The sequence below is a fragment of the Chanodichthys erythropterus genome, chromosome 21, assembly GCF_024489055.1.
Source record: "Chanodichthys erythropterus isolate Z2021 chromosome 21, ASM2448905v1, whole genome shotgun sequence".
Classification (NCBI taxonomy): Eukaryota; Metazoa; Chordata; class Actinopteri; order Cypriniformes; family Xenocyprididae; genus Chanodichthys; species Chanodichthys erythropterus.
Window position 1 is genome coordinate 31,575,641 of NC_090241.1, and position 545,000 is coordinate 32,120,640.

Below are 545,000 nucleotides of genomic sequence, written 5' to 3' on the forward strand. Positions count from 1 at the left end.
TGAAAAACATCCCCACACCACAATCCCCCCTCCACCAAACTTTACACTTGGCACAATGCAGTCAGGCAAGTACCGTTCTCCTGGCAATCGCCAAACCCAGACTCGTCCATCGGATTGTCAGACAGAGAAGCGTGATTGGTCACTCCAGAGAACACGTCTCCACTGCTCTAGAGTCCAGTGGCGGTGTGCTTTACACCACTGCATCAGACACTTTGCATTGCACTTGGTGATGTAAGGCTTGGATGCAGCTGCTCGGCTATGGAACCCATTCCATGAAGCTCTCTTCACACAGTTCTTGAGCGAATCTGAAGGCCACATGAAGTTTGGAGGTCTGTAGCTATTGACTCTGCAGAAAGTTGGCGACTTTATATATATATATATATATATATATATATATATATACACTGCATATACACATTGTTTACAATTAGATTAAATTTACTTTAAATTTACTTTTTTATAATTACTACAATATTAAAAATTGAAAGAATATATATTTATTAAACTAGTCAAAATCATTTACTTATCTCAAGACAAAAAAAAAAGTAAATACTAACCCTTGCAAAACATCAGTCATCCACCTTTACCATTATGATTAAAAAATATTTACCTCTGACTGGAGAAGCTTTCTCTCTTTCCTGTTTTTTGTCAGGCAAGACTGCAGTAGATTACATTCTTTCTCGTTTTTATCTCTTTCTGTCTCCCGTTTCAAATTCATGACTGGGCGTTCATTCTGTTAATCTAGTGAACCCTCGCCTCCTGGCATCAGTTCTGCTTAAGTTGGCAAGGACGTCAAGAATGAATTACAGTCAGCCTTCCGGCGCGCAAGAACCCTGGGATGTAGAATTTTTTTTTTCTCTTATATGGAAAATGACACTGCACTAATTGCCCCTCACAGTCCTTTGTATGCCATTATCATATGCATAGACAAGCTCAAATTAATTCTCAGTAGCTACTTTAGTTGACACAAAAACCGCCAACTGTGTTTGAGTCAGCTTAGATGAAATTTGACTCGTGACTGTTTTTCCCAGGTGTGGTTATTGTGCGTCAAACAAAAGTCACGTGTTGTTTTGAAGCATGTGTTGTTGAAAACGACAACAAGAAGTAGAAACCTCAGCTTTACAATGAATGATGTACACAGTGAATGAGAACAAGACTACTGAATCAATTCAGGTGTTATGTAACAAAATGAGTGCCGAAGGATCAGTTCTCTAGCGCTTTGAGTGCACAGGCCTGGGTGGTCCATCAAATGCAGGGGGCAACAAATAGGACATTTTCTTAATAATACTGATTGTAATTTTGACAATAATATGTTTGAGGGATGTAGTTTCACATAGTAAGACTTTTAACTGTAAACATGGTAAATTTTTCATCTTATTCTGGCCCCAAGACTGCCCCAAACAAAGGTCTTAAATATGCAACTTGCAAACTTCCCAAAGTGCTTGTTGTATTAGCTAGAAATATAATAATATAATCTACTGTTCATATTTTTTTTAAAGTCTCTTATGATAACAACATTATTTGGTGTGCAGGAAACTGAACAGACGCACTTCTAAAGCCTGGAACACACCAAGCCGATGCCGACGAACTACTGGTGACGAAAGCAGACTGCGGGGTTGGCTCACGTCGGCAGCATCTGGGTCCAAAGTTGCTCTAACACACCAAACCGACGCTCGACATCGATGGCCAAGTAGCACATCCGTTCTGCGCCTGCGTAAGAAGAAATGCCTTTCCGTACCAGCAGGTGGCAGTAGCTTAACAGCCAATCAGAATGATCTCCAAAGCCGGTACAACATGTCGAATCGGCCGAAAAAACCCCGACAAGGACCAACTTCAGCCGACGGTGCAGAACACACTGAGAAAACTTAGTCGTCCGACAAACAAAAACTGCCCAATGGCCGACCGATGGCTTGGTGTGTTCCTGGCTTAAAGGGGAGCATTCACACAGAACAAATTCCTGTGACCAAAAACAGCACAACAGTATGGCTTTTAAATATTTAAACAATTTTGAATTTCACATGCCATCTTAAAGCTGCAGTCCGTAAGTTTTGCCTCTTTGTCGCCATCTCTGTTTGAAACCTGCAATTGCAGTTATTTGCGTAATTATCATCTTTACATGGGTTGTGCATCGGCACGGCTCCTCGGCGTGAATGAATCTAATGTTTTGAGGAGAATGTGTGGTCAGTCACCGCACCGGTGGATACTGTACTTCGGAATCACAGATTGTAGTCTTGGAAGTATGTCCAAAATAAGAATTTTCACTGTAAAATGTCATCTGAACAAGTAAGTAACAAATCTGCCTCTTTTGTTCTGATCAACTGAGAAAAAAAAAAGCGCTACCAATGGTGATTAAATCTATCGATTGCTTAGCTCATATCACATCAAACAGTGAAAATTATTATTATTGTTATACTTTGTTCTCAAATTGTTAATGTTAACAACATCAGCATTGCATGACTACATGTATTTAGTGTGTATTAGCATTACCTGTAGATTTCAATTTCTGTAAAGTCTGATCTCTAAAGAAAATTTGTCATACCATACAATTCTCCATCAAAATGATAACTTTAATTATTGCAGCTGCTGTGAGAAAAGGCTATAAATGATTCCTTCTTCCTGTAAACAGACGTAACATAATGACGAAAAGAAGAACAGCGGCATGCTCGAATTTCCCACGGAAACCTACCAGTACCACCCAAATTATAAAACATTACTACAAGCTTACCGTTGTGAATCGGGTTAAGGTAAAGACATCGTTTTGAACACTGGCTGGTTATGTACTTGCTCAAAAATTGATTTTGGATCATTTTTAACCAAAAAATGTTATGGACTGCAGCTTTAAAATGTCAAAACTCATGCACGAAACTCAAGTTGAACGACTAGTTGACCATCACAGTAGTAGCCTGTTACGTACCTTTATAAACATGACAAGTAAAGCAGTCAAAAACCTGTGCACCCAACTGCAAAACGCCAGCCACTGTTGTTAAACATGCATCAGGCAGTCCATGAACGATCCGTGGTGGTGTCGTCCCTGAAACCAAAGCATGACATGAATTCACGTTGTTCAAAGTATGATGGGTTAGCACATATTCAATCAACTGATATAGCGAACACTTAGGACACCAATGTCTCACGGCCTTCCGTCAATCAATAATTGGGTGACATTCAACTTCTCCTCACCTTTTGTTTGAGTTTCACAGTGGACCATTCAGCACTTTTTGGCGACCTACTAAAAACCCTTACTCAGGCTCTGCTGAACATTTATAGAGACATGCAGATTGTCTGAAAGCAAATCAGTGTCCTGCAGCACTTTTAGATACATTCTTACCTTTTGTATGTCTCATTTGCAGTTGCCAGACATCAGCAAATAGCTAAAAGAAGACTTGATGAATGGCCCCTTTCACTTCTGCCTCTGGACCCCTAACAGAATTGCACTGGATCTCCTGTATAAGCAGTTTAAAGTTCTGGACAGCGCTGTGTAGCTGAATCGCTGCCGAGCACTGCTGCAGATGTTTGTGTGTGTATGTGTGCGAGAGTGTACGTGCCTGTGTGTGTTTGACAGCGATACTGGGTGCCGAGTCAGGTCTCCTGAGCTGATGGGGGAGGAAGGAGCCTGAGATGTATGTGATGTAATTTGTGTGTGTTTCTATTCGAGTTAAAGCGTGTGTAAATTTGTGTGCTTATGTGTTTGACAGTGATGCCAATTCAGGTCCCCTGAGCTCATATGATGAAAAGAGGCCAAAACATATGTGATGTGTGCATTATACAAATATGTGTGTGTGTTTGTTTTCCTGCACATTTAAAAGAATAGAACACTAGCTCACTACTTACTGAACACTATATACTGTAAATCATATATTATTATTAAGTGAAACAATAAGCTTTTTTCCACAATAACTGTATCAGTTGTATACCACATTATTGTCATATGACCTTATACAGTGTATGTTTTATTTAAAGGGGTGGTTGATTATGATTTCATTCATTTTTAACTTTAGTTTGTAATGTTGCTGTTTGAGCATAAACAACATCTAGTGACATCACTAACCCTAAAATTTACAAAAACCCTATCCCCAGGAAGACACAACAAAGGGGGTGAGGCCATGTTGGGCTGCTTTAGAGAAGAGGAAGTAGACTGTTGTTACCATGCCGACACTTCACAAAAATTCAACGCATGCTAGCTGATGAGTTAAATCAACTCCACAGCAACTACATAAATGTATCCACTAACCATTCAGAAACGTCCAGTTGCATTCTAAAAGTTGTAACTTCTTCCTGAGTCTCTCCATCAGTGTCGATCCGGTTTGAACAATGTAAGGCTGAACACCGTTCCTGACAATCCTCATTTTGGCTGCGTGATATTCTCCAGCTTTGTTGTTGTTGAGCAACCGAAGCATGAGCTGTTAAAGCTCCGCCCTCTTCTGGAAAGGGGGCCAGGAGGAGCAGCTCATTTGCAATTAAAGGGACACACAAAAACGGCGTGTTTTTGCTTATATCCAAATAGGAGGAAATTTGACAAGCTATAATTAATAATCTGTGGGGTATTTTGAGCTGAAACTTCACAGACACATTCTGCGGACACCAGAGACTTTTAGGGCATTATAGGTCCCCTAAGTTTGGGGTCAGTAAGGTTTTTTAAAAGAAATTAATTCTTTGATTTAGCAACAATGCATCAAATTGATCAACAGTTATCAAACGTGTAACATTTATAGATACAAAAGATTGATATTTCAAATAAATGCTTTAAATTCTTTTGAACTCATACATTTTTTTTTTTTTTACTTTCTATTCATCAAACAATTTTTTTCGGGATTGTTTGATGAATAGAAAGTAAAAAAAAAAAAAAGTATGAGTTCAAAAGAATTTAAAGACATGTCAAAACATGTCAAAGTTTCCATTAAAAAATTAAGCTGTTTTCAGCACTCATAATAATAAGACATGTTTCTTGTGCAGCAAATCAGCATATTAGAATGATTGATCATTTGAAGGATCATGTGATGCTTTTTCAGTAATGATGCTGAAAATTTAACTTTCCAAAATATATTCAAATTGAAAACAGTTACTATAAATTGTAATACTATTTCACAAATGTACTGTATTTTTGATCAAATAAATGCAGCCTCTGTGAGCATAAGAGACTTTGTTCAAAAACATTTAAAAAAATCTTAATGACCCCAAACTTTTAAACAGTAGTGTATGTAAAAATGGCCTTTTGGCCATCAAGTGAGTCAAGAAAGAGACTGTGATGGATATTACTTTCTTTTCATCCACTGGAATGGTAAAAGTCAAAGCACATTGCACTGTGAAATACAATATTCTACACAATAATGCTATGTTCCATTCAAAGCCAGATGGGATAATCGTACTTGACATGTCATCTGTCTCTACGAATATCACGTAATGTAAATATTAACTCATAAATGTAATTTATTTGCTTTAAAGTCAATGTTTACCATTAACGGAGTTCATCTTTCTCAGTGCCGGGATGTTTGCAGTGCAATTCCGTGAAACTAAAGGTTTCCAAATTGGAATTTTAATGTTGAGTGCTGTTTCTTTGCACTTTTCTAAGTATAAACTTGAAAATTCCCCCATTCCAAGTTGATTTTCCAACATATACAATAATAGAATTAGTACTGTAGTATGCTAGTGTCTGTGTAACTGCATACTGTACGTCTATGTAACTTACGAGTGTGAGTAAGAGTAATTGTGAGTCTGCGAGTGCGTGTATGTGTGTGCGTGCTCTCGCGCCCTGGAGATGTTGCTCTGTTTGCTTACTCTGCAGGAGCTCAAGTCCCGCCGTCCTTTACTCAGCGCTGTTTGCCCCGCAGAGCTCTTGCCGGCTCCAGCACTGTGGGGTCCTCCTCTGACACCCCAACACTTCGGCACCCAAGTAGAGACAGACAGAAAGCGAGAGAGACGCACACAGAAAGGAGAACCTGGTCTAAGGTTTAAAGCCAAGCCAGATGCGAAAGGTAAGGTGTGTGTGTGTGAGCTCGTGCGTCTCCCTGATGGCAGCCGTGGGTCTCAAGTTACTCAGGAGGCATAAGATTACTGAAAGAGAGCGAGCTTAAACAGAACACAAGGGTGTGCAGAAATCTGATTGCAATGCAGGCTGAGAAGAGGAGCAAGGCTAGAGAGGGACAGAGGCAAAAAGAGGAGCCCCACTCATCCTGGATCAGAGTGCTCACAGAAGGACCGTGCTACCCCAGAGGTTCTTCCTGGTGGGTATTTCTTTGAGCGTTTGTCCGTGTTTGTTTTTATAAATGGGCTTTAGCATGTGATTTCTGTCCTTTGGATGCTGTTATTGAAGGGAAATGGTTCTTGATAGAAAAGAGTTCATTGGATGTGAATGGAGCTGTTATGGAAGTTAAGAAAGATAAAATAAGATATTGTGTTCCCTCTGTCAAGCAACATTATTTTATACAGTATGCACTGTGAGATCTGATTGTATATCAGGCTTTAAGAAGTGAGGAGTGAGATAAAGGTTAGAATTAGAAATAGTTTGTTGTCTGGTTTGATGTTGGATTTAAGCAAGAAGTTGAGGGATATTTGGAATTAAAATTTGGTAAAACTTTAGTTTGGGTCCGATTCTCAGTATTAACTAGTTGCTTATTAGCATGCATATTACTAGGATAATGGCTGTTTCCTAAAACTTATAAAGCACATTAATGCCTTATTCTGCATGACCATATTCTACATACCTTAATTCTACCCAATACCTAAACTTAACAACTATCTTACTAACTATGAATAAACAGTAATTTGGAGTTTTATGAGGCAAAGGTTGTAGTTAATAGTTAATTAATAGTGAGAATTGGACCCTGACCGAAAGAAAGTTTATGACTCAAATGTATATATGTAAATTTAAATATCAGTGTTAGTAAATCTTTGAATTATGTGGTTCATTATAACCAGCAGGCTTGATGCTGGATTTGAGCAAGAAGTTGAGGGATGTTTGGAATGAAAATTTAATTAGATATGTAAATTTAAATATCTGTGTTAGTAAAATTTTGAATTATGTGGTTCATTATAACTACTATATACTTAATTTTAATGTATTCAAATACTTTAAACGGATAATGTCCCTTTATCAGATAGATATTACCTGATTTGTAGCAGCACAGGTCTAACATATACATTTTCAATTTAAAAGGAGAGTTCTTCTAAAAATAACAATTATGTCATAATTTACTCACCCTTATGTCATTCCAAGCTGTATGACTTTTTGTGGAACGGAAAAGAAGATATTTTGAGAAATGTCTGCTTTGTTTTTGACCATACAATAGAAGTCAATGGTCACCAAAAAATATCTTTTGTGTCCCACAGAGGAAAGAAAATCATACAGCATGAAACGACATGAGAGTGAGTAAACGATGACAGGTAAACTAACTCTTTAAGCTGAAAATGTATGTTAGACGGCCTTCTGTGCTGCTACGAATCTGGTAATATCTGTCCGACTTGAGACTAAGACAGCTATAGCATATTGTCTAATTATATTTCTGTGATTCGAGCCAGGAGGATGATTTGTGATGATTCAGATATACGATACCGTATTTTCACAAAGTTATACATACAATCTATCACATACAGTACAGTACTTATATAATGTGCCTGTACATGTGCACATGGTAGTGACCAGCCCCAGAGGTGCTTAAAACAAAACAATGGGTTTGTACCTGTGATGCATGTGAGGAAACTTTCCCACACATTGGTGATCAATCTTCTAGACACACGTGAGCACACACACACTCAGGCGCAGTTGAAGGATATAGATGTCATCTCTGTCCGTGGAGCGTTTTCACATCTTCAGCATTTTCCCCAGACTAAGCACTGCAGGATAAGGACGGAAGCATTTGTTTGTCACTTGTAACCTTTGTCCAACCTGTCCTCGCAACATTACTGTACCGTTATATGGGAATCTCTATAAAGAACTGTAAACCCTGCAGTTGTGCTGATATCATACTGTGTGTGTGTGTGTGTGTGTCTTATATATATATATATATATATATATATATATATATATACACACACACACACACACACACATCAATCAAGTCTCACTTAATTCCTTTTTGTCATTGAACAGGTATAATGAGATTAGTTTCCTTTGCTTTCACAAGGTCGTAGCAGTTACAGTTGAATAATGTAGGAAATAAATAAATATAAAGAAGTACAATAAATAATAAATAAACAAAAGGTGCAGAGTGCATGGGATATGGTTAACAATGGCAGCACAAAATATTACAGTTGTGTAACATAAGTCTGTCTGAGAAGAGTATACTAGGAAAATAAAGGCGGTAGAGAACATTTTAGACGCAAAATGCGTAAAAACAATGTTTCTTGAATAGAATATATGTAAATGGATAGTTCATTTAAAAACAGAAATTCTGTGATCATTTAATCACCCTCAAGTTTGTCCAAATTTTTATTTCTTCTGTGGAACACAAAAGAATATATTTTGAAAAATGTTGTAAACAACATTGAATCCCAATAACTTTCATTGTTTTTTTGTGTTCTGCAGAAGGATGACATGCATTTTGGTTTGGGGAAAAAAAATGAGAAATTAATTTTGGGTGAACTATCCCTTTAAGGTAGATCCAGATACTGTACAGTGGCATAGATATTTGGCCGCTACAGCTGGGTTTATAACAGTAACAGTTTAAGTACTGTGATGCAGTTATTCATCCTTGGGCAGTTTGAAACTTTTCCTGCAAAACTAAACACCAGCACTGCAGACATGAACTTACCATATAAACTAGGTGCATCTTGCCAATGCTCTAAAAAATGTGGCCAAATGAAACAGAACGCTAATGTAACCCACCCATCCAACAATACTCCTCTGACAATGGAAAAGATAGGCCCTGCTGTATACTAATAGGGTCAATGGAATATAACGCGGAGCGAAGGTGAGAGGTGTGCGTTACCTTCCAGTGTAGCCACACAAGCTGTCATGGAGCCAGAAGCTTTTCTCTTTGGCGGCTGTGGGTTCTATGGTGTCAAGTGGTACCAGGGGTAGCTGTTTAAATCCTCTGTTCAGGTTATGGTTACCTGTCTCTATTAAACTCTGGAAAATAGAACGCTGTAGATAAGAGGCCTGAACTACACCTTTGACCTGTACCTTTGACCCTGGCAGAAGGCAGACCCTGAGAGGAACAGTACTGGAATACAAAAGCGGTTTTAGTCAGATTTGGAATGTTGAATGTGTATATTAATGGAATGTTCTGGGCTGAACAACGTAAAATGTCATAGATGCTGTCGATTAACACTGAAAATAATTTTAAGTCGCCCATCAGATTGTACAAACAAAATAGTTAATTTAACTAATATTGTAATGTAGGTCACTGGTGCATAGAAGATCGCTCTTGATGTTGTACTTCCAATTGGTATAAATAACTTGTACAACTTAAGTTATGTTTACATGAATTAAAAAAATACATATTAATTATAAATAAGTTAACAATCCATTAAAACATAATGCACAGAAAACTTCACATTATAATTAAAATGGAAGTTAATGGGGCAATTGCTTTAGAATAAATTCCAAAATAATAATAATAAATAAATAATAATAATTAAAAAATAACATAAAATTTGTGTAATTACTTGAAATTAAAACTCAATAACTAATTTTGTGAATATGTAAAGCTGGTAAACACAGTGACTTTCACTCCATATGTGCAAGGATAACAGAAAAGGAAGTGATGTAACACACATTGCTGAAATACTGTACCTGAATACCTGAAACTCCACCTACTGGTAACAGATAAGAAGTTCATCCACCTAGAACAGTAGTCCCACAGATAAAATAATGATTGAAGCGATTTTACAGCTTAAATAACACATTTTATATTGAATCAATTAAATGAATGTGTCTTTTATAAATAAATAAAATACATTTTGGTTTCTTTGTAGTGTTCGTTGTATTTGAATAATGAGTCAAAATTACTGTTTATGGGAACCGATGGCAAAGAAGCTATCAAAAATACTAACATAAATATTAATATTAAACATGAAACATTAAAGGGTTAGTTCACCCAAAAAAGAAAATTCTGTAATCATTTACTCATCCTCATGTCGTTCCAAGCCCGTAAGACTTTCGTTCATTCAGTACTACTCTGACGCTTCAAAAAGTTCATAAAGGGATCGTAAAACTAATCCATATGAATTGAGTGGTATGGTCCAAATTTTCTGAAGACACACGATCACTTTATATGTGACCCTGGACCACAAAACCAGTCATAAGTTGCACAGGTATATTTGTAGCAATAGCCAACAATACATTGTATGGTTCAAAATTATCTATTTTTCTTTTTTGCCAAAAATCATTAGGATATTACGTAAAGATCTTGCTCCATTAAGATAGTTTGTAAATTTCCTACTGTAAATATTGCATTTATTTCCCTTCATTAGTAATATGTGTTGCTAAGTACTTAATTTGAACAACTTTAAAGGAGATTTTCTCAATATTTAGATTTTTTTGCACCCTTATGACTCAAATGGTTTTGTGGTCCAGGGTCACATATGATGAACAGACTGAATTTAGGCTTTTATTCACATATAAACATTCATCAATGCACACATCAGATATGGTAAACGGAAGCTCAAGAATGCTTGCCAGACGTGTGAGAACCAATAAGGTAAATTCTCATATGTTAAGCAGCACGATTGAGCTCCGTAAGAACCAATGAGTTTTGTTCTTGTGCATCAAGCAAGCATGGTTGAGCTCCTGTTTATGTTCGCTGATCAATACTTATAAGTGGTAGTTGTGTGGACTGTCAGTGGAGGGGCAGAAATCTCTTAAGATTTCATTTAAAATATCTTCATTTGTGTTTCGAAAATGAATGAAAGTCTTACGGGTTTGGAACGACATAAGTGTGAGTAATTGATTACTATTTTTTTCATTTTTTGGTGAACTAACCTTTAAATTTATGTTTGATTCTGACTCTCTCCCAAAACTCATGCCAAATATGTCTGTAACCACAGGCTTGTGTCTGCTTACAATTTTTGAATCTGACAAAGGTCTCTTTTGTTGACCAATAATAATTCCATAGGCAACGCAGCAGTGCAGGTACAGGACTACTGCTGTTTTAATGCCTGTACTACAAAACAGAAGATGTGAATTAAATTGTGTGTGTGCTGCAACATGAAACCATAAGGGAGAAATGATGATTAAGTGCCGTTCTCAGCTCTCAAGCACACTTGGCAGTAGACAGAGAGGACAGGAAAACATGTTGAGTTTGAATGCATTATTTATGTTTGTTTAGGCACATTCAAGGAGTTTTCAAGGAGAAACTTATGCTATTAGTTGTATCTATTAGTTGTATATCTTTATAGTATTAGTTTAAACAAAAATGAAAATTCTGTCATCATTTACTCACCCTAATGATATGATCTACGCTATTAAACCTGTATAACTTAAAAAGTGCCATTTAAGTATCACAATATTTGTTCAATTAAGTCGTTATTCACTGAAAATCATTTGTGACTTTTTTGGTGTAAATGAGAGTTTGTGAGAAAAGTAGAGCTAACTGATTCATTTGGTAGAAGAGTTGGATTTGTTTACATGAGGTTTGAATGATTTGTTAACACATCCAAATGATCCGATGACTGTTAAAGTCACTATTAAATTTCAGTCTGTTTCTCATACAGAGCTTCAGAAGACGTGGAATATCACGCTCAAGACTTTCATTATACTTTCATGATAGTTTTGAAAGCCTCGAAAAGAAGGTCAAACAGATTTAAAACAATAAGATGGTGAATAAATGATGAAGATCTTAATTTTAACCTATAATGTGTATGCTTGATTTTGAATGGACTGCAGGTGTGTGCATCATGTTAGCTACGATTTTATACTTTGATTAAAATAATGGTGCTAAAAATGAAAATCTCTATTTGTTGCTTTTTCGTTGTCTTGTTGTAGAGTTTACATTACTTTAGATTGCTTTGTTTCCTAGCCTGACTAAGGTGCAACCTTATCTTCCATGCAATAACACAACTGGTTTGTTCCCTTTGTCTTTATCTGCAGATCAGGTGACACTATCTTGGGATTCGGCTCTCTGCTGCAGAACCAGCCTGAATCTTCCCTGATCTCTTCGCACTTTGAGGTGCTCAGTGGGCTGGCTGGCCTGTGCTTTTGGCTGCTTGTCTGTCATTTCATCCTGGGTTAGGAGCCTGAGCTCAGCCCCAGGGAGGGGAGGGAGGCCATGGAGGTTCCTCTAGTCAATTTTGAGAACCTAGACGACATCGGAATCAACCTGGGAGACCCGAGCGACTCGGGATATCCGACCTCACCCACCTCAGATGCCCCGGAACCAAAACCCGGAACCTGTGGCATAAATTCACCCACACACTCACCTCAGAGAGGAAGACGTCCAAGGCACTCAGCAGCCTCTCCACCAACACTCAGCAAGAAAGGAACTTCGAGCTGCAACAGTTTGATCTCCAACTGGAAGGTTCTGATGAGCAGCGAGGGCAGTCCCAATGAGGCTCTCCTAGGAAAAGTAGCCAAGGATTGTAGCGAGGACTACTTTGCAGAAAAGGAGAAACTCGAAGAGGGCGAACAAAAAGTGGTTATCAATGTCTCAGGGATGATGTACGAGACAACACTCAAAACTTTGAATCAGTTCCCAGATACCTTGCTGGGAGACCCCATGAGAAGGATCGACTACTTTGACCCCATGAGGAACGAATATTTCTTTGATCGCAACCGCCCGAGCTTCGATGGAATCTTGTATTTCTATCAGTCCGGAGGTAAGATTCGGAGGCCAGCAAACGTGCCATTGGATGTGTTTGCGGATGAGATAGTGTTCTATCGACTGGGGCATGAGGTCATGGAACAGTTCAGGGAAGATGAGGGTTTCATCAAAGACCCTGAGCCTCAACTCCCAACCAGTGAGATTCACCGTCAATTTTGGCTGCTCTTTGAGTACCCAGAGAGCTCCAGCGCTGCCAGGTCAGTGGCCTTAGTGTCTGTTTTTGTCATCACTATATCTATTTGTATCTTCTGCCTGGAGACGCTCCCGGAGTTCCGTGATGAACGTGAATTTTTACCTGCGTTTGTCAACTTAACCCGTGACGCCAATGGCACGCTCCTGTCCCCTACTCCTCATCCTAAGGCCTTGGCCTCTGTCTTTACTGACCCCTTCTTTGTGGTGGAGACCATCTGTATCATTTGGTTCTGTTTTGAACTTGGGGTACGCTTCGTGGTGTGCCCTAGCAAAAGTGAATTTTTCAGCAATATCATGAATGTCATTGACATTGTGTCCATTATGCCCTACTTCATTACCGTCGTAACGGAACTGATGGCCACCCACGGAGAAGACCCCACCGCCGGCCAGAACATGTCTCTGGCCACGCTACGTGTCATCCGATTAGTGCGTGTCTTCAGGATCTTCAAGCTGTCCCGCCATTCCAAGGGCCTACAGATTTTAGGCCAAACCCTGAAGGCCAGCATGAGGGAGCTGGGCTTGCTTATTTTCTTCCTCTTCATTGGCGTCATCCTCTTCTCCAGTGCCATTTACTTTGCTGAGGTTGACGAACCTGATACTCAGTTTGTGAGCATCCCGGAAGGATTCTGGTGGGCTGTGGTCACTATGACGACAGTCGGCTACGGTGACATGTGCCCTATCACATTGGGGGGGAAGATGGTTGGGATCCTCTGTGCCATTGCTGGTGTGCTGACCATTGCACTTCCCGTTCCCGTCATAGTCTCCAACTTCAACTACTTCTACCATCGTGAAACGGAGCAGGCGGACAAAATCGTGATTGACGCTGCTGCTGAGGCTGCTGCAAATCAGAAAAGCAGCGCTGAGGAGAAGTATGAAAGCAATTACTCGCTGGACAAGAGCAATGGGAATTGGCAGACTGGAAAAAATGGCATTCCATAAGGATTGGTATATTTCACATGACTAGCAATAATGACTGTACAACAATGCACTTAGAAACTCTCAGTTTTATGGTTTGACAACTGCTTAAGAGTTCTACATATATACCTAATGCTATGCATATACCAACAGTACCTTTGCAGAATGTGCTGTTTCAATGGGAGAACTCGAACAGGATGCTGTTTTAGCCAAAGGCTGCTAAAAACACAGATAGATGACTATAAAACCTCAGAAGCACTATCTACAAAAAGGAAGCAAAAAATATTGTAAGGAACATCCCTTTAAGGCTTTACTGTAATACAAACTGAAATGCACTGAACTGAAAAGGAATATGAATCACAGAAGACAAAAAAAAAGTACTCATGTCATCATTTACGAGGCAAACGGCTGCGTTTGACTGAGGTCAAAACAAGCATTTAATTAATCGCGATTAAGTGCCTGTGTTGCCGAGTCCCTCAAATTAATGCCGAGGAATCATGAATCTGCACTCTGAGCATCCACCCAGCACCACCTTTTGCTGATGTTGTCGTTCCTTTAGAGTTTTGCACTGACATCACCTTTTGTCCCTGCTGCTTGTGAGAGAAAAAGCTTATGCCAAACTGTTATCCATCTTTCAATGTCACCGAATGTCTCTTCTTAACAGCCCTGGTAGTTGTCATTCATAATCAGGTCTGTTTTGAATTTAAATACAGTATCTTACGCATGCAAGTATGTTATATTTGGATGACCCACCGTGCTGTGGCAGCATCTGCTTGCTGCTCGTCCCACATTTCCTCTGGTGTTTCTATTTTTGTCAGTATACACACAGAACGAGACACTAACTCTATCTTTAGGGTGAGATTTTTCTATGCTGACTTAAAGTTTTTGTACATACCTTTTCTTGGCAATTTCATATCATATCTTGTCTCTTGTTTGACCAAATCTATATGAAAGCATCGATGATAGCCAGTAGGATACACAGCACTTATTCCTTTAACTAAAGGCTTTATTGGCCTACTATCAGCCTTACTTGTTATGCACATCGATATGTATGGCTGGAAAACGCACAAGAGTTTAAGCATGAATTTATATTGGTTATACACTAAAACGATACTTGATGGTCAAACGGAGTACACATAAAAGAAGCTTTAATTTAGGCCGGTTTGTTGTTGGAGGCAACAAGTGTTATTTAAGAACAGATTTCAATTGTATCACACTAATTTAAGCTGAGTTGACAAGCCATTAAGGCAGAGAGCATGATCGCACAGTGCATGTAATGTATAGTGAAACCAATGAGCGGTCAGCCACTTAAAAGATGGAAAAGATTGCAGTGAATATATCATCCAGCCTAAAGACTTACTTGTAAATGTTTGCAACGTCAGGACTTACACAATGTAACCAATTTATATTATGAACAGAACAGGAAGAAATTATCTTACAAGCATATTAGTAACATTCATAGCTACATGAAAACAATTACACAAAGTTTTTGTCATGCTAATAAGCATACGTCTGTCTTTGCCCATGATTGCAATAGATTTTTACTTATGAGATATTATTGTCTTTCATAAGAGTACAAGTCTTTGGAGTAAGAGTTAGATCTGTTGCGCTCATCACGACAACTGTTTTAATTTTTTTAGTGATTACACTATGCCTGTAGAAATCTGTGCTCCATAACTTGATGTTTCTTTATTGCAGGAATTCGCTTTTATGAGGATCTATTTCCTGCTTTATTCGCATAAAACATATTGCACATTTGCATGTTTTTGTAAAAAGCAAAGTTGAAAAAATACAGAGAACAAATATTTGTTTCCAAAGCAAATTTTGATTGTAGCATTTCAGCACTGACTAAAGCAAAGCAATACAGCACTTTTCAGGGAAGCTTGAAAATTAAACTTATGCCAGCAGTTAACAATGCATTTTTCAGATACTTAACGTATAATTGCAATATAGAACTTAAAATGCTTTTTATCATGCTGTTGTAAATTTTAAAAGATGCATGAAAACATTGAGATTCATGAATTTGATAAAATGATCATGCTTTAAATAGAGGTATTGAAATATGACATTTAAATCAACCCTCCATTGTGTCAATGGAAAAAAAACATAAGTATATTCCCTTAAGCATGCATTTTATGTCACAGTATGGCAAAATATCAACAGTAATATTGAAAGTCGTTGTTCGGTAAATCCTGAGAGTTCTATTTAGATTTTATACAATTATCCCACCGACGAAGGTGATAATGCCAGTGTTATGCGGTCATTATGGCATTTAGCATCTTATGAATGTATGCTATGGCTGTATGATATATTTTGATTGTTTAAGCACTATATTTTATTCATGATATTCTGAGTGCCTTTTATTAAATATATATTAAATTTAATGGCTCCATCTTTGTGTGATTTAACAGGGACTCATTGTGTGATCCTCATTGTATGATTATGTGTCGACACAACACAAAATCAAATATGTTTATCATACAAAACTAAACAAAAAGTAATCAAACATTAAAGAAAAATTGGTGCCCTCAGCGACACGTGTACTGCTTTCGTGATTTTTTTTTTTTTTTTTTTTAAACAAAAATCTGGATTACCGTCAGCACACTGAATAAAGATTTATACTAAAAAGCTAAAAAAAATTCTCCTGTTTTCAATGCATAGCACTTTTTTCACTTTTAAAGTGTAAAAAAAAAAAACAAAGACTTATGGGATACATATAAATCTGTACAAATACAGAAAAAAAACAATATTGTGAAATATTATTACAATTTAAAATAATGTTTTTTATATACTTTAAAATATAATTATAATATATACATGTATGTGTGTGTGGGTGTGTGTATATATATTTATATACATGCATATATTTCTTAAATAAATACTTGTATGTGTGTGTATTTACAGGGAGTGCAGAATTATTAGGCAAGTTGATTTTCTGATCATATTTTTTTTCCAAGCACATTTTACCAATTCCAATCCACATCAATCTTAATAACTACTATTAATATTGTTTTTAATCATTTATAAGTGATATATAATTGTTCATGAAGGCTGGAAATGAAGAATGCCCTATATTCAGGTGTGCAAATTATTAGGCAGGTTTTCTTTTACAGATAAAATGAGCCAAAAAAGAGATTTAACTCAGACTGAAAAGTCAAAAATTATTAAATACTCATGAGAAGGACGCAATACTAATGTAATACTAGAAATTGCAAAGTTAAAGCATGACCATTGGACAGTGAAATGCTCATTGGGTCAGCGGGGTCATACAAAAACAGCTGGAGAAGAAAAGACACGTTAACTGCAAAATAATTAAGAATTAAGGTGAAGAATTAAGTGTGAAACCATCAGGAACCCTTTAGTCTCCAGCGCCACCATTTCCCAGTACTGAAACCTACCTGGAGTCTTCAGAAGTGTGAGGTGTCAGGATCTCAGAGACTTAGGTTAGGTGAAGAATCCTAAAAAGCGACCTGCTCTTAATAAGAATCACAAGCTGAAGTGTTATAAAGTACATGAAGACTGGGTTTTTATAGGCCTTATAGACAGACAGCTTGAGAGTGACTCCTGAAGGACCAGCACCACATCCTCTTGTACCACTGTTTGAAGAATTTATCTTCCAGAATCTGGCAGTAAGGTGTGGGAGTTCACTTTTAGTCCATCTCTTATCCTGAAATGTCCATCTTGCAGAGATGGACTAAATGATCTTCCAAAACTTACTGCCAGATTCTGGAAGATAAATTCTTCAAACAGTGGTACAAGAGGATGTGGTGCTGGTCCTTCAGGAGTCACTCTCAAGCTGTCTGTCTATAAGGCCTATAAAAACCCAGTCTTCATGTACTTTATAACACTTCAGCTTGTGATTCTTATTAAGAGCGGGTCATTTTTTAGGATTCTTCACCTAACCTAAGTCTCTGAGATCCTGACACCTCACACTTCTGAAGACTCCAGGTAGGTTTCAGTACTGGGAAATGGTGGCGCTGGAGACTAAAGGGTTCCTGATGGTTTCACACTTAATTCTTCACCTTAATTCTTAATTATTTTGCAGTTAACGTGTCTTTTCTTCTCCAGCTGTTTTTGTATGACCCCGCTGACCCAATGAGCATTTTACTGTCCAATGGTCATGCTTTAACTTTGCAATTTCTAGTATTACATTAGTATTGCGTCCTTCTCATGAGTATTTAATAATTTTTGACTTTTCAGTCTGAGTTAAATCTCTTTTTTGGCTCATTTTATCTGTAAAAGAAAACATGCCTAATAATTTGCACACCTGAATATAGGGCATTCTTCATTTCCAGCCTCCATGAACAATTATATATCACTTATAAATGATTAAAAACAATATTAATAGTAGTTATTAAGATTGATGTGGATTGGAATTGGTAAAATGTGCTTGGAAAAAAAATATGATCAGAAAATCAACTTGCCTAATAATTCTGCACTCCCTGTATATACATAATATAAAAACACATTATGTAAACAAACTTTTATTTGGGTGCAAAAAATTGTGATTAATTGTACGGAAGAGGATTAGGGCCAAGCAATAATAAAAAAATAAAACCATCTCGAGATTAAGTTGTTAAATTTCGAGAACAAATTCGCTAAATTACGAATTTGTTCTCATAATTTAATGACTTTTTTCTCGTAATTTAATGACTTTAGTCTCATAATTTAATGACTTTATTCTTAACATTTTATCTCGACTTTTTTCTCGAAATTTAATTACATTTTTCTCATAATTTAATGAATTTGTTCTCATAATTTAACAACTTTTTTCTCGTAATTTAATGACTTTATTCTCAACATTTTATCTAGACTTTTTTCTCATAATTTAACGAGTTTATTCTCATAATTTAATGACTTTTTTCTCAACATTTTATCTAGACTTTTTTCTCGAAATTTAACGTCATTTTTCTCATAATTTTATGAATTTGTTCTCATAATTTAACAACTTTTTTCTCGTAATTTAATGACTTTATTCTCAACATTTTATCTCCACATTTTTCTCGAAATTTAACGACATTTTTCTCATAATTTAACGTATTTGTTCTCATAATTTAATGACTTTTTTCTCGTAATTTAATGACTTTATTCTCGACATTTTATCTCGACTTTTTTCTCAAAATTAAACTTTTTTTTTTTTCTCGTAATTTAACGAGTTTATTCTCAACATTTCATCTCGACTTTTTTCTTGAAATTTAACAACTTTAATCTCGAGATGGTTTTATTTTTTTATTATTGCTTGGCCCTAATACTGTTCCGTATAATTGTTTTACAACACAAAAATTTATGCAAAAAAATAAAATAAACATTGAAATCGAAAATCTGCTCATTTGTGTTATTATTCATAGAACACAAGATCAACTCTAAGCAAGTTCATTAGGTTTTATACAGTATTAGAGAGGTTTAAAAGGTTTGTCCAGGTCACTGAGACAGATGAGAGAGTGACCATGATTTATTGGCATGACTTGTGGATTTTTTCGGGGACGGAGACTAAACAGTGCAAGATCCCACAATGAGAGCACATTAATCTTTAAGGGCATTTTGTTTGTGTATGTGTGGACGCATTAATGTTTCAAAGCTCACCGTCTATGTGGACCGAGTTGTTATGGTGTACAGTACTCAGACGTAATGGCCATTTTCATCATCTGCTCTTCTAATCAATATAAAATCTAAATTTTGATTTAGTTTGAGGTTCACGACAGCCATATTTGCCCACCAAACTACAGTATTTCCACTAGCAGGTATTTTTTCTTATGATTCTTCCTGCATATGGACAAAACATTTTCTTGTTTTATAAAGTTGAAAGAATACAAAGCATGTTTGCACACCTGATCTGACATGATGTAAACACATTAAATAGCATTCTTTTATTGCAGAAAGGTCATAATTTGAGCAAAACCCAAACAACATCCCTAGATTTTTACCCCAATATCAATTTTGCTTTGCATGTAAATGCCTTATCCATTTATACAGCTGTGAATCAAAGGTCAAAAATTTGCACAAAAAAAAAAAAAACCTTTTTAATATCTTAAAATGTTTTAAAGCAACCTCTGAATTAATACACATAAATTCACTACTTTAATTACACTGACTCAGCCATTTTTTTTTTTCTGTTTGCTTCATCTAGTTATTTCAAGACATGATTGATTTCAGTAATTTGACGAGCGAGTCATAAGAAGCACTCTTGTCTGGAGGTGAGAGTCCAGTTGAGACACTAAAATATTGAGCAGTGAGACAGCAAAGTAACCAAATACCAAACTATGTATATAGTATGTAAGAGAATGCTGTTAATGTTTTGTGGTTATGTAAGACGAATGCTTGGTATTATATAACCGTCATCTGAGTGGTGTCATTTCTGAAGTATGATATCGCAATATTTGTTTGTCATAAAAATAATAGACGTGCAAACAAACGGTCCCCCACCAAAGCAATTCAATAGTTTGGTAGTAAGTTTAATACTTGTTCATTTCAGCATTTTATGCTAATGGTCAAACTAAAAAACAAAATAGTGGAGGAAAAAACGCATCCTCATTGGCTTCTAAGTTGGGAATGATATGCATTGCCATTTATATAAATTAAACAATATATTTTAAATAAACAATAGCAATACTTAAAATATATATGAAAAACTCCTCAGCAGTTACACCGGTCACATCACGGTCCAGACTAGGTGCCTTAAACGATGTGTCCTTAATTTTATCTGCTTTTATCTCTAAAACCTGACACTATGCTGATAACCCTTGATAGGACCAATTAGGAGATTGAGGAAAGAAAAATCTCACAAAGGCGGCAATCGCCTTAATACCCTGGAGGTACCCTCAGTCTCATATATACTTAACTGGTCAGGTGCACAGTAAGGTCAAACAGGGTATGGAGAGAGACGTGGTTATAAACAATTAATGGCCAGCCATTTTGTTCTAGTCTTGCACTGTTTAGACCGTTCAGGTCTCTCTAGCTCTGTGGCTGGAGCAAGTTACTAGCAAGTTAAGGCTGGCTAAGACTGATTACATCTACAACAGGCAGAAAGTGAAAGAAACTGACCCCTATAACCCGAGCGTGGTTCAATTTGTACTTTCACGCAATCCTGATTACTGCGGTAACTTTAGTATGCAGACCAGACGATATTTGAGGTGATTGCGGTTTAATCGAAGAAAGGTGAGACATAGTAATTTGGGGATTACTATCAGCACTTTCCCTGGAAATCTGAATTCATCATTCATCAGCCTAACACCTTTTTTTGTTTTTTATTGTTTAGTTTGTGGTTGTGCTCTGCAATGACAAAAGTCATGGCTTCAATTCCCAGAGATAATGTGTGTATATTAAATGCATTTGAAGTCAGTTTGGATAAAACTGCATTGCAAGTGCATATAAAAGTATGCAGTAATATTAAGTTAATCTGTCCTCACATTGTATTACATTTATGAATTTGGCATTTCTATCCAAATGCCAACTTTTAATTCCTCTAAAGGCATTTCCTGAGAATTAAACCCACAAGCTTGGCATTGCAAGCATCATGCTTCACTACTTGAACTGCAAGAGTGCATGAAATGGAAGTTGACAAGTCTTTTCTTCCCTACTGTAGAGTATATCCGAGTGAAATGGCTTCTGAAATGAGAAGAATGTAGGGCGGGACTCAAAATGTCAGTTTTGATTTCATGGTGACTTTAAAGGGTTAGTTCACACAAAAATGACATTTCTGTCAATAATTACTCACCCTCATGTTGTCTCAAACCCGTTGACTATTTTAACAATCCCTTTACTACCTTTCTGGACATCAAAAGGTGCAATGACATTGCTGTCTATGTGTGTTTCAGAAACCCTCGGATTACATCAAAAATATCTTAATTTGTGTTCTGAATATGAACGAAGATCTTACGGGTTTGAAACGACATAAGGGTGAGTACTTAATGATAGAAATTTCATTTTTGGGTGAACTAACCCTTTAAGGATTACACATTTAAAGTGGCGAAACAGAACATCATTCACTTTCAATGAAAGCGAAAAACATACAGAGCTCAATTTCATGCAAATGAGCAGCAAAACAATGTGGCACCTAACAACAAGACACCAAACAGTGACCAGCTATGTTTTACAGCTAGATACCACATTCAGAATACTGACTTTTAGCATTGACCTCCAGTGATTTATCGCTGTAAGTGTGAATGGGACATTAGTTACCAGTGAGAGTAGCCTATGTGTACTTATAATTCTACATGTCAGAGATAAGTCTACTGTGATGTATGGCCATGTGTGTATATGTTTAGAGGTGAGACAACCTTAAGTGTCAAACTCTTTACAGCAGTGATCTTTACTGACAATTTTACTGGAATTTTACTTTTTATAAGGGTCATATAGTGATAAATCAAACTTCATCTGTAAAATTAAATGTTAAATGTCATGCAATTATATACTGTAATCAATTTACATACTGATATATTATATATTTATTATATATAAGTGATAGTACAAAACAAAATAGTGTCTAAACCACTAATTCTTCTAAAGTAACACTATCCAACAATGACAAAGGGGGATATCAAGTTTGATATCAGGTAGTAGGACAACTGTTTCAGCTCAATGGTAATATACAAGGAAAAGATATGAGATGAGACTAGGAAGAATTGACTCCACAATACTCATCACCCAGTCGTTTGCATAATGCCAGCATTTCATGTTCAATGAGTAATCATACGGTAAACAACTCACTCACTCACTGCTTTCAGTCACAGTTGATTATATAATCAAGCCCATAATTAATGTTACTTGACAAAAAGAGTCATCAGGAAACCTAGCACACTGTTTACAGAAGATTAGCCTATGATAGCCTAACAACTGTATCAACTATAAAAGTTACACAAAACCTGTTTGATATTAATGTTACTTTAATATAATATTATATTGTATTATATCATAATATTAAAATAAAATAAAAAACACAAAGAAGATACTTTTCATTGTAACATCAGATCTCAATTAAGGGGAAAAAAAAACATTCTAGACCACAAAATGATGACAAAGAGCTGTTCTTGCACACTGCACACAACAGTGGTACAAGACAGATTCATGAACAAATGATGAGGCAGGGCTGCGTTTCTTAAAAGCATTGTGAGCTAGATTGTAGAGACAGTTGTTCAAAAAGACTCCGTCCGATAGTTGTACTGTTTGAATCGGTCTGGTGAATCCTTCAATGAATTGACTCACTGAATCAGTCCGAGTGGTTACTGAATCAACATGTGATTCTCTTTCGGAACTGCAATTTATCATTATTTCCAGTGATGTCTGTCTTAAAATTAGCGAGTTTTGTATACAAAGGTTAGTAAAACCCTTTTTTAAGATACTCGATGCGCATTTTATTAAATAAATTACAGTTTACATCAACAAAACTGTTTATGCAAATGAGTTCAGTCAAAAGCTCGGGGTGGATAGAAAGTTTAGTGTAGACCTATTAGATCAAATGTGATGTCCAGCAGAGTATTGAATGTTTAATCACACCCCACAAATGCGTCAGACAGGTCAGACAGTATCCGAACGCATTCTGCTTTAAAGTAGACGCAGTCTCGGGCAAAACTGAGTCATTCTGACTTGCAAAAACTGACTTACCTCTTCAACGCGTATACATCTCATGTGCGCATGCGCACCGCTTTCGCCTCCTTGAGAACGTCATTACCGCAAAGTACGGTAAATAAAATTGAGCCACACCCATAGGCCACACCTAATAATATTAATAAATCATAATAAATTGAGCCACACCAATTCTACTTCCATTAGCCTACAAAATTATAAATTTACAAAAACCACATACACAATCATGAATAATATAATAAATAAAATTATTAATTATAAAACTATAATTATATTTCATGCAATATGTACAGACACACACACTCATTTTAATTAAAGCATTTTATGTTCTCTGCGCTACAGTCCCGAGAAGTTCATTTCAGACAAGTCAGACAAGTGTGGCTCGTAATGTGGGATTCATCAACCAGTTATGATCTGTAATGTTATGAAAAAAATTATGTAATATGATTACAGGAATATCCTCTATCGGTTTTCACGTGCTGAACGTGCTGGGTCTCCCTTTCTCTCATCTCAATTAAGCTGTAAAATCAACTAATGAATGGTACTCATCTCATGAGGGATTTCCCCTGTTGCTTCACTGTCCATCTGACTCTCTATTACCCAGCTTTGTTACACCCTGTTCATTCATTATTTACGTGATGTTTTGGTCTCACTCAATAATTCAAAATGGTCACATGATGGTCTAATAACTGGAGTAAAGTTCAGAGAAAAATAAATATTTTTAATATAATATTATGAATACACTTTATGGGTACTGGGTAAACTGCAGAAGACATGCTATACCATATCGAGAGACATTCTTTTCATTATAAATGGTGGACCACTCACAACACCTATAGCCTGCATTTTCTTATACATTCAGATTTTAACTTACCCACCTAATTTGCAAGCTATACCCACACACAAAACCCACAAACAATTATGTTAAATAGTGGTTTTTAAGGTGTATCAAAAGAACAGATTCACTTCATACAGTAGCACATTTATTGAGAAAAGCCTACATCATTACAGAGGAGTTTAAAGAAAAAACATTAGTAAGCATTTGTATTTTTAGAAGCAATATGCAGCACACATAAATCATCTGTCTGAGAACATATGTGTGTTTGGAAGGTGAGCTTCCTGCCAGCTGCATTGTTAACAAACAGGTACTTTATCTTCTGTATGTCCCTACACTAAAAAATGCTGGGTAAAAACAACCCAAGTTGGGTTGAAAATGGACAAACCCAGCGATTGGGTTGTTTTAACCCAGCAATTGGGTTAAATGTTTGCCCAACCTGCTGGGTAGTTTTATTTAAACCAATTGCTATATGGCTAGCTTAAAATGAACCCAAAATAGTTGGGATGCAATTAGAGACAACAATAATAGACAAAAGGTGAATGTTTATTAATAAGCTTTAATATTTTATTAATATAAATTTAATAGTTTATTTGTCATGATTGACTACAGGAAGCAAATGCAAGTAACGTCGTTTATTCTACAACAAGCAGTAACAGAAACACAGTCAATGAAAACGGGCAGGCTTCAGGTGGCGCAGGGACTGAGATGGTCGGCTGGTGACGTGACGTGGTGACTGAAGAGTGGCGGTGAGATGATTCCCGGTTCCAGACAGTAGACAAGGCACGAAGACAGTAATCCACAGAATGACGACGAAACAACTGGGACTCCGGTCAGGAACAGACAAGACAACCACGAACAGGACACCAAACAACGATCTGACAAAGGAGAGATGAACGAGGTGAGTATAAAAAGACTGAGGTGATGAGCAGCAGGTGGGGAGAGTGATGAGTGGCAGCTGGGTCCACTGATCACCCACGTGGCCTGGGCACACCCACAAACACACTCGCACACAAACACAAACACACCCACTGCGGTCATAACACAGAGCACGCGACAAGAAGGAAACAATGCATCTGCGAACCGTGACAGTACCCCTCCTCCTAGGAATGCCTCCTGGCATTCCCCGACTCCCTTACCTGTCGATTGTAATCCTCGATAAGGGTGTGATCCAGAATGTCCCTGGCAGGAACCCAACTCCTCTCCTCCGGACCGTAACCTTCCCAGTCCACCAAGTACTGAAATCCGCGTCCCCTCCGCCTAGAGTCCAGAATACGAGTTACCGAATAAGCTGGCTCCCCATCTACGAGACGCGGCGGTGGGGGAACCGGGGCTGGCGGGTTAATCTCAGAATGAAAAACAGGTTTAATTTTGGAGACATGGAAGACGGAATGAATCCTCCTGTACACTGGAGGAAGTTTAAGGCGGACTGCCACCGGACTAATGATCTTGGTGACAGTGAACGGGCCAATAAATTTAGGAGCAAGCTTCTTAGAAACGGATCGGAGAGGAATGTCCTTGGTAGAAAGCCACACTTTTTGACCGACGACGTAAACCGGAGGCCTTGACCGGTGGCGATCGGCCTTGGCCTTGGTGCGTTCCCTCACTTGGAGGAGAGTCTCTCGGGCCCTCGTCCAAGTTCGGTGGCACCTCTGGACAAAGGCGTGGGCAGAGGGGACCGCGACCTCGGATTCCAGACTGGGAAAAATAGGTGGCTGGTAACCTACACTGCATTCAAACGGAGATAGGCCCGTGGACGACACTGGTAAAGTATTGTGCGCGTACTCCACCATTGAGAGTTGCTGACTCCAAGAGGAAGGATTCTTGGAGACCATACATCGCAACGTTCGCTCCAAATCCTGATTGGCTCTCTCAGTCTGACCATTGCTCTGGGGGTGAAACCCAGATGACAGACTAACAGTCGCCCCCAGCAATCTACAGAATTCCTGCCAAAATTTGGAAACGAATTGGGGACCCCTGTCAGAGACCACGTCTACCGGGAGGCCATGAATCCGAAAGACGTGATCAATGACCGTAACCGCTGTCTCCTTGGCTGAGGGTAATTTGGGCAAGGGAATAAAATGAGCCGCCTTCGAGAACCGGTCCACTACGGTTAAAACAACCGTGTTCCCTTGGGAGGGTGGGAGGGCGGTCACAAAATCTAGCGAGATATGGGACCAGGGTCTCGAAGGGACTGACAGCGGTTGAAGTAACCCATCTGGGGCACGATTGGAAGTCTTACCAACGGCGCAGACTGAGCAAGCCAAGACAAAATCGCGAACGTCACGAGCCATGAGAGGCCACCAGAATCGTTGCTTAACCAAAAACTTAGTTCGACTGACTCCTGGATGACATGCCACGTTGGAACAATGACCCCACTGAATGACCATGGACCGTAATCCCTCCGGCACAAATAATCGGTTTGGTGGGCACTCGGGCGGAGGCGTTACCCCTTCTAGAGCCGACTTGACTCTCGATTCGACCTCCCATGTGAGTGTGGAGATAACTAATCTCTCGGGAAAAATGCACTCGGGAGTAGACGGGCGTTCGGAACGGTCAAAAATACGAGACAAAGAGTCGGGTTTGATGTTTTTGGAACCCGGGCGGTACGAGAGAGTAAAATCAAAACGTCCGAAAAAAAGTGCCCACCGAGCCTGCCTGGAGTTCAATCTTTTGGCAGTTCTGATGTATTCTAGGTTCTTATGATCGGTCCAGACGATAAAGGGTACCCCAGAGCCCTCTAACCAGTGACGCCATTCCTCCAACGCTAACTTGACTGCCAGCAACTCCCGATTACCAATGTCGTAGTTACTTTCGGCGGGAGATAAGCGATGTGAAAAAAACGCGCACGGATGCATCTTATCGTCTGCGGAAGAACGCTGGGACAACACTGCACCTACCCCCACCTCTGATGCGTCGACCTCCACCACAAACTGCCGTGATGGATCAGGGGCAACGAGAATAGGGGCTGAAACAAAGCGAGCCTTCAGTTTGGCAAACGCAGCTTCCGCTGCGTCTGACCACCTGAACGTAGTTTTGGGGGAGGTCAAGGCGATCAGAGGTGAGGCTAGTTGGCTGAAGTTGCGAATGAAACGCCGGTAAAAATTGGCGAACCCCAGAAACCTCTGTAGGGCCTTACGGGAATCTGGATTTGGCCAATCTACCACAGCCTTAACCTTCTCAGGGTCCATGCGTACTCCCTCAGTCGACACGATGTATCCTAGGAAAGGAACAGACTGTGCATGAAAAACGCATTTCTCCGCCTTGACAAAAAGCCCATTCACTAGCAACCTCTGAAGCACTCGTCGAACGTGCTGTACGTGTTCCTGGAGAGATGAGGAAAAAATCAATATGTCGTCCAGGTAGACATATAAGAACTGATCGACCATATCTCTCAGCACGTCATTGACGAGTGCCTGGAAGACCGCTGGGGAGTTGGAAAGCCCGAACGGCATGACCAAATATTCAAAGTGCCCCCTAGGGGTGTTAAAGGCGGTCTTCCATTCATCACCCTCCCTGATGCGGACCAAATGATAAGCATTTCTTAAATCCAATTTCGTGAAGACGGATGCTCCCTGCAACCTCTCGAAGGCTGAAGACATTAACGGCAAAGGATAGGTATTCTTTACCGTAATGTTGTTCAACCCCCGGTAATCAATACAAGGTCGCAGGGAACCATCCTTCTTCCCCACAAAAAAGAACCCCGCCCCCGCTGGAGAAGAGGAATGGCGAATGAACCCGGCTGCTAGTGAATCAGAAATATATTTCTCCATAGCCTCTCTTTCGGGAACTGAAAGTGAATATAACTTGCCCTTAGGCGGAGACTTCCCTGGTACTAGATCTATGGCACAGTCGTAGGGACGATGCGGAGGAAGAGAAGCAGCCCTGGACTTACTGAACACCTCCTTCAGGTCCTGGTACTCAACGGGCACGGTAGACAGATCCACTGCTTCCTCCTGTAAGACAGAACCAGAAACAGACGAACAAGCAGAGACAAGACAAGACTTATGACACTCCTCACTCCAGGCCACAATGCAGTTCTGGACCCAGTCTACCCGGGGGTTGTGTCTGGTGAACCAAGGATGACCAAGGACGACGGGGGTGTGAGGGGAGTCAAAAATAAAAAATTTAATCTGTTCAGAATGGTTGCCAGCGGTGATCAGGGTGATATCTTCAGTGATGTGAGAAATGGTGGGAAGACTCTGTCCATTGAGTGCGTGAACAGCGATTCTGTCGGTGAGTGGTCTGAAAGGAATGTGGAACTTGGTGGCGAAAGATTGGTCCATGAAGTTACCTTCTGCCCCGGAATCCAGAAGTGCGTTGCAGTTGTGAAGGTGATGTGACCATCCCAATCTCACCGGGAGGAGGGTGGATGTGGTTGAGGACTTTCCAGCGGAGATCCCACCCGACAGTAGCCTCAAACTTACTGCCGGGCTTGCCCTTTTAACGGGCAGTTGTAAGCGAAATGTCCCGCCTTGCCACAATATAAACAAAGTCCTTGGGACCTCCGCCTCTCCCGCTCCTCCCGGGAAAGCCGAGCTCGACCTACCTGCATGGGCTCATGATCTTGAATAGGACTGACCGTGTCCCCGCCGCTGGACCTCCGGATTTCCTCACTCCTGTGGACTGGACTTCTCCGCTCGGCCCTGGTCAGCCGAGCATCCACCCGGAGCGCCAGGTCGACGAGACCATTAAACGTGGTGGGGAGGTCCAGCGCGTAGATCTCCCTTTGAACACGGTCAGCCAACCCATGCAGGAACATGTCCCACTGCGCCTCCTCGTTCCAGTGACACTCTGCCGCCAATGTACGAAATTCGATGGAATAATCAGACACCGACTTCTCTCCTTGGCGTAGTTCCGCCAACTGTCTGGCGGCTTCTCTCCCCGCGACTGAGCGGTCGAACACTCTCTTCATTTCTGCGGAGAGTGACTGGAACGAGGTACAGCAGGGGTCTTGGTTCTCCCACACCGCCGTTCCCCAGAGCGACGCCTTCCCCGTCAGAAGCGTCAGTACGAAAGCCACTCTGCTTTGTTCGGTGCTGAAAGTGCGGGGCTGCAGAGCAAAGTGCATGGTACAATGTGTCAGAAAAGCTCTACAAAATCCTGGTTCACCTGAATAAGCTTCGGGTACTGGAAGACGAGGCTCCGAAGCGGCGACGCTCGCAGGTGTGGGTGGGGAAACGGCCGGTGTGGGCGGCGCAGCGGGAACACGAAGCAGCTGGACTTGCTGGGTGAGCTCGGATACCTGCGCCACGAGAGCCTGCACGGCTCTTCCCGTCTCGTTGAGATTTCTCTCCTGTGACTCCATTCGACGAATGCTGCTGTTGACGAAATCCTCCAGTGAAGACTGCTGAGTGCTTGCTGCTTCCGCTCCTTGGTCAGATCGTTCTGTCATGATTGACTACAGGAAGCAAATGCAAGTAACGTCGTTTATTCTACAACAAGCAGTAACAGAAACACAGTCAATGAAAACGGGCAGGCTTCAGGTGGCGCAGGGACTGAGATGGTCGGCTGGTGACGTGACGTGGTGACTGAAGAGTGGCGGTGAGATGATTCCCGGTTCCAGACAGTAGACAAGGCACGAAGACAGTAATCCACAGAATGACGACGAAACAACTGGGACTCCGGTCAGGAACAGACAAGACAACCACGAACAGGACACCAAACAACGATCTGACAAAGGAGAGATGAACGAGGTGAGTATAAAAAGACTGAGGTGATGAGCAGCAGGTGGGGAGAGTGATGAGTGGCAGCTGGGTCCACTGATCACCCACGTGGCCTGGGCACACCCACAAACACACTCGCACACAAACACAAACACACCCACTGCGGTCATAACACAGAGCACGCGACAAGAAGGAAACAATGCATCTGCGAACCGTGACATTATTACTATACATTTATTAATAAGTTTAATAAATGTTTATTGTTTAATAATTATTCATTGAACATTAATAAATGTTCATTTCCAACATACTTTGGGTTAATTTTAATTAAGCAATACAGTAATTTTTAAACAATAGTTGAGTTAAATAAAATTACCCAGCAGGTTGGGCAAACATTTAACCCTAATTGTTGGGTTTGTCCATTTTCAACCCAACTTGGGTTGTTTTTAACCCAGCATTTTTTAGAGTACATGTCCTTGCCTGAAATTATACATTCACTTGGAATAATGAGAATAGATGTTTGTCTATGTTTGCTCTCACGCTCCATTTAGTTTGAGGGATTCCTCACTTGAATGCCAAATTGACAACAAAGTTCATGTTCGGTCTTTAAAAAAAAAAAAAAATACATACATACATACATACACTCTAAAAAATGCTGGGTTAAAAACAACCCAAGTTGGGTTGAAAATGGACAAACCCAGCGAGTGGGTTAAATGTTTGCCCAACCTGCTGGGTAGTTATATTTAACCCAACTATTGTTTAAAAATTACAGTATTGCTTAATTAAAATGAACCCAAAATATCTTGAAAATTAACATTTATGAATATGTTTAATAAATTAACATTTTAATTTCATTTTAGATTCATTTTAAGTCAGCCATATAGTCATTTTCAAACAATAGTTGGGTTAAATAAACTTGGGTTGTTTTTAACCCAGCATTTTTTAGAGTGTATATATATATCTGTCCAAATCAGGTACTTCCTTGTGCAAAGGTGTCTGCATAGTGCATTTCCCATAAACCACACCTGACAGACAGATATGGCTTGCTGATTGCTGTGTTGCAATTACTGTGCCTGTCAGTTATAAAACATTCTTCCCCTTATTTATGTGTGCTATAATCACCATTTCCCAGACTGAGAGGTTTTACGTGTGCGTGCAGTAATGCAAAAGGTATTGAGTAAAAACAAGGTGACAGGTCAAATCCTTCTAGTAAACTGTCATGATTACTGTAAAACAGCTGCCACACATCCTATGACCTCTAGTGGCCAGAGTATTGAACTGTTTAGTGTAAATGGACCACAAAGAAAAGATGCCTTCAGTTAATTAATCTTACACATATGGAAATAGATGTATGCGATATGCAGAAATATATATCAAGACTGACAGACAGAATGGCACAGGATCTGTAAGCCATACAGGAAGTACTATGATATACTATGCTATGAAAAAGTGTATCTGTCATCATTTACTGGATACCACTGTAATGTACACCTACACTCTCTGTATTGGTACTGTATACAAAGTAAAAGCCATCACTTTGGTACACTTATTCTTGTAATAATCACAAACACAATATAGATGTACTCTCATTGCATGTTTTGAAAGTAAGAAAGTGTCTGTTAGGACATAAATGTAATATGCAAACAGATGTTAATTGCAGTTATGTATTTATTATGTATTTTCCAATTCAGTATAAACTGCTATGAATACAATAAATATGAATCATTAGCACCAGACTATATAAATGACTTTCTATTATGTTACATCTGTTTTAATGAAAGGATAAAGATCTATTCTGAAGTCCTTTTTTCGTGACAAGCAGCCTGTAAACAAATGCACAGCAGACAAACATGTTTGACTCTGAATGGATTTTCTTTCTCTTTCATTTCCATGCAACAACATGTGAATGTATAGAGTTAAGTCAACTGAATGGTCAAATTGGGTGTTTTCCAATTGAAAACCAAATTGGTATTGATGTGCATATCTTTGTTTTTATCTTCTTTACCTTTAAAGCATAATGGATTAATTTGTGTCTGGTAATAGGCTATTAGTGCATTATTTAGTATTACTTTTCACAAAATCAGAAATTCCATGCCCAGAAAATTTCTTCATATTGCAACACCTGAATTTTCCCATACCCACTTTTTTTTGTCTTATCTTGTCTCTACATAAAGTAGGGTTCAGGAATTTCTTGCCCTCATAAACATTTTAGTGTATAGGCTACATGAAATATAACACACAGTAGCTAAATGGTCTACTAACTAGGCAACAGAATGATGCAATCTCTTTTTTGTGTCACGGTTTAGGCATAAATGCATTTAAGCCAAACTCATGACTTGAAGAAAATTAATAGTTGTTTCATTGCTTTAATTAGGCTAGCTATTATTGCACAACTTGGTTTAAACCGTTCCTCTTCAAATCCATTTGGAATTATGGGATAGTTTCATTTTAAACCATTTTCTAATGGTATTTCCTTATTGTCGTAAAAACAGAGAGAAGAAACTGCGTCGAAACTGTAAACATCACCTGACGAGCCTATTTCCAGTCTACCTGAGTCACCTGTGCAGACAGCGCATGCTCATAGTTGGTTCTTTCAAAATGGGCGTTGAAACGTTGCCTATACGTCGAAGTTTCCTCGGAGTCTTTGCACAAACAGTCTGTCTGTCACCACAGGAGATAGGACGAACATCAAAGAGTACGAGATATTGTAAGTCAAATAACTGATTTATTCGTTGAAATTGGTTTATTCGAACATTTCGATGCATTCCAGTAATGTTCGCATTAATATCATATTTTGTTGTTTTCGTGGCTAGCTGAATATATGCGTGCCGTTGCCATGGTACTTTAAGGTATTCTTAAAAAGATAGTTCACTCCAAAATGAAAATTTTGACTTAATTTTCTTGAGAAAATCATGTAAACCCCTACATTTTTAAGGGGATTAAAAAAGTAGTGAAGGTGACTGATGAGGCTGTCAATAGGACGATTTTTGGCCAATTATTAGAACTGGACGATTAACTTGTCAGTAAATAGGTTAATTTTTTAACTTCTTTTTATAGTTAATTCTGATTCAAACATATTGTGTGAAATAAGTGTTAATTGGCATTGTTGTTTATTTACATGACAGCATGGCATCCATTTCAGCTGACCAGAATACCCAGCATACCCCTCAACTGCTGTCAGTTGGAGAAAAGGATAAGAAACGGTTGCTAGAGGTGTATGTAAAGCGAAGTTTCAGCCTTAACGATGGCTCACAATGTCCCCTGAGGCAGGAGCACAGATCACGCAAATGGGTCCCCATCACTGAGCAGAAGACAAGAGATCGCAGACATTCCAGTGATGCATCTCTGAACTTGACTTCACAAGCCTCCATCTCAGATGAGGACATTAGATATGAGCCTGTCATTGAACCACAACTGGACAAAAAGGAGATGCCTTCTGAGAAGAAATCCAAAAAGTGGAAAGTCAGCCTGCGTCGTAATGATGGCTCTAATGGGTCGCAGAAGTCCAATGGCAAACCCAAGAAGTGGTTTCAATATTTGGATAAGGGCAAGGAGGATGGTGGGCTAAACAGTGATGCTTCCCCCCAAACAAGTACATTTGCTGTTGGAGATATTCATTCAAAGACGCCAGAGTCTTCTACAGTGGAAAGGAAGGACAAAGAAGGCAAGAAGACTAAGAAACCCACTGTATGGAAGACTTTCTTGAGCTTTTTTTCCAAAGGAAGCAATGAAAAGGAACAAGATCATCAGAGAACTGAAGAAAAGCTCCCACTTTCCCAACCCTCAACACCCCAAATGTCTTGTCTGCCTTTAGCTGATGGCAAATCAAAAGGTGACGTCAACCTGCGCCACTCAAAATCTTTGAAAAAGAAAAAGTCGCAGAGGAGATCGTTAAAATTGAGACGAAGTGGAGATATGTCCACTGCCAAATGTATGTATCTCAGATTTTCTCAATGCATGTGCAGCTGTATTATGCATGTTCTTTGTATTAGTTTGGAGTTTGCATATATTGGAAAACAATTCTAAATAAGTTTGACTTTTTTTTACAGCTGTTGCGATGGTGGAACCCACCAACTCGTACTATGAGAAAGTGTCAGAGGAACTGGAGAAAATCGTGCATGAAGTGAAGGACAATCCAGCCGATGACAATGTCACGTCTCAACCAACAGACCAGAGTGAGTGTTATAATAAACTATATTTGAATGATGCAAATGAGATGGGTTAAAATTTTGATAGATAGTATGCCAAAAACCTGTATAGTGTTCAGCTAGTTGTCACAGTGTCTGAATTACTCAAGGCAACTGAAGAAGAATGGGATATTTTTACTTCTTTTACTCACATTTACTCGCAATCATGTTGTTTCAAAACACTTTCTTTCTTTTGTGGAACACAACAGAAGATATTTTGAGATTTTAAAGTACTCTTTGGTTACCAACATTTTTCAAAATATGTTCTTTTGTGTTCCACCAAAAAAGAAAATCATACTGGTTTGGACAACTGAATTTGACAGAATTTTCATTTGATAAATAAACGGTTATCACTTAAGCAATAAAGCTGCAAATTAAAAGTGTTTCACTAAAATTTTAATAATTAGTTGCTCATTCTTATGTTGTTCCAAATCCATATGCTGTTATTTTTTTTGTGTAACACAAAGGAGAATTTTAGATATATTTAACAATTCATAGTGACCATGAAGGACAAAAACTGCCATAAAAGGATGACGTCAATGACTTCTGCTTCTCGTTCTCAAATCTTGTTCTCCATTCTGCAAATTCTCACACAAAGGCTTCAGAAGTCTTTGAATACGGCACACAAATTGTATGAACTACTTTTATGGTGATTTTTTTTGTCCCTTGGAGTTTGACATATGTCGCCACCGTAACCTGTAACTGTATGGAAAATTATTTTAAAAAATAATCTTTTGTGTTCAGCGAAAAAGAAACCCACAGGTTTTGAAAGACCTAGAGTGAATTAGAGCAAACAGACATTAGTCTCATGTTGTTTTTTTCTTGTGATTTTGTTGTTGCTCAAAGCACATGGTCTTTTATAACATTCCTTAATTTTTCTATCATATTTCTATAGTCTCACAAGAAGAGGTTATCAGGAGAATCATAGAACTGATGAAACAAGAAGGGGACAAACTAGATATCGGGGTAAGTGTATCGCTTTCACATTCCTTCTGAAATCACTAAAGATTACTGAGACATTTTGCTTTTGTTTTGAGAATGTATGTTTCAGTTTCAAATGTATAAAATGTATTTAAAGGAGGTCTGTTTCCTTTTACCCACTAATGTTTTCTTGTCTCCTGTCCCTCCAGCTGAAGGAGAACAGCACCGTGATCAGTTTTCTGAACAAGATCACCTATAGATCCTTCCAGCAAATGGCTGATCAATATGTTCATTCAGAAGTTCCAAATAAGAACACCTGCCCAACCGTCGTGGCACCAGAGCTGGTGAAGTTCGCCTTCACTCTGGACTTCACTGCTCAAGTCGCTAATCTGCACCGCCAGGCCACAGGCCACATCATGGGCTTGGGGAACCAGTATCTCCAAGATCGCTTCACTCACATGAGCGAGAGCCATCCGCATCTCGCTGACATTAAAGCAAAGGATCAGAAAACGCAGAACTCTGAGCAAGAATTCTTAAGCTTGTAGAAGCATGAGCTTCTAGTTGACATAGTTTTACTGGATATACCTCTGAAATGTACAAAAAAACGATGAAATGAAGGATTTTAACGTTTTTTGGGTTTTTTTGCACAATAACCCAATAATGTGCTAACACACACCAGAAAGAACTGCTTTGCTTATATCATAGAACATTATTGAAGTTATTTGAAATTTGGGAGAAAACACTTTGTGAATATTTCTAAGGAAATCGAAACCATCAACCTTTGAGTTTTGAACATACTAAACCTTTGCGTAATTTGTTGCAAAGTGTAAATTTAAAAAACAAACCTGAATGATGTAAGCTAGAGCAATCTTAATGTGAATCTATTCTGCAAATGTTTGCACAACTGCATTCATTATTTTTATTTATATAATGTTTTTTTGTTTTTTTATCTTTATATTATACCACTCTCTAATTATGTATTTTAAATATGTTGTAACTGTGTATGCGGGCATATGCAGAATGTTTACACCATAATGATTAAATATAGTGAATATGTTTTATAAAGTGTTGTCCATGATGTCATTTATTCATTTTCCTCTAAAATTGTGTTAAATACAATTTAAATACAATACAGTTTAATTTAATTGATCCAAAATAAAAAAAAAAAACAGTTAATGAGCATAGCAAATTTAGTTTATGAATGAAAAATAAAGTAATATGATTACAGCCAACTACTGACTGATATAGTTTTATGCTGTGCAATCTTATTTTTATTTTCATTTGGTCCATTCTAAATTTGTGTATTTTTAGTTTTTATAAACACAACTTCTTTTTTTTTTAATAAATCAGGATGTCCAAATCCAACTTGATAAAGTATTTATTAGCTTTGAACAATTTTACATACATGAAACAGAATTTTGGCATGTTTAATTTATTCTTACTAAATTGAAATAATCATTTAGTAATATTATATACTTTTGTCATTTGTATTAGTCTTTGTTGTTGTTTAATTATATATAGTTTATTTTTATTTCAGTTTTAAACATGTTTGTACACTGAAGAAAAAAAATTTCAGGTCTTGGGCTGCGTCCAAAAACTGGAAAATGCTGCCTTCTGAGGACACATTTCAAGGTAGTAAGGCATCAAGGCACGTCCGAATCCAATGTTAGCTTCACTTCCTCTCTCATGAGATACCTTCCTCAGATCGATTTTTGAAGGCAGCATAGATGTATCCTTAGCTGCCTTTGATATCCCACAATCCTGTGCTTTCCATTCTGTGACAATTGAGCTAGAAAAATAAAGATGGTGTCCGAAAGTTGCGTTTGCTGCTCAGTTTGTATATAAATGTACGATTTTGATCAACATATTTCAATTTTGATATCATTTCTATCGAGAAATTACTACTGTAATAATTAAATATTTGTTTAGTTCTCACCAAAGCTCACGCTATATTGCTGTAGATCATTAAACTGTTACACTGCCTCAGAAGTCTGTCCGAAATCATTTTCGTGAGGTACCTTCATGCACAAACGCTGCCGTACAAGTCATTCTCTTATAAGACAGCGAGGCAGCAAGACAGCTACCTAGGTTTTCGGACGCAGCCTTGGACTCTCAACTAATGAGCTGATGATCTGAATCAGGTGTGTTTAATTAAGGAGACATGGAAAACATGCAGGGTTGGAGAGGCTCCAGGAATGTGCTAAAGCAACACAGTTCCGACACATTTTGTCCTAACTTAATTTCGTTGTGTTCAATCCACTTAAATATATCTAATATTGAAGTTTACTGCGTTTGTGTTGGGATTACATGAATGAATTTTGTTGCATTAACTGAAACTGGGCGGTGCTTGTTAGTTCCCAGCATGCATTGCATATGGCTGGATCAAGAGAGAAAATGTTGAAATTAGATATTATTTTATGTCTTTTTTGCAGTAAGATAATCAGTCACTAGAGAGAGATGTTTGACAGAGAATTTTGTCTGCAATAAGTAACACCTTCAGTCTTCCTCTTGCACATCCATGTAGGAGATACAAGGAGAAGAGAGATCATCTTCTGTGTTCCTGTGCTTGTCCAAGTCTAGGAATAAGCCTCCGTCATAATCTAGCTTGTCCTTCTGAAGCTGTGGTGTTTCAGAATGGCTGTCCATTTCTAACTCTAAGTTGAGCTGCAGGAGGAAGGTTGAAGATAGTGGCTTTGCATCTGTAATGATGTTATCTGTCTTTTTACAGAAACTGCCGGATCCAGCGAGCTGGAAGCAGAGGAAGGATCGTTGTCTAAACGAGGGAGGCTGGGTCTGGCTGCTGCTCTCCAACTGCTTCTTCGAGAATGAAGTAGGAAGACGGCATGGCAGAAAACGCAAAGCGAGAGAAAGTAGTTGCAAAGAAAGAGGGGGGAGACAGGACCAGGGTGCAAGAAACAGAGCAGGAGTGGGGACCAAAGGTAGAATTTGCAAAAGCAGGAATCTGGAAAAATTTAGGAACATCTAATGATGGTATTAAGATCAAAATATACACTCAAAAAATATTTAAGCTTTTTTTTTTAAGATTTACGCAATTTAATTAATAGTAAAATTCCATCAAAATGAATTGAATAATCCTAAAGTTTCAGTGTGTAAATTTTAGCCCTCTTTCGAAGCACATAGAGAACATATGGTGGCTGACACAGGACAAAGATGTCGATGCTTCTAATAAACCAGACGACTACTACTACTGTGTATTCAATGTGATGCAAGCTGCCTCTAAAAACACCAACGAAGAAGAACAACATAGTAACGAAACGTTACAGGATTTTGTCCGTTTAGGGCTACTGTAGAAACATGGCGTCGCAAAATGGCGACTTCCATTTAAGGGGACCCGCGGTGTATGTAGATAGAAATGACTCATTCTTAGGTAATAAAAACACAACAGTTCATTATGTAAGGTCTTTATACACCACTGAAAACATAGTTATGTATATTATATTGCATTTCTATCAATAGATCCTCCTAAATATTACACACTGGACCTTTAAGGGGATAATTGATTAAGGATTGTTCAGTTGTTCAATTAAAATATGTAAGGATTATTCAGTTCAATATGATGGAATTTTACTATTAATTAAATTGCACAAATCTTAAAAAAGACTTTTTTTGAGTGTATATGCATTCTTGTTGTTCTTAATTCATAAATAATGTCACATTACTGAAGTAAAATGTGTTATTTCATGTTTCATTACAAGGTCAATCATGTATGAAAACTTTGCTAGTTTTACCTGTTTGTTACCAGTCCTCTTAAGAGTGCGAGGGCGAACCGCAGGTGTATGATCACATCCTGTTTGAATTCCCCGCCTGCATTCAGAGCTTGAAGGGGAATTTTCTTCGCCCAGCAGAAAAATCTGTTCACATACACATGCAAAACAACACTAGGAATGACAATAGGCGCTTACATGTTTTTCTCATATACTGATAAGATACACAAGAACATGAGCAACTGATACATAGCCTAAAGATCTAACCTATAGATGAACAAGATGACAGCTGTAGCAGGAAGAGTGTACGGCAGTAAAGCGTAGGATATGAGACGACACGGCAAGATGTTGTTGTGAAAAGTCCAGATGCCAAACTGTTCTGCTAGGTTACAAAGCAAAGCTGAAGAGAGAGATTTCATTTTAGCGTACAGAGCTGGGCATTAGACTGGATCTAGTTCCCTCAAAAAGGTTGCGGACACATAAGTCAGAACTAAGTTCTTGCATTAAACAATATCAAACCAAGTGGAATCTGCAAACAATGTCACAGTCATCAACAGGTGTAGTTCATGATATTAACTATGACCATGTCTTTTTGTCATCATTTTGAACAGTATATACATTATTCTATAATTTACAACCCAAAACAAACTTCTACTTGTATGTTTTGCTTGTGGAAGGTTCTTTCAAATTCTACCGTATAAAATGTAATTTATTCCTGTGATCAAAGCTGAATTTTCAGCATCATTACTCCAGTCTTCAGTGTCACATGATCCTTCAGAAATCATTCCAATATGCTGATTTGCTGCTCAAGAAACATTTAATCAATTTTGTTAATCAAACAGTTGTGCTGCTTAATATTGTGAAAACTATCTGACAGTTTTTTCAAGATGCTTTGATGAAAATAAACTTCAAAAGAACAGCATTTATTTGAAATAGAAATCTTGTATAACATTAAAAATGTCTTTAATGTCACTTTTAATCAATTTAATGCATCCTTACTGAAAAAAAGTATACATTTAAAAAATTAATAATAATAATTGTATGGCCCCCAAACTTTTGATTGGTCGTGTAATGAAACTGTATTCATGCATTTTAAACATGAATTAACTCTTTAAATACATTTCAGAGCTCACTCTCAAGAAAAAATGGCTCTAAACAGTAACAAATTAGGGTTCTTCACCTTGTAACAATAGCGAAAACCATTTTGGTGCTAATTAGAAACTTTTTTTTATAATTTTTCCATAAAGAACCATGCTTTTGAAAGTGCTACATACCACCTTAATGGTGTTATAAATAACCTTTTAATTAATAGTTTATTTTATTATTATCTTTACAGTTACAGTGTGTCTCTTCTATTTGCTTATGTAAAAACAATTATGTTTATGAAGGCCAAATTTAGCAAAAATTGACAGAATGTGAAAGAAGAGCCCTTTATAATGTTAAAAGGAAAAGTTATTGGATAGCTTTGAGAGTGTGTTGACAGTCTGTGTATTTGATTGGCTGCTGAGCTCCAGAAAATTAGTATGAGGTGGCATTGACAGTTACAGATTTAAAAAAAAAAAAAAAAAAAAAGAACCCTAAACTCTAAAACAAAGAACCATTTCAGCATATAAAGTTATTCAAGACAATACGGTTCTAAATAGAACTGTGTGAAGATCCTTTAAAAAAATCTTTTTTTGGAGTGCTGTCACTAGATATCTTGCTAACAGGGAATGTTCTCAAAATATATTATTTATACATCAATTATGGAGCGTTTTTTCTTATATGTTTTCCTTGGAAGTTTGTCTAACATTTTTACTTGTTTCAGAATATTTAGAGAACATTCAAAAGTAACATTCCCATGATGTTTGCAACGTTTGTTGCAAAATGTTTGCAAAATGTATTATTTATACATAATTTCCTTGCAACATTTTTCATAACGTAATAGCAACATTAGCAAAACGTTCTTAGAGCATATTTTTGTTAGTTGGGTAGTTTTTGTCATACCTATTTCACTAAGTCACAAACAACTTACACAAAAGCATTTGCCTGACATTTGCCTATCCTTCTGTAGAGCAGGTGGGATATGGGGGCGTAATGAGGGTAAGAGTGATGGAGGGCTGCCCGCTGGCCCGCATAAAACTTTGCTCTTCAACTGCACAGCAAATGTCTTCCCAACCCCAGTGTTTTCCTCATCACCAGTGACAGTTGAGAGTGTCAGTAACAAATTTGGAAGTGCATTGAATCTGGAATTATCATGTGTATTCGGCTTCTCACCTTTTTGTATCCATGCTGGTAGGCTGTTATACAGTAACTGCACCAATGAGTTCAGGTTCCAGGGTAGGTCCTCAAGACCATGATAGTACTCCTCCGGTAACTCGGTATCCATTTTTATCTCCTCAGAACGCTCTCCTTTGCCCCACTCCTCTTCCTCATTTATCTGATTTTCTCTGACTTCTTGTGTTCTCTTCATGTTTACGTCCAGATTGGCTGATGGTTTTATGTCATTGTAACTAATGGATTGCAAGCATGTTATCTTTTAAAAGATTTGGACTAACACATTCTAAATGTCTTTTAAATGGCACCTTACAACTGCAGACTACAGTGTCCTCCAAAAAACATATACTCTTTATATTTCCCACCAGTTAATCTCAGTTCACCTCTAAAGAGTTGAGAAAGAGCCATGTTAAATAAAAATATTAGGTTACTTACATGATAGTTCATAACATCTTTCAAGTCCTGGAGGGGAGAGCAGCAGAAGTTACTTCATTATACTGCAACCTTGTATTAAACTCAAGCTTATTTTAGAGCGAGGCAGTGGCATGACAGGGTATTGCCAGTTTATGCTATTCTGCCACCTATTTTTATACACCACAGACAAGTGATTGATGGCTGCAATACTGAAATTGACATCTGACCAACACATGCTCAGAGACTTTCACCAGGCACTCATTACTTTAAAAAAGTCACCTTCCTCCAAGAGGGTGAATTCATATATTTATGTTATCTCAGTTTAATGTGCAGAGACAACTATAAATGATCATGTTTAATTGAGTGTTCTGACATGTCGACTCTTGAAATGAGTTTGGAGCCAAACTAACCTGTTTGTTGAACAATGGGAAATAGGGATGGTGCAGTAGAATGTTTAGAAACAATTATTTTTCGATATTACATTAATAATGAAGACCAATTCCTTGGTTTTTCTCAATTGTTAATTATAACTTAAAACGTACCTTCATAATTTATGATTAAGTATTTATATCCAACAATGTGACTATTATTTTACTGTAGCAGTAACACTTTACAATAAGGTTGCGTTATCAACTAACAATGAAAAATACTTCTAAAGCATTTATTAATCACAGTTAATGTTAATTTCAGCATTTACTCATACATTTTTAAAGTCAAAAGTCATGTTTGTTATTATTTATTGGACCTGAGCTAACATTTACTAACAATGAACAGTTTTTTTTTTATTAACGTTAACAAATAAATACTGTAACAAATGTATTGCTCATTGTTAATGCATTAACTAGGACCCTATTTTAAAGTGTAGCTCAAAACTACCTGCATTTTGAGGTAATAAGAAACCAGTTTCACATACCATTCTGCTCCAAGAGATTTATATAAAAGCATAATACGATTCATGCTCAGAAACACAAAATTAAGTTCTATTTAACTTAGACCTGTAATAACAAAAATGGTTTACCATTTTGCAGACAAATAATCATAAGGCATCTTTAAACACAAATGTTTTCCTTTTTTATTGTATTTTTACAGGTACAAAAGAAAGATTAATCAAAGAGGCCAAAGCCCATGTCTTCATCAGACTCCTCAGATTCTTCTTTCTTCTCTTCCTTTTTCTCTTCCGCTGAAAGGCAAACATGCAAATGTCAAATCAGATGTAATGCACAAAGTTTCCTGGATATTTCTGACTCAGATAAAGTTTATCAATGGAGCGGTTCACCCCACTTCAGAAATTTAGTAAAAGGGAATGAGGAAGAAATGCTCTATGATCAGATCCATAACAAAACAATTAGTCTAACGGGTGACGTTCAAACTGCTGACCAAAAACACATCATTCACACCAGCAAATGGATATGAAAATTGTGCAAGAGAATATTTTGCTAAAATGTAATGCATTTGGAAAACTGCAATCAATGACAGTGAATAAAAAAAAAATCCTGAGCAGGAAGCCTATAACAAACCAAATAATTCTTACTATTCAAAAACCTAACTGGACTAGACTGAAGACATTTTTTGCCTTTGTCAGTAAAAGGCAGTGTTATTTTAGTATTAATGAGATAGTATTAAAGTTATTAATATTTTGCTTTTTTTTTTCTTAATTTTTTAAATTGTTTTAATTTTAATTTTACTATTTTTTTTTGTTATAGATAATTTTAGTTCTATTAATTTTGTTGTTTTTATAATTTGTATTATTGTTTATATATATATAACAATTTAAATTATATGAAAATAGCTGAAATAAAATAAGTTTAAGTTTTTTAATATTTTATTTTGATTAAAGTTTAGTTTATTTCAAGTAACAAAAGGTTTTTAATGGTTTTAGTTTTGGTTACCAGGTTTATTAAACTACCCACCTGCAGGTGCTTCCCCAGCAGGTGCGGCTCCACCGCCACCAGTGGCGGCAGCAGCAGAGACCGCCACTGCACCACCCGCTGGAACGGAGGTTAACTTAGAGAGGCCTGTGGAAAGAAAAAAAAAAAAAAAAAGGTGAGTGTTCATACCTCACATTATTTAAATATTATGTAGGTCAGACGGTAAAAGCAATGCAGTCTTACCGGCATTCATGACTTCATTGATGTCTTTGCCATTCAGTTCACTGATAACCTATTGAGCAACACCAAAAACAGAAGGATTGACTCATTTGGGGATTTAGTTGCTGTACATGAGCATTCGTGTTATTAAAAACAAGGAAACAAGTGCACCAGAGTTGAATGTGCAACAACACCAGAACTGTACTGAATTCCTTCAAATTAAAATAGTAATAATAGAACATACCCATGACATTTATTTATGGTAAGCAGTGGAAATCTAATTAAACATTTACATTATGATGAATTTTTAGATGTTTAATTATGACACACTTATATTAAGATGAAAACACTGTTGTCAGATTTAAAAACAGGTTTATTAGATCCAGGATCCACCTTGTTAAGTCGTTCATCATCGGCCTCAATTCCGACACTCCCCAGGATGTTTTTGATGTCTTTGGCGGATGGGTTGGCATTGCCACCCAGTACAGCCAACAGGTAAGCGGCCACGTAACGCATTCTAGAAGACAATTTACACATATTTACAACTGATTATTGGCTATGTTTATCTTTTATTCACATAATTTTAAGAAGCACTTGACATTTTATAGAATATTGCAGCATTTATTATGCCACATGGTTTATATTTATCTTCGATGCATATGATCTTAAGAACAATTAGACCAAATATATGAAAAAGTGACTAAAAAAAAAACATTATAGACAAACTTCAGACTGTCTAAAATGTGATTGAAATCTTTGGTCTCACGAAGGGTGCTGTAAGTCTGGAAACATGGTATTAAATTACACAAAATATTTCTTATATAATTAACTGATAAATTATGAAAATTAATTAAGAAACTGTCTCATAGATTGAAAGTCAGAGGTTTACTCTGACTGAACTTTACAGAGGGAACTGCCAAGCAGCTGACTAGGTTTATCAAGCGTGTTATACATGCTTTGTTTAGGGTTAGTGACATATACATTTTAAAACACAATTCAAATAATCAGAACACTTTTCAACCCTTCACGTCTTATTTGGAGTATTAACTGTAATTACAGTCTGCCATATTTCAATTCTACTTTGGAGCACAAGGAAACAAAATGGAGTATGCTGCTATTTCACTTGATAAACATGTGCTTACAGAGTGGATATACGGTTGAATTTTAATCACGAATACTATCTAAGAGACTGTACCGAGACACACTTTAATACTTTAAATATATGAAAGAGATGTCAATAAAACATACTTTAAGTCTGCGAAAGACACGAAACGTCGGTCACGCTGCAATTTCCGGAAAAGAGAGGACGAGTAGAGGAAAATAGCTGAAGAATGTAGCAGTATGCGATGATCTGATTGGCTGCACGATGCACCCCGTCAAAATGGCAGACGATGATTGGATACTATTTATTCCTCGTTCATGTTGTGCTGTCAATGCTTCTATCAAGACTTTTAAGGGTAATATTTGTTGATTTTTGGCCGTTTATTACTTATTAATAGTTTGCGATGTAAATATGTTTATTATGACTGAACCTAACTGTGTCTTTATACTTTTATAATTTTTAAGTACACATGAAATCAAAATTTACCATATTTACTTTGTTAGCGCAAACTGCTAGTTTTGTGGTGAACAATTCAATCCACACAAAATGGGCTTTTTAATCTTTAATCAAAATATGAAAATGCACCTCCCCTCTGCAACGGCGTCCCTTCTCTGATGACGTCAGTTTGACGGTTTGTGTAACCACGCCCTCCAACCGACCGACTGCTGTCTGCGAGTGCGAGCGTTGACGGCGCGTGAAAACAAACAGAGATGGCGAGGAGGTGCGTTTTAGGTTGTGGCTCTCCCGAAACACTTTTCCCATTCCCCAAAATTCCTTCGTTGCGGTCCCGATGGCTCGAGTTTTTGCATTTCCAGGAAGGAGGGATATCAGAGAGGTCACGGTTGTGCTCGAAGCACTTCACACGCGAATGCTTCAAAAACTGGACACAGCACGAAATGGGGTTTGTGAAATATCTGACATTAACAGATACGGCTGTCCCATCAGTGTACACCGTCGGTACCTCACAAAGTTTGACGGTAAGTGGAACTAGCTACAACCAAGCTCTTCAGACGCTGAACATCATACAGGGCTGCCAACATAACTTGATGTCATATTATGCACAATCAACTAAATAAATCACCATTTAAAGGGTTAGTTCACCCAAAACTTAAAATAATGTAATTAATTACTCACCCTCATGTCGTTCTACAACCGTAAGACCTTCGTTCATCAAATTAAGATATTTTTGATGAAATCCAATGGCTCAGTGAAGCCACTGTTCATAGTTTTCAGTCACGTGACTGTCACGCAGTTATGTAACTGCAGCACAAGCCTGTCAATTTTCCATCTTAAAAGCAAAAATATGTAAACAAGATGCAAGTTTTGGGCACTAGTGATCCATACAGCACCTGCAGTGATTTCAATCACTTAAAACAGCGGGACGTTTTTTTAAAAAGCTAACGTGAAAAACATAGGGTGGTTATTTGCACCAATAGTTAGTTTAACACTAATCAAGGATTTGTTGATCTGGGTTTTATTTTAAATCGAGTTGTGAATTTTAAACACAGATTAACTATGCTTAGAGTCCATTAGAATTAAAGGGCTGATCGAGCAGCATAGGCTGAGGGTGAACCAATGCCAGGCTAAAGAATCAACCCACCCTTAAAGTATATTAATGTACTTAAAGAGTTATATTAAAAGATCGAATTCAGTTGAACCCATTTTGATGATGCATACTATATACAGGCGAGCAGATGAGCTCAGAATATGAACGCAATGCGTTTTCTTTATAATGGTTTTCAATGGAAAAAAAACACTTAACGAGAAACCTCGTGTTGCATTAAAGGGTTAGTTCACCCAAAACTGAAAATTCTGCCATTTATTACTTACGTAATATTTTTACGACGAGAATATTTTTGGAGCACCAAAAAAACTAAATAACAACTTATATAGTGATGGCCGATTTCAAAACAGTGCTTCAGGAAGCATCGGAGCATAAATGAATCAGTGCGTTGAATCATGATTCGGATCACATGTCAAACTGCTAATGGCTGAAATCACGTGACTTTGGCGCTCCGAACAACAGATTCGACACACTGATTCATTTATGCTCCGATGCTTCCTGAAGCAGTGTTTTGAAATCGGCCATCATTAAATAATAATGTGCTTATTTAGTTTTTTTGGCGCTCCAAAAATATTCTTGCCACTTTATAATATTAATATTGAACCACTGTACTCACATGAATCGACTTAAATATGTTTTTAGTACCTTTATGGATCTTGAGAGAGGAAGTGTCCATTGCTCCCTATGGAGGCCTCATGGAGCTATCAGATTTCAACTAAAATATCTTAATTTGTGTTCTGAAGATTAACGAAGGTCTTACGGGTGTGGAACGACATGAGGGTAAGTAATAAATGACAGAATTTTCATTTTTGGGTGAACTAACCCTTTAATAATCTGTGTTCATTTGTTTGCCTGTACAAAGTATGTATAGTCAATAAGGTGTATACTGAAATTGGTCTTTTAATATCACTGTCTTACTACATTAGATCTTACTACAAACCTGGTAAAAATGACTGGTGGGCAATGGAGGAAGGCCTTGTTTTGCCCGCCGGGGGGCGTTCCCCTCAGGGCATGACGTCACGTGAAAACTCTCAGTTGCCAAATCACTGAACCTCTCAAGATCAAGAAATTGTACTATTTTCTGTATACTAAATATGTAAAATTACATATTTAAAGCAATTCATGTGAGTACAGTGGTTCAACCTTAATATTATAAAGCGATGATGAGAATACCTTTTGTTAACCCAAAAAAAAAAAAAAAAAACACTTTTCAACAATATCTAGTGATGGCTGATTTCAAAACACTGCTTTGAAGCTTCACTAATCTATTGTTTCAAATCAGTGTTTTGGATCGAGTATCAAACTGCTGAAATCACATGACTTTGGCGCTCCGAACCACTGATTCCAAACAAAAGATTTGTAAGGCTTCAAAGCAGTGTTTTGAAATCGCCCATCACTAGATATTGTTGAATAAAATCTTTATTTTGGGGTTTTTTGGTGCACAAAAATTATACTCGTCGCTTTATAATATTAAGGTTGAACCACTGTAGTCACATGAACTGTTTTAAATATCAATTTGTGTTCCGCAGATGAACAAAGGTCTTATGGGTGTAGAACGACATGAGTAATTAATGACAGATTTTTCATTTTTGGGTGAATTAACCCTTTAAATCAACATGAGATTCATCATAATGATCATCTCTTACTCTTAACAGAGGGTATGTTGAAAGATACAGAACAAATTATTGAAATGAATTAAATGTCTCATGTAATCGCTCAATGATTATAAAATTATTATAAAAACCTAATTGTATACTATTCAATTGTTAATTTTGAATTTTAATAATAATGTACCTAACTGATAGGTTTCCCTGTACAGTTTGCAAAATTATTTGAGAGATTTTTATCCTTGGAAAAAAAAAACTATATATAACATTACTGTATATTCAAATGAATTGATATTGAATCAAGATAAAAATCTTAAGCTTATGAATTGAATCGTAATTCTCACTCCAAGTAGAACTCAAAAATTGGCAGTCCTGCACAATCATCTATTTTGGGCTTGTAACCATGTCAAACTGCAATGCAATTCCTGTTATACAGCCCCTAACAAGAGATGTGGCCTGTCAATGTGATGCACCATCTTTGAAGAGTGTGTCGATCCAAACAGAAACCCAAAAGCTGAAAAGACGGAGTAAAGGTAAAGTTATAGGCTACATCCTTGCTATGTGTTTCTTCATTGTATTAGCTGGTAATGGTCTTCTTGTGTTGTGTTTAATGGGTTTGATTGTCATATGTGTGTGTGTTGAAAATTTCAGCAGTTCAAGTGAAGCCTTTAGGCCACTCTGTTGGTACAGGCATTGAACCTCCATGTCTTCAACACCAAATAAAAGGCCACGCATGGAAGACCCTGCATTCGATGAGAGCTCAACACACACCTCAAAAGTTTTTGGCCTCGTAAAAGATTTTTGATAACGGCTGACAGATTTTTATTTCTATGTTTCTTGTTGTATTTTTGTGTGCGCATTGGAAGCTTCAGTACCAAATTCCTTGTGTGTTTAATAAAGCTCTTTCTGATTCTGATATTAATAGTCTCAAACTTATTAATTCTACAAATAAAATTAAATATGAATTGTCTTAGCAGTTGTGCTTTTTTGATTTTATTCTTAAAATCCCCTCCAGTTAGTTAACAGCTACACATTCAACACCTCATATGGTAAATAGCATACATAGATTTTTAAACATTGTATGAACAGCTACATGTTCTAAATATAAAAAAGTTCCAATATGAAACTAAAACAGCAGAATTTGTATAACTTGGGCTTTTGTCCCATTTGGTGGCATATGATCCACCATTCAGTTCTGACCTTGATGCACAGCTTTCTAATGTTTCATCAGCTCTTCTCTATCTTTTATTAGTAGAGGAAAGGATAAAAGGATAGACACAATATATCTTCCGCATATTGATGTAAAGATCCCTTTTTTGTGTGCATGGCAATAGCAATGATCATCAAAAGGTGATTTATGATGTTACATCACAGCTAAAATAAAGAATATCATGTATTTAAAGCAACACTAACAGCTCCAGACCACATTAAAGGTGAGCAAAAATGAATAGACACAAGCTTTTTATTGACAGGAACAAAAACTCAAAATGGCAAACACATCAGTCACAAAAAACGGTTTAGATTATCAAGCAAGTTTCACAATTGTACTGGAAATGAACACAGCCTTTTATAGTTTATTGAAAGGATTCAGTTTCGTCTTGATGTAGAAAGCACTGTAACTGATCAGGGAAAATGAATGAATTTCAGGAATGTCTACAGTTCTATTAGCTCTTCATCCTTCTCTTGTGTAAAGAGGAACGACACAGTTTCCAGAATAAACTCCAAGATTTTTCTCCAGTAGGTCACATACCAGATCTTAAATAGGAATTCTCCTAAGAGCACCAGTACAAAGAGTGCAAGAAGACTCAGGAAGATCCGATCGATATGGTGGAGCACCCTCTCTTTGAATGTGCGCTGTTCCCATGGCACTGCGGCCCGAGCCTCACTATATCGGCCAAAATGGAGAAGGGCATCGTCTATCTCCTGTGTCTCCACTTCCGCAGCTCTGTCACCTTCTGCCATCCTGCTTAATGCTCTCCAAAAGTCAAGTCTTTGTAAATTGCTTTTGTAATGAAATTTTCAACTTGGAGACAGGCCTCAGGACGTGCTCTTTTGTTGGTTTTCCCTGAGTGCTGCTGAAGAATAAAGCTTGAAGTAATTGAAATGGCAGTAGCTTAATTAGTTTTCAGTCTTTCTTTAATACCTTGAGAAAATACAAAAGATGTACCATTTAAATGAAACTAATTAGCTGTAGCCATTTTAATATAGTTGGTTGATTTCCATTGTCCTCGTCAAGGCTGCTGTGTGTGTCTGACTGAATACGGTAGGCTGATTATGAACTCACCTCACTAAGGAGATCACTGGGACTTACCAACACTCAGCACTTTTCAAAATCCTATAGGAACAGATGGCAAATAAGAGGGATAGGGCTACAATTTGCTAACAAAAGGCCATCTAACATTTCCTTTTAAAACGAACGTTTCTGTAGAAATAAATAGTGTAAATAGAGTCAAATTCTTTCATTTAAACACCATGTGATTTATTGCACATTGAACAACACTTTTCTATAAACTGTATTTAATCCACATTTAGAAACAAATTAATTGACTTAATGAGCATATTACAGAAACCATAATTTCATAACTTTCTTCTTTCTGCCTAAGAGTGGCCATAACTGTTTGGATGCAAGTATGCATACTTACATGTACACATGCAAATAATATAAAGATTACGATATTTTTTTTTATAAACGCCATGTCATCAAACGCAGCTGAAGGCTATCTCAATCGGAAAGATCCTTGGAAGGTAGCCTTTCTTTCCCATTCTTCATTCGGCCTGTTCTGAAGGATGCACGGATGACCTTAAATGACCCACAATCCTTTGCACACTTTTAAATTCACAAAAATAAACTGAACTGAACTGAGTTTTTATGAAATGTAAGACAAAAATAATGTTTTTGGACACTAAAGTATAGATGGTATGCTTTTTTTTTTTTGCTGTAAATATAAATTATTAATTATAATTAATGTTATGAAGTGATGAGAATACTTTTTGAGTGCAAAAACAAAACAAAACTAACTGGTTACACTTTATTTTAGTGCCGTAGTTTCATTGTAATTACTCAAATAACTTACTATAGAGTTACAGTTAGGGTTTGGTTTGTAATTATGCATAATTTACTGTTATTACTATATTAAGTACATGAAGTAACATGTAACTATGGCACTGTAAAATAAATTGTTACCAAATAACTCAATTTAAACTCTTGTCATACGCAGCTGACGTAGTGAACGCAGTGCAGGCTTCCATGTTTACATCCGAACGCCGGCTATTCATGTCGCTTCTTAACTTTAGGATTGAACCACTGTAGTCACATTGACTATTTTAACAATGTCTTTACTACCTTTCTGGACCTCAAAACGTGCAACGATGTGTGGTTCAGATATCCTCAGAGTTCATCAAAAATATCTTAATTTGTGTTCTGAAGCTCTTACGGGTTTGGGACAACATGAAGGGGAGTAACCTACTTAATGACTTAAAGAAATTTCATTTTTGGGTGAACTAACCCTTTAAGGTCCAGTACTTGTATTAATGATTCAAACTAGCAACAAGCTAGAAGGACATTTATGTATCATATGAACAATAAAGTTCACAATATTTTATTGAATTATCTTTAATCTTGAATTATTATTTTTTTTATAAATCAATTTTAAAACTGTATTTATAGGATTTTTTTTTTTTTTTTTTTTAAACTATAACTTTTGCTTTCATTATTCCTGACAGCTATAATTAGGAACACATAGAAGAAATATAAGAATTAAAACCAACATTATTCCTGTAATGTGTGCTGTTATTCAAAAAACAATGGTTAATAAGTGTAATAAGTTATTAAGTGTGGCTAAAAAATAAGTAAATCGATGATGTACCACCAACTGCTAATATTAATTCAATATTAGGACCTAACAAAGCAGTTTTTCTTAGAACACATGATGCATCACAAATTTAACATGGATATAGATTTATAACTATTTATGATAACGAGCTAGCGGTGGATGTTCAGATAAAAACGACCAATTTCAAAATGTTCAGATTTTTTAATGTAATAAAATATCAGGGACATGTTCACCTATTATAATAACAGAGAATGCAAAGTTAATAAAATATATTAATATAAAAATAAGATAAAAATGAAGGCTTTAGGGCTCCAAAAAAGTAACAAATGTACACAAACAAGGATCCGTTTCAGATATTTTTATTTTTCTGCATAAAAATGCACAGAATGTGACAGTTAATTTGCTTCACATGGGCTTCGGAGGAGCTCTGGGGGGAGCACCCTGTAGGAAAAAAGGAGAAAAAATGCTGAGATCCACCTAAAACTCAAATTAACACCACTACAAAACACGCATTGTAACTCTACTAACATACTGCAGCTGTTACTTTAACCTAATGAAGTAATAAAGATTAGTCATCTACAGAATTTCAGGGTACTTACACCAGGCCTGAAGCGGGGAGGTGGTGTTCGGTCCTTGCGGGCCTCCCGGGATCTGTTTCTCACCACCTTGCTGTGGATGGCACAGCTAACACAGTAATGCAGCTTCACGTAGAGCTTGGGCAATACATATGCTACAAAAGGAAGAGAGCGGAAAACAGAAAACCAGCATTTTAATCTGCAATATCACATACTAATGAGACTCAGTCAACGTTTTTGCTGCTAATGCAGTCACTTACAGTCAAACACACTAGCTTCAGAGATGTCCCTCACAGCAGCGGCCTCCACGATGTTCCTGATGACAAACTTCTTGATGGCCTTGTCCTTGGGAACACAGCGGGCACAGTTGGTGCAGCGGATGGGCTGGACATGGCCACGGCCCTTCTTTGCACGTCCGTTGTTCCTTCTCTTCTTAGTCTGTCATTAAGAAATTTAAATACTTCAATAATTAAAATAGTATTGGACAATTCAATTAAACATCCTATACTTTCTGACCAACGAATTTCCATGAATTTTAGTATAAAATTTTTTTTTATACAAATTCTTTCTACTTTAATTTCTTGCTATTCATGCATTATATATATATATATATACACACACAAAATATTATAATTATTATATAAACTACTAATAAATATATTCTCTCTATATAAGGATTAATCTATTTTATTTATAACAAGAAAACTATGTAGTGTTATTTTTCATTTGATTTCAATTTCTGCACTTTGTATATGTTGTATTTATTTGCACTATTGCTAATTTGCATATTGTTCTTACTGTATTACTGACTGCACGCTTCTCACTAATAATGTTTGAAATTTATATTAGTCTAGTTTATTAGTTAGTTGCTCTTTAGACATTATTTTTGTTCATGGTATTCATCTGCAACAATATTTTGCAAAAAGAAATATATTTGACTTTTTTCCCCTCACAATATTTGAATCAAAACTGGGAATTGATAAGAATCGGAAGCAATAAGCAGAATCGGAACTGCAAAAATTCCCAATCCCGATACCCAACCCCATTTGAGCTCAAATTTTATAAAGGAAATCACAATTTTCAAATATTATAAAATAAATATTAAATTTGATATCTGTATGTGGTTCCCATAGAAATCTTTGAAATATCAGTAAATGGCCAGTTTCAGGATTTCCATTACTATAATAACCACATACATAAGTAAAATATTAAACTTTTAGGTAACTATTTTTGTAATTTTTAAAATCGTGATTTCCTGATATTTCCAGGTTCTCATTATTATGGTATGAGCTGTACATTTCCTAAAAACAGACATACAAAAGTGGCGATCTTTTTCGCACCAATCAAAATCAATTATTGGAAAAAAAAAAAAAAGTACTAAAAATGATCCAAGTGTCAATCGACCCTTAATTTTTTATCAGCTTAGAAAGCCTGTTCTGCATTGATCAGTAGTTAGATCCGCATCAATCTTCAGGTCAGCTCAGTTTACACCAAAGTACTGACAGACTGCAGCGTCTTGATATATACGCAACATATCGACAATAACACAAGTAGAATCAGTACATCAAAGACTTAGTAGCTATAATAAGCATTAAATGCCAGTATTTTGCTTTATATATACACACAATACCAGGCCTGTCCATGCCGCGTGCTGCTGAAGAGGCAGCCACATGCTAGCCACCATCAGAAACTTCTTACTAAAAACTGTCTAATAGTCTGATGTAGTATCCCGTTTGTAGTCAAATCACATACCTTACTAACTACGCTCGGTGATCACACAGTTTTCTTGACTATATAAATGAGATTTCATATACTAAATAATATTCATGGGTCAATCGCGAAAACTCAAGACTCACCATCTTGAACGGGAGGCAGGAAAGAGGACCGGAAAACGCTGCTAACCGGAAATAAATCTTTCTCTGCTACACAACAAAAGTCTATTGAACGAAAATACAGTTTCGATATGATGCAAGGCTAGAAATATTAACGTTTAATTTAGGTATACAATTTAAATATATACTTAAAATTTAAATATATATATATATATTACTAAATAACACAGGGGCTAATTTATTCCTAATAAGGAACTAGTTTAATGGGGAAGGATACGCATTAGTGGCGCATGTTGAGCTGTGCAGTGTCTGAGGGCGAACGCAGCGTAAAAGTCATGTAATAACTGTCATAAAGGAGACAGACTAATCATCCTTAAAGGGTTAGTTCACCCGAAAAATTAAATTCTGTCATTAATTACTCAACCTCATGTCGTTCCAAACCCGTAAGACTTTCGTTCATCTTCACAACTCAAATGAATATATTTTTAATGAAATCTGTCCCTCCATATGGAGCAATGCAATTTACACATTCAAGGTCCAGAACGATAGGAAAGACATCCTTCAAATACTCCATGTGACTCCAGTGGTCTAACCTCAATTTTATGAAGCCACACAAGTTCTTTGTTTGCACAGAAAAACATAATTGAACAAAGGTCTTACGGATGTGGAACGACATGAGGGTGATTAATTGACAGAATTTTCATTTTTGGGTGAACTAACCCTTTAATTATGTAAACACAATATTAAACAAATATTATTATAATATAATTATACTAAATGGTGTAAGTCCATCAAAGGTAGAGTTATGTAAATAGTTTTGCTCTGTTAAATGGATAAAACAATATTAAATGTAATTTCATTATAATACTTTTGAAAATGGATTAACAATAATTGTAATTGCATAGCAAATATGTTGACTTACGCACAAATGCTCCTTATTAAAGGGTTAGTTCACCCAAAAATGAAACTTCTGTCATTTATTGCTCACCCTCATCCCATTCCACCCCCGTAAGACCTTCATTAATCTTTGGAACACAAATTAAGATATTTTTGATGAAATCCGATGGCTCAGTGAGGCCTGCATAGGGAGCAATGACATTTCCTCTCTCAAGATCCATAAAGGTACTAAAAACATATTTAAATCAGTTCATGTGAGTACAGTGGTTCAATATTAATATTATAAAGCGACGAGAATATTTTTGGAGCGCCAAAAAAAACAAAATAACGACTTATTTAGTGATGGCCGATTTCAAAACACTGCTTCATGAAGCATCGGAACATTATGAATCAGTGTATCGAATCAAAGTCGTTATTTTGTTTTTCTGGCGCACTAAAAATATTCTTGTCACTTTATAATATTAATATTGAACCACTGTACTCACATGAACTGATTTAAATATGTTTTTAGCACATTTATGGATCTTGAGAGAGGAAATGTCATCGCTGGCTATGGAGGCCTCACGGAGCCAACGGATTTCAACAAAAAATATCTTAATTTGTGTTCCAAAGATTAATGAAGGTCTTACGGGTGTGGAACGGCATGAGGGTAATTAATAAATGACAGAATTTTCATTTTTGGGTGAACTAACCCTTTAATGTTAAAAGTGCTCAAGAATCACTAGACTTGGTGAGTTTTAACTGAATTGTCTTCATAAGAAAGGGCACAACTGAGAAATGATTTCAAATTTATATTATTTTAATTAACGAATACTAAAAATAACAATACATAAATTGTATTTAAAAGAGATGCACAGAAAATTACAAATGTTGTAACCTGAAAGGTTAGGATATAAAATCTTTGAACATGATACATTGAGAAGTATACAATGGAGGGGGGGGGGGGGGGGAAGAAATCAAATCAAATTTTGTATCTTAATATTGTAACATTATGAGAGAACTATTGGATCAGTACATATGCAGTATGCAGACAGATAAGTGGTTTCGTTGACATCAGTAATGTCAGTGCCTCAGTAAATCAAACAGGAGAATTTATTGGGGAAAATATAACAATCTAATAAAATATAAATCTATGAACATATGAAAAGAAACAAACAAACAAAAAGGACACACAGCCACACACAGATGCATGCACACAAACACACATGGGAACACAAGGGTAACAACTTCGTCCATTATACAATTCCAAACCAAACATCGCCACAGGAAAAAAAAAAAAAAAAAAAAAAAAGACTGGCCTTGAATCCTGTAGAGATCATCAATAAAATCATATTTGATCACAGGCTGTATTTCAGAACTAGACTAAAACCTTTAAAAAATAAAAAAAAAAACAATTCCATATACACAGTCCATAAACATATTCCATATACACATCTGTGAGAATAAACACACTGGATCCGAGCACCACTCGAGTTTGGTCAAGAAAGTTGCCTTATTAAAAAAAATCAGAACTACTGATTTATCATGATTCATCCAGTCCAGCAGATTTAATATTACTTATATATTAAAAAAAAAAAAAGGACCTGCAATTTTCTTTCTATTGAACCCTTGATTAGTAAAGTGCTCTTGGCAAGGTTTGCCCTTACATGCTGATGTGGGTCCGGTCCCCCTAATTTAAATATATAAACCATTAAAACAGGCATACTGATAACCAATCAGCAGCCACAAGCAAGTTAACCGATGCCAAGAGCAGCACAATCATGAAACAGATGGTCCATCATATCAACTTCAAGCACATAGTAGCTTATTTACTTTAAAGCAAATTTGGGAATTGTCAGAGGAATCATGACGTGCTTTGATTAACTAGTGCAACTGCAACTAAACAGTGTGCTTGTTTCGATGTTTTCCACAGACAACCAAGCAGCGCCCTCTGCATGTCAGCCCATTTAACCAATCGAGTGTTTAACGAACATCATTAATGTCTTACTGTAATTCTAAAGACTGGAAAAGTCTGAATTTTGCTTGTACAGTGTCTAAATGTTGTCTAGTGGCTATAAAGGTTGCTTGGAAAGCATTGGTTTACTCCTGACACCCCTCTAAAATACTGGCCCCTTTTATTTATAAAACGGCGAGGTATAAAACCGCTCTCCACCAATCAGGGAAGACGAAGAGGTTACATACAACTGGATCTCACTCAAAACACACAGAAAAACATGTACATTAAAATATCAGTACTGAAAGACAAGATCAAATTCTTGCAAGCTACAAAAGGATTGAGCAAAAAGAGGGAAGTTTTCGGCTCCCGAGCTGCAATAACGCTTGTTTGCCGTTTTTTAATCGTCGTTTCCCACAACAATGCAGGTGCACTCTGAGGGTCAGGTAAACAGGAGGTTAATAAATGCAGCAAAATTTCACTTTCGCTCAGCTCGATACCATTTTGCGGCATTGCAGCTTTAAAAAAAAAAAAAAAAAAAAAAAAAAAAAAAAAAATCTGAATATCAGGTCTCCCTGAGTTAGTAGCACTTCACTGTGTCAGTCTGCTTATGTCTTCTTAGTCCTTTTTGTTTTAAGAAATCCACAAGAAAAGGAAATGGAGAAAAAAAAGAAGAAGTCTTACAAATGTACAGTTAGCTTTGGAGGGGCAGCTGGTAGCATCTGAACGGTTTTGAGAAGAAACACAATTTGCCTTTAAGATGCGTCTTGTGTCTCCAAATACTTTCTGCTGCCACAAAGGTGCAAACGAAATCTTGCACTATTTAGAGAGGTGAGATGGTTGTTCTGTGTTTTAAGGTGTGTGTGTGTGTGTTTGGGTGCTGGAGGAAGAGGCTTAAAATGAGGTTTGGAAGTGAGAAGTTGTGTGGGCCTCATGCATTCATTTTTAATAGCTTGACAAGGCAATCTCAATTTCATAATTTAAATGGCAAAAACCAGTGAGGAAGATAATTTTTCATGGCTGTATCAGTTGTATTAACATAAATACGCATATATTTGCATATATTAAGAATCCAATTTTAAATTTAACTACATATACGTAGATTTTTTTTTTTTAATAAATGAGGCCCATTTTGTGTATAAATCAGAAAATGCATAATATATGCATATACAGTCATATGTGGAGCATATTAGGCGAGGATAAGGATGCATTGTGTGTGAAGGTCTTGGTCAGTAGTTCCTATTTGTAAACACTTGTCTGTGAATCCGTTTAGTGTTGTTCCTGCTGGTGCTTGTTCACATGTGCGGATAGAGCTAAAGGTGCTAAATGAGCGCTGCCGTGTCCATGACGTCTCTGTTGGGATCCAGTGTGGCAAAGAACCGCACGTCCCTGTCCTTGTCCATCCTCAGTTCGGACAGAGCCTCTTCTAGCTCATCTGAATAAGCGCTGCCTGGGTCCTTGAAGTATGCTGAGATCAGAGTAGACACATAGATGGTGATCAGAACTGATGTCTAAACTGTGACACTTACACAGAAAAATATTTTATCTTTTGTGCTATTAATAGTGAAAGTTTATTAGTTAATAGAGGTTAATATAAAACAAAATTTTTTGATTTTTTACATCACTGCCTGGCAAAACTACACTTGACGACTTGTACTTTGGACATTATCATTCTAGAAAGCATTTCAAAGTATACACCTCATACAGGATATTACTCTAATATTTTTGCTCCATTTTCCAGGCAGAGAAAAGAGAGTAACTTTTAATTTAATTTTAACCCTTGGAGGGTCTAATAAAAGAGACACGAGTCTTTGTTAACATCCTGTGATGCATGCATCTTCTAACATGTCTGTAAATTGTGTGCGTTTGCCTCTTACGTTTTTCCAACACACTCTGTCGTAACGCCTTGGCCACTAGTACGCGTACGTTGGGCACGGGATCTGATGAGAGGCTGAGTAGACTGGGTAGAAGGTGCTGTGCAAACTGGTCCATGGGCATGCAGTCCTCCTCCACTATTGCCTGAATGGAAACAAAGGAAATGTTTCAATCACTCACACATTTAGATTTTGCCTGATGCAGATTGTACTCAAAAAAAGAGGAGGTTTTAAATAAATAAATTATCATTTAAATAAATGAAATTGCACACTAGTCTGTTATTGTGGTATCTTGATTTTAAATGCATCCATCCCACGTCATGAAAAATTAACAGCAGCAAAAATATGACAGTAAAAGAAGTGAAGAAACAGTGTAGGACCACATGAATTAATGTAAAGATGGTGTGAGTGTAAATCCTTTGGATAATGCTGTATGAAACTACGATTTGATGTCAAATTTACCTGGCAAATGAATGCAAATGCCTGACGTCCGACCCATTTGGGACAGTGGCAGAATCTCATAATGAGCTCATTAATGTAATTCAGACCCAGGTCATGAGCTTCACAGGAATAAAACTTCTGCAGGATCACCACCACCTACACAGATTCACAAGACAAAACTTAAAGAACACTTTTTTTTCATACTTGAATGTACAAAAAACATTGTTTTTCACATATTTCACATTGTTGAAGCACCTCTCTTCCTAGTCTGTCAGTAACGCTCTGTTTAGTTCCTGTCTCTATGAAGCCTCTCCTTCCGAAAAGTGCAATGTGCTCTGATGGGGATGCATATATGTTAGATGATCGTGTTGGTAATTTCTTTGTGCCGTTTTGATCCTTTCTCATAAGGCGTGATGCTTGCAAATGCTTGAACAACGGATACTTGTTCAGTCGGTTCAGGCTGGCTTTAAGGTATGCTTTTGTTAGTTTCGATTAACTTTGTCGACATGCATTGATCATACAGTTTTTTATGGCGCTGTTTTAAGTGCTGGAACAGCTTTGTTGTATTGCCCGGTTACATTGCAACAATCTCACAGGTCTTGCAAATTACCTTGCTCTCTGACACATCATCTCTCCTGAATCTAAAATACTAAAATATTCTGAATTAAAATATAAATATCTTAATAAATAAAATTGCAGTCTTATGAGATTTAGAAATTGCATGTGCTCAGATCGCGATTGTTTTGCAATTGCAATTAATTGCACAGCCCTAGGCTGGACCAGTGGGCTGTGATTGGTCAACCGCTTTGAACGTGTTTGGGTTTGGTTTACACCCCTTACCATAACCATGAGTTTCAACACACTACTAATGCAACTCATCCTTTTTTTGCATAAGCCTTGGGTGGGAATTATTTAAATTAGGAATATTTTGATGTGTTTGTTCCCAGAAGAAAACTCAAGACTACAATTGAGGCATTTCAGGGAGTTAAGAAATAGTGCACACTGATATAGAGAATAACTCCATTTGTAGTGACTTTGCGCTTTGTAGCTTTGCAGACCTTTTTCATGCTCAAACAGCAACATTACACAAAACAATTCAAAATGTAAAAAAGCATAATAGGTCCTTTTTAAAACATTCAGCACAGCATGTGTGATCACCCGAGACAGATTTTAATCCCCATGAGATGAGGTTTAAAACCAATGGAGCTGCTGAAAGCAGAACATAAACTCAAACAATACAGTAAAAGGCATTGTAATGTTGTGCTATTTTTGGAAACAAGCTGAAAGGAATTTGACTCACCAGTTTATAGGAGATCCACCGCACTTCAGACACTTTGTCAGAGCAAAGGTTAAGCGCAATCTGTCTGAGGTAGTCATAGACGTCGTTGTGACTGTACAACTCAATGATCAGGATGAGCTGTCTAAATACACAGACACAGACATATGCCACAAGAGTGAGATCACACTTAAGTGCTTCAAAAAACACTCTGAAAAACACTGAATAAAGCATGTAACAAAGTAGTACATACTCAGCTAGCTCATAGCGGAATCTCCAGTTTCGACTGTTGTCCGTCACCATGAACTCCTGCAGCTGATACAGATACTCCCGACGCTTCTCGGCATGAAGAAGCTACAAAAGAGGAAACAAAGATTTGTTGATGCCAGTGCTGATAGGGACTTTGACTAAAAACTATTAAATAATGCTGATAGCCATGACATGCTCATAAAATATTAAATTAAACTTTTTGAAATGCATTTAAGAAATCAGCAAACTTAAAAATAGATTTTTTTTTTTTTCTCCGTATGGGCAATTTACTTTTTAAAGCTCTTTGCATAAGCTACACATATTTTCTCAGTTAAAGAAATTTCATATTCTCACCTTTAAGAAATCATACAGGTGTTTGAGGACTCCTATCCGCACCTCATCCAGATCTTTGAGGAATCCATTGAATATGGGCACCAGGTCAGCCGCAGTCAGCTGATCCCCCAGAATCACTGCCAACTCATGGATAGAGAAAGCAAGTGTTCGTCGCACCTTCCACTGGAACACATACAAAGTTAATTCATTTCACAAATGCAAAACACTCAGTGTACCAAAGTTACTGCGTCTATACCTCATGTATTACATATTTACAAAACAAAGACATGATGTAACAGAGATGTAACAATTATAAAGTGAAATGTGTTACAGTACTGTACTAACATTTGATATTTTGACAGTTTGGTTTTCCAACAAATACCATGGTGAGTAATGCATATTAAGAGGAAGTTTTACCTGTACGTCTGTAGCGAGGGTCTCGTACGTGTCTTTGAGGCAGTGCCAGTTTTGTCTGCCCAGCGTTAGGGCAACACCTGGCAAGCTGAATGCACAGTGTTTGGCGATCTCGGTGTCCACAGTCTGAGCTCGAGCGGGGTCTGTCATGGACAGATACTGATCCAGCAACTGCTGTGGAATTACATTCTGAGACACAAGAAAGAACGAGTGTCAGGAAACTTCACAGAGTTGATAAACTAGTTTGACCAGTCGGATTTAGTCTGTTTATTTACAAAAAGAGTTTTTATACATTTGATGTGCTTTTCATTAATGATTATAATTGAACAAGGTTTGTGGTCTGTACAAATACTGTTTAAAATTAAGGCCGATGTAAAGCTAGGAGATTTTAATATGGTAAAACATGCAAGTATTTCCCAAGCAGTACTTTACCTGAACTTTAGACTTCTCCTCTTCGCATGTTTTAAGTGCGTCGGAGTCTTTGACTTCCTCCACATTTTCTATTAGGTCTGACTCCTGTATGCATACACACACACACACACAAATGCATATACAGTATAATGAACTCTCTACTGAAGAGTTACTGTGCCAGCACTTCCTTCTAATTACATTTGCATAAAGAGATTTACATAAAAATGCAGAAGTCAATTTGCCATGACATGTCAAACAGTGGCAGCAGCATCAAAACTATTTAAAAACAACATTATAACTCCTTTTATAATTGTTATGACCTCATATTAATTGACAGATTACATGGAAATGGTATTTTCCAGCCTCAGTGAAGATTCTTCATTTGGAGGCTTTATTCAGGGAATAATGATATAAAATTATTTCAATTAAAAATTCATATATGGATAGTTCTGACAACAACAACAATAGTAATAATGATTTATTATTATTATTATAAAATAATTAAAAAAAATAAAATTACTATTAATTTAATTATTTAAATAATACTAAATAATGTTATAATTATAACATTTAAAAAAATATCTATTACATTAAGTATTACATTTATTCCTGTAATAATTAATTCATTAATTTAAAAGTTATAATAATTAAATTATAATTATAATTAAATTATAATTATAATTATTGTCAAAAGTTGAAATATTTGGTAACACTTTAGTGTCCTTGTTACTATAGTAATAACTATAAATTATTTATAATTGCATGCAAGTAACCCTAAACCAAACCCTAATCCTAACCCTAGAGTAAGTACATGTAGTTAATTAATATCACTCAGTACTTAAATGTTTAATTACACTGAAACAGGGACACCTTACAATAAAGTAGTGAATTACATGAACTAACATTACTATTATTAATATGATTATAATCAAGTATATAAATTATAATGGCAACATTTAAAAAAAAAACTTAAGTATTATAAAATTAATTATACATAATAATACTTCAATTGGAAAAAACGTGATGGGTAATTTTTAACGTTGTAACTGTGAAAAGGCTAAATTGACTTTTATTCACTATAAAGTTGTCTTCTCACCTCACTGCTGTGTTCAGAGTCATCTACCAGCACAGGTGACGTGGAGGGCGAGTCTGAGATCTGTGCATCTGTCAGTGAGAGTTCACTCATGGCACTGAGCTCATCAGACGTCGGGGAGCCTGTGGAACCGTTACTCTCTGACAGAGACTCATCAGCATCTTCTGTTTGACTCTCTAGTTGGGCAGCTTTTAGCGCAGCGGACAACACCTTCACTTGAGCTGCGAGTGGAAAGCAAATGGGGGGAATGAAGAACTACAATTCCCTACTCAGTAAAGAGCAAAAGAACATGAGCTCTTTTCAAAATCACCTTGAACATCAGGATCATCTAGGTGGGGCTGAAGACAGTCCAAAACTTTCTGGATTTGGGAGCTGGTGGCTGGGCCTTGTGCATCTAAACATGGCACGTTTTCTTTCCCCTCACTTTCCGTCTCTCTCATGGTCTCTTCTTTTTCTTCTATCAACACATCTCTTTTCTCCACTTGCAGTAGCTGCAGGTCTTGGGTAATGTCAGGTAGCGGGGGTCTCCAGAAGTTGAAGGAGTTGAACATTGTGCAGTCATCCATCTGCTGGTGGGATGAAGGGGTTAAGCTTTCAGGCTGGCTCTGGCTGGTGCTATCAGAGGAGTGGCCACGTGGAGGATGTGATGCTGGAACCGCTGTGTGTGAAGTGGATCGTAGCTGCTCTGAACGGGGCTGAATGAGACTGTCTGAAGAATCATCAATGGAGGCATTGCGGCTGTTACTCGAACTGCTGGTGGTCACTTCCTGTCTGTGGCTACAAAGACAGGAGGAGGTTCATTTAGAATTTATTCATTTTCTTTCAAGTTTTAGTATAAAGAAGTAACTAGGAACTACACTACTGTTCAAAAGTTTGGGGTCTGTAATATTTTTAAAATATTTTTGGAAAAAAAAAAAAAAAAAATCTCTTATGCTCACCAAGGCCTGCATTTATTTGATCAAAAATACAGTAAAAACAGTAATATTTTGAAATATTATTACAATTTCAAATAACCATTTTCTATTTGAATACATTTTAAAATGTAATTTATTCCTGTGATGGCAAAACTGAATTTTCAGCATCATTACTCCAGTCTTCAGTGTCATGATCCTTCAGAAATCATTCTAATATGCTGGTTTGCTGCTTAAGAAACATGTCTTATTACCAATCTTGAAAACCGTTGTGCTGCTTAGTATTTTTGTGGAAACCATGATTTGCAGGAAATAAATTTTTTTGTAACAATGTAAATCTCTACTGTCCCTTTTGATCAATTTAATGCAACCTTGCTAAATAAAAGCATTAATTTCCTTAAATATAAATCACATTGACCCTAAACTTTTGATTGTTAATGTATGTAACTATTTAAAGAACTAACTAAGAAATGGTCCAATAGGGTTCAGGTGAACCCAAAACAAGCTTAATTATACAGGGCTTCAAGTTAAGATTTAATCAACTACAACAACTAGCTGATTACAAAATATGTAACCAGAATCATAGTGAAGAAACCATGTGCGTTTACCTCTCTGAGGAGATCTTCGGTATCTCGCGGAGGGTTCCATCCTCACAGAAATGCAATCCTGTGATAGAAGGGTTGGCAAACGTGGAGATGAAACGACCTAGAGACTGGAACGCAGCCTGGCGTACCTGAAAAGGGAAAAAAAAAAAAGGAGAGAAGTTCCCTTCCCTTTAAAAAAAACAAAAAAAACAGATCCATCCATTCTCCAAACCTCTTTGCTCAAATCTAATTTCTAAAATGTAATAAAGATTGTCCAAAATAAGTGGAAAACAGAAAGTCAGAAATATCACAGGTCCAAAGTCCTACTCTGCATAGCTGCATACTAAACATCAAATAACCATGTTTACTTTCAGAGAGGACAGAAATTAGATGCTGAGTCACAGCATGTTAAAACACTGTGTGTGTGCGTGCGTGTGTGTGTATATCTTTGTTCTTACCCAGCGTGACTGATCACTAATGAGGTTGATGAACAAGGGGGACAATTTAGTACGTCGCACCTCTGGAGAAGTGCAATTTGAAACAACCATGAAGCATTCAGCACAGGCTTTCCGAATACCCCACAGACTGTCTGAGCACAGGTCAAAAAACTTAGGCATCTGAGGACAAAGACAGAGTGCTGGTTAACACATTTGACTCAACACAAAGACTAAAACTAAAGCTTTTCTGAGATTAAGGATGTTTTTTGGGTCTAGCACTCAGATATAATTAAACAATGATTTTGGCCCACTGTGACTGCAATATTGTCATAAATACAAGCACAAAAGGTAAGCTGCAGAGGTCTCACCAGTAGTTTCTCTGTGGCTTCCTGGCCAACAATAGAACAGAACTCGCCAAAGTTTGCTGCACAGACCTGGCGGTGAGAAGAAAAAAGAAAGAGAGAGAGTTTAGACATTTGCAATAATGTCAAATTCAGTCTTCTGTTATGTTGTAAGCAGAAGCTTGCTGCAACTCAAGCAGCATTGCTTTTTGCCGACCCAGCACGAGTTTCAAAAGTAGATTAACATTCTTCACAACGTTTTCCACACAATGTAGGCCAAAGCTTCATTACTGAAGTTATCTGAATGACAAATCAGTCACAAACACATACAACATTAAGCAGCATTGTTTTGATGAGCTTGTTTTGACCAGAATACAACTTTATTGGGTTAAGACTCTTTGTTTATAGAAGCCATTTCTGTCCGTTGGGTTCTCAGGATTGTTACTTATTTGTCTCGTGATACTGATATAATAATCATGCATGGATCTGGTATTTCCACACATTTATAAAAGAGAAATATATTGAATTATATATTGAATATGTTTTTTTATAAATAGAAATACTTTTATTCAGTAATGATGCATTAAATTGATAAAATGTGACCGTAAAGAATCCTGAAAAAACGTATCATGGTTTCCACAAAAATATTAAGCAGCACAACTGTTTTCAGTACTGATAATAATGTTTCTTAAGCACCAAATCAGCAAATTATAATGATTTCTGAAGGATCATGCGACACTGAAGACTGAAGTAATGATGTTACTTTTCTTCTTTTTTTTTTTTGCCAGAGGAATACATCGTATTTTAAACTTTATTAAAATAGAAAACAGTAATTTTAAATTGTAATATCTGCTTGGTTACAAATATTTTTCCAAATATCTTCCTTTGTGTATAGCAGAACAAAGAAATGTATACAGGTTTGGAACAACTTGTTGGGGAGTAAATGATGACAGAATTTTCATTTTTGGGAGAACTATCCCTTTAAATTTTGGTCTCAAGGTGATTCGTGTATGTATGACATATGAAGCTCACACACACACACACACACACACACACACACACACACACACACACACACACGCAATGCACATCATCACATCAACTATAAACATGTTCCACTAACATTTAAATATCACAAAATGACAAATACTTACATAGACCTTATTTTGAACTGCATATCCATTGTTAAATATTTTATTGGTTTAATTTTAACTTAAATATTGCCAAATATTATTGCAAAGACATCTCATAAAACAGTTCCAAGTCCTTCAAAAAATCATAGAACATATTGAGAGTTTTACCTTGCGGACTTGAAATAGCCTGACGTCACTGCAGAGTTCACAAAAGCGCAGCAATAAAAGGTGTTCCACCGTGTCTTTAGTCAACATGGTCACCAACTTGCACATTATCTGCAAAAAAAAAAAAAAACATTATCCACCATCAACACAAAGATCAAAGCATGAAAGTTCATCTCAACCCCACAAAACAATCAGCACAGTAACACAGTTTCATGCAGACAGTATACAGATAAGCATTCCATCACAATTGGAATGAAGTTACAACAGGAAATATAACACGTTGCCATCTCTTCGGTCCTATGAAAGCTCATGGTTTACATATTTTTACGATGAGTATTATCCACTGCCAGTAATCAGCATGGCATTCTCTTTAACACAAAGACCCACCGCTACAGCCTCGATCTTGTAGTCATCGTCACTGCTGGGTTCAGTGAGCTCCAGAAGCACAGGGCAGACCTTTCCCTCCATATCTGCCTTACTCATCAGACCCTGTTCAAGTAACACCAGCAAAGCAGCCTGGCTCGTCTTTCGCACCTAAGGGAAAAGCAAAACCGATTCAAAGGATTGTCTGAACGACTAATCGCTTAGTTAGTGTAAAGGAAACCCTGAATAATAAGGCTTTAGGCATTTTTCCAATACTAATTAGATGCATTCCTAAATGATACCACCCTTTAATATGAAAATAACAGATGATATTTAACAAGACTAAATAAATATTACACACAATTATCAAAGTTTTCATTAAAATAACAGAAGCCAACAAATTATGCATAATAATGCGAACATTGCTCAAGCGATCTGCTAACTGTGGTGAAACTGACTGTTAAAGGATGTGAATTTATTACAACAGAGATGCTTAGATGGCTCTATTGGTAGTAAAGAGTGAATTACAAAATGGAATGAAAGTACAAGTAAGAGTTAAAGCACAGCATGCTTTCAGCAACCAAAAACTTCTCTGCTAAATTGCATTATTAAAAACTTCCTCTTTAAAGCACTTCCCAATAAAAAAATATTAAAGCTCAAAATGTTTATTGTTATTTTATTAATGAATAAATACATTTTAAACAATTAAAATAAATATATGATTTTTGAATACATTTTATAAAGCTAAAAAAATATTTTTTTTATTCATACATGTATTTACTGGTGCCTACTAAGTCACCAGGTGGGACCACCTTGACCAATCCCTACTCAAAAGACATGATGTTTGTCATTATTTCTATTCAGAAGAACAACAACCACTTTTCCAAAGTAAAACTCACCTGGTTATTAGGGTCTGTGAGATACCGGACCACAATGGGAACAAGGTATCGTGAGAAGGCTTCTGGGAAATTGGGGCGATTTTCATGGAGGAACATGGCAATGTTTGGTACCTGTTCCATCAGTTCTGCTCGCACTGTCGGTTCTGTAACATCACATTATATTTACCATATTACGTACAGTTCTAGCATACTAAACAGGTCAAATACAGCTAAAAGTCATACAAACCTCCATCCTCCGACATCCTGGCAACTGTTTCCATGACACTGATGAAGTCATTTTCATTATCACTGAACTCCCGGAGCACATCCAGCAATCCACGAGCCACAATTTGCCTGAAAATAAACATCATGCTATCAAGCACACCATAATAGGCCATATGACATGGGCCTTCACAATTTAGAAGCAAAAATCTTTTTGAGAAAAAAAAAAAAAAAAAAAAAAAAAAAAATGACAGCCCTTTTTATAATCCTAGAATAATGTTTATAACATTTCCAAGTCAAAGCCAAGTTCTTTTACAATGACATGTTTGGCTCCTAACAAGTATTTATGGCCCAAAGTCGTATCAGGTTCGCTTTGAGCTCCTACATTTTTTAACTTATTTTCCACAGTTGTACCATAAAAAGTTATTCTCATATTTTCGTATCAAATCTCACTTAAATAGGTACAAGAGGGACAGCTTATATTACTCCTAAATAAACATTTAATATTGCATGACAGAGAAAAAAAAAGAAAGAAATCCGTCTCGCATAACATGCCTCAGTTTCAAACTGCAGATCACACGCTTTACATCTCACCTGTTGAAGACGTTTTCACTGAAAGCATATTTCTCCAGCCGGCCCAGAGGGGTGAGATTATCCTGGCCTGAATCCAGGAATGCGGTTATCCGAATCCCATCACACTCTGAACCATAGTCATCGAATCCAACTGCAAGACAGATTTATACACACAGTTAATGACTAAGTATAATTTAATGTCCAGTTTGTTGGTGCAGCCTCATGGTGGCATCAAATGTGAGATCTTTTACATTAAAACCAGGAATCATGGAATTCAGAGTGACAGAGTAGATCTAATGAAAAGGGAATTTGTTTAATAAAAAATTATTTTATGTTACAGCAAGAACAGTTAAAGGGATTCCATTACATGCAGTCCACTTCTGCAAGCAAAGATCGCACGGACTGAAACCGGTGAAGCTCTTAAAAGCATGACCGGGTCAATTTAAAATTTTACAATAATAATATATATATATATATAAAAAAAATATATATATTTGGTTCAAGAGTTTTGTTGATTTTTGTTTTGCTGTAGACATTTTCATGACAATTCTCTTACTTTGCACTAAATTTCTATTCAAATCAGGATTAAGACAGTACATACAAACACACACATATATAACATATATTATAATTATATATATATATATATGCCCATTACAGTAGCATTTTGAGGGGAAAATGTGTTTAATTTGAATTGAAAATAAAACAATTGCAAATGATTTTAATGGTTCTAAAATGGACTTTATTAAGGGAAAAATATTCTTATTTTGGTTGTGGGGTGAAACATGACCTAGACATGTTCTTGAGGTTTTTTTTTTTTTTTTTTTTACCCAGCCACACTGATAGAGAGATAATGATCTGTAAAGTTGCTGAAGAGTTCTGTATACTCACAGTCATCCAAATCATCATGACCGTCTTCAAAATATAAAGACAGACCTGGGGAAACACAAACAAAAATGTTCAGATCACAGACTGACAACTGTACAGTACATAGACAGACAGTTTCAAGCCATGCTACTGTCACAAAGGAAGCTGGGCTGTGCCTCACAATCTAGTCAGCTATCTAACTAGCCTTGCATTTGGGGCTTTTCAGTCCAAGAAGAACGAAACCATAATGCCCAAAAAATGCTGTTTAGGTAGGCAGCTCACTAGGTTTTGACACACAGTTTTGGCATTTATCGGACTGTTAGCTTATCTCACTAAAATGTCAACTCAGGTGACTACAACAAATAACACGTTTACTATGTCTGTCAAACACTTTTTATACTGTAGTCTGCAATAAAATACAAATAGGTCTTATGTTATGACACATTATTAATGCATTTCAAAAGGTGACCAGCTAACAAAACGTGTTATCCGGGAATCGACCCCGGCTAACAAACTGACAGTCAAGCTCCTGTCAACTCAGCTATGGTATCTTCACTATTTACTTAAAAGTACAGTATATTTTCCATTATTAAGTATTTTAATACAACATATATTGTCTCGTTGGCAAAAAGTTCTTTATCACAGTACTTTTATAATAGCCCAGTCTGTCCTGCTAGCTCCACAACTCGCAACTAGTGTTAATCCACTTAAAATTTGACCAGGCTCATGGCCTTTGTTCTAAAATACATCAGAAATGTTTAAAAGGCATTACGAGTCATTACAGTCAACAGCGATAACAGGGCCGATTCTCTTTAAACCGCCTCATAAAGCTTTAAATAAATGTACTAAAGCACGTTACCTGCCATCTTGATTTACAGCGGGGCTGTCACTCCACTTCCTCAAAAGATTTCCTGCTCTTATTTCAATCCCGGCATCTATATGAAGATCAAATACTTTAAAAACAGAGATGAACTCATCGAAACAAAACACTTTTACGCGCGAAAATATCGCAAATAATTGTATCGCTCAACCGAAAGCTCGATGAGAAAAAAATAAGACAATGTAGATCACGTGACTCGTCTAGCGACGTCCGATTCGTCAATGAATTGTTCATATGAGTCGGATCTTTTGAGTGAATCAGTTGAACCGGTTCACAAAACCCGAAGCCCGTTTCCGCCACAGTTGGGTAAAAAATAATTCCACAGTCCTGATAATGAGAAACAATCTTATAATTATGACTTAGTATCTCATTATATTGATAAAGTTTCTCATAATAATTACTTAGTATGTCATAATAATGAGAAACTTCCTCGTAATAATGAGAAAGTTTCTCGTAATAATGACTTAACGTCTCATAATAACGAGAAAGCTTCTCGTAATGACTTAACATATTATTATGAGATACTAAGTGATTATTATGAGATACTAAGTCATTATGAGAAAGTTTCTCATTATTATGACATAGTAAGTCATTATTTTGAGATACTAAGTCATTACGAGAAAGTTTTTCATTATTATGACATAGTAAGTCATTATTATGAGAAATGTTCATAATATAATGAGATATTAAGTCATAATTATGAGAAAGTTTCCCAATATTATAACTTAAAGAATCATATTTTCCATAGGTCAACGCTTCCACTCTTTGAATTTTTTTATTGTAATTATTAAATCCAAAATTTTGTTTATTAACTTTTTTTTATTAACTGAATCAGAACAGCAACATAATTTTCAACACAATTATTCTCAGTGGCACTTCTCGTTGTGCTCGATATATAGAGTTTTTATTCAAATTAGCACAAAGGCAGGACAAGTATTACCATGACATATTGACATATAACGTAATTAACTGAAATTTAAAACAATAAATATGTTTATTGCATATATATATATATATATGTGTGTGTGTGTGTGTGTGTTCTTAATAGTGTTCTTTATTGACGCAGCCACATTGATGCAGAAATATTAATCTGTAAAGTTGCTGAAGTGTTCTTCTTTATACTCACAGTCATCCAAATAATCATGAACTGGGGTACATGAAATTACAATAAACACGATATTAAAACATAACAGAATGTGTAAAAGCAGCCATTTGTGTGTATATGCCTGACAGGGCTTTATTTAAGCGTTTAATATTTATATTTGTCCACGTGATGACGTAATTACGTTGCTGAAACAGTTTTGAACGGTTCAATGAAAGAAACCGTTCGAAAGAGCCGATTCGCCGGAATGACTTCCCATAACTAGACTCGTCAACCAGAGTTCAAGATGGCGATCAGCGAGGAGCTAATATCGCAACTAATCGATCATTAATATAACATCTCAGTCCTCATATTATTATAAGCTCTACGCGTTATGTCAGTTTTCCACGTCGGTTTCTTATACCTTCCTAAAGCAGTGGATATCAGACACTAGTATATAGATAGAGACTGTGTGTGTTGTTTTTTTTCTTACGTCAAATAGAAATAGTTGCTGATCAGGTTTATGAAACTATTTGGAATGATTGGGAAGTTTTCATTAGTTTGGAGGTCAACATGTCGCTAAGAGAGTTGAAAGTATGCCTTCTTGGGGTAAGATTTATGTTCACTTTTTACGACTCGTTATTATGGATTGCAGTTTTGGTGCATGTTTATGTGTTTATTTCTCTGTTGATGACCGATCATCACTGTGTTATTGTATGCTATAACTTGCAATAAAGCATGTCAGTGGTTTTAACTGTTGTGCAAGCTTTGGTGATCTCTTAAGTATTACAGTAACATTTGTGGGCTGATGACGTATTTAACCACCCATTCAGAAGTGGATGTTAAATATCTAGTTACATTTTGTTCAGTAACGTTAGATACATATGGGATGTATTTACTGCATAGGCCAGTTAGTGTTGTCAAATCAATTTGTCTTGCATAAGCATTTTATGTGACACAATTTTTCACTATTACCTACATTTACTCCTATATCGATAATAAATGTGTACCTGTAGCCATGTGATCTGTAAACAAACTTGTAGTTGACAGGACATGTCCTGCAGTGTGACATTCTGTACTTTATCTGAATGTATTTTCTTTTTTTCTAATTAGCTGCATTGGTTGTTTTATTATACATGCAGTTTTGACTTTATATTCAGAACATTTGACAAAATACAAATATATACATTTTTAATGTTTTTTTTTTTGTTTATGGAAAAACACATCAAAAATTAATTATGTTTAATAAGACACAATATATATTTATATACACAGACATATTAATTTTGTGTGTTTTGTTACTGATTTTTATCTTGTGTTCTAGGATACAGGAGTTGGAAAGTCAAGTATCGTGTGGAGGTTTGTGGAGGATAGTTTTGATCCCAACATTAATCCCACAATTGGGTAAGCTTACAGCAAAACTTGGTTACAGGGAGATCAAGCTGGCTGTGATGCACTGTAAAAATAAGAGAAAAAAAACTGCAATTTTTGAAGGATTGGCACATTGCAAACGCAGCAAGTCATGACATGCACTGAAATAGCTGTTTCAGGCAAAACAAATTGATACTTAGTGTGTTGCAATTTCCTTAGGAAGCATTGTATAAAAAAAAAAAAAAAAACTTGATATAATATTTGTTTTAGTAATGTTATGATAATAATTCAATATTTTAAATAAGAAAACAAGATCTGTTAACCTGCATCTGAGACTAGCTGCCCTGTTGGTGCTGATAAGTCTGAATTTAATACAATATTTAATATTCAGCATTGGTTGTATAATGTGTGACCCCTTTTAATTGAGTTACACAGGTCTAAATTCAATTGACACATATTTTAGGGCTCAACAATAAAGATTTTCTGTTGTCCCAGTCAGGCCAGTCATTTGTGGGCCAGTCAGTTTCCTTCTGGCCCACAAACATTGGTAATATTGCTTTAAAAAGGAAGTCATGTTTTTCTAAAGTTTCTAAACGTCAGTTTTCTGTACAAAAATATTAAAATTAAATCATTCGATTTGTAGATTTATAATTTTTAAGAAATGATATCGATTGTAAAATCCCAAGATTTAATCTTTTAGTCTGCTGTTTTCAGATGATGAATGAACAAAGTTTTGTAGCGCACCTTCCATTCAATAAATTGTAATAAGTTTCTTGCTTTGTTACTTCTGGTATGAAACAAATTCTCAGCTTTCACAAATTCTGTCAACAATAAATTCCATTTTTGTTCAAACGAAATTGCAGCACGAAGAGCGCGTGAACTGATCAGCTCTTCCGCTTTATTATGTTACGGCATGAAATAAACATGAATGAACACCAGAAGGTATGTTGAAAGATACGGTACAACTTACTGAAATCTGTATCATGTCACTTGTAGTAACTCAACCAGTGTTTCATCTGTGGAAAGACATCAATAAAACAGCTTGTAAACAATGTCATGTAATGTTACATTCAAAGTTGCAGATTTATGATTTTATCGGTGGGTGACATTCAATTTGATAGATAGCTAGAAAAATAACTCTAGAGAGGAGCATTTTACTAAATATACACTATATTGTATATTCATGTTTTTTTTGCTTAACCTGTTCTTCAATATTTAATGCATGTTTGAATAAATGTCATGTTTTTATGACAACCACTATTTAAATGTTTATATTTAAAGGAAAACATATGTTATTAAAGATTTATTAGTATAATGTTGTTAGTATAAAAGCTTTCTTATGTGTAATTTAAATGTAAATAGCCTACAAATCAGTTAATTTTAACCTTTAATATTATAGTGATGCACTAACTGGGGTATAGTTTACAGAATTAGTTGAGAGAGATTTGTACCTGTACCTGAACTTGTACCTGATAGAGTTAAAGCTTGAGAATCAAAATCGAATCGAATCCCGGTCCTAAAAAATTGGTTGCATATTGTTATATCAACCAATTCTAATTGATGTTTCGATGCATAACAGAAAACCTGATTTTTAAGTTTACAGGGGCATAACAACACATGTAAACAGCATAAAACAAACTTGTGTTTGCGGTGTGTGTATTTGCACCTGGCAATACAATTGTAAACTTTGTAAAGATGTCTATAAGTACGTCCACATGACATCACCTACACATTTTCTTCATTTATTATTTGGATTGTGGGGGATTTAAATATTGGCAAAAATGCATTAAACAAAGCGTAGAGTCTTATTGGCAGCTGAATGCATTGTAAAATTTGCCAAAATAATTAATAAATGAGATCTGAAGATGTCAGATTTCATGTAGACCTATTTGTATAGTGCATGCTTTATATTATTATTGATTATCTCCATTTTATTTTCAGGGCATCGTTTATGACAAAGACTGTGCAGTACCAAAATGAGCTTCACAAATTCCTCATATGGGACACCGCAGGACAAGAAAGGGTAAACACAGCAACAATCACTACACACTCACTGGGATGACGCATGCACAAGCTGACAGCCATTAAATACAATGTTTACTCTGTTTCACTTTCTGTTTTTGCAGTGTCTTTATAGTTCAGACAGGGGGCAGTATTGCATGCACTTCTCTTACCTTTATGCAAGCATATACATTTGAGGGAGAGAGAGTTTAATGTAATTTAAAAGGGGCTGGTTTTCTTCGTATAGCTATAAACCCTATTCTCCCCCAAAACATTCTGCGTTAGGAGAGGCATCTGAAGTGTACGAGTGACATCTCATAGTTTGAGATGTTTATCACCACTCATGTTTTGATAGCAGTCTTGAGGCTGTTTGGAATATGATCTCCTCTCATGTTGTCTGTGATGTTATGTGAAGCTAAATGTAGAATGCCAAGCGGCCCACACAAGCTGTTAGAAAAAATAGTATCATACCAAGTGTTAAAGGGATAGCTCACCCAAAAATGATTTACTCACCCTATCTTATATCCACTATCTTCTTTCAGATGAACACAATTGTAGTTATATTAAAAAATATAACTCTTCCAAGCTTTATGATGGTAGTGATAGGGTGTTGTATTTTGAAGCCAAAAAAAGTGCATCTTTCCATTATAAAAGTACGACTCCAGGGGGTCAATATGGGCCTTCTAAAGCAAATCTAGAGGTTTTTAAGAAAAATATCCATATTTGAAACTTTATAAACTATGATAACTAAGATTAAATGCCTCTCACGGTTCACACAAATAGGGCTGGGCAACAAACTCAAGCTCCTCTTCTTTTATATTGAAATCATCCTACATTTGTTTTTAAAAATTCTCATTTTAGACTTTTAATTCGTGACCGGTGTTTTGTTTTGCTCTATCCTCTGCGCTTCCGTGTTCATCAATGCGTTGTTACTCTTCTGCCGTAAATCGATGCGTATGGCCATTTGCCGGAAGCTAGTTTTTATATTTTATAAAGTTTAAATATGGATATTTTTCTTACAAAAGCCCATCACTTTGTTTCAGAAGGCCTTTATTAACCCCTTGGAGCTGTGTGGATTACTTTTATGATGGATGGATGCACTTTTTTGGGCTTCAATACAATGCCCCATTCATTCACTGCCATTATAAAGCTTGGAAGAGCCAGGATATTATTTAATATAACTCTGATTGTGTTAGTCTGAAAGAAGATAGTCATACACACCTAGGGTGGCTTGATTGTCAGTAAATCATGACATAATTTTCATTTTTGGGTGAATTATACCTTTAAGGAATTGCTTCTCTTTTTATGCACAGTCTGAAAAGCTGGGACTTTTTCCAGTCAAATGTAACAAATTTTTGGGGTTTATCACATTCAGTCCTTGGTACAAAACATAGACAAGGCCACATGTACCCAATATTCCCTCAAATTGTTTTGCTGGTGATATAATTTATAACAAAAAAAATCTGTCTTAGATATCTGGTTCCTATTGCATATGAAGGGCTGAACATATGGGAAAGTCTGACTTATCGAGCCTCTTTACCCTCATCTGGTCCTGTTTAGCGCTTTGATGTATTCCCACCGATAAAGATGGTGCAAGTTCATCATCGTGGCCTTTGAGTGGTTAAAGAGGTCAAGTTTTCTTTGCCTTTGTTTGTTCGGGATGCTCCAGAGCCTGATGGGATGAAATGTTAGGCCTTGTCAGAGATAGGAGTTTGAGAACAACAACTGAAGCCAGAATCGCTCTCTCTCTCTCTCCCCCTTCCTTCCTGCCTCTTAGTGTCTTTCTTCTTTCTTTTCTAACTTCAAGCTCTATTGTGATTTTGTGAAGAGAAGACAGTTCTGTCCACAGATTCCTGTACTCCACCGGGAGCTGTGATCAGGCTTTTCACTTGCTGTCAAGCTTGAGATTAGATAATTATCCAACGCATTGCTTTTTAGAACAGCATTGTAGAAACATGACTTGTTTTGTACTTTTTGATATAGTGGTTTTGGGAGTGCATTAACTCTTTTCCTGCCATTGACGGGATTTTCACTGCTATATGGTAGGGGGCGCTATTACACATCTTCTGAAAGAGTACAGAATCTCCGTATCAAAACACAGGCAAAAAGGAGTGGAAACACATGATAAAATCATTGCTTTATGCACATTGTAGTCTTTGAAAAAAGTGTGATTTTTGTTCAAAATGTTGCTTTTTTTAATGAAACTTTCCCAAATTCGAATGTTGATTAAAAAAAGAATGCGTGAAGCTACAATAAAACAGTTTTTTTTGTTTATTTGTTTAAAAGCAGAGGCTCTGTTTATTCTTTTGATATATTGCATGTTCAGATATTTATACAACAAAATATTCTGGGGGCTGTTCAGATTTTGTGAAAATTACCAAAAATGTCGGCAGTGGCTGGCAACTTTTTAAAAGAAACATTGGCAGGAAAAGAGTAAAATTAATCAAAAGTCACCAAAAAAACTTTTACATTGTTCAAAAAAATTATTTCAAATAAATAATTATACAAAATGTTTCTTGAGCACCAAATTGGCATATTATGACTTCTGAAGCATCATGTGACACTGAAAGACTGGCGTAATGATGCTGAATATTCAGCTTTGCCATCACAGACATAAATTACATTTTAAAACATATTAAAATGACTTTATTTTTAATCAAATAATTGCAGACATGGTGAGCAAAAGAAATTTATTTTAAGAATAAGAAAGCATCTTAATTACCCCAAATTTTAAACAGTTGATACAAAATGAGCAGAAAAAAAGTGATTTCATGGGGTCTTTTAAACTGAACAGTTAAGTTAACAACAAGATACATTTGAAGAGGTAGTGAGTGACTGGAGGAAGTTGGATGAGAGAAAATGCAGGAGGATATTTGGAATAGGACCACACAGTCTGGAATCCTGGGATATGTCTAAGGAGACATCCTGCAATTTTAGTCAAAAGCTAAACTGAAGCGTTTCCTCTTCCTTGTGCAGCAGACTTTGCCAAAAACAGCTATAAATGTGAGAAACTGTGTCAGTCAAACTTGATTTATTCATTTTATTGGTGAAAAAGATGGATTAAGCAGACCTCTGACTTTTGTCTTAACTTAAATCCAGCATAAATCCAGCACCAATTAAATTCAGCATTTGTATAAATCAAATAATAAACTTTGTATAAAAGAATTTGTAGAGTATAGTTATTAATAATAGTTAAATAATTGATGTCACTTACTACTGATGCATTAATCAGCAAAACCAATTGTGCACCACAGGCTTTAGGATCCAAGTGTTTTTGGGTCCTCTCTATATTATTACAATTGTATATAATCTATATAACGTACAATTATGCATTTTGCTATATTCACTAGTATTGATGGTAAACTGTTAGCAGCTCATGAAACACACTGTTAATGAGCACAAACATGTTAATGTGCACCAATTTGAAGCTCATAACCTTTAACCAAATCTGTAAATTTGGCTAAAAATATTAAATTTCTAAACTGTTTATTTGATTTAAAGATTATTTCAGAGGCTAACTCACACCTAAACTTTAGAAAGAATGTAAAAAAAAATAAATTAAAAAAAACTTCTCATCATGTCTTCTTTCTCTACTCTCTCTCTCTCTTAATCAGTCATTTTATAATGCACTTTTCACCCCTTTTAGGTATTTTTTTCAGTGGAATGGCATACTCGATCCAGCTTGTTTTTATTAATCTGAGCCTCTTTTTTTTGAATACCGGGGTCAAACAACCCAACTATGCTATTTTATAATGATTAAACGCTAACTTCTTCTGACACGTTGCGCTCATCTTTCCCCTGATGGCTCCCACATGTGTTGATATGCCTTTCAATGCAGTTCCTCTACTCAAGCCCCCTTGGCATGGCCGTCTGAAACACAATTCTCCTTTAGGTTTTAACGGTGGCTCACGTGTATGGTTTTTCATTGTGGGTTTCCCTAACTGCTGCCTGTTTGTTCTGTTAGAAATGAGCAAGTTGGAATAACATGCGTTTGTTTGTTTTTGAGTTGTCCATTTAATTCGGCATGAAACTTGAAGGAAACCTCTGCCAAAGCGCATACATTCTTTCAAAGCTCTGAAAATAAGCATACGCAGGTTGGGATTGCCCGCTCGGCCCCTAAGAAGGGATGTCGGTTGTTATCACTGATGACTAAGTCTTGCTTTTTTCATTTTCTTTTTTTTTTTTTTTAAGCACCGGCCATTATTTTTCTCACACATCTGCCTGTTATCTGTTTCTCTCTTAGTTTCGTGCCCTGGCTCCCATGTATTACAGGGGCTCTGCTGCAGCTATCATTGTGTATGACATCACTAAAGAGGTAATGAAACATTTCTTCATTATTACTACACAAATCTTTCTGCTGGTAAAGCTATTAAAGGCATATTTCACCCAAAAATGAAAGTTCTGTCATCATCTACTCAACTTCATGTCACTCGAACTACGTAAGATCTTTTTTTCCATGGAACACTAAAGGAGTTATGGGCTGAGGTAAGACTTTCAGTGGATAGTGGGTTAAATGTCAGTCTGTTCCTCACACAAAGCTATCATATGGCTTTAGAAGACTTGAAATATAGTGCACAAGTCATATAGACTACTTTTTATGTTTTTTAATTAATGGAAGAGAGCAGCTTGGACAGTCTGCTAGGTGACTCCTCTTGTTTTCAACAGAATAAATGTGACCACACAGGTTTTGAGCAACATGAGGGGCAATATATAATGACTTAAATGTCTTATTATGATGTATAAGCATTGCTTGTCTTGAAGATCTCTTCATCTCTCAATCAGGAATCATTCCAGACATTGAAGAACTGGGTGAAGGAGCTTCGCCAGCACGGACCACCCAACATAGTGGTGGCTATCGCTGGCAACAAATGTGATCTCTCCGATGCCAGGTGAATTCCACCGTCCTTGCCACAAAAGACTTCACATCCTGTCATCTCTATTCAGCTTGAAGGGATGCACCCGCAGTGGCTGTCAACTCAATTTGACGTTGGGAAAAGACCCACATATTTCCTGTCAACTTGTCTCGACTCATTGAAAACAAGCTCGCACACGTACCGTTACCATAAGCATAACTTGTGATGAAAAAGAAATCCACTCTTCACTGGTCTGTAATTTATCTTTCCACTTTAAATTGCTTCACTCTTCCCACAGGTCCAATGATATGTTTTGGTTCACCATTGCTTTCTTTGGCAGTGTTAGTCAGCTGTCATTGTGGTTGTATTTTACTTCTCGAAACCATAAAGACCGAGACATTGAATCTGAGGAATAGCGATCACACCGCAAGCCATTCAGGCAATAAATATCAGGGAAAATTCTTGCAATTGTTCTGTCTGGCACATAAAGATTAGATATTTCTTTTTCTAGCACAACTGGTGCTGTGATCCACAGCCATCATTGTCTCTTTACATATTTTTTGCTTCAAGTTTAAGAGGTTCGCTCCAAATGTAAAAAAAATCTGTTGCTTTCAAAAACTGTCATCATGGAAATATAGTTACTGATAACATTACCCCTAATTGCAAACCTTAATACTATTTCAAATTATATGAATTAAAAGCATAACCTAAAAAGCATTAATGCCCCAATATACTCACGGCGAAGTTCTTTTTCTTTCTTCGCTTAGAGGTAAAACAAATTTCGAAATACATGACCAGTCATATACTGTTAGCGAACATCCGACGACGCTCATTCTGCGTTTAGATGAATATGTAAATATGTGCTGTGCACTTTCCTCTCAATAACAAAATAAACACAACAAAACAGAAAACAGTTAGTAAAGCATAAGAAAAGCATCTGATCATGGCGACAATTCGGCTCAGTCATTCAGGACTCTAGTAATGTCACGTCACTGTTATTTATATAGCACTTTATACAATAGATTGCTTAAAATCAATCAACTTTACCATATTAAGCATGTAAAACAGTGTCAACTTCATTTTCTATTATGCAGCAGCTCTCCAATGTGTTCATGTTTTCACTCACGGATGTCTGAACCTGACGGACTGAACAGAAGAAATGAACCAGAAAAGATTTCCACGTGAAAGAAGGCGGAGCCTCCGCGCACACCTACCTATTACGTTATCGCCACGGACCAATGGCAGTACAAAGGAGTTTACCAGCCCTAACAAACTTTTCCAGAATGTTCCACTTTGGCAAGCTGTTTCGAATTCCTAAAACGAACTTCATTTTGGCCTGATTTTGTGCGAAATTTTGCTCGTTCTTCGTCGTTCTTCGATTTTGCTTGAAGTATATTGGGTCTTTACATTTGTTCATACACCACTTGGTGGAGAAAGCAGGCAAAAATCCCATAGTTTTTAATTTAAGGACCCCTTATGTATCTAGGGCTAGTATCCAACCACTCTGAACACCCTAGCAACCACAACCCCACCCTGGCAACCAACCACAACATGGTGGCAGTGACTTTTGCACAAGCAACAACACAAAAGTCGAGTTGATCGAAATGTTTAAAGAATATATCACCGCCTTGGCGGTTAATCTAAGAGAGCAAAGCGTCAATGGAAAATTGATCCATTGTCAGTGTGACCGGCCTGATAGGTGTAGCACTGGTGCAATCTGATCAGCACCTGTGATCAGGTGACAGGTGCACTGAGAACCAGCACATAATAGTTCACCTTCAACGTGCTCCAATGTGCTAGTTATACACCACCATCACAAAAAAATACATGCGCTTGACAAGGTTCATCCCACTCAGATAGTCTCTCACTCAACCACAGTATCTGTTTAAAATCTTCTAGTCTCAGATATCCAGAATCATAATAACATGCCACACTTTTTGAGAGTTTTGAGAATGTCAGAATTCTTAATTTATGAAACTGATTAATTATTAGTGTGGTATTAGAGTTCTAAAAATAAGCTACTGCTCTGTATTACTCACATTTGTTACTCCACTCTTTTGTTTTCCAGAGAGGTTTCAGAGAAGGACGCAAAGGACTATGCTGACTCCATTCATGCCATATTTGTTGAAACCAGTGCCAAAAATGCCATTAACATCAATGAGGTCTTCATTCAGATAAGTGAGTATAATTCTAACTAGTCATCATCGGTGCATTGTGTCATTATCAAGGCCAATTTAACAAACAATCTAGAAGCATTTATTCAGAGCCCTGTGATTTTAAATGTTATCTTCTTCTCTTGATTGAGCTTGTTAATCAGGCAGGTTTAGTTTTAATGACTGCTGTTTATTGCAACACCATTTATTATTAAAATGATAATGAATGCATGATCTATAATTGATCCTGATGGTGGTGAGAATAGTGCTTCTGTGGATACTTGTTCTCGCCACTTGGACCCAGGGCAGTGGTTGGGTTACAGTGGATACATGATCTTTTACCATGGATCTTGGCAGTTGCCCCATTAAGGAACAGGCATACTTGTGGGTGCATGACACCATGCTTGTGACTTTTGTACAGGCATTGTAACAGCAAATCATTTTTCCTTTTTCTTTCTCATGCATATTTTTATTGTCAGTAGCTGCGTATACATGGACCCTAATAATCCAACTGTAATTGGACTAGTAGCACAGTTGGAATAAAAAAAGTCACATGTAACCATATCAATCAGAATGAATTGGCCAAATCCGATTAAAATTTAATTTGGATTGTAAGGGGTGGTTTAAACCTTTTCTAATCCGATCAAGAGGACATGTAAACACTTGATCGGATTGAAACCCGAAACTGGAAAGTACTGCGCATGTGCAATGACGTAGAAATGGACTAATTATGTATGACTTACAGAACGAGCTGTTGTTGTTGTTGAATGAAGTGTCATAAATGACTGTCGTGTCCTTCTAAAATTTTCCTTCCACTCTTCATCTTTGAAGTGGGGCAGGACAACATCCCATCAGTCCTTGTTTCAGACTCTCATCCACAGATGCCTTGTTTTGGTTGCGGGAAGGGGCGTTTTTACTGTTTAATAAGCAGCATGGCACAATAGTTCATGTGCTCATCGTCTCCTAATTAGGACAAGAAATGGATAAATATTAAAGGTGCCATCGAATTGAAAATTGAATTTACCTCGGCATAGTTGGATAACAAGAGATCAGTACATGGAAATGACATACAGTGAGTTTCAAACTCCATTGTTTCCTCCTCCTTATATAAATCTCATTTGTTTAAAAGACCTCCGAAGAACAGGTGAATCTCAACATAACACAGACTGTTACATGACAGTCGGGATCATTAATATGTACACCCCAATATTTGCATATGCCAGCTCATGTTCAAGGCATTAGACAAGGGCCGCCAGTATTAACGTCTGGATCTGTGCACAGCTGAATCATCAGACTAGGTAAGCAAGCAAGGACAACAGTGAAAAATGGCAGATGGAGCGATATTAACTGACATGATCCATGATAACATGATATTTTTAGTGATATTTGTAAATTGTCTTTCTAAATGTTTCGTTAGCATGTTGCTAATGTACTGTTAAATGTGGTTAAAGTTACAATCGTTTCTTACTGTATTCACGGAAACGAGAGCCATCGCTATTTTCATTTTTAAACACTTACAGTCTGTATAATTCATAAACACAACTTCATTCTTTATAAATCTCTCCAACAGTGTAGCATTAGCCGTTAGCCACGGAGCACTATCAAACTCATTCAGAGTCAAATGTAAACATCCGAATAAATACCATACTTATGCGATTAGACATGCTGCATGACGAACACTTTGTAAAGATCCATTTTGAGGGTTATACTAGCTGTGTGAACTTTGTTTATGAAGTGATAGAGTCGAGAGCTCGAGAGGGGGGGCGGAGAACTCGCAATTTAAAGGGGCCGCAGCATGAATTGGTGCATTTCTAATTATGCCTCAAAATAGGCCGTTAAAAAATTAATTAAAAAAAAATCTATGGGGTATTTTGAGCTGCAACTTCACAGACACATTCAGGGGACACCTTAGACTTATATTACATCTTGTAAAAAACGTTCGATGGCACCTTTAAGTCTACTCTTTAAAACAAAGAAAAGAAGCAATATAGAAGAATGGTTAGTATGTGTAAACAGTGTGAACCTATATTTGTGCAGTGTTTTAATATGTCAAAAAATCAATTCCGATTTGAAGCTTGTGACATATGAACACGCGCATCAACCTGATCACTTTATTTAGCATTATGTTCGGATTCATCAATTGGAATGAATAATTCCGAAACAAAAGGTGTCCATGTAAACGTAGCTAATATCATTATGCTCCTTTTAATTTTTATTTAACTTCCTTTATAGGTCAGAGGATCCCAGTTATAGATGCAGATGGCGGATCTGCGGTCAAGGGCTTCAAACTTCGTCGCCAACCATCAGAGTCGACCAGGGAACGTACTTGCTGCTGACGGAGTTGTAAACAGTTTGGCCAGATCCTCTCCAGCCTCTCAGTTTCTTTCTATTAGTAAAGGAGAATAGCAATTGAAGAATGTGATGTCACAGGGGAAGTTACGTAACTTCCTTTTGGAGCCAAATAAGAAGTTTAGTTAATAATGGAATGAGATTTACTGTCTGAATCCCAAATCAATGGTCACTTGCTTGAGAAAAGACGAAAATGCCCTGACAGAGTTGTTGTACCTTATCTTGCCCGCTCTTCAGCCCCCGTTCAAATGTCCTTGGGGATCCATTTTCTGTTTTAGATCACTGCCCAAAATCAGACAGCAAAGAAAACACCTGCTTAACAGATCAGATATAGTCCTGTCTTGCTCTCTTGCTCTCTCTCGCTCTCTCTTGTTCATTCTTACAAAAAATCTCCAAGTATAGCTATTGTCTGTCTGTCTGTTTGTACATTTTGAAGAGTTTCAGCACTACAAACGCAAGCAACACAGCTTTCTTGTCTCACTATTTTTGCACATCTTTGATATATATGATAAAAAGAAAAAAATTATAAATGGGCGAATCTCATGAAACCTGTCACATTTCACTCAAATGAAATGAAAAAGAAAACCTGAAATTATATTTTGCATAAAGTCAATTTAAAGTCTGTTAAGATTAGGATGTTTTTTTTTTTAATGCTCCTAAAAATTGACCTCATTGTTTTTCTTGTGACATTGGGGGTAAAATGGGTATGTTTTCATGAGATTCGTTCACACTATTTACTATTACAGAAATATCATGTAATCCTGTTGCATAGGCTATAAAGCTGTGTGCGCTTCTGTCTTTCCTATATTTTGTGTAGGAAAAAATAATATTAAATTCAGTGGTAGTATTAAAATACAGATAAAAATAACTCTGGGATTTTCTGGTCAATAATAATAAGCATACGATATCTGAGCCTTGGCCATTTTGAGATGAGTTTATGAATTTATATTTAAAGTTATACATGAAGAATGTGCCAAATCTTTGCAATTTTGTAGTCTTGTCAATTTTTTGTGACATGGTAAGGATCCTGTAGTAGCAGATCAGTGGTCCGTGATGTTGATGCATGAGTTCAACACAACCATTTGTATATCTTATCAATTTGAAAGTCGAGGTAACAATAGTAACACGTTCTTTGCTCCAATTAGCCACATTGCCAGATTCTTTGCCCGATTCTTAGCTACAGATCCAGCCTGTTCTTGGACTAATAAGCAGTTAGAATAGACTTTTATGTTTTACAGTGTCTGACTGCTGTTACTGCTTGCAGTGCATAATCAGGGCATTAGCAAAGTTCAACCCTCACGCTTTGAGATAAAGTTGGCCAGTCTTTTAGAATACTGACAAGAATAGCAGTTTCAAAGTGTTAGATGTTATAACTACTCCAACTGTTCACATGTTTTCCATATCAGATCTTTAATGTTAGTGGGAAGGAGCCAAATGGCGAATTCTGTACATGATGCGCTTTAGGCTTTCGTCCAGGACTTTGTGAAGTGTGCATTATGTCCAAATACTTTCTGAAACTGCATTTTAACCATTTGTGTTAGTTGGCAGTTGGTCTCTTCAGATCCCTTGCTGTTCTTTTTATGACATTTTTACAGGATTGAGTGATTTTGTGAGGTCTTGCCAAATGCCCTAATTGTCTCATAAACATTTTTCATCTTTCTCATTCTTTAACTGAATAACTTTTGGCCGGCACATCCAACATGCTTTTACTATCTGGACAGGGATAAAAAAGGAGCGTATCTGGAAACTAGTCTTGTTTCAGAAAGAGCAAGACGTCTAAAAAACAAGCAAAAGGAAGTAGTTACACTATACCAGATATTCTTCTTTGAATTGACCCCAAATGAAATAACTCTTTTCTTTGCTGTCACTAAATTTTTCAGCCTAAATATTTTCTCAAGAGCTCTGGCGTCAGTTTCATTGAAGAAATGGATTTAATTTGGGAGAAAGAAAAGTCTTATTTTTGACAATCTGAGAAACTTACCTTTTAAAAGATTTGGATTAATGTACACACTATTCATTCAAGAGTATTATAACACAATATGGTTGAATGGCTCTTTTTCTATACATCATGTCGAATTTAAGTTTATTCAGCCAAAATGGAACATTATCTGTTACAATATTTGCATTTGTGAATATAAAACAAATATGTTACAATTTATCAACTGAATACCCACAATGACAAAGTGTTATGTACTTAAAATGTGATTCATCTAAATGTACACTTCAGCATAACACGTGACACCATCTCGGTTATTTTTAGAGGTTAGTATGTGGCTTTTGATGGTACTTTTATGGATATTATTACATATGCTTTTGACACGTTATATTGGCATATTGGGGTCGTAGAATGCGTTTAGTGAATCAGAAAGGATATTATGGGCAATCTTGAGTTTCAATTCCCGTCCTTTATCCTGTGATTCTATATGCAGTGCTGCCAATGCGCCATGATGTTTTCAGGAATTCACAAGTGCAATAATAATACTTTCCCCCTCCAAAATGTGTGCTGTCAGTAATAATAGCAGAGAGATTTATAGACTTATTACAGTAATTGTAGTTAATCTATGAATTTTAGCACAACAATATTTTCCTTTAGAACACTGTGCTTGTTAAATGAAAAAAGGGATTACTTGGAACAACACTTGGGGAAAAAACTGCACTTTTTCAAAATTCCTGTGTGTCTTTCGCCCTAGTTGAAACGACTTGGAAAAATTACAGTCCTAGCATTCTCTATTGATGTTTACACAGAAAATGATTCAAATTGATCCATCCAACGACTGTAATATGCCTTGTGCTAAGTAAATGTATCTTTCACTCAAATCAGAACCTTACATTTTTTTATTTTCTTTATGTCATGTCAAACAAATTGAAGAAGGAAACATAGCTCAACAATGTATGGTATCAAAATGTTGTAGAGTAGCTGTTTGTTTGTCTTGTACAAAGCCTGTGATCCACAACGAGACAATGTCTCATTTAGTCCTGTAGAGGTTCTTGAATTCTTTTGAAAAGGACTTTCTGAATTGCTCGTCCTCTTGCTGGGGAGCACAGGCTTTGCCTTAATGCCTTTGAATGGAACTACATGCTACACTTGAGTCGGACAGTATATAATATGCTGTCTGGTGTGGTTTGCAGTGGTGTTTTGGTGGAAGAAAATGCCAACAGTCTTGGGCTGGCCCTAAGAAAGTTGTGAAATTCTTATGTACTTTACGTCCTTGTATATACCACACATTGGATGAATTGTGTAAATTACTTCACCACTACTTACCATTGTAATTCAGTATTTACAAAATAATTTAACCTAATCATTAATTGTTTTTGCCATTTAGCTTGTCTCTTTTATTGTTTTGTCATGCAAAGAAGGCTTGAAAATAACATTTGTTCATTTGTGAATGTGCAAAAGGGAAATGTTTAGCTCTTTATTAGTAATAAAATTATACAAATCCATTTTCATTTTTGTTTAATCAACATTGGGTTTACTGGTTTGTATTTGATTCAGATCAGAGACAAGTTACTTTAGTTAAGAATAAATGGTGCAAATGTCAGTTCAGAGGGATTGAGAACTGTTCGCAGCAGTGCTAGTTTCTCCTGCCCTGGCCGATGGGCTATATATATAAATATGACACTTGTGGTATGTGTCTCCTTTGGCAGGGGGTCCCTGCTGATCTTTTAATTGTGCTGAGGAAAGTAAAACAGCCCTACAAGAGCTTGTGTTCAACTGCCAAACTGAGCATAAATTAACTCACCTAATTCAGATGCAAGTACGGCGTGATATAGAATCTTGGCTGAGGATAAAGTAATTCATGTTAATTTTTAGATTCCCAGATATTCCGTTGGATTACTTTACTGCTTTTGAGGAACAGACTTGGATTTTCCTTTAACATTATTATTTGTGTGTTCTATGCATACAGTTCTTACATTATGATTAACCATTAAAAAAAAAAAAACTAATTCTCAAATCTACATATAACAGTCCAAATACATGTCTTCGGTCTTTCGGTAGTTCACGAAAAACATATTTCTGAATTTTTAGTTAGCTTTTAGCTTTTTTTGCAGTGCCATATTCCATATATTTCATTCCAAATATTCCATGCCTCTTAAATATGAGGGTCATTCAAAATAATTATACAAAATATATGTATTATATGTATGTATATGTATAACAAAATATATGTATTATATGTATATATATATATATATATTAGGGTATATGTTAAAAACTATAATATAATATTTTAATTATAAAAAAAAGTATTTCACTGTTTTTAGTGTCATTTTAAACTTTTTGCAGTGCCATTTTTTTAAAATTACAAACATTCCATGTCTCTTAAACATAAGGCACATTCAATATCAAATAATTCTACAAAAAATATAAATTACGTTTTGTAATAATTATTTTATCTTCATTGTCCCTGATATTTAAGACATTTAAAATATAATATATTTTCTTCTAGTATATTCTATATTAGGGTATATTTAAAACATATATTAAAACTGCTTTTAATGAGATATAATAAATAAAACTTGTTAATTATAAAAATGCAAAATGGTAGCATTTTCCACAGTGGTCATTGTATGATAATATAACAAATGCACATATGTTAATATAACTGCAAGAATACCGTAACATTTTCACAACACGGTTCAAGACAGATGACCCATAAAGACCACCCCCACCCTCATTCTACTACACCCTTCTCACATCAGTCGCCACTACTGAGTACTGCAGGGGCAGTGACGTCACGGCCAGCCTCTCTCTCCTACAGTCCCTTCCTGCTGCATCACAACAGTCGCTAGTGGATCGGGTAACACTGAGCTATTTCCACTGCCTTGTGGAGTTTTTATTTCAATAAATGTAACAGAAGTCCTCATCGACAGCTTCAACCGTCAAGCCCATCACCGTCAGTCCGAGCGGACGTCAGCGCAGCAGTCGACGCGTTTGAAGCGCAGTGGGAGATGGCCAGGCCAGAGCAGGTCCTGCTTCTAGAACCGCAGCACGAACTGAGGTTCCGAGGTGAGTGGAGAGACTGACACAGCCGTGGACTAGAGGCTATAACGCCCAACACAAAGAGGGAGGGTCAACGGACGTGTTTTTTTAGGGGTTAAGGGCAGAAGGAGGCGGTGAGATGGCGTTTCTGACAGGCCTCAGTCCTTGTAATAATAATAATATGGCGCAGCGCCGTATTGATAAATCGCTCCAAACTCTAATTAGAATGACATCAAACGCCTTTCATGTGACAGAACAAGCAGTAGATGAAGTGCTCACTGGGTTTACCAGAAGACTGACAAGCACGTTAGCTCGAGCTAGCCCATTTAGGCCTTAACATACAGGCTCTACTGGTGGGCTGGTTAATTCGGTTAGTATGAAGCAGTTCAACCGGTGTTGCCATGTCCGCGTATTATTAGCGGCGTTGCGTTTTTTTTCATACAGTCGCTTAAAAAAATGGGCTATTGTGACTATTATAGGCTTGTTTCCATAATACATCAGCGTACTGGTGCTTGTTAATACATAACAAAGTGTGTATGTCGTTATATTCCTCTGTCATTACGTGACATTATTTCTCTGATTGAATGACCGCTGTGAGTGAGCTGTCAAGGCGAGCGCTCATTTCTCCTCTTGTTCGGATGATTGAAAGGAGAAATAGTTTCTGTCGTAAGCATGAAGAACAGGCCGGCTTATTTTGATTTATTTTTGTCAGGCGAGTCGATTATTTTTGGCTTATTTTGTCAGAACAGGCATATTTTTCTTGCGAAATCTGGCAACACTGTCAACCTACCTTGATGCTTCCAGTCAGGAAGTCACTGGCACCAGTGAAAAGACACCTGTACTACTATTCCACCTGACATGGATTTATGGATAATAATTATGTCATAAACTAATTTATGTTGGTATTTTTGTGAAAACAAGTTGGCATATGGTAGACCTTTAAATTTTGGGGCTTTTAGTCCAATGTAAGTTCATATATTTGATGTTTACACAATTTCAGGGATCATTTCGTGGATTTGGAACACTAATTACTTGCTGTCAACAAAAGACTAATGCTATGTTGTTGTACATTTGAATTAGCATACTATTTATTAAAGTCATCATGAAATAAAATCTTTTTTAATCTAATTGAACGATTCATCCATGATGCATGCAAATGACATAAGTGTCATTGTTTGTGCATTTTTCATATTTATAAAAAATTATTTACTACTACAACAATCAATAAATACTATTATTAACAACTGTTATTATTATTATTAATAGTCACCTGTTTGGGGCATTAATCAATAAATCCCCTGCAAACACTGCAAGTGCAATGATGGTTTCATCACTAAACCACCTCCTCCACAGGTATCTGGCTGTGTAATTAGTTAGTCTGTCCACTTCCAACAGTTTGACCCATTCAGGCTGATTTGCAGATTGTGAACATGATAGGCAGGCTTTATCACATTGACAGGGGAATCAGCCAATCAGAATGCTGTGGAGGCACTGAAACCTTCCATGTGACCGCCCTTATTCATGGACAACTTAATTCTGTCATCATCTAATCACCCTCATGTCATTTAAAAAGATTTTTTCGTCTGTGTAACATAACAGAAGATATTTTGAGAAATGTATCTGTTTCTTTTGTCCATACATGGAAGTCAGCAGGTTCCAATATTGTTTTGTTTCCAACATTCTCCAAAAAAAAATCTTCTTTTGTGTTCTGCAGAAGAAGGAATGTCATACAGGTTTGGAATGGTGTGAGGGTGAGTGATGACAGAATAATCATTGGTGGACTATCCCTTTAGGAGCTCAATGAAAGTGCAATGAGCTCAACTTTACATTTCCATTTGGCTGACACTTTTATCCAAAGCAGCTAGTATTGGATTCAAGCTATACATTTTGTTAGTTCATGCATTTGCTGGGAATGGACAAAAGAGCGTTTGCCTCCCTCTGAAACTTATATGCTGAAAAGTGAATACATTACATACTGTTTGATCTCATATTTCAAAATAGTAATATCACACTGACTGGTTTCCTAAAAGATGCTCTAAATTTAAAGTTTTGGCGAATCAACTTGCAATATCAGTGAAACAGCATTCCTTCTTTATAGTCACCCTGTCTTGGGCATATTTGCATTCTTAGTAAATTGTCAGGACTCAGGACACACCTTGTGAATTGTCGGGTTAACCGGGGAACATTTTGTAAGCCTATTTAATGGTGTTATTGTTTATGATGTCATAGTCTTTGGTTCATTGTTTAGTAAGAGTTGAGGGTGGTTCTCCTATTGCTTGTTCACATCAGCAGCCTGTGTGGTGACATTACACAATATTTTTGTATGTTACGATAGTTACTGTGTCAGATTATGCGATTTTGACTCCTAAATTCTTGTTGTCATGGACAAGAAACATGTTAGACTATGCGTTGCTTCCCGACCAGTCATCGCTTGCCGTTTAACGACGTTAATGAAGTCGGAAGGCGGAACTAGTGACTGGAAACAAGAGCATAAACAAACAATGCAAAGTGGTGTGTTAGCTTAAAGTGTTAGTTCAACCAAAAATGGAAATAATGTCCTCAATTACTCACCCTCATGTCGTTTTACACCCGTAAGACCTTCGTTCATCTTCAGAACACAAATTAAGATATTTTTGATAAAATCCAATGGCTCAGAGAGGCCTCCATAGACAGCAATGGTACTTCCTCTCTCAAGATCCATAAAGGTACTAAAAACATATTTAAATCAGTTCATGTGAGTTCACTGGTTCCATCTTAATATTATAAAGCAACTATAATATTTTTTGTGCACCAAAAAAAACAAAAACGACTTTTTAACAATGTCTAGGGATGGCCGATTTCAAAACACTGCTTCAAGAGTGTTATGAATCTTTTGAGTCAAATCAGTGATTTAGATCGCGTATCAAACCGGCAAACTGCTGAAATCACGTGACTTTGGTGCTCCGATCCACTGATTTGATTCATAAATCTCCGAAGCTTCAAGAAGCAGTGTTATGAAATCAGCCATCACTAGATATTGTTAAAAAGTCATTATTTTGTTTTTTTGGCACACAAAAAGTATTCTCATCGCTTTATAATGTTAAGGTTGAACCACTGAAGTCACATGAACTGTTTTAAATATGTTTTTAGTACCTTTATGGATCTTGAGAGAGGAAGTACCATTGCTGTCTATGGAGGCCTTGCTAAGCCATTGGATTTAATCAAAAATATCTTAATTTGTGTTCCGAAGATGAACGAAGGTCTTACGGGTGTAGAACGACATGAGGGTGAGTAATTAATGACATTATTTTCATTTTTGGGTGAACTAACCCTTAAATGCTAATTCCAGTACTCACCGGGTTGCTAAAGTGCCTTCGCTATCTTTCGCCAACATTTATTGTTTTTCATGGTAGTCCCTCGAGGAAACATCATAAAGGTAGGTGTATTGTTGCCATAGCTCCACGAACCTTCCCTCCATTGCATAGTTCCACCTAGCAGTACCAATACCATCATCTCTCTTTGCTTTCACAATGTTTGAAAGCTATGTATGGAAGAGCTTCTGTGCTCCTGTTGGTCAGTGTCACGGGTGTGATGGAATCCGTCGTGGATGGCCGAGGAAAAAAATTTGCTAGTCTTTCTGTTGGGACATTGTGAAGTGTTGAAGACGCTGCGATGGTTGTCGTCCACTATGACACACTATACAAGATAAAACAATCGATTTCTCATTGTCGTTTTACGAATTTCCATGACACCCTATGTCAAACAGATTGTGCTAAAATCGGGTTGATATTATAGTTATATTGTATTATATTGTAGTCTGAACCTGGCATTAGACATGCTCTTAGCTGTAGGAGTTAAAGGAATAGTTCACCTAAAAATTTAAATTATCTCATAATTTACTCATCCTCAAGCCATCCTAGGTGTAGATGACTGACTTCTTTCAGCCAAACACAACCGGAGTTATATTAAATAATATCCCTGGCCTGCCTCTTCCCAGCTTGGTAATGGCATTGAATAGTGCCAGAGTTTTTGAAACTCCAAAAAGCGCATCCATCCATTATAAAAGTAATCCATACGAGCGTTCACGAGAGAGTCGAGTTCTGGAAGGAGGGTGACCTCTGACCCAACGCTTGACATATAATTTATGACGTAGGCTTACAGCTGTTTGCGGAAAGACAGTGATTATACCTTTTATAAAGTTTTAAATATGTATATTTGTCTTACAAAAACCCATTGCTTTGCTTTAGAAGGCATTTATTAACCCATGGATGTGTGGATTACTTTCGTATGGATTACTTTTATGATGGATGGATGTGCTTTTTGGAGCTTCAAAAACTCGGACACTTTTCAATGCCATTACAAAGCTGGAAAGAGCCAGGATATTATTTACTATAACTCCAATTGTGTTCTGCAATTGGACTCATATACACCTAGAAGTCATATACACCTAGAATGAATTGAAAGCGGGTAAATTATGGAGTATTTTTTTATTTTCGGGTGAACTATCCCTTTAAATATCAATGCCAGTCTAACGCTGAATTTCAGTTGGTTTCCCCAAACGTATTTAGTTTGTTCTCAATCTGACTGTTTAATCTAATGGTTCCTGTCGCGTCTTACATTAGTTTTATGTTAACCTGCAGTTTTGTTTTTTAAATTTATTCATGAATAAACACTGAAATGAACAGCTCACTCACAAAGTGCCTGACACATTGTTTTTACAAGCCATACCTGATCTTTGCTTATCAACAGACAAACCTTTCATAAGCATTGATATCCAAGGATGAGTGTGTAACCATTGCACCTTTTTATTGCTTAGTTTTTATTTGGTGATCTTGCTTGTTGAGCAATACTGTTCCTGTGCATGATTCTTCTGAAACAAATTTTTCAACTGATGTCACCTAGGCCATGAGAGCTAATGTTAATGTTAATGCTAATGTCTTCAAAAGTGAGTGTGCTGCTGTTTAAAGGGTTGCTTAGTAATAGTGTAAATGCTCATTTGTTGGCTTTAAATCAGGTCTATGCTGGGAATAGTGTCATTCTCTTCCAGGTTTCATTTTGGTTGTTAATCAATTACTAAAATTGAGGAAGATGAGCCTCAGTCAGTTCCAGTGAGGAACAGTTTTAAAATGCTTCTCCAAAATTGTCCTGATTCAAAGGATAGTGCAGTAAAATAGTTACAGTAAAATTATCGCCTGATCTCATTGTTCAGTGTTTTTGCACTGACAGGCGTTTATATCTTGTAGGTCTGATATATTTCATTTTTAGTTTGAGTTCTTTTCAGACAATGAATATGCTACATAATCAACAATATACAAAGCCTTTTTAGAAATCATTTTCATACTCAGTATTTTTGTCGTGATATTTATTATACTTAAAAGAAGATAAATTTACCTGAGAAGCAAAATGACAAAAGATATGAAATCTTCAAAGTCAGTGATCTTAATTTAGTGAGGTTTATGCTTAAAACGTATTCAAAAGAGAGCAAGCTTATTTTTTTAAACTTTTTTTTTTCTTAATAAGCTTTAATTTTAACCTCACTTACTTTTGTTAGATTTCTCAGAAAAAAAAAATCCTGATGCTTGCACTGGATGAACATCTTTAGTCATTGTGTCACATCTTGCCATTTTTTTTTCAGTATCTTGCACCATGAGCGTCACATGGCTGTGTCCATTTAAAATATGTGCAGTTTTTAAAAGTGCATCTTTCTTATATATTTTTAGTACCATGCATTTTATGAGTCATGATTTAATGCATACATATACTGTTTATAATTGCCATAATTTAAACAAATTCTAAGTCGAAGCTGCAAGTACTGCACAGTTGAGGACCGTTAGTTCATTTAGCTGACTTTACATTATGATGCTGACATATAACAAAGCTAAAGTGATCTCAAATCCACTGCATAGTTGTCAGGTATAGTGCAATTGCCAGCTTATGTTTTATGAATGAGGTACAATGCATTTATTTCTCAGCACTGGACAGGGCTCCCCACCCCCAGAGAAGGCTGCCTGCATGGGTTGTACACCATAAAAGAGCCAAATTTAAAAGTTACACCACACCTCCTGCCTCAGACTCCACCCCCTACAATACGCTTCATTGAAAAGTTAGTGATGCTCTCAAGTAGCAGGTAACTTAAGGTAACATTAACCTGACCGTCCAGGCATGCCACTTTATATTTAAAGCGTCTGAAGCTGAGACTCATCTGTAGAGTTCAGGAAGTAGCTCCAGCCAATAATTATGTCATTATGGGAAGTATAAAAGGCTGTTTGAGATTTTGAGGTGGTCCAGTTGTAGTAGTAATGGGGCAAAGCTGTTAAAATATGGTGACGTCTGTTTGATTTAACAGGGCTGCACCTTTTTGGCCCATTCCATCCGTTTAGAATCACTAATACCTTGAACTACGTGGCAAAATTACATAAGTGCTCATTGATTCAGACCTTGGATAACTGAATTATTATAATGATCATGAAACGGTCCTGTAATAAATATGTTTTAGGACTATAAAGCAGGGTGTAAATGAGAGGCAGATGTTGAAATGCAGAGTTGGAAAGACGAGTCACATCTGCACACATGTGGATGCCAAGTATCTCTCCATGCAGATGAATGCTGCATCACTACAGACAGATGTGTTGGGTATTTCTAAGCCATAAAGAAAGGCATGCATAATCTCTCAAGGCTTTTCCGCTGTTGTACCTTGTTTGGCAGGAAAACCTCTTTGAGATTAAATGATGTGTACAGTGAGTTTTTTAAGGTGCCCTAGGGATCATACTTTGTGTCTGCAGAATATCCTAGAACTTTCTTGACGCTCAATCTGACTCTAGAGGTCAAACTGAGGATCTTCTTAAGAAAAAAATAATTATGTATGCATTAAAGTGAGACTACATGACTATATAGTACACTCTACAAAAATAATGTGTTGGCTCAACAAAAAAAAATTAACAGTTTGCATTAATTTTTTGGGTTATGACAACTTTGAGTGAATTTGTTCAACCAACAAACTACATTGAGTTAGAGGAACTTAATAATTTGTGACATAAACAAATTCTTAAGTTGGCTGTTCAAAAAAATTAAGTCGTTCCAACTACGTTTGAGTTGTAGCCCTGGAACCAATTTATCTTATCTATTTCAGTTCAAATCAACAGATATCATAGCACATGCTAACATAACTTATTTAACATCTATATTTAATGAACAAGTAAGAGATTACTTGTCGTTGGCATTAGCTCAGTCATTGCTTATAGAGTCAATAGTGTTTATCTTCATGTATCTACTCTTCAGCATAATGGTAACCACAAAAACTTTACAGAAACTCTTTTGAATGTCAAACATAACAACATTAAACACTAACAGGTCTTTCCCTTCACTAAAACAAGTAAATTTATACATAATTTCACAATTTTTTTTTCTCCTTATCCAGTCATATGCAAAGCATGCTGGGAACTAGAAATCCACTGCCTAAATTCCGAAATTATCAAGACAGTTTCATTACGTTACTACAACCCAATTTTTTAAAGAAGCCAATTAACGCAGAAATTTTAGTTTAAATTGAAGATAATATTAAGTTGATGTAATGATCAACATTGTCAAAAGCACACAACAAAATAATGTTTGCAACTTAAAAGGTTTAATTTAAACAGTAAATTAGAACTTTTAACTTGCAACCATGCAGTTAAGTTTTTTGTAAAGTGTAAAGTGTTTTTTAATTTTTAATTTTTAAATCTGATCTTTTATCTTTAATAATGTATATTGTTTATTTAACTTTAAAAATTAAAAAGGTCAGCTTATTTTAAAAGCCGTTATTGGTGTAGTAATATTTAAAAATAAAACTATAGATTTACTGTAAGTCATGCTTGTTATTTTTCATTTTTCGTATTATTCTTTGATTAATTGATAATCTTTTTTTTTACGAGTATTTAATTACAAAATTACTTTTTGAGCATATAGGGCTGTTTTATTTATTTTTTTTCATAAATTGTTTTTGTCCTCTTAGGCACTTCATATTGATCGGTCACGTTTACCTAATGAAATTAATACAGAGAATGATGTCTTTCTGCATGACTCATGCTTTGCAATTACTTATGCCCTAATTCTATCAGTTTCTCCATATAGGTCTGAATGGAAAATACATGAAGCGTAAGGCTTTTGGCCAGAATAATCCATTGTTAGGTCTTGTGCAATATTTGTCTCTCTTTTAAGGTTTTAAAGGCCCAAGGCGTTTCGTTTGTCTGCGTCTTTTCCTCTGTAACACAACATAAAGGCTCAAACAACATAAGGCTCACTATGGGTTTCAAGTGTCTCAGCCTCTCAATAATTTAACTGGTTTAATAGAATTAACCCAGATGAGGTGTTGCATACTTGATGTGTGTGGTGCTGCCATATTACAAAGGGTGAAGGATGTTTGAGACATTGAGTTATTTTCTATATATCTAATCATTTTTGTTAACGGTATGTATTCATTACTTCAATGACCTCATTGTTTGTACCTTAAATTAATACATTGTTAGCTAACTGCATGTATTTTATATGTACATTTCTGAAATTCATTACTTCTACGCAGTTACCTCTGATAACAGATCACTCTAAATTGTAATGTTGACTCGTGCATTTTCTGTAAATCTGCTTTGAAACGGTATGTATTGTAAAAAGCGCTATACAAATAAATGTTAATTGAATAGAATTAACATTTATGGTTAAGTCAACGTGAAATCAAAATTGGCCCGATTTACTTTAACACGCATTTATGGTTATGTTGTGCACAATTTTATTGTTTTTCTTTGTAGTCAATCATCAACTTGCTCTGCCTGATGGATAAAAGTCCTGTTTTATCTTGTGTCACATTATGGAGAAGAAAAATGTGTTGCAAATTATGCTGTTTTATGTTGACTATAATAGCTTAGAAGGTCTTTGAGAAAGTTATACTTGGATTTATAGTGTTTCTACAAACATATTTATAGTACGATTAAATTTATTTGTTTTTCTACATTTTTTTTGTTTTATTTCTTTATACAGAGGAAAACATTTCCCAGACAGTCACTCCATATCAAAGTTTTAACCTTATTTCCAGGTGAAATATTGTATGGGTGTTATTTATTTGGTTATATATTGCTATTTACGTGTGAAAAGATGTAGAATATGATTTGATTTCATCAGGAATTGTTTATAATAAAATATAAACCTGGTCAGAATGAGAGACTTGTTTAAAAAAAAATCTTACTCAAGATTTTGAAAAGCATGTATCAATCTTCTCTATCACTATATTATTTTCAGGTCTCCACCCTCTGTTCAGAAGCACAGACATTTAAATTGGTTTATTCTTTGATATGGACTGATTATTAGCTTCAGCCTTTGGCAGAACACACATTCTGTTTGTTCGGTTTTCCTGAAAAGCACCCATGTTCTTTGCCACAGTGTAAAACAAGTGCTAGGATTGATAATAATACTGTGGTCTTTTGGCCTTTGATGTGTCGCTAATTTTGTAATGTGCCACTAATTTGATTTGTCTCGAATCATCATGTCTAGGTGGGGTGAAATCGGTTACAAGGTTGTAAATCGATGTAGCCACTTAGAGCAGTCTGGCTGCAGATATTGTTCTTGATCAGTTTGAGATGTTTTTGCAGTAAGCCATCACCCAGCACACCTTACAAACTGCATGGCAACGTGCTAACAACCACATTGAACACCTTAACAAACACAGAGCAGCACCCTAGTGTCATTTCAATGAGATTTGAATGCAACAATTGAATGTGCTGTCTTCCTCCCCTCAGGTCCATTCACAGATGTGGTGACCACCACCCTAAAGCTTGCTAATCCTACAGACAGAAATGTGTGCTTTAAAGTAAAGACGACTGCACCGCGCCGGTACTGTGTGCGGCCAAACAGTGGAGTGATTGATGCTGGAACCTCCATCAACGTCTCTGGTAAGTGCACTGCATTTTTCTTTTTGATGTTATAAACAATAGATGAATCCTTCAAATCTATGCCCCACCTTTATCCATTCAAATACCATTACCAAATGCCACATGTTGGAAAGTTCAAAGCAATTGTTGATGTATAGTTGAGCACAGTTTGAGATGTGAGCTCTGGATGACAATGATGCCATTGATTGCTCTTGATTTAAAGGGATAGTTCACCCAAAAATGAAAGAAATTGTCATCATTTACTCACCCTCAAGTTGTTGAGTTTCTTTCCTCTGTTGAACACAAAAGATGACATTTTGAAGATTTTTGGTAATCAAACAGTTGATGGTATCCATTGACTTCCACAGTAGGAAAAAAATACTATTGAATGGCTACCATCAACTGTTTGATTACCAAAAATCTTCAAAATATCTTAATTTCTGTTCATCAGAAGAAAGAAACTCATACAGGTTTGAGAAAACTTGATGGTGAGTAAGTGATGACAATTTTGTGACAATACTGTGTGTATGTATGTATGTATGTATGTGTGTGTGTGTGTGTATGTGTATATGTGTGTGTATATATATAATTATACACACACATACATAAATTTTATATATATATATATATATAGATAGATAGATAGATAGATAGATAGATAGATAGATAGATAGATAGATAGATAGATAGATAGATAGATAGATAGATAGATATATAGATATAATATATATAGATATATAGATATAATATATATAGATATATAGATATATAGATATAATATATATAGATATATAGATATAATATATATAGATATATAGATATAATATATATAGATATATAGATATAATATATATAGATATATAGATATAATATATATAGATATATAGATATATAGATATAATATATATAGATATATAGATATAATATATATAGATATATAGATATAATATATATAGATATATAGATATAATATATATAGATATAGATATATAATATAGATATATATATATATATATATATATATATATATATATATATATATATATATATCTATAGATATATATATATATATATATATATATATATAGATACACACACACACACACACACACACACACACACACACACACTCTCCACTTAAAGAAACACATGCACTGCCTCCCTTAGACCTTTTTTTTATTAATGAATGTTGCATATACAGAGCCAGATATAGCTTCAGTACATTAAATGCAGTGCTAAGATTCATCTGCACCAAGTCTGTAAATTGTGGAGGAACCACTCTGACAATGACAATGTTAATATTGTGTGTCATATGACACAGACGTTTGGAATGAAACGCCATTAGCGGTCTTTCAAAGAACCAAGTGATTAAAGTTGATGCTGCTATCAAAAGATCATTAATTCTGTCAGGTAATTGATCTGTATGAGCAGTTGATATTTAGGTACATTTTGAAAGGGATTGTTTAATAGTGAGTCATATCTGATCTATTCTGTCGATGTGTCACAGGAAGTCTGTTTGTGTGAGCTTGACAGCTTGACTTTTATCCGTAGGCAGTTCTGTCTGTTTGGATTCAGACTCCCATTCCTGTTATAAGTGTTATCCCTTTCTGCAGACACATTTTTTTTTTTTTTCTGTACACGTCCTTGTTTTTCTGTATGTGTAAAGCTACAGGGAATCAGAAACGCAGACCTTTTGTTTTGTTGTTTTTGAACGGATGGAGAAAATGACGCAAAAACTGCCAAACTCAAAAAAATGAATGAAACGAAACTATAGAGGTATAAATCAGGTCAGGTATTTAAATATTAAAATATTTGATTTGAAGGCACATTTGCAGATGGCGGTTAGTGATAAAATAATATACATTTTCATTTCCAGGGAAATGAGCAATGGTGACTGCTGATGATGTGATGTGGCCGTGTCAATCAGTGCGGCTAAGATGAGAATATTTTAACTGTATGCAATTGAGCTAATGAGAGTGAAGATGGAGTACACTTGACACTTCTCCTGTGAGATTCTGTGGTTGGCAAAATTAAGGAGACATTTATGTTACCACACCTTTATATCTGTTACCCAACTGCTCTTTGTGCATGACTGAAGCCTTTACATAACCAAGAGATCATTTTGTAACAACAGTTGTTGGTCACTTGAGAGTTTTGAGACTGGACCTATAGGGAGTTTTCCTAATAACTCAACTAATTTGAAATCTCAGAGAATCTTGGACGTTCTTAAATTGCTCTCATTATTCCATGTTGATTCCAGTGTTTTGGGATTTCTCTCCATGGTGAGATGCCTGGTCCTGTCAATATGTACAATAGCTCTGACTCACACAGTTTTCCTTGACTAGTATTTGAATCAATGACAAGCTAGTTTTCAAGTCTTCCCTGGTGAGTTTGTCACAGGGGATGCACAATGGTTTTTGCTTAATGGGCTTTTGACTTTTATCCAGACCTATGAAACGAGTCTACGTCTCCACCCGTTCTCAGACATCACTGTCAGTCTGGGTTGTGAAGGTTTTTTTTTTTTTGTTGACAGTTCAAAAGCAATAACTTCAATCTCTGAATCCCTCATGAATCTTTTATGATTGAAGAAACTCTACCTTTGTCCAGTCCTTTTATAGAGTATATGTCCACTTCCACATTGTCAGAAGACTTACACACTCATTTAAGTGTTGAAAATGACAAAATCAAACAAAAACAAAAAATCACCATTATGTAACGCTTCTATGACTTTATTTGACAAGCAGCAACTTTTCTTTAGCTGCACTAAGAGAAGTAACTCCAATTTACAGGTATATTTGAGGTTACCGATAATAATAATTGTGACAGTCTGCAAGTTAACAGAAAATAAGTTTATCTGACATCTTTTCTCCTGACACATTTGAAAATGATTTTATCTTTTTTAAATTTCATAAACATCTTTAACCATCCATCATTTTATATTTGCGCACTCCATCCATCCATCCAGTATTTTTAAATTTGCGCTCTCCATCCATCCATCCAGTATTTTAAATTTGCGCTCTCCATCCATCCATCCATCCATCCATCCATCCATCCAGTATTTTAAATTTGCGCACTCCATCCATCCATCCAGTATTTTAAATTTGCGCACTCCATCCATCCATCCATCCAGTATATTAAATTTGCGCTCTCCATCCATCCATCCAGTATTTTAAATTTGCGCACTCCATCCATCCATCCATCCAATATTTTAAATTTGCGCTCTCCATCCATCCATCCAGTATTTTAAATTTGCGCTCTCCATCCATCCATCCATCCATCCATCCAGTATTTTAAATTTGCGCACTCCATCCATCCATCCAGTATTTTAAATTTGCGCTCTCCATCCATCCATCCATCCATCCAGTATATTAAATTTGCTCCATCCATCATCCATCCATCCATCTGATATTATAAATTTGCACCATACATCCAATATTTTAAATTTGCGCACTCATCCATCTATCCATTATTTTAAATTTGCATGCTCCATCCATCCATCCATCTGATATTATAAATTTGCACCATCCATCCAATATTTTAAATTTGCACACTCCATCCATCCATCCAATATTTTAAATTTGCTCCATCCATTCATCCATCCATCCATTCATCCATCCATCATTTTAAAATTGCACGCTCAATCCATCCATCCATCCATCCATCCATCTGATATTATAAATTTGCACCATCTATCCAGTATTTTAAATTTCCATCCATCCATCCATCCATCCATCCAATTTTATATTTGCTCCATCCATTCATCCATCCATATTTGCACCATCCATTTTTAATGCATTAGTGTTTTTGTTAGTCAAACTGAGGATGCCAAAGTCATTTCCAGCACAGCATGACATGTAATTTTTTTTTGTTACAATATTTTTTTAGGTAAAACGTGAAGAGATCAGTAATTGAGATTTTTGACGTGTCTTTAACTCTGAATATTTCTGCAAACTGCAAATCACATCAAACAAGATGGAGACACCAGTCAATGTCAAGCTCAATATGGTTTATTATGGTTAATTAGTTTATTATCCTGTCATGATAATATCAAATTACTTGTTGATTATACTGTCGTGACTCAGAACCTTTGCTTTGGAACTTAGTAAGTTAAGGTATGTCTTTCTAAATAATTAGCGTTGTCTGGATTTCCTCACATTTTCTCCCTCTCTCCATTTAGGCTTCATAGTTTTCTCAGAGGGGATTCCGAGGTCATGTTTCATAATTAATGCAGTTGTTCTGCTTTTTATCTCCGGGGATCCAGTTAATTAGGCAGTGGAATGATTGTCTGTAGTCAGGTGCTTTGTTGTGGTTTTTATTTGAGATGACCAAGGCTGTTGCTTGAATTCACATGGCTCAGGGTAATATTTTTCTGCAGTTGTCCCGCCTCCAGACGACAGCCCTGAAGATGACCACTCTAGCTGTGACCACACAAGCTCGGTGTGATTCGAAATAGTTCTCTTCTAAGAATACAAGAAAGAACAGTATGTGCAGACAGCTCATAAAACTTGTGTAAAAGACAGAGATTGTGCCAAATATGGTGGCTTTCAAAACATAAAAGGAGATCCAGAAATATATATAATCAAATATAAAAATATAATCCAAATATTATCCAAATATAATCAAATGCATTTCAGATTGCATTGGTCGTTTCTTATCTATTCTGTTCTGTTAATTTCCAACTGTCTTCAGGCTAACATTTTCCTTATTCTGCAAATTTAAGTGTCACATAAAGATGTTCTTTGTTAAAGAAAGCATGCTCTCATGCCTAAATAATTATTAAAGCACTGCCTTGCTCTTGTTGGATTGTGTCAGTACTAGTGATCTGCCAGAAAGAACTGTCAGTCAAAGTCTGCTTGGAGCCACCCATTTTATTGTTCAGAACAAGAGCACTTCATTCTTAGACTAAATAGTCTCCGGCTTTGTTTAGACAGGCAGCAAAAATCTTTTTTTTTGGTATTTCCAACTCAAATCTGTTTATTTGATTGCGGTTTGAACATCAATCAAATCTCTGGAAATCTGTTTTTAAATTCATTTTTACACGACACCGTTTTCAACTAAAAACGAAAACATTTTGGCCGTTCATTTACATAGCAGTGGGGCTTTGTAAATGGGTTGAAAGTGCATGTTTTTTAGCGTGTCCGTGTAAACTACAAAACACGAATTTGTGAAAATGGTGACACAAACAGTGTGCTTATTATGTGTTCAGTCTGTAGGTGTGTAGTGTTTCTTTACAAAGCAACATCGCCAACAACTGGCCTGGCAGCAGTATACAGCATTTTTAGTTGTTTTTGTTTGTTGTCATCTGTACGCTGTACTAAACTTTTTATCTGTTAACATGGGTTAATACACTGTGAACTAACATGAACAAACATTTTTTATTAACTAACATTAACAAAGGTTAATAAATCTAAAAAATATATATATATTTCTCATCATGTGTTCATGTTAGTTAATGCATTAACTAACTAAAGTTAAAAAAATGAGACCTTAATGTAAGGTGTCGCCATTATTAAAGTTTAAAATAAATGTTTTCTATTGTAATATATTTTAAAATGTAATTCCTGTGATGGCAAAGCTGAATCATGTGAACTTGAACTGATACTTTGACTTTCTCCACATCTTGGGTCAACAGCTATGTGTGAGAAATCTGAATATTTGCACAGTGCACATTTTTTTAGTAATATTACTAATGTGAACTGTACAAATAAAGTCATGTCAAGACTCATTTAATCCCTCTTCCTCGGTTGATGCATGTAAAAATAACCCCTTGATGCTGCTAGTGAAATACCGTTCTTTAAAGCGCAGTCGGAAAGATTGGGACTGACAAAACAGGACATTCCCAATCTGTCTCTGCCGTCTGTTTTCAGTTTGCAATATCGACGGTGCTTGATTGCCATAATGGCACACAAAACCAGAGTGAGGGTTTTTTAACACGGGGGAGTTGGCGTGCACCTTCTGTGAGCTCGGCAGTAGTAGCCACATCTAAGAGGGCCTTTGAAATTAAGAGATCATTTGTTTTTAATGAAACTTAGCAGCCGTTTTCCTAAATCACGCACACATTCACCCCAATGTAAAAAAGACCCCTTTGAACCCGATTGGTTTCTTTTAAAAAGGGCGATGGGGTGAAATCGGCCTTCAATACTGATTTCAACCGTGCCAGAGCCCTTGCACGCCAGGCATAAGAAAGTGATCATTGTAAATCATGGTAACGCTCTAAATTAGCTTTTGCTTGTTGGAATGACATCAAATAACATGGCCTTCTTTGGATGGTGCTGATGGGGTTGTAGACGTGAACTTCCTCACACTAACACCTGGTTTGAGTTAAAGGCTGAATGTGTTATTATTAACGTGAAAAAAAACTGTTTAGGAGCTGTAAGAAAAATTGCCCTTCTGGGGTCACTGAAGTTTTATCAGCAATGTTTGTAGTGGGATTATATGAAATGAATAGCTAAGTCTTTTTGTTTTTCTGAGTAATGTCATTCTGTGAAACATGGATTCTCTACACCCAAATGTTTTATCACATTTGGACTGGTTAGAAGCCTGTGTGCTGGAAATGTAAATGTTGTGCGGTTTCTTATTCTTTAAAAATACAAAAATGATGTTGGACATAGCACTTGGTGCTCAAGTAAGCTTCACCAGTTCAAATCTGGTTCAGAACATTTCCAAATTGTTTCCTTTTTCAGGAACCCCCCCAACATTTTCTGTCCCCTTATGACTATCCTGACCATTAAAATGAGGAAAACGCTAAAGAAATTGTTCCGTATGTATTTATGTTCTTGTGTTTGTCTTTACAGTGATGCTGCAACCGTTCGATTATGATCCGAATGAGAAAAGCAAACACAAGTTCATGGTACAGTCTCTGCTGGCTCCGCCTGACATGACCGACACCGAGGGAGTGGTGAGTACTGATTCATGCCACCTGCTCTCTTGAGGTTTATACTCGCTTGATCAAGACCGTTTTCTCTTGGGTGCATGTGCTCCTTTTTTTAGTATCACTGTCTATGAACTCTGTGTATATTATGTATTATAAAACCATTCTTGATGTCTTAACTTTAATACACATATCGGTTATATGTGGGATCCATCCAAATGTACTTTTTATAACTGCCAATTAAGTGAATTGATGTTTTACACGTTACTAGCCATTAATAGTTATTTTAGTTTTATTTATATACTAGTATAGTATTTATTGATATTTTGCTTTAGCTTTCATTTGTTTTCATTTTTAATTTTAAGTAATTCTATATAATTTTAATATGAGAACTTCAACTTAAATAATTTCATATTATTTCAGTTGCCAAGGCAGCATTTCTAATTTTAATTTGTTTGTTTTTCATCTTATTTATATGTATTTCTTTATTTCAATTAGTATTTTTTTGTTTTAGTTTTAGTTAACAATAACAACCCAAAACATTTTGTGTCTTTTGCATTATTTTAGAATTTTTTCAATATACAGGTTTCATAGGAAGTGTCCTACAATGCCATTAATCATTAATATTATGATAACCCCCGGCATAGATCAACAATATGTGATACAAAGTGTGAGTTTGCTGTTCAACAAGCAAATTTCATATAACCCCAGTGTTTGACGAGGTCCAAGAGTAAAATCCGAATTTCATGTTCATGACTTTCTGAATGATGCCCCAAATAGCGCAAACTGAACATTTGTGTGCATGTGCAGATGTAACAATAAATAGGTTATGAAAACGTCAGGAAGGAGAAGCGGAAAGAAAATGTAGAGCGGTGATCTGGCTACTTATTCACTGTCCTGAACTATTTCCACTATTCCTGTTGATGGCTCCAAAGCTCGACTCCAAAACCGAGGGATCTGTCTCACCGTCTCACGTCTCTACATAGGCAGATAACATCTAAGATCTGAGACCTCGCAAATGACTGCATTGAAACTCTCTCCATGGGCATAACATCCACAATTAGCTCAGATGGCATGTGGCTAAACTAATGGATCAATGCTGTTACAAGCATAAGAAATACACAGCACACAAATATTGTAGTAAATTGAGCATTTTTAATTTTTCAGAGATTTTCTAGCAATCCTTTTTAGTACTTTCTTTCTACATTTCTTTGAGGAAATCTTCCATGGCGGGAATGAGCCCATGATGCCTAAAATGCTGGTTGCTAGAGTTTGTAAACAGCTCATGAGGTGTTTATTTGGTGTATAATCATATGTAGGCAGTTGTTTACATATGTTGTTGTTCTCTCATGCAGTGGAAGGACGCCAAACCCGAGGATCTGATGGACTCCAAGCTGAGATGTGTCTTTGAGATGCCTGCTGAAAATGAGAAAACAGTGAGTGCATGGGTTTTCATGTTTTTCCTCATGCTAGCTCTGAGCTGTAGGCAGTGTGTGAAATGACAATGACAGCAGGCATGACTACATTCATATCACCCTCTCCTAAAACTAAGCATTCTTGGCACTGTATTTTTGGATGTATTTGCTTATGATTCTGTGTGTTTGTGTTTGTGTGTGAACCTGATTTTGGCCGCAGCATGAAATGGAAAGCAATAAGATATCCGCCAGTCTCTCAAAGTCGGAATCATCCACATTGTCTATGAAGTCCATGGCCTCCAGTCTGGATGATGGAGAGGTGAAGAAGATCATGGAGGAATGTAAAAGACTGCAGACGGAGGTGCAGCGGCTACGAGAGGAGAACAAACAGATCAGGGTGAGTGTGTTTGCTAATATTATTGTCAGCAATAGTCTAAATATTTTAAAACATTAGATACTTTTTTGCGATTTTCTTTCAAACTCAAAATTCAAATGTACATAATTATGTATTAAAAATACATTATGTACACTTCCGTTCAGAATTCTGGGGCTGGTATGATTTTTGATTCGCTTCTGCTCACCAAGGCTGCTTGATCAAAAATACAGTAAAAACAGTGATATTGTGAAATTATAATATTACAATTTAAAATGAATTTTCTGTTTCAGTATTTTTAAAATATAATTTATTCCTGTGATGGCACAACTGAATTGTTAGTCGTGATGGACAGATCTTGAACATGGCTGGTCCATGTGGTAATTATGTCGGGCAGGAAATCCAAACATTTATTAACCTCAGACATGGCTTATCAATTGAAACATGTAAGTAGTAGCCTAACATTAGCCACTTTACATGGCCACTCGCTCTTAACGTTAACACTAACCTAATGCTATATATATATATATATATTATGTTAGGACCTGCGTTTCTTGTATTTGTTCTATTGGGCTGTGTTTTCTTTATACATATTAGTGCTGTCAAAATTAACACATGCAATGAATTTTTTCGGTTTAATGCGTTAAAAATATTTAACGCAATTAGCATAGCAACTGTGATAAGACACAAAGAAAGAACTTTTACTGGTGCACTTCTGTGAATCTCCTGTTTTGTGTGACAGACACACATGACTTGTGCGCACAGAAATCCGCGTCAGACAGCGCACCAGTTCTCTTTCTCTCTTGAATAGACAAAAACACAAAATTATGCCCACTTTAGAGTATCCATCCACATAAGGACAGTCTTAAATGAGTTAAATAAAGTCTTAAATTACTGTAAAGAGTTGTGAGGACATCGAATGTGTCAGATCCACATCATGTGTATCAGGTCTTAAAGTGACAGCAGCCTAATAAACCTGTTCCAGTCATTATTAATCATTGTTAAAGGTGCTAAAGAGGATGTTTTGTTTTATACATTTTTGCAATATTATTTGAAACTGTCTTTACTAACTGATAAAAGACTATTTATTAGGTGCACTGAAAGGAATAATATTAATATACATCATCTGTGCACGAGGTAGGGCCTTAAAAATATCAGCCAAGATTGGCCCTCTGGCTTGTCAATCACTGCCATTACATTCCTTGTGAAAGACGTGCGCTTCACTGCTCTTGATTGAATATTTGTAGCTTTAATAAGGATTAATCTGTATTTGATTTATAATTTCTGCAGTGAGGACTGTGAAGTGTTTGATAACTTTATTCAGATTCTGTATATTTACTACCTGTTAGACCAAATATTTAAAATATACTGTCTATGTTGTTTCTACATTAATTTGGAGGTTAAATGTGAAATTATTACAAGATAAAAGTATATTAAAAACTATAATGTTAGGTGCGATTAATCACTATTAATTATGTAAAATGTGATTCATTTTTTTTAATATGAAATAGAAATTACATTTCTATCCATCACCCTGCTCTCTATAGATATCTGCCTTTGAACAAGCCATACTGATCGACCACCACATTACTTTTGCTCTCTTCCACCATATTGTTTAAATTTGTAACGGCCACAGGATGTTGAGTATATCGAGAGACGGAACTGAAGATAACCTGCCTTTACTCATCAGTGCTGTGTGAAGCTGCAGCTGGGGACCATTACTTCTGCTTGTTTAATGAGACGAGCACAGGGCCAAAAGCACTTTTCCATAACTCTCCAGATTATTTCTGTCATCTAACTGTCTTTATCTTTATCTCTCTCTTCCACTTCCACTCCCCCCCTCCCTCCCATATCCCCTTCCCAGCAGGAAGATGATGGTCTGCGGATGAGGAAGAGCACAGTAATGTCCGCTCCGCACTCATCTCCAGCGATGAGAATGAAGGAGGAGGGGCTGAGCAGCAGGGTGATCGCTCTAATTGTGCTGTTTTTTGTTGTGGGTGTCATCGTCGGCAAGTTGGCCTTGTAAAATCCAAGAGGGGAGAGCTACAAGCATGCATTGCGGATGAAACAAAAACAAAACAGACAAGTAACCAATGCAGATTCGTTTAATCCGAATGCCATATCATTGGGGTAGTTTTGGATTAGCGAGGTGTGTAAAATTAATAAAGAGATCAAGGAATTTCATCATGTTATGTGCAAAGATAAAAAAAAAATCAAAAAAATAATAATAATAATAATCTGACACAGCTCTTGCCTCAAAATTGTTAAATCATTCTGGCCCCTCTTCCTTAATCATTTCTGATGCAAGTTCAAATGGATAACAAATGTCATAGATTTTAACCACTAAAATGTCGTAGGGATTTTCTAACACCAGATGTGCGATTGAGTTGTGCTAGAGTGAATGTTGTTTTATCACTTTTTTTTTTTTTTTCTTCTTCTGATGGGTCAGAATCTGTATACAAATGCTAAACATCGTTGATAAATGTCACATGTGCATTTAATTTATGCATACCCAAGCATCCTGCATTAAAGCAGCAGTTCACTGAAGTTTAGCCTGTATATTTTCAATCACTCTCCAGGTAAATGATAAAACAAGCTGTCCAGTATCTTCCCCAGTCACACCGTTGGTAAAATAACGTGTTTTATATCTTCCATCCATTTCCAATCAGTCCAGCAGATATGTTTGAGTACCAACAAGTACTACGATTCAACATATATTTCCTCGGCAAATCGGATAACGTGTAGTTTTGCAAGCATCACCGTTTCATGCAAATTTAATATGCTCATTTGCAATCGGCCACGAATCCACTTTCAATACAAAACCACCACAAAGTCTGACTTTTAAGTGGCTTTGGTAATACAGGTTGTTTTTGGAATTCAGACATCTTGAATTTACCACGAGGAAATGGACTGTTAGCGACTGATATTTCAAACTGCTCTGACTGTGGAAGTGTTAATGAAACGGTTTGGCCATTAACCTGCACATTTGCAAAAACCATTTGAAACGATATTTCTCTGTGATCTGCTCTGTACGTCGGTGAGGGGCAGAGCTGACGTCTCTGAGTCCCACACTTACGATGATGCTTTGCACAAACTGATTTCCCTGTCAGGAACAGAATAGGTTTTTCATTTATCTTTATTATTGTTTTCTTTTGGTAAGGGATATGTGCTTGAATGCATGGCTCTGTTTAGAGCAAAAAATACTTTATATTTTATTAAGCTGCTCCATAGGTGAAATCTCCTTTTCAGGCCCTTTTAGCACACCTCTGTTTCCATTTTGCTGCCTGCAGACCTAAATTAATTTATTGATCAAGTCATTATTATCTACAGTAATAGTGCAGCTGCTAAGCGTAATCTTTGATGCACCATGTACATGCAACTGGTTGAAGGTCTCTCCCTATGAACTTTCTATCTGAAGATGCCATGAGGAGAGTTTACCAACAGGTCCATAAACACTGACCCCACCTCTCACTTTACCCCTTCAAAAAAGAACAAAAAAAAGTTGTTAAAGGAATAGTTATCCCAGGCTTTTATGTTTTATCATCATTTACTCATCTTCACATTGTTCCAACCCCAAATCATTTTTTGCTTCTGTGAAACACAAAATATGTTAGGAAGATCTGCTCTTCTCCATACAAATGAAAGTGGATGGTGATTTACAGTATGCTGCTATGAAAATCATCATTAAGTGTCATAGAACAAGTCCAAACATATTTTGCGCTATTCTGGAGCCATGCGAATAGCTTTGTGTTAGAGATGGACTGAATTTGTTTGTGGCATTTGGCATACAATTTGATATGTTTGAGATTTTTCATATAGTATATGTTAATGAGATTCGAGAGCTCCAATGTAAGGCTATCAGTGGCCAGTTTTTACACAAAGCAATCTTATAGCTTTAGAACATAATGAAAAGAGTTGTTTAGATCACATTTATGGTGTTTTTCTGTTCTTTTTGTCCTTTTTTGGATCTTTGCATGATAAATTCCCATCCACTTTTATGGAAAAGAGCAGCTTGGACATTCTGCAAAGCATCTGCTTTTGGGTTTCATTGAAGAAAGTGAATAAAATGAGGTTGGAACAACATGATGGGGGAGTAAACGGTGACAAATGTTTATTCTTGAGGCAGCTATTCCTTTAAAAACTGACACATGTGAGTATTGTAACCTGTATTTTAGCCATGCCAAGCCTACACCTCATTTCCAGATAAATGCATGGCTTCGATATGCCTTGTCGGTGGTCTGAAATGTACACAACACTGGTTTATCTCGCAGCATAAGGCTTTAAAAAACACTCCTGACATTTCTGCACTGTTTTCCTGAGCCCTCTGTTTCTTTGCTGTCCTCTGATGTTAATTTAGTCGTTTTGTTTGGATTTAAGTTATGAATAAAGCTTTTATTGCACAGAACTGTTTATATTAAAAAATGCACTACATATAAAGAATGTCATCTTCCCATGCACAACGGTCTGGTCTTTGTGAAATAACCGAAATGACACCAGAAAAGAGACTCTTCCTACAGGGGACCATTTTGTGACCTGATATGTATTTGTGTCATAGTTTGGTGTTGTGGGGGTGTCTTTTTCTTTAATGTTTCTCTTCTTCCCCCCCCTCCTTGAGAATCTTTTGTTTCAGTTAATCACCTTATTGCTAAATATTGGATTTCTAAGAACAGAGGAGCTTACAATATTGACAAATGGCAAAACTTTGCTTTGTAAGTAACTTTAGGAGACATTCAGGGTATAGTGATTTTTGGACTGCAGTTTATGTATAGTTCACCAAGGAGTATGATGGAGAGGGAGGGATTTGGGGGTCTATCAGCCAATCAGCTGGCTCATAATTAAAGCTAAACCTTATTATAGTGCCCCAAACCTTCACATATGATGTAAACATGAAGGTGACCGTTTTGTATGTATATAAATAAATAAATAAATGAGTCTAAGATGAAAATTAAGGTTGATATTCCTAGTCAAGTAGTCTATAATGGTATATAAAGAAACCCCAACTTTGTTGGACTATGTAGCATCTTAATAAATTAAATCAATAAAGCCCCAGACCAAAACTGTTTGTGTTGTTTGTTCTTTTGTCCAGTTTGCATTGTCCGCTTTATGCATTTTCAGTGTTATGAATTGTGTGCCTGATATATATTTTTATACTTATTCTTTATTTTAATTTATTTTTTTGATGGTGACAAAACATTATGGATAGTTTGCATATTATTTGGACATCCTGTTGAATTTTTGAGGATATTTCTGTCGACTGCCTTGTAAGTGACTCTTCATAGGACTTTTGAAATTGCACACTTTAGCCTACCTTTTAAGAGTTTTCATTTTCACTTTCTCAAACATTAGGGTTGTGGTGAAAAACTAGTAAATCTCTATTATAGACCTGTGACGTCATTAAACTCCACCATTGGGTCTACCGCAGTGCTTTTGATGTTAACTTTAAAAGTTATTTTACTCAAAAATAGACCTACAACATGTTCAAGTTACAGAAAATGACAGGACACCTGCACAATTGTATAAATAACTTGCAAAAATAATGTATTAAAAAAATTGTTAGGAAGTCTGTTCCAGCAAAGACATTTGAACTTGCAGGATTGTGGACCTTGATTTGGTCTTTGCTATAAAATGTATTATGTTATGCCCCCCCTTTTTTAATACATTTGGAAAAACACAGAGCAGATGTTGGTCTGCAGTTAGACAGAAGCATTTTTGTGCAATTAAGTATTTTATTAAGTAATGCGATACAAAACTTGAGAACAAACAATTAGAGCCAAAAACATTGCATTACATGCACAACTGACTGTGTACTTAAGACTTAAGTAATTAAGTATTAAAGGGAACCTGTTATGCCCCTTTTACAAGATGTAATATAAGTCTCTGGTGTCCCCAGAATGTGTCCGTGAAGCTCAAAATATCCCACAGATAATTTATTATAGCTTGTCAAATTTGCCCGTTTTTGATTGCGAGCAAACCAGCAGTTTTTGTGTGTCCCTTTAAATGCAAATGAGCTGCTGCTCCCGCCTGCTTTCCAGAAGAGGGCGGAGCTTTAACAGCTCACTTCAGTTGCTCAACAACAACAAAGCTGGAGAATCTCACGCAGACAAAATGATGATTGACTCAGGAAGAAGTTACAACGTTTAGAATGCATCTGGACGTTTCTGAATGGTAAGTGGTAAATTTATGTAATTTAGTTGCTGTGGAGTTCAACTCATCGACTAGCATGTGCCGTCATCTTAATCTTTTTTGAAAATCCAGCATTGAATTGATCCTCGTTTGTGAAGCAGTCCGGTGTAAAATGACGGCATGGCGACAATACTGTACTTCAACTCTTAATAAGTCTTCCTCTTCTCTAGGGCACGTTTACACCGCAACGACACCATTGTCAAACCGACCCCCTTCATGCGAATCAGTGAAAATGACTAAAAATGCTGTATTCTGCTGTCAGGCCATTAGATGGCGATGAAACACTATAGACTGAACGTGTCATGCACGTGTGTATGACGTCACAGATTCGCGTTTTTGTTGTTTACACTGAGACCGTTTTCAACAACTTGCACTTTGAAACCAGTTTTCAAAAGTTTACGTTTTCAGACCACCAAAACGCCGTTGCCGTGTAAATGATAGGCCAAAACGCATAAAAAGTTTTCCGTTTTTAGTTGAATGGTGTGTAAAAACCAAAGTCCCTTTAAGACAAGTCATTTCACTCGGCGGCCATCTTTGAAACGCCTCTCGGGCATCCTGGGCATCATGCAATCTCTTTGAATGGGGAAACATCAAATTCTCCAAAACCGTTCGTCAACCTTACGATTAAATTTAATATTTGAAAACACCAATGAAATCTAACAACAACCGGCTCATAAATTTAGTTTCTAAATGCTGTAATCATGACAAAAAAAACTATTTTTCAGGCTTGATCAAGCTAATGCGCATGCGCAGACCTAAATGCGCGTCTCTTCGGAGGTGCACGTCTGTTTCGCGAAGTGTCGCGATGACTTTACCAGTCGGAGATCGGCGATTGACTCTTATTTAGAAGGCGGGACTTATTGCGCGTTACACTGTCTCCCATTCAAAACAATACGAGTGACACGTCTTTCTTGTGTTATTTGTCTTTGGTAAAAACGGCCCCTTCAGCAGTCCAGCATGGCCTCACCCCTTTTGTTGCGTGTTCCCTGGGGCAAGATGATGTCACCAACCGGGGAAGAAGCTTGTTGTAGTCCCTACCAGCCATTTGTTATTGCCCTTAAAAAGCGATGTCTGTAAAAGAAAATATCTCCCTTTGCATTGAACTTTGAACGTCGTAACTTTGCATATGTTGTTTATGCTCAAACTGCAACATCACACACTAACTAAAGTTAAAAAAGTGAAATCATAATCAAGGATCCCTTAAGTTCAAGTATTAAGTTCTTTTTTTGTAAATTTGTTGTAAGTAAACCACATTTTGCTTTACATTAAATGCTGTTGTTTTCACTTTGCAAATTTAACTTTTTTAATGTGAGTTTGAAACTAAATGCTGATTGAGTTGTTTACCCAAAAACATGTTGAAATTGCTATAGCTATATATTTTTTGTTAGCTTTAAAATCTGTCCAGCTTGGTTTCTATGAAGATGAATGGCATCTCTCAATGAACAATAACCACCTCTTTGTTTGGTTAGTGTTCTGCTGCTAACTTTAAAACGAGAGGCATAAGGAATAATGTCAATCTTCGAAATTTGCCCTGGTTTTTCATAAGGATTTTTTTGAGTCGATACAGGACCTCACACTTGCACTTTAAAAATAGATACTGTATAAGAGACCTTATAGATATGTAATGTCTTTTAATATTTCCTTTTGTCAGTGGTTTAGCCAGAGGGTCTTGCTGATGTTGAGATTTTATTAGACAGCTGCAGCTCATATACTGAACTGTACAGCCTTGTAATGGATGTTTCTAATGGAGCTCGTGAGTGGAGGTCTGTAGTCGAGAGTATAAAAGGGCAAATAAGGCCCTGACGTAACACTTTTAACAATGTGACTTTACCGTTTCAGATGATGGAGTATTAATGAATTGTGCATATTGAGGCGGTTACTGTACTCTGGAAGACTTTTATGAAGCAACTTGCTTGTACCAGCTCGGTCTCAAGAGGTGCATTATTTTGTGGGATGAAATGATGGTTTGGAAGGACTGCCATCAAATAATGACTCTTTATAAATAGTGCAAATGCTTACCATGTGTTAAGAATACTTTTGTAATGAGATACAATAACACTTTTTTAAGCATCTCTGCTACATCTAAAGAAATGTCAGTTGTCTGGCCGACCGAGGGGATTTTTTGGCTGCTGTTAAGTATGGAATGTTATCTTTGTACTTTTGTCATTTTTGCATCGAAGGGCTGGATTTCATCATCTGTTTAAGAGGTTGGTTCACATTGTTTCCTTACTAGGGAATTATTATGACAAACCCACAAAGATTTTGAGGTTTGGATGCATCAATTTGCTGAAGGAAAACTTTTTACTTTGGCATTGTGTTGTTGTGTGTTTTTTAATTATCGTTTGCGGGCCAGGAACGTGTGTTCTCCTGCAGATGCATGATTGCAAAATGCAAACTTAACGCCAAATTTGGACCACTTGGACTGTGTGTGTCAAGTTTAGGTGATTGGATCCTTTGGTCCATGTTTTTCAAAAATGAGCACTATTATTGGACTTTATTTACAAATGTATTTTCTGTCATTTTTGATACATTTAATGCATCGTTCCAGAATAAAAGTATTAATTTCTCTAAAAAACAAACAAACTCTTACTCACCCCAAACCTTCCAATGGTTGTGTATCTGATATAAAAAACTTGAATGTTACTCTTTCTTTTCAAAGTTTCACCACACAGTGCAATTTTTTTTACATTCATCCACTTTGCAAGTGAATTTAATGCAGGTCGGGTCATGTTTTTGTTCACCTTGTGTACTTTTGTTCGTGGTTTTTGAGGATGTCACGCTATTTAGTTAGCTTCTACCAGTGGCAAATGCGCACGGCCTTTGATGTCAACAACAAAAGACATGGAAAATGTTTCTCCTCCCTTTTTAAAAGTTCTTAAGCGGGTTTATTTTGTCATCCTGACCCACTACAGCAGCTCTAGTGTGTTGTTTTTGATCACGGGAGCCAATGATCAAAGACGCCCATCCCATTAGCAATAATAATTGGAGCAGTGGAGCATGGAGCAAAGATGTTGTAACTAGGACACAGTCACGCTGTTATGCTTCGTAACTTTTCATTGAACAGTGTAAAATAGGCCTTGTGTTAAATCTTTTTATAGATTCTTTTGACAAGCAAGAAGCGTGATTACAAGCTGAAGGCTTTTTGCAATATGATCCTCTGACAGTTGGCTTTTATTAGTTTAACAGTAACCACAGAAAGAATTGTCACTTATTTTAATCAGTTTTGCTGGACTTCTAGAGTTAACTTAGACTCATCTGTTGTTGTTGTTGGCGAGTTCTAACAGATGCAACTGCTTTTGAGTGTCAGTATGGAAATGTGACTTGTCTCCCTCTCTCTATTTATTATTTCCAAATTCCCAACCTTCGTAACTCTTGTTACAACCAGAAAGCATTACCTCATAGCACCCAGAGCCACCGTCACCGACAACATTTAATATGAACAATCTGCTGCCTTTTGGATGTGACTCACTGACTCGTTTTGCCCTCTGCGTTCTCTTCCGTTACGTCCCTCGGCCAGCAACCATTATTTCATAACTTTTAACAGAAAAACCACAAACTCTATCGTTTTATGATTCCAAAAGAGTTGTTTAACAGAAATAAGCCTGCAGATGGTTTTAATGACACAGCTTAAGATGAGTAAAAAGAAATTGAGTAGCAAGCGGAAGTCGCTCGAGTATTTTGGGTAATGGTTGGCCATATGACATGCAGTTGGGTAATATGGCATTGAAGGTTTTGCAGTGATGAACGTCGTAAAAAATTAAGGGTTATCCAAATTTTTTTTCATGTCTGCTAGGATTGAACTCTGGGTTCAGCTGTTATCTGGCAAGTGCACATGTTAAGAACATCTTTGATTAATAAGACACAAGACTTGCACACAAGCAGATTTGTTTTGTTTTTTTCATTGGGCGCAACCATTACTGCAATTTTTTTATTGCCTTTCGTACTTAAATATTTGTGTTAAGTATTTGTAATATTCATTCTCCAGAAGGATTTTGAAAGCTTTTTAATAAAGAGTTACAGGCCAGAATCACAACATTTTAATGTGACTCATCTTGAATTTTGAAACCAAAAAAAATTGGAAATTGAAGAAAAAAAAAAGTTTGTAACCCATGAAGAAATATTGTTTAAAAACACAGTCTGTATATATATATATATATATATATATATATATATATATATATATATATATATATATATACAGTGGGTATGGAAAGTATTCAGACCCCCTTAAATTTTTCACTCTGTTATATTGCAGCCATTTGCTAAAATTATTTAAGTTCAGTTTTTTTCCTCATTAATGTACACACAGCACCCCATATTGACAGAAAAACACAGAATTGTTGACATTTTTGCAGAATTATTAAAAAAGAAAAACTGAAATATCACATGGCCCTAAGTATTCAGACCCTTTGTTCAGTATTTAGTAGAAGCACCTTGATCTAATACAGCCATGAGTCTTTTTGGGAAAGATGCAACAAGTTTTTCACACCTGGATTTGGGGATCCTCTGCCATTCCTCCTTGCAGATCCTCTCCAGTTCTGTCAGGTTGGATGGTAAATGTTGGTGGATAGCCATTTTTAGGTCTCTCCAGAGATGCTCAATTGGGTTTAAGTCAGGGCTCTGGCTGGGCCATTCAAGAACAGTCACAGAGTTGTTGTGAAGCCACTCCTTCGTTATTTTAGCTGTGTGCTTAGGGTCATTGTCTTGTTGGAAGGTAAACCTTTGGCCCAGTCTGAGATCCTGAGCACTCTGGAGAAGGTTTTCATCCAGGATATCCCTGTACTTGGTAGCATTCATCTTTCCCTCGATTGCAACCAGTCGTCCTGTCCCTGCAGCTGAAATACACCCCCACAGCATGATGCTGCCACCACCATGCTTCACTGTTGGGACTGTATTGGACAGGTGATGAGCAGTGCCTGGTTTTCTCCACACATACTGCTTAGAATTAAGGCCAAAAAGTTCTATCTTGGTCTCATCAGACCAGAGAGTCTTATTTCTCACCATCTTGGAGTGTTTTTTAGCAAACTCCATGCGGGCTTTCATGTGTCTTGCACTGAGGAGAGGCTTCAGTCGGGCCACTCTGCCATAAAGCCCCGACTGGTGGAGGGCTGCAGTGATGGTTGACTTTCTACAACTTTCTCCCATCTCCCGACTGCATCTCTGGAGCTCAGCCCCAGTGATCTTTGGGTTCTTCTTTACCTCTCTCACCAAGGCTCTTCTCCCCCTATAGCTCAGTCTGGCCGGACGGCCAGCTCTAGGAAGAGTTCTGGTCATCCCAGACATCTTCCATTTAAGGATTATGGAGGCCACTGTGCTCTTAGGAACCTTAAGTGCAGCAGAATTTTTTTTGTAACCTTGGCCAGATCTGTGCCTTGCCACAATTCTGTCTCTGAGCTCTTCAGGCAGTTCCTCGTGATTCTCATTTGCTCTGACATGCACTGTGAGCTGTAAGGTCGTATATAGACAGGTGTGTGGCTAGAAGGTGTAGAACCATCTCAAGGATGATCAGAAGAATGGACAGCACCTGAGTTAAATATATGAGTGTCACAGCAAAGGGTCTGAATACTTAGACCATGTGATATTTCAGTTTTTCTTTTTTAATAAATCTGCAAAAATGTCAACAATTCTGTGTTTTTCTGTCAATATGGGGTGCTGTGTGTACATTAATGAGGAAAATGATTTTAGCATATATATATATATATATATATATATATATATATATATATATATATATATATATATATATATATATATATATATATATATATATATCTCGTGAGACTAAAGAAAGACCGTTCAGCAAGTTCTTTTGCTGTAATTTCTTGGTATTTGCTGTTTCCATGGTAACAGTGACTTCTCTGACTGGTGGTCTGTTCAGGATCATGGGTAGTGTAGTTCTCCACATCATTGTAAATAATGTGGCTTTTACAGAAGTATCTCAATGAAGACAAGAATGGGATTTTTCTGTGTACAATATTTGAACATTAGCGGAGTGTCTAGCATCTTTGATTATTTATTATCTATGTTGTATATAATAACTGATGCATTAATACTCATGCACTTACCTCCGGATTCTATTGTATAATGGTAACTGGTTGCCAGTAAAAAGTATTGTCACTACAGCAATTTTCCTCTACTGCAAAACCATATAAACCAATAAATAAATACAGGATCTCTTTTTTTAGATATTTTATTTATTTATTGGTTTATATGGTTCTATGGTATTTTGGAAACAATGGCTACTATGGTACATTTTTGTAAGGGTCGTGTCAAAACTACAACAATCAATATCATGCATGCACTTTTATGTTTGACAGTTTCAGGGTTTTTTTTTCTTCAGTTTTTTTGAAGATTGCCTCCAGAACAAGGAATCACTGCACTCTGTAAAAACAGAAAATCGCACGCTCTGCTAAACTAAGACTGAATGAGTTGAACACTTCCTGTTCTTCCAAATAAACAGTGGGAGAGATTTGAACGCAGAGTTCTGAGAACTTACGCTTCAGATATTGGCGAGCATGAGCATAATGTGGAAGCCATATGACAGGTCTGTTCAAATGTCTTGCACATGTATTCAACATTGGAAGTGAATTGAACCATTGTGCAAGAGCTCGCCAAATGCACATACAGTCCCACACACAATACATTTGTACTATATATGTAGATGTGTGTAAACATAAATAACAGAAAATAAATTTTCAAAAATAAAAATAAATATCCATCATGTTTCTTATCAAAATTACTTTAATGGTGGCAATAAATATGTTCACCCTCACCATCATTAGAAGATTAAAACTAAATAAAATGTATTAGATGGCAAAAATGAGCTACGTGGCCTAATGTTGAAATAATACGGGGTAGTTAATGCCAAATTTAGTCCATATATGCACTTCAATTCAAACATATAACCAGATTTTGGAAAATCTTCTTTCTTCATTCCCAGGCAAATGGGAATCTGGATGTCCATCTATATCTCCCATGTCTTAAAGCTGAAGTGAGTCATTTCTGCACCAAACAGAGTAATGATTGTTTTCAAACAGGTTCCCCAAACACTCCCATCTCCCATTGGTCAGTCACACAGATAGTCCGGCCCAAAATTGGTTTGCTCACTGGTAAGTATTTGAAGTACTTTGCCTTTAACTTGCTGGAATGTTGGTAAATGCACTTTCTACAGAACAATCATTCTTTGAATAGATATTCATATATATCTGTAGTTCTTATCAAAATATGAAACAACACCCCAAATGACAGACATTAAAATTAATGTTGATATACTATATGATTAAAAGGTTTCTATATACATTTTTGCTTTATGAAAATCTCTTTAGATAAAAAAGTCATATTTCAGAGCATTTGCAGCAAGCACTTTGTTATAGCACCGAACTGAGTGATCCTCCTTCAGTCTATCAGATTGTGCTATGCACATCATAAATGGGTCAGGATTTGAACAGTGAACAAGAATGGCATGTCGCTTTTTACAAAAGATAAATATTCCAGCACCATGCATTTAGAATTGACAGCAGAATCAATGAAGAGTGCAGTGCATTAGCAGAGCTTATCTTTGGTCCCGTTGAATGATCACTGTAGGAACTGTAGCGTGGCACCACCCCGACACTTGTGCTGCATTGCACCATTGGTGTCTGAAAGGATGTTGGCCTTTTTGCAGGTCGATCCGGGCTGGATCCATCCGTGGGCCTTTCCCCATTAAACAACAGGGGGCATCCTTTATGATTAACCCCCATCTTAAACAGCTCATACTCTTTATGCGGAAGTCGTATTCCCAATGCGTCGCAACCGTCCGTCCAGGTTATGTCTTGCTCGACACCCACCTCCCACCTGCCTGCCTGTCCACATCTTCCATTTTGCGTTGTATTCAATTCCCGCAACAGTGCATGGTCAAACACGATCACTTTTGCCCGTGTCACCTTGAAGACAAGCTCGGTGGCCCCACGTACTTTAACGGACTGTCCTACTTTAGCGTAATGACCTGTTGCCAACAATGTAAAGATGGGCTGGCGGCACATTGGGTCAGAGTAATGTTGGTAGGTGCCCTCCCAAGTGCGTTGCTCCTCGTTGAAAGCAAAAAGGCGGGTAAGGAAGAGGACGGATGGACGGGACTCGCAGCGTTGGCTTACCCAGTTTCCGTTTAGATCCAGTGGAATGGAGGGGGATGGGGGAAGAATGGGTGGATGCTGTTCAGAGGCTCGGTATACCAGGGCGCACACTGGGCATGGGTGGATGTGGTGCTGAGAGAGAGAAAAAAAACATTTATAATGTTGCGAAAAGATTTCTATTTCAAATAAATGCTGCTCTTTTGAACTTTATATTCATAGTGAGACTATGACTTTGGTGAGACTTTTCAAAAACATCAAAAAGTCATACCAATCCTAAACTTTTGAACAGTATATATGCAAGTATTTGCACCTGCAAACTTGCCTAGATTGTTTGTAACCTTATTTTTGCTTACTTTACATTGACTCTAGTGCTAGGCGAATACGCAGTCCTGTTATACACATTTAATGTGAACTTTTATGTTAGTCTGTTGGCACAATACCCAGCTATAAGTTTGAATATGGTCATCATTTGAAACATTTTAGCAGACCTAAGAATACTCTACAAAAAAATACTCTAGTCTTAAAGTGATCTCTCTCTCTCTCATTACCATTTCGATCATATCCGACTTGGTTATTATCCGACTTGGTGATTCTATGGCCATCTCTCGCCATATGCAAGAGACTGTCCATTAATTTTCTTGGCAGTGTTTCTTCTGGGCTAGTTTGCCAGGTCTTTCCCCAACCCTCCCCATTACATGGCTTGGAACTTGCATTCACACCTACGGCCAATTTGGCATGTCCAATCAACTTAACCTGCATACTTTACGCACTCCATGCTTTACGCCCATTTTTATAACCTTTTTGGATCTTTTCAGTTTTGAATACCTGGATTTTCAATGGAGGGACAGAAACCTCTCAGGTTTCATATAAAATATCTTGTTTTTCAAACATTAACCAAGGTCTTATGGGTTTGGAACATCATGAGGTGAGTAAATAATGACAGAATTTTAATGTTCTCTTTAACTCTCACCATAGCATTCTGTAGAGGCTCCTGATAACCAGTCGGTCTATGGTGCATCCTTTCATTCCAGTCTGTGTGCACGTCCCCTAAGAACAGCTTCTGAACCGGCCTGCTGTGAGGATGGTGATGGGTCTCCACCCGTAGCAACTCCAGTTCCATCATGGAGAACCCAAGAGCACCCAGGCAGTCTTTCTCTGCTTTGGCATTAAAGAGTTCATAGAAACGATGAGGCACCAGGTGTCCTCCAGCTTTGAGCCCCAGGCAGGACGAGGGCAGGCGGGTCGCAAGATAATGGATGGCCTTCTGGCTGTGAATGACCATCCCTACTTTATGGAGGTGGTGCTCCGCTTCAGTGGCTCCACTGGTGATCCATGAGGCCTGACGTAGCCGCAGTTTACCCCTGATCACAAGAGAGTATGTTGGGATGTGGCACTCACTGTCAGAGTAATAGTGCTGGAGGGCCCTGAAGAGACGTGTGGGGCTTTGGTAAAATGTGTAGGATCGAGTGAGGAATTCTGGACCGGGCCGCACTTCACATCTGAGAAGGAAATAACAAATATTGTCAAGAAGTTAGTCAATATGGCAGTTGCAAACCATTTTACTTCCATAATCTGATGCATTTCCAAAATGTAGGATGGGACTTGATTTTTTTTTTAGTACTGATGTACAATTTAATGCTCTTTGTTTTGCCAGATTATTGCAACAATAAATTGTTTAACATTTATACATACTGTATATTAAAATAGACAGCAGTTCTTTTTAATTATAATAATATTTCACAGTAATACCCCTTTTACTGTATTTTTTTTTTATCAAATAATAAGACTTCTTTCAAAAACATTTACCAACCCCAAACTTTTGAACGGTAGTGTGCATTTTTGTTAAATATATTCTTTTTAAAGAAGATTTACTTAAGTTGCTTAACTAGTTTCAGATTAGCTTTCTCAGCAGTGATATTATGCACTGATGAATCGTTCACAATAAGACCAGGATTTTGTATTAAGAATGTAATTTGGGTCAAATTGAATTTATGTTGACTTTAAAATAAGTCTTTCTAGGGGCTCTTACCTGCTTGACACCCAGTGGCCCTCCAGTTTGGGTGGTATGGTAGCTGTGATTCGTGCTTCATTCTGTAGATGGCGTAGCTGAACCTGGCACTGTGGCTCCCAAAACAGTCTGGTGCTGAGGTTGGCATGGGGTACGAGAGGGGCGGTGGGCACTTCCCACAGCTTACTGCCCATTACACACAAAACTGAGGAGAGATGGAAAATGTCATGTGCGTTAACGCAGACAGTGCATTGTTATGTCTGCTTGCATGCAAGCTTAGTTTATATCAAAGAGTTAGGTTTTGACAATTTGCTAAGGGTGCTTGTTTTCTTGTCATTATTGAAGTTGTGAATTAGCTGTCTTGCAAAGATCAAACTATTCCAAAATATATAGATATATATTATCTTCTCTATGTTTGTTTTTAATTAAAAAAAAATTGCCTTAAAGTGTTTGCTGGTCATAAGTTTTAAGTTAGTCCTAATTAACAGATTATGTGGATTGTTGTTGCTTGTAAGAGTTGCCAATATATTAAATTAAACAGAAATCCTTCCAGAAGGTCTAAGTTTGCAATAATGTGCTGATCTCTTTTCATGGCTCTGTAGCCACATCTCCGAATAAATTAAGCCTGTAAAAAACCTCAGACACTTCAAAAAGCTTGGTACCTCCAGCAATAAAAAAAAAACTCCAAGAGGAGCATTTTCACTTCATGATCTTTTACGGTCTATAAACAGGATTCTGCTGAACTGGAAGTGGTTGAAGGATTTTGCATTTCTGTAATTTTCCATGTAATGAAACGTGATGAGGTCTATTAGAGCCATATATAGATCCCAATCCTGCTCTGACCACGATTTGTGGTGAGGGGCAGGGGGCCAGAGGTTTGGCATGTCACTTCAATCAGACACCATCTTCAAGGGAATAGGAAAGGATATGTGGCCCTGGCCAATGCAAACAACAATTTTTGACAATTTTTTTAAACTGACAGAAAAGCAAACATGGTTCCAGCTCATGAGGAGTGAGACTGGTCAACATGGAACTGGGCATCTTTGTTTGATCTGTAAATCTCCTTGCCGTAGGCCTCGCCACAGAACTGTCCTTGAGTAAGAACACTGTAGATATATGGTGAAGTAAACCTGATTAGCAGAGGGAGAGCTTTGGGAAGTTGCATGCTGAGAAGTGCTTCACGTGGACTCAAAAACTTGCGCTGTTCTATCAAACTTCATTCAAAGAGGAAGGGTGGGAAGGAGAGAAACTGTTTATTTGGAACCTCATTTACTCCTGTGAAAATGTCAAATAATTGTTACAGTTCCAAGTCACATTTCACCCCAAAATCAACAGAAAATGAAGTCTGTTTTAGAACAATTAAAATTATTGCATTGTGATGTTTTTTCTATGACAATTAAGCACATTTTCCCCCAAAAACTGGGGGAATATTGGAATGATAAATTAAGGGTGAGAGTTTTTACATATGAATTGTCTGTAATTCTGCTTCTTTTACCACAAAAAAAGTACCATGTATAAAAAATAAATAAATTATTATAATTGTTTAGGGATGGTAAGATTAATTATGCACACCGAGGCTGCATTCATTTGATTAATAATAATAATAATAATAATAGAAATAATATCCGCATCATTACTCCAGTCTTCAGTGTCACATGATCATTCGGAAATCATTCTAATATGCTGATTTGCTGCTCAAGAAACATTTCTTATTATCAATGTTGAAAAAAGTTATTTTGGATTTAGGGTACAATATGAAATGTATGAATATACCACGGGATTGTTGAATGCTCGAATCTGATTGGTTGACCAACGTTCTAAGGTGTGAAATTATTTTCAGGGAAACGCACGGTTAAAGTAGTTCCAGGCAGGTCTTGACCGCATTGCAGTTCAATATCACTTCACCAAATGATTTCAGTTATTTCAATAGGTCCTACAGCCTACAACTGCAAAAGAAACAAAACCCGCAACAACACCGACCAAGCAAATAAATATAGTAAATAATAGGATGAACACAACAAATCATTGTCATGGTTTTTGCCACAAAATACGTTTTATTGTGTCCTGAAAGCGCATACTCTCTCTCGCTCTCTAAAAGTACACACGTACGGTCACAAAGGTTTTGTCAGCGCTGCTGATTAATTAATCTGTAAAATAGTTTAGCAACTTAAAAGATACATGACATTTATCACCAGCGAGGTTCTTGAGGTAGATAAACGTATAGTTTTGCTATTAGTAGAGACACTGCTGCCATGAGAGACACACAATCAGGTAGGCTAATTCCAGGGTTGCCAGGTTTTCACAACAAAACCCTCCCAATTGCTTCTCAAAACTAGTCCAATCGCGTTTCAGGGGTAAAATCAACATTTTTGGCTGGGTTTTTGGTGAAATTCGCATTCCAGGGGCTAAATATCATGTTATTTGGGGTCGCTTCAAACCGCAGACATGATAAACAACCCACGGAAACAGTGTTAAAGTAGCCCAATTCTGTGGGAAAACTGGAAAAACTGGCTCAAGCCTCCGTTACTAGTTCTGAAATGAGGTTTTAGAATTAGCAACGGAGTCTTGGGATGAGCTGCGTAAGAATTTAGTCCCACACACAAGAGGGTTTTAAGGACAAAAACCTGACAAAGGTCTTGAAACAATGTTTTGAGGTGTGGTAACCGTAGTATAGGTCGAATATTGACTCCGGCCGTTGAATTCGTAAAAAATAATCACGTCGTGGCCACATTACCACCTCGGCTGTGCATTATTTTCTAAGAATTCAATGGCCTGTCATCAATTTTTTCTTGCATAAACCTTGTCACCATCTTGACTTTGATTTGTAATAGTTTATTAGTTTATTAATCAGTCAAATGGACTTCTAATAAAATGAAACCTTCAATCTGAAAAGCACAAAACAGAAAAGCTTTTATTCCCATTTGTTAACTGTAGCCCTAAAATTACTCTGATTGCATAATTACAGAGCATTTATTGAGAATGTCAGGCCGGGTCTCGAGTTGTTTGTTCCCTAAAGGAGGGAATTATTTCCTTATGCTGTTTGGGATGGATCCAGGCTCTGCTGTTTTTTTGTTTTTCCAATGTGAAAGAAGACTTGTTATTCATGATCACAATAATGTGATAATGTTAGAGTTAATGTGATTTTTATTCGCCTTTTAATGGATCAACAGCCTCTGATGAAGTTAAGGTTTTCTTGTAGGTAGGTATGTAGCCTATATTGTTAACACAAGCTCATTTTCAAAACTATTTTATAACATATTTCAAATTGTAATACTTTACTATGGGAAGTCAGATTTTAAGACACTAATAGTTTCTATAATAATCTATTATTTGCATCGACATTTTAACTGCTTCTCAGATCCTATTCAAAGCTCATGAATATTAAATGAGGTAGTTTAGTTTATGATTGGTTGCCTAGCTAATACCTCTGGAGCAGGATTTCATAACCCTGAGTTAAAAGTTGTGGTTATTCCCAATGTTCACATTCACTTTGATGTTTTAAAAGCCCAGAACTGCCGGAAGTCATTGTCATTTGCATAAAGTTGAACTTGCCTCAGCCTTGTTGTATCGCCATTCGCCAATGTTGCAACAACAACAACAAAAATCATGACTGCTTTGGATCACTTTCCACGGTGAGTGAATTATTATATGTCTAAACGCCCCGCTCTCAGTGTAGACCATGACCCGGTGTCATTTTTGTGAGGAGAAGATCCTATCTCTTATAATCTCACTTTCTCTCTCTTCTTATCTCTCTTATCTTTTTATCTCCCCGTGAATGGCACAGAAGCCTGTGTCCTAGACAAAGCGGCAGTTCATCATATTGACCAGCAGAGGGGGCTGTGGTAGAATGTGTGTGGTCTCTTTGCTTACAGGCAATTCCCTTTAGTGTGAGCCAAAGTAAACTACCTGTCCTAATATTCCAACCATTCAACACCCCCAGACATACACACACTGGAGACATTGATTTATAGAAGAAGCGAGGCTAGCAAAAGTACCTCCGACTGGTTTCATGTATTTGTTTTTATTTGTCATTTCAATTTGAGCAGCTTCTCTCTCACCCCTAATGCGTCATTACTGAAGAGTGGCCAAAAATAAAATAATCCTTCCTCTCTAGCACTATTCCTCCTTGCCCATTTAAGATGATGTGAATGAAAATAAGGGGTTGAGAGACACAATTTTAGTTTTTATCATTAGTTAAATAAAATCCTGCTTAAGTGCAAAATGAAACAAGAAGGCTTCTGCTGTGTGTGTGTGTGTGTGTGTGTGTGTGCGTATGCATATGTATGTAGGCATATAATATATATATATATATTTTTATATATAGTATGTACCATGGTATTCTTTGAAGTATCTTACTGCATACAGGTGGGATCCAAAGGTCTGAGACCAGCAGTGAAAATGCTTCGTTTGCAATATTTTTACATTTAAAATAAATGAAACTTTTCAGCATAATAATTTGAGTGAAGACACTGCATATATCAAAGTACCATGTATCACCATCTGATACTATCATCTCAATTCTGCCACATGCATGAAATGGCCCCTTTCAGCGTTTAACTGCCTTTGTGCCGCCCACCGCCTCTTTCTCCCTGCTTTGATAACTGCTCCCTGATGAAAAAACTCCCATTTACACCTCATTTACTTTGGATAGAGCTCAGATTCCTCGCTTCCTCTCTCACTCCCTCTGTCACACTCTTTTTGTCTGATGAAGTACAGTTACAGAAAGGTAAAGTTTCATATAGAGAGTAAAGTCTGCATGTGTGTGCATGCATATGTGCGCTAAGGGCATCAAAGGTGTGCACACGCTTATGTGCATATGTGTTTATGAAAAGGGTAGGACAATATGTTTGTCTATTGATGTGTGCATGTGAGTGTGAATTAGATTTGTGTACAGAGCAGTTCAGAGGTCATCTGGTGGGTGGGTGGGTGCATGTGTGTGTGTGTGTGCTTTCCCCCCCAGAATCCTTCTCATCCCTCAACTTCCTTTATAATTCTGCAGCATTGTTATCTTTTCATGAACATTAAACCTGCTTCATCCAGCAATTGTTTTTATGTAGATAAGGGGTTATGAGAATGGTTCTCCTCCAAACTAACAGTTACCCGAGGGTTAATTCAACATCACTGTGATAGTGACTAACCTGCAGAACTCTGGATTAACTTAACCGGTTGCACTTTATTTTACTGTACATGTACTTACAGTGTACTTACCTAAGAAAATACTATAGGTAATATGAGGTAACTACATGGGTTAAGGTTAGGTTTAGGGGTAGGTTCATGGCCCAGTTATTACCCAGTTATTGCCATTACTGTAATAAGTATAAATTACATGGGGAACAGGACTGTAAAATAAAGTGCTACCACTTAAACTTAATTCTTTTTAGTTCTGTTAAGTATTTCGATCTAGTTAAAGGGTTAGTTTGCCCAAAAATGAAAAATTCTGTCATTTATTACTTACCCTCATGCCGTTCCACACCCGTAAGACCTTCGTTAATCTTCAGAACACAAATTAAGATATTTAAGTTGAAATCCGATAGCTCAGTGAGGCCTCCATAGGGAGCAATGGACACTTCCTCTCTCAGGATCCATAAAGGTATGAAAAACATATTTAAATCGGTTCATGTGAGTACAGTGGTTCAATATTAATATTATAAAGTGACGAGAATATTTTTGGACCACCAAAAAAACTAAATAATGACTTATTTAGTGATGGCCGATTTCAAAACACTGCTTCAGGAAGCATTGGATCACAAATGAATCAGTGTGTCGAATCATGATTCAGATCGCGTGTCAAACTGCCAACGGCTGAAATCACTTGACTTTGGCGCTCCGAACAGAAGATTCGACACACTGATTCATCTGTGCTCCGATTTTGAAATCGGCCATCACTAAATAAGTCATTATTTAGTTTTTTTTTTGGCGCTCCAAAAATATTCTCGTCGCTTTATAAGATTAATATTGAACCACTGTACTCACATGAACTGATTTAAATATGTTTTTAGTACCTTTATGGATCTTGAGAGAGGAAATGTCATTGCTCCCTATGGAGGCCTCACGGTGCCATCGGATTTCAACTAAAATATCTTAATTTGTGTTCCGAAGATTAACGAAGGTTTTACGGGTGTGCACAGAATGAGAGTAAGTAACAAATGACACAATTTTCATTTTTGGGTGAACTAACCCTTTAACATATTGCTAACCTAACTAAAAACAATTAGTTTTATTACTAATTAGGGTGATTGAGCGTTAAGGGAAAAATTATGGCATGAATGCAGTTAACCATACAAAATTTGGAATTTGATAACACAAATTTTGCTGTAGTTATCAGATCACAAATGGGATTATGTTACACTAACTTCAGTATGTGTCATGCCACATCCCATCCTAATTAAAACAAAAAACAATATTTCAGTGATATTTAATAATATCATATGCAAAGGCTCACTTTGACATGTATTTATATCTTTTTTTAACTATTAACATCTGGCATCTGTACAAACTATTGCTATCTGTATGATTTTTAAATGTTTTTGAAAGATGGCACACAAAGGCTTCATGTATTTGTAAAACAGTCATATTATGAACTATTACAATTTAAAGTAACAGTTTCCTATTTGAATTTATTTTAAAATGTAATTTATTCCTGTGATGCAAAAGCTGAATTTTCAGCATCATTACTCCAGTCTTCAGTGTCACATGATCCTTCAGAAATCATTATAATATACTGATATGCTGCTCAAGAAACATTTTTTATTATTAATGTTGAAAACAGTTGTGCTGCTTAATGTTTTTGCTCAATAAAACATAAAATCTTTTTAACATGTCTATACTGTAATTTTTTATCAATTCAATGCAGCACTGCACTGTTAAAAAAGTCATGATTTATCACAACATTTTTTCTTTTGTCAAATAAACTTAAATAATTAATGTTGCTCAGATAACATAATATTGTGAGTTTCTGTTGAATAAAATCGCCTTCATTGTATTAACAAAATTTTAAGGCAACCGGGTAACTTACTTTAGTTAAACCAACAATTATTTTTTACAGTGTGTGGAATAAAATTATTAATTTCGTTCTTTCAAAAAAAAAAAAAAGAAAAAAGTACTGACCCCAAACTTTTGAATGGTAAGGTATATAATACTTATCATATATATGGGGTTATATATTTGCATTTTTTCAATCATATATTCCAACCTGTCGTTGACCACATACCAGATCAGTTAACGTGACAGTTAGTAACTGGTCTGATCTTTCATTCCATAGCTGATTGATGGTTTTGAAGTGTCAAAGTCTCTCTGACAAATACTGGGCCTCCTTTTATCTATAAATGACTGACAGGCTTTCTCCCATGTCTTCTGCTTATGAATATCACTCATGCATCTCAAAGCAGACATTTTTAAAAATGGAATAGAGAGTAGGAACAGACAATGCAGAACAGCTGGAAGAATTATGGTGGTGATTCCATGTAATACTGCAAAGCCTTCATGCTTTGTTATCAATGTTGAAGCATAAGTTCTTCTTAAATCTTAAATAATTTCCCACTTTTAAATCAAAGCAGACAAACTGTCACAATCAACTACAACACAGCATTGCATTTAGTATCTGTTTTGGCATATAGAGGCATGCTATTAGTAATTTTGGCAGATCTAATGCAGCTGTTCGATTAAAAAAAAGGCCATGTTTTTTAAGAAAAGAGAAAGTACAGGCACATAAATGCTCACATACTGACCTCCGAGGTCATGGGTAACTGCCATGAGTCATGGGGGGTGGGTGTAATTGCGCCAGTCTTTCTTTCTCTCTCTCTGTCGTTCTGTAGGCGGCCTGATAGTGAGAACAGAAGCCTATTGCTTTCTTCATCACCCTAACCATCCCTGACTGAAAGGAACGAAAGTATAGAAGAAAAACAGCCCCTAAATGGCATATGAACAGAAGGGGTTGTTAATGGGCTTGGCCTGTTACTCTAATCATTATTTTAATGGTGGCATTAGTTCCACGGCTGTGATCTGCTTTCACAGGAAACAATGGCCTCCTCTAACTTTAAAAGAGCCTGGAACAAAAACGGGGGTCCGGGGCCCGTGGAGCAGACTGACAGGTGAAAAGAGTGGTGCATGGGGAAAGGTGAGAATAAGATCACAGTGTCGAGCTAAACTCTTTGCCACTTATATTAAGACCTATTTAAACTCCACCTGACTGACTTACAGTCATTTTCCTGGAGAACAAGCCAAATTTTTGTTACTTGTGCACTCTTAAAAATCAAAGTTATAACCTTATGCCATTGGAGAACCTTTTAATTTTCCTGAAATGACTTTTATTCTCTATTTCTAAGAAAAAAACATCTGTGTGGTGCTTTAAAGAAGCCAGAAACCAGAACGATCTGAAGAACCTATAAATGTAACATCAGTAACTCATCTCCAAAGAACCTTATAGACCACAACGATAAATGGAAAGAACTTTTTTAAGAATGTGGGCTTCAAACGTCTGAATCAACATTTTTTTATTTTAACTTTTTGCTAAATTTATTATTCTGATTAAACACTTTTGCATGCAAAAATGAAGCATTTTCTACACATTCACAAATGTCCCACCAACATCAGCAATGATATCAACAGCAAAGAATGACCTACATATTAAGTAGTTCAGAAAGGGTGCAGGCATGTGTTGCATTTTATAAACACGGCAAGCTTTAAAGTTCCTGAACTTGGTATGTTAAGCAGACCTGGCAAATTAAACCACTAGAGAGCTTTAAATGCAGAAAACCTTCTTTTGTATTTCTTGCATGAGTACATTCATTTTGGCAATTCAAGTCTAGTTTCGTCATGGGTTTTATTAAAGTTAATTTAACCCTCAAACTTTAGCTGAACCCTATCTTGAGAGCTCTTTGTCATCCTTTAGATCCTAATTACACTTGTGAAATCCAGAGGAGAAAAAAAGACGCAGTAAAAAAAATTTTTTTGATACAGTAAGAAAATGCTCAGACTTGTTGGTCTTGATAATGAAGGTGTTTTGCTTGGCAGCTCTCATACTTTCACACATTAACAAGAAGTCATTCTTAAGCTATAATTTAAGCTTATAGATTCTCATAATTCATTAATATCATACTACATACGATTCATTCATTAGATGTGCCTTTTCACTTAATCATAGGTTTCTGATTTATAATGACTGTTTTGCCTGCTTGGAGCTGTGATAGATAATATTATTATAACAAAAAATGAAGGTTCTTCAGGTTCAGCAAAGAGCACTTTTGTTACCTAGAATCCTTTTGGCTGTATAGTGTTTATAAAATGCTATACGGTGCTTTTTAGATTAATAAAGTTAATGTTATTGCATTGTAGACTGAGATGAGCATATTTGGTTTCTTATGATTCTTGGTGCTGCAGCACTGCATATTTTGGATGTCTCACTTATTTAACTAATTTAAATCATCAGCTCATTAATAGAGGCTCCAATACCTGAATTGGGTGTGTCAGATAAGGGAGACATTCAAAATGACCAGGATTGAGAACCACTACTTTAAAGCACCAGATTGTTTTCTAAAGAACTAGAGAATAAAAAGCTCCAAAGCTTTTTAGTGGCATCACAATGTAAAAACCATTTTGGTTCTAATGGAAACCAAAAGAGATGGATGAAAATATTGAGTGGTTACAATTCAAACGTTCATATATCAGATGTATAATCATGCACTTTAATGATTTGTCATGCATAAAATAATTATTAGCATTTTAAATAGTGTCGTGAAATGGGTAAAACCATTTACTTCAAATAGAAGGACAGAGAAAAAGAGGGTATAAGACAACAAGTTAACTTACCTTGCATGAGAAGTACCATCCAAATTGTCTTCAACAGGTGAATAAGTCTCTCCCCAGCCATGATCAGGTACTTATACTTTCCCAATCACTTAAAAAAATAAAATGAGGAAAAATCTGGAAATGATCCTCTCCTGGATAGTCACGTCAATGAGAGCGTTTCAGATAAGATATTACCAGTTGTGCAGATTAATTTAATCCACTTTTGATAGGTTTCATCTTCAAACATGAAGTTTTCCATTCATGGTAAGACTCCTTGTCTGAGTTTGCAAGATCTCCTTTCTTGATGGTGCTTGAAAGTACGTCCCCTGTTAATTCTGTGCTCTCTTTGGTGATGTTAAACCTGTGTGGTGCTTGTAAGAGTCTGTCTTTGGGTTACTCAGCTGAGAGGAGCTAGAGAGCAGAGCGAGAATCTGTGAGAGGGAGAGGGAGGGAGAGAGAGAGAGAGAGAGAGGGAGGGAACTTGTAACCTCCCAGCATTAACCCTCTGGGGAGCAGGGTAAGGTGCAAAAGGGCACAATCAAAGCCAGCAAGTTGAGAAACCTGCGCACAACACTAAATGAAACATAAATGTGTTAATCAAACATATTTATATATATTTAAACACAGTTTGACAGATGCAAAGCAGAAGGTTTCCTGCATAAACTCTGTAATGCTTAAAATCTTTTCTCCATTTACCTCATACACACATATAATATGGGCATAGTAGGTGTTAAAAAGTAATGGCACTGTGCCATCGAAGAAAAAAAAGTTTTTTATATGCCGTTTTATGTACAGTATGTTGAAATTCTAACTTGACTCTGCCAGCCGCTATGGTTTTGAAATGCAATACAGCAGAGATAACACAGTGTAAGTGTAGTCCAACAAAATAAATCTGTGACATACGACCCTAGATAGCATTAAAATATCAGCTGTAAATAATATATCTACTATCATAAGATATTAAAATTATTTTAAGCATGTGAGGTTTATAAGTTGTAAAATGTGTGTACAAGTTTAGTCAAACATTAATGGTGTTTTACGTAGTGGTGCGAAACCATTAAAACTGGCACTGCTTCAATGCTGCAGCCAATGCGTATTGAAGTGTTTATGGCCTGCGTGATTTGGATTCTGTGTTGTGTTCATGAGAACAAGTTCAAGAGTTAACTTATATGTTAAGATTTGGAAGTGCATAGAAAAGGGATGGATTAGAGCTAGGTTAGGTAAATAAGATCTGTAACCCACAAAACCTGAAATCTTTTCACATATGATGTGTCAATTCATTAAGTCCATATTCTGAATCTGAATTTTTCTTAAGCCATCTGTGATGTAATTTTTGGCTCCAGCTTCATAACTGTTTGTAACTGTTGTGTCATTCAATCATTCATTTAGTAATGTGTTTGTTGCAGTTAAGAAGTGACGAGTGAGAACAGAGTTGGACTGCGGACATAACCCTGAGGAGCGCCAGACCGTGTTGCTGAGTTTCACCACTTGTGGTTTGCTGCGATGATAAAATCCAGTGTCTAAAGGCCAGGCAAGCTGCACAAACTCAGTTCTTCACATTTCCAGAGTTTATTTGAGGAAATAATAGCTGCATTTCAGAATTAAAGGTAACGGTCAGTACAGTTCATGTTTCATAAGGATCACCGGTGGTTTTGCTAGTGATGAGAGATGGCATGAATACACAGTTTACTGTTATTTCAGTGCTTAGGCAAAACAAATCTTAATAGTTATAGGTAATAAAATATGTTAAGATACTTTCTTCTAGCCCAACTTACAATGCCAAACCAAATGAGAAGTGTCTCTGGTGCTTTCAAAACAATGCTCTCTTTATTTGAACATCCAGACCAGCCTCAAAATGCAACATTTACTCAACCAATAGCATGAATTTGCGGCAAGCCCTTCTGTTTGGCCAAACAATGGGAGACAGACTGTTTGGAAAACCTGTTTAAAAACAATACTTTCGTTTGTATCACTATTGGCACCAAATTACACCTTTATCTTAAACCATTCATTACATCAGGAAGAAACTGTTATATTTAGCTCATATGTAAGAAGAAGAGAAGTGTTACATTATATTCCCAAGACGTGGTTACATCGCCCCCCACAGGATCTGTTTAGTTTCCACACACATTTATGGTCATAATCTCTCTCTCATTCCTGTCTTTTCCCTTCACATTGCTGTCTATATAATGGCGGCAGCTTCCAAATCTAACACACCCATGCACCCAAAACCACAAACAGCTCTCTAATCAAAACCTTTCTCTATCGCTGCCTTCTTTGTCACAAACTCTACACACAGATTTGATGTCATTGAGGTGCAAAGCCTCTTTGGAAAACCACCACCCATTTCATTCTTTATCCCCCCTTTCTCTCTTTCCCCTGAGGCCTGTGCAATCAGTCATCTGTTTGATCATGTGGAGATGTGGCTTTAGTGTGTGTGCTGGCTTGGTGCGTATTTCTGTCTCGGTGCTTTGAGATATGAAAGAGAGTTTCCCCCCACCCCTCGCTTCCTCAGTTTAAACCAGAGATGCCGCAGCGGTTCCAAACCAGTGAAGGCTAACACGTGGCGGTCGTCCAAACTGCAGGAGGTCCAGCCCAGGTGGGAGAGAAGGGGGTCTGGCACGGAACAAAAGCAGAATCGTGCATAAGATAAGATCCACGCTCTAATCATCACACATTCGTATCCGTGCGTGCTATCGGGCAGCTGGGTGACTGCAAATGCACACAAACACTTACTTTCCATGCATACACACACTGATAGGGTTCCCAAGCATTTGTTTTAATACAGAATCATCCCATTTATAAAGTTGCACTCCCTTATTATAAGGGGTTTTAAATCTAAAGAAATAAAACGCTCACATAAGATGAAAAGTCATATCAGTAGTCTGATAAAAGCTGTTTTATTTTACACCGGGTTCACTTTTGCATGTGGACTAAATTAATCATGGCTGACTATATGCATTTCTACAACTGCAAACTTCAAGTCAAGTCACCTTTATTTATATAGCGCTTTTTACAATGTAGATTGTGTCAAAGCAGCTTTACATTGATAACTGGTACATTATTTTGGCTGCACAGCAGCTCTTAAAGGTGAACCAGTTTTAACAAGATATAAGTCTAAGGTGTCCCCTGAACGTGTCTGTGAAGTTTCAGCTCAAAATACCCCATAGATTTTTTTTAAATTAATTTTCTTAACTGCCTATTTTGAGCCATAATTATATATACTCTGATTCAGTGCGCGGCCCCTTTAAATCTCGTGCTCCCCCGTCCCCGAGCTCTCGACTGCCTTAAACAGCATAAACAAAGTTCACACAGCTAATATAACCCTAAAAATGGATCTTTACAAAGTGTTCGTCATTCATGCTCCATGCATGCATCGATTCCTGAGTATAGTGCTATTTGGATGTTTACATTTGATTCTGAATGAGTTTGATAGTGCTCCGTGGCTAACGGGTTAAAGCTAACATTACACATTGTTTGAGAGATTTATAAAGAATGAAGATGTGTTTCTGAATTATACAGTCTGCAAGTGTTTAATAATGAAAATATCGATGGCTCTCTTGTCTCCGTGAATACAGTAAGAAACGATGGTAACTTTAATCACATTTAACAGTACATTAGCAACATGCTAACGAAACATTTAGAAAGACAGTTTACAAATATCGCTAAAAATATCATGTAATCATGGATCATGTCAGTTATTATTGCTCCATCTGCCATTTTTCACTGTTGTCCTTGCTTGCTTACCTAGTCTGATGATTCAGCTGTGCACAGATCCAGACGTTAATACTGGCTGCCCTTGTGTAATGCCTTGAACATGAGCTGGCATATGCAAATATTGGGGGCGTACATATTAATGATCCCGACTGTTACGTAACAGTCGGTGTTATGTTGAGATTCGCCTGTTTTTCGTAGGTCTTTTAAACAAATGAGATTTAAATAAGAAGGAGGAAGCAATGGAGTTTGAGACTCACTGTATGTCATTTCCATGTACTGAACTCTTGTTATTCATCTATGCCGAGGTAAATTCAATTTTTCATTCAATGGCACCTTTAAAGAATAGTGTCAATGCAGGCAGATCAAAGCACTGCTGAATATTAAATATCAAGTCAAATGTCAAGTTACACTGAAAATGTTTGCGTGATGCTGCATCCACCATGCAAAATGGTCAGCACTACATAAACAAAAAAAATATATATAATGAGTGCACCTTTAGGGGAAAGAAATTTGTTTCGTATTAAATACGCAGTGTGTTTTATTTAAGTATCTTGCACCTAAACAGCTGACAATGCTTCTGGATTTATTGCATTCAAAACTGTTTTGTCAGTTACAGTGTCAATGTTTAAAATGCCAGATTAGAGTGAAAAAAAATCTGTTTTAACCAATTAAAATGTCTAAAATGCAAAGCACTTGATGAACTGTAACTCTTTTCCAGTGTTATTTTAGTATAATTTATATACTATTATAGTATTTAATATTTTGAATTAGCTTTCAATTTTATATTTTTCGTTTTTTTTTCAGTTTTAAATATTTTGTTATGTGCTTTTGTCATTTTTATTAGTTTTTGTCTTTTAAATATTTTTATATCACTTCGTTTTTATTTCAGTTTTAGTTTTAGTAATTAGCCTTTTTTTCACCTGATATTTATATTTTTTATTTCAGTGACCCAAAACAATTTGAATAGTTTGAGGATATGCTTACACAACAACAACAACAACGATGTACTAAAACCAGAAAAGATTTTTCTTTGTACAGATGACAACGTTATCAATTCCCCGTTCACACAGATCCGCGTAAAAAAAAAATCCATATTACACTACATTACGCATACCAGATAAGTAGCTAGACAATCAGGGTTGCCTAGTTTTCACAACAAAACCCGCCTAATTGCTACTCAAAACTAGCCTAAACTAGTCCAATGGCGTTTTACCCCACGTTCCCACGTTTTTGGCGTGGTTCCCCTGGTAAAATTCGCTTTCCAGGGGCTAAATATCATGTTATTTGGGATTGTTTTAACATGTGGATATGGAAAAAAGTGAATGGTGATTGCATCTGAAATGCTTTTCAGCACTTAATTCAGTCAAGCAGTGAATGTGTTTTTTTTTTATAGCTGCAGGCATCAATCTCAAATGTATACATCCCTTATTTTCCTATAAGAGAAAGTGAAGTTAACAACTCTACACAAGAACTCACCCTAAAACACGCACAGAACATTTAGACTAAATATAGTCTGCCTAATGACTCGTAAATATCCTTGCATTACACCCGCGGTTGACTTTTTGAATATTCAAACAAGCTGTGACTGTGGTTGAAACGGTTAGCTTTAGCATGTTTGCTCTTTGGTTGTTAATTGAAACACTTGCGTCAACAGTTTGCTGCTCTGTCTATTTACATTTAATAGTGTCTATTTCTAGACAGAAAAGTTGCTCTGTGGTTATATGTGGACCTCCTGCTATGGATTTCCTCGGTGGTGGTCTAAGACAGAGGAGATTTTGCCTTTGCTCGTCTGATACGCCACTTTTAGTCTTTCTCTATCTGCACTGATGTTTATCTGCATGTCTTTTTTTGCATAATCAGAGTACAACAGATGCCCAAACAAGTCAGAGCAGAGCAACTTGGGAAGCATCCCAGCAATGTTGTCCCTCTTTCATCCAGAATTCCACACAGACATAGCCTGGAATATTTCAATTCCCGTTCTGATGCCACATGGAGGATACATTAGCCAACTGACCTCTGACCCCTTGTGTGTTTCTTTGGCTCTGTGTGTGTGAGGCACAAAAATAAACATTTGTATGCACAAACATGCAGAGCAACAGGCATTTAGACATGCACACAGTGGGTCATTAGTGCAGTGCTGCCAGCAGGGCTCCGGTTATTCTTCCAGAGGTTATTCTGACAACAGCTGCAGCTTTCAAAGGATACAGAAACTGAAATAAATAACAAATAATGATCCTGAGACATTTCACAAATTCCCCACATTACTTTTGGCCTCTAACTCTGACCCAGATTAATCCACATCCAACCTAAAAAACAAGTAAAGACTAGATAGTGCTTGTAATGCTGCAGTGTTGCGAGTGGTTGCCAGGTTATGCGGGTTAAATGAGTTAAGAACTGTAAAAATGATTTATCACAACTTTTATAATTAATTAGAATTATCGACATAGATTATTAATGTTGTTCAGATAGCATAATATTTTGAGTTTCTGTTGATTAAACCAATCTCCTTCATTTTATTAACTCAAATTTTTAATTTCACTGAACTCAAAATTTTAAGACAACCAGGTAACTTACTTTCTTAAGTTAAACCAACAATATTTTTTTACAGTATATACTTATAATTAAATGAGTTAAGTGGTTAAGTGGATGAAAATTCTGTCATTAATTACTCACCGTCATGTTGTTTCACACCCGTAAGACCTTCGTTCATCTTCGGAAAACACAAATTAAGATATTTTTGATAAAATCCGATGAGGCCTGCATTGCCAGCAAGACAATTAACACTTTCAATGCCCCGAAAACTACTAAAGGCGTATTTAAAACAGTTCATGTGACTACAGTGATTCAACCTTAATGTTATGAAGCAACGAGAATACTTGTGTGCCAAAAAACAAACAAAACAACTTTATTCAACAATATAGTGATGTGCGTAATTTGTGCTCCGAAGATGAACAAAGGTTTTATGGGTGTGGAACGACATGAGGGTGAGTAATAAATGACATATATGTATATGTATATTGATAGATTTTATTATTAATATGTTGTAATGCCTAAATTTGCTTTTAATTTAAAACAATTGATTTTACTTTGTAGTGTTTTATTTTGATAAATATTCAATATAGAATTTTAAATAGAACTTTTAATGTAATAATTTTTAATATCGGCCTTTTAATCGGTTAATGGCCATAACATGAAAATTATTATTGTCTTATTGGTGTCGGACAGAACTTCAGTATTGTTGCATCCCTAATTACAATGAATTCACAGACAGCTATACAGTTTGATTAAAGCACACAAAAGTCTAAAGGCTTTCATAACTTATGTTTTCACTATTATTTAAACAGTTATGAAACACATTACCATTAAGGGGATTATCTTGAAGCATTTGAGGTGATGGACATATTTTCTGTAAGAACAAAGGATTTTAATGTGGGATTAGCAGAACGGAAAAATGGAAATGTTTTTGAAAGGTCTACTCACAACATATTTCTTGACATGTTGGAGTTTCCTCACTTTGGCTCAAAGACATTCCCCAAGTGAGAACACACGAAAAGTAAAACCAGAGATCCTTGACTTTATCATTAATCTCTGTAGATCTTGTGAGCAAACGCCTGGAAAATACAACCCCCTGTGGCATGTTTGCTAGCTCTGACTCTTCTTTGTTTCTTTCGTTCTTTCACTCTCTCCATCTAGCATTTGCTGTCTAGTGTTAGTGATAAGACTTGTTGCCAGGAGGAAGAGAAGATTAGCCAGTTCTGAAGTCAGCGACTCTCTCGTCTGCTGGCGGTTCGTGACATGAGTGTGGCTTGATATCCTAAGCATCTCACTCTCAACACTTCATTGTTGCACTGATCTGAGACCAGCTATCCCAACCGAACCTTGATTGTTGTGTTAAGGAAACCTCAAAACATATCTCATATCAGCAGAGGAATGTTTCTCCTCTCGCTGCATCTACAAAGCTTGAGATATCAACTTGGTTTCTGCAGATAAAAAAAATTAACATACCACTGGCTGACTAATTAACAGCCTCCAGTTCAGACATCATCTAAACACGTCCCATCCCAACCATGAGGCCAGGCGTCCAAGAACAAGCTCACTTGTTGTCATGCTCACTTAAAGCAGTATGAACATATATATATTATGAGGTTTGAGAATTAGATTATGTATTGTTTCAAAGCATTTGTTCTTGATTAGAGTTAGTCATGTACAAAACAACTAGCACTAGAGAGCCCGTTTTAGTCAAGTGGTCATGGTTTGTCTGGTTAATGGCCCAATGAGTCCCATGCTATGGTATCTTTCTCTGCTGATAGCCATTTAATGTGTATTCTGACTAAATATTTGTTTTGCATGTAACATATACTCTACTGTTCAAATGTATAATTGTTTTTTAAAGAAGTCTCTTATGTTCACCAAGGCTGCAATTTTTTTATGCCGCATTTATTTGGTGCTTTTAATTATTATCAATTGTAAAAAGTTTTTGTTGCTTGATATTTGTGTGGAAACTCTGATGTGTTTTGGGGTTAGTTTTTTTTAAGGCACTTTTAAAGAAACTAATTTTGTTTAGCAAGGACACATTAAATTGATCAAATGTGACTAAAAGTTTTGTAACATTATAAAGAACTTTACAAAATTCTATTTTAAATAAATAATGTTCTTTTGAACTTTCTGTTCATCAAAGAATCCTAAAAAAAAAAAAACATCATGGTTTCCACAAAATCATGAAAAACACAGCATATTGATTTCTGAAGGATCATGTGACGCTGAAGACTGGAGTAATGATGCTGAAAATTCTGCTTTGCATTAGAGGATTAAATTACATTTTAAAATATATTAAAAGCAGTTATTTTAAATTGTAATATTTCACAATATTACTATTTTTACTGTATTTTGATAAAAAAAAATACAGCTTGTTGAGCATAAGAGACTTCTTTAAAAAACTTAAAAAAGTTTTGAATGGTAGTGTATACTTTATCGCATTTACTACCTGTGAGAAATTCTTTAAACGTGTGAAATGGACATTTTTTTTTTCTGTCCGCTGCCTGTGACGTTACAGCTCAAGATAGTCACATGTGTGATCCTGATCTGTGCAATCTTAATTTTTAAATTGCAAACTTCTGGATGTCCTGTGCCAGCTGAGTGACTGTCTTTGAGATGAATGAGAATGCTAACAGACAGCTTTTTCCAGGTGTTGTAGACCTCCTTGATTTTAGCAAGTTGTTTCCTTTTCCGGTATTCCCAAATGACTCATTTTGTGCCATGAATGTCTTGTCAGATGTCAGTTAAAGACAAGTCTGTTGACATGACTACATTCCAACTTGTCCCAAGAGCCAGAATGAAACAGGAATTCTATGACCTGTAACATGAACCCTACCGATTCTGACACTGTAGATATTACTGTACATGCGTGTTAAAACATTTAAAAACATTTACAGAACCATTATTTTTTTGGTGTAACATCTCCGATATAGTGTTAAGTCAAAAAATTGAATTTAATATGCATGAATCTCCTTCTAAAGCACTGGGACGGAGAGTGCGTATAATAAGCGTATACTTTGTTTACCACACAGGGTAAACTAACTGGGTATATGGGGGTATTTACATGGGTAAGTGCTGTTGGTGATTGTGATCAAGATTGTTTCTTTGATTACTTACAGAAATGTATCAGTTGAAAAAGAAATGTCCCATAACTGTGGTATTCCTCTTGAAGTCCTCCAGCAGTCTGTTAGTTTTAATTGAACAGATTCTAGAGGGAGCCAGAAAGGGAGCTGGGAGGTGGAAGAGGTCACAGAGAGGGCCATAATTAGCTGCGGCTAATTACTGTGTGGCTTCCATGTGGTGGTTAGCTTCAGCAGTTTGACCCTGCTGGTCGATATTGGAACTACTTCAAGATATTTCTTCATTGACAACTATTCAAAAATAGCTGTCAATTCTTAAAGGGTTAGTTCACCTAAAATGAATTTTCTGTCATTAATTACACACCCTCATGTTGTTCCACAGCCGTAAGACCTTCGTTCATCTTCGGAACACAAATTAAGATATTTTTCATAAAATCCGATGGCTCAGCGAGGCCTGCTAGCAAGATAATTAACACTTTCAGATGCCCAGAAAGCTACAAAAGATGTATTTAAAACAGTTCATGTGACTGCAGTGGTTCAACCTTAATGTTAGAAAGGAACGAGAATACTTTTTGTGCACCAAAAAAAAAAACAAAATAGTGACTTTATTCAACAATATAGTGATGTGCAATTTCAAAACACTGCTTCATGAAGCTTTGAAGCTTTACGAATCTTTTGTTTGAAATCAGTGGTTCGGAGCGCGTATCAAATTGCCAAAGTCACGTGATTTCAGTAAAGGAGGCTTTGTTATGTCATAAGTGTTTCAAAATTTCAATGGTTCACCACTGGGGGGCATGAATTCTGCAGTTTGATACACGCTCCAAACCACTGATTCGAAACAAAAGATTCGTAAAGCTTCGAAGCTTCATGAAGCAGTGTTTTAAAATCGCACATCACTAGATATTGTTGAATAAAGTCACTATTTTGTATTTTTGGCGCATAAAATGTATTCTCGTTCCTTTATAACATTAGGGTTGAACCACTGTAGTCACATGAACTGTTTTAAATATGTCTTTAGTAGCTTTCTGTGTGTTTGAAAATGTTAATTATCTTGCTGTCAATGCAGGCCTTACTGAGCCATTGGATTTTATCAAAAAATACCTTAATTTGTGTTCCAAAGTTGAACGAAGGTCTTACAGGTGTGAAACGACATGAGGGTGAGTAATAAATGACTGAATTTTCTTTTTTGGGTGAACTAACCCTTTAATGCATGCTGGAGAGGAAGAGCACAGGATGAGGCTGGGTGGTCACGGGAGGTGAAAGGCCTGTTTGGGAGTCTTGCAGCAACAGGTAAAACGCCGTTCTCACTCCCATACCTGCCGACAGGTGCTTGGCAAAGTATGAAAATGGAGGGTTATTTAGAGAGAGGATCAAGGACAGTGATTGCCACACGCTTCCGCCCTCATGCTACAAACATCCTCTCTCAGAGGAAGGATGTTATCATGCACCAATAAACATTGAGTCTATATCAAAGACATTTTGACGTACATACTTTTTCTTTTATGTGATGAAATCTTCAAATAAACTGTAAAGCCACTTCAAATTCTTTGTCAGCTTTACATTTACCTCGTCAATCACTGGCACTTAAAAATAGGCTTCATATATCTTTTATCTTTCTTTTGATTTCAGAATGAAATATGACCAGACATGTTCTTGACAGGTTTAGTGAGAGTCACCCATATAGACTGACCATTGATCTTTATGTTGGCTACCTTGGCCTGATTTAAGGATGCTGACAAACAGAGGCATCCACTGCATGTTGGTTAGTGTCATTCTATCTTCATAGTAATCGATCCAACATGCTCACCAGTGCAAGCTATCATCTCCACCCCTTCCTCTTTAAAGAGTCTCTCTGCTACCATTTACAACAATACACTTTCTATTTCCATCACTTTGTGATGTTTGATTTATAGAGCACTCCCTCTCGAGATCATGAAGTTCCATCTGTAACTTTTTATCTCGCTTCTTAGTGAATTTACGACAAACAGCCGGTTTACAATTCTCTGTGCTGTATAGAAATAACAACCGAGTGTAACGGCATGTAATGCACATAATTATTTACAATCATGTCCTTACCACTGGGACGCTCGGCAATGATACGGGACAGAGAGTTTGTGGGAATAGAATTACGTTCGAGATTTAGGGATCATTTAAAAGAAAGGCTTCCCTTGTTGGATTGGTTTACCTCTCCTGTGTGGAGTTCCCCTTCTGGAAATGGTTGGAGGAATAATCATAAAAACAGCATTGCAAGAACAAGTGAAATGAGAGTTGCTCATGTCAGGTCATGCGTGTAGCCGCAAAAAATACTTAAAGGAAATGATCTAGTATATGAACCTGTGAGACCTGAGTATGAGTGACAAGCCTCAAAAAATGTAATATTAATACAGAATATAATATTAAACATACATAACATTTAGGGTCAGTACGCTTTTGTTTTGTTTTTTTAAATGAAGATATTTTTATTCAGCAAGGATGCATTAAATTGAACAAAAGAGATAGTAAAGACATTTAAGATTTCTATTACAAGTAAATGCTGTCCTTTTGAACATTATGTTCAACAAATAACACACAGACGTGTCACTCGTATTGTTTTGAATGGGAGAAAGTGTAACGCGCAATGGAGTGCCCCAGGGATGACGCGTTTTTGTAGGCAAAACCCGGAAGCGAGTTAGCATTTTAGGACTTCCGGTTCCAACGGCATAAAGTCTATGGGTTTTTTGACTGGGTTTTTGTTAAATCGCCTGAAATAAGGTCTGTGGTTAACAAAGCCTCTAAATACTTTCACGTTTTGATCTATGACATAAAACACACCAGTTATAACCCACTTGTGATTTTTTTTTTAAACTTTTACTGTGCCTTAAAATCGGCGGTTGCTAACAAGTTGCTAAAAGGGACTTCATTTGGTGGGGACTTTAGACGTCATCATTAAAAACGGGGCATTTGGACAGCATTTCTCTTGAAAATGTGGATAAGTATTAATAACAGCGCAGATCATAATCAGCGAGCATGTTTTTAAATAGAGTTGTTTTTTAAATAAAGTTTGAGAACGCTTGGTGGTGACGACGTTGATCCGCGACCATGGTGTGCTGTAGTCCGTTTATAGCCTACTGTTAGCCTTTTATATCTGAAGACTTTATTTAGGCTTCAAAATCTATAAATGTTGTGTTAACTTGTAAAGATTATCTTGATAGACAAAACGTGTAAGTGTCATAACCCTTTGTTAAACACAGAGCTTATTTTCTGCGATTTTCCAAAAGTCTATGGGAAAAATGCATAGGATTTCATTGGCGATTTCAAATATGAAATTTAATCGTAAGGTTGGCGTACAGTTTTGGAGAATTTGATGTTTCCCCATTCAAAGAGATTGCATGATGCCCAGGATGCCAGAGAGGCGTTTCAAAGAAATGGCCACCGAGTGAAATGACTTGTCTTAAAGGGACTTTGTTTCAACATAGATAAAAATAATAAATGTTTTTGGGCACCAAATCAGTATGATTTCTGAAGGATCATGTGACCCTGAATACTTGAGTACACTATAAAAATGCCGGGTTAAAAACAACCCAAGTTGGGTTGAAAACGGACTAACCCAGTGATTGAGCTCTTTTAACCCAACTATTGTTTAAAAAATACTTTATGGCTGGCTTAAAATGAACCAAAATAGGTTGGAAATTAAAAATCACAAACATAATTACTAGAAGCAACATTAATAATCAAAAGATGAACATTTGTTAATAAGCAATTTAATACATTTATTGTTTATTGTTTAATTATTTTTCATTAAACATATTAATACATATTAATTTCCAACACACATTGGGTTCATTTTAAGAAAGCAATACAGTAATTTTTAAACAAAAGTTGAGTTCAATAGAACTACCCAGCAGGTTGGGCAAACATTTAACCCAGCCGCTAAGTTAAAACAACCCAACTACTGGGTTTGTCCATTTTCAGCCCAACTTGGGCTGTTTTTAACCCAGCATTTTTTTTAGAGTGTAATCATTATAATTATGCTGAAAATTCAGCTTTGCATCAGAGGAATAAATTCAATAATAATTCAATAATAAATTCAAACATTTTGAACAAATGCAGCCATAAGCTCAGTCTTTCTAAGAATAACATGCTGTTCATCATTGTTAATAATCTTCTTTATAGAAGCAGAGCAGCTCTTCTGTTGACTGTGAGAACTGGAGACGGATCAAACAGGCCGTGTGCAGGTCAGACGGGGGGGAGGGACATTTCGGAGGCACTGGTATGAAGTGGGACAACCCACAGGTGCCTGATCCGCCAGCCTAAGACCCTCTAGTCCCCTTATATCCCAGGATTCTCTAATGTTTGTCTACACATACTGTACTATGTTTAAAGAGCCTGTGATTAAAAAGAAAAGAAAAAACTCCAGAGCCTGTAACCGTGAGGCCAAGTCCAGTTTCAGAATGGAGAATTCTGGGGTTGATATGAACTCGAGAGCTATAGAATTCCCAAGATTCCAGACTCAGTGTAGCAAAGAGAACAGCTAATGGTCTGTTCCTCCTCACGACCTTTCAGGTCATCCTTTAAATAGTGTAAAACAGATTTAATAGTGTAGAACAGATGCGGAGGATCTCCATATAGCAGTGATGGCTGCCACAGAATGAAGTTACGTTTGAAGTTTGGATTTTATTTTTTTTAAAGGCTTGTTTATAATTATAAAGCAAATGTAAATAAAAATGATTGGTTAGTGACGGATGATTTACTGGAGTTATATCTATAGTTAAATGTGTGCATATGTGTCTGACATTTTCCCCTTCACAAAACACCCAGAAATCGGTTTTAATTACAGAGCCAAAGAAGTCCATCAGCAGATGTTTGCGCACACATTCCATCAGAGACCCTTTAATAATCATAGAGAAGTGCTGGTGATGAAAAACATCAAACGACTCAATCAAAGTGACATCAAAAACGGGCAAAGAAAAAATGACGAGGCTTGTGGTTTCTCTTGTAATTCATTTATTTATTTTAAATGCCCATGTGAAACCTCCTCATTCTTCTTAACCGCATTATTTAACATCTTCTGTGTACAAACGTTTATAAGCAGCATCTCATCTGAGTCAAATCAAAGTGTCATGACATGCCAGAGCAATGACAAAAAACATGACTTGCATGCATTTAATATTCTGTCTGTTCTTATTTGACTTATTTGTTTTTGGGACATAAATAATAATATTACTGTCTTTGAGTATTATTATTTATTATGAGTGTTCATTTATTTGAACAAAGATGCAGTAAAATTGTGAAATATTATTGAAATATCTATTTTAAAATATATTTTGAACATGTAATTTATTTCTGTGATGCAAAGCTGAATTTTCAGCATCATTAATCCAGTCTTCAGTGTCACATGATCCTTCAGAAATCATTCAAAAATGCTGATTTGCTGCTCAAGAAACATTTTTTATTATCAGTGTTGAAAAAGCTTAATATCTTTGTGGAAACTAATACTTTTTCAGGATTCTTTTATAAATAGAACAGCATTTATTTGAAATAATTTTTTGTAACAATGTTAAATGTTTCTCTGTCAATTTATTGTATCCTTGCTGATTATATATTATCTTCTTGACCTCAAACATTTGAACGGTGGTGTATTAAAGGCAGCAAACGTATCTTGCTGATCTAATTTTGTGTCCCTGACTGCTTCAAAACAAATGTAGCATTGAGTTTGAATAAAGTTTATTTGTACAGGTTTACATTCGTGCTAATTCATGCTAATCATGCTACTTTGCACTGAAGTTTGATAAGTATATTAATCTAGTGATGAGAGATGTAGGAAAAACAAGCAGCACTGTAAATTATGGTAATACCAGACGTTTCACACATACCATGCAAAACATCTGTTGTGTTTGGCAAGAGAACTGAATATCTTATTCTGGGACTCCTCTTCTTACAGTGGAATCCAAACATGAGAGAGAGAGAGCACATGTCACAGTATAGAGTGCATATTATGTACCATATACACAGTAAGAGGAGAGGAAGGTTTATCTGGTATATGATCACACTGCACTTGCAGGTTGACTTGCCTGTGATAAGAGTGGTATGTCTGTGGTTAATGAAGTGTGCGTGAGAGTGTGTGTTCATATGCAGTTTCGTTCCTTTGATCTTCAGTGTTGATGGATGATGATAAAATAGAAGCAAAGTTGAATGTACTTTTCCTTACCATGGAAAATACCTTCCATTCTATATAATTTTCCATTCAATTTTAATGATTCTGCAAATTGTTTGGCCTAGTTCATGGTATCACTGTCAGGAAAAAAATTGTTCCTTTAGGGGTACAACAGCTTGTTATTGGGGCAGTAGCCTTAAAGGGACAACTATGTACCTTATCAGCTCCTAAAAGATGCATTTTATGCCTTATATTAGTAATAACCCTTAACGGTGACCTAGATTCAAAAATTGAATTTACCTTGGCATAGTTAAATAACAAGAGTTCAGTACATGGAAATTACATACAGTGAGTCTCAAACTCCATTGTTTCCTCCTCCTTATATAAATCTCATTTGTTTTAAAGACCTCCGAAGAACAGGCAAATCTCAACATAACACCGACTGTTACGTAACAGTCGGGGTGTACGCCCCCAATATTTGCATAATGCCAGCCCATGTTCCCAACATTATGAAAGGGACTACATGTCTGGATGTGCACAGCTGAATCATCAGACTAGGTAAGCAAGCAAGGACAACAGTGAAAAATGGCAGATGGAGCAATAATAACTGACATGATCCATGATAACATGATATTTTTAGTGATATTTGTAAATTGTCTTTCTAAATGTTTCGTTAGCATGTTGCTAATGTGTGGTTAAAGTTACCATTGTTTCTTACTGTATTCATGGAGACGAGCCATCGCATTTTTATTATTAAACACTTGCAGTCTGTATAATTCATAAACACATCTTCATTCTTTATAAATCTCTCAAACAGTGTAGCATTAGCTGTTAGCCACGGATCACAGCCTCAAACTCATTCAGAATCAAATGTAAACATCCAAATAAACACTGTACTTACGCGATTAGACATGCTGCATGACGAACACTTTGTAAAGATCCATTTTGAGGGTTATATTAGCTGTGTGAACTTTTTTTATGTTGTTTAAGGCAAGCGCGAGCTCTTGGGGCGTGGAGCACCAGATTTAAAGGGCCACACACCCTGAATCGGCTCATTTATAATGATGCCCCAAAATAGGCAGTTAAAAAAATGAATTAAAAAAATCTATGGGGTATTTTGAGCTGAAACTTCACAGACACATTCAGGGGACACCTTAGACTTATATTACATCTTTAAAAAAAAAAGTTCTAGGTCACCTTTAAGGTACTACTATGTACTTTTAGGGGTAAATAAAGTACAAAGTTGACCTTTTGTAACCCTAAAGGTACAGGTTTTACATGTTTTTTTTCCTCTGAGAATGAATATTAATACATTTCAGTGTTTTATTTTTTGTTCACTTAAGCAATAAGCAACATTTGTACTGTATTTGGTCGCTAGTCCTGAAGCAAAACAAGTTGAGAAGCTGTTCTGGCCTCTTAAAGGGTTAGTTCACCCAAAAATCAAAATTATTATCCCATGATTTACTCACCCTCAAGCCATCCGAGATGTGACTATCCTCTTTCAGATGAACACAATTGGAGATATATTTAAAAATATCCAGGCAAGCTTTATAATGGTTGTGAACCGGGGTCGTGTTTTAAAGCCCAGAAAAAAATGCATCCATCCATCAAAAATATAATCCATATACGGCTCCAGGGGGTTAATAAAGGCCTTCTGAAGTGAAGCGATGTGTTTTTGTAAGAAAATGATCCATATTTAAAACTTTATTAACTAATAACTAGCTTCCAGCAGATGGCTGTACGCATCGATTTGAGGCAGAACTCAGAAATTCAGATAGAGTAAAATAAAGCACCAGTTAGGAATTAGAAATCTAAAACGAAACGAGAAATTGTAAATAGAAATGTCAGAGGATTTCGATATAAGAGAAGAAGAGCTTGAGTTTGTCGCCAAGCCCTATTTGTTTGAACCGCGTGAGGCGCCTAAAATTACGCCACTTCTACATCCTGCATCATACATCGCTTCAGCGGTTACTCATTTGGCGCAAGTTGACTTGTGCAGTATGTGTACAGTCGTCTGGCGGAAGGTAGTTATTTTAGTTTATAAAGTTTTAAATGTGTATATTTTTCTCACAAAAACCCATCGATTATATTTATCACTACCATTATAAAACTTTGAAGAGCCAGGATATTTTTAAATATATCTTTAGATTGTGTTTGTCTGAAAGAAGATGGTTAGGATGGCACCTAGGATGGCTTGAGGGCGAGTAAATCATGATAACTTTCATTTTTGGGTGAACTATCCCTTTAATGCAACTATTTCTAAAACTCTGTTCTTTCTCTCCCTCCTTTGTGTCTCTCTCTCACAAAACCTCACATTCTTTGTAGTCTGAACCTCTGCCCTTCAGATTCCATCCATTCTGTAACACCTATATAATCATGCCATCATTGCGCCCCCTCTGTGGCATGTGGGCCAATAATAGACAGGCCAGGTAGCTCAGCGATGAGGAATTTCACATTGATATTTGATCCCACCAGCCCATGTGTGGCGAGAGTTTATGGGACACAGTGCATGTCAGAGTCTGAGGATTCCTCAGCTCCAGCCGAAACATCTAGAGTAGCTCATAAAAGAGTAATGGACGTTTTATCAAAGCTAATAGCCTATGACAAGCAAAGAAAACAAAAGACACTGAGAATATTATTGCTGAGGTGTTTGAAGAATTGAGGTCGCAGAACTGGAAAAATAAGAGACCCCCAAAGAATTGGTGGACTGGTGTTTAACATCCTGATTAAAGCCATTGAAATAAACTAAATATTATGGAAAAAGGTGCTGGTTAGTGTGTAACATTCATTTGTTTGTTGTAAAGTTGTTCAAATGAACTTCAAATCTCATAAGCTCATATATAGCTTGGTAGATAGATAGTGTGTGCTAAATATATTCTTTAGCCTATAATATTATCATTTGTACAGTGACAGGAAAAAATACCCAACGATGATGATCGTTTAAAGGTGATTCATGGATTGTGGCAGGTGTGTTGAGTTTCGGCTGGCTATGGAAACATGATTCGTTCTGGTCCTCATATCATCAATCACCTTTAACCCTTCTCATGTCAAAGTGTCTAAATAGCCAACGTCTGAAAGTTTACAAAACAAATACATGCGTTCATTGTAAGAAATACACCACTTCTCAGATGCACTAAAGATAACAAGCAAAAATAACTTTATACGAAAGTTTCTCCTGTAAAAATGTAGTTTAAAAGCGTTGCCCACCCCATGCGCTCGAGAGGGGAGATCCAGCTGGCAGAGCTGAGTGTCCGGGTAATGGTGATTTATGAGCGATGTGGAAGGAATGTTTGAGGAACACATGTCTACGGTGCTCCGCGCTCCGTTCACGGCCGCTGGGTGACAGGTGCTGCGAGAGGCCGCGGCGGGTGGCGCAACGAAGCCTCACGGATAGCAGCATCGCCACAAAACTTTTCCCATCATATCAACATATTTCATTTGTGCTGATGAGTCAATAAACAGCAGCAGAAGCAAATGTTATGGCTATTTGTGTAAGAAAAAGGCAGAAAGGAGATCTCATTGATTCCAAATTATTACACGACGCTCTTGATACTGTTACGGATGCTGGTAGAGATGAGGCTGATACGGATTTCCACAATACGAATGATATGTTTATTAAACAGAAAGCAGGAAACACCAAACATACATCTTAACAAAACAGAGAACGGACGAGGAGTGAAGGGAGTGAGTGCAATATATGGGGAGTGCTGACAATAGAGTCCAGGTGCAGGTGATCTGTGATGATGAGGAGCTGACGAGGGAAGTGTGTGCAGGTGAGGAGAACAGGAGGATTCTGGGAAATGGAGTCCAGGGAAACAAGGGATCTGTAACAGTACCTCCCCCTCCCGGTAGGCGCGTCCTCGCGCCGTAGATGTAACAACCGGGAGGGGGGCGGGCGCCCTGGAGACCTCAAACCGGAGCAGGGGGATGAGTAGACTGGAGTGGAGGTCTCCAGGGCGGGCTCAAAAGCCATGGCGGGTCAGGAGCCGAAGGCAGCCATGGCGGGTCAGGAGCCGAAGGCAGCCATGGCGGGTCAGGGGCTGAAGGCAGCCATGGCGGGTCAGGTGCAGCGGGCAGACATGCAGCGGGCATACATGGCGGGTCAGGTGCAGCGGGCAGCCATGGCGGGTCAGGTGCAGCGGGCAGCCATGGCGGGTCAGGAGCCGAAGCCTTCGAGGCGTTGAGCCCAGGCGTCGCTGAAGGACTGGCGGGTGATGGCGGAACCGAAGGCTCCGCCGACCGAAGCGCAGCCGGGACTCCAGAAGGCCGCAGTAGAAGCAGTAGGACAGCCAACAAAAAGAACACCGGGGGGAGTGAGGAAGCCAACTGAAACTGAGGGACGGAGTGACGGAGCGGAGACGGAGGAGTGTAGTCCAGAGGGAAGGGCAGGCTGACGAGTGCACAAGGTGTGAGTGGAGGCAGGATGGATACTGGTGACGCTGGTGGACTGATGGGTAACGGTGGAGCAGAGGGAGGTTGGAGCCGGGGTGTAGGTAATCGCCCAGAGGTCCGAGGTGGAGATCTGGGCGAGGGGGCTTGAGGTGAAGGTTCAGTGCTGAGACATATGGACGGAGGCGGGAGAGGGAGGCAGGGAGGGGAAACAGTCTTTGGGCTGGAGGTTTCAAAAACACAGTTCATAGGAGCAGTTGGTTCGGCGGCGGCGGCTGGAGCGGCTGGCTCGGCGGCGGCGGCTGGAGCGGCTGGCTCGGCGGCGGCGGCTGGAGCTGAGGGCTCGTAGGCGGCGGCTGGAGCTGAGGGCTCGTAGGCGGCGGCGGCTGGAGAACTTTGCTCGGCGTCGGAGACTGGAGAGCTTTGCTCGGCGTCGGAGACTGGAGAGCTTTGCTCGGCGGCGGAGACTGGAGAGCTTTGCTCGGCGGCGGAGACTGGAGAGCTTTGCTCGGCGGCGGAGACTGGAGAGCTTTGCTCGGCGGCGGAGACTGGAGAGCTTTGCTCGGCGGCGGAGACTGGAGAGCTTTGCTCGGCGGCGGAGACTGGAGAGCTTTGCTCGGCGGCGGAGACTGGAGAGCTTTGCTCGGCGGCGGAGACTGGAGAGCTTTGCTCGGCGGCGGAGACTGGAGAGCTTTGCTCGGCGGCGGAGACTGGAGAGCTTTGCTCGGCGGCGGAGACTGGAGAGCTTTGCTCGGCGGCGGAGACTGGAGAGCTTTGCTCGGCGGCGGAGACTGGAGAGCTTTGCTCGGCGGCGGAGACTGGAGAGCTTTGCTCGGCGGCGGAGACTGGAGAGCTTTGCTCGGCGGCGGAGACTGGAGAGCTTTGCCCGGCGGCGGAGACTGGAGAGCTTTGCCCGGCGGCGGAGACTGGAGAGCTTTGCCCGGCGGCGGAGACTGGAGAGCTTTGCCCGGCGGCGGAGACTGGAGAGCTTTGCCCGGCGGCGGAGACTGGAGAGCTTTGCCCGGCGGCGGAGACTGGAGAGCTTTGCCCGGCGGCGGAGACTGGAGAGCTTTGCCCGGCGGCGGAGACTGGAGAGCTTTGCCCGGCGGCGGAGACTGGCGCTGCTTGCTCGGCGGAGACTGGAGAACTTGGCTCGGAGGAGACTGGAGAACTTGGCTCGGAGGAGACTGGAGAACTTGGCTCGGAGGAGACTGGAGAACTTGGCTCGGAGGAGACTGGAGAACTTGGCTCGGAGGAGACTGGAGAACTTGGCTCGGAGGAGACTGGAGAACTTGGCTCGGAGGAGACTGGAGAACTTGGCTCGGAGGAGACTGGAGAACTTGGCTCGGAGGAGACTGGAGAACTTGGCTCGGAGGAGACTGGAGAACTTGGCTCGGAGGAGACTGGAGAACTTGGCTCGGAGGAGACTGGAGAACTTGGCTCGGAGGAGACTGGAGAACTTGGCTCGGAGGAGACTGGAGAACTTGGCTCGGAGGAGACTGGAGAACTTGGCTCGGAGGAGACTGGAGAACTTGGCTCGGAGGAGACTGGAGAACTTGGCTCGGAGGAGACTGGAGAACTTGGCTCGGCCCAAAAGTCTATAAGCCAGGCCGCATGACTGGGCGGCTTGTGTGAGGCTGGAAGATGGGTACTATCCATCCCCTCATATACAATTAAAATCCCCACAGGCACTGGAGCTGGCTCTGTGGGGACTGGAGCGGGCTCCGGAGACACTGGAGCGGGCTCTGGAGACACTGGAGCGGGCTCCGGAGACACTGGAGCGGGCTCCGGAGACACTGGAGCGGGCTCCGGAGACACTGGAGCGGGCTCTGGAGACACTGGAGCGGGCTCTGGAGACACTGGAGCGGGCTCTGGAGACACTGGAGCGGGCTCTGGAGACACTGGAGCGGGCTCTGGAGACACTGGAGCGGGCTCTGGAGACACTGGAGCGGGCTCTGGAGACACTGGAGCGGGCTCTGGAGACACTGGAGCGGGCTCTGGAGACACTGGAGCGGGCTCTGGAGACACTGGAGCGGGCTCTGGAGACACTGGAGCGGGCTCTGGAGACACTGGAGCGGGCTCTGGAGACACTGGAGCGGGCTCTGGAGACACTGGAGCGGGCTCTGGAGACACTGGAGCGGGCTCTGGAGACACTGGAGCGGGCTCTGGAGACACTGGAGCGGGCTCTGGAGACACTGGAGCGGGCTCTGGAGACACTGGAGCGGGCTCTGGAGACACTGGAGCGGGCTCTGGAGACACTGGAGCCGCTTTCTTCCTCCTCCTCCGCTTACTGGGCCCAGTAGCGGAATATGGGTCCAGCCTGGGGCAGGCAGGGAGTTCGCTGGAGGGGTATGCGGAGGAAGCCGGAGGTTGACTGACTGGCCCGGCCAACCGTGTTTCTGGATGGACCGGACGACAACACTGATCCTGAACCTCTTCTACTAAGAATTTGGAGCCATTCAACCACAAAATTAAATTGATAGTATCGCTTAAGGAGAAACAAAAAACAGGTTCATCAAAACGGATAGTGTCGTCATCCAATCCATCCAAAAACAAGGAGATCAACTGAGCATCAGGCCAGTCAGACAAGAAAGCAAGCTCCACGAACTCCTCCACATACCTCTCCAGCGAACGACCCACCTGTAGGAGCCCGATGAGGCGATCGCCGGTTGTCAGAAGAGTGAGAGGCGCTGGAGGAGCAGGAGCCAGGGAGCTGGTGGAAGTCTCCATTTTTTTTTTGTGGAAAATCCGGTCGTTTAAGGTCCGTTCTTCTGTTACGGATGCTGGTAGAGATGAGGCTGATACGGATTTCCACAATACGAATGATATGTTTATTAAACAGAAAGCAGGAAACACCAAACATACATCTTAACAAAACAGAGAACGGACGAGGAGTGAAGGGAGTGAGTGCAATATATGGGGAGTGCTGACAATAGAGTCCAGGTGCAGGTGATCTGTGATGATGAGGAGCTGACGAGGGAAGTGTGTGCAGGTGAGGAGAACAGGAGGATTCTGGGAAATGGAGTCCAGGGAAACAAGGGATCTGTAACAGATACTTGATTCTTATTGGTCAGTCATGGCATGAAATGTTAGCATAAGGTAAGGTAAAATAAATTGTGAATATATATATATATAATAATATATATATATATATATATATATATATATATATATATATATATATATATATATATATATATATGCCTATATATATATATATATATATATATATATATATATATATATATATATATATATATATATATATATATATATATATATATATATATATATATATATATATATATATATATATATATATGCCTATATATATATATATATATATATATATATATATGCCTATATATATATATATATATATATATGCCTATATATATATGCCTATATATATATATATATATATATATATATATATATATATATATATATATATATATATATATATATATATATATATATATATATATATATATATATATATATATATATATATATATATATATATATATATATATATAGATATATATATATGCCTATATATATATATATATATATATATATATATATATATATATATATATATATATATATATATATATATATATATATATATATATATATATATATATATATATATATATATATATATATATATATATATATATATATATATATATATATATATATATATATATATATATATATATATATATATATATATATATGCCTATATATATATGCCTATATATATATATATATATGCCTATATATATATGCCTATATATATATATATATATATGCCTATATATATATATATATGCCTATATATATATATATATGCCTATATATATATATATATATATATATATATATATATATATATATATATATATATATATATATATATATATATATATATATATATATATATATATATATATATATATATATATATATATATATGCCTATATATATATATATATGCCTATATATATATATATATATATATGCCTATATATATATATGCCTATATATATATATATATATATATATATATATATATATATATATATATATATATATATATATATATATATATATATATATATATATATATATATATATATATATATATATATATATATATATATATATATATATATATATATATATATATATATATATTAGGCCTACTGTTTTTAGGTAAGTTAATAAATTAAAAAATAAATTGATTATTAATTAGGCCATGTTCAACAGTGTTAGATTGCCATACTAATGACTTTTACTCTCAAAGTATTGGATTACTTATAACTAATTACTTTTTAAATCCCATATAAAGTTCAACCAGTTGAAGCACTTTTAATTCTTTCAAATTAACAATATTGAATAAATTATTCTTGAATTCACCAAAGTGTGTAAAGGGAGAAGGTTACATTATAAATATACATTTTAACATTAGACATTGAATTTTAATGTTAAATCCACTATTGTTTCATTTAGAATCATTGTATGTCTACATAATATTTAATGAAATTACATCAGAAGTAGTAAAATTACAGTAATTAGATACTTACTAATTAATTGCACTTTAATTAATACTAATTAATACTTACTAATTAATTGCACCCAACACTATATATATATATATATATATAATATATATATATATATATATATATTTATATATATATATATATATGGCAATTGTAGGATATAAAGTTTGTGTTATATTGATGTGTACATTTTAAAATTGAATAAAAAATATAATGTTCTGTACATTCAAATTAATAATTAAAATGATATAAAAAATAACAGAATAATAATAATATAATAATAATAATAATAATAATAATAAAAATAACAGAATAATACTTTAATAGCTAATCTTGGCTACCAATACATGTGAAACATTTAAATCTGTATAAATTAGCATTATGAACAAAGAAATAACAATGTATATTAATTTGAAGCGTATGAATTAATATTACATATTTTTATAGTATATTAATTAATTATCACTAATTGAAAACTTACTGTAAAGTGCATTTATTAATTTGGTAGTTTGCTTGTCACAATGACATGCATTTTTTTATTTATTATTTTTAAATTTTTTTTTTACAAAGATGGATTGTATCCCTTCTGACTTTCTTTAAATTGTGATGTCAAAAGCTTTTGCTAATAGCCCTGCTATCTTTTCAGTGACGGAGCAAACAGAGCGCAACACTAGGTGCTGTCACTCTCATCAGGTCGAACACGATCAAAGAGATTTCTCTTCGTCAAGGGCAAATAAATGTCATCACTCAGGGCCACAAAGCATGAAAACACTGTAAACAGTCTGTGAGACTTTTTGCACTTGAGCACACATCATTCTTATTACGTACACATGCGTTCTCCTTCCATTCCCTGTGAGTTCCTCCGCGCTGAGGGGAATTGTGAACTGCGAGAGACTCGCTGTAAAACATTAAAAACCCAACCACAGCCCTAAATTCCATGAGATGTTTGCTAACCCCATGCCTGTGTCTGAGAGAACTGTGGGGGCTCAGGGGGATGTGATGAATGGGCTGAAGGAGCATGATGAATGTGGCTGCTGGGGTCTGTGTAAATGTGTGTGTGAGGACGGACATCGGGGTTTGGGTATGCATGGAGGGTTGAGATGAAGCAGAGGAGAATCTCACACTGAACTGTGAGGGGGGGGGGGAATGAGAGAGGAGAGAGACAAGTGTGTGAGAAGACAAAAAAGAAGAGTTTTTAAAATAATTAATAAATTGTAAGTTTATAATTTAGAACTTTATACATTATAAAGTTTATCATTATCTATTTAATCATATATAATCATAAATGAGATGAGTACATATTTGAATAAACAAAAAGTCAAAATAGATGAAGATTACTGGTCTGTGTGAACATGCTAAAATGACTCCATTAAGTCAATTTTTCACAATCCAATCAATTTCTGACAGATGAAATCAAATCCCGTCCTATTTTTTCTCATCATATCCTTTTTTACTTTGAAATTTGCCACATTATGAAAGTAAAATGAGATGCAAATTTCATGTAAAAACATCAGAATTTAAATTCTACATCAGAATATTTGCCAAATTTTATTTTCTTAAAAAAAATAAGAATATATACAGTGTTTTATGTATGTATGTATGTGTATATATATATATATATATATATATATTTTTTAGAAAATAAAAAAATAAGAATATATACAGTGTTTTATGTATGTATGTATATATAAAATGTGTGTGTGTGTGTGTGCCTCATGGTTAAAATATTAATGTTTTCAACTTTGATAATAAAAATAAATGTTTCTTGAGCACCAAATCTTCAAAAGTTTGCCATCACAGGAATAAATTACATTTTAAAATATATTAAAATAGAATTCAGTTTTTTTTTTTTTTTTTTTGTGTAACAATATCTCACATTTGTACTGTTTTTACTGTATTTTAAATAAATGCAGCCTTGGTGAGCATAACAGACATGGCTCAAAAACATTAATAAATAAACCAATCCCAAACTGTTGTTTGGTAATGTATATATGTAATATGATATAAATTCAGATTGAGTCTTGAACAGTAGGAAGCGGATTTGGGTTCCAGAGCTGTTCTTTTTGTGAAATCCCTGCTAGTTACTCTTGGTCACAACTTCTCTTTTCTGTTACTGTCCAGATGAGGTAAAAATACCACTGGATTTTGTCTGCTTTATGGCTCCAGTTAACCTCCCTAACATTTCTGTGCTCTCCACTTATGAACTTTTATATGCAAAATACATTCTGTAGTTGTCTGTTCATGTTCTTGTTATATAAACCCTCCAGTTCCATCTGTCTTTTCTCATTCTGCAACCTCAACTTTGTTTTATTAGGCCTTTATATTTTATTTAATATTTTATTATGTATACTCAATTCCAGAATATTCTGTAATCTTGGATCTACCATTGTAGTTTAACTTCCAACCGTTCACTCACACATATCTTCAAATGATATTCCTGTGGGGCTGGCTGCTGGTCTTTGGCAGTAAGTCACAGTTCTTTATGTAGCATGGCAGGAGGGCCCTTTTTAAGGTTGTTATAAATTGGCAGTATGCAATAATAAATTCACCAGTTCTGCAGAACATCTTTGAAGGATCGCCCTAAGATGCACGTTTCTAAGTTATATAGACAGCAGGTCAACAGGGGTGGGCAGATTTGGCATGTCACACTGGTTAGCACATGGAAAATAAAGCAAACTTTCTTTGTTTAAAAAAAAAGAAAAGTAAACTATATAAGTCAAAACTTTGTACTACACACCTATGCATTCTTTATTACTATTTTCCACACTGTAGAATAATAGTTATATCATCAAAACTATAACAAATGAGATAGATAGATAGATAGATAGATAGATAGATAGATAGATAGATAGATAGATAGATAGATAGATAGATAGATAGATAGATAGATAGATAGATAGATAGATAGATAGATAGATAGATAGATAGATAGATAGAAAATAAAACTGGAGACAACTAGACATGTTTAAAGTGTTCACAGGTGGAGTTTGTCTGGTTAAGTGAGATAAATTACTAGTTCCTCTGCTGCACTGCACATGGGAAAAGCAACAGCAGTGCAGATCCTCAAAGTCTACTTCCCACCCAGCCACTGGAGGAAGGTATTTTATCATAGTTATCCCTTCAAGAGATCCCCAGCTAATCGACAACCATACGTTTTCTACATTTGGAGTCAAACTTTTTCTAAAAACGTTCACACAGAGGTTTCCCCTGTCATCGTCCTCACTGATTTCCGATTGTGCTGCGTATGTTTTTTTTGTTTTGTTTGTTTTTTTCAGGTAGGAAACACTGCCACCGTGTGTAACGTTTCGCAAGTGCAGATTGTGGAAATGCCAAATGGCGCTTCTGAGTCGCCGTATTATTCTCCACTCAGGAAATGCATTGGCTTTAAACTAAATTATTTATATGCTCATATTTGAAGAATAAACAAAATGGTTTAAAATGTACTAATATACTTACATGTATTTATATGGCTTTAGACTAATAAATATATGAGTTTTATATTTTATTTTATTTTATATTTATTATATTTATATTTATTATAATATAATAGTTCATTCTGATCAAAAAAAAAAAAATAATAAAGCTCATTCTGATTCTGATTTTCAAATTGACCATATTCTTATTCCATATTCAAAAAAAGAAAAAAAATAACATTTCTAAAAGTAAATGCTTATTAATGAACAACATACAAACCAAAACCATCCACAGTAGATCAAATTATTTTATTATTATTATTTTAATTACTATATTGAAGATATAAGCATTCAGTGAAATAAAAGGAAAATAAATCAATTTAATTTTATATTAGTTATTTTCAACTCTTTGTTGAAAATGCTGAAATACAAAATTGCTTTTATTATATGACATTTACTAATTAAAACTATAAGGTAAAAAAAAAAGCTATAAATTAATAATAAAAAAAAACGTCTCTGATTTTTGCATATTCATTGCTCAAAGCGGAAGTTTCGTTGTGATGTCACGTTACGTATTCCACGTCACGGAAGTCACAAACATGATCCATTTGCACCCTAAACCGAGCGGAAAACTTGGGTTGTCGGTCTTTTAATGTTGTAGTACTGTCCAGGACATAGACTCAGGACTGCATTGGTCTAAAAGAGAGCCGAAAACTCTCGGAATCGGAGGTGCTGAGCTGCTGGGCGAGCCTGCCTGCCGTTTTGCAGGCTAGCTCGCTAGTCAAGTAGCCAGCTAGAGCTAGAGCTGCCTTGGCGACGAGCTGAGTAACTAATCTCAAGACAGCCATCGAGGCAGCCCGTAGTTATTTCATTTTACGGTCTCTTTTTATTCCGTAGCCATGGCAACTCGGCGACTGACCGATGCCTTCTTATTAATGCGGAACAATGCAATCCAAAACCGGCAGATTTTGGCTGAGCAAGTGAGTACATACGACCCCCGTCGTACTCTGAATACACGTAGCAATGCTGCGGTGAGTCTAACGTTCATTGTCCGAATTGAATGTTTTCGCGTGTGTGTGTGTTGGATTCTCAGCTAGCTAGACAACATCCCTAGCTAGTGATGTTTGTTGATGTCAGTTGTCCAACAAACCTCAAGTGTTTTGTTTGCTGTGTGCGGAGCTGGCAGGTCTGTGCAAACCAGCTAGCTGATCATGAAACACTTTCCATACAGTCGCATTTTGATTTAACTCACACGGGAATGGCAGTCAAATGACTAAAAAGGTGATGGTCGTGCTAGTTTGCGGACGTTAAGATCTTTAGTTTATCTGCAGGGAACATCATGATGCCGGGCAGTGACCCCACAATATTTTTGATCACCCCCTTTGTGATAACGCAGCTGTATATTTTTAGATTAATTTATAGTGTATGTGGAACAATATTAAGCATTATATTATAAAGAGAAGTTCATTGGCTTTTATATTGTCATTGTAGCCAAAATAAGTGATGGATATTACCTGGGTACTTTGTATTAAGTCTAGCGTGTCACTTGATATTATGAAATTGTAATGTCAAATTTAGTACACTACCATTCAATGTTTTTTTTTTTTGTCTTCCTGTTTTTGTCTTATTATTCACCAAGGCTGTGTTTATTATCAAAAATGCAGTAAAACAGTAATGTGAAATATAATAATAATAATAATTTAAAATAACTATTTTTTTATGTCAAGTATTTTATAAATCCTTTTGATCAACTTAAAGAATTTTGCAGTAAAATATCCAAAAACCACTAGGCCAGTGTTATATATTTTGTTCACTAGAGTATTTACAATATCCCAAATGTTTCCAACTATTTGTAAATCAAGAGAAAATCGCAATTTCAACCAAGGCTCCGGGACGTGTGAGGAGTCTCCTGTCAATTGTGTCATACCCGTGTTTCCCTCGGTTTCTGGTTTTATTTTGTAGAAACCATGGAAACACCAAAGACGCTTTAATATATTACACGTTTTAATAGCCAAGGGAACAACTGTTTTGATATATTTAAAGACCGAAAACTAATTATTGTTATATAGCTCAACACGTTTAGTCTTGTTGTTTAAATCTAACTTTCTTGATTTTTTTTTTTTGCGAGTACCATGCTTTACCATGCCTCAGAGAAAAACACTATTTTGTGAAGTAGCTAACATAGCATAATCAGATGCAGCTTTATTTTTAGTAACCGTAATACAGCATTTTCTCCATCATACAATACGTTTTAAAATTCGTTCAGCTCCACAACACTCTGTCCTGCTCTGCTTCATACTACAATAACGTTAATAATCGCATCCATGAACATGATTTCTTCCTGAGTCCTATCTCTATTATTTTGCACCGTCCGTTGAGGTGAAGACCTCATGTCCCAAGATACTGCGCTCAAACTTGGCGTCATCAAGCTACGCCTTTGATATGAATAGGCCTCTAGTGGATATAAATCCTACATACTGCACCTTTAATGCATCCTTACTGAATAAAAATAGGCCTATTAATTTCTTTTTCTAAAATTGTACTGACTGCAAACATTTGAATGGTAGTGAAATTTGTAATGATGATATTAAATAATTTAAATATTTATAAATTCTGGTTATCTGGGATTTGTTCAAGTTTGATAGTCGAAGATGCAAAATATAATAGAAAGTTACAGTTATAAAAATCATAATTTATGCCTCAATATATCTATGGTTTTATAATCAGTGTTGGGGAAAGTTATTTTTAAAAGTAATGCATCACAATATTGTGTTACTCGCTAAAAAAGTAACTAATTGCTTTACTTAGTTACTTTTTATGGAAAGTAATGTGTTGCATTGGTTAATAAAGTGTGATAAAATACATTAAGTATATTTATTAAATTTAATATACTAAATTATTGCCGGTTTGTGCCTATATTCAGAGATTGCATTTCACTGTTTTTATTCATTTTGTGGAATACTGACTCTGTTTTTGTACAAGTGAGATAAGTAAATGCTCATATTTAGTCTAGAACTACAATAACCGTCATGTTATTGTACAGTTGTTCATGGTTGTAACGCATTTTTTTAATGCAAGTTACGGTTATTGTATATTTATGTTATGAACATACAATAACCTTAACTTGTGTTAATTATTTGAAAAGATAACTAACGTTACTTTACTAGTTACTTGAAAGAAGAAAAAAGTAATCTGGTTACGTAACTCGAGTTACCCCCAATACTGGTTATAATACCTGCTTTTTTATGCATTATTACATAAGCAATAACTGCAATGGTGTGCTTTATTGCTACATTTATAAAAGGTTTTTGTGAGACACTGATAACTTTGATTCTCCATATACTTTGGCCTTGTTTTTACCGTTCTAAACATGAGATTTCCGAGGAAGGCAGTATGTTTTGTCTCCCAGTCTTCTGTAGATCTTTCCTACAGATTAGCTATGCATCACATTTTTCTTTCTCTTTGATGCTGGTGGGCAGCCTGGTATCCAGCATGATTTTAAATAGTATCTTTATAGGGTATCGATTGGGTCTTGACAGACAGATTGTGTATATCTGTCAGTGTAATATTTAAAGCTGTGAAGGGTGATGAAGTTACTAGCACGGACGTCATTCCAGTCGTATATCATGCCTGCTTGTGTTTTGTCTGGTGTAGTGGCTCCATTCCTTACCATCTGCTTGCATGTTGATTTTTCCCTGTTTGCACTTCTTGTGATCTAGCTAAGCACTTCTTGCACTGTCTTGCAAAATCCTGACAAAATCTTCTGCTGTGCATTGCTCTGATCTACAGTAATCATGTCACTGTGTTGTTTTGGGTTAAAAATAGGATTTATCTTCCAGCTTAATCTATTATTGCATTTTACAAATTCAGTAACATCAGAAACTGTGTTGATTTTCCAAACCTAATATCTTATCTAGTGAATTTATGAATCAGTAGCGCAATTATACTGTAGGATTGAGATGTTGGAGTTATTGGGCTGGAATGGACAAATCTTACATGTCTTGAAACTTTATAGCAATGTGATGCATTTTATATACATAATGCACATATTTTATATCTATGACTATGTATTACCATTATCTGCATTAACGTATAAATAACTATTTGCATTTACCGGTTTTTGTTCCTGATTTGTCCAGTTCTGTCCAAGTCCTGCTGTCAGTCTTTTTGATGCTGATCACTGCTTTTTGTCTTGGGCTCCTCTGCTCTCACTCCTCATGTCCCTCCCCTTCTCTTCTATCTCTCCTCTCATTGGATGGGACTCCGCGGGCTCTTCTGATCACATTAGGAGTTTGATGAGGTAATCTTGATGTTTTAACTTAAGGTTATGGGTAGGTCTGAATCGACATCCCATTGCTAAGCTCTGCCCCCTTGGTTACGGTTGCTTGCTTACACAAGCTTTACAGAATTAATCAATTAATGTTCAGTTACCACCACGATAAAAATGTAGATCTACATGCTCATTAAGGAATGTGGGAATGTATTCAAATCTATCCAGACACACACAAGTTGCATAGACTTTCATTAGAAAAGAGCAAGGGCTTGTCTGTTAATAGAACAATAGTAAAATAAGGTAGGAATTTTCAGTGCCATTTTTAAGGCGGGGCTTAGTAAAGGGTCAGTCGTTTTACTATCGTTTATATCCTTTACTCCTATTTTGCCTAATTTGATAATGTTCTCCGCTACCAATAATAATACATACTGCAGCTACATTTTACAGCTTTACCATATTTAATTTCATTGCACAGATATTCTCAACAGCAACAAAAAATGTGATGTTTGCTGTCTTCTCTCTCTCTCTCTCTCTCAGTTGGCTGATGACCGTATGGCCCTGGTGTCAGGCATTAGTTTGGATCCAGAGGCTGCTATTGGTGTCACAAAGAGACTCCCGCCTAAATGGGTGGAGGGAGTGGATGAGGTAATTAGATGATTGTTTTAAGTGTTCCTAAAAAGAATGAATTGGATGCACTGTTGATCAGTGACGTTAAAGGAATGTTCCAGTTTCAAAACAAGTTTAAGCTCTACCGACGGCATGTGTGGAATGCTATAAATTACTAAAGAAAATAATTTAGACTCATCCCTTAGTTTGTACATACAAAAACATGTGAACAGTAGGTTTTATAGCAGGTACAGTACATGCTGCTTGTATTATGATTAAACTACCATTCAAAAGTTTGGATTATTACTATGTTTTTTAGAAAGAAATTATTAATTTTATTCAGCAAGGACATATTAAAGTTAACAAAAGTGACAGTAAAGACATTCATAATGTAACAATATAATGTATCAAATAAATACTGTTCTTTTGTAGTTTCTATTCATCAAAAAATCCTGAAAAATGTATCACGATTTCCACTAAAATATTAAGCACCACAACTGTTTTCAACATTGATAATGGTAATAAGAGTTTCCTAAACAGCAAATCAGCATATTAGAATGATTTCTGAAGTTAAGTTATTTGAAATTGTAATATTTCACAATATTTTTTTTTTTGATCATTTGAATGCAGTAAAAACCTTAAATCGTACCAACCCCAACTGTTTTGAACTGTATAGTGTATATTAATTCTTACTGTATAAAGAATTCTAAAGAAGTTAAAGGTGCCCTAGAGTTAAAAATTTTATTTACCTCGGCATAGTTGAATAACAAGAGTTCAGTACATGGAAATGACATACAGTGAGTCTCAAACTCCATTGTTTCCTCCTTCTTATATAAATCTCATTTGTTTAAAAGACCTCCAAAAAACAGGCGAATCTCAACATAACACCGACTGTTACGTAACAGTCGGGATCATTAATATGTACGCCCCCAATATTTGCATATGCCAGCCCATGTTCAAGGCATTACACAAGGGCAGCCAGTATTAACATCTGGATCTGTGCACAGCTGAATCATCAGACTAGGTAAGCAAGCAAGAACAATAGCGAAAAATGGCAGATGGAGCAATAATAACTGACATGATCCATGATTACATGATATTTTTAGCGATATTTGTAAATTGTCTTTCTAAATGTTTTGTTAGCATGTTGTTAATGTACTGTTAAATGTGGTTAAAGTTACCATTGTTTATTACTGTATTCACAGAGACAAGAGAGCAGTCGCTATTTTAATTTTTAAACACTTGCAGTCTGTATAATGCATAAACACAACTTCATTCTTTATAAATCTCTCCAACAGTGTGTAATGTTAGCTTTAGCCACGGAGCACTATCAAACTCATTCAGAATCAAATGTAAACATCCAAATAAGTACAATACTCGCATAATCCAATGTATGCATGATGAACACTTTGTAAAGATCCATTTTGCAGGTTATATTAGCTGTGTGAACTTTGTTTATGCAGTGATAGAGTCGAGAGCTCTGGGGGGCGGAGAGCACGAGCAATTAAAGGGGCCGCAGCCTGAATCGGCACATTTCTGATTATGCCCCAAAATAGGCAGTTAAAAAAATTAATTTAAAAAAATCTATTGGGTATTTTTCAGGGGACACCTTAGTCTTATATTACATCTTGTAAAAAAACTTTGATGGCACCTTTTAAATTAAATAATTCATTTACTGGTAGGATTCCAGTTCTAGTTGGATGATGCATTGTATGCAGTACTGTAAACACAATTTTTGTTTGTATTTACAAGTGGAGTGATCAGTTTCTGTGTTTATCTTGAACCTTTTGATATTTTACTTTCCGTAGTCAACAAAGTTTGACATTTAGAAGTAACATTAAGATGTTAGTTCAGCTGGAATGTTCCTGTCGTCTCAGTTTTGATACAGAGAGTGAACAGTGAATTCCTTGTTCCCACAGATTCAGTATGAAATCACACGTATTCGCCAGAAGATGAAGGAACTGGCTAGTCTGCACGACAAACACATGAACCGTCCCACGCTAGATGACAGCAGTGAGGAGGAGCATGCCATCGAGATCACTACACAGGAAATTACACAGGTATATGAACACGCACGCATAAATCATGTTTTATTACAGTGACATCTGTTATAACTAAAGAGGTTGAAGTGGACACGAAGGAAAACTAAAGCAATTGATCACTGCACACATCATAAAACTAAACGATTTTCAGCATCTGCATATGTGTGTGTAGATGTTTCACAGGTGCCAGCGGGCCGTGACAGGGCTGCAGACTCAGAGTCATCACTGTACAGAGCAAGAAAACAGGCTGTTGACCAATGTGGTCTCTTCATTGGCCCAGAGCCTTCAAGAACTGTCAATCAACTTCAGACACACACAGTCAAGCTACCTAAAACGTAGGTGTATGCACACTGAAACGCAAAATATATAGTGACATGGCTGTACAGTGCGAAATATGTCGCACGTGCTATGGAAAATAGGTCTGTTACAGTTTTGCATGTGTGTGAAATAGAGCCACTTGTTTGTGTGAAGTGAGATTTTGTTGGGTGCTTGCTTGTGTGTGAGGTCAATTAGGGGTGCACGATTAACCCAAATTAAACCAAAGTCGCAATTTGGTTTAGTGCAATTATGAGATTGGCACAATATGTATGATTTTTGGATTAAAATATTCAAAAAACACTAGAGCAATGTTATATATTTTGTTGACTTCTGTACTTGAACTATACCAGATGTTTCCAAGAATGTTTAAATCTAGAGAAATAATGTAAAAATACATTTATAGATAGAACACTAGTCAATGTTATATAGCTCAACACGTTTAGTCTTATTGTTTAAATCTCGTTTTCTTGATTATATTAATATGATATTGTAATATCGATCTTGCTTACTGCAGTGTGCATCAAGTGCCTCATAGCAGCTGCCGAGCAAATGCACAAAGTAAAATTATGACATCGATTTCAACAGGCCCAAATGTTTTTAATATGATAAACGGCTTGAGAGAACATTTAATGACGTTTTTACTTCAAATTCACTTCATATAATGTCAGTCCAGTGTTTGAAACTTACTTTTGTGAGCTAATGTGGCTTCATATCATAGAATGAGACAGAAATTAAATTACTTTATAGTATTCTATTCAGTGATAAAGGCTATGTCGATTAGCATTGCATTATAAATATACTTTATTCTTACGAAAATACCTGAGAACACAGATAAACCATATATTGTCGCAAACGTATGTTTATTGCCTTCTCTTTTCATTAGTCAGAACATCTCTATCTTCATGTTATTCAGCTGCAGGATATCTGAATGCCTTTGTCCATAAAAGGGATTTCCTGGAATGTCATAAGTTTTCACTTGTGGACTTACTGTGCCAGTAGTACCCTATTTTGGGTAAAGTTAGGAAAAATAATACTTTTCTCTAAAGAAATTTGAAGTAAACATAGAAATCTATAAGTTTTTCTCCAGTGTAGAGAAGTGTTACAGGACTTTTTTCTCTCAGTGGATGCATAATATTTCCTGACAAAATTAAGATTTTTATCATAATAATTTAATATTTTATAATACAGTTTTAGATCTTTCGAATGATTTAGGAAAACAAAGTTGTATTTTAAAGTGCTCATCCAAAATGGATGGATGTTGTTTGGGTTGTCATTAGTGATGTTGAACTATATAAACAAAATTGACAATGTTAAGCAAGAGGTGTTTTATTCCTGCAGTCTACCATGTTTGGCAAATGTTTGTCTGAAAACATTTCTTGTTATGGTTTGTATTTTGTGTGCCCTGTATGGAACGTTAAAGGAACACTCCACTTTTTTTGAAAATAGGCTCATTTTCCAACTCCCCTAGAGTTAAACAGTTGAGTTTTACAGTTTTCGAATCCATTCAGCCGATCTCCGGTTCTGGCGGTACCACTTTTAGCATAGCTTAGCATAGTTCATTGAATCTGATTAGACCGTTAGCATCGCGCTTAAAAATGACCAAAGAGTTTTTATATTTTTCCTATTTAAAACTTGACTCTTCTGTAGTTAAATCGTGTACTAAGACCGACAGAAAATGAAAAGTTGCGATTATCTAGGCTGATATGGCTAGGAACTATACTCTCATTCTGGCGTAATAATCAAGGAACTTTGCTGCCGTATCATGGCTGCAGCAGTGCAATGATATTACGCAGCGTCTCTCACACACGTCTCCATGGTTGCAAGGCATGTTCCCTGTGCAAGCAGGGGCTCACGGGCGCTGCGTAATATCATTGCACCTCTGCAGCCATGGAACGGCAGCAAAGTTCCTTGATTATTACGCCTGAATGAGAGTATAGTTCCTAGCCATATCAGCCTAGAAAATCACAACTTTTCATTTTCCGTCGGTCTTAGTACACGATTTAACTACAGAAAAGTCAAGTTTTAAATAGGAAAAATATTAACTCTTTGATTAGACCGTTAGCATCGCGCTTAAAAATGACCAGATTCAATGAACTATGCTAAGCTATGCTAAAAGTGGTACCGCCAGAACCGGAGATCGGCTGAATGAATTCGAAAATGGTAAAACTCAACTGTTTAACTCTAGGGGAGTTGGAAAATGAGCCTATTTTCAAAAAAAAGTGGAGTGTTCCTTTAATCTCCTTTGTATTGTCAGTCACATGTCTGTTTAATGGATGAACTACACAACTTGTGTTTGTTTTCAGAGATGGTAACAGATAGACTGGGTAAACCCAGCCTGATCTGCCGGCGATTTGATTTCGCCCTGCAACTCAGTCTGGAAACCCGTACATTCATTTCTACTGCTTCTGTTACACTTTTGCGGGAACCAATCACAGACTGGCTTATCCACCTTTCTCGCTATTGCCGGGTATAACACGATGGCGATAGAGAAGCGACAGCAAGCACGACCATCAATCCAATTCCGTTTAACCTCTCGACGATGCTGAATGACTTCTTTAGTTTAGCAAAATACCACTTTCATGTTTTTTTTTTTTTTTTTGCACAACCTGCAAAAATCACTCGATGCCATTGCTGCTTCTGCAAGCTGCTGGTCAATGCTACAAACTAAACCTGTCTGGAGTTTTCGTGTCACTCTGCAAATTACGTCACCCGCATCGTTGATCTGATTGGTTGAAGGACTATCCAATTGCGTGAATAATGCTCGTTGATCATGCCTCTTGTGCAGTAGAAAATACATACAGACTCCCCAGACCAGTGTTTAATTTTAAATTGAGCTTGGTCTGGTGATAGCCAGACAAGGTAACAGATACTTGTGCTACAATTGTGTGGCCTGTGATACAAAACTTTCAACCTCTGTTGCACCAGTGCTATCTAAATCCATAAAAGGAACATTAGATTTTACCTCAGACTATTTATTTGTGAAACATTCTTGAACAAATCAAGTTCTTCGTTGTTGTTTCCTTAGCTTTCATTCATCACTGTATGCTCAGTGCTTTGATTTGCTTTCATTTTCAGGCATGAAAAACCGTGAAGAAAGATCCAAGCACTTTTTTGACTCTGGTCCTCTTGTGGAGGATGATGAAGATATCGCGTTATATGACAGAGTGAGAATATTTTACAGATACACTACATATCCCTATTTCTTTCATCTCTAATGTCAAAATGTTTATGTATTTGTACTACAGACATGTTTACATATTGGAGACCATATTTGTATCAGCCAATCAGTGTTTTATAAAAAAGATTGGCACTATTGTCGGAAGCAGATAAGCAGATATACTTTTATGGCAAAACTTATAATGTTTTGATGCCTAATGTTCTTTGAAGCTCGTAAATGTTAAATTCCAAACATTTCGAGTGAACGCTGTATAGATTTGTATTTGATATTGGCCATAATATGAAATTTGATTTATTATTATTGTCAGTACACAGTTGACATCTGTCTGTCTGTGTGTCTTTCTCACTCTCATAGGGATTTACAGATGACCAGCTAGTTCTGGTTCAGCAGAACTCAGTGGTAGTAGAAGAACGGGAGAGAGAAATTCGACAGATTGTTCAATCCATCTCTGACCTTAATGAGATATTTAGAGATCTTGCTGGAATGGTTGTCGAACAGGTCAGTGTGCTTCTCGATGGGGAAAAAAAAATTAATAGAGCAGGTTCCATTGTAAAACTTATTCAAATTTTGGAAAAACGAATTTAATATGAATTTTATAAGAATTCTTAAATAAAATGATTGTGCTTAAAAGCTGATTGAGACGCACCCTGAGTATTGAGGAGCAGGGTTGACAGGGTTCCTACGCGGTTTGGAAAAGTATGGAAAAGTATGGAATTTGATTTGAGTTTTTTCCAGGTCTGGAAAAGTATGGAAAAAAGAAATCAGAGTATGGAAAAATATTTGTGTTTCCAGACTATTGCCTCTATTCATTTTTCTAATTTATTATACCTGCAAACTAGTCACTTTATGGCGAAATTAGCAGTTTTTAATCAAAATACATCATTTATGTGAATCGTTTACATCCGAAGAGTTATTTTTTCGGGGTGAGTGACTGCGTGACACAAGATTCTCATAAGAATTGCAAATGGGGTTACTATTTTTCCATAGACTGGAGTTAGTCACGATCTGTGTCTGTGCTCTGTGGCGTGACAGATCGCTGTAGCGCTCGTGAACCAGCCATCTCTTTGACTTTACTAGTTACAACACAAAATGATTGAACATCTGAAGGTATGTTGAAAGATACAGTACAACTTACCAAAATCTGTCATGTCACATGCAATCGATTAATCAGCGTTTCAACCGCAGAAAGGCGTCAATAAAACAGCTTGTAAAAATGTCACATTTAGCCTACCTCAGAAAAGCCTTACAATGTCCAATAACTCATCATTTAGCTACAAAAATGAACTTTGAGAGGAGCATTTTGCTAAATATATGCTCTATAGGCTATTACATATTCATTGTATTTGTACTTAACATGTGCTTCTATATTGAATACATAAATCTGTTTTATGACAGTCACCATTTAAATGTTTAGGCCTACATAAAAAGAGTAGAAAAATAATTGTCACTTTTATTATAACGTTATAATAAAAACTTCCTTATGTGTAAGTTAGCCTATATGTAAGTAACTTACGATCAATTTAACCTAATATTATAATGACGTACCAGCTGTGGTTCCCTGTATTGTTTACAGCATTAGTTGAGAGATTTTTTTCTTTGAGGAAATTTGCCATGTACTGTACCTGATAGGCCCAAATTAATCAATACTGAATCAAAGGTAATCAAATCAAAATCAAATCGCAAGCTTCTGAATCAAAATCGCATTTGATTGTGAAATTTGTCAATGCTCAGCCCCGGTGCCAAAATGTTTTTTTTATTTTTTACTTGAAGCAAATGTTGTTTTTTTCCATTTATTTTCTTTTCAGAGTGCACCAGAATGCTTCCTTTACATGTTAAAATCACAAAAATCTTCTCCTGGGGGAGGATGCCCCCAGACCCCCTACAACTATCTACTTTCTACATGTCACCTTTTTCACCTCTCTTCACTTTGCAAATATGTTTATAGAGCTACGAATTTCTAAAATATTACGGAAACTGCTTGTGCTACTCATACTCGTAGGCTACTCTATAAAAATACTTTGATACATATAATATATATAATATATGAAACATATAATGTTTCATATATTATATGTATATATGATATATGATAATATATGATACATATAATGTCGAGAACAGAGCAGATGGATAAATCACAGAAGGATCTCTATAAAGGAAATGTATCGAATTAATAGACAAATTAAATATTCACGCCTATGTAGCGAGTGGTATGGCCGGAAAGGGAAACAAACTAAGTCATGCCAACTTGTTAAACGGAATATATTAGTACTTGTAGATTTTATCCCCAACAAAAGTTACACAGGTACGTGGTTTTTAAGAAGAGAAGGGCCTAGACATGAATACTAAATACAAAACTTTATTTCAACAATCAAACACTAATTTAAAAATCACTAAAAGACTGTAGGACCCGGACTACAAACATGAAGCAGTGACATTTCCTCTCTCAAGATCCATTAATCAGTTCATGTGAGTACAGTGGTTCATTATTAATATTATAAAGCGGCGAGAATATTTTTGGTGCGCCAAAAAACATAGAAAAGGAGACCGAGGCTCACCAATGGCAGAAATCGTTTGGAAGGAGGTCTGGAAATTTGAGTATTGAAAAGTATGGAATTTTTAAATGGAAAATGTGTAGGAACCCTGGGTTGAAGACCTCTGCATTAATGTCAGTGTATATTCAATTCAGGGCACAGTCCTCGACAGAATCGACTTCAATGTGGAGCAAGCTTGTGTCAAAACAGACGAGGGCTTGCAGCAGTTGCAAAAGGTGAGGCCCTTATCAAGCCTCAAAGGTTAATTGTTTGCATTTACTTTTTTAATGACTTGTTGTGTAATATTAATGTACTTTGCAATATCCACATGACAGTTTATTAGTAATATTGCATAGTAGAGATAAAAAGCACACTCAACTTTTCTTTTCTCTTTGTTAGGCTGAACAGTACCAGAAGAAAAACCGCAAGATGTTGGTCATTTTAATTCTCTTTGTCATAATTGTTGTTCTAATACTTGTTCTGTTCGGGACAAAATTTTGAATCATTCCATGGCCTCTAAGAGGGATCTATCTGTATGGATGAGAAAAAACAAAACAAAACATGTATTTCTCTCTATGTCTGTGTCTGTGTGTGTGTGTGTGTGTGTGGGTATGCATGCTGACTTTTAAGACTATTGTTTAAGGGTGGATTATTTGTTGAACGTTTGGTGCTTACGTTTTAAAATACTACACAACAAAATGAAGCAGCACCCCCTGCTGGCCACCGAGTGCAGTGTCTGGAGACAGTTCTTGTGTTTAATTCTGCAGTGAGAGGCAGTGTTAGTATAAAAGGGACGTTTTTCTTCATTTGTCCTGCACAAGCACAGCACTTCGGAGCATGGATGCTAGATGGCAGCATGTTCATCTCAACCGCCCTTGTCATCTAATTTGAAGAGTAAACAGGAAGATGATGGGAAAAGATAAGGTATCCTCAGAGGTCTGTTGCTCTTCCTGAAGATGATCATATGTGCGTGGGTGAATCTCTTGAAAAGAACGTTGTACAGGTCATATTTCACACCAATAGAAAGAAAATGTTTGTATATTTCCTAAAAACCTTATTTTCCCTTTTTTTTTTTTTTTTTTGCATTATTAATCACATTTTCCCTCTCAGTTGTCATTACTGTAATGCAGAATTATTTTTTATAAGAAAAAATTAAAAAGTACAGTTTCAGTATTACAGTATTTTTACTGTATAACAATTATACAAATCTAATGGGAATCACCATTAAGAATAATGTAAAGTAAATTGGAATGAGGAGGAATGGACTTAATGGTCATCAAAATAAATTCACAATGCAAACCCTTAATATATATTCCTTTGAATTTGGGGTTAAATGTCACCTGAACGTGTTTTCAAAAGAGTCGCACGTTTTTGGTTTCAGTAGTGAGCATCTACATGGAAACCTCACAGAAACCATCTTGCCGTGAAAGCTGCCTCTGAATCCGATATTGTTAGTAGGTTAGGATGTGTGTGTTTAATGTGACGTCACAAAGTCTGTGTTTTTCCATAACTCAATCTTTTGGAATTTCCACTTGTGTGCACTGACACTCCAATCAACCGTGGAGGAAGTTGAAGAATGAGGAACACATAGTCGAAGCATGTTCTTTCTACAAAACTTTTAATTTTTTTTATTATTATTATTATTTCTATGGTAAAATGTATAGCTTTGGGATTATGACCCGTTTTGAATGAACTGAATGTTACATTTCCCATAACTGAGCGTTATTTCCTCTGCTCATGTCGGTGGAGGCGTATAATGTACCATCATGTGTTTGTCTGTTTTTTGGCAGTGTTGTTGTCATGATGTCAGTATCATTTCAGTGATTTATTCAGTGAAAAGCAGGAGTGATTCATCAAGATTTTTTGCTTCACTCTGTTCCTTGCCTTAAAGAGTGGACGTCTGTGTGTCTTTTGAAAAGCTTTTGTTTGTTCATGTTTCATTGGTGTTGTCACTACCGTATCTTTCAGTCTGACCTTTGATCCTAAACTGAACTTTGACCTGAAGCTCGGTCAGGTCTGCTGACTTAACTGTACAACTACTGTTCCCTGTACAAGAAGAAATTATTTATTTTAGATGCAAATACTTGTACAGAGTTTATGGCGTTCTATTGTTGTCCGTTGGTAGCAATGTCTGGAGCCTGGCCTGTCTCTTTTTTTTTCTTTTTTTTGTGTATTGTAATGATGTCCTTTCAAAAATCAATTCCTGTTGGCTTTTGTAAAGGTTGATTGCACCACTACTGTATGATGGGGTAAAATGAGTTGACCATGATCCAGAGACAGTTATTTTTTTTGTTTTCAGTATGTGTTATTTTAGAAGGTGAGAAGAAAATATAACTGCACATTCAAGGCTTAAATCCATTTCATGTGGTTTTCTCCATGGTTTTGGCGTAAAACCCAGTGTGAATATTATAATATTTTTCTGCCATTACGGTACTACTGTATGCTATCTGAACCTTCTGTAAACGCTGAACAGGTTTTTAATGAAATTAAAACAAATATATATATATAAAGATGCATGTTGTGTGGTATTTTATGCACTTAATGAATAAGCTGTCTACACTACCAGTCAAAAGTTTGGAAACATTACTATTTTTAATGTTTTTGAACAAAGTCTCTTATGCTCATTAAGGCTGCATTTATTTCATAATAAATACAGAAAAAAACTATAATATTGTGAAATATTAAAATTATGGTTTTCTATTTTAATATACTTTAAAATAGAATTTATGTGATGCAATGCTGAATTTTCAGCAACTACTCCAGTTTTCAGTGTCACATGATCCTTCAGAAATCATTCTAATATGCTGATTTGATACTCAGATATTATCAATGTTGAAAACAGTTGTGTTTCTTAATATTTTTTTTGGAACTTGTGATACTTTTTTCAGGATTCATTGATGATTAAAAGGTTAAAAAGAGCAGCATTTATTCAAAATATAAATCTTTTCTAATAATATAAATCTTTACTATCACTTTTTATCAATTTAACACATCTGTGCTGAATAAAAGTATGAATTCCTTTCAAAAAAAAAAAAAAAAAATTACTGACCCCAAACTTTTGAATGGTAGTGTATAATGTTACAAAAGATTTCTATTTTAAATAAATGCTGATATTTTTTAAACTTTTTATTCATCAAAGAATCCTGTAAAAAAGTATCACATGTTATAAAATAAGCAGCACAACTGTTTCCAACATTGATAATAAATCAGCATATTAGAATGATTTCTGAAGGATCATGTGACACTGAAGACTGGAGTAATGATGCTGAAAATTCAGCTTTGCATCACAGAAATAAATTATATTTTAAAGTATATTAAAATAGAAAACCATAATTAAATTGTAATAATATTTCACAATATTATTGTTTTTTCTGTATTTATTATGAAATAAATGGAGCCTTAATGAGCATAAGAGACTTCGTGCAAAAACATTAAAAATAGTAATGTTTCCAAACTTTTGACTGGTAGTGTACACTGTTGAAAAGCATTAATAATCACTTTAATAAGACATATTAAATATCAGTTGTCATTCTACATCTGAGATTTATATGCAGTATATGCACTTTCTTATGTAAGAGGTCTGCTTTCTCATATAAAGATAAAAATCTAAATTTCATCTTACTTTTTGGTCATAAATATCAGCTACTGCAGCAAATTTCATATTTTTCCTCATCTGCCCATAGTTTAAAATGTATTTATGCTTCTTGCCACGTGTTTAAATGATAAAACATGGCGTGGTTCTTTCATACAGGTAGGCTATTGTATTGAATGATTGCCATATTCGTACATCATGGTACTCAAAGTTGCTTACGTTTAGCCTTTTCATTAGCACTTTATTGTTCGAAAAGCACTGAGAAAAAATATTTAGGCTAGATTTAAATAAATAAATAGCGCTCTCAGCACAAGGGCTCGCGAGACGGGCAGCAGAAGCGGAAGGTTAAAGTGCATCTTCCTTCTGAAGAGAGACTGTCATTCGGGTGGAAGATGGCGAACGTAGAGCTCGAGTTCAAGGCTTCTGCCGGGGACTCAGAGCCGCAGAACCGCCCGGTCCTTATCGTCGGCCAGCTCGCCAATCTGCAACAGATCAACTGGACCCAGGTGAAAGGGAAACTGCAGCCAGTGGTCACAAAAGAGGTACGAAATGTTTAATAAGAAGTAACTCTGCTTGCAAACACATTGACGTTAGCTTACAGGCTAAAGTTATGGAGAAATCTGATTCACTATTGTTGTGTAACAGACCGCTAATCTGCATTTACTAATGGAAACGTCAGTTATAGATATTTATTAAAAGGCTAGTTAAGTTATTATTCTTCACTGACTCTTAATAAGTCATTATTTCATTAAATTCTTTCCACTAACAAAAGGTACCATTGCATTACCTTGTTTATTGATATTGGACATTGCAATATCATGGTATATTGGTACTTCCAGTACTATTTAATACCACTTACACCACGGTAATAGTAATACTGTGGTATTTTGAACATGGTACCATGTGCAGCTGTGATATTCATGAACATATTTTGGAGCACACCAATGTTTATGAATAGCACTTTCTTACAAAGTCAAACACATTGTGTTGTTTTGTAAGGTTTGATTAAATCTGACAAGTGAGCGTTTATCATCATCATCATCAAGATTTCCTGAAAGACCTGACAGTCTGGATTGTTTCGATATGATCTATATGATGTTATTTTTCTTCACACTAGATGAGGTTTCAGGTACACTAGCAAATAATATTGCATTGCACTACATTTTTTATTTTTTGCCACTCATTTTGTTTATGTGTGTTTTATTTGCATTCAGATATGGCAGGCAGCTTTGTCTTCTCTGAACCCCAACCCTACGGATAGTTGCCCGCTGTATTTGAGCCATGCAGCTGTGGCAGCCCTTCCTTCACGAGTCAGCCGTCACAACAGCCCATCATCTGCCCACTTCCTCACCCGTCTGGTCCGAACCTGCCTGCCTGCTGGCAACAACCGCTGCATTGTGGTCAGTCTCATTTCACATCATTATTCAGATTGCTTATAACTCTAATTGTGTCCATCTTCATCAAATTTCCTGATATACTGTAAAATGTAGTCCTTTTGTTCAAATACAATAGGAAAATATTACGGTTTCAGACTGCTTTGGTCTTGACAGCTTGTGGCTTAAAGGATTAGTCCACTTTTAAATAAAATTTTCCTGATAATTTACTCACCCCCATGTCATCCAAGATGTTCATGTCTTTCTTTCATCAGTCGAAAAGAAATTAAGGTTTTTGATGAAAACATTCCAGGATTTTTCTCCTTATAGTGGACTTCAGTGGCCTCCAGTTGGATGAAGGTCAAAATTACAGTTTCAGTGCAGCTTCAAAGGGCTTTAAACGAAACCAGATGAGGAAATGCAACTGTATATGCTTTATAAACACAAATTATCTCCTTGCACACATTCTACAAAATGCATACGCTGTATGTCCTACGCTTTCCCTGTTCTACTTACGGAACGAACGTGGCACCAGTTTAGTTTTTTCTGTAAGTATTAATTGACCTTCAACCATCTGGAGGCCATTGAAATCCACTATAAGGATTATTTAATCATTATTATAATTATTATTATTATTATAATTATTATTACAATTATTCAATCCTGGAATGTTTTCATTAATTTTCATTCAACCTTCATTTTTGAAGAAAGAAAGACCTGAACATCTTGGATGACATGGGGGTGAGGAAATTATCAGGAAAATTATCAGGACTATTCCTTTAATGTTTAGTCTGCATTTCCATTTTATGTTGCTCTTAATTTCATGTAAATTCCATCTCTGTATCTCCTCCTCTCTCATATGTGACCCTGGACCACAAAACCAGTCATAAGGGTAATTTTTTTTTTTTTTTTTTTTAAATTGAGATTTATACATCATCTGAAATTGATGTATGGTTTGTTAGGATAGGACAATATTTGGCCGAAATACAACTATTTGAAAATCTGGAATCTGAGGGTGCAAAAAAATCAAAATATTGAGAAAATGTCCTTTAAAGTTGTTCAAATGAAGTCCTTTTTTGATATATTTACAGTAGGAAATTTACAAAATGTCTTAATGGAACTGATCTTTACTTAATATCCTAATGATTTTTGGCATAAAAGAATAATCGATAATATTGACCCATACATACAATGTATTGTTGGCTATTGCTACAAATATATCCGTGCGACTTTATGACTGGTTTGTGGTCCAGGATCACACATAAATATGGTCACACTTTCATTTAAAGAACCATGTTTCCTCCGTTTACAATTCTTTAACAATATTCATCGCCATGAACCAGAAACATGCACCCATTTACTTTAGAGATAATGATTTGATTGATAATGAAACACAGTAAGTGAAAAGCTGAGTGCATAATGTGTGTGTGTGTGTGTGTGTGTGTGTGTGTGTGTGTGTGTGTGTGTGTGTGTGTGTGTGTGTGTGTGTGTAAAATAAATATTAAATTGTATATTACGTTTTAATGTTATTTCATATGAATTACGGTTCTAGATCTAACCATTCAAAAATCATGTTTATAAAAGACAGCTTCCGTTTACAATGCAAAATGATAAATATTTGAAATGCATAGTGTTTCATAAGTATAGCCACAACATGTTAAATGTTAGAATCAAGGTACAGTTTGCAGTTTTATTCTGCTGAAATCAGTATTATGCCACAAAAGCTGTTGATGCCACATGGTAAGTTTCTTATTGGCTCCTCAGATGGTGTGCGAGCATTCTGATATTTTCGCATCAGCGTGTGCCATTGCCCGAGCTTTCCCGCTGTTCACCCGCCGTTCAGCGTCTTCTCGCAGGACAGAGAAGAAGCACGTCACTGTGGAGTTTGTCTCTGTGGGTCAGGACAACGGCCCTCTGGAGGTCTCCACACTGGAGGTAAAGTGTTCGGATCTACTTCCTCATGCCACAGATCAAGTCGGTTGATGTCAACCACTGTTACTAGTTCATGTGTTTATGTATCATTCTTTTACAACCGTATGAATGTGCGAGTGTTTGTTTCCAGTGTCTTGCCAATGCAGCGGATGGAGTTCGCCTGGCCGCTCGAATCGTGGACACTCCGTGCAGCGAGATGAATACTGATGACTTCCTGGAGGCAAGCGTTTCTCCTCGATGTTTGGATAACTCTGTGAAACACTGCTTTTAGTATTATTTATATACTGTTACAGTATTTATTAATATTTTGAATTTATATTTTCATTTTTCGTTTTATTTTTTTAGTTTGTTTTAGTAGTTTTGTTGAAGGTCATTTTATATTAGTAGTTTTTTTTTTTTTTTTTTTTTTTTTTTTTAAACACTTTACAATAAGCTTCCATTATTAAATGTAGGTTAAAGGGGTGGTTGATTATGATTTCATTTTTTTAAACTTTAGTTAGTGTGTAATGTTGCTGTTTGAGCAAAAACAACATCTGCAAAGTTACAATGCTCAAAGTTCAATGCAAAGGGAGATCTTTTCTTTTACAGAAATCACTTTTTAAGGACTACAACTAAATTTACATAAACCCCGCCCCCGGGAACACGCAACAAAGGGGGTGAGGCCATGTTGGGCTGCTTTAGAGAAGAGGAAGAGTTGTTGTAGTAGAGTGTTGTTGTCATGCCGTCATTTTACGTCAGACTGCTTCACAAACGAGGGTCAATTCAACACTGGATTTGCACAAAAGATTAACATGACGACACATGCTAGTCGATGAGTTGAATCAACTCCACAGAATCTACATAAATGTATCCACTAACCATTCAGAAACGTCCAGTTTCATTCTAAAAGTTGTAACTTCTTCCTGAGTCTCTCCATCAGTGTCGACTCCGGTTTGATCAATGTAAGGCTGAACACCGTTACTGACATTAACTAACATTAATAATGAACAATACATTTGTTACAGTCTTTATTAATCTTTGTTAATGTTAGTTAATAAAAATACAGCTGTTCATTGTTCATGTTAGCTCAGGTCCATTAAATAATACAAATGAACAGATGCAACTTTTGATCTTGATAATGTATTAGTAAATGCTGAAATTAACTAAGATTAATAAATGGTTTAGAAATATTTTTAATTTAGTTCATTTTAACTAATGTTGTTATCTAATGTTAATAAATGGAACCTTATTGTAAAGTATTACCTTTTTTAATATTTTTAGTTTTAATTTATTTTATTGCAGTTTTAGTCATTTTTGTACTTTAAACTTATTTTATTTCAGGTAGTTTAAATTTTTCATATAATATTTATATTTTATTTCAGCTTTTTCAATTAATGACCATTATTGTTAATAGTTTTAGTTAACATTGAAATTGCTGAAATAGACTTTTCCACTTATGATCTGTTATGCAATCTTCTTCAGGAAATCAAGGCAGTGGGGAACAGCTTAGGCATCACTCCAACTATAATTAGAGGAGAAGAACTGAAACAAAAGGGCTTTGGAGGTAATCTTGAGTTTGTTCTTTAAAAAGTCAGCAGATTGCAACATTTTCTGATCTATGATGATGAAAAAGATAAGCTTGTGCTTTCATCACAAGATGAGTAAATGGAGTCAGTTATTTTACAACAGCTGACTTTGGGCTTATTCCTCTAGATGAAGTTTTTCTGGCATGTAAAGGAAAATTTAATTTTAAGCTTTAAAATGCAAGTGACCGTTACCCTGTGCATATGTTCATGTGTGCAAAATCACTTTCTCTTGAGGCATCTATGGAGTTGGTAAAGCTGCCCAGCACCCTCCTGCATTGGCTGTTCTTAGCCATACCCCCTCAGGTGCCACACAGACCATTGCCTGGGTGGGCAAGGGCATTGTCTATGACACCGGTGGTCTCAGCATCAAGGGCAAAGTAAATACCGCACCTCACTGTTAGCCTAGTGCACTAAAAAATGGGCAGAACGCTCAATACGTTGTTTCTTAAAGGCGAAGTGTGTAATTTTTGGTATTAATATTAAACCCATTCATGTTTAATATGCAGCAGAGTATACTTGAAGTAACAAAAATTCCACAAAAAAATGCCAGACCAAAGAAGATATTTTGCAATGCTGTTTGGTGCCACTAGAGGCACACAAATGTCACACTTCACCTTTAAACACCACACTATATCTGCAATGACACTATTTAAAATTAAAGATTTTTTTTTTGTCCCCTTTTAGACCACAATGCCGGGAATGAAGAGAGACTGTGGAGGAGCTGCGGCAATTTTAGGAGCTTTTAAAGCTACTGTTAAACAGGTACTGCAAAGAGATTTATCGTTCTGGTATCTAGAATGTCACTGGTTGCTAAACTTATCTACATTAAAGGTCCTAACCCCAGTCTCGGGTGGTCTGATCACAAGTGGGCAGCTGAGATGGATTGCTCTTTACACCATGGAATTAATCCCAAATACGTCCACAGTGACCGTCTTATATTTTGTTTATGGGAGGGTGTTTGATTTCATGACTATACAGCAAATATTTAAGTGTGTGTGACGTCAATAGACCATTCCAAAGTTTGGAGTTGCTAAGATTTCATAATGTTTTGGAAAAAGTCCCTTTTCCTCACCAAGGCTGCGTTTATTTGATCAAAAATACACTAATATTGTGAAATATTATTGCAGTTTAAAATAGCAGTTTTCTATTTGAATACGTTAAAATGTAATTTATTCTTATGATGGCAAAGCTGAATTTTCAGCATCATTACTTCAGTCTTTAGTGTCACATGATCTGTCAGAAGTCATTCTAATATACGAATTTTAGTCTACAAAATAGTCAACAGATTACCCGATTAATCGTCAAAATAACCAATAGATTATCCGATTTAACCGTCAAAATTAGTTGACTGATTACCCGATTAACCATCAAAAGAGTCAATAGTTTACCTGTTTTAATTGTCAAAATAATCGACCGATTACTCAGTTACCAAAATAATCATTAGTGACAGACCGACATTTCTTCTTATTATAAATGTTGAAAACCGTTGTGCTACCTAATATTTATGTGGAAACATTTTTTTCAGGACTTCATGATGAATTAAAAAAATCTAAACAACGCCATTTATTTGAAATAGAAATTTTTGTAACATTTATAAATGTCTTTACTATCATTTTGATCAATTTAATGCATCTTTGCTGAATACAAGTATTAATTTCTTTAAAAAAAAATAATAATTCTGTTTCGTCTCAGGGCTTTAAGGACAACCTTCATGCAGTCTTCTGCCTGGCTGAGAACTCAGTGGGACCTACAGCCACTCGACCAGATGATATACACACTATGTACTCTGGAAAGTAAGTGTTGGCATGTCAACTATTGATGTATAACTGGTTGTGTCCTATCCATCAACATGCAGTTTGACTAAAACTGAGGTGTGTTTCCATCGTTTCTCAGGACAGTGGAGATAAACAACACAGATGCTGAAGGGAGGCTGGTGCTCTCTGATGGTGTTGTATATGCAAGCAAAGATCTCTCTGCGGACATCATACTGGACATGGCAACGCTGACCGGCGCACAGGTGTGTTCGTGCTGACATATCAGTGTGTGAAGATCTTGTTTTCTTAAGCCTGAAAAGATGAAAATTCCATATTAAATTTCAAAGCAGTCATTCCATCTTCAGTGAGATGTGTGAGTACAAGTTTTTACAGGTTTTGACTCAGAATAAGATCTTGTATATTGATATGAAGTGTTCAAGACAAGATTTCTGGGCCAGATTTTTTTTTTTTTTTTTTTTTCAAGCTAAGCGTTAAAAGAGAATTCAAAGTGTCACATGATATCAGGAACAATTGGAGGAAAGCCAGAACCCAATCCACTTCTCTGTTTATCAGCTAACACATAATGCTGTTTTGAAATGTTGCACTTTGGATCTCAGCAAAAACTGGTTACGCCCTGACTTGGTTACTTGTGTTCTCATAATCATGTGATGAAACCTTTAGTCTTTTTTTGAGACCTTTGTCATGCATTTTAGTCACTGAAATCCTCACTGGTGCTCACAAAAATCCATTTGAATATTATAATCAGTGTTGCTTATATATTTTTATTCAGCAGGGTGCATTAAATTGATCAAAAGTGAGAGTAAAGACATGCATATTGTTCCAAAAATTTGTATTCATCAAAAAAATCCTGAAAAAATGTATTGCAGTATCCACAAAAATGTTTAGCAACACAACTGTTCTCAACCTTGATAATAATAAGAAATGTTTCTTGAGCAGCACATCAGCATATTGTAATGAGTTCTGAAGGATCATGTGACACTGAAGACTGGAGTAATGATGCTGAAAATTCAGCTTTGATCACACAAATACATTTTTTAAATTGTAATAATATTTTACAATATCTTTACTATGTTTTAACAAATACAGACTTCTGTCAAAAAAAAAAAATCTTACAAACCAAAACTTTTGATCTGTAGTGTGTGTGTGTGTGTGTATATATACCATTTTATATCAACATGCAATTTCATTCTTATATGGAATTTCCACTTTTCTTTATCCATTTAATTCCCAATCAAAAAATCAAGTCCCACACTACTGAAACACCCTGTGTCTCTCCTGCTTTATGTTGCCTTTAATGTCTGCTGTTTCCTCTTGTAGGGAATCTCCACAGGGAAGTATCACGCTGCTGTGATGACCAACGATGAGCAGTGGGAGGCCGCTTGTGTGAGAGCGGGCCGCAGCAGCGGAGACCTGGCGCATCCTCTGGTCTACTGCCCCGAGCTTCACTTCAGTGAATTCACCTCCGCTGTGGCCGACATGAAGAACTCTGTGGCGGTGAGGAAAAAGGGAAGAGATGGGTGTGGAGTGAAAAGGGATAAAAAGTGTCCTTTTTTAATTCTTTTTTTCCCCCATGCACAAATGTTCAGTACAGTGATGGAAGTTGATGTAATTGTGCAGCATACAGTGCATAATACACACTGCATAATAATTGTTTATCTCATGAGGACAGGAGGGACTTTTTAGCTTTTCTTTTTATTTATTCATTTTTATTTTTTGTATTTGTTATTTTGCTTTTATTTTTCATTTATTTAAAAAAAAAATTTTTAATATTTATATTATTTTATTGCTGTCTGAACTGTAATTGTCAGTTCTCCACAACCTAAGACATTCAATTTAAATTTTTTTTTTTGTTTTACTTTATTTTACTGTTCATCTTTTTAATTTATTATTTTATTTCTATTTTTTATTTTACTTTTAATTTTAGTAAAAAAAATTTTTATATATTATTTTTTTTATATTTATATTATTTTATATTTATATTATTTTATATAAATTAAATGTAATTACGGTTGTGAACTGTAATTGTCAATTCTACAATAACTAGGGCAAAATTAAATTTGAATTATTATTTTATTATTTTTATTTTACTTTTTTCATTTAATTTTCCAATTGTTTTATTTTACTTTTTTTTATTTATTTTATTTTTATAATAATTTATATATTTATTTTTATTTTATTTCTAGTCTGAATTGGAATTGTTTGTTCACCACAACCTAGGACAAAATTAAATCTAAAAAAAAAAAATGGTAATTTAACAATTTTTTGGCTGAATTGACTTTACATGGGTGCTTGTGTTCTGTGTCCACAGGACCGTGAGAATGCGCAGAGCTCCTGTGCTGGCCTCTTCATTGGCTCTCATCTGGGTTTTGATTGGCCAGGCATTTGGGTACATGTGGACATCGCTTCACCTGTCCATGCTGTGCGTATATACTGAGCATAATTCGAAATTAAGCATATTTCTTCAATAATTATTAATAACTCCTCAATGTGGATTGTAAACAGGGTGAGCGAGCCACTGGTTTCGGTGTGGCCATGCTCCTGGCTCTGTTCGGCCAGGCATCTGAGGACCCCTTGCTCAACTCCGTGTCCCCGTTGGGGGCCTCCACAGTCAAATCTGCCTCTGAAGACCAGATGGAGAGGGACTGCAAGAGGAGGAGACTTGTCTAAGATGAATTCAAATGGTTCTTGATCTTCAAAACAAAATATCTACGCCTTGTACATGTTCTTTCACAAAAGTTGCATCTATTAGGCACACACACACACACTCCTTGCTCTATCCCATCCTGTACTGACCACCACAGATAACCTTCCTCAGTGAAGTTGACAGTATATACAGTTATGAATTCAAATAAAAGTGCAACGTTGTCTCAATGTTTCATAATGTACATGTGAATCTCTTTCACATTTTGTTGTTTTGAAGTTGCCATAGGCAAAGGATGGCAAGGAGAACCTGACATATCTATGAGCAAATACTGTACCAAGTTCTTCAATGCTTTTTTTTTTCAATCAGAAAAATTTTAAAATGCAATCATGTTATTTTCATTTCAAACATAAATGATGACACAAACACAATGTCAGTGTAAGTGATGTTTTTTTTTTACTACACTAAATGTGTGCTGATGCCAATTTTGTAAGTGTGGCAAATGAAGAATATGGAATGTGAATGATAAAATCTTTTTAGAGTAAATGGTTAAAAAAATGTTTGTTCATGTTTGTTATGCAGTTATTCAAAGGTAACATCAAATCTACAGGTTGCGCAAAGGGGAATAACGCATCACAATCAATCGCCACCAATTAACTTCTATTACATACTTAAACATTAAAACCATTTCTATGGCATGTAGAAATATCAAACAGTCACTTTTTTTGTAATCGTTAATTACACAATTTGGAAGTAATATATATATATTTTTTATGATAAACATTTATATAAGGTTTCATATCTTTAAAACAAACGAAATATAAAGTTAACATTGCGTTGACATTGAGCTTTTTTTTTTTTAGTATTTCAATGAAATGAATATACTATATTTTAGTTTGATAATGTTTTTTTTATTTAATATTGTGTATTTATAGGGGATTTTATGGTACTAAATTATATTTATGCTGTAGTTATAATCAATTTTTTTCACTTTGAGTATACACCTGAAAATGAAATTTCCAACTTAAACCATCATGAATATTAAATGCTTTAGAGCACAGATTTAATTTTGATCTCTTTTTTAAAAGATAACACTTGGCAAATTATTGCTGAAGTGAAAAAAGTTACAGAATTTTACATTTATTGTTATGAAAAATGCAAAAAATACTATTTTTATATGAAATACATATTTTCAAAAATACGTTTTACTCTAAAACTACAAGAAAAAAAGCCATAAATCTCAAGTTGTGTTCCAAATTTGAGCTTGATATCTGAAAAAATGAGCTTTCAGTAAGATTTTGTTTGGCCGCAGTATCAAGAGTTTTCACTAGATGAAATCCGTCTCCCAATGCAGTCAATTTTGACCGTGAGGAGCACAAGTGTGACTTTTTTTCATGACCATTTAACCTTTTCAAATCATGTTTTTTCATGTGTGTTCACATAGCAAGTGCCAAATCCTTAACCAAGTTTCGTACCATTCTGATGAAGTAAAAAAACTCTAAAAAAACAAAAAGTAAAATCTTTTAGTCAAGAATAACCGAATAGCACCAGAGGGTTAAATGATTTACACTTTAAGCTACCCAAGACAATCCTGGTAGTCTTTGTCAGACTTTCCTTATGCTGATAGTACAGTAATGGAAATCAAGAATTTTACATTTCTTCTAAGATCAGGCTCAATTGGTAGATTTTCTTTTTCTGACTTGTGAACTGAATAGAAAGCCATGGTCTGGGGGTGAATAAAAGTTACACTTTAACAGGCAGCTCAGCTTCAGACTTGATTTCAGCCTTCTGAGGAACATCTTCCATCTTTACAATGATGTTCTCGTGAATTGTAATCTGCACGGGTGGCAGAGCAATGAAGCTCTGAATAAGATCCTGTCGTGATGTACGGGGCTCCACTGTGATCACCTCGTCTTCAATGTTTGCCTCCACAACATTTCCCGTTTCTGGTTTAAGTTCCAGCTGATCTTCATTATGATGGCTGAGCTTTTATAATGCATGTTGCATGAGAAACAATATACAGTGGGTCTTGATGACAAGTCGCTGAGTTTATGTGAACGAGGACAAGATATTCTTAATGTTTTCACCAATGATGTCACATTTGATAGTTTCTGTTGGCACTTCAACAGCAAACACTGTACCTTGAGATGGGATGTTGACAATCTGTGTGTTTTTGGTAGTTGAAAGGGATGTTTCGTCCATTTTTCTGCTAGGCTCCACAGATGGCTGTAATATGACATCCTCTAGTATAACTAGGCTCCTGTACAAAGGTTTTGATGTTTTAGAATCAGAATCAGAAAGAGCTTTATTGCCAGGTATGTTTACACATAGGAATTTGTTTTAGTGACAGAAGCTCCACAGTGGAACAGAGTGACAGCAACAAGACAAGACAGAATAATATACAAATATACAAGATAGATAAAGTGCAAAGACAGACATTTACAATAAACCATGACTACAGAGATGAATAGGGTGGTTGAATAAAACTGTATGGTGCTCAATAAAACACCTCAGTGCCTGTATATAATGGTGATATGGCCTTTTAGAAACTTTAGAAAAGTAGGATGCCTTTATTTTTGTGTGTGAAGGCTTACCGGGTGGTTTCAGCATTGTGGAAGCTAATGTGATCTTCTGCTCTGAAGGTGATGAAGAATAGCATCAAAATATGGTGCTTTGGTGTCTTTTATGGGGCTCACGTCACAAAGGAAACCCTTGACCTGACTCCTTAATTTTTTGGCTGGACTTTGTTCTGCCAAGTCTGATCACATGAATAACAGTTGTTAACTAGTTACTTTTCAAAGTTAAATCAGAACAAACAACAAACACTTAAAATAGATCTCAGCTGACCAGACGTGATTACATAATGTTTAACTGTAACATTTTATATTGCTGTAAAATTGATCGATTAATCACATTGAACATAAAAGTTTGTATATATATGTATATATATATACACACACACACACACACACATTCACTGTAAAAATGAATTATTGGTTTGACTTAAAAAAGTAAGTTGCCTTAAAATTTTGAGTTCATTGAAATTACATTATTGAGTTAATACAATGAAGGCAATTGATTTAATCAAAAGGAACTCAAAATATTATGTTATTTGGACTGTTATGTAAGTTGATTTGAAATAAAGAAAAAAAATGCATTTTTTACAGTGTATGTATTACATACATTCTTTTATGTTTTTATGTTAGATGTGATTAATCGTGATTAATTGATTTGACAGCACTATTATATACACTCTTAAAAATAAAGGTTCCAAGAGGGGGTTTCACAGCAATGCCACAGTGAAGTTATTAAAAACAAAACAATATTTTCTTAGTTTGAAGAACATTTCAAAAATCTAAAGACCCTTTTCTGATGAAGAATCTTTTGAAAGGTTCCATGGAAGTCAAAGGTTCTTTATTGAACCATCAATGCCAATAAACAACCTTTATTTTTAGGAGTGTGTGTATATATGTGTGTGTATAATATATATATATGTATATATATATATATATATGTGTGTATAATATATATATATATATACACTGAACTAAATTTCTTTTTTTATTACAAATTTTCTTTCCATGTCCTTACCAACGATTATGAGTTGTTCCCTTTAAATGGTGTTCAAGAGGTACAGGCTCCTTATCACGGTCACCCGAACCACAGACACGCCTGCAAACACACTGATAACAACTGACTCAAACACCTCTGCATTAAAAAAATATCAAATTTAGCTTATAAAACATGAGTATCGTGTACAGTATCATCCACACTGAGCCACAATTATCATTTTTTTATTTCTTTCTCTTTAAGAAAAGTATACTGTGGTGGCACCACAAAATGGTTTTGGTATTGAGTGTGTGATGGTTCTATCAAAAATACTATGATACTGAAAATTACCATATTCATTTGTCATATGTTATATCTTTTTGTTTGTCCTGTGCTGTATTATGCAGCCCATGAAGCAGCTTATTCAGATCACAGCAACCATTTACTCATCTAGTGAACCATTTCTCAGATTAAAGGATTTGTTTCACTGAAAACAACTGGTGAAAAAGATTTCAATACAAGTATACTACTGACTAAGTTAGATATATATAATTATGTAAAAGAATAGCAGAGAATATGCTTACCTGCACTCATGTCTCTTAAGTCGTAAAAATTAAGACTGGACTTTGCCCTCCAGATGAAATAAACTGAAACTAATAAATTGGAACACCTGAATTCAATGATTTGGAGGGGTGTCACAATACATTCGCCAATATAGGTGTGTGTATATATATATATATATATATATATATATATATATATATATATATATATATATATATATATATATATATACACACACCTATATTGCCAAAAGTATTGGGACACCCCTCCAAATCATTGAATTCAGGTGTTCCAATCACTTCCATGGCCACAGGTGTATCAAATCAAACACCTAGGCATGCAGACTGCTTCTACAAACATTTGTGAAAGAATGGGTCACTCTCAGGAGCTCAGTGAATTCAAGCGTGGTACCGTGATAGGTTACCACCTGTGCAATAAGTAGTGTTAGTGGTATCATAACAAAGTGGAAGCAATTGGGAACAACAGCAATTCAGCCATGAAGAGGTAGGCCACGTAAAATCACAGAGTGGGGTCAGCGCATGCTGAGGCACACTGTGCGCAGAAGTCGCCAACTTTCTGCAGAGTCAATAGCTACAGACCTCCAAACTTCATGTGGCCTTCAGATTCGCTCAAGAACTGTGCAAAGACATTTTGGACAATATCATGCTCCCAACTTTGTGGGAACAGTTTGGGGATGGCCCCTTCCTGTTCCAACATGACTGCGCACCAGTGCACAAAGCAAGGTCCATAAAGACATGGATGAGCGAGTTTGGAGCGGAGGAACTTGACTGGCCTGCACAGAGTCCTGACCTCAACCCGATAGAACACCTTTGGGATGAATTAGAGCGGAGACTGAGAGCCAGGCCTTCTCGCCAACATCACTGCCTGACCTCACAAATGCGCTTCTTGAACAATGGTCAAAAATTCCTACAAACACACTCCTAAACCTTGTGGAAAGCCTTCAAGAGTTGAGGCTGTTATAGCTGCAAAGGGTGGGGCAACTCCATATTAAACCCTACAGATTAAGAATGGGATGTCATTAAAGTTCATGTGCACGTAAAGGCAGGCGTCCCAAAACTTTTGGCAAAATAGTGTATATATTTATGCAAAAACGGAAAAGGTGCAGTGTGTAAATTTTAGCAGCATCTAGCGGTGAGGTTGCGAACTGCAACTAACGGTGCGCACCCCTCCCTTTCGGAGAAGCTACGGTGGCCGTCTGGCCCGGGTGTGTCTCATTCGTCCTGAAAAGTGAAGCCGCGGGCTCTTTGATCGCCCCCTGGTGGCTGGATGCAGTACAAGTCATAAACCCGCCCTCTCAATGCAAACTAATGGCACTTGTCAAAATAACAAAAATTTTATTACACATACAATAAAATTTTCCGAAAGATGGTATTGGTCATTTAGGGTAGTTGTTATCATGCTGATATATATTCAATAGTTCATTTTTGTGATCAGTTTCATTTTTGCAAGCAATTTGGAGCTAAAGAAACGGGGCGTGTCGTCACGATTTACAGTTGATTGACAGCTTCTCTGAGGACTGTTGGAGCTTTGAGGGGAGATTGAAGATGAATAAATAACTATTATTTTTCGATTTCTGTGTTATTTCTCACTAACAAAAGTTGTTGTTCAGCAGTAAACTGTCCTAACCGACCTACAGATCTGACGGATCACTGAGTTTTTTTCGGTCACGTTAAATGTGGGCTTTATAAGCTAAATGTTATTAGCCAACATAACATGGCTAATGTTAGCCATGACGGAAAAAGCAGGTGATCATAATCTGGCAGTTACTAATTATCTTTATGGGTATAAATATCTAATAATTATCAGGACAAAACTAATCCTACTCTAGTTAATTAAAGAGCACTGTCTAACGTTACAGCAATCGATCTGCTGTAGAGTTAATTCAACTTTACCGAGGTTTCAAAAATATTATTGCTCTAGAAACAGAATATTTTTTTACAAGTATAATTTTAATTTGTGTATAATTTATTTATTTAAAATACATCAATTACGATATGTTGTTTTGACCTAGTTATGAGTAATTTAGTTTAAAACTGAACAATGTGCATTAATAAACATTCAAATAAATGTAAATTCCTTATTGCCAGATGTAATTAGCATCGTTTAAGCCAAATGAAAAAGGGAGGAGGAAAAGAAAAATATAATATACAATAGATAATAAAACAAATAGGTGATCTGATCTTGGTGAAGCAGATGTCTGGGCGGAAGTTTGATACCGCGACTCCGCTTCCGCCTCCTGGTTTCACTGACGAGTCTTTCTGCGCATGCCCAGGTTCCAACATGTCAACGCCCATCATCGTCCGTTTTACCCATAGTTTTACCTTCAGTTCATTACAATGGAAGGAAGCGGCGTCGCGTCGTCCATGTTTTTTTTACAGTCTATGGTCTGGCCGACATGTCATTGTCTGAGAGAGCAGAGAGCAGCTTGTGTGAAGCAATGAGGTTTCTTTTTCTAACAAAGAACGGTCTCTGCTTCTAATAAACCAGACGACTACTACTACTTTGTGCATTTTCAATGTAATGACGATGCAAACTGCCTCTAAAAACACAAACGATTTAGAGGAACAGCAACATAGTGACTAAACGCGCTCTGTACAGTGTTTGTCCGTTTAGGGCTGCTGTAGAAACATGGCGGCGCATGATGACGACTTGACATGGGGGGGACCCGCGGCGTATGAGATAGAAATGGCTCATTCTAAGGTAATAAAAACACAATGGTTTATTATGTAAGGTCTTTATGCACCACTGAAAACATAGTTATGTATATTATAATGCATTTCTGTCAATAGATCCTCGTAAATTTTACACATTGCAACTTTAAAACAAAAATATCAATAAAAACTAAAATAGTAAATTATTAATACTAAAAAAATAGCATTTTAGCTATAATATTTTTATTATCCCAGTTTGTTTTACAAAAATGTATTGATATTAGATCATTTACTGAGACGAGTAATAGACAGTTTACACACACAGAGAGAGAGAGAGTATTTCGAGGCAAGAAAGCGTCTGCAAATATAAACAATAAACTATTGTTTTGTAGGAGATACCCAATAAGAGAGTTAGTTTCGATACTTTCTCCACGCCTCCCGGCAGACACGAAGAATAAAATCGCAGTGCAGACGCATGTGATGATCATATGACCGCCTGAGATTCATCATGGCTCGCGTGCTGCTCTTTTATCTGTTTACGCTGTCGGGTGTTTTCGCCGGACGGTATTTTAATGAGAAGCAGCCCTGCTACAGACCCCAGCCGAGGAGAAACCTACAAGGAGTAAAGTATGACAGACCATCATTTTTCTAAACTTTATAAAACTCACCTATATGTGTATATTTATATCCCTGAGTAGTGTAAGAAATCCGACACTAGGGTGGTGTCTTAAAATCTAGTGAGCTGCCTATCTGGACAGCAGTTTTGGGTGGGCTATCTATTTGTTCCGAGTCAGGCGAGTAATACACCTAGCCGCTGAGTGCTAAACATACTTTAAACATATACGTGTAGGTTTTAATATGTTAAGTTTTACTTCTTTTAAAACCTGTTCTAAAAGTAACTATAAAAATAGCGTTAAAATAATGGTTATTTTCTGTTCTGGGTCTGTAAGTTTGGAAGCAAAAATAAATGTTTTACGTAATCTCATGCTGAGAAATATGCAAACATTGTGAAGTTATTTCCTGTAACAGTGTTTTTATGCTAATGTATTTCCTGTTGTGCTTGACCTATAGTTAGTTGATTTAATAATGTGCTCTGGCATCTGTTATATTTTCCTTTAAATCATCCTGGTGACATATTTTTGACCCAGGGTTTGAAAACCTGTGTTAGATATTAGCCAAGCTTAGCTTTGGTACATTATTATGGTGTTATTATTATTTTATCCTGGCTCATATGGGCTATGTTTGCAATAACTACTACATTTACTATTTTTGTCATATAAAATATGTGAATTTTCTGCCAAAATGTGCAGTATTGACCACAGCATACTGTATCCCACAATGCAATGCACTCAAATTGACTTTTGATTTCCAGTATAATGCATGAATCAGTTTTTCCATTATTTGGTCATCTCATTTAAATTTTTTGGCTCAATTGTCGCCCAGTGTACTACAGGCGGCTCACGTCATGGCAATTCGTCACATGAAATTATTAAGAGAAAAACACAGCAGAGTGGTGAAAAGGTAGCCATCATGAGACCGTTTGACACCTGTTTCTTTTATAATTATAATTGTCATGCCCTCAAGGTTCATTTCCCATTTTTGGTTGTTAACTGAAGAACAGATGGCCTGTGCTGTGCATGAGGTTTTTTTTGCTGGAATTTTCTACATGGCTGCTTGCTGTGAATGACCTTTCAGTGTTTTTGTGGTCAGTGAAGAGTATACGGTAAATGTAGATGGTTGTTGAAAAACGTTTTCTTGTGTTCTTCAGGACTGGACCACGTCCCTATGAATATATGAATTTAAAAAACCTCCCCAAAGCATGGGACTGGAGAAACATTGACGGCGTCAACTACGTCAGCACCACACGCAACCAACACATACCCCAGTACTGCGGCTCGTGCTGGGCACACGGAAGTACCAGTGCTTTCGCAGGTGAGGGAAAATGTTGTTAAAAATGTTAAGGGGTAGTGAATCTCAAGAGGTTAAAGAAGGGGTGCAACCAAAAATTGATTGGAGAAAAGGTGCAGCATTCACTCTAGAGGAAAAAACTGGAACTTCATTAGTTAAAAAACTGGTACGTTTACATTTCGGTTTCGTCGGACATTAAAGGGTTAGTTCACCCAAAAATGAAAATTCTGTCATTAATTACTCACCCTCATGTCGTTCCACACCCGTAAGACCTTCATTCATCTTCAGAACACAAATTAAGATATTTTTGATGGCTCAGTGAGTACTTTTTGTGCACCAAAAACACAAAATAGCGACTTTATTCAACAATATCTAATGATGTGCGATTTCAAAACACTGCTTCATGAAGCATCGAAGCTTTACGAATCTTTTGTTTCGAATCAGTGGTTCAGAGCACTTATCAAACTGCCAAAGTCACTACCCCTAGTGGTGAACCATTGAAATTTCAAAACGTTTCGAAATACTTATGACAGAATGAAGCCTCGTTTACTGAAATCACATGACTTTGGCAGATTCGTAAGATTCGTAAAGCTTCATGAAGCGGTGTTTTGAAATCGCACATCACTAGATATTGTTGAATAAAGTCGCTATTTTGTGTTTTTGGCGCACAAAAAGTATTCTCATCTCTTCATAACATTAAGGCATTGAAAGTGTTAATTATCTTGCTGGCAATGGAGGCCTTACTGAGCCATCGGATTTTATCAAAAATATCTTAATTTGTGTTCCGAAGATGAACGAAGGTCTTACGGGTGTGGAATGACATAAGGGTGAGTAATGACAGAAATTTAATTTTTGGGTCAACTAACCCTTTAAGGCCATGAGGATGGCTGTTACCTGCTTTTAACTGATAAAGTTCCTGTGAATCACACAAGGAAGTATTTAGCAAAATGTCCTGGCTGTTTTTCCCATAAAAAAGAATCACATGGGATTCACATGAGGGTGAGTTATTGATGACAGACATTTTTTTGAGGTACCACAGAACATCACCTGCCTCTTCTCAGCAACATTCAGGCAAATGGCAGAATGACGTTTCTCTAGGGTGATGGTACAGAAAATCATAAGGTTGTTAATCATTAACAATGCATTGGCCTGGATCTGTCACATGCAGTTATGACATGTCTTTTTTTTTTTTTTTTCGGTCTACCACTTGACTCTCATGTGATCTGCTGTTATGACTAAAAGGTGTTTTTTTTCCTGGTCCACAAGTTTCTGCATGTTTGAGATCCACCAACTCAGCATATTTGTGAACATGCCACTTCCTTTTAATCAAGCTTTACTGACACTTTCCACAAAATAGTGTGAACTATTACATATGAACTATTACATATTAATCTCTTTTGTATGGAGCACCACACATGGCAAGTAATTATGAGGAAATTTTTTATTGAAATTGAACTAATCCTTTAAATTTTTTTTGTCAGGCAATGAGACTTGATTTTTTATTTTATTTTAGATCGTATCAACATCAAGCGGAAAGCGGCATGGCCATCTGCCTATCTCTCTGTCCAGAACGTGATTGACTGTGGCGACGCAGGTTCCTGCGAAGGTGGAGATCATTCTGGCGTGTGGCAATATGCAAACACTAATGGCATTCCTGATGAAACCTGCAACAACTATCAGGCCAAGGATCAGGGTAAGAAAGTTGTCTGGTGGAGCACCTTGCTTGATTGGATATGCAGTCATCGCTTGCAGTTATAATTTAATGTGCATATCTGTTTTTTTCTTTCAGACTGTAACACCTTTAATCAGTGTGGAACCTGCACAACCTTTGGCGTGTGCAATGTTGTAAAGAACTACACTCTCTGGAAAGTTGGAGACTATGGCTCAGTCAGTGGACTGGACAAGATGAAAGCTGAGATCTACTCTGGCGGACCCATCAGGTATACAGACTGGATTTGAAAGATTAGGTCTTATGTTTATACCAACGTTTAGAGGTTTTTGACACTCTTTGCCTTTGTAGTTGTGGGATCATGGCGACAGAAAAGCTTGATGCGTACACTGGTGGCTTATATTCGGAGTACGTACAGGATCCCGGTATAAACCACATCGTATCTGTTGCTGGTTGGGGCGTTGATGAGAGTGGAGTGGAGTACTGGGTCGTCCGTAATTCTTGGGGAGAGCCGTGGGTAAGCGAAACCTGAAAAGGTGTGCTGGTGAATCCCTACACTCAAATTGAGATGTTGAATGTATGTTCTGCTCTTTTGTTATTTAGGGAGAGAAAGGCTGGCTCAGAATAGTCACCAGTGCGTACAAGGGCGGCAGTGGGAGCACGTACAATCTCGCCATCGAAGAGGATTGCATGTACGGAGACCCCATTCTACCAAAGAACTACCTGTAGATGCCTGTGACATGTTTTACATAGAGAAAGTGCAGTCTTCAATTAGTCCAAACTTGCCAATTTATAGAGGGCATTTGAATCCAGGGCAAGAATGATTTTCTTATGCTGCACAGATCAGTTTTTTTAAATAGTTTGTAATGAAAATCTCAGGAAAGATTTATCAGAAATTGTACAGATTTGTTCTTGTATTTCTTCCTTTTTAAGGGTTTTCTACCCCACTTAATGAACACAAAGGGAAAAGCGATCCATTGTTTTTTTTTTATACTAGGACATTTCACATTTTTAGGTTGTTTTAAATTGCCAGATGATCGTTTAATGACTCGTGTGCCGATACGTGCCTAGGTTTTGGGGTTTGCTATGGCATACTAAAAGCAAAAGTAGAGTTTGCTTCTCTTTTTTGATGGGGATTTTGCTGTAACACATCTGTCAAACTGTCAACATGTGAAGCCATGGCTAGGTTCACTGCACTGTTTTCAATCACACTCAATAAAAGTCTTATCAGGTTTTACTCGTTGTTTTAATTCTGTTATTATTCTATTACTTTTACATCAGGTGAAATTACCAACATCTAAACCGTGTCTGTATTCATTGCCAGTTACAGCAACCAAGGACCACATCTTTAGTTTTAAGAAATGCTTTGGACCTCCAATTCAAGATTAGAATCTGAATCTGATGAGAACTTTAAATTGCAATAGCCCTTTATTCTTTTCTGTAAGTCGAGTTAGTTTGGAAATGTTTTAAAGAAACATACAACAGTAAAGCTGCCTCTCAAAGTAACATCATTTATGTTAAATATAGTATGTACCTTTTCTATAGGAACACGGTACTCCTGGATACAGTGACTACACTTATAGACTCTAAAGATGAATGTATTAAGCTGGCACGAAACAGAAGTTACCTAGGCTATGTTCACACTGCAAAACATCAGACCTGTGTCAGATTTAGGGCCACACATGGAAGTGACTCAAATCAGAATCAAAAAGATCAGACTCCATGTGGTTTGTGCTGTTCACACTCTGAGATCTGAGTCACATATGAGAAAAAAAAATCAGATTTGGGCCACATTTACCTGCAGTCTGAATGTATAGCCTTCTCTTTTATGACATATCTGAGAGAAACGGCTTCTTGAACAAGAAAAAAAAAGTAGGATGGGACTTGATTTTGTCCATGGAGGACTGACTTGATTTTTGTGGTTTAATATTGCTATGATCTCTTACTTTGATTCAAGATTATTTTTAAATAATTGTGTGCACAGATAAATAATGTATAAAAAAATACTACAATATTCCATAAACAAAAATGGTCCATTTTGATTTCAAGGTGACTTTAATAAAAAATTATTTCAATATACAAAAATGAAAACCAACTTGTTTCAAAGCAAATTAGAGGCTCTAAGAGTTATGACCTCAATGCACACATTCAAAGTTCAGCATGTCAATATTTTCTTTGTAAGGGTCGACACAAAAGTTATGTACACTGAAATTGGCTGTCCGTCCATGAAGAGTGCTCCGGTCTGAGTAGATCCTTTTCCTTTTCAAACGTCCCACCAATTTCTAATGTGGTATTAGTTCATCATGATAAAGTTGGATTTGCAGTGAGCTACAATGCAAAATTGGAGATTAATAAGCAAGTACTGCAGGTATAAATCTGCATAATTGTGAATTGCATGGATGATTCCTCTAGATCAGTTTCTGGAGGGCCACCTTCCAGCAGAGTTTAGCTCCAAACATAGTTAAACACAACTGAACCAGCGAATCAAGGTCTTCAGAGTTACTAGAAACTTTCAAGCAGGTGTTTTGGCACTGGTTGGAGTTACACTCTGCAGGACAGGAGTGGAGTTTGACTCATGTGCTCTTGATGAAATTATGCCCCTTTGACTCTTTCCCCACCATTGACAATTTCCTGGCAATCCATGTTTTCACAGTTATATGATAGGGGGCACTATTACACATCTTCTGAAAGAGTACAGAATCTCCGGATCAAATCACAAGCGAAGAAAAACCAGAAACAAGTGATGGAAGCATTGCTTATGCACATGTAAAATAACGTGATCGTGAAACATTAAACAGCATATAAATCAATAACATTACTGAATGAAATGTCGAACCGATGGAGACGTATAGGACTGTGAAGCTTTTGGGGCTGTTGATGGACTTGATCTAGTCAATGTTTTGATTATTGTTCCGAATCCGATCTGGATGAAGTCTTTGACAAAAATGCCATTTTGTCACCTTTTTGTTTTTTTAACGAAACCCCCACAACAAGTGTTGATAAAAAAATGCATGAAGCTACAATTTTTCTTTTTCTTTCGATATGTTGCATCATGTTGAGATGTTTATACAACTAAATATTCTGGGAGCCATCAAAATTGTGAAAATTATCAAAATTGCTGCCGCTTTCTAGCAACTTAAAAAAAAAAAAAAAAAAAAACGCTGGCAGGGAAAGAGTTAAAAGATACTTCCTCCAAACAAACAAAAAAATGTATAATTTATGATTCACTCAAATCTCACAAATCATTTTTTGTTTTAAAAACAACTGTGGACAACTCACCAATGAACTCAGCTACAGGGTCATGTTCTCCCTCAGTGCGGATCGTTCCCGCTATGCTGTCATTCTCTAGGATAGGCAAAAATAGCTGGACAAAGTCTGAGGTGTATGGAGGTGTTATCACATCTAGAACCTGTCCAGAATGAAAGAGGGACAAGAAGACTTCAGAGAACCAAGCACAGAATGAAGTCATTATTAAGAAATGACCTGCGCTTCACCTCTGTAACAAAGTATCTGATGAGTGAAATATCTGTGTTGAGCTTCTCCAGACATCTGCGGATGTAGCTGACCACTGGAAGAACGTAACCTCGACTCAACAGGTGAACCATACGGTCCAATAAGGTCTTCTTGAGCTCCAGCTAAAACAACACATTTGAGCACATTTGAATTTGAGCACTGGAGGTGGAAATAAAAATGCAAAGATCTTTTTGTTTTTTACAGTCTGTCTCTTACGAACCTGCTCCATGACATCAAGCTGCGAGTGCTCCGTCTCAAACAGTTTGATGAGCAACTGCAAGACTTGAGGATGGAGGAGCGGATGGCATGTGCTGATCTGAGAATTAACGACAAATGTTTATTCTTAAAATATGGTGAATCAGCATCTTCATAATAATGGGTTGGGTAGTGACCAGTTGGTATCTTGTTGGTATGTATGATTAAACCCAAATATAATAGTTTGACATGGAGGTTTGGGTTACCTCATCCAGCAGTGCTAGATGGACAGGAGTGTGGTCCGTCTGTAACTGAAAGTAACGAGGCTCAGACACCGTCCAGTCGACCCACTTCAGCACTCCCATAGCTACCACTGAAAACCTGCACTCAAATACAGAAATATCATCTGTTTAATGTTATAAGTACACTAACGCTCAAAAGTTTGGGGTCAGTGAGATTTTTAAACAAATTAATACTTTTGTTCAGCAGAGACACATTAACTTAATCAAAAGTGTCAGTAAAGACATTTATATTGTTACATAAGATGTATATTTTAAGTAAATGCTGTTCTTTCTATTCATCCTTACCCTAAGAATTCTGGAAAGGAAAAAAAAAAGAAAAAAAAAAGGATGTTGGTTTCCACAAAAATATTAAGCAGCATTACTGGCAGCATATAATCAGCATATTAGAATGATTTCTGAAAGATCATGTGACTCTAAAGACTGGAGTAATGATGCTGAACATTCAGCTTTGCATCACGGGAATAAATTACATCTTAAACGAGTAAAGTTTGATGACAAACTTGGATGTTGGCTTGACAAAGCCAGGTCTGAAAGTTTAAAATAACTTTGAACAGCTTTAAGTTTAAAGGTTTTACTCAGAGAAAGTAAAAAATGTTAATAGCATGTTGCTAACATTAATTAACATGCTGCTAACATGTTTTAACATTTTGCTACCATGATTTAACGCTGTGCTAGCATGAAACAGCATTTTGCTATCATGTTTTAGCACGTCAATGGTATGAATTAGCATGTTTTACACTCCATTAGGATGAATTAGCATGATGCTATCATGTTTTATCACATTGTAAGCATGAATTAGCACGTTTTAACAAAATATATGCATTTTATATATATATTCAAATAGAAAACAGTCATTTTAAACTTTAATAATACTTCATAATATTACTGTTTTTATTGTATTTCTAATCAAATAAATGCCTTGGTGAGCATAAGAGACTTTCAAAAACCTTTTAAAAAATATGACTGACTCCAAACATTTAAAAGGTAGTTTATATTACACCTCAAAGCATGTCAATTTCCCAAAAAATATTATGTAGACTTCCCATATGCAGACAATATCAAGTGCTGTCCCATTTATTTTGTCCAAATGACAGCACTGAAGGTCACAGGTGCAGTTACACTGTGCAAAAATCCTCCATCCAAGGAGATTATACAGCTTGCACAAGCATTAAAGATAAATGTGTTTGTTCATACCTTATGCATTGGTATAATGTGCTGAGTTCTGCTACTAGCTCAGTTGCTCCCTTGTTCTCATTGCAGCAGAGATTATGAACCGTCTCAATGGCCTTTGAGGTGGACTTCAGCTCATCCTTATTTATATTCACACGCTTGTTCTAGAAATAAGAGTCAGTTTATGTAATCCACCACAACATTTCCTGGAAAACAAATGGCCTGACAAGTATGTTTTTAAATACATGTGTTAAGTCTGTATTTATTACACACCTTTTTCCATGTTTCCACAACACTAGCAGCGTACGCTAAGATGTGGATGTATTTGTGCTTGTGGTCTTGGTTGATTTTAGCTCCGGGTTTAAATAGCGATTGCATGAACAGATCCAAGAAGGCAGGAACTCGGATCTACATGGTGAGAAGAGCAGTTTAGTTAACATCGTTTTAGTCAATACACTTTTCTGTAGGTTTTTGTTAAGCTACGAACAAAATGTTAGGAAATATGGTACATTTGTGTGCATTTTCATAACTTAGTTTAGTTCACACAAAAATGAAAATTCTGTCATTATTTACTCACCCTCATGTCGCTCCAAATCCTTAAGACTTACATTCATTGAAGATGTTTTTAATGAAATCTAATATATTCCTGTCCCTCCATTGAAAATCTATCCAGCCAAAACGCTTCAAAACATTCATAAAGAGATCGTAAAAGAAATCCATATGAATCGAATGGTTTTTTTTCCAAGTCTTCAGATTTAGACACAATTGCTTTATATGATGAACAGATTTAATTTCTTTTACTCACATATGAACTTTGATCAGCAAGCATACAAATTTGGTAAATGAAAGCTCAAGCATGCTTGTTTGTCTAGCAAGTACGGTTGAGCTTCCGTTTACCATGTTTGAGTGCTCTATGTATGTTTACTGATCAATGTTTATATGTGAATATAAGGCTAAATTAAATCTGCTCATCATGTAAAGTGATCATATCTCTTCAAAAGACTTGGAATAAACTGCTTGATTCATATGGATTTCTTTTACAATCTCTTCATGAACGTTTTGAAGCATCAAGTTTTGGGTGAATAGGCTTTCAATAGAGGGACAGAAATCCATTAAAAATATCTTCAAATGAGAAGGAAAGTCTTATGGGTTTGGAATCACATAAAAGCGAGATGACAATTTTCATTTTTGTATGAACTAACCCTTTAAATATGAATATACAATGGGTTAGAAGTATTAAGGATTCCTAATGTAGCTTTCTAATAAACCTGGTATTGTATACTACAAATATTGTTGGCTTATGTTCCTCTGTAGTAAGTCACTTTGGATAAAAGCATCTGCTAAATGCATAAATGTAAATGTAGATTCTGACCAGCTCTACAGGAGGTGGATCCATGCTACTGAACATCTTGAATAGGACTGTGATGTCTGCCGGGTTCAGAGCCCCTTTGGACAGCATGGCACCAAGAGCCTGGCATGCACGTGGGTATGCAGCAGCTGTGCCCAGTGCTAATGTGATCTGACTGGCATCATGCCCCCTAGACACAGCAAACAAATCAAGAACATGCTTATTATTAATTAGAAGTTCAATAAGGAGGATCAAACAACTTTTTCTACACAAATGCACCTTTCATGGGCATATTTCTGTACTTCCTGTCCAATTCGCCGCATTGCAGAGCCGCCCTGCTCCTCCTGAGCGAGGATGGACATCATCGCCTGTGCAAACAAGTATGTGTGCTCACCATGACACACCATCTTCTGCTCAAAACACACATAAGAATGAGATCTGATTAGAAGAATACAATCATAAACATATCCAGTGGGCTCAAAAAGAGTCTGCAGTGCTCACAGCGAATTCAGGCAGATTTTTCTCCAGGTTCTGTTCTCCGCCATCCAGAAGTGTGGCGAGAGACGTTCGTAGGACTCTAGAGAAAACCTCCAACTGTTGGCAGGCTGTGGACACACTTGTGATCTCTCCTTGGTATCCTGCATCTGAAATCAACTGCCACAACATACACAAACAAGACATGTATTACCACTAATTCCACTTCATCTTTGACTCACTTCAGCTCATTTCTCTTTACCTTGACAGTGAAGTTGAGCATCAGACAGTCTGGATGAGCCTCAGCCAGTTTGTAGAACAGATCTCTCCATGTTGTGTGTGCTATCATCTGCTCCAGCCATGCTGGTGTCTTAACAGAGATGAACACTGCGTTCAATAGCCTGAACAACTCAATTAAAGGTTGCGATGGAACGGAAGTAGCCACAGATGGTTTTTTTTCAAGATTGTGACGTACATCTATGAGTAATTGATAATAATAATAAAAAAGTATGCTGACTCATGCATCGGTTGTTGATTGGATTTTGAGATGTGGCTGTTACTGAATCATTCACAATAAAATCCATAAGATGCATTTACAAATTAAATATCAAGAATTTTCAGTTCCTGTCATCTTTATTGTGAACAAATTGTGAACATTGCTATAACACTCTATAACCATATTTAAGCAAGACAAAGTGCATCTTTGTAAATGTCTTAAAAGGAAAAAAAGTACAAAGACAACTACTTAAACTTTTACTATGAATTGAAGGGGAAAATCAAAACAAATACAGTAATTATATCGCTACAAATTAAGAAAAAAATTGAATAAATGTCATTAACAAAATCCTACAACGAATATGAACACATGTATATGTATATATATATACACACACATACATATTATATATTTACTTTCATAATATTTCATAATTTATTAATATGCAACTTATTTTTATAAACTAAAAAAACTCTCACCTCTCCCTCAACAGTGAAAATAGAATCAGCTTTCTGAGGGTCAAAGTGTTTGATCAATAGACTCTTTAAATGATTCTCTACACGCTCCTGTACTTGCGCGGGCTCCACACCTGCAAAGGAGACACACAGTGTTTTCACATTTTCTTTTTTTACAATCTATGGTTTTGAGCCGACAGCCATTTTATAATAGGTGTGACTCTCAAACTGTCTTGTTCACACTGTTAATATACTGTTTTTCAATCTGCTACTTTTTTCGCACCTTAACGGTGAACATCATCTGTAACCATGGTGACAGTGTCACGTCCAATCAAAAATCGAGTTCATCCGTTAATTTTTCTACAGCGGCGAGGAGTCGCTCAAAGACAACATAACTGACGAAAGCAGATCCACTGGACAAAATTGATTGGATTTAAAATCTTTAGATGACACACAGCTTATATCGATGTCTCTGTAAGTTGCAGAAAGCACGCATGAAACACTCGAGAGACAAGAGCGCGGCCCTCGCACACTGTATGACGTGTGCTAGTTGTACTAACGTTAAATATTTATTCAAATTGTCCAGTATGGTCCCGTTCGCATAGCAGTGGTTCGCCGAAAATTTGTTTGTGAGTCGTTAAAATTCACATTTTAAAGTCCCCCTGAAATCAAAATTTAAGTTTTTTAGCTTTAGTATGAATAAGTTAGCCTTAATGTTATGAATAAGCTGGTGTGTTCCAAAACAATGACAAAATTCACATTTAGGAGATATAAGCATTCAAAACTTACAGTCTCTCACTTCCGCTAAAATTGATCACGGATTTTCATGACATCACCTCGCACTTTAGCTTCTCATCAAATCTTTTGTCCAATCAAATGCTCTCTAGAATCTGAAGTCCCACCCCCTCCTACACTATTAACAGCGGCTGAAATCGGTCATTTGTTCACACATTTTCTAGTTTCCACAAGGTGATTGGCACATAGTGCACTATATAGAGCAGTGGTTCCCAACCACATTCCTGGAGTACCCCCAACACTGCACATTTTCCATGTCTCCTTTGTCTGACACACCCATTTCTGGTCTTGGAGTCTCTGCTAATGAATTGATGACTTGATTCAGGTGTGCTTGATCAAGGAGACATGCAAAATGTGCAGTGTTGGGGGTACTCCAGGAATGTGGTTGGGAACCACTGATATAGAGAATAGGGAATGATTCAGACAGTGTAAATATGCTTTCCATTGACGCGAATTAAGTCCATTTTCGCGTTAGTATAACATGAACCGCCGCAGCTCGAGCACAGTCTGCTCTGGCCCAGGGCACAGAGCGAATCATATCCGTGAGTCGGCTCAGACCATGAAAGGTATCGGACCCATTTGAATTCTGCACAGAATGCTGTATTTTAAAGTGATATAGAGGAGATTAGGAGGATAAATGGATAGATATTAAAAGGAAACAGAGGTTTTACTGAGTAAGGGCTCTGGCCGAGCTGTGATATAAACAAAACGCTATAGACCCTTTTCACAGACTGTGATGACGCATTTTAAGTTTTTTATATTTTATTTTTATTTTTAAAAACACATGCACATTTATAACACTATACTTAGTATTATATTACCTTTGCATCAAATTACAAAAAACTAGTTAACGCTGTTATGAGGGTGTTTCTAATACAGCGGCTATGGGAATGATGTAAAAATTACATATTTCTCTCCTCTGACTGCCGATATCAATCACTCTCTATTGTTTTCCTCTTTTTGAAAGTTGTGAAAACATATTGTGGAGTTTTTCTTTTGCTATTTGAGCAAATGGAAACAAAAAATATACTTAATGTATTCTCTCATTCACCGCTATAGAATTTTACCCAACTATTACGACTTCCGCTTCTGAGAAACCTGGAAATGTGAAAAGGGTCTATTAGCTATTCTAAAAAAAAAGGGGTGGGGCTGTCACCCTGTCTTCCTGTTTCGGTTGAAATTACATCAACACATTGATTAATGCTGCGTGTTCCAAGACACTTCAGTGGGCTTTTAAGTTTGGTTATCACTCTTGTTAATAATCAAACTGTGTGTTAATGCAAAGAACCCAAATTCCGGACTGACAACGTGTGAAGTAGTCATGCAGTAGGAGTGAAGAAATTCAAGTATAAATGCATTTATATAGAATAATTGGGGAACATATTCACTCACCCATCTGGATGAGCCACTCCGCCAGTAGATTGACCGTCTGTGCAACAGCAGAGTAGTTCTCTGAGAGCAGCTGGATCACATGCTCAGGTGAACCACCTGCCTGGAAATACCTGCACAGACAGGGACACAAATACACCTGCACTCACCAACGGGACATCTGACAAAGTTTTATCCAAAGTATTTGAGTAAATGTAATTAGTTACTGTACTTAAGTATCTTTTTGGCTACTTTGTAGTTGTACTGAGTATCAAAGATATTGGCAACTTTTACTCACTATTTGACTACATTTGAGAGCAAGTAAATTTACTTTTTACTCCAATACATTTGTGAGGAGTAATGCAATTACACATTACATTTTTCATGGCACCTAACTTTTTCTGAAGCAGTTTATTTCTGCTATAAATAAGCAATATCGTTATCTAAGGTCATTGAAGGTACTATGTCTTGTGCATTTTGCCTTTACTCACCCAAACTTGTCAACAAGGCTACTTTACGTGAATGTGAGTGCATTAGCTGGTAATTGTGAATCGCTGATGTTTGGTTTATGAGATGAGGTCATGACTGCAGCCGGTGATGAGGCTCAAACCAGCACATTCAGTGCAAGTAGACTTTCACTTTTTAATTTTACTTGTCAATATAGCGGATAAGTAAAATAATGTTAAGATTTTTTTGATGGATATTGGTTTACTTATGGCCTTTTTGAGCACTTGAGCTTAACTGAGACTGTCGAACTTGATTTATTGCAATATTGAGGTGTTCAGTTTTATTTTGAGTTTAGAAAATAAACATGATTTCTCATCTTACAAATCAAATTTCTTATTTTCACTGGCAGTCTCTCGGGACTAGTGCATCTTTTAGCCGACATTCAGCACAAGTAAAATACTTAAGTATTGTTTAAATCAGATACTCTAAGACTTTTACTCAAGTCGTATTGGAATTGGTGACTTGTAACTTGTAATTTTCACAGTAAGGTATACGTACTTTTACTCAAGTATGGTTTTCAGGTACTCTTTACACCTCTGGTTTAATCCATAGTAATCACCCTCTCTCCATTTGGTTGACTTACGTTTTTAGGGTGTTAAACACAGTGGGCTCCATTATGTAGTCTCTGCTGGAGAATTTTTGCAGACACTCCTCCTGAACTTTTCCATCAGCCTCAGCATCCGCGTATCCATCCTCCTATTAAGGGGGAAACTGTTAAGCATCCTTTAGTGGCATATCAAATTGAAGATATTTAACGAGATTTTAATGGTTCATGTGTGCATATTTACAATCCAACGTTTTAACTATCGTTACTAAAATATGACATTTATTCAGCTGGATTACTATTATGTGTTTAGGGGTTTCTGCAACAGCACTAAGTTTTTTTTTTTTTTTTGGACGGTACCATGTAATACCACGTTTTTGTTCATGTAGCTTATTTTATTTGGTATCATGATAGAATCGTACCACGTTATTATTTTAACTACACTGGAGTTCCATACATGGTATACGAATATGGTAAACATGGTACAACCACAGTAACGTTACTTTTTGTAGGGGAAATGTATGAAAAATGATGTTGGTGTGGCTAAACTAACTTACCATGCTACCGTCTTGAGCCTCCCATTCTCCAACATTGCCGTAATATTCTTCGTCCATGGAGAGAAATAAACGTTATTATTTTATACAGAAAAGCGTCTGTTTACAAAACACGTACGAGAACACCGAACGGCGCGTGTATAAGACGTAATTTGAAAATGGAATAGAGCGCTCCCTGCTGGGCTGGCGGAAACTACACACTGCGATAAGGACGGTTCATAGAACAAGCGACTAATGGGAGGTACTAAATAATAATAAATAATACTCTTATTTTCTTACAACATACAATATCACAATATTTTTAATAGAACATCAATCAATGTCATTATTAAAATGTAAATATTGTCAAATCCACTGTTGAAGCGGCACTAGACCGGCCTTGTCACGTGATATTTGTGACTTTTTTTCAACGCTGTTTATGCTGGACCAAGTTCGGCCTTTAGTACTGGTACTACTGGTTTAGTACAATTTATTTTATTTAGATTGCTGAAGCAGATTTCAGATTATTTAAATGTATGTAATTGGTAGATGTAAACGGTTATTTATACTTATCCATGTAAAAAAAAAAAAAAACGAACGCGACCCGATGGAGGATTCCCTCGAGCGCCCTCTGGAGGAAAACAACGTTGTTAAACAAAAGTTATTTGCTTGTATCGTGTGCCGCCCAATGGGAGTGTTGTGAACTCCTGTCAGAAGAGCCATTTTGAGCAGCGCTGTTTGAAATCATCCTGGACACACAAACCACTGGAAACTTTATCCAAAAGTTAAGTTTAGAGCCAGATATTGTACACTCTGTGTTTATGGCATCGAGCAACTTAAGGCGGGATTACTCTATAAACTGTATGATACTTTTTAGAAATACTCAAACAAGATAAAACCTAAGATATTAATTAAATGGGATTTGTATGGGTTTATATAATAGATTATTGTGAATGGCTTTGATATTTTTGAAGAAAAAAGGCTAACTTGTTATATTACTGTTTCATATGTACAATTCTTCAGTCATATCAGATGTAGTTGATATTTCTCCAGCAGATGGCTCCGAATGTGAGTGTTGAGAAACACATCCAGTCCAGTAGGTGTCTCTGCAGTCCATGTCGAGTTAAGCGTGGCAAAGACAGAACATAAAAGCTTCTTCCTAAAAAAAAAGGCAATAAATAACCTACACTGTTGTCATCAAACTGATTTAGATCTAAAAACAATAACAACATTGGGTAACACCTAATATTAAGGTGTACATGTAATTAAATGTAATTATACATAAGTACTAAGTAATCATAATTAACTACATGTTCTTAATAGGGTGAATTCAGGGTGATTGGGACACTTTTTCCAAGTCATCTCAATGGCAAAGAGTGTCACCCTGAATTCACCCTATAGTGTTGGGGTTTGACTTGGGGTCAGTTGCATGTAATTATGCACAATTTATAGTTATTACTACAGTAGCTACATGTAACAAGGACACTGTAAAATAAGGAGAACGTGATGTCACCAAGTACAACATGTTCCTGGATCAACATCTTTGTTGATCCTGGAAAAACATTCCAATCAACCAATCAGATTTGAGGGACAAGTTTAATGTTTATGTCAAGTTTAGGCTTGCAACCAGGGTCAGGTGCTTCTACATCAGGGTTATTCACACCCATCTTTCCCCTCTGGTTTTAGGGATAAGTTATGGGTAAGATTAGGTTTAGGGGTAGGAACAGGGTTAGGACTACATTTTCAGACAGGAATGTTGTTCCAGGATCAACAAAATATGTTGATCCAGGAACGTGTCTTACTTGGCAAAATCACACTGACTGTAAAATAAAGTGTTACCCAACCTTGTCACAACAGCATGGAAATGTGTGTCATGAACTCAAGATATCTATAGGCCCTTATTGCTTTTAATGATAAACTTACTAACATTACTATTGTTTTAAAACAATAACAACTGGCAGTGGCTCAAACAACCCCAAATCTTCTGTCAAGAATCATTTTGTTTCCGGTTGCAGAACTTAAGATGATTCATTTTATTTTAATGTTTGCAAAATGCTAAATAAAACGAGTTTAGGCTGGAAATACTGTAAAATCTAATTCTTACAAGATAAGCAGAAAATCTAAGTAAAACATTCATGGGTTGCATTTGCCTGTAAACTTAATACTATTAGCGTGATATTTATCTGAGCTAACGTATTACATTTCAACCCCGGTGTAGTGTACTATAACACTTGTCTGATGTCTGTAAATTAAAAATACAGTAAAAATAGCCTCTGTTGCTTTGGTTTAAAGATCAATTAAGTGACCTAACATATATAAAGCAAACAGAATCTGGAATCTCAGCGACTGATGATGCATTACTACAAAACAACTGCAAGATTTATATATACGATTATGTTTGTCCATTTTTAATCACTAAAATGAATGCTCTTCTAGTCTAGTGACGATTTTCGAAGTGAACCTCTTTTATATGACTATGGGAACAGACAATAACAAAAGCGTCTAATTTACTTCTAAAGGTGATGATGAAAGATGCATCTAGAAAATTTGCTTAGTGAATGTATTAAACAAAAAGTATATATACGTTTTTGTCAAAATTAACCATATGCGTGCCTGCCTGCAAAACATACAGTGAGTGCAGTTTAAGGACAACCAGGTGATTTTCAAAATCATATTAGGATATGCAATGCATAGTGCAAAATTGAAACCGTCAGTTTAAGCAGCAAATGAGTTCATTTCGCCTCTTTAGAAACATGTAGCAAATGGTATATTAGACCTTTAAGAACCACCATCACTGTAAGAGCAACTACATTATCCTTTATAGTTTGATTTGGGCCAAAAAACAGAGTTAGCCTTGTGAAAAGAGTGTGTGCATGTGTGTGTCACTCAGACAGTGTTACACTCTTCTTTTACTGCTGTAATTTGAATCTTTGTACAAAATGTACAGTAAGTGTGAGAGACATGGAAAAAAGCAACATATACACTGAAAACACTTCTTATAGAGAGAGTCAGGCAAGGGGGCGTTTCGTTTGGTACTCAAATCTCACTCACTTATTGCTGCAGCGAGTCTGAACTAGAAAATAAAAAACAAAAAAGTAAACATACTAAAATGTCATAGCTTAACATCTCCCCCCACCCCAGTAACATTTTATATGAGATAGATAACACCTGTACCACATTTTGCAGAAAACATAACCGGATCAGACCGGTTTAGACGTTAGAGTTTTTGATTCAAATTATGGCGTTTTGGAAAAAGAAAGAAAAAAAAAAAAAAAAAAAAAGTATAAAATGACAAATAAATAAAACAAATATAAATACTTTGTGTAACAAAGTGGACCATTAGAGCACCAAAAGCTGGCCCCTGCTTTCATGTGATTGGGTAGCAGGACAGGAAGTGTGGTACAGAGAGGGTTACGATTGGTCATTGTCCGGTGATGGGCAGCCTCTTTTTTGTTAGTATGTCAGTTTGTAGAGCAGCTTTTTTTCTTTTCTTTTTTTTTTTTTATAAAGAAATAAACATGAATACCATGGGAGGGGGATATGAACCCAATATCTGACTGTGCAGCTATCAAAACAATTTGTACACTTAATACATTGACAGATTTGCTGTCTTTTTCACTCTTTTTTTAGCAAAGGAATTTGGTTTTTGACGAAGAGACAAGCAATGTTTTTGCATTTGGATTATTTTTCTCCTTCAGAGTTAAAGCTAAAAAAAAAAAAAAGAAAAAAAAAGCCCCACACCCTGCCTCTAAAAATGTTGACTATTGTTGCTGCTGACCCAAAAAAAGGCAAAGAAAACCTGTAAAAAGCAAACAAATATATATAAATAATATATTTACACATAAATATATATATTTATATATACTGTATATAATGTTTCTTGCTTTGTACTACACAGCTTCAGGCATATCGTCTTGATTCCTAAAACATAAACCAGAGGCAGGTTAAACGAATGAATACAGAGGGGGAAGGGGGACGTGACAGACAGCAGCTCCCCCCAAACTCCACTGATAAGCAGTGCCAGTAAAAGTTGCGCTCGGTCGCCGATCTGACACCGGCGTTGCGCTTTTTTTTTTAATTCTAGAGTTGTACAGGGAGGCCGGTTCAAGGAGGGACGGGGAGGCGACATCCACCCAGAGTCTGATGAGCAAACAGGCAATCGGGGAGGGGGGTCGGGGGGGGGGGGGGTCAGAGTTGAAGGGAATCGACAGAGGCAGGGCAGAGCCAAACAGCGCAATGAAACATATCTTACTTACATCTTAGCTCATTTTACACGTACAGTCGTGATCAAGGCACAGGGAGCTTCTACAAGTTACTTTTTTCTTCAATAAAGTTGTACAAAATAATACATTTTACAGTCTGTACAAGAATAATGATCCAGCAGAGAAATCAAAAGACAGACCAAAAGCCAGGCTAAAGGGGAGGAGAGGAATTTGGGGGGGGAGGAAAGGGGAGAGAGAGAGAGAGATATATATATAGAGAGAGAGAGAGAGAGAGAGAGCGCGACTAGGCCATCCGTTAGACATCCTTCTTGTGTCTCACGTCATAACTCTGTCTTACCCTCGGTCTGATGAAGTCCCCACGTGTCAGTGTACAAGATTTTTGCAGCAGGGAGGAGACAGACAGAGAGAAAGATAAAGGGGAGGAGAGAGAGAAAGAGAGAGAGAGGAATGATATTCTCTGAAAACAGGAGGAGAGAGCGACCGGGAAAACAGAAGGTTTTAAATGGTGCATATTAGCACACACAACCTGGGTAAACTAACAAACAGAAAAAGGTTGTAATTATATATATATATATATATATGTTTGGATTTTTTTGCACTGCATTTAGTTCACTGTTCTGCATGAATCTGGCATTGCATGCACTCGCCTCTCCTGCGATGCATGTAGAGAAGCGAGCCATGTGATGGGTCTTGTGTTCAAGTCATTCTCCGCTCCACACGCAAAGCAACCCGGGGCAGTAAATGCTCCAAACCCTCCATTTTTGTTGGGGGAAAAAAGACATTTTGCTCTACATTCTGTTTTTTTTGTGTGTTTGTTTTTTTAAACATACGGTCCGTTGTTTCGCTCTCATCCAGAGGGGTCTGTCCACTTTTGGGGTGGGATGGGGTGTTGGGAAATGGAAAATGGGGAAAAGTTGAGGGGGACACGCCAGGCTCGCACAGGCACTATACGTTCAACAGGACCAAAACAGTGGAGGATAAGAATAGCGCGTGTATGTCTTGTGCGTGTGCATCAATATAAGTAACGTGTGTTTAGGCATATGATCGGAAAAAAGACAAGTTTGACGTGTAACATACATAGGACTGGGGGTCAGGAGTTTAGCTGGACGCATTATGTGTCTGTATGTATACGAAATGGCTTCCTTGTCCTGAGCAGTCCTGGACAGTTTTTTTTCTTCCCTCTTTTCTCCCCCCTCCCTCTCCCTCTCACATGTTTTGTTTTCCTCTCTCTCTTTTATTAACATCGGTAGTCCTTAGCTGTGTTAACAAGTCTTTTTGCCAGATATCACAGCCACGCTTTCATCAGTAACACAGTGCATCCCCTTGCCCCAGCCCCTAGTCACTCAGGATGGAGAAAGGCCATATGTGTGCCTGTACGTATACATATATGAATATATATATATATACATATATGTATATACATATATGCATGTGTGTGTGTAAGTGTAAGAGGTGGGGACTCATCAGTTTGAAGGTTCGTGGTTTGATAATGGGGCGTGATGTAGGGCAGGGGGGCTTAAAGAAAGTTCAGGTGGTGAGTTTGCGTCCCGTTATTCCTGCTGCGATCACAAGAGTTCGTACTGTCGTAGGTGCATGCGCTGGATGATGTCTCTGCAGTCGTTAAACACTCGGCGGATGTTTTCCGTGTCCACGGCGCAGGTGAAGTGGGGGTAGCAGTAGTGCCGGCCGTCTCCACTCGCTGTACTGATCCTCTGAATAGACGAAACAAGAAAAGGCTAGTCATTTTATTAGGACCAGCAACATGATATGGTTTAAATCGCAACGTAAGGAAGTCTAAGTAAACGTATAAACCTCCATTTAGGGTCGTAAGATTTTTGAAAAGTCTCGTATGCCCACCAAAGCTGCATTTATTTGATAAAAAAATACAGTAAAAACAGTAATATTGTGAAATATTATTACAATTTTAAATAACTTTTCTATTCTAATATATTTTAAAATGAAATATATTCCTGTGATGGCAAAGCTGAATTTTTAGCAGCTGTTAAGGCTTGTTCACACCAAGGACGATAACTATAACAGTGCTGGAACGGCACGTAGACGTAATCAGTTACGTCAAGTAGTCGATTTGCGTGGAATGCGTCGATACGTTGCACTGTTCATGTTCCACAATGATGGCAGCTCCCGGGCATGCTGTAAATCAACCGTTATTACAAAAGTATCAAGCACGATCTAAAGTGTGGAAAGTTTTTTAAACAGAGACTGAATAAAATGGTGCTTTGCATGCTGTTAAACTGAAATGGCAAAGCAAAGCAAAGCAGTACAGCTTCTATTCAAGAAAACATCCCAGTTCTCTCCTACCTCTAAATGATGAGACACCAGCATAAGTATTTGGACTGTTACAGTGAATTTTTACAAAGCACTAGAATACGGTTGTCAGTAGGGCTGGGCGATATGTCTGAAAACCGTATCACGATATCAGTGTTTCATATCGGTCGATATTGATAATTGTTGATATTGTTTATAACCCATTTAAAATAAGGACCAGGAGAAAAATATATTTCAACAACCATGGAAAACCCAAATAATTAAAATGTAAACATAAGTCTAAAGTCACAATGAACACTTTTCCTCTTTTATTTATAATTTCCTCGCTCGCTGCGGCACTCATTTTCTGCTTATCAGTCCAGCAGACCAGCACGAGACAACGATATGGCGCAACCAAAATTGATACAGTTACATGATTGGCTGTTAGTGTGTCACTCCCTACGTTGCTAGGTTACCAGAGAGCGAGTGCCTTTGTTAATGCAACCAAACTTGCTTCGTTTTATCGAACACATTTTTTATTGATGTCGATCACGTGTCTATCGCGATACATACCATTATCGTTTTATCGCCCAGCCCTAGTTGTCAGTCTCATATTTTGAGCTTAATACAGCTGCGTTCGTTTTTACGAGCTGCCATGGCTGCGAGACGCGCGGCTCAAACTTTCTCTCTGCAACCAGTTACAAAGCATTTAACGCTTTTGTTGGTTGTTTAAAATATAATGGATGAACTCACGCCTCAGACTCGTTTATTTAATTTAGCACTGTGAATCATGGTAAAACTTCACAGCTTTATGGACATCACCATACTGTCTCTATGGTTACTGCTGTGGTTAGTTAGTTAGAATGGGGTTGTGATTAAAAAAAAATAAATAAATAATAATAATAATAATAATTGACAGCCAATTAGAAAACATCCTGCTTTAAAGATCAGACAACAAAATTGCAGCATGTGCTTAGAATAAACAGTTACTGTGTGCTGGTGTGAATGCCAATATAGTTATCTTTTTGGTGTTAACAGGCCTTTACTCCAGTCTTTAGTGTCACATGATCCTTCAGAAATCACTGATATGCTGATTTGGTGCTTAAAAAAAAAAAAAAAAAAAAAGAATAGAAAGAATTTGAAATGGACATCTTTTGTAACATTATAAATGTCTTTACTGTCACTTTTGACAAGTTTAATGTATAGTTGCTGAAGTTTCAATTTCAAAAAAAAAAAAAAAAAAAAAAAAAAAAAAAAAAAAAATATATATATATATATATATATATATAAAAAATACTGTCTCCTTCTGAAAGGTAAAAAAAGCAGCGAACAATACAGTTTCTTGCCCAGTACACACACACACACACACACACACACACACACACACACACACACACACACACACACACACACACACACACACACACACACACACACACACACACACACACACACACACACACACACACACACACACACACACACACGCACACAGACAGAGTATATGGTCATGTGGTCAGTACATATATGGTCAGTATATGTTGCCATGATGATTTTGGTCCCATAGAAGAATCAACCAAGAATCAAGACTCACCAAGAACTCGTCTCGGATGAAATATTTTGCTCTCGTAACTCGCGGATCTTCCCCTTGCTCCGGTGTTGCTGTGAGAAAGAAAGCAGATATGTCTTATTAATAACACAGATGCCGTGATATCCAAAGTTACTACTGTGTTGTTCAATTTTGGGTTGATGCAAGAATTTGTATTCAATTCAATTATATGGATGAAAAACTATTTAATTTTACTGACCATCATCTGGTGTAGTGTAGCGTGCAAACTCTGGGAAATAATCCTCGATTTTTGATTTTCCTGCCAAAACCTTCTCAGCCAGCAAGTCCTGCTTGTTTAGGAACAGAATGACAGAAATAGTTCGAAGCCACCTGGAAAGGGACGAGAGAGAACAATGAAGAGATTCGGAAAAAAGGTGATCATAAAACTACACTTTAAAAATGTTTGTAGTACATGCATAAGTACACTCATTAAGCCCTCTTCTTCTCTACATGTGCAAGCGTGTTTTAGGCGTCCAAAAGGTACCTGTTATTCCAGATGTTCTTGAACAGGTTAAGTGCCTCCTGGAGTCTGTTGGTCTGATTGTCCTCTCTGAGCACCATGTTATAACTGCTGCTGGCTACCACGAAAATGATGGCTGTCACGTCTGTTTCAAGAAAGAAAAGGATTTTAGCGTACACTTTGAACCAGCAATGCAAACAATCCATCAAAAATCTATTCCTTAATTACAATAAATGAATGCTCATCAATAAACCAATATATTGGCCAGGGTAATAAGCTATATGTCAGCTCTGTGACTAGATCGATTTTTTTTTGTGTGTGAATTTTGACTAAATATGATCATTGAATTCAAAAACCCACATCAATGGACTTTTATTATGATTATAATTATAATAAAGCAATAAAAGCACACCAGTTACCATTAAAACACTGGATCCATTTCCTGCGTTCATCTCTCTGTCCACCAACATCAAACATACTGCAGAAAAAGAAAACGCATCAGGCCAAAGCCCACAGACAGGTTCACAACAACCACTTATTAGTGTAATTGTGTCTTCTTTTTTTCACCAAATTGTAAAAAGTGCTTACGATGCTGACTGTGTTTATGTTTGCATGTATTTTTGTAGTACTGTGAAGTGAAAATTATGAAGGCCTCCAGGTCAAACTCACTGAAAATTAACTTTGTCCACTTGAAATCTTGTCTCAAAGATCCCGGAAGTCAGAACTCTGCATCTGAGCAAGTCCTGAAAGGAGGAGGCAACGAAGGGAAGAGTTTGAAGTACATTTACAATAAAAGACATCTTTAAAATCAGACGCAATAAGAGAACCATGCCTTTTAAAATGAGAAAAAAGAAATTCCAATGTCAGGCCAATGACATAAGCATCAATATCAAGCATGTTTGAATCCCCGCATGTGGATTTTCGCTGGATCTTTACGCACCTGATCAGTGGGAGTATAGTCGCTCTGTTTCACAGTGTCAATCCTGTCCAGGAAACTAAAAGGAAGTAAAGAAATAACATTAACAACTGTCCAATATTTTTAACACTTCTTTATAATCAATAGGGTAAGAAGGATATGCTATTTGCAATTAAGAGTAATGAAATAACAGAGAGCTGGATTTATCCCAAACAAGTCAAGACAAGGAGGAAGTTATTAAAGGATGTTGTTATGCACAACCCAGAGTTTAGTCATTGCCAAACAAGCACCTTGCATCTGGAAAGCATCCATTAAGAGACATTACCACATGACTACTTACCGATATTGTGGTATAATGTTAATGTGGTGTAAATTATTCATACTGTGACAAGATTTGTCAAACCATCCATCCCTAATAATCATTTGAAAAAATGTGATACACCCAGAATGATATTCTATTGCAATACTGAACCAAAAAGGTAATGTTTGTTCAAAAGTTTAAACACAATATTCCTGCATTTACATAGGCACACACACAATTTCAAATCTCCGCACGACAAGTCGGCTATGGAGGGAAAAAAATGGCAGCTGATAGAATCTGCAGCTGTGGAATAAGCCAGCAGGTGGCGCATGTTTGTGTTGGAGATCAAAGCAGGCAGGGTTCTGAGTCATAGTGATCAGAGAGCGCACAGTCAGACGCTGCTCTAGTCAATGGATCGGCTCTAGTGGGAGGAAACAGAGAGGGGAAGAGAGGGCAAAACAGAGGGAGGGAGGGGGATCAAGAAACGCTGTCTTAGTCAAGCTGCTATCCGGTGAAACGACTGCAAGATGGTGGGGTGGCTCGAACTCGCCTCCTGGTTCTTTGTGCATGGAGCAGAGATATTAAAGACACTCATCAGAAATGATGACTTCGATGTCCCCTACGAAATGCTCCTCATTCAGAACTATACATTTATAGCGTTGACACTGACAAAAGACCATATAATACAATATAATTAGTGCTGCAATTAATGATTATTTTGATGATCGATTAGTTGGCTGAATATTTCTTCGATTAATCAGATAAAAAGGCCAGTTTTTTTTTTTTTTATTGACAAAACACACTTTCACATCCTGCCCAATGCTGTCCTTCAAACAACTGAATGCTATGAAAACATATATACTATAGAGAATATCTACATCTATGCTATGCAGAAGCAAAAAGACAGTTTAGATCCCTACATTAAAAATTAAGATAATAATAAAGAGAACAAAACAACAACAAAAACTCAGTGGCTATGTTTACATGCACCCAAATAATCCATTTGTAATTGGATTGATGGCTCAATCGGATTGAAAAACGTACATGCAAACACCTTTATCGATCCGATTGAGCTTGATCTGAATGAAATTTTGATCAGATTGGAAGGTGTGGTTTATTCCTTTTCTAATTCGATCCAACAGCAAAAAAAGATCATGTAAACGCTTGAATCTGACTACTTCCTCAATCGTATTCTGAAGTCTCTGGGGCACATACGCAATGCAATGCTGACGAGCATTATGCAGTGCGCAAGTTCACGTTTACGCCTTTAGTTGTAAAGATTTATGAATGTGTATGCCAACAGGACAAAAATAATGATGAGCTCTGTTGGTGTCACGTCCATGGTTGTCTCCGCAAGTGTGACTTATATACATTCCGATTAAAACATTTGCATGTGACGTCATATCAAACACATATAAACGGATATTTGAATCAGATTACAATGTTTAGAGTACATGTAAACAGATATGCAACCGGATTCATTCCAATCGGACTGACAAAAATTGGTGCATTTAAACACAGCCAATGTTAAAAGAGGAATGTTTTGCAGTAACACACATTCACTCAGTAACCGTTTACATGCCGTTATCCCTTTACAGTTACCACTCTCATAAAATACTTGAATTACATGTTGACTTACCTAAACCTAACCTAAACCTAAATTAAACATCCAACAACTGATATTTCAGCAAAATTATTATTTTTTTGCGCTGAATTTTTATTGTCCCCCTCTCTAATGCATCTGTTTGACGCACATGTGCGTAAGCGGTCATTCGGAAAAGTCTGAAGTTTAATGCATACTGTCAGGACAGGCCATCATGGAAATACTTGTGTGAATTTTTAACACAGATACGAATATAACCACAAAATTAAAGTTTTGCACTGAGGAAACAATCACATTAAACAGCACACACATTTATCAAAGCATCTGACAGGGCAAGCCATGTTAAGCATTACGTTAATGCATTAGCTTGAAACTTAAAATAAAGCTTCAAGCTTACTTCTATTTTTATATGCATTTTGTCCATTGAACTGCGTTATTCAGCGCTGTAATTTGACGCGACTGGAGGAATTATTTTCATTATTATCAATTTTATTAAAGGTGCCATCGAATGAAAAATTTTATTTACCTCAGCATAGTGTAATAACAAGAGTTCAGTACATTGGTAATGACATACAGAGTCTCAAACTCCATTGTTTTCCTCCTTCTTATATAAATCTCATTTGTTTAAAAGACCTCCGAAGAACAGGCGAATCTCAACATAACACCGACTGTTACGTAACAGTCGGGATCATTAATATGCACGCCCCCAATATTTGCATATGCCAGCCCATGTTCAAGGCATTACACAAGGGCAGCCAGTATTAACATCTGGATCTGTGCACAGCTGAATCATCAGACTAGGTAAGCAAGCAAGAACAATAGCGAAAAATGGCAGATGGAGCGATAATAATTGACATGATCCATGATATCATCATATTTTTAGTGATATTTGCAAATTGTCTTTCTAAATGTTTTGTTAGCATGTTGCTAATGTACTGTTAAATGTGGTTAAAGTTACCATCGTTTATTACTGTATTCATGGAGATAAGAGCCGTCGCTGTTTTCATTTGCAGTCTGTATAATGCACAAACACATCTTCATTCTTTATAAATCTCTCCAACAGTGTGTAATGTTAGCTTTAGCCACGGAGCATCATCAAACTCATTCAGAATCAAATGTAAACATCCAAATAAATACCATACTTATGCGATTAGACATGCTGCATGACGAACACTTTGTAAAGATCCATTTTGAGGGTTATATTAGCTGTGTGAACTTTTGTTTATGCTGTTTAAGGCAAGAGCGAGCTCCGGGGGCGGTGAGCACAAGAATTAAAGGGACCGCAACCTGAATCGACGCATTTATAATGATGCCCCAAAATAGGCAGTTAAAAAAAAACAATAAAAAAAATCTATGGGGTATTTTAAGCTGAAACTTCACAGACACATTCAGGGGACACCTTAGACTTATATTACATCTTTTGAAAACACGTTCTTCGGCACCTTTAATTAGTTATTGCAAGCCCTAACAATTTCCTTTCTATAAAAGAATTCTCAACTAGTTGATCATTAACCTTTTTTTCTTCAATTTTAGTTTCAACAAACTGCGAAAAATATAAGACAAAATTAAGATAGTTCAAATATTTTTCATAAAACAAATTACTCATGAACTAGTTCCTTATAATAATTCATTTAAAAATACTTGCATCTTTAAAAGTACTAAAAAAGTCATTAAAGAATTGCACCAGTAATCAGAATCATTAATATTTCTCACAAATGCCTGCAAAAGTTTAATGCCTAAATCAAAACATGAGGGAATCAGAGACAGCAAGAGAAATCCGCAGGCCGGACGCGCATGTGTATCCCCCCATCCAAGTCCAACAGGAATGTGACATACAGGGTTGAAATGTGACAGCATGGCTGTAAGTCCCACACACAGCGGCATGGACTGCACTAGTGTGTGTGTATGCATGCAACACGCACAGCAGGCCGCACAAATGAAAGTGTGGCACGTCACGTGGAAGAGGGGGCATAAACAGAAATAAAAAGCAGCAAACAATGAAAGACAGACCAGACAAAATGAAGACAGACAGACGAGGGAGGCTTGCAGAGACAGTTGTATTATGACCGCAGCCGTTGTCTAACACCATATCTCAATTATTGCCTTTCTTCCTATTAATAGAATGATTCCAACAATAGCCCAGCCCACTAGTCAGACATAATACAACTCATGCCCCTCTGGGTACAATAGTTGGGGACGCGTACAGCCTCCGCTGTTGTAATGCCAAGCAGAAGAGACCACTATATTTGTGACCGAGTATATATAGCCCTGCATTCCAAATCCAGCCTCAACTCATGTGGAATTCTAGAATTCAAACGGCCGCACGGCAGGAAGTTTGTGAAATTGTTGCGCGCCGATGTCTGCCAACAGTTGCAGAGACTCTAATTCGGATCAGTGTATAGCACAGACTCTTGAAAGCATGTGAAAGATGTTAAAAGTCTTAACACACGAGATGGATGTTAGCACATATCGAGTTGTTCTTATAGCATGCAGTGCAGATATGATTAGGCAGCAACTTCAATTAAAAATTTTTTTAAAATAAATAAAAAAATACTTCAAGCTGTAAATGGATGGTCTGGCCAAACACACACACAACGTATCACATGAGTCATATGACTTGGCCCACACAGAATTACTGTTCAGCTCCCTTTATTTATTATATAAAAAAGTATGCTGCTCACTCATGCTTAAAGCAATTCACTGCAGTAACAATGCAAGTAATGCCCAGTACTCCTTTTGGGATGTCCCAGACGAAAGATGATAAATCGTGGCAACCTAAACGGTGGTCATACATCGTATAGCATAGGAGGTTCAAAGACGGCCATTGTCACAGTCTTGCGACCAAAGATAGCCGGCAAAAATTTCCTGACAGTGTCAGAAATTTAGCACGATCATCTCAGTGTGATTGCTGCTACGACCCGTCTACTGACTAGCCAATAAAAATGCAACATGAAATGGCGTATTGATTAACGCGACATGGCGCCACAACTTAAAACTACTTTCCTTGAGCTCCAAAAACTGGCTTGCCAAGTTGGCCTCTTTCTCCTATCCATGAGCGAGTCCATATTCTCCTCCTCTTTTTTCAGCACACAAAAACCACAATTGCCAAAGTGCGATATCTTGTTCTATTTGTTAACCACTAGCCCATTCTGATAACACTTTGTCTATACTAACTTGCGTCGTAGACTATGATTCAATAGGTGTCATCATCGTACGGTCTTCATGTCATACACAAGTTTATTAGATCCATGTCATACAGTGTGATTTGTAATGATCTTATAGGATTGCTGAAATCACACAGTCTGTAGCAGGCATAAAGCAAGTAAAAGTGCAAAAGTGTATAATTTATACATGAACACACACACACACACACACACACACACACACACACACACACACACACACACACACACACACACACACACACACACACACACACACACACACACACACACACACACACACACACACACACACACACATATATCCCTTATCTTTGTCCCATCAACTTGACCCTCACAACATTGCCCTTAAATGTTGCCTGTTAAGAATTATTTTGAAAAGCACAATATTAGGATGTCAAATATTTTGGATGGATCTAATTGTTTTATTATACTGCATCTTACTAAACACTACACAAAAACAACTGTATTCATACTTTGACTACAAAAGTGGACAATTCAAAATATAAATCACCAAAAAAAAAAACAGCCTTAAAATGTTGTCAATTAACATTTTTTGAATTAAATATTACTTAAGCTTTATCTTAAAATATTGTAATGATTAAGATGATAAATAATGCAGCAAATAGTATGGATGGACATTTACTTATGTTTAGTACATACAATATTGCTTCTTAGTAAATCGCACTAAAAACTAAACTATTCATACTTTCTCTAGATAAATGGCACAGTTCACTGAAAAGTATTTTTTTGAACGAGTTATCCTATCCACTACCATATTAGTTGTTTGTATAAAAAAAAAAAAAAAAAATCAAGAATTTTTTTGTAAAACTTTTTTGTAGTTTTTAAACTTCTCAAATCTCAGTTGCTTTCTTTAAACTATCACATTTTTGAGGGGATATAATACTTATTGTTTACACACACACACACACATAAATAAATGTGTGTGTGTATACACAGGCACACACACACACACACACACACACATTATATATATATATATATATATATATATATATATATATATAAAAAAATGTAATACATTAAATGTAATAATACATCTACACACGCATATATTATGTAAATACGAACTTGTGTTAAATGTGATCAACTGTGATTAATCGATTTGATAAATAATGATAATAATAAAATAGCAATTGATAATAAAAAAAGCAAATTATAAATACCCAAAGGTTTGCCCCCCCCCCCCCAAAAACATATGATATGATATGATATATGATATATATATATTATATATATATATATATATTTTTTTTTTATTTTTTTTTATTTTTTTTATTAAAATTTCTGGAAATGAACAATTGAGTACTATTATTAATACTTAATATATTTTCATTTACAATGGACTACAGCATGGAGCATTTAAAATATCAAACAAACAAATATTTAAAGTAATGAAAAAAAAGTAATGCAAGTCTCTTAATAGATCAAAAGTAAAGCCAAGAAAAAAAAAAACATGCAAAGAGAAAAATCTATTCATAGCGAGTAGAGTGAGCCGATGGTGTATTAACATGGAAAAGCTGATAATATCCTCATCGCTTACTAATCTGGTTAATGTTACAGCTCATCTAGTTAACAGTGGAGTATTAAGAGTGTGGATTAGGCAGCTTCCGGGGCCAATACGGCAAACACTGTTTAGGCTCAGAGAGGGCCGCGTATGTGTGCGTGGCACGATACGGTACAGAGGATATCTAACGCAAGCCTTTCAGAAACAACAGTGGCGTTCCACAACAAACATTTATGGTTTAAAACAAAAATGTATTATTATACATATAAAATGTTTTATTTTATATGTTTAAAAAATAAAATAAAAGCGATGTATCCAACAGCATTTGGAGTTCAGCATTTCATTAAATGCAACTTACAAGAAAAGCTAGTTATATTTTTCTCCGCAAATATGTTAATTCAACGACAACTGTGAATTAATCGATAGCCCCCAACCGCATTTTGTCTCTCTTAAACACACACTTCTGTAAGTTTGCAACGCCAGAGTAAGGGAGCAGCAGAAACCGGGAGAGAGGGAGCGGTGGAAGAGAAAGAAAAGAGAGAAGGCTGTGTCTGACATTACAGCGGCGTTCCAAAAATAGCTCCCTGGCGCCCTGGCCTCCAGCTCGGTTGTCATAGCGACAGAACCACAGGCGCTATAAATAGACTATCAGCTCCAAATCTTATGTGACTGGAGAGAGGCCAGAGAGAGGGAGAGACAGACAGAAAGAGAAAGAGTGAAGAGAAAAAGACAGAGGGAGTGGAGCGAGAGAGAGAGGAGGGGAGGAGGGAAAGGTGGAGAAGGGCCAGTCAAAGAGAGAGGGGAAAGCAAAAAGAGAACGAGAGAAAAAACAGGTCTGGTTTCGCAAAAGAGGGATAGGGGAAGAAAAGAGAGAGAAAGAGAGACGCTTGAAGAGACAGAAAGAAACATGGCGGATGGTTCAGGAATTTTTTTTCCTCCATGCACTGGGCTTATGTTTAGGAACTACAGACAAGCAAGAACGCAATGTTTATCTGGTGTACAAAAATATAGAAAGCTTGTAGAAAAAATATATTTCTTGCTTTCTTTGAAAATAGACAACCTTTTTTCCTCTCTGAAACTCACGCAAGCAAGAATGCAACACTTCTTTGGTTTTGGAAAAATAGAAACCGTACATAAAATGGTAAATCTTTTGCTTTCTCTGAAAACAGGCAGCCATGAAACATTTCTTTACGTCTACTAAATGCACATCAATGCAACATAGCTCTGGAATACAAAAAAAAAAAAAAAAAAAAAAGTTTGAAGAAAATTCTATTTTTTACTTTCTCTGAAAACAGAACCCCAATGAAACCTTTATTTTTTTACCACGTTCACACAAAGTTTCTTTGGTTTACAAAAACTATTGACAGCTCCAAGAAGCCTAGGCTAATTGTTTCTTTGTAATACACACGATTTAAAGTGGTAATATGTTGGAATTTTCATGGATTCATGTATTTTTGTATTGTGTGGCTACATTTACATGCAACCAAATAATCTGTTAGTAATCGGATTCGTGGCTCAATCGGACTGAAAAGCATTCATGTAACAAACACTTTAATTGATCCGACTGAGCTTGAGCGTATTGGAAGGGGTGGTTTATTCCTTTTCTAATCCGATCGAGAGGGCATGTAAACACTTGATCGGATTGAAAACCGAAACTGGAAATTAGGGTTGTGGTGGTGAGGAAATTTTCCCACCGGTTAATTGACGTGTGACAACACCGGTAATACTGGTATCACCAGGAGGGAGGGGGGCTTCGCCTCTTTTGCACCTTACTTTTAAATCGCTAATTCGAGATTAAGCGAAAGTAAAATACGCACTGCCGCAGGGGCATTCATAACAGTGTGGAATGAGCGTTTTTAATTAATTCCTATGGAAGTTGAGCTTCAATATTAATGAACTGAAAACGCTCCGCGCCAATAGACTATGAATGCCGTGCGGATTTTACTTTTGCTTTCAAATCAGTGCCAATTCGGGGGCGGCAATTGCTTGGATGGTGGGTTATTATTATTCTTAATGAAAAACACAACAACTAGAAAAACAACTAATCCTTTGCAGGTTCCCTATTAGCACTTGCCTGCCAAGGCCAGACTGATATATCTTCTACAAGATATATCAGTCTGGTCAGTCCGCCCTCCGTCGCAATTCGAGTCAACTCCAAACCGTACCGTGCAATCAGATTCGTTTATTTCAGTGACACAAACAGCGTCACTCTAGTGCGGCGAAAGTCCCTTCAATATCAACAAAGATTGCGCACGGGAGACCCGAGAGTTTGTTCTATTCAGCCGTGAATTCAGTTTTAAATGACCAAAAACACATTATTTACTTTTCACTGTTGACTTTCGTCGCTTTGCTAACGTCATATCCGCCCTTCTCTGATTGGTTTACTTCGCTTCCTGTTTGCTTGGATTTGCTCCGCCCTAGAAATCGAATTGATTCAATGGCCGACCAGACTCATCCGCTGGTACAGTGGTGAGGCTGGATTTTCCAGGCAATATTAGCACTGGGGTTAAATTCAAAATATTAAAAATCTAGCTCGTCAGTCAGCTCCTCACTCTCGTGATAAATGAAATCTGACTCCTGCTGCTGATCTGTGCTGCTCTTGTTTGGCTCACGCTGCATTGAGCAGATGCGTTCAGTTTTTAATTGTAGTGTCTGTTTTCTAACTGAACTAAACGATTTTCATTACTATAAAAAAAATCTAAATGATTGTGGCGCGATTGGCAAGTTAAAATCCGGTAACACCATCAACACCGACTATCGCAGCAAGCCTACTGGAAAGTACTGCGCATGTGCAAAGATGTAGAAATGCCGTAATGATGTATGACGCATGGAACAAGCTGTTCTTCCTGTTGAATACAGTGTCATAAATGAGTGTCCTGTCATTCTAAAATTCTCTTTTCACTCATCGTCTGTGAAGTGGAGCAGGACAACGTCGCACCAGTCCTTGTTTCACACTCATCCACAGACGACCGGTTTTGGCTGTGGGGAGGGGCATTTTTACTGCGTGATAAGCAGCATGGCACAGCAGTTCATATGCCAACTGTCTCCAAATTATGACCAGAAATGGATAAATATTAGGTCTTCTGTTTAAAACAACTAAACAACTAACATAGGAGAATAGTTATTATGCGCAAACAGCAGGAAACTCTGTATTTGTGCAGTGTGCACATGTCAAAAAATCAATTCCGATTATAAGCTTGTGGCATATGGTGCGTTCAAGTCATGTCGGAAAGATCGTATTTACGAGCAGAACTGACATGAATGCCACCACAATGTCGTAAATACCAGTGGGAAGCTCGTAATTTTCTTTAAGCTCCGATCTGTACGAGTTGGGGGCGTGTCAGTCAGAAACATGGCGAAATACCACAATATTACAGGTATTTAGCAGTGAATTGTCAGGCTTTTCTATTTACAACAAAGTAAGCTGATTCCCAGCAAAAAATACAATAGCATCACAGTATAAAAATGTAATATGCAACAATAAAGTTTACAACAGCTTCATAAATTAATTAAAAAACATAAAAAAGCAACATACAACTAATGTACATTATTTGCTCTACATTTTCTAGAAGCAGAAGTGTTGTAATTTTGTGTAATTAATTTAGAGAAGGCACACCGCCATCATACTCCGACGAAAGTGACTTGAACGCACCTACCGTCGTACACACGATTTCCCACCTCGTAAATACGAACTTCCCAGGAAGACTTGAACGCACCAATATAAACACGTCAACCCGGTATTTTGCATTCATCAAACGGAATTAATTACATTCACACTTTTTGCTTCAATCTGAATGAAACAGAGCCAATGTGTCATGCAAAGAAAAGGAATTAAACTGTAGTGTCACATAGCCATAGTACTTTATAATCAACCTATTATAATAGTGTAATTTTAATTACCCCATCTGTCGACATGCTGGTGAATCGCAGAGCTGGTACAAATGTGTCCACATTGCTATGATCAGATGCTTTCTTAACTGCTGTTTTCTCACCGCTGTCATTGTGTTTATTTTGTTATTGAGAGAAAAGAGCACAGCACATATTTAAAAATTCATCTAAATGGCATCTGGGTGTTCAATGCAAATGTATTTGCAACTTTTTACTACCAAGTAAAGAATGAAAAGAACTTCGCAGAGTATATCAGGGCACTGAATCATGTTCAGTCTCTTGTACGTTACATGTGCACGAGTGCGTGAACAAGCAATAAGTTACTGGTTGCAGTTCATTTAAGGGGTTAGTTCACCCAAAAATGAAAATTCTGTCATTTATTACTCACCCTCATGTCATTCCACACCCCTTCGTTCATCTTCGGAATAGGCCTGCACGATTCTGGGAAAAATATTAATCACGATTTTTTAGCTTAGAATTGATATCACGATTCTCTACAACGATTTTTTTTCTCATGAAATGTAATGTTTATAGCACACATGAACCATGACAAAACAAAACAAATTGGAAGTAACGTACCAAAAATATTTGTTTTGGCACCTATAGAACATTGCACATCACCACAAGCCTGTAAACATAGAGGCTTCAATGAATAGAACTACCGCGCTCGCTCGACGAGTGAAACACGAGACTAGCGTTCACACCAAACGCGAATAGAGAGTCAAATTCGCGTCTACCGCGTCTAGTTTGCCACTTGAACATTTTGAATGCATTCGCGCGTCTAGAGCGAAATAGACGCGCGTAAAAAACAAGCGTTTGAAGCGAAATTGACACGCGTCCGAGGCGAAATCCGCTTCTTGTGTGAGGGGCAACTGCTAGGCGGTTGTCTGTTTGCAAGATGGCTGATGTTGATCGTGCGTTCATCGAGAGAGCCACCGCTTTGTATTTGCTCTGGAGAGCAGAACAGCGGCGTAGGGGTCAGCGTCGCGGGAAGGCTGCGGGTCGATAAACTTGTACGTGACTCAAAAGTGAAATGTGTATTTACAACTTACCAGGTAGCCCAATCTCCTCACCGACACTCTTCCAAGCGAGCTCCTTTTTATTCCTGTCTGAAGTATGAACTTGTGTCATAAATCTCTGGCTGACGCGCGAATGAGGCGAATTCGCGTCTTCCGCGCCGTGAGACCTCCAGACGCGCGTAAACGCGTCTTTACATTGACTTAACATTGAAATCATTCGCGCCAGACGCTCTATTCGCGTTTGGTGTGAACAGGCGCTTTGTCGTTGGCTGAGGGTGAAGCCCTGTGAGAGCGGTCCTTTCAAAATAAAGGCTGATTTTTTATTTTTTTTAAATCGAAGTCATTTAAAAATTAAATCGTGAACAGGGTGAATCGAGATCGCGATTTTATAACGATTTATCGTGCAGGCCTACTTCGGAACACAAATTAAGATATTTTAGTTGAAATCCGATGGCTCCATAGGGAGCAATGACATTTCCTCTCTCAAGATCCATTAATGTACTAAAAACATATTTAAAAAACAAAATAACGACTTATTTAGTGATGGCTGATTTCAAAACACTAATTCATTTATGCTCCGATGCTTCATGAAGCAGTGTATCGAATCACGATCCAGATCGCGTGTCAAACTGCCAATGGCGGAAAACACGTGACTTTGGCACTCCGAACAGCAGATTCGACACGCTGATTCATATGTGCTCCGATGCTTCCGGAAGCACTGTTTTGAAATCGGCCATCACTAAATAAGTTATTTAGTTTTTTTGGAGCACCAAAAATATTCTCGTCGCTTTATAATATTAATATTGAGCCACTGTACTCACATGAACTTATTTAAATATGTTTTTAGTACATTAATGGATCTTGAGAGAGTAAATGTCATTGCTCCCTATGGAGGCCTCACAGAGCCATCGGATTTCAACAAAAATATCTTAATTTGCATTCCGAAGATGAACGAAGGTCTTGTGGATGTGGAACAGCATGAGGGTGAATAATAAATGACAGAATTTTCATTTTTGGGTGAACTAACCCTTTAAAGGCCACAGGTGTTGCTAATAATAAAGGTTTCAAAAGTCTATACAGACCCTTTAACTGAAAAAAAAAAAAAAAAAAACCTACGAAACAAGCTGGAATGCAACACTTACCTAATTTCTTTTTTTCAGCTCTGCACAAGATTTATTTTTACAAAATATAGTAAGCCGTTTTTTTTTTTTTTACTTTCTCTGAAAACTCTAAAACCTTCTTTCATTATGCTGACAAAATGCGAACTACCAAGAACATTTCTCTGCTTCACGAAAATATAGAGAGCTCCATGAAAATACTGTCTGCATGCTTTCTGTAATAATAGCACCCTAAAGAAAAATGTCTTTTGTTTTCTCTATTTGAACACCACTTGCACACCTGAATAGTTGCAGGCAGGTGCGTTGGATACAGGAAATAATGCAAAAGAAAAAAGTCCTGCATATTGCTGTTGCCTGCAAGATATCCAATTTTTACTGAGATGGCAACATTTCAGTCAAGAGACCTTTGTCAGGAATTAAAAGGAATCCATGCACTTGATTTGCATTTACAAATGTAAACGGGCAGGAATGCAACATTTCTCAGTTTTATGGAAATGCAGAAAGCTTATAGATAACATCAAAAGGAACATTTCTTTTCTCCATGCACTGGATTTACGCAAACGAAATGCAAAAAAAAAAAAAAAAAAAAGAGGAGGAATACAAAGTTTCTTTAGTTTATGAGAACAGAAAGCATGTAGAAAACAGTGTAAGACAGAACATATTGTTTTACATGATAAAAACAAACATGTCTTCTCTGGTTTACAAAAATACAGAGAGCCTGTAGAAAGAGTCAACTTTCTTTGTTAATACACATGCTTCCTCTGAAAACAGCATAACCCTAATGAAACTGTTCTCATTGTTTTTTTTTCTAAATCAGCCATTTTCTGTGACTGCAGTGACGCTACTAGCAGATGCAGAAAGAACAAGTAAGGAGAGAGGAAAAAAAAAAGTTGCGGGATGAACAAAAACAAACTGATAAGTCTGTATTCTTCCCTTGCATTTTGTAGCCATTTTTGTGTTCGTCTCCACATCAATGATAACATTATTGAGCCCACAATACTGCTGCAACTCGAACGTACAAAGAAACAGATGAATGAAAACACAAATACATACACGTATGCACACGTTCAATATGGACACCTGGCCATGTGACAGGAAGAGCCTTGAAAACACTCAGACAGAAAAAATGAGCTCATAACAGGACGAGCGGTTGACAACGCTAGTTTCTCGCTGAACGCGTGTACGTGCTTGTGCGCGCTTGAAACAGCACAGTCATTCTCCTCCGTCCCTCTTTGCAGTCTGAGAGGTTGGGAGTTGCCCTCCAAACCCTCGCAAGTAGCCACCATTATCACTTTAAGCTAATTTTTCTCCTTCAAAAGGAGAGATGCATTATTTGCTATGCTTGCGGATCTCCTCTCTCTCTCAAACAGTCTTCTGCTGTGAGTGAGTGAACCAGCGAGTTAAAAATAGCTCTCTCTCTCTTTCTCTGCTCTACGTTTACATAAGCGTGCAGCGGGGTGTGTGGGGGGGTGCACTTCCGGTCTAAATGGCTCAGGCCAGCGTCTGATCCACAACAACTACCAGTGGCTGTGGGAGAGGACAGGACACACATATATACACATACCCTACCGTGTTCAACATTCAAACCTCAATGTCTTCTGAAAGCGTATGTCTAGCACTCATCAGTCTCGCTTTCTCACGTTCTGTCATTTCTGCCTTCATCGCATTTCTATTACCCTCCCTCTTGAATGCAAGTCCGACACATGCATCGTGCTAAGAAAGTCACACAGACCAATCTAATCGACTATTACAAGAATATTCCAATGCGAATCAGCTCGGTTGAAATTGTTCTCATTAAGCTTTCAAATACTAAAAATTCTGCACAATTAAAAAGCAATTCAAACCCAGCATTTAAAAGGAACAGAATACTCACTACTGTGCGCAGTCGATCAGTTGATATTCGTTGGATCTTTCGAAGCAAGCTCTCACCCCTTCATCCTGCCACAGGGTCTTTGTGTGTTCATAAAATTCCTGTTGGGAAGACAAGTGGAAGAGAGGAAAAATCCATAAACTAGCTGTTGGAATCCAGGCAAATCTTTTGCACCTCTGTAGTTTGGCCACGTATCATTTTTCAACATGTTTGTTTGGTTTGCAAGAATGCTTTAGAGCATGCCAACCTGTAAAAAAATAAAAACCACCACCACTGACTGGTCCATTACAGGCTCTCAACAACCAATCAGGAATGTGAAATGGGATTTTTGCACGCAAGAATACCAGATTCTGGTCCGGATTCAGATTCCACTTTTAATATTTCAACGATTTTGATTCCTTCAAAATGGTTCTGTTAACTTTTTTATTTTTTTTATCATGTTAAAAGAGAAAGAAGAGTGTATTGTCAAATTGTATTTTTTATTAAAAATGTCAGATTTCAACATAATAAATAAAAAATAAATTTGTATAGGAATACTGGGGACAAAAATGACAATTTATAATGAGGAATGTCATGTCTATGAATACACATACATCACAAGAACACAAGTTTAAATAATGAATAATGATTCCCAACATAGTTTAAATGTGAACCTAAGGAAAAATCCTGTTTCTGATTTAGGATGTCATCAACTCGTAATGAATACTGGAGGCTACAAGGAAACAAACGTTAAAAGATGAAGAAGTGTACTTTAAAGCAGGGGTTCTGAAAATATTTGGAGCCAGGGACACCTTACAGGGGAAAAGATTTTCCAAGGACCCCCTTAAAATTATAACAGTGATTAAGGCCAAAGTTAACACAACATGCTTTTTCTTTTTTTATTTGTGCAAATGGTCTCCATCCTATGCACTTTTTAATAATACAGCACAATTTTATAATTTTACGTATTTTCTAGGGTTAAACTTGCTTTGTAGAGAGAAAACACACACATACACAGTTGCATTAGTTATATTTAAAAAAAATAATAATAATAAAAAAAAAAAATATATATATATATATATATATATATATATATATATATATATATATATATATATATATATATATATATATATATATATATATATATATAAAAATAAATAACATTTTATTATTAGCCTATACTTATAAATAATGTAAAATACCAGTAAATAAAATGAACCGTTAACAAACATTATAAACATGTAGGCCCATTTTTACTTCCTCTCACTCCATAACAAATCCTATCAATTAATCGTATTCAGAATAAAACAAGAACGAAAAGTAACATTTATTTTAAATATCAAGCCTCAACTAATTTATTTGAATCGAAACTGAAACTGGTGCTGAGTTTGCGCACCTCTCACTCAGTCCAAATGTCATATTTGCGATGTAACATTTGGATGCTAAACTATTATTTATGTAAAGAAGGCTTTGTACTTCAGTTAGGTCCCAATATAGACACAAATTAGCATCCTTTACATGCAAAGAAATAAGTCTGGATTAACAGCAAGTGACCGGCAGCATTCTTACTGTACGACAAACAAATTAAATTAAGCTGTATATCTTTTTATATGTCCGGCTGACTGCATTATATTTTGATAATGAAAAGGCTGCAATGTCAAGTTAGCAATGCTAGAAGTGATATGTTGTGTGTGTGTTAGGCACGATCACTTTCATCATAGCAGCGGAAACAACTTAATACCATCATTTATGGTCATACAATACATACTACTAAATACAAAACATCCTTTTGTCAAATAAAGAAAACAAACAGGATGCGTTTTCTGCCATCTCGGTCTCCTTGAACGTCTTTCTGGAGCATGTCAAAAATTAACCACACAGCGAATACTTGACTCACAGACATGAGAAAGATCTAGAAACTTTTAAGTGCCTATTTCTAAAAGTCTTATGTTTTGATTACTTGATTTTAAATGCATTATATAAGTCACTTTGGAATATAAATGTTTCAGATAAAAAAAACGTGACTTATAGTCCATAAAATATGGTATAGCAAATTATTTTGCGGACCCCCTGCCTATGGGTCACTGACCCCACTTTGAGATCCCCTGCTTTAAAGAAAAAATAATTATTATTTAAAAAAAACAACAACAACAACAAAAAAACAATAAAGCCAAATTAAATTATTTTACAAGCTGTAGAAGAGAATATTAGAGGTAGAGGTTAACATTATATGCATCAGCTCAGCTCTTCTGCTTTGTCCTTTTGGACAACATGCATAAAAAAAAAAAAAAAACACCAAACAACATACGCACTTCATGTATAACAAAAGCCACATTTATAGAAGAGTTCAAGACAGAACTAAACGATTCTGACCACCCACTGCAATTCAGACATGGTGGTGAAATATGAATGAGCATCTGAAATGAAAAACTTCCAATCTGAGCAGGACACAGTCAGAACTGTCCCACTTTATAAAGCGGTTTATATGTAGTGCCTATGTTGGCATGAACCTGAACAGAAAATGAGCCGGGACAAAGGAAGAGTGACACCGTGGTCCCAACAGGGAACGGGACTTTGTCTCACTTGATCTTTGTTTGTGTTTGGAAATGGTAGCTTTCACTTTGGCACAACTCCTTTATCATAAAGGAGTGCCACTACATTGCTAAACATGTAGGACAAGAGCCACACGCCACCCACCAACTCTCACTGATCTTACCTTATATATTTATTTTCTGGATATCTGAATTTTTGTATCATAACAGTATATTGTTCTCGTATATACTATAATCTAATCAAATATATTTGTTAAAAACAAAATCATACTTGTATATACACAAAACAAAACATATGCTTCTTTGTACAGAAATGAAGAAAGGGCCTTCATTTTATTTTTTAAAGTGATCATGAACTGCCATTTTTTATTACTGTTGTCTGAGGTCCGCTTATGACGTTCGCAAGATTTTTACATAAAAAAATAAAATAAAAAAAGTAATAGGCTATTTTCTACCCTGTTTTTGATCATGAAACACTCCGTTTTTATGGGCGTGCCACGTTGAAGACTTGGAAGTAAACGCCACAACGGTTGGGTAGCAGTGCTGCATTTTAAAAAAAGTTTCAATGCCCCGTCTGTACATGTGTGGAATTGTTTTGAAAACTTCCAATTTGGAAAAATGGCAACCGGAGAGATTCAGCCATACATTTTTTGAGCCAGAGTCTGATCCCGAATCGCAAGACAATGAACAGACTACACCTCAAATACCAAGGATACTCCAGTCTGTGAGAACGCGGTAAAACAAATATTTTTATTAATGTTATTTATATCTTTATGTATTTGTGCAGTTATTCTAACTTTATATTATAGTGTAATCAAAGACGCTTCAAATAGTTATTAGTCAAAGTTCAAATATTTACCAACAATGTGAAAATTATGCATATTACATCTGCAGTCTTGGTTGTGGACCCTTCTGTGACTTTGGTTAGACACGTACACATAATCAGTGCATCAAACGATCTGTAACAAAGCAGTAATAGTAGTAAAAAAATGTTTTACTCACATATTACCTGAGCATAAGTGAGTTAATATAGAGAGGCAATATATCAGAAGGCACAGCATTGTTTTTTTTAAATTTCAGTCTCTCTGCAAATCCTGCGTCAAACTGTGTCTTGTTTACAAAGGAATCTGCGATGAAATGAAACGAACAAATGCACAGTGTCTTACGCGATCTAGAACTTTATTAAAAATAAAGTTCAACCACGCATTCCTAATGTTGGAATCAGAAGGACAGATGCAACGACTGTGTTTTTCCACAACCTGACACACAGCATGACATTTTTCATTCTTCAAAAGTATGTGTATCACCTACTTGCTGCTTGATTAAGTGTTTGCGTCACGTATGTTATTTACCTACTACTTATCATGCGTCAATCAGGGGGCGAGGCTACAGTGGTAATGATGTAGAAGTAGGCGTTGATCTTCTTCTGCAGAGGCGTTCTTTTAAATATCTGACATATATAGTCATAAATCGACCAAAATTCCAAAATGAGTCATTTTCAGACCTTGGTTTCAATAAAAGCTTTCATTTGAACTAACAACTAAGTTTTCAGTTCTGAAACTTACAGGATATTCTTTTAGTATGATGACCTCTTAAGGCCCTTTCACACAGGGCACGACAACAGCACCACTGCGCTAAGAAAACATTTATTTTAAAGGCAAGCGCCGTGTGAAAGTTAAAAAAAGTTCAAATTTAGCCGCTGCGTTCTGTGAAGATTACCCACGCGGCCAATAGAAATGGGGCATCAAACGACTAAATGTCTAGAACTCCCGCGAATGTTTTGAAAACTCCGCCTACTTTGCTTTGTATCTGAAGGGCTACGCCGAACCCAGCGGCCAGCGCAGCACATTCCGTGTCCTGTCTGAAAAGGCCTTTATGAGTCAAATGCTCAAGGAAAATTTGATTTCTGAATTCATGACCCCTTCAAGTATTTTTACACAAAGAAATTATTTTGATACTTCAAAGTGTATCAGCAATTACAAGCAAAACCAACATCAAACGAAATTTATTTCAGTTAAATCTTAACTGAAGTCATCGTAAAACAATAACTGATATTTAAGTAATGTTCTTTATACAGAACCTTCAGCAGAGGCATCAGTGACGTAAAGTGAGACAATAGTTTTCGATGAATAAACACAACTATGATGTTTTGGAATTATGAAAACAATGAAACACTAAAATATTTCTTCTATAACATGCTTAAGGTAGGGCTGGGTGATATAATGAATATTCATGATATTTCAATTAACCAATGTAAGAACAATATAATTGTAACAAGTTTGAGAACATTATTAAAATTCCTCAAATTTAAACTTTAGTAGCTAAAATGGCATTAGAGTTGGTCATTTTGATACATTTACTTGAATCAGTTTAAACCATCTTTTTCAAAGTATCAATCCAATAAATAAGATTCTGATTAAACTAATTGTTTCCATCGTTCAAAAATGTTGGAAATGGAAATCTACATGTGACATTAAATATAACAGTAAAATACAGGTGTAGGTTAAACTGTTCTTCATTAATGGATAAGTAACATACTTTGAGTATTTCAATTGTTTTCACTGGTGTTTCTTACATTAAACTTTTTGAATGCACTTGTCAACATTGGCTGTTTGGTAAAATGACAGATCCTCTTATTGAGATGTATAATGATGAAATGGCAAAAAAAAAAAGAAGAAGATATTTTTGCTATTTTGCCCATCCCTAGCATGAAGAGTAATGCTTAAGCATTTTGTGTGCGTTTTTCTGTTCATCTCATCTACATATGTTTTTCTCTCCATCATCATGCTAATGCTCTTCACTAGTTTCCTCCTAGCCTGACAGCTTCACAGCTCGTTTTTTTTCCTTTTAATGGAAATATCACAACTCAGCCATGCAACAGTGCTAAAATAGCAGTCATCTACAAACTTCAATGGGTCTTTATATCCTAAAATGACATGACTGAGTTATAAATGTCAATAATTGCTTTGCTTTTTATTTTTGTCTCTTGCTTGCAACACAATCAACCAGTCAGACTGGTTCCCAGTGGGCCCTGGGGCCACCGAGGGAGAGAGAGAGAGAGAGAGAGAGAGAGAGAGAGAGAGGGTGGGGCAGTATCTTCTTTGTAGTAACGCTAAAACTACAACCACTTCCTGCACTTTAACAGTTAACATTCAACTCTGAACCAAGCAGCTATCCTGGCAAACCTGTAACATATCCAGTTTTTTAGATGTCAAAAATACCAATTCTTTGTATTCATAACCTAATAATTCTAGTAATGTTTACATAATGTAGCAGCTAACGATTTAAAACCTTGTCTAAACCAGCAGGTGAACCTATTTTTAAGTCCATGGGGCCACTAAGTTTGAGTCACCTGTAATTAAATCTTAAGCAGGCCCATTGGCGCAGGTCAGGGCGCCTCTCCACTCCCCTTTCCCTAGACACATAGCACCTGTCTAGGTGATGAGGGAGCAGGGAGGTCCTGGGTGACAAGGTGTGTGGCTCAGGTGAGGCCCTCTTAAGGGAGAGTTTAGAGGTTATTACAAGTAATCAGTCGTAATGAACGCCACACCATTATACCTGAGAGTCACACGAACACACACCCACATTTCCCTCAGGTGGGGCGCTTTTTCAATTCACCTATGTGTTGTCCCTAAGCAAAGAATAGCTGCTAATTATAATTGCACAAAGCATACAAGGCCCTACGACCGAGGAGAACACTCAAAACAAACTTGTGGTGAGGTCTGACAAGAAGATCCATGACAATCAGCCCAAAACTAGGTGCATGTATAACGCTTAAGGGATGTACAAACTACGCTTGCACACTTCTTTGCCATTTCTACATTTAAACTTGTTCTATATTTAATAAAAAAGATGCTGGTTTTTTTTTATAACTAAAAACGCCTGTCCATCTGAAAAAAGCGGAACATAATACTGGGATGGTACACGGACTTGGGGGTGATGGGGGGACAGAATATACTTCTACTCACCGCTGTAAACTCAAAGTCCTTCTGATTGGCTAAATTGAGGACGTAATCAATTCGAAACTTATTTGCTGGACAGGCTAACTGGACTGGAGGTACCAACATGGACATTGCCGTCACAATAGTCTGTAAAGGAACAAAGATAGTCAGATTCAGTGCATTCACGTTTTAACACGTTTATGTTTTTACATGGTTAAAAAGTTAAACTCAAGAACACTTACCTCTATAGCTTCTTTTATATTATTCTTGATGTCTTGAATTTTCTGTTTTTTCTCTCTGTAGAAGAAAAAAAAAACACTTGGTTACTTCAAATCAATTAATTTTTAGGGAACATGAAATGAAATAGTTTTAATGTCATAAATGGTATCAATTAAACAACTTAATGCTACTTAGGGGTGGACGTTAAACCCATTTTTTTTAATCACTGTATGAATCGTACATTAGAGTTATTTTTGCTGGAAATTCAACAAAAAATGTTTTACATTTATATTTTTACAAGGTTATTTGTTATAATCAAATAACCATGTGCTGAAGTCTATGTTTGAATAATCCATTGAATTAAATACTTTACAAATTAAGGTGCTTAATCGCAATTAATTACTTTTTCTTTCTATTTCTTTCACTATAATGGATGCAAAATGTCTCACATTATAAAACGCTGGAGTTAAAAATGAAAGACTTGTAACTAATATTATAAAAATGACGGTTCCGACACTCTTAATTCTTATTGGATGAGCTGCAAGTTGTTATAAACCTTATGTAGCCCTGCCCCTTTTCAGCTCTGCGCTCATTGTGTTCTGTCTCCCGGCTTGTATTTCCATAGCATACGGATTTATGAATGAACCGCTTGTTTTAATATCTTCTACTGACATTTGTTATGACATCCGCTTGAAACATTACAATGCTCATGATATTGTTAAACTCTACATAAATTCATAAAATAGTAAATTCATTTCAGTAGCTAATTACTCTTCGACAGTGATGCCATAGAAATATTCAGAGCTATGGAAGTTCACTGACAAATTTCTAAAGAAGGCTGCGCGCTTGTTTGTCTGGCACAAAAGGTCTATAAATTAGCCAAAATACAAACACATGACCATACATAAATTGAATACCATATTAAATGCATGTAAATAATGTATTAGTACATGATTTGTGTCTCGTGAACAAACATGCATTGTATAGAAAAATCTCTAACATTACACAGCATATACATCCAAGCCCTAGCATTAATAATTCTGTTGACTTGACTTTTTCCTGCTTTCTAGTCATCAAATTAGAACTTGTTTTCCAGTTGCTGAAACCACAATTTTATTATTGACTAATTCATGCAACAATTATTTATTTTGTCTTAATTTAGCATTCAAATTTTTATGACTGTCCTAATTTCTATAGCCTCTGTAGTGTTTTTGGACATCTCTACTACACTGTTCGGGGAGTAGATAATAGCAACTTTAGAAAATGTAATCACAAAACTGGTTTCAAACCAGCTATGCATTTCTGGATAGTAAACTACTTATTGAAATAAAAAAGTCAGCATTTAATTATAATGGGATTTTCAGTGAGCATTATCCATAGTGCATATCATGAAACAAAATAAAGCACTGCATTTCACAATAAATATATATACACTAAGGTTATACATAGAACACTCTGAAACACATCAAGAGAACACCACAATAAACATAAAGCACGCCTTTACCACAATGACTTGAATTTCATCCTCCCAAATCTTCAAAAGTAGTAAGACCATCACCGAAAAACATTACAGCAAGACGAATTTGCCAACAAAATGGCAAGCTGGGATTGTTTATGCTCTATATCATACTTGACTGTATGCTAAAGTTATGGATGTAATAAAAAACTAGTCTGAGTTTGACTTAAGCGGAATCAAAAAAGTACATAGATGTGAAAGCCATACTTACTCAGCATTGAAGCCATTGACATGTAAAATGCGCATCTGTTTCACTATGGTGCTTTTCCCCGATTCTCCAGCCCCTGAGAGACGAGCAAGAGAAAGATATAAATCACAAGGGATGTGGGAGGAGGGGGGTCAGATATCACCTGATTCAACAGGAATAATTAATTAAATTTCACAGTAGCATTTCTTTTAAACCACAAACTAAACATGGATTTCTAGCAGGAAATTTATATTAAAATCCAAAGCAGAAACCTGCATATCAATTATTATTCCAAATATCTGTGTAGCAGATTCAAAAATGTCATAAATAATAATGCCATCATAACTATCACATTCAACCCCTTTTATATGAAATATCATAACTTGGTCTGTTACTATGCAAATAGAATTTTCAAATACCCTCACGCTTTATGAATCCATATTTCATATCACACAAGATTTCAAAAAGATGCTTCGTTCACTGATTGTGATAGTTCATTAAATTATGAACACTTCAATATCACCAATCAATGCTCTTGTAAGTAAACCTCAACTACATAGTAACTGGTTAGCCATCCATTAAATCAATATTGAAATGCAAAATAAAATAATGTTAAGGAACTCTTAGAGTCATAGTTGTCAAACACTGACAAAGCTGAATGATTCTAATATTTATGGTCAATGGCGCACAGTTGTCTGAGAAGAGAGTTAACTTCTCCCCAGTACAAGCTACATAAGCTCTCAGCTCAGAAGCATGATGAGAACCGCTTTATCACAACACATATTCTGTTACCAGGCTCCAATTGTGTCAAACAGGCCTGTTTGCATACAGAAATTCCACTTTTGTGCTCCAATTACACTGGTACACATCCCTAAATCATATATCATTATGACACACTTCAATCATGGGTATCTAGAAATATACCCGTTTCCTCCCTTAAATACCAGACATTATGATTTAGAGTGCTTTGCAATGTTGAATACATGGGATTTTGATACAGAACAAAGTACTTTTAGGCCATGTGTATAGTTGAACCATGCTAAACAAATAGAACTGGGTTTTATCAGACCAGTCTCTTAAACAGAGACTAAATCAAATCAAACCAATGTTAAAACATCTTCATGCCTGGCTACAAAAAGGCTATGAAATTGAAATTGATTATATCAAGTTCAAGGTAGCAAGGTAAGTGATGCTGATATAAACATACTAGAGTTTAATGAAAGCAAAAAAGACTAATTAAATATCGTAATTTTAAATAATAAATTATTTTTACTGTATTTACTCAATTGACAAAAACATAAAACAACTGAAAATGTGTATCATTCAATCATTGACTATCAGTAGATTTTGGAAATTACACTTCCAAAAATTCTGTTATTTGCCTGGCTAATACAATGGACTACCAATAATCTAAAATATGAATGTATTAAGCATATGAAAAAATATAGTGGGGAAACATATGTCATCTCTTACTATTATAATTTTAGGGATGCACAGAATTCTAAACCATAAAATAGTACTATGGAAGCAACCCTAGGTATAAAATGTCAAAATGATTTCAAATGTCTTCAGATATACAGCATGTCAAAATGTCTTAAAGTTAAACCTAAACCCCCCAAAAATATGCATTAATCTCCCAATAACTTTAAAGTTATTTTGTTTCCAACTGCATGAACAGGAATAAGCACATTGCTACTTTAACGAAACAATCTTAAGGCGAGACACCCCAGGTGAATAGGGTAAAAAAAATTAATAGATATCACCATACTACCCCTGCTGATTGATAACATAAAAAATTGCAAAAAAATTTTGTATTACAAGTTTTCTAAAATGTTATGTTTAAATATGCAAATGAGGCATTATGTAATTAAATATGCACTAATTTGCATGCATTTCTAGAACGAAAATCTGAATATTGGATGACATCAGGTTCAAAATTTGTGTTTAATTTTTTGGAAATATTAAATTCAAAAAGGTTTTTACAGAGGGAATTTTGGATATATCTTTTATCACTCACATAATTCAGAAAAAATATATATTTTCACCATTTTTCTTTTTTTTAGGAATAAAATGTATAAAATCAAGCAAATTATACATCAACGAAAACCTTCAGAATATAGAGAGGAATAAAACTGTAAAGTTTAGTGTATATAAGTTCTGCTGAAGTGGAGATTTCTGACAAAAAAAAAAAAAAAAAAACATTATTTTGAGAAAACGGCCTTTAAAGATATTTACTGTAATTGAAATCTATATACGCAAATACATAAAGTGCTATAAAACATACACTCAGACTTTCCACCAGTCTGAAAAAACACTTTATGAAAGCCAAAAAGCGCAAAACCTCAAAATTGACAGGTGTGCATTGGCCTGTAGTGTCCCCCCCCTTAAACTCATGAACATGTGATGTGTTTGAGAGTTTGCATACATAATCTCAATGAGATAGTTGTAAATGAATTATAAAAATCAAGCGAGCCCAAATATTTCCATAATGCAAAACGTAATCAACACAAAATCAGATGGGAATGAATGGAGAGACTGAAGCACCACAGGCCTCCAAACCTAAGCCCCGAGGTGTCCACTACTACAGCACAGGAATCCCAATCGACATCATCTACCCGAACAAATGCATCAAATTCACACAAAACGCTACGCGTGACAAGGCCCCGATGACGTCACGCGCGTCAGTCAGCGCGTCCAGCAGGAATCTGCAGCAGTGAGTGACAGAAGAGCCTCAGCTTGCGTTCAGACCAACCTACCTAACAGTAGTAGTCGATGAGTTGCTCTGTAGATCTGTTTGTCTTTCTGGAGCTGCTTCTCTATCTTTTTGTTAGCTTCTCGCTGGGCCTTCTCCTCATTTCGCTGGTCCTCAGTTTTACTGTTGCCCAAACAACCCATTTTCCCGAAAACCCAAGAAAAGTTTTGGGGGGGTGGGGGGGAGGTGAATCTAGCGTATGAATAAATGATCAAAATTCCTTGATTGGCCTCCGATCAGAACACTTTGATGGAAAACCGGGACATTTATACTTGTATGCACATAACTCCCCTGGATTTCGCTGATAAGGGCAGGGGAGCACGGGGAAATATGAAAGCTATGGGTGACTAGTATTGGCGAGAATAGGTGGTGGTGGTGGTGGTGGTGAAAACACTAGGCCGGCCTACAGACGGCCGAGTCCTGTCGAGCGCTTGCTGCTATAAAATATGAGATTTCTCTGTGTGGATGTGCATCCAGCGAAGCCTTCGACGTTACATGAATGATCTCGGCTTTCCCACGACGGCGATTTAGCAAATTTCCCGTCGCGAATCCATGGTCGGTTCCCCGATATAACGACCGACTCCTATTAAAATCATGAATAGCTCCACAAAACGCGATTCTTTTCGGTATCTTGCTGTCGAATCCGTTCGCCAATGCAACGAGACGGGCAGAACGAGATAGAAAGGGTGGCTACAAATTAAAAAAATAAATATTTCCACCAAAATGACGGCATGTGGATCATTCCGCCCTGCGCCGTGGCCGACATGAACCTTTTAACTCCGTTACGAAACGACGTTGTCTGCGAGAAAAATACGGTGGTGCTGCTGAAAAATCCCCCTCAGATTGACGCTATTTTCCCTCCTGTTCTGCTTATGGTGACTGATCGCTTTTTTTCGGCTTGTCCAAATCAAACGAGGCCCGTCTTCTCCGTTACTGTAATTTGAATTTCTCCTCACATCCGTAGGCTTTGCTTTGACGCGAGCGGCGATCCTTACGGTTCTTTCAACCGCAGATGCAAAAGCGACCGATTCCGTCGATTTTTTTTTTACCGGTTATCGCAGTCCGAGTCCGCTGTCAGGCTACGCTTTGTATCCTTCTTGAATTCGGGTGGTAGATCATGTGCATTTGGATACGTGAAGATAAATCCGACAGCACAACGACAGCGATGGATTCCCTACGGACGGAGCGCGTTGAATCCCCAATTGTGGCGAATGAATCCTTTTCGAGGGTGTATTTTTAGCGATTATTTCCTTTTCTCAGTGAATTGTACATTGAGATAGATAGCGTTGAAGAGATGGGTGGGGCAAACAGCTCTCATTGAACGGGCAAGGCTAATCACATGACAGCGTCAGCAAAAAAACGTCAGCAAGCGGCGATTCTGCGGAGAAAAGGCGCCCTCTTTGAAGACATGAATCATACGTGATAAAGTTCGCGATTCCAGCCGATCCATCTTTGACTACTGACAGTTATAGCTGGTTATATGTAGGCAGTGAGATATACTCTAATGTTTAAAGTAGAAGTCTCTCAACCACAGCTTCAACCTTAAATTATGTACATATGCGCATCTTACACGGAATTGGGAACTGAGAACTGTTCCCGATAAAAAAAAAAAAAAAAAACACCGGAGTCGAATAATAATGAAATAATTTTAATCAGTTAATGGTTCTTGAACGTGCATTTTACATCCGAGGTGGACTGAACACCGTATTTAAATACTCGTAGTTCGGTTCCCGAATGGATGACTCTTATGAGTCGGTTCTTTGTATTGAATCACCAACATACAGCGCGACTAGTGCGTTCAGATTCCCGAACGAATGATTCGGTTCTTTTTAGTGAATCAAACATTTATGAATCGTACGGAACACTTACTGAACGTGTACTAAAACATACACATAATGTTTTATTCTAATAAGTGGTGTTTTATAAATAAAAAAATATATATTTTTAAAATTATTATTTTTTGATTAATATGAAGTCAGAACCAGTTCTTGTAGTCTGATAAGTCACCAAAAACTGTTTAAGCATACCTTTTGTAAAAACTGCATTAAATTTACTTCAGATATCTGTTCTTTATCTGAAATGTTATGTAAATCTGAAATTTGCATTGCACCAGGCTATTCAATACGAGCTACAGTTCTTCTTTCAACATAAAATGAGTCATATTTAATTAGTAAAAATGACAAAAAGATTGCTTGAATTTGTGTTCATTGTTTGTGGGTAAATTTGTGCATACCTAATACCTAGGACTTTCAGTGAATGTTAATTAAAACTCCCCCTTTATGTAAGAATTAGTGTAGTACCTGACACATTTGTGTGAAAGGACACTTAATTATTAATGACTGCAGTGTAAATGAATGTAATTGCTCATAGGAGCAAAAAAGAGGGAATAAGTTACTTGATTTTCTTAATATTTTAAAAGTGCAAATAGTTTCAAGGTGTAGCCACTGATTTAAGCACGATTGCAACAACATACAATAGCAACTAGAAGTAAATGCTGCAAAGCCATGTCAAGCTCACGTTCATTTACATGGTTAGAAGTGCTTTTGTTATCATTAAAAGTTTCCTACAACAATATTTAGGTTTTATTTTGTCCTTCTGCAAGATTATTTAATTGTTATAACATTAAATATTAAGATAAATCTGGATAAGCCACATTTTAAGCAACAAAGAAATGTCCAGATAACTTAAAAAGTAGACCTCCGTGTTGCAAATCGCCACAAGCCTTAAATATCCTTTGTGATTATTTACTTGTGCAATATATAACATTTTAAATCAAAAAAACAAAATAAATCAAAAACACTATAAAACAGCATATATCGTCTATTCTGACAATTAATGACTATATTCATTAGACTAAACAGGATAGCAAGGACTTCTTATAGGGGTTTAAAACAGTTAATCTAAATTAAAAGAAAATAAAATAATTCAGAATAAAAATTTGAATAAAAATAGTCTGAACATATGCAGTATATTACTTTTTAATGTAAATATTATACATTACATTCATTAGACATGCTAGAAAGAAAATATACACCGCATATATCTGTCAATAAACCAGATATAACTTGTACTTTGTGAAGTTTTTTTGTGTATACACCCCATGCATTGGTAGGTGTGAATTATAGTCTAGACATACAGAGACGTTTTTTTATTATTATTTTCAGTGTCAAGGCTCTGCTATTTCATTCAAGCTATAGTAACAGCCTAAAGCCAAACAAGTATGTGTTAACTTAAGTCAGAGATTTTTCTAATAAATTTATATTGCGCCAAACAAAGCCTTGAAATAATAACAAGATAGCCAGAGAGTAAACCAAAGAATCCAGAAACATAGTGCTAGTATAAGAGATGATGTCAACACATGAGAGATAAACTACTGTAAAGCAGTGACCGAATTGGAAAATGACGTTTCATTGAGCTATTTTTTGACACACCATGGTCTATTTTTGATCCCTTAATCTTTGTGTGGTGTTCGAGAGCAGAGACTAAACAGACTGATTTGGAAACTTGGAAAGTCTAGTTTTACAGTGAGGTCGTATTATTAAAAGTTAAAAATCAACACAAAGTTAATTACACAAGACACCATCTTCAGTTTCAGTGGACACACCCAATTAAATTCCATTCTGAGACAAAACCAAAGTTATCACCTTTAAATGTAAGGATGCATGATAATGTATGGATAAACTCATAATGGGGATGGTTTGGGTGATCTATCACCAGAAGGTGGCAGCATTTCTCTAATATTTGATCTCCAGCAGACTTGTTTTTTGTGGAACACTAGGCCATTTGTGTCCAGAACTCTATATGCGGTGCTGGTAACTAATTATATGTAATCTGGATTACGTAATCAGATTCCAAAAATTATATACTTGTAATTAGATTATATTCATAATTAGAGTACAGTTACACTTTTATTGATTACATGATTACCTAATATTCACAAAATGACAGTAAATTATTCGTAATTTATTGATTCTTCTTTTTTTGTCTTTTAAATGGTCCTTTCTATGCCTTTTGCTTATGTATATTCAGAAAGACTTCCAGTTTTGTGGAACTACACAAGTCAGAGGCACACAGCATAACAAATAAAATATTTAATCTTTCTGTGTTTTTCAGTTTGATGTTTTTATTTTTTTAAATTTTATGGTTAAATTAATGATTATTTTTTCATCAATAAACAAATCCCCAGCAGTTCTTTCACAAACCCCAGTTTGGGAAACCGTGACGTGATAAAGTTTAAAGCGTTAGTTCATCCAAAAATGAAAATTCTGTCATTAATTACTCACCCTTGTGTCATTCCAAACCCATAAGACCTTCGCTCATCTTTGGAACACAAATTAAGATATTTTTGATGAAATCTGAGAGTTTTTTTTTTTTATCCCCCATAGAAAGCAAGGTAAATACCACATTCAAGGTCCAGAAAGGTAGTAAAGACATTTTTAAAATAGTCAACGTGACTACAGTGGTTCAACCTTAATGTTATGAAGTGAAGAGAATACTTTTTAACCCATAAACAAAATAAAAATAACAACTTAATTCAACAATATCTTCTCTCCCCATCATTCTCCTATGTTGTTACATTCAGTGCTTCCAGGTTCTACATCAAAACACATTATTGGCCGGCTCCTGCGTCAGCATCACATGTGAACAGTGTTGGCCAATACTGAGCCAGCATTCTGACGTGAAACATTTCCAGGGATGGGTAGTATTTATGATACATGTATTTCAAATACGTATTTCAAATACAAAATAGTATTTTGTAATTTGTATTTGATAGGATAGATGAAAATGGCTTTGTATTTTGTATCAAAATACTTTAATGTTTTGTATTTTTTTATTTTTAAAATACTGTAAAATACTTTAAGAAGTCTACCTGATGAAATCATAAAATTGCGGCCTCTGATTGGTGCTTACTCAGTAGTTTGCAGAGACTTGTTGAGATCAGAACAGAAAATTGATCCATATGGAAGAAGGTGGTGAAAGTAAGAAACATGCACGCTGCCAGCTTTCCATCAATCTTTTGCATAAATTGCTATAATTTTTAACAGTTCATGTTAAGTTTTGGTGTTCGTTTGGGTAGCCTATGCTAAATAGTTTACCAATTTACATAATGTTATTGAAAACTATTATACCAAGCAGCAGCCCCCTATATTTATGATTAACAATCAAATGATTAATTAGTTAGAAACTAGTTGCAATGAATACAGGTGCCATCAGTTGTCTTCTTATGAATGACTTTGTTTGTCATTGAGTCAGTGTTGTTGATGCAAAGTAGGCCCTTCGTTACCAAACACCAAGTAACTAAATTAGGATACAATTATGTGTCATTTGCAAACATTAAACTGTTGGTTACTTTAAAACTAACCTTCATCTGGGAGATCACAAGGATATGTGAATAGTCGATCTGTTAAAGCCACAAAATGTAAATTTTTGTAGCTAAAGGTCACACATTCAAAACAAAGGCGAAGCTCGATGGCACCTTGATTTCACGAAATCATGGGAGGTGTTGTCTTCACATCTACAGCCAGTGGAAAAGAACTCGGGCAGAAATAATGTTCATGGATGAGATTATTAACATTACTGTAGTATGAAGCAGAGCAGGGCCGAGTGCTGTGAGAGCTGAACGAGGCCGCTGGAGCGATTGCTAATGAGAGACGAGCGCAACACACGTCACGACAGCAGCTTTGAACTTTTATTATGTCGCAGTCGCCGCTTCCACTTCTTCTGCTCAAGCGTATGTGGGGTAAAGCAGCGCCGTCTTATCATATTAGATACATTTGTGTGTTGAAAGTTGTTATAATGCTACTCTATTGCGAAAAAATTTCATGCTCCCTTGCAAAAGTATTTTTTAGTATTTTTAAAATACAAAAATACAGTAGTTTATTTTGATACATGGTGAGGCTGCTGTATTTTGTAGTTTAGTTTGATACACTTAAAATTAAGGTATTTGGTATTTTATTTTAAAATACATTTTGATGTATTTTTGCCCGACCCTGAACATTTCTACTACTTTTCTGGACCTTGAATGTGGTAATTACGTTGCTTTCTATAGGGGAAAAAAAACCTCTCTGATTTCATCAAAAATATCTTAATTTGTGTTCCGAAGTCGGCACCGATAGCCTAGTGGTTAGTGCACAGACACATGGTGCAAATGCGTTCATGGCGACCCGAGTTCAATTCCTGTCTCGAGGTCCTTTGCTGATCCTGCCCCCTCTCTCTGCCCAATGCTTTCCTATCTGAATAAAGGAACAAAAATCCCATAAATGTAACTTTAAAAAAAAAATAATAATAATTGTGTCCCGAAGATGAACGAAGGTCTTACGGGTGTGAAACAACATGAGGGTGAGTCATTAATGACAGAAATTTCATTTTTGTGTGAACTAACCTTTTAATGCACTTTATTTTGTTTATTTTGACAGTATTTTTTTGGTCTCATTTGCCAAAATTAATAATTAATTAACTAATTAAATGTATTTTGTATTATCCTTGTTTTATTTGCCATAATTTGTTTGTATTATGCATTTTTCTGCCTTTATTTTGTATATAAGTTTGATCACAAAATGAAATAGGATAGAAACAGCACATATGCATGAGATGTGCATACAAAGAAAAAGACATGCGTTTTGTAGTTCACTGAAAAAGTAGAACAAATTTTTTTTTTCTTAATCACTGAACATTTAACAAAAATTGTACTCTTTTTTTCTGGGTTCTTGTCCCTCCTTCTATGGGTTTTTTCACCCATTTTGTCATTGGACAGTAAGTGCTATATAAAACTGTTACACAATAAAGTTTAACACAAACCTTTAACTCAGGACATATTTGTGTTATGTCACATTACATAAGACAATCCCTTTCAAGGAAAGAGGTAATTCTGGGAATTAGTCGCCTTCTCCTTGTCTATTGTTATAATAAGAACTGCATGCCTTCCTCAAGATTTTAAGATCTGCTGAGACCCGAAACAAAAAAGCTATTGTTAGCAGTGTGACAATCAACACGATAAAGTTTCGGCATGCATTACAAACGATTTGGCTTAATTTAGTTGTGTGTAGCCAGAGGTTAACAGCCACTGACTCTGTTAAAAACTGGATGTGGATTGTGTTGAATGTCTTTTGGCATGCCCTGCATGAAGTTACATGATCAACAGTGGACTTCTTATGAGTCCATTCATCTGATTTCATGCAATATTTCATCCTTCATGAGAGGATGTGATTCTGTTTAAGTGAGCAATTACACCATGCAATCACTTAAACTAAGATATTACTCTTGTGGGCTTGCAGCTGTGAGCAGTGAGATCCAGCTTCAACAACAGAGGCAGCAGTCAAAAGCGGCCACATCAAAAGAGTTAAGCTAAGAAACATTTTATTGAGGTCAATTTTGAGTTAAAACGACAAATTATTATTAAAGCCCATAAGCAGGAAGAACGCAATCTATGGACACACTTCATAACCACGCTTCCCTTTTAGACGTGCTCACATATCATGCTCCATATCAAGCGCCATAAAACACAAACACGCAGAGATCGTTTTCCTACATTCTAAGGTTGCAACAATCAGCTTTGTATGTGTGTGTCATCTGTTTTTGAACCGAGCACCCGCATGACTAGTGTATTTTGGTCACAGAGCTTAACAGTTTCTTCGTTTGTGTCGTCGGGCTGCCCTCCTTTTCTTGTGTAACTTGTTAAAAGAAGAAGAGCTCTCATAAAGGTAGCGGCATATGAGGCCTTGTGTAATACTGCTTTATCAAACCATGCATGGCTGCTCTAGCGCTGTTTACACCTCCAAGAAAAGCCAAAGGGGGAAATCCAACAATTCAACGAGTTTGAGAGAAAAAATAAGGCATTGATGCTAGGAATTTCTTGGAATTCATAACACCTTTAAATATAGAATCAACATGTATTCCAGTTGGATGGGCATACCCTTACGAAAAAGAAGGGTGCTATTAGTATACTTCTTTTAAACTGAAAATACTTTCAGTCTACTTGTTATATACTTCATCTCAGAAATACTTGACTTAAGTATACTGACTGAAAAGTCTGAGTATATTAGGCCTGTACTTGTACTCAATCTTTTGATTGAGATATACCTGAAAGTATAACTACGTAGTATTCTAAGAATACTTGGCTTGTAGTTGTTTCATCGTTTAATAGAGTAGCCTATTAAATATACTTTTTCACATCGTTTTACATATAGTCTTATAAACTTGCATTGTTTTAAAATATTGGTTTATAAAGAAATCAGACATGTTCCTAGTTCTGAGTATCTGAATTTTTGTGTAGGCTAGTCCACTTGTAGTGTACATAGGAATTCACTCCTCGCCACTGACTGACGGTGCGTTCCAAACGGGATATATCGCCCTCCGAAGGGCACTTCGGAGTGAAAATAATCACGGCCGCCATATTGAAGGGTCGTTCCAAACCGAAGTGTTCAAAACTGGCCACTTCAAAGGGCCCTTCGGAATGAAGGATTTCGAAGGGTACAACTGATGGGCCCCCATGATCCTTTGCACAGGGAAGTTGTTTGGCGTCACAGAATTGGTACAGGAGGTTAGGAGTTCCATTTTACCTATTTACAGCTCCTTTAATCAGTCCATTCAAATGTTTAAAATACATAGATACAATATACAATATGCTGTGATAAACCTAAAATAAATAAACTAACGTTAAACAAAGGGCGCAGCTTGCACAGTCTACTCCTCCTTGATTGTCTCGTTAACATGACGCTGAAGTGCGTTCCAAAAGAAGAGTTTTTTTGAACCCTACCCTTCATCCCTTCGAAGCTCTCACTCTGGAGGGTAAACCCTTTGAAGGGATTAGGGCATAGGGATGAGTCAGTGTTTTCACTGTTATATGATACGCATCTTCTGAAAGATTACAGAATCTCCGGATCAAAACACAGGAGGAGAAGAAGCTGAAACAAGTGATAGAAAATTGCTTGTGCAAATGTAAAATAACGTGATAATCAACATTAAACTGCATGTAAATCAAAACTGTCTCACTTTACTGAATGAAACCTCGGCCAGGACGAGATCTATGTTTTGAACATTGTTCTGAATCCCATCCGGACAAAGTCTTTGACAAAAATGCAATTTTCTCAGCTTTTTGTTTAAAATGTTGCCTTTTTTATGAAACTTACCCACATTCAAGTGTTGATAAAAAAAGGGTGCATGAAGCTAGAGTTTTAAAAATTAAAGTAGTTAAAGTAATTTTTAATACCTAAATAGGAACATAGCAGTATACTTTAAATGCAAAAATAATATATAAATATTGAACTATAAGTATGATGTTATGTTCACTTAAAGAAAACTTACAAAGTATACTTGCAGTATAAAACTACTAAACTAGTAGTTTACTGAGTGTATACTTCAAAATATACTTTCATAAACTAAAAAAATATATACTACCCCCCAGTTTCACAGACAAGGCTTAAGCTAGTAGCAGACTAAAATGCATATTGTAGCACAACTGAAAGCAACTTCCACTGACATATCTTCAAATATGTCAGTGCCATTGTTTTGTCTCAAGATGCACACCTGTAATGTTTTTTCTACGGCAAGTTTATAAAAGCTACTTAAATGCCCTAACTGAACTAAGGCCAAATAGAGTGCCTCAGGGAAGACATGTTTTTGTAGGCAAAACCCGGAAGCGAGTTAGCATTTTAGGACTTCCGGTTCCATCGCTCTGAAGTCAATGGTTTTTTTTAATGGGTTTTTGCTAAATCGCCTGAAATAAGGTCTGTGGTTAACGAAGCCTTTAAATATTTTCACGTTTTGATCTATGACATAAAACACACCAGTTATAACCTGCTTGTGATTTTTTAAACCTTTATTGCATCTTAAAAACGTCGGTTGCTAACAAATTGCTAAAAGCGACTACTTCCTTTGGCGGGGACTTTAGACGTCATCATGACAAACAGGACATTTGGACAGCATTTCTCATGAAAAAGTGGATAAGTATTCATACACAGCGCAGATCATAATCAGTGAGCATGTTTTTAAATAAAGTTGTTTTTTAAATAAAGTTTGAGGAATGGTGTGCTGTAGTCCGTTTATAGCCTACTGTTAGCTTTTTATATCTGACGACTTTATTTAGGCTTCAAAATTTATAAATGTTGTGTTAACTTGTAAAGATTATCTTGATAGACAAAATGTATAAGTGTCATAACCCTTTGTTAAACACAGAGCTTATTTTTTGCGATTTTCCAAAAGTATATGGGAAAAATATAGGCTTTCGATCGAGGGAACCCGTGCGCCGCTAACTTCCGGGTTGGCCTACAAAAACACGTCATCCCTGAGGTACTCTATCGTGGCTTAGGCTAAGCCCTGTCTGTGAAACCAGGCCTACATGCATTAAAAAAGTAAACTACTAGTATACTTATACAGTCAATCCAAAATTTATTCAGGCAACTTAAAACATTTCATTCATTATTAGAGTTTATTCACTATAGTTTAAAAAAATGATAACAAAATATGACAAGATCTCAGAGTTAAACTGTGTCAGAAAAAAAAAAATCTTAATTATGTCAGATAACACTTAAGCAAAACTTTGTCAGGTCAAAGTGTCAAATAATTTTTGGTTCCAAATTTTTATCAGTTTTACTGGTTGTCCACTGTATGAAGAATTTTTGGGTATAATATGTCACAGTTTACTTTATTTTGCTATCCTCACTTACATAAATGAACTATAGTGTCCTGCACCTACTAGTAAAAAAATATCAAAAATGTCGGAATAATTTTCGGTTTGACTGTAAGTTCACTTGTACAGATGCATTACAAATGAGAAACATAGTTGTGAACTAGTTGTGCACTTAAAGTTTACTACTGTTACACTTATAGTACACTTAAACGTACGCCAATTTAGTCCCAAGCAATATTAAAATAGTACACTTACAAGTTTACTACTAGTACACTGATATTATTTTACTTACTACATAAAGTAGACTTTAGAATATACTTGAACATTACTTAAGTATACTTTATAAAATGAACTACTTCTTTTTCGTAAGGGAAGACATATCTCATCTTTTGGTTTACAGAAAGTATTCGGTGGCACTTGGTTTTTATCCAAAGAGGAAGTTGCCACTTGACTACTGCAGAAGTAGGCGGAAGGGGAAAAAATAATAAGATATATATGACACAGGAATAGCATTGCAGTTTCAGAAAAGGAAAACAGTTTCACTTCACTTTTGTACAATTTCAGACTAGAATCATCAGAATGTCTAGATGTATGTTCTGCAAAAATGTCTGAGTTTTTTTGGTACTTATTACTCTTGTTACTAATTATTTTACTCTTTGCTAACACACACACACACACACACACACACACACACACACACACAACAAGTAGGGCCAGTTCAGCTGCCACAGATTAGATCTTGACCAGATGTTTTCACTGTTAAGACAGTTCATGACAATCACAGAGCCAGGTTTAGTCTAAGTTAAAGCACTCAGTCCATATTAAAATTCAAAATTACTTTAAATGCTCTTTTTGCACTGTATACAATTTAAGGAACATATTCAAAATAGCGGTCAATTAATTTGCATTTTTCAGTGACCGACAAAAACCAGGGTGACCATAGTTTCCACCAGAATACCACAAAACAGCACTTTCCATGGACAGAGAAAAAATAGGACCTGAAACTAAAAAAAAAGTGATCATTTCATTTTCTTTTTCAACAAGTGGTCATTAAAAGGAGGCACTTTATTTTTTATATATTATTTATGGATTTGCATGTAAATACAGATTAAGATTTATGTGAATTTATATTTTCTATCGGTAAACATTGAATGAACGTCAAAATTAAATCAACAAAATGTACAAAATTATAAATAAATAAATGAATGAACTTACGAATGAGAGAATGGGTAACACAAATTTTCACACTTCAAAAATGTAATAAGAAAAGAGATACCACAAACAACTCTTCTAATGCAGAAGAAGTTATGGGGAAAAAAATAATAATGCAATGATGCAACTTCTGAATTCCACTAAAATAGCAAATCTGGTTATTTGATTAATGTCTTCATAAAACAGGAGACAGAAGGAGCGGGACAGGAAATAACTATTTATAAAACACTTTTGAACATTTGAAACAAACTCCACCCACAAGAATTACATAACTAATTCCTCTACCTAGAGAAGTAGAACCTAAAAAATAAGATTTAGCCAACAGTACAACTGAAGAATCAGTGCAAGTGATGGAATAAAAACAAAAGCTTCACGTTTCTGCCTTGCCTAGCCTTGACTTCCACTGTAAGCATATTACTGTAAATGCAATTGTAATCTGGTAATCAACAGCAGGCCACAGATGCTCTCCATAGATGCTTGTATTGAACCCATAATAGTCTTTTTAGTCATGATGCCCTGATTTTGTATTAGGTCTAAATGATGAAGAGAGTAAAAAGTATAATTTTATAATCCTTAAAAAATGTGACTGAGTAAAATCATAGCTGTTTTAAAATGTAGGCTAATTATATAATTTCCCACTGCAATAAATGAAATATCAATCAACAGGTTACATACAAAATGTCAAAAACACAATTATCAAATGGTTTTAATTGGTACACTTAAACGTACTTGTTTTTATATACTAAATTGGGCCAATTTAATCCCAAGCAGTATTAAAATACAATTTAAAAATAAATTGGCCCAATTTAGTATATAAAAACAAGTACGTTTAAGTGTACTAATTAAAACCATTCTATAATTGTATTTTAAAACGGCCAAAATCAACATTTTAAGCAACTTTGATGCATTTTAAATCTAGTTACATTTTTATCTAGTGCTAATTTTGTTTTAGACTCACAAAAATCACGCCTTTAATATCGCTGACGCTTAAAAAACTACTACAGTATTTAGGTTGGAATGGCGGTTACCATGGTAACGTGTTTTAAGGGGCCAGCAGCCGCAAACTTTACGTTAGCTTCATCAGCTTGTGGCTGCTCTTATTTACCTTAACTGACAGCGGATAAAGTAGTCGCACCATCCCAGAAACTCGTCTCTTACCTAATAGCAGCAGCCTGTGTGTTTGCTTGTACTCTCTCTTCTCCGCTTTCAGGGTCTTGTCAATGTTTCGACTCCGTTTGTTCTCCGCTTTGACCCGCGCCCTCTCCTCCACTCGCCGCCGCTCCCTGAGCTGCGGGTCACAACTGTCCGAATGGCCGGACTCGGCATCTATGCCGGGGTTCGCACCGGTCCGTCCGCCGGTGTATGTGATAGCCGATTGTGATAACCTAGATCTGAAGCTGTGACACATCCCCATGGCCAGTGCTGGGATCGAACCGTGAGGTGTTTAACATCCGAAAGGAACAGTCATGTAGGATAAGAACACCATGATGATGATGATGATGATGGATATCCAGGTCAGGTGGAGAGAAGGCTCGCTATCCCTTACAGCCTTATCGCTCAGGCTTTCCAAAGGTGTCAGTTAGCCTCATCGGGTTTTCCCTCAGGTTCTGATATGGACAGGAGTGAACTTTGACCTGACACGCATAGCGTACTTTTCACTGTTTGTTATTCTTGCTCTACTATTTCTGGACCCCGCTCCAAGTCCCTCCTTGTCCGCTGGAGCTCTCGCCGCTCCTCTCGCTCTCGCGTGCTGATCTGAGATCAGTTCCCTGCCGTAACTTTTGCACAGCGTTAAATTTTCACGAGCAGCAGGGGGAGGTCACTCGCTCCGTGACGTTGTATAAATATTTGCGGCTTCACAGATTATTTTAAGGGAGATGAAAAACTTTTTAAACGAGTTACATAATATTATAATTGAAATTAAATTCCGTAAATATAGAAATAAATATTTATATACATTTATAATCAAATTTACACTTACTGAGTGAAACGAAGTATTAATTTCAATTATTCCCCCTGGCGGTAATATTATCTTGGATGTTATTCATAGTGTTGTATAATGTTGTTGTTCATTGAAAAAAAAAGGTCACTCGGTGACGTCACGGGGAAAAATTGCAATCACAATATAATAATAATTTCCTTTATATATTTATATATATATTATATCATTGTTATTATTAATAATTTGTTTTAATTTTGTTATTATATATTTTATTGTATTATATTTTAGATTATTTTATACTGTACATTGTTATTACTGTAGATAGATAGATATAGATCTTTTGGAGGTAGAGGGTGCAAAAAAAATGTAACACTTGTAATAATAATATCCTGTAGGTGGCGTTATTGTACACCATCATGAAAGTTCATGACAAACTTGATGGCTAAAAATTATTTTTAGATGAATGTGATAAAATAAAATCTAAATAAAAATGTTAGATAAAATAAAAGTGTGTGTTTGTGACATATCAGGACACAAATTTGAATAATGACCAGTATGACATAGGTATTACAAGGAGAGGGTGACTTATGAGGACATTACCCCATGTCCCTGTTTTTCAAAAGGCTTATAAATCATACAGAATGAGTTTTTGTGATAAAGTAAAAATGCAGACAGTTTCCTGTGATGGGTAGGTTTAGGGGTAGGGTTGGTGTAGGGTGATAGAAAATATGGTTTGTAATATAAAAACCATTACGCCTATGGAATGTCCCCAAAATTCACAAAAACAAGTGTGTGTGTGTATGAGACAGGTTACATAGATAAAGTGCATAATGTCTTATTTTCTATAGGATGACAGATGTCACATGTTGAATAAAATAGTCTGAATAAAAGACTCAGTATATAAAAGAAAAGCTGACTCTCTTGCCCTTTATCATTTGCTTTCTCTCATTCCCCCTCTTGATGTGCTCTTTCTGTTTGATTTCCCTTAATAAAATGACTCGTAATTATGAAAGACCTCATTGTATCTACAGATCTGACACAGTTTGTACAAACACCACAGCACTTTGCTAAATAAATGACCGCGCTCCTGTTTCTTGGAAGGTTGAATAACTCGCACAATAGCTTGCCTTCTGTTCTTAATCTGTCCTACAACGTGCCTCATGCACTGACATTATCTACAACAGTGAATTCGCTTCACACTTTGCCTTGGCTTCAGGTCTTTTGAACAACTAAGTTCTTGTGGTGTATCTTAACTTATATTATTCATTGTTGTTTGGATTTTGACAGTCAAAAATCAGCTTAATGAATGATGGAAAGATTATTATTGAGTTAATGTTTAAATGTAGGTTAAAACAACAGACAGTTCTTGTGAAAACTACTTTGAGCACAACAGTGGCATCTGTTGGTAAAATATAAATCTGCATATATGCTGCCCTCCAAATTAAAATTCCAGACCATTAGGATGTAAAAATATATACTGTACAGAAATACCAACAAACTTTAACTCTTGTTGCAGGAAACACTGAGACAATGAGCATGTGGTCTGCCTGTCTCTCTGACGGACTGTCACTGCATTGCACCAGATAGGGCCTGCAAGAGTCTTATCATGAACACCAGAGACAGTGACTGGTCAAAGCTCATGATGATAGGACTTTTCATCCCTCTTTTGAAATATTAAAATGTTAAATATTCTTAAATACTTCATAAATATCATCAGTTTGGTCAGTCATAGTTTGCTAAACTTTAAGCCTACAACACAGTTGTTGTTCTTCACTGAAAATCATACGTTTCTTCTGCTAGCTTGCTAATTCAGTGTCACACTGACTAGCACATTATGTGGCATATGGGTGACTCCCTCTTAATGATGTCATAACTGGTGTTACACACACAGTGGGCACCTCAGACTCACGGTCAAGGCTATTCCTGCTCTTTCAGCTTGCCAAATTTATCATTATGCGTGAGATTGTGCATCTACAGATCGGACAGTGTGGGAATCAGATCGGCTCAAAGGTGCGATGCCTCAAAATATGTATTTTTATGTATATTTTTATGATTAGCAGCTGCATTATCAACTTGATTCAAGCTTGAGATTCAGAGAAATGAGCATGCATTTCTGTATTAGGAGTATTTTTTGTAGTTTATTTATTTATTTGTTTTTGTCATACTTTTCTTTTATTATTATAGTATTTTTTGGAGTTTCCTATTTTACTTTGAGTTTGCTTATTTTGAAATGTATATTGCTATTGGCTAAATCTTTCAGAAATGTGGCTTCAGTTATAACATATAGCCAAAAATTGTCTTTACTACAATGTTTAAAGTATAAAATGTATTTTTAAACTTAATAAATATTTAAAAATATGGTACGTGCGGTCATAGGGTGTTCACCCTAGTGTGGTCTACTGTAAGATAAGAGACACAGAGCCTCCTCTGATGGGCTAGGCCTTCTTTATCATAGAAATGAGCGGCTTGTGAATTGCTGTAGAATTGTGGTAAAAAAAAAAAAATTGGAATGGCATCCGGAAGAACAAGTGGAAGTCACTTAAACTCAACTGATAAGCCAGTTGTTGAAGGTCTGGACTGTTTTTTGTCATTTGAAATCCAAGGTTTCCTTCAGTACTGAAGATATCAATTTGATCAGGTCAAAGTATAATAAATGGGAGAAAATATTTTGACTAAGTTTCAAGCAAAAAAAAGGTTTCAATGTGTTTGCAGTTCTGGGAGGTGATCAGTGATGAACATGGTATTAACAGAGCAGGAGCGTATGAGGGCGACATGGACCTTCAGCTGGAGAGGGTCAATGTGTACTTCAATGAAGCTCATGGTACACAGACCTTCATATTATATGTTTTCTGATTGTATACAGTCGACACATTTTTTTTATTGAATGCAATGACATTTATACATGTTTAGTGCAAAAACAAATGTCTATATTATATGACATATTATATCTATGTAATATTTAGTCTAGTATTGGATTGTATTTTTTTTCAATCAGGGGCAATGCATCTCATGTTAATTGAAATACAACCTGTATTTCTGACATTTTTGTTATTATTGTAAATTGTGAGTTATATATTTTAACAATCATTATCTGGTAAGTGGGGCAATCTTGCAGTCGAGGTACACAGTAACTTCCTATAGCAAAATTGTCAATGACTGAGATGTTTCATTGCCTGTCAGGTGGCAAATATGTTCCAAGAGCATTGTTAGTGGACCTGGAGCCAGGCACTATGGACAGCGTGAGGGGCAGCAACATAGGACAGCTCTTCAGACCGGATAATTTTATACACGGTGAGTCCACATTCATCTACAATAAAGACATTATTTAGGCACCATGAGAGTTGATTTTTTCTCATCTCATATAAACTATAGATAGGGTTGGTTTCATCACCTCTGAAGCGTTCACTCTTAAAAATAAAGGTTTCAAAACAGGGGTTTCACAGTGATGCCATAGACCAGGGATTTCAACTCTGGTCCACTTTCCTGCAGAGTTTAGCTCCAACCCTAATCAAACACACCTGAACAAGCAAATCAAGGTCTTCAGGGTTACTAGAATCAGGCTGAGTCCAAAATTGCATACTTTCTTGAGTAGGCACTTATTTTGAATAAGTAATTACTTCACAACCACTAAAAATATGTTCTTTATGTGTATGAATGTACACATAATACTTTTCATAATCATGTGACCTACCAGCGTCAGTTGTGTCGCTTCACCGCCATTCACAAATTCTCTCCCGTGGCCTCATTGGATAGTAAATTGTCCATCGTATACACGCTTAAGAATTTCACCAGAAGTAGTAGGTCATTCTGGGAAATTTTTGCCTACTCTTAAATAAATAGTGTGAATTCGGACATACATTTTTGGTCACATACTGTTTTTCACTTACTATATAGTAGGGAAGTATGCAATTTCAGATGCAGCCAGAGGGTGCATCTCAATCAGTTCCCTAGGTCGTGAATCATTATATCGAGTACATGAATTTGTTCACTGGTAAGGACAGTAAGGTCGGTGGCTCACTACACATTGGGACACTGATGATGATGAGAACGTCCTCGTTGTACAGCGTCACCACTGGAATTTATGAACAACAGCAGAACTCATATTTTTCTGACATGTATTTTTTATGTTATTTATAGTACATTATAATAAATACTTTGATTGTTACATATGCCTATAACATTTCAGCCGTTGATTAATTATACATTTTAGCTAGATTATGTTCAGTGCCTGTCTAGCAATGTATGTTCATGCTGAAATAGTTTTTCTCAAAACATCTATCACGTGTGTGAGTTGGCTGATTTATGTTTTGTGGCGCAGAACTTTCGTTAAGGGAACATAGTGAGCGTCGATGCTCCCTGGTTTTCACCATGCATTGTGGGACTTTTTAGGGAGCGAACATTTCAGTGCACTGGAAGGATTTTGCGACAGGCAGCCCTTAAAATGGCCGACTCCCCGATCGATCGATGCCCTGACTACTGAACTAGGGAGCTGACAGTGATGGTCTTAATATTGAGAGATACCAGGGTGTGTGGCTCTACCGTAATGGCCAACTTGGATCACATGTGCCTTGATAACCAATCACATTACAGCCTTCTAATCCAAAACCGCTCCCTATCCACTATATAGTGCACTATATCAGACGTCGGCCATTTTGAGTGAATTCCATCCGACTTCATTCCCTACTTTCATTCACTACTTGCAGATATAGAGCTGTCAAATGCCATACACTATATAGGGATTATTGAATGAGTGAACAAGTGAGCGGTTTTAGACACAGCTAATCACTATTTGTGGGTATCATAGAAATGAATAAGAAGTGCTGTAAACTGAATCCTATTTGTTGCGAAATGTAAAAAAAGCATTTTTTTGAATGTAAACTCTACAAATAGATCAATCCGAAACTAATTTTTAAGAGCAAACATAACTGATTCATTAGCTGTTTTCCCACAAAAGCAGTGTATTCAGCATAGTGAAGCCTCTCCTCCATTGACAAAAAAAAAAAGCCTCTGGTCCTGGTCTTCTTCCCTGCGTACCACAGCATTTTTTTTTTTTTTTTTTGCTTACCTTGAAGGCTTGCCTTAAAATGGTTTTGCTAGAAAGTTGCAGGTAGGTCATTTTAATCAAGGTTGCAGGTAAACTCAGTAGGAAAGTGGATCTGGAGGGTCAGAGTTGAGAACTCCTGCCATAGAAGAACCATTTTTGGTCCTCAAACTCTAAAATTGATTGACAGAAGAGTTCATTCAGGAACATTTCTAACATGGCACAATGCCATAATGTATGCCGTAACGTCATTCCTGATGCTGCTTTCTCTCTGTAAATGTAAAGGCAATTCTGGAGCTGGCAATAACTGGGCCAAAGGTCACTATACGGAGGGCGCAGAACTTGTGGAGCAGGTTGTGGATCGTGTCCGTAATGAAGCCGAGAGCTGCGACTGCATGCAGGGGTTCCAGTTTGTCCACTCTCTAGGTGGTGGCACTGGTTCAGGAATGGGTACCTTGATTATCAATAAGATCAGAGAGGAGTATCCTGACCGCATCATGAATAGTTTCAGCATAATGCCCTCGCCGAAGGTCTCCGATACAGTAGTGGAGCCGTATAACGCGACCCTATCAATACACCAACTGATTGAGAATACAGATGAGACGTTTTGTATTGATAACGAAGCGTTGTACGATATCTGCTTCCGCACTCTCAAGCTCACGACTCCAACTTACGGAGATCTCAACCACCTCGTATCCCTCACCATGAGCGGGATCACGACCTCCCTCCGCTTCCCAGGTCAACTGAACGCTGACCTTCGGAAGCTGGCCGTCAATATGGTGCCCTTCCCGCGTCTCCATTTCTTCATGACAGGTTTCGCTCCTCTCACAGCACGTAGAAGCGAACAATACCGTGCCCTGACGGTGCCCGAGCTCACCCAGCAGATGTTCGACTCCCGTAACATGATGACCGCATGCGACCCACGTCGAGGACGCTATCTGACAGTGGCGGGCATTTTCCGTGGTCGCATGTCCACTAAGGAGGTTGATGAGCAGATGCTCGCCATTCAACAGAAGAACAGCAATTACTTCGTGGACTGGATCCCTCACAACGTCAAAGTGGCCGTATGCGATATCCCGCCACGAGGCCTCAAAATGGCCTCCACCTTCATCGGAAACAACACCGCCATCCAGGAGATATTCAAGCGCATAGGGGAGCAGTTTTCGCTCATGTTCCGACGCAAGGCCTTCCTGCATTGGTACACGGGTGAGGGCATGGATGAGCTGGAGTTCACAGAGGCGGAGAGCAACCTGAATGATCTGGTTTCAGAATACCAGCAATATCAGGACGCCACAGCCGATATGGAATACGATGCAGAAGATGAAGTGACAGAAGAAGAGGGTCTGCCATCAACAGTACACAGCACTCGAGCAGAGATTAAGACTGAAGTGGTCACTGAGACTTCTGTCAGCGAATGAGCTTTAGTGAATATACACAGCAAAATCTCCAGAGTTAAATCAACTCTTCTCAGAGTACATATGGTCCCTCTCTAAATAGTGTTAAAATAACACTAAAGCAGAGTTAAAGTTAATGAGATAATTAAGTAATTAATTGATGATTGTGCATTAGTGATGAACGCATGCTGTTAACAAGCAGAATCACTGAAGAAAAGAGAAACACAAGAACTTCAACTGACTTCAGTCACAGCCTTATTAATTGCTTAATTATCTCATTAACTTTAACTCCGCTTCAGTGTCACTTTAACACTATTTAGAGATGTACTCTGAGCAGAGTTGATTTAACTCTGGGGATTTTACTGTGTAGCATGAGTGGATCTGATTTTGTCAAGTGAGAACATTCAGTGGCCCCAAAAAGTTTGTAGACACTTAAAATACCCTTCAAATGGATGTTACGAATTACATTGCATTAGATATGAAATATTAAACCAAGGGGCATCTGAACCAACAGAGCTTCAAATATGACCATTTTTGAACATTGTTTTATTATTTACAACCTACTGAAATGTATTTTTATATTTTATTAAATTGAATGACACTGTTTCTCAAGTGTTCAAATATTATTTGGAGCCACTGTACATAGCAAACTGTGAAATATTTCTGACCTCCAGGAGAAAATGATGAACTACACAAATACAAATAATATTCAAAATTCAGATATAATCTTCTAATCTTTCAAATATCATTTCAAGCAGATGCACACTACTGTTTAAAAGTTTGGGGTCGGATTTGAGGTCAGAGATTTGTACCCAGGTGAAAAAAAGTACACTTCCATAATGTACTTACAGTTCTCTATTTCTGCGCACTATTTTTGTAATTAATATGCTAAAAATTCTTCTTTAGTACTTTTCAAGATAATCTTAAGAACATCTAATTGTAACATTACTCAACTGTGCTATTTTGAGAAACCATGAATATGAACTAAAATGTGCTTTTAACATTCTCTCTCTATATCCCCAAAGAACGCAATACTATTTCTGTATGTTCTGTAATAAATCTACAGATATATCTTGAAGAAACTTAATGGAAAAATTGAGTCAAAAAATTCTCTCATTTGTGTGGTGTAATAGTACTATATATAGGCTTAAATTCTTTTGTCATCATTTGTTTTTAATATATTAAGCAAAGGCTGCATTTCTGTTTCTGATAATTTTGCTCATTCTTTAATAAAAGCATGTTATTAATATAAAATACAACTGTTTCAAAATATATTTGATGTATCTGCATACTTCAGTGTTTATGTTTATAATGCTAAGAACTTATTTTCCTTTTCATTATCAATTATGTCAAGCACCCACCAGTTTTTCATTTATGAAAGAAAAATAAATGTTAAGTTTTTTTTTGGTCATCAGTAAGCAACAATCTATTCAATTTAAGAGGTTTTACATAATGGAAACACTGTACATATTTTAATAAAATATCAAATACATTAATCTCTGAAAATCCTGCTGCTTTTTTCATGTAAAACAATAGCTAACACATCTCTAGTTAAACCTGATGTATACCATATAGACTGAGAAATATTAAATTATATATAAAGCACATTGATGAGACAAATCTGCTCAAATCTTATGCCGAGAACATATTGCTAAAGCTTTAAATAACTACCACACAGCAAACAACTTAACAGGTTTAATGTCTCTTTTTGACTTTAATAGTATGACTTGCAAATAACAAGCAAAATTGATCTGATAAAATAACAGTAATGCTCCCATTTTGCTCAATGCATGCTTGCTAAACAGAAAGCTCTCCAGACCAAGAACACACACAGAGTAAAGGCTGTTGTAGTTTGAGACTCATAATTTATTATCAAAAGAATACAACTATTTTCATTTAATCAACATAACTGCGGGTCTTGTTGTAAATCCGACAGAGAATGTATATGGAGAAGCTGGGATTGCAGGGTGTAATTACAGCTCCTACAAAAAAGAAGAAAATAAAACAATAACAGCATATAAAATAAAATCTTACATAAAACAAACAATGAACAAAAAAAGTAGGTCTAAATGGTCAGTTAATGCATCACTTTCTACAACTGCAGTACAGTTCAGATAAACACTTAAATTGTTATTCAGCATAGCATTATAACTCTTACATTATGCAGTCTTTACTTTTGTGACCTTCACATTGGATTCTGCGTTTTTAAGCGCCTCAATTTTGATCTGTGGCTTCAGCGCTGCCCGCAAGACCCTGGCGCAGATAGCTGAGTACCTGATGTAACTGAAATGACAAGACAAATATTAAATTACAGAATAACTCAAGCAAAATTGCTCTTATGAATATGTGCATTGTGATTCAAATTCAACATGACGCAACTACTATAGTAAAATACATAGCTGTACAGAGCAAGGCCAAACCAAATGTACAGCAGATAACGTTATACTTTAGAGCTTCACGGACTACAAAACGTACAACGATTAAAATAGAAATTACACCGCTTTTAATGTTGTTAAATGTTAATTGTCATTCTGATACCTCAGCCCTGCTTGTCTCCAGTAAGCGACCATTTTTGCGTGCAAATGTGTGTCTTTCGTCCGTCAAGTGCTGCTGTTCGTTTTGATCAAGGACGAGGACAAGGCCTGTGCGTTCACCGGAATATACGTCATAGGCCAGCGTACAACCGCATTGGCTGGCAAACATGCCAATCATTAAGTAGCTTAAAACGAAAAGGTTGAATTTTGTATATTAATATTTTATTTACAGGTAAGTTTTATTTACACAAATGTAGATTTTTTTTTAATATTCCTCCAAGTTTTGTGGCATTAAAAAAAAATAATAAAGTGAAAAAAAGTCCCTTGAAACTCCCGTTTTTTATATATAAACATCATTATTTGTTATTATATTCCGAATATACGTATAATATTTAAACAATCTTGCATCTGCATGAACTAATTATTAATAGATATTTAATAATATATAAGAATGTATTTAAATCAGAGGGTTCTTTTATTTTGTAGATCCGCTAACTTTTCTTTATCATAGTTTTTTTTATAAACATTATTTTATTTATGGAAAGTTTTATATCCATAAATGTAAATATATGAAAAGTAAACCCCACTTTAACCATTTCAAACAAAAATTGAAGATGTATTTAAATACAATTTCAACTTCTGTTAACAAGGAAGCAATGAAAACTTCCAGAATTTGCGCCATGTTTAATATTCTTCCTTCCTTCCTTCATTTATTTATTTGACCTCTTTTCTTTTTTTCTCTTCTTACTGTACTCTTCTTATTTTTAGGATTATTGTTCAATAGATTTAATTAGGTTTCTTACATATTTCTTCTGTTTACTATTGAACCATAATTTCTTTTTGTTTGAAATATTGTTTATATTTTTTGTATGTTTTTCCGACTTCTTCTGTTTGTTAATATTGCAATAATAATAAACAAACACTTAGTTACGACCAATCAATATTATATTTAATAATAATAATGATAATAATAATAATAATAATACATGCTTCAATTGCTTTTTTGCATTTACATTAATAAAAAACAACATTATTGTTTTAAATCATGGATAAACAGTAAATTTAGTAAAAAAAAAACAAACAAAAAAAAAACATTTGCTACCAACGTGACAGAGCGGAGACGTTCATACGTCATGACGTGAGTCATGTTCTTGTGACGTGATGATGTCATGCGGCCTGGGTTAGAGAAGAGGAAGCAGAAAACAACAACAAGCCTGTTGGGTCAGTGACAGATAGAAACCACACTGAGGTGGTCAGTATAGACTAGCAGTCACAAAATCAGTCTTATATCAACCCTTGCTTGTCGTCCCGAGGGCAAGATGTCTTTGTTTGGGAAGTTATTTGGCAGCAGTGGGAAAGGGGGTAAATCTGCCAGCCCCCAGGAGGCTATCCAGCGACTGCGAGAAACTGAAGAAATGTTGACCAAGAAACAGGAATTCCTGGAGAAGAAGATCGAGCAGGAGCTTGTAACGGCCAAGAGAAACGGGACGAAGAACAAAAGAGGTGAGCAATGAACTGGGTGACCTGGCAATAGATTAGCACGTTGGCAGTGTGAAATGAGCTTCGCGTGCTTGTTTAGTTGCTTTATAGACTCTTTATTTTTACTGTGTTGTGTATTAGACAAATGAATTAACTAATGTATGTATATTTTAAACGAAATAATATAATTAATGGACTAATTAACTGAACTAGCTGTCAGAATACTGGGATATATGGGATATGTTTTTAAAGGACGATAATATGCCTTTAATTTGATCAATTCTCTCCATTAGTTCACCTTTGACCTTCCCTGGTATCCATGGTGATGACAAACATGTACGTAATGATAGCTGACTCAGGGACTTTCCTCCAGAAGTACTTCAAACAAAATAAAGGAAATAACTTATCATATTATTAGTAGATGTAGATATATGCATACTGTGTGTGACAAATGTACTTTTTACAATACATCAGTTGAAGATATTGATTCACACTCTCATTTTGGATTAAAATGGACATGACAGAAAAAAAAGAACCTGATCATATTTTACTTTATTTACAAAACCCAAATGTTTCTGAAAATTAAAATTACATCATTAATCTTTTAAGTATTTTAGCAACATTTTGCACTCACAAGTCAAGAATTGCTCAAAAGCCCCTCATATATCACCTTCTTTAATTTGAGAACACAAAATTCGAAAAAACACAAAAAGAAAACATTCGAAAGATTTTCAAATTATTGCCCACATTAACTTTGTTTTTTTGATTTGATATGTTTATTCTGTATTATTATTGTTATTTTGTTCCTTATCTCATTCTCTGAACTGTTAAATAATGTTCTGTCCTTTCATTTTCTGATTTGACTGTTACTACTGATCTAAATACATTTAAAAAGAAACTGACCTTCTGCTCAGATCATAGATCAGTATGATTTCCATTAGTGTCACTTTCCAGACTCTGTGAATGATGTAACACAATTACAAGAAGTATATTTATAAGGCTGTTTTTTCACTCCCATCGATACTTCTAGAGAAATCCAGAGATGGCTCCATAAATTATTTCAGTACAACACGAGGGCCACGTTAAAGAGCCATCTGGGTTGAGGCCTGTAATTCAACTCCACATTTAAAGTCCCCAGAACAGAGTAATCAATAATTGATCTGATTATCCTATGAGGGCTGCTGGGACATGACAGGTGACGAAGCTGATGGTGTGACTGCTAGGGGTGTGGGACTGATGTGTTGTCATAGTTCACAATTCCAGTGCCTTCATGGAAAAAGTGTTGAATATGCATTGCCTTTGTGTCAGGTGACGTCTTTGGAATGCCCTTTCTGAACGTGCACATGACGTAAGAGTCTGTTTAGGGTTTTATTGGAGTTTGCAAACATGATACATTCAGGTCACATTCCATCCATTTCATAAACACAGCGGCTGTTTTATCTTCTAAATGTGAAGTGACAACTCAAATCACTGTTGTGTCAATTTTTAGAATTCAAATCTGTTAAAAGTAAAAATGCAACGTGTTTATGTGCTGACTTTTTAGGGGTGATTATCACAAAGAACATAAAATCTAATGTTCCAACGTCCTCCGATTTTAAAAAAAAAAAAAAAAAAAAAAATATATATATATATATATATATACTAGGGCTGTACTAGAATAATCGAATATTCGAATATTCGTTCCGTGGGGTGGCATTCGATTTTCAGTTTTGAGATTCGAATATTCTTTTTTTTTTTTTTTTTTCCCAACACGTGACTTCCGTCGCGGACTCATTCTCACTCATAAGACAAAATAAATCCCTTATATAGAATAAAACTAATTGTAATAGATATTACATTTTGTGTCATTTTAAAAACAATTAATTTATTCTTATTCAACTGTTTATAAGCTTGCTACCATGTTCTTTATTTATTACAGTTCATTGAAATCACTGTGTGTTACTAATTTAATTTCTGTTTTGGGATTCATTTGTTTTAAAGAAATGTTTGTTATTAATACCTTATTAAAGTTCTTGCTCTCAACAGACTTTGTGTTTTGTATCACTTGTGCACTGTCCGTTTTCAGAGCATAAACCTGCCCGTGTAATGCATACCGGAAACTGTTCTATTTAAAAGATTATTAAATGTTTATTAATATTTAAAGAATGTGTGCCACCTGATCATATTGCACCAAATGCAACACTGCACTCCACTGGGTCTGCCGCAACATATTTACGATGCCGAAGAGTGAAACGTGAAGTCGTGAAAGATGATACAAATGCAAACCGACACTATTATTATATATTTAGCCCCACCCACCGAAGCTTCGAATATTCGATATTGATTGCCACCTAAGCTTCGAAGCTCAAAAAATGGCATTCGAAACAGCCCTAATATACACACACACACACACACACACACACACACACACACACACACACACACACACACACACACACACACACACACACACACACACACACACACACACAGTGGCATGAAAAAGTATGTGAACCCCTTGCAGAATCTGTGAAAATGAGAATTATTTTAATAAAATAAGAGGGATAATAAAAAATGCATGTTATTTTTTGTTTAGTACTGTCCTGAGTAAGATATTTTACATAAAATATGTTTGCATTTAGTTCATAAGACAAAACAATAGCTGAATTTATTAAAATAACCCCATTCATAAGTATGTGAACCATTTATTCTCAATACTGTGTGTGGTTACCTGATGATCTACGACTGTTTTTATGTTTTGTGATGGTTGTTCATGAGTCTCTTGTTTGTCCTGAGCAGTTAAACTGAGCTCTGTTCTTCAGAAAAATCCTCCAGCTCCTGCAGATTCATCAGTTTTCAAGCAATTTTGCATATTTGAACCCTTTCCAGCAGTGACTGTAGGATTTTGAGATCTGTGTTTTCACACTGAGGACAATTGAGGGACTCAAACCCAACTATTAAAAAAGGTTCAAACATTCACATCGTGTTTCCTTCTGGAGCATCAGTGAATGTTTGAACCTTTTTTAATAGTTGCGTTTGAGTCCCTCAATTGTCCTCAGTGTGAAAAGATGAATCACAAAATCATACAGCCACTGCTGGAAAGGGTTCAAAAATGCAAAAATGCTTGAAAACTGATGAATCTGCAGGAGCTGGAGGATTTTTCTGAAGAACAGAGCTCAGTTTAACTGCTCAGGACAAACAAGAGACTCATGAACAACCATCACACAACATAAAAACAGTTGTGGATCATCAGGTGACCACACACAGTATTGAGAATCAATGGTCACATACTTATGAATGGGGTTATTTTAATAAATTCAGCTATTGTTTTGTCTTATGAACTAAATGCAAACATCTTTTATGTAAAATATCTTACTCAGGACAGTACTAAACAAAAAATAACATGCATTTTTTATTATCCCTCTTATTTTATTAAAATAATTCTCATTTTCTCAGATTCTGCAAGGGGTTCACATACTTTTTCATGCTACTGTATAATATATATATATATATATATATATATATATATATAACACAATACATAAATAAATACACAGTAAATAAATAAGTCAATCAGTCACATATCTTGCCTAAATCTCAACATGGGGACAAAACATGTAGACAGGCATCATATTGCACAGCTAAACTGGCCACTATTATTTGTTATTTATATGTTTTCATTTTAGTTAATTTTTTAGTAATTTTTTTTTTTTTTTTTAATTAAGTATTAGTTTGAGTTATTTTAGTACTTAAACTAAACAAAAATAGAAAAGGTTCCTTGTTGGCAACTAGCTAAAATAAAATACGTTTTAAGTTTTTGTATACATTTTATTTTATTTAATGTTTATTTTTTTTCAAATAATGCAAGTTTTTTTTTTTTTATGTTTTTTTAGTGGTATTTTTAGTTTAGTTAATAAAAACCATACTTATAAACACTTTAAAACTGAATACATTTATTTATTTATTTTTCATTTTATGGTTATGAGAATGGGTAGTTTTTGCATAATCATTTTGAAAATAACGTCACAATGCAAAAAAAAGCAAAACATAATGGTCCTAAAATAGGCTTTATTGCCTTTATTAATTTTTTTAAATAATTTCTTTCTTCTCTTCTTTTTTTTCTTGTCCTGGTTATATTCTTCACAGGCTTTGTAGGATTTAATCTTTTTAAGTAAAGCATGTCTGTACTTGTCATTAATGCATAATTAGGCTGCCAACCACATTCTCACTAGAAAGCAACAGGCCTTTTTCCTCTTTTTTTGCAGCTCACTTGCCTGATTAAGTTTGGTGAGTTTGCCTCATTTAACCGCACCTGTACTGAGTCCCTAACTCTGCACCACCCTGAGAAATATTGACAGTAGTAGACTTTACTTAATCAAATCTGTTGTGGATAAGAGACCTCGTAATTTTAATTTAGTATTGGGAATCTTATGCTGTGGACTTTCCATTTTACCTTTATTGTACATTATTTTCTGTGCAAGCAATTCCTTACTAAAGCGTCTTGCACAAATAACAAGGTTATAGCAGGACTGGCAGCTGAGAATGCATGACATTAAATCTTAATAGGAAAAAAGGAGCTTCAAATAAAATCAATTGACCTGTAATAGTGTTCTTTATATAACTCTTTTAATTTAATGTTATGCAATAAAATTCCATGGGGCTCCCAAATTCTTTGTATTTTGTGTTTTAATCATACCATTTACCTTTCTTCCTTTTTGAAACAGCTGCTTTACAGGCACTGAAGCGTAAGAAGCGATACGAGAAGCAGTTAGCCCAGATTGATGGCACCCTTTCTACCATTGAGTTCCAGCGGGAGGCGCTAGAAAACGCCCACACCAACACTGAGGTCATCAAGAATATGGGTTATGCTGCCCAGGCCATGAAAACTGCCCATGACAACATGTGAGGAGTTTCTTCTTTTCTACCCTTTTTGTCCCTATCAGCCTCGGTGTGTCCAGGTTTTGGGTTTATCATAAACAAGTTAAATTTACCAATGCAAGCTATTGGAATTCTGTATGGTACTTTCACATGGTATATAGCTAAATAAAATGTTAAATACATTGGCAGGAGATCATAAAGTTGAGTTTATAATTAAGTCTGTTGTCTGTGTACCTTCAGGGACATTGACAAAGTGGACGAACTTATGCAGGACATCACAGAACAGCAGGAGCTGGCACAAGAAATCTCAGACGCAATCTCAAAGCCTATTGGTTTCGGGGAGGAATTTGATGAAGTAAGATTAAAACGAGCAAACTTCTTGAGTTTTCAGGTCTAAATGGGTCCAATGCATTTGTTAACCAGTTTCTGAGGTGCTCAGGGAGGCACTACATCACATTTGTGTTAGAAATGCTTATACAACTACATATTTGTGCCAAAAACACGTTTTAAATCTGTTAGGTGCAGCTTTTTAAGAAAAAAAAAAAACTCTTGATGAAACATGTTTGTTATGCCTGACATCAACATGCAGTGAAAATCTGACATGCACTACTACTCAAAAGTTTGGGGTCACTAGGATTTTTTTTTAGATGTTTTTGAAAGAAGTCTCTTCTGCTCACCAAAGCTGATGTTATTTGAGTAAGGTAAAACAGTAATATTGTGAAATATTATTACTTAACAGAAGATATAAGTTATATTATTTAAAATAACTGTTCTGTATTTGTAAATACTATTGTAAATATATAAGCTGAATTTTCAGCATCATTACTCCTTCAGTCTTCAGTGTCACATGATCCTTCAGAAATCATTCTAATATGCTGCTTTGCTGCTCAAGAAACATTTCTGATTATTATCCATGTTGAAAAGAATTGTGCTGCTTAATATTTTTTGTGGAAACTGCAATAATTTTTTTTCAGGATTCTGTTCACAAAGAACAGCATTTATTTGTAATAGAAAACTTTTGTAACATTATGAGTGACTTTACTGTCAATTTTGATCAAATGAATGCATCTTTCCTGAATAGAAGTTTTTTCTTTCAAAGCAATTCTTACTCTCCCCAAACTTTTGAGTGGTAGTGTATTAAGTGATGTACATACTCTTAAATCCAATCACATTTGAGAGGCATGTAGTATTAGGTATAAACGGATTGTGTGTTTTTTCAGGATGAGCTGTTAGCTGAACTGGAAGAGCTGGAGCAGGAAGAGTTGGATAAGAACCTTCTGGAGATTGGAGACAATGTACCACTGCCAAATGTGCCCTCTACATCCTTACCTTCCAGACCAGGTACACACACACACACACACACACACACACAGACACACACAGACAGACACACACACAGGTTTGTTTTGCTATCTTAGAGATTTTTATATCAGGTCAATGATATTTGTATCTCCCTACACTACTCCTAAACGTACCCATCACAGAAACATGTGCACATCATTAGATTTAAATAAAAACCTATTTTGGCTGAGATAAAACTAGCGAGGACCAGTCAATGTCCTCACTAGTGGGTTGAAAGTATTTCACAATACAAGTGAGGACATTTAGTCCTCACAAGTATAGTCAAAACAAGTACACACAGAGACACACACACATTCACACTCATTGGGTTTCCTGTTTTATGACATACTAGGGCTTTTAACACTTGATAAAGTTCACCCTGTGTCATTATAATCCCTGGGTAAACAGAATCCTGGGTTATCATAAATTACCTGGGGTTAACAATATCCTGGGTATTCATAAGATGACGTTTCACACTGTAAATTCCTAAACCCTGGGTTAACAGTCTTATTTACATATTTGTGGTGTCAATGTCATTGACTGTATAAACACAGTATGTGACCTTGTTTAAATAGCTCTAGCATTGCACATCCTCGTTTTGCCAAAAGTACTATCAGGTTTATACTGAAAGGACATTTCGGGTTATAAAGGTAAGAATGAAACAGTCTCTTCTTCACGCAAATTGTCGCATTTTCTGTCAACATTTGACGTTTTTCATCTTTAACACAAAAGCGGTGCTAACCCTGCTCCGGAGCGGGGTTTCATAACCCCGGGTAAAAAGCGGCACTAACCCCAATTCTAAATTTAAAATGTGAAATGCTCCTTTACCCGGGGTTAAAAGTTGTGTTTAGAACGACGATAACCCAGGGTTAAACGCAGTGTGAAAATCCCTAATGATTGTTATACTGTACAAACTGTATATTCTATCCCTTCACCCTAAACCTTCCCATCACAGAAAACTTTATGCATTTTTACACTACAAAAACATCACTTAGTATAATTTATAAGCTGTTTTCCTCATTTAGAACAAAACATGTTGACAATCAATATCAGATGTTGCCATCTTTGTGGGGTCATTTTGTCAAAATTACATAGTGTTTAACTGAACTACACACACACATGGTGTTTGGGAACAGACATCTCTTGATTTATATTGGGGCGCAATCTAGTTTTACTGCGTATGTGACTATGTTAGGGAAAGAGACTGTAATTGTTCATAAAAAAAATAAATAGTAACTTATTTAAAATAATAATAGTATAATGTTGTAAATTCAAAAAGTAAGATGTTGCTTCACGTGCTTGAATGCAGTTTTTGAATGTCTTTTTCTGATTGCAGCAAAGAAGAAAGAAGAGGAGGATGAGGACGACATGAAAGACCTGGAGGCATGGGCTGCCAATTAATGATCGTTCTGCTCCACCGAAACCCATACACACTATACAAGGCATAAACCTCACTCCGATACCTGTTACTAAAGGACCTGGAAGGACTCTTCAGTATGTTTTACAGTATGACGTCTTTGTCTCTAAAATAGGTTAATATATAAACACACACGAGAGGAAAACAAAAACATAAATGCACCTGCTCAAAAAAAAAAAATAAAAAATCTCCTGCCAGGCTTACAGTCGACACACTCATCTAAGCAAGTCTGAGATTTCGCCTCTTTTCTCCTCATCTCTGGACTGTTTTGACATGAAAAAGGCTTGTTGTAGATCAGTGTTTGTGTCCGTTATCTGTAGTCATAACTTCCGTCACAAGGAATCCTCCGCTTGCTCCAAGAAACCAATACACTCGGAAACCCTTTGCACGCAGGGGATGGTGTCTGTAATGCTCTGTCGCATTTTTGGAGAAAACATGGTATATTTCAAGTTTATTTCACACAATACTCATTGTTCACATGCACACATCCAAGTTTTGTTAAAAGCACTGTAAGCCCTTTTTGATTCTCTGCATCGAGCATTTCAGATGGTGACACAAGTGCAGGTGCTTCCCACGTCCACGGGACGTCCTAGATCAGCACTTAGGCTTTATGACTATTAGACTTGGTCTCCATTTTAGGGCTGAGGTTGGCATGAAGGTGTCACGATCCACCTTTAAACATGCATCAGGTTTGAGCGGTGAGAGGCTTCTTCTACTGTACATAGCATCTCTCTTTAATGGCATGATGGTTTACGGTCTCTTGACAGCATGGGATTCCTATATTGAATAGGTCTCTTCACTCAAGAAACATACTGTATTTGAGATAGTTCAGAAGTACTCTTAAGATGTCTTTACATTAGAAGTGGTTTATTGAAATGGGTGTTGTATTAGGGGAAAAAATGGCTTGACATGGCTTGTTGTAGATTTCAGATTTTTGTCTAATTTTTGAGGTTTGAATGCATTTCTACCAGGACAGACAGCACAGATTAATGTAATATCATGCTTTATTTTACAGAGTGCACTACTATGATGTTCTGGTATAGTGGTTTTTATTATTTTCCCTCCCCTGAGATTCTATAAAAACATTTATTTATCACTCTGAAGGTTTCATTCACATTGTTTATTGTTTGTTTGTCATTTTGACACTCATTTATGTTGTCCTTTCCTGCCTTTCAACTTTACACTTATATTAAAGTTTTGCCAAATTAACACTTCTCTGGATTTTTATTTGCACATTAGATGTTCGTTTTTGTTATTTTCATGCACTTCAAAGCATCAGTGTTTAGCTTGAAAACATTTGAATATGTTTTTCACGTATTGAAAATTAATTTGTAGAAATGGTATATCCAGACAAGACGCCTGAGTGTACATCTTTTTTATTTGAATATACTGTTACATGCATACAGTCAGAAATCTTTCAGAGACAATAATGGAATATCTTATGGTACTTTTTGGTTTCTTTCTTGAGGTGGAAAGGAAAACTAAGCAACATGAACTGTGTGTAGTAATGGAAACTGATTTGTACAAGATACAAAAGATAAGCTTCACTATACATTTGTATGTTTTCATTATATTGTAGGTGCTGGATTTGTTATTGTTATATCATTATCATTATAATCTCATTTATTGTTATTAAAATATTTTTTACTGGGTTTCTAGTGGTCCTGGTACATGATTTAAAGAGTTCAACTAAAACGAGACTTCAGAACAGTAAGAACACGTATCTGAAAATGTTCATCCATATGCACTATGGTTCATTTTTTTTTTTAAAGAAATTAATACTTTTATTTAGCAAGAACACATTAAATTGATAAAAAGTGACAGAAAAGGCATTTATAATGTTGGATGAATTTCTATTCATCAGAGTCCTGAAAAAACATCAGTTTACACAAAAATATTTGGCAGCACAACTGTTTTTAACATTGATAATAATAATAAATGTTTCTTGAGCAGCAAATCAGCATATTAGAATGATTTCTGAAGGATCATGTGACTCTGAAGATTAAGAAAATGTTAAATGTTAATTAAATTAAAATATTTTATATTCATTTAAAACATATTAAAATAGAAAAGATTTATAGATTGTAAATATTGTAAATATTTTAGATTGTAATGATATTTCACAATACTGTATTTTGATCAAGTAAATGCAGCCTCAAAAGCATTAAAAAAAATCTTACCAAACCCAAACCTTTGAAACAGTAACTTGTGTAATAATCTACCTCAACATTTAAATACAGATCAGACAGTTGCATTTAATAATTTTATTATTGACAGGGTGTTCTGTAAATCTGTCAGTGGTATGTAGGTAAATCTTCAGTCATTCATGCTTAATTTCATCACACAAAATCACAAACTAGGCCATTTTAAGATAGGGGATAAACATGTGGCATATTTTCTGTACATATTGAATGGACTTTATACAGGGGGCCCTAGTGTTATCCAAATAACCCAAAATAAGCCCTGTTTAGCGGAAAATGCTCATAATGGCTCTAGTTTACAGGGATTATACTGGGGAAAAACACTTATTCATTTGCTTTATAGAGAGTGCAAAGCAACTCAAACTGGTTTTGTCAACAGATTCCGTTTTTAAAACAGTTTTAAACTGAGACATTTGTGAAAAGTCCAATTAGCAGCTTTGTTCTCACAAGCTCAGATCCGTCCTCATTATGTTAAATATTAGTAAAACACCAAAAGCCAGTTGAAACTTGTACTTGTGTATTATTCAAGACCTCTCCACATTCCAAATGATATTACACACCTCAAAGCACCGTGAATTCTTATAGGCTACCGTGGGATCAAATAAACACGCCCACTACAGTTTATTTAGAGCGTCAAGGCGTTGCATAATTCGGCCAATGAGAAACGACATCCAGCATGATCTCATGAATATTACAACAACCGGTTTATACACACTTATATTCAAGTTCACATAACAGCTACCTCCTTCTGCACTCACTCAGGTCCACAGCCGGGCTCAACACCAACTCATATCAGGCTTACCTAACGACAGTACATCAAAATGTCAGAGAAGCTTCCATTCAAAGTTGGTTAGTATATGTTTATTTGATTCTTGACTTTACATTAAGCGTAATGCTGTTCTGCAAAACCATGCAAGTCATATATTTACCGCCAATGCTAATTAGCTGAGTCCTCTCTTGGTGATTTCTGATAAGCTCTCTAATAGCCTCTCGACAAAGCCTAAGAATCTTTACAAAAGCGTCTTCGGTTGTTTTTTTGACCGAGCATGAATTGTTGCAAATCTTTAGTTGCTAGTACTTATATAGTGTAACACATGGCAGTCATTATCAGTGCTGCCTTGCACGAGACATTTTATTGCAAACCCGCCCCCTTAAATCACTATTCGCGCACTAAAATATGTCTAGTTTATTACTATAGCCATTTTATGAGTACTCCCAAAGTATTATATATGATTTTATATGTAACACCTGTCAAACAAGCTAGCGTGGTCCCATTCGGAAGACGTGAAGAAGAAAGTTTGGAAGTTGTAGTTTTTTGTGTGCACTGGAGGATCGCCTCCGCATGAGAACTGCTTCCCTACCGAACTACACTTCCCATAATGCAGTGGTCAAACGCGCCGCCACTTTTCATTGAACGTAGTCATTCCTTTTCACGAATCGGTTCCTTTGAACAGTTCGTTTTGTAGATTCGGCTGGTCTTACGTCATCACTTAGATTAAAACGCTTGAAATGTATGGAAATATTGCTGTTTATTACGGGATTTAGGTTTAGTTTTATCAACAGGTAATAGTAATTTTATGTTTTCCAGTTCTGTTTGTTGTTGTAGACCATCGAACATAGTCATTAGAGCCTAAAATGATTTATATATATATATATATATATATATATATATATATATATATATATATATATATATATATATATATATATATATAAATACATTAACTATATTAAAATTAATTTAAAAGCTGATTATTTAATTATCTACTGGCTAAAAAGTGTTTGCCCTATTTCATTAAATGTTGTTTATTATGTTAATTAAACTTTCAAACAATCTATTTCCAGCTCGTATCAGTGAAACCTTCGGTTCACTCCTTATGAATCCGTACAATCGATTCATTGAGTAGGTCCAGCTCAAAAGAACGATTCGTTTGCGAATCGGACACCCCTGGCGATTCAGAGTTGACCAAACATGAATATCATGCGCTAAAACGGTGCACTTCGATTTATGACAAATTAAACACACTAAGTTCATATCTTAACAGTTGTTTTTGCGTCATGTTTAGTCACACGTCAGCATAGTTACGGTGACGGACTTGGCACCTGTCACTCAGGCATTTTCATCGTCTGTTGTTGTTCTTCAGCAAACCTCTCTGATGTTCTCAGTGCAGATAAGGCAGAAATAATTCAATAGTAAATCCAGCCGGACTTTGCTCCATAGTCTTGAAAGTTCAGAGTTCGGTTTTCAAAATCAGTGAAAGAAATGTAAAAAGTTTATTTATTAATAGCCCGTTCTGAAGACATTCCCAATGGTCAATGGAAAGTGAAATTATGGGAATTAATGAAGTTGTATTTTAGTTTACATTTAGAAAACTCTGAAATGTTGCTCAGATCTTGTTTTAGGTTAGCAGTTGAGGTAAAAAAATTTACTTTCCGATCGAACACCATTTCCTTTAGTAATAACACATTTGTTCGACCACTGAATATTAAGGCAGATGTGTTTTCCTCCATGTCTGCTGTGGTAACAACACTAGTAGTACAATTAAAATCAGTGAGATTGACTGAGAAAATGGGTAACCTCTTGGTTAAAAGTGTGCATGAAACCAAGCACCATCTCCTTTAGACATGTTAGGTATGCGGTTTTGGGTGTCATCTGTTGAATTCCTCTTCTAGATGTCCAAATATGAGACACTTGACACTTCAAAGACCTCATGTTATAATGGACATGTATATCTCTTGTGATTTGTAGTTACTATTTAACATATCCTGAAAACCAGTGCTCACAAATGCTTGAGCCAAAGTTTACACAATCTGTACTGGTTTGCCTATTTAATTTAATCATTCTTTCTGTTTCCTCAATGTAACATTTGTTGTCATTTTCTCTGTGTCCAGCTGATATCAGCCTGGCCGAGTGGGGACGTAAAGCCATCGACATAGCTGAGAATGAGATGCCCGGTCTGATGAAGATGAGGGAGCTCTACGGCCCGACGAAACCCCTGAAAGGTGCTCGAATCGCAGGCTGTCTGCACATGACTCTTCAGACCGCGGTGCTCATTGAAACCCTGACCGCTCTGGGAGCTGAGGTGAGGAAACAACAGCAAAAACATTAAAGAAAAAGATAATTTCTTTAATTCCCTTATTTCCAAACTCACTGTATTTGCATTAAAAAAGTGGCATGTTGCACCAGGTTTGACATTTATTTGATTATGAATGGTCTCATTTGTATTGGAAAAAACTATTAACATTCTTAAAATTTTTATTAAATTACCAATAGCTGACAATCTTTTTTCCAAAAGAAAATAATACTTTTATTCAGCAAGGATGCATTAAATTTAGAAGTGACAGTAAAGACATTTATAATGTTGCAAAAGATATATATTTTATATTTATGAACTTTCTATTCATCAAAGAATCATGGTTTTCACACAAATATTAAGCAGCACAACTGTTTACAACATTGATTATAAGAGGAAATGTTTCTTAAGCATCAAATCAGAATGATTTCTGAAGGATCATGTGACACTGAAGACTATAGTAATGATGCTGAAAATTCAGCTTCCATCACAAGAATAAATTACATTTTCAAAATATATTCAAGAACATTAAATATCTTACTGACCACAGTATTGTACCATGGTATTCTTTGAAATGTAAATGCCATGCTATATAAATGTTGTTTCATATTATTAATATATGATTCAATCACATTGCCATAGTACTTTGTTTTGGAAAGGGACAGTACAGTTTTTTTTTTTTCTTACTCATAGATGCAGTCTGACTGAAATGCATCCCTCCCTTATTTCCTTTGTCAAGCTGGAATTTCCCAGCCCGGGGCCATACTTTATCAAACATGAAAGTTATGAAACTATGTATAAAGTCTGTACAAATCACATGATCTCATTCCTTCTTGATCTCTGTCTGCTGCAGGTCCAGTGGTCCAGCTGTAACATCTTCTCTACCCAGGATCACGCAGCGGCAGCCATTGCTAAAACTGGTGTTCCAGGTAACAGGTGTTTGTGTGCTGCACTGTCGGTCTGTTCTGTAACCACGGCTCTGGTGTAATCCTGCGGACTGTTTGCTCTAAAGCTGCGTAATCAAATGTAGATAAGAGGAACACGGGGTTTAGAGGCACATCCAGCTTAAAGCATGTGCTCCATAGCAGAGTAAAACCTAGAATCAGCACAAATAAGTTTAATCATTAGATTTGACTCAATTTTTTTGAAGGACTAACATGCAAGAGCGGGCAGGCAAAGACGGCTTTATCAACTTCATCATTACAGCTTTCAGTTGACAAGACTTTTCCAAAGCTGTTTTTAAGCACTGAAAACTTGAAAGGGATTCAAGCTGAATGATTTTTAGGTTGAAAGCTGGCTTTTTATAAAAGATTACAAAATGTCGGTCTAACAACATCAAACAGATTTTTAGCTCATGCTTTTCCAGATTCTCATGCTAAATGCCTTTTTCAAAGGGTTAGTTCACACAAAAATGAATATTCTGTCATCATTTACTCACCCTCGTGCTGTTCCAAACCCATAAGACTTTTGTTCATTTTTGAAACACAAATGAAGATCTTCTCAATGAAATCTGAGAGCCCTCTGTCCTTCCATTAACAGCTATGCAACTGACAATTGACGCTTTAAAAAGTTTTATAAAGAGATCCTAAAACTAATCCATATGAATTGAGCGGTTTAGTCCAAATGAAGAGACACAATCTTTTTATATGATAAACAGATTGAATTAAGGATTTTATTCACATATGTCAATGGAGGAACAGAAATCGCTCAGATTTCATTAAAAAAAAATCTTCATTTGAGTCCAAAGATGAATGGAAGTTCATGGAATGCCATGAGGTGAGCAAATGATGACAGAAATTTCATTTTTGGGTGAAACCTTTAAGTCTTTTCTTAGGCAGCAACTTAAATACTCCAATAAGCATAAAAATACACATGTATTATATTATAATAACACATGCATATTGAGTGAAATAGTCTGTTTTTAGTTAGATTAAATAGCTTAGCACTGCGTTTTTAAATACATTTTAAACGATTTTATCAACATTTCTCTTTTTGTCTGCTATCTTGGATGGATTTTTTCCCACTGATCACAGTGCATTACAAGATTGCCTTCTCCACAAAGGATAAACCTAAATGCAAGCCTTAAGAAGGTCTTTTAGTCGGCAGCATAAGTACGTTGATAACCTTTTGCAACTGCTCTCGTGTCAGGTGCTTGAATGATGCATTAAAATGCTGCCTACTAGTTCACTATGTTGTGGAACAGAGCCGATGAATACTAGTTAAGACCTTTGAGCAACAATTGCATGTTTTTTTTTGTCTTTAGACTAAATTGCAGTTTACAGATTTGGGATTTTCATATTTTCATTCAGAGGAATATCTTAAACTGTGAGAACTGAGGTGGTTGACAATAAGCATGTCAGAATCTGATGCAGAGTAAATTTGATCGCCAAAAAGATTCAAATATCTTTACATAACCAAAAAAGAACAATATTTTCTGATATTTGAGTGATGGTAGTGGTGAACAATACTGTTATATGTTCAAAAGTTTGGGGTTAGTAAGAGTTTGTTTGTTTGTTTGTTTTGAAAGAAGTCTCTTCTGCTCACCAAGGCTACATTTATTTGAACAAAAATACAGTAAAACAGTAATATTGTTAAATATTATTACAATTTCAAATAACTGTTTTTCTATTTTAATATATTTTACAATGTAATTTATTTCTGTGACTCAAAGCTGAATTTTGAATCAATGTTGAAAACAGTTGTGCTGCTTAATATTTTTGTGAAAACGGTGATGATTTTTTTCAGGATACTTTGAAAAGAACCATTATAAATGTCTTTACTGTCACTTTTCATCAATTTAATGCATCCTTGCTAAATAAAAGTATTAAATTCTTTAAAAAAAAAAAAGAAAAAAAAAAGACTAAACCCAAACTTTTGAATGGTAGTGTAAGAGAATCATGCCACTTTTTGGATTAGGTGACTTTGCATGCATTTTTTTTTGCATTTAATCCATATAACTTGGTCAGATGTAACTTTGAGTGCACCTGTATATTCAATCTTGTTCTCAATCGCAAACCTAGCAAACCCAGTGACCAGTTCTTCCATGTAAGTATCTATAGCAGCCAGACACAATTCTGATACGTATCTTGTTGTCTAATGTGTGTGTATTGTTTGTGCTTTGTTGCAGTGTATGCCTGGAAGGGAGAGACTGATGAAGAGTATGTGTGGTGCATAGAGCAGACCATCTACTTCAAGGACGGTCAGCCTCTTAACATGATCCTGGACGACGGTGGAGACCTGACCAACCTGGTGCACCAGAAATACCCCAAACTGCTTGCAGGTATAATATAGTCTGCTTTTTGTTCTGTCATCATCTACTCGCCCTCATCTCGAACAGCCAGAAGTCAGGAGGAGTCATTTAGACTACTCATATTGTACTTTATTGCACAAATTACTATAATTGAGTGCGTTTGCATGCATGTTAAACCAATTATGCTTAATAAGCCGTCAACGAATGTGGTCATGTAAACGTGGTAACCCATTTTCTTTTATTGGAGTAAGGTCATAAACGGCTCAAGCATAAACTGGTCAGGTAGTTTTTTGCCTCTTAGCCCGATTTTGCATGGCATTGAAACGCATTAACCTGCTTTCTGTCGGCTTATTGAAGTGCGCATATGTGATGCGTGACTGCAACGCATTCTTAGTGCACATTTAAATGCATCCAGACAGAGTGAGCACTTTGCAGGAAAAGGAAGAAAGAAATATCACAAATGCAGACTCTTTCAAGACTCAGAAAATTGTAAAAAAAAATGTGTTCTCATCTCGTGCAGCAGAAGTAGAACTGCATGAAAGAATAACATATGAGCCGTAAGGTTCTCGCTGACATTTTGCAAGCTTTATTTAACATCACAACTGACATAACATGGAATTTTTGATGTCAGTACAGGGAAATAACCAGATTTATTCATAAAAAGTAGTTTAAACGCAGTTTACTTCATTGTCAGTTTACTGGTTTGCATGTAAAACTGGTTATTTCAATAAGCTGATATTTGTGAGTAATCAGCTTACTGGTGTGCATGTAAACATGCTCATTGTGAATTTCCATTACTTGCGGCTTACTGATGCTTATCATACAGTTGCACTGTACTGCTGTTTTATGGCCACTAGATGGCAGGCTAAACCATGATCAAGCCATTCCATTATCAACCTAGCAAAGAAAGAAATCATCACTAGGTGCAGTCACAAATATGAAAAGCATACATTACAATACCTGGAGAAGGGGAAGTTTAGAAAACTATCCAATGTGACCATCTTTCCTGAATCCACTGTCCATTTAAACATATTTTACTGGACTGTAACACTTCTACCCTTGTTGAAAATTGTTTTATTCTGTTGATTATTTTGAAAACTAAACCTCTCTCTCGCCATGAATATAGCCATAGAATCTGGAATGATGTTAAAAAAAAAAAAAGAGAAAGAACGAAAGGAAGGAAGGAAGGGGAAGTTCCCTACAGTATCTGTTGTTTTATTGACATAGAGTGGAGGTGATGTGGTGTTAGTTTTACTCTATAAATGTCAAATTTATGAGGCTACTCCATTTGACCTCTGCCCTTTAGTAGGGTTAAACATCTGGGCTGGTAATTTTTTTTAACTAGGTCGCACTTTGATTTCCCCCAGTTAGTGAACAGTAAATAGCACTGGATATTAAATTAATGCCAAATGTTGCATAACTCTATCAAATAAGGACCTGTGTCATTGTTATCTTTTTTACTTATGCTGCTGTTCAAAATCAGCAAGGATGCATTAAATTGATCAAAAGTAAATTAAACTAAAGTGACCATAAAGATATATCCACAAAAGATTTATATTTCAAATAAATGCTGTTTATTAAACTTTCTGTTCATTAAAAGGGTCCTGTAAAAAAAAAGTTTCATGGTTGCCACTAAAATATTAAGCAACACAGCTGTTTTCAACATTAATAATAAGAAGAAATGTTTCTGAAGAATCAGGTGACACTGAAGACTGGGGTTGATTCATGTTAATTCACGTTTTTCAATGCATATGGAAACAGCACAGGTCATTGTGTCTCTAGCATCATCTAACATACTCAAATAATAGCCAGTATCTCTGTAAAACGGCACAAAAAAATTAAGACCTGCAATGATTTTGCTCCTTGTATCTCAGGTGGCTTAGTGCCCAGAATGTTTCCACATAGATTTATGGTAATATTTTTGACTTCTGCACTATAGTACATTTTCCACTGAGGCTAAAGTTGTCAGAATGTGTGTGACAGTCACTAAGTCTTTCCTTAAGTATGTCTTGGATTTGATTTGGTCACATCAGTTACACCAGTGAAGGTCAAGCTAACCTACACAACAATAAAATTTTATGGGTAATCTCTCAGGAATCAAGGGCATCTCTGAGGAGACCACAACGGGAGTTCACAACCTCTACAAGATGTTGAAGAAGGGAGAACTTAAAGTTCCTGCCATCAATGTCAATGACTCTGTCACTAAGGTAACCTTTTATTACCACAATATAATAATAGTACATGGTGTTATCCTGTTATTTCCCATGGTAATTTGATGTTTTGTTTTGTTCTGTTCACACAAATGTGAGCACTTTGTGCATTGTTATAATATTATGATATTATGACAGTTATTTGGGAATGACTTCTCTCCCCCCCTTTAGAGTAAGTTTGACAACCTGTATGGCTGCCGAGAGTCTTTGATTGACGGCATCAAGCGGGCCACAGATGTGATGATTGCCGGTAAGGTGGCAGTGGTGGCCGGGTACGGTGACGTCGGTAAGGGCTGCGTTCAGGCCCTACGAGGCTTCGGTGCCAGAGTCATTGTCACAGAGATTGATCCCATCAACGCTCTGCAGGCAGCTATGGAGGGTATGGTTTTTATGGTTCCTTTCCTTCCTATTTAAACACCTTACTTCAAATAGTTCGTATCAAAAATGATCATTTTTATCTGTGTTTTAGGATCTTTTTTTGTTATGTAGTGAAAGGTGATCAACTTTAGTTGCACCAAATGAAATTGCAAATAGTCAGTCCCATTTTGTGATTCTGCAAAAAACAATGCAAGATCAATAAAATTTTGCATTTTTTTTTAAAGATTTTGCTTAATTTTTATTATTATTATTATTAATAATAATAATAATAATATTTTATTTTATTTTACTTTATTTTATTTTTTTTTACATATATTAGGCAAGTATTTTTTTATTCTGTGGTTTAATTATAAGTTTTTGGTTATATTGCTCACCCTAAGTGATCATGTTATTAAAGCTAGATAGTACATTGTTAGGCCAGTTTAGCAAGCAATCTAATAACTTTTAGAGTTTTGAAAAAAAAAAAAAAATATATTATTTTTATTATTTTCGATTTGTTATGACTGAGTAAGGCACTCAATATCCCTCCAAGTCTGGAGTTGTTTTACAAGTTAAAATATATCAGAATTTGGTAAGAAATCAAAATAAACATAATTTTTGCGTTTCCTTTGTCCAGTATGATTATTGTGCATCTAATATAATACATAATATAGTAAATGTGTGTATCCTAATAAAATGATTTATTTCTAATGTATTAAATAGTAAGTAAAATAAATATATATTATAAGTATATCGACCACCCTTCTCTCTAAGATATCAGCATTGTCCATAAAAAAAATAAATAAAAAAAATCAATATTGGTCGACCACAACTGTTTTAAACAAATTTAAGAAACATACCATACTTTTCCATATAGGAGTCAAAGAGCCCATCATGAACCAACTTTATTTTTAAAGCATTTTGAAGGTTGCTGTAACCGCATGCCAGGCTAGTTTCAGAATAGTTTATTTCTATTTCAGAATAGAATATTTTTATTGGCTGCCTGATTGCTCTCATTCCACAGGCTATGAGGTGACCACCATGGATGAGGCCTGCAAAGAAGGAAACATCTTTGTAACCACCACTGGCTGTGAGGACATCCTCCTTGGCAGGTTTGTACAACATTAATCAAACGTACACCAACTAACAGATGTCAAGTTAGTGTGTGTGCATCCCCTCGAGAACTGAGAAAATTCTGTTTCTGATTCCAATTCCAGTTTCGTAATGATACTTAGTCATTTTAAGATGGATCAAATGGACAATATTTAAAGAACATTTCTTGTAGTAATTTCAGCAGCCTTTTTCCCAATGAGATCATTTTTGATTTTTTTCTTTTTAACAGCAATAAATCAAAAATTATTTATTGTACAACAGGTAATTACCCAATCAAATGAATTTTACCGACCTAGCAACAACAATGTCTTAAACATACTGTGGACATACACTTCAGGTGCCCAGAAAGCTACTAAAGACATATTTAAAACAGTTCACGTGACTACAGTGGTTCAACCTTAATGTTATGAAGAGACTAGAATACTTTTTGTGCGCCAAAAAAACAAAATAACGACTTTATTCAACAATATCTAGTGATGAGCGATTTCAAAACACTGCTTTTTTGGGTGAACTAACCCTTTCAGTCAAAATGTAATAACTCTGAAACGACTTCCTTTTTCTTCTGATGTCACTTAGGCAGTCTGGTTATTGGATGTTAGCTAATAGCCAATTAGCTGTTTATGCGAACACTCATTGTTTACTGTAGGTCTGGCTCCACTTCTGGTATGAAATGCCTGCTTTCTAGATGGATAAAATCAAGTTGATTTTTTTTTCCCCTAATTGACCATCCTACAAATATTTACACAACCGTTCAAAAGTTTGTAGTCTGTACGATTATTTTTATTTTATTTTTTTGAAAGAAGTCTCTGCTTTGATAAAAATACAGTAGAAACAGTAATATAGTCAAATATATTTACAATTTTTAAAATTACTTTTTTTATTTGAATACATTTTAAAATGTAATTTATTCTTCTGATGCAAAGCTGAATTTTACTCCAGTCTTCAGTGTCACATGATCCTTCAGAAATCATTGTAATATGCTGATTTGAAGAGAAACGTTTTCTTTTTATGATCAGTGCTGAAAACAGTCTTTACTGAGTATAAATGTCTTTAATGTCACTTTTGATTAGTTAATGCGTCCTTGCTGAATAAAAGTATTAATTTCTTTCAAAAAAAAAAAAAAAAAAGTCCCACATTTTTGAATGGTAGTGTATTTACATTTATTTACATTACACTCTCATGGCAAAAACATTTAGCTTCACACAAAGCTTAATCTGCAATCACAAACACAGCCTGATTTGTTGGACACCTTGCTAAAAATATTTATTGAATTCTCAGTCTACGCCAACTGTATATAAGGATGTCATCCGGCACAGCGTGAAAGTTAGTCAACAATGAATCCTTTCAGCGGTGAAATGGGCTTCTGCGTGTAACAGGCAGGGAGATTCATGTGCGGTGAAAGGACCCCCGGGCCAGCGATCAAACGCACACGGCATGAGATCTGGCTACATTATGTAGTGCGTGCCTGAGATTCATGCGCGTATGCTCTGTATTATTCTGTGCTTATCTGATGTTTATAAGTGGAGGTGAGCTGGTGGGTTGTGATGGGGTGTGGGCCTCTGTGATAAATGGCAGGGATGAGTACACGCAGGGGCCAGTAAAGCACAGCTGCTGTTTGGTATTATCTACAGATGTGAGAACTGTGTCTTAGATTCTCTGAAAGTTTTCAGAGCTGATGAGACATGTTTAAAGGTTGGCAATCTGCGAATGTCTGTCTGGCACCAGTTAAGCAAATGCAATCCAGGTGAATAGATTATGAGAGAAAAATGCAATTGCAGGGAAATATTTTAAACCTACATTTTTACTTCGGTCTGATTGCCTGGAAACGCAATCGCCCACCTTTCCTCAAAAAGAGGCAACATTCGTGGCTGTAGAATAAACGGTGCAGGATAAGTTACTTGTCAAGTTTAATATTACGGTTAGTGGTTTGTTTGAAATGCCAAGGCAAACATTGCTAATTTATTTAATGTTCCCTCCTGTTGGTACCACATGGCTGACCATTGTTCTAGATTGTTTTGATGTAAATGATATCGAGTATTGATATTGTTGTGCCAAGAGGTGTTTGAAATGGTGCCTTGACTAGAAATGTTTATCTTTGTCATTCATTCAGTCAGGTAGTGTAAACATCATGTGTTCATATGTGGGATTATTTTTCCCACAGACACTTTGAGCACATGAAGGATGACTCCATCGTCTGCAACATAGGCCACTTTGACTGCGAGATCGACATGAAGTGGCTCAATGAACATGCAGCGGAGAAAATCAACATCAAACCTCAGGTACAGGATTAATATTTGGTGGCTGCCACTCAAGACTGCACTAATGCATGGCATTTTTTTTGTTTGTTTTTAACCAGGAATTTAACCTAGTTTTCTTTAAATAATTTTAATTATTAATATTAAATAATTAAATAAGTAGTGTTATTGGTTAGACTTTATTTTATGTTGACGTAGTTACATTGTACTTGAAAAGTACGGAGTAATATTAACTACCTGTACTTAGTACAGAGTTATGGTTAGGGTTTGGTTTAGGGTTAATTACTTAATTATGCATAATTTACTGTAACTATAGTATAGCAAGTACATGTAGTAACCTTTGTCACCTTTAAATAAATGAATTGGTCTTTAAATAATTGGTTTGTTTTTTGTTGTTTTTGTTTAACCAGGAATTTGACAAAATTTTTCTTTACTTTTCAATAAATTTTAATAATTTTGTTTAATTATTAATATTAAATAATAATGTAAACAGGGTTTTCTCTGGGTCTTTGGTTGTGGTATAATATATCATACAGCTAAGAATATAATATAATATAATATAATATAATATAATATAATGTAATATAATGTAATATAATATAATATAATATAATATAATATAATATATAATATAATGTAATATAATATAATATAATATAATATAATATAATATAATATAATATAATATAATATAATATAATATAATATAATATAATATATAATCTTCACAAACACTCACAGAAGCATTTTAAAGCATTTTGTCAGCCGGTACTGGTACTGTAGAACAGTAGATATTATCACATTAAATGATCAAATAAATCTTTGGTGAGACAAATATTAATTTTTGGTGGCCAATATTTTGAATGCAGGACCACATGGTAGTTTTTATTTATTTTATTTTTTAGTTTAAATTAATTATTGCTCTTTTTAAATCTTTATTTTATTGGATTTTTTTTTTGAAAAAAATCATGCTGGTCCTCATGAACCAATGCATAAAATAGGCTTAAAATGAGTCTTGCTAAAATAGTAAAAAGATTTTAAATATTCAAAAAACATGAATTCAAAACTGACCCTATTTAGCTTCTAAATGCACATTCCTGGCTTTGCGAACGATTCAGCGTTTGTAACCAAACACCAAATTCCAGCTTTGACTGATCCTCCCCTTTTATACAGGTCGACCGTTACCGCATGAAAAATGGCCGTCACATCATTGTTTTGGCCGAGGGGCGTCTGGTGAACCTGGGCTGTGCCATGGGCCATCCGAGCTTTGTGATGAGCAACTCGTTCACCAACCAGGTCCTTGCCCAGATTGAGCTGTGGACTAACACCAGCAAATATCCACTGGGTGTATACTTCCTGCCAAAGAAGGTACAGTATCTTCATGTAGAAAATACAGCTGCTCTAGTCATATTGTCAGTTAATATGCACATTTTAAGAGTGTAAAAGGGTTGCAAAGCTTGCTTAATACACAAGCCAAGAAGCTAATCAGATGATATTTGTATCAGGGATACATGAATATATGAGATGTACATATTCCTCACTATGTCTTTTGTGCGTGTGTAGCTGGACGAGGAGGTCGCTGCTGCACACTTGGACAAGCTTGGCGTCAAACTGACCAAACTGACAGAGAAGCAAGCCAAATATTTGGGTCTGCCCTGTGATGGTCCATTCAAACCGGACCACTACCGCTACTAAGTAGCTTTGACCAATCACAGCTTCAGCTGTGGATGGGGACGGACTACACGATCATTGGCGGTTGTGCCACTTCTGCGGCTGTAATAGTGCTTAATCGTGTCTCTCACTCTCATCTCGAGTGCCTGCGAGCTCTCGCCAACGCCTTTTTGCTTTGATATCAAGTGCAACGCTAACTTGTGAACACATTGTCACTGTCTTGTTTGCATTCCTTGCTTTATTATACGGTTATATAAAAAAAAAAAAAAAACACAAAATTCTTCCATTAGGTCAGTAAATGAATATGCTGGTACATTTTGGTTCTTACTCTGAAGTGATTCCAGTTTGTCAGGTATCTACGAATTGAGTGAGGCTTGGCCTTTTGGCCATGCATACTTTTGAAAACCTGTTAAAATAATGAAAATTATGGGGGGAAAAAAAGTGTATTCATTTCTTTGTTAGCAGGCTGTGAGTTTGAGTGGGTCTGGGTAGCTTGTCCTGTTTCATTACATCCACTCATGAAGACCTGATGAAATAAATGTGGTGTTTGACTGGAACCTGCCTTGTTTACTTGTCTTTATTTCAGCACAGCGTTAGGAGACGCATAAAAATGGCGTGCGAGTGTGTGTGTGTGTGTGTGTGTGTGTGTGTGCGTGCAAGAGCGTAACTCAAGTACGCTACTTCACAGTTTCATGCGCTTTTAGTATTTACTAGTGTTTATTAGTTCCAAATCCTCCCGTCACGTGCTGTGTTCAGACTTAAGTTTTGTTTGGTGTTTGCTACATTCAGGATGTGTACTTTCTCGGAGCAGATAAAATAAAAAGGGAGTTCATATATCTGCTTGTACTGACCAAAATGTAGCCATGTGCAGTAATATTGAAAATTGAGGATGCAATGCATCATGGAATCGAATCGAATCGTTGGCATGATAATCATAATCGAACTGAATCGTGAGACCAGTGACGAATCGCAGCCCTATAATCAATATTGCTATTGCTCATATATGTGCTTGGGGGTCTGAACGAACACCAAAGCCCACGTGTTAAACTCAAGCATGTAAATTGTCTTGTTACATAGATGAATGATTCCTCAAAGGAATATGATAAATGATAAAATGGACAAAAATATCATTCTTGGGATCATAGAGACTTGGCGGTTTCTTTTTGACTCTGGGACGAGCGAGCAACCACCAATGCCATAACCACAGAGTGTTAGTAATCGCGAATGTTGTCGATTTTGTTAATTGAATTAAAGCTAAATAAAGTGTGAATATTGGTTGAAAAATTAAAATAAAATCAGAAGTGTTTCCTTGGAAACCATCTAAAATAAAATGTTTTGTTGAAGTATAAATGACTAAAACTAATAATAATTTATTAAATTAAAGCTATATATGTATTATATAATACTAAAATAACACTGGTAATCACGTGACAACATATTAAAGACCTTTGCAACAGCCTTGCACTGAGGCATGGGTTTTGCATGGGAATAAAACACTGCTCACTTTTACTTCAGAATTCATTTTAAGAATTGAAAGAAAGTAGACAACATAATTGCTATAATTGATCGTTTATAAGAAATTAGGGTTTGGGTTGAATGTAACCTTTTTCCCTTCTCATTTTTCTTTCATAACTGAGGTAAAATAATGTCAGAATTATGTGGTTTGTTGAAATGTTATTTTAGTTCATCTTGGCAACCTAAAGTCATTCTCGTGGCTGTTTAACACAAATACTATGTGAATGTTATCTTAAAAGGATAGTTATCCCCAAAAATGGCATCATTTATGTACCCTCATGTCAGTCCAAACCTGCATGACTTGCTTTCTTCACTGGAACACAAAAATCAATGTTGTTTGGACCCCATTGACATTTAAATATCTGGGTTTCACTGAAGAAGGGAAGTCAGATTTGGAACGAGAAAATGATGACAGCGTTTTAATTTTGGGGTGAAATATCCCTTTAAATCTAACCATCTCACATATGCGTGGACATACTTGTTGCAGTAGGATTTTCAGTTAGCCTACATTTCTTGTAATGAGTTTTCCAGCGACGGAGTATCTCCATTCTGATGTTAAACAGAACATTGTGAAGCTATTTCAAGAATCTTCACATCATTTGAGTTTATGACATTCCCCATAAAATAATCTTAATATCACAAGCCAAAACATGAAATTAAAACCGTTCCACTTGTCCAGTAACGATTTCTCAATTAAAAACATCATGCTAGGCTTTCACTGACAGACTTGTGATAATGACAACTCTTCGAAGAGAAACGAGGCCGCGGTACGCAGTAGGAGGAGCCGTGAAAAATGGCAGAACCGCTGTCAGTACCCGGCCTAATGAGCCCAGACTGGTTTATTCTGTAGATAAGCAATGCCTTAGTTATTCAAGTTGCCATACAGACACATGGCTTCAATCTAATTTGGCCCTTATTAGTTGGGAACTGTAAAATGGTGTAGTTAGCACTTGTGGGGTAAAGAAATGGTCTGTAGGCCATTAGATGTACTGGACCCCTAAAATGCCTGGGAAGTGTCCCCTGAGAGACATAACAAAGGCCTATCTTTTTGAGTTTTTTCTTTTTCCTCTCTCGCCCATTGCTTACTTTCAATGTGAACCAGCTGTGGCGTCTGGAGCCTTTAGTGTCACCCTGTGTGTGTGTGTTTGAATGTGTGTTTTATTACCTGTTGGACCGATAATTATTCAGGGTGTTTGGAACTGTCCTTACACTTTGATCTTGCTTTGCATAATCAGTTGTCTTCAAAGCAAGACCTTTTAAGTAGCTGCATTATAGTTTGCATGAAATACTTTTGGGATGCTTGTGGTGTGCCATGCTATACTTCATTTCAAACTATTTAAACAGCAATTTGATGGTTATGTTTATGCATGTAGTTTTTATGACCTCATTAAATGATAGGCTACATAGAATATATGTAAATATTTTTTATATTAATGACTATTTAAAAAAAAAATCACTTCTAACAGTTAGAAAAAAAAAAAAAAGTGGTGAAAAATGGTACTTCCCAAATCTTTATAAAACAGCTCAGAATTATGTGTTAGCTTCCCCAAGATAATTACCCCAACGTGATGTTATAATAATAATAATATTGATTTTTTTTTTTTTTTTTTAATAATGCTCTTCATTTCAAGTATGTCCGCTGGTTACTTTGCTTTTTTTACCTTAAAGTCTTCGTTCTGTCAAGGGGGTATTGCTGTCTCATGTTTCCATACAAGGACTTTAAAATGGTTTGCCTTAATCCTGTACATACCATACGCGGTGGAATCACTCATTGGCTGATTCTTGAGAAAGAGCCCTACGCCTCTCAAGTCTAATGTTTGTAGCTTTATAGCAATTTCATGCCTTTAAGTCACATTCAGCTATAAAGGAAAAATGTAGCCTAATAGAAGTAAAAACTTTGTGTATGAATGTAGCATACAGGTCGATGCTAGCTGTCAAGTTGATGTTTTATATATATATAACAGGGGTTAAACTGGGATTTGCTATGTGGGGTTTGTCTGGTTTCAGGCTTTCGAGGAGTGCACATGTGTACGCAAAGCCTACAAAATCTTAACAACTGACAAACTGTAAAAAATAAGCTGACAGAGCCCTCTGCTATATGAACACTAAAATGTAGATCAAAATCATTCTAGATGCTGGCAGTGTGCAAAGCTACATCTGATAACAATAAAAATCTTTCTGTAGGCCTAAAGGAGAGCACATCAATACAAAATACAGGGTTCAACATTAAGTCTTGTCATGTGCTTGTCTTTTGGACAAGTAAATTGGTCACTTGTCCGAGCAAAAAAGTTGCTTGTCTGGAAAAGTTTTTTTTTTTTTTTTTTGGTGTAAATATAATTTATTCTGAAGCTATATTCTCAACAGTGTTCCATCAGCTTTTGCATATTTATATCTGCATATTTATGATACTTCCCCCCCCCCCCAATCTTATTACATGCTTCATCTTTTATTTCAAATGTTTTACATTTGATCAATAAATTCAGTAAGCAGGACTGTTACGAATCTAATTAAATAATTTACACTGAAAAATCACAACTGCATTAAATAATGTGATATTCTTTAAATATTTTTGAATCTACAACTAAGAAATGTTAGGAAAATTTAAACATGAAACTGAACCGCCAGTAGGTGGCGGCAAGTGACTGTCCTAGTCATTCATTCAAACGATTCGTTCAAACGGCTGATTCATTCAAGAATGAGGCAGGTGTTTTGGAAGGGGCCATTGAATCTTTGACTCAACCGATTCGTTCAGAACGCTGAATCATTCAGTAATAAAACGCAGCTGAGTGTCGCTGTGAGCGATGCGCTATATGGTTGTGCTGTGATCTTTGTTTGGAACTATTTTCGCTGCTGAAATAAAACAAAAACAGTCAGTAGCATCTAAAATGTAAGTGACTTTATTAACTTGTATTGAATTTACTTAATTAAGTTATTATTGAATGTATAAAAGTAGTGTCACATTTTCAATCGTGATTCCAATAACGCAGAAAACAGCACTCTTGGTCGTGTGATGTTACGTAACTGTATCATATGTTATAAATATAAAAAAACCTCAACATTTTGAATTTTTACAGCAGCATGTTTTCTTTGTGCTGCACTCATTTGTTTCGACTTCCCAACAGCGTCACCTTGTTACTGTCAGCACATATTATTATTATCAATCATACACTAAATGTAAGAGAATGATGCTTGCGTTTTGGTGATTCCCTAGCTATTTTTGTTTATGTTTTAATCAGGACAAGCAAAACTCTGTTTCTCTTGAACCTTCAAAAAAATTAAGCGAGCCCTTATAAGCCTATGTGCGGCTCCGGCCCAATTTAACCCCTGTGTGTGTGTGTGTGTGTGTGTGTCTGTGTGTGTGTGTGTGTGTACATATATATATATATATATATATATATATATATATATATATATATATATATATATATAAGTACGCTATCTATCAGACAGCAAACGTTAAACAAAGTTAATGCGTCTTTTATGGCTATAAATGAGGATATTTTGGGGGGTATTAGCCTATCATCTAAACTAAAAAAACAAAACGGAGCAAGTTGTCACAGCCTAATTACCAACAGGTCAAAAACCAGAAACCAGCAAAGGCAATTTCATGAATTAAATTCGATAGACAAATTAAAAGTTCAATTTTTTTATTATTATTATTTTACTCTACAATGTTATGAATTTTTACAATAAGCGCAATATTCTCAGTTTCTCCTCAGTTTATAACTGAGTAGCTAAATCAGTTAGCGACCCTGATACATTCATTGCTTGAATCAATAATGATATAGACTTTGCATCCACAATTGTCCAGTTAAATACATGAATGTACAGAAATGTGTGATGTTTAAAATCGACCCAAGAACTATATTTACTCATCTAGTTCGCTTTTCAACAAAAATATTCCCCATTAGCCTTAAAAAAGGACAATTTGCCTACAAATCTTCACCACATTTTACACAGACATAGTTCGCCATTATTGCTGTTTTTGTTTTCTGTAACATAATATGGAATTTTATTTAAATAAGCTCTCTGAAACTGTCGTTTAATTTATTTATATCTCTATTTTTACTGTCTTTTATTTATCTGTTAGAGTGTCAGTAGGCTAAACACCGACATCTAGTCTATTTCGCGACAATTGTGGTTGTCGTGCTGATTTTTTTTTTTTTTGTATAGCAGCTCAAACAGGTTACGGGTGATTTGACTTTTTTTTTTCTCCATAAAGTGCTTACCACACAAAGTGTTCATACATACATTAATATACTTTTCCTTAACGTAAACATTTTAAAATACGTTTCTAAGTAATTAAAAGGTAATTTAAAGTACTTTGGTAATCACCCAGGTAGCTCTCCTTTATTCCCAGGCGCATCTGACGAGCTGTCGCTACATCAGGCCGGGAAATGTCCGAAAATTCGGATCGTGGTCATGATTATATGATAGAGAATCAGTTGTCTTAATCCCACAGGGTTTTATAAACAAGCCTTAAGGATAGGGACAGTCACATGATCATCCTGATCATGATGGCTCCTGTCAGAGAGAGTTCAGCACTTCGGGTAGCCCATGCGGCAGTAGCAGACGGTCTTGAACAGGCGGCAGTGGCAGAAGGCGCACTGATCGCAGCACACCGCGTTCGGCGTCTTGCAGCTGCTCCAGAGCGGGACGCAGTTCGGCGGCGGCGGAGGTCTCTTTATTCGGTTGCTGAATTTCTGAAACGTATAAAATTAAAACATGTGCTTTTTATACGTGCAATATTCATGTGACAATTTTTTATTATTTAAATTAACATAAAAAATAAGTAGGAACCCATCCAGTAATTATTGTGAAAATTATTTGCATCAAATTTGAACACAAACTACGACCGTGGTAGCCTACCCCTGTTATTTTGTCAGTTAGGCTACTCCACGACCAACGAATGTGCCTCTAAATAAACTTTCATCAAAATCATAGTTAGCAGACAAAAGTGTCAGAGAAGAGCTTGACGTCACGTGTGATGTGTGAAGAAAACAAGGAAAATCCAGGTAAATATCAAGATTTCATATTTTATGAAAATAGTAGGCCTATTTAATTGTGTGAAATGGCAGATACGAAATTAGCCTTTAGCAAAACAAGAGTCGACCATATTATCCCAAATATGTTTAAAATATATTGGCTGATTTCCACCACATGCTACTAAACACAATACATTCAAAATATAGTTAAAATATTTTATTAAACATAGATAGATAGATAGATTTTTTTTTTTTATAATAGGCTACTGATGCAAGGCTGTTGAATAAAAAGATGAAGATTTTATATGGATATATATATATATTTTTTTAACATATATATGCAATTAAACATTTTTATTATCAGCATATTAGCTTTAAACATTTTAAATCTCCATGAACTGAAATAAATACCCTGAGTGAAATATTTTATTTTTAGTAGGCTATTTTCTCATTATTGTATAGTATGTATGGGTCAAATGTATTAAAGCTGTTTATGAATGTGACATTTAATCCAATATATAACTTTACAAACCTTTTTTGGTTTCTTTTCCGATTTCTTGTTCTTCTTGGGTGTTTTTGAAAGCCCTTCGATAATAGAAAATACAGATAAATTTGAACATAGATTAGTGAAGTTTTAAACTTTCTAAATTAGTAACAAAGAAGTGTCAAATGAAGAATGATACATTTATGGATGTGATTTTTAAAAGAAAAATAGCACTTGGCTGGAAGTTTGTGTTGACCATTTCTAGTAAATTATTTACTATACTTGATTAATAATGGTGATGATTTGTTTTGTATATTTTCAGAACTTGCGTGTGAGAGAAAGAAGCCTTACCGACTATGAGCACAGGAGGTTCATCTGTTTGGTTATTGAATTGTAAGCTGATGGTTGTTTGGTTGGAGCTGTATTGTTCCTCCATAAGAATGTGTGTGTGTACCGTGACACAGTAGGCTAAACAGAGCAGCACACAGCACAGCAACAATGACGGACTCATATTAAGACTTCACCCTGCACAAGACAATAGTTTCAAACAAAATCATAAACAAAAAGGTGCAGATTTAGCGATGATCACACACACATTATCCATATACGTTTTGGCACAAAAACTATATGTTGAGACTAAAGGCTTTAAATTCTTTCCTAGCAATTTTAAAGCCCAAAACAAACAAACACATCAAAAAAAAAAAGGAAAAACGAGAGAAAACAAGCCTTTATGATTTTGCTTTAAAATATATCCAAACCGAAGCTCAAATGGCTGTGTATATGCACATATGCACAGACGCTAGACACACAGCAAACATATCCATTTATGTCATCATACACAACAACAAAACATCAACACACTATAAGAAGCAGTTTAATGCTAGTTAAATCCAACCTCAGGATTTTTCACGAGTCATTTTTATAGGCCAAATGGCAAGTAAAACAAGGACTGTTATATTCCTGTGCAGTTACTTCAATATTAGTTCCGACAACCAAGAACAGTTTTCACAAAAATCCACATACAAAACAGTTATAAATCAATTCAAATATATTTTTTTTTTACATCTACAGTTCCAGTTTACAGTATTTCTAGTGGCATTTGATCACAATTTGTCATTTCTCACCATGTTTAACCTCCTTTTTCTGACAATCTCCTGTTTTCTTTATATCCTCTTTCACAGTGCATTCAAAACCGAAACTACCCATTGTAATCTCCAGGAGTCGGTGTTGGGAATTTACAAACTGACCTGTCCTGGTGAGTAATGAGGCCCCCTGTTTTCCCTTTTTGTGGCTGGCTTGAGATATTTCCCGCTCCCCTGCTGAGACTGAGAGAGAAATGTCAGACAGACTTTTTGTAGTCAGGAAATTCAGAAAGGGGCGAAATGATAAAATTAAGCAGGGGCGGATCCACATAGCCAGACGGAGTGGAGGGAGAGAGAGACAGACAGAGAAAGAGAGAAAGGTTGAGGGCTAAGTGTATGAGGAAAGAGCAAGTGTGTGTGTGTATAGTGGTCTGAAAAAGGTATTTGGACACTTACATTGCATGCACTTAAAAATGTCACAAACACACTTTTGTCTGAATGAAAGTGAATAACCTGAGTTCAAATGAAAGTATTTGTCACTTTGTCAGACTTTAATATGAAACATATTTAATGTGATGAACTACCTGCGTGAAATTCATATAAATCACCAAAATATAAAAGTCACCATGAAATCAAAATGGGCAATTCTTCTTTTTAACAAAATATTGCAGTATTAATATTGATTTATCTGTGCACATCATCATTTTTTTATTCATTTGTGTGCCTCGTAATCTTAAATCAAAATAAGTTCTGCTCCTCTGGCAGCGACGGCTCTTCTCTTCCCTGATGACGTGTTTAGTGGCGTGAGGGCGGGGCAACCTGTCACTCACATGCACATTAAAAGGTCAATCAGGGGACCTGTTACCACAACTTGGAAGATAAAAATTCTAATTTATTGTCTGTAATTTCTGCATTAATTGGCTTTTTAAAAAAATTAAGTTGTAGTAACATAATGAAACTGTTTTGATAACTTCAGAATTTGGATTTCTAGCGTGCTTTGCATATGACTGGATAAGGAGTATAAATGTTGAAATTAAGAGTTAACTGATTTGTTTTTAGTGAAGGGAAAGACCTGTTAGTGTTTAATGCTGTTATGTTTGAAGAGTTTCTGTAATGTTGAAGTTTTTGTGGTTACCACTGTGCTGAAGAGTGAGGTGACTCTATAAGCAATGACTGCGCTAATGCCAGCGACAAGTAAATATCATACTTGTTGATTAAATATACATGTAAATAAGTTAGCTGTGTCCTTAAACTGAAATAGATCAGATTAATTGGTTCCAGGGCTGCAACTCGGGTGGTTGGAACTTATTTTTGAGTAATCAATTTAAAAATTTGTGTTTATGCTACAAATTATTAAGTTCCTCTAACTCAGTGAAGCTTGTTGTGGTAATTTTGTTGTTGTTGTTGTTGTTGAGCCAACACATTGAAGCCACACATAAGATCCATCAATAGCAAACCACAACCATCCAACCATCAATAATTATACCCAGAAAACAACAAGCTACTTTGTTTCTTTGTTTTTCCTCTCAGGGCAGGTATGATTGTTGCAAGATCATCAGAGCAAATTACCAAAAGGACACGCATTTGGAAGTTCATTTGAAATGGATTTGTTTTCTCCATCATCCGTTTTCAATACAATGACACTCTTCATGCATTGCACAACACTTTCAACAACAGTTTCTGCACAATATCAAGATGCTAAATGAAAAGTGAGACAGTCAGTGGGAAGAACATTTCGACCAGCAGATGACGCTAATTACTTTTCAGAGGTTTGGAGTTAGTCCACTAAACCCAAAATCACATTTGTCTGTTTGGAAACCTGTTTTCTCTTAGAGATATGTTTTAAACGACTTCTTACTTCTGATTTAGACTTCTCACCTTCTGACTTTTGAAGCAAATGTTCATAACAAAATCATGTATTGGTAAACATTGTTCTCCAAAGATTGCTCTAAAGAGAATTCCCAGATGTTACAAATAGATTGAGTGTGAACTGATGATGTGCGATAAACATAGAAATGAGCTGATTCCATCTGATTTAGGCTGCGATAGCCGAGCCCACCCACAGATACAATACTGCTTTCTTTGTGTCAGTATATTTGCTGGCATGAATGTAAAAAGTTAATCAAGGTTTTCTATGAAGCCCTGCATTTTATTGCTGAATATCCTGTTTTACTGAATTATGTCACATTACGGAAGTAAAACGAGTTGTGAATGCTGTTATATGTTTACTTTAAAACGAATGTATAAAAGGAAACAGTTGCGTCAGTTTTTTTTTTTTTATCGTTTTTTAGCTGGCTCAGTGGTGGTGACATTACATTCACATATTCAATGCCAAAGTATGCAAGTACATTAGGTAATTAGATCTATCATTTGCTCATCTGGACGCTGACAGAGACTTGGAAAACTTTTGTAAAATCAAAGCCATGGAACTGCAAGAGGGAAAGTCAGCTGAGTGAGTGCCGAACAGTGCTGTCAGGGGATTTGGGAAACCTTTGAATCATCTGAAATGAAGAGATGCTGTAAATGTGGGTTTGACAAGGTCTGGACAAGCTTTGATTTACTTCTAATGCTCCTCCATCCCTCATTATTTGTTCGAAACTGAAAATTGTGCCAGTTGGGTTGTGCAAAAGCATACAACCTGGACCAAAACAGAACCATCAAGGTCAAGGATTGTAATAGCAAAATATGTAAAGTAGAATGTTTTCACCATCTTGTACAAATACTATGAATTACCAGGATCATGTTTTGGCTCCACTAAATTGTGAGATTTTGGATTTGATAGTTACATTTACTGCAAAATAACACACATATATATTATATAAATATAATATAGATGTATATAAATTTATATATATATATATATATATGTTCTTATTCAGTGGCCTATTTTAGTCTTTTAAGATTTGGTTAAGAGAATATTTTGAATTCAGTTTATTTTTCTTACCTCCTTGTCATTTGTCAATAGTAAGATAATGCTTAAAGAAACAAGACCCTATTTGCTAATGGTTTATGAAAAAAATAAATAAATCAAAATCTTAATATCCAATGCAGTCTTGTCTCTCAAGCTAATTTTTGTCATTATAGAACATTATTTTATTATGAAAATGTTAAACCTAATCTTTTCCATACAAGAAAAATGCATGGTGATCTCTGGGTATCAAGTTGATTGTGATTTTGCCTTTTTTATTTTATTCTTTGAGAGAAATCATGTTTTTAACCATGTGCCTTTGCACGCTACACTAAACATTTAACATGTCTCGCATCTATCTTGATGTGATTCACGAATTGCTCATGTTTTATAAGCTTGGTGCTAAATTGCTAAGGTGATAAACTGGTTGTCAGTTTGATTTAGTTGCTAAAGAAAAGCTAAATAATGTTTTTTTAATAAATGACATAAAACTATCATTCTCTTCCTCCCAAGAACAATAGTTTGGAGCACATGGTTACAATTCAACCTTTAATGGCACAGTGGTTAACCTTGATTTAAGAATCTTGCATATTTTAATGGTTTGCACACTCTAAAAAATGTTGGGTTAAAAACAACCCAAGTTGGGTTGAAAATGGACAAATCCAGCAATTGGGTTGTTTTAACCCAGCGGTAGGGTTAAATGTTTGCCCAACCTGCTGGGTAGTTTTATTTAACTCAACTATTGTTTAAAAATGACTGTATTGCTTAATTAAAATGAACCCAAAGTATGTTGGAAATGAACATTTATTAATGTTCAATGAATAATTATTAAACAATAAACATTTATTAAATTGCTTATTAATAAATGTATATTAATAAACTATAAAACTATTAAATTTATATTAATAAAATATTAAAGCTTATTAATAAACATTCACCTTTTGTCTATTATTGTTGTCTCTAATTGCATCTGGTTTTTAATTTCCCAACTATTTTGGGTTCATTTTAAGCTAGCCATATAGCAATTTTTAAACAATAGTTGGTTTAAATAAAACTACCCAGCAGGTTGGGCAAACATTTAACCCAACCACTGGGTTAAAACAACCCAATCGCTGGGTTTGTCCATTTTCAACCCAACTTGGGTTGTTTTTAACCCAGCATTTTTTAGAGTGCAGCATTTGTGATCTTTTCTAATACTTTGTTCTCTTTAATGCTTAAATCTTCAATCAAATTTCAAATTTAATTTTTTGACTGAACATTTAAAGTGTATTACAGCTGAATCATTTCACTTTCAATTATGAGTTCTTTTCATGCAGATTCATTTTGAACGTGAAATGCTCAAAATATTTTCATGATTTATCACAACATTTTTTCTTTTGTCAAATCAACTTAGATGATTAATGTGGTTCAGATAACATAGTATTTTGAGTTTTTGTTGATTAAACCAATAGCCTACATTGTATTAACTCAAATTTTTAATTTCAATGAACTCAAAATTTTAAGGCAATTTTTAAGTTAAACCAACAATTCTTTTTTAAAGTGAATAAAAAGGCTTAAAACATATTGTGGTTTTACAGGGTAAAAATCCTTTGACACACTGATTAACAGATTGTTTAAAATGTTAATATTTCTATATTCAGAAGATGTGCTTTGCACATAGGATTTTGAAATCCCATCTAATGTAAAGTTAAATGTTTCAGTTTTACTGCATTATACTTTTCTATTTAATCAGTTATATCAATAAATGTCATCATTTGGGGGGTTCTTCAAAATGGCACCCCAGAATGTCATTACACTTTAACACAGCAAACTGCATATTATATGTCGTTGGCTTAAATTATTTACATACACTGTAAAAAAGAATTGTAAGTTTAACTTAAAAAAGTAAGTTACCTGGTTGCCTTAAAATTTTGAGTTCATTGAAATTAAAAATTTGAATTAATACAATGAAGGCGATTTGTTTAATCCACAGAAACTCAAAATATTATGTTATCTGAAACACATTAATTAAGTTGATTTGACACAAGAAGAAACGTTGTGATAACAAATCATGAAAATTTTTTTTTACATTGTGCACTGTGAAATAAGGGTTTCTACAAGAATTAAAAATGAATCACAAAATCACAAACATTTTCTAAGAATTTGATTGTGGTAATAATAAATGAAATCATTTTAATTTGGCCAATGTGTTTTTATTTTTATAAGTCACAAATTTTCACTGAAATATGAGATTTTGAAAATAGACCTAGTTTTCCTTTATATAAGATGAAAGAATAAACTAAAACAATATTCATTTGTGAGAATGCAGTGAAGTGTGAAATTGAAATACAACGGAAAAGACATGGGAAATTTCAGTATAGGAACTGACACCAAATAAACTGTGATGCTTGATTCTACATATGTTTCCATTTTCAGCATACAGTTAAAGCTATTATGTAGTTTGGTAATACCATAGGTAGAGAAACCTTTGATTTCAAAATCTTACATTTAGTTTCAAAGCCATATTCCTATCCGGTTTCCGAAATCACTGAACAATATGTCTTTGAGATCAGTGGAAAACTGCCTGTCATGTGCATAAGTGCCCACAGATTCTAATAGTTCACTATCTGTCAACCTGATTTAAGGTTTTGCAAACTCCTCGCTATTCTCCCAAGCCTGTGACACGTGTATATTTTCCGTTTCACCAGTGCTAATGCAATACATATAAACTTGAAATCAGCCTATAATGAAAATAAGACGTCTTGGCATATCTTCAGTGTTTTGATTAGTAATGTGTATTTGTATAGTCTAAAAACAAGGCTCAGCCTCTACCAGAACTAAAGTAACAGAGATTTTTTACATTAAAAATGCATTTGTAATTCACTCAAAGGCAGTAATGAACCGGTTAGGTAAACCTATATAGCGTATTTTCCGGCTGTTAAACAGCCCAAAAAAGGACACAAATTGAGACACAAACAGAGAGAGTCAGAGAGAAGGAATAAGACATTTTACCTTCTGCACATATTGGATTTTCTTGTCTGGATTTCTGTCTTCCCTCCCATGCTCAAAAAGCATAAACTACTTATTTCCTAAGAAGATTTACACATGAATATATTTTCTTTCACAGCTTGTGGTAAGAGTGCAACAGCTCTTTTACTGAGAAAATCGAGCTGCTCGGAGCAAATGTAGTATGGAGAATTCATACATTAGCAGTGATCCACCCCTTAGTTACATTATACACCCTGAAAGTACTGCTGATCCACTGGTGGCCTCTGTACTCATCTAGCATGTATACTGTCTATGATCTATTGCATATAGGGGAGACCATGGTGTGACTCTTGTTACTCTGGAGACACAAACTTTAAAGCCTACACTGTAAAAAAAAAAATCCCAGCAAAATTTACGGCAAAAAAACGGTTGCCAGAACTTTACCGTAAAAAATACAGTAGCGACGTAAAAAAATCGGTTAAATTTATGGTAAAATAACATATTTTATTAATTATTATAATGTTAATTTACCAACCTAATGAAGTACTAATATCTGTTTTGTACCTTTATAATACACTGACAGTCACCAAACAGTGGTGATAAGAGTCAAATGATGAATCAAAGCTGAGAAGGGCAACACTAACATATAGAAGGTGCACACATTGTCATTCACACACACACTAAACACCATCATGGTAACATGCATGAAATTTTAAAAATGCAATAAACATTAATTTAACAACATTAGATGTAACATAAAACCCTAATGTACATAACTGATTAGAAAAAAAAATGAGAAAAACTAAGAAGAAACAGTTATTTCAACGAAAATATATCAAATGTGAAGTGTCACGCAGGGAATTGTGGGAATGTGAATTTACGGTTTTTCACTGTAAATTTTACAATGAATTGTTATTTTTCACTTCCAAAAACTGTGAATTTAACGGTATTTTACCGTAAAATTACATTAAATGTACCGTTAGATCTATTACAGTTATTCACTGTATATAGTATGGAAACTTTCTGTAAACCATTTGACAGTTTTTCACCGCAGCATTTTTACAGTCTTTTACTGTTAAAATCATGGTCATTTTTTACAGTGTAAAGCTGCACAACAGAAATCAAACATTAAACAACCTATTATAGGATTTTCAGCAATCCTTACTGTTAGACAATAGATATAAGAAAATAAAATCATATATAGCCTAATAATTATAAATATATATAATATATATATTTAAAAATCCTTAAATGTTAGATCAAAACCAATCTCTCATCACACACGATGACCTCATGGATCAGGTGTTTAGGAAAGTAATGTGGTGGTTTTTGTTGCTTTTAGTAGGCCTTATTTTGGAGAGAAAATAAATCGAACAGACCTTTTACCTTAGGGGGTGTATTTGATCTTAAAAAAAAGTGAAAAGTTCACATGTATGTGGTCTGTGATTGCATGAAGTAACATTGTAACACAAGTGACATTGTCAAAAAGCAGACAGGAAAGGAGGAAGCAGGAATGGGTTTAGCTCTCTGGGAGCCAGGGATCCCACCGCAATTTTAAACAGATTAGAGGAATAAAATAGTTTGCAAGCCAGTATGAACATAAAGAACAAAAGTAGGTTCACCTCTGGAGGAAGGGTTTGAAGATATAGTAGTGTAGATTCAAAGAATGTGAAACCCTCCAGAGTCACAATGTTTACACCTCCTCAAGCCGTGCAGTTTAGAAACCAATTGAGCGTTATATCCCAAGATTTACAAAAGTCTTTCTTCTAGCACACTCATTTGTTAATGTAAACACTCTCAAGCTTGTGTCAGTTTGAAGGGGTTTGGTTCATGAGCTCCAAATAATCTCCCAAAACAAGACGTATAGAGTGACTGGGGAGTTCTGTGCTATATTGTACAACTGAGATGCAGTAGAAGTCACACATTTCTGTGTAAAAACATTTGTGTGCCATAATTGTGTTAGTTAAATATATGAATTTTAATGTTTAAGTAACAAACGTTGAAACAAAATGGTTATAGGTTTCCCTGGTCGTAGATTACAGTCCCAAACTACAACTACCATCATGCAACGCGCCTAGCCCAATCTAACGCGCATGCGTACGAAGCTCCGCCCGACCTGATGCAAGCAACGCGCAAATCGAGGAAAGGTGTATCGTGAAGAATAGTCTGTTATAACGCTTATTTTTCTGCGTCTTGTGTTTCCACAACAAGCCGAAACCATGTCAGGAGACGAGGTTGGTAAACAATCGTTGTTTTAGCAAGATAATCTGTTAATGTAGCTTTAATAAGACAGTGAAAAGGGAAGGACAATTGGGCCTACTAGTAAAGGCTGTGAGGAAACATGTGCACTGCTCGTCTTTTCTAGATCTTTTTTGTCATTTGTCAGCTAGTTATATCTTACGCTGCTTTAATCGTTTTGCCATTTTATTTGACAAAAGGTAGTATGGTACTATCATGGAAAATTAGACATGTGTGTTTTTTGGACATTTACCATAGTAATACGTTAGTGTCTTTTTTTAACAGATATTAGGGTAATATCCTTGTCATTTGGACGTGGTTATGTTATTTGGACGAGTAACGTGTTTTCATGAGTCCTCATGATACGACCAAGTGTTTTGTACATTTACTATGGTACTACCATGTTTTGTTTGCACGTACCTCGGTAATACTGTTTTTGTGGTACCATGGTTTGTACTATATTACTGTTTTTGACATGTATCATACCATTACCATGGTATTTTTGAAGAATCATGCTAATACCATGGAATATGAATATAGTAATTATTCAATAAACAGAGTTTCATACAAAAAAGTACCTCAAAGTAGTAAAGTCCCAAGTACCTTGGAGTACTATGCGAATGTACATTTAAGCAGCATTGTATATATCAAAGTATTACCATGTTACACGTCCAAAGAATCATTACATTTATTGTCTTGTGATTCTTAACATTAATACAATTAATCTGTTATGATATTTCAGATGCTGTAAATGACAACTTTAGTTCTTCCACTCAGATAATTGATCTGTACTTTTTGTGCAAATCAAAAGTAGGATCAAAAGCTAATTACAGCTGACATTATCTTTGAGAGCTTTAGTATGTTCTCATTGTTCTCATTGTGCAATGTTTGCTTGCTAGCATTATTTTGCCATTTTTGATGTCTGTTGACAGCCTTTGTTCAATGTTGTCTCATTATTAAACTCCTATTGTCATACTTCCAGATGATTTTTGATCCCACTATGACCAAGAAGAAGAAGAAGAAGAAGAAGCCTTTCATGCTGGAGGAAGATGGTGGTGAGGGAGAAGAAGGCCAACAATTGGAAACAAAAGAGATCGAGGCTGATGGGGGCGAGGAGAAAGAGTTTGATCTTGAGGAAGATGAGGGAAGGAAGAAAGGTAAATCACATGCCACTGTGTTAATAAGAGAGGTATATAATATGTAAACTCATTTGTGGGATATAATCTTGCAATTTGGACTAATATCTCACAATTCAGTCTTTTTTTCCCGTTAGAGAGATAAAATCAGAATATATTATCTTGCAATTCTGAGAAAAAAAGTCTGAAATGTGAAATGTGATGTTAAGCAATTAAAAAAATTAACAATTGTGAAATAAAAAGTCTCAAACTTTATTTTTTTTTGTTCCATGGTGGAAACAAGCTTTCATAATATACAGTGGTAAACACGAAACAATATTATTATGGGCTTTTCCCACCTGACACTCTAGCTGCGTTTCCACCACAGGAACTTTGGGTAGGTACTCAGTGGCTTTTCGACCAAAGGTACCAGGGTCTAAATGAAATTCCAGGTAAAAATTTTGCCCTCAGAAAGTCCCTGCTCATGAGGTAGTACTTTTTCAAAGTTCAGGTATTTTCAGGGGTGGGACTTGAACATACTGATTGGCTGAGAACCCGCAGCTTTTTGATTGGTTGACTCCACGCAGCATTTTATTTCAACCACCATTTTTAAAAGTTTGTTGCGGTGCGTGCAGTAAGATTTGTTTGCTATTCGAATCAACAAAAAATACAACCGATGGACTGACGATGAGGTTCAGGCTTTATTAAGCTTATATGCAGAGGATGAAATCCAGCAGAAACTGGAACTTTTTTCCACAGGAACAGGATTTTTACAATTCAAATACAGTAAAAAAAAAAACTCACGGTGTATATGAACTCAAACACTCCAAGGCAGTTTTAAGTGGCCAAAAATGATCAGCTTTCTTTGTATTTACAACAAGAAGTAACAAATTGCAATAAATTAACACTAACAAAGGCAATCAAGGCATTACACAAGGGCAGCCAGTATTAATATCTGGATCTGTGCACAGCTGAATCATCAGACTAGGTAAGCAAGCAAGGACAATAGCGAAAAATGGCAGATGGAGCAATAATAACTGACATGATCCATGATTGCGTGATACTTTTAGTGATATTTATGAATTGTCTTTCTAAATGTTTCGTTAGCATGTTGCTAATGTACTGTTAAATATGGTTAAAGTTACCATCGTTTCTTACTGTATTCACGGAGATGAGAGCCATCCCTATTTTCATTTTTAAACACTTGCAGTAGGGCTGCACGATTAATCGCATGTTATTCTCGCGCGCATTTCGTCAGTAAAGCCGGTTCCCTGATTACCGCTAAATCGCCATCACCTGTTTTTAAACGGAGCACCTTTTAATAGACAGAGCCGTAGTTCACAGACAAGCCACGCAATATCGCGTTCATTATCGCAGGCGATTCATCTGCGATATGAACGCGATATTGCATGGCTTTTCAGTGATCTACGGCTCTGTCTATTAAATGCCGCTTCATTTGAAAGCAGGTGATGGCGATTTAGCGGTAATCAGGGAACCGGCTTTACTGACGAAATGCGCGTGAGAATAGCATGCGATTAATCGTGCAGCCCTAACTTGCAGTCTGTATAATGCATAAACACATCTTCATTCTTTATAAATCTCTCCAACAGTGTGTAATGTTAGCTTTAGCCACGGATCACTATCAAACTCATTCAGATTCAAATGTAAACATCCTAATAAATACCATACTTGCGCAATTAGACATGCTGCATGACGAACACTTTGTAAAGATCCATTTTGTTTAAGGCAAGCGCGAGCTCCGGGGGCAGGGAGCACGAGAATTTAAAGGGGCCGCAGCCTGAATTGGCGCATATTTAATGATGCCCCAAAATAGGCAGTTAAAAAATTGAATAAAAAAAAAATCTATGGGGTATTTTGAGCTGAAACTTCACAAACACATTCAGGGGACACCTTAGACTTATATTACATCTTTTAAAAACACATTCTATGGCACCTTTAATTGCAAAAATTCATTGTTACCCAGTGCTGCTTTGGACACTGAATGTTTATTGCTTCTCTGTGTAATCTTGTATAATCCAAAAGTGTGGCTTGTTCAATTTTACTTTGTGATGATCCAGAAACATCAGATGACCTGGATGACTTAAACTTCTTCAACCAGAAAAAAAAGAAAAAGAAGTCCAAAAAAGAGAAGATTTTTGATGCAGAGCTTGAAGAAGGAATGAAGGTCAGTTGATTGTTTGCATATGTATAGTTGTTAGAGGGTTAGTTCACCCAAAAATGAAAATTGTCATCATTTACTCCCCCCTCAAGTTTGTTCCAAACCTGTATGAATTTCTTTGTTCTGCTGTACACAAAGGAATATATTTGGAAGAATGTTTGTAACCAAGTAGATCTCGGCCCCCCATTGATTACCATAGTATTTTTTTCCCTACTATGGTAGTCAATGGGGGGCCGAGATCTGCTTGGTTACAAACATTCTTCCAAGTATCTTCCTTTGTGTACAGCAGAACGAAGAAATTCATACAGGTTTGGAACAAACTTGAGGGGGGAGTAAATGATGACAATTTTCATTTTTGGGTGAACTATCCCTTTAAACTTTTGATTGTTTTCATCAGCCTAATTGCTTTTCATTGAAGATGTTTTGACCATGAAAGAGCTATCTTTCAGTGGCCTTGGTTTCCTTTCAAAAATAAAGCCTTCACATCAGATTATCATTGCATTTGGAGTTTGTTCAACATTGTCGCTCTCCCATCATCAGCCATTGTAAACTAAATAAATCGCATATATCCAAAAGGAGCTGAAGATCGAATCGGAGCCGTCAGAAACACAAGAGGACGATGACTTAATGCTGCCCGCTAAGAAGAAGAAATCCAGAAAAGGCAAAGAACTTCAAGAGGACACAGACATTCAAAGCAAAGATGATGGTAAGAACATGACCTCAGTGGTAATCACTGTAAAGCCGCAATACAAAACAAACACTATTTTATAAAGTGCTATACAAATAAAGGTGACTTGAATGATTGTGTGGTGTTTGTGCGAAAGGTGTCGAAGATGAGGACAGTAAAACCACCGATGACATCACATTCAGTTCACAGACGGGCCCTGCCTGGGCAGGATCGGAGAGAGACTACACATACGACGAGGTGAATGGGAACATTTATTTCCAAGCTTGTGGTACAGAACATGTGTGCTTGTTTCAGGTGATAACTTGATAAAGGGCTCGAGACTGCTGCCATCTGGTGCATTTGTTGGCAGAACAGCTTTTCTCTGCTAACTTCTCTTTTATGAGACATGTTTGGAATCACTACAGCTGGTGTCAAGATGAGTTTTAGTGGATGTAGTCTGTTCTCATCAAGTTCACACAGGTGTAGTTCATCACCCTAACGGCGTACATTTTCCAGCAACGTTTGACAACCAGAACGTGTCACAATACATTTACACACTGTCTTAGCATGTACAGTATATACGTTGTTTTAATATTTCCTTTTTAGTGCTATTTTGTTATCTCATACAATGACAGTCATATATTAAGTATAGCATAAGTGTCCAAGGATTTTTTGGGGACGGCTTTATATCTAATAAAATTCTGTAAAAAAAAAAACTATATATTAAGCTTTGTCAAAGACTGTGTTTAACTGCTCTCAATTAAAAATGACTGAAAACATCGCATTATTTTAGCTTTTGAATAGAGTCTTTAACATCATGCGGGAAAAAAATCCAGACATGGTCGCAGGAGAGAAGAGGAAGTTTGTGATGAAGCCTCCTCAGGTTGTCAGGGTCGGCACAAAGAAGACGTCCTTCGTAAACTTCACAGACATCTGCAAACTGTAAGTCGTAATGAAATTAAGAGTTGTGATGAAACTGTTCGTTTGCTTGAGTTTAATTTGATTTGAAACGGCATTTCAATAGCAGCCAATCAAAAATACACATCACGTATTTGCAAATGCATTCGTTATTTTGTATGGTTCTTAACGCTACTCTTTTTTTTTTTTTGGTCAGGTTGCATCGACAGCCAAAACATCTTTTGGCGTTTTTGCTGGCTGAGTTAGGTACAAGGTGAGTTTATTTTATATTATTTTTGGCTCTTATGAAAAGGCTGCAACTTGGTGTTGTGGGCACACATCCCGTGCTTTATTTCCATGAGAACTCTTCGATATGTTTGATAAACTATTATCTAGCATAAAAATTAACACAGCATGACAAGTAGCTAGTTTTCCACAACTGAAATGTTTGTTTTTCCTGCATTTTAAAATGGTTTTAAGCTATCCTACCTCCAACAATTAACAGCGTATTATTTGACAATCTGTTGAACTGATGTTCGTTTATTGCAGTAAAAAAATTATTAAATTATTACAAAAAATGTTTAGCTGTCTCAACTAAAGTCACCATGAAATCAAAATGGATTGATGAATGAGAACTGTCATCGATCATCTGAAGCGAATAGCTACGTGCTAGAGCGGCACGGAATAGGAGATGACACTCTGATTGGTTTATTGCACATTACATCCAAAACACACCCATGACTCATCAAGAGACTTGGTAAAACTATTTTGGACCGTGTGCCTGGTGCACTGACATTTTTTTCCGTCATTAAAATAGCAAAAGTGGCTTTTGGACGTTTTTCCGTCTTAGATTGTTAGATTGTTAAAATAGGGCCCTTAGTCAAATCTTGAAATATTGTAAAATCTTTATGGTGCATGTACAACAAACTTATTGAAAATTGTAAATGTGTTGGAAATAAATGGGTTATAAGAATATTTTGTTTCATTTTTTTAATTTTGTTCAAAATATTGTTTCATGCTGACTTTAATACAATTTTTAAAACTACTAAATGAATTAATTAATTTTATGCAAAGGACAAAAAACGTGAAGTGCTTCCTTTCACTAACTATTTGCTGCGAGAAAAGAGTTTCTGGCCCTTTTTTGTACCCTGTTTGTAGAAAGAGCCTATTGTGATCTGGCCATGTGTAATCTGTAAGTGAGCTGTTTTTTGTTTTATGGGGAGCACAACTAAACCAGTGGTTGTTTTTCTTCGTCAGATGATCATTAACCTTACAAAATATCGTCTCGGTGTCTGGAAAGCTCTCGGTTTGTTTTTCCAGTGTCTCTGTGCGACTGAAACACTCCACCATAACACTTCATTTTCACTTTATGCTAGAGGCGTTTCACATGATGTCAGAGAAACCTAAATCAGTTGAGAAAGACATTGCGGCTCTAATGGGAGCGACTGACCCTGTGATGGTTTCAGAAGGCATTATTAAAATATAACCAGGCTGCATTCATTGCTCAACACTCATTTCAGCACTTCATTGTGTCCACTGACATGCATCTCAGAAGACACATGACACAGGAAATCCAACGATTTTGCCTCCTGGATGTCTTATACATGTGTAGATTTCTTCTTTCTCTAGCTGGAAACTGGAAGTTTGCGATTTGAAAAGAATATTGAAATTAATTGGTGCTGTTTTTCCTAAAATCAAAGTATTGAAGAGCCTTTTTATTTCAGAACTGCACTAATCACTGTTTTCACTTTTCAGCGGGTCCATAGATGGAAATAATCAGCTCGTCATCAAAGGCAGATTCCAGCAGAAACAGATAGAGAATGTCTTAAGAAGATATATAAGTGAGTGTTTATTTGACTGTTCAATTAAATGTTCTTAAAGGGTTAGTTCACCCCAAAATGAAAATTCTGTCATTTGTTACTTACCCTCATGTCGTTCCACACCCGTAAGACCTTCATTCATCTTCAGAACACAAATTAAGATCTTTTTGTTGAAATCCGATGGTTCAGTGAGGCCTGCATAGCCAACAATGATATTGACAGAATTTTCATTTTTGGGTGAACTAACCCTTTAAACAAACAGTAGATGTGCTGGTGTACATTTATGCAAATGTAAATGATTTTTTTAATGTTTTTGAAAGAGGACTTTTCTGCTGCATTTATTTGATCAAAAATGCAGTAAAAACAGTAATATTTCAAAATATTTAAAACAATTTAAAATGACTATTTTTAAAATGTAATTTATTCCTGTGATGAAGCTTCCAGTCTTCAGTGTCACATGATCCTTCAGAAATCATTCTGATATGCTGATTTGCTGCTCAAGAAACATTTATTATTATTAATGTTAAAAACATTGTGTTTTTTTTATGCTTAACATTTTTGTGTAAATGATACCATTCAAACATTTGTTGTAAGATAAAAAAAAGTATAGAAATTAATACTTTTATGTATTAAGGATACATTAAACTGATCAAAAGTGACATTGAAGACATTTGTAATTTCACAAAAGATTTCCATTTCATAAATGCTTTAATAAATGTAATAAATGCACACTGAAGATTGTAGTAATGATGCTGAAATTCAGCTTTGCATCAGGAATAAATTACATTTTGAAACAAAAAACTTTAATTTGTAATAATATTTCACAATATTAGTTTACTGTAATTTTGGTTAAATAAAAGCAGTTTTAGTGAGCAAGAGACTTCTTTCAAAAAACATAAACTAATGTTTCCAAACTTATATATATATATATATATATATATAATATATATATATATATATATATATAGTTTAGTTTGTAGAATCCCTTTTTTTTTTTTTTTTTTTAAAAAATATTATTGCTCCACATTACATGAGGAAAAACCAAATTGATCCTAACTGTTTTTGACTTGCAGAGGAGTATGTGACATGCCACACGTGTCGGTCTCCTGACACAATCTTGCAGAAGGACACGCGTCTTTATTTCCTTCAGTGCGAGACGTGTCACTCCCGCTGCTCCGTTGCCAGCATCAAGACCGGATTCCAGGCTGTGACGGGCAAGAGAGCGCAGCTGCGTGCCAAAGCCAACTAACGCCTGTCCTTCGACCATCACCCACCTTATACAGCCCATCTGAACACCTGTACTCCACGGCCAAACTCAACAAATCCACTCTCAGCCGGGTTACTACAGAATCTGTGCTCTGTTCAGGAAGTCTGAAATTTAGAACTGAGTTCTCAGCCATCTCAAATACAACACTTAATTTCCTTCAGTTCCTTTGAGCTCTGAAATCGCCTATGCACACGAAGAGAGGTTTAATTTGTTGGGTCTGGCTGTGGAGCAGTGCTGTGAGAGGAGAACAAGGAGCCTGGAGGATTTTATGAATGAACTGTTGGTGAAATTTGTTGTTGCTGTATTACCTGCAGAGAAACAATTGAAATAAAATGCATACCAGCTGGGCAAACACGTGCAGTGTATGATTCTGGGAAAAACTGTGTCTTTGTCTAGAGAGTTTGGATGTGATCGAGAAAGGCACATTAATTTGCTTGAAATGTACTGTATGCTTTATTATCATTGTGTAAATGGACGCTAATACTTTAGCCTCCTACATTTTTCTGTACTTTAAAAGGATAAATCTTGATTAAACATCTCTTAAAAGAACTGGAAGAACATTATTTTTTTTTTTAAATTATGAAAAATACATTATACAATTTTTACTTGAAATTTTTAATTGAAACTAATTGGGTTCATTCTCTATGTGCAATGTTTTTTCTGCACCTGATGAAAATTATTGAATCTAAAATGTGGATTAAAATTCCGATGGAAGGGAGTTGTTTATATTTTGTACTCCATATTATATTTTTGGGGGAAAAGGGGCGTTTTTATCCACTTTATCAAAATATTTTTAAATTGAATTTCCGTCTTTTAACTTTTCACTTTATCTCAACAGTAGTGCATGTTCTGCTTTTCCACAGTATTTCTTCAGGAAAGGCTCATTTTTGTTGTGCAGATTCTTTAAAGTTGCAGTCCGTAACTTTTGGCGCTCTAGCTGTTAATAAACACTTCTTATAATAGTGTAGTGATTCAGGATAAAGAGAGAGAGAGAAAAAAAATATATATATAATGTGTGTGTGTGTGTGTGTATATATATATATATATATTTTTTTTTTTTTTTGTATGGTAATTTTTTTTGTTATTCTTGAACCCAAAAAAGTTACGGACAGCAGCTTTACAATATTCCCCTACTTTGAAAACAGTTATCATAGAAAGGTACAATATCACAATAATGTTAGTAAAGAGTATTGTGGGTGTTGTATACTTCAAATGAAATTGCCCAGGACTGATAATTACAAAATGTGATGTAATTGGCCCTTTTAAGAAAGTTGTAGCTGTAGCCTTTACTGTTCTTCTGTCCAAATGAATCCACCGGTCTTTGCCTGTTTAAGCGCCAAAGAGCCTCAAAATCCCACTGACATAAATCAAGGAATGTTATTTCGACACCCAGCATTCCAGTGTATTCCTGTACATGCGATACTCTAACCCAAATACCCTCAGTGCAGTGGGCCTCATTCTGTAAACCAACACAATTGTTTATGCGACTACTCAAAGTATGACAGCCGAATATGTGTCAGTCAGTCATCGTGGAGCAAAACACTTGAGGAAAAAGTAAATATTGAAACACAACCCTCACTGTGCACAATCTGGACGGATCCATTTTTTGCACCACATCTGATATACTGAAGGATGTAGTGCGAAGGCCTTTTTCTTACGTTCCTTTAGAAAAAGCTCATGGCACAGACTGTAATGGCCCTCAAAATGTAGCTGAAGGAGAAATCACTAGCACCAGTAAAATCACTTCCTAATGTAAGCTCTGTATTAATTGGCATATGTTTTAGACCTGGTTTTTTTCAGTTGTTTTGCGTGTTAAAGTAGTTCCATTCACACAGCATATTTGTGCTTTGGCCATGATTAAAGGCATTTCCATGTCCAGGGACTAGACTGGTTAACATCCTACATCACTCACAAGGTGACAGGGATGAATAATGAGCATGGTTTCTGGACTGACCGGACATGGCTGTCTCTGCTGCATGGGAGGAAACATGTTGGAGTGCAATAAAAGTCTGGCTGCTATATGCTGTTTTGTGCATCTAAAATTGAACTTATCTTCATCGCTGATGCCAAAATGTTTTAGAGGAATTTAGTCGTTTATTTGTTGCCACATGTTTCAGTTTGACATGCTTGATGCCTTAAACTGATTGCTATATTTCTTTGCATCATGTCATTATCTTTAATTATGGGGGCGTCGTTATGTCTCACAGCTTGGACGTCAGATACTGTAAATCACATGCAAAACTTACTTGGATGGTTCTGAATCATAACCACTACTACTCACATATATCCTTATATAACTCCTTATTAAGCTATATCTTTCTTTACTGTTTCCACTCTTAATTCAGAAGCCAGTTGCATGACCAGCAGTTTTATTAAGACTGTTAAAGGGATAGCTTACCTAAAAATGAGAATTGTTATTATTTACCCTCACGTCATTCTAAACCCGTGTAACGTCACTTTTTATTTGCAGAACACACAAAAAACAAAAACCTTAAAAATGTACCTAAAATAAAATAAAAAAACCCAAGACATCTCTCAAAATGTATTTTATGTTCCACAGAAGAAAGTCAAACGTCAAACAGGTTTCGAATGACGTGCTTGAGTAAATGATGACAGAATTTTTCTTTTTGGGCGAACTGTCCCTTTAAGAACTATTCTGACCAACTAGCATTTACCAAAGGGATCAGTATATCTTTTATACTTTTCTTTAAACTTTTATTTCTCAAACCAGACCTAAATTTTAATGCGACTGACTTGGTTAAGACCAGTCTGAAAAAAACTTCTTCCCCTCTTAAATACACTATAATTCTTATTGTACAAAAGTTTTGACCCCCTCAATGAAAGTTATGGGATTTTTCGTAGTTTTGATCGATGGGTTTAACCGTAAGTCCGAACAGTTAGAAAAGAGATAGCATATTGGTGGTTGGGGCTTGAAAACTCTAGGAGATACTGTTTAGCCTATGTTTACTCAACAATGATGTACAGAAACGTTTCACGTACAGACGACGTTGTCAAAACAATTCCCTTTCACACAGATCCTTGAAAACGACTAAAAATGCTGTATTCTGTTGCCACGCCAGTAGTTGGCAATGTCACCTTGTAAAGAAACACTTCTCGCCTATAGACTGAACACGTAAAACACACGTGCACCATTCACAAATAGTAGTTTACACTGAGATGATAACGGTATAGTTGTCAAAAACGTGCACTTTGAATCCTGTTTTTAAAAATGTACATTTTTAGGCCACCGTTGTCATGGAAATGAATGGCCACAAAAGTTTTTTAGTTGAAAACGGTGTTGTGTAAACAGACCCTAATTCTCAGAAGAAGAAGCTTCAATAGTAGACCAGTTTGTTGGCTTTGTCAAGCTAACGTAATAATATGAGTATAGAGACAGAGTGCATTTAGGCCACGACCACACCGGGGGGACAATCAAAGACTATAGAATAACTCAAGACGTGTCACTCGTATTGTTTTGAATGGGAGAAAGTGTAACGTGCAATATGGCGGAATAAGTCCCGCCTTCTGAATAAGAACCAATCGCCAACTGGTAAAGTCATCGTGTCACTTCAGCGGCCGTTAGAATCACCGGTTTCTATAGAAACAGTCAGTTACATTTGTTACATTCTATAGAAACAATAGTTTTTTTGTCATGATTCGAGAGTTTAGAAACTAAATTTATGAGCCGGTTGTTATTAGATTTCATTGGTGATTTCAAATATGAAATTTAATCGTAAGGTTGGCGAACAGTTTTGGAGAATTTGATGTTTCCCCATTCAAAGAGATTGCATGATGCCCAGGATGCCCGAGAGGCGTTTCAAAGATGGCCGCCGAGTGAAATGACTTGTCTTAAAGGGAGAATCTGTCTCCGTTGACTTTATATCGCGTGAGGCTGCCTCCTTGTCATTTCTTATAACAAAAAAACAATGCCTTAAAGCTGCTGTGTGACAAGGTGTACAGAAAACTACTAAAAAAAACCCAGAACTAAGTTTTTATAAGCTACCGAACCGTAAAAGCCAGCCTTTAAGGAGACAAAAGCGGATACAGGCAATAAGACATGAAGTATCAGCAGGAAGAATGGATATATTTTGAGATCCTGCCACTCAGTATGCCTCAGTAAGACGTGTGCAGTAAACATTTAGTCACTGTTAAGTCAAATATCCAAATGTCAAATTTATATATTATATTTCCTGTTGCTGATTACGTTCCCCTCCAGTGGGCATAGTTCTCATAGTAATATGACATGTCACGCTCTGTCTCAATTGCCTGTATCCACTTTTTAGTCCTTAAACACTCGTTTTTTTTGGGTCGACAGCTTATAAAAACTCCTGGGTTTTTGGTTCTGTTTTTTTTTTTAGCTTGTTTTCTGTACACCTTGTCACACAGCAGCTTTTAGACATTGTTCTGTTTTTTGTTATAAGTCAGAAATGACAAGGAGGCAGCCTTACGCAATACAAAGTCAATGGAGACGGTTGGATTGTTTCCCCCCGGTGTCGCTCTGTCATGGAGGTGCCCCGCCCTCTATTCAATATTCCGTTTCAGTTTAAAACATGACGCGCTTTCCAGTTCATGGACGTAAAAAATAAGATGGCATATGCCTTGAGAGAACTAGCCTTTAGGATTCCCATTCATCTCAGTTGCAGTTGGCTGGCTGTAAACCTGCACAGTCCAGTTGAGATGTTTCCTGCGAAAGCTGTAACTCGAGAAAATCCTCCAACTGTGAATAAAATCGTGATAAAACAGATCTTTTATTCAGTTTTTTGCGACGAGTGTAACGGACCGATCAGCAGAAAGGGGCATTCATTTTCGCCAACATGTAGAAATCTAATATTCAAGCCGTTTATTCATTTTTCTACCCCTGAACGAATAACGAATAATCAAGCTGAATTCTTGTTTTTTTGTTTTATTTGAAAAAAAAAATAAAAGAAAAAAAGCGGAAAAGGAGCCATTTTCTTATTTTTCTACTTTCAATATTTAATCAAAAACGACTGAACGATGACACACGGATTAACTCGGTTCAATGAATGGGTGTTGATTGGATTTTGAAATGTGGAGGCAGATGAGCGCACGCTTACAGGGGCGGGGTTTAAGTGGACAATGATTAGTTAAGTCCTGCATACGTCATCTTTTTCAGAGCAAGGTTAAGATGTTTCGATTAAACACTATAAGGTCAATTTTTTTTTTTTTATGACACATTCACGGATGAATTATTCACAGTAAGAACTATAACATGCCTTTAGAAAATAGATGAATTCTCATTTCAGCCTGAAGGAAGTTAAACTTCACGAACCGCACTGACAGCGTCCACTGGATCTAATCTTTCAAATAAGGCAATTGTGTTTTATCTCTGGACCTCTGTGTGTTGTAGGAGCAGTTATCACACGCTACTTTGTACAGCCTTACTACGGATTGTGTTTTACTGAACGTTCTCTCCCATCCAGACCTCAAAGGGAGTTGTGCTCATATTTCAAGAAGTAGCCACTTCTTTAATCCTCTTAGTGGCAAATCTAACAGTGTGAGAATAAACCTCTCGTCTTCACGGTAAAGATTACACTAGACGAGGTGCCGAGGATTAGTCTACACATCTGCATTTTAAACAGGTGTTTCACAAGTCATCATAGTTTATTTACATCTGTAAATATCTCTTGCAGTCTCGAAAGTGCAAGCAGAAGAAATGTGCACATGTAATTAAAAATAGCCAACCTTTCTGATTCCGACTGGCATATAAATAAAACGAAAAACATTTTTGCAAAAGCACAAACAGACAGGAAAGAAGGGAGGACAGAAATAGGAGCAGGGTATTTACATACGAGGCGTCCAAATATAGAAAAAAATGCATGTTAATTGTGTTTTCTGGGGAGCATGAATGCAGAATGTCTGTGAAATTGATCCCCTGTTGTTGTCGAGTGAGTGATGTTGTTGGATTCCTGGTTTAGGGGATGTCATCCCCATCTCCCTCCTACCAAACAGCTAGTTTAGCTGTCCGTCTCATTGACAGCTGATGCTGGAGTTTGACGGCGCCTGTTGGTTTCAGTGTCTTCCCGCTGAGTCTGTGGTATTAAAAAAGTTTCCAGTCGACAGTGTTTTCCAACTCCCTGCTGTAATAAATACAAGAAAAGGAAGACAAGCATTAAGATGTGCTAGTGGAGAAAAACAGCTACGACACGCAGAGGCGGGGAGCTGAAATAAACAGCTTGCTGGATCTCTGTCAATTCTCTCATGTGGTTTTATTCTTCCTCAATTGCCTTTAAAGCTAAAAACCAAATATAAAAGTATGTTCTGCTGAAATTTAAGGACAACTAAAACTGCAAACATAAAATACACTCTCAGAAATCAATATATCAGGTTCAGTTTACAGAAACTGCAACCTAAATGGACTAAATGGTCTTTTGAAAGTCTTTGGCATCTTTCACCTTTTGTTGCGCCAATTACCACTCAGAGAGTGTGAAATCGATTGAGAGATTTTCTAAACCGCAAAGCTGAAGTTCTCTAAGGTGCAGAACTAGTGTTATCTGACTTTCAAGATGTATTAGTTTGATTATTCACTTACTGATCCAGATCACTGCATTCACTGAACCTCAAAGCCATGTGGATAAATCTCACAAAAACATGCTTGGCTCATAATATATACAGTGGTGGTCAGAATTATTGGCACCCTTGGTAAATATGATGAAAAATGACTGTAAAAATAAATCTGAATTGTTTATCCTTTTGATCTTTATTTCTTAAAATCAGCAAAAATCTAACCTTTCATTGAAGGAAAAGAATTGAAAGTGGGGGGAAAATCAGATTATGAAATAAATGTTTTTCTCCAAAATCCTTGGCCACAATTATTGGCACCCCTAGAGTAAAATATCTCTGAAGTATATTCCCATTCATATTTACATTTTTTTTAGCACACCAGGGTGATCACGAACATGAAATTGTCCAGCCGAGACTTCCTGTTCCACAGGAGTATAAACATGAGGAAACACAAAGGCCAAATTCCCTTAATCATTCATCACAATGAGAAAAACCAAACAATATGGTTCTGATGTGCAGCAAAGGATTGTTGGGCTTCACAAAATAGAAAGTGGCTGTAAAATAATAGCTAAAGCACTGAAAATCCCCATTTCCACCATCAGGGCAATAATTGAGAAGTTCCAATTAACTAAAGACGTTACAAATCTGCCTGGAAGAGGACGAGTGTCTAAATCGTAGTAATGATCACAGTATCAATCTCCAGCATATTCAGTTGTCAGTCAAGACTGGAACTTCAAACAGGACCGGCTTTTTGAAAAAAAGAGCTTTTTGGCAGCAAACCCACCAGATGGGTTTGGTGCACACATGGATAAAAAGTGCCCCATGCCCACGGTTAAATATACTGCTGGATCTTTAATGTTGTGGGCCTATTTTTCTGCTGGAGGTCCTGGACATCTTGTTCAGATACATGGTATCATGGATTCTATCAAATACCAACAGATAAAAAAAAATCAAAATCTGACCGCTTCTGCTAGAAATCCAACAATGGGCTGTGGTTGGATCTTCCATTAGGACAATGATCCAAAAAAAAACCCATCAAAACCAACACAAAAATGTGTCAATGAGCCCAAAATGAAGCTTCTGCCATGACCATCCCAGTCCCCTGACCTGAACCCTAAAGAAAATGAGTGGAGTGAACTGAAGAGAAGAAGCACCAACATGGAGCTGGGAATCTGAAGGATCTGGAGAGATTCTGTATGAAGGAATGGTCTCTGATCTCTTGTCAGGTGTTCTCCAAACTCATCAGGCATTACAGAAGAAGAGTGAGAGCTGTTTTCTTGGCAAAAGGAGGTTGCAAAATTATTGAATAAAAGGGTGCCAGTAATTGTGGCCAACGTGTTTTGTAGATAAACATTTATTTCGTAATGTTATTTTTCCCCCACTTTCAATTCTTTCCCTTCAATGAAAGGTTAGATTTTTGCTAATTTTATGAATTAAAGATCAAAAGGATAAACAATGCAGATTTATTTTTACAGTCATCTTTGATCATATTTACCAAGGGTGCCAATAATTCTGACCACCACTGTCTATATATATATATATTACAAAAACAAATCCTTAAAGAAAAGAATGAATAATTTCCTTAAAGAAAAGGTGTTTTTTATTGTGACTATTTTTGATGTAATAATTAAGCACATTCCCCTCCCCCTCCCCATTCTATATATTTATATTTCTTATTTTTTTTTATTCCATATATATATTAAATATACATGCCCACACACACATATATGTACACACACATTTATAAATTTGATTTCTGATTTTTTTTACACAATAGTTTTAACTTAATACAGTTCATGTGGGCAGAAAAATGTGCTTGACTGTCATAAAAGTAATGTAATAATGCAAAAAACCAAACATATACTTAATTTCTAAAGGCATAATATAATTTCTTACATTCTTCTTTTCATTCTGGGGTAAAATATGACCTGGTCGTTTGTTTTTCTTTCATGAGATTCAACCACAGCCAATGTAAACTACCTCTGAAAGGCTCTTAATGCAGATCATTTCAGAGAGGGAAGCGTGACCAATTGCTAATTTGTGCCCAATATGATGGTAACTTTGATTTGGCCTTTCAGGGCAACTGCAGTTGTTAGAATAAGAGGAGGGCGGAAGCTGTGTTACTGTGGCAATAAGATTGTGGTCACACAGATTAGTCAGACAAACAGAGCAGTGATCCATAAACAACAGACAGAAGGATCAGGTGGAAGCCACCATCAGATTCCACACTGTCCTGTGCGTTTATGTAGCCAAACATATGGCAATGTTTATACCGAAACAGCAGAAGTTGAGCTGCACCTTGAAAACAGATTAGTAAGAATAACCACAGCTATTTCCCTTCATTTTGATAAACTTTATGCTCATAGGTCACAGACACTGATGGCGCTGTATCCAAGCAAGTATGTGAAGCTCGCTCAGACCACCAAAGACGGACCTTATAAAACAGTGGGTAACATCAGAATCACAATGAAACTCTTATGACATTTATTTGGAAAATACCAAGTAGTGTTTTCTGTCTGCCTAAAAGACAGATATTTGACCACTGGAGAATTTACAAAAATGTATTCTGGGGTGTGGAACTCATCTTTTGGATGAGCATGATTTTCTGTCTAGAGTTCTGTTGGCGGTGAATTCAGACACACACTGTAAATCTGACTCGAGCTCAAGAGGTTTTTACAGTTTAAGATTATCCACTGAATTCAATTTCGATTTTAAAAAGGGTCCAAAATTAATTGAGTACAATTTAATTATTTTGAATAAAAGTGTTCATTGGCAAATAAATACATTTGAGCAAATATAAAAACTTTTTTTCCTCATTTGTTTTGAACAGTATACACTATTGGTCAAAGCTTTGGGGTAAATAAGATTAATAAAAAAAATTGTTTAAAAGAAGTTAATACTTTTATTTAACATAGATGAATTAAATTGGTCAGTAAACTATGGAAGCTTGTTTCCTCCACTATATAAAAAATAAAAAAGTAATTGTGACTTTTTATCTCACAATTCTGATTTTTTTCTCAGAATTGTGAGATAAAAAGTTGCATTTACCTTTTATATCAACTAAGTTATATTAACTTTATATCACCTAATTCTGACTTTATAACTCATAATTCTGACTTTATAACACAATTCTGACATTAAATCATGCAATTCTGACTTTATATCTCACAATTCTGACTTCATATCACTCAATTCTGACTTTATATCTCACAATTCTGACTTTATATCACAATTCTGACTTTATATCTCACAATTCTGACTTCATATCACTCAATTCTGACTTTATATCTCACAATTCTGACTTTATATCACAATTCTGACTTTATATCTCACAATTCTGACTTCATATCACTCAATTCTGACTTTATATCTCACAATTCTGACTTTATATCACAATTCTGACTTTATATCTCACAATTCTGACTTCATATCACTCAATTCTGACTTTATATCTCACAATTCTGACTTTATATCACAATTCTGACTTTATATCACAATTCTGACTTCATATCACTCAATTCTGACTTTATATCTCACAATTCTGACTTTATATCACAATTCTGACTTTATATCACAATTCTGACTTCATATCACTCAATTCTGACTTTATATCTCGTGATTGTGAATTTATATCTTTATATTTAATTGTGAAAAATAAACACAATTGTGAGAAAAAAAGTCTGAATTGTGAGATAAAAAGTTGCAATGATCTTTTTGTTTTTTATTTCATGGTGGAAAAACCTTCCATAGTAAACACATTCATAATGTTACAAAAAAATTCAAATTATTTAACTCTTTGAACTTTCTATTTTCTATTTGAATCTTTCCTGTTTGTTAGTTTTTAAAGCCATGCCAGCTTCTGTGGCTATTTTCATGGTCAGAAAAATGTATATAAATCTATAAACTATATCAGGTTCTTACAACTTATTTTTGCTTTAAAACTATTTGGTTTAACTTTGTTAAAAATATCTTCAAAAGAGTTAACTGCCTAAGAAAAGGTTTCTCACAGAGTTAAAACCAGAACAATCTAATAAAACATGCTTCAGTGATAAAGTGTTTTGACAGAAAGAACATGTTGGTGGATCTTATTAAACTGAAGACCGGAGTAATGATGCTGAAAATTCATCTTTGTATCACAGGAATAAATTACATTTTAAAATATATTCAAATAGAAAACAGTTATTTTAAATTGTAATAACATTTCACAATATTACTGTTTTTACTGTATTTGGCGAGCAGAAGAGACTTTTAAAAACATAAAAAAAATATCTTACAGTCCAAACTTTATATAAATAAAATATTGTTGAATTTTTTAAACTGTCTCTCTGTTAGATGTGTAGCTTGAAATGTTAGCTTTTCATTAGAAAAAAAAAAAAAAACCTAATAATTTCCTGCTGTCATTGCTTAATGGATCTTTAGGGACACCAAATTACCCCATAACGAATTACCCCATGAAACCAGATTTAGTGGTTTGTACTCACTAACTTCATTTTTACAATCTGCTTTCTGCATGAAGAACAAACTTAGATCTTGAAACTCAAGCTTGGAAACTTGTAAAACATTTCATGGTTTGAATTATCATTGGTCCAAGAATCCACTGCCCCAGCTTTGAGTTCTTGCCTTTTATTGAAGAATGGGATCCATTTCAGATATGTGATTGTTTTCCTGAAGAGAGAAGAGATAAGAAATCATTTTAAGAGGCTGTTAACTTTAACATTCATATGATACAATGTGTGAGCATTTGATATATAAACTGATATGTTTCCATTGTTTCCACTGTTTTTAAGCACACCCTCTTTTCTTATAGTCTCTTGTCTCCTGACCTTACAATATCATTACCATTCCACATATAAATCTAAGTCTTCCTCCCTCTATCTATACATCTCTCTTACCATGTCTTCGTCACACTCCTCGTGTGTGTGGTCCTCGCCCTCCTCGACATCACTGTGCTGCAGTTCCTCTGACTCTGAGCCTGATTCGTCCTGAGACAGTTCGCTCTTCATTTCATCTGCCTTCTGCAACTCTGCACACAGAGAAACATTTACATACATTTATATACTCAACATTAATAATTAAGTTTGCAATTTTTCCAGATGTATATGGGAAAGTGTGTATTTTTATATAACTGGTGCTGTAACTTGTCATCAGGATTTTTAACCCTGGTAAAGCCCAACATATGAAAAATACTTCAAAAATATCCATTTTACGATTTTTACACAAAATTTAAGAAAAAAAAAAGAATATATGTTTTTTGCTGAGTATCATATTATCATACATCAGGCTTTTATAGCTCAAATATATGGAAGTTTGTTTCTGCCATGAAATAAAAAATAAAAAAGGACTTTTTTTCTCACAATTGTGGGTTAATATTTCCAAATTTTGACTTTTTTTTCTCAGAATTGCGAGATATAAACTTGCAATTGTGTGTTACATTGTCCAATTGTTAGGGGGAAAAATATTTTTTTTCGAGTTTTGTGAGTTTATATCTCAAATCTGATTTAATAACATACAATTGCATGTTATAAAGTTAAAATTGCAAGATATAAACTCACAATTTGAGAAGTCAGAATTGCGAGATATCAGAATTATGATGCAATTGCGAGTTTATATCTCACAATTCTGAGAAAAAAAGTCAGAATTGTGAGATATAAAGTCAGAATTGCGACTTTATTTTGCAATTCTGACTTTATAACTCGAAATTGTGAGAAGAAAAGTCAGAATTGTGAGATAAAGAATCGCAATTACATTTTTTATTTTTTATGTAGTGGCGGAAACAAGCTTTCATACATATAGTAGTATGATATAGTGAGAATATAGAGCTCACACAAGGAGGAAAAAAAATATGCGAATTTGTGCAGTCGCTGATATTTATGTGGCCAAAAAAATGAAAATTAAGATGAATTTCTGATTTAAATCAATGAGAGCAGTATAGCAGACTACTTACATTAAAATGCATATACATATCAAATGTCACTCTAAATCTCTCAAAAACATGTCTTAGTAAAATTATATTTAAATGCTCAGTTTTATGATCAAAGTTCTGTAGTTTTCAAACATATAATCCAATGTAATACAATAACGATTGAGAGATGATCAAATAAATGTTCCTCAAAAGCCATTTTTATGAGATTTTCATAAAAAATTATCCACGGATAATTAAGTATACCTAAGTAAATGTTCCTCTTTAATAGGAGTAAAACAATATAAAATCAGTAAAGATTTCACAGCAGAAATACCTAAAGGTGGATATTTTTACAATTATACTAAAATGCTATTTACTTGCTAAAAAGTATAAACTATAAATCAGATGACAGAAGGCATGTAGAAGATTGTGTACAACAGCTTTGTTCAGATACGTTTTGGTCATGTTGATAATTTCGAAGCCTTAGAAACAGTTAACAGTAGACTTGATAAGGTTAAAGATGCCCTAAGTGATTTCAGCTGTTTTAATGAAGTGTCTCTATTTGCATTGTGTATGCACTGGGGTTTATCTGTTCTCTCCTACATGGAGAATCACCATCCAAATTCTCACATCCTATAAACAACCAAGACACCTCTGTAGGGACACATTTCAAGAGCAGATGTAAAAAAATTGTTTTACTGTTGCCAAAGTAAAGAAAAACTTGAAGCTTGCTTTAATTTACACACCAGCCCAGTTGAAAAGTTATGAGAATCCCAGAGTAAGTGCTAGTCGACATTCCTCCCTCACGGGGGCTTTTAAACCGTCTCATCCTCAACAGTCAGACACACTCGCATACATCCACAGAAATGTGCTCAGAGGGACATCATCATTGATTAGCCACAAGCCATTAGCCACATCACAACAGTTCACAGACAGACGATGCAGGAGAATGAAGCTGGTGTCCGTGTGTAAATAAACGAGAGGCATGTTGCATTCTGTGCTAATGCTTGTCAAATTGAATGTTGATGTGAAACAGAGGGACAAATCTGCAAAGTTTGATTGGAGCCACTGAGCCGTGAAAGCGTTGAACCGTGAAAGGCTCCTGTGACAGTGGCGGTGCTGCGCAGAGTCAGCGTTTTACGCTCGGTCACTGCTGAGTGTGTCTCTATGGAGAGTAAACTGCTGGCTAGGGTTTCCATATGATTAAAAAATCCCTTTGAAAGCTTTTCTCAAAATTACCGAGAGGAGGTATAACAGGCAGAAAGGGGCATATTTTGATGAAATCGTTTCTAATGGAATACAATATTGATTTATCACCAAACCACCATGCTATAGTACAGATTCTATACAACAGAATAATATAGTATTGTTTGCGTACATTATAAATGCACATTACTGTTCACAGTTTGGGATCAAGTTATTCAGCAAGGATGCATAAAATTAATTAAAAGTGATAGCAAAGACATTTACACTATTAAAGGGGTCATGAACTGCGTTGTTTTATTGTTTTATAATGTCTCCTGAGGTCCACTTATAATGTTGGCATGCTTTTTACATCCAAAATTCTCATAATTTAGAAATAAAAGGCATTTTTCCTACCCTTATTTTAGCCCTCTAATTTAAACGCTCTGTTTTAAGGGGCGTGTCTGCTGTGAGAGTTCAGTGTAAACGCCCACTGCTGTGATTGGCTAACATCTTTGCAATATGAAATAGCTAAGTATTACTCTCTCGAAAACTTTAAGCACATTTTTACTATTACAGCTCTTATCGTGTTGATAACAGCATTGCATTTAGATCTATAGCATTATATTTAGATCGTGGCATGAAAGGTTGCAGTGAAGAAGATTGTAGCCGATCACAGACATGTTGTTGAGCACATGAAAGCAGTGATCTTATCATTGCAACTCAACTTCTGCACACTAGTGAAGTTAATAAACATAATTTCAGGAGGAGTACGCCCATCTAATCTTCCATTTAATACCAAGGTATAAAACCAGCATCTTACCTCTTCCTGTTGTTAGTTCTTTTGGCATCCCCTTCTCCTCCTTTTGTACTAATTTTGCCTGTTATAGGGGGGCAATCGGAGCTCGAGTAGGATATTCTTTCCGAGCCCCTCTATAGCAGACTGCAAGCCAAATCTGTTTACCACTTACGCTAAGATTTTATGGGCACACGAACTCGTGAAACAAATGCTTTCATCTTCACTAACAGTGCAAACACAATATAACTAAGAGATCTGTTGAATAAACCGGGGGTTTTGGTGCGAGTCCAGAACTCAGTCACTGATTGATTGACAGCTCCAACGATTGCAAAGGGAGCATTCTTTGAATGCTTTCTATATAAATTTAATCACCATTTAAATAACAGATTATTTTCATCCTACTAAGAGTTTAGTCCTGTATCACTCTTCTAGCAAGGAAGTTCAGTTCTGAAATGTACAGGATATTCTCATAGTATGATGACCTCTTATATATCAAAAGCTCAAGAAAAAGTTGATTTCTCAATTCATGACCCCTTAAAAAAAGATTTTTTATTTCAAGTAAAGGCTGCTCATATGAACTTTCTATTCATCAAAGAATCCTAAAAAAAACTATCACAGTTTTTCCCAAAATATGAGGCAGCACAACTGTTTTAATTATTGATAATAAGAAATGTGTCTTGTCTACGGAAGAGGATTAGGGCCAAGCAATAATAAAAAAAATAAAACCATCTCGAGATTAAAGTTGTTCAATTTCGAGAAAAAAGTCGAAATAAAATGTTAAGAATAAACTCGTTAAATTACGAGAAAAAACTTGTTAAATTTCGAGAAAAAGGTCGAGATAAAATGTTGAGAATAAACTCAATAAATTATAAGAAAAATGTTAAATTTTGAGAAAAAAAGTCTAGATAAAATGTTGAGAATAAAGTTATTAAATTACGTTAGAGTCATTAGATTATGAGAACAAATTTGTTAAATTATGAGAAAAAAGTCGTTAAATTTAACAACTTTTTTCTCATAATTTAACAAATTTGTTCTCATAATCTAACAACTTTTTTTCTCGTAATTTAATGACTTTATTCTCAACATTTTATCTCGACTTTTTTCTCGAAATTTAACGTTTTTTTTCTCGTAATTTAACGTGTTTATTCTCAACATTTTATCTCGACTTTTTTCTTGAAATTTTACGAGTTTTTTCTCGAAATTTAACAACTTTAATCTCGAGATGGTTTTATTTTTTTATTATTGCTTGGCCCTAATCCTCTTCCGTACTTAACTAATTTATTTATTATTTGAAATAGAATTTTCTTGTAACAATGTGCAAAGTTTTCTGTCACATTTGATCAATTTAATGCATCCTTGCAAAATAAAAGTATCAATTTCTTTTTAATAAAAATCTTACTGACCCCAAAACCTTTGAATGGTATTGTTTGCATGTTTGAGTGTGTGTATGGAGATATACAGCATGGCACCTGCGGCACAGTATTTGTCCTCTGTGATCTGGTCAAGACGTCCCAGCAGCGCATCAATGTTGGACTTGATCTGCGTCAGTTCTGATTTGATAGCTTGCAGCTCGGTAGATTTCACTGCTCACACGTACACACAGGATTAACAAGAGAACACAATGTTTTAGTTTAATAAATCAGGTTTATATATTTCCATAAAAACAAAAACAAAAAAAATAAAAGCAATGCACTGGTATTTGGTTCTGGAACTATAATGGAGCTCTGCGCAAGACAAAAGGTTGTTCTGCTGCTATATTGAAACATCCTAAATTCTAAACCTGGCATGTTAATCGGTCAAACGGCCCAAAGGCCGGTTTAAGAGTTTATTCAGTCCATAAGTCATCTCAGCGCACTGGCTCTGAACAAAATGATCTTGAGTTGTCACGCAATGGAATTAAGATACATTTCTGGAATCCTGACTATGACAACTATCTCGTAAAGATCATTTGATGTTCCAGCATTCAACAGAAATTATGTTTAGGTCAGTAACACTGTTAACATCAAAAAAATCAATATAAAATATGAGTGGAACTCACACTTGTGTTTGACAGAGCTGTTGGGAAGAATAGTGGATCTGGTCAGGAGCTTGACAGGTAATGATTTCACCCTGCGGACAACTGGCACTGCCACACGGGGGCGCTTTACTGGAACTGCTCTGGGCACTGGTGATACTCTGCCTCGATACTCAAACAGTCTGGAGACAGAAAGAGATATGAAGAAACGAACTGCTTCATGCAACCACATTATTACTATTCATGAGCATATGGGTCATGCTGTATTTGTGACTTTTCATTTTATACATTATACATTTAAAAAAAAAAAATGAATTCATTTAAAAAGTTTCCTGCTAAGCATTCAAGAAATTGTATTGTCCCAAAGTAAACACCAAAAACACTCAGGGACCACCATAGGCCTTCATTTCCCCTGAATTTTATACATTTGCAGTCAACAAACGTTTTTTGATGACAGATTTGTAAAATATAACTGCCAATCCAATATATGTATCATTAAAGTTCGCCTATAAAACACTGGATTATTTCAACCCTGTCACTACCGGAATTCATATTATTTGACAAATCATGTTCAAAACATGTTTTTCACCTATCTTGTTAAATTCAAAAGGTTTGGGGGATCAGTGCAAATTTTTTTTTGCCAATTTTTGGTCCAAATTTTTATGTCATAGATATAACTATATAACTATTTAACTAAATTTCAGCATTTTGTCAGAACATGTGAAAGTAAATTTATATATATATATATATATATATATATATATATATATATATATATATATATATATATATATATATATATATATATATAAAAATTTAATTTATAAATATATAAATGAATTATTTTACAGTGTTGTTATCATCCAGCTAAAGCTAAAATAAACATCTGAAATAAAGATGAAATAAAACAAAATATTAATATTAGTTAAAAAAAGAGAGAAATGTTGCCTTTGCAACTAACTTTAATGACAAAGAAGTTTAAGTTGAAGTACTAAAATTACTAACAACTAAAGCAGAAATAAAAATAAAGCTAAATAAAAACTAATACTAAAATGAAAACTGAAGACATTAAAATAAAAGCTAAATTAAATAAGTATAAATTCTATAATAATATATAAATAATACTGGCATTTTTATCTAATTTTTCTTCCATATGCCTAGTTAGAGTTAAATTCTTTAAAGGAAAATAAAAGCAAAGTGTGATCTTTGAGCAGAGTGTGTTTGAAGTTATTTTATGATCAGAGAATATCTACTTTCATCCATCATACTTCAACTCATCATGAACAGAACGAGAGATGTGCCCGATTCAGAGGAGCTCACAGCTACACCTCGCGTATACTGACAGTGTACGTCACTGCATTGTGGCCAAATTAGCAGAAGTAAGGCCAAAAGCCAACAGTTTGGAATCCAAGTCAATCCTATTGCTATCAAATATGAAGGATAGGATTTGGCAAGAATGAAGTAAGAGAAGATGATACTTTTGCCTTCAAAAAGAAGAACGTCTGCTGCCCAGACAGGAACCTAAAAGCAACCAGCTGGCCTTCCACATGCCATCTATGCGGCTTTACTGACTGATCTGCAATCCTAGAGATCTAAATTATTGGATGCATTTGCTGTAAAATATGGACTGGAGTCAGTGTCGCCCTAAGACGGCTGTAAGTCAGGGAGCAGAGATCACAAGAGAGATATCAATAAACATGTCAGCTCATCATATGGACGCAATATCCCTTACATCTGCAAACAAGTACATCCAGCTGAGTCTCGCAGCAGGGTTTCCATAGCTACCGAAAAGGGACGCTGGCCAACCGCGCGCTCGCCGAGCCAAAGTTTGCTTAACGGGTCGTGGAGGGAGTTCTTGTGAAACGCATATTTTTTTTCTCTGTCTTTCTCTCTGCAGCTTACAGCTGTGTGTGAGTGTTTTTATGAGTTCCTTTAGATTCAGCCAAGTTGTGAGAAAATGTATTATGACAGGAAGAGCCGTGCTAGGGAGAGAGAACTGTGCCTGACTTCATTATAAGTCACTGCTGGGTTACTGCACTAAAAATGGCTCTACATAAAGCCTGACTGTGGAGTTATGAGTTCAGGTCAGTTTATTTCAGCACGAGCAAAAAGTGCTTTTTTCACTCAATCACAGTGGTGTAAAGTATTTGAGTAAATGTAATTAGTTACTTTACTTAAGTATCTTTTTGGCTACTTTGTAGTTTTACAGACTGTTAAAGATATTAGCAATATTTAGACTCTACTTGACTACATTTTTGATTCAAGTCTATGTACTCTTTACTCCAATACAATGCAATTTGCATGGCACCTAACTTTTTCTGCAGCAGTTTATAGCTGCTACAAAAGAAGTGATATCGCCATCTACAGAGCATTGCAAATATTATGGTTGCGTCCGAAAACTTAGGCAGTGGACTTGTTGCCCTATCAGGCAATGACACTGCAGGCAGCGTTTGCGCACGAATCCCCGTATCCGCTTACATATATTTATATATAATCTATTTTTAATCTCAATAATAAAAATGTATAATTCAGATTTTGATCTCCATATCCATTTACATATATTATATATATATCTTCCAAGGGGTTTTTTCCCTCCTAGGACTTTTTTTCCCAGTGCTAGCACGCTGGGTTTTTCTCCTAGGGTTTTTTTTTCCACCCCTGGGAGTCAGCCAACATTGGCTTAATGTAGCACCATCTTGTATATGTTACACATTACCACGCTTGCTTGTACAGCTTATTTTTAACCACTTCTCTTTTTTTTCTGTGCTTCTAATATGTAAAGCTGCTTTGAAACAATTACCAATTGTAAAAAGCGCTATATAAATAAATTTGACTTGACTTGACTTGACGAAGGTACCTCATGAAACTGATTTCGGACAGACTTCTGAGGGTAACACTTTACAGTATTCATTAGTTAACTACATTATTTAATGTGAACTAATAATGAACTGCACTTCTACAGCATTTATTAATCTTTGTTAATGTTAATTTCAACATTTGCTAATACATTATTAAAATCTTGTTAACATTAGTTAATGCACTGTGAACTAACAAACAATGAAGAACTGTATTTTCATTAACTACCTTTAACGAAGATTAGTAAATACAGTAACAAATGTATTGCTCATGGTTAGTTCATGTTAGTTAATAACAGGGTACGAACTACGGGGGAGCTCGGCTCCCCTTAATAAGACATGGGCTCCCCTGAAAACAGGATTTGTGAGATTTTGGGGGGTCTCAAAAAAAATTGACGAAGTGTTATTTGGATGTGCAATTTCAGTTTTGTGTAGTGTGATCATTGTGGATTATTATGTGTAAAATTGCATGCATTCATGCATGACAGCGATTTAACCCTAATTCACTTCAATAAAGATATGCTATTCTTGACATGAGCATCAAGGTGTGGGGGCCCTGCGGTGCAAATTCCACTCATGTTTAGTACATGTTAACTCGAACAGCAAAGGAAGCTGCCTCCAGGCCTGTGTTAAGGTGAGGCATGTTATTCGCAATTATGTGTTGTGGCTGAGTTGTTATAGGTCTGCGTGACTCTGGGATTTTGGTATTCTTCTGTAGCCTGATGAGTAACTTTAACCATTGTTGTTGTGAACTCAAAGACAGCCTGATGCTTTGTTTATAGACTATTTGTGGGACTATTTTGTCGTTTCACCTATCAATTCGTGTTGATAATGTATAATAGGGTAAATCCTGTATAGCTGTTAGGTATCTTTGTAACTCACTGTAAGCCCTCTTTTGAGGCACGAACCCACAACTCCTGACCCACGTCTGCGTACATAAACTGCATAGTATGAAACACACTGATGATGTCTGTGCAAACAGGGTGCGCGAGGGAATGTAAAAACATGGCAGGTAGGACGTTGTATTATTTCATTTGGACTGAATGTAAAGATTGGATGAACATTTTATGGTCCTACGCCTCCCACATGCGAAATATATTTATAAAAATACAGAATCACCTATTGCAACTTTAATTACTACAATAGTAATTTCTTGCTAGAAATGACATTAAAAGTGGAAAAACGTTTGTCATTTACACACTAACTGACCACAGCTGTAACTTTCAGACGCCATCTTTATTTTTTAGCTCAACTGTCACAGAACGCACAGGATTGTGAGATATCAAAGGCAGTGAAGGATACATCTATGCTACCTTCAAAAATCCATCAGATGAAGGTATCTCATGAGACAGGAAGTGAAGCTAACATTGGATTCAGAACATTGGAATCGAAAATGCATGTTTGAGCTGTTTCTGAAAGCAACTGAAAACTGAAAAAGCACTGACATATCTTAAAATATCTAGTCTCAAGATGCACATCAGTAATGTTTTTTTTTCTAAGGCAAGTTTATAAAAGCTACTTATATGTTCTAATTAAACTAAGGCCTAATCCTGGCTTAATCTAAGCCCTGTCTGTGAAACCAGGCCTAAAACTTTTACTCACTTTGCTTTCCATGCTTTCTGGATGTGACTTTGCTGCATCTATTTGCAGCTGTTGTACATTACCTACATTTAACAAAAGCATTTGTGCAAAATCATGGACTCACCTGTCATAGAAGTCATCTCTGTAGTAATCATAGTCAAAATCATAACCACTGCAGGGATTAAAGACAAAAAAAAGCATAATAATTTTAAATATAAGTGATTCATAGGACTTTGAAAGTGAAGCAACTAGTCAATTTCAACTTAGATACTATGAAGTCTTCACTTGATATAAAGCTATTAAATATTTCCAGCGTTACTGAAAAGGAAAAAAAATACACACTATGTGGGGCAAGTTGTCACAATGCTAACACATGTGAGAACTATTTATGTACTTTTATTTGAAATTCTAAAATCTAAAATTAAAAGCCACTGAAACACACTAATGTTTAACTTGTTTAATGTATTTTGAAATGTTACTCCTGTGATTTGCTGCTCAAAAAATGTTTATTATAATTATCAGTGTTGAAAATAGCTGTGCTGCCTAATACATTTGTGGAAACCATGATACATGTTTTTCAGGATTCTATGATAAACAGAAAGTTCAAAATAACAGCATTTATTAAAAATGGAAATATTGTGTAATATTATAATTGTCTTTACTGTCACTTTTGATCAATAAAGTAATTTCTGTCTCTCTCTTTCCGACCCCAAACTTTGAACAGTAATGTATCTGTATTTAAAAAGTATTAGACTATTTAAAAGCCTTTTAGCAATATTTAAGCAATTTAATTTATGAAAGATAAAACATGAAATATGGAAAAGGTAACACAAAAATATCAAATCATTGTTTTGACCAACAAACTGTGATTAATCTACAATTACAATTTATAAAACACACATGACACATTACCCTGGCCTCTCCTATACAATATCTAAATGTGTTTTATTGCTAAATTTGTTGTTGCGTTCATTAATAATACACTCTGCAATCACCTGTATAATGCTGCTGCAGTTCTCTTTAGTCCTTTAGGCCTGTTGGGTTTGGGTTCACCTGCCATGTTAATATCTGTGAATACAAGCGGAAAAACACACTTTCAGTCTAAAGTATCAGTTAATCATCTTAAGAAATGCAGATTTTAAAAAGTGCAGAGAGTAATTATATGAAATGAGCACTGAGCAGATATACATATTAAAACAATGACAGATGGCAGAAGCCTTTCAAAATGACATCTGCATCTAGTTGATAATTGCAAGTTACCGGGGCACTTTTTATCTAATGACTCTGTAATTATCACGGTGCACTGACATTACGGACACTTGTCATGAAGTGGGAGTGCTCTGATTTGCATAACCACATGCTCATTGTGTCCACCAGAGGGCACTCAACACCCACTCAAATGGCCTAGAATGATCCCTCGTCTATCTCTTCCCCACACTCCAGCCTCCAGAGTCTCCTTGGCTTCCACTTTATAACAGCAATGACAGGAGGAGAAGCAGAAAGAGAATAATGGATAGCTGTGAAGCAATGGAAGACATGGCTCTGTCACACGATTTCATATTTCGAACACTCAAGTGAATACAGAGGTGAAGTCTGAGACAGCAAGAGGTGGGTTTGAGGGAGAGATGTCAGCTGCAATGATTTCCTTGAACTCCAAGACTGATTGGCCAGTAGAGAACAAGTGGGACCGTGTGAGTGACGGGTCACCGGGGCTGTCAAGCGGAAGCCAAAGGCTCTGTGGAGCGCGAAACAGTGGCTAATCTGACCGCCGAAAAAAACATGTATGTCATCAAGCAGCTGCGGAGGGCTGGAGGGCAAAAGAGAGACAGAGATACAGATTGGAACTGAAGGAGACAGAGATCGAACTAAATAGATGGCATTTTGAGCAGGGACAAGTGCAGAGAGATAGAGACGTAAAAGAAGGAAGCAAGCAAATGGACAACTGTCTGATGTCCTCAGTGTGACACGAACACCTGCCGCTGACACACCTGTCCTGTTCCTCATTTATCTGAGGGAGGTGGGGTCAGTCCATCAGTTGCCTGGAAACCAGCACAGCTGAGAAACCAATCAGTGTCTAGAGGTCACCTCGTAGAGGACGTGCCATTACTGGCTGGTATGATGAGGCTTAAAACTACTTGATAACTGAAATAGCACTGTGATAATATGACTCTCTATTGACAGCACGCAATTCATTTGAAGGGCACCATTAAATGTTGTTCGCTAAAGACATACACATATAGACTTCCCAGAATCTAGTAAGTGTACTCTAGGAATTGTTTATTGTCTGTAATGATCTGTTCCAAACACTGAGTCTATTTAAAACATATAGGCGTACTACAACATTACTCTTACTATTTCTAGTATAATAGCATGTATATTTTTTTTTCTGTATGGACAAATGTGAAGTTTACAACAGAACGTACTGCACAGAATACTTTGTCCCAACTTTCCATTCCCAGAGTGATGACTAAACTATAATATTAATTGTAGGATTATTAACATCTCCTTCTGGACTTGCTAATTGACCAGGCTGCTTATTTGTAATTAAATATTGTTTCAAATATCTAAATAAATAACATTATTATTATTATTTTTCAATTATTATTATAATATTTCTAGTGTTGCTACAGTATATAACAAGAAAAAATGTTATTATTATTAATATGTTTCTTCAATATAACATACTATATAAAACTATATATATATATATATTGTATATATATATGATACCATATATACATGTGTGTGTAATATACACATAGACACACACACACACATATATATATATATATATATATATATATATATATATATATATATATATATATATATATATATATATATACACATAGTGCATGCTAACATAATACCCTCTGGTAAGTGCCCTACTTTTACAGCAAAATAATAATCAGTAAAACAACTACATGAAAAACTTCAATACAAACTCAGAACTGACTGAGGTCAAGGGTCAAGTGCCCTGAAGAGTGGAGAATGATGCTGTCCCATTGGCCACCTTATAACGTTGATCTACTTGCACTGCACTACACTGACCTCCCTCTGACCCTTCACAGTGATGGCCACAGGAAACTGTCATCAATAGATATTAATCTTAACCACTTCAGTGTCATGGGGTTCGCTCTTGGCAGCAGTCATAGTGTATGCTAACCAAACACTCCACAGGGTGCTTAAAAAGTCAGCTTGCTCCTACAGCAAATGTTGCGCACTATTTTTTTAACCTTGGAGAGATGAAATGGGATATATAACTATAGGGTGACCAGACGTCCTGGTTTCAGCTCTATTTTTTGTGTCCTGACTTATTATGTAAAAATCCTAATTTGTCCCATATTTCATCTTTTCTACACTTTTTTTATTGCTGAGTGATAGAGCGATAATCTTCTGTCCTAATCAAAGGTAGCAAATAATGTCATAGTATAATTTATAGAACATAATAACCATCCAATCACAATTTTTACGCTCATTTTTACACTCGCATGAGGTGGTTTTTCAGGCAATTAGAAAAAGGAATATTTCGCAAAACTGCAATGAAATTGTTTTTTTCGCATTTACAGGTCACGTAAATCCTGGTGTACGTAAAAGTTGATCATTCTTTAAAGATGGCGCAGTATGTTTGGACAGAAGACATTTAGAAAATATTGCAAAAGTTTTGTGCACATCTGTAATGGAAACCAGGCTTGTGATATAGAGTGCGCAGGAGATCAGTTCGGATGCGAGAACGCTGTACTACTAGTTATAGCACAAAAAATATAAATGAACATCAGAAGGTATGTATAAAGAAACAGTACAACTCACTGAAATGTATCATGTCTCATGTAATCAGTGTTTCAATCATGGAAAGATGTCAACAAAACAGCTTGTAAACAATGTCACATAACACATTTACTTAGACATTCAGTGACCATAAACGTTAGTTAGCAAGAGAAAATAACTCTAGAGAGGAGCATTTTAATAAATATATGCACTATATACTATATTATATATTTTTTAACTTGTTAGTGATGACTCATTTATGTCTTGAAAACAAGTTATGACAGCCACTGTTTAATTTTGTTTATATTTCAACAGCAAATTGGAGTAGAAACATAATTACATAATTAAAACGTCTTATCTCTGGCCATTGAGTTTGTTTAAGGCATACTTGGTTCATTACCGTGGAGCGTATGTTTATGAATGCATCATGAATGCACCATGGCAGCTGAAAAATCTTGACTCAGTGTAAAAGCAATAAAAAGCAATGCTTTTCGTTTTCGTATAACTATATCAATTTCTTATATACAGTAGTGGCCAAATTCTGGAGAGGATATTTCTCAGTATTTGCTTTTAATGACTCTACAGAATCAATATTGGGAAGAAGAACACACACAGTACTCAATAAGTTTTGCCCATGTGGTGTACAGTAAGTATTTTCTTTGGTATAACACAATTTGTCATGTATCATTGAGTTATTACAAAACAACTGCGAGTATACATTAATTTCACACTCCAACCACAACTATATGACTACAATAAAATGTTTGAATACAAGGGCAAAAATGTCCATTTTCTTAGGCCAGACATCACATTTGGCCACTACTCTAGCTAACATTATTGTCGTGTGTAGATATGTGTGCGCTGTAGAGGTGAGGGTGCCTGTCAGTCCCGTATTTCACTCTGAGAAATCTGGTCACCCTATATAAAACACACCAATACAGTATACTAGCAAACTACAGACTCACCGAGGGTTTGTCCAGCAAGCACACGTCCATTTTCTCCAATGACTGCTCCACGAGCGTGTCTCTCATTAGCGTATTGAACGAAGGCGTAGCCCTTGTGAACTGAGCAGCCCAAAACTCTGCCATACTTGGAGAAGATCGTCTCTACGTCGCTCTTTTTCACCACCGCTGTGTTCAGGTTGCCAATAAACACACGTGAGTTGATCGACTTGGGGTCATTTTTGTTGGTAATGTTGCTCGTCTGGACTTTCAGTGACATCTTGGTTGAAATGTGAACAGCAGTCTGGGGAAGAAACAGATTTTGTAAGTTTAGACCAACAGCTGTATATTATTTAGGTTCATTTTGCATACTGTGAAATGAACAAACCATATTCCTGATTGGTACATAAACAAAGCTCAATTTTGTAGACTCTTTGAGAAAAACAACAAGAAATGAGCGGTGTTACAATTACTTTCATTAACTGTGTAAAATCACCTGCTTTTATAAATGGCATCAACATAAATATATAAATAAAAGATAAATAGTTAACTTTCATCAAATTCAAGTTATAATAAATACCAATATTATTAAAAACATGTATTATTAGTATTTATTATTATTTATAACATTAAAATTATTATTTTTAATAAAATAATAATAATTATTTAAAACATTTTAACACATTTTATTATTATCATTATCATCATTATTATTATTATTATTTATAATATAATAATAACCCATATAAGTTAACATAATAGCCAGGACCATCCATATAATAGATAGGCCTATATCTGGGGCCGTAAAGGTGCTGATTCTGCCCTTGAGCAAACATGAATCATCCTGATCACAGACACGTCCTGACCTATATATCACCTAATTAATGAAGAAGTGATCAAAGCTCTCCTGACACCAGCAAAGCACATCTGATGTAGTCCATTTCTCCTGGGCAAGACTGGCTACACGCTACGCAGTGAAATCAGACAGCACTGTAATTAGCACACTGATCAAAGTGTTAATGATAGGCCATAAGAAAGAACAATCACACATGAGATCTCTGTATCTCAGTTGTTTCTCCTAGACTGCAATGGGATTCAGTTGAGAGCAAAGGGAGAAACTTTTGCTTAAGTCCTCTAGAGTTTCAGAAGATATCTCAATAATGACTACATTTACATGCACCCTCATAATGCGATTAAAAAGAGATTTAGGCAATATTACGATTAAACTTTACCTCATGTAAACTTAATACTTAGATCACACAATGATGCGATTGAGCTCATAATTGTAGTAACCATAATCGTCAAATGTGGCGTATGTCGATTTTAATCGCAATAAAAAGGCATGTAAACACTTTAATCGCTTTACTCTATTTATTTGCACAATAAATGCTATTTACACTAAGTGAAAATAGCTGTAGATTCTATTTACACCATATAAAAGCATCAGCTCTTTGCAATAAGAGTAAATAGTAATTAGATGCTATCTATACTGACAGATACTATTTGCACTCCAGTATTTTTGTACAATAACAGGAAGCAATAATATCATAGAGTGTAAATGATTATATTTATTAAAATTGTTAAATGGATGCTGCCTTTTTGGGAGAATCCTCCCTTCACCTTCCCCTTACCCTACCCAATAAACACTTTTAATATTATTAAACACTCGTTCACAGTTTATTTCCGCTTTTATTTTCATTTTTATTGAAAATAAATGTGAGCTCGGCAAAAAGCAGATTCAAACCCACATCGATTGCGTTTAAAGCCAGGTCAGCAAGCCTTACTCACTACTGCTATGCCACTGAAGATGTTGAAATCCAAGAGTCTTGTTTAAAACTTGAGTGGGCGGAGCTAGTGTAAATGGCATTTGCCAACAAGGGACGCTATTTGCACTTAGTGTAAATAGACACTCCGTTAATCTATTCCACTCTTACCAAAGTGCGCATATGCTTGTGACGTACACGGATTATGTACTCATGCACAGGTTCATTAACAAATTGGTAAAGGAGGCATCACAATTTTTTAGGGTGCTGAAGAAACAAGTGACAACATGCAGAATGTTGATGGTCGAAAACATCAAAATGAAGAGTTTTAGCATCACCAAAAAAATCCAGTAAGTCCAGTGAAGGGGTGGATTCCAGAATCCACTTCAATGTATATATTTTAAGTGATTTATAATCCAGTTATTAATCAATATTTATCCTTCTAAATATCAAATGATTTGAATGACTTCTCCAAGTGTATGTTAAAGCATTTATTTTACTAGAGTGTCTGAACCTTTCACTGAGAGAGAAAAGTACCAATATCTGTATGCCCAGAAACACATATCTGTGACCCATGTCACTTTGTGCCTAAAACCAGGGTCCTGGTGTCAGCCATATAATAGATGGAGTGACTTGTTTTCCCAGACAAAGACCATATGTGGACATTTTCTAAGTTCATCTACTAGAATCATTCGACCTGAAGTAATGACAAAGCTTAGTGACCTGTATAATTGCTGTGGAAATGTGAATGTACACAGAGAGAGCGGCCTACGGGCTCCTTCTAAATGTTGAAGCTGTCTTCTGCTGATGAAATTGCAAACAGGGATGGGCGGATCGATCCTAATGTATCGATACTTTCGATACTGGCGTGTCTGTTTTTGTTGTTGTTTTTTTTTGTGTGATTTTGGGATATTTTAATAATAGTAGTACGCTGTATATTATTTACAATTTACTTAAATAGGAACGGCAATGGGAACTACATCTTCTTCCGCTGTATCTCCGGTTGTCGAGACAGTGTTCGCTCACTCTGTCAAAGACAAGCAAGCACACACAGCGCAGGATTTTAAAGGGAGACGAGTGCGTGGCTGCGGTCATGACTGAAAGAAAAAGAAGCATAATCTGGAGTTATTACACTCCAGTTAACAATGATGAAGCTTCGTGTGACGTTTGTCAAAAAACAATACTCCACACATTTTTCAAAAGCAAGAGATTTTGATCAGTCAAAGAAAAACAGGCTGAAGAGGAAAATGTCAACATTCACTTTGTTTCCTCTAAAAAAACATATAAAGGGAAGAAATGTAGAAATGTGACAATTATTGAGAAAAAGATTGTGAGACATGTTACATTTTTTTTGTTATATTTGTTATATTTTGTTTTTAGCCTACAGTGATATCTTTGTTCATTTAATTAATAATGTTCAGTACTTTTTAATAAATGTAAAAAAAGAATCATGTCAATTGCAGTTTATTTAATATTAATAATGATGGCTATCAAAAAACAATATAAAATCACTCACATGAAAATATCTAATTGGAGTATCGGTATTGGTATCGATATCGTCGATACTTGTCTTGAAAGTACTTGGTATCAAATCGGAAAGAAAATTATTGGTATCGCCCATCCCTACTGCAAACTATTCTTCAGTAAAATTTTATTCAATTTATTTATTTATTTTTTCTTCATTCATCATATCTGGTTTTTGGGTCTTAACTGTAAATTCTCACAATTTTTAGTGAATAAACACAATGAAAATGTAAACAGGAGTTAAGAGGTTTACTTTTATCATGTAAACATCTCACTGTGGTTAAAGGATTAGTTCACTTTCATATAAAATTTTCCTAATTATTTACTCACGCCCATGTCATCCAAGATGTTCATGTCTTTCTTTCGTCAGTCGAAAAGAAAATAAAGGTTTTTGATGGAAACATTCCAGGATTATTCTCCTTATAGCGGACTTCAATGGCCTCCAAACGGTATAAGGTCAAAATTACAGTTTCAGTTCAGCCTTAAAGGGCTTTAAACAATTCCAGGCGAGGAATAAGGGTCTTATCTAGCAAAACGATAGGTCATTTTCGAAATTTTTTTTTTAAAAGTATATGCTTTATATAAGCAAATGATCGCCTTCCAAGTGCTTCCGCCAAAACCGCACTTTCGTATTCTTCAAAAAGCTTACGCTGTATGTCCTACATCTTCCCTATTCTACTCACGGAAAAAATTAAACTGCCGCTGCGTTCGTTCCGTAAGTAGAATTCCGTAAGTGAAAGTGAACTAATCCTTTAAGTCCTTACTCTGATTATTGGAAACAATCAACTGGTGCACATGCAAACATAGACAATGTCTCAAACAGTCCTTAGATTTGCCAAAATAACGCAGTCTAGAGCAAGCAACATGTCTTATTTCAACTAGGGCACCAAATAATACATAACTGCTGCCGTTCATGACACCCACTATTCACAATCAAATCAATTCCCATTGGATAAATTACACTGAAGTAAAATGGACTGCGTTTCATGAGCTACAAAAGAACAATCTCCAATAAGTTTTCCTCTGAGAAGACTTATGTTTCATAAGTTTCATAGTGAAGGGACATAATAAGTTAAGATTATTTTGGAGCTTATAATGAGGACAGAAAAGAAATCTGAGGTTAAAAGACATGGTGCTTCTGACCTCTACACGTGTGGCCCACCGCTGTTCCTTATTAGCAGCGTTGTAGTGCAGCAGAATGTGAAATCAGGGGAGAGTGAAGACCAAACTGCAAGCCTGTCAGGGTCAATTGACTGTGTCCCAGGTTTGAGAGAAATAAGGTCTGTTTTGAGGGCCGTTCAGACAGCCGCTTCCCTCTGACAGGGTCTGCTAATCACACAACATTCTCAGAGCAAGCGGACAGGAAGGTCATTTAGTGTGAAAGAGACGTTTTTCCTCTAATTACTAGCGCCTCTGTATATCTCACATTGCTGGGATTGTACAAGTCTTTGAAGCATGTGCTGCCTTTTTTCCTCCTTGTTACAAGGACCTGGGCAATAAAGGTTTTTGAACTTTGCTTTTTACTGCACGCAATCATCCCGCTCGCAGAAATAACCAGCCAATTCAAAGCTTTGCTCAGACTCGCCTTTAAAATCTGCCTCCGTGGGACCCATTAACACCTGTTAAAGAGTTTCTAAGAGTTCGGTTGTTGAAAGTGTCCAAAGGTTTAGGGATCGTGGAATGTAATTAAATGATCGATTAGACTGGGAAAAACACTGGACCAGATTCTTCCATCATGCCATTTTGGACAGCATCCTGACAGAAGCATTCATGCAGCTGAAAGACTCACACTACCTCCGGCTAACTTAATGAGCTGTGGGTTTGCAGCTCTTCCATTTTTCCTCATTATGTCATTCACACAATTAACTCATTCAAGCGTACTATTTTGCATGAGTTTAATCAAAATGAAACCAAAAACAAGGATGCACCAATTGGGATATTTTTGTCAGGTAAAACAAAAACAAAAAATGTGAGGCTGATTCTGATAGTTTGTCCTTTTGCCTAGTTTGTGCTTTGGAATTACACATATTATATTATAATAATATATAGACAAATATACTGTATATACTTTATTCCTGTGATGGCAAAGCTGAATTTTCAGCAATCAAAAATGATTTCTTCAGAAATCATTCTAATATGCTGATTTGATGTTCACAAATATTTTTTCTTATTATTCAATGTTGAAAACAGATGTGCTGCTTAATATTTATGTGAAAACCATGATACTTCAGGATTATTTGATGAATAGAAAGTTCTAAAGAACAGCATTTATTTGCAAAAGAAATTTTATTGTGACATAAATGTCACTTTTGATCACTTAATGCATCTTTATTCAAATAATAATATTCTTAAAAATATTATAGTGTGTCTTATTTAATCTCTAATCAATAAACCACTTTTTACCAATTGTGGAACAGTGGAAAAACATAACATTATCACTGTGATTGTGATTATTACAATCAAAACTACATGTAAAAGTTAAAGAATTTATAAAAAGTGTTGTCTCTTTACAACAAAAATAACATTTTTGCTCTTTCACAGCAGTTTGTTTCATTATGTATTGGATGTGGTCCAAATGAATAAAGAACATTTTCAAGCCATGAAATCGTATTTTGCATCATTTTATTAAAAGTTAATTTGACAATAAAATTATTTAGCTTTATTCTTCTACACTGCACATGCAATTCACAGACTCCTGTGAGATGCAATACCTCTTACTTGTTTTGATGATTTAATGCAAGCAATATATTGCATATGTTTCACCACATAAAGTTAAGGGAAAAACTACTTTAGGCATTCTAGAAAAAAAACTCTGATGCTGAATATAAAATAAAAGTGACTCTCACCAAAGGCAGAGAACTGTGCACATATAAACACAAATACTTGCATCATTATGGGTCAAGACTATTCTTTTGATGCAACAACATCAAACTCATACAAGAAGCATCCAACATGCTTTTCATTTCCAGATTTCATTTGTTCTTGAATGTATTCATTGATTAGATTATGAGCAGAAAAACACCTATACAATGCAATAAATATACCTCATACATTTTTAATAAAAATACTATTTTTTAGTAATAATAATCAGCATTTTCATGCTTACGGACAATATGCTGATCATTTCAATTTGATCAATAATTGGCTGATACATCTGTGAAACAAGTATAACTGGCATATTTAATCACCAGTAATGTGGTGAGCACAGGGAACTGTTTTTTAACAGTGTAATGGATGAAATTAACAGAGCAGAGATTGAATTGGATAGAATCCAGGCCAAACAGCGAAGCGGTCCATCAGGAATAGAGACACCGAGCTCTCTCTCTCTCTCTCTCTCTCTCTCTCACTGCACTGTGAGGTAAGCATGTGACTCTGGCACGCAAATGTTTGACTCTCCAGACATTTGGCAGCGCTGTCTCACCGCACAAGTTTCCCAGAAGCAGCAGCTTGCACTGCACAACACACTAACACCAGGTTATTAAAATGTCCGGGGAGCTGGATGGATGATCATCTGCCTTTACTGCTGACCTGAAGCCTGTTTTGCATTTTGTAGTAGTAACATTTCAGGTTAAATTGTGTTAAACTGAGCTCTCAGCACTTTCAGCATACTGATAATGTGCTCAAAGAGTATATCATTTACTCATAATGGATTCAACACTTCTTAAAGAACACAAGATAAATTGAGATTTTAAAATAGTTATGTGCGGTTTATTGACTGTTGGTGATCTATTGTAAGACTTGCTGTAAAGGTGCATCTGAGTCTTAAACTATGGATTCTGTCTACACTGTAGAAAATATTAGTAATTTGGAAAATGCTATATAAAACATGTTAATTGGTAATAATAATAATTGTATGGTAGACGTGCAGAATAAGGCGTTCATATGTGCTTTATAAGTACTAATAACAGCCAATATCCTGGTAATATGCATGCTAAGAAGCAACTAGTTAATAGTTACTAGTTACTAAGTAATATGGCTGCATTTAGGTATGCAGTCTTTTGAACGTATTAAGTATTTAGTTTATATATAGTAACAGTTTCATTATTTGTATATAATATAATATAATATAATATAATATAATATAATATAATATAATATAATATAATATAATATAATATAATATAATTAATATAATATAATATAATATAATATAATATAATATAATATAATATAATATATAAAATATGAGTAAACTGAAACCTTGGCAGATCCATGAGTCTATCATAGTAAAAACACAATGAGCAATTATACATGCATACTACCCTTGATCAGCTCTGTAATTGCCATAATGCAGAACAAATTGAATTTTGTTTGACTTTACAAAGTCATGTGCTTGAACTCTCTCTCTCGCTCTCGCTCTCGCTCTCGCTCTCGCTCTCACACACACACACACACACACACACACACACACACACACACACACACACACACACACACACACACACACACACACACACACACACACACACACACACACACACTAGTGATTACTGCACGTGGGTGCTGGGGATAATTTATATTCTATTTGAGCTTGTGCCAAAATTATCTCTGTCAGTAACGGTATTTTACAGACAGGCAAATGTGTTTGGAGGTCACTTAATAGCTCCAAATGAGACCACCTGCCCCTCCCTGCATGTACAAACCGAACAAGCATGAAACTGTCTGGTACCTTTCCCTGAGATGTTGATAGCCCTCTTTTGGGATCAAACAGCATCAAATTCTGTTTGGAAACAGCACTTTGGGAATTAGGTTTCCTCCACGGTTGCCTAAGGCAACTAAATGAGAGTCTGAGAATTGAGGAAGGCATAAATTCATCAGCCAATCAGCTCCTCAGGTGCTTTGTACTGGATGCAGCATACACAACTGTGGTGCGGGCAAAGATTTAAAAAGATTTTTGTTTTATTTGATTTTTAAAGGAATAAACCCCAAAAGAGTACAATTTGCTTTCTTCTGTGGTGTGGAAACAATTTTCACTCAAAAATAGCAAATTTCACAAATAATTACAAAGTAACAGGTTGAATTAAACATGAAATTCTAAAGTAGAAATAGTGCAATAGTATCTTCTTGAAAAACACCAGTTTTATCTACCATTTTGAAAAATTATTTATTATTTTAGTGAATGATCTTCCCTAAAGCATTGTAATAGGTAATGCCTGAAAATCGGCGTAGATCTATGAAGTGACAAACTGCAAAATTGCACCTAAAATGGATGGTTGAAATTGGTGTCATTATTCATAAAAAACACTGAGACTTGACGTTCCACAGAGGAAAGAATCTCATACAGGTTTGGAACGACATGAGGTGAGTAAATGATGACAGAATTTTCATTTTTGGTTGAACTGTTCCTTTTCTATGCAGTGTACAATATAACTCATTAATATTTTATTTAAATAATCTTTCAAATAATATTCAACAATAACTCATTTGTGTTTGTACAAACAAAATGGTGGCATGATTGTTTCAGACAACTGTATAAATGAGATTAAGAACAAAACCTGCCAAATATTGCACATTTTTGCTAGCCTCCTTCCTCTTCCTTTCAGACACCCAAGGGCGTCAGTTGTGCAGCACTGCTGTCACCGTTATCACTCCGGGGAGTAAAGAGCAGACCACCGCTTGATTGGTGAATGTCCCTCAAGCGTAGCTCTCACCTCCCTATTGTGCACACCTCAATACTGGCAACACAGTGGACCTCGTTATGCTCAGTATGTCACTGCCAGTATCAGTCACAGGGTCTCAGTGGGAAGCTTATGCCTCGACCCACAGATGAATGTTAAATATTGTTTTGCACAAAATTCTCAAAACAAATATACCGTTCAAAAGTTTAGGATCAGTACGATATTTGCATTAAATTGATCAAAAGTGACAGTAAGAATTTCGTAATGTTACAAAAGATTTGTATTCAAAATAAATGCTGTTCTTTTGAATATCCTACTAATAAAATAATCCTGAACTACTGTTTTCAACATTGATAATAATAAGAAATATTTCTTGAGCAGCAAATCAGCATATTAGAATGATTTCTGAAAGATCATGTGACACTGAAGAATGGAGTAATGATGCTGAAAATTCAGCTTTATAGAAATAGAAAATAGAAGGCAGTTATTTTAAATTGTACACTCTAAAAAAATGCTGGGTTGTTTCAACCCAAATTTGGGTCAAATATGGACAAACCCAACTGTTGGGTTAAAAAATGCATTTAAAAATTTAACCCAATGGTTGGGTTTGTCCATTTTTGACCCAAACTTGGGTTGAAACAACCCAGCAATTTTTAGAGTGTAATAATTTTTCACAATATTAAAGGTTTTATTTATTCTTGATCAAATAAATGCAGCCTTGGTGAGTTCTTCTTTCAAAAAACATTTAAAAAAATCTTACTGACCCCAACTTTTGAACCATAGTGTATAGGAAATTAGGTTGAATATTTAGGAAAACAAATACAATCCTCAAGTTGAATTTCTTTCTTCTGCTGAACACAAAGGAAGATATTTTGAAGAATGTCGGTAACAAAACACCATTGACTTCCAAAGTATTTTTTTTTTTCCATACTATGGAAGTCAATGGGGCCCATCAGCTGTTTGGTTACCCATAACCCAGGGGTATCCAAACTCAGTCCTGGAGGATACAGAGTTTACTGTAGCTCCAACCCCAATTAAACACACCTGAACCGGCTAATCAAGATCTAACTAGGCAAATAGAAACTTCCAGGCAGGTGTTTTGGAGCTGGTTGGAGCTAAACTATGCAGGACAGCGGCCCTCCAGGACCAAGTTTGGACACAACTGCCATAACCAAATAAGTGAATAAATGACAGAATTTTCATTTTTGGGTGAACTATCCCTTTAAATTACAACTAATTACAACATAAAACCTGTTTAACAGAATGCTGTTTATAGTTAAGATCTGTCATTATTGGTAAAAAAAAAAAAAAAAGAATGAAAGAAAGAAAACCATGCAGTTGCAATGAACATCATAAAAGCAGTCTATAACTCATTTTCTTCCTCACACACAGCTATCAGCTTATTAAGACTCAGAATATAGTGTACAAATCACATGGACCACATTTAGAATAATTTATGGGTGTGTTATTGTGATTCTGGAGCTTGACAGTCTCTTTCTCTTTCATTATATTAAACACAATGGCCAGGACATTCTTCAAAAGACCTCCTTTTGTGTTCCACAGAAGAGAGAAAGTCAAATCAGTTTAAAGCGACACAAGGGTGAGCAAATGATGACAGAATTTTCATTTTTAGATGAACTATCCCTTTAAACCAGACAGCATGGCAGCTGAGGAAAATATACACGGTTGGTGGCTGCTTGTGTCAAATTTATATCTCTACCTCCCCCCCCCCCCCTCCACTTCTCTATTTTCTTTTTTCTCGACTCTGAGGGCAGGTGTTGCCAGAGATAAAAGAGAACGCAGAATAAACGAGTGTGCTTGTAATGATGACGTCCCCTCTCATCCCTGCTTTTCCTTTTCTCTATCTCACTTCGCTAATTTCCCGTCAGCGTCTGATGTCTTGCTTATTACCAATGGCCTCTGAAACCACAGAATAATTAGCCAAGGAAAATAAACACGGGGTGCCAACGGATGCATGAAGGTCATTGGGTGTCATACTTCACTGTGAGCTGGATGACGAGGGATATGGGGGTTGCTGCAGATGAACGGATGACAGTATTGATTATTTTTTTCGGATGACAGTATTTGATTATGTTTGAGTTATTGGATCTGTGCTGTGGTTGCATGTCTCTGATGCTAAGAGAGAGGGTCGGCAGCACTGGGAAATGTGATTCTAATGGTTGGCAGCAGCTATGTTTTGTATGTATGTGTGGTTCTATATGTTTATGTGTCCTCTGAGCTACAGGCACCTATATGTCAAGTTCACAGTGATTAGTCATAAAAACAAAAGCAGAGAGAAGGAAACAGCTTTGTCTTGTTTGTGGAGTAGGGCTTCTTTTTTCAGCACATGAACAATTGGGTGTTGGTGTTTCAGCATGCCCGCATGAAAAACATGAAACAAAGAGGACTATGAGGGTCTTAACAAATATTATGGCAAGAACATTTCCAGTCGTTTAAAATAACTAATATTTAAATATCATTTTAAAATATTATTTATCAACATTTGCATAAGCCATGGTTTAATATTTTAACAAAATGTATTTTATGTATTCATAATTATGCAATACCACATTCATAGTGAGCGTTGTGTGTAACCTACCAGCGGCCAAGTGCAGCAGACATTCAGAACGACTTTGTAATGTCGAGTTTGATGTTGCTTTTACACAACAGTTCAGCAAACAGTAAGTTAATATTGAGTAACTTACATTTTAGGCACAATATTCCCATTTACTTGATCTATTTTTCATTCCAAAATAAAATAGCTTGACAAATGAAGTAGTTCCAACGTCTCAGAGCAACACAAATGTGTTTCAGCGTTTTTGAACAAATCGATTCATTGAATGGCTCAATGATTCAACTTGTTGCCACCTGCTGGCGTAATGATGTAACCTGAAGAAAGAGTCACCTGTCATGACAAATTGGGTCCTCCCTAGAAATCCGGGTCCCTCCAAACTGTCAGTTAAAGGTGTTCTAAGTGATCCTGGGTGGAGCAACTTCCTGTTAGTGTTGTCAAACAAAACAGAGGCTAGCTAGACCCTCCCTCCTCCTCCTCCTCCTCCTCCTCACCCTCCCCTCATGAACGCGCATTTAAAATCATTCTTGTCGGTTATTGGCTGGGGCATGTTTATTATGATTCGTGGTCCAGGCTTGTTTAACTGTTAATTAATAAATATTAATTATAATAGCCTATTAAGTGAATAATTGAACATCTTTAATTTGTTTTATTTATAACTGAAATATCTGGACATTTAACACTTAATTTAACACATAATTACATTAAAAATGATTGTGAATACATGTAGGGTAAGTGCAAATACATGTATAAACTAAGCTTTCAAGCTAATCGGGTATCTGTATGCTATGCTAGTACATAAGCTAACTAATACAGACATAGTTGAAACAGCACTTTTCATACTCTAGGAAAGTCTGTTCACTCGGCGGCCATATTTGCAACGCCTCCAGGCAGCTATTTCGGGCATCCAAGACCAAGTCCTATCTACCTGAATGGGGAAATCTTTAATTTAACTAAAAGTTAAATAACATATTTCAAATCAGCAACAAAATCTGACATGAACTGTCCCATAAATGTTGTTACTTTTGCTCAAATTGCGTTAAAAAAGCTTTCAAGCTAGACCAGCCAATGCGCATGAGCAGGCCTAAGCGCGAGTCTCAGGTTTCTATGGGATTTTAATGGCAGCTGCAGTGACGCAATGACTTTACTAATCAGTGAATGGAACTGGATTTAGAAGGTGGGACGCATTCAGCCATAATGCGCATTGCAGTTTCTCCCTTTCATAGGAGTCTTTGTATATCTATTCTCTAGTCTTTAAAAATATATAAGCCAATTCCTTAGCACAGATACATACAGGTCAGAGAACCTGATTAGCTAATTGCATATATTTTACTACTCTATTAAAAATAATAATAATAATAATAATCACACAAAATTAACTGCACAAACATATAACACTTAAAACCTTCTGATGTTTAGATATTCATGCAACGATCCTCCTAATCCAAACAAATTGCATAAATCCACTGCCTACCTCTTATTACAGATGTCACAAGATGCTACCTATATACGAACCGTCAGAATAGTGTAACTTCCAAAGAAGGTAAAATTGAAGTCAAGAGCAGAGTAAATGTCAAAAAAAAAAGACTTCTGTCTGCCTTCCTAAGGCAAAAGCAGACTCTTTTCACCCCCCATGGATAAGTGCAAAACGTATACTGTATCAAACCAAAGCACATACAAAAATATTAATAAAAAGACTCCAATTTTACATAAACTCATCCAAGTATGCCCAGAGACAGAGAAGACCTTTTCCTCAAGACAGCTCTAAATGGCTCCAGGCTACATCTGGTATTGCTGATAAAGTCTTGCTTTGGCTCTTCCAACCAGATATATCAAAAAATTATTGGGCTTTAGGACTGCTCCTTTGGGAAGTCTGACTTTCCTCATCCTTAGCTGAACACAACTAAATCAACAAAGCAGCAGCACTTCTGTGGCCTTTGTAGCCTAGCAAGGCCAGAGGGCATGCCATCACTAAGACGCCAGGGAAGATTTAGACCCTCTGGCACTTTTTATTCAAGTTGCCGGGGCCGGTCCTTGGTTTATCAGAGTTAATGCAGATTTAATGTTGCGAAGACTCACTCTGTCCCTATCTCGTTCTGTATGCACGTGCGTTTTAGAAAGGAATAACAAGAGAAGTGCTTCAAACTGTACATAATAAGACAAAAACAACCAATTCCATTAGCCTTGTGTTCACTTTACGGATTCAAAACAAATGAGCCTAAAGCAAAATGGCCCAAAGCAACAACAACAAAAAAAATCATGTTGCATCTCGGCCTGTTATTTTAAAGTGACATGGCACTGTCATAAAAATGCTTAACATTGTTTCCCTGTAAGAATAGAGGCTGTTTTGCTAGCTTTATTTACAAGAAGAGCTATGCATTTTTGTAACAAAGCACTAGCAGAATATCATAATTGGCGGTGTTGCTAAGGCACTGCATAATCAGCATTAGGGGCTCCGAAAAATGCTAAACTTCAGTGCATAATTTGTTGTGCGCTGTTTGTGCCTTTCTGTAGCTCAAATAGTAGAGCATGGCAAGGTCATGGGTTTGATTCCCAGGGAATGCAAATGTAAAACTTGAATGCGATGTAAGTCACTTTGGATAAAAGCATACCAAATACATAAATGTCTTGAGCTGTGGACCTGAGTCAGAAAGTCATCACCCTAGCAACAAGCTAAAAATACTAAGAATACCATAGAAACCGCAAATCAACACCCTGGCAACCACCCAAAACAAAAAAGCATTGGGGTGGCGACTTTTGCAAGGGTAAGCACATTTTCTTCAGAAGATGTAGGCTAAAAATCTAGTTACATACTTTAAATATTGTTAGTTTAGTTGTTTATGATGGTGAATACGTTTAAGCACTTTTCAGTGTTCAACATAATGTCTACAAACCACATTTTAGGAAAGTCTTGGCAGACATATTCATACTCAACTGATTTGAAAGTGCATATATTGTGTAAGAATAAGACTTAAAGCTGCTGTAAGCATTTTTTAAGACAATGGCTCTCTGCCAATGACATCATTTGGAGCGGACTATCAGTTTGACTAGGGGAAAACTTTTTTTCACTTTTTTGAAAATAGAAATGTGCAGAAAGTGCTTACAGCAGCTTTAGGCAGGTAATTATGGATCCAATTCAAATCTTAATCTAAACCAAAAGTAAGAATTATATATCAATACAATTGCCATGGTTGAATAGAATGTTTTGTATGTTTTTATTTATACAACAGGTAGTCCAACAACATTCAGACTTTTCCTTGTTTTTTTGTTTTTATCTCCGCTGCTGTTTGTGCATTATTGGTGAGCATTTTTCAGTGACTCTACACCCTAGTAACCACCTAGTAACCCTAGCAAAGCATGAAATACATTCAGAATACTGCAACAACCTTATAGCAAGGCTCAATAAGCACTCATGGCAACAGGTTTTTGGGTAACGCTTTAGATTACAGCCCGGAAAGTACTGTGTAATTACAATGAATTTACAGCATAACTTTCAATAATTATAGTGTAACTATACAGTAAGTATGTGTAAGTATAGGGCAACAATATGTAAAGTATTGGGAATAAAGGGGTAACAACCAGGAAAATAACAAATTATTTATACTATAAATATTTTATATCTAAGGGGTACCTATGACATATAACTAAGGGGTAAGTATGACATTACGGGCCGTAAATTAAAGTGGAGCTTGTTACCCTCTTATTTCATGTAGTTACAGGGTAAGTAATTAATAAAATGCAAACAATCTCATATCACTGACTCCGAAACCTTTATTTGAAAAACAACTTTATTAAAAACAGGTCTACAACACTTATTATTCATTTTTTTAAATCAACTTTTCATTTCAAACTCTAAAGTCCTGACAGAAAGTAACAAGTTTTGTCCGTTTTTTGGTTGTTGTTGTTTCTCGCTTGGCTTCCACCTGCTCTCGTTTCTCAGCTGATGAATCTTAAGAAGGAATCCCATTGCTATTCTGTACTATAAGAAAATACAGTACACCCCGAAATTTTCTCATGGTTTAGGCTATTCATCTTTTCGCTTCTGACCAACTGTCACCAGCGCCTGCATGAGAGTCGTCTTCGCGTTCGATACGGTTCGATGAAGCAGCGTGAAGCTTTCATGACGTTCTCGCGGGAGATTCGTGTGAAACTCACGCGAGAACTGCCGTCTCTGTTATTCTGTCTTGTTTGTTTCTCATTCTCATTATCTGTTATTCTGTGTATTTTGTTGTGAGCATTACTAAAATAATAATAAAAAAAAAAAAAACTGACGGCATCCAACATCTGCGTGAGTTTCTCGGCACGCCTACGTCACGCTTCAAGTTACGTCACGCATGAACTCTCAACCCTCGCATGCACGCGCAGAAGACAGCTGGTCGGAAGTTTTAAAAATATTCAAATATTTGGTATTTTTCTTACAAATACGTATCGTTTCAGTTCAGAAGACATTGATTCATCCATTAGGGTCGTATGGATTACTGTAGTTATTGCTGTTTGTGCTGTTTGATGCTTCGACTTTTAGGAACACGTGAGCTTGCATTATAAAGCGTTCCCAGATGATTTATTTTTTTCCTAAAATCCTTTTTGTGTTCATCTTAAGAAGGAAAGTCGCATACATCTCAGATGGCATGAGGGTAAAAGATGAGTAAACGGTGAGCACATTTCCGGGTGTTCTGTAATTTTTAAATACAGAATAGCAAATGGGATTCCCTCTTAAGATTCATCAGAGGAAAGAACGAACAAAGAGGAACAAGAGGAGGAGGAAGCCAAGCAAGAGAAACAAATAAGAAGTTTTGAAATAAGTTGTTTTTCAAATAAAGTTTTCCAAGTGATATGACTGTTTGCGTTTTTATTTATTTATTTATTTTTATTAATTACTTACCCTGTAACTACATGAAATAAGAGGGTAACAAGCTCCACTTTAATTTACGGCCCGTAATGTCATATTTACCCCTTAGTTATATGTCATACGTACCCCTTAGTTATAAAATATTAAAAGTATGAATAATTTGTTATTTTTCCTGGTTGTTACCCCTTTATTCCCAATACTTCACATATTGTTCCCCTATACTTACACATACTTACTGTATAGTTACACTATAATTATTGAAAGTTACACTGTAAATTTGTTGTAATTACGCAGTACTTTCCGGGCTGTAATCTAAAGTGTTACCGGTTTTTGATTAGGGAAACTCACATTTTCAGAGAATGTAAAACATTTTTGAACAGTAATGTATATATACACAGATACACACTACCATTCAAAAGTTTGGGGTCAGTAAGATTTGTTATTGTTTTTGAATGCTCACCAGGGATGCATTTATTTGATCAAAAATACAGTAAAAAATAACTGTTTTATATTTTATTACATTTTAAAATGTAATTTATACCTGTGATGGCAAAGCTGAATTTTCATGATAAACCACTATACAATGTGACAGAAGCTTCTAAGCACTTACAGTCAGCGTTTATTGGAGGTTATAAAGAATAAAAGATTTTGCACAAAATGTGACTTTTGGGGGTTGAATAATTTTGTACACATATGTTTATAGCCAGTTTGATTTTTTCATTTTCCATTAACTTTACATTCTCGGAATCACTGTGTATTAATAAACTTTGTATATTAGTTTACTGAGCCTTTGATGAATTGTTTTCATAAAATTTTGTTCTCAGCAGCAAAATATCTTGCATGTTAAGGGGGTTGAATAATGTTTTGAATAATATATATATATATATATATATATATATATATATATATATATATATATATATATATATATATATATATATATATATATATATATATGTGTGTGTGTGTGTGTGTGTGTGTGTGTGTGTATACACATACATGCATATACATACATATCGAGGGACCTGTCCAGAATGACTGTTGAACTGAACAGAACAGAAATCTCCTAATCTTTAGAGTAAACCTTAGGTCAAAGACTCTAGGATGACCCAAGCAGAAAGCACTGACCTGACAAGTGCATCAGCACACACATCTATTAACTAGACCACATGAGGACAGCAGCCATTCCATCTGACAAGCAACAGTAACATTCACCCGAGCTCATGCAATTCACTTTACTGCCAGAGAGACTAAAAAAGCAGCATTTTAAAGACCACCCAGCAAACTGCTATATATAGCATGTGTTGACTGCTGGACCATTTGTCAGGATGTGACAATCCTTGTGTGGATTAACGCAGAGGGACTAACTGGTGTTGGGCGAGAGAAAACACGCAAATGAGATGCAGGAATGGTTTATGACAAACAAATCCACATTTTGAGAGTAGGCTGTGCTGCCCACTTCTTTCTTCTAAAAGTGTTTATTATTCTGTTGGATTAGAATATCGTAAATAATGCACACTGGCCTATATAAAAACATCTGTTGTTTGCAGCGTCTTTGTAGATATGTTAAAATCCCAGAACCTGAATTGAAGTGTTTTTCCCCTGAAATCACCGGATGATAGAAGAGAAAAACTCTGGTAACACTTTAGATTAGTGAACACATATTTACTGTTAACTAGTTGTTCGTTAGCATGCATATTAGAAGCATATTGGCGGTTTACTAGTACTTATAAAGCACATATTAATGCCTTATCCTGCATGACCATATTTAAGGTCCCTTAAAGGGGACCTATATTGCCCCTTTTACAAGATGTAATATAAGTCTCTGGTGTCCCCAGAATGTGTCTGTGAAGTTTCAGCTCAAAACACCCCACAGCTTGTGAAATTTGCCCCTATTTGGGTGTGAACAAAAACACGCCATTTTTGTGTGTCCCTTTAAATGCAAATGAGCTGCTCTCCCAGCCTCTTTTTCCAAAAGAGGGCGAAGCTTTAACAGCTCACGCTTCGGTTGCTCAACAACAACAAAGCTGGAGAATCTCACACAGCCAAAATGAGGATTGTCAGTAACGGTGTTCAGCCTTACATTGTTCAAACCGGAGTCGACACTGATGGAGAGACTCAGGAAGAAGTTACAACTTTTAGAATGCATCTGGACGTTTCTGAATGGTTAGTGGATAAATGTATGTAGTTGCTGTGGAGTTGATTCAACTTATCAACTAGCATGTGTCGTCATATTAATCTTTTGTGCAAATCCAGCCATGAATTGATCCTCATTTGTGAAGCAGTCTGGCGTAAAATGACAGCATGACAACAACACTCTACTACAACAACTCTTCCTCAGCCCAACATGTCCTCACCCCCTTTGTTGCGTATTCCTGGGGGCGGGTTTATGTAAATTTTGTGGTTTGTGATGTCACCAACCCGAGAAGAAGCTCATTGTAGTCCCTACCAGCCATTTGTAGTCCTTAAAAAGCGATTTCTGTAAAAGAAAATATCTCCCTTTGGATTGAACTTTGAGCGTCGTAACTTTGCAGATGTTTTTTATGCTCAAACAGCAACATTACACACTAACTAAAGTTAAAAAGTGAAATCATAATCAAGGACCCCTTTAACCCTACCCCATACCTAAACATAACCACTTCAACAACTACTACTTATTATCAATAAAGCAAAATTTTCTCTAACAAACAGCAATACATTAAAAGACAATCAAAAGTTGACAACTTTTATAAAAAATAAAAGCATCAGAAAACATTGTACATGTGCAAAGCTTTTTGTGTGAGGTTTTTGGCATTGATTATGAGTTCCCAATCAGTCTTTTATGCATGAATCACTCGTTCAGAAAAGACTATGTTTAATTCTACGGCTTTCGCCATAACTCTTGAGGCAAACAGCGGACATTCACTCTTTTTCTAAGATTGTGTCGTATTCACACAACAATACGGGTTTGATTTAGTTGATGTTTCTGGAGCAAAACTATTTAGATTCTCTTCTCTTGGCCAAGTGGCACGCCACTGCAGCCACTCCAATCAAGGAGTAGATATGCAGATGAACTATTGTACAACTATTTACAGTATACTTTACCAGTGGGGGTCTTTCAAGCACAGCTCGCACAGGATAACTGGTCACCATAGTAACACACCAACATAAAAGGCCCTTCATTTGTAGCCTGATAAGAAAAAAGGGGAGAAAAAGTCTCTAAAGTGTGTGTACCTTCTAATTGAAAAACGCTTTGAAGTCAACAGCTTTTGCAGCTCATTTCACTTGAGAAATGGGATGTATTTATGAGTGAGAAAGCATATATCAGAATGAAGCCAAACCTGAATGTGATTTTGGATTGTGAGGGTCTACTTCTCTTCTGAAACATCTCTTTTGAAGAGGCTTTTTATCCGGGATGTGGAGGCGAAAGGTCTAATGGATTTGTTAGAGCACTTCCATCAGTATGTATCTCAGTGGGTACATTACTTTATCAGATCTATCGTTATTTGGTTTTATTGGCATAATTGTATTGTATTAATGTTATCTAGTGTTATTGACAAACATTTTTTTGTTATTAAAAAAAGAAAAATTCCCCTACATGCACAGCCTCTGTGTTGTTAGACAAAAAAGGTATTTCAGAGATGATGCAAGTTATTTTCACAGAAGCTTGAAAAAAGATTTTCTTCTTTTGAATAACCAATGAGTTGTTCACAACAGTGTTATTTCATATCATTGAGATACTATTATAGTTTATCAATATTCTGTATTAAATTTTAGTAATCTTGTTCTGTTTTTGTCATTTATTTATTGTCTATAGATTTTATTTATATCATTTTTATTTCAGTTTTAGTTTAAGCACATCAATTCACACCAAATTAAAATGAGAAATGTTGCCTTGCCAATTAGCTGAAATAAAATGTTTCAGCTTATTTCAGCAATTACATTTTTAAAAAATATTTCATTGTATTAGTTAATGTTTATTTTATTTGAAATAACAGTAAAATGTTAACGTAAAAGTAAAATGTCAAGTAAATTGGTTTTAGTTGTAGTTTCAGTTATAATAATAAATATAGCTGCAAGCAGCAACTATTGGGGTTCAAGCTCTTTAAGGCCTTTAAGCACATGCACAAAAAGATAAGTTTTATTTAGCAAACCTGCAACCATCTTGATCGTAGATGGAAAAGACCATTTAAAGCAAATACAGGCCATTTACCATAGGAAATATATAGTTTTTAAAGCTTTTTATCACGGTTGAGCCAAAAACTTAGGACTGGTTCGCCAAAGTTGAATTTTGAAATAATCTCCAATATTTAACGAAAGATTCAATGGGACACAGGCAGTCCTACAGGCAAAGTTGCTCAGAATGAGGAGTTCTACCATACGGTATGAATGTTGTGGTAGTGTGCAAAAAACAGTGTGATACACAATCCTTTACGCAAGTAAAAAAAATGCGAAGGAACCCCTGGTGGCCGATTTCTTTTGAATTTCACAGGCAGTGAGTCAATCAGGCCCAGCAAGTTTGATTCCTATCGGCCTTCTTTACCTTTGTTTGATGGCTGCTCAAAATTCATTGGCTGATGGAAGACATGTTATTTGAGATACGTCAATGTCCTTATAGACAATCATGGCACCTCTGACAAAGACACTGCATGCAAATTTTCAAGTTAAATCGAACTAGCCGTTTTTTTTTTTTGCTGTTATAGTGCCACCAAGTGGCCAGTCATCACGTCCTTTTTCATACGGCCACAGAATGAGCTCTCACATTACTGTGCTGAGTTTGGTGAAAATATCTCATTTCTTTCTGCACTGGTTTGGTTCTGATTGGGCCAAACACCTAGGACTAGTTCGCAAAAGTAGGTTTTTCAAAAAATCCAAAATACCCAAAAATTTCGCAAGGCAGGTATTTTGTCCATCTTGAGCCAAGGATTCCACCGATACAAGACACTTGAGCCTACACCTAACAGAGTCAGGAGTTATGAGCCATTTTATACTTTCGACTGCTGTAATGTCCCCATTAGGCCAATCAGGGAGAGCCTTGCTGATGTTGTAGACGATATGAGTAAAACCAGCCCTCAAAGTTTCAAGTCTCTATGAATGATGAAAATTAAACAACTATTAGGGTTTCTGCCCAACGCGCTTGAACCCTTAATAGCCCTGGTTCACAATAAGACCTGCTAAATGCATTAGGAGAGACTTTAAATCACGCTCACTTTAAAACAATGCAGCGTTGCTATAGTGACAAAGATAATCATTCTCTGTAGCCTCTTCTCAAGCAGAATATCCCTAAATCAAATACACTGAAATAATATTTGTTTTCTTTATTTCTACAAAATCAGGGTTAATCACACTTAGAGGACATTTTTTATGGTATTAATTGGCCAAATATAGAAATTGCTTGTTTGTGTAAAATTTGCATATTCAAATCCAAATGCTAATCCTTGTATTTGCTGACAAACAGCATTTTGCTGATGCAAATCCACATCAGATTTGTTGCGCACGTAAACTTCCTCCACTGTAGTGCATAATGATCCATAGTAACAGTTCAGTCAATTGAATTGCTTATCTTTACTGTCTAATAAACTACAAATGCTCTATGCTACAACAACAACATAGCACTCACTGACATAATGTCATATACTTTTTATAGATCAAATGAATCATTCATTATATAACCTTCTCTTCCCAAATTCAATTAAAGCTTCCTCCTCCAATAGTGAATGCTGTTCCCGCCCCCTTGACACCTCCCAGTCTATTTATCATTGGCTGTTGTTGCTGCCCGTCTCAATCACTTTGCTTTCCTCCCCTAGTTTGGGTATGATGAACGAGCCGAAGGGACTCTCATCTATCTGCTCGGCACCTCCATTTATCGTTGTGGTTGAAAAATAGATGGTGTATGAAGTGTAATTTGGTGCTGTAGCGAGGCTTCTGTCCCAGTGGATGTGTCGTGGGACTTTGATTAAATCCTTCTTATAGGAAATCGATACATTCTTCATTAGGCCTCTCCTTCTACAAGCCTAGGCTTTTTCCTTCTTATACATTTAACCCACACACATAGATGAGGGGGGTGAGGGAAGGGAAGAGTATATGGGCGGATGTAGGGGATAGTTAGGGGCTAAAAGGAAGAATGACCAGGAGTGGATAAGAAAAGGGTAGCTTGAGCCAGTAGAGAGAGAAAAAAGAGGAAAGTGATGGGAATGTTGAATATGGGTGAAACAGAGAATGAAGCCACCTTCAGGAACCTTCTTTAGGCCAAAGTGTAATGGATAAAATTAAATGATATACTAACTAACTTTAAAGAAAATATACTTTTATTCAAGTCAAAAAGATGCTTTAAATTGATAAAAAGTGACCATAAAGACATTTACAATGTTACAAAAGATGTCTATGTCCAATAAAAGCTGTTCTTTTGAACTTTCTATTCATCAAAGAATCCTGAATTTATTTATTTTTTTAAATCACAGTTTCCACAAAAATATTAAGCAGCACAACTGCTTTCAACATTGATAATAGTAAGAAATGTTTTTTTTAAGCAGAAAATCAGCATATTAGAATGATTTCTGAAGACTGGAGTAATGATGCTGAAAATTCAGCTTTGATCACAGGAATAAATTACATTTTAATATATATTCAAGTAGAAAACAGTTATTTTAAATTGTAATTATATTGAACAATTTTACTGTATTTTTATCCAATAAATGCAGAAGAGACTTTTTTTTTTATATATAACGCTAACAGAAAATCATTATTTTTTTATACAGTACATTCACTCAAAAAAATAAGATGATTCATAACAAATGAATGATAACCCATGCATCAGCGCAAAACAGGTTCACATTATGTAACTTATATTATAAAAGGGTTAGTTCAGACTCCATTTACATAAATATACATAATGGTATAGAACAATATAGCACATTTCTACTCTGGCCTAGTTGAAACCATTTAAAAATGTATTATCATACTGTTTCAAAAAATTGAAATGTACACACACACACTGGATTCATTGGATGACACTAACCCCATTTTTAAAAAAGTCTTTTTTATATGTCATTTATATGTGTTTACAATATATATATATATATATATATATATATATATATATATATATATATATATATGTATGTTAGTGTCATGCAATGAGATGCTACCCATGTAGAGTGCTTCATATCAATCACATGTGAAGATTTATCACAGTTAGAAAGATATAGCAGTCAGCTGCCAATGTTTTTAAAGTCTTTCCTGAGAGACACCTAATTCCCTTCATGCATGCCACACGCTGCATGCCACTCGACTCTAGTGGATTAAATTGAATCAGAAAAGATCAGCAGTCGATATTGCAAATGCTAAATAGCTGGCACACGCAAGCTGTGCCGCTAGTCATGAATTGAAAGAGAGAGAAAAAGAGACAGAGAAACAAAAATCACTGCTAATGACCAGCACTTGCCATATGGGGGGACGGACACTGAGGCACATGCTTTCATCCAAACAGACCCAAACTTGACCGCATGACTCACTCTGCAAGCCAAATGCCTCAAAAGAGGTTCACAAATGGATTTATGTGGCCAAATTCACAAAGAACATCAGGTTAGTATTCTCTAAATGAGATCTATCACAGCACCACGCCTCTAAATGCACTGGCCAAACAGCTATAAAAACTTTATTGGCAATAAATAACAAGCAGCATTTAAACTTTGCAGGTCGTACCACCCAGAATACTTTGAACTCCCTGGACAAGTTATTGAGTTAAATAATTTGAAAGGCCAGAAATAAAACTCCTCCCCCTTTCTGGCCCTTGACGAAATATTTAATTTATCTCCCCCCTGTTGATAGACTGTCTGGCCTGCGCTGGCCTAGCATAAGGCCGACCTCTGCCAGAGGTATTTTAATGAGTTTGTGAGTGTCACCTGCTGTCAATTTCAATTTGAGGTGAAGAACTCCCTGGAGGCTAATTTGCTCTTGCAGGCAGTACGTTACTTCCAATTGGCAGCTATACCAGCGGACGTTACATGCTTTGTAAGCACCCATATCTCTCTTTATTTCTCTCTTACTCTATCAGACACAGAGGCTGCATACCAATTCTCATACTACGTGTCCTATATACAGTACAAGCCCAGAGGTTATGTTCAGAATATCATATACTGTAATACTCTATTGCTATTTATACAGTATGTAAGCAAGTACAGCTTGGGTATTATGCACATTTTCTATACACATTGAATGCCCATATGGCTAAAAAATGTGAATTATACAATGTGAATTATCCTATAATGCAATGCACACAACTTTATCTTCCATTTTCAGAGGGGGAAAAATTAACTCATTTTTCGATTTTTGATGAAGCATGTTTTTTAGGTATGCAGGTGTGCATCATATATGTTCTAATATCTAATAATGACAATAAAATGACATTACATTACACTACTGTTCAAACCACACTGTAAAAAAGAATTGTTGGTTTTACTTAAAAAAGTAAGTTACCTGGTTGCCTTAAAATTTTTGAAATTAAAAATTTGAGTTAATACAATGAAGGCGATTAATTTAATCAACAGAAACTCAAAATATTATGTTATCTGAACCACATTAATTATTGAAGTTGATTTGATAAAAAAAAAGTTTATTCAGAGATAATGCATTAAATTGAACGTGACAGTATAATAAGACAATTATAATCTTACTCGAGATTTTATTTTAAAAAATGCCGTTCTTTTGATCATTATATACAGGGTGCGATTTGCAGGGGTGGATGGGGGGATTTCCCCCCTCATGTATCCCTGCCTCTGCTGAATTATTTTTATCCCCGGTGGGATAAAAATAATTCAGGGAAAAAATTATTCTGGGAAAACCCCCCCCCCGGGTGATGCTACTCCACAAACCACCAACAGAGCATATAAAATACCAAAAATAAAAATCTTTCATCTGCGTTTTTATAGAACTGTCTCTTTACGACCACAACAAACCGGACACTTTTCAGACACGCATTTCGACTTCACCTCAGCGCCAGGTGCCAGTCAAACGAGCGCGGAAAAGGTGCAGGTGACGACGAGGGAGCTTCAGCTGAACAACAGTGAACTGCGGTCAGATGAGATGTTGTCAGGCAAAACTAACTAAAAATTAACATGACTGTCCGTTATACTGTGCTTGTGGCGCGCACTCAAGAATTGCATGCACAAATTCACTGGCGCTTGCTGCATAATTACTTTATTATAGCTTAAATAAGCGCAAAAGAAGCTACGAGCAATGACCGTCATTTTTCTGTTGTAAGTTAAGTCATGAAATTACCAAACATGTTTGGTAACGTTAAAAATTGTGCATGCATGCATGTATTTGTTGACATGGTTTTAAAGCTATTGTTATCCAATTTGTTGGCCTTAAAACATCTTAAAAATGCACATATGTACACCAACAGCCAATTTACACTGTAATGATATTTCACAATATTACTTTTTTTTTTTTTACTGTATTTTTGATCAAATAAATGTAAGTTTTTCCTGTGAAGAATTTTCAGCATCATTAATCCAGTCTTCAGTGTCACATGATCCTTCAAAAATAATTCTAATATGCTGATTTGCAGAAGAGACTTCTTTCAAAAACTTCGAACCGACCCCAAAATTTGAATGGTAATCTATATTATATTATACCATAAACAATTTAACATAGTACCTTACACTTAAAAGAGCCACCCAGCATACAGTTCTTATTTTTTCAACTTTTCCAATCTGATGGCTTCTCAGCTACATTTGGCATACTTTATATAAGAAAAGTAGGCGTATTTAGAAGCGAAGAGCATCTTTTTCTTGACTCATTATTGGACTGAACTGCCAAAAGCTGACATGAATTTATCCTCAATGCAAGTGCACCCATATTTAATGTAAGTGTGACCCACCAGTCCATAAATATTGCTCAAAAAAGTATGTACTTTCCTTCCAGAGAAGCATACTTTTTGAATTGGGATGCAGCCATACACACTAATGCTAAGCCTTCTTCCCACTGTTGCTTCCCTCTCCCCCAAGCCTTGTCTATTTATCTCGTCTTTCTTCTCCTCCTTCCCTCTCTTTCTTTCTTTGGCTTGCTGAAGGGGAGGTTCATTATGTGCTCCCCGTCTCAAGGTTTTGTGGCTGACACTCAAGGTTTCTGCTCAGCTTACTGGATCATCCATCAGAGTGAAGCTACTTCTGTTGCTTTCATAGCGCAATGGTTCAGAAACTCTTCTGAAATGATGAGAAGGGAGAAAAATAAAGGGGTGTAACACCAGCTCGGGGTTACAGGTTGCTTAATTAAGCTTGTTAACACAAGGAAGTCTATAATACCTGTAGAAAATGATCTATTTGTATTCCCATTCATCTCAACAGCCTGTTGGGTCATTTTTTGGGGGGTTATTTTTTCCAAGGTTGGGTAGTTTTGTGTTACCCATGCAGACACTGGGTTAGTGGCTGGGTCAATCTCACTGACAGCTGAAACAATACACCCCTCCCCATCATCTGACATTACAACAACTCAGCATTACTGGTAAGCTATAGTATTCCTGTAAAAATTAAGAGAGTCGCATAAATCAACCCATTATACTGAGTTAAATGAACAACCCAGCATGCTACACTCTAAAAAATGCTGGGTTAAAAACAACCCAAGTTGGGTTGAAAATGGACAAACCCAGCGGTTGGGTTAAATGTTTGCCCAACCTGCTGGGTAGTTTTAAACTCGACTCAACTCGACTAGTGTTTAAAAATCACTGTATTTCTTGCTTAAAATTAACCCAAAATAGGTTGGAAATTAACATTTATTAATATTTGTTTAATGTTTAATAAATGAACACTTATTAATACGTTTAATGAATAATAATTAAACAATAAACATTTAATAAATTGCTTATTAATAAATGTTCACCTTTTGATTATTGTTGCCTCTAGTAATTATGTTTCTGATTCTTAATTTCCAACCTATTTTGGGTTCATTTCACGCCATCCATATAGTAATTTTTAATCAATACTTGGGTTAAATAAAACTGCCCAGCACGTTGGGCAAACATTTAACCCAACCGCTGGGTTAAAACAACCCAATCCCTCCCAGAAGTGAATAATCTAAAATCTGACATTTTTGCTTATGGGCACTCATTTTTAGATGTAATTATTTTTGAGTATGTTTTGAGCAGGAAAATTATGTCATGACAACATTTACGGATTCCATTGACAACTTTGAGTGTACTTTTGTCTTTTTGATTGACACCTGTCACGTCACCTTGCCCAGACCCGTCACAGCCATTTCAAGTTCCCAGACGTGCATACAAAATGCCTTTCAGATCTCAATCATCGGCGTCACAAAACCACCTTTCATTTAATCACACACTCACATATTTATTCAATTAATAGATTGTTAATGGACCGTTAAATTAAACTGTATCCTATTTTTTTGTGCACAATAAACGTCTTTCCCTCGCATCGCCTCTCCTGAGCCACTGCTGCTGCCGTTTTCTGCAGTCAGATACTCTCTCAGGCTGTTGTCAGAATAAAGAGGCATTCTGTGCACTTCTCTTTGATGTCTGTGACCCGAAGAGAGGAGAGAAGAGAAGACGGCAAGATACTTAAAAGACACTGCTCTGGGAGAAGGAGGAAGAGGGAGCAGGCAGGGAGGAGACAGAGAGCACAAGAGACATAAGGTATGAGAAAGGAAGAAGAGGAGAGGTACAAAGAAATGTTTGCTCTTTCTCTGCACTCCTGAGCCTCAGAAGAATGAAAAGAGACTTTAACCTACATTAACAAAGAACTGTGATTTCAAACATATACAGCCACAATAACAATGTAAAAAAGCTGAGGAAAGGAACATGCCAAAGAATTGTGATGACGTTATAGTCATATGGGCTTCTGGAAAAGTGCATTTCTAACTACAAAAGGCCTTATGTGAATCAAAAATAAACTTTTATGAGTTGAGTATTCAAAGAAGAGGAATAGCTACCATTTTCACCCCTTGGCATTATTTGAAAAATGTGAATTGCAAAATAGTTCAGCATCAATAGTAGTGAGATTTATTACATTTGATAAAGTGTTGATGAATACAAAAATGATATTTAAAAAAATCTATTTTTGGTTTGACACCAAACAAAGTGACATTTGAAAAATTTTTCTTGTAATAATGACGCAGCAGTTTGGGGAGGAAAAATGAAAATGGCAGCCAGTCATTGTATGTTAGTCATACAAATTAATTGATCAGATTTGTCTTATAAAGGAGTTTAAACCTTTATGACCCATGGAAGTTACACATTATATAATGCTTTACAGATCATTAGACAATTTATTAACCCTTTCAGACCTAATTTATATTTCAGGGACACCAACATTATGTCCATAATTTATATGGATTTATACTGCAGGGCTGTTGAATGCTTGAATCTGATTAGTTCCAGAGTTTCAGGCAGGTCTTGACTGCATTACATGTCCATATCACTTCGGCAAATGATTTCAGTTATTTCAAAGTCCTTACACAGCCTACAACAGCAAAAGTACCAAAACCCACAATGACAATGACCACGCAAATACATATACAATAGGATAAAAATTACAAATTACATTTTATTATTTACAGAAAGCACATACTCTCTCTCTCCCACTCAAACACACACACATACAGTACGGTCACACGCTTGCACAGAAACATGTTGTCAGCGTTGCTCTGACGATTTTATCAGTAAAATAATTTAACAACTTAAAATCTACAAGACATTTCTCACTAGTGAGGTAATAGCGCTGTTCTTGAAGCAGATAAACTTACAGTTTCACTATTAGAAGAAACGCTGCTGCCGAACACCGTTGAGAGACACACCGGGGCGGAGCCAGAGAGAGATTCGATTGGCCACCCCAGGTGCCACCCCAAAATCCTACTCTACGATTGGCCATCAACGTGGTCATAGGCGGAACCTTTGTTGACGCACTTTGCTGCCTTTAAATCAGCGCGGGAGCTTGGACAGTCAGACACCAGAACTCAGAAATGTAAGTATAGCAAGTGTTTGATATAAGCTAACCAACGATACATGGCTTATTGTTTTTTAGCATGTGAGTTTACAGCACTACTACTTGTGCTAGCTCGCAAAGATATCTATTTACCTATCACATCTGCCTTGATATCTAATCGCACACACAGCCCAGTATCACGTCTGTTGAATCACGTCATGTAGGCTAATTTATCTACTGTAAGTTACCAGCCTATTCTGCCTACTCAGTCAACATTAACTGTTAGGTCATTAACTGTTAACTGTAGGCTACTTTTGTAAAAAGCATTTAAAGATTTATCATTAGCAGATTAGCAGACGCAATTTTGTGCAAAAAAAAAACGTAGCCTACATTATATTTTAACCAAATTAAACACTCCATAGCTCGCCCCTACCTTCAGTAAGTTAGGCTTAGGCTATATTCCCAGATAAATTCCACGCATGGTTTCCTTTTTGTTTGTTCTATAGGCTATACAGTCAATGTTTTCAAGCCCTGTGTTGCTAACATACCTATGCTGTGAAATTGGTCTAGCCTACTGGTGGGTTTAGTTGAATTTGAGTAATAGGACATGCAACCATTTACATCTGGAGATAGTTATTTGTGCTCGCCAAAATCATAGAAATTATCATTACAAGACACTTACAGTATCTCCTGTAATCCAAGACATCTTGTAATCCAAGATTTTCTTCGAGTTGTTAGGCTTTAGAGCATTTATTTTAACAAATGACATGGAAAACATAATTAATTTCATCCACATATCCTTATGCACAATGCACAACAACAATTTAGCTTAAACCGTGAGAATCAAGCAAACCTCACGGCCGTCAGGGCCTTAAAGTGACAGGCACTGAATTCGACTTGCACATCACCAATGCAGTAATGACGTGCATGATTTTATGATGCAACCCTTGAATTAATCAGTGCTCCACTAAGGCCACCCCTGTTAAAAAAGTCTAGAATCGCCACTGGGACACACAGACTCAGGTAATTCACTCACGCTTAATCTCTCTCTCTAATAACTGTGTTAATAACTGCATTAGTCTGCTATCAATGGCTAAAGCCTCCATTAATAGCTCTAAAATGATATTGTGGAATTAGCAATGCAGGCATGGGATGAGAGGTGTAAGACATTAGCCCTACACACAAGAGCGTTTTAAGGACAAAACCCTGACAGATGTCTTGAAATATAGAGCCTGGTCTCATTAGAAAACGTACCTGTGGGAACGTTTTTGCAAATCGCAAAAATACGTACCAATAGAAGCATATCACTGCAGTTTCAATGTGAAATGTCCACTGAGTGGTGCTAAAAGCATGTTCATTTTTTTGGTAACACTTTATTTTACAGTGCCGTAGTTACACGTTACTACTTGTATTTACTATAGTAATAATACTAAATTACGCATAATTACAAGTAACTAACCCTAAGCCAAACCCTAACCCTAACTGTAACTCTATAGTAAGTACATGTAGTTAATTAATAGTACTCAGTAGGGATGTCCCGATCACGTTTTTTTGCCCTCGAGTCCGAGTCCAAGTCATTTGATTTTGAGTATCTGCCGATACCGAGTCCCGATCCGATACTTAATAGCCTACATAAAAAAGAATAAAGAAGAGCGAAAAAACAGATCCAGGAACAGTGCTTTTCAGGTTTTTTCAGGTATCTAACAGTTTTCAAATGGTAATCAAATATAAAATATCACTGCATATTATCTTTACTGTTTAATTAATAAATAAAGATTAATCATTATTGAAGTTACAAAAACTATTCAGTCAAGAGCAGTGAGTGATTTCTTTGTTATTTGTTGTTTGATTTAACATTAAATACAGGCAGCAGGAATAGTTGTTTTCCCTTTAAGACATGCACGATCCAGTACATATACTGTTCCACATGCGCTGTCTTTCTCGACTAATATACGTTCACTTAAGACGTAACCGACTATGTTTGCTAGGATACTCACTAGGACGGGCATGTTGACATAATTTTTGTATGAATTTGTCCGCCGATGCGCAAGACGTGAAAGAGAACTCGGTATTTGCGCGCTGACCGGAATAAGCGTGTGCGCGCTTCGGATGAGCGCACACAAATCTTCTCACAGCGCGCGCGAGTTCTCTTTCGCGTCTTCTTCTTTAAGGTTTAAATCAGCAAGGCTTAAATGAGTTTTATCTGTTAAATACAGACAGCAACGTGTGCTTTTCTGGTCTCACCTGCGCTCGCGCACTATCAACACCCGGGTGATGACGGCGTAAATGACTGGACATTACAGCAGACGGCACTCGCAGTTAACAGTTTACAAAGAGTGACTATTTTGTCCACGCTTTCTAATTATCGTTGTTGTAACGTTTTGTGCATCCATCGACTGAAACATACATTATCTGAACTGTGTCTGTTTTCCCCGTTGGTATTTTAAACAAACCATATTAACCAATAGATGCGTCGTCATTCGAGATGGACCGCAGTGCAAGTGCGTAAGTGGAGAACCGGTTTGATTTTTTTTTTACCGAGAACCGTTGCGTAATACATTATCCGAGTCCTGATCGGGAGGTAATGTCCGATTCCGATCGAGTCTGAAACCACATGATCGGGCCCGATTTCCGATCACGTGATCGGATCTGGACATCCCTAGTACTCAGTACTTATTTGAGTAATTACAATGTAACTACGGCACTGTAAAATAAAGTGTAACCATTTTTTTTTGCCGGAATTAGGGCTGGGTGATATATCGCATGCGATTGTCACACGCATTTCGTCAGTAAAGCTGGTTCCCTGATTACCGCTAAATCGCCATCACCTGCTTTCAAATGGAGCGGCATTTAATAGACAAGCTACGCAATATCGCGTTCATTATCGAAGGCGATTCATCTGCGATATGTACGTGATATTGCGTGGCTTGTCAGTGATCTACGGCTCTGTCTATTAAATGCCTCTCCATTTGAAAGCAGGTGATGGCGATTTCGCGGAACAGACAAACATGAATTTGGTACGTTTTTATGACGTGGGTTTTTAAACGAATCAGTGAGTGGCACTGAAAGTGCAATGTTCCATTACGTTTTAAAATAATGTACCACCAACACTACACCTAAACCTACCCTATAGTGTTAACAAAAGCAAATGTAACATAAAAAGCATCCGTAATCGTGCTGTTTTAGCTTGTTTTGATCTCTCATCTTTGAGCTCTTTTACCGTGACTTATCTTTCACGTGATATTGTGCATGGAGACGTAAAAACAAGTCTTTATTAATCCATAATCTGACCCTGTAATCGTAACTGTATGAAAACAATTAAAAGTGCTTGCTGTTTTACTGCCTCTAGTGTTCATTTCTGTTGGAAACTGCAGTGATATGTACATATTGGTACGTATTTTTGCGACTCGCAAAAATGTTCCCACAGGTATGTCTTTCCATGAGAGCAGGTTGGAAATACAACATCTGAACAATGTCTTGAGGTGTGGTAACCATAGTATAAGTGGAATGTTTGACTCCTGTCCATTGAATTATTAGAAAATAATGCACACCTGAGGTGTAACGAGGTGTAGCGGCCATGACGCAAAGCATTACCACCTCGGGTGTGCATTATTTTTGAATAATTCAACGGCCCGTTGTTAATTATTCCTTACATATATTTACTCTCATAGCAGCAATATTTGAATGGATGCAGTGTATGAAGGGTTAAAATAGAAAAAAAAAAGTGTGAATATATCACCTTTACGGACTCTCTGAAATATCTTCATGGGAAATACATACTTACATTTGATAGTTGACAGTTTTTTTTTTTTTTTTTTTGTATTTGGCATGTTATATGGTTACATGTAAAAGTGTTTTCCTTCTTCTATGGTTTATGGTCATCAGAGTATTTTTTGGCCACACTGCAGATGTACTTCGAGTACAGACTCTATTAATTCAATGCTAATTTAAAGAACCTGCCTCACGGACAATTTAGATTATCATAAACAGATCAGAATGGAGAAAAATAGGACATCTGCATTTTCTTTTTGACGCATGTTGAATGCAGATCTTTCAAAGAGTAAAAAACAATATGGAAATAATTGCACCAACTCTTGAGCCTCAGCATTGGTCAGCTTCATTAACACTTACAGCATCAGCAGTAATCAATTAGAGCAAACACGATCATCCAAGGGCTCAATGAACCATTTAATGACCTCTGTGTCAATACAGTGACCTTGTTTAATCTCAAAAGGAAATCCATATTGTTTAGCTATGATTTTAAATTGCATCACATTTGCCCACAATAAATGTCAAAGCCTTTAATTCAGAGCCAGTGGCTCGCCTTGCAGTATCAAAATCCTTGCTTCAAAAGTTCATGGCTAAATTTGAGCGCAAAACCACATGAATGATTATCCACTCAATTATCTTTCTCTCTGTTTGAACTGGGTCGAACGCTGACCCACCCGCAATATGAAATAACAGGGTATTCATAATACACAGAGCAAAAGCTGCGGCGATTGTTTAGAGAGGGGGAGCAATAGAAATGGTTCAACTGAAGCGTGTCTGATTGCAACACTGCGTTCATTTGGTTGCTGTGCCATACAGCCATAACGCCGCGGTCATTCTGATAGCTTGCAAATCATCGCTATAATTACTTCTCGCCAAATCCAGATGAAGATCCTTATTTCAGATTAATTATCTTAATCACAGCATATCAGAGTCAGATGAACCCACAGCGCCGGAATGTGAATCGATGTGTGATGACATTGAAAGGGCAGCAACGTCTGAGACATTCTGATAATTATGCACGGACAGGGATCCGGTGACAAAACAAATCAGTTAAGTTCATCTCTGAAGTGGAACTAGTGTTTGGATTATGCAAATGTATTGTGTGATTGTGACAAGAAAATGGTTTAAAATCACACATTTGTTGAATTGAAACTTCACTTTCCACCCTCTTAGGATTAACCATTACCTTACTATTTAACATAACAGTTTTGAATATTTATATTCAAAGCATGTTTGAATATGAACCATATTTGTGGTCCTTGGAGGGACACAAGTCCCTTATTCGTATCACATCTTTATGTACGCCTGTGATTCTTTGCAGAATCTTAATGTGCTGTTTGAAGTGTTAAACTATCAAACTGCATAACCACCGCCTTCCCTAGTGACTTCTTGGCCTCAGCGGTATGTAAATGAATCCAAACACATTTAATAATTAACAGAGAACAGTTTGTCACTATATTAAATTTATATTTCAACCTTGCTAAAAAAAAAAATGAGGCCACCTTGCTTTAGTAATGATCAAACATACAATGAAGCACAATGCAAAAGTAAGAGTGATCCTCAGTCATTTTAATAAAACGTCACCCTAATGTTCTTCTACACAGCAATAAACATGCTAATGCAGTCTCTAATAATAATGTAAGTTAATGTCAAGCAAGGCAATCATTTTCCTAGTATGCAACTCAACAGAATGGAGAAATACTGACCAACCGCATAGTCAACATTATATTTTCCTTATAGTGGCACAAGAAAGAAAAAAAAAAAAGCCATTCATGAATAAATCATTTACAGTGGTATTCTGTATCAAGTGTTCTGGGCAATAGCTTCAGTTTTTCCAAATCAAAGGCTGACAGCCGGCAGTCTGTGAGACTCCCATGTTGCTGACAGGAGATGTTGAGGAACAATAGGGCATCCAAGGGAACTGCTCTGTTCATGCTTTATATTATAGATTTCCAGTACATCACCAACTCACTTATTTGATGAATTCCTGATGGTTCGCTCTACTGACACTGGTGATGATTGAATACAAGAAGGTGGTTGAAATATTTTTACTGTAAGTACAGTTGTTAAAGTATTAAAACAGATTAAGCAGTAATGCATAACAAGAAAGCATGTTATATAACCAGACTATCGTTTAACAAATGAGCTTATTTTTAAATTTGAACCATAACACTTTTTCCAAATATGTGACGTTATTTGGAAAATACAATGGAAAACTTCTCCCTTATATAACATCATGTACGCTACCGTTCAAAAGTTTACAGTCTGTAAGATTTTCTAAAATGTTTTTAAAAGAAGTCTCTTATGCTCACCAATGCTGCACTCGATCAAAAATACAGTAAAAACAGCAATATTGTGAAATAACATTACAGTTTAAAATAATTGTGTTCTATGTTTAAAGGGATAGTTCACCCAAAAATGAAAATTTGATGTGTATCTGCTTACCCCCAGGGCATACAAGATGTAGGTGACTTTCTTTCTTCAGTAGAACACAAATGATGATTTTTAACTCCAGCCATTGCGGTCTGTCAGTCAAATAATGGGAGTGAATGGGAACTTGGATCAATAAGAGTCGAAAAACCTTGCATAGACAAATCCAAATTAAACCCTGAGGCTCATGTCGACGCAGTGATGTCCTAAGACACGAAACGATTGGTTTATACGAGAAACCGAACAGTATTTATATAATTGTTTACCTCAAATACACCACTATGTACAACTGCTCTCTGCATCCGGTTAGTGTGGTCTGATCGCGCTCTGACAATGGAAGTAATGCGTCTCACACTCATTGAAGCAAAGCGCGAGAGACTTCCGTCATCAGAACGTGTTTTTTGATCTCACTAACCGGATGCGGAGAGCAGTTGAACATAGTGGTGTTTTAGAGGTAAAAATTATATAAATACTGTTCGGTTTCTCACACAATTCGATGGTTTCGTGTCTTAGGACTTCAATGTGTCGTCACGAGCCACAGGGTTTAATTTGGATTTGTCTGTGCATGTTTATTTGACTCTTATAGATGGTGTTACCGTTTCAATGTATTATTTGACTGACAGACGGCAACGGTTGGAGTTAAAAATCATCATTTGTGTTCTACTGAAGAAACAAAGTCACCTACATCTTGGATGCCCTGGGGGTAAGCAGATACACATAAAATTTTCATTTTTGGGTGAACTATCCCTTTAATATATTTTATACCACAGAGTTGTTAAATGCTTGAATCTGATTGGCTGTCGAACTTTCTAAGGTGTGCAAATATTTTCATGGAAAAGCACGGTTAAAGTAGTTTCAGGCAGGTCTTGACTGCATTACATGTCCATATCACTTCACCAAATGATTTCAGTTATTTCAAAGGTCCTTACACAGCCTACAACAGCAAAAGAACCAAAACCCACAATCACACTGACCAAACAACTAAATATAGTAAACAACAGAATAAAAACTACAAGTTTCCATGTTTTTTGCCCAAAAATTGCATTTTAATATGTACGGAAAGCACATACTCTCTTTGTCCCGCTCTCTCTCCCACTCAAACACACACACATACAGTACAGTCACACACTCACACAGAAACTTGTTGTCAGCGCTGCTCTGATGATTTTATCAGTAAAATAGTTCAACAACTTAAAATCTACATGACATTTCTCACAAGCGAGGTAGTAACGGTGCTGTTCTTGAAACAGATTAACTTACAGTTTTACTATTAGTAGAGATGCTGCTGCTGAACACTGTTGAGATAGATACAGACTCAGGTAAATTTCTCTCTCTCTCTTATAACTGTATTAATAACTGCATTAGTCTGCTATCAATGGCTCAAGCTTCCATTACTAGATATAAAATGATATTGTGGAATTAGCAATGGAGGCGTGGGATGAGATGGGAAGAAATTAGTCCCACACACAAGAGTGTTTTAAGGACAAAAACCTGACAAATGTCTTGAAATACAACATCTGAACAATGTTTTGTCGAAAATAAGTCGAATAATTGACTCCTTTCAATTGAATTATTAGAAAATAATGCATGCTCTGCTTCGCATCATGGCCGCATTACCACCTCAGGTATGCATTATTTTCTATTATTACATGGCTCTGTGGAATAATTGATTCTGTTTGGTCAATCACACCATCCAGTGGTATGCTTTTCCCCGATAACAACCGCTAAAAACAGATAACACAGGTTCATCCGGGTTACTGAAGTCAGCAGCATTATACGCTTGCTAGAAAAGGTATTTCCTCGTGGAAGTTTTGCGTTTGGTGAGCTAATAAAATATTAAAACTCAGTCAAATCACTATTTTGTGTACAGTTATTTAATTATGTCATCCAGCATCGTGGACTCTCACTCGCGTTTCATACAAACGCAGCTGCTGCCATTTTGCGACTATTGTTTTGTACACTGTTGGATTATAAGATAACAAACAGGTATGATTTTTTTCATCTCAGATCAATATCTCTTCTCCCCATAATTATTCATGTGACGAAATGGCGTGGTGTGATTGTACCGTATCCCTTAAATATCCATCTAGTTTGAACTTGCCGTGTAGCAACTGCTCTCTCCACGGAAGCTCTGCGTTTAAAGTGCTAATAAAATATTTCGACTCAGATCAATGTTTAGTGTCTAATTGTTTACTTATGTGGCAAGTAGCCATGTAATAAATGAGATAATGTACATCCAGCCGGTTGTTATATCAGAATAAACCCCTTCAGGCTGATGCAAGTTCCCTTTGCTTCACATAGGGGTCCTGATCATCCTGTCGGGGTTTATTCTGAGTTGAATTTTCAGCATCATTACTTCAGTCTTCAGTGTCACATGATCCTTCAGAAATCATTCAAATATGCTAATTTGCTGCTCAAGAAAATTTTCTTATTATTATAATGCTGAAAACAGTTGTGCTGCTTAATATTTTTGAGGAAACCATGTTACATTTCAATTTTTTCAAGTTTCAGGATTCTTTGATGAACAGAAAGTTCAAAAGAACAGCAATTATTTTGAATAGAAATCTTTTGTAATGTCATAAATGTCTTAACATTGTCACTTTTGATCAATTTAATGCATTGCCGCTAAATAATTGCTGCTAAATCTTACTGACCCTGATCTTTTGAATGGTAGGGTACTTTTTTTTGGCCAGATGGACGATAACATGCCATTTACTTTTTTTACACCCTAACCTTACAGCGACAAGTTTTCCTCCACTCAGATGTAGAAATCTAATTTTAGTCACAATGAAACAACAGGCAGAACACTCCAGCACAAAGAAACAAGTACAGGCTCTTCTTAGGCTGCTTCTTAGTACCAAATGATTCCTCTTTAGCGGTGTCATCTCAGATCTGTCTAAGACTGAGTGGGCTGAGATGGTAGACATCTTCAGAGGCAGAATGTGCCTTCTGCATGTTGAAGACTGCGCCAACTTACCATTCACTCTACAAACAGATATATGAGGCTAAGAAACACCCCGCGGTATTCATTAGTCAGTAGCTGATCCTGCTTCACTGTACAGTGGCAGTCAATGCTAATGCAGAAGGACATACCAGGATATATGGCAAGTGGTCAGATCAGGTGAATAACATCCCACTCCTATTACATTCTCCTCCTCTCCCTGTCCTTCAACTTAGGACCAGTCATGAAATCAGGATGGTAACCCTTGTCCTCTGAAAAATCTTTTGAGATTCACATGCAACATTCATATGCTGTCTATCGATCCATTTAACCATATATCTAAGCATCCGTCCATCCATCCATCCATCCATCCATCCATCCATCCATCCATCCATCCATCCATCCATCCATCCATCCATCCATCCATCCATCCATCCATCCATCCATCCATTCAGTCAAATCTATTTTTAATATACATGCAAAAAATCTATCTATCTTAGTCAAGTGCTTTACAATAAATAAAAATAACAGCAATGGTGAATAAAATAAACAAGATTAACAGGAATAACAAAAAAAGTAGTATTATTATAAAATAACCAGATAATCTATCAAAGGAGAATCTATCAAAAGAGCTAATGGTTACACCACTCCAAAACAACACGCTACGAAAAAAATGTTGACATATCCAGGTGAAAATGTAAACCGAAGAGTCTGATTTAACCTGCCAATTGTCTCTCAGGGGAGTTGAGAAGTCAAGAGAGCAGTCAGTAGAAAGACCGGCCTCTTGAATTTATCATGCCTGGAATCAATGGTTCTTCAGTCTCTAGCTACTTGTTAGCAGAGATCAAACCACCTTTTGAGGTCTCTGGAAATAGAGACGGGGAACCTCAATGACCCTAACCTCAACACAGACGCAAACGTGCCGCCATACAGAACACAGAAGCGTGTCAACCCCTGAAGATACTGTCCTCCTGTGATAATTTACTCGTACCTTCATTGGGATAGATTAATTAGGCCTGCAGAGAGCACTGGCACTGCGCACAATCATTTACAAGAGGCTGGAGGGGTCTTACCATTCCAAACTAATTGGCACAATAATCAAGAACGCTTTTAACGGAGGTGAGAGTGGGAAAAAAAAAAAAAATGAGGAAGGTTAATAAATGGACAAATACAAAGAAAAGACACTTCAAGAGATAAAGATTTCTCTGTCTGAAATCTTCACTGTAAAAATTATTTTTGAAGTTATAAATAAAACAAAGAACACTGGAGTTTGCTTTACAAGGAAATACTATGTTTAATTCAATGTGTCACATGTGTCTGCAATTATTTGTGAAATTTACTAGCAATTTCAAAGTGAAAATTGCTTCAAATTAATTCCTACACCAATCTTTTTCTTCAGTGTACTGTAACTTTGCGTAATACACTCTAAAAAATGTTGGGTTGTTTCAACCCATCTTTGGGTCAAATATAGGAACCCAACTGTTACTTTAAATTTTAAATGGTTGGGTTATATTTGACCCAAACATGGGTTAAAACTACCCAGTGTTAGGAACAAAATTTCTATTAAAGGTGCCCTAAAATTAAAAATGTAATTTATCTTGGCATAGTTGAATAACAAGAATTCAGTACATGGAAATGACACACAGTAAGTCTCAAACTCCATTGTTTCCTCCTTCTTAATATGAATCTCATTTGTTTAAAAGACCTCAGAAGAACAGGCGAATCTCAACATAACACCGACTGTTACGTAACAGTCGGGATCATTAATATGTATTAATATGTACGCCCCCAATATTTGCATATGCCAGCTCATGTTAAAGCATTAGACAAGGACAGAATGGCTGGATGTGCACAGCTGAATCATCAGACAAGGTAAGCAAGCAAGAACAATAGCGAAAAATGGTGGATGGAGCAATAATAACTGACATGATCCATGATATCATGATATTTTTAGTGATATTTGTAAATTGTCTTTCTAAATGTTTTGTTAGCATGTTGCTAATGTACTCTTAAATGTGGTTAAAGTTACCATCGTTTATTACTGTATTCGCGGAGACAAGATGGCCGTTGCTATTTTCAATTTTTAAACACTTGCAGTCTGTATAATTCATAAACACAACTTCATTCTTTATAAATCTCTCCAACAGTGTAGCTTTAGCCGTTAGCCACGGAGCACTATCAAACTCATTCAGAGTCAAATGTAAACATCCAAATAAATACTATACTCACATGATCCGATCCATGCACGCAGCATGCATGATGAACATCTTGTAAAGATCCATTTGAGGGTTATATTAGCTGTGTGAACTTTGTAAATGCACTGTATAACTTCACTTATAGTCGAGAGCTCGGGGGGAGGGAGCGTGAGGATTTAAAGGGGCCGCAGCATGAATCGGTGCATAGTTAATGATGCCCCAAAATAGGCAGTTAAAAACATTAATAAAAAAAATCTATGGGGTATTTTGAGCTGAAACTTCTCAGACACATTCAGGGGACACCTTAGACTTATATTACATCTTTTTGAAAAGACGTTCTATGGCACAATCTTATTTTAGGGATACAGAAAAGTTTAGGTTTAGGCTTATATCTTTATCAATCAATAATTTCCCTCTGATTGAAGCATGACTTTTTTAAGAGGACAAAATATGTTGATCCATGAAATACACGGACATGTTTGTGCATTTAAAAACATTGAAACAAAATGCAACAAAACAGTCAAGATGAATTGGTAACACTTTATTTTAGGGTCTTTTAAGTTGCTTATTAGCATGCATATTACTAGAATATTGGCTGTTTATTAGTACTTATTAAGCACATATTAATGCCTTATTCCGCATGACCTTATTCTACTTTATTAATCCTACCCAATTCTTAAACTTAACAACAAACTTAATAATTATTAATAAGCAGTAAATTAGAAGTTTATTGAGGGAAAAGTCAAAGTTAATAGTGAATATGTGTTCCCTATACTAAAGTGTTACAGATGAATTTTATAAAACTTGAACTGCTGTCTTAAAAGAAACTCACAGGAGGGACAATCAACAAGTCGTGATGCAATGGTGAAAGACATCCATCTAACACATATGTACACAGGCCAACAGGCCATCTTGTGTGAAAAGCCCTTTACTGTAATTTTAGGCAACTCTGAAAGATAATAAGCAAAATACCTAAAAGATTAAACAACAACAAGACCTCAATGTCATTGGTATTACAATGTAAAGAATATGACATTTGTTCCAACACATTGTGCATTAGGGATTAATGTGTTATTTCATGAGATGCATTTTGATTGATGCTACAAGTGTGGGATGTAGAAAATCACCTCTGCTGCAATGAGATTTTGATTGTGTCTATGGCAGTTTGAAACTGGCAATCTATCCTCAAAGCAATCTGCAAAGCAGCCATTCTTCTCCTCTTCCTCCTCGCCCGTCCTCTCAGGGGGAACACTAGTGTAACTCTTTATAAAGAGTCAAATAACCAGACCCAAACAACCGCAAAGGATGTTTAGCAGGGCAGAAAGAGCTGTTTCCTCACTGATATCACACACCAAAAATACTCTGCCACAAACACTTGTGTTCACAAAGCAATTAGATGGGAACAGAGGAAAGATACAGGAGGTAGCAATAATTCAGGCATTATGAGCTGTTGTCATCTGCAATCAAAGTGTTACTTTTTTTAAATAAAAAAAAAAATATATAAAACATCTTTAATGGATCATGATGTACTTCAAAGAACAAGCCAATTCATTTGCTTATGGTACAGTACAGTAAACCACGTGTGTGTATGTATGTGTATATATGCGTATATATATATATATATATATATATATATATATATATATATATATATATATATATATATATATATATATATATATATATATATATATATGTGTGTATATACATATTCATAGAGTATACATAAGTTAAAATAAAGAAAAACAGACTAAATCTTAATGCATGTCTTTCAGTGTTTTTCAATAAATTAACAAAAGTAAAAAAAAAATATCATTTCATAATTTCCATGCGCACCACTATAACAATGAATAGTATTAAATAACAATTTTTACTTACATTCAGATGTTTTAGTATGAAACATGAACCTTTTTGTAATGATGCCGCAAATAAATAGTATGAATGTTTGATTGGATTTAAACTGGACTGAAATCTTGACTGATGTGGAATTAAAGTTAAATCACAAATGCTATATCACAAGAATCAAAAGAAAAGGAAACACTGCAAAATGAGTCAAGTATTCACCAGCAATTTCACTGTAAATATTCAATATTCTGTATCGCTCAGCCCTAACATTCATGTTATTGCAAAAACAACAGTCCCGAATACCCTAAAACAATCCAGTCTGTCACAACTTAAGGGCTCTATCACTGATCGATTTTCATTTACATTTCAATCTGCTTGCTTTCACCGACTGTCTGAAACACAGTTCATCATGTCACTTTTCCTCTGTTTTCATGTGTACTAAAAACAGAGAGCTGCAACCACTCCAAGAGTTTTAGACACTTGCCAATTGTTCTCCATTCATTTCACATACATAAATACATAAATTACCCCCACCAAAATTAAAAACCCCATCCAAGCAAAGTAACGGGAATCTTTGCATATTTATGAAAATTGGAAGAGCTCTCCATCACCGTGGGTTTGGTGCCGATCTCACTCTCAATGGCGTCCATTAATATGCACACCGCACGTATTTTTGAAGTGGGTTTGTGTGACAGGGCGCGCTGTCTTCTGTCAAACTCCACAAACACTCCACATCAACAGACTGCAGATAATAATAGCGATAATAGCAGGTTGAAGCCTGCATCAAGTACACACAGTGTTGTTTTGTGACATTAACGTGTGGGCCTCGTCTACTCTGGCTCTTCACAACAAATGTCTACGTCCCTGAAATCCTTCTGTGTCCAGGTCCGGTGGAAAGGGCGTGTCTGACCCGCCAATCAAATTTGTTTATGGTGCTGCTGTTGGCCAGCTACATGCTGACATTGCTGCTACCGTGAGACCTGGCGAACCTGCCAGCAACAGAAGACCATCCATCAAGCCGACAGTCAGGCAATACAAACCACTCGGAGGGCGAGAACACACACGTCCTTCCAGTGCCAGATTTATCGCCCTCATATATACGCTCCACTGATGGATACCTCATAAATGGACGATCAGAATAGCTGGATTAAAGCCCCACCCACAATGCCATTCTTCACTCTCACCGGCTTGTACATCAGCAAAAAAGGTCATCTTATGTTATTATTATTATTGTTTTTTTTAGATCAGGGTATGAAAGCTAGTATTTCAAAATTTCATTTCCAATTTTCTCGTTCTATAAGTGTTTTCTTGACCTTTATATACTACCTATATTTGTAGAGAGATGGGAACAGGGTCAGGAAATGACAAAAGCTGGATTCAAACTCGAATTGCCTGCAAATAAGCCCTAAAATATCAGAATGTGAGCTAACAGCAAACCCACAGCCCTGATGCCACTATTAAAGCAATTAGACACTTAAAACAATGTGTTACAGTGATTTTACCAGGTAGCAGTTTAGGAGTTTTTAATTGCATTTATAAAACAGCAACAACAACAATGTGGTAAAAGACACAGAAATTAATGCAAATGTAAATCCTAATTTAATCCCCCCCCAAAAAATCATTTACTCACCTCATGTCGTTCCATATCTGTATGACTGTCTTTCTTCTGTGGAACATAAGAGAAGACATTTTGAGAAATGTGTTTTGTTTTTTTTGTCCATACAATGAAAGTCAATGGGCTCCAAGTTCTTTAAAATATCTTCTTTTGCAATCCACAAAAGAAAGTAATGCATAAAGGGTTTTGAATGACATGAGGGTGAGTAAATAACAGAATTTTCATTTTTGGGTGGGTAACATTGGTAACACTTTAGTATAGGGAACGCATATTCACTATAAACTACTACTTTTCCCTCAATAAACTCCTAATTTACTTCTTATTAAAGGGTTAATTCATCCAAAAATTAAAATTCTGTCATTAATTACTCACCCTCATTTCATTCCACACCTGTAAGACCTTTGTTCATCATTGGAACACAAATTAAGATATTTTTGATGAAATTTGATGGCTTAGTGAGGTGACGAGAATACTTTTTATAAGATTTTATACGAGAATACGATTTCAAAACACTGCTTCATGACGCTTCAAAGCTTTATGAATCTTTTGTTTCGAATCAGTGTTTCGGAGCGTGTATCAAACTGCCAAAGTCACGTGAACCATTGAAATTTGAAACATTTCGTAACACTTATGACGTAACAAAGTCCTTTACTGAAATCACATGACTTTGGCAGTTTGATACACACTCCAAACCACTGATTTGTGAACAAAAGCTTCGTAAAGCTTTGAAGCTTCATGAAGCAGTGTTTAGAAATCGTCCATCACTAGATATTGTTGAATAAAGTTGTTATTTTTTTTTTTTTTTTTTTGGCGCACAAAAACTTTAAGGTTGAACCACTGTAGTCACATGAACTGTTTGAAATATGTCTTTAGTAGCTTTCTGGGCATCTGAAAGTGTTAAAGTGTTACCAATTATATAAATAAAATAGCCAGATAATAGGATTCTAGCCTAATTAAGAGCAAGCAAAATACCATCTTGGCTCATGGTTCAACAAATTTGAATGTGGCTCATCCAATCAGAAATAAGATTCTGAACAACACATTTTACAAAACAGTTTGAATAACAGGGAAAATGCTACAGATTACAAACAAGCAAGAAATAGCAGATCCATGCTGAAATATCACATTAACTGTAAATGGAAGTGTAAGTTATAAACAGAATGATTAACAACCTAAGATATTTATGACAACAAACAACCTGACAAGAAAGAATTCTGACATAAATACATAAATAAACTTTTTAAATAAATCTGCCTGAAAGAAAGAAAGAAAGAAAGAAAGAAAGAGAAAGAAAGAAAGAAAGAAAGAAAGAAAGAAAGAAAGAAAGAAAGAAAGAAAGAAAGAAAGAAAGAAAGAAAGAAAGAAAGAAAGAAAGAAAGAAAGAAAGAAAGAAGCAGCAACATTTACAGAAGAATCAATCACAGTTTTGGTGCTCTGACAGTCGTGTTTATGAAACTTGTTGTTAAACGAACACACTCATAACTGCTGATGTCTTTTTTTTTTTTTTTTTTTTTTGCTGAATAGCAGCATTTTAATTCTGAAGAATTCATTTAATTAAATATCCATTATTCTTTGTTCATTTCACTTGTCATCCTCGTCGTTTCTTCCTTTTTCCTTCTGTTCCAAAACCTAGTGCGTTGTCCACCTCTTAAGTCATATTAGGTGTGCTTTAGACACAAAGATTATTCCATAAGATATACACTTCTAAGAATATATTCACCATTGAAAAGTTTGTTCAAGTCTGTAAGGTTTTTTAATGTTTTTGAAAGAAGTCTTTTATGCTCACCAAGGAACAAGGAATGTTAAATATTACAATTTAAAATAACTAATATTTGAATATATTTTAAGATGTAATTTATTCATGTGACGCAAAGCTGAATTTTCAGCATCATTACTCCAGTCTTAAGTGTCACATGATCCTTCAGAAATCATTCTAATATGCTGATTTGATATTCAAGAACAGCATTTATTTGAAATAGAAATATTTTGCATCATTATAAATGTCTTTACTGACACTTTTGATCAATTTTATCAATTTCTTTAAAAAATAAATCTTACCTACCCCAACTTTATGATGGCAAGAGAAATGCTGATCATAAATAAACACTGAAAGTATCAACAGAAATTAATAACAGTTAAAATATTATTATGTGCCATTTACTTTTTGTTAAAATACTATGCCAAACTCCACTGAAATCTTTTGAATCGCGTCTGTCATGCAGAGCGCTGATGTACTCTATTGCAAACCAGTGATTATGTAGGCAGTAGGCAATGAGGCAACACACTAGGTTTGGAAAGAGCTTTTGTCTGTTTACATGCTTGTTTTAGTCCTCACCACAGACATTTCAAAGGCTAACACTGTATCTAAAAGGAAACCTGCTGAAATGTATTTATACAATAGGCGTCCCAGAATTGAATCAGAAGCAAACATCATAACTTAGGTGGCTCTGTATTGAATTGTTGTTCTCGGTTGCACATTGAGTAGATTCTCATATTTTTTTCTAGGCTCACTACAGAGCATATAGTGCCTGTGATAAAAAGACAACATATGGGCTAGATTCACTGACTTGAATATGTATAAAAACATCTAATAAAAGAGATCGTACAAAACCTTTGCTGTGATGTGCTTGAGGCTGATCCTCAAACCAAGATGAAAACAGAAATCCCCGTGGGTAAATTATTTTATTGCTATATGAAAAGAGGGACCTGCACAATGACATCAAAGCAAACATTGAGAGGATATTGTTTTGACAATATTTGCATTTATAAGACTTTCAAAGAACATGTGGATGGACACGGACATTAAAGTTAACACAAAATCACAGTATAAATTACAGATAAATTGCAGAAGTTATAAATTGCTTCTGCAATATGACATATTTCCAAGTAAAATGTGGCATTCTGTCAGAAATTTATATTTGTCTATATGATATGCATTTTTTTTTTCTTTAGAATAACATGCAATGATGAATCATGCACAATAAGAACAGGAATGTGTATTGAAAAAATATATGTTTCTGGTCTTATGGGTTTTGTTTCCATGTTGACTTTAAATGGAGGGGAAAAGAAAAATTTAAAGCGGAAAGGAAAGAAATGAAAAAATGTCATGCCTTAGCAGCTGTCAAACGTAGCTATGTTTTATCTTGTGTTATTCAGTAAATGTTCTGCCTATAATGCAGGGAGGAAATAATACATTGTTCCTGTCTTGGCCAGTTGTACTGCGGATCAGCTGTGAAATTCTTCATTGTTGTTCGAAGCAGGTACAACAAGCATATCCAGACACTAGACCAGAGCTTCTCTTTACCTCTTCTCTGAAGAGGCTAGAGAGGCAGCGCGATACGATAGTACCACAATACAGCAAAGCAAATATTATGAAATATGAGATCAAATAGTGTTTAACACCCACACCCTGATACCTCTCTCTTTTGTCTTGTCAAATTCTGACCATGTAACCATCACGGGACCTCTGACCATGTTGAAACTGGGTTCACCATTCCTTGACCTCTGTGTAAATGTGCTAGTGAGAAATAGTCTGTGTGTGTGTCCACCAAAATATCATCAACCCATTTTCACCCTGTCCCAAGACTAAAAAGTGTGGTAAAGAGCTTTTAAGGCTTGACAGAGCTTGAAAAAACAAACAAAAAAAACCCCCCCCAAAAAAACACATGACCACAGGATCAAGCAACCACCATTGCTAACCTGCGCTTTTCATTCTCACCTCCACAGAGGTTCATTCAAGGGACAGTATAATATTTCCAAGGAAATATAAAGTAGCACAACTGTTTTCAATATTTATAACAATAAGATAATAATTTTATAATTAATAATAATAAGAAATGTTTCTTGAGCAGCAAATCAGCATATTAGAATGATTTCTGAAGGATCATGTGAGACTGAAGACTGGAGAAATTATGCAGAAAATTCAGCTTTGCCAACAGATGAATAAATTAGAATAGAAAATCGAAAAAATGTTATTTTAAATTGTAAGGATATTCACAATATTACTGTTTTAACAGTATTTTTTGATCAAATAAATGCATAAGAGACTTCTTTCAAACATAACATTAAAAATAACAAAATTAAGGCAAACAGGTAACTTACTTCTTTAAGTTAAACCAACAATTATTTTTTACAGTGCAGTAACACGATTTTGAGGAGATAGCATGCTTAATTGTCATGAAAATAATGTGACAATGTCAAAAAAATGTATAATCCCTGTCCATTTTCTCTACGCAAATAAATAATTTCCTTTAGTTTCTTTTGATTTCAGCGTGAAATGTAACCTGGACATATACAAAAGTTACAAAATAAATCTAACTAAAAATGTATAGATTTAACTCACAATAAACTCTAATTTGCAGTATTATGGTGTGCTTGCACTGCGGGTGCTTGTGATACAAAGATTGTGGTTCTTCTGCAAATACAATTTTTGCCGCCTTTGTGCAGCATTTTAAAAACATTTTGTGTCTGCCTAAATCAAGTTTTTTGATCTCTCGAACATGTAACCTTCAAATGACAACATACCCATAATAAGGCCACTGCACTATCATCTTCATACATAGTTATGCACTAAAACCTGAATCTGATTAGCTGAACTCTCAGGTCTTGAGTGGGAGCTGTGTGGGACTGTGAAAAGTGCCGAAAACAACTCTCACTCATGAGAAAAGAGAGGATGCTGTTGGACAATAAGCAAACAAGGCCACATATCCAAAACTGCCAAATTATTATTTTTTTGTTAAAAAAAAAAATAGTGTAACTAATTAAACTAATAATTAAACTAATAAGATTTCAGTAATAATATTACAGACACCATCCATTAAAAAGCTTGTTACAATTTTATTTTTGTTCCACTACTACCGATTTAAAATATAACAATCCAATCATTCCTGGATTCATTTTCGTAATCTTCACGACATGCACGTGACGTAACAATTGCAACAAGCTAGCAATATGGAATATGGAAAATGTTACATTCAGCGGCTCGAAATATTGCCGTTACTTTGATTTTGTTGGGAGAAAAGATGACAAGAATACCATTGTCAAATATAAGTTGTGGTGTTACTTTAATCTGCCATTACATGGCTAGTGCATCCACATCCTTTTGATCCCAATATAGGCCTACATTATACCCACCTATTGTCAAAACTCTTTCTAGAAAACAAAACATTTTCTTATGACTTTATATGAATTATTTTGACAACATACATGAAATATAATCATAGGTAACAGGTGAATTAGAGCTGCAATTAGCATCAAGCTAAACATGGCAATTTATGAGATTAATATTACACTTTTACTCAAAGCTCACTGTAAACCAACATTGGGTGTTTGTAGTGACTTCCGCTTGGGATCTAATGTGTTTGGTCATACGATGAGGCAGAAATGTGTTATTTGTAGCATTTTAGAAAAGCTAATTGCTACACCTGCTTAGCACTAGAAGTCCCAGAGAGCAGCCATTTGGCTTTTCTACCTATAAAACCCGCAGGACAGCCGATGGGCTGGATGTCTTTAGGCTAATATCCTTAATCAGCTGTGAACAGTTGCTTTTGTTATGTAAACAATGTGGGGCCATGCTGAGCCACGTCAAGGAAACTTGTGTTTCACTTTGCCATCTTAGGGAGAAATCAACACACATGTTTTTTTTTCCCTTTGTTGCTGAGATCTATTGATAAAAATAGTACAAAATAAAATAAAGAAACCAACCATTTGTACACATATTTACAAATAATATTAAAAAGTGAGTGAGTACATTCCAGCAATCACTCACAATCCTGGCACTGCCTGGCAATATATTATAAATACATTTTGTATATATTCATTATATATTAATCTTATATTTGAAATACATCATAAGTCCATTTTTAAAAGTGTTTGAAAGATGGGTTCAAGTGTACTACAAGTGGTAACTAAATACATTTTTCTATACAGAGATAGTATGTTAAAAGCACATTTTAGTTCAAATTCATGCGTCTCAAAATAGCACAGTTGAGTACACTTAGATGTTCTTAAGATTATCTTAAGAAGTACTAAAGAAGAGCTTTTAGTATATTAAGTACAAAATAAGTGCACGGAAATAGAGCACTGTACATTATGGAAGTGTAAAAGTGTACTAAAATAAAGTGTATTTTACTGCACTTTTTTTTTCACCTGGGTAGACACTCCAACACTTTCCGTTTGCATTAAGATTATTTTTATTACCACACTGGCAGATATTGATCATTTTACTTAAGTAAAATGCACTTAATTTAGATCCCCCCAGGAAACAAGACTAAATATCATATATAATTTTCTCATATAGAAAATCCATCTTGATTTAAGATTTTTTTTTTTTTTAAATTTACTTGAAATAGGATAAAAAAATACTTAGTATGAAAAGCATTTTTGCAGTGTGAATGAGTGAGTTAACTTTTTAAACATCACTTGCACTCCCTCATTTCAGGGTTAACATACTCAGAGTTTTCCCTTAACCCACTGCAAAAAATGCTGTTCTTACTTAGATTTTTTGTCTTGTTTCTAGTCAAAATATCTTAAAGTTCTTAAATCAAGATGCATTTTCTTGACAAGTAAAAATTATTTTCTTGTTTTCAGGAAAAATAAGTCAAAATTAAGTAAGTCTTTCCTTAAAACAAGCAAAATAATCTGCCAATGGGGTAAGCAAAATAATCTTATTTCAAACCAAGAATAAGCTATATAATCTTGTTTTCAGTTTGGACTAAGATTATTTTGCTTACCCCATTGGCAGATTATTTTGCTTGTTTTAAGGAAAAAAGTACTCAATTTTGATTTATTTTTCCTGAAAACAAGAAAATAATTTGTACTTGTCAAGAAAATGCTTCTTGATTTAAGAATATTTTGACTAAAAACAAGACAAAAATTCTAAGTAAGAACAGCATTTTTTGCAGTGCCTCCTTTCTGAAACCGGCCCATGATCAATCAAGTTCTCTGCTTTTAGCAGCCCTCCCTCCCCCACACATACAAACAAGCCACCAGCAACCATTCACACACACACCCCCAACCCCCCTGCAGATTGCTCAGGTAATGACCATATTTACACATGAATTGATGCTAATGATAGCCAAAAGACTAGCCAGTTAGCATCCACTTGGCTAAAGGAGGGTTACAAATCTCTGGGACTTCTAGTGTTAGCATTTCTCATGAAAACATCCTATTTTTATAAAAATAGCCCAAATCATATGAAAATCACATACAAATACATGTTGTCATAATCATTATGTTCATTAGTTTCATGTTTCATGTGTAGAAATGTTTCTCTGGGTTTGTTATGTATGGAACAGAACGCAGAAGTGTAGTGGAAACTTCATCATCGGAAAAGACAAGGCAGGTTATAAATGCAATATGAGTGATGTGCAGCGAATGAGTCATAACAGCCATTGTGGAACTGAAAGCACAGGGAGACAGCGCTGGAAGACACGAATATGCACAATTACCACTTTTTTGGGGTGTAATGTGAAAGTAATAGTATAATAAATTACTGTATAGTATATAGTAATATTCAGGGCTTGGCATTAACCTTTTTGCTCACCATCCACTGTGGCTAGTAGTTTTCAAGTCCTGTAACACCAACAATATTCGTCCGGAGCAAACGAAACGAGTGAGTGAGGGGAGGCGGTTTTGTGTGTCAACTCGATGTTGGAGAGATGAAAGAGCAAGAAAGCGCAGATGGCATCATGTATCTACTCTGTGGAAAATGAGCATTTGAAGTGTTTCAGATATGTATTTCTATATCAATATATATCGAAAAATCTATATTTTTGACAGAAAATTATAAAAATTTCAACCCGCCAAGGTGGGTAGTAGCCATGGTAATATTATTACTGTATTAAGTAAAGCGATAATATTGCTTTTGAAAGAAGTAACGAATATTGAGTAATAAATAAAATTTTTTGAGTAACGAGCACAACACTGTCTGTACATTATGAAAACTTAATCAAAATGAAAAACTGTTGTTACCGTAAAGCTAAATATTTAAAGGTGTCAGAATAATAATAACGGTTTTCTAAATATCCCTCCACACCTAATCTGTATTCATTAAACAGTAACTTTTCAAAGCAAGTCTGACTGATTTATTTACAATTCGACATAAAAGAAAGTCATGGTGCACTGTGATTATTTGGGTGGGGGTGGTTGAATTTTCCTCATGTCACATTTGTGTTGTTCCATTTACATCCATAATTTCTGGAATTCTTTGAACCTTGCTAAGAGCAACTAAAGGCTTTGCATGAAGGGAACTCCAGTGGAGCACTGATACCCTGCACAATACAAACAGACTTTGTAATACCGCCGAGTAAACATTAGGATCACATATTTGCCTTGCTTTGGTGAGGTTTAGATGATGTACACAGCTGTCTCAGCATTTGCAATGCAAACCAGTGAGAATTTGCTGAGATAGCAAGTAGCATATAGGAATCAATGATGAAACCCAGTGGATTTCATTTCGAGGGTATCTTTTTTTGTTTTTTTGTTTACCTTTGTATGATGTCCAATATAAAACCCTGAAACAAAACCAGGTTTTAATGCAGCTTAATAGAGAATTGAGCCCTGAATTAAAAATGTTGAATCCAAACTTGCACTGACCACTGGCTGAGCAAATTAATTTAAGGGATTGTAATGAGACCTGTCCCTAGCTTCACAAACGCACACACATACATACCTTCTTAGTAGTCTAAGCAGTGAGACACTTTAATGCACATACACACTGTGCTGCCTGATTTTAAAAGGCTGTGACTTTAACTAAACTGGGCGCTGCTGCTGTATGGGGGCAAACGGAGGACAGCCAGAACTCTAAACGCCACTTTAACGTCACACCGCACTGAGAGAGGGAAAAGATTTGGTCCTCTAGAGTGTGACAGACGCAATCTGAACTTGTCAGCACCAACAAGAGACAGCTGGGACTATTAAAATACAGTGACATGAAAATAACATTCATACAACTGTATGTTCCAACATTCTCATGTATGACACAATACGTCTTGTTATTTGCAACACAAGGTGGGGTTAAGATGATGACAAGCTGTCATTTTCTCCTCTCGTTGCACCCATTTCCTATTTTCACTGCATCTTTATTGTGCAAAATTACATACTAGTAAAACCAGCTAGTTGGTGAGATATCTGAACAACTAGTCAACAATCCGATGCATTTACTAGAGATATATTGGTATATCTCTATTGGTATATATTGATATATTAACACTTTACAATAAGGTCCCATTAGTTAACATTTGTTAAGGTATTAAAGGATTAGTTCACCCAAAAATGAAAATAATGTCATTTATTACTTGCTCTCATGTCGTTCTACACCCGTAAGACCTTCGTTCATTGGAACACAAATTAAAATTTTGTTGATGAAATCCGATGGCTCAGTGAGGCCTCTATTGAGAGCAAAGCCATTGAAACTCTCAAGGTCCATAAAGGTACCAAAAACATATTTGAAACAGTTCATGTGACAACAGTGGTTCTATCTTAATATCATAGAGCGACAAGAATACTTTTTGTGTGCCAAAAAAAAGAAAAGAAAAGAATTTAACAATATCTATATCGGCCGATTTCAAAACACTGCTTCATGAAGCTTCTGAGCTTTATGAATCTTTTGTTTCGAAATGGCAAAACATTATATATATATATATATATATATATATATATATATATATATATATATATATATATATATATATATATATATATATATATATAAATATATATATATACACAGCTCTGGAAAAAATTAAGAGACCACTTAACATTGATTTCTGAACTTGGAGTGGTCTTTTTTCCAGAGCTGTATTAGGGCTGTCAATCGATAAAAAAATTTAATCTAATTAATTACATACTCTGTAATTAATTTATCTAAATTAATCGCATACATAATTTTTGCTGTGAAAGTATTCAATATTTCAATTCAAATGAATCAATGCAGAGTTTTTCCTGGGTCAAAAATGGTCTTCAGTGGTGACAGACATGGTCATCCACACAAACAGTAAAAAGTGCCTACCCACGTGATCTGCGATCCCGATACTGACAATAAAGTACCCATCACTCTCACTGTAATTCTTTCTTGCCCTCTTTGCAAAAAAAAAAAAAAAGAGTGATTTTATAGCTTTGTAAGAGAAGATGCTTTTTTGCTAAACCTGAAAAGTATTAAAAAGTAGCATTTATAAGTTATATTAACTAATAATATAATTTTCTACCATATACAATTGAATGCACCTAGCTAACAACAACTTGCTTTGTTCTGGTTTCACCTCACTCCAGTCTAAATGAACTGATTTTATAGGCCTAATTATAGGCCTATAAATTTTATAGGCCTAATTTACTACACATTGTCATTTAAATAACCTGAAAATATTGTGGATTATTAAGGCTAATTTTACTAACCACTCTTGCTAAATGGGGTGTAAGCACACTTATGTTCTCATTTCAGAGTTGTTCGAGTAAATGATTCATTATAGACCGTGTGGACAGATCAGTTGTTGTCATGATTCATTAAAATGAATCTGTTCAAATGAGTCATTAGGTCGCGAATCGGACATTAGCGGACGTTGACGCGTTGCGTGCGAATCGTGACTGTTATTAGGACATCGCAAAAGATTTGTCAACACAGAAAACAATTCACCACTGGATAGGATTTTCTTTTTGTTTATTCTCCGAATGCGCCTCGTGAAACATGGATTCGGTCTTACGAACTTTTAGCATTGTGTCAGTTGATTTACATTATTATGTGCGAGGTAAAAAGAGTGCAAAGACGGTGCTTACTTTGCAGACAGAGAGAGCTCGCACGCACGAGGGAGGAGCTTTGCTCGTTCTGTCCGTCAGTGCAGCAGTCGTCTCCCTCCTTCATTTTACAGTCGAATAGTGGCTAGAATGGCTCTAGGTTCAAAGGTCAATACGAATTAATATGGATTAATCTGCGTTATTTTTTTTAACACGCTATTTTTTCTCCGATTAATTAATCGAAATGAACGCGTTATTTTGACAGCCTTAATATATATATATATATATAAATATATATAAATATATACAGTACAGTCCAAAAGTTTGGAACCACTAAGATTTTTAATGTTTTTAAAAGAAATTTCGTCTCCTCACCAAGGCTACAATTATTTAATTAAAAATACAGTAAAAAACAGTAATATTATGAAATATTATTACAATTTAAAATAACTGTGTACTATTTAAATATATTTGACAAAGTAATTTATTCCTGTGATGCAAAGCTGCATTTTCAGCATCGTTACTCCAGTCTTCAGTGTCACATGATCCTTCAGAAATCATTCTAATAGGTTGATATGCTGCTCAAGACACATTACTTATTATTATTAAAGGGGACCTTTTATGCCCCTTTTTACATGTAAAATAAGTCTCTGATGTCCCAAGAGTGTGTATGTGAAGTTTTAGCTTCAATAAACATTTATGATTATTTTCAATGTTGAAAACAGTTGTGTACTTTTTTTCAGGATTCCTTGATGAATAGAAAGTTCAAAAGAACAGCATTTATCTGAAATACAAAGCTTCTGTAGCATTATACACTACCGTTCAAAAGTTTGGGGTCAGTAAGAATTTTTTTTTTTTTTTTTAAAGAAATTAAAGAAATGAATACTTTTATTCAGCAAGGATGCATTAAATCAATCAAAAGTGGCAGTAAAGACATTTATAATGTTACAAAAGATTAGATTTCAGATAAACACTGTTCTTTTGAACTTTCTATTCATCAAATAATCCTGAAAAAAATATTGTACACAAATATTTTGTACAATTGTACACATTAAATGTTTCTTGAGCAGCAGATCAGCATATTAGAATGATTTCTGAAGGATCATGTGACACTGAAGACTGGAGTAATGATGCTGAAAATTCAGCTTTGCCATCACAGGAATAAATTACTTTGTGAAATATATTCAAATAGAAAACAGTTAATTTAAATTGTAATAATATTTCACAATATTACTGTTTTTACTGTATTTTTAATTAAATAAATGTAGCCTTGGTGAGCAGATGAAACTTCTTTTAAAAACATTAAAAATCTTAGTGGTTCCAAACTTTTGGACTGTACTGATATATATATATATATATATATATATATATATATATATATATATATATATATATATATATATATATATATATATATATATATATATATATATATATATATATATATATATATATATATATATATATATATATGTATGTAATTTAAAGGGGATGATATTAGGCATGTATCCATAATAAATATTCTTTTAAACTCACTGTGTGTTTTTCTGAGCCAGTCCATTATTTTCCATTGTTTTTGGCTTCTTAGTGATCAATTCCAGGCCAAACTTTTTGTCTCAGTATGCTGATCCTCCTCCACAGCTGAGTGATGAAAACTAGATCTTATTTTGCCAGAAGGTTATCCTTCCGGGCAGTTCAAAGGCCCCTCAAAATCTCCACATTACATTGACATGGCTGTGAAATCTTCAGTTTCACATCCCTACCTTGGGCAAAGAGATACAGCGAGCACAGCTGGACTTGGCCTAGTTAGTATTCCGCTTGACTGTAGGGTACAGCACTGGGGTTTATAGTGTTCTACTGACAGTAAAGGTCAGACCTCAATGGGCAAGCAATCTGTTAAGCCCTCTTCAACTGTGTACTGCACACACACACACACACACACACTCACAAAGACTCACAAATACACATAGGCCAAGATTACATGACTTGGACCAGTTCCTCAGACACAATCACACTCTTCACTCACATACACAATAAGTCTCTCTCTCTCTCTCTCCCTCTCTCTCACTTGATCTACTGCTCACACACATACCAGCATATGGGCATTTCCAGCATTATGGTCTTGACATTTGCAGTCAAAACTTGAAATATAAATTCTCATAGAATGTATTCATTATCAATATATTGAACCATCCGTTTATATTTTCCTAAACCCCCTACAACAGAGTCCAGACATCAGAAAAATGTCAGTTTATAAACATGTTTTATATTTTTAAGATACACGCGTTACAGATGTGACAAAAAAAAAAAAAAAAAAAAGAGTTTTTGGGAGACAACATATTTTGTAGACTTTCTGTAAATTACAAAGCACAAACCAGAAATAACAATATCCACCGAATGCAGATGGGCTGGCTCCCCACAGAACATAAAATATCTATTTTGGGGCTGCAAGACTTATCGCACGATACAAAAAATAACATTGAAATCGTGCTTAAATGCGAAGGCGACGATTATTTTTTTACTTGTCAATGAAGTATGGCTCCAAATGCTAGAGTATGGCTCCAAATCTACTTCTACGGCAGGGCATTTTGGAGTTTCTGTGCAAGAGTGCCCTCTGGCTTTCAGATGGAGAAGCATTTACTACTGATCACAGAGCTGTATAGCTCTGACAAGCTGCGCATAAAATAATCGCAGCCTTTGCCAAACTGCATATGATAAAGTTTGCGATAAATCACGATATATCGTGCAGCCCTAAACTATTTTATTTCAATTTTCATGTTCACATTTCAGAGGAAATAAACCACTGTTACAGACATGACATCTCTCCATTATGGATGTGGAGCAGAATTTATCAGACTATGGAAACACGTATAAAATGCTTTAAAAACTTTAAAAGAGACCTCTAGTGGTTATTTAAACTAACAAACTTTGACCTCTGATTTAAAACAGAAATTGTACTGCAAATGATTATGGATTATTTATAGCATGTGATTATATAGCATGCTTTCACACCATCTCTCATGCTGTTAAGTGTAACCAGTCTGGCACCTGCTTTAAAATAAATCTATACCAGTCAACATTAGAGACATTTGCAGCTGCAATGTAAAAATTGTATTTGACGCTTTTAAATAATATAACTGCCACTTGAATTCATTGTTGATCATTAGTTGATCAAGATCATTTCAATGGGTGGCTGTCATTAAAAACTTGTTTTAATGAAACATTTATTCAAATTTACATTAAATAATTAAGTCACAAAACAGGTTAAGTAAATATATGCTGAATATAGGCTATAACATCGTAAAAATATTTATAAAAATGCTTCTCTCTAGAGTTAATTTATATATTAAATGTTTATCGTATCAGAGTTAAAATAGTCTGATTCCCCCACAATCATAAAACATGCAGGTATAAGCTCTCACACTTTATCTTTTGTTCTCATTTAGGCTATTCAAATACTGTACTTTGCAGTTTTTGTGTACAGACGTCAACGTTGTCAAAACAATCCATGAAAACTATTGAAAACATTGTATTATTCATGCCAGGCCAGTAGTTGGCGATGTCACTGTAAAGAAAAACAATGTAATACGCATGCACATTTCATCACTGTTTTCACAAATTCACATTTTTGTAGTTTACACGGAGATGGTAACAGTATCGTTTTCAAAAAAAAATTGCACTTTGCAACCCGTTTCTGTCAGGACCACTATCATCAAATATGATTGATAATTACATAGAGTTTGTAATGGTGTTATGGTTCTGTTCTGGGCAAGAACTCCCTGCGCATCCATGCAGCTTAGTATGGATAAGAGCAGGGACAGCAGCCCAAGGGTAAACAGAACAGAACCAACATATGCAGATATCATTGATGTCAATAATTTAACATGTACACATATTCAAGAATTAGTCTGATTCAGGGGAATCATAAGCCCAGTCCTGACTGGAGACAGGAGGAGCTGGGGATGGAGGAGAGTAATTAGCTCCTGAGAAATGCGATAGCTGCTGATAATACTGAGGAGCTTATATATGGATGCTGTGATAGGTGTCGAATTCCTATAGATAGACGTGAGTCACCTGGGAGTCAGCTGATGCGAGCTTGACTGACGTGACCTATCAGAACTGATGCTTATGCTTGATTTTCAAAAGTTTGAGTTTTTAGGCCCCCAAAACGTCATTGTTGTGTAAATGAACAGCTAAAACGCATAAAAAGTTTTGTTTTTAGTTGAAAACGTTGTTGTGTAAATTAATTTCTGAAATGTTATGATACTGTAAGCCTGAAACAGATCACAGCAATAGCTCTACACAGCATCAGTCATCAGCAACATGGTAAACATGCGTGACGGTCATATGGTTATGCATATGATTTAATATGAAACTTTTTTTTCACTTTTGGATAAAATGTAAGATGGGGGGGGGGGGGGGGGTGTCACACATCAAAGGCCTTTGCAGTTTAGCTTAATTATTTCAATATGGTTTTCTGTAGATAACGAACAGTATGATAGGTTCATAGGTTCAAATGTGCATAAACCAGCTTTTGTTTACATGAAATCTATGTTAGTACAACATACCTCATAATGTGAAAATCACCACTGAATCTATGAAATGAAAGCATAAAACGTAATGTCATGGATAAATGCAAACAAACCCTGCTTCCAAACAAACTCACCAACATGCACAAGACACTTATACACAAATACATTTCTTCATTTAGAATAAATACAAAATATTTGTATGCTATCTCCAAGCACACAAACAGCAGCAGTGAAGGTAAGATTCACTATTGACTATTGTTCAGACTTAATATACCTGTCAGACCATAAATCCAGCCAAAAATTTCCAAAGATTTACATTGAATAATACCAGACACATATCTAGATATCATAATATGCCAAAGACTTGGCACTTTTGACTTAGACCAGTAACAGACCAGAAAATCCAGCAGTGTGGAGGTGATTTCTGCATGGGTAAAGACTGCTCAAATTGTCTTCAGAACATAAATGCACAAACATACATGCACACACAAAATGCATACATCTCTTTTAAAGTATAACAGTAAGTTGTAAAGAATAATCAGAGAGGGATAATAAAGAACTCTTAATAAATAAAGATGTAAAGATGCCCCGGAGATTGTACCACAAGGCACTGCCAAGCCGTAACGGTTGCAGTTCATAGCAAACGCAGGATTGTAGATCAGTGTTGTGTGTCTCATGGAAGAAATGCTATACAAAAAGCCTATGATGTCCTTGAAGTCTGTTCGTATAGAAAAACACACAGAATTCAATAAAAAGAGAAGACTGAAACTTCTACAGATGGGCTGAAAACATCTGATTGCTTGTATAAGATATTTAGCACATGTTTTCCATGACCACGGCTGCTTTTCATTCACAAGTTATATGCATGTCACTCGGGGTATTTATCAGCTTAGAAATGATGAGACAGATTGAGACTGGAGCAGAAAGAACATTTTGATGGAAGGAAGATGTATAGACTTCAAAAATACTATTTGTAATTAGCTTCTGTGTCTTGTTTTTTTTAGTAAAAACGTATAAAACAGGCTTTATCTTAATATATCATAATATGTCATTTTTAGGGAAATTATGTTGAGGAAAAAACAACAACAGCATTTTTCAAATGCTGAAATATTTAAGGTCAGGTGAGCAACAGAAACAATCTAAAAATAAAAATAGAAGGAGTGCCTGAATTAATAATTCTGTACAGTGCCTTCAGCCGCAAATTGCAATAATTATACAAAAAGCAATAATTATAAAGTAAATTTTATGCAACATCAAGCAAAAATCTGCCAATGGAAAACACAAAAGTGACTTGGTAAGAATGATTGAAACTAGCAGAGATGTCTAGCCATTAAAAAAAATGAATAGCTTTTGTTGAAGCAATTGTTGAAGCTGAATTGTTGAAGCAATAGTTCAGCCAAAAATGAAAGTGTAAATGATTCTGTCAACATTGTTTTTACAAACCCCTTTCATGACTTTCTCTCTGACAATGAGGAAACGTGGACTGGGTCGGTCAAGCTCCAGAATTACAAAAAAAAAAAAAAAAAAGTATACCATAAAAGATGTCCATATTATTTGTAATAATAAAATATATTACTAAATCTTCTGAAGTCATTCAACAGCTTTTGTGAGGAACAGACTTATAGTATTTTTTTTGGATGATCTGTTCCATTAAACGTAAGAAGTTTTTATGCAACTGGATACAATCTGTACTCCAGTGTAGTGAATTAGATCAAAATCCATCATAACTCATGAAGATACAATTGGTAATGTAATTTTTAGTGCAGCTGTCATAACGGCAGTATTAGCTGGTTGCGTGAGCGCTGTGAAGACTGATATATGCGCACTGCCCTCTGAAATCCATTCAGTGAAACAGTCACAATTCTGACTCTCCTTAAGAGGTGTATGAGGCCAAGGGGGGGGGGGGGGGGGGGTATCTCTGCAAGCTGGTCGGCTGAACAAATCCACTTTTAGCAATGAATGTGACATCCACAAGGCAATTCCATTTCCGACAGCCATATGGTGAGGGGACTATATACCTGCCTTTCCATCAAACATAATTGACAATAAAACACATAAAAGCCCACACAGAGTGCAGCAAGTTCATTCTCTTATCAGCTGGTATGTACTTCCACATCTTGCTGAAGGAAAGTGCTAATTCTGACTCGCCAATCTAAAAATACCTCACCATCCACATTTCCGAACCCCTTGGCCTGTGACATTTCAGTGTCGGAACTTGCCACCGGGACTCGTCTGGATCACTCTGCCTCTCTAATCTGACGCTAACTGTTTTTGAATATTCTAGCTGATCCAGACACTTGAAATTTGCTGAAAGGTCACTGGCACAAAGCTTCACACACTCTGTGTCAAGGTCACCCTAACTCTCTATTGGAAAACAAATGTCCAGATGTCAATTTGCATGTCCTGTTATTAAGATCTCATAGAGAACATCTCCTTCAAAGATCAATTTGCTCTTAAAAATAAAAGTTCAGCAAAGACCTACTTGCTTAGCAGGAACAACTTTGGTCTTTCATATATCATGGAAGTCACATTTAAAAAATTATTAAAAATAATATACTAAACATATTATATATATATATATATATATATATATATATATATATATATATATATATATATATATATATATATATATATATATATATATATATATATATATATGTGTGTGTGTGTGTGTGTGTGTGTGTGTGTGTGTGTGTGTAATGAGAAATATATGTAATATATATATTTCAGTACATATATACTACATATTACTCAGTTCAGCAGCGGCAATCCACCTGTCACTCAAGTGGCAGCGCCCTTAATTATGCAGAACTTTAAGGCTTGATATAATTTGAACGTATGAGTTATAAAATAATTCACCCCCCTCACAGTCGTCATGAAGGGCAAAATTAGCTATATAGACCAAATCCACAATTTGTACCAGGCTGTAAACATGTTTTTTTTTTTTCTGCTGTAAAGTTGTGCAGAGAGAGAGAGAGAGCTTTAAAACATTCTGCAATGGCATCGTAGAGTAAAAATATTCTCCAGGCATCGCACTGTTAACCCTTTATTTTTAAGTGTGGGACTGAGATCTAAGGAGAAAAGCAACAAGGCACTGTTCTGAATCCGTCACTTAGATGATGATTTCCCTAGTCTTATTCAAATGTCTGACTCAGTTATCAAATTCACGCTCAAAAACAACATGCACATACACAAAGATAAAGCTCCTCCAGGGCCTCTTGCTTCATTAGCAACGCCAACTGTGGGCTTTCAGTTGACAGAATTTATAAATGGGTCAAGATTGCATTTTTGACTTCACCCCAAGTTACAGGACAGTATGAAAGGCAGCAGTGATATCTCAATTGGAGCCACTAAAAAGGGTGTGAAGAATGACTAAAAGCATCTGACATGAACAATTTTGCTCATTATTTTTCAAAGGTGTCTTCATACACGCAGTGCCTACCAATTATGGTATCAAGACTATGTGCCAAGTCATCTCCAAGTGTCATTCAATGCTTGAAAGATTCAGTAAAGGAACGCCTGACATCCTGACTTAAGGACTTAATTGAGCAACAGAAGGCTTGACAGGAGAAATGTGCAATGACATATCATCAGAGACAGTCGAACGAGACCGAGTGAAAACATCTGTAATTCATGCATTTCACAGCCATTTCAAAGCTTGCCAGAGACGTCTAGCACAGAAGCTCTGGAGAAGCATCCATGGATAAATGTTGCAAGACCAGATTCACCAACCAAAATGCTGGATCTACAATGTCTCGACATCTAAAATGGATATCTAATGTTTCAAATGCATGACATTTCCATGTCTATCAGGACTATCCATCTTCTCCAAGCTCAATGCAAATGAATTCTTTCCCCCAATGGAAGTTGTGAATCCAAAGTATGTGCCCCAGATTTTTCCAAAGTTCCTCATGTTTGTGGTCCAATACGTGGCCCCTCTGGCTATCCAGTCCTGCAGGCTGAATTAGTTATTGGATACATCACACCATTAAAGAAGATTAACCAGGATTAGTGGAAACCCTTAGAGACACTCATTAAAAGAAGCTAAGTGTAAATGCTGTAGGGTACAAGATGTGCTAGCTGGATTACACTCAGATTTATCACGGTAAAAGCCAGGCTGAAAAATATGCTCCTCTGAGATGTGATGATTTTATGCAGAAACTTCCATCTCGCAAGTCTCACTCAAAAATGTATTCAAATAACAGCTGAGGATATCAAAGGGATACATCAAACTTTTAAAGATGCAGAAGTTATTTCATAAGGTGAAGGATCACTATTTGTAACCGCTGGTAATTAACTCACGCAAGAAATGTAGAAAAATTTCATTAACATCTCATCTTTACATCTCTAAGCCTGTACAGCATTCAAAAGGCAGAGTGGCGGACAGACTCAAAGTCTTATTCTTCAATAATCATATTAACATTTAACAAAAAATTCCCTTTGACTAGTTCTGAAGCTTTACCTTCAGCCATTTCATGCAAGTGGATATTGAATTTTAAAATCATTTTCATAAAAATTAAATTAAATTCAATTCCATCTCTCTCGTTCACTGTTCATTTTCATGTCATGGAAGGCTGTACTAACCGTGAGCCTCATTTGCAAGGACACTTTTCAAGGAATCCCTCAGAATGGAGACCTCTAAGGGTCGAGTAACCAATTATCTATTCAAAAGGAAAAGAAAAGAATAATTACACCTAGAGACCGTTTCTGTGCCCATAAAGCTGAGGACCTGTTTCAGGAACCAGAAACAATCAATACTTAAATCTGTTTTTAAGTGATATCTCTAGACTCTTCGAAACTTTACCTGGCTAAAGTAAAAATTTAAGGTGAAAGTTGATAAGGTGAAAGCTGGCTTGTAAAAATACCTTTGTTATGCAGTTATAGCGAACTAGTGAAATAATCTGTAAAGCATATTTAAAGGAAAATATTCTACACAACAGTAATCAAAATATATGCAAAAAATGTTGCTTCATCAGAGTTGAACGCTTCTCTTGGGGACCTCTGGACCTCCATATAAAACAAAGATGCACTGCTTTAATTGATTGAGGAGCAGCTAGACATGCCCCAAACCAATGCTTATAATTCATGAAGAAAATAAATCAACAAGTCTATCTAAGTAACAGCACCCAAGACAGCAGCAGATACACATGACTTGGATGTCTTAGCATTGACAAGAACAAAAGAGCTGAGCCCAAAGTAACACAATTATCTTCTTTTCTTTTCACCTTTTTCTGCTGCCATTAAAGGAGAATTAATTGACACATTATCTTCCCATTAAGTGGTGATTTCCCTATCAGATACAGCCACTAGTGATAACAGGACAGCAACACGCACTCATTCATTCTCCTTCAGGATTACACGCTATACCTGAGGATAGAGGTAAACGTTTTTCAATGATGTAATGTGCTATTCCTGAATCAATTTATGATTGGACTGCAGATGGCCAATTTACTCAAAATTACACATTTTATACTACCTGTGCATAATTGCACACATTTTGCAAATGTCATGAAAAATAATGTGAACTACACCAGTCAGTAAAACCATATTTACTATGCATGTATAAATGTATTGGATAAAATATTAAAAATTCAACTTTTATTTTTTTGGATGATTAGAAATTAGTTAGGTTAATTCTATTACAATTACCGTAAGTGAATATGGGGATGCATTTGTAATTTTTTATTTTATACTATTAATACATTTTAACAATGAATTTGATTACTGTGAATAATTTGCCTTTTCTCTAATCAAAATGTTTTCTTGCAAATGTTGTTTTACTTGGTAAATATGTTTTTACTGTATCCTTGATATCTTAACAAAAGTTCCTTCATCTATATTGTCTAATTAATAAAGACATAATATAAATTTAACTGTCGGAATATTGTTTGTATTATTAATGCCCCTTTTACAAGATGTAATACAAGTCTCTGGTGTCCCCAGAAAGTTATAGCTCAAAATACCCCACATAACATTTATTATAGTTTGTCAAATTTTGTAAAATTTATAAAAACACGCCGTTTTTGTGCGTGTCCCTTTAAATGCAAATTAGCTGCTGCTCCCAGCTTTCCAGAAGAGGGCGGAGATTTAACAGCTCATGCTTCGGTTGCTCAACAACAACAAAGCTGGAGAATCTCACGCAGCCAAAATGAGGATTGTCAGTAACGGTGTTCAGCCTTACATTGTTCAAACCGGAGTCAGACACTGATGGAGAGACTCAGGAAGAAGTTACAACTTATAGAATGCAACTGGACGTTTCTGAATGGTTAGTGGATAAAATTTATGTAGTTGCTGTTGAGCTGATTCAACTCATCGACTAGCATGTGCCGTCATGTTAATATTTTGTGCAAATCCAGGGTTGAATTGAACCTCGCACTCCTTTTGCATTAAACTTTGAGAGTCGTAACTTTGCAGATGTTGTTTATGCTTTAACAGCAAAAACACCAAATCATATTCCTGAAAGTCTGATACACCATTTTAATGAAATACTTCCATAGATTACAACAACAACATATTAAATATTTATGAGTTACAGACTTCAAAAGGTATGCAGAAGAGGAATGACCCTGCAACCAGACAGAATACAGCAAAGTCTGAGATCTGAAGGGACCAGATTCATGTTCCTGAAGAGAAGATATTTTAAAGCTCAATACGTGTCTCATCTGGTAAATACCCTGAAATGAATCTGTGTGCCAAAGATGGGGACTGCACACTAAGACATCTTTTCTTACCCAAGACCACATACAGTAAGCTGCTCTTCTGGATGTGAGGCTTTCAAAGGTCTTCATCCGTGCGTGTTGTTTGTTGGCAGAAACAAGCTGCCAAAAAAAAACAGAATTCCAATGCGACGGAACGGTTCCTCTTGTAAATGATTCAAGGATCAGTCATGCCTGATTAGGCCTGAGCCAGAGATATTGGAGAAAATGGAGGGCTTGTGTACTTCTGAGCCCCGCTGAAGCTGACTGACAACAGTGGGCTATACCAACATGTTCGATACTGTAGACGGCAAAGCAAGCTTTTATTTGATGCGCAATAAAAGCTTGTAATGCTCCATTCTTTGCCAAATTGGTTCAGACAAGATGACACAATGAAGAGAAGAAAGGCATGATGGGATATGACTTGGGCTGTGCCAGCAAAAAGTCAATCAAAAACAGAAACTGAGACTCAGCATTGAAGTCTTTTAACCTCTATAGAACATTATACACAAACTAACAAATTCCTTGCTAAAATTAGTTTCACTTCCCTTTTAAGCTTCCAATGTAATAATACATAAATATATTAGCATATTTTGAAATATTTTTCATAATCTAAAAAATATATGTTTTGCTGTATGTGTTATAGTCACATAGACAATAAGCTTGTCCAATAAGAGCTGAAAAGCAGCAGCGAGAGACTAAAGGTCTTTGGCACAGAATGGCAAAAGTCTTGTCAGACGTCATATTGTAGCAGCAAAGGGTTCCTTCATTAATTCAAAAGCTTGACCCCGGGGGGTACGAGCAATGACTCATGAACTATAGAACCTGACATGAACGTGCACCACCAGAGCTTGGCAGAAATGCATTTACTAAATGCATCTCTATTGTATCACCCAAAATGTAATCACAGCTTTTAGCATTTATTAAATGTTATAAGACACTGTTGCATGTTACTGCATTGCTGTTGTGCATATACATTGTTTTGTTGTTCAGAGATTGCTCTTTTATAGCCCAGGAGACTAACTGTTTAAACTTAAATGAGTTTTCAGTTCATTCGCTTTCATTAGGTGCGTTCACACTTGTAGTTCGGTTCGTTTGGTTCATTTGGTCCGGACCAAAGAAGAAAAAAAAGCATTTAGTCCTGGTCCGGTTAGCGTTCACATTGGCGATTTTATCACCGAACCAAAAGATACCGAACCTTAAGTCATAGGGATACATACACAACGTGATTGGTCGGATTTTATGACGTATTGCCTATTTTGAGACGGAACTTACCGAACATCCAAAACAATGGATGTTTTCTGAGGTAAATGCACTCGTAGCGGTGCGTAGCCTGCATTTGATGGTATTTTGGCCAGCTGGGAACCTGTGAAGAGCTTATAAAATGTGTAAAGTAGTCAAAACACCGGCGGGAATCAATCCGTCACAGACACAAACGATCTGCTGCATGGAGATGCACGTCTATGCCTGTGATGGGCAAACTCGCGACTATGACAAGAAAAACCGACATGCGTGAGGATTCTGTCCTTTTTAGGGTCTTGTCTTCCTGTTTTTGGTTCGGTTACATGTCTTTGGTCCGTGTTGCGTTCATATATCATTCGAACCGCACCAGAGTTCGTTTGAAAGCGGACCAAGACCCATCTTTTCAGCGGTCTCAGTCCGCTTGTTTGGTGCGCACCAGGATTCGGATGGCAGCGTTCACATTATGTTCAAATGAACCGAACTAACCGAGCAATCGCACCAGGGTTCGTTTTAATCGAACCAAACATGACAAGTGTGAACGCACCCTAAAATATCAAATTTGTCTGATTATTCTTGGAAGAAATAAAAATATAAACAAATGAGTCCAAAGGTGACATACAGTACACTAAGAGTAAAGAGCTATAAAATTGTGAATAACATAGCTTAGAAATATTTACACTCACATTGAGATCTCTGACATTTGATTGCAGACCATGCAGATTGCCACTGATCTCTTCTGAAACTCATGTGAAATAGCCTTTTTTTTCTATAGAAAAAACCCAGTAAACTTACAGTAAGCAAAGTAGAAAAAGAATAATGGCAATTATGTTTCAGACTTTAAACCCAGAATGATACAATGTGAAAACATATATTTTTGATACTGTATTTTGCTTCATTCAATAAGTGCCAGCAAACACAAAGATGAAACACTTTGCAAGACATGTTGACAATCACTGGCTGATAATAAGCAAATGATGTGACACTCTCACACGCATCTCTAAGTGCTGTTATTTCAAGAAAATAGCTGAATAGTACAAGATACTTCTAATGTCTTTGAGAACTTGAGTCATACAGTGAGGTGCATTTTCCATCTCTTATCCCCTGCCAAAAAAAAATAAAAAATTGGAATTGAAATAATGCGAATATTACACAGGAATGCAGCAAATATTTGTGAAAATTATGTCCTTATTATAAAGTCTAACACTAGCAGCAATTCTCCTTAGGTGCCAGAATGTTAAATATTTCATTAGAAATGTTTGTGTTTTCTGTGTTTCTTTTAGACAAGCTGGTGCAAAGAGTGAGAGATAGCGGGGGTACAGTGTCTGTGTAATACATCACTAAACACACACACACACACACACACGCATGCACACACACGCACGCAAACACACACACACACACACACACACACACACACACAGAGAGAGAGAGCATGAGGAAGCCTAAATTAACCCATAACTCATGGCAGAGGTCAGGCCTTCTTATATAGAAAATATTCCTTTCAGCAAATACTGCAGGAAAAGAGCATTTATTATTGATAGAAAAACACCCAGCAATATATAATAAACATATGACTTGGCTTAAAGCTCACTGGAATTTCATCCATCAAATAAATGTTCTCTTCATCTAGCAAAATTGACCACTGTCATGAGCTTTGTACAATGAACAAGACCACTTTTGTAAATAAGCCACAGGCCAGGGTTAAACTGAGCCAGACTGACACATACCCCATATATAATATTTGTATATTGATCCATTTGAGTGTGTTTATTTTATTATGCTTTTTGTGGAGGGTTGTTCATTTTGTAGCAAAAAGTGCCTTACTGTAAACACCTTATACGTACATAATAACAACAAAAAGCTTCAACATTTGGGGTCTTCTTCTTCTGCTCACCAAGGATGCATTTATTTGATCTAAAAATTTTTTTTTTTTTTTTTTAATATTTACATTTTAATAATTATTTTTGAAAAAATACAAATAGATTTAATTTATTCATGTGATTACAAACAATATTAAGTTCAAAACAACAACATTTATTTGAAACTGAAATCTTTTGTAATCTTTCTTCAGTAATGTTTTACTGTCACTTTTGATCCATTTAATGGATTTTGCTGAATAAAAGCATTAATTTCTTTCTTAAAAAAAAAAAAAAATCCTACTGAATAAAAACTTTTAAAAGGAAGTAATTATGCTTTCGCCCACCTCCAAAATCCCAATTTAACCCTTGGCTGCGGCCCCCCATGTAGCGTTCCAAGGAAAGGCTTACCCATTTCCGTGAAACACATCGGATATATTCACTTCAAGCTCATTTAGTTCTTACTTTAAAAAATATGCTTTTACTGAACGTACATAATTGTGTCTGATTGGCAAAGCATGGGACTAATTGCAGTCCTGGTGAGGCAGGTGATGGAAATAGCTCATGAAACTGACTTCAAAAGAAGTTCTTGTATTCCCTTCCGTAGATATGAATGAATTCTGACTGCTAATTTAACTTAAGAGAAGCAGTGTATGGCTTCCTTTAGCCTCCTCTCTCTCTCTCTCTTAGTAAGCAGGATTTGCCATGCTCTCTGGCCAATGTTGCAGTCGATGTTTGACATATTTGAACGCATGAATAACAATTTCATGAAATTTTCACAGAGGTGAATCTATAATTCACGTGCCTGTGGTGCTGATTAGAGAGAGAGAGATGCTGGAATCACTGCTGGGATCTGCTCACCACATCTCCGATGCACATTTACCATTCAAAACACTTTCATCAAGACCCTCGTTCCAGACATTCTTGTCTAAAACGCCAAACCAAGCTCGACCTTGTTGCAGTGCTTCCTCTAATTAATGCTCATTCAAGACTTTCATGCCAAACACATTTAGCTCAGTTCATCTAAAAATACTCAGCCCACCCACATTCAAAACAAATTTGCAAATCATATTCTCAAAATTACAAGATTGTTTGCCGTTTAGTGACTGAATGAAGAGTGATTTTATATACATGCATTGAAAAGATCAAATTTAATTACATACTACACAGATTTTATAAACACAAAATCGCATTCACAAACCCTTTCAGTTCAGCTTAATATGTGCAGTCTAGAAGTATAAGCATGCTGTATTATTAAAACAAAAGGACAACTTTATTGCTTAGAGGTTGCTCAGCTCAGAATATTAGGAATATTTCATTTTAGTATCAACTTTGTCTCAAGGAGAAATAGAAAATAGACATAAATGAGACAACTGTTGACACAATAATACTAAAAAGCTATAAAAATTAATGGGTGTAGCATAGCTCAGACAATTTGGTCTTGAAAGTCTTGGTCTTGAAGATTGATTGCAGACTTTGGTATCTTGGCAAATCTGAGCACTCACTATGAACCCTTGTGAAACTCTAGAGGAGACTTTAGATATGAGATTTTAGATGAGAACTTCTTCTACAAAGAAGGAAACTTTAGCAAACTCGCCATTTGCACTGCCTTTAATCTCTGTCTACTGTTCAGGTAAAACAACTAGATATTAGAGATCCCATTTGTGATATTTTTCCTTATGCCTTGGCTATTAAACTTTAAAGGTGCTGTAAGCAATGTGTTTAATACCACATATAAAATGTGCTGTACTGTATCTGAGGAATATCACTGAAATAGGTGTCCTGAGAAAATACACCTCAGTCTCAGTCTCAGTGACTGCCCTATAGGCTTTGCAAAGAGCATAAAAAGTTAGGGGGTGTGCCCTTTTTTTAATAGCCATTTAGAAACAACTTCTGTCTGTGAATACTTTTCTGCATTCTGGTTTTCTAAAATTCAACATCTTTAACATTTTAATGCTTCCAAATCTGACACACCAATTCAGATCACAAGAGTGATAAACCAATAATGGAAGACCTGCTGAAATCAACAGCTCAACACAGAATAAAGACATCAACTAACCACAAAAAAAGTTCCATCAAACCAGTTTTTAGCAATATTAGGCGCCATTCACACAGAACGCAATGCGAGATGCCACACAATAGTATCCGATTGCAACTTGACATGGCGTCTTAAAGGGGACATATTATGTCCTTTTACAAAGTCTTGATTTTGGTTTTGGGCTCTACTAGAATAGGTTTTCATGCTTAATTGTTCAAAAAAACATTATTTTTCATATATTTGACATTGTTGCAGCACTTCTCTTCCCTGTATGTCAGTAATGCTCTGTTTAGTTCTTGTCTCCATAAAGAAAAGCACAATGTGCTCTGATTGGTCGGCTATACCAGTGTGTTGTCATAGGTCAACCACTTTGAGTGTGTTTTAGAAATGTTACACCTCTTACCATTAGATCCATGGTGGAAAAAACAGTGTCTCTTGGACATAGTAACTACACACTACTAATGCAAATCTATCAGGCATCGCCCTTTATTTAGCATTTGCCTTTGGTGGGAATTATTTAAATGAGGAATATTGTGATGTGTACGTTCCCAGAGGAAAACTCAAGACTACAATCAAGGCGTTTCAGGGAGTTCAGAAACAGTTCTTACTGATATAGAGAATAATTCCCGTTGGGCTGACTTTTTCATGCTCAAACAACAACATTAAAGAAAGTTGATAATGTAAAAAAGGCATAATACGTCCTCTTTAAAAATGTATAACGATCAAAGACATCCATCTAGTGCATGTCTACAAAGAAAAACAACTAAAAATCAGCGCAAAAATGCATTCTGTGTGAACAGGCCCTTATAATATGTGTGTAAAAAATACAGGGGCTTTAAAATCCCCTCTCAGTATTTGCATGCTGCTTTGGGCCCAATGAGAGTTCTGCACAAAAGCCCTGTTAACATTTGTCAGTAAACGCTGAACTTTAACATCTCTGCTCAGATCAAACAGGGCTAAGTCTATGTTTGTAGAGACTCAGGCTTGGGAACCGAAGTTGCACGTACCTCTCAGATCTCTTCTGTGACCAGGGGACGGATGTGGATATGCTGCTTGTTCCCAACGCTAGTGACCTGGACTGTGTGAGGGATCCTGCAGTTCAAAAACAAAGCAAATACTTTTAGTAGCATGATTTCAGCAGCTGAACATGAGAACACAAGAATAATACTACTTTTTCAGTGCAGACCTTACTGCATCAATGTTGTGGGTGGTTACCAGGGTGTTGCTATGCAGTTGCTAGGGTTTTCTGAATGGTTACTTATTAGCACAGGTCAAAAGAGCATATCAATGTGAGTCTATGGCAGGGGTATCCAATCCTGCTCCCAGAGGGCCACTGTCCTACAGAATTTAGCTCTAACCCCAACACCTGAACCAGCTGATCAAGATCTTACTAGGCATAAACTTCCAGGCAGGTTTGTTGAGGAAAGTTGGGGCTAAAATATGGGACAGAGGCCCTCCAGGAGCAGGTTTGGATACCCCTGGTCTATGGGAATTTTTCACCCACCGGGTGAAAACCGCAAGCCAGATCACTAAAAAAGTGCAAGCTACGTGATTTGAGGCATAATTCATCTCTGTAACACAGTGCAGAATGTGGATTTAAATAGTTATGGTACAAGGGTTTGTAAGTGTAACAATAAGGCATGATGAAATTTATTTTCCAGTTCACAAGCAATTTTACTTTTACTATGGAATTTTCCAATGAAACAACACCACATTTTCATTCCAATGTCTCTATTTTGACCCTTGAAGATTCCTCCTCCGTAGTCACGCCTAATGGAAACTTCCATTGACAGCATAACTCAAAAGTAACTTGAGATATTCCATCAATTCAATCATGAAGATGCTGACAAACATAAGCCTGTTTCACATCAAGGCCAGCCAAATGTAGACTCAAGCGGAGGACGATCAATCTGAGCACAGTTCTGATGTTTAATTCTGAATGTGTCGCAAGGGCTTTATCGTGGGATTAGTTGTTTGGGTGGCGGCAGCCACTGACATTTGAGGAGCATTCCAGTCATACAATATCCCGTGTGCTCAGCCACTGCCCCCTGCTGCAATAAGCACTGACACAGTCACGCCACGCATCCTTCCCAAAACATCAGTCAGTAACATTAACTGAAAAAGAAATGTTAGGCGACATCAAACACTGAAGCTGAAATGCCAAATATTTAGAATCAAATGGTCAAATTCTTTAATAAATAAATCAATAAAAACATATTGTGGTTGGCAGTACTGTACCATAAAAACACAGTGGTGATGTTACAAATATTAGAAAATGGCATTTTGGTGACTATATACAGTATTTTAGCATTAAATTATAGAATGTTATCTAACATAATATACAAACCACTTGAGCATAAAATCTGTAAGTTACTGTAATAACAAACACAAACATTATTGGAACAATGCAATAAACTAACTAAATAACATAAAATGCACATAAAACAATCGAATGTATAGACAATTTATAAAAGGAAATCTTTTTAAATAAAACCCAAACAAATGTGATGTTTCATGCAGGGAAATTAAAACACAATTATTTTTTCACATTAATTCTAACACAACATTTTAACACTATTACCATTTGCTTAAATTATATATAATGGATTATATATACAACATTTTACAGCAAAATGACAGGTTTACTTCTTTTTCTGTTAAAATTACATGCATTTTTTACAGTGTGATAAGAAACCAGTACTAGCAGTAATGGTTTACATCCACATGCAACTACAGGAGCACTATGGTGTGTGTGTGTGTTTGTGTGTGTGTGTGTGTGTGTGTGTGTGTGTGTGTGTGTGTGTGTGTGTGTGTTGGATTATGTGGGTGAAATAACGAGGTTGTGATTTCCTCTGACTGGCTGACTGAATTCATTACACATCACAGAGACCTAGAGTGTGTTACCAGCATAACAGCCAATTTACTCATAAAACTTTCATGTACATGTAATCTAAATTTCTAATTCATGATGTGCTTAATTTTTGATTTGACAGAACTAATTATTTAGTCTGATCATCTTTTTTTAATTTTTGATATTTCAAAAATATGAGTATGGCCAGAATGTGAAAAAGTTTGAAAACATAAAAATACCCATGAGACTTTAATATTCCTGACATTTAGCTGGCTTAAAGTGATTTTTGCCACTGGCTTTTGATGGAAGAAGAAAGTATAATGACTAATAAAATCTGAACTTTTCACAACAAAGCTGCAAGCTAATCCAAATATATACAACTGCCATGTCAATGTCCCATCAGTGGTGTTGCTAACTACTTAAAGCAGGGGTATAGTTAGTATCTTGAACATTGGTATAGTCACAAGACAAAGCATATGACCTTAACAATATAAAGTACATTTCTAGAAGTTGAGAAATAATTAATAGCAATAGAAGACCACCTTCTGACAAGTGTGAACACACACTAATGTGAAGCTTCTGAATAAATCACTGATCAGTAAATTGTAAAAAATCGGTACTGCTTTTTGCATTATTTTCTCCCTGGATTCATCATTTCAACTATTTTGAATAAGCTGCTTTGGATAAAAATCTAAATAGTATATTATATATATATATATATATATATATATATATATATATATATATATATATATATATATATATATATATATATATATATATACACATATACACACAAACATATTTTACTATATTTTAAACATATAAACTCTGTGAATTTTGTCTTAATGTGTAGGTTTTAATTTAAATTGAAGGCATGACCTCATTATATTAAAGCCTCATTTATCGTGCTGGCACCGCTTTCTGTTATTTGAATTCAGTAGCTGTAAGTAGTCAACTTGAGTTGGCTGTCCTTGAGGTAGGCAACTAATGCCCTAGATCAGCTAACGGCAGTACAAATGGAGAAAGACCATAATGGACCAACCAAAACAACAAAAATCACCCCAAAAAAACTACAGTCACATCTCTGCCTTAAAGGAATATTCTGTTATTCACAACTTAATGACAAAGACGTTAACTTGTGCATAACCCGGAATATTCCTTTAATACCATGACAACATACATATAATAGAGTCCTTTAAATACTTTTATGAACAAAAATAGTGCATCAACAGAAAGCCATGAGCAATACAAAGCATTGCTGTAGAAAAGAGTGAACAAATGGCTTAAAGTGCTTCACTGTGTTTGGAAGGTCAAACCGTATGCTTTTTAAAAAAAAGAAACCGTGTGGTAAAAAAAAAAAAAAAAAAAAAAACCTGGATTCATGCAATAATAGACCTCCAAATAAAGTCTTGTGGCAGCTGAAGTGGCAGCGAGGGCAGAAATATGACTTATATCTTCAACCTTTTTTGTTCTCCATCACTCACATTTTTACAAGTGTTCAGTTATGCTCCTTTAGGCTGAACATGACAAACAAACATACCTTAGTTCTGAATATATACATATTTTTATTTTAGTTCAGGGACATTGCATTTCAAACCAAGTCGTTGCACATCACAAATCTTTATTAATCCAGTTACATTTTCTACAGATCAAACTGTTGCACTTCTAATTAGATGCAATTAAAAAGCTACAGCTGACTTGCAAGAATCTTGTAAGATAAAACAAGGTAAAACAAGGTGGCTGATCTAGACTACATTTTTGGGATTATATAATATGTTTCCAGTCTGTTGTGCACTGCTGCGCATGCCTATGATGCCCCAAAATGCTGCCTAAGTAGACAGCTCACTACGTTTTGAGACACAGCCAGAAATCCACAGAAGCAATTTCACAACATGCTTGAAGAGTCATTCCACAAATAGGGTGTCTTTGGTGTCCCTACTGCTAATATGTGTAAACAATGTCTTTGACAATGACACCACCTTTTAATATGTGTTATTACAGTATATGCATTTTCCTAACACATCAACAAAATCCAGACCAGTTAGTTTTCCCATATTCTTTTATAGGCTATACACATTTAATACAGAATATTTGTAGAAATATCAGCATAAAAACGTAAAATATGTCACTTTTATAAAAGCATTCAGTAATTAAAGTTTATACCAGCATACATGAACAACTTAAAAAACATTCTTTGTCTGACAAATCTTGGGAAAAGACATTTACTTTTATCAGCTTTTTTTTTAAAACGGAAAAAACACACATTTCGCCCCTGTTAAACAGACCTCAATAAACTAAATCAAGTCAACGCATGTCCAAATTTGCGGCAGAATAACATGGATAACTGCTGTAGAATAGCAGGTGTAGGGTGTTATTCAACAGTCCAGACGTGTTTAAATGTTCGCAGAGATCTGCAGTGGAGGAGTCGCGCGCTGCATTGACACGCGCTCCAAGACACACTGACATCACATCAGTCCACACAGAAAAAAATATATCATTTTGATCAATTAAAAAAAAAAAAAAAAAAAAAAAAAAAAAAAATTAAAACATAACTGTTCTCTCAAAACTGAGAAAATAAAAAAATAAGAAAAATGTTCTCATTGAAGTAATTCGTCAGGAACAGCATGTAAACGTCCAACTGATAAATACAAAGAACGAAAGAAAAAAAAAATATTCAAAAGCAAAACAAAATCGTGTCCAGCACTTGCTCCTCTACAGGATATTGTACAAAATAAAGAAACGAATACACTCAAGAGTTGACTAATGTTAACCAAAGTTAACCAAAACCTGACGTTCCCCCTCTCCAAGAAGGTAAAACGTTAAAAACCGGCTGTCAGTTGAATTCAGAAGAAGAACAAAATTCACGCACTTCTCAAAACAAAAGAGGATGTAGAAAAGATGTAAAGATGAAGAAAAGGGAAAATGAAAAGAAAGTACTCACCGGTGAAAATGTCAGAGAGTAAAAATGTTGAAAGAGCAACAAGAGCTAGTGAGTGAGGAGGAGCTGTCAGCGGCGCAGTGACTGGGGGAAGCAGCGGTTCCACAGTATAAACAGCGCTGGTGTGGAGCAAACCATTGCGACTGCGCGGGGGGAGACACATCATGTAGCCTGTGTACTTAAAGGTGCACTCAGTAATTTTCTAATTAAACTCAGTCATTTACTAATTAAAAAGTTGCACACGTAAGTAATGAACAGTATTTTGATAAATAGCATTAAAATTATATTTACTCACATGAGATGAAGAGTCCAGCAGCCTTCTAGAAAAAAACTGTTTTTATTGCAACGTGAAATAATACACAACCTTTTTAGTGACAGGCATAAAATAGTACAAATATAAGAAAGAGAAGAATGTAATATATAGTTTTACACTACTTGTAGCTGTTTTATTGTACATGTTGACATCACATGACTAGCTATCAATTGAAAGTTATTTATATAGTGCTTCTATCCAGTGCTCAAACCCTACAAATGTATTACATTTATTACATTACATTCATTTGCACCTCGGTTCAGCACCATGATGTGTAGCCTACATGTTGTGCAGTTGTTGTCCATACATCCCAAGTATAATTTTAATTTATGGTTCAGAACCGCCGTAAAAAAAATCAACCTTCAGACAATAATGTCAACCATTTCAGAATGTTGTCACAACATTCTGTGTTTGCTGGGTTTTTATAAATACTACACTGCCCTCAAAAAGTTTGGAAACACCCCTGGCAAATTGTGGTTTTGGACGATATCAGCATAAATCCTTATCATTTTTTGGTGCAAATACATTAAAGTAACTTGATATTATCATTGAAGACCAGCAATAATAATTTTCATTTTGATTACGTAATAATGGCAATATATACATGTCATGCCAGCTGTGATGCCTGGTTACTGGTTTAAACTTGGCCCAGGTTTGTAAAAGATTTTTGGGTCAGCACACCTTAATAGCTTCAACATTTGATTGCCAATTAAGTTTAGAATACAATGAACCAATTAGAACCCAGTTTAGGTCAGATAGCTGCTAATGGTGGATATTTTGATGAATCAAAAATGTACGTTTTTTCTATGTATAAACTGTTTATGTAATAAAATATGTTTTCGTAATTTGTGTTGTCCCTTATCAGTGCAAAATTATCACAAATTAAAAAGGATTCATGCCAATATTGTCCAAAACCCCACTTTTCTAGGGAGTTTCCAAACATTTGGAAGGCAGTGTATGTGAAATAACTATGTTTGGAATAACATATTGATATACTACTATTTCTGCAGAAAGGAAACTGCATACTGTACACAGTATGCAATTTCTTTTCTGCAGAAATAGTAGTATGTCATCATTTTTTCCTATGGGTTTTTATAATGGGGTTTTTTGATTTATGTGTAAAATAAAGCCTGCGGTAAACATAACTTGACTATACTTGGACGTTTTGTTCTACAACATAAATTACACACCCATAGCAAAAACTAAAAATTTGAAGCTGTTATGTTCATTTCTGAAAACGTACATTTTAGTAACTCAAGTAACTAGATAAGACAGCTTGGGGTATGAGTGTGTGCAGTGTACAATGTAGAACAAAACATCAAAGTATTGTCAAGTTATGTTTACCACAGGCTTTATGTTACTCATAAAGTGAATAACCCTATTATAAAATCCCATAGGAAAATCTCAAAGGAACCAGCGGAATTAGACCTCCGGGTTCTGGCATCATACCTGCACCTCTCTATTGTCTTGTATGTAACTTTGAGAGGGCCACTTAAACTCATATATCCAGACCTTCAGACTAACGGCAAAAGGTCTGGACTTTATATCCCCTTTCATTGGCCAAGGACCGCCCAGTGGGCATCTGAATGACATGCAAAGCAACCAATCACAGTTCATTTTGTACAGCATCATGTTTAGGGGTCTAAAGTCAATGTCCCAACAATAACAGACTGGAGTGTACAACTATTGGACGTATTTTAAAGAGTCTATGCCGTGAACTTCACATACTTTTGAAAATCCAGTGTTTATTTGATCCTGATAAGCTCTTATTGTCACAGTTGTAAACACAACAGCTTTCCTCTTCCATAAGGGGGTTTGGCATCACGGCAGTTTTGTTTACAGGCGGACCATAAAAGGGGACCTATAATCATATGCCCCTTTTACAAGATGTAATATAAATGTCCCCAGAGTGAGTTTGTGAAGTTTCAGCTCAAAATACCCCACAGATCATTTATTATAGCTTGTCAATTTTGCCCCTATTTGGGTGTGAGCAAAAACGTGCCATTTTTGTGTGTGTCCCTTTAAATGCAAATGAGCTGCTGAGAATCTCACACAGCCAAAATGACAATTGTCAGTAACGGTGTTCAGCCTTACATTGTTCAAACCGGAGTCGGACACTGATGGAGAGACTCTGGACGTTTCTAAAGGATTAGTGGATAAATTTATGAACTTGCCGTGGAGTTGATTCAACTCATTGACTAGTCATGTTAATCTTTTGACCCTCGTTTGTGAAGCAGTCCGGCGTAAAATGACGGCATTGCAACAACACTCTACTACAACAACTCTTCCTCTTCTCTAAAGCAGCCCAACATGGCCTCGCCCCCTTTGTTGCGTGTTCCTGGGGGCGGGGTTTATGTAAATTTTAGGGTTAGTGATGTCACTAACCTGGGAAGAAGCTCATTGTAGTCCCTACCAGCCGTTTGTTGTAGTCCTTAAACAGCAAATTCTTTAAAAGGAAATTTAACATTAGATATTTCCACCTGATTTGCATTTAACTTTGAGTGTCGTAACTTTGTAAATGTTGTTTATGCTCAAACAGCAACAATACACACTAACTAAAGTTAAAAAAGTGAAATCATAATCAACCACCCCTTCAAAGAAAGTGACACACACGCGTCTTCCGGAAATCCTGTAGAATTCCACCAATCAGACATTGAAACTTCTGAAGTGTTTCCAATTTTGTGCATGTGCATACGCTTCAGATGTTAAGCCAAAAGTCTGTGGACGTGATGTCTGAAGCTGAGACTAAAGGACACTAAGTAAATTATTTCAATTGATAGCAATGTCAGATTACAAAACGTGTTGGACTATTTATGTGTACATCAAATATCTTGAGAGATTAAAAACTGTATTCATATCTATTACATAGTTTTTTAAGAAAAATCATATATCAAAAGTTCACACCACACACACAAGCAGCCATTCCTCTCTCAAAGATGTGAGACAATGCCAGAAAGCAGCACTTAGGGCAAGGATTACAAAGATGTTTTTCTCTGGTATTTACCATATCTCCGTGGGGCTTATGCACCCATTTCACATCTATGTTTTGTTTACGTTGTGATGGAGACATCATACTGTGTGCAAGCAACAGCTTAGCCTAGAGCCCAGAGCTACAAGATAAAATTAAACTGAAAGCTTGAGATTTTAATTCAACTCCTCAGAGGGAAAATTTATCAGAGCAAACAAATATAGATATGCCACTATTAATGATAACATGGGAGGTGAGAGGCATAGGTGACACTTTGAGGGAGTGTGGGAGGAAAAAAAAAAAAACGGGAACTGCAAATGGGCGACAGGGTAGAAAAGAAAATGGAAAGGCAGTAAGTGAGAAAACAACTGAACGAGGATTTAGGAAACAACCTACCAAAACAGTAGAGCAGCGGAGAGGGAAAATCCAAGCATCAATAACACACATTAGTCCTTGCACATCTGCTCCAGTTGAAACTCCTCCAAATTCACAGCTTCACACCATCCCTTGAGAGTTTAACTCTCTCCATAGTGCTCTCAAGATTTGTTGAATCCTGTTAACGGGGGAAAAATTCACTGAAGAAGAGTCATCCTATTAAAATGACTGGTTGAGACAAAAGACTGGATATCTGTGTGGATTTGTCGCACTGTGCTTTGCTTATTTAAAACTCACTGCAAAAGAAACAGAAGCTAAATGCCACACAGGTCCTCTGAGAAAACACCACAACAGTATCAAAAAGAGCCTAGATTTTATGCTCGCCTGTAAGAGGGCTGAGAGAAACCATTATAGAACAAAGACAAAAAAGGAGCCTTGGAATTTCGGCTAACATGTTTGCAACTTCTTTTTCTTTCCAGTCAGTCATTAGTCACAAAGGCAATTCTGATGCTGTGGCAGTATTTCAAAAGCAACAACTTAGGTAACACAAAAACCTGAGCTGCTGGTAGCCCAAGATAGCCTGTAACTCAGCCTGAAGGCCAGAATCATAAATATACAGTGCTTGGGTGAGGGTGTTTGACATTTTTGCAGTGAAATAAATGGTTCACGTTGGGTGTATTACTCATTCTACTGAATATTACAGGCTAAAAGAGGTCTGGACTGTCAAAACCCTGACAGCCATACTTCCTCTTACGTTGTTCTTGCTTAAAAAAATCAGGTGGAAATATCTACGTAATGCTAATTTGGTCGTTTTATTTAACTCGTCATCCGGAGGTAATTACGTAGAGCGATGGCCGGCCGTTAACTGATACAGCCCCTCATTGACTGTAAACATATTGACGAATCAGGAGTCTCAATAATTCTTTGACGCTGCACTGAACACCTAAAGTCAACACAGAGGGATCTTTTTAAATGAGGACAATCCTGGGCATGTACAAAAAGGAAAGGTCAGATGATGCCATAGCACCGGAGATCATGTGTTAACACATCGTCAAACACAAGGCGGATAGTGTGATGGAGGTGGAGACGACTGAGAAACTGCCAGATGTCCAGGCTTGCTCTGCCGTTTGCTGTTGTGCTCTGAAAACAAGCAAGAATAAATGGGAAAAAATAAGACAATGGGCATTTTACAAAATGGTTAAAGGGATTAAAGGCATAGTTCACTGAAAAATAACAATTCTGTCAACATTTACTCACCCTCATGTCGTTCCAATCCTGTATGGCTTTATTTCTTCTGTGAACACAAAATATTTGAACATTGAAGCCAAAAATTGTTCTTCTGTGGCACTGTTGCAGAAACATAATTAGAAATATCTTCTCTTGTGTTCCGCATAAGACAGAAGACTATAATTGTGACAAAATTGTCATTTTTGGTTGCACTATCCCTTAAAGGATTAGTTCACTTCAGAATTAAAATGTCCTTATAATTTACTCACCCCCATGTCATCCAATATGTTTATGTCTTTCTTTCTTCAGTTGAAAAGAAATAAAGATTTTTGAGGAAAACATTCCAGGATTTTTCTCAATATAGTGGATTTCACTGGGGTACAACACGTGACGTAGGCGGAAGTACCAATCCAGTGTCTACAAAGCGAACATGCAAAGACTAAGTCAAGCGCCCTTTACACAAAAAAAAAAGTTGGAGAAAATGAGATGGAGTTTTTCGCCCCACCGCGGTACTTCTGCCTACGTCACACGTGACCTTTCCAACGTGATTATGTAATGTGTGGCATATCGTAGAGCTAGTGCAAGATGAGTATTTGTAGTTAAAAAGTATATACATTTTAAAAAAAAAATTTTTTTAAGAAAATAACCGATCGTTTTGCTAGTTAAGACCCTTATTCCTCGTCTGGAATCATTTAGAGGTCCTGTACTGAAACTGCAATTTGGACCTTCAACCCATTGTACCCCAGTGAAGAATCCTGGAAATTTTAATTCTGAAGTGAACTAATCCTTTAAATAATGATTTGAATAATGAGTCTTTAGTACATTGAAAAAAAATTGGTGTAGAATAATTGTTCCCTTAGAAATTGCCAGTAAATTTCACAAACAATTACAAAGAAAACGGCAAGTAACACGTGAAATAGTAGAAAAAATGAAAGAGTATTTTCTTCTAAAACATACTTTTTATTTACAACTTTGCAAAAATATTTTTTTAGCAGTGTAGCATGATTCATGGCATCTGTTGTAATTTTTAAACATTAAAATGCAATGCATCTGTGCATTTAAACAACACTAGCACAACGTCAGTCTGTAGGAAGCTGCTCATCCGTATCTCTGTGACCTTTTCCTAAGGGGTCAAAAAAAAATCTTTGCCGGAATTTCCATTCCTGAAAATCTCTGTGCTTTATCTTAATCAATTGGGAATAGCCTAATTAATAATTGTAATTAATTAATGAATTTATGAGATCTCGAATAAACAGTAATAAACTACGGAACAGTATTTGAGCTATGAAACAAAAACTAAATTGTGGCTTTTAGTCCATGTAGGACTATTCGCTTTGCTCCTGAACTATGTCCTTTTATGCACCTAAAACCCTCTTCCCCTTATAGACACAATAAACAGGCCAAACAGTGTGAAAATATACAACGTCATTTGCATTCTTATGATGTATTTTATAGAACAGTGGCTGGGTTGAACTTTAGGTTAATGAGCTACTCAATAATGTATTGATATATTCCTCGGGTCAGTGCCGCACAAGGATCTATCTCAATGACGCATGAAGTCAGAGGTTATAACCTTAAAATATAATGCACGTTAGCTCACACCTGTCTACCTGATTTAATGTGTGTTCCTTCCTACTAAAGCATATATTTCACATACCTGAACATCTGACAGGAGTTTAAAGTCCAAGGGTACAAGGCTGAAATTTAACAGTGTTATGGCATCAAACAGTGCACTGCATATCTAAGCTCTCTCTTCACTGCATATCTAAAAGATTTTAGAGGAATGTTTAAAAAAATATGAAAAAATGTGGAACTGAATCACACTTTTGATGTTTGTTTGCTCAGATTTGGCCTGTCGATATGTCCCGGTGCACACAAGCTGTCTTGGTTGATGTTTACACATCACAGAGGGAGATTGAAAACGAGGACTATTGTAAGGGGGAAAATATAACGTGTAATCATGCTGGATAGATTCTCTCTCTGTCAGAGAAAAAGAGGTTGGATGATTTCACCCCATAAGAAAGTATAAGCACAAATGTCTTGGATGGATATTTTTTTCTTCTGCTTCCTGAAGTTCTGATGTCTCTGAATTAAAATATGCTTATTATATCTATATACTCTTAAAAGTAAAAGGTTCTTTACTGGCATTGATGGTTCCATGAAGTATGGAAGCTTGTTTCCGACAAGGAATAAAACAATTTGACTTTTTATCTCACAATTCTGACTTTTTTTTCTCAGAATCATGAGATATAAACTCACAATTGTGGGACAGATGTCAGAATTGTGATTAAAAAAAAATAAAAATCATAATTGTGACTTTATATCACGCAATTGCGATTTATAAAGTCAGAATTGCGAGATATAAACTCGAAATTTAGACTTTTTGAAGTTTAGAAGTTTATATCACAATTCTGAGAAAAAGTCAGAAATGCAAGATGAATTGTGAGATAAAAAGTCGCAATTATCTTTTTTTATTCAGTGGCAGAAACAAGCTTCCATAATGAAGGACCTTTAACATCCATGGAAACTCTCCATTCCATAAAAGGATCTTTAGATTTTCAAAATGTTCTTCAAACTAAGAAAAAATGGTTATTTTAAGAATCTTTATTGAAAGGTTCTTTGTGGACCACTGTGAAAACTCCATTTTGGAACCTATATTTTTAAAAGTGTAGGTTTTTTGGTTATATGTTATGTATGAAATAATTAAAGACTTCTTAAAAAATAATATTTTCTGCATTAATAATATTGTACCCTTGATTAAAGATTGGATGCACGTCTCTAATTCTGAAATCTTCTCTGTCAGCCTAACTATTTCCCTGCATTTATCACATGTAAATCCCTCACTGCTAACAGAGAATGCTACCTTAAACTTGTGAGAAGTAGTGCAAGCAACATAATATTTTAGTCGTTTTCACAGATCCGTGTGAATGGGGATCGTTTTGACAAGGCTGATGTCTGTACATGAAACGTTTATAAAACGCAAAGGAAGAACTTTTCTGTTTTTAGCACATTGTTGTCACTTAAACACACCAATCTGTTGACAACTAGTAGACCCGCTGTCTATTCTGTTGTATGAAGTAAAAGTCACTGGTCTTCATGCAGATGCGTTTTGTCGACGTTCGCAACACAGAGCAAATGTATAATATTTTTCTTATTGTTTATCATACCAGCATACTATCTATATTTAGCAGTTTAAACAACAAAGAATGATAGTAAGATAGAGATTCAGAACAAAGCTACACAGAGCTACAATCACAAACCACTCAGCTATTCTGAAGAGATGACAGATGCTGATAGCCTAGGGTCCCTGTGTCCCATCTTTAAAAGTATTAATTGCTCTCTTTTTTTAATCTAGGATAAATCCAGCCCAAAATCAAAACTCAAGCTTGAAAAAGATTATAAAAACGAACCATAAACAAAGTCCATTAGACATGTGGTAGAATTGACTCTAGTGGACTTTGTTTGGCATTTGCTGAGAAGTGCCCGCCCCTCCTTTCAATGACTTCTCCAGCTATCTGATAGCAGGGAGTCCCTGGCATTTAAGAAGGGTCACACATTTGAGGACAGTAGTGTATAGATCTTAGACCAGACTGGTAGTTCAAAAGAGGTAATGTTGAGCCAATTTGTCAGCTACTCACAAACATCTGTACACTGTAACATCTTAAACCTGGCATTTTCATCCCAATTCACACCTTCAGGGAGGCAATTTCTGCTGCGTCTGCAAGTCCCACTTTTCAAATGTCTTTAAATGCCAGGGATTCCCCATCATAAGACACGTGAGAAAGCTGCTGTGCTGAAAAATACAGTTGCTTTTGATTCAATTCTTGAAAAATAATTCCTATGCTGACCCATGTGCATTTAGAAAAGGAGGTCAATAAACTACAATAGAGTAAAAAATACTCATCCAAAAATGATGTCAATACTGCAAGCCAGTAAACCTAAAAATAAATTCCATGGTAATAAATTAACAAATAAATTAACATATCAAATAGAAACCTGGCTACCCCGGGTTACATTATACTCGATAAAAGTACTTTTTAAGTATCAGATAGAAATGGCTCCTTGAGGTAACAATGGCATGTTTAAAGTTACTTTTATTCATTTGTACTCTTATAGACATACTGGATTAGGTACTTTGTGCACTTGTCAAACAACAAAAATGGACATTGACAAAGCAATTTTATTTATTTGTTGCTATCATAATAGACTCAAGAGACTCAATATAGAAAAACATCTCTTTTTGTTTTGTGAAGTTTATTAAAATATGTATTTTCCATATCAGCTTGATTGTCTTTCTCTGTTTACATCCAGTCTAACGGCACTATTGAAGTCTGTCCTTCATAATCTGAGGACGAGTCCACTACATGCACAAGTAAAATACACAAAAATGCACATTATTTACTGTTGTACAGCCAAGGTGGTATGAATATAACATTGCCCTTTTTGCAGTTCTAGCTTACTCAATTAAGTTATACACATGGATAATGATTGCAGGACATGTCAAAGATGTTTGAGGTATAGTCTACAAAATAGTCAATATGAGCAAAACTGTCAAATCCTTGCTTTCTCCTATTCACATTATTTCAGCCCTTATGTAAACACAACTGTTCAAAAAACAATGATGTTTCAATTATTTATAATGCTAATATAGGCAGATAACATCGCTCTCTATTCTAATCAAATGAGCACATCAGGAACATTGTGTTTTGTGCCATTTAATATATAATGTCATGCTGTGCAGTCGGAATAACCAGAGATTTGACAAGAGACACGACTGTTATAAAGCAAAGAATGATAAAGACAGCATATTCAACTCAATCTCAGTAGTACAATATTCCTGCACAGGGAAATTAAATGTGTCTCAGAAACAGAATAAATGAAAAAATATTTCTAAATAAGCACAAGAGACTGCAATGATAATTCAAAGACTTCCATTCACTTTAACTTAGACTAGATGTCTACTGCGACAAAACGCTCACCAACTTTCATCCATTCATCTACGTTCCCATCCATCTATTCAGATGTTCAGTAAATTAAGGTGAAAGCTCTCAATGTTTCCTTCCAACAATGAGTGTGGCCAAACAAAAGCTTAAGTGCTGAGATGGACTGCTGGTGCATTTGAAAGAAAATTGCTTCTATCTGACAAAAGTGGTATGATAAACAATAAAAAAAAATATTATACATTTGCTCCGTGTTGCGAACGTCGACAAAACACATCTGCATGAAGACCAGTGACTTTGACTTCATACAACAGAATAGACAGAGAGTCCACTAGTTGTCAACAGATTTAGAGTATGTTTATATGAAAACAATGTACTAAAAATGGAAAAGTTCTTCCTTTGCGTTTTTGAAAAGTTTCACGTACACTCTAAAATATGCTGGGTTGTTTCAACCCAAATTTGGGTCAAATATGGACAAACCCAACTGTTGGGTTAAAAAATGCATTAAATAAAAATTTTTGACCCATTTTTGACCCAAACTTGGGTTGAAACAACCCAGCATTTTTTAGAGTGTACAGACATCAGCATTGTCAAAATGATCCCCATTCACACGGATCTGTGAAAAAGACTAAAAACACTGTATTTTGCATGCCAGGCCAGTAGTTGGCGACATGCCTACACTCTAAAAAATGCTGGGTTAAAAACAACCCAAGTTGGATTGAAAATGGACAAACCCAGCGATTGGGTTGTTTTAACCTAGCGGTTGGGTTAAATGTTTGCCCAACCTGCTGGGTAGTTTTATTTAAACCAACTATTATTTAAAAATTGCTATATGGCTAGCTTAAAATGAAATTAAAAACCAAATGCAATTAGAGGCAACAATAATAGACAAAAGGTGAATGTTTATTAATAAGCTTTAATATTTTATTAATATAAATTTAAAAGTTTAATAGTTTATTAATATAAATGTATTAATAAGCAATTTAATTAATGTTTATTGTTTAATAATTATTCATTGAACATTAATAAATGTTAATTTCCAACATACTTTGGGTTAGTTTTAATTAAGCAATACAGTAATTTTTAAACAATAGTTGAGTTAAATAAAACTACCCAGCAGGTTGGGCAAACATTTAACCCAACTGCTGGGTTAAAACAACCCAATTGCTGGGTTTGTCCATTTTCAACCCAACTTGGGTTGTTTTTAACCCAGCATTGCGTTTCCATGGCATCACCGCTTTCACAAATTTCCATTTTCGTAGTTGACGATAATGGTATTTTTTCAAAAACTTGCACTCTAAAAAATGCTGGGTTGTTTCAACCCATGTTTGGGTCAAAAATGGACAAACCCAACCATTGGGTTAAATTTTTAAATGCATTTTTTAACCCAACGGTTGGGTTTGTCCATATTTGACCCAAACTTGGGTTGAAACAACCCAGCATTTTTTAGAGTGCGCCCTTTGAAATCTGTTTTCAAAAGTTTGAATTTTCAGGCCAATTTCAGGCCATTTTCATTCAAAATTTTATTTTTTATTATTATTTATTTATTTATTAATTATTTTTTATCACGATTAATCGTTGTGCAGCCCTACTTGCAAGTTGAGCTAAACCGACCCGACACAATCTCTCCTCATGTTCATGTTCACGCGAGAATGACAATGTATATATACAATGTATATATTATGACAATTTCGAAAATTACCCACCTCCATCGAGATTTCTTGTACTGTATTTGCAAAACTACTTTGCTGGTTGTAGTCCAGAGCTGCGCTTGGAATATTTACGACAGTGTGATTCACTGAAGGAACCTGCAGGGGGAGCCTCGCAAATCTTACTGAGTTCCGCTTTAACGAACCAAAACAAGGGCTAAATGAACCAAAACAAGGAGCTTATGCTGCATTCACACCATAACTACTGTAATTGTGAAAAAATGAAAACCTGTGACATTATACATGGAGCAGTTTGTGACTCGAGTTTCAATGGCAACACTATCAATGCCAAAATGAATCTGCAGCAGTCAGGAGGTACAGGTCAGTGCTCTTTAAGTTGTTTACGTTTATTAAATGTTATGTGCTTTGAGAAATTAGGTAGTTTAATGCTGTCTCTTGTGATGGTTTTGTTTGCTCCTTGCTGTTCTCGTTCATGTGTTTTGGAGGAGGTGTGGCTTTGTAGAGCGCTCTGAAGGGTGGGTGGGATCTTATGCTTTCAAAGCTGCTCGCTATTGCTAGCCTCTCTGAAAATTACCTACCCTTCCTTCAACTCACTCTTAGAAGAAAAGGTTCTATATAGAACTTTAAAGGGTTCTGTCAGGTGCTTAATATATAGAACCTTTTAGGGAACTTTATGATTTTAAAAGTCAACGTATTGTATATTTTACATAGCATCCTATAGTTCTAGCAGCAGTGTTCTAGTATTAGAGCAAAGGAATCCGAACATTCTCCTTCACTCATATGCTTTCCACATGCAAAAACAAACCGAACTTCTCTATAAAACTAAAAATGAGCATGGTGCTACAGCTGTTCGGCTAGTCAGTTCACGAAGCAAGGCATGTTGCTAATGTGTATCCCTCTGTTATTGCACAATTATTGAAAGAATGGTGTTCAAGGTTGGCTACCCATGTTAAGTCTCCTATGTTTATTATTTTGGGGTGCAGACATGTCCTCTCTAATGTTCCCTCCAAAATAAAATGCTACTGATCTTCTCTCATAATTCCACATTCGTACACACGAGTCCACAGGGTGAGCTCAACAGGACAGATCGAGAGTCTTTCAGTCTCCCCACGCCCAAGTGTGCAGCAATCTGAGGTACAATTTTCAATCACAGCATCCTTTCATCAACAGGCTCTCAACTAACAGCTGTCCTTGGGAGAGCCCTTGACCAGGACACTGCTAGTTCTGTAAGCTAATGTGAAGAGATCTTCCACCGCAAACTGGCACGACATGAATGTAGATTCAGCATGGACAATCTCTGTGATCTACAAACCTGCTCGAAATTATTTGGAGGCTATGCATTGATTCTAGAATTAATTGGACTTTTTTAATGTTAATTGCCATTTGTTTGGCTTTTATGTGAGAAACATTCAATGGAAAAATATGTGGAGCGAGACTTGATTTTTATCATCTGGAATAGTGAAAAGTTTGCTAAAACAATACCTAAATAAGTTTTTGGCTATACTGATTAACATTTTCCAACAGCATTTGAAGAGCTGAGGAAAAACAAGCTATTGCATTTGATTGTATTTTAAAATGTAATTTATTCCTGTGATCAAAGCTGAATTTACAGCATCATCACTGCAGTGTCAGATGATCCATAAGAAATCATTCTAATATGCTGATTTGCCACTCAAGAAACATTATTGATTTCTATAAATGTTGAAAACAGTTGTGCTGCTTAATATTTTTGTGGAAAACATGATTTTTTTCCCTTTGATAAATAGAAAGATTAAAAGAACAACATTTATTTGAAATTCTTTTGTAACATTAAAGATGTCTTTACTCTCACTTTTGATCAATTAAATGCATCTTTGATGACCAAAAGTATTCCTTTTAATACATATACTGACCTCGAACTTTTGAACAGCAGTTTAAATTTTGATTTCACTAAAGCGTTTTTTTTTCTTTTTTTTCTAACGCATCGGTTGTGGGGAATTCCTACTTAAAATTGGATAAACATGATAATCTGTTCTGCAGGTGTACAAGGCAGAGGATCAGAGAGTGTCACACACCTGTTTCAGCAAACATTTGCAAAATCTGGACTCATACACCAACAAATCACTGGTGTGTGGATTTCTTCACGGGTTGGAAGCTAGACTAGACATTCTACTGCACTTTTTCAAGCAGGAAGTTGTTTTTCATTTTTGTGTGTGTGTGTGTGTGTGTGCAATCCAGTGCAGCATTAGACCTTGTTTCTCTCAGGTGTCCTGGTTATATTCTTCAAGTTGGTATGCATTATTTGTTGTGGGGAAAAAAATGTAACACTGCAAAGAAAAAAAAACAAACAAAGAAATTAATTAAAGAGATAGTTCATTCAAAAATGAAAATTTTGTCATCATTTACTTACCCCTGAAGTGGTTCCTAATATGTATGAGTTTCTTTCTTCTGTTGAACATAATGAAGATATTTTAAAACATGTTGGTAACCAGACTTAATGGCACACATTGATTTCCATAGTAGGAAAACAAATACTATGGAAGTCAGTGGGTGCCATCAACTGTCTGGTTACCAACATTCTTTAAAATATCTTTTTTTGTGAAGAAAGAAACTCATACAGGTTTGGAACAACATGAGGGGGAGTAAATGATGACAACATTTTCATTTTTTGAGTGGTCTTTTAAAGGGTTAGTTCACCCAAAAATAAAACATAATGTCATTTATTACTCACCCTCATGTCGTTCTACACCCATAAGACCTTCATTCATCTTCGGAACACAAATTAAGATATTGTTGATGAAATCCGATGGCTCAGTGAGGCTTCCATTGCCAGCAATGTTACTGCACCTACTAAAAAAAGGTACTAAAAACATATTTGAAACAGTTCATGTGAGTTCAGTGGTTCTATCTTAATATTATAAAGCAACAAGAATACTTTTTATGCACCAAAAAAAAAATAAAAATAACTACCTTTCAACAATATTTATATGGGCCGATTTCAGAGCTTCGGAGCTTTACGAATCGAATCAGTGTATCGGAGCGCCAATGTCACGTGATTTCAGAAGTTTAGCCGTTTGATGGGGGTCTGAATCACTAATTCGAATAGAACCACTGAAGTCACGTGAACTGTTTTAAATATGTTTTTAGTACCTTTATGGACCTTGAGAGTTTTGCTTTGCTCTCAATAGAGGCCTCACTGAGCCATCGGATTTCATCAACAATATCTTAATTTGTGTTCTTACGTGTGTAGAACGACATGAGAGTAAGTAATAAATGACATTATTTTAATTTTTGGTTGAACTAACCCTTTAACAAACACAGAAAATATTAAGAACATAAACATAAACCTCAAGTACAGAGTGGTACACATTATCATTTCATCTCATCAAATAAATTCATATTTTTGTCACAGATGTGGATGTTTGGTCAAATGCCATGTATCTGTCAAACAGGCTTGTTATCTCAGATAACCTGTCATTGTTTAATTTCAGACTGACTCAGTGACAGCTGGTGGATGTCCTACGTGTTATAGGAATTAAACACAGTGCTCATCTGTTTGGTTAGGGATGATCTAATTGAATTTTCTGTTTCCTCATATCTGATTCACAAAGAGATCGAATCAGATAATCCATTCCTGCTGTTGTTTACAAGAAAAGATAATGTAAACAGGACAGAAAGTGGTTGTATACTACAGAACTAAAAGATTATCAGTATAAATTCTTTCTTTATTGGTGGTTGAAGGAAGGACTCAATTCACAATATCATATAGACTTGGGCTGGGCTCTTTTGACTCGGGCCAGTAAGAAACCACCCAAAACAGCCTAGACACGTTCATTCAAGCAACTGAATAACAACACACTAATAAAAGCCACTTAGAAAACCTAAGCAACTGCATTGCACCCTCCTGGCAACTAAATGCATAGAAACACATTTAAATCCACCAAGAACACCTTAGCAATAACATGGAACCACACTAGCCTCAGCAAAGCAACACCCTGGAAACCACACCGAACGTCTAGCGACTGCATAACAACACACTAAAAACTCTCGAAACAGCTTAGCACTCAAAACAGTATAGCAACTGCATAGCAACACTTTGGAAACCACCTAGAATGTCTAGCGACTGCATAACACATTAAAGCACTCAAAAAACCGTAGCAACTGCATAGCAACACCCTGGAAACCACCTAGTATGTGTAGCGACTGCATAACACATTAAAGCACTCAAAAAACCGTAGCAACTGCATAGCAACACCCTGGAAACCACCTAGTATGTGTAGCGACTGCATAACAACACACTACAAACTCTCAAAACAGCTTAGCAACCGCATAGCAACACCCTGGAAACCACCCAGAATGTCTCGCAACTGCTTAACAACAAACTAAAAACACTCAAAACAGCTTAGCGACTGCATAGCAACACCCTAGAAATCACCCAGAATGTCTAGCAACTGCATAAAAACACACTAAAAGCACTCAAGAAACACCGTACCGCATAGCAACATCCAGGCAACCTCTTACACCACCTTCCAAAAGTTTGGGGTTATGGTAAGTTTATTTTAATAAGTTTATCTCAAGTTTTGCATGAAAAAGTGGAACTCATCTTCTTCAGATAATGTAAAAACTATTTTATTTAATAGTATCATTCATTATTTAGGCCTGACTCAAATTATTTGAGCCTGTCACATCATGCTTTTAGCTTTATACATCAGTTCTACTTGCAAGAAATAAATATCAATAATTGCTTTTCAGACAAAATTAAGCTAGTTAGTATGTATATTTCTTTTTGAACAATAAAAATAGTCCAGAAGTAGTCAAAGCATCAAGTTTTGTGTCTGACCAAATTAAGCAACACACAGACAGGGAAGCAACTCAGAACAACGTCAGAACTAACTCTCGTATTCCAAATAACATTATACAACATTAAAATTTATAAAGTTGTGCAGTCGGGGAGTAATTATTATTTCTATCTCCTGCAAGTCATTAAATGCCTTCTGGTTTACACTGGCCAGTGTCTCTATGTCCTCAATCAAAACTCGAACAAATGGTACACCCTTGCACACCGCAGGTTTCTGTTGCTCCACATGTGCTGCGTATTGGAGCGGACAGATAGCGGGCCATGCCAAGTGCGTTTTAATTAACATCTATCTGCGCTCGCGCCAATGCCTGCTGACCCACTACTGTGCTGCCAAGACACATCTGAATCAACTGTAACGAGCACAATAGCTTAGCATGTTAGCACAGGGGGAACAGGTTGAAAGCAGACACAACAACAACAGCTGAGTCATGCTCAGAGAGCAAAAGAGAGGTGGGAAAGACAAGAGAAAACAGGATGAGAATGAGCAGAGGAGAGTCTTAAGGGATCCAAGAGGCAGAAATGTGCTAGTTCATCTTTTTTTTCCCTTCTCAAATCTCTTTAATTGGTGATGTGCAATCATGCTGATTTCTAGGAGGTCTAATCAATGATGGCCGCAGTGTGTGATTAGCTCCTGCAAAGGCCTGCTCAGTCTTATTGGCAAAGCATTTCTAGTATCCTGGTCTGATAATGTTTAATTCATCTATTGTTTCCGGTATGTTTTATTTTCATCTGCAGTGTTACAACAGTTCTTCATTTAAAGGTGCAAAATGTAAAATTTGGGAAGATCTATAGAAAGAAATGCAATATAATATACATAACTGTGTTAATATAATATACATAAATGTTTTCAGGAGTACATAAAGGCCTTACATAATAAACTATTGTCTTTATTACCTTAGAATGAGCCATTTCTATCTCATACACCACGGGTCCCCCTCCATGTCAAGTCGTCATCATAGTAGCCCTAAACGGACAAACACTCTGCAGAGCACGTTTAGTCACTATGTTTGTGTTCTTCTAAATTGTTTTTAGAGGCAGCATGCATCATCACTACATTGAATACGCATGAAGAAGAAATAGTAGTAGTAGTCGTCTGGTTTATTAGAAGCAGAGACCATTCTTTGTTAAAAGTAAGAAGAAACCTCATTGCTTGACTGGCTAATGTACTCTCTGCTGTCTCAGATGGCGACATCTTTGACTTGTGTCGGCCAGACGGCCACCGTAGCTTCTCTATTTTGCCTGAAAGGGAGGGGTGAACTGCCATTGGTTACAGTTCGCAACCTCATCGCTAGATACCTCTAAAATTTACACACTGCACCTTTTAATTATCTTGTGTGGCTTATACAGGTGCTGGTCATATAATTAGAATATCATGAAAAAGTAAAATGTTTTTTTACTGTAAATTATTTAAAAAAAAAAAAGAAACTTTCATATATTCTAGATTCCCTACATGTAAAGTAAAACATTTCAAAAGTTTTTTTTTTTTTTTTTTTAATTTTGATGATTACAGTGTACAGCTCATGAAAGTCCAAAATCCAGTATCTCAAAATATTAGAATATTTCCTAAGATCAATCAAAAAATGGATTTTCAAAACAGAAAAGTTCAAGTTCTTTAAAGTATGTTAATTTGTGCACTCAATACTTGGTCGGCAGCACATTTTACAGCAAATGACTTGCTCCTAGCACAAATTACAGCATCAGTGAAGTGTGGCATGGAAGTGATCAGCCTGTGGCACTGCTGAGGCTCTACTGAGCCTTCAGATCATCTGTATATTGTTGGATCGACTGTTTCTCATCTTTCTCTTGAAAATATCCCATAGATTCAGGGGTCAGGCATGTTGGCTGGCCAATAAAGCACAGTAATATCATGGTCAGCAAACCACTTGGAAGTGTTTTTTGCACTGTGGGCAAGTTTTTTTTCTTCTTAGCCCAGGGTAAGATGCTTCTGACGTTGTTTCTGTTTCAGAAGTGGCTTGGTAGTCCTTTTCCTGAAGATGTCTGAGTGTGGTGACTCTTGATGCGCTGACTCCGGCTTCATTTGACTCATTGTGAAGCTCTCCCAAGTGTTTGAATTGGCTTTACTTGACAGTATTCTCAAGCTTGTGGTCATCCCTTTTGCTTGTGCACCTTTGCCTACCCAATTTCTTCCTTCCAGTCAACTTTGCATTAAATATGCTTTGATACATCACTCTGTAAACAGCCACCACATTCAGTAATGACCATCTGTGACTTACTCTCTTTGTGGAGGGTGTCAATGATTGTCTCCTGGACCATTGCCAAGTCAGCAGTCCTTTCCATTAGTGTGGTTTCAAAGAACAAGAGATACCCAGAATTTATACTGTAGGGATGTTCATTTAATGAAACTCAAATGTAAATATTCTAATATTTTGAGATACTGGATTTTGGACTTTCATTAGCTGTACGCTCTAATCAATAAATAAAAAAAAAAATAAAATAAAAAAACTTTTGAAATGTAAAAAATCTTTACCTGTAGAGAATCTAGTATAAATTAAAGTTTCATTTTTTAAAATAATTTACAATAAAAAAAAAAAAAACTTTTTCACGATATTCTAATTATATGACCAGCACCTGTACATTGTAATTTTATGCAGTATGCAATTCATAATTTACAATTACTGTTTTACTGTTGGCCAAAACAATGGTTTGAGGACAAACAAAGCTGAGGACACACTTAACGACTGTAAGGCCGATTATGAATGTAAATTGATACTTATGACTGATCGCACTCAAACGCGCCCAGTCAGAGCCAGTTGTGTTCAGTCGGCAATTACAGTCAGTGTTCAAATCCCGTGTGCAAGTATTTAAATCTGCTTCAGTCGCAGGAAACAATCGCTGTGTGTTGAGCACAGTCTTAGAACGTTTTAGCTAGTTGTTGAATGTGTGCCCGGCTTTAGCCTTTCCATTTTTTTTTTTTTCAGTTTCATGAACTATAGTTTATATTTAGCTGGGGAAAATAACATTAATTAGCCTAAAATTCACAATAAATACTGATAGATATGTTGTGGGAGATAATCTGATTTATTTCTCAAAAGTATTGTTCTCAAATCGGTGACAATAAACAGCTGTTAAAATACCATTTTTTTCCCCCCATGATAATAATGCTGGAAAACATCAATAACTTTTTTTGTAGCTAAGACTTTAAAGGATGCACCTATACAGAAACTGACTTTTAAAATAAACCAAAACAAAAAACAATACTAAGAATTATTCACATCACAAATTTAAAGTGGAAGTGTAATTTTGGCACTTAATTTCAGAAATTATGTCATTTGGCTAATGGCATAGTAGCAGGGAAATAAATGATTGAGAAGTGGAGTAAACTGTCTATGTATTGGCGGTCTTGATGACGGGATGTCTTTTGGGAGAGGAACGCTGCTGATGGAGGGAGAAAGACCTACTGGCTGTTCACACACGTACAAAATGAGAAGTAAGGCAAAGGGAGATGTGGATTAGATTTAGTCAAGGGGTCTTAATATTTTACACATGCAGCTTGCAGCCATTCCACTCAGTTCCCATGGATGGATTTACGTTTTGATGCACGATTTCTGTGATAGACGGACAGTACGAGAGGAACACAGAGAGATTCCTATCAACTTCAAGGGATTGGGGAGATGACTATCAATCCTCCCTGCATGTCATCATTAACTGTGTTGTATCCATATACAGATCTTGTCCTGGATGATAATTTGACAGTGACCAAGCTAAAACACACACAATATAGTAACAGCTATGACACAAAACATCTGTTCACCAGCTATCCATAAAGAATATATACTGTTATTGCTTACACAGAGAATAAATCTTGGACAAAGCTTGAATTTATCCATCAGGAACTCACTGGATGGTGAATAGTGCTCTCTGTATGACAGATGCTGAAGGGGTAAGATCAGTCAGTAAGATTCTTATTTAAAAAAAAACCTCTTCTGCTCACCAAGACTGCATTTATTTGATCAAAAATGCAATAAAACGGCAATATCTAAAACATCTAAAATGGTTCTGAAACAATGTAATTACACTTACTGAGTACAAAAGTAAAATCGTATTCATGCTGAGAGGTGAACTGATTTGAAAAATTAGATGAAAACGATAATCATCAATGAATCAAGAAGCAAGTCTGATGGTTTGCTCTGATCAACTACAGTTAAGATCTCTTATTAATTATTCGGCATCAGACAGACTACAATTTAAAGTAAACAACCCTCCTCGCAAATATGAGGTTACTAACAGCCTCTCAAACTCAATTAACCAAACTGACGTACACACACAGCCGCATACACACGCCAAAACTTCTCGTGTGGTATTAAAACGGCCATCCGCTCTCAGGGTCTGAGCTCCGTGCTGACGTGGGAGAAGGGGGATGTTAAAGAGATATATACGAGACATTTAAACAGCCAGCTCATGACAAGGTTATTGTTGTGTGCGCCTCCAGGTCGGGTGAAGATGAGGAAAGAGTAATTGAGCACTTTGGAGGACATGCAGTGGATGCAATTACTGCGCTGTTATAGCATGCAGTGAGAGAGTGCCTTATGCCATCCATAAAAATGTCCGAAAGAGAGTAAATCAAGCAGTCTAGAAGAACAAGAATCGCTTCTTGCTTTCCTTGTCTTCCATTGCTCACTCTTAATCTTTGCTAGACCTGGTTTGTTTTTTAAAAAAGGGCTTGGATAATGTTTAACAGGCCTCAAACTAAATTTTAAAGAGGACCTGTTACATTTTCAACTTTCTTTAGTGTGTAAAGTTGCTGTTTGAGCATGAAAAGATCTGCAATGTTACAAAGCACAAAGTCCATTCCAAAGGGAGTTTTTCTCTATATCAGTAAGAACTGTTTCTGAACACCCTGAAATGCCTCCACTGTAGTCTTGTGTTTTCTTCCGGGAACGAACACATTACAATATTCCTCATTTAAATAATTCCCACACAAGTAATACTCAAAAAAAAGGAAGCAAGGCCTGGTTGAGTTGCGTTAGTGTGTTAAAACTCGCAGTTATGGTAAGGGGCGTGACATTTCCAAAACACGCTCGAAACGGCTGACCAATCACAACACACTGGTCCAGCTGACCAATCAGAGCACATTGCGCTTTTTGGAAGGAGTGTTACTGACAGACTGGGAAGAGAGTTGCTGCAAAAATGTCAAATATGTGAAAATAATGTATGTTTTGAACATTTAAAGGGTTGATGAACTAAGAAATCAAATTTTCCTTGAACTTTTGACATATAAGAGGTCATCATACTATAAGAATATCCTGTAAGCTTCAGAGCTAAAAAACTTCCTTGTTAGTCCAATAAATGCTTTTATTGACACCGGACCCAGCAAACGGCAGGATGTTCAAAGTGGGGATCTATGACGTCAAAGGGCAGCAAGCACCGCCTCCGGAGAAGAAGATCAACGCCTACTTCATCACTGCCTGTTTAGCCCCGCCCACCGATTCGCTCATGACATGCAATAGAATAGGTAGCCTAAGTAACATAGGCCTACGTGGTGCTAAATCAGATCAAGCTACCAAGCAATAAACATGCCATTGAGGATTACAAAATATTGTGGAGTGCCTGGACTCGACAGTAATGCATCATGTAAGTAACTGTGTTAATTACAATGCCTGATCTGATATTAATGATTCATGTACAGTCAGATGTTCTTTGTCTGTGTGTAAGTGAATCAAACCAGTGACTAAACGGCCAACTTGCGTTGTTTCTCTTAGTAGGATGAAAATAATCTGTTATTTAACGGTGATTAAATTATATAAAGAAAGCGATCAAAGAAAGCTCTCTTTGCAATCATTGGAGCAGCACTCAGTTTATCGTGATTGACATGCGTAAAACTCCCGTTTTATTCAACGAATCTCTTAGCTATATCGCGTTTGCACTGTTAGTGAAGATGAAAGCATTTGTTATTGTACAGAAATTGAGTTGCAATGACGAGGTCACTGCTTTCATGTGCTTAACATGTCTGTGATTGGCTACACAGTGTTCATCTCTGCAACCTTCATGCCACAATCTAAATATAATCCCATAGATCTAAATGTGATGCAACACTTTTCACAATTAGTTAACCTTGAGAGATGTAATAGTAAAATCACGGTAAAAGAGAGAGTAATACTTTGCTATTTCAAATGGAAAGATGTCAACCAATCACAGTAGTGGGCATTTACACTGAAGTCTCACAGCAGACACGCCCCTTAAAACAGAGCGTTCTAACCAGAGGGCTAAAACCAGGGTAGGAAAAATGCCTTTTATTTATAAACTATGATGATTTTGGATGTAAAAAGCATACTAAAATTATAAGCGCACCCCAGGAAACATTATGAAACAATAAAACAATGCAGTTCAAGACCCCTTTAAACCTATTCTAGTAGACAGCAAATCAAAACTTTGTAAAAGGGCATAATATGGCCTCTTTAATTGACTGATTATTCCATTAAAGATACAAAATGCAACTGACAGTGTCTACAAATTTGTAATTTGCAGGCTTTCAAAATCTTGACAACACTATTATAAAAAACAAATGTTACCACTGGAATACGATGAGATATTCTGGAGGTGAATTTGATCTTTTGCTATCACATCCTGGTCAAAATCCTCCTCAAAAGTGTGTGCTGGAGGTGTTTCAGGATGGGTGTTGTCCTTCACAATCGACTGCAAACTCATTCAGGTCTGGAACACCAACGTTTCATGGCCCACTGTTTTCCTGATGGATAAAATCAAATAACATCATGGAATCAAATGGGTTGCAAACAGGGTTTGTTCAAATTCCTAACCCTAAAGTATGAGCAACAGTAATAGTGGTGTTTTAACACCTAAAATTAAATCTACAGTCTCTGCCAATGATGTGGACTTGCATTTCAAGGACACAACAACTCAATACAATAACTCAGTCAGACAGCGCTGAATTAGACAGAAGCTAAAACATATGCTCAGAGTCAGATGCCTTATTGACTCATCGGGACAATTCAATCACTTATCGGTCTTATCATCTGTCTTACAGGTACATCGCTCTGTAAAAGCTTAATGTTGGCCACAAGTCCTCTAGCTTGTAAAAAAATCATTTAAAATAATATAATAACCCATTTTACCATTAAAAACTACATGAAAGACAACCTCGTTTTAATACTACAATAATTGTAATTGGGACCTTGTGGTTGAAAGGTGCACTCATTTTTTACACATTAAAAAATGAATAGTACTTTTGAGAAATATATGATTAAAACCATATTCACTTACATGCAATGAAGACTCCAGAATCTTCATTTTATCCTTCATGGGGTGGATCCAAGACATGGGCCACCGGTTGACCTAGTTAAAACAACATAAACAAGAGGATGAACACAGCTTTAGTGGGAAATGACAGCAGGCAACATCATGCATCCTCACCAACTGATATCAAAAGTCCAAGACCACTCATAAGAAGAACTGTGCACCTTTAAGAACTTTAAGAACATGTATTCACTATGTCAATTGTGTTAAAGCATCAGTTATTTGTGCCAAGGTCTTCCTTTGTACTTGATGTTTTCTTTGGCGAAATGCCTATGTAATTGTTGCAAACACAATATGAGCAAGTCACTTTGGTATGAAAGCATATGTGAAGGTAAATTTGCTTCTTTATAATGGCATTTAGTGTGTCTCAGGGCTGCTGTCAATCTATATTTCTATTTCACTATATAATTGTTGAAACCACATAATTGACAGTACACAAAACAAGAAATAAAAGAAAGGAAAACAATGGTCAGTATGCATCAACAACTTTCACTTCTTTACTTCAATGAACTTTACAACCTCATTTCTGAATGACAGCAACAGATTTATGCAGAGACCCCATGAAATTGCAAAGTGTGAAAGGTTTTTTTTTTTGCTAGATTTCCAATAATGATATTTCCAATATATATATAGGCATTCTTCACCAATCAAACTGCGATTATAATTTGATCTATAACTCTCAAATGTCTCTATGGTGAATTGGTGCGAAGCTAAATAGAGAGAACTATGTGCAGTGTCTGTATGTTTGTGGATTTCTCTGTCTGCATGTGTGGTTGTGCTCACATGAGGGGACATCTAATGAAATAGCATTAGCAGCTGATTGTGTTACTGTCCCTGGAGAAATGGAGTTATTCATAGACATGGAACGCAGGAATCAGGAACCATGAAGATGTTAGCCGTACATGGTGTAATATGCACGTTACCGTGTGTCAGCACACTTTACATTATAAAAACAAGGCACAGAAGATACATGCATGGACGAATGTGCGAGTGTGGCACGTTTGTGAATCGCTTTCATCCACACAGCATCAGTCAGGAACAGCGTTTAAATGTGCAGCCAGGCATGAGGCCACGAATAGTAGGTGTGAACTCATGCATTAATCATCATTAATAATTCTGTATGCATAGGTCTACAAGTACAGAGAATACGTATGTGACTGAGATCCTAAAACTGCCTGCAGTCCAGGCCATCTGCTTAATTAGCCTCTCGTCTGATCTGCTGAGAACGAAAATGAATTGATCGTTTGGTTGAAAGTCACCCATAACTTAAAAAGAATCATGATGAAAAAAATAACTTGAGGTCACATGCAAAGTACCGAATCAGCTGTTTTCAAAAGAAATGACAAGAACTGAATTTGAGGTTTTGGGGGGGGGTTTGAGCATGGAGTTGAGCTCAGTTCTTGCATGCTAAAAACACTACAGCATCTGCAGAAATTTTCAATAACCTTTAAAATCAGCATGAAACTGCATTCACAACACTTTTACTTCCGTAATGTGACATATTTCTGAGTGAAACAGGATATTCAATTGGGAAAATGAAGCCTGGCAAATGTATCCTTTAGGAATTAATTGGATTGTGAAAAGTGGACGTTCAATACCTGAATCCAGCTAGACATGAAAAAAGGGCTTGGTGATATCATTTGTGTTGTTAAAGGGTTAGTTCACCCTCATGTCGTTGCACACCCGTAAGACCTTCATTCATCTTCAGAACACAAATTAAGATCCGATGGCTCAGTAAAGCCTGCATTGCCAGCAAGATAATTAACACTTTCAAACACCCAGAAAGCTACTAAAGACATATTTAAAACAGTTCATGTGACTACAGTGGCTTAACCTTAATGTTCTGAAGTGATGAGAATACTTTTTGTGCGCCAAAAAAACCCAAAATGATGGCTTTAATCAACAAAATCTAGTGATGGGCGATTTCAAAACACTACTTCATGAAGCTTCAAAGCTTTACGAATCTTTTGTTTCGAATCAGTGGTTCGGAGCGTGTATCAAGTCACGTGATTTCAGTAAACGAGGCTTCGTTACATCATAAGTGTTTCGCCCTTCGCCCTTCACTAGATATTGTTGAATAAATTTGTGTTTTTTTGTTGTTTTTTTGGCACACAAAAAGTATTCTCGTCGCACTACGAGGGTAAGTAATTAATGACAGAATTTAAATTTTTGGGTGAACTAACACTTTAAAGCTAATTACACTGCTAGCATTTTATGTAAATACAGAATTTAATTAAATATATATCCATAGTTTTTGCATAATTTAACAAACAGCTTGATAAGCACTAAAAATATTCACAATATCTTGATTTATTGTTTGATTTCCACACACAAACTTTGAAAAAGGTGATTTCATTCGAATGCAGTTCTAATGTGACCTTCATAAACCAAGAAAAACATTAAAAACCAGTTTGTTTTGATAGCAAATTGAGCTCTGGGAAATAGCCCCTAGTTGAAGAAACACTTCAGAAGTTTGGGGCCGGTAAAATTGTTTAAAATGTTTTTGTCTCTTATGCTCTCTTATCAAGGCTACATTTATTTGTTTAAAAATACAGTGAAATCAATAATATTGTGAAATATTATTACAATTTAAAACAACTGTTTTCTATTTGAATATATTTTAAAATGTCATTTATTCCTGTGATGCAAAAACTGAATTTTCAGCATCATTACTCCAGTCTTCAGTGTCACATGATCCTTCAGAAATCATTCTAATATGCTGATTTGCTGCGCAAGAAACATTTATTATTATTATCTATGTTGCAAACCATGATAAATATATTATTAGATAGAAAGTAAAATTTTATTTGAAATATCTTTTGTAATTATAATATCTTTTGTAATTATATAAATATCATCATTAAATGATCAATGCAATGAATCATTGAATAAAAGTATTTATTTCTTTTTTTAAAACCCCAAATATTTGAACAGTAGTGTATATAATAACATTTTTTAAAATAGTCATGATTGTAGACAAATATTCAGTAGTGTTCAAAAGTGATGTCTGGTCTAGGACAATTGACCCTTTATTCTAAATATTAAGAAATATTTGTTAAAGATTTTGTAAGCATATTGTGTAGTTGTGCTGGGAGTCAATTGTTTCATTTTGTGATAACACAATGAAAAATGCCAAATTTTGCGGACATAATTTTGGAAATATTGATAACTGATTATGTTGTAGTTAGCTTTTTGTCTTTCTGTGCATTTTGTTTCATAGTAAAATAAACTTGTAGCTTGCCTTTTATTGCTAAATAATTTTGTCAGATAAACATCTTAACCAAGTTTAATGTTTTGCTCTTCCTTCATATTTAAAATATTATAAATATTATTATCTTGTGTTTTAACAACTCTTGGAACAATCCTCTTATATTAATTCAGAATTTATATTATGGGTGATCTGAATTGGAATATGTTAAATCCTCCTGATCATGCTCTGCTCCAATTTGATTCTTTAAATCTGACTCAGATTATTAGTAAACCTACCAGGTATGATATTAAATGTTTAAGCAATGCAAGTCTTTTAGATGTGACCTTAAATAGTCCAGATCGATATCAATCTGATGTTTTTTGCAATGATATTAGTGACCATTGTTTTATAGCATGTATTCAGAAAAAATGTACACTTAATCAACCTAGTATAATTCGTCTGAAACGTTCTTTTAAAAATTTTAATGAGCAAGCCTTCCTACACGATTGAGCTGCTGCGGACTTACACAAAGTCAGTTTAATTACATTTCCTCTGGAAAACAGCCATTGTATAAGGGTGGTGATAAAACAGATCCAAATTCATATTGTCCAATTTCAGTCCTGCCCTGTGTCACAAAAGTAATGGATAAACTAATGAATAAGCAATTGATAGGGTTTCTAAATTGATGTAATATATTATCTGATGTCCAATCTGGCTTTCGTTCATCGTTTAATTGTATTACAGCAGTTGTAAAAGTTATGAATGATATTTATAATGCACTAGAAACACAACAATTCTGTGCAGCTGTTTTTATTGATTTTGCTAAAGCGTTTGACACTGTTGACCATTCTGTTCTATTATCTAGATTAAGTAGTATTGGTGTGTCAAATCCAACCTTATCTTTGTTCTCTAACTATTTATCTAATAGATCCCAATATGTAAAGATTGATCAGCAATTATCTGAACCATTAACTATCAACACGGGTGTCCCACAAGGCTCTGTGTTAGCGTCAACTCTGTTTTCAATCGACATTAACAATATCTCTCAGGTGATCTGTAGTCTATTCATTCAGATGATACTATTCTTTATGTTGTAGGATCGTCATATGATGAAGTCTTAAAACAGGCACAGGACTTTTTTAATACAATTCAAGAAGCTTCTAATGATTTAAAATTGGCTCTAAATAGTACAAAAACGAAAGTAATGTGGTTCGGGAAAAATCAACAAGGTAATAAAGATATTACATCCTTAGATGGGGCAAAAATTGAAGTAGCACCTTCATATAAATATCTCGGAATTTGGCTCGATAGTTCTTTGACATATCATATAACTCATCTTCAGAAGAAAGTTAAATCTAGACTTAGTTTTCTGTATCGAAACAGATCTGTATTTACTATATCAGCCAAGAAATACCTTATTGAAACTACTGTTTTACCCTTGTATGATTACGGTGATGTGATATATATATATATATATATATATATATATATATATATATATATATATATATATATATATATATATATATATATATATATATATATATATATATATATATATATATATATAGAAATGCACATAAAGGTGTTCTGGAACAATTAGATGTGTTGTATCATGAAGCAATTAGATTGATTACTAATGCACCCTATAGAACACATCATTGTGAATTATACTCTTCTCTGAACTGGACATCATTGCATACAAGATGGGACAAACACTGGCATATCTTCATTTATAAAGCTTTACTAGGGTTACTACCAAATTATCTACAAAAAATTGCTGCAATTACAAACTAATACATATGCAACTAGATCATCTAATTATATCTCTTTGACTATCCCACACTCAAAAAAATGAACTTTCACTGTTGTTAGTTTCACTCAATCCACCCTTAAAAAACTTACTTAAAAAACTCATGTAACTACATGAATGGAATTTAACTGCATTGTTTCTACTAAAAATGAGTATTGTCAGCTTTACCTAGTAAGTGTTTGTTCAGTCAACTTAATATTGCTGAGTGAAACGCACAAATTAATGTTAACATAAATAACTGGGCAGTGGATAATTAGTTCCCAGCATGCTTTGTAAGGGGCTGCATTAGGAGAGTAAATTTAGGGATTAAAGTGTTATTTTATGTGTTTTTCAGTAAAGGTAAAGATGTTGTTAGTGTTTAATGTTCAGTTATGTTGGACATTTAGAGGAGTTTCTGTAATGTTTTTGAATTTTTTAGTTACCATTATGCAGAAGAGTGTGGCCTGTGTTTAGGCTGTGCGCACTCATATACGCATGTTTATAGGACGAAATTCCTGCTCTCAATTTAATTGAGTTTGTTCAATGCATTTCGTAGAGAAAATAGTTAATTTAATAAGGTAAATTAAGTCAATAAATGTGTTCACCTTACGTAATAAATATAACATTATTAAGTAAACTGCACATATAAATATTATGTAACATTGACATTCAAATGATTTGTATTTACTCAAAGAAATTTTGTCAGCTGTACTTGAATTTCCTTTGTTCATACAACTAAATTGTTATTTGTACAAATTACTCAAAAAATAGTCACTTCTTTTTTTATGTAAATCCAACAATTCATTTTTTTGAGTGCAAGAAAGACACCTACTTATGGTCATTCTGCTTTTGAATTTACTGATTGGAATGTGTTACAGAAGTTATTGAAATTAGAAACATATATTTCAGTTTGTGCATTTAAAAAAATATTAACAAGTGCTTTTATTACAACCTGCAAATGTATTAACTGATTTTTTATTTTGTGTGTGTGTGTGTGTGTGTGTGTGTGTGTGTGTGTATAATGACTTGCAGGGTCATTATAAAACATATCCCACTTTTGGCCACTACTGTATAACATTGTATTTTAATACAAGAGTAGGGGCTTCAAAGAAAGACACGTCCTCTTGCCACCCTGTTACAGAGATATATGGGGGTCATGTGACCTAAGAGTTAAAGCTCAGGGCTGGTACAGTGGAAGGTTGCTGGACTGAGTAAGCCATGAGCGATCATTATTGGGCCCTTGAGCAGGGCACTTAACAGCAGGGTGCTGCAAGGTCTCTTGGGATAAAAGCATCTGTTAATTGACTACTCACTTGTGTTCTCCACTGTACTTCACTTTTAGTGCACTTAAGCTCAAAGTGCTCTTAAAGACACAATGTTCCCTCTCTTACAGCATGATTATATTATCAAGTCACAAACATCTTTTTAATCATCTATTGAGCCATTTCAGGTATATCCCAGATGGCACTGCATCTGCACCTTCATTCATATTATTCTCCTGACATTCTGTTATGACATCATATAAAGTTTTTGATTCACATAACTGGTTCAACTTGATGTAAAGTGCCACCAAATTGAAATTTGTAATTCCCACAATGTCTTGAAAGTCGCACTGTTGAAAGAACTGCGTTAATCCATAGTGATCTGCAAGTGTTGAATATTTATGCCACAAGTACTTCATTATCTATCAACGTCTTTATCAGTATTCATGTTACTTTCCAACTTCCAACAGCTCAGTGCCGCCACCATATTTGGACTGTACTTCTGACTTCACGGTGTGTGAATACCCCAAATTTGTGATTAAAATTTAGAAATTGGGAAACAGAGATGTCTGTGTAGCTGTGTACTGTCCCATAAGCCCTGAACACATTTGTCACGCTCGCATCCAACTATACAACTGTCAGTTCGGCACAGATTCAAGAGTTTCTCAGAATAGATTTCTCAGAATATAAGGCTTTGCTTTGTCTAGCATTGTAACAAAAGATTCAATATCAACTACATGGCTTTTTTGTAATACTGCACGATGTTATTCACATTCTCAATGTCTATTCAGCTGTTTGACACAAAGGCAGTCAGTTCAGCATATGGGCTGCATTCATGATAAGTTGTTCGGAGTGATGTTTGTGAAATTAAAGACGTAGCTTCATACAGTTATGCTGTGGAAGTACTTTGCATTCACATCAAATCATAATTACATTTTTTCAGGATCCAATTTGAAAGGGGTTGTATCGTCCATTTTTAGGGCCATCAAATGATTTAAAATGTTAATCCAGCTAATTACGTGAAATGCATATAATCACATATCAATATTTGTGGACAAAAACCCCTTTAAATAAAGATTACTCAAAGACATTACATTGTTGTGTGACAAATTTTTGGAGAAATCTTAAAAGCGTGAAACAGTCTCCAGGTTTTATAAACCTTCTTGGTTCTAAGAATCCTCCTTGTGAAAAATAGAAAGCAAGACAGGTTTCATCTACGGGTCAGTGCATGTTACTGATCTCTCCTCCTGCTTTCATTGAGAAGACATACTGTATGTTTCTTTAACATTCAAAGAGCATTTTGGCAACAATGACACACTTTCACAGTCTCCTTTGATGCAAAGTGAATGTTTATCATGGATCGGCAAAGACCCATTACAAAATAAACCAGTGAAGTAAGTAAATCAGGTTAGCCCCCCAAAAAAGTATTATATGTATTATATACACACACACACACACACACACACACACACACACACACACACACACACACACACACACACACACACACACACAATATATATTATATATATATTATATTAATATAAAAAATGGTAATAAAATGACAAGATCTCAGAGTTAAACTGTGTCAGAAAAAAATAATCTTAATCACGTCAGATAAGCAAAATAAGCAAAACATGGTCAGGTGAAAGTGTCTGAATAATTTTTGGTTCCAAATTTGTATCAATTTTACTGGTAGTCCACTGTATGAAGAATTTTTGGGTATAATATGTCACAGTTTACTTTATTTTACTATCCTCACTTGCATAAATGAACTATTGTGTCCTGCACCCACTAGTAAAAATATATATCAAAAATATAAGAAATGTAGGAATAATTTTTGGTTTGAAAAAAGTGGCAGTGTCTCTCAGAAGTCAAGATGGGCAGAGGATCACCAATTCCCCCAATGCTGCGGCGAAAAATAGTGGAGCAATATCGGAAAGGAGTTTCTCAGAGAAAAAATGCAAAGAATTTGAAGTTATCATCATCTACAGTGCATAATATCATCCAAAGATTCAGAGAATCTGGAACAATCTCTGTGTGTAAGGGTCAAGGCCGGAAAACCATACTGGATGCCCATGATCTTCGGGCCCTTAGACGGTACTGCATTACATACAGGAATGCTACTGTAATGGAAATCACAACATGGGCTCAGGAATACTTCCAGAAAACATTGTCGTGAACACAATCCACCGTGCCATTCGCCGTTGCAGGCTAAAACTCTGTAGGTCAAAAAAGAAGCCTAAACATGATCCAGAAGCGCAGACGTTTTCTCTGGGCCAAGGCTCATTTAAAATGGACTGTGGCAAAGTGGAAAACTGTTCTGTGGTCAGATTAATCAAAATTTGATGTTCTTTTTGGAAAACTGGGACGCCATGTCATCCAGACTAAAGAGGACAAGGACAACGCTCAGTTCAGAAGCCTGCATCTCTGATGGTATGGGGTTGCATGAGTTCGTGTGGCATGGGCAGCTTACACATCTGGAAAGGCACCATCAATGCTGAAAGGTATATCCAAGTTTTAGAACAACATATGCTCCCATCCAGATGTCGTCTCTTTCAGGGAAGACCTTGTATTTTCCAACTTGACAATGCCAGACCACATACTGCATCAACTACAACATCATGGCTGCGTAGAAGAAGGATCCGGGTACTGAAATGGCCAGCCTGCAGTCCAGATCTTTCACCCATAGAAAACATTTGGCGCATCATAAAGAGGAAGATGTGACAAAGACCTAAGACAGTTGAGCAACTAGAAGCCTGTATTAGACAAGAATGGGACAACAGTCCTATTTATAATCTTGAGCAACTTGTCTCCTCATTCCCCAGACGTTTGCAGACTGTTATAAAAAGAAGAGGGGATGCCACACAGTGGTAAACATGGCCTTGTCCCAACTTTTTTGAGATATGTTGATGCCATGAAATTTAAAATCAATTTATGTTTCCCATAAAATGATACATTTTCTCAGTTTAAACATTTGATATGTCATCTATGTTGTATTCTGAATAAAATATTGAAATTTGAAACTTCCACATCATTGCATTATGTTTTTATTCACAATTTGTACAGTGTCCCAACTTTTTTGGAATCGAGTTTGTATATAAACATTACAAAAAAATGTATATTTTTATGTGAATACATTATAAAAGAAATAAAATATTAATTGCAACGTGTATAGCTAATCATATGAAGAGCCCATAGTGGTTTCTTCTGAATATACAGTAGATGAACAGGTTCTACTCTGTCATATAAAACAACAGGTATGGAACTGACATCATAGTGGCATCCCCACCTGCTGCTTTATGAATGACTCCCCACAGCGGCCATCAGTGCAGAAGAGTGAAAACGCTTACCATTATTTTACACAGTGATTAATTCCACGGCTTCATTACCCAGTCTACCATCTATGAAACTGTGAATACGTGTGTGTGTGTGTGTGTGTGTGTGTGTGCGCGCACGCATGTGTGTACTACTCTGTGTATGTGTGTGTGTGTCTCTGCAGGTAGTTCTACCCTCTCTGGAGCTACGGGGGATTAACAGGAGCATTTTAGCATGAAGTTGGTCGCTGAAGTGCTTTCTTCCCACGCATCAACCACAGACACAGCATTTGCCACACCGCAAGGATCCCAGCAAAAGCATCAACACGGCCCTCATTTTCTTTAAAATACAGCCCTCTTATCCACTCACTTTGTGCTTATTCATTATGAAAGGTCTTTTCATGATATCTGAAAATAAGTGTTCTTAATGCAGGTTAAACTGATGATGATTTTTCAATGGCACTAGTATATTAATATCACTTGCCAGTAAGAACTCATTTCTTCTTGTTGTAGAATGTCTTTCTCTAAAAACCCTGATTCTCCTGAATTCAATGTGCCTTTAACATAAAAAAACTCTCCTTAGAAGACAAGTTGGTCATTTATAGAGCAAATGCACACTTTCAAGAGGTGTCCTTGAACAAAGTCCCTGAATTGTTCATACTCGTACAAGAGAGGTCAGTCTCAAATGTCCCATCTCTGATTTTACATAATTAGCCTCATTTGCCTCAAAAATATGCAAATACATTTGTTTAGTTATAGCACAAGGGCAATGAAGAACAGTCACTGAGAAATGATAAACAAACTGTTGCTCAATCAGAGTGCACATAACTTGGAATTATTAAAAACTAGAATTCATTACCATGAGATTTACGCTGTGCTCTATCAGACCTTCTTGGAAAAGTGCAATAGAATGCAATTTGAACTTGGAATTCGAACTTGGAAATCCACAACATCATGCATACCATACAAAGAGATATACATATTGTTCAAAACTTTGGGTCAGTAAAGTTTTTAACTTTAGTTAGTGTGTAATGTTGCTGTTAGAGCATAAACAACATCTGTAAAGTTACGACGCTCAAAGTTCAATGCAAAGGATTATATTTCTCTTTTTAAGGACTACAACAAGCTTCTTCACGGGTTGGTGACATCACAAACCCCAAAATTTGCATAAACACCGCCCCCCAGGAACATGCAACAAAGGGGGTGAGGACATGTTGGGCTGCTTTAGAGAAGAGGAAGAGTTGTTGTAGTAGAGTGTTGTTGTCATGCCATCATTATAAGCCAGACTGCTTCACAAACAAGGATCAATTCAGTGCTGGATTTGCACAAAAAGATTAACATGACGACACATGCTAGTCGATGAGTTGAATCAACTCCACAGCAACTACATAAATTTATCCACTAACCATTCAGAAACATCCAGTTTAATTCTAAAAGTTGTAACTTCTTCCTGAGTCTCTCCATCAGTGTCGACTCCGGTTTGAACAAATGTAAGGCTGAACACCGTTACTGACAATCCTCATTTTGGCTGCGTGAGATTCTCCAGCTTTGTTGTTGTTGAGCAACCGAAGCGTGAGCTGTTAAAGCTCCGAAAGGGGGCCGGGAGCAGCAGCTCATTTGCATTTAAAGGGACACACACAAAAACGGCGTGTTTTTGCTCACACCTGAACAGGGGCAAATTTATATTATATATATATATATATATATATATATATATATATATATATATATATATATATATATATATATATATATATATAAATATATATATAAAATAAATGATCTGTGGGGTATTTTGAGCTGAAACTTCACGAACACATTCTAGGTACACCAAAAACTTATATTACATCTTGTATAAGGAGATTATCCGTCTCCTTTGAATTGATCAAAAGTGAAAACAAAATAATGGAAACAAAATTAGAAACAGTAATTCAATCAACCAGTCATATACAGTTCATTTTGGCAGTGGGGTGACGACTGTTCGATGGGACTATTGATTGAGGAACACATCCTACTGTGCTAAAATCACTGAAAGACGAAAAAGGTTTAGAAGATGAGAAAAAGTGGCATTTTTGACCCTTGTCCTCCACCTTGGACCCATCCACATCTCACACTCTGCAGGTTATGAACAAAAGAGCAAGTGGTCACTCTGTTTTAGAAATCGCTCGAGTTACAGCTGGGAATAGCAGCCAGCCAGACCTTGAGGGTCTATTTTAAGAGTCAAACAGCTGAGAGAGAGCGAATGAGAGAGAGAGAGAGAGAGAGAGAGAGAGATAAAGTACAGCGAGCTGTAATCATAGAGGCAGAGAGTCCCTGAGGATTCGCACAATGCTGTCAGCCCACCTCAGTAACCCCTCGGAGCTAAGCCTGTGCAGGTCTTATCAAACACCTCAAGCTATGCACTCCAGACTCCATCACGGCTCACTGTGCTGTAGCATTGTTCCACAGAGAGAGCTATTTAGCAGAAATTTCAAACTACACAAAAGCCATGCACCGCATGACTATCTTTTGTCAATGTGCACATGTGTTTGAAGATCTCCAGCCAAAGCAATCCACTGGTCATCCTCAAGTTTTGGTGTCAGTGCCTAAAATCACAGGCAAACTGTGCAAATTTATGAATGTCGCTGGCAGATAAAAGACTTGGCCCGTCAAATGATGGAAGCAAATTTAGAAAGTGTCACCCAAAATAAATATTTATCTGTCGTAACATTGTGAGACTTCACCTCATCACAACAGAGCAGAGATAGTCTCGTTGGGCAGCCTGCCTTTGGATATCAAACTTGGCTCAGCTGGAAGTCTAGCTTTGATTTTTCAAAAGGATGATCGTGTATGTCTGATTGCTCCGACTCACTGCACGGCACAGTGGGAAGATATCAGTGTGTCTGTATTAATGTTCTGGAACAGGTAAACATGGCTCACGGGGAGGGTAATTGTGTGGGGATCCAGCGCAGGTCAAAGTTCATGCATCGAACTGGACAGATGCTTGTACAGCCAAAATACAAGATTGCAATTCATATTTGCATGCAAGGAAGTAGATTAAAATTGAATTGAAATTCAAAGGAATTAATATAACTGTAATGAACTAGAAAAGAACAGTTTGTTAAGACAAAAAATCTTTGTGGCTGATGCAATTACACACTCATTAATTCAAAAGGAAGCCAATTCTTCACTTCAGAATTTTGCCCAACCATGGACTCGGAAAATATATAAAGGTAGAACCGAAGAAAAAGAAAGTGATCATTTATTGTTTTCACGTGACGTCACACCCTTATAGCAACGCCCACCTGGATTGCAAAACTTAGTACTTTGTGCTAAGTACTAATGTAGTAAGACTAAATTCAGTATACACCTTATTGATAATGCATACACTTTTTGCTATGCATGGTTACTTTATGTATTTTAGGTGGGCGTCGAGGGTGTGTGTAGAAGCACATTGTCATGACTTTTTATGTTTTAATATTTTATCGTTATTGTATGTTGTGATGTCTTATGGATTGTCTTAAGGATGGATTGCTGAATCTCTTGTCTGAACAAGTTTACCTTCGGGTACTAATAAAGATACCTTGACCTTAATACTATGTACACACAAGCAGATGAACCCAGAATATAAACACAACACGCAGTTTATCAAAGGATTAGTTCACTTCAGAATTCAAATTTCCTGATAATTTACTCACCCCCATGTCATCCAAGATGTTTATGTCTTTCTTTCTTCAGTCGAAAAGAAATTATGGCTTTTGTGGAAAACATTTCAGGATTTTTCTTCATATAGTGGACTTCAAAATATACCAATGGGTTGAAGGTCCAAATTGCAGTTTCAATGCAGCTTCAAAGGGCTCTACATTAGGGTCTTGTCTAGTGAAATGAATGGTCATTTTCTAAAAAAAAAAAAGAAAGTTTCTACACTTTTTAAATGCTCATCTTAATGCACTAGCTCTGCGATGCGCCATGCATTACGTAATTGCTTTGGAAAGGTCACGTGTGATGTAGGCGGAAGTTGAAAAACTCCATCTTTCAAAATCGTCCGACATCATTGTATTACCTTTTTTTTAAAGGCCATTTGACTAAGTCTTTGCACGTTCATTTTGTAAACACTTACATCCACCTACTTCACGCGTGACCTTATCAAATACTATTCAAATATTTACACAAGACCATGGAAGACTGTAAATACAGTTTTAAATGACATAAATAATGACGTTTTATGGATGAATTGTCCCTTAAAACAACTTTATGACTAATTCAGGTGTGCTTATTCTCATGTTAAGTGTGTGTTTATGCAAGAGATGTAGTAAAATAAATTGTTTACATGCCTTTAATTACTTTTAAGTAATCACAAGCATCAGCATTAATTAATAACTAATCTAAGCTGCAATCATCAGTACGGTATTTAATGTAATTGAATTAAAACGCTCGCACACACCTGGCAGTCAAGAGCTCAAAAAAACGCTCTTGCCTCGCTTTGTTGCTAAGAATCATTTCACAGCTGATGAGACCTGCATTAATTTATTACAATTTCACTATTTACATTTCTTGTACACCTTGAATGACTTTGAATAACTAGGTCAGGCTGGCAATTTAAATTCAATCAGTTTAACTGATCCTTCACTATGCCCTATAACATTAAAATGTCACTGATCAATTCTTCCAAAGCGTTTGCTCATCTAGTGCAAGTCTATTGAGGACCTGTATCAGCAATTACACCTACTGTACAAGATAACATTAATTTATGTGTTGACTTAGGTCAGAAGATAGAGTTCACAGTACCATAGGGAATGCATTGTAGAAATGTTTTATTCACTTTCACAAATGGTATCACATTATGTCAGCGGCTGAACAAGATGTTATATACATGGGTTATAATGGCTATTATTAATAGGTATATGTAAAATGACCTTTTTGATAATTGTGTTCCAATGAGATGATTGGTTTGTGTGTTTATCAGGTTGCTGAAATGTTGTATAATGATTGTCTTCAAGTACCACAGCCTTGGTTGAAGGTTGTCTTTATTGTTGCAAGTCGTGCCTATATTGCAGGGGAGCCAATACCAACTCATAAAGATGCTCTTGGGTGCATTTGTACACTTCTGTATTGCCTGTGTGTGGGACAAATTTATTGTGTCCTGTTGTGTGTCCTCCACAGCAAACTATTGAGAAACATGGAGCAAGGTTTTGAGTTTTGTTAACAGCGCGCTGAAGTATATTTCATTGAGTGTATAGTGAAGATGGGAATGGAAAGGCTTTATGTCAAGGTTGCTGTGCACCAAAAGAGCTTACTGGAAACAAGAGGCATCTTCACACTGTTGGAGCAGAAGTCATGTGATGCATTGGCTTACCTTCTTCAGCAGGGGCACAGAGTAGTATGGTTTCATAAGCCACCGCCACAGTGCCCTTGAGCAAGACACGTAAGCTCACATTGTTCCAGGGGTATTGTCCTTATATGAAAAAAGTGTAGTTAGTTGCATTGAATAAGAAAATTAAGAGCAATGTAATTCTAATAAAAATAATGAAATGCTCAAGCTGGTGAACAAGTGAATAACTCCAGTATGCGTGCTTGAAGGTCTCTTTGCAAACACTTGCATATATGGAAATAAAAATAAATGGCCTTATAAATCTGTTCCAAAAAGCTTTATGATGTTAGAGGTGCTTTATGGCACAAGGTATTTTCCAGAAAGCAGTTGCCTGCTTATGCTGCCTTCTAAAAGTGAAGAAAGCAATCCAAAAATGCACTGCAACAAGCTCAGTGAAAAAGTTTTTTGAGAGAATTTAATATTTTTATGTAGCAATGATGCACTGAATTGATAAAAAGAGAAAGTAAAGAATTTTGGACTGTTACAAAGATTTATATTTCAAATAAATGCTGCTCTTCTGAACTTTCTATTCAAAGAATCCTGAAAAATTCTATCATGATTTCCAAAGAAATATTAGCCAGTTAAATGCTTTCAACTGATAATATTAATTAAAACATCTCATCTCCTGTGTACTTCAATTAAAGTCTTTTTAGAGTGCAGACCTTTTCTGTATTCTTCACTGATAATAATAAGAAATGTTTTTTGAGCACCAAATCAGCATATTAAGGATCATGTGACACTGAAGACTAATAATGATGCTGAAAATTCAGCTTTGACATCACAAGAATAAATATTAAAATATATTAAAATAGAAAGCAGTTATTTTAAAGCTGCATTCCGTAAGTTTTGCCTCTTTGTCGCCATGTCTGTTTGAAACCTGCAACTGCAGTTGTTTGCGGGATTATCATTTTTACATGAGTTGTGCCTCAGCATGGCTCCTCAGCGCAGATGAATCTAATGTTTGCTGTCAGTGTGGATACTGTACTTTGGAATCACAGATTGTGGAATCACAGAATTTTCACCGGAAAATGTCATCTGAACAAGTAAGTAACATGCCTGCCACTTTTGTTCTGATCAACTAAGAAAAAAAAAAGCATTAAACTAAATCACGCTGCCTATGGTGATTAAATCTAATAATATTATTATTGTTATACTTTCTCAATTGTTAATGTTAACAACATCAGCATTGCGTGACTATGTGTATTTAGTGTGTAGCGTTACCTGTAGATTTCAAGTTCTGTACAGTCTAATCTCTAACAATAATTTGCCATACATACCACACAATCCGCCATCCAAATGATGTTTAATTATTGCAGCTGCGGTGAGAAAAGGCTATAAAATGACGCAAAGACATGCTCGAATGTACTTATGTACTTGCTCAAAAATTGATTTTGGATCATTTTTAAAAAGTTATGGACAGCAAAAAAAGTTATGGACAGCAGCTTTAAATTGTTATAAGTCTCTGGTGTCCCCAGAATGTGTCTGAAGTTTCAGCTCAAAATACCCCACAGATAATTTATTAAAGCATGTCAAATTTGCCCCTATTTTGGCGTGAGCAAAAACACGCAGTTTTTGTACGTGTCCCTTTAAATGCAAATGAGCTGCTGCTCCCGGCCTCCTTTCCAGAAGAGGGCGGAGCTTTAACAGCACTTCAGTTGCTCAACAACAACAAAGCTGGAGAAAATCACGCAGCCAAAATGATGATTGTCGGTAACAGTGTTCAGCCTTACATTTGTTCAAACCGGAGTCGGACACTGATGGAGAGACTCAGGAAGAAGTTACACCTCTTAGAATGAAACTGGACGTTTCTGAATGATTTGTGGATAAATTTATGTAGTTGCTGTGGAGTTGATTTAACACTCTACTACAACAACTCTTCTCTAAAGCAGCCCAACATGGCCTCACACCCTTTTGTTGCATGTTTCCTGGGGAGGATTTATGTAAATTTTGGGGTTTGTGATGTCACTAACCCAAGAAGAAACTCATTGTAGTCCTTAAAAAGCGATTTCTGTAAAAGAAAATATCTCCCTTTACATTTAACTTTGAGCATTGTAACTTTGCAGATGTTGTTTATGCTCAAACAGCGACATTACACACTAAGTTAAAAAAAAGTGAAATCATAATCAACCACCCCTTTAAGTGGATTTACAGTAGATAAAGGGTATATTACATAAGGGATAATCCCAATGCTCCTTATTTAAATAATACATGGACGTGAATATTCATTTGAGTTATTTTATTAACGTACTTGTAGAGATTGCAGTGACACAAAACAGGAGCACAGCTGTGGGAAACACAGGTTTGCCAGATGGATTCTACTTCTCACTGCATGCATGCGAGTTTTACAGTTCTGCGTGAGGTACAATGTCACAGCCAGCATTGTCATTCACCCTCACCACTGCAAAGCAAACAGCTGACAGCCTGAAAAATGACCGAAATCCATCTCTAACCCGATTCTGATTTCTTTTCTCTGTCTTTCTGTCACTGTCTCTCTCTCTCTCTCACTCCCTCCTCTAATTTACACGGAATGCAATAGGTTATGATTCTCAGACAGTGATTTAGCATCAATTTTTCCATTAGTGATTTTATTTGGCATGAACTGACTTTCAGAAATTATATTATGCAGCATATTTTTGTGGATTAATCAATGCAAATGGTATGCTAATTGGATCAGGTTAAATCCGGTCGGCAGATGGTTTCTGTATTGTTCTAATACTGACTGTAATAGCACTTGTTGTGAGTTGGCAGTGAATATGTGCTTGTGTGTGTGTTGTAAACAAGGTCTGCTTCAAGATGTGTGTGTCGAGGCTCAGCTAACACTTGCCTGCTTAGGTCAGTGGACAGAGTAACTCACAGTGTAAATAACATAATCCCAACACGCATAATGAGCAATGCTGCTGGTGTCTTTGTATTATGAGCTGGCTTAGAATTCAATTATAGTGCCGGAAGTCATTTGCCACTAGCGGAACCAAACAGAATAGCAAATGTATCAAGATTTTTCATAATTTACTCACCCGCATGAAGAACGTTGGGAAAGTTGAACTATTTCCGCAGTACAGAAACAGTGAAATATAATGAGCCTCCCTTAATCTCGTTTGGTCATACATCTTCATATACTACCTTAAATATATATTCTCATATTAATAATAAGCCCCTCTAGTTACCATTAGTTACAGTTCTGTTGAAACTGCACATAAATTGGACATAAACCTCTATATACTGAAATGAAAATTGTGGCTTTTTTTTTTTCAAAGCATAAGTGATGTTTGTTTATTAATTCATATCGTCGGGCAAACCTCAGTTCATCCATTTACATTATTCTCAAGACTTTATTCAAAAACAAGAAATGTAATAATTCAAATATAAAATCTATGCATTACATACAGACGATGGGGATATGTTTTAATTAATATTAATCATACTACTTTAATAAAGAAAAAATGCTGTATGTGTATTTTTGATTAAAAGTGCAGGACAACAATGCTAAAAATCAAAGATTTCTCTAGGCAAAATATTATTGATGATGGGTAATTTGTCTTGTAAATTAGAAGAAAAATATCTCTTTTACTCAGAGGACATTCTAACCCAATTACCATAAGCTTATTAATCATGTGCAGAAAGGGAGCTTTGCTTTCACAACTTATTAAACCAGCACAATTTACTCTTTTAGCCAAGAGCTGAGGGACTATGATGCACACATCTTTTAATCAAAGAAAAAAGTAAGAAAGAAAAAAAGCCACTGTATTTTACTTTAATTTATGGGAAGAACCAATGGGAGCGATCCATATTAGTCTACAGGCACAGCACAGGAGAGCTGTTTGTAACCTTAAACACAATAAAAGCACAGTAGCTCCATCATTCTGAAACTACTGCTTGATCGCCTGAAAAAAACGTTTTTTTTTTTTCTTTCTCATTACTTTAAAGTTACGAACTAATATGTGAATTTATATATCACTTTAGCATATGTTGCCTTTAATGTCTGTGGATTTAAATTTTAAAAATGAATATGGCATTACCGTTTTACAGTAAAGACACATATTAAAGAGCTCTTATTATTCAAAAAAAAAACTTGAGATGCACAAAAAACACCAAAGACATTATCCCCCGGTTTCACAGAATGAAAGCATATGAAAGCAACTTGGACTGACATATCTTAAAATATGTCAGTGCCATTGTTTTGCCTCAATATGCACACAAGTAATGTTTTTTTTCTAGTGTATGTTTATAAAAGCTACTTAAATATCCTAATAATCCTTAGGCTAAGCCCTGTCTGTGAAACTAGGCCTATAAATCACAATTTAAGCATTTACTCACCCTTTTGAGTGTCATTGCAAAGCATGCTGGGAAATAGAAATCCCAGCCCAGTTTCAGTTCAATTTAAGTTTGTCTAAATTAAAAGAAACAAGTTAAAACTTAAAACAATGAAACAATTCAGATTACTTAAAATGTGTCAGTTCTGTGAACTCAAAAGAAAAAGAAAGTTCAAAATACTCAATAAATCAATTTGATTGAACTAATTTGATTAATTTGAGTTGGCTCTACTCAAACCAATTAATTATTTTGAGCATTAGGGTTTACAGAGTTGGAGAAAGCATAATGGCTAACTTGGATCAGGTGTGCCTAGATAACTAATCACATTACAGCCTTGACGTCACTAAATTTCATTCAGAGTTGTGCGACAGCCAATCACTGTTTGCGGATACCACTGAAATGAATGAGAAGTGCTGTAAACTGAATCATATCTATTGTGCAATTGTCCATGACTTCTCTTATAAAACAGTATTTTTTTGGGTGTAAACTCTAAAAATAGATCAATCCAAGAGCAAACATGTTGAAGATTTGCCGATAGGCTGTGGATTCATTAAATGATAAGTCATTCCCCCCAAATTCCCCATAAAGTCATAACTGCTGGATATAAACTTGCAACTGCAAGAAAAAAATCTCAGAATTCTGAGGAAAAAAGTCAGAATTGAGAGTCTCACAATTCTGACCTTTTCCCCAGAATTCTGAGATATAAACTCACAGCTCATATTACTAGCAGGCAGCAGAACTCTAAAATGGTCCAGAGTGTCAGTGAGTTCATCAGTGTTCTGTGGGGAACAAACTCCTTTTATAAAGCTTAATGGCCACCAGTGCTGAACTTACTTTGAAATCATCACCACTTCTGGAAGGTTCTGTGAAACTAGTGTGGACAAATTGCTGCTCCACACCTTAGCCGTCATCTTAAGAAGTCTGCAGAGAAGAAAAATAATCAAGCCGTGCCCTCGGCCCCGGAGACGTCCAGTACTGCAGCGGTGAATCAGATACCATAATTGATCACGCTATAGGAAAAGGGCTAATGGCAGCAATACTGCACAACCTGCTTAGCTTCCTCAGATTTGCGCATTCATTTGGGACACTCCATAACTCCATAAAGAGCTTTAACCACTTTAGTTTTGTTTGGTCCCACCCCAATTGACTTTCCCGCTAAATTGGAGGCATGCTTCATTCAATTAAGCCTGTGATGTGTTGGGAAAGTAATTGAATAATATGGAAATGCTGTTTTCTCAGAGGGAACAAATCACAGCTGTAGGGGAGACAGCAGATTATTGGGAGACAAAGCCATTTTAAAAACTGACGCACCGAGGTGGGAACTGGGAGCCACTACAAGACACTCAGCTAAGAATGGGAACTGTCAAAATAAATTAGAAGTGTGACTGGACAGTTTTAGTTCTGAAAAACATGCAAATGCATGGATCATTACACAAAAGACCTGTAAAATCCATTACTTTTTTACTTAACCATAGATCAGTGTGCTTATAATTGACTTGTCTGCTGGTGAAAGAACACCTTCAGCAGACAGAAAGTACTTGTAGGTGTTCAATGCTAATTCAGTTCTCTCTTCAGTTAGCTGATAATTCATTTTGATTTCCAACGTGATCTCATTAGTATTCATATGTGAGGTTCTAACATGAGGTTCTATGTTTCGACAGACATTGAAAAGAACACTATGAAGTAAATAATAACAGCTAATTAAACAAAAGTCTTGAGCTAAGCTTAATTACTGGCTGTTTTAATCAGATTACAGGGACAAAAACAGTGGTCCTACTTAAACATCACTTGAAATGTCATAAATACATATGTTTATTCACTGTTTTCAGCTTCAGAATCATATAGATAATTACAATTTTAGGTATTAATCATTGTAAATCATCAAGTACACAAATAAGGCAATTAAGAATACCCATAAGCCCTTGCATATGAATAATTTAATTTTGTATTTTCTTTCAAAATCTAATAGTTGTTAGTTAATATACACTGTAACATCATTCTAATATTAGTTTAGTTATGTATGTTTCAGTATTACATTTTAGTAATGTTATTTGCTTTTGAAATTTTTATTAGTGTTGGTTTGTTATATTTATATATAGCTTTAATTTCTTTTTAGGTAGTCATTTTTCATGTAATATTTATAGTTTATTTTATTCCAGCTTTATTTCAATTACCATGAACGAAAGTTAATATTTAATAAGAGTTATTGTTTTTGGTTGTTTTAGCAGCACTGGTTTGTGTACATTTTACATATAAATACAACACTAATGTGAATGGTTTCAGCTATACACATCACTAAAGCAAAGCTTCTCTTTTGTTCCCACACTTTTCGTCTTCATTTTGTAGTGTCGTACACCTATTCAGCTTTCACTCATGTGAGAGAAACTCTAGCAGGGGAACACAGTATAGAATTGTAAATTGAATGCAATTACAAGGACAGAAGCAACAAGACAAGTGTTTATTGCTCTTGATTTCCATATATTTGCTTTCAAAAAGCAATACAATAGAAAGACATACCTTATAATGATTTTTTTGGAGTGTTACTTTATGGCAACCTGGTTTCCTAGACAACAACAGGGAACAATAAAACAAGTCTGACTTTAAAATAGATTCATAATACTGTTGAAAAAAAAAAAAATCACATTTATTTATTTATTTATTTAAATAAGCATACATTTAAAAACGGTAAAAAATAGGGTGAATTCAGGTTGATTGGGGATTCAAAGTCATCTCAATGGCAAAATGTGTCCCAATCACCCTGAATTGAACCTACTACTATGATGAAGTGTTGTCAAAAGTACCGACTTCTGCTGCGTCTCATTTCGAAGACCTCCAGAGGTCGCATTTGAAGGCTGTATACGTCATCGAGCAGGCCTCATTTAAGAAAAGTAACTGTTAGATTGCAAAGTAAGAATGAAATTACAGTATTTTACACCTCACAAGGAACAACAGTCAATTTTATTACGGTTAATTTTCTTAAATAAATGTATACAGCCATCAAATGCGACCTCTGGAGGACGCAGCCTCTGAAATGGCATGCAGCTTTCAATACCAGGTCGGTACTGAAATTTTAAAAATGTGATGATTTGAGCACTGTTGAGTGGATTGGTAAACACCTCTGATTGGCCATTGTGTTCACGCACTCAACATATACACCGATCAGGCATAACATTATGAGGACTGACAGGTGAAGTGAATAACACTGATTATTTCTTCATCACGGCACCTGTTAGTGAGTGGGATATATTAGGCAGCAAGTGAACATTTTGTCCTCAAAGTTGATGTGTTAGAATCAGGAAAAATGGGCAAGTGTAAGGATTTGAGGGAGTTTGACAAGGGCCAAATTGTGATGGCTAGACGACTGGGTCAGAGCATCTCCAAAACTGCAGCTCTTGTGGGGTGTTCCCGGTCTGCAGTGGTCAGTATCTATCAAAAGTGCTCCAAGGAAGGAACAGCGGTGAACCGGTGACAGGGTCATGGGTGGCCAAGGCTCAAGTGGGGAGCGAAGGCTACTGTAGCTCAAATTGCTCAAGAAGTTAATGATGCGTCGCTTACCTGGGGAACACATGGCACCATGATGCACTTTGGGAAGAAGGCAAGCTGGTGGAGGCAATGTGATGCTTTGGGCAATGTTCTGCTGGGAAACCTTGGGTCCTGCCATCCATATGGATGTTACTTTGACACATACCACCTACCTAAGTATTGTTGTAGACCCTGTACATCCTTTCATGGAAATGGTATTCCCTGGTGGCTGTGTCCTCTTTCAGCAGGATAATGCGCCCTCCAACAAAGCAAAAATGGTCCAGGAATGGTTTGAGGAGCACAACAATGAGTTTGAGGTGTTGACTTGGCCTCCAAATTTCCCAGATCTCAATCCAATTGAGCATCTGTGGGATGTGCTGAACAAGTCAGATCCATGGAGGCCCCACCTCGCAACTTAAAGGATCTGCTGCTAACATCTTGGTGCCAGATACCACAGCACACCTTCAGGGGTACAGAGGAGTCCATGCCTCGATGGGTCAGGGCTGTTTTGGCAGCAAAAGAGGGACCACCACAATATTAGGAAGGTGGTCATAATGCCTGATCGGTGTATGTCTGTGATTGGCTACAAAGATCATCATATTATAGTAATGCAAAAGTGCTTAATTGCAAATAAATGTCACAATGTAAAAAAAAATCTTAGTGTTCCTAAAAGTAAGCTTAGCTTTTTTTAAGCTAAATATAATTCCTTACTTCTAGCATTTGATTTTGGGGTAAAAATATGAGCAGACATGTTCTTGGAAGGTTTCACCTATATAGGATGCGATTACACTGTATTTTAGCGATATAATGTTTTTGAACCCTTCAGAAATTATATTCCCCCTCACATTTGATCTGTGCAGAACTTTATGTCAACGAGAGAACAAAATCCATCTCATAATGACTGCCCTGTTTAAAGTGTCATAAAAATAGCCCATAATACTAAGCTGCATTACAGTTAACCTCGAATCACTCATCAGCACACAATGGACGGCCATTAGCAACGACATGGGAACAGTAGCACACAAGCCTGCTGTCGCTTTAAATTCTTCATCAGCTTGTATAGCGGTGTGAATAACATACACCACAAGAGGCACTTAAAGGCCCATTTCTGATTCAAACAGCTCAGTAGGCACCCACCCGCTCAATCAAATGCCAAATCAAGCTATATATATGCCATTAAAGCAGCAAGAGGAGTGGCAAGCATGCAAACTTAAAAGAGGGAAATTAATACTTAAAGTGTGCTGCTTGAACACACAGATTCAACCCAAATTCATCACAACAACATATTTAAAACAACCAACGCTTCTAGATCAATAACCACCAACAGATCTAATTCATGAACTGTCTCCACTAACGTAGCACGCTCCAGGGCTAAACTGCCTTAGCGCTATATCACTCGGCCTATACAGTAATGAGTTTTTGGCTTTATATTTTAATTAGATTGAGGAACAACCCAACTGGCTGTCTCACAGCTGTTGGCAAGCTCCTTACAAATGTGCTTCATTTTTTACACTCTCGCGCACCTTGAGTCCCAGCTCTCGAAAATAAACGTCTGGCCCAGAAAATGGGCTGATTTGTTGTTGGAAGTTAATTAGGAATTGGGTTGGAGTTATGAAGACTGTGGAGGAGTATGGGTAAAAGAGCAATATTTAACAAGCTGGCAATACTGTTGTTCTCCATGCCTGATTTTTTTAGTGGAGGTAACCTATATGAAGTATTGCCGGATATCCTCCTGATGTTGTGCAAGCATTAATTGCATACATTTTTTTTTTTTTTTCTTTGGCTATGTGCCTTAATTGCATTTATTCCACATGGTTTTCTGCTACATGTTTATGCCTCAATGGAAGGTTCACTAACAGTTTCAATTTCCAACTCCTTAAGAGTTTGATATATGGGTTTTGGCTCGCTACCATCTGTTATGCTGCCGAACGGCTTGGGGAAAAAGGGAGTAAGTGCATTTTAGTAGACATTATACTCAGTCTCAGATGGTTTTGTGATGTTTAATGTGCTTATTAATAAATCTATGTGCTGTTTTGAAGCATATGGGCTCATTAAAGGAATATTCCAGGTTAAATACAAATTAAGCTCCACCAATACGATCTGTAGTATTCTGTCAATTACAATGGAAAATAATTTCAAATGAATCAAAAGTGACAGTAAAGATTCTTAAATTGTTAAAAGATTTCTATGTCAAATAAACGCTGTTCTATTCATCAAAGTATCCTAAAAATGTATCACAGTTTCCACAAAAATACTAAGCAGCACAACAGTTTTAGGAAATGTAATAGGAAATGTTTCTTAAGCAGCAAATCAACATATTAGAAGGATTTCTGAAGGATCATGTGACACTGAAGTCTGGAGTTATGATGAACATTCAGCTTTGCATCACAGGAATAAATTACATTTAATCATTTAGCAGACGCTTTTATCCAAATGAGGAGAACAATAGAAACAATCAAACCAACAATAGGGCAACAATATGTAAGTTCTGTGACAAGTCCCAGTCTAGTCTAGTCTAACAAATAGAATAGAATAGAATAGAATAGAATAGAATAGAATAGAATAGAATAGAATAGAATAGAATAGAATAGTGTTAGTATTAATGGGTCAAGTGAAAAAAAAAAAACTAATATATATTAAATATATTAAAATAAAAAGTTATTTTAAATTCTAATAATATTTCACAATATTACCATTTTTACTGTATTTTGATCAAATAAATGTAGCCTTGAGCAGAAGAGACGTCTTTCGAAAAACCTATAACTTTTGAACGGTAGACACACACATATACATTTATATAAATATTAATTTATTTATAAGTGGTATTTAATATGTTAACTAACTAAGTGGTATACATGATATATGCTTCTACATTTTGGCCAAAACAACAACAAAAACAAAACAAAGTGTTCTGTAATGCGACTTAACTCTCTTTGGGTTTGACTTTGCCAGTTATAGTTCTTATATTGAATAGGAAGGAATAGGATTTAGACAATGATTAAGCTTTGGCAAAACAAAGTGGTACTCTGAAACAATACAGCATTGTGGGGGCAGCAGGAAGGAAGGGAGAAAGGGGACTTACAAATAAATGTATAGTTTGTTCATGGATTGGAACAAGGAACATCTTATAATGATGAAATGTATTGATTCAGTCGATACATTTAGACACTCAGATATACTCTGAGAGAGATAGTGAACTACCACTGTGGAGTCATAAAAACAGCTTTGATTGCCCTGCAAGAGGTGTGTATAGATTTTCCATGGCATGTCAAAATTATAGTCCTATCTCAAAACAATCAGCAAAAAAGACAAAAAATGCGACAATACACCCGAGGCTGTGGAGTCCACTTTAGGGTTCATTAAGAAGGAATCAATTGATTTACGAAACTTGAGAAAGGACAAGAACACCCACACATACCGCAAGCTAACAACTCTGTGTAACTAAAGCACTAGAAAGTCCTCTTGTGTATGACAGTCAATAATCTACAGAGAACAGGTCACTGCACAGTGTGCTATACAGTGATGGGGAGAAACTAACCGAGATGCTACATTAACTGTGTGACGGCAGTGGACAGACCTCCTAAACTTAATTTTTTCTCCTGATCATAGATGACACAAAATCTGATTTCAACACATTGAATGAATGGCTATGTCATTTCATCTGAATATTAACATTCATAAGCAGCATCGGGGGTAACGTATTACAAGTAATGCGAGTTTGGTAATCAGATTACTTTTATCAAGTAACTAGTAAAGTAATGCATTACTTTTAATTGTACAACAAAATATCGAGTTACTTTGTTTTCCAATTTATTGACTGACAGCTCTACTCATGTTGAGAGAAATCGGGAGTAAGTGCAGAGGCGTTGTGTGCGCTAAACATGATGGCTATTCTATGTGAGCATACATTCACTCGTTTCCTTCTTCTTCTGCATCCTATTCTTCTTTTTTTCTATTCCAGAATGGCAGCACAGCTGAAAGGCTTGTGTACTGTACAGGCATGAATTCACATTGCCTTCAGCCTGAGGCTTATTCATTTGACTTTTGGTGTGAAATGGCCTTTACATTTGCCAAAAATAGAACTTTTTTGTTGTTATAAAAACAAACAAACAAACAAACAAACAAACAAACAAACAAACAAACAAACAAACAAACAAACAAACAAACAAACAGCCAGATAAGAAAAAGTAATGCAAAAAGTAACGGAACACATTACTTTCCATAAAAAGTAACTTTTTTAGGGAGCAACGCAATATTTGAATGCATTACTTTTAAAAGTAACTTTCCCTAACACTGTTAATAAGATTTAGCCATTCAAAACAGTTTTGAGGTTAACTGAACTAATTTTGTGTCACTGGAAAATAGTGTTCTATTTCGTTCTTCCTGACCGCCAGAGGCAGTGCTTCACACTGGATATTATCTCTCGTTGCAATTGCATAGGTCGAGTTTAATACCAACAAAGTCCCTTGTGACCAGGATGACTCGGGGTTCTCCCCTATTTAACCCCGTGACTTCCTGCAGACTGTCCCTATAATCTTCTCGCGTGCACATATTGCAGGTCATAGAATATTATATAAAAAAAAAAAAAAAAAAAAAAAAAACACTTTTGGAATCCGTTCTTCACAGCTTCGCAACAAAACCATTGTTGGTGCTTCGCGACTGTGCGTCCTCCAGAGGCTGCAGCGGATTCAATTGGAGTTTCATTGAAAGAAACAGATCACGATCGGAAACAACGACGACGGGTGAGTTTGTTTACATATACGCTTGTGGTTCGTTCACGTTTTCCCGGCGTTGTTTTGGTCGCTAGAACGGAGTGTTTCCGCTCTGTGGTACGGCCATATAGTGCTATAATAAACTGTAGATGTAGTTAGACCACGCTAGGAGTGTGTGCGCTCTGTATAGCGGTTGTGTCTGTGCTACAAGAAGTACAATACTCTGCTGGGAGCTTGTTGAAGTAACACAGTAGTGGAGGCAATTAAAATTGTGGTTATATATATATATATATATATATATATATATATATATAATATATTATTCTCTAGATATTCTGGTAACAAGGACGGCTGAGACCAGCAACGGTCAGAGTGATTCCGCTCGTCCTACAAAAATAAATTGTTGTCAGAATGGAAACAATTTCTCATACGTGTGCATTGTGCATGACCATGCTGCAGATGGATGATGGGCATGACTGCTGCCCTTCCTGTTTAGGCTTGGAACACTTGAGACAAGGCCTCACAGAGGATGCTTGCATGAACTGTAGTGTCATGTCTTGGGAGTGGAGAACTTCGAGGATAGCTTTGGTGGAAGGACTTTTTGGGTGAGTCGCTACCACCACCTCCGCCGAGTAAGGCAACGCATAAGCGCAGAAACGTTGAATCAACCAGTGCTTCCGCTGGAAAGAGATGCAAAGAAGACCCCTTAGTCAAGAAAGTGGATGTGTTGACTGCTGAGTTTGCTCAGATTAAGTCTTTGCTTATGAAATTACAACCGGGTGAGAAACTAGTGTCTGTAGTCGAAGCCCCCACCACGGAGTCGCCCATTATGGAGGAAGATATTCTGTCAATGACGGCTTCTCACAACCAATTTTATGATGTGGAAGAAGTGGAGGTTGTCTCGGATCACCAATCCCATCTCTCCCATGATGGCTCCCAGGGCACTGGTCATGGATCTGTAGGAAGTCCACAGTCGGAGCTAGAACTGGTGAAGCAAGCTCTTCAGGCTGCGTTGGCTCGCCTAGGTCTTGACACAGCCCCGGTGGTGGCAACCACTTCCAGCGCTTTTTTCAGAGGTTCAGCGCAACCCTCTCCTCTTACTATTCCACCATCGAAAGATTATATTGAGGAGTTTCAAAGATGCTGGGCTAACCCTAGATCTCTTACGCACCCCACTAGTGCAAGCAGAGCATTGGCTGCGATGCAGGATGCAGACACTTATGGCTTGGGTCAAATGCCGAAAGTTGATCCAATTATTGCCTCTTTTGTTCTCTCCCCAGAGGAGGTCTTAAGGCCTAATGTTCATTGCCCCCGGCCTCAATGCCGGATTACAGATGATCTTCTTATCCAGGCATATAACACAGCAGCACGAATGGGTCGCATTGGCAATTCTCTCTCACATCTCATGCTGGTCCTGTCTCAATCTCTTCAAACATCAGGAAGTGATCCTTTAAACTCGAACTTAAGTGATGCCTCGCTTCAGGCAATGGCATTCATGACAAGAGAGCTGGGCAGGCTGATGTCGACGCTCACACAGACACGCCGCCAAGTCTGGCTGGCACAATCACCTCTGTCTGAGGCATGTAGAAAGACACTAAGGGACCTTCCAGTGGTTCCAGGACAGCTCTTTGGACCAGCCGCACAGCAGACGCTGGAACGCAGTGTCCAGGTGAATCAGACCAGGCAGCAATTTGCTGACCTAAGGAGAGTTCCTCAGTCTCAATTACATTATAGGCAGCCCTCTAGGGGGCATGATCTACCACGGCCTCAGTTTTCAACACGCCCAGGTGATACTCAGAGAGACCAGCCTCAGCCACAGCGATCTCAGCGAGTGGAGCATTCTACTCAGCGGCCCCGGGCTCGGGGACAGCAAGTATTTCAGGCCCCAAGGGGCAGAGCACCTGGCCAACGGCCCTCCAGGGATTTTAGAGGCCAGGGACGCAGGACCTGAAGGTCTGCGGCCAGCCGTCGGACGTTTTACTCCTCAGCAGCTCAGTTATTGGGAGACAACAACCTCCGACCCATGAGTTATAGCAACACTAACTCAGGGGTACAAGCTGCAGTTCCGACGGCGGCCGCCCGCTTTCAACGGGGTCAGAATGACCATAGTCTCAGACCCCAACAGTTCATTTTCACTAAAACAAGAAATAGCGCAACTTCTACAGAAGGGTGCCATCGAACCAGTAGAAGGGTCAGAACAGCTCAATGGGTTCTTTTCAATATACTTCTTAATTCCAAAGAAAGACGGGGGAGTAAGGCCCATACTTGTCCTTCGCGGCCTAAACAAGTTCCTGAAGGTCTTACCATTTCACATGTTACGAATAACCGATGTTCTCCAGGCGGTCAGGCAGCAGCACTGGTTCACCACAGTAGACTTAAAGGATGCGTACTTCCATATTCCAATTGCTCCACAACACAGGCCATTCCTACGCTTTGCATTTCAGGAACAGGTCTATCAGTTCCGTGTCCTCCCATTTGGCCTCTCCCTATCACCACGGGTCTTCACCAGGTGCATGGCTGCAGCACTGGCTCCAATCCAAGCTACAGGACTACAAGTGCTTCCGTACTTGGACGACTGGCTCCTTTGCTCCCACTCACAGGAGCAGGCAGTGCTGGAAATCACACAGCTACTGTCACATATTACCCGTCTGGGTCTTTCTGTGAATTTCAGCAAGAGCCAGCTAACTCCAAGTCAGTCTTTGGGGTTCATAGGTGTCATGCTAGATTCACGAGTAATGAAAGCCTCGCCATCAGCACAGCGGGTGGACAATATACAGCTCCTCCTACAACAGTTTCGAAGGCAGGCTAGACTTCCGTTCAGGTGCATCCTCAGGCTCATGGGTATGTTGGCGGCAGCAGCTGCTGTCATACCGCTAGGCCTCCTGTCACTCCGCCCATTTCAGATATGGGTGAACAGTCTCCACTTGAATCCCGTTTGGCACAGGAACAGGTGGATCAAGATTACAGAACGATGCCTTCTGGCCTTGAAGCCATGGAGGAGGAGGTCGTATCTGACCAAAGGGGTTGCTCTGGGCGTGATTCCCTCTCGGAGGGAGGTAGTCCAGACCGACGCGTCTCTTGCAGGCTGGGGGGCAGTCTGGCAACACAGAGCAGTCAGAGGACATTGGAACCCCCAGGAGAAGAGCGAGAGTATAAATACCTTGGAACTTCGTGCAGTACAGTTGGCTCTAAAGCACTTTGTACCATTTTTGAAGGGCAGGCACATTCTTGTCAGGTCCGACAACACTTCAGTGGTCTATCCCATCAACCATCAAGGGGACACAAGGTCCAGCCAGTCCCTTCGGGTATCTCAGGAACTGTTGACTTGGGCCTTCCCACAGTTTGCAAGCATCAGAGCGATGCACATTCCGGGAGTGTCAAATGTGGTGGCAGATTATTTGTCGCGCCACAGACCTCCATCGGGGGAGTGGAGACTCAACCCAGAGGTGGTAGAGATGATATGGCAGCGGTTTGGCAGGGCGGAGGTGGACCTCTTCGCCTCTTCGACATCGACCCATTGCCGTCTCTGGTTCTCACTAGTGGAGGAATCCAGTCCTCTGGGGCAGGATGCTCTAGCAAACGCTTGGCCAGATCAGTTACTTTATGCCTTTCCCCCGATACCATTGATCTTGGCAACTGTTCACAGGGTCCTTCAAGGACACCACAGACTGCTGTTGGTAGCGCCGAACTGGCCGGGGAGACCTTGGTTTCCAATGATGTACAATCTCCTAGAGCAGGATCCCTGGAGCCTTCCCAGGAGAAGGGATCTTCTCCACCAGTTGGAGGGTCAGATTTGGCACCCGAATCCAGACCGCCTGCAGCTCTGTGTTTGGCCTCTGAAAGGCCGGAACCACTTTTCAGAGTCTGCGATCGTGAGGTGCAAAACACTATATTGAACTCCAGAGCACCTTCTACCAGGAGTGCTTATGCCTGTCGATGGAAGCTCTTCACTGATTGGTGCAGAAAGCATGCAATGGCCCCAGAGCAATGCCCTGTTCCCATGGTTTTACGTTTTCTGCAGTCTCTGTTAGAAAATAATAGGACAGTGTCTACCTTGAGAGTATATGTGGCTGCAATTTCGGCATATCATGTGCGAATAGATGGTAAGCCATTGGGGACTCATTCCTTGGTTACTCAGTTTCTTAGAGGTGCTCAACGGCTGCACCCTCCTCAGCCCACTCGGGTGCCCTCATGGGACCTGAGCCTAGTCTTAAAATCTCTTACATTGCACCCGTTTGAACCTCTGGAGCAGAGTGACCTGAAGTGGGTCTCACTGAAGACAGCGTTTCTCTTGGCCATTACTTCGGCTAAGCGTGTGAGTGAGCTCCACGCGTTATCAGTCAGCACATCCTGTATGTGCTGGAATGCAGAGGGTTCAGTAGTGACATTATGGCCGAACACAGCATTTCTCCCCAAAAGGCTCTCTGACAATTTTAGAAACCAGGCTATTGAGTTGACAGTGTTTAATCCTACAGTATTGGGTACACAGGAGGAGGGAAGCAGACTTTTGTGCCCAGTAAGAGCCCTCCGGGCCTATCTGAGGGCCACAGAAGCTTTCTGGCAATCAGACCAACTTTTTCTCAGTCACGGGGGGCCAAAAAGAGGTCAGCCCCTCTCAAAGCAGAGATTGCCGCACTGGGTAGTGGAGGTGATCACCCATGCGTACAAATCTAATAATTATTCAGTACCATTGGGGGTGAGATGTCATTCGACAAGGGGCATCTCAGCGTCTTGGGCTGCACTAAAAGGTGTTCCTCTTAGTGATATTTGTGCAGCAGCTACATGGTCATCAACAAGTACCTTTTCCAGATACTACAGGGTTAATGTGGCGGCTTCTGATACCATTGGGGCAGCGGTCCTTTCTGGGCCCTCAACTTCCTCTTAAGGGTAAGCAGGACCTCCTCGTGACCTTGTTGTTATAAGTCATCCAGTGTGAAGCACTGCCTCTGGCGGTCAGGAAGAACGAAATAGAACGAGAGTTACATATGTAACTGCGGTTCTATGAGTTCTGGATGACCGCCAGAGCTTTCTGTCACTCGGAGTCGGTGCGAGAAGATTCCGTAGGGACAGTCTGCAGGAAGTCAGGGGGTTAAATAGGGGAGCACCCCGAGTCATCCTGGTCACGAGGGACTTTGTTGGTATTAAACTCGACCTATGCAATTGCAACGAGAGATAATATCCAGTGTGAAGCACTGCCTCTGGCGGTCATCCAGAACTCATAGAACCGCAGTTACATACGTAACTCTCGATCTGTGACATTATATTACATTGAATATCAAAGTCATTTTTGTTTATTTGTTAATGAGCAAATTGTGGATACAATAATGTTTTTAGATTTGTGGAGTAAAAAATATTGATTTTATTTTGAAGTGAAACTAAATTAGACTCTTGGGGAAAAATTTAAATTGACAAAGGGAAATAAACAGAAATATGTGCTAATTTATTTTTCACAGCACAAAAATGTGTGTGTGTGAGTGTGTGTTCCCATTTTAACCTAACAAGTAACAAGTATCATAATTGCCTTTTTTCTCCACTTCAAAAATGCTAATACCAACCACACAAGTTATATTAACAAAACAGTAAACCACTTAATTATTCTAGCCAACGTCTACTTGTATTAGCAGGAATGTGTTTTTTTTCTGCATACACTTGATTTTTTTGTCCCGTCTGGCCTCTCAGTCATGGGGCAGACATTGACTAGCATTGGTTGGCTGCTAATTGCTCTGAAACAGTGTAATTGAGTGGTCTCTGGGGCTCCATTCATTTCTACAGACTTCAATACTGTCAGCAAATGTCAATGTGCGGCTGAGGATTAATGAGCTAGCGCTAATGCTAACGCCACCAGTACCACCAATTGCACCAATTCCCAAGACTCATCCAAACTCTGACACTCTGACAGGAAACAGCAGGAAATGTATAGACCTGTGTGATACTTGGAAAAAGTCAAGAATTTGGGGGGGGATTGTGGCACTTCATGGCTTGTTTGTGTGGCTGTTTGTCTTTTGATGGGTGGATAGAGTTTTAGATATGGAGATTTTCCATGCTCAGCTACAAAACATCATAATGGAAAGTGTAAGAGACTTTTTTTCTTTTTCACCAATTTCATGCCTATATAAACAGGGGATGATCTATTACTCTGAGAAATGATCTGATGTAATTTCCATTCTAAATGTAGCAGTTCGAAACCTTGGGTTCTCAGAGGACTGTGGGATGCTGTCGCTGCACAGAATAACAAAAATCTTGATTCAGGTTTATTCTTTCAATAACATGAGCATCTCATCTTTAGCTTCACAGATGAGAAAATTATATTGTGCAATGTCATTTTTTGGCTGACACTTGAGCTTAAAATGAGACTAGTTTGACCACTGATGTTTGACCATTGGCCGGTGTGATGGTTTATAGTTAAAAAAGTTTCGATTTAGAAGAAACTTCATCATCCACCAGGGTCATATGGACTATATACCGTCGTGTTCACTTTGTGTTTTTCATTTTGGTTTTTGAAGGGTCAACTTTGATGGACTCACAGAGATGGATTTTTCTAAATATCATCATATGTGTTAATCTAAAGAAATAATTCATTTGGGACAGCATGAGTGTGAATAAATGTTTAGAGATTCCCTATAAGGAGCAGGAAAATACATTTCCAATGTTAAAGGGTTAGTTCACCCAAAAAAAAAAAATTCCATCATTAATTACTCTCATGTCTTTCCAAACCCGTAAGGCTTTCGTTCATCTTCAGAACACAAATCAGGATCTTTTTGATGAAATCTGAGAGCTTTCTGTCCCTCCATTGACAGCTACGCAACTGACACTTTGACGCTTCAAAGAGTTCATAAAGAGATCGTAAAACAAATCCATATGAGTCGAGCGGTTTAGTCCAAATTTTCTGAAGAAACTCAATCACTTTATATGATGAACAGATTGAATTTAGGCTTTTATGCACATATAAATTTTCATCAACTCACACATCAGTTGTAGTAAACGGAAGCACAAACATGTTTGTTTGATGTCCGAGAACCAATGAGGTTTATTCTCCTTTGTTACGTAGCACATTTGAGCTTCGGCAAAAACCAATGAGGTTCATTCTCGTGTGTTATCCAGCACATCTGAGCTTCTTCAAGAGTTTTGTTCTCGTGGTTTACTTGAGCTTCTGTTTAGGTTCTCTGATCAATGTTTATATGTGAATAAAAGCCTAAATTAAATCTATTAATTATATAAAGCGATCGTGTCTCTTCAGAAAATTAGTTTCACAATCTCTTTATGAACTTTTTGAAGAGTCAAAGTGTCGGTTGCGTAGCTGTCAATGGAGGGACAGAAAGCTCTCAGATTTCATCAAAAAGATCCTCATTGTGTTCCAAAGATGAATGAAAGGTTTGGAATAACATGAGGTTGAGTAATTAAAGACAGAATTTTCATTTTTGAGTGAACTAACCCACTTTAAATGTAAATGTAAAATATATTTATACACTTTAAATGTAAATGTAAAATATATTTTTCTAGATATATTTTGGAATATATATTTTGTTGTTCCCCAGTCTAAGATGAAATCCAGAGGGGACCGCATGTTTGCGGTTGCTGCCCCTAAATTATGGAACAGCCTGCCGTAATATATTAGGGACGTACCGATGCTCGGCCAGTTTAAAAGCCACTTGAAAACATATTTTTTTACAATAGCATTCGATCATAGATAAGTGCAGAGGTTGCTAGTATTTGCCTCTTCTGATCCTAGTTAAGATGTATTTTGACTTTTTTTAAGGTTTATTTATTTATATATCTGTACCTCAAATTAAACTATGGAATGGCTTCAGAACACTTGGAATATAGTGCACAGAAACTTTATGGTGCTTTTTTAAATGTTTTTGGGCCTTTTTTGGAGCTTAACAATAACAGAATAGTACACACACAGTATCGGATTTGGATCGGTCCACTCCGGCCGATACCCGATCCGGCAAAAATGGCAGTATAGGAGCCGATACCGATCTGAATATCGGATCGGTGCATCCCTAGTTACAAATTCATGTTGACATTTTCTCAAAACTGAGCAACTAGTGGCGCTTCATCGCAGATTTGATGCGCTTCCAACTTGGCCTCTTTGGAAAGCACAAAATGGTTCCGCAAAATAATTTCTGTGCTGTCTTGCCCTGACACGTTATTGTCAGCTGAAGTCCAGACCATCAATCACGACTGGCTGCCGCTCTATTACTTCTCCCCCCCACCCTACCCTTAGAGCAGGATCAGTGTTTAATCACTGCTTGGCCCCCACACACCACTGCAGCCAGCCTGCAACATAACAGATGAGCTGTTGGCACCGCAGCGATGGCAGAATCTCAAGAGGAAACAATGCTCTGTGCATCACACAGTCACTGCCACAAAACTTGTTTTCCACAATTGTTAAAGACAACAGAACTGTAAATGAAGGATGAAGTGTCTCCTTTAAGGGACGGCAGCTTTGAGAAGATTAAGAGGGAGATTATTGGAGAGCACTGTTGTGCATTCATTTGTTTTTATTTGACAAAGTGCAATCAAGATGTGTGACACTTCAGCAGCACACTGTCTGAGGTTAATGTTATAACTCATTCAAATGCAAATCTCTTGCCTAAATAAAAGCTGCTGTGTATAAAATATGCCTCTTTCAGGGTTGGCAATTTTCACTTTTGGATTTTGATTCTTTTCTACTCTGTCAGAAAAAAACTGCAGAAATACTGATGCATTTGACGAAGAGCCAACCTCACCAAATTGATCTACACATTTCCAAGTTGCAGCTTAAGAAATGGTGGAGAAATAAAGATATTTACATATTCAAAATAAATCTAAATGACTGAAAATAGATGAAGTAACTGACAAATTAAGCAGAAAAAGCATCAAAACATGATATACTTAAGTTCTACTGAGCACCATGACTCAATCACTAAGCCATGACTAAAACAATCTTATGGTTTAGCCAGACTGAAAAGATGGTATGTTAGCTATGAGGTGATGATTTCAGAGTTTCACATTCAAACTCAATTGAAATTAGCTATTATAGAGAGAACGAGAATTAAATGGTGGTTACCTTTGCAATAGTTGCAAGGTAGGTTATATTAACTGGCATTCACAACCCATTTTATTTTTATCTCAGCATATCCAAATGCAATAGTTTTTTTCCCAAAGCTATAATTTCGAAAAAAGGCCCTATTTGCTTTTATCGACATAAACTTTATTATATGAACATTAAGCAGCATTAAATTACATTGTCAACTTTTAGTAGAAAGGCTGTATAAAACAATGTCTAAATAGTTATCTAACTATTGGTTAACCATAGGTTATTATAAATAAATAATCAAAAAGTAAATAATAATAATAAAAAAAAAATAATAATAATATAACAACATACAAAAACAGCTGAGTATATGCCAGCAATATAATATAATATAATATAATATAATTAGTGCTGTCAAATCGACTTTTCAGTTAATTGTATCCAACATAAATGTTTGTTTATGTAATATATGTGTGTATATTTATATTTATACACACACACACACACACACACATATACAAAAACTTTTATGTTAGATGCGATTAATCGATTTGACTGCACTAAATATAATATAATATAATATAATATAATATAATATAATATAATATAATATAATATAATATAATATAATATAATATAATATAATATAATATAATATATAAAAAAAATCTGGGGCCCTATTTTAACGATCTAAACGCAAAGTGTAAAGCGCATGGCGCAGGTGCACTCAGGGCGTGTTTTGCTATTTTAACGATGGAAAAACGGTCCGTGCGCCGGGGCGCATTTTTGAAATGGGTTGTCCCTATTCTCTTAATGAGTAATGGGCATAACGTTCAATAAACCAATCAGAGTGCCATCTCCCATTCCCTTTAAGAGCGAGATGCGCTCGCGCCATGGCAGATTGCTATTTACATGGCGGAATTTGTTGGCGGAAAAGCTGAACGCTTTTCAAGCGAAGAAACCGATCTGCTCGTGCACGAAGTTAAAGCGGGCTTGCAAACGCAGGCTTTCAAATAGCTCCGCGTAATGAGTCAGTTAATATATATGTGTGTCTATTGGCACGATTGTTCAATTAATTAGCCAATTTCGTTCATCATTATAGGTAGTAATAGGCTGAATTGAAAATAGGTAGCCTAATTCTAATACACGCAATGACTATTCATCATTACATTTTTATATTTATGTAGCCTACACAATTATATTCTTTTACACTGTAATCTTTTTGTTTTTAATATTTGGCATGTTTGTGTGATGCGCATCCCTGTGTGTAATAAGAAAAGTCAACCCGCACGGCAACAAAAAAATATTGCGCCATTGACTTTAGACTTTAGACCAGGTTTGAGTTGGTCTATGGCGCAGTCTATATTTTCAGCTCCTTAAAATAGCAATGCGCCAGCAATGCGCCTGAACACACCTCTTTTTTAGACCAGCACGCTCTTGGGCGCACTAACAAATGCATTTACTAATTTAAGGACGTGGCGCTGAACGGGAAAACGCGAACGGCGCCGGACGCAAACTAGCAAACACACTTGCGCTGCGTCTTGCGTCGCATTGCGCCGGGTGTATTATAGCAGTGAATCTCAACCTTTTTTGAGTAATGGACCCGAGTCATATTTGGAACCATCCTCAAGGACCCCAGAATAAAATTTGCTTATTGGTATGATTAATTTCTTTTGTGACGACTAAATGCAATAAAGTATAATTTACTACAATGTTAGTTGACTTGTCCTATATTTAGTCATATCATCAGTTATATTATACATATATTATCTTCTTCTTTTATAGGAACATGTCAAATGTCAAAATATACAAAAATTCATATTCAGATAAGTGATATAAGGACCCCCTGGCATTATGCCAAGGACCACTAGGGGTCCATGGACCCCTGGTTGAGAAACACTGTATTATAGGGCCCCTGGTGTCAGCTGAAAAGCAAAGTTGCATTAGACAAAATTAGACAAATAGGGTTTTTATCTTATTAATATCAAGCACTGAATTATAAACAAAAAGTGTGTATTAAGAAAGTAGACAAAGTTCATGCTGATTTTAAGCTAATTTTAAAAGAACCATGAGAGCTGAACAGCAATACATTGGTCACTTGCTTGTTTCAGCCTGTGCTCACTGTGGAACAGTGCCATATTGATTGAAACAGTAACTAGTCTCTCTTTGAAGAGCGATGCAGAGCAGATGGGAGCGGAGTGCGACTAGGCCGAGCTCTAAAGATAATAGAATGTTCAACAGCAGAGTGGAGGACCTCATTTCTTAACTCATGATGAATTGCCTGTCATATGCTTATTATGAGCAATCAGTGTCTGCAAACTCTTCTCTCGCAATAGCTGAGAAGTTTTCAAACGATCTTTCAATGAATATCATGTCTCATTAATGCAGCAACAGGATGGTATCGGCATTCAAATCAGCATCAAACAGGAGAGCAGATGCTGAGTATATTGACTTGATGTATGCTGAATCAGAATCTGAGCTGGAATAATTATACGTACATCAACACAAATACGAGCTACACGAGATCAATACAACCACAGGGACATCGATGCGTCAGCACAGGTGAAATTCAACCTCATTAGCTTTCAGAAATATCCGGTTCCATTTGAAAGCAGGTTAAAGGCTGACGGTGAAGGAATCTATCATTTCCTCATAACGCCGGTGTTTCTGTCTCAGGGTGAAGGCTGAGATTTATTTATTTATGCTTTGATTCACTCAGCCTTATCTGATTCCAGGGCCACCTACGGTTTATTTTGAACCCTTTTGGCAGTTCGGCAGGAATATTGCAATAATGTCTGCCCCCTCTTCTGCAACAACTGCTCGCCCTTCGCTCCACCCAGTAAAACCTGAATCTACAAGCAACGGGTGACCTTTCAGCTTGTCTTATTCAGCCCTCAAGGAAGCAGTCAACCATGGTTAAGACTGACACAGGAAATGTATAAACACACAGACACACTGCGACCCATTTATAGCTTTGCACTCATTTATGCAATTAAAGCAAAAAATACCACACTAACAGCAAATTGTGAAATTTGTTTACAATTTAAAATAACTGTTTTCAATTTCAACATCTTTTAAAATTTAATTCAGTCTTGTGATGCAAAGCTGAGTTGTCAGCATCATTACTCCAGTCTTAAGTCACATGATTCTTCAGATGGTTCTAATATGCTGATTTGCTGCTCAAGAAACATTTCTTATTATTATCAATGCTGAAAATAGTTTTGCTGTTTGTGGAAACCATGATACATTTTTCAGGTTTTTTTTTTTTTTGAAAAGAACAGCATTTATATGAAATACATATTTTTTTAACATTATAAATGACTTGACTCACCTTTGATCGTGTTAATGCATTCTTGTACATTTAAACAGTATATGTACATTATAAATGTATCATTTTTTTCCCATTATTTGTTGTCTATTGTCATGATTCCTAAAAGGCATGCATCACCATTACTGTTGCTCATACTTTGGGATGAATAGTGTCTCAAATCATGCATCTTTACGATAAGAGGTGTGCTATTGTTTTTCTACAATGATTAGATCAGAATATCAGTTGAGCTCCAACGCATGGAATTTTCTAGAGCTGTGTTTGAAATCACCCCCTATACCCTCATTCACTACATTACTCCACTATAGTGCCCTTGAAGGACTGAATGAAAACAAGTGATCGAATTCGGAGTGCCGGAAGGGCTGCCGCTTTTGAATAGTTTGTGCTTGTCGTTTAATAATCATTTGAAACTTAGCAAACTGGCAGCTTTTGACTTATCTTGAACTCCATCATAGAAACTAGCATGCATAAACCTTAATTAAACAATTTAATAATCAATTAAAAAAGAATGTATACCTGTATGATATTACGCTGTACCCACATTGCACCAGCGGTTTGGCAAATGGATGATTCAGCTGCGGGTGCCATCTTCTGGCTGAACGGAGGAATTCATTCGGTGTGCAAATCTCACAGTGCATTATGGGTATTCACTAGCCATTGAGTGTACATCAGTTGTACACTTGTTATAATGGTGCATTATGGGATTGAATGAGTGCACTCGATAACGTCCACTACACAGTAAAATCCCCATAGTTAAATTAACACTGCTCAGAGTACATATGGTCCCTCTCTAAAGAGTGTTAAAGTAACACTGAATCAGAGTTAAAGTTAATGAGATGATTAAGCAATTAATAAGGCTGTGACTGAAGTCAGTTGTAGTTCTTGTGTTTCTCTTTTCTTCAGTGATTCTGCTTGTTAACAGCAGGTGTTCATCACTAATGCACAATCATCACTTAATTAATTGCTTAATTATCTCATTAACTTTAACTCTGCACTGTAAAAAATGACCGTGATTTTAACAGTAAAAGACTGTAAAAATGCTACGGTGAAAAACTGTCAATTGGTTTACAGAAAGTTTCCGTACCATATATGGTGAATAACTGTAATACATCTAACGGTACATTTAATGTAATTTTACAGTAAAATACCGTTAAATTCAGTTTTTGGAAGTGAAAAATAACAATTCATTGTAAAATTTACAGTGAAAAAACGTAAATTGACATTCCCACAATTCCTTGTGTGACACTTCACATTTGATATATTTTCTTTGAAATAACTCTGTTTCCTCTTATTTTTTCCCATTTTTTTCTAATCAGTTATGTACATTAGGGTTTTATGTTACATCTAATGTTGTTAAATTAATGTTTATTGCATTTTTAAAATTTCATGCATGTTACCATGATGGTGTTTAGTATGTGTGTGAATGACACTGTGTGCTCCTTCTATATGTTAGTGTTGTCCTTCTCAGCTTGTGATGAACTTTGATTCATCATGTGACTCTTATCACCACTGTGTTTGGTGATTGCTAGTGTATTATAAAGGTACAAAACAGATATTAGTACTTCATTAGGTTGGTAAATTAACATTATATCAGTTAATGAAATATGTTATTTTACCGTAAATTTAACAGATTTTTTTTACATTGCTACTGTATTTTTTACGGTAAAGTTCTGGCAACCACAGCTGCCGGTTTTTTACCGTAAAGTTACTGGGACTTTTTTTACAGTGTGCTTTAGTGTTATTTTAACACTATTTAGAGAGGGACCATATGTATTCTGAGCAGAGTTGATTTAACTGGAGATTTTGCTGTGTATACAAATGGCTGTTCGGACGAAGGCGAATTCGAACACAGCCTAGTAATCATAAAGACCTTGATTAGCTGAATCAGGTGTATTTAATTAGGGTTGGAGCTTAAGGGTACGTTTACACGACAACAATATGCTCAAAACGGAAAAGTTTTTTCCTTTGAGTTGTCTTCGTACACATGACACCACTGTCAAAATGATCCCCATTCACAAATCCCAATCCGCAAAAATGACTATAAACACTGTATTCTGCTGCCAGGCCATTAGATGGCGATGAAACATCATAGACTGAACATGTAATGTGCATGACATATTTGTTTCCACAGATTTGCGTTTTTGTTGTTTACACGGAGACCTTTTTCAAAAACTTGCACTTTGAAACCATTTTTAAAAGCGTGCATTTTCAGGCACCCAAAATGCCATTGCTGTGTAAATGAACAGCCAAAACGTATTAAAAGTTTTACGGTTTTAGTTGAAAACTGTGTCGTGTAAACAGCCCTAATGCTGTGGCCCTCCCGGAACTGAGTTTGAAACCACTGACCTACGGGTTTTTGTCACAGACTTACAACATGAAAATGCAATGGTTTTTTTGGGCTTAAGATGATGCTGCCGATCACTCTGATATGTAAACATAACCGTTACTGGGGCATAAGCAGATGAACGAATGAGATCGTACAAAAACATGCATTGTAAAAAAGCATTTTTTGAAATTTATTGGAGTATGTTTTTCTAGAAAATACTATTTCAGTCTTTCTACGTCAAAATTTCATGCTTAATTCAATGTGTTGCGGTTTCTTTATAATTAATTGTAAAATTTACTAGCAATTTCTGAGTGAAAATTGTTTCTACACCAATTTTTTTTTTTTTTTTTCCATTTAGGAATTCCCAACCAATTCACCAAAATGTAGAATAGTTACAAATTCCCATGAGATTGCATTGCTTTGTCTCAACTATGCTCTAATGCAGAGAAAACAAGAGTGTGAAAATGTATACCAAATTCAATCAAAAGAATTTGAATCCATATTTCTCAGTTGCAATGTTGGTGCTTTTGCTGCCTTTTGCCTATGTAAGCCAGTAACTGTTTTTGTTTGTAGAGTGCTCAAGCATTTACCTTAAAAATCTGTTTACAAGGTAAATACATACCACTTATCCCTGTTTGGCTTGTCTAACCTTGCAGAGTTGCAAGAACATCTCACATTATGTGGTGCCACACCACAAGGGGTAAACAGGATCACAACCTTGGAGTAGATCAGCTATAAAGCTAATAGAGACTTCTCAACAGTACCTGCAGGGAAAATAGGGACTAGGGACAGATAGGACGCGGTAGAGAGAGGGAGAGAGAGCACATTAACGGATACACCTCTCTCATCTAGTTCACTGACATGGTTGCAGTTGTTTCCCTCGGGCCTATGCTAGGCGTGGGCGAGCCAGAGAGAGGCAGTGATTGTAATTGGTACTGCTGGGTGGATTCCCAGGTCGGAGGAGTATTGCATATGATAAGTTTATGTGTTGTTCGTACTGCAGCAGGAAAACTGCGTGCAGGGGATTATGTACGCAGAGCAACCTTGGATCAGCGCGTGCTTTGAGATACGCTTCACAATCAATGCACTGACCAGTTATGCAAATGAGATCATGGTTTAATGCTATTGTTGTATTTACAATCAAGAAGGTGCTCAGTTTATAAACGTACGATATACAGCATACACCTAATAAGCGTGTATGCTCATTAATTTGGATGTGTGGTGCTATATATGCGGGTGAATATGACGAAACTTAATGCAAGTCATATTTTTCCATAAATTCAAAAGAAATAATTAGAAATTATATTTTTCTCTTTTTGTTTTTTTTTTTGCATTGTGACATTACATTTATGAACAAAAATGTATTATTATCATGTGGAAAAATAAATTATATATTAGGCTAAATTCTAAAATATATCTAAAAATGTCAATTATAATCCAACAGACAATCTTAATACTAATAAAATTTATATATCGTGATAATATTTGTTGTATTGCCTAATATTTATGCAGATTTTTTATTTTTTATTTAAAAAAAAAAAAAAAAAAAAAAGGTATTACAGTAATGAGAATCTACTGAGTGTCACGTTTGAGAATTTAATTTAAAAAAAAAACCCTCATAAGTATAAAATCTGGATGCATAATTGAGGAAATAATAATGGCAGTTTGGGGAAAATGTTCCTAATTTTCATGAAAATAATATCTCAACACAATAAATACAATCTTAAACGGGTTTAAAAATAGGCTTTATTTTCTTTATGCAAAATAAATATTTAATATTTCTTTTGATGGAGTGAAATGTGACCTGCACATGTTTTTGTGTGATTCACCCACATGTTGTTACAATGCATTATTAAAAGACTAAAATAAAAGACCAGATATTTATTGGAGACAAAGCAAACAGCCTGTCATAAGGAAGCACACTAAATTCATAACAATCTTGACATAATTTTCCAAACTGACACTGGAAATTGAACATATCAGATCATATTGGCTGAAATTCTTGTCCAGCATGAGTCTGATGAGGTGAATTCTGATTGGTTCTGCTGTGATTATGATGTCTCAGTAAATGACACAAAACGAGGACTCCATGGAAACAATGGGTTTGATCTCAGCGCACTGTCTGCCGCTGCTTTTGTGGATGAAAGAACTTGGGCGGTGGAAGCTAGAGGTAGCTTGCAATTTGTTTAATTAACTTGGAAAATGAGGCAAAGTTCACAAAGCATTCTCTGTCTGACATTTTCAAGCTTGGCACCAGAGGCCATACAACACACATGAACATTAAATTCAAGATTCAAGAATTCAAGATGCTTTTCTCTTCATAGATATAAGAGCATTTTCTGATCTCATAGTTCTCGTAACAAAACTTAGGCCATATATTCTAATAAAAATGACCCAAGGTCATGCTGATTGCCTTAAAGGGATGGTCTAAAGTGAAGAGAACAAAGACGCAGATCTTTAGGAAGTTTTATTCTTCACAACTTCCAATTCTTTTCTCCTCTTATTGCTGGTAAAGCAGTGAAGGCTTGCATTGCTTTTCTTGTTGCCCTTCAAATGAAAATTACAACCAAAAGCTGCACAATGTGGCATCGTATATATTATATTCCGAGTTGTGCTGTGGTAAAAATAACAACAGGGCAGTGTCAGTAGCTCAGCGAGTGCAACCATTTGAGTGCAACCACAAGTCTTAATACCAGGGGTTCGCGAAAAACATTTTAGAGGCAATAAACATTTCCCTTCAGGGAACCAATAGTGATACAGAACAATTAAGAAAGCAAATATCAACATTCATTGATCAACCGACATGTTAGCAGTGCTGAAAGTTCATAAGGCCAGCATTCAAAGCTATCAATGTTCTTCATATCTTCAGGCTAGCTAGTTACTCAATGAAGACCATTTATCCATAATATTCAACAATATTATTGATCTGACTGCACTGACACTATTGGATGAGAACTGAACTGAGCTGGACGATGACTTTATTATTTTCTGAAGAACTGCCTATTGTACAAAGCGATATATAAATAAAGGTGACATGACTTGAATTGACATAAAATACTCTAGGGAGTCTGTCCCTGCAACTGCTCAACTGTAAGTCATTTTCAGAAGGAGTAGAAGCTTTTAAAATGATCATATAATTTCTTTTTCTCATTTCATGTTTTCCTCTAGGGTCCACTTGAAAATATTAGTCAAAGTTTCTTGTGCCAAAACACCTGTAACTTGGATGTACATTACCATTTTCACTCTCTCTCTGACACATAGAATTAAAATGTGAGAGGGCAAATATGGGAGGGAGTGTTGAGTTAAGTTAGAAAACTACACAGTACTTCAAATTTAAATGAGCAATTACAATGATATGACTCCTTTCAATGACCACAGTCAACTTCTTTAATATTGCATTGTTTCATTTAAGTATAAGAAAATTGTTTCACCATTAATATTCACTTACTCACCAACATACTCAACTTAGCAAAATTCTGTCATCATTTACTCACCATCATGTCATTCCAAACCCTTAAGACTTTCATTTGAAATCTGAAAGCTTTCTGTTCCTCCACAGACAGCTACACAACTACCACTTTGACGCTTCAAAAAGTGCATAAAGAGATCGTAAAACTAATCCATATGAATTGAGTGGTTTAGTCCAAATTTACAAAATTATGATGTAACAGTCTGGTTGTTGTAATGTTGTTATTTTCTAAAGCATATTTTTTCTACCCGCAATCATTATAATACATTGCATATAGTATGTGTGGGATGCCTTATAACAGTGAAAAATTCCTTGTATGTTAAGCATACTTGGTCAATAAAAAGCTGATTGATTGATTTTCTGAAGAGACACAAACACTTCATATGATGACAAAATTTAATTTATGCTTTTATTCACATATAAACATTCATCAATGCAAACTCAGTACTTTTGTTTGTTCTCGCGCATCAAGCATGTAAGTTTGAGCTTCTGTTTATGTTTGCTGATCAATGTTTATATGTGAATCAATGCCTAACTATTCATCATATAAAGCCATCGAGTCTCTTTAGAAAATTTGGACTAGACCACTCAATTCATATGGATTAGTTTTATGATCTCTTTATGGACTTTTTGAAGCGACAAAATGGTATTGCATGGACTGTCAATGGAGAGACAGAAATGTTTCAGATTTCATTAAAACATCTTAATTTGTGTTCTGAAGATGAGTGAAAGTCTTACGGGTTTGGGACAACATGAGGGTGAGTAACTGATGACAATTTTTGCATTTTTGGTTGAACTAGCCCTTTAATACTCAAAAACAGCATGCAAAAATAGCATGCATTGCTATGGTAGTAGAAGCAGGCCCACATGTAACAAAATCACATCTTATAATAAACTTTTAAGATGGCTAAAATCTTCCAAAACTGCACAGTGAAAACTTGTTTCACCTTTGCAAATCTCTGTGCTTCAATAAGTGGTTTCATTACAGCTGTGCATCCTGACCAAACATGTTTCATACTGCATAAGCATATGTTTACTGATTGGATATTTTGCATGCCAAACATATGACTCTGACAGCTGTGTGAGCACATGAGTATTTTGCCAAAAATTAATGCAATGAAATAATTTATCATGCACACCCAGTTAGCAGTCTTTGCTAGTCTGATTGTTTTTACTGCTCTATGAGTAGGGGTGTAACGATACGCGTATTTGTATCGAACCGTTCGGTACGAGGCTTTCGGTTCGGTACGCGGTACGCATTATGTACCGAACGGTTCGTTGGACTGATTAATTACATTTGGAAAATAAAAAAGTTTGTGAAATATAATGTTATGCGTTCAACAAGGTAGCCCAATAACCCAAACGACGTAACAGGCAACGCCCCTGACACCCCCGAAGAAAAAAAAAAAAAACACCAACTTATACGTTTATGTTATGCTGCGTTCAAACCGAACGCGTCTGGGGCGTCTGGAGCGTCTGATTTAACGTTACATGTGGCTACTCAGGCAGGCGCTCGCGCTCGCTCACTCAGTACGCGCTGAAGGCTCTTTGCAAAATGGCTAATGTGTTTAACACTGTAAAGGTTGACTGTAAAGGTTTAACAGAAACCAGAAATAGAAGATCGTCCAAATAGCCAACAGGTCTGGTGTTTGGGTGCACTTTGGATTCCATGTAAGCTATATAACATTTTAATTTTTTTATAAGGAGCTGTTTTTATTTTATCTCTTTCGAGCGTGAGTTTAAAATATTCTAATCTCCCCCCAGAGTGAGTTTTTTTTTTTTAATGCAACCATTATTTTAGAACGTTTGCCTTTAATGTTTTCATAGCGACGCGTCTTGCGTGTCACTAGCGCTGAGCGCAGCAACAATAACACTGTATGACAGATGGATCGCTATTATTTTGTTTTTCCTTGTTTATTTAAAATATTCACAAACTTGCTTACCATGTTATCAACTATCTGATATTCCGATCCTCAAATATGTGTAAGTGAGTGTGTTTTGTCGTTTAAAAGCCTTTATAGGCGCCGCCATCTTAGTTTGCGCTGCAGTTCACAGAGTCCTGTCAGTCGGATTTACAGCAGGTGAATTAATCATTTTCTCCCGAAATATATGCAAGTAAGTGGCTGGTGAACTGGAAGAATAATAGAGTAAACTTTATAGTTACTTAGGCCCATTATGTGTGTCTGATATGAATAAATATCGGCAAATTGTATATGAATGGATTGTTATTGCTCCTTCCACTGATGTCTGACATCAGTGTGCATTTTATAAACTCTAAATATATTGTTTTAATGGTGCTTATGCGTATATAAATGTCTGAAATCTTAAAAGAATGAACGTTAAAGAACGTTATGTGGCTGAAAACACTGCATAGTTGTGATAAAACGTACCGAACCGAACCGTGACACCAGTGTATTGTATCGAACCGAACCGTGAATTTTGTGAACCGTTACACCCCTATCTATGAGTAACATAAATATATATATATATATATATATAAATATATATATATATATATATATATATAAATAATATATATATATATATATATATATATATATATATATATATATATATATATATATATATATATATATATATATATATATATATATATATATAAATAAAGAAAGTTTAAGTTTAAAGGTCATGGGTTTGATTGAATTAAACATGAAATTTAGAAAATGTACAAACTATAGTATTTCCTTGTATACTCCAATAATCTTTGTTTTATTTACAACTTCAGACAGTTTTCTTTTTCTTTTTTCTTTTTTACAGTGAGAGAATGAATGCAGTGAAAGTCACTTTGGATAAAAGCATTAGCCAAATGCATAAATGTAAATATAATTACTTACATTAACATGTAAAATGGAACACAAAACTGTCAATGGTTAAAATGGGCAACAAATGTCATAAACAGCCATTTGTTAAAAAGAATTACACTAACTCAAGCAGGAGAATGACCATACATCAGTTTAAGTAAATCTGATTCATCTAAACGCAGCACAAACTCTTCACTGAATTGCATCATAAGATGAAAGTCTTTTTTACATCATTGCTACCCAGCCATCCAATGCAGCAGAGCTATGAAGAAGACCTCAGAAGATCTCTCCTCAGCAGTGCAGGTACATCAGAGAAGAATGTTTCTGAGATATTTACGGAGCCAAGTCAGTTTCATAGCTGCGATATACTTGGTCTCCATTGTTAAAGACCTCAGCAACTCCTCTTTTTCTAAGGGGGAGACTATAGATTTGATGAAGCACCTGTCTGCGAGCAAGTCTATCATCCTGTTGCCCAAGAGCAATGGAAGCCCGGGGTTCCACTTGAACTTCCGAGAATCTCAAATGCATCACAGAGTTTGATCTCTATCCTGTTAGTAGATGACTTACTGGAGTGGCTGGTACTTCATCAGTCTCCTCAGTCTCCATAAAAGGATGTTGGCATAAACTAAATCCTGTTGACCCCAGAGTGATAGGGGTCTATTTCACAAACTGAGTTTTTAAAGTTCTCTGGGTGGACTAGAGTTCAACTGTTTGATCTGCAACCAAGTCTAGATGGAAATTTCACACCTGTCAAAGAGGTAAAACTCACTGGATCTATTAAAATCATTTAAAAAGTACTCTGTGTGTGTTAATATACAATGAAATAGGCAACAACATTTTAAATGTCTTTAAGATACATGCACATGCAGATACAAAAACAAAGAGTGGTTGCATTCTTCATCACCAATACAAGACTTATAGAGGAATGTGCATTCAATTTTTTTTTACAAGGTAGTAAAGGATAAAGACAACAAGTTAGTAGTTCTCAACAAGCAAATTATATATCCCAATAAAATGCACAATTAAAGGCAACATGAAATGGCATTCGCAAACCATTTTACCTCCGTATTGTCATACATTTCTGATTGTTACATGACTTTGATTTTATGCAACAAGAATGATCATCATCATTGATCATGTCTTGGCCTGATCTCTTTAATATGTTGTTTCACAAATACGTCACATTATATGGCTACACAAAATTCTTGATTTTAACAGAAACTAGCTGACATACAACAAAATTTGTAGCTGACATGCTAAATACTACTTTTGAACAGATTCAGTCAAGGATTATTTATGGTGCATATGGTAAAACTCACAGACATGAGGCACAAACAAGAGAAGTCAAGCACTCCAGTATACAAGAGTTTACTAGCCCATCTTTCATTTCAACTGTCTTCAAAGTCAATCATAAAATATCTGAGTGATGATGTACCTATACTGGCCGACATGACCTTTCATAAGTGCAGCCTGTGATGCATGTGACATTTCATTGCACATGCTTTAGCAACAATAACACACATTAGATGTGGACTTTGCTGCATTACAGAGGCTGGTCATGCCTCACTTTCACATTTGAACATAATTTGAAGCATAGCCAGAGTAAATCACAGTTCCTAAAATTCTTAATGAAACTGAATTTTGTACTACAAAGTTTAACTCAGACAATCCATATAGAGTAGTGCTGGGCAAAATTCTGAATTTAATAGTTAGCTGCCTTTTTCTTTATAAACAGGCTACAAACCTCAGGACATTTCAACAGTCCCACTAACCAAGGAATTCCATCAGTCCAACAAAAGCAAATAAACTTCTAAATTTAAATGACATTTTGTTTTGACTAATACTGCTAATTTCTTGTTAGATAAAATGCATCTTAAAACAATCAGCACACATAATATCACATAACATAACATAACATATGTATACATAAAAATATGTTGTGTGTTGTGTATATGAACATGTTTATAGGTAATTCATACTGAAGGAATGTATACCTGGTGGCTGATTTCTTTCGAATTTCTCACAGGCCTCTAGGGCCGTGAGTCAAACAGGCCAGCGTGTTTAATTCCAAATGGCCTCCGTTAACCTTATCCGACAGCCGACAGCAGCCATGTTTTTAGAGATACGTGAATATCCCTGTAGGCAATCGTGGCCATAGATATACATAATAAAGGCTAGATGTCTTAAGGCGGAGTCTCTAACGTCATCACCAGTGGCCATCTTGTCACAGGCAAGCTTTCTGGCGGGCTCTGTGGTACCTGATGTAAGGTGAGTGATCTGCACGAACACAAATACTCTTATCTCGCTGTAATCTTGACGGATTTACAAATGGTTTGGTTTCTTACAAACGTTATTAACGTGGCTATAATTCTGGATGCTTGAACATATTGAAATTGCAGCTTTTCTTTTCGAAAAACGACTTAATCGTGCAGCATAGTTGTGTATCACGGCTACTTGCGCAAGTTATCAAGGCTGAGACCACAATCGAGCTGTTCACTTATATAGGTTTTACTGACACCAATAACAATTTTATGACTAATCTTTTGTCTTAATTACAATCTTTGTGGATGTGGTTATTAGCTGGCTAATAACAAGAAGCTTTGAGTGAGACCTAGTAGTTACAGTTTAGCTGCTACCCAGCCATTTTACATCAGTGGGAGAGGCAGAATTGCTGTTTCTTTTCACTATAACTTAAGTTGCACATGATTTCAAATCGGTTTGGTTTGTTAAAAACATCTTACATTATGATTGCTGGCTTTATAGGAGAAGATGCCAGACTTTTGTGCAGCCTAGTAAATGGCCCAACCCTGAAGAAGTTAAAATAAACATGTAATAATTCAAAATATTTTATTATAATAGTAATATTCATATTATAAAAGTGTATATATTTTTATATATATATATCATGTTGCCATTCTGTTCACTGAGTTTTAGTAGCCTATATATTGATTTAACAAATACATTGTGTGTATATTCATTGCACCTATCTGTTCTGTTCAATGTTATTTTCATATGGAAGTCCATGGTTATAATTATTCACAAGTATGCAGTGTCATAAGTACATCTCTGACGTTTCTAACAAACCAAACAGTTTGAAAATCGATAGAAAATTGAGCAAGTTATGGTTATTTAAAAAGTACATGCACCATTAAAACACAATGAGTGATCGAGCTGACTGTGACAAGATGGCCGCCAGGTGCGGACGTCAACCTCAACTGGCCAGCAGCGTGGACAGGACATCTAGCCTTTATTATGTATATCTATGATTGTGGCACCTTGGACAAAGACACTGAATGGCAGTTTACAAGTCAGTCGCACTGAGTGTTGCGTAGCTATAGCCATTTTTGTGTTGTTTTTTTTTTTTTATATCGCCACCAAGTGGCCAGCTGCCGCATCCTTTTTCATGTGACCACAGACCGAGCCCATACATAGGGGTACAGAGATTGGTGACATTATTTCATTCCGTTCAAGAGGGATAGCCATTTTTGTATAAGTGGCCATACCACTTTGAACATTTTGGCATCCCGTTGTGGACATGAATCAAAATTTAGACTTTTACTGCATTATTATTGACAATCAGACTCTAGAGAATCATACTGCACTGGTTTGGTTCCGATTGGGCGAAAAACGTAGGACTAGTTTGCAAAACTAGGCTTTTAAAAAAAATAAATAATCCAAAATAGCTGAAAATTTCAATTGAATCTGAGGCGTTTTGTTCGTCATGAGCCAAGGATTCCGACAATATAAGACACAAAGGTTTAGGAGTAATGAGCCATTACGTACTTTTGATCGCTGTAGCGCCACCATCAGGCCGACTGTGGCGAGCCTTGGTTACGTTGTACTAAGGTGGGTACTACCATCCCTCAAAGTGTCAAGTCTCTACGACTTACAGTTTGGTCTGCCCTATCGCTTTTAGGGGAGAATAGTGTTTCAGCTCTATGCGCTTGAACTCCTAATTACAATTCTGCTACTTTAGTTCTTTGATTCAAATTCAGGATAAGAGTATTCACAATTCAATTCTCAACAGCACCCAACACTGACTTAGAGATATGAATATTCAATGTACCTTTAAAACAGCAACCTCCCTCCTTACTGAATTTAAAAAAGCGAACATAAGCTCGTGGCATTATGAGAACAGCCTCTCGGACGATGTTAATAGTTTGGATATGTCGTATTGACCAGGTAAAACTGCCATACTTGATATTGATTACTCATTTAGACACACAAATAGGCTCAGACAGCACGCACAACATGAAAAGGACACAGTCAGCACAAGAGGGGTAATTAGTAAACTGGATCAGACAGTGACAGTTATGCCAGTGGACTCGATTCATTCACCCTCTCAGGGTCAGTGCGACATGAGACAAAAGAGGGAAGAGATAAAAGACAACAGCCTTACATGGCCAGAAAAAGGTATACTCTTCAAACAATAGTATATTATGTGCATTTTAAACTTATATGCTACATGCATCTTAAAGTATTATGTCCTGTGTTGAATCTGTGACATTACAAAGTATTGTTATCCGGTAAATCTGCATCTGAAAGCTTAGGCAGCTGACTTGTTACCTTGCTGCCCTATCAGGCAATAACTTTGCAGGGTTTGTGCACTAAGGTACCTCAAAAAACTGATTTTCAGACAGACTTCTGAGGCAGCATAACGGTTTAATGATCTACAGAAAAACTGAGTGAGCTTTGGTGATAACTAAAGCAAATATTTAATTACTACAATATTAAGTTCTTGCTAGAAATGACATCCAAAGTGATCAAAAACATTCATTCACACACAAACTGAACTGACTACCAATCACAAATTTCAGAAGCCATCTTTATTTTTAGCTCAACTGTCACAGAATGGAATGCACAGGATTGTGGGATATCAAAGGCAGCGAAGGATACATCTCTGCTGCCTTCAAGAATCGATCAGATGAAGGTATATCTGGAGACAGGAAGTGAAGCTAACATTCGATTTGGACATGCTTTGACGCCTTCACCTTGGAATGCATCCTCTGAAGGCAGCATTTTTAAGCTTTCAACTAAGGTTTAACTATAAAATAAAATGAAATAATTCACAATAATTGTGAATAACAAGAATTGAACTTGCAATACTATAAAAAAGTGTGGTAATTCCTATTTTTGTGCATGCAGGTAAGCCTTTCTCAATCATCAATTTTGTGCTGACGTTTAATTGTCTTTATTGTGTTTAATTGTGATTAACAATTTAATTATTTTTGTGTTCATGTCACTTACATTGCCAAATATGCGATTTTTTTTTAACTTGGAATCATATATAATTCTAATAATAAAAATGATATTATATTATATTATATTATATTATATTATATTATATTATATTATATTATATTATATTATATTATATTATATTATATTATATTATATTATATTATATTATATTATATTATACACTGCCCGGACAAAAGTCACTGTTTGGATTTTAATAGGCAAATACTTAAGAATCAATGAATGGATCATTATTACAGTGATTATAAGCATGTTATATGTTTGGCAACGATTCTTTTAACCCTTAAAGATGGAGTGTGTAGCTTTTCATTTCTTAAACAACCATGTAGGAAGAAACATCATGGCCATATTCCAGGATAACAATGTCAAGATTCACCAGGGTTAAAATTGTGAAAGAGTGGTTCAAAGAGCATGAAAAATAATTTTTACACATGAATTGGCACCTCTGAGTCCAGACCTTAATTTCATTGAAAGTCTTTGGGATGAGACTTTATAGAATGCTCACCTCTTGCATTGTCAAAGCAAGATCTTGACCAAAAATTGATGCACCTCTTGATGGAAATAACATCACAACATTTATTTCCATCTTAATACATCGTTTATGAAATAAAAAAAGCTACACACTCCATCTTTAAGGGTTAAAAGAACTGTTGCCAAACATATAACATGCTAGAAAAATAATAATCACTGTAATAATGATCCATTCATAGATTCTTAAGTATTTGCCTATTAAAATCCAAACAGCGACTTATTTTTTGGCCGGGCAGTGTATAAAATAAAATAAAATAAAATAAAATAAAATAAAATAAAATAAAATAAAATAAAATAAAATAATAAAACAATAAAACGTCTGATTAAACCCACAAACCTTCATTTAAAAGCTGTATAGGCTACCTTATCACTTCATGTACTTTTGCTTTTATATTCTTTATTCTTTCACCAGATAAGGAGACACGATATTGTGCATTTGATGGCATTTCTTTGAGTGCTTATATTTCCCTTATTTGGATGACAAAGTGTGATTGAACTTTAAATGGCACAATTATTGCTGTTCATAATGACTGCAATTAGATTGAATAACCACAATCAGACAATTAATCAATCACGACAGGCCTACAGGTATTCTCGGAGAGTACCACATATGAATTTAGTAATCATTAAGTACCATAGTATATCTCATAATGCCATCGAAAATTTATTTACCTACAATAATTGTGCAATAACTGTAATGATCAAAACACAAGGATACATAATTGTGTATACTGGAAGCTGCATTCAAATCAACTTGGCTCAGAAATCTGAAGGGGCATCTGTTGGTAAGAGGTGGTGACTTTAATGTAGATTAAAAACAACTTTGAAAATGTTTAATGGCTAATTTTGTTTGCTGACTTGCCAAGTTGCTTTGGCCTTTTCCATTAACCAAGCTGTTGTTGGCAAAAAGAGTGGTGTGGTAGTTATATGATCCCATTTTTGTAAGTCCTCTGAATGAGCTGGGTCAGATTGCAGCGCTCATTAACTAGCCATTTTGACACACAGAGTTAGCCGGAGGCTTTTTCTTCTTTTTTTTTTTTTTTTTGTTTGGTATTTCGGTGCTGATACAGAAAATTAATGGATTACTCTGAATGGTGGAGAAGCAGGAAAATGCAGAACTTTTAATCATTAAGTATGTTAAATAATACAAATCAGTGCAGTGCATACATAGTGAGATAGCTGGTTATGGATTTTAATAGGATTAGCACTTTTAAAGGTAGGTGTGCCATCTACTGTTTGTAAGGGTACACATTATTTCCTTAAACTTCATTCTCAGCTTTGATTTAATTAAAGCTGTCTCAGATGTTTCTCCTAAAATTTCTTACTAAAAATCATAAAAAAGACACATGAAAGAGCATGGAGCTATAGAATTCATGTGTATAAAATAATTTGATGTTGGAAGTACAAATTTTTCTTGGTATCTTGAAATATCTGTTTGTGACATTGTTGAGAGATCTCTTGAGAATACATATAAAATTACTAGATTTTTTCCTCAGGATAAAATCTGAGAAGCAGGTAACAGGAAAAAGTCTCCACTTTCTCTCAATTTTTCTAAAACAAACAGTTGCTTTTATTTTTCTGTCTTACAGCATTCAAGAAGAGCCTGAGTTGTCCGCTTTCTACCACTGGTGACTTTATTCACTTGTGTGACTCACTACATGATATTTGTGTATAATTCTGCTGTGTGGAATCCTAGAAGTGGCACTTAGATGTGTACATTCGGACAGTCCAAGTACTTGTTTTCTTTCTGTCTTACAGTCAACTATCTCATAAAATATTAAACTTCAGTCTGTTTTCCAAACACTGGGTCTTATGAACTGTGCACTTATGTGCAGAGAAAAGATTATCATGCAAAATGATTTACAACATGTTCATTTTGTTCTTACACTCATTCTTGTATTTTTTACTTATTAATTGCTCTCAAAACAATATGAAACATATCATATTCTTATCTTATGTTTCATATTGTTTTGAGAGCATTTAACATTTTATGAGGTACTTGACTGCAAGACAGAAAGAAGTACTTGGACTGTCCGAATGTACACACCTGGCACATTTCTAGGAAGCCACACAACAGAATTATGCTCAAATACCATGTAGTTTGTCACACAAGTCACAGATGTTATGTTACTGTATTTTTTTATTCACTTTATTTAGATTTTAATGCAGAAAATATCCCAGTTTGAGCTACAACATATTATTTTAATTATGTAAATAAACATTTTGGAAATAAAATTTGGTTCTAAATTTGAACCTAAATGTAGAATTAACGGGTTAGTTCACCCAAAAATTAAAATAATATAATTATTTACTCACCCTCGTAAGACTTTTGTTCATCTTTGGAACACAAATGAAGATATTTTTAAAGAAATCGCTTCGAAGAGTTCATAAAGAGAAGATCGTAAAACTAATCCATATGAATCAGTGGTGCAAATTTTCTCAAGAGACTCGATCACTTTATATGATGAACAGTTTGAATCTAGACATTGATCGGCGAACATAAACAGAAGCTGAACCGTATTTGCTTGACACGCAAGAACAAACCTAATTGGCTCTTGCGGAAGCTCAAACGTGCCAAATAACACACGAGAATGAAGAAACATGCTCGAGCTTCCGTTTATAACTGATGTGTGCGTTGATGAATGTTTATATGTGAATAAAAACTGTTCATCATATAAAGTGAGCATGTCAATCAATTTGGACTAAACTGCTCAACTCATACGATCTCTTTATGAACTTTTAGAAGCATCAAAGTGGTGGTTGCGTAGACTGTCAGTGGAGGGACATAAATCTCTCAGATTTCATTGAAAGTATCTTCATTTGCATTTCGAAGATGAAAGAAAGTTAGTGACAGAATTTTCATTTTTGGGTGAACTAACCTTTTAATTTAAGTGCAAACTTATTGATGAATCAACGTTCATTTGCACACAGGTTTCACATTCATATACACACATACACAGTGAATGAAACCTATTTATTGTTGTGATTCTGTCAAAAACAAAGATTTTCACCTGTAATCCTTTATCTATACAGCAATCTGCAATGTTCTGCTAACTCCCTCATGCTTTCAAAACACAAGGAACCTCCCCGAATGCTTATTTCAGCATTTATTTTTGAATAATTAGCTTGGATATCCTGTGCTCTTCCCTCATCATTCAAAACATCATTAGTGAGGTGAAGAGAAGAGAAGAGTCCCCTTGGGAGAGATGGTGAGCTCCTGAGAAAAAACTGATTAGCAAAAAAGCCCAGGGATTAGATAATGATCTGCCAAAAAGGAAGTTCGCCGCTGAGGAAATGTCCCACATGTACACGCCAGCAATTAATGCTCAATGCCTTAAAGATACAGTTCTAGCTCTAACCCTCTTGCTCATTTCTTGCGGATCTTTTTTCATTGTGAAGCGAGCGTGTGCTTCTGAATCTGTTCAGCTGCAACCCATGATGAAACCCACAGGGCACCATAAATGAGCATCAGACGAGTCTATCAGGGTGATTTTACATCTATTGCACTATTGATAGTTGCTAGAGGGAAAAACAAACATGTCAGGAGTACTGAGAGGTTTGCAGTGGGAACCGATCAAAGAATCTCACTTTTCAGTGCACTTTGTCAGGGGTGTTGATGTTCATTGGCCATGTTTACACAGAATACGGTTGCCTGTGCTATATTTGAGTCCCTAATAAGTTTCAGGTATTTATGGGCATGACAACCACATTGTATAACCAAACTCGCACTCATACATTTTCAGGACAAACCTGCACTGTGTGGACAACTAGTTGTCTGTCAGGTCACGTCAATGTGTGTCTACCCTGTGTTGTGGGTTTTCATGTGTGGTTTCGGTAACTTACAGTGACCGAGATATGAGGCTTTTTAGATCCATTTACCGTTTTGTGAGCTATACATACACACTACTCAAATTCTCTGCTCTCCACCCAGATATAAGTGCTAGAGACAGTACATACAGATATACCAGTATTCGAGATGCTACTGTAAGTTGCTGTGTAAACGGGACATTTCGAGACTCACACTTGTAAGTAAATGCGGTTGTCAATCCACAATCAGCTTCCGGCTGACGACGCATACTGTGCAAGTCAACTTGCGCCAAATGAGTAACCCACTGGCATGATGTATGACTCAGAATGTAGATGTAGCGTAAGCTTAGACGCCAGTTTTTATAGAAGAATAAAATGTCATCAGCATGCACTATTGGTAAACAAAAAGACCATGTTGAATTACACTTTGGCAGTTGTAGTTTTTATGTGTGCTGAAAAAAACGGAAGCGGCGAAAGAAGAAGAGCTTGAGGTAAACAGTTTTATGTTTTAGCGCCATGATTTAGTGCTTTGATTTCATGTCGCATTTTAATTGGCTGGTCAGTAGACGCAACAAACACACTTTGTGATGATCATGCCGAATTTCTGACACTGTCAGAAAATAATCGTAGGCTATCTTTGGTCGCAAGACCGGGAAAACGGCCATCTTTTACTGTACAACATAGGACTACCGATAAAGAGCCACGATCACAGAGATTCTCACGATTGTTTCACGATGGCAATGTTTCATCTAGGACAGCCAAAAATCGTGCAGTGTATCCCGGGCTTTAGACTTCTAATTCGTGCTCCGCATTCATCATTGCGTCGGGTCAAAGGTTGCTCTTCCGCCCAAATCAACTTGTCTGCTGGTTATTTGAATTTATAAAGTTTTAAATATGGATATTTTTCTTACAAAAATGCATCCCTTCGCTTCAAAAGGCTTTTATTAACCCTCTGAAGCCTTATGGATTACTTTGATTATGGATGGATGCATTTTTTTTTTTTTTGCTTTGTTTTAAAATTATACAACCATTATAAACCTTATTTTTAAATATATCTCTGATTGTGTTCATCTGATAGAAGATAGTTATATACACCTAGGATGGCTTGAGGGTGAGTAAATCATAGGTAATTTTCATTTTCGGGTGAACTATCCCTTTAATATCGTCTGTAATTTAAACTCAAATTTCTGCATTAATTGGCTTTTTTTTTTCAAAATTAGGTTGTAGTAACGTAATGACATCGTCTTGATAACTTGGGAAATTCGGCAGTGGATTTCTAGTTCTGAGAATGCTTTGCATAGGACTGGATAAGGAGAATAATTTTTGAAATGAAGTGTAAATTTATTCAGTGTTAAAGACCTGTAAGTGCTTAATGCTGTTATGTGTGACATGTAGAGTTTTTGTGGTTACCATTGTGCTGAAGAATAGATATGAAGGTAAACACTACACTGACACTATAAACAATGCTGCACTAATTCCAAAGACAAATAATATCTTATTTAAATAAAATATACATTTTACTTCACATATGCAGTATACTTAATTAAATATACATGTTAAATAATTTATGTTAGCATGTGCTATAGCTGTTGATTTGAACTGAAATAGATAAATTGGTTCCGGGGCTACAATTCAGGTAGTTTTATTTAATCGTAGAATTTTATTTTATTTATTTATTAAAATTTTATTTTATTTTTTTTAAATAATCAACTTAAAAAATTGTGTTTATGCTACAAATTATTAAGTTCCTCTAACTCAATGCTTGATGGTTGAACGTAAATTCACTCAAATTTGTCATAAGTCAAAATTGATGCAAACGTTAATTTTTTGTTGTTGTCGGGCCAACATATTTTTTAGAGTGTTCAAAACTAGTATCTGGCATCATAAATTACATTTGTACATCTCTAAAATTATTCATAAAATTCAGTAAGGATATCCTGCTGATTATCCTCGATCTGTCGTGACCTTATGTATCAAATTGTTAGCAACTTGCACAGTGGTTTTAAAATTCACTTTTGAGGTAGGACTGCGTGTAAGTCTCTTTCTTTGCAAATAAATCGAAAACAGCTATTCTAAAAACCCATTTGAAAATCCCAAGAGAAGACGTGGCAAATTAGCCTTCTGGTTTGGCCTATAAATTGACGTCATGACAGCTCTAGTGTGTGATATTTTAAAACTCTGCAGCAAAATCTATTGTACTGCGGAAAGATATAATGTGTCGTTCCCATCCACAGACTAGGAGCGAAAGGAGGTTGACTATTAAACTAACATTAATCTCTATTGATTTGCCCCTAGCATTTTAATTACTTCAGTCCTTACTGTTTTTACTCTCAGAAACCTGCTGCTAATGAGCCACATTTGTCTGAGCTGTAAGTTATGGTGCGACTCTTTAAAGCAAAATTATTGATTGTAAAAGAAAGAGATGAAAGACCTTAACTTCACAGTGCCAGAATAGTAACATTTCAAATGGACAGGCACATTAAAAATTAATAGTAATAGAAGTTAATTAAGTTTTGCACATTTTATTAGCTCGGCCTCATACTGTGTACTCAGATGGAACATCATATATCTTTGTGTACACGGTTTTATATATTTTTGTGTTCTGCTCGCAATTTCTGACAACAACAGCAAGCTACTTCAAAGCGTTTAGCTCTCCGAGATGTCAGCAGATGAGTGAATCAATGGATTTTTACCTCTGAAATCACTGACAGTGTGAAATGAAGTCTACATTCCCAAGTCTCTTTTATCTTACTTTAAGAAAATGTGCTGTATGATGCTCCTTTTCCCTTCTGATACAGAACAAGAAATGAGGCTTCTGGAGAGCAAAGCAAATCAGAAAAGATCAGTCCGTGGAGCAGTCCAACCAATGTTTCTTATCATCGTCTTCCCTCAAGTGTTTGTCAAACAAATGCGCAAAACGCAGACAGGCCACTGGATCGGACAGACATCGTCTGAGGGTCAAACCAATGTCGGAAAATCTGATGTGGCAGTTGGAGTCAGTCAGACACTGTTATCTCACTCCTCGTCATGGCAGCAAGACCCACCAGATGCATTACTGGAGCAGAAACATTACTGCTAATTTCACATGGCATGAATATGCAAACTTAAGAAACGTCACATCTTACACAGCTCTATCCCATTTTTACAAAATTCTGCCTGTAGAGAGAACAAATCAAAAATGATATCTCTATAATTTCCCTATTGTTTCTCCTAGACAGCAGTGACATCAAATTGAGAGCAAATGCAGACAACCCACACTGTAAAAAAAAATCCTTTACAGAAAACATCTGTAAAATACAAACCCGATTCCAAAAAATTTGGGACACTGTACAAATTGTGAATAAAAAAGGAATGCAATAATTTACAAATCTGTTGTGAATAAAATATAAACTTATATTTTATTCACAACAGAATATAGATAACATATCAAATGCTGAAAGTGAAACATCTTGAATGCCAAATATTGGCTCATTTTGGATTTCATGAGAGCTACACATTCCAAAAAAGTTGGAACAGGTAGCAATAAGAGGCCGGGAAAGTTAAATGTACATATAAGGAACAGCTGGAGGACCAATTTGCAACTTATTAGGTCAATTGGCAACATGATTGGGTATAAAAAGAGCCTCTCAGAGTGGCAGTGTCTCTCAGAAGTCAAGATGGGCAGAGGATCACCAATTCCCCCGGAGCAATATCAGAGCAATATCAGAGCAATATCAGAGCAATATCAGAGCAATATCAGAAAGGAGTTTCTCAGAGAAAAATTGCAAAAAGTTTGAAGTTATCATCATCTACAGTGCATAATATCATCCAAAGATTCAGAGAATTTGGAACAATCTCTGTGCATAAGGGTCAAGGCCGGAAAACCATACTGGATACCCGTGATCTTCAGGCCCTTAGACGGCACTTCTTTTTGGAAAACAGGGACGCCATGTCATCCGGACTAAAGAGGACAAGGACAACCCAAGTTGTTATCAGCGCTCAGTTCAGAAGCCTGCATCTCTGATGGTATAAGTTTGCATGAGTGCGTGTGGCATGGGCAGCTTACACATCTGGAAAGGCACCATCAATGCTGAAAGGTATATCCAAGTTCTGGAACAACATATGCTCCCATCCAGATGTCGTCTCTTTCAGGGAAGACCTTGTATTTTCCAACATGACAATGCCCACATACTGCATCAATTACAACATCATGGCTGTGTAGAAGAAGGATCCGGGTACTGAAATGGCCAGCCTGCAGTCCAGATCTTTCACCCATAGAAAACATTTGGCGCATCATAAAGAGGAAGATGTGACAAAGACCTAAGACAGTTGAGAAACTAGAAGCCTGTATTAGACAAGAATGGGACAACATTCCTATTCCTAAACTTGAGCAACTTGTCTCCTCAGTCCCCAGACATTTGCAGACTGTTATAAAAAGAAGGGATGCCATACAGTGGTAAACATGGCCTTGTCCCAACTTTTTTGAGATATGTTGATGCCATGAAATTTAAAATCAACTTATTTTTCCCTTAAATGATACATTTTCTCAGTTTAAACATTTGATATGTCATCTATGTTGTATTCTGAATAAAATATTGAAATTTGAAACTTCCACATCATTGCATTCTGTTTTTATTCACAATTTGTACAGTGTCCCAACTTTTTTGGAATCAGGTTTGTATTAATCAACATTTTATGTAAAATTACACATTATTCTGTAAAAATACAGAACATTTCTTTAAAAAAAAAAAAAAAACAGAAATGTAATGTAATACTAAAATACATGCAATTCCCTATAAATTTAATAGTGGAAAATAAAATTAACAATAATAATCTCACAGACATCTCTTCTCAATTTTAAAGCAGAACTAAGAAACTTTTTTTTAACCTTCATAAATAGTTTTCTAAGTCCTTACGATGGTTAATTGACTCCAAAGAACAGCACTAGCAAGTTGAGCTGCGCCGACCCGAAACAATCTCGCCTCATGTTCACGCAAGAGTGACAAAATGCTTTACGGTTATTCAAAAACAATGTATATATTATGACTTTATAAGACAATTTCAAAAATTACCCACCTCCGTCGAGATTTCTTGTACTGTATTTGCAAAACTACTGCGCTGGTGAGCGTTGTAGTCGTAGTCCAGAGCTGCGCTTGGAGTATTTACGAACCTGTAGGGGGAGCTTCGCAAATCTTATTGAGTTCCGCTTTAAGATCTCAATAACTGTGCTCAGGTTTGCAACCAAAGTCTGTAATTAGACATCTCAAAATGAATGAAAACATCTCTCATTAGATTCTTCCAAGAGCTATCAACATTCATTTATGGTTTAAAGCTACAGTTCAGGGTTTGGGTTCCTTTTTATCCAAACTATATTGTCAAAAGTATGTGGACACCCCTTCTATTTTACAAATAATTCTCTATAATGTCATTTTATGCATTATTAAGATTCATCCTCAGAAAAAAATACTGAAAAAGTCAAAGTTTTTAATTATAAATGCCCACAATCTTTGGACCATATAAAGCACATACAATTCAGTCTGCAAATGTGTTCCTCATTTAAATACAAATTCATAATAATTATGTGTGTAATAATACAATAACATACAATAGCTGGGTTTTCATCCACATATATTCATGCAAATTTTACCATATTACAGTACATAAAATATGCTGTAGGGAAACACCAAGATATAAAATGTCCAAATTATGCATTTTATGTACTGTTTGCTTATGGTTTGTAAATCAGGAAATGGAAAATTTCTATAATTCATGTGAATTTGTCTAAAAAATTCATGCGACATGAAAAGTTCACTTTAGATGAAATGAAACTTCTGGGAAGAAATTTTCCTAGGGATGCCCATTCATCTTGTGCAGCGTACTACCCAGTCTTTGTATTGTTTGCTTCAGTTTGAATTCATTTTAAAAAAGGAGGAAATAACAGATAAATTCTCTTTTAGCTTCTTTGCCAAGTCTATACAAACAGCAGTAACATGGTCACATGACAAAAAGGCATTGATATTGCATAGCAGTATTTCAGTTTCGTTAGACAACAATAGCCCTTTCAAGAGGCCCCTACACTAATCTGAACATTCTTTGCTCTAATAATGACGAAATAAGCCAAAGAGCTACTGAAAACATACAGCAATCTGCAACCAAAATACACCAAATAAATAAATAAAGAAACAACCGTCTGATGTTTCAGCATCCTTTGCACTTCAAAAGCTATCCATTTGTGACTCCAGGCCCAATAACTCTCCAGACAGCTTGCTTTTATGGATAAAAAGGATTGTGGAAACAACTCTAAGTGGTAATTTCAACTCATTTGTTTTTCAATCTGGATAGTTTTGTGTTTGCATGTTCCATGTTCTTTTATCACCGCAAATAACAGAATATGGCGTAATGAACACATTGAACGGGGAGGGGGATAATGGTGATCATATACATTTGTATTTTGTAGTTCTGTGCTCTACTATTGATTATCAGACTTACAGTTTGAGCCAGTGAACCACATGTTATGAAACCTGCAGAAACCAACAAGGAAAATTATTCATTTGATAAAATTCTGTTGAATTTTTCTTAGAAAGCATTATTGTTTGACTGACTTACAAAACTCAAATGCAAACAACCTACTTTGACTATATTTATCGCATGTTGTTGCAGCACAATTGCAACAGAAGCATACTCCATGTCAACACTTAACAAACACATTTAGGCATCATGTCCAATTGTACAAACGGTTATGATGAGGGTAAAACACGTTAGTACTCAAGGGGGCGGTCGAGTTACGTTTAAAGTCTGTGTCATTAAATAGGAGCCATGTAAACATACATTTTTATCTAACATTCAAGATTCACTTTCAAATTAAAATTACGCCAAGCTTTACTCACCCTAAAGCCATCCTAGGTGTATATGACTTTCTTCATTCAGATGAACACAATCGGAGAAATATTAATAAATATCCTGACGCATCCGAACTTTATAATGGCAGTAAGTGATTCCAAACGAGTATGAGCTGAAGAAAGTGTCTCCATCTACATCCATCAATCATAAACGTACTCCACACGGCTCCAGTGGGGTTCATAAAAGCCTTCTGAAGGCCATATTTAAATATCCACATTTAACCATGAAGTAAAATATCTAGTTCTGCCAGACCACCTTCCGTATTCAAGTTACGAAGAAAGTGTAAACTGGCATCATGTCAGTTATACTGTTTCCGTAAGTTGAATAGGAAAGGTGTAGGACGTAGCGTAAGCTTTTTGAACTGCTAGAGTTTCACACTTTTTTCGTATGTAGAATACAGAAGGCGGTCTGGTGGAAGCTAGATATTTTACTTCATAACTTGTTAAATGTGGATATTTTTTTACACAAATGCATCGCTTCGCTTCAGAAGGCCTTTATTAACCCCCAGGAGCCATGTGGAGTACGTTTATGATGGATAGATATTGATGGAGACACTTTCTTCAGCTCATACTCATTTGGTAACGCTTACTGCCACTATAAAGCTTGGATGCGTCAGGATATTTATTAATATTTTGTGTTCATCAGAAAGAATTAAGTCATAAACAGCTAGGATGGCTTGAGGGTGAGTAAAGCTTGGGCTAATTTTCATTTGAAAGTGAACTAATCCTTTAACTAACTTTCTGTGCAAGGTTTCCTACATAAACATTAAACTTTATTTATTTAAGTTAATTGTTGACAAGAAAAAAAAAAACAAGTGTTTTTTATACTATTCTGCTAAGACCCATAGAAAAAAAGTTTTGCAATTTTTTCTTTTTTTTACATCATTACATTGTATAAGTAATAGAAATAAATTCTGAATTCTTTTTAAATATTTTATGATATGTTCTATGTAGAGGACACCAAGCTCAGTTAATAAGAAAAATGAAAACAAGACTCTATAACCAAAGCAATGGTTTTTATATTAAATTTTTATATTCGGTATACCAGTCAATTTTTAGGCCCTAGGCTATTTTTTCTATAACTTGTCCTCTGTAAAACAGATATGAGAATAACGTTGGAAAAGATTTTTAAAATGTTGAAAATGTTTATATTTTTGCATTTTGTGAAACTGATGCATGTCTCATAACAGAAAGTCATATTCTGATTTGAATTGAAACCCCACTAAAGTTGTCTTTTGATGTTAATTTATGACACACAATATGAAATGTAGTCAGATTTAAATGATAATTACAAAATATTCCCACAAGAAAACTGAATTTAGTCAGTCAATGTCAGTCATATTTAAAGAACAGGGAGAGAGAGGTGTCATGGTGAAACCTCCAAATATTTGGTATCTCTGAAAAGCCCTGAATGTGCTCTTTTAAAGGACATCCATACTTAAAACTGTGGCTTATATAGTCTCAAAGAAATTTGCTAAAATATAATACAGAGGAAGAATCTCCATTGCTGGGTCTCAGGAGGATACACCGCTACAAACAAGATGAGTTTTTTTTTTCTTCACCCATTGTCAAGGAAGAAACTTTTTTAAATGCGTACACCTGCTAAAAGTTTACTTATACCTCTACACTGTCAGAGTGGATGACCTTAAAGCTTACAGCTATGGACTAAAAGCTACACATTACTGTGGCTGTGTAAATAATTGTATGATACACTTAGAACTACAAAAAACACATTTAAAGGCATCCAGTCCACCTTCACAATATTGGTTTTGTTATATCTGAAAGGGCTGGAAATAAATTGAAGTTATTATCCTCAAACAGTTTTGGCACAGGATTCTTGCACGATCATCATAACCTCTCTTTCAAGTCATTTTCAGACCACTTTGGTTATTACGCTAAAAGCACATTGAATAAAGCCTTTTGTGTGAACACAAAATCAGGAGCCAATGTTCTTTGATTTCTGCAAAATCTGCCATTAGTGTCATTTGTTTAAGTGTTTTGCTCTTTCAGCGCATAATGACACGAGTACTTCAGGCATGGTAAAGGTTCTCAGATTTCTCTGATTCTATATGTTGTCAAATTTTCTCCTACCTTTTGTAAGTTGATAAGCTTATTTATGTTGCTATCCTAATTAATCATGGTTATATGGAGAGTTGCAATGTATTTAACATTGATTTCTCCCTGCGCCACTATAAACAGACCTGTGACATGCTTTTGGATCACAATCCACAAGTTATGAACCACTGTAATAGACCACAACTGAGTCATAGTATATGAATGTAAATCTGTTTGAGGTACACAAACAAAATGGAAATGTGACAGTCTATAAATCGTGTACTAATAAAAACACTCACATACACAACCTCACGATTACCCCACCTAACATGGCCTTGACATATGAAAAACTACAGAATCATTTTGCTGGCGGTAACTGATTTGAAGAGAGGCAATAGACTTTCCCAGTTCCACTGCAACAAGTGAATGTGAAAATACATCTTCATTCTTACCCATTCAGCCCTTTGCAAACGGCCATGAACCAACAGAGCAATGTTAAAACACTCTGAATGATATGTGCTTGGCATAGAAGTCACGTTAGCCAGTTTCTCTTTTCAGACATTTTCAAAAAGAGACACTTTTCTCTTGCACCATACATTGAGCTCTGTTCAGTCTCTTCTTCATTAATAATTAACATGCAAGTGTTTAATGCTTCAAGCTGAAAGAAATCAATGAGACATTAGTCCTTTTAATCTTTAAGTGAAATGTGTTATATCTTAAACTTGAGAGGATAATTATCAGAGAGGCTGACGGAAGAATACATACATTTTGATGAGTGATGTGAATACATTTTTTATAGTGGTCGTGCATATTTTACTCGCACATAATATAATCATAACCGAGTTCTATAGCTATATTTTTTACTGCTATTTGAATGTTTTCCAATCCACATAGAGTCAGCTAGAACATAATAATTAGTTTAATATAACTGAATGAAAGGGTTTAGTTCAACCAAAAATTACAATTCTGTCATGACCTTCGTTCATCTTCTGAACACAAATTAAGATATTTTGGATGAAATCCGAGAGCTGTCTGACTCCTCCATTCGCCTTATTCACCTGGCGGCCATTTTGAAAACTCGGAAGTTGGACTCTGAAACGGTACTATCAATCAGTAGCAGCAATGGAAACTTTGTGGACTACAAATCTTGCCATTTTTACACATGATTTGACTGTTTATTTTAATAATGATTAAAAATATAAAAGGTGTGCATCATAGCTGCCACCTGCCACCTGTGTTGATACTCCTACACTGTAAAACTCAATAAGTTCAGAATACTCAAAACATTTGAGGAAACTTATTACCTCAAAACATTTAAGTTAACTAACTTATTTTTTTTTAAGTTAGTAGAACTTAATTTTTTGTGACAAGTGGGGCGGGGCCGAGAGCCATGGAAGTGGAGCAATGCTAGTGTGGTGCACAGGTGTCTCTCATTAACAATCACATCACTGGCATTCCTTCGCTCCCACAGTTCTCAGCCTCGCCCTACTCAAGTACATATAGTTAATTTACATAAACATCACATTCAAATCTTGGTTAAATGTTAGTTAGCAAAAAACACATGCTATTATAATTAGCAAAGAGACTGTCAATATATACTTGCATGTATATAATCAAACAACATACAGTATATGTGGTCTTAAAAGTTTTGCAGCCCATCCTCAACCTAACCACACGGTCTACTCTTCACCAGAATGGTAACCCTACAAAACTAACATAACAGAACCCCCTGTCAATCCCAACATAACACAACATTAAACACTAACTTATGTCTCTCTAAGTCTGATGCAAAGCATGCTGGGAATTAGAAATCTGCTGCAACTAAAACAGTTTAGTTTACTTGAAATATGTCAGTGCTGTGAACTCAAAAGTAAAAGAAAGTTTTAAATACTCATAACTGTTAATTTAACTGAACTAATTTGTTTAATTTAAGTTTGTCCTACTCAAACGAATTAAGTATTTTGAGCATTAGGGTTTACAGTGTATGATCTACGTCAGAGCATCGACTCATTATTGGCCAGCTCCTGCATCAGCAGCATGTGTCGTGCCACTCATGTGTACAGCATTGGCCAATACTGAGCCGTTGTTCTGATGTAGAACCTGGAAGCGCTGGACGTAAACAGCATAAGAGAACGACACAGAAGAGAAGATACTGTTGAATAATTGTTATTTTTGTATTCTCATTGCTTTATAAAATTAAGGTTGAACCACTGCAGTCACGTCAACTGTTATCAATGTCTTTAGTACCTTTCTAGACCTTGAAAGTGACATTTAAATTGCTCGGATTTCATCAAAAATATCCTAATTTGTGTTCCGAAGATGAACGAAGGTCTTACATGTGTGGAACGACATGAGGATGAGTAATTAATGACAGAATTTTCAGTTTTGTCCGAACTAACCCTTTAATTATGAATTAATTGTATAAATATAGTTCTGTAGATATGAAATACTAAAATACTGAAAAATTACATGGATATGGATATTTTTTCAAATATTACTACTTTGGTTTGAGAGAATGTTGCAATTTGTATTATAAAATGGAAATTTATTAAGAAATGTTTTTTTTTTTTTAATAATATCATTTTACCAAGCACAAGCCAGGTACAAACCCGATTCCAAAAAAGTTGGGACACTGTACAAATTGTGACTAAAAAAGAACGCAATAATTTACAAATCTCATAAACTTATATTTTATTCACAATAGAATATAGATAACATATCAAATGTTGAAAGTGAGACATTTTGAAATGTCATGCCAAATACTTGCTCATTTTGGATTTCATGAGAGCTACACATTTCAAAAAAGTTAGGACATGTAGCAATAAGAGGCCGGAAAAGTTAAATGTACATATAAGGAACAGCTGGAGGACCAATCTGCAACTTATTAGGTCAATTGGCAACATGATTGGGTATAAAAAGAGCCTCTCAGAGTGGCAGTGTCTCTCAGAAGTCAAGATGGGCAGAGGATCACCAATTCCCCCAATGCTGCGGCGAGCAATATCAGAGAAATATCAGAAAGGAGTTTCTCAGAGAAAAATTGCAAAGAGTTTGAAGTTATCATCATCTTTAGTGCATAATATCATCCAAAGATTCAGAGAATCTGGAACAATCTCTGTGTGTAAGGGTCAAGGCCGGAAAACCATACTGGATGCCCGTGATCTTCCGGCCCTTAGACGGCACTGCATCACATACAGGAATGCAACTGTAATGGAAATCACAACATGAGCTCAGGAATACTTCCAGAAAACAGTGAACACAATCCACCGTGCCATTCGCCATTGCCGGCTAAATCCAGTTCTAGAACAACATATGCTCCCATCCAGACGTCGTCTCTTTCAGGGAAGACCTTGCATTTTCCAACATGACAATGCCAGACCACATACTGCATCAATTACAACATCATGGCTGCGTAGAAGAAGGATCCGGGTACTGAAATGGCCAGCCTGCAGTCCAAATCTTTCACCCATAGAAAACATTTGGCGCATCATAAAAAGGAAGATGCGACAAAGAAGACCAAGGACAGTTGAGCAACTAGAAGCCTGTATTAGACAAGAATGGGACAACATTCCTATTCCTAAACTTGAGCAATTGTCTCCTCAGTCCCCGGACGTTTGCAGACTGTTATAAAAAGAGGGGATGCCACACAGTGGTAAACATGGCCTTGTCCCAACTTTTTTGAGATGTGTTGATGCCATGAAATTTAAAATCAACTTATTTTTCCCTCAAATGATACATTTTCTCAGTTTAAACATCTGATATGTCATCTATGTTGTATTCTGAATAAAATATTGAAATTTGAAAAATTCCATATCATTGCATTATGTTTTTATTCACAATTTGTACAGTGTCCCAACTTTTTTGGAATCGGGTTTGTACTTAATGACATCATCCTTCAGCAAATTGCACCATTTTGGTGGGAAAACAACAGCTCTAACATCACCAAATATAAGAAACAAATTGCAATGTTTTATTTTTGTGCTATTAGTTGTGGTTTGTTTCACTGTAAAACAAATATCAAAATTAAATCTCAGCTCATTTATTCCATCCAGTTGACAGAATTAATTAAACTTTAAATTACATTCCTTTTCATTAATTCTTAAAAATTACAACCAATCATAGCCATTGTGTAAATTATGAAACTAATGTGTCTGAGCCTATACCTAAGCATATTTTTAAAAGCAGTTTTTTGGAAAATTACAGAGATCACTGAAGAACAGGAATGACCCCAAATAGTTTGAACTATGTCAAGGGATCTAGTGAAAATATCATCTTAAAATGTACACACACTTTATGTCTTCATATCTGTCTAAAGTCCAAAGCAGACATGTAAACTATAGACTTGTTTAACCCTAAACATTTCATCAAGATTTTCTATACTGATGTTACACAGATGGGCATTTGATATCCAGCTAGTAGCAGATCTGGCTCAACCGTATCAAAATTCCTGGCACTGATCCGGGTGTCAGTGGTGACTGGGGTCAGGATGAATTATGGTGGGGATGCGCATGCCCTGGTCTGGGCACCTGAAATTAAATCAAACTGATGGTGGTAAGACACAGCTACATCTCCCCAGATGCAACACAACCACATCTGAACCACTGTCACATGTCATGCCAGTTTTATAGCTGAACAAAATCTACCCAGAATGCAGCCGGGACTAGGCCAGATATAAAACATCAATTCTATAGCACAATCTCACAGTAAACACACTCCACCATAAACCACAACTATTAACAAATTAAATATCAAACACCTGTTTTAAAAATGCTTGTGTGAATACATTTAGAATGATCTGAGCTATGCTATAAATTAAATTAAATACCTTTACAGTATATGCAACAGACTTCTCATTTGCTTCTGTTTATATATATTTATATATATATATATATATATATATATATATATATATATATATATATATATATATATATATATATATATATAGAGAGAGAGAGAGAGAGAGAGAGAGAGAGAGAGAGAGAGAGAGAGAGAGAGAGAGAGAGAGAGAGAGATTTTTTTTAAGTAGATGCTTAAATGAATATGTGAAAACCCAAGTCTCCTGGGCTATGAAAGAACAACCTCTGAGCAAGAAAACCTTCCTCTGGGTTTGTATGAACCTACAGAGTGCACTTGTGTAACAAAAATGTTGCATAACTGGACGACCGTGAACCAGTTTTTACTGTATACGTGAAGACATGCACCTCAGAAGAAGTAAAATGAAAGTCCTAAATGAAAAAGCATGCCATTGGGTGCTTCTCATTTCTTATTTGTGCATCCTCGTTTCCTTTCCTCACATCTTAGCTCTACCCCTAGGATGCGAGGGAATGATAGACCTGTGTATCCTCACTCATGTTTCCTCAGGAAGCTTCCTCGCTCCTTGCCTCCTTGCAGCGCAATTAGAGAATTGAGATGCCCTACAAGATGGCTGAGTTCAATCGGTTTCCGGGTCACAGGCTGGAGGACACAGGAGGAAAGAAAAGAGGAAGCATCAATTAGAGTTTGAGAAGCACCCATTGAGTCCTTGTGACTTCCATATCTGATCTGTGTAGTAAAGCTGTCTTGAAAGTAAACAGAAAGCGAGCTTATGGATTGTTCCACTCCTGGATGCTGACTGGTCAATACAGCACTCCAACCATGTTTATATAGTCACACAACAGAAGAGGTTGTAAATACTGTGACTACAGCATATTAGCACAGCATTTGTGGCATATAATTTTGATAACCAAAAAATAAGTCAGTCAGATTCATCCCTCAAAAGCCTAAGACATTTCATGTGAATTAATAGTCCGAAAAAACTTTTTTTTTTTTTTAAATGGAACCGTTTACTGAACATTTAGACAAAACATGAAACAAAAAAAAAATCTAAAAAGAAACAGTGTGCATGTGTTTAGTTTTATCCTTTGATTACTTAAAATCCTGGTGTTTCATTTTTGATACATTTTAATATAATATGATTTTTCAAGTAATCAAGTAAAAGTTGCTTTATTGTTAGTAATATTTCAGGATGAATTTACTCACCTATTTAAGTGATTACACGTACCACAACCCAAAGGTGGACAATTTTAGAATGAAACTAAAAGGCTTTTTTCTTGCTAAAATGTATGAACTATGAACCAGAGGGCAGAAGGTATGAAGTAGATTGTGTGCAACAGGATTTCAGCAAAGTTTTGTTCATGTTGATAATTTAGACACCTTAAAGATTCATGTGCCAAATAAAGTCCTTATAAGGTTAATAAAAGTAAAAGTAGGGTTATGGTAAAAGTAAATGCTGCCAAATTTTAGAGAATTTAAAAGCAAAAATGTAAATCATATAATTTATATATGTGTATATATATTATCTTCTGTATTTAAATATATTATCTTCTGTTAAAACGTGTGTATTATTTTCCATTTAAATCATTTTACACTCATTCTAGGGTTTGTGGTGTTGCATAGTCAAGTCACAATGACAAAGTTGTACATTTGGATATATCTTAACACAGAAGTTAGTATTTTTTCACACTACAATAATGTCAGCATGCATTTTGCTTGTGTCATCTGGCTATACTATTAAAACTGAGTATTTTAAAGTCGGCACGAAATTCAAATTTAATTTACCCTATCCATTTCCTAAATGCATGCTATTGAACGATTCAAACATGTATGCATTTTCTTCCGTTTCCTTTACAGTACTCATAAAAGAGTAGGCAAAAAGTACCCAGATGACCTACTTCTTCCAGTAAAATACTGAAGTGTGCATATGATGGACACTTTACTATCCCATGGGAGAGAATTTGTGAATGGCAGTGAAGCGACGCAACTGACGCTGGTAGGTCACGTGATAAGGGCAACATGGCAAATGTAGGATGTCCGGATTACATTCATACTACACACATTCATACAGTACTTTTTTTTTTTTGCGGTCATGAAGTAATTACTTATTACAAAAAAAGTACCTACTCAAGAGAGTATGCAATTTTCGGATGCAGCCTCTTAGATGCAAGTCACATTGGAAGAAAAGATCTACTACTTCTATTTCATCATGGCTTTAATGTTTAAGGATTGGCCCCATTCACTTCCAAGTCCTTCACTGTAACAGATTTTTGCCCCCTTTTTTTTTTTTTTTTTTTTAAATGAATAAAGGGGCAAGTGGTTGTCATTTGAGCTTAACTTGTACTGAACCCTCTATATTTCTGTAATTAAAAAAAAGTAGTTCTTTAGTACCTCAGCACAACGTTCTGCATGTTAAACAGAGTATATATGCATGGCATCTCAAAGCATGTGTCTGCTCTCTCTACTCACAGCTTATTTGAAAAATCCAAATAACAAATAAGTAAAAAACGTTTGCCTGTGGTTATTTAGAAAACATGTAGCCCAGCCATGCAACATTGTGGCAGCCTTCGTTCAAGCTCAATTTAGCTGCCTAAGGTGTTGATGACCTCAGAAACTCGCTGCCTACTCTACCCAGATCTCAGCCTGGGGAGGACGGGCATCAGTGAACCGGCTGTCGTTAATCATTGTTGACATCAGCGGGCGTGGCTTCCTGCTGTCCGCACGGAGGACGGAGAGAAAGCGGCACACCGGCTGACACTAGGAGACAGGTGCGCCGATGAGGCAGAGAGTCATCGCGGCAGACAGCGACAGGAGACCGCTTAATGGAAGAGAGCATTCATGCAATACTTCACTTCACTACAATAATCAGAGAGAAGGAGAGGGAGAAAATGAGAATGTGTTTGAGAACTCTCATGGATTACTTGCCAACGTTTGTTACGACAAGCCAGAAGCCTCCCTCGGCGCACGCACCAGGGCCACTCCATCACATGCTGCCAACAGCTCTTGCTCACACCAATAATAAGCTTTCATATTGGTCTACGAACGCCCCTGCAGGCCCCCGTCGTGTATGCATAAACATTCGTGCTGAAAAAAGCAGCTGTCATTATAGATGTACCTTGGGTGACTATACTACAAACATTCATACTGCTCATGCTTATGGCGAGGTATTTTTCAAATATTAAACTTTGACACATTATTGCTGTTACTTTTCTAATCAATCTGACGTATGGTGTTTGCTTGGACCATAAAACATTAAACAGGTAAACATCTAGAAATCAGAATATTGTGTATTGACTCTGATGACCATCTTCCCAAACTTGTAATGAGAAGTGCTTATAAACCAGTTCACTACAGTTTTCTGCCAGTATAAAAGCTTGATGGTTTAACATTTGACAATAAAGAAATGAAGACAACCATAAATATTACTATTGTAATTTTATAGTTGTACTGTTGTTATTATTATTATTATTATTATATTTTATCATATATTTTTTTTTATTTTACAGTGAAATATTGCAATAGTACACTCTAAAAAAAAAAAAAAAAAAAAAAAAAAAATGCTGGGTTAAAAACAACCCAAGTTGGGTTTGAAAATGGACAAACCCAGCAATTGGGTTGTTTTAACCTAGCGGTTGGGCTAAATGTTTTCCCAAACTGCTGGGTAGTTTTATTTAACTCAATATTGTTTAAAAATTATTGTACTGCTTGGTTAAAATGAACCCAACATATGCTGGAAATGAACATTTATTACTGTTTAATAAATTGAACATTTATTAATATGAATAATGACTAATAATTAAACAAACATTTATTAAATTGCTTATTAATAAATGTTCACCTTTTGATTATTATTGTTAATTATGTGTCTGATTTTTAATTTCCAACCTATTTTTTGTCTGGTTTAAGACAGCCATATAGTAATTTTTAAACAATAGTTGGGTTAAATAAAACTACCCAGCACGTTGGGCAAACATTTAACCCAACCGCTGAGTTTGTCCATTTTCAACCCAAATTGTATTGTTTTTAACCCAGCATTTTTAGAGTGTAATATTTCTTGATTAATATTTTTTCTTAGCAATAATAATAATAATAGGAATAGGAATAATAATAATAATAATAATAAATATTATATATATACACACTCTAAAACCTGCTGGGTTAAATATGGACAAAACCAGAAATGTTGGATTTTTTTTTTTTTTTTTGCCAGCAATATAGTAATTGCAATATAGTAATTCTTGCTCACCCGTGATAGGTGCCTTTTAACCCAACCTGCTGGGTTTGTCATATTTTACCCAGCTTGGGTTTTTTTTTTAACCCAGCATTTTTTAGAGTGTATATATATATATATATATATATATATATATATATATATATATATATATATATATATATATATATATATATATATATATATATATATATATTTGAGAAAATGCAAAAAACAATTTTTTATCAGAAATGCCCTATCATGGACTGGCCAGAACCACCTAGCAACACCTTAGTAACCACCCAAAACACCATAGCAACCACAAAGGACACTGCTAATAAGTGTTTTACACTGCGGGGGACTTGACTCTTGTTATATAAACTCGTTGTCAAGATGAGATTTTCAGCAGCTCTGTTCCTATTTAATTTCAAAGGCATCTGAAACAAAGAAGATGTCACACTTAGAAACATCCCTGTATCAAAGACTAGCACAAATTCAATATACATCAATGGGCTTATTTATATTAAATAGAGTTTCAAGAGAGTGGACCTGAATAGATCTCCATTGGCATGGCATAGCTTTTCGAGAATGCAGTGGCACATATGCTGAATATGTCATGAAGGAAAAAAAGAAATAAAAAACTTTTTTCATGTGATTCTATAGCTGAAAGCATACTGAAGGACAGCTCATCATGCATGACAGTGGTACTATGAAATGTAGTCCAACCAGACTTATTTCAACTTCTCCAAGGTGGAAAGAAAGAAAAGCTTTGCAAAAGTCAAACCTGTCTGTCTGACTACATCATTCTGTCATTAACTCTGTCCCCAAGATGGGAGGGTTACTATAGCAACTGCCTGGGTTAATAACCCCCCCACAACAGTGTATCCAAGCCTGACATTTTAACACATAATATATATAATTTTTATCCAAGGGAAATGGGAAATGGTTTGTCATAATGGCATGACAAATACAGGCTCTTGAAAGCTGCAATGGCTGATAAGCAATTGCTGTCAAATCTTACAAACATTCATACTTGTGTCAGTAGAATATATTAAGTGAATAAGGGACAGGCATGGAGGAACATATCTCAGTTGCAAGCAATGAGTTCAATTGGAGAATTTTGCTCAAAGTCAATTCTCTAGTTTCTCAGATATTTCTCCTGTGTCTACCCTAGAGTTTCAGAAGAGATCTCAACAACAGTGTCTCAAACTGTGCCCAGACTTTCCAAGATGCCAAACTAAAGTCTGGAATCAGTAGAGCTGCAGTAATGTCATATTTTTGTAGGCCAAACCGGAAGTTAGCATCACCCTGGTTCCCTTGACAAAAACCCAATTATGATTCTAGTACATTTTGTTCATCGTGATAATCTTCATAAATGAACACAACTTTTATGAATAGTGAAGCATAAATACAATTGACAGAAGTCAAAATCTAAATGTAGGCTATAAACAAACTACACCACAGTCACATGATTTCAACATCATCATCACTAAGCTTCAGACAACTCTTTCAGCCTTTGTTTAAAAACATTTTCCCTAAAAGTTCAAGTTGTAGGCTGCGTCCGAAATCACATTCTCTCTTGAGTAAGTACTTATTTTGCATAAATAATTACTTCACGACCGCTAAAAAAAAATTCGGACATGCTTCTTTTGTCACATTCTGTTTTTCACCTATATAGTAGGTATGCAATTTCTATGCAGCCATATAATATTTTGCAAGAGCACAATTATAAACACAACAAGGCTGTGAAAGCAGACTAGTGAGTAGATGAGTTTACCACTTGTTACAAGACAAGAAAAGAGGGTATTTCTGATGTTTTTATATCTTAGAATAAAATGTGAAAATATCTTGAGCTTGTGTTCAACAGACCTTATTTCAAGTATTTAACCAAAAACCTGTAAAAAAAAAAAAAAAAAAACACACTGACTTCAGGACGATGGAACCGAGTGCTAAAATGCGAACTTGTTTCCGGGTTTTGGCCTACGAAAATAAGTCATCCCTCTATTATATAGTCAGTCAGTGGTATCAATATAAATGCAAATATTTATTTATCATTAAATTTCTCATTATACCTAAAAAAAAAAATGATATCATCCAAAAAAAATTTGACTGTATATCAAAAAATGTCTATTTTGTGTATCTTTTTATGAATTTAAGGAGAAGCAACTGAGAAATATAAATAATATCTCCAAAAGGCATATTCCACAAATAAAGAACATTTTGGTTTACTTTTTTACAGCACATTTCCCATGTTTCTTCTTGTGAGATTGGTTGTTTTAAGTATTTAACATATCTATATTATATTATCGTACATAAAATTAAACACTTATTTTAAAATTATTGCAACAAAATGACAAATAATGGTTATAAACTGTACTTGTTGCAAAAGATTCTCATCTAAAATGAATAGAAATAAAACAGCTCAAATGAAATTTAATTTGACAGAGAACAACATTTTCTGAAGGTCTAGTGCCATCACTTCAAACCATTTGTTAAAAAAGACAAACATTTCTTAATTTTTCAGGCGTTGCATGCCCTATTTTGTACCCTGTTCGTGGAAAGTGCCAAACAAACTTCATGAGCTTTGAAAAAAATAACCTCCAAGCAATAAAATCATCCTTTGGGAAAGATTATTTGGAGCAACCCAAAAAAAGAAAGATGTTTAACTTTATTTATTATTGAAGGGGAGTTATCATCACGCCATTTCAAAGAAACATTGCCTTTCTTTCAGATGTCCCTTAACTTTAGCCCATGGGGAGCTGATGGGGACAGGTTTTATCATTTACTATGACTGTAGGCAGCATTTTAACCCTGCATTTGAGAGCATACAAGCAAAGCTGAAGGCTGGCCTCAGGAGATTTCATGGATAAAGCGTCTATTTAGACTGAGGGTCATGGGTCAGACACAGGTATACAGTGTATTCTACCTTTTAATGGAGACATAGCTATATAGAGCTTTATTGCAAATAAACCATAATTAAATCTCTTTATTAGAGGTTTAGGATGATACTTTATACACTCTCTTCATTTACATAGACCGTACTCTCTTTTCCAGTTTGTGCTTGATGTGAAGCTGTATTTTGTGAGATTTAATTAAACCTTTCCTTCGTAGCTGCTGGATGACCCCTGTATATTCTGCCTTTTCATTTTTAAATTACACTGTAGCCAGCAAGAAAAGAGGAATGAGAAAAGAAACATGTCCGTTAAGCTAAATCATTTAAAAGCACATTTATAGAATCGAGATATATAACATGTCATTCCTGCTGGCTCTGAAATACATAGTGAATTCATTGTAGTATGTTTTATAATGTCTAATCTAAGGTATACTTTCATTCTACGACAGTAACCAGGCTGTATCAATTGAAATCGATTGTGATACCAGGGCTTACAGCCTTGGCTAAATTGTAAGTGTCAGTAGGAATCAAAATTCTATTATTTTCCATACAATCACAGATAAAGCTGTATAAAAATTCCAATGCCTAGTCTCTGAAAGTGTTTGTTTGCTGTACCTGATTGAGGCCGCTCTCGGCAGCCTCGTTCCTGTCCTGTGGGACACGCTCAATTTTCCGCGGGCTTATCTTGCCAAGGTGGCCAATTTAGGACCCTTTTGCTGCTTGGCTTTTCTGAGATATGGCACCATATTACAAACGCAGGTGGGGACAGTTGACTTTGTTGGGACAGATTCTGGGTTGTGGTGGGGATACAGTGAAGGGCCTGAATTAAAAAATGATGGCCTTGTATTTGATGCTCCGGAGTAAACAATTTAAAGAAATAGTTCAGCCAAAAATTTCTCAGCATTTACTCACCACCTTCGTGTCATATAGGGTTGTAACTTGTAACGGTATGAGATTGTCATGTATGATAACCATCTCAGAAAATATCACAGTATCACAGTATATAGAATTAAACAATCAGTTATTATCATCATCATCATCATCATCATCATCAGTTAAATTGACAAATAAATGAAGGAAAATGTTTGTTTTGTCTACAAATTTCAATAATCAAAACATAATCAATTAAATTTAATAACTGATTATGGATTACATTAACAACTTATATTTATCTTTAAAGCTGCGGTCCGTAACTTTTTTGTTTTCAAAATGTACAAAAGTTATAGAATGTACAACATGAATCCATTTTCCAAACCGGGTTTTTGTCTAACCCTGAATCATTATGGTACACTTAAGTTATAATAATAGTGTTTATATTCTGACTATTTTAGACCAGACTGGTAGGAATCGCTGCAGAGTATCAATGTAACTGCGTGACTCGCCATAGACATAAAAGGAGAGAAGTAGCTCTGGCTGCAATGCATGCAGTTCTGTTAATTAACTGCTAGAGGGCCAAAAATTCAGAAATTCTGGTTTGACTTTTAATTGTTCTGGCTTTTATTATTTAATACAAATATACTATCAAAAATGGAGGTAATGAAATTGCTGCACAACAGAGATTTACTAAATTAAAACATTCTTTTTTACAATCGTAATATATGTCAATTTCTGGTTAAAACCAAGACTTTTATTTTGACGGATTCTAGTGAAGACAGGATCGTACATGTTCATACCGATATACCGCCATTCCGGTATCGTAACAACCTGTATGAACCAAAAGGTGAATCTTTGAAGCAGCTCTTTTGCATATAATGAAAGTGAATGTCTGCCTTTTTCATTTTCATTTTGATAGAACTATTCATTCAATGTTAAAAGCAAACAAGTCCTTGAAAGCTTTTCCAGTCAGCTAATTGACTGCAGCTGGCATATCTTTCAAACTTTGTGTATCTTTTCTTGCCCATAATAAGCGATCTGATGTGTGATAATCCTGATGCTGCACATGGTTTTAATAAACATAATTTTTCTACTGTTGCATTAAAGGATTAGTTCACTTTCAAATTAAAATTTCCTGATAATTTACTCACCCCCATGTCATCCAAGATGCCCATGTCTTTCTTTCTTCAGTCGAAAAGAAATTAAGGTTTTTGATGAAAACATTCCAGGATTTTTCTCTTTATAGTGGACTTCAATGGAGCCCAAACGGTTGAAGGTCAAAATTAGTTTCAGTGCAGCTTCAAAGCGTTCTACACGATCCCAGATGAGGAATAAGGGTCTTATCTGGAGAAACCATTGCTCATTTTCTAAAATAAATAAATAAATAAATAAATAAATAAAATTATATAAGTTTTAAAAATAAATACTCATCTTGAACTAGCTCTCTTCTTCTCTATTTGAATTACAGCAGTGTAGACACTGCTAAGTGTATTACTGCCCTCCACAGGTCAAAGTTTGAACTAATTGTTATATACTTGCACTAGCATATTGTATATGACAAATTAGTTCAAACTTTGACCTGTGGAGGGCAGTAATACACTTAGAAGTGTCTACACTGCTGCATAAAATTTTACAAAAATGTTTAGAAAATGAGCAATGGTTTCTATAGATAAGATCCTTATTCCTCGATCACTGTAAACTGTAATTTTGACCTTCAACCGTTAAAACTCCATTGAAGTCCACTATATGGGAAAAATCCTGGAATGTTTTCATCTTAATTTATTTTTGACTGAAGAAAGAAAAGACTTGCACATCTTGGATGATATGAGGGTGAGGTAATTATCAGGAAATTTTAATTTTAAGTGAACTAATGCTTTAACAAACATGATGACAAAACCCCCATTTACATTTATCCACACAAATTACATAACACTTATTAGTATAGAATGAACACAATGAAATGCTAAAGCTGTATAATAGACATCGCTCTAACATTCACGTTCTAACTGTATTGACTGCTTAGGGCTCACTGGACCTGGACGACTGCCTGTGCAGCACACTTGTTGTACACTGCCATCTACAGGAATGAACGCGCAACAACAACAAACTTTTTCCAAGGCAAACCACACAATCATAATTCATTATTACCATTGACTGCAGTAACAAGAAGTACACAATCACAGTAACAAACACGGTAATACTGTGTTTTTGGACATGTATGGTATAATATTATGGTATTCTTTAAAGTACCTTGGAGAACAATATAAATAGATACCATGCACTTTATTTACAAAAACGTTACTACCACGTTTTTGGACATATACAATGGAACTAAAAAAGTATATTTTATATATATATATATATATATATATATATATATATATATATATATATATATATATATATATACACATACATATACATATACATACACATACATATATATATTTTTTTACATATAGCAAGATGGCAAGAAAGTAAGATAGATTATATATATATATATATATATATATATATATATATAAACATAAAATATTTAAAAAATATTTATTTTTAAATATATTTATAATTTTCAATTATTTTATTTTTTACGTTATACATTTCCAATATATTTTTTAATGAATTCAAGGAGAAACCTTTGAGCAAATTAAAATTTCCAATACATATAAAATCTTTATTAATTATTTTAAAACAGCTCAAAAGATATTTAGTTTGACTACATTAAGTTGGAGAACAACATTACATGGTAGTACTGCAATATTACTGAAATTACTGAAATCACTGGAATACCATATAAATAATACCATGGTACAAGCATTTCCATACATCAAAGCACAAATATCATCCGACACCATCACTTTACCATGGTAGCCTTAAAACTTATCACACGTTACAAAAAAATATATAATTCATACCTTGCTAGAAAATAATTATAAACACTGTAATAAACACAAGATAAATACAGCTTCGCCAACGACTGACAAAGGCCTCAAGTTCAAATCCAAATAAGCCAAACAAGGAGCAAACGTATGTGGATATTTGAGTAGGAGCATTTTATGTTGTGATTTGATTACCTTGACCAGGTATGGGCAGTACATTTATCATCCATCCCACATTTTTTGGCTTATGACGGGTGTAGGAACTAGTTAGACCAACAATGACCGCTTTCGAGGCTGCTTTTTGAAGTTTTCGTTTTCAGTTTCGTGTCAAGTCTGCGGTTCGGCGGACCTTGCCAAAATCACGTGATTATAGCAAACGAGTACAAAAGGGTTTTTCAGCAAAGTTTTGATGACGTTGATATAATTTAGAAGCCTTAGAAATTAATTTATCAAATATACAATAGACCTTTTAGGGTTAACATGAATGCAGAAAAGGACAATAATATTTAATTGCTTCTAATGTGCCTAGTTTGCCTAATAACATACAAATCAAGCACTATAAATAAGTAAAAAAAAACAAAACACAATTAATCGTTTTTTAACTGATTCTGATTTAGAGTTTCGAAAAGCTTCCATCACTACATTTGACACCGCCAATGTACTTTTTGAATGCTGCTCTGTTCACCTCCCACCTATAGGTGGCGCTATAACAAAAACAGACAAAAAAACAGTCTCGGGTCAATTTAAATAAATCAAAATAAAATAACGCTACATTTTGCGTCCAGTAACCCCCAATTTTCGCTGTCTAAATTACACATACCCTCCATACATTTATATTATGCCGTTTTATAATATCATATGAAATTTTATAATATCTTGTGTAATTTTCAGGGAAGGGAGGGGGCAGTTTTGCTCTCATCCGGTGGAAGCGTCTTTCTATCAGCAGAGTCAAGAACATGGCGGCGCTCCGTGTGGTCGTGTTCTCCGGCACCGGGAGAACCCTCCTGAACACATCCAAATCCCTTCATACTCCACGGGTATGGGCACATCTAGTATTTTCTTTTTTAATTCGCTCTATTCTATCATTTTGGTGTCTGAAGGAAGTAAATAAACCGCCTTTATTCATTGGCATGTCCCGGCGTCTCCTCCAATGTATTACTTACAGCAAGGTCACAGCAGATGTGGCTCTTCTTACTTTCGCAAAGAAAAAGAAAAAATGCGCACATCCCAACTAAACTCAGGGCAGGTGCTCGATCATAAAGTAACTCCAAAATAAACCAAAAAAGAACTGCACACTGCCATTGCTGCTCTCAGAATTTAATAAAAAGACAACGTTTCGACCAAAGAGGTCTTCGTCAGGTCAGGCAAACAGTAGATAGTGACAAAATGGCCATTTTGTCACTATCTACTGTTTGCCTGACCTGACGAAGACCTCTTTGGTCGAAACGTTGTCTTTTTATTAAATTCTGAGAGCAGCAATGGCAGTGTGCAGTTCTTTTTTGGTTTATTCTTCTTACTTTCGCATCATGACATTTGTGCTTTTATGTTAGTCTCGTAACACATTTGGCTGATCTAATAAGGAGCACTATGTTTAAAAAAGCATGTGTAGTTGGATTATAAAGCACTTTGGAGTCTAATAACTGATGCGAGCTGCCATTCCTTGAGTCTGTCCTAGGAGGTGACATCATTGGTCTTTGACACTCAAAGCTTATAATACGTTATTAATCCTCATAGTTTTAACACATGTCTACTACTTCTGTTTGTTTCAAATATTTATATGAATGTCATTATGTCTTAGTACTTGTTTTAATGACAGCAGCATTTGAGCTGACATAAACTGACATAAATAAAAATTTGTGTAAGACCAGATGATCCATGAAATCTAGCATGATTTCAGAATGTTATGATTTTTTGTTCTGTATTTTGTGCAAAAGATTTAACATAGTAAAGTCCCAACTTTGCTTATTTGTGACCTAGATGTCATGCATATTTCTTAATCATTTTACAATTCTATATTCCTGTCAAAATCCTAAAACCTCCTGTTTAAAAATCCTCATTTACATGTTGAGATTTTAATGTGGTCCCAGACTTTTTGGGCACCACCATATTTGTTATGATTCGCCCTATTGGTAATAACTGATAGGCAATATTTATTAGTACATCATACCATGCAATATGAATCTTATTAGTAACAATAGAATAATTTGTCAATGCTGTTATGTCATTTGTGATTGCATATGTGCATGTTGGGATGACGCTGATCGAGTTTGTGCAATAAGCAGCTGCATTTATTCAAAGTGATCCATCAAATCACTAAATAAAAACTAATCCTTGGCAACGTTTGTGTCTTTTGTAGGCCAACATGTCATTCGCTAGCCTGCCGAAGGGGAAAAAGATAGCCCTGACCACGATTGGAGTGCTGACAACAGGAGGAGCAGGTCTGGCTCTTATGCTGCAGCAGTCAGTCAAGGCCTCTGATTTGGAGCTGCACCCACCATCATACCCCTGGAGCCACAACGGCATGCTGTCCTCCCTCGACCATGCCAGGTACCACATCCCCATCTTGTGCACTTACCAGAGCATACAAAACAATGTTGTCTAGTGTGTAGTGATGTTATAGCAACAGTACGATAAAGGTGATGTGTGCAATTTCTGCATGACGACTGTCTGCTTTTTTAACAAGGTTCCAGAATACTTTGTCTATCTTCCATTTTTCAGCCAAACAGAAAATCTTACCTCAAACTCACACCATTGGATATAGAAGTTGTGCTTAAATAATCACCAGTTTTAAAATCGTCAAAGATTTTACACTCTTGATACTCAAACAAGGAAAGTTTAATTTGTATCTCTCAATCATCATTGTATTGCATTATATTTTGCCCCCCACATAAAACTAAGCATTTAAATATCATCTTACTAAAACATTATTATTATTATTAAGAGATATAGGGTGACATTTTATGCAAGTAGTTTGTTATATTGTTATAACAATCTCATTGATTTAAATTACTAGCTATCTGAAATTCATCTTTTTTGGCCAAATTGCTAATATTTGAGTAAAATTGAGGGTTTTTTTCTCCTCAAATATGAGCTTCACATTCCCCTATTACTATGTTATACTATACAAGCCATAAAATCCTGATGTAACAAATATGATACTCCACAAATAACACATGCAATTTTAGATTTTGTAGAAGCACATATAGAATTTTAGATTGTCTAAAAGAGTTTTTAGATGGAACTCTTCAATCTAAAGAAAAAAAATAGTTTCTAACTATTATTTCATATGTCAGGCTTCACAGAGAGTTAAATATAATTAGGGATATTCGTTTTATATAATTTCTCCCTGTTTAGTGGAGTTCATGTGGCATAGCTTCCCCCACTCTCAATTATACAGTTATTATACATTTGCAACGGAATATCTATTTTCAGTATATTCTTTGCAGTACAATAAATATTTTGTCTCATTAACCACCTATAGGAGGAAGTGTACATATCAATGGAAAATATATAAAATTACAGAGAAATTACAATGCTCTGAGTTAACTAATCTGTCAATGCCTTTGTTTTTCAGTATTCGTCGTGGGTACCAGGTATATAAGCAGGTGTGCTCGGCCTGTCATAGTATGGAGTATTTGGCCTTCCGTAACTTGGTGGGAGTGTCACACACAGAGGCAGAGGTCAAGACCTTGGCTGAAGAGGTCAGATTTCTTATGTTATCTCTAATAACCAATGGTGGACAAAGTACACAAATCAAATACTTGAGTAAAAGTACAGATACCCTAATAAAATAAGACTCCAGTAAAAGTATTAAGTACTCCTTTTCAATTTTACATGAGTAAAAGTACTTTTTTTTTTAATGTACTTTAAACGCTTTTTTGGTTAAAAATTATCCAAAATCAATTTTTGAGCAAGTACATAACCAGCCAGTGTTCAAAACTATCTCATTTTCTTAGCTCGAATCACAAAGGTAAGCTTGTAATAATGTTTTATAATAAGAGCGACATGGTGGATTTCCGCGGGAAATTTGAGCATGCAGCAGTTCCTCTGTGCGTCATTACGTCACGCCCGTAAACAGAAAGGAAGGAGTCCAGGCTAATCGGTTTTATCACAGTAGCTGAAATAATTAAACTTATCATTTTGATGGCGGATTGTAATCCAGAAAGGTCCAAATGACAGTCATCAGTGACAACTGGAGATTCACCCGTAGTCAAAAAACAAAAGACTTTGGACTGTGGAGTGGCTACAGAAATTGAAATCTACAGGTAAAATCTAATATACACTAAATACACAGTCATGCAATGCTGATGTTGTTAACATTAACAATTTGTAACAGTAATAATAATTTGCACGGTTTGACATGATCCGAGCTAAGCGATCGTTAGATTTAATCATCATAGGCAGCGTGATTTATTGTAGGCCTAATACTTTTTTCCTCAGTTGGTCAAAACAAAAGTGGCAGACATGTTACTTACTTGTTCAGATGATATTTTCCAGTGAAAATTCTTATATTGGTCACACTTTCAAGACGTAGAATCTGTGATACTGAAGTGCAGTATCCACACCGGTGCGGTGACTGACAGCAAGCATTAGATTCATCCGCACTGACGAGCTGTGCCGATGCACAACGCACGTACAGATAACTGTTCCGCATATGACTGCAATTGCAGGTTTCAAATAAGAGATGGTGACAAAGGAAAAACTGCGGACTGCAGCTTTAAGCATTAAAAGTAAAAGTACTGTTTGATTTAATATTTATTTTACAACTCCATATGAATTGTCAAGCAGAAACACTGACTAGTCAATAAGGAAGATTATGCAGACACTTAAAATATTTATCTGCAAAAAAGAATGTTTTATTACCAAAACTTGTCATACACTGATGATTACTTCTGTACTGATAATTTTCTTTTTGGGGAAAAAAAAAAAATCTTTTGTTAATGCGCCTGTCAACTTAATATCTTTGACGCACATCTGAATTGTGGTTAACATTGTGTTATGCAGGTTGAAGTTGTGGATGGTCCTGATGACAATGGAGAGATGTTCACCCGACCGGGAAAACCCTCAGATTACTTCCCCAAACCCTACGCGAACCCTGAGGCTGCCCGTGCCGCAAATGGCGGCGCTCTGCCCCCTGACCTCAGCTATATTGTCAATGCCAGGTAACTAATTACTTTTGATCAGGTGCAAAAGTCTCTATTTTACACTTTTGAAAAAGTCAGTAATTTCTGGCATAAACCCTGACAAAAGCATCACTAAAAACCCTTTTTGTGGTCCTGTTTGCTCTGTTATTGAAAATTGTTCTACTACAAGCCATTTTTAACCAAAAAAGTACCTTTTTAATGATTTAGAGAGATTAAACTCAATAGACTTTATTATGTTTATTTTTAATTTGTTTTTTGATTTTACATTTTCTAATGATTTATCTTTCTTTCTCTCTCAGGCATGGTGGGGAAGATTACGTGTTCTCTCTCCTTACCGGTTATTGTGAACCTCCAGCTGGTGTGTCTTTGAGAGAGGGGCTTTATTACAACCCGTATTTCCCTGGCCAGGCCATTGGTATGGCACCACCCATCTACAACGAGGTGCTTGAGTTTGAGGATGGTGAGTTTGTTTTCTAGTATCTAGTATTGCCCCTTTTGAGATCCCCTCAAAATTATATTTCTACTAGGACTGTCAATAGATAATCTTATTATGTCTGTCATTAATACAATTTAAATTTTCTTTTGCTTTTCTAAATATAGTGCATTCATTTTGATTGCATTGAATTCCTTATGGTGGAAAGGAGGGAATAAAATAACAAGATTTGTCAGCCCGATGGTGGCATTCTCATTAACGGTGTATTTTACTCATGGGTTAAATTTCATACTTGATGGGCTTTGATTATAATGAAATTCTGCCATACAAAGATTGCAGATGACTTTCCTGTGTTAAATATCCCTTCTGATTTGATTTCCATATAAATTTCTTTTTCTTCCATTTACTGATAAATGAATCCTGTCTACTGGATCAAATACATTACGAGGTAAATAACACATGAAGTATTACATACAATTTTTTAATAGCTCACTTTTCCTCCATAGGAACCCCTGCCACCATGAGCCAGGTTGCTAAAGATGTCTGTACTTTCCTGAGGTGGGCGGCCGAGCCAGAACATGACCAACGTAAACGTATGGGTTTGAAGGTCTGTGTTTTCCTGTTTCCATCACCATTCTTCAGGCTCAACCAACATCATTAGATATTGATAGAAAAACCAACTGATCATACAGTATAACAGAAAAGCAAAACATGCATGCTAAATATGAGAATTCATCCCATTTAAAAGTGCTGCTGCTAAAAAAATGTGCTTGTTGTTTTTCTCTCATTCTCTCTGCAGTTGTTGATGGGTGCTTCCATACTTGTTCCCATGGTCTACTACATGAAGAGGCACAGGTGGTCTGTGCTGAAGAGCAGAAAGATTGCCTACAGGCCTCCCAAATAAAGCCAAACTGCTGCCTTCACCAGGCCTTGACACAACTTAAAAACCTGATTCACGATACTCCGATCTTTTTCAGAATGCACAGTGCTTCAAGATAAGGTTGCCGTCATCAATAACCACTGGACATCCTATCAGATTGCTCATAAATGACTTGGGGAGTGGGACTTGAGACAACCTTTGTGATGTTTTACTGTAAAATAAATATTATCTCAATTAATTATTTGTGGTTGTTTGCAAGGCGATGTGGTCAGAGGCGAAAATCAAAAATACATTTGCAACCTTCTTGTGCTTTGTGAGATCTGTCCTTTCAGTAGGTTCTCTACACTTTGTTGTGTAAATATTTAATAAAAGCGGTATACCCTAGTGACCTCTTATAACAAATCTGTTTGCCATCTGATTCTGTCTGTTTGATCATTTAGATTCATTCATTTAGCTGGTGTTTTTTTCATCCAAAGCAAACTAAAATTAGGAAATACTAAATACATTCATCAAAATCGACAGTAACATATTAGATGTACTGCAATGTACATTTTATAAATACAGATAAGAGTAGTTTAGAAGTGTAGACAATTTTGTGAATCAAATGTAGACTATCTGTGTTTTCTGGGATTTCCTGAAGGTTGTGCGAGACCATAGACAAGTGTTTTTATAACTTCTAAATTTTTAGAGAAACATGCTCAAGCAAGATCTTCAAAACTACAGGTCTAATCTGCTGTAAAGATGGAACAAAGAATGCAAAACAAGTGAATTAATGAAGATGAGCAGTAAAATGTATATTATATATTATGTTTCCTAATATATAATAAAATAGAGGGATTACTAATAAGAAAATACCAATATAATTTAAAGTCATTTGTTGTAAAAATTTAGGTTAACATATAGCATGCTTCTTTGTGTATAGAGAAAATAAAGTTTAATAATCCTAATTAATAATCTTGGGCCAGTTGTTCAAATGTAATTGATTGGATTTTGGCTATTAGATTGGATCAAATCTTGAAAATGGGATGTTCAAAAGGAAAAAAATGATTCTGAAATCAGATTAGATCACGGAATCCAATCCTAGTTTTAATCTGGATCAAACCTTAAGTTTGTGTTGTTCAAAACTTCAGTAGGATTTGGATAACTTTGATCCAAATAAACAGGACTATCCTGATCCAAACAGGGGGTAGGATTTCAAGGTGGATTCCAGGAGGAAAATGTAGTAAAACTTGAAAGCTGATCAAAAAATAAAACATTTTTATCATGTAATATACATACACATTTTTATCTTAGTTATAATTCATAATTTTATTATGAGTTATAAATTAGAAGTAGACATTAGCCTACATATGTAGCCTTTCAGTAACCTACTCTAAAGTAAAAAATAAATTTTGGTGGCATAAAACAATCCCCAAACAGCTGTAAATATCCAACAAAAAAATATTTATTTATATATATTTATGTCCTTTTAGGGGCTCCGTAGAGCACTGGAAATTCAGATTTGGTAATCTGGAAAAGTGTGTATCTGGATCTTTGAAAAACCAGCACAAATGTAAGATGGATTACCTGATCCTGGATAGCAAAACATGGGATTTCCGAATCCAGATCATTCTGATCCAGATTAAACTTTTGAACAACTATGTTCTCGTTAGTATAGATTCATAAAATATCATTAAGGGTCAGTCCATAATTGACGTGGCTTGGTAACATTTAAAAAAAAAAACTTGCAAAATGAAATAAACGCCAAACAAATGTATTTATTAATATCTATATATTTAGATAAAGCTGAATTGCATGGTTACATGTTGTAACTTTGATTTTACTCATTTAAAGCCTACTTTTTTCACGTGTGTATAAAAAGCTGACTGACTAATATAAGAATAGCATATTAATGTCGGTCTAAAATACATATCAGCGTATAAAACAAATACTTTAATAATATTGTTAAGAAATTATTAAATAATAAAAAAAATAGCTTCAATAATTTTTACAGTGCAGATATTTCAGAAGTCTACCAGTAGAGCGTCGACGCTCCAGCTACGCGGTGGCATCTGATTGGCTGAGAGGATTCCATCACTTCCTCGGTGTACCGGAAATGGGTCACTGAAAATAGAAGTGACGGCTAGCTTTACCGCCGCACGAGAGGGAGAATGGATGCGTTAAATAAACTTAAACAATTTGACGCTTATCCGAAAACTCTAGAGGACTTCAGGATCAAAACATGTGGAGGAGCCACGGGTGAGTGATGAAGAGCCACCGTGAGCTGTGGAGCTGCTGAGCGCCATTCATACACACAGACTCATGGGGAGAAAGCAGGACTGAACAGGCTAATTAACATAAAGTCTTAAAATATGTACATGTAATTACATATTTAAATGAGATAAATGAACATAGCTTGAATGGAAAGTGTCACTGGGGGCTCAGAAATCCAGAACTGCATGAGATAAGAGTCATGCTTAATGTGACTGATTTAAATGCCATTCAGATGGCAGTCTCCAAGAAGTTGTGTTCTAATTCACATGTTCTTTGTTCACTTTATAGTGACCATCATCAGTGGACTTATCATGTTGATTCTGTTCTTCTCTGAGCTGCAGTATTATCTAACAAAGGAGGTGGGTGATATAAACTTGTGCATAATATATAATGTAACTCAATCTCATGACATCTGTCAGTCTAGTGGCTGTGTATGTAGAGTTTCTTTTCTTAATGATGCACTGTTCATAAAGTTTTGATGGAACTTAATTGTGTTCTGGGTTTGATGTCGTCTCATTTAGGTCCATCCTGAACTATTTGTAGACACTTCCAGAGGAGACAAACTAAGGATCAACATTGATGTCATATTTCCACATATGCCTTGTGCCTGTAAGCAAACATTTTGTTCAGTACTGTATGTTTGGGTGGTCAGTGAATAGTTTGTAGATGATTTATTTACTTCAGCTGTTTTAATTGTTATTATTTACTATTACTGTTATTATATACTAGTCATTTTCTCTGCGCCAGGTGTTGAGACTTTTGGATTTTGTTTTTGTAGATCTGAGCATTGATGCCATGGATGTAGCTGGGGAGCAGCAGCTAGACGTGGAGCATAACTTGTTTAAACAGAGACTCGACAAAGAGGGCCAGCCAGTCACAACAGAGGCTGAAAAACACGGTCAGCATCATCATATTGAGTGCTTGAACAAACTGAAGTTCTTATATTCTGCTATACTTCTGAAAAAACTGCAGTGTATTGTTCCTGAAAGCTGCTCATAAAGTGATTTCACATTAACTATAATAGCATTAATGCAATTTTCAAGCTAACTTAATAATGCCATGTTCACATAAACTTAAAATATTTAACTAAAGGAATAGTTCAACTATAAATGAAAGCGAAAAAGGAAAAATACGGCCAATTTTATGATATTGTTACGATGCTTGTTTTGTGCCAACTTTAAAAGATTATAATTCTTCAGAAACAAGAACTGTATTAATGCATTTATCCATCTAACTTTAACCCTATTATTAAAACATACTTAAAATGTTTAAAGGAATAGTTCATCCATAAATGAAAAAGGAGAAATTTGATTATACTTGAATGGTGTTTTTGTGTTCTTTGTGCACTTTAAAATATTCCAGTTCTTCAAAAACAAATTGTGCTTATAAATGCAAATTCTAAATAATTGAAGGTATTAAAAGAGGGATATTTTATTACAAACATTGTTTAACAATAAATATCACAGATTTTCAGAATATATGCCTTGTCCTTGCTGTTTATTTCTGTGCAGATTTGGGCAAAGAGGAGGAAGGGGTGTTTGACCCCAGTACACTGGATCCTGACCGCTGCGAGAGCTGTTATGGAGCTGAGACTGACGATTTAAAGTGAGTTTCACTTTTTTCTCCACCACATTTGGGAAATGGGTAATCTGCTGGCAGAACAGGTCTTTCTACTGGTGTGAAACCGGTTCTGAAATCTTTATTTAAGATCTTTGTAGTTGACAGATGCTTACATAGTCAAGATAGCAGTTCAAGTTCATAATCACCTGGATGAATGACAGAGGAAGAGAACAATTAGAAGTTTAAAAATCCTACAGGGCATCTGTTTTCACACTTGAGTTTATTTAGCATTTGCAAATGACATTTACAAATAATATTTGTAATGTAAACTCTAAGGTTTCCTGCAAAAGACCTTCACTGGAAATGCATTTGAGACATTTTAATACAAAGTGTATGGCAATCTGTGATATTGTAGTAATAATTATAGACAAAAATATAATTTATTAATATTTTGAATTAGTTTTTATTGTTTATGTTTTCATTTTATTTTAGTTTAAGTTTTAGTCATTTTGTTATATGCTTTTTTTTTTTGTACTTAAACTTATTTAATTTCAGTTAGCTGCTTATCTAAAGGCCCATTTGCACCAAGGACTATAATGGTAAAGATGTTGTTCTAAAAATTGTTCTAAATACAAAAAAAAAGCATAGTAAAGTCCACACCACAACCATAACGATAACAGCACAGAAAAACGGTATCATTGGAATCACTTTCAGAACAAGAGATGAATGATTGAAAACATTGAGAGCCAATCAGAATCCATTCTGAGCTTGATGTATTTAAAGTGGTAGATGAAAAACTGCAGTGCTCTTAGTGCTCTGCTGGTGTGGACGCTAATATATTTATCGTTATTGTTCATGGTGTAAACGATTTAATGCTTTTAATTGGCAATAACAACACTGCTCTTGATCAGAGACTGATGTTAATTCCAGGTGTATATAAGGCGTGTAATAAGTTAGTGATTGTGATTGTTCTGCAGGTGTTGTAATACCTGTGATGATGTGCGGGAGGCGTATCGGCGACGGGGCTGGGCGTTTAAGACCCCTGACACCATTGAGCAGTGTAAGAGAGAGGGCTTCAGCCAGAAGATGCAGGAACAGAAGAATGAGGGATGTCAAGTCTATGGCTTTCTGGAGGTCAATAAGGTAACATACAGCCCATTTGATTACTGAAACAATTCCTGCATCCAAAATCAAAAACTTCCATTTCATATATATATATATATATATATATATATATATATATATATATATATATATATATATATATATATATATATATATATATATATATATATATATATATAAAATGTGTGTAATTTTGGACACCACAAATGTTTTGGGTTCAACTACAAGCCTATAGTGCTGTCAAATCACATTTAATCACATCTAGCATAAAAGTTTGTAAATATGTATTATATGCATATATACATACAGTTGTGCTCTAAATTATTCATACCCTTGGTAAATATGACCAAAGAAGGCTGTGAAAATAAATCTGCATCATTAATACTTTTGATCTTTTATTTTAAAAATCTACAAAAATCCAACCTTTCATTGTAGAATAATAATTTTAAATAGGGAGAAAATCTCATTATGAAATAAATGTTTTTCTCTAATACACATTGCTCACAATTAATCATACCCTTTTATTCAATACTTTTTGCAACCTCCTTTTCCCAAGAGAACAGCTGAGTCTTCACCTATAATGTCTGACGAGTTTGGAGAACACCTGACAAGAGATCAGAGACCATTCCTCCATACAGAATCTCTCCAGATCCTTCAGATTCCCAGCTCCATGTTGGTGCTTCTTCTCTTCAGTTCACTCCACTCATTTTCTTTAGGGTTCAGATCAGGGCACTGGGATGGTCATGGCAGAAGCTTGGTTTTGTGTTCAGTGACCCATTTTTGTGTTGATTTTGATGTTTGTTTTGGATCATTGTCCTGATGGAAGATCCAGCCACAGCCCATTATATGACTTCTAACAGGGACAGTCAGGTTTTGATTTTTTATCTGTTGGTATTTGATAGAATCCATGATGCCATGTATCTGAACAAGATATCCAGGACCTCCGGCAGAAAAACAGGCTCACAATATTAAAGATACAGCAGTATATTTCATTGAACACATGGGGTACTTTTTACCCCTTTGTGCACCAAACCCATCTTAAGTGTTTGCTGCCAAAAAGCTCTTTTTTTTGTTTGATCTGACCAGAGAACATTTGAAAAGTAACTGACACTACTGGAACTTCAAACAGGATGGGTTCTATGGTCAGATGAAACAAAAAAATATATTTTTTAGCAGCAAAAACAAAGATGGGTTTGGTGCACACAGGGGTAAAAAGTACCCCATGTGTTCAATGAAATATACTGCTGTATCTTTAATATTGTGAGCCTGTTTTTCTGCCGGAGGTCCTGGATATCTTGTTCAGATACATGGCATCATAGATTCTATCAAATACCAACAGATAAAAAATCAAAACCTGACTGTCCCTGTTAGAAGTCTTATAATGGGCTGTGGTTGGATCTTCCATCAGGACAATGATCCAAAACAAACATTCACAAGCTTCTGCCATGACCATCCCAGTGCCCTGATCTGAACCCTAAAGAAAATGAGTGGAGTGAACTGAAGAGAAGAAGCACCAACATGGAGCTGGGAATCTGAAGGATCTGGAGAGATTCTGAGATTCTGATCTCTTGTCAGGTGTTCTCCAAACTCATCAGGCATTATAGGTGAAGACTCAGAGCTGTTCTCTTGGCAAAAGGAGGTTGCAAAAAGTACTGAATAAAAGGGTATGATTAATTGTGAGCAATGTGTATTAGAGAAAGACATTTGTCTCATAATGAGATTTTCCCCCCATTTAAAATTATTATTCTCCAATGAAAGGTTGGATTTTTGTATTTTTTTTTTTTTTTTTAAATAAAAGATCAAAAGTATCAACAATGCAGATTTATTTTCATAGCCTTCTTTGGTCATATTTACCAAGGGTATGAATAATTTTGAGCACAACTGTATATGTATATATATATATATATATATATGTACATACATGCACATATATATTTAAAAAAAAAAAAAAAAAAACATTTTTACAAACTCTTATGTTAGATGCGATTTATTGATTTGACAGCACTAATATTAAAAATTCTCAACGTTTGCCTTGTATTTCTCCAGGTGGCAGGAAATTTTCATTTCGCCCCTGGAAAGAGCTTCCAGCAGTCTCATGTACATGGTAAAGACTTGCATTTAGTTATTAAGTATGAATCAAACACAAGCCAAAGCTTTTAGGTCTGATGCAGTGGCATGTTAAATAGTTTTAGCCTATTAACCTATTTTAAGACTGGATGCCAAAACCTTGTGTTCTATTAAAAATGTATTATTTTTAATTTTATTATAAATTTTAAATGGCTTTTGAGTAAAGCCTATGAGCCAATATGCATCAGACCTGAAAGTCTTGCCTGCATGTAGCCAGATGCTTCATGTCGCTTCTCATTTCTTATTATGTAAAGGAGTGCATGGTGAGCCATTAAGATCTGCATTTGTATTTATATAGAGAAATACACAATGCATGTCTTTTCATTTGCTTTGCTTTCTGCCTGCTTTTTCAAAACTGCTCATCAGTCAAGTATCTTTAGTTTAAATATTAAATATAAAATATATTAAGTTTTATATTGACCAGTTGCCAAGTTTCTGGGCTGATGAACAGTTTCTTGTCCTGTCGTTGTGTATGAAAGTGTGCCTTTTAAGATCTTAATATTTCCTATATGCAGTCATTATTTTGTGGTGTTGACCATTGATGCTGTAAATCAAAACTGTTTTAATAATGAAAAGATTTTTGGGAAGTCTGGGTTTTTAACTTTGAGACTAAAAGGTTTCTACGCTTTCCCACCAAAGCTCACAATCTTTCTAAGTAACAAGGTACAGAACTAACACCAGTTTACGCTTGGTCATGCAAAGGCTATTCTTCCAATGGCTTAAGTGCATATCCAATACTTCATTAATAGACCCTGGATTCAAGTGCCAAACAGTATTTCAATAAAAATAAAAAAATAAAAAAATGTAGTATTGGAATGAGCTTAAAGGGCCAGTGGTTGTCACAAATTCCTCTTGAAAACTTTGCTTTCCAAAAACAAACCCATTTAGTGACTATTTTCTTTTCTTTCTGCAGTGCATGCTGTGGAAAGTAAGTTGATCTTTTATATTTTAATAAATCTTTATTCCAAGACAAGTTAGAATTTACCTTGTTACTACATCAGTAATTCTGCTTTTCTCTGCACATAATTTAAGATTTAGTCTATAACAAATAGTCAGTTATTGATTTGACATTGCAGTGGCTTCTATAACTCCAATTAATTTGTCACGATTCTCATCAGCAAGCGCATCTGTGACCACTTAACGTACTACGCTCTGCCTTTGTTTAAAAAATGTCAATTTCTAGGATAACCAAGTTTACTTAACTAAAGGTGCATTTACAAATTGTGCGTCTCTCAAAACATTTATTCACGTTGTCAAATGCTTCCTATATTTTCAGTTCATGATCTGCAGAGCTTTGGACTAGACAATGTGAGTTGTTTAACTTGTTTTCAATAAGACTGATCTGCCTTTGCCCATAATATTAGACCTAACAGAATTTGTTTGGTATGACCACAGATCAACATGACGCATTTCATCAAACATCTTTCGTTCGGCAAGGACTATCCTGGACTTGTCAACCCTTTAGATGGTACTAATGTAGCAGCACCTCAAGGTATGTGTGTGCCGTTTCTTATTTTCATGCCTAAACTAAAAATGTGTTGCAAAGAACAGTGTTGTCCAGAATTAAAGAGCCCTTCTTTATCTTCTCTGTGGTCATTTCGTTGTCAACCCTACATAAACAACAAAAAAGTCACTGCTAAAGGTCAATCCCATGTAGCTGAATTTTACTGATTTATACTGGACGCAAATGAAGAGGAGGGCCGTCTTCAAAGTGTTGTAATCTAGCAACCGCCAACAATTAAATCTTAGATTTACAGAAAAAAAATCTGTTTTCTTAAATCGGTCTTTATTGTCACCCGTGTCCTTGAATGTGGGTATGATAACAGAAATGAATCTACAAAAGTCCTATCATTGGAGAAGTGGCATTAGTGTGATCTCAGCAGCGGATGCCCATTCCAATCGCCATGAAGGTTCCGAACGTTCCACCGCTTTGCATCATCGTCTTCCCAACTCCACCCATCAACTCTCGACCCCTCATGCCGATCCTGAATAGAACAAAACGATCTCTATTAAAACAGTTTAATTGCTAGATACCAATTACTGAATATTTTGTATCACAAATAACCCAAAATATGACACCAGTTAAAGTTCATACCTGAGACAGGAGAAAGTTCCGAACATGGCGCCTGCGGCCATGCCAACTGCAAAACCCATCATGAAGCCCATCTTGACTCTGTCAAAGCAACTGGGCTGCGTCTGTCCATACGGTCCTACCGTCACCGGCATCTGGAAGATGGATGCAGACTTTATTTTTTTGCATCATGCAATGTTTTTATATTTATATTCACATATATGAATTACTTTAAAAAAATATATTATGACTTTGTGTAATACATTATATATATTTATTATATAATATATATTATATAATATATACACTTGCATATTTGGTGCGTTCCGAGTCAGTTAATGACCTCTATAATGCCCAAAAATGCTGCTTGTTTGCTTTCTAGGTAGATTTTTACTGATAAACCAGACACCTGCTTGTTATGTAAGGAAAGGTAATTATAAATATGAGCAACTGAACTGAAATTGTCTTGTTTAACGTTATATGGTGTAAATGACTTAATATTAATTAAAATGAATTAATATTAAAGTAAAACTAAAATCTATAAAAGCTAATTTATTGCACGTGAGTCGTTTATTTCGTTAAATGTCACCAAGGTCTCTGGCCGTGAACAAACTCCACAGCGCACTGTTATGTACGTTACGCACCGATAAATGCTCGGAAAGTGTATTTGAAGAAAATCTGCTTACCTTGTTTAAGTCGCTATGTGAGTGCCTCTGTTAGTTAGTTTTCTGATAGATTTGTTAAGTGTTTGCTACAAGACTGCTTCACACAGACGCCATTACTTGACAGGAAGTGGTTGGTGTTAAAGTACAAGCTGAGGAGGAGAATGCTAGGCTTAAAGTGCTGCAGCGCCCTCTAGCGGTACAGCAAGTCATGTGATTAGAGCAGGAGATTCGCCCTAACGGTGAATGATGGAACTGCAGGCAGTTTGTGAGGAAATGCCAAATTAGTTCAATCATGTTCATTCACTTTTTATAATCTAATCTCTTACACAAAAGCACTTTTTCAATTTCTTACTCATCATAATGGAAAGATTATTAAAAAAAAGTGTAAATCTGTGGCATTGACATTTAAAAAAAAAAAAAAAAAACTTTTGTTGTTAGTGCAAGGGGAATTTAAGGGAATAATTTGGCATCTTGTATGTTTGATTGACTTGTGCACTCTTTTGCTCTTTACAGCATCAATGATGTACCAGTACTTTGTGAAAATTGTGCCAACGATATACGTTAAAGGAGATGGAGAGGTAAGAGAGCTGAGCTATTGGAATTTAGTGAATAAAAAGAGGAAAAAATGGCTGTGAACTGTGAACAAAAAATCATTTTTTTTAAGGTTTTACATTGTTGGCAATAAGTGATGTAGTAACAATGCTGGTTGTGTTATGTTAATTAAGATGATGAGCATTTCTTCAACTCTTTAAGGCGTTTCAAAAACATGTTTTTTCTTTTACTTTAGGTTGTTAAAACAAACCAGTTTTCAGTAACAAGACACGAGAAAGTAGCTAATGGGCTGATTGGAGATCAGGGTTTACCTGGTGTGTTTGTGCTTTATGAGCTGTCTCCAATGATGGTCAAATTCACAGAGAAGCAGAGGTACGGCTCCTGTTATTAATGTTAATTCTCATTTAATTACATTACATACATAATGTTCACTTTGTTTGAGAGAAACAGTGTAATGCAGTGTGTTGCATGATGGAGTATAGCTATTTTTTTGTGTTTAATATATTTTTGTATGGGCTTTCCTCTGCAGGTCTTTCACCCATTTTCTGACAGGGGTTTGTGCTATTATAGGAGGTGTTTTCACAGGTGAGGTTTTGTACTTGAGCTGATTTCACAGAAATGTACTTTGTGGGCAAAGTGAAAGAATGTAGACTGCACAAACCTACTTTTACTGCTTGTTTTTACTGTGGCGGTAACATTCATACGCTTCACATCTTGTACATGAGAAGTGTTTAAAATCAAGCCAAACCATTTCCAGTTCAGAAGCAATGAGCAACCATAGCATTCGGAAAAGTCCAGTCACAAGATTGCACTTTGTTTCTCAAGCCCTTTAAAACCTTTTGACAACAGACTTGCGTTTAAATGCTTGAAGATTAGTTTTTACCTTTTTAATGATGGTTCAATTGGACCATATAATGAAGGAAAAACAGTCAACAAGTGTCCAGCATGCAGGTGAACTCCTTTAAAACTCTCTCAAAAGCATCATGAAGTTGTTTGAGAAAAAACTAGAGTGTGGCAAGTTCGAAAAAGCTATGATAGGGCTACATGCTTTAGGGGAAATAAATTGAACCGATTTTTCTGGTAAAAAAAAAAATGTGATTGCAATTTGAAAATGCATCTTTTAATTATTTTTTAATAATTATTATTTATGACTAAATAAACATTAAACAATAAGAAATATTACTATTTTAATATTTCACTTCAAAATAAATTGAGTATTAAAAAAAATTACAGTAAAACTAAAATTTATTTATATATATATATATATATATATATATGTCACATTTTGTCACTTTAAAACACAGCACATATATATATTTGTAATTTTAGTTTAATATATAATATATATATATATATATATATATATATATATATAATATATCTCTTTCGGAGAAACGCTGTTGATATTTGAAATCGCCAAAACAAACACACACCTACCCAAAAGAATCATGCCCCTATCTTGATAGCTCCACCCCCATATTCATAAACATGGTGTATGCAACACAGACACCTCCTCCCTTCATGAGTGTACACGCCCCATACTGCTGATTGGCTACAAGTGTGTTTTGGTGCTCGGGTCCGTGTTTCACATTCAACAGCGTTTTTTTTTTTTTTAGAAATTGATTACTGCACCTTTAATACCAGGTGTAGATGAGCTCACTGTCTCACCTAGTCCGTTTCTTTCCTGTTCCTTCAGTTGCTGGACTCATCGATTCTTTGATATACCACTCAGCCAGAGCCATACAGAAGAAGATCGAGCTGGGTAAAGCATCCTAGCGGCACAGGGACACTGGGTGCGTGACTGTGTCTGGAAACCTCTGTGTTTTTAAGGGAAGATGCCACAATGAAAGCCCAAAGACTGTTTCTTGTTGTGGCCACAGAGCAGTATCCGTCGACACGGGCCCCTGGCAAACAAGCACAGGAACCGCTCAAGGACCTGTGACTAAGACACTGACCGACTGTATTGTGGAGGATCACGTGAACTCGTTGGCGTCAACGGTACGCCGACGCATCAGTTGTTTACCTCTGCAAATCAAAGCTTTGTTTCTGAGATTTTGGCCTTTGAATTATTTGTCCTTTTATGAATCGCTCCTTGGTTGATTTAATTGTAGTGTTACCTGATCAAGAAACCAGTGTTTTCCTGCCCGTCATACACTGTCAGAGTTTGGCAGACTAAACCAGCAGTTTAACCGTCGTTTGAATGAGTTTCGGTCCCTACAGAAGAATCAGAAGCGGCAGCCTTTTTTTGCCAAACTAGAAAAGACACAAGCGATCTCAACAGGAACCCTGTTCTGTCATCAAGCACACAAACTACGTACAGAAACAGAGACTGCAGTCTGTACAGATGTCTGATGGTTTTTTTGTTTGGTAATTGCACCTTTAACTCTAAATTCAGGGGCTGGGGTGTGTGTTTGTATGCGTGTGTGTGTGTGTGTGTTTGCAGATGGGTGCTTGCTGGTATGAGAGAGTGTTTGTCGTGTGTTGTTGCCGGTTTATCTTGTGTGTGGGGAAAATGTATTTATATTTTGATTGTTCAAAGCAGTTTTTAAAATGAGAAATAAATGTAACACTGAACTTCAGCGACTGTTTTCTCGTGAATGAGCAGCCTGTGGAATTGGATTCCTAAATTTAGAAGATGGAGGTAATGCACAACACAACAATGTTTTTATTATATTTAACCATCTGAAGTTTATGATAATTCCTGCTTATTCTCTATATTTTAAAGTGACATTGTACTCAAATAAGCACAGAGTAATATTAATTAACTACATGTTAAGGTTTGGTT

At 36.2% G+C, this 545,000-nt stretch overlaps 24 protein-coding genes and 2 long non-coding RNA genes across 41 annotated transcripts in view; 14 read left to right on the forward strand and 12 right to left on the reverse strand.

Annotated features, from left to right (window-relative positions):
* The first annotated feature begins 12,182 nt into the window (after positions 1 to 12,182).
* LOC137010919 (potassium voltage-gated channel subfamily A member 10) lies at positions 12,183 to 13,886 on the forward strand. Its single transcript, XM_067373373.1, has one exon. The coding sequence runs from the start codon at positions 12,204 to 12,206 to the stop codon at positions 13,884 to 13,886; it is 1,683 nt and encodes a 560-aa protein (XP_067229474.1). The 5' UTR covers positions 12,183 to 12,203.
* An 18,672-nt stretch (positions 13,887 to 32,558) lies between these two features.
* On the forward strand, positions 32,559 to 36,224 carry LOC137011465 (apoptosis facilitator Bcl-2-like protein 14). Its single transcript, XM_067374332.1, has 5 exons — positions 32,559 to 32,652; positions 33,071 to 33,876; positions 33,995 to 34,120; positions 35,028 to 35,098; positions 35,263 to 36,224. The coding sequence occupies exons 2-5, from the start codon at positions 33,072 to 33,074 to the stop codon at positions 35,596 to 35,598; spliced, it is 1,338 nt and encodes a 445-aa protein (XP_067230433.1). The 5' UTR covers positions 32,559 to 32,652; position 33,071; the 3' UTR covers positions 35,599 to 36,224.
* A 1,325-nt stretch (positions 36,225 to 37,549) lies between these two features.
* Positions 37,550 to 41,230, reverse strand: LOC137010880 (uncharacterized). The gene is made up of 4 exons (XM_067373282.1): positions 41,035 to 41,230; positions 39,046 to 39,178; positions 38,803 to 38,925; positions 37,550 to 38,015 (listed from the first exon to the last, which is right to left on the reverse strand). Exons 1-4 carry the CDS (start codon positions 41,228 to 41,230, stop codon positions 37,550 to 37,552), a joined length of 918 nt encoding a protein of 305 aa, XP_067229383.1.
* Positions 41,231 to 42,496: 1,266 nt separating this feature from the next.
* Positions 42,497 to 44,921, reverse strand: rplp2 (ribosomal protein, large P2). The gene is made up of 5 exons (XM_067373102.1): positions 44,784 to 44,921; positions 43,929 to 44,052; positions 43,560 to 43,608; positions 43,359 to 43,463; positions 42,497 to 42,628 (listed from the first exon to the last, which is right to left on the reverse strand). The coding sequence occupies exons 2-5, from the start codon at positions 44,049 to 44,051 to the stop codon at positions 42,552 to 42,554; spliced, it is 354 nt and encodes a 117-aa protein (XP_067229203.1). The 5' UTR covers position 44,052; positions 44,784 to 44,921; the 3' UTR covers positions 42,497 to 42,551.
* On the forward strand, positions 44,922 to 48,718 carry LOC137010785 (uncharacterized). Its single transcript, XR_010893401.1, has 3 exons — positions 44,922 to 45,614; positions 48,245 to 48,341; positions 48,460 to 48,718. It is a non-coding gene; the product is annotated as an uncharacterized lncRNA (long non-coding RNA).
* A 3,266-nt stretch (positions 48,719 to 51,984) lies between these two features.
* Positions 51,985 to 54,194, reverse strand: rps26l (ribosomal protein S26, like). 2 transcript variants are annotated; one of them, XM_067373672.1, is made up of 4 exons: positions 54,073 to 54,194; positions 52,477 to 52,654; positions 52,241 to 52,371; positions 51,985 to 52,082 (listed from the first exon to the last, which is right to left on the reverse strand). In XM_067373672.1, exons 1-4 carry the CDS (start codon positions 54,073 to 54,075, stop codon positions 52,047 to 52,049), a joined length of 348 nt encoding a protein of 115 aa, XP_067229773.1. In that variant the 5' UTR covers positions 54,076 to 54,194; the 3' UTR covers positions 51,985 to 52,046. The 2 variants fall into 2 exon arrangements, with proteins under 2 accessions (XP_067229773.1, XP_067229772.1); XM_067373671.1 differs by lacking the exon at positions 54,073 to 54,194 and adding an exon at positions 53,847 to 53,903.
* A 1,606-nt stretch (positions 54,195 to 55,800) lies between these two features.
* On the reverse strand, positions 55,801 to 70,520 carry ppp4r1l (protein phosphatase 4, regulatory subunit 1-like). The gene is made up of 20 exons (XM_067374253.1): positions 70,303 to 70,520; positions 69,468 to 69,512; positions 68,598 to 68,727; positions 68,029 to 68,135; positions 67,803 to 67,945; positions 66,928 to 67,074; positions 66,544 to 66,651; positions 65,270 to 65,335; positions 64,923 to 65,081; positions 64,489 to 64,613; positions 63,280 to 63,746; positions 62,973 to 63,190; positions 61,898 to 61,981; positions 61,469 to 61,654; positions 61,073 to 61,234; positions 60,723 to 60,823; positions 60,494 to 60,614; positions 59,215 to 59,349; positions 58,756 to 58,897; positions 55,801 to 58,346 (listed from the first exon to the last, which is right to left on the reverse strand). Exons 1-20 carry the CDS (start codon positions 70,307 to 70,309, stop codon positions 58,201 to 58,203), a joined length of 2,799 nt encoding a protein of 932 aa, XP_067230354.1. The 5' UTR covers positions 70,310 to 70,520; the 3' UTR covers positions 55,801 to 58,200.
* A 1,172-nt stretch (positions 70,521 to 71,692) lies between these two features.
* On the forward strand, positions 71,693 to 87,027 carry rab22a (RAB22A, member RAS oncogene family). Its single transcript, XM_067373499.1, has 7 exons — positions 71,693 to 72,013; positions 72,729 to 72,808; positions 74,717 to 74,798; positions 79,020 to 79,091; positions 79,559 to 79,665; positions 81,698 to 81,807; positions 84,015 to 87,027. Exons 1-7 carry the CDS (start codon positions 71,978 to 71,980, stop codon positions 84,116 to 84,118), a joined length of 591 nt encoding a protein of 196 aa, XP_067229600.1. The 5' UTR covers positions 71,693 to 71,977; the 3' UTR covers positions 84,119 to 87,027.
* A 1,800-nt stretch (positions 87,028 to 88,827) lies between these two features.
* vapb (VAMP (vesicle-associated membrane protein)-associated protein B and C) lies at positions 88,828 to 112,692 on the forward strand. 2 transcript variants are annotated; one of them, XM_067373777.1, is made up of 6 exons: positions 88,828 to 89,139; positions 98,856 to 99,008; positions 105,782 to 105,885; positions 107,214 to 107,294; positions 107,494 to 107,670; positions 109,511 to 112,692. In XM_067373777.1, exons 1-6 carry the CDS (start codon positions 89,082 to 89,084, stop codon positions 109,670 to 109,672), a joined length of 735 nt encoding a protein of 244 aa, XP_067229878.1. In that variant the 5' UTR covers positions 88,828 to 89,081; the 3' UTR covers positions 109,673 to 112,692. The 2 variants fall into 2 exon arrangements, with proteins under 2 accessions (XP_067229878.1, XP_067229879.1); XM_067373778.1 differs by having other exon boundaries at positions 109,514 to 112,692.
* Positions 112,693 to 120,692: 8,000 nt separating this feature from the next.
* On the reverse strand, positions 120,693 to 134,066 carry apcdd1l (adenomatosis polyposis coli down-regulated 1-like). The gene is made up of 4 exons (XM_067374154.1): positions 133,756 to 134,066; positions 123,970 to 124,153; positions 122,911 to 123,439; positions 120,693 to 122,072 (listed from the first exon to the last, which is right to left on the reverse strand). Exons 1-4 carry the CDS (start codon positions 133,814 to 133,816, stop codon positions 121,302 to 121,304), a joined length of 1,545 nt encoding a protein of 514 aa, XP_067230255.1. The 5' UTR covers positions 133,817 to 134,066; the 3' UTR covers positions 120,693 to 121,301.
* Positions 134,067 to 162,162: 28,096 nt separating this feature from the next.
* Positions 162,163 to 176,991, forward strand: stx16 (syntaxin 16). 5 transcript variants are annotated; one of them, XM_067373688.1, is made up of 9 exons: positions 162,163 to 162,555; positions 165,864 to 165,875; positions 166,386 to 166,493; positions 168,374 to 168,514; positions 168,669 to 168,831; positions 171,890 to 171,978; positions 172,347 to 172,490; positions 174,682 to 174,762; positions 174,926 to 176,991. In XM_067373688.1, exons 1-9 carry the CDS (start codon positions 162,475 to 162,477, stop codon positions 175,025 to 175,027), a joined length of 921 nt encoding a protein of 306 aa, XP_067229789.1. In that variant the 5' UTR covers positions 162,163 to 162,474; the 3' UTR covers positions 175,028 to 176,991. The 5 variants fall into 5 exon arrangements, with proteins under 5 accessions (XP_067229789.1, XP_067229788.1, XP_067229790.1 ...); XM_067373691.1 differs by having other exon boundaries at positions 162,454 to 162,555; positions 165,715 to 165,875; XM_067373687.1 differs by lacking the exon at positions 165,864 to 165,875 and having other exon boundaries at positions 162,163 to 162,606.
* Positions 176,992 to 178,475: 1,484 nt separating this feature from the next.
* On the forward strand, positions 178,476 to 188,034 carry npepl1 (aminopeptidase like 1). Its single transcript, XM_067373343.1, has 12 exons — positions 178,476 to 178,660; positions 179,333 to 179,518; positions 181,256 to 181,426; positions 181,554 to 181,643; positions 182,885 to 182,966; positions 183,223 to 183,365; positions 183,673 to 183,750; positions 184,681 to 184,781; positions 184,882 to 185,005; positions 186,081 to 186,257; positions 187,072 to 187,182; positions 187,266 to 188,034. Exons 1-12 carry the CDS (start codon positions 178,511 to 178,513, stop codon positions 187,428 to 187,430), a joined length of 1,578 nt encoding a protein of 525 aa, XP_067229444.1. The 5' UTR covers positions 178,476 to 178,510; the 3' UTR covers positions 187,431 to 188,034.
* A 1,030-nt stretch (positions 188,035 to 189,064) lies between these two features.
* Positions 189,065 to 191,253, reverse strand: LOC137010797 (uncharacterized). Its single transcript, XR_010893402.1, has 3 exons — positions 190,996 to 191,253; positions 189,999 to 190,162; positions 189,065 to 189,664 (listed from the first exon to the last, which is right to left on the reverse strand). It is a non-coding gene; the product is annotated as an uncharacterized lncRNA (long non-coding RNA).
* Positions 191,254 to 194,660: 3,407 nt separating this feature from the next.
* ctsz (cathepsin Z) lies at positions 194,661 to 198,993 on the forward strand. The gene is made up of 6 exons (XM_067373120.1): positions 194,661 to 194,816; positions 195,958 to 196,121; positions 197,611 to 197,790; positions 197,887 to 198,037; positions 198,118 to 198,283; positions 198,370 to 198,993. Exons 1-6 carry the CDS (start codon positions 194,698 to 194,700, stop codon positions 198,493 to 198,495), a joined length of 906 nt encoding a protein of 301 aa, XP_067229221.1. The 5' UTR covers positions 194,661 to 194,697; the 3' UTR covers positions 198,496 to 198,993.
* Positions 198,994 to 199,656: 663 nt separating this feature from the next.
* nelfcd (negative elongation factor complex member C/D) lies at positions 199,657 to 211,329 on the reverse strand. 2 transcript variants are annotated; one of them, XM_067374764.1, is made up of 16 exons: positions 210,466 to 211,329; positions 209,491 to 209,537; positions 208,973 to 209,085; positions 207,907 to 208,016; positions 205,744 to 205,853; positions 205,031 to 205,138; positions 204,796 to 204,948; positions 204,574 to 204,704; positions 204,319 to 204,484; positions 203,220 to 203,354; positions 202,971 to 203,110; positions 201,741 to 201,855; positions 201,500 to 201,595; positions 201,261 to 201,401; positions 201,046 to 201,175; positions 199,657 to 200,094 (listed from the first exon to the last, which is right to left on the reverse strand). In XM_067374764.1, exons 2-16 carry the CDS (start codon positions 209,491 to 209,493, stop codon positions 200,060 to 200,062), a joined length of 1,686 nt encoding a protein of 561 aa, XP_067230865.1. In that variant the 5' UTR covers positions 209,494 to 209,537; positions 210,466 to 211,329; the 3' UTR covers positions 199,657 to 200,059. The 2 variants fall into 2 exon arrangements, with proteins under 2 accessions (XP_067230865.1, XP_067230864.1); XM_067374763.1 differs by lacking the exon at positions 210,466 to 211,329 and having other exon boundaries at positions 199,658 to 200,094; positions 209,491 to 209,713.
* A 124-nt stretch (positions 211,330 to 211,453) lies between these two features.
* gnas (GNAS complex locus) lies at positions 211,454 to 258,162 on the reverse strand. Of its 2 annotated transcripts, none has more exons than XM_067374765.1 (12): positions 257,595 to 258,162; positions 241,870 to 241,942; positions 240,166 to 240,220; positions 239,951 to 240,070; positions 233,452 to 233,549; positions 218,964 to 219,018; positions 218,693 to 218,766; positions 218,443 to 218,501; positions 218,048 to 218,168; positions 217,763 to 217,893; positions 217,549 to 217,616; positions 211,454 to 215,401 (listed from the first exon to the last, which is right to left on the reverse strand). In XM_067374765.1, the coding sequence occupies exons 1-12, from the start codon at positions 257,848 to 257,850 to the stop codon at positions 215,255 to 215,257; spliced, it is 1,257 nt and encodes a 418-aa protein (XP_067230866.1). In that variant the 5' UTR covers positions 257,851 to 258,162; the 3' UTR covers positions 211,454 to 215,254. The 2 variants fall into 2 exon arrangements, with proteins under 2 accessions (XP_067230866.1, XP_067230868.1); XM_067374767.1 differs by lacking the exon at positions 257,595 to 258,162 and adding an exon at positions 244,602 to 245,936 and having other exon boundaries at positions 211,455 to 215,401.
* A 1,903-nt stretch (positions 258,163 to 260,065) lies between these two features.
* On the forward strand, positions 260,066 to 264,914 carry tubb1 (tubulin, beta 1 class VI). The gene is made up of 4 exons (XM_067373177.1): positions 260,066 to 260,388; positions 261,091 to 261,199; positions 261,559 to 261,669; positions 263,705 to 264,914. The coding sequence occupies exons 1-4, from the start codon at positions 260,332 to 260,334 to the stop codon at positions 264,835 to 264,837; spliced, it is 1,410 nt and encodes a 469-aa protein (XP_067229278.1). The 5' UTR covers positions 260,066 to 260,331; the 3' UTR covers positions 264,838 to 264,914.
* Positions 264,915 to 266,506: 1,592 nt separating this feature from the next.
* On the reverse strand, positions 266,507 to 267,491 carry atp5f1e (ATP synthase F1 subunit epsilon). Its single transcript, XM_067373178.1, has 3 exons — positions 267,352 to 267,491; positions 266,972 to 267,096; positions 266,507 to 266,795 (listed from the first exon to the last, which is right to left on the reverse strand). The coding sequence occupies exons 1-2, from the start codon at positions 267,381 to 267,383 to the stop codon at positions 266,973 to 266,975; spliced, it is 156 nt and encodes a 51-aa protein (XP_067229279.1). The 5' UTR covers positions 267,384 to 267,491; the 3' UTR covers positions 266,507 to 266,795; position 266,972.
* Positions 267,492 to 268,513: 1,022 nt separating this feature from the next.
* Positions 268,514 to 278,087, forward strand: chmp4ba (charged multivesicular body protein 4Ba). Its single transcript, XM_067373900.1, has 5 exons — positions 268,514 to 268,850; positions 273,530 to 273,707; positions 273,924 to 274,038; positions 274,904 to 275,024; positions 276,361 to 278,087. Exons 1-5 carry the CDS (start codon positions 268,667 to 268,669, stop codon positions 276,423 to 276,425), a joined length of 663 nt encoding a protein of 220 aa, XP_067230001.1. The 5' UTR covers positions 268,514 to 268,666; the 3' UTR covers positions 276,426 to 278,087.
* Positions 278,088 to 279,333: 1,246 nt separating this feature from the next.
* ahcy (adenosylhomocysteinase) lies at positions 279,334 to 293,148 on the forward strand. The gene is made up of 10 exons (XM_067373414.1): positions 279,334 to 279,491; positions 281,535 to 281,725; positions 282,570 to 282,645; positions 284,844 to 284,996; positions 287,061 to 287,173; positions 287,348 to 287,555; positions 288,558 to 288,645; positions 290,808 to 290,925; positions 292,075 to 292,269; positions 292,465 to 293,148. Exons 1-10 carry the CDS (start codon positions 279,464 to 279,466, stop codon positions 292,594 to 292,596), a joined length of 1,302 nt encoding a protein of 433 aa, XP_067229515.1. The 5' UTR covers positions 279,334 to 279,463; the 3' UTR covers positions 292,597 to 293,148.
* Positions 293,149 to 297,762: 4,614 nt separating this feature from the next.
* Positions 297,763 to 300,919, reverse strand: asip1 (agouti signaling protein 1). 2 transcript variants are annotated; one of them, XM_067374258.1, is made up of 4 exons: positions 300,804 to 300,919; positions 299,908 to 300,081; positions 299,605 to 299,657; positions 297,763 to 298,790 (listed from the first exon to the last, which is right to left on the reverse strand). In XM_067374258.1, the coding sequence occupies exons 2-4, from the start codon at positions 300,065 to 300,067 to the stop codon at positions 298,626 to 298,628; spliced, it is 378 nt and encodes a 125-aa protein (XP_067230359.1). In that variant the 5' UTR covers positions 300,068 to 300,081; positions 300,804 to 300,919; the 3' UTR covers positions 297,763 to 298,625. The 2 variants fall into 2 exon arrangements, with proteins under 2 accessions (XP_067230359.1, XP_067230360.1); XM_067374259.1 differs by having other exon boundaries at positions 300,681 to 300,906.
* A 7,688-nt stretch (positions 300,920 to 308,607) lies between these two features.
* On the forward strand, positions 308,608 to 317,245 carry eif2s2 (eukaryotic translation initiation factor 2, subunit 2 beta). Its single transcript, XM_067374408.1, has 9 exons — positions 308,608 to 308,747; positions 309,734 to 309,908; positions 311,945 to 312,051; positions 312,622 to 312,751; positions 312,870 to 312,970; positions 313,506 to 313,654; positions 313,827 to 313,883; positions 315,365 to 315,450; positions 316,503 to 317,245. Exons 1-9 carry the CDS (start codon positions 308,733 to 308,735, stop codon positions 316,676 to 316,678), a joined length of 996 nt encoding a protein of 331 aa, XP_067230509.1. The 5' UTR covers positions 308,608 to 308,732; the 3' UTR covers positions 316,679 to 317,245.
* Positions 317,246 to 321,747: 4,502 nt separating this feature from the next.
* raly (RALY heterogeneous nuclear ribonucleoprotein) lies at positions 321,748 to 419,286 on the reverse strand. Of its 6 annotated transcripts, none has more exons than XM_067374323.1 (12): positions 419,190 to 419,286; positions 414,402 to 414,486; positions 388,363 to 388,406; positions 386,316 to 386,351; positions 342,285 to 342,564; positions 338,547 to 338,619; positions 337,676 to 337,723; positions 333,140 to 333,297; positions 332,571 to 332,684; positions 328,111 to 328,241; positions 327,839 to 327,883; positions 321,748 to 322,794 (listed from the first exon to the last, which is right to left on the reverse strand). In XM_067374323.1, the coding sequence occupies exons 4-11, from the start codon at positions 386,328 to 386,330 to the stop codon at positions 327,842 to 327,844; spliced, it is 861 nt and encodes a 286-aa protein (XP_067230424.1). In that variant the 5' UTR covers positions 386,331 to 386,351; positions 388,363 to 388,406; positions 414,402 to 414,486; positions 419,190 to 419,286; the 3' UTR covers positions 321,748 to 322,794; positions 327,839 to 327,841. The 6 variants fall into 6 exon arrangements, with proteins under 6 accessions (XP_067230424.1, XP_067230423.1, XP_067230421.1 ...); XM_067374322.1 differs by lacking the exon at positions 388,363 to 388,406 and adding an exon at positions 401,597 to 401,623; XM_067374320.1 differs by lacking the exon at positions 388,363 to 388,406 and adding an exon at positions 406,148 to 406,224.
* Positions 419,287 to 526,317: 107,031 nt separating this feature from the next.
* cyc1 (cytochrome c-1) lies at positions 526,318 to 532,268 on the forward strand. The gene is made up of 7 exons (XM_067373670.1): positions 526,318 to 526,442; positions 527,762 to 527,952; positions 528,980 to 529,106; positions 530,410 to 530,567; positions 530,849 to 531,009; positions 531,489 to 531,589; positions 531,782 to 532,268. The coding sequence occupies exons 1-7, from the start codon at positions 526,362 to 526,364 to the stop codon at positions 531,884 to 531,886; spliced, it is 924 nt and encodes a 307-aa protein (XP_067229771.1). The 5' UTR covers positions 526,318 to 526,361; the 3' UTR covers positions 531,887 to 532,268.
* Positions 532,269 to 533,858: 1,590 nt separating this feature from the next.
* ergic3 (ERGIC and golgi 3) overlaps positions 533,859 to 545,000 on the forward strand; it is an 11,257-nt gene continuing 115 nt past the window's right edge. The window contains exons 1-14 of one of the 2 annotated variants that reach the window (XM_067374094.1): positions 533,859 to 534,100; positions 534,404 to 534,474; positions 534,637 to 534,724; positions 534,894 to 535,013; positions 535,627 to 535,720; positions 536,653 to 536,818; positions 538,847 to 538,904; positions 539,841 to 539,855; positions 540,204 to 540,235; positions 540,323 to 540,419; positions 542,177 to 542,241; positions 542,451 to 542,587; positions 542,745 to 542,800; positions 543,912 to 545,000. The exon at positions 543,912 to 545,000 is cut by the window's right edge and continues 115 nt beyond it. In XM_067374094.1, the coding sequence (XP_067230195.1) occupies positions 534,013 to 534,100; positions 534,404 to 534,474; positions 534,637 to 534,724; positions 534,894 to 535,013; positions 535,627 to 535,720; positions 536,653 to 536,818; positions 538,847 to 538,904; positions 539,841 to 539,855; positions 540,204 to 540,235; positions 540,323 to 540,419; positions 542,177 to 542,241; positions 542,451 to 542,587; positions 542,745 to 542,800; positions 543,912 to 543,991 (1,167 nt within the window). In that variant the 5' untranslated portion in view covers positions 533,859 to 534,012 and the 3' untranslated portion in view covers positions 543,992 to 545,000. The remainder of the gene's footprint in view (positions 534,101 to 534,403; positions 534,475 to 534,636; positions 534,725 to 534,893; positions 535,014 to 535,626; positions 535,721 to 536,652; positions 536,819 to 538,846; positions 538,905 to 539,840; positions 539,856 to 540,203; positions 540,236 to 540,322; positions 540,420 to 542,176; positions 542,242 to 542,450; positions 542,588 to 542,744; positions 542,801 to 543,911) is intronic. The other variant, XM_067374095.1, reaches the window with a different exon arrangement.
* Positions 540,598 to 541,842, reverse strand: romo1 (reactive oxygen species modulator 1). The gene is made up of 3 exons (XM_067374096.1): positions 541,685 to 541,842; positions 541,023 to 541,153; positions 540,598 to 540,912 (listed from the first exon to the last, which is right to left on the reverse strand). The coding sequence occupies exons 2-3, from the start codon at positions 541,151 to 541,153 to the stop codon at positions 540,804 to 540,806; spliced, it is 240 nt and encodes a 79-aa protein (XP_067230197.1). The 5' UTR covers positions 541,685 to 541,842; the 3' UTR covers positions 540,598 to 540,803.

What these genes read in the sequence shown, in the direction of transcription:
- asip1 (XM_067374258.1), bottom strand. Translation starts at nt 300,067, where the DNA reads ATGAGTCCGTCATTGTTGCTGTGCTGTGTGCTGCTCTGTTTAGCCTAC. An exon ending in ACCTCCTGTGCTCATAGTCG is followed by an intron (nt 299,658 to 299,907) that starts GTAAGGCTTCTT and finishes CTATTATCGAAG; the next exon opens with GGCTTTCAAAAACACCCAAG. An exon ending in CGGAAAAGAAACCAAAAAAG is followed by an intron (nt 298,791 to 299,604) that starts GTTTGTAAAGTT and finishes TATACGTTTCAG; the next exon opens with AAATTCAGCAACCGAATAAA.
- LOC137010919 (XM_067373373.1), top strand. Translation starts at nt 12,204, where the DNA reads ATGGAGGTTCCTCTAGTCAATTTTGAGAACCTAGACGACATCGGAATC.
- cyc1 (XM_067373670.1), top strand. Translation starts at nt 526,362, where the DNA reads ATGGCGGCGCTCCGTGTGGTCGTGTTCTCCGGCACCGGGAGAACCCTC. An exon ending in TCAAGACCTTGGCTGAAGAG is followed by an intron (nt 529,107 to 530,409) that starts GTCAGATTTCTT and finishes TGTGTTATGCAG; the next exon opens with GTTGAAGTTGTGGATGGTCC. An exon ending in GGTGCTTGAGTTTGAGGATG is followed by an intron (nt 531,010 to 531,488) that starts GTGAGTTTGTTT and finishes TTTCCTCCATAG; the next exon opens with GAACCCCTGCCACCATGAGC.
- raly (XM_067374319.1), bottom strand. An exon ending in GGACAAATACTGTGCCGCAG is followed by an intron (nt 328,242 to 332,570) that starts GTGCCATGCTGT and finishes CTCTGTGTGCAG; the next exon opens with AGTTGCAGAAGGCAGATGAA. An exon ending in AGGAGTGTGACGAAGACATG is followed by an intron (nt 327,884 to 328,110) that starts GTAAGAGAGATG and finishes TTCTCTCTTCAG; the next exon opens with GAAAACAATCACATATCTGA.
- gnas (XM_067374765.1), bottom strand. Translation starts at nt 257,850, where the DNA reads ATGGGGATGTGTCACAGCTTCAGATCTAGGTTATCACAATCGGCTATC. An exon ending in ACTATACTCCCACTGATCAG is followed by an intron (nt 218,767 to 218,963) that starts GTGCGTAAAGAT and finishes TCCTCCTTTCAG; the next exon opens with GACTTGCTCAGATGCAGAGT. An exon ending in ATGGATCCAGTGTTTTAATG is followed by an intron (nt 218,169 to 218,442) that starts GTAACTGGTGTG and finishes TTCTTGAAACAG; the next exon opens with ACGTGACAGCCATCATTTTC.
- ahcy (XM_067373414.1), top strand. Translation starts at nt 279,464, where the DNA reads ATGTCAGAGAAGCTTCCATTCAAAGTTG. An exon ending in TCTGCAGGCAGCTATGGAGG is followed by an intron (nt 287,556 to 288,557) that starts GTATGGTTTTTA and finishes CTCATTCCACAG; the next exon opens with GCTATGAGGTGACCACCATG. An exon ending in AAATCAACATCAAACCTCAG is followed by an intron (nt 290,926 to 292,074) that starts GTACAGGATTAA and finishes CCTTTTATACAG; the next exon opens with GTCGACCGTTACCGCATGAA.
- vapb (XM_067373777.1), top strand. Translation starts at nt 89,082, where the DNA reads ATGGCCAGGCCAGAGCAGGTCCTGCTTCTAGAACCGCAGCACGAACTG. An exon ending in TGACCGACACCGAGGGAGTG is followed by an intron (nt 105,886 to 107,213) that starts GTGAGTACTGAT and finishes TCTCTCATGCAG; the next exon opens with TGGAAGGACGCCAAACCCGA. An exon ending in AGGAGAACAAACAGATCAGG is followed by an intron (nt 107,671 to 109,510) that starts GTGAGTGTGTTT and finishes TCCCCTTCCCAG; the next exon opens with CAGGAAGATGATGGTCTGCG.
- stx16 (XM_067373687.1), top strand. Translation starts at nt 162,475, where the DNA reads ATGGCAACTCGGCGACTGACCGATGCCTTCTTATTAATGCGGAACAAT. An exon ending in GGGTGGAGGGAGTGGATGAG is followed by an intron (nt 166,494 to 168,373) that starts GTAATTAGATGA and finishes TTGTTCCCACAG; the next exon opens with ATTCAGTATGAAATCACACG. An exon ending in GCTTGCAGCAGTTGCAAAAG is followed by an intron (nt 174,763 to 174,925) that starts GTGAGGCCCTTA and finishes TCTCTTTGTTAG; the next exon opens with GCTGAACAGTACCAGAAGAA.
- romo1 (XM_067374096.1), bottom strand. Translation starts at nt 541,153, where the DNA reads ATGCCGGTGACGGTAGGACCGTATGGACAGACGCAGCCCAGTTGCTTT. An exon ending in GGAACTTTCTCCTGTCTCAG is followed by an intron (nt 540,913 to 541,022) that starts GTATGAACTTTA and finishes TGTTCTATTCAG; the next exon opens with GATCGGCATGAGGGGTCGAG.
- ppp4r1l (XM_067374253.1), bottom strand. An exon ending in TCACAGACCCTAATAACCAG is followed by an intron (nt 67,075 to 67,802) that starts GTGAGTTTTACT and finishes CTTTTCCCTTAG; the next exon opens with GTGCGAAAGACGAGCCAGGC. An exon ending in AGATGATCCTGATGTTCAAG is followed by an intron (nt 63,191 to 63,279) that starts GTGATTTTGAAA and finishes TTCCACTCGCAG; the next exon opens with CTCAAGTGAAGGTGTTGTCC.
- rps26l (XM_067373671.1), bottom strand. Translation starts at nt 53,900, where the DNA reads ATGGTGGCTAGCATGTGGCTGCCTCTTCAGCAGCACGCGGCATGGACA. An exon ending in TGAAGCTAGTGTGTTTGACT is followed by an intron (nt 52,372 to 52,476) that starts GTAAGTGACTGC and finishes TTCCTTTTGTAG; the next exon opens with CATATGTATTGCCCAAGCTC. An exon ending in CTCCCCGCTTCAGGCCTGGT is followed by an intron (nt 52,083 to 52,240) that starts GTAAGTACCCTG and finishes TTTTTCCTACAG; the next exon opens with GGTGCTCCCCCCAGAGCTCC.
- nelfcd (XM_067374763.1), bottom strand. Translation starts at nt 209,547, where the DNA reads ATGGACGAAGAATATTACGGCAATGTTGGAGAATGGGAGGCTCAAGAC. An exon ending in TGCTCAACTTCACTGTCAAG is followed by an intron (nt 204,949 to 205,030) that starts GTAAAGAGAAAT and finishes ATGTTGTGGCAG; the next exon opens with TTGATTTCAGATGCAGGATA. An exon ending in CAGAAATATGCCCATGAAAG is followed by an intron (nt 204,485 to 204,573) that starts GTGCATTTGTGT and finishes TGCTGTGTCTAG; the next exon opens with GGGGCATGATGCCAGTCAGA.
- chmp4ba (XM_067373900.1), top strand. Translation starts at nt 268,667, where the DNA reads ATGTCTTTGTTTGGGAAGTTATTTGGCAGCAGTGGGAAAGGGGGTAAA. An exon ending in AAAACTGCCCATGACAACAT is followed by an intron (nt 273,708 to 273,923) that starts GTGAGGAGTTTC and finishes GTGTACCTTCAG; the next exon opens with GGACATTGACAAAGTGGACG. An exon ending in TCGGGGAGGAATTTGATGAA is followed by an intron (nt 274,039 to 274,903) that starts GTAAGATTAAAA and finishes GTGTTTTTTCAG; the next exon opens with GATGAGCTGTTAGCTGAACT.
- LOC137010880 (XM_067373282.1), bottom strand. Translation starts at nt 41,230, where the DNA reads ATGAAGAGAACACAAGAAGTCAGAGAAAATCAGATAAATGAGGAAGAG. An exon ending in GTCATCTTGTTCATCTATAG is followed by an intron (nt 38,926 to 39,045) that starts GTTAGATCTTTA and finishes GTATGTGAACAG; the next exon opens with ATTTTTCTGCTGGGCGAAGA. An exon ending in AGAGGACTGGTAACAAACAG is followed by an intron (nt 38,016 to 38,802) that starts GTAAAACTAGCA and finishes AAATTTTTCCAG; the next exon opens with ATTCCTGCTTTTGCAAATTC.
- eif2s2 (XM_067374408.1), top strand. An exon ending in CATTCAAAGCAAAGATGATG is followed by an intron (nt 312,752 to 312,869) that starts GTAAGAACATGA and finishes TTTGTGCGAAAG; the next exon opens with GTGTCGAAGATGAGGACAGT. An exon ending in GAGACTACACATACGACGAG is followed by an intron (nt 312,971 to 313,505) that starts GTGAATGGGAAC and finishes GCATTATTTTAG; the next exon opens with CTTTTGAATAGAGTCTTTAA.
- rplp2 (XM_067373102.1), bottom strand. Translation starts at nt 44,051, where the DNA reads ATGCGTTACGTGGCCGCTTACCTGTTGGCTGTACTGGGTGGCAATGCC. An exon ending in ATGATGAACGACTTAACAAG is followed by an intron (nt 43,609 to 43,928) that starts GTGGATCCTGGA and finishes GTTGCTCAATAG; the next exon opens with GTTATCAGTGAACTGAATGG. An exon ending in TGCTGGGGAAGCACCTGCAG is followed by an intron (nt 42,629 to 43,358) that starts GTGGGTAGTTTA and finishes TTTGCCTTTCAG; the next exon opens with CGGAAGAGAAAAAGGAAGAG.
- apcdd1l (XM_067374154.1), bottom strand. Translation starts at nt 133,816, where the DNA reads ATGGCTGGGGAGAGACTTATTCACCTGTTGAAGACAATTTGGATGGTA. An exon ending in GATGGTACTTCTCATGCAAG is followed by an intron (nt 124,154 to 133,755) that starts GTAAGTTAACTT and finishes ATCTCTCCTCAG; the next exon opens with TTTTGTGTGTAATGGGCAGT. An exon ending in AGCCTCTACAGAATGCTATG is followed by an intron (nt 122,073 to 122,910) that starts GTGAGAGTTAAA and finishes TCTCTCTCTCAG; the next exon opens with CACCACATCCACCCATGCCC.
- rab22a (XM_067373499.1), top strand. Translation starts at nt 71,978, where the DNA reads ATGTCGCTAAGAGAGTTGAAAGTATGCCTTCTTGGG. An exon ending in TGAAAGTATGCCTTCTTGGG is followed by an intron (nt 72,014 to 72,728) that starts GTAAGATTTATG and finishes CTTGTGTTCTAG; the next exon opens with GATACAGGAGTTGGAAAGTC. An exon ending in TGTGATCTCTCCGATGCCAG is followed by an intron (nt 79,666 to 81,697) that starts GTGAATTCCACC and finishes TTTGTTTTCCAG; the next exon opens with AGAGGTTTCAGAGAAGGACG.
- tubb1 (XM_067373177.1), top strand. Translation starts at nt 260,332, where the DNA reads ATGCGTGAGATTGTGCATCTACAGATCGGACAGTGTGGGAATCAGATC. An exon ending in GGAATCAGATCGGCTCAAAG is followed by an intron (nt 260,389 to 261,090) that starts GTGCGATGCCTC and finishes ATGTGTTTGCAG; the next exon opens with TTCTGGGAGGTGATCAGTGA. An exon ending in ACCGGATAATTTTATACACG is followed by an intron (nt 261,670 to 263,704) that starts GTGAGTCCACAT and finishes GTAAATGTAAAG; the next exon opens with GCAATTCTGGAGCTGGCAAT.
- npepl1 (XM_067373343.1), top strand. Translation starts at nt 178,511, where the DNA reads ATGGCGAACGTAGAGCTCGAGTTCAAGGCTTCTGCCGGGGACTCAGAG. An exon ending in TGGAGGTCTCCACACTGGAG is followed by an intron (nt 181,427 to 181,553) that starts GTAAAGTGTTCG and finishes GTTTGTTTCCAG; the next exon opens with TGTCTTGCCAATGCAGCGGA. An exon ending in GAAACAAAAGGGCTTTGGAG is followed by an intron (nt 182,967 to 183,222) that starts GTAATCTTGAGT and finishes CTTTCTCTTGAG; the next exon opens with GCATCTATGGAGTTGGTAAA.
- atp5f1e (XM_067373178.1), bottom strand. Translation starts at nt 267,383, where the DNA reads ATGGTCGCTTACTGGAGACAAGCAGGGCTGAG. An exon ending in TGGAGACAAGCAGGGCTGAG is followed by an intron (nt 267,097 to 267,351) that starts GTATCAGAATGA and finishes TTGTCATTTCAG; the next exon opens with TTACATCAGGTACTCAGCTA.
- LOC137011465 (XM_067374332.1), top strand. Translation starts at nt 33,072, where the DNA reads ATGGCATCCATTTCAGCTGACCAGAATACCCAGCATACCCCTCAACTG. An exon ending in AGATATGTCCACTGCCAAAT is followed by an intron (nt 33,877 to 33,994) that starts GTATGTATCTCA and finishes TTTTTTTTACAG; the next exon opens with CTGTTGCGATGGTGGAACCC. An exon ending in GGGACAAACTAGATATCGGG is followed by an intron (nt 35,099 to 35,262) that starts GTAAGTGTATCG and finishes CTGTCCCTCCAG; the next exon opens with CTGAAGGAGAACAGCACCGT.
- ctsz (XM_067373120.1), top strand. Translation starts at nt 194,698, where the DNA reads ATGGCTCGCGTGCTGCTCTTTTATCTGTTTACGCTGTCGGGTGTTTTC. An exon ending in TACTCTGGCGGACCCATCAG is followed by an intron (nt 198,038 to 198,117) that starts GTATACAGACTG and finishes TTGCCTTTGTAG; the next exon opens with TTGTGGGATCATGGCGACAG. An exon ending in ATTCTTGGGGAGAGCCGTGG is followed by an intron (nt 198,284 to 198,369) that starts GTAAGCGAAACC and finishes TTTGTTATTTAG; the next exon opens with GGAGAGAAAGGCTGGCTCAG.